Here is a 531,139-nt window from a genome sequence, read left to right as displayed (position 1 = left end):
ATCAGCAGGACGGAACCTCAGGCTGCAGGTGGTAGGGCCTCCGCTCCTGAGCTTCTTGGGGAGGGTGAGTGTCTCACATGGGGTTCTACAGCACTGAATACAAGGTGACCCTGCTGGGACTGCTTATAAAAACACATGGGCCCTACAAGCAGCAGCAGTGCTGTATATTTGGACTTGCAGGTGGATGTAAATGTGGGGACAAACAGGTCACGTAGCTGGGGTCACTGAGCCCTCCAGTGCCGTACTCTGAAATAAGGAAGGAAAATGCCCTTGCTCTGTAGGTGCTGCTGTTTTCCTGGTGCTTTGCTCTTGTGGCCAGGCTGGAGCAGCTTTAGAGATAGGTCTGTGTCTGGATTGCCCAAATGTTTACGTGTCATTGCTGGCTTCTGGTAGCAGGTTCAGTTGTGCACACCCACAGGCAGAAGATTTACTGCTGAAGCTGCTCATCCTGATAAACACCCATCCTTGACCTGCAGCCTGATAAGGCACCAGGAAGCAGCTCACCCCGGCTGATAAAACCATCCATGCTGGTGCTCCAGTGCTGTGCACGTGGGTACAACTGGGACAGCATCTGCCTCTGTTGTGTGCTGCATTCAGCTCATACCTGGGCACTCTGCATTGCTTCTCCCATCCCAGCCAAAACAAATGCAATCTGCTCTTGTGTACGCTGCAAGGACCCTGCCAGGAACAAAGAGGAGCTCAAATATTTGTGCTCGGTTATGGCTCTTTCCATTCAGGCAGTAAGTGCCAACTGCTGCAGAGCCTGGTGCTGTGGGATTTCTGCTGGGCTCTCTGGCTTCACAGCCCTGCCAAGATGAAACACCTACAATTAACAGCTGGGTTCAAAGCTACTATATGGAGATTCCTCCATTCCTCTTTCTCATTAGGGCTTTGGATGCTCTGTTATGCTCAGAGCAACACACAGCACTGACTGCAGTGAGGTCTGGCAGCAGAGTAACCTCCTTTCCTTGACAAACTCTGATTGCCTTCTCCAGTTAATGTGGGATTTTTCCATTAGCCCCACAGTTCTTTTGTTAGTTTTTTTTTCCTCAGAAACATCTTATCAGGAGTTCATTAGCCCTGGGATGTAAAGGACCGACTCCTTAGTCTCAACCACCTTTTATAATTACTTTCTCTTTGAGCTGTAAGCTGGAAGATGTCTCCTGAATTCCATTTTACACAGTGTGCAGCACTCCCCTTATTTCTGTATTTGACGTAAAATTAAACCATCTCTACTTCAGCTAACTGGGAAATTACTAAGAACTTCAAGAGCTTCAGGAAAAGCCTACTGTCAGAGATGAGGCTTTTTCTGGCTTGCTTTTTAGTTGCATGCATTACACACGACAGGTGAGAAGTGCTGTTTGTCTGCTTTGGCAGCTGTCTGCACTCCCAAGATGGGTTTTGGCAGCTCCTTGAGCTCCCTGCTTCTTCCTGAGGTCACAGCTGGGATGGTGCAAGGGCCGAGGTATCTTCACAAAGCGCTGTCCTGTTGGAGCAGTGTGCCTAGCAGGGCTGTAAGAAATGTGCATACAGAGATGTATCTATTCCAAGCAGAGTGTAAAGGTGGATCAATTCTATAGGGCCCACATTAGAAATGCTGAAGCTCAGTATGTCAGCTTGGCCTGACCCTGCTGTTTGCTGATACTTGAGGAGGCAGTAGAAGTTAAATCCCTTGTGTTCCTGGTGCTCCTGCGCTGGCAGTGGGTTGAGGTCAGAGGAACGAGTGTAGGGAGAGAACTTCAGCAAACAGCTTTCCTTTTTCAACGTGACACAAACCCTTTGCAGGGTTATATGTATATCATTGTCTGGTTAGAAGCAGTTGATTGATAACAGCTCCTGCAGCCAGCACTGGGAGTACCATGGCAAGCTTCCTGGAAAACACCTGTGCACAGCAAACACACAGCAAACCTGTTACAATGAGCTGGCTGATAAGGGATGTTGTGCTTCAATGGAGTTAACTCATAAACGTGGGAGAGGCCTCGGTTTCTTGAACAACAATGAAAAAGGGCAGATGTTATGTAAGTCAGCAGTGCATAGCCAGTCACTGTGCACGGTTATAGAGCTGGAGTAACACTTTCATTGCAGCACACCATGAACCTGGGACATCCTTGTTATTTATCTTCCTCTGTTTGCATCTTGTCCCCTGCCAGAGGTGATCAGAAAGGTATCTCAGCAGCTCAGTGATTCTTCATTCCCACTATTCAAACAGCCTAATGTTGGTAAGCTAAAAGCTGAAGAGCTGGCAACAGCTTTGCTAAAGAAGAGCAGTGAAGGGCCAGCCCAAACCTAGTATGCATGTGCTGCTCAGGACCTGCTGACCCCTGCTACTGGCAGGGATGTGAAGGAATTCACTGCTGCCATGCATAGTTATGCTTCAGAGTGGGCAAAGCTGTGCTGGCAGAGTGAGCTGAGATGTCTCCTGTGTGATGCAGACAGACATATGCCTCTTCTGAGCCACGAGAGATCTGGCTAAATTATCATAAGGAGGGCATCTGATTTGTCATGCAACAACAGATCATCTGCGATTCAAATAAGAGTATACTTATGTTGTTAAAATGGCATTGTTTGCTGCAGGGCATATTTGTCTTACTGAATTCAACTACAGAGAATTTATCTAATCAAACAAGGTTGGTTTGACATGGGTGGCTCTGCGGGCTGCAGCTCATCCTCAGTGCCTTGTTGACTTTCAGGGGCTGTTGATGGCTCTATTTTGATTGTTCCTGTTTGGTTTGGGTTTTTTTTTTCTGTTTTAGTCTGAATGCTGTTGGAGCATCCTAATTGCGTATAGAGGGATGCTGAAGCTTTCTGTAAGAAGAATTACATTGCACATCTAGAAAGATGCAATCCTTCCATCTTCCATCCGCGTGCAATGGTCAGCATGAGACATGCACATAAGAGAGATCATGAGCATGCACCTTGCTCTAGCAGCTCTCCCTGCCTATGCCTAATGGCTTGCTCTGTGTCAGCATCACGGGGATACTGCTTCTGTGCCTTATGCAACAGCTGTACCCATACATGTAGCAGCACATTTCTTAGCATGGCCTAATTTGATGTCCCATGACACATTAAACTGATGTCACGGTGGCTGAACAGCTTTCAAGTTGATTCTGTTCCTAACAGACTGGCAATAACTGAGACCTCTGCTGGCACAAGTCAGTGCAGTTGGCTTTGTTGTTTCTGGATGAGGCTTGAGGTTTGTACACAAGGGAGATGCTACATTCTCTGGCTCCATCCCCCAGGGCAGCCAGCATGGTGAGAAAGGTCTCATCTGAAAGTGTGTGACCTGGGGTCTGTGAAGTGCTTGGTGGTTATTTCATGAAAGATGTGATGTTAGTTTAAAAGACAGTCTGTTTACAGAGAAATCTGATTTCCAGTATAATCTCTGTAATGTGAAGGAGGTGATGACAAATCCTCAGCTTATAAACTACGGGATAATGCCATCAGCAAAAAATAAACAAGTTCTCTTAAACCAAATATTTCCAGTGTTCCCCTCTTTCTCCTTGATGCCGCTTATACAGTACATTTCTGCCTACTTTTCTTCTTTATTCTTATTTTCTTCTCCAGAAGCCATATCTCTATTAATAACCTGACATCGTTGGAGTGGTGCAAAGTGTAACTACTTAAACCAAACGGGCTGTGATGTTTTAAATGCAAAGTGTTTGTGTTGCTCTCTGGATTTGAGTCTACATCATTACAGTTGTAGAACAGAATTTCCAGTAAGCCATAAGGATCCCAGATATGTTAAGGGTTAGGTTGAGACTGAATACCAAGTTAAAAATAACAGAGCTCTTTCTACCCCCTGTGTATCTTTCAGTGGACACGCTTCCCTTTGCTGTTCCCCTCATGCTCTTCTGGATTGATTGTTCAGCATCCAGCATCCCGTGCTTCTGTGGCCTTTGATATGCAGTCTGGAAACCTTTCCAAGTTCCCAAGTGCAGTCAGACCTTCCATGCCCTGTGCACAGGGTCAGCTCTGCAGCAGACTGGTCGTGGTATGGAGTTCAGCAAGCGTACAATGTTGTGGCAGAAGGAAGGCAAGCTAACCTTGGTTACGGTATTTCTCATGTAGTTCATTTAAGGTTACTTTCTGGTTTCTATCTCTTCATTTTGTTTATTTGCAGTGAAATAAAAGAGAAGAGCATTCAAATATACGCTAGTATTAATAGTTTGTTGCATCTGGCTATGTTTTCTGTAAATGGGTTATATTAATATTGCTGTTCAAGCCTCGAAGCTGCAAAAAACATCCCATCCTAATTGCACAACCTCAGCTTAGGTCCCCTGTTAATATGTGGGTGGATACAACTCTTCTTTACAAGTTTCTCGAGAGACAAAAAGAGTACACTGGTGTCCTGCTTATTATGCTGTGTTAGTTTTAAACAGCCTCTTGTCAATCAGCAGCCCAGTAGCTTCTCCTCCCTCTGGGTTTTGTGAGGTTAATGCATGAGTCATGGAACATTTGACTGAAATTTCATGAGTCATGGAAAGCCTCTGTAGTCCTCATAGTTCTGAACGATCTTTTCCAGCACTGCCAGGTTGGGTGCCTGTATATACATCGTGATCGCATCCAGTAATGTTTTATTGTGTCAACAAAAACAGAATCCTCTGTTGGGAAATGTTGGGGTTATGCTGCCTTATTAGCTGAGCAACTCTCCCAGTTTGTACCTACACAAAGAGAGCATGAAGGGCAGAGAATTCCTAAATCACGATTAACTTTTTTGCTCTCGCTTCCCTTCAGGTATTTGTTTTTATTGGTGATTATGCCTTGTTGCCTTTGATAAAGGGCAAACAAACCCGGGGCTGCTTGGTGAGATGCATGCATTTCTCATCCTTAGTTGGATGTAACAATTACTGTATTATGGATGCTACCAAAATCAAAGTAATACAGACCTTGTCATTTACACAGATGAGAGGAAGAGGGAAGGAACCCAGGGGAGTAAAGCACCTAAATGTCTTTCAGAAACTCATCCCTCATTTGTCAGCAGAAAGCCAGCAGCTGGATATCTTCCATCCCAGCCAGGTGCTTCAGCTGAGCTGCGTGTCCAGGTGTTCAACACTGGAACTTCCCTGAGGTTCCACTGTAAAGCTTTCCTCCCCTCATTGCTTTGGGCTTCTGTGCTGGAGTACAGACCCTCTTTGCACATTTCTAGGATGGAGAGATGAAGGATTGTTTCTTTGGGATGTAGCAGTGGACGTGCTGATCCCATCTGCTTACTGCTGCAGTGTCAACTCAGTGCAGTGCAGTGTGCACCTGTGCTCAGTTGTACATTTCTTTGAGGCTCCCTGTCCTTGTCAGTTGAAAAGGCTGATTGATAACATATCCAGGGGAAGAGCCTGGTTTTTTTTTTTTTCCCAACTGCTCTTTCTTTCTATCTGTAGGAGCTGGTATGATAACACCCAAGGCCTGAGTTACTCCTTACTGCTTTTCTTTTGGTTTTAGAGAGATGTTCTCAGTCTCTGCCCAGAACCACTGTGAAGCTGGAGGGAGCTGAGCATTACACATCTAGCTTGTTCAAGGCTGTGTTTTGACCTTGCCTGTATCATTCCTACCAGATGCTTGCCCAACCTGCTCCAAAAACGCTCCCGCACTGCAGTGCTCTGCTGTCCAGGCAGCCTGCTTGCATCCAGACCCAACCACACAATGAGATGTTGGGAAGAGAGCTCCTTCATTGCTGCCTGACCTCATTATGTCTTGTCCTATCCCTGTGCACATTGCTCACTGCTACAATCTAAACAGCTGTTATTTACGTCTGCAAATTTCTCCACTGTGTCTGCATGGGATGATTAAGGAGCAGTGCCTACCTGAAATTGAATATTCTACTGGGCTTCTTGAAAACAGACACCTCCAAACTAATTAGTCCTAAAAGGAGGAAAGTCTTACAAGTGTTCCCCACTTGAGGCACGCTGGAAGCAATTACCCATCCTAAGTGAGGATGGACCAGGGGGGGGCTCTGTGCATGGCATGGATGCAGGCAGGAGGGTGGAGGGGGTAAGGGTGCTAGTGATGGGCTTACTCATACTCTGTCTGGACCTCACCTCATGTAAGGAGCTGTGTGATGATAACTTGCTGACTTACGGGCAAGCAGTGTGCACTTTGGCAAGCAATAGTTTCCAATTAGCCTGAAAACAGACTCTTCCGAGTGGAAGATTTGCAGACTCTCTCTTATTCATCGGCAAACCTCAACTTAATACAATCAACTGTTTGACAGACAGGTTAGGTAATAGTCCTTCATGTGGACACTAACAGGTTTGAACACTAAGTACAGCCCCCCTGTCCTCTGCCAGCAGCTGAAATGCATCTGATATTAAATGCTGGGGAACCGGTGGAGCCCCTTGCCAGAGCACCTTGCTGAGTGCATGAAACCATCACCTTCAATAATTCATGAAATCTGCTCAGGGAGCTGGTGTGTATGTGTGGGGAGGGGGTAATAAAATATCACAGACCTGGCCTGCCAGGATAATTGAGAGGCTGGTTAAATCTCTCAGTGGTATTAATCAATAAAGGGGCCCCAGTGTAAATAAATCCTGAATGAATATGACAGGGCTAGGGAAGTGCAGGGGAAGCAGTTCTTCCTCTCCTGCATGTGACACGAGGGGCCATACTGCTATAGCAGCTGCCATTGGAGTGCAGTCTGAGTTCAACCTTTCAGTTTTCCAGCCATGCTGCCCCATGTTTAGGTGTCACCTGAAGATCTGATCCAGCTTTGTGCACAACTGCAAAGCTGTGAGCAGTTGGTTGTAGGTCTGAGTAGGTCTATCAGAGTTCAGAGCCTCCACCACTAAAAGCTGCTGCTGTGAGTGGGGCATCACTCCCTTTCTCAGACAAAAGTGTTTTCCTGGGGTTGGAACCGCTTCCACAGATCCTGTGTGTGACATGAACAAATACTCCTAACACAGCTTACAACACTGCTGTAAGCACACAGATGATGTCAGGACTCCAAATAAATCTACTCATTCAGCCTCTCCGGGAAGGCTCTGTGACATGGCTGCATTCAGCACACATTTAGCCCAGCCTGGTGCTGGTGCTGTGCCATTGAGTTCTGTGTTTTTTTCCTTACTGATAGTTAGGCCGGAATTGAACTAACAGACAGGTATCTGCAATAAGATTAAAAGATGTAATTTTAATTTTCCATTGGATACAGCCTGCAGCTTTTCTTCTATTCCATTAATACTAAGCTAATATTTGCTTTTACCATGTAGACGTTTGTGGACCTGAGCATTTTCCTTCCACCAAGGGATACTCAGCCAAGCAGTGCATATTCAGTTCCTTTGCTCCTTCCTGATGGATCTGGCAGACATGCCAGCATTCAGGCTGGTTTGGGCTCTGCCCAGCTACTTCTGGTTCTTCTTGGCAATTAGGAAATGTGATGCCGCTATTTTTGCATGGCAAATTTATTACCCAGCAGCAGCACTGCCTCTATGTCCACCTATAGCTGCACCACAGTTTGTCTTAAAGCTCACCTTAAGGTTGAAGCTTCCATTTCACATGAAGAGGAGATGTGTAGCCAATTAACAGCCTCAGCCCATGTGCAGACACATCTTGCTCATGTGCTCAAGCCTCACAGTTTGGCATTTCCCTTCTTCCAGAAGCACTGGTATGTTTGGCTGGGACCTTATTGCCTCTGTGAGGCAATAACTGCATATAGAATGATTACAAGGGAGTGCCTTGGAGATTCCCTCTGTGTACTGCCATACTTTGATTTCAAAAGAGATATATACTGGTAGAAATAACCTGCTCTTTATGATCATATCCAGCCAAGGATTCCCCCACACCTCCCACTGTTGTATATACAGTTAATTTACCCATAGGTTGGAGTGTGATCAGAACAGTTTAGCCCTAGATTAAAGTCTCTCTTCTGTCTTCAAAACCTTTTTTGCTGGGTTTTCTTGTTCATACATAACGTCCATATAATCCTGTAGCTTTAACCAACTCCACAGCACCGAGCCAGGCTCAGAGATAATTACAGAGCACCTCTGCAGCCCTGAGCTAAGGATGGCACTCCTGGATTCCTGCAGACAGAAACCGATATATTTACAAGTGCTGATTACAACACGGTATTGGAAGAGAGTATCATTTGAATCACCAGGATATCAGCTGCCTCATTGCTTGTCTTCACATGTGAATTACAAAAATGGATCAAGTTGCACCAACTTGCAAAAGAATCTTGAGAAAATATTGTGAGGGTTCCCACCGCTGGGTGTATGCTTGTGTTTTTCTCCACCCATCATAAATCACAGCTGTAGGCCTTACCTCAGCCATCCATTAGTAAGTTGAGCTGTGTGTTTTGCCTCCATCTGAGGAAGTAGCTGGATACCTGTTGGTGATAGCATTCATACCATTAGCAAATGGGAGACTACGAGAGGAGAGCAGAATTTACATGTGTTGGATGCTGGCCTAAATACACTCTCGCTCAATTCTGGACATCAGGGAGGAATTGATAGAGTGTAAGTATTTAATCAGCAAACCACGGAAAAAAAATATTGTGAGCAATTCTACAATGAATTAAGAAGCCTTTCAGCCCCCTTTCTTCCAGCACCATCAAACATCTTTGCTAATAAGATGTGTCTGCAGAATGCACTCCAAACTGAATTTGCTGGCAAGGAGCATTGTACCTCATTCGTTGTCAACTGGAAATCTAAAATCTCTGCAGAGGTTTGCTGAAATCTTTTCATTAGTCTATTTTGGGAAGACAAGCTGGAGAGCCATTTAAGTGCTACAAATGTTAAGTGGTCAATACCAAGGTCATGCTGGGCACCAGGTGTGCACACAGCATCCAGCACCACCATCCTGATCCTTGTAGAGACCTCTGAGTCCCTTCAGTATTTTTGTGCTGCCTTGAAATCCCACTTCTCCACCAGAACGCTGCCCATTGAGCCTTCAGGACTGCTTATAAACAAGAGCACTTTGCTTAGAACAACAATAAACTGCAGTGGAGAGGAGTTTACTGCCTGGCTCTGTGTGCAAAAGGCAAAGTTAGAACCCAGGTTGCATAAAACCTATTTAGATTACACATTTCTTTTTGCAGCCCTCAGCACACGGAGGAACAAACAAGCACACACAGTACACAACAAGGAACATTCACCACTGCAATATTTCAGCCTCTGGTTGAACAGCATTCACATCAACCTCCTCCTGTGCCATGCAGGAGATGTCTGCTGTGATGGCACCATAGGGGCAGCAGCTGAGGGCATTGGTGGTCCCAGCACATTGATGCAGCACTGAGCTTCTGACCCTGGGACCACAGCTGTTGCCCAGAGAAGGACATGAGATTTGGCCGAGATGGAACGTTTCAAAATGCTTTCTTCACTTCCTGCCTCAAACTTTTGCAACTGGTATGTTCTGTGTTAATGACAGTGGCTCTTATACAGCCAGCAAACTCCTGTGCCTGTTACTTGTTGAGTAGCTTGATTTTGATTTTGCAAGTTTCATGATGCTCACAGTTTTACTGTGTTTACTTTTAAAATAACTCCTTGTGATCATCGACAGAAGCCTTTAGTCGTGGGGAGCACAGGCCTAGGAGTGAGAAAGCACACAAGCAGCTAAAGCACACCGTGCTTTTAAAAGGTAACTTGTTTTTTAATTGTGAAGTTTGGCAGTGCTGAAATCACACGTAAACCCCAGCCTTGCATCGGTTCAAAGGTCCCAACAGACACAAACTGCTTCACGTGGACAAATCCCACTAAACTCGTGCTCAATAACTGCTGGACTTGGAGGTGCAGATGACCTCAGATCAAGCACTGCAATGCCCCTATCTGGGTCTGGGGCACACTGCTGTTGTTCCAGCAGCATCTTAAGCTCTGAACATACCCAACTGTTCAGCCTAGAGAAGAGAAGGTTGTCAGGGTGACTCATTGCAGCCTTTCAATAGCCTAAGGAACTTACTCCCAGGAGGGGAGTAACTCTTGGAAAGGCGCTGACAATAGCAGACATGGGGAAACGGTTTTTAAGTTAAAAGAGGGAAGATTTAAGTTGGATTAGGCGGGAAGTTCTTTACGTAGGAAGTGGTTTAGGTCGCTGGGAGCAGGCTGCCCAGGGAGGTTGTGGATGCCCCGTCCTTGGAGGTGTTCAAGACCAGGTTGGACGGGGCCATGGGTAACCTGATCTATGGGGTCGCTATGGGTTTCTTTGAGGCACTATGGGTCTCAATGGGGTCTCTATGGGTCTCATTGCCGGCGGTGCCTTTAAATGTTCAGGCTGCGGCCCCCAGCGCCTCAGGTGGCCGCCGTGCTGTGCCGTGATCCCCCGCTGTCTCACACCGCGCCTGCGCGGCCACGGTCGGGGCCGGTGTTCCGCTCCCGTTGGTGCCGTTCGTTCCACACAGCTTTGTCCGAACAGACCCCGAGGGGCTGCGGGAGAATCGGGGTGACCCCGACCCGCTGGATACGAGGGGTGGTGGGCTCAGCTGGCCTTAAGGTGGATCGGTGTTGTTTAAGGTGGACTCGGCGTTAAGGTGGATCGCGTTTAAGGTGGACTCGCCGCCAAGCCGCGCCTGTGGGGCGGGCAGGGCCGGGCTTCGGCATGGGGAGAAGCTTCTGAAGCTGCCGACGGAGGAGCAGAGCCGGCCGAACTGAGGAGGAGATGGGGGAGGCCCGCTGCTGAGAGCCAACTTCTCCCCACCTCCAACGATGAGCAGCTCGCAGCCCCGCAGACAGAAGCGGCCCATGGACGGAGGCGAGGCGGGGGAGCGGAGCCAGATGCCGAGCTGCCGAGGGGCTGACAGGAGAGCGGCTTTCCCCCTCCAACGAGTCTCCAGCTCCTGACTGCTCATAGGGAGGGAGGTGGGGGGGGGGAGGCCGTTCCGTCGCCTTTTGACTGGGAGAGATTGAATTTTACACAAGGGATCTCCTCCATCACCGCTAACAGCGTCGTTTCCCGGCCCCGAAGTTGTCCCGGCCTCGGTCCCCCCGCCCGCAGCGCCATGGAGACGGTGGGGAAGTTTGAGTTCAGCAGGAAGGACTTAATCGGACACGGAGCCTTCGCCGTGGTTTTTAAAGGCAGGCACAAAGAGGTGAGCCGGCCATAAAGCTCAGTTTTACTGTGTTTTTTTTTCCTCATCTGGCTCTTACCAGGCTCCGGGTTGTGGCTAAACGGGGCCCGCTTTGTCCTCGCCTCCTTCCCGACACGGTTCTGCCTCTCACCGGGTGGAAAGGAGCTCGTTGGAAAGCCAGCTTGCTGCGGGCCTGCCAGCGTTAGGGCTTGGGATAAGCCGTGGTTCCCACAGTGTTTATTTCTAGTGGTTAAATAAGGGGATAATCATCAACAAAACCCCAAACCTCGGGTTTTTCTTCTTGTGCTGGTGCAGCTCGGGACAAAGCAAGTCTGAACATGTGTTGGGGTACAGAGCGAGGCCTTTGGTGCTGCAGGACACCTTCAGCAGTGCCAGCACTGCTCACCTAGCATATACTAAGGGGGAAACGGGCTCTGAATTACACATGCACTTTTCCACTTTCAGAAACCTGAGCTGGAAGTAGCTGTGAAATGCATTAACAAGAAGAACCTGGCAAAATCACAGACTCTGCTGGGCAAGGAAATTAAAATACTTAAGGTAAAGGCCGACGGAGCTGTTTTCTTCACTCTTTGTTACCTCTGCCCTTTGTTGCTTTGAGCTTATTGTGTTTGTTTAATATTTTTTCTAGGAACTGAAGCATGAAAACATTGTTGCCTTGTACGACTTCCAGGTAAGAACATTCAATTCCAGCAAAGCATTTGAGATATGGGACGGGTTGAGCGGAGTTTTTAGTGTTTTGTTTTTGGAACAGATGTTTGTAATTAACTATAGGTGTTGTGGGGAAAGGGGCCTTCCCTCAGCTTAGGGGCAGCTCTGTTGTTGTCTATGGGCTGCTATGGAGGCTGAAACTCGTGCAGCAGGGAGTTGGGGTGGGGACTCCGGTTCTTGGGATGCTTATGCAGCAAAACTCAATGTGTGGTAAAGGTGCTGGGACCTCTTCAGTTCTCAGAACATTACAAACAAGACTGGCAGGAGTTGCTTTGGGTTCTTTTGCCTTTTATTTTTCTTTCTCTGCTCTGAAAGTCCCATTTTTTTCCCAGGCACTGTAGAAATAACGTGGCTATGACTTTGTAGCATATGATTGCCCTCCGTTCCTCAGGGTTTCCATCAGCGTTTTTCTGCCGTCCTTGTGGCCATCACTAAGTGTTCAAACACTGCGGCAGGCGTTTTTAGCTGGCTGTGGTTTCCCGCAGCTGCTTTTCCCCTCAAAAACCAGCTCTTTCTAAAGGACTTTACAACCCGATTGCTGCACTCACTGTTCCCGTAGCGTTCTGTGAACCTTCCCCGTGGCTCAGCAGGGTTTTATTTCTCTGATATTAGCGATGCTTTAAGGAAAACTGCAGGATCTGAGAGTGATGCGGTGTGTGGGAACAGCCTGCGGGATGCGGCCCAGTCTCGAATCCCGGCCTGGTGTCACGAGGCCGCTGTTTGTTGACATTCCTTCCTATTGGCTATGGTGGCTTTGCGTGGAGCACAGCGTGACACCAGCCATGCCTGCTGGGTGTTGTAGTCCCCCAGCTCTGAGGCCTGTAGGCTTGGGGGGGCGTCCTGGAAAACGAAAGAACAGGGGGGGAAGGAGGCAAGGGGAAGAAGGGGAAGAAGGAAGGGTGGAAGCCCCCAACCCCGAAGCCCGGAAGCCTTGGGGGGGGAGTTCCTGGAAAACGAAGGACATGGTGGTGATGAGGGCAGGTAGAAGGGGGGAGGGTTGGGGTGTTCCAGCAGGAGGACAGGACGCTGGGAACAGGATCGCTTCTTGGAAGTGCTCTCTGGGTCAGAGGACACCTGTTTGCTGCCCCAATCGGGCAAGGAGCTGGGGCGGCCCTGAGCTCGGTTACAGGCTGGGGTTATGTTGGCTGCCAGCACCGTGGTGCATTCCTCTATGGCCTGGCTGACTTGGATTCTAGGGCAGAATGAGGTGATGGAGGCTGTGTTGGGGGGATGTGGCACTCCATGGTGTGAGATTACCTCTGGTGCCACGAGCAGACCCAGCCAGTCTGCACAGCTGGGGTGAAATGCCCTCACAGTCTCGTGCGGGTTGGAAGGGACCTTAGAGATCATCGAGTCCAACCCCCGGGATTCAAGCTTCCTGTGTAGCAGAGCGGCACTTCTACCACTTGTGCCAAATGCCCTGCTCAGCCTTGCTCTGTGTGTGGGAGAATATTACCTGCAGAGGTAATAGTGCAGTGCTGCAGAGGTTTGGCTCCTGCCCGCCTTGCCTTCCTTTGTGGGAAAGACTATTGCTTATTCATCTTCATTCACAGCTGCTTCGTTCATAGATGCACATATGTTTACCCTTGGAAATGTCATTGTGGCAGTTACCAGCTCTTCCCTGTAGGTTTTCTAAAGCTGTGGAGTTTTATCCTATTACAACATCGAAGAGCAAAAAGGAAAAAAATAGCTACTGTGAACCTTACTGTTGCTCTGTAGCTTTGTATGTCATTGTGTTTTGTCTTCTTTTTCTCTACACATCGTCTCAGCAGTGACTTTAACATTTATTCTCATCTTCCTTGCACACAAGGAAATGGTTGCCAAACCCACAGCGGCTGTAAGTCAGCGATTGCACCCAGCGATGCTTTCGTTTGCGTTTTCCTAGTTACAAGTTAATGCTAAGAAGGCCTCGTACAAATCAAGATTTTTTGATATAATGCCAGATTTGCATCAGACAAGCACTTGCAGAGCTGATATTTAATACTGGCAGCAGCTCATGCCACTGCACACTTATTTTATTCTTCAATTTGTGGAAAAATCTTCATGTTCCTCCTTTGTTCATAAATACTGACAAAGGCCTATGACACAGTATCACAAAATAAGGCATGTACAAGGGATAAATGAGGACTGGTGAATGTTTCATGCACAGCAGTGCAGTGTCTGGACTTTTATAGATCCCCTTGCCAGAGTCCTAGGAGCAGCACCATTATGTGAGAGCAGCTCACAAAATGAAATATGCATGTTTCCATTATTACGTGCTCACATATTAATGAGAGATGCTACGAGTAGTTGAGGAGCCTGAAGAGAGAACTCCTGCTCAAGAAAAGGATATAAAACATTTTGTTGTCTTTAAGAGCGCTCTGTATTTAGAGGCTGTGCAGAGTTGTGCTGTGGGTGTTTCCTAGGCACAGGAGGTGTTTGGCATAAAGTGAAAACCAGATTCCTCTCTGTGCAGGGTGTGTTAGTCACTACTGAACAGCTGCTCACTCCTCAACTGGTTTGCAGAGGTTGGGATTTTCCAGGCTGAGTGCAGTAATGCAGAGACATCTGGAGAGCAGGAGTCTTATTGCTTTTTGAAGAGAGCCCATGAGTCCTTGTTCCTTAAGGTGGAAATTAATGACAACAAGGATACAAACAGCTATTTCTGCTGTACAAGATCTTGATTTGGAACAAGTTTCTTAAAGAATAGACTTAATGGTCATAACTAATCCTTTGGATGTTCAACAGCATTTTTCCTATATGAAATGGGAAGAGGGACCGCTTTCCTGAGATATGTGCAATGATCTGAGCTTCCTAAGGCAGCTCAGCTATGACTGTTTATGTTGGTATTGCTTTTTAATTAATTCTTTATTTTGGTGAGTCTGGTTGTAGAAAAGTAGCTGTTAATATCACCCAGGACGTGACGCTGCTGAGTTTCTAACTCAGCCTTGGTTACCTGAGGGTCTGCTTTCCATAGTTCTATGTGGAGTTGGCACACTCATCAGTGAGGGATGAGCTCAGAGAAATGCTGCAATCACTCGTGCAATAGACTCACCAAAAACGTGTGTGCTGGGGTGACTGTATCACCTGGAGCACCTGCTGAGGAGTCAGGGACCAGGGAATTCTTGCAGTGCACTTTTTCTCGTGCACATGGATTCAGGCATGGGATGGAATGAAACATTCCTTGGCTGAATGACTAGTTACTGTGGGCTGCTCTTTGGGGCCAAGCTCTACAAGGCTTTTTCCATTGCTGCTTTCTATAAAATCCCTATAATCAATAGGATCCTGGCTGTTGTGACTGTGATATTTTATTCTCTGCTTCATTATCCTTTTCTGATGCTGCCTTTAGATGCCAGTTCACTTCCTGTGTCCCCTGGCACTGCTCACTGAGCAGCAGTGTCCTTTGGTGTGCCCTCCAGCACTGCTTGCTCCTGCTGCAGTGCTTTGCTGATCTGCACGATGCCAGATGAATCATTGGTGCTGCAGTGACACACCTTCCCCACCACCCCTTGTGCCACCTCATGTGGGATCTGCTGTTCTTTGGGCATTACTCCTTGGGTGCCGTGTCTCAGGAGACAAAGCTCTGCTGTGACACCGGGGATGACTAAGGAGGTACTACTCCGTGTTGGGGAGATCATACCCCTGAGGTCAGGCAGGCTGCCTGGTTAAATCCTGCTTTAATTCCATCCCTGAGTGAGGCTGGCATGTTGCCTTGTGAGTGGTTGTGCAGCACAGGCTCCCCCGCATGCTGCCAAGCAATCCTCCTCCTGTTTGTGTGTGGTGTGTCTGCTGTCCTGCTCTGTCAGCATCCTCGCATCTGCTGGGGGGTGTTACTCTCACTGTAGACTGAGCCTGCCTTAATTTAGAGCTAGAAGGGGGAAAGGATGGAAAACCCATCTGCTGCCAGTAGCCCTGTAGGATGTTGAAGAGTTTTAGTGAATCAAAATGCCTATGTTTATGGCAAGCAGAGTGCTTGATGGTCTAGAACTTTGTTTTATGTTGACTTCACTAGCTGAGTACTACACTGCGCAGGTGACAGAAACATCTAGCAAATGTTGACCACTAAATATAGACCTGAGGGGAGTCATTGGGCTTTTTTTAGAGGGAGTGGTTTTGCTGCATTTCTGAAGTAATGATCCCTGTTTTACTCATCCTGTATGTAAAGCACATCGCTGCGTTCCTCTCACGTGATCAGGATGTCATGGGAGAGCCAGCAACCTGAAAGGTTAATAGCCTTTAGAGCTCCCGTGGAAGGCAGCATTACTCAGACTATGGTGATGGATTAAGGAATGTTTCCCAAGAGTAATTGGAAACTGGTAGGCTGCTGTGTTTGCAGTTTGGCAGCGAGGCTCTGGTAGCAGCTGAGGTGCTATTCATGCAGCTCTTCCTTAAGCTTCACCAGTGTTTCCTTTAGGAAAATTTCCTCTGGTTGAGTCCTTGTGATGGCTGAACACGTTGGGTTGGAATGGGTGAAGCAAGGTGGTGGAAATTTGGAAGATGGATGGGAAGAAGTGTCTCTTAAGTATGTGGACAGCAAGAATGCCCCTGAGTGGTGGCTGAGCAGGGCTGAACTCAGTCTATCTGCCAACAGATAACTTCAGAGCTTCTTTTGTGCTGAGCATATTGCAAAGAGGTGCTTTAATGGTGTGAATGTCTCCTGCTTTATGGTGTGCAGGCCTTAAATGCCACCACAAATGTGAAGGGAGGTTCTCAAAATGCTGAGGCTGTTTTGGGGGGAGGGCTGAGAGAAACGAACTCAATTCTGCATCACTGGTTGCTTAGGGCAAAAATATTCTGTCTGGCTGCAGGAACACCTGGCTTGTCTCCTAGCATCAGAATAATGGGAGGAATTAGGTCAGCAGAGCTGGCTGGCATAGTAAAGTCAACCAGACTGTATGTTTCAATTGCAGGGAATGAAAGAAGCTGAATTTCAAGCCTTTAGAGATCTGACTTAGCAAAGTGTGTTACATGGCCAGGCCAGGAGAGGCCTAGCAGCACTCTGGGTACACCTTGGTGGCCAGCAGTGCTGCACGGTGAGGCTGTGTAAGGCAGAGCTGCAATGTGCCACTCCAGAGTTTTAAGGCATATCTTTTGTTTCCTTTGTGAATGCTTTGTAATGTCGCTGCAGGCAGAGCTAACAGTTAGGTAACTTTCTAATGGAGGCTTTTTCGTTTGTGTGACTGATAGGTATTTTCAGTTTAACTGGCAATTGTAGCCAGTGTGTTAAAACGTACTCCATTTTCTTCCCTTTTGAAATATTGCTGCAGGTTAAAGCCCTGTTTCTCTGGCTTCTGGTAACTGGATGTATTTCCTATTAAATTAAGACTGTTTTCTGAAAGAAAAGCCAGACTTTCTCTTTACGTTCCCTCTTATAGTGCTGTGAGTGTACGTCTGCTTTCCTAAATGGGTGTGAAAAGGAAGCCAGCAAGGGCCAGCTAGTCATGCAGCAGCCATATGAAAAACAGAAATCCAGCGGGGGATGGGCCTCTGGTTTCTACAGTTGCATTAAAAAAAAAGAAAAAATCTCCTTCAGGGTATCAGATTAAGCATTTATGGGATTTGCTATTAAAAAAATCCAAGCTGTTCCCATCTCTATTAGTAGAACTGAGCTCACTGATTCTAAAATCAAACTTCCAGGCTGAGTGGCTTTGCTTGGGCCTGACCCTCACTTGGTAGGTATGTCTCGGTGCGTTGGTCTCCAGCTGAAGCCTTTAAGTCTTTAATTTGCTGTGGTGCATACCTCTGGTCTCACCTCGAAGCTCTGCATCTTGTTGAACTTACCACTTCTCTCTGCTCTTATGACATTAATCCTTGGTTTGGTTTCTGTGGTTAACGTGAGATGCAGCTTGCAGCTTTGCCTTGCTGTGCTGTTTGTTCTGCAGAGGCCTGGCGTGCCCCTGAAGGAGCCGTGCTTTTCTATTGGGGCTCTGCAAGTGCTGCTCTCATGTCATTCAGTGAGTGCTTTGCTTGGCAGCCCTTGGTTCAGGGCCTGCAATGATCCTGTGTGGCAGGCTGCTGCTCAGTGGGGCCACGGCTTGCAGGTTGAGATGGATGAGCTGGAGCCCACCTTTGTGAAAGGGTGTGGTGGAGTTCCTTCAAATCTCAAAGGCTGAGCTGTCTTATAGCTGTCCTGCTGTTTCTATTAGCTGCCTGGCAAAAAGACATGATGCTGCCCTGTTCATTTTTAGGTGTCACGTAGTCAGGACTTTAGGACTGTTGCCAGGGGATTTGATTGTATGGGAAGTATTTTTCTTCCATTCCTGAAGCTCATGCAGAACTAGATATCTTCTAGTTAATAACCTGCTCTGAAGTGTGAGCTGTCCTTGAGCATCTCTTCTGTTTCATAAGAGAAAATAGCATAGCACCTGGAATGGTAGGTAGGCTCTGAGTTATTTTTCCTCCTTTGTTGTGGGCTCAAGAGGAATATGAATGTCTTCTACCTTTTTGTTTCAGATGCCTTTTGCTAAGGGTGAGCACTGGTAGGTGCTCCCATAATTCAGATTAACGTTGCTATTGTCTCTTATCTTGCTTCCGTTCAAATAACTACGTCAAGAGATAATCCTTGCATAGCATGAAGGTTTTCCTTTCCTCCTCAGAGGTTACCTTGGTCAAGGCAAGTTTTGATCTGAATTGAAATTGTACTTCTAAGGTTTTGCTGTTGACTTTTTTTCCTCCCTTGAGAACTGCAGGTTCTGCCTGCTGTGCCCACCTGGTTTGGGAGCCACTGCCACAGCAGAAAGCTTTTCCAGGTGCCTCTGGCCTAGTAGGTGGTGTCTGCAAAGCTGAATTCTGTTTGTTACAGCTGATGTTCGTGACTCAGTGCTGCATTCAGACGAGGGATGAATAGAGCTCCGCTGCCAAAAGAGGCTTCGTGAGAACCTGGAGGACGCAGCGTGCCTCTGTGCTGAGGTTCTGCTGCAGCAAGTGGGGGAAGTGGCATTTAAAACAAACACAAACCCTTCTATGTTAAGCTTAGCTTTCAGTTGGTGTCAACTTTATCTTCCACTGCCAGGTTAACCCTGTGTTTTGTGTTTCTGTTCGGCTGGTACAACTGGTGAGGTCTAACCCTGTTGACAAAGGTCTGAGGCGATTATCTTTGCTTGGCAGCTGCTGCAGGTGCTGAGATGCGGCATTAGACAGTGCATGGTGGTGATCTTATTGGAGGTACAAAGCAGGAGCTGATGGGTGAAAATACAGCTCTGCTGGGAGGGTTTGGGGGTATTGTGTAATTAAACTATTTTTCCCTTCCTGAATGTCTTTCTAAATCTGGTAGCGGGTTAGGAGCTGGGGTAGAGCGCAGGGGAGGATTTCTCTGCGTTTCCTCTTGCAGCCTTTTTAAGCTGTGGCAGGAGGATGACTAAGTGTGGGTACACCCAGATGTTTCCCTTTGGACACACCTAAAGAACAGACTTTCCAAGAAGAGGATCATGCCACCTTCCAATGTGGGTGGAGAGAAAATATAAAGGGAGACGGGACTGCTGGGCCTCAGCATCACTAACTTCATCCCGCGCAGTGCCTCAGTGGGGCATCTGAACAAATGCTGTCCCCGGGCGATTTCTGCTGTGTTGCTAAATGAAGTTTCTTTATTTCTTTGTCCTCCGTCAGCAGATGTGTGTTATTTGTAGACAGTAGAGCCTGTTGCCTGTTTTTACACTCAATTAAAATTGTAACTTCATTGCTGGGGCCTCCGCTGAAAGAACTGCAAGTCAGGCAGTGATCCAGACTGATTAATTATCAGCTTGATGTCTTTGGCAGAGGCCTTTAGTGTTGTTGTGGAGTGCAGTCTGTGTACTGCTGGAGCGCTGTGACGGAGAGAAGCCAGGGGGTCATTTCTGTGCAGGTCTGTGGGCAAGTGGCAGGGCTGGCCTTGGCTGCAGGGCTGGCACATGGCAGTAAGAGTCCAGAGTAATTGTCTGCAGCACTTGTTGGACATAAGCCTCTGCAGAAATAGAACAAACTGTGATGTCGTTCTTGTTACTGGTGTGGAAATGAGTCGTGCTTTTGTTTTGATGCTTTTCAGAGAGACTGGTAGCCTGCAAAGTTTGACTCATAGTGGTTTGTTTTTATTTAATCCTTGTTCTCCTAATGAACAGATCAAAAGTACTGTGAAGGATTAAAAAAGGGAAAGGAATAGTTTCTGCTGCTGAATCAGCTTAAGAGAAGTCTATCAGCCCATTTGAGAAACCAGAGACCTCTTTCCATGCTTGTTTCCTTTGTTAGCCACCACAAGCTACTGGCTGAAGGCTTGTCCCAAGCGTGACTTTGTTTCTAGGGCCATTCCTGAATAAATGTTTAGTTTCTGTGGTAAAATTCCTACGGATCTGAGTCTTGAAAGGCTGAAGTTGCAAATATGGAAGTTGTCACATCCCTGCTATAGGCAGACAATGGGTACTGAAGACAAATTTGGTGAGGCTCGTATTCTGCATAATCAGCAAGGAACGCTCCCTAATAAGACTGGGATGGGCAGAGGGTGCTGTTGCCAGCAGATGGTTGGGGAGTTACCTCCTCTCTCTTGATTCCTGCTTGGCAGTGCCTTATCTCCTCACCCTGTGCAGTGAGATGAACCCAGTGCAGTCACTGTTGCTAGGAAGGTTGACCAGAGCATCTCCCTTGCCTGCCTGGGTCCTTATTTAACCCCGTCACTGTACACGCTGGTGACTAAAAATCAATGACTTGCTTTATGATGTGTTAGCAGTCTTTAAATAAAGCACAGAGGGAGAATAACCAAGCTATGCAGTGCATGCTAGTTGTTAGCTAATAATGTAGAAGATACTAGTATTAACTTCTGAACTTAGCATATGTAAGCTCTATTGCCTATTCATTTTCTAAAGAGGTAATAATATATTAGGCTTCACTGAGCCTTGCTGGCACTGTATGAATTAATGGGTTAGAGGTGCTGCTGAGCTGTAGTGTCTACAGCCTGTTCAGCAAGAAGTGTCTATGAAAAGTACAGTTGTGGTACGAGGAACTGCTTGCAACTGCACACACTGACTTGGAAACTTGCTGTGAGCCTGGATGCCCAGCTCAGGGAGCTGAAAGACACAATGTCCCTCAGAAACCTTGGCCATCTGCTCTTCCCATTAAGCACCTTTCCTGCATGGGGATTGAAACGCAGGTCCCCAGCATGCATTGCTCTTATCTTTTTGTTCCAGACGAGGGCTGCTCATGTGGGCATAGCTGCTATAAAGGTCTGTGTTAAATGTGGAAATGATTAAGGCTCTAAGATAACAGCATGCCAGCATCTGCATTGTGTTTGGGTGTTAATCCCAGTAGCCGGAAAGGAACGTTAAGACCCAAACCATAATATAGGAGATCTGCTTTGTTAACAGGTGTATGCTCAGGAAAGAATAATGTGCTTAAACTGGGGAGTACATCAAGTGCTTGATGCTTAGAAAGGAAGTGACCCTTCAGCAATCAACATGTAACAAAATTCCTCCAGTATCTGTTACTTAGAGAGCATTTCACCTGTTTGAATCCAAACAGAACTGCTGTAAGACATGTAAGTATTTTGATGCATAAATCTTTCCATTTTCTCTTTCCCCAGGAGGTGGCAAATTCTGTCTACTTGGTTATGGAGGTGAGTGTCTTTTGTTGTTGTTGTTTCTTTTTTAATTCAGTGTGAATTAAGCAGAGCAGTTTATCGAATGTGAGGTGCTTTCTGCTTAGCATCACATGTGGTACTTTTGCTAATCTAATCTGCAGCTGCATACCTCTGAGGACTGGAGTGGTGTGGGCAAAGATAGCAGTCAGTGGGGTATTTCATATTGCTGTTGTCAGAAGGTCATGCTAGTACAGGTTTAATCAGTTGGATCCCTCATTTCCAGGGCCAAGTAGGTGGTACTGAGTAGTAGTAAGCACTTCAGAGATGTGTAGAAAGAAAACTGTGCACACAAAATAGCTGCAGAGCTTTTGCATATTTTCTTCCCTCTTCAATCTTCCCTCTAAGGTCTTGCTGACTTTCCCTAATAATATGGAGCACGTTGTGGAGAGTTTCAGTTTTCAGCTATGGCTGCTCCTGAATTTTCCTTAGCCAGCTTGCTGGTGTTCTTTCAAGTGATGACCTGTCTGTTCTATTTTGGTGTTGCCTTTCTCTTTGTGCATGTACACAGATGTATACACATGCACACCAAAGCTAATTAAAGCTGGTTTATCATTATGCAGTGTAGCATGTAGGGGAAATGTGACACAAAGGGAGCCTATTGGAAAAGCTTTTTTCCACCACTTAATGAAAACTTATTTTGATGTGTATGTGATTATTTATTACCTGTGATCCCAGTCAGGTCTACTGAACTTAAAACCTTCTGATTTTCTTCACATTAACTGAGCTTTCTGTTTTCCTTCTAGTACTGCAACGGTGGTGACCTGGCAGACTACCTTCACAGTAAGTAGAACAACATGGAGCGTGTCTGGTGTATTCAGAAGGAAACACTGACTGAGAATCCATGGCAGTAAAAGCTAGTGTTGTAGCCTTTCCTATGTAGGTCGGTAGTGACTGAAGGATGTGGATTTTAAGGCTGCTGTAAGTAAAATGGGTATCTGCTGACTTAAAAGGTTGGGCACGTTTTCACCCTGCTGGAGATGTGGTTGGCCTTTTTCTTGGTCAATGCAAAAAAGCTATTCTCACTGAGGTCTTGCATCTCTATAGAGCTGGATTAAAACAGGATCCCAAGAATATATTCAGTTTTCTTCAATATCTTCCTTAGAAATATCCCCACATGTAGGACAGAGCGCATTCCTTATTTCACAGTATATTGAAGCTGGCTGTGGCATAGCTGGTAGTGTTGTGGGGTGATGAAATCTTCAAGCTTCAGGATCTCTGAGGTAATATAGACGAGTATCTGTGACTGCTGTCTCAAAGAACCTGTTGGTGAAACTGAAGTGTGTCTTTGCCATTAAACTGAACAAAGCGTGCTTTCCACATTATCCGATTGTACTGCAGAGACCTGAGCCTTGCAAGTTATTTTACAGTGCAGCCCTCTGCAGAGATGCTGCATGCTGCTGTATATGAAAATCAGTTTGTACCTGAATACCTCATAGGGTGACCTCATGAATTCTTTGAACAGTAGGAGAATAACATGTTTAAAAAGTTGCTTACTTCTCTGCTGGTCTGTGAGGCTTTTCATATTTTAAATTAGCTTTCTTGTTTTTTGCGTGCTAACTAAAAGATTGCTAAATAGGAGGAAATAACTTTAATCTCATTTCTTGTGTAGCTCTGGATTATAGTTAAACAAAGTTTTGTTCATTGTTAAAATTTAAAGCTATTCAGCTGGATAATCCTTCAGGCTGCTTATTTGAGGTACACGATGCTGGGAAATGGCAGAAATTGAAGGATTAAAAGCTAAATTTACATTTGTCCTACAGCAAGTGTTGGTATCCTCACAGTGATTATTTCGGGCTTGGTGCTGGTATGGTGCACACTCTGTTCATGCAGGGTAATGAAATGTTTGTCTGTGGATTTCAGATTTTCAGAGAGTATTGGTACTTAAGGCAAATGAAGAAATGTTCTGCTTTTCTTGTGTTTTCTTAGTTTAAAATGCGGGTAAGATAGAAGTGACAGTAATTTATGTTTTTTTAGTCTGGGTTTAGTATTCTTTTTTTATGTAGGTGATGGTGTTTTGCATTTGTTGGGTATTGCTATGCTTCGAAAGCAGCGTCTTTGGGATATTGTTATGAATACCAAGTGGAAATGGCTTTGTATTTGATACCTTCTTATTCAGTACAGGAGGTAAATGTAGACAATGCAGTGCTTTTCAAAGTAGCCAAACTTCAGTGTTGCCAGTGTTCTGGCAAGGCTTTAGCTTTTGGTCACATAAAGTGAACCTTGTTGATGTTAAAGCACTGAGTCGTACGTAGCTTTGTCAACAAGCATGCACAAGTTAGAGCACAGCTTCTTGCAGGGTGGTTTCTAAAAACATGGGTTTATGGAAGATCTTCATACTGCTGCTTTTATGTGTGCTGTATTTTTTTTCTTCCTCTGCCCAAAAAACTGAAGCATTCTGTATTATTAGTCAGGCTGTTAGCACAGCTTAGTTCCTCATTTATCAAATGTGAGTGCTCAGGGAACTGGTGGCTACTTTGAGAAGATGACAATGAATTATATTTGCAAAATACAACTGAGTTTTATACCAGTTTGCCTGGGATAAGGTTTGGTCCTTCTATACTTGAGTTAGTTTGGGTTTCTTTTAAAGTTTTTTTTACCACATCAACTGTGGTTGTCACTGGAAAACTGGAGGCTGTTTAATTTTATGGTAACTCTCTAACATCTGTGAACCAGTTGCCAGTAAAGAAGGAAAGCTGAGCAGGCACAGTTCTCCAGAAGGAGGTGGACAGTAGAAGTCAGCAGAAAGAGAGCGAGTTATTCTCATCACTAAAGCAGAAATCTGGGTTTCCTAGAGCCTAGATGCTAATCTCAGCTCTTCCATGCTGTGGCTTTTTCCATTCCAGCACCTGGAGAGGAATTATCCCAAGAAGGCACTCACTGATTTTTGATGATGGTTTTCTCCTGAAACGAAGCTCATCTTGGAAAATTCTTATTTATTCCAGAGTATTTCGCTGGATGAGCACAGGAGCTCAACTTTATTGAGCACTTATTGTGCTGCTTCAGTTATTTTGATAATTGCATGATCATATTTCACTGCAGCATCTACTTTCCCACTGACTCCTCAGACGATTTTGCTCTTAGTTCTTGCAGCACTTACGCAAGCAGCACATGCAAATCCCCTGGTTCTCATTGAATGAGATGCTTGTAAGCTTCCCAATCCATGCTGCCCTCTAATTACAAGCATTAGGCAATATGGTAATTCTGTGTTGAATCAAAAGGCACTCTAATTCTCCTTGTCTTTATAACTGGACGACGTGCATGAGTGCACGTTTTAATGCAGCACGCATTTGTGTTGGATTAAACTGTCAGCCTCACCTCTTTAGTACAAGCTAAGACTGTATGTGCTCTACTGAACAGAGCTACTGTGTTGTTTAATGATTTCTCTTCTGGTAGGTGTTGTTCAAATGAGATCTTCCATTTAAAGCCATCACAGGGTATGTTTTAAGTTTACAGCGGTGGAGTCACACTGACCATGCGCTGGGTGAGCAGAGCTGGGGGAGTTGTAAGATGGACCCTGGATAAATCTGCCTGGCCTCTAGGGCATAAGTGTGGCTGGATCAGGGCTCTGTCTGAGATACACCTGTAAGAGAAATTAGTTTTCCTGAATAACTTTTCCAAGATGGAAAATGTCACAGTCATTAAGTGTACTCCAGTGCATTATCCCTGGATCAGCTGCCAAGCAAGGCCTGTGTGCTACGGCTTGCCTGGCAGCCCCTTACTGGGTGGAACACTTCATCTCTGCACAGAGCTGCCCACAAACCACCTTTTTTAGGTGGTTTCATCCTTTTTTCTGTGCCTCAGGAGCTACCAGGCATGCAGGCCTTGCTCTGACCCGCAGTTGGTGTTTGTTCTGATCTACTGACCTGCGAAACGGCCTTTCCCAGGGCAGCGAGCAGAGTGCCTGTCACTGAAGTGGAGCCCATGAAAATAAACACAAGGATATTATTACTTCTCAGGAACAGCAAAGTGAGGCTTGTGAAACAGTTCTCTGCAAGAATGTGTTGCTGACCACAACACACGCAGTGCAGGCTCAGTATTTTTCCAGCAGTTTTCTGGTGAGGATGAGAAATTGCCCCTTATTTTTTAATTCTATTTTTGCAGGGGCAGAAGTGCAAGTTTTCCCATTTGAGGTGCAGAGGAGACAGTGGGTTGTTTTATTCTCCAGATCTAAATTAAATGAGTGTCCTATATATTCTCCCTGTGCTGCTGGTAGTTGTCTATAGATCTTTTGCAGACCAACGGGTAAATGTTCCTGGCTTTCAGAAATCTTTTTGGTGGAGAATGGCTAATGCTGCTTCTCCTGGTTGCTGTAGAACAAGGTGACCTGATGTGGAATTAAATCTGTTAGGCTGAAGTAAATGAGAAAGATGTCTGTAGGAAGAATGTGTCAAAATGAGTTATGGACAGTGCCCTGAAAAATCCACATGCTGCAAAGTGTGAAGGGACCAGGAGTTTGACCCTTCAAGCTTCCATTATGGGGTTTTGAATCCCTGGGCTTGAAGGTACAAGTGGGTATTCATATCTGCTGAATCCCCCAGTGTCTCCTGTCTCTGACAGTGACAGTTGCACTTATTTCTCTGTTCTTCAGTCAGAGATTGCTGCTGTCATTTGGTAGACTGATAGGCTGAGTATGAGATAAGGACCCGTGTTTTTGTGTGTTGTGATGTCTGTTAAGGCAGTGAGGTAAAGGCTATGCCTCTGTGCTCCCTGCCTAGCTTACCTTTTTCTGTTGCTGAGGACAGCTTCTTAATTTCACAGCCCTGCCTTGCAGCTCTACAAGTCTTGAGACTTCATGCTACCGAGCATCTAACAGAACTGTGTCCAGATTTGCTGTGCTGCAGTGTGGTGCCTTCTCTGTGTCACAGCACATGGACCGGAGGAATCTCTGCAGTCTTAAATGCCACGTGTATCAGGAGCCTGACAGTTTTATGGGGTTAAGAGCTTCAGACAGAACATCTATGAAGTGGAAAAGCTGAAGTTCTGTGGAGATTGGTAACTTAAAGGCCTTATTTTATTCAGATGAATATTTTTTCCTCGTCTTGGTTGAGAAATGATGGCCAATGTTGTGTTAGTCTTGTTACCACTAGTCTTGTTATGTAAAAGGGAAGATAATGCCTGCAGAGATGCAGCTTGCTGCTGGAGCTGCAGGTCAGGACAAAGCTCTAAACAAAGCAGCTTCTCTGCTGGAGGCGAAACATACATAGCCAGGAGTTCGTAATTGCCTGCTAACTTAATAACGTTAAGAACTGCCAAGTTCCACATTTTGCTTCTTGTCTGGGAGAAAATGAAACATCCTGTCCTTTCCTGGGCCTGAGCTGAGTTGGGCAGAAGTCTCTGGAACTCTCACTGTTCTGTGTAAGGGTGGTGATTTAACTGTTTCTGAATAGGTTTCCCAGTTGCAGCAGACTTGGGGAAGCCTTGTTAAAGAGCAGTCAGTGCTTTGTCCAGGAGGTTCAATTTGGTTTGGTAGACTTGTCTAAGCTGCCTCTTGCTATCTTTACAATCTCTTTAGAGAACCTCCCCTTATTGCTGAAGAGTTCTGTTTGGATTCCAGCTGAGTGCCAGCTCATGAGGGAGGAAGGCCCAGTGAGGGGAGAGAAACTCTATATACACGTGCTCTCCTGTCACATGTATGAGTCCAGGGTTGGCTGATAGCCGTGGTGACATTTCAGCTCTGCTTGTGCCTCTTTCCAGAGCAGCGAGCTTTGGGAGTGGTGGGAGTCTTTCTGTTCTAAATACTGTTTAACTTATCTATGTCCTTTGCTGTTTTCCCATGCACATATTTCAAAAGTTAGATTTTTAATTTCCTGTGTTGTGTTAAAGCTGCTTGCAACCTCATGTGTGTTTTCATAAGGATTCCTCCCTTCTAGCAGATGAAGTAGAGCAGCATTTTGAAGTTCCTGCCAGTTTGTTTTAAGGTCTTACTAGAGAGCAGCTGGAAAAACACTAATGCAGTCGCAAGTTATTTTCAGGGACCTTCTACAAAAGAAATTACTCTAAGTGGAGTGGTGCTTTCTTTAAGCCTGACTTGCTCGGTGACTGATAAGGAAGCAGGCTGGTAGCGCTGCTGGTCCTGTGGTTTGTTCAGCAGGCTGTTCCTGGCCTTGGCAAGAGTTTTATACCTGTGGCTCTTAGAATAACAACAGCTTGAGTTGCTTCAGTCTGATCAGAAGGTCCAGCTGAATATTATTTTAATTGCTCCAATGTTTCTTAGTTCTCACACCATGTTTTTTAGGAAGCCCTTAACTCAGGAGAGTGAAGTGCAGTGCTTCTGTATTTGCAGAATTTGATTCTTTTTAAAATATGCTTATAAATAGACTAGGGGCCAATTGCTTGGGGTACTTTCATTAGAATTAAGCATATTCCAAATACCTAACACTGGATTTGGATTGGAGTTATGGTATGTTTTAGTGGGTGGTGATGCACAAGGGATAGGCCTAGACTTAGGTTTCTATCCCAACACTACAGATACCTGGTAGCACAAATCTAATCCTGTCTGTGTTTCCAGGTTTAAACAAGCTCTCCTTGAAGCTATAACCTTAGGTATCTGATTGCTGTTGACCATAGCTCAAAGGTGACCCTCCCAGTCACCAGGCTGCAGGCCCTGTCTGGCTGGAAGCTTCAAGCTGGCTGGCAGCTCCTGCTGAGGGAAGCCCTGAACCTCATCAAATGTCATTTTTGGGCCCAGCTCACAAGCCAAATTCAGCATCAGTTGCTGACCTGAGTTCACCGTAACCGTTAAGCTCTCAGGGCTGAAAACAGCCTTGGCCACAGTATAAACTAGGAATGCAAAAAGTTTCTTTTAAAGCCTGCTTTAGTAATTCAGAAGTAGTGTGTGGAGAAAAAAGCCTTATGTGGAAGGAAAGAATGCCAAATTATGGTTAATTGCTATAGAGTGTCTACCCTCTGGGCTCTTCAGAGAACTACCACTGTAATTCTTTCATCTGTGGTTATTTTTTCCTCCTCTGTAGCTATGCGGACACTTAGTGAAGACACCATCAGGCTCTTTCTCCAGCAGATAGCAGGTGCAATGAAAATGCTGCACAGCAAAGGCATCATCCATCGGGATCTGAAACCACAGAATATCCTCCTCTCCTATGCTGGAGGCAGGAAATCAAATCCCAACAACATTCGCATAAAGATTGGTAAGACCCTGTTACAAGTGTCACCCTAACACCTCTCAAGGGAGTTTGGTTACAGATATGTGGCAAGCCTCAATTTCTTCTGGGAAATGTCTAGGAGGAAAAAAGGAATTTCCATGCTTTTTAATATGTCCTGATGTTTTATTACTTTCTGACTTAGTTTCTCTGCCAGAAATAGCCAAGCTCAGGTAACTTCAGCAAGTCTCCAATCAGCAGAGCTTGCTGTTCTGTCAGGACACAGATTAATGCAAAATAAACTGAGTGGGCCTTGCTCTGTTTCCAAGCTGAACAGAACCTCCCTTTGTGAAAAACAAACAAAAAATCAATACTGACCTGCCCTAATAGGTTTGTAATCTCCAGGCTTACCAAGCAAAGAGCAGCTGCAGTGATTTATATGCGTCTTTTATTTGAACTGAGGGTAAATGCTGGTGTCTCCAAGGCCTAAAACTTACTGCTCTTCTGGCTGGCTTTGCATCATAAAGGAAGTCAGGGGCATCTCAAAGCAGATGTTGCCACAGTCTGAAGTAGAGCCAGGCTTCTCGGCTGTGTCTTTAAGAAATTCACTTTCTGCCTTTTTGGTAAGGAAAGGTTTCTGAGTTGGCCTCTGAAACAAGTGCTGGCTGATATCGCCCACAAATATATTTCTATCTGTCAGGTCATGTTATTGCTCACAAACTGAAGCTGACACTGATTAAATACAACTATTTCTTGCTTGAACCCTGCAGTGTGGAGAAAGGGCTCTCATTTAGTAGAGAAATAGTGTTCAGTGGGAAAGTTGTGTGTGGTTTTGTTTTTGTTTTTTTTAATCTGCTGCCAATTTGGCTATGGCTGATGCATTTTGTGAAGTGCAGGATTACCTGGGAGGTGGAAGTGACTGGGAATCGTAGACACAGGAGGGCTCCATGGCTGCTCTTCAGCCTTCTTCCCACTTCCCTAAGAAACAAGTGGTCCAAGGAATAGCTAGCTATTCCAGTTAGCTGTTTATACTGTCACCTGTCACTGTGTCAGATATCTCCTGGCTTGAAATATCTAGTAACCTTGAGAGAGTCTCTAAATATCATATGATCAGATGCTGAGTAACCTGCAAATATAATGTGTTGGTATTCCTAGCCCCTGGCTATTCCATCTACCAGGTGAACTAATGGCTCAGCTTTTTCCCTTCTGAAAGAACAGCCTGTTTTTCAGTAGGACAGTTCAATAAATGTGGATGGTGGCAAGCAGTGGTTTCTCTTGGATGCTTGTTAACACTTTTCAATGGAGGGTAACTTTCAGTTCTGCAAATTGAAAGCTGAGACAGCAGCAGGTGAATTGGCAAGTGTGAACTGGCATGCCATCTCTGAAGTCAAGAAAATTCTAGCAGCAAACATTTTGGAATGCAGGCCAATAGATGCAGAAAGAAGTTATTTCTGGAAATTGTTGAGAATTTATTCTTTTAAGTACTTTAAGCAGCTTGTTTTTCCTTTTTCTAGTGTCTGCCTTGTGCAATGAGTATGTGGATGTTACTGCTCAGGGAGAGGTATTTGTCTTATGGTTCAGGTGGTATACTTTACCTGTTGTGAGGACTCACAGGAACTATAGGAATCAACAGTGAAGGTGCAGGTTCTATAGAACTGCTGTGTCTGATATTGATCCACCTCTGTTTCTTTTTGTAGCTGACTTTGGATTTGCCCGATACCTGCAGAATAATATGATGGCAGCAACTTTATGTGGTTCACCGATGTACATGGTAAGTGTGATTGCTTACAAGTTTTTCTGTACTGTTTTTGCTTCATCCTTCCCAGAAACGAAACTTCATTTTTGTTAGTCTTCCATCACCTAAAAGAGAATTTTTATTTACTTCTCTTTAAAAAAAAAAAAAAGCAAAAAAAACAAACATCTGTTAGACAGGGATACAGTTGTGGCTGCTGGTTGTGTCTGAAAACAGGTGTCTGTGTTGCCATCTAACTTTCAGGTGAGCTGTTTAAAAGTAAAACTGAACAAAACAGAATATTCATTTCTCTCTGCTCCCAAAGACTGCATCTCCTGGGGATGAGCAGAGCCTCTCTGCTGAAGGCACTGGGAAGTGAAATGTAATTCCTCTGCTACAAGCAAAGCAACAACAACAACGAGTAAGGGCCAGGATGATATTTCACACATCTGGCTGTATTTCAAGTGTTGCTTCCTTGTTGAAGAACCTCAATAAATCACTGCTTCAGCAGGCCTTTTTGAGGCTGTGGTTTCACAAGCCCACTGTCACTGAGTCTTGCAGTTGTTTTTGTGAAGGCTAGAATGTTGAAAGGAAGGTCCCAGTGTAATAGTAGTTTTGTGAAATTCTGTCTGTTCTTAGCTCTTCAGTCCTGCAAAATCCTCTCAGTCCAATGAACATATTTAGACACAGGTATTGCCTTTCTTGTTGACTTAACAGCGAAGTATGTTTTGTACTCAGGGTATTGTTGTACATGGAGTCAATCTGCTTCTGTTTGCAGTTTGTTTCATTTGCTCTCACTCACTACTCTACCCACTCTATGCACACAGATTCTTCCAACAAACCAACTACTTCAGTGGTTCAATGGTGGCTTCTTAGCTTGAGAAACAGATAAGTTTAAAAAAAAAAAAAAGGAAGTGATCCCTTCCACTTCCTTTGCATGTTTTAGTCTAGAACCAGGCTGTGAGGGGGTGATCTGTTGGTTGTGTTCATGGAAGCAGTCAGGAACTCAGTGTTGCACTAAGTCTGTGAAACTAAAAATGATAAAACAAGGCTAGAAATAAGAATGTCAAAACCAGCCATGTAATAGTTCTGGAGGCTGTGGGTGCCTGAGCTCAAAGCAAAAAGCTGTAATAGAGCAGATCAGGCTAAAGTTTTTAGAATTGCCCTGGGGACCATAGGCACGTTCTAATGCTTTTACGTCTGAACCCTTTAGGCAAAGAGTTAAGCTGGACTGTGCTGCACTGCACAGAAGTAGTGTGTTTGATAGCCTGTTCCACAGTACAAAGTCAAGCAAAACAGACTTCCTCTCTTTCTCTTTCTTTGAAGTCTGATGTTTATTTGAACTGTGCTATATGTGAAGATGATGTCATTTTTTTCCCCTAGGAGAGTTTCCTGAAATGTCTATTTTTAGGGATACTTTTTCTTGCTGAGTCTCCTATGAAAGTAAATCAAAGTGTCTGGCTTTAAGGCCTGGAAGAAATTACCAATGACCTTTTGCTATTTTGTATTTTTAATTTCAAGACCTCTGGACAGGGAATCTCAGAGTGTTTAATGTTGATTTCTAGTTACTGATAGGTTTGAGGGAAGTTCAGTAGGGAGGGTGAAACTGGGATTTAGGGGATATTTGAAGCTTGTCTCTATTGCTATTGTGGATCGCGTGCGTTAGCTCTGGGAACATCTGCAGGAAGACAAGCTTGTTCCCTCTTAGCCCATTGCTGCTGTTTTTGCTTTGCTGCTTTACTAAGAAAGGCATGTTAACCACACCACAGCAAGCTTTTGTGGCTGAATGCCGATATGATCCACGTCTCATGAGGCTTGAAAACCCCATCTGCAGTTCTTGTCCTCTGGCTTTGCTTGGTGTCATCCCTCCTTCCCTTGTTGACAGGAGCTTGTCTGTCCCTAACTTTCTCACTGCCACTTTTTTCCATTACACGTGGCCTTTGCTCCTAACAGAGCTAGAAAATTGATCCTGTTCCATGTTGGCAGTGCTACGATGGAATCTGTTGTTACAAATGTGTGGGATTAGCAAGCCTGCCCTTCTGCTCCTCTTGTGTTGCTGCTGCTTCCCACGCATGCTGTGTGCTGAACCTACAGCTCATGCCATGCTCAGCCTCTGGAGCAGGCCTGGGAGAGAACAGCCAAGGACATGGTGAGGGGTTGGAAAGCTGAGTCTGAGGGCTTATGCTGCTGGACTGCAGCACATAGATTTGGCTTTGAAACCAAACTGTGGCCTTAGCAGCAGGCTCTGGAGGTTAATTAATATGATATGCTCAGGGTGGGACAGAATTGTTTCCCCCCAAAAGAGGTGTAACAGCATAGGGGTTTTTAAGGTATATTGGTGATTTCTGCTCCTTTTCTTGCAGCTGTCAGAATTGTCTGCATCTTTTGTAAAAGACAAACTTATGTTCTCTCCCTAAAAAGGCACCAGAAGTCATTATGTCTCAACATTACGATGCCAAAGCTGACCTCTGGAGTATTGGAACCATCATTTATCAGTGTCTGACAGGAAAGGCTCCTTTTCAGGTGAGTTGCAAGGTTTCTGAATCATTATTTTTTAAATCCATTATTACTATTTACTAAATCTACTTCTAAAGCATCTGTAATCTGTGTTGTCACACGGAACCAGCCTTGCCCTTGTCTGTCAGTCCAGCATACTGGCAGTGTGATATTTTATATGTTTTAATGCTGGAAATGATATCAGGAGGTGAGACTCCTTTCTTTCTCCGAACTGTGTGTCAGTGAGATGTGTTTCATGGTTATAAATCCTTAGGAAAGGTTTTCTCTTTAGGAAAGTTAACACAGACCAGCCAAAGCAGTGGTATTTCCAGGCACACACTTAATATTTTTTCTTAAATAAAGTATGTTTATGACTATGCTCAATGTATACCCAACAGAATTACAAACACCAATTGTGAAAGGACAATTGCAAGATAATGTTAAGGATGATTGGGTGGTAATGTGTAGCAGCTAAAGTAACTTTTGTTGTTAGAGCAGCTAATTAGGTTCCTAGCTAAAGGATCTGATCTGTCATCTCACAGCAGTCCCTTCCAATGTGAGGCTGATCAAGTCCAAACTCCTTCAAATACAGTTCAGTCTGGTAAAACTCCACCCTGTAATTTATGCCACAATTGCTGAGTTAGAACATATCAGTTTTGAAAAGCATCTTCTGATTTTAAATTTCCAATTGATGGAGAATTTATTTCAACCTTACACAAGTTGCTTCAGGATTGTTTCACATACCTTTAATCTTATATACAGCTGGAGTTAACCTAGACTGTGTGTATGTCTTGTTCCCAGTCATTAGTGTGACGGAGTACACTGTATGTTAATTAGATTTTTCTTCCATGCCCAATGAGATCTGCAGTACTGTGTCAGGTGTTTTCCTTGCTGACTTACAGCATAGCAGAGAGATGCTCAGTTTGTTGATGCTTCTTTGCTCATTTGATGTTTGATTTCTGCAGAGCTCATCTATCTAATCCGTGGAAAAACAGGAAACCACAGATTTGCATACTGATGTCAGTTCCAGTTCATGGCAGTGCTTTGGCTTCAGATCAGTTAGGGCAAATGTGATGTGGCCTTTTCTTTTTTTTCCTCTCATGTTCTGACTTCTCTTCATCCTGTCTTTTTTTTTTTCTTTCCCTAAAGGTGAGGAGGAATATAATCTATGCTCATGTATTTGGCCAGACTTCATGGGCTACAGGATTTTCTGAGCTATAGCTCCACAGCTCTTGACAATTTCATGAGACCTTGAACATTTGTATAGTTATACAGTTGTATGTTTTGTTTTTATTTTAGAGCAAAGAATATTTTTCCTCTCCCTCAGGGTAATTTTTTCCCTGTTGCTGTGTATGCCTCTTCCATTTCAGTGCCTTATATTCTACCCACCAGCTTACTCTCTATTTAGCATAAGGCTTCATTTCCTTTGCATGTTTCCTTTTCATAAACATCCCTACTAAGTAGATGGAAACTCCTGAATGGCTCCAATTTGCTGGCTGCATCCACTTATTGTTAGAGTTGATATCTTTGAGTGGAGAAAATGACTGCTGGGATGAAAGAAAATCATTTGTTCATTAAGGAAAAAAACAAAATGGAGGTGGAGAAAGCAAGCTTTGACACTGTGTGCATATGGGATTGTGCCTTCCACCAGTTAAGGCTCTCTTGGAGCCTTTCAGTCTCTAAAGGCTCATGATGTTGTACTCCTTCAGGTGGTGTTAGCCTGCACCTGTGTGACTATCACAAGTGTTTTTTTTTTCACTTAAGTTTTTCCATTTAAAATATATCATACAACCTTGGGGCATCTGATCTCTTTGAAAAGAGTTGGGTAGCCTTTGTTATTGGTCATTGAAGCATGTCACAGAAATGTTCATCTGGAAATGTTTGAGCCATGGCACTCTCTTGCCTTGCATTGGGCACTGAAGGGGTACTTCAGTCTGCCCAGCAGTTCCTGATCCTTGTTTTGTGCTTGCCTGACCCAATAACATCTTTCTCTTCCATATGCATCTGTTGGGCTGGGGGGAGTAATTTGTTTCTCTTTTATTTACTTTTTTCCTCCATGCCCTTTTCTCCATTGGGGTTTGTGTTTTGAAACAAAACGTTAGCCTTGTTTGTTAATGCAGTAGCAGCTATGGATTTGTTTGATCAGGGAGAAAGAAAATCTCAGCCCAGATGGTTCTCTGTGTGCCATGTATTTGTTTTGACTGTGTCACAAACTGCCTTCTGTAGGCTGCAAGTTTCAGGTGAATGAAGCTTGTTGAGAGCAGATGTAGGGAATCTAGTTAAAGGTTAACGAGCTTTATTTCTTTGTTGGCATGACTATTTTGTAAGAATTTGCTGATGGGCAGGCTGTTGTTTGCAAGGCTTTTAAAATTAGAGACGGGGTGGTTGATATAGTGGTAGACCTGTGGCCAGAGTTACTGGTGAGAACCTGAAGCTGGTGTTTAGAGGGGGGACGTCTAGAAATAGGTTGAGAGATAACAGGCTCATTTTCCATAGTGCCACTGGCAAGCCTGGTTGTACAGGGTGGCCAGGTACTGGATTTCTCATGGTAACCTCTTCAGGCTAAATCCTCACAATACATTCCCTTCCAGACTGTCCAGGGCAGTACCTCACCTCTAGCTAGCTGAGATTCCCATGGGAATTAAACATGCTGCATTTGGGCTCTCTAGCTGTTTATGAGCCAATTAAGCAACTTCATGGATGTGCAAACCCAAAGGACTCCAGTGTTATCTGTAGCAAGGAGGAATTAGGTGTCTAAAAATAAATGGGCTTCTGGGGACTGGGTTAGATGGAGAAACGATCAGACATGGATGGAAAGGCTGAGGTAGCTGTCAGTCTAGAAAGTGCTTGTAAATCTAGACAGAGATGTGTGTGTGTGTGTGTGTGTGGATGTGATTTATAGTTGTCTCGAAGTTTTAATTTTAACTGCAGCTGGGTCACCCAAGGCAACTTCCCAAAGCCATTCCTATTCCTTCCCTGCATGCAGACAAGAAAGAAGCTGCAGATGCTCAGTGTGAACAGTTGGTAGGATGGCCCTTGATGCTGTCATAAGGAGCTTTTTGTATTAAACATGCCCATAAACAAAACAGTGAGTCTGCCACAGGGATGGGATTAATAGGATTCATAATCCCTATAAACAGATTTGCTGAGTGCTGCATTTGTGTGGAATTGTTAATTTGCCTTGCCTAATAAGTGGTCTGCACTTGTCTCTTTATTCCTGTTACCCAGGACAGGAGTTGAACATTTCCAGGTCTTGCTGCCATCCTGAGAAATGTCTTGAGTGTAGCAGTATTCTCCTGTGCTTAGAGATGAAAAGATTAGGCCATCAGATCCTGCTAAGGACCAGGAGATCTGGTTGTCTGCTGCTGGATCTCTTGCATGAATCTCCATGCTGCTGTATGGACATGGTGTGCTGTTGATGTGTGAGGAGAGGTGAGGAGCAGGGAAAAGAGAGAGAGAGAAATCACAAGTTGCTGGTCTGGCAGCTCTGAAAGAGTTAATCTGTGTGCGTATGTTCTTGTCCCAGCGAGCTGGTAGATGAAAAATTAATTTCTAAGCCTGACGTAGCAAGTCTGCTGTTGTATTTCTGAGTCGATTCAATTGGCGTAAGTACTGGGATTATATATCACTTAAAACAACTGCTGTGTTGTAAAATGGGCCTTGAAGAAAACTAGGGGAGGAGAACTTCATTCCCAGATTTTGAACTTCTGGTTTATTTGCTGGGCAGGCTGCTCTTCTGTTCCCAGAGCTCTGTGTCCGTAGAACAGAGACAGACAGATGAATTCCTCACTGAGGTTAAAAAGTGGTGGTAGGCTGCTGTACCAAAACTTGGCACGGTGATAAACTTGTTGCTGTGGTCAGTGAGCCATGGGATTTTTGCCTTGTATTTGTTCTCTTGGGAGCTGAGAGAAAAACCTCCATGGACAGCTAAGGAAAAAGGATCTATCTATATATATATATAAACTTTTTTTCCTGCTGCTTGTGCTTTCAGGATCCCCTGGATGCTCGCCACTTGGCTGGAGCAGATACCACTACGTATGCTAAGAAATGTTGACTAGACGGTGCTGTTCACTGAGGGTGTGAATGTCCCTGGTCCTTTTCTTACTGAGCTCTGTGCTTTTGCATCCAGCTTCCCCCCAAGCACAACAAATCCAGTGCTGAGTGCTTCTGGATGCACCACTGTTTGTTGGGTGCAATTTATTTGCGGGCAGCCAGGACCTAGTTGGGATTTGGCAAGGCTCTATTGAATGCCTGTGTTGGCTAAACATATTTCCATTGCTGCCCGGGACAAAGGAGTGGAGTGGCAAGACTGAATTTGTCTGACTGTCTTATATATATAGAAAGGACAGAAAAAAACCAGACCAGTGCAGCTGCTTCAGAGAAACGTGAGAGGAGGAGCAAGGGCAAGATTTTCCTCCTCCTATGTGGGGTGGAAAATAAAGCTGAATTATCCATTCTGTACTCTGGTTTCTGACAGATGGATACTTGCCTACAGGTAGCAGCTGGCTCTGTATACCTTGAATAGTCCAGTTGTTTGGTGCATACAAGGATTTCCTAGTGTTTTGGTTAGATAGTGTATCTCCATAGACTAGTATCTCTCTAGATCAAGTCCTTAATACCTAGAACTGCCATTTCAATTCCTTCCTCTAGCAACTTGTGTGAAGAGGGGATCTTTATTGAGGATGTTGTTGTTTCTAAGCACTAGCTTGGATGGAAACCTCTATTGAGAGGAGGTTTCTTAATGCCTTTGCGTATGTGCTGTTTTTAATATACCCCATCTTCATTGCCAGGAAAACTTCTGACAAAACAGTGTTTGAAATAGATCAGAGCTTCATTGTATTTGTGAAACAATTGAGTTGTTGCAACAGGAAACGAACAGAGAAAACAGCCAAGGCTTGTGCTTCTCTCATGTGAGCAAACGGCTTCCCTGCAGTAGAGTTCTGCTCCTTCTTGTTCATTGTCTGTCAGGTGTATTTGTCATTCTGCAGTGCTGTGGTTAAGCCATTTGGTGCACTTGCCTCATTGAAGTTTGCCAAGTATTAAGAATCTCATTCAAGTGCAAGATCTGCAAGGCGTAAGGTATAAAATGGAGTTTTACCAAATCAAATTGAGGGGCAGTGACTGGGAATGCTGGCAGAGATTGGCATCTGCATAACAGCAGGCTTTGCCAAACTCCATTCGTTTTAATGGTTTCTCAAGAATGTATTTTGCACCTCCTGTTTGAGTCCCTGCTGTGTCTGTAAGTGATGGAGGATAGATTATTGCAGAAAGAACTGGGAAAGCCTGATTTCCAAAGCTTGATTTCCTTCCCTTAAGAATCCAGTAGCTGTGTTTGTGTAAGGATGTGGGTGGGTGGGGGTGTAAACAGCAATGCTTGTTTGGTCTTACTGGTACCAGTTGATAGAAAAGCTAGTGTGTTTGGTTTGTGAGAATGTTACAGCACTCTGTTGGTATTAACAGCTACCTCTGGTTTCTTTCAGAGTACTCTAAGCTTTCTCAGTTGTTCTTAACTTCATGTTCATCTTCAGCCGGAGGGAGTAGGTGATGTTGAAACAGCATCTTCTGTGGCTGCTTTTCCAGCCGTGCTGTTAGTGGTATTGTGATGGCCATCTGCGGATTGGCTTGTCTGATTTGCCATTTTAAGCATCTTAATTGACCTTAGATGCTTCCAATTTTGAAATGGAAGTAGGTGGAAGGCTTGAGGGTTTTTGGAGCCTGCAATGCCAGAAGAGCTGCCTGATGCCTCCTGGTTCACACTTTCCTAAACATTCTGCTGCGCCAGTAATTGCTTGCACGCGAATCATTCTAATCTTCCTTCCCTGTTTATATTTACCTTGTCTGTGTCATCCCAGCCTACTCTCTCTTTAATAAAGAGACTTTGCTTAAGCAGAAAAGCTTAAGACATTGGGGTTAGCTTCCTAGCCTGTATTTATTCATTGGATAAAACAAATGGAGGGATGACGTTAGGAGATCTTTGTCTGCGCTTCTGTACTGGAAACGTTATTTTTAACCTCAGTTGTGCCAAGCATTTTATTTTTTTTTTAATCTCATAATTTGGGATCTCGTCTGCATCCCCAACAATTGTGTACATCGGTGCAGAAATAGGAGCTGTAGCTTGAGACCTTCTGGCTTCCTGGAATTTAAGTAGAAAACCGATTCTGTTGCTGTTTCCTGATGTTCCTGATTTCTTCAGATTCCTTGTCTGTCAACAGACTCCCTGCCCCTTTTCTAAATACCCTGCAGCAGTAATCCATGTTGGCAGCAGGAGCTGCCATTTGTCATTTGGGACTCCTCACGTCTGCAATTATTTAGCCTTCTGAGTGAGGCTATTAGCTCAGCTCTGCCCTGAGCACCAGAGCCCACTGAAATGAAGCTCAGCCCTCAAAAAGGGGGAGCAGGGCAGAACCAGGTCAGGGATGGAAAGTTAGGAGGCTGAAATACTATATTTTCACTCTGGATCAGTGCTTGCTTTTTAGGCTAAAGCAAGCTGCAGCTTCTCATTGTGTCTGTTAGCGTTTGAAAAGTGCCTCTTTGCTCTTTGGAGTAACTGTGAAATAGAAGTGCTAATCCTCTTCCTTTATTGTCAGCTGTTTCATACGCTGGTTTTGTTTTTCCTCTACAGGCCAGCAGCCCACAGGATCTTCGTCTCTTCTATGAAAAAAACAAGATGCTGATGCCAAAGTAAGCCTTTCCCGGTGTTGCTGTTTGTATGCACTTGTTTACTCTGTCTTTACACCTATGCCTGTGTGCTTCCAGCTTGTCATTTTAGAGATGACTGTAAAATATTTGGCAACTTGCCTCGGCCCATTCCTTATACCAGTGGTGATGTGGCACAGAGAAAGAGCATTGCATTCCCATAGATGTTGTTCTCTCTTTCTATAGATAATGCTACTGTCCTTAATTGCATATATATATATATATATTTGCAATTATATATATATAAAATCAGGGTTTTAATGATGTCAGGAACCAGGCAGTGATCCTTTCTGGTATATGGCTTCCCTGAGGCTAGAAACAGCTATTTATTAAGAATAAAATAAAAATCATTGCAGTTCTTAAATCATGCAAGCAGCCCAACTGCAGTCTCTCTCCTGTAACCTGCTGTACCTGACTGCATAGATCACATTGCTGTTTATCACGTGTCAGGGCAGCAACTGCTTGCGTCCATCCTGCTAATAGGAGGAAATATTATAACCTCTATGGAAGTGGACACTGCTGCAGTCTCCATGGGTCATACAGGGAAGATAACTCCTTTCATCCCGGGTGTATGTTACCTAGTGATGTAGCTGGGCATTTTTACCCAGAAAATTAGATTCTGTTTGGCAGAGCTGCTTGTGCAGCTACATATGCAGGAAGTACATTGAGTTGCTTTGTATGGATTTTTCCTTATTGGTTCAGACAAGTCCAAGAGATTGGGGGGGGCGAACTGCAAAGAAGCCAGTGATTAGCAATGACTTGTGCTAAGCATTTTGTTCTCCTTTAAGTATTTCATATTTTGATTTGAGGCAAAGAGGCAAATTTTGATCAGGATTAAAGTTGGTCTGTATTCTTTTAGATTGAATCTGAGGGTGCGATGGAGTAAAACACTCAGAACAATTCAGAGCAAAACCACTGACACATAATTGGAGCCATGTAGTCTGTGTAAACAGAACACAGACCTTCTGTTTCCCGTACACAGCGTAAAACATGGCTGCTCACCTTTGAGGTAGTGACTCTCATTAAGAGAGAAATAAATCACTGCAGTTAATAAGCTCCCTGTCTCTGATCACACTGCCCTGCTGCATGGCTGATGTGTGCTGTAGGAGACAGCCAAGGGGAGAAATGAAACTCACTTTTGGAAGAGGAGTGCATGTCTGTTCTTGTAGGGATTAGTCCTTTTTCTTTGTTAGGAGCTCTCTATAGACACTGCATTTACTATTTTCACTCATCTCTACTTTTGAACTGCCAAATTTCACAGCATTTAAATCCAAACCCATTATTTTTTTCACCATGGAAGTTGGATCCAAAGTGGCCTTTGTGTTCATGCTGTCTGAAGTTTCTAAGTTTTAATGCGAGCCACAATCTGTGCTATTTCCTGAGCAAACACGAATGAACTGCCTCTGCCAGCCCTGCCAGTACAGGACGGGACATGAAACCACTCAGGCCTTCATTCTCAGACTGCAGCAGTGCCAGTATTTGGTTTTGTTCTCCTTGGGGCTAGTTGTGCTGGCAGCCACCTCTCTGGCATCACCATGGAAGGTGGTGTGTTTTGGCTTGGGAATGGGGTGGGGAAGAACAGCTGATTAAATCCTTACCAGCAGCCTCTACCTCCCAAGCTGATGCTCTTGCTGACAGGTGAAATGCCATTCTGAGGTGGGGAACCCATGGCAGTAGGAACAAGACCAGAGGCCTCACAGTTTTAATAACACTGATCTATATAATTAACATTCATTGCAGTGATTTGCATGGCAAAGTATATTCTAGATCAGGGAAGGAAAGTGGCAGTTTTGTTGCTTAGGTTTCTAAGCTTGGTGTTTTAGTGGTGAGAGATGGGAGGAGGCAAACAGGCTGTTAATCTGCCATCTCCTCAGTCTGTTGTAGCATCTGAGGTCTGCTACTTGACCTGCTTGTTTTTTGGCTTTAAAATCATACTAAAGCTAAAGTCTTTGCTGGGAAAAGGGCTCTTTTTGGATGAGCGCTTTGTGTTATGGATAAATAAATGATGATGATAACACTGGAGGACTGCAGATCTCCAATGCTAATGTATTTTTCAGGAGTCTGATAGCTGTGGTATCCTGGGTATCCTGGAAAGCACACTCAATGTGCTTCTAAGGCACATGCTTTTTGACAAGAGGTTGTTTTTCTTGGCTCAAACTGAGTCTTAGTTAACTGCATCTCATCCACAGTCCTGGTGGCCTCCTCTGTCAGGCTGGGAAGAGTGCACAACTGACTGTGTCAGGGGTGGAAAAGCATCTCCTCCAGTACAAACAGGGGTGGTGTATGTTTGCCATGATTCTCTGTTCTAAGAATTACTGGATTCAAATTCCTGCATAGGTGAAGCCTAGGACTTCACAGAAAAACAACCAGATAGTTCTGAAGCCTATAAATACACACCTTGCCCAACATCTCTGGTTTCACTTCAGGCCGAATGGAATCCTGGTATTGCTAGCACTCTCTCTCTTCCATTTGAGCCAGCTTATTTTCCACCCTGTCTGTAGAAGTGGTGCAGGAAGAGCTACTTATCCCAGTGTCCATCAGCCTTGGCCATGAGGTGGCAAGTGATGCCAGCCCAGCAGAGTTTAGCCCTGCCCCAGTGAGCCACGTGCTGTGCTACTGAGCAGGCTTGGGCTCCACGCTGCTCAAATTACTGTGCTGAGCACTCATGCCATTACCTCGGCTGACCCTTGTGTGGGGATTGGGAAAAGCCTGGCAGGCCATGGGGCCATGCTGGGCACGGCCATGATAAACGTAGTTAATACTGAGAGGAGCTGGAGCCACCTACGCTTAATTTGGAGAACTCTGCTCTGACTGCACGCAGGACCTGCTGCTACAGCCCCTAACGGAGCTTCTGGTTACAGAGGAAAGTAACAGATCTGAATCCACTTACGCAAGAGCTGAACTCTGCTTTCCCTTCCTTAATCCATTCATTTATTCCCTGCTTCTCACGGTACATTGGGGTTGCAAAGATCTGCCCTGGCCTCTCTCCCATCTGCTTATGGGACTGGGGTAAGAACAGTGATTTGCTGTCTCTTTTGCCCTGCAGTGACCATTGAAAGGAGTATTTTCTTCCTAGTTACACTGGAAGGTGGGGAAATAGCTGCACTAATTTTAGCTTGTTTGGGTGCCTCATGCTTAGATCTTAATGGTCTTTGGTTAATAAATGTTGTTTTTATATCAGTGAAGCAAATAGACAAAGGTCACTTGTCAGCTGTGTTTAAAAAGAAATGCCTTAATAAAATGGTAGTAATTGGTGATACATATTAATCACCTGATTCTTAATTGGAAATTTCCCCTCATTAACCGCTTCATTTTAATGACTTCTACTTGCTCTAGTGGGAATAAAGAAGAGATTTTATTCAGTGTGAAATATTGCCTATTGACTGGATTGAGCTGAGAACCAGAGGGATGGTATTGGCACTGCTGCCCAAGGGGGAGCTGCGGGTGTTCATGGGAGAGGCCACTACAGCTTGATGAGTTGTAGCCTTAACAGTAACAATGGGGAGTAAAGGCCAAGCAGGGATGCAGATGGAGGTGTTCCTGTTCAGCCTCTCTCCAATGAGCCCAGCAGGGACAATTTGAGTTTGCATTTGCAGTTTGCCTTCCTGAATAGGCAGAAGTAGCTTAAACAGGCTGAGAGTTTCTTATTTTGCTTTTGTTTTCAATCCTAGCATCCCCAGGGAGACATCAAGCCACCTGAGGCAGCTACTGTTGGGCCTTCTACAGCGCAATCATAAGGACCGCATGGACTTTGGTAAGAGACCACTCCAGTTTTAGTTCTGCTGCCAGTCTGTACCTTTTCTTCTGCCATTTCACTGCACAAACCTTTGTAATTTTGGAGAAGCAACTAGACTGGTGGTACCTGTGTTTATCTGCCTGACAGACTGAATGATCTATTTAGTATGTGCTGGAAAGGTCAGTATGGATTCCAGTAAAGTTTTGAGTTAGATTTGGCAGACTTCATCAAATGCTTTCTAATTTATATTCCCTCTCTTGGCTTCTGCTTTTGTAGTTTGTCTTTTGTGTTCAGCATGCTATCAGGTGAAATGTGCATCTTGTGCATCCCAGTTCTTAACTCACATAGTGTCTTCCAAAAGCTGCACGCTATATCCACTTAATGGCCAGTTCAGGTAATAACCCCCCCATCTTCCTGGTTTTGTGGTGATAATCCAAGCCAGAAGACCATTGCTTGCACGACCCTGCCCTCCTCCAGGTTCCTGGGAAAGAATGAAAGAATGCCTTAGTTCTCCCTGGGGCTCCAGCTGTCAGTCTTCTGACTGTCACTGTAGATCTGTGTCTTGACATTCTGACTTGACTGGCATGGAAATCTTTTTATTTTATTTTTTTAATACTCTTTAGGCTGAGAACAAATATTAGGTGCCAGGCAGTTCTGGTTGTAGTAGCTTCTTCCAGATGCGTCTAGCTGAGCTAAAAGGCCTGAAGAGCCTTTTCTGAAAGCCATAATCTCAAGGAAAGCAGGTAGTGATAGAATTTTTCTCTCAAGTCCCTTCAAGGACCAATTCACCTTAAGGCAACTCTGGCCTTTTCTCCTTCTCCCTTCCCTTTGGATAAAGATAGCAGAGCCCTTTCTCAGGTGAAAATCAGGACAAGAATAGTCCCTTAGAAATAGGAGCAGTGCCCTCCACAGAGCTCCCCCACATCTCAGCTGCTTCACACAACTGTACTGCATGAAGCTGAAGCTCTTTTTACTGTTGTATGTTCTACCAGGAATGGGTGGTCATAGCAATTTCAGGGTTATCTAGAAGAATACAAGGAAGGTTTCAAACTGCAAGCTGCCTGTTGATGACTACAATTTCTTGTTAGTTATGCTTGTGAAGCAAAATTTAGCTAACTAACAAGCAGTTTGGAAGGGAAGACATGAAAGAAATAGTCACTTCCACCCTTTGAGATGTTACTACATAACCAGTTGAATCAGCTGAGCTGAGGAGTGGGCTGAAGGAGTAGTATGAAAGTCAAGCAGACTAGCAGCTCCTGATGAATAAGGATGTTCTCCATCCACAACAGATATTATCTGAGATTCCGGCATTCCCTGCCAGAGGTTTGTTTCCATTACTTCTGTTGTGCTGAGTACCAAACCAGTGGGCTCTGACTTCAGGACTCTGGCACCGCAGTGGCAAGAAAAGGCTGAGGGGGAAAGGAATTATGTTTAAACAAAACAAAAGGCCCCACAAAGTTAAAACCAGTTTCTGCTTTCTGGAAAGCTGTCTGGCCAAAGAGGAGCTGTTTACGGAATTCAGGAGTCTGTAAACCTTGGGTGTTGCAACAGGAAATCCATGCTGGGAAAACAAGTTGAACAGCTCACAGTTAGCAAAGTAATCAGTGTTGATCCATGACTAATGCTTCTGAAAGGCTGAGTTGCTTTGCGTTGCTGGTCGTGACAGGGGACAGATCAGCACAGAAGTGCAATGGGTTGGAGATGAAGGAATCAGGAGAGGTGACTTAGGAGGACAGGAAAACAGGCAGAGAGTCTCTAGCAGTCCAAGACAGAAGCACTGCATGACCTGGATAGCTAGAAAATTCTCCTGTGATGAGTGTAGTTTAATCAGCACAAGTGCCATAAGTAGCTCTGGGCTTGTAATTCTGTGGTGGCCTTTTGGAGAATACATTTCTACCTTGAATGGAGGATGAGTTCAGCTTTGTGTATTATGGAATATCACTCAGTGGAAGTAATTTGTCTCTCTTACGGAATTACTGGCAGCACAATGTAATAAGCATATAGCTCCCCTGGATCCCTACAATTAGGGAGACTTGTCATTCTGATCAACTGGGAATTATGGCTTTTCATGCAACTTGGCATTTTAGATTTTGCCTTTTCTTGCTGATAAGAAGACACAGTCATGCCAACTCTTGACATAGTTGTAGTTTCTGGCCCTCAGTAGCTGATTCCAACAGCTGCAAGAGTTGTTGAAAGATGGAATTATTCACAATTAATTTAGTGAATGCTTCTGGCAGCACAGGCTTGTAGCTTGCAGCAAAACATTACCAGATTAATAGTCCGTGGGGAAGGAAAATCCACTTGGACATGCTTGAGACTCACAACCAGTACCAGGCATGCTTTTGGCAAAGCTTTTTTTGTACTCCTTGCCTTTCTTCATTAGTGTAAATGGCCCACCTGGTTTCCCTCCTCACCCATAGCTGATGTTGCAGAGATGCCTGGTTGCAAAGAGCTGCTGTTTTTTTATTTGCTGTTGTTGTTTGGGTTGTTTTTTCTTTTTTACCCATACTTAATGATCCTTGGATCCAAATGACTTCATTTTTTGTGGAAAAAATCCCACATCTTTACTGGTCTTTACCAGTGCTGCCTGCAGTAGTCAGCTCCCATGATTAAGTGACCAGATTGCATGGAAAAATACTGTAAAAAGTACTGTACCTTGTTGTGCTTGAACTGCTTTGTAAACTTCTTACAGTCTTTTCATTTCACTGACTCATTGCTCTTGTTGTGTTTTTTTTTCAGATGAGTTTTTTCATCACCCATTCTTGGATGCAAGTGCCTCAATGAAAAAATGTAAGTGTTGCATTTTCTTTATGACAGTTTTCAAACCATGACATCTTCCTATGCTGCTGGCTCAAAAGGAAAGAAAAAGGCTGCTTTAGGTTTACTTGTTGCTCAGGTGTGGATTCAGGGGTCATTACTGCATTGTGTCCAGATTTTGCCATCAGAATGTATTTAATGTTGCAGAATTATCTTCAAAGGGAGAATATGGGGGCTATTTAGAAACCTAATTCAGAAGTAAATGAATCTTTGAAATACATTCAGTTCTTCTCTATGGAGTGCTTGTCCAGTGGGGATATTTGCAGGTAAACAGGATTATGTGAGAAGATCTTGTTATCACCTATATGTGTAGGACAGCTCAGTACAGTGAATGGGCAGAAGGAAGCTGAGATTGTTGTCATCACTGTCTAGGTGTGGTACCTCAGGTTGGCTTTGATGAATTCAGGTTCCAGTTAAAAATGTTGTTTCAGTGGTTACCTCAAAATTGTTGCTGAATGTTATTCTAGAGGAGGTTGTTTTGGAGCTCTGTGGAAACTGGGTGAAACGACACCAGTTTTCTATTGAAAATTCTTTCTTCTTCTGAATCAAAATTTTTGAAGACTTTCAGTCACGCGTACTGCGATTCAGAGGTTTATTTTCAGTGGGAAGTCATTCAGAATTGCTGCCAATGCATGGGATATAATTCTTCTCTGGCCAAGTGACTTGGTTTAATGGAATTCTGTGTAGTCATCTACTTTCTTCTGGAAGGATATTCATGGGCCTTTGATCTCTTAAATAAGAGAGCCGAGATTTCCAGCAGTGACTGCTTTGGGGTTCCCAACATGAGGGCTGGGAGTTTCAGAGGAAGTGTGCCCAGTGCTTTCTGAACACAGAGCCCCTTGGACAAGTGCAGCAGTACATTCCTCCACATCTAAAGTCTGCACTGATCTTCAGTTTCTTGCCTGCTCTTTCCTGGTCCAAAGCAGAATTTCTGAGCTATTTCTGATACAGATTTTTAACTGTGTATGTAGGTGACCATCCAGTGGGCAAGAAAAGATGCTTCTGGTTTAGGGGAGCTTGCAAGCCAACAAGATGTGGTGAGAGTCCTGGGAAACAGGACTGCTCCACAGGCAGGAAAAGATGCTGCCTCTTTAGGACTGCTCCTAAGCCAGCTCAACACTCAGCACCTGCTCTACCACTCCTCTCTGGGAAAAAGCCTTCAAAGTCTGATCCCCCAATGGGAAGGGAAGGACTCCCGCAGCTCTGCCTTGCATGCTCACCAACTCATCTTCTGCCTCCAGCTGTTCCATTGCTTCACTGGCCGGGAGAATGGGAAACCCCCTGCAAACAGGGAAGGGTTCTCCTGACTTGGCCTCAGTTTCCAACTTGTGCACATTTGCCGTGCAGAAACCAGAGGCACCATTACAAGCAGGGGATCATAGCTCAGCCTTTGCCCCCAGCTGCACCAGAATTAATGGTTTGCGGTCAGGGCCCAGTAAAGAGGGCACCTGTGCAGGCAGGTAAGGACTGTCATAACTCCAAACCTCTGCTGTCCACCATTCCCAGGCATACATCCACAGCCTGGAGTCCTCTCCGGGCAGGATACACTACTGCTGGTTTTGAAAAGATGAGGGGAGAAATACATTCCCATCTTGGGAAACCATTAAATTATTGTGTACCGGGAGAAGATTGCTACTGGAGAAGAACCTTCGTGTAGTCTGCCACTATTGGGTGGTAGTGGTGGATGGAGGCATCTGGGAAACACTGTGAAGAGCCTGGACTATACTTCCATGTGTAGCCTTTGGTTTTTGCAGTGGGTAAGAGAAGAACCAATGCATCAGCAAATGCCTGGATCATGGTGACCTTGGAAAGCTTGCATGAATTACTCATGTTAGGATGCTGCTTAACATGGTAGCAGGCTTCATATTTACTCAGGTCTAGATGATGAATCAAGATCGTGGTGTCTCAAGGGCTAGCTCACTATGGCTCTGTGTGCAGAACTAAGCCAAGTCCAGAGCTAAGTGCAGAACTAAGCCAAGCTTATTGTGCTGCTGCTGTTATCTGTGTGAATCACTGCAGCATGAATGCAGGAAGTATCAAAAAGCATAAGAAAGCTGGTTATATCTGAATCATGACAGTCATGCTCACACTGAATTATGGAGTCCTCAGGCTTGGAGGAATGACAGTATACCCTTATATCTGTTCTCCCGGGCAGCTGATAATTGTGCTACTGGTGACTTCAGTGGAAGAGGCTCTAGCATGTGAGTGTGCAAGTTTCTCATAGGAAAGTTTGTTGCATCATCTGCTCAGGTCTACAACCAGAGGTTGTAGAGGCAGCTCTGCCCCTGCAGATGGATCAGTACTGACTGCAGAGCTGAGGACATCGCCCAGGCTTCCAAGTGCTGCCGAGGATCACCCAGATCTGGTCAAAACACAGTGATGGAAAACAAAGAGCCGTGAGCTGTTTGTTCTGTTTGGATACGTTAGTGCCCCATCCTGGGAAATCAGATGGAAAGATGATTTTAAAAAATTATTTAAACTGTGGAATTTTGGAATTCAGAATGGTGTTTCGGAGTTCCACATTTCTGCTAAGTGGAGAATTTAGAAGTTGTCAGGAAGGTGCAGCCTCCTCGTTTACGGCCATTTTCACACTTTTCAAGATGTTTCAGCAAAATCGACATTTCTCTTAAAAGTTTTTCAATACAACATTTTGGAGAAGCTCGTCCTCCGCTCTGCGGTTTCGAGGGATGGTTGTTCTCATCTCCCTCAAATCATCTCACTCTTGAAGCAAGGACCTAAATCCTCTGACATCCAGGGTTGACCACAAAGCTCTGATTTGCCACTGGCTTTAGCCTGGAGAGTGGATTTGGGGACCTTGGGTTTTTTTTAACTGTTTCCACTTTTTCTGTTCATCATTAATTTTATATTGTGGGTTTTGTACCTGTGACTAAGAGTGTACTGCAGGAGTGTACAATTTTGTTAATAAAGTCTTTACAATACCCTGTCTAGTCAGGATGTCGTCTTTCTTTAGCCAGGATTCTGCTCTCTGTGGTATGGGGCAGCGTGTACAGTAATAGGGCGTAATTAGGTGCTTGTGCAAGTCTGCTCAGTAAACACACAGTAATTGGTACCCACACAGATTGTTTTGGAGTTCTTTTGCTCCTGTCTTTAATGCATGCTAAGCTGGTACCTCCTTTACTCTGACTTCAGAGTATAAATCATGAGCAGTTAATGTTCATAAGCCAACACTGCAGTGCTGGTGGGGTGGCTCAGTGCCTGGGAGATCTGTCTGACTTGGTGGCTTTTTCCATCTTTATAATCTTAATGTGCTTCATTGCCCAGGATAATACTAGCAAAAAAAGTCACCTGAACTTGTACATGAACAAAACAATGCTGATACAGTTCATTTTTAACTATAAAAAGCAGCTTATTCTTCAGGCAAGTGCTTTCCTCTTATACACAAACTATTGCCCCGTTTGCAATTAAGTAACTTATTAATGACTGCTTTTGGTTAAACTGAGATAATTACGAAAGTGCTTCTCCAATGTGCACAAAACTCTGATTCCAAATAAAACTGAAGGAAAGCTGGAGGATCAGGTATTTTTAGGGCAGCTGAGGTCCCTTGTAGGATGGTGTGCCAGCAGGGATTTGTGCAGGTGTAGGATCTGGTATTGGGATTCATGCAGTTGGAGCACAGGCTTGTCTTTGTGGTTCCTAGCTCTCTAGTTCAGAAACCAGTTAGTGTTGGGTATCCAAGCAATGTGCACGATGACTGCTTTGTTGCTGGAACAAGCTGGAGAGGACAATTATGAAAACAGCCTTATTTACATGACAGTTACAACCCAGCAATTTCTGGATTTGGGTGGGGGCCTACCATTCATGTTAACATTCCCCACATTCAGACTTGAGCTGAAAACACGATGAGCCAAGGGTTTGCACCCTTTTTAATTTTAAACTGGGAGTGCCAGGGTGTGTGGAAGCGAGTGTTGTGCTTTCAAGCTGTCCTATGTGCCTTACATGGGTAAATACACCAATGTGTGCACAGAAGGCTGAGATGCATGGACTGAAAGTCCATTTTTAGCAATCAGGACCTTTTGTATTTGACCTCACGGTATTACTGTATGGATTTGGGGAGCTTGCTGGGTTTAAAAAGAGAACGTGATTAAAAGTGCAGTATCTGAAGGTTGGGCTTTGAACAGATAGCATTTTAATTTGAGTTTCAGTTGGTAGTGAAGTCTGCCTGCTCGCCTGTCTTTCGAGATTAATGGAAAGCTGGCCAAAGCAAACAGATAAAATTAGAAAAGTCTCAGTTCCAGCCAGGTTTAAATCAATAATAAACACAAGACCAAAATTAGAATGGAAGGGACCTTGAGAGAGAACTGATATGACTCTAATGAAAATACCGATTCCAGGAAAAACAGGCAACGCTACAAGTTTTGCAGTGGGTACGTGTGGACACAGTTCAAAAGCTGCTTACTTTTTCTTAAGAGCCTTTGCATAGCAGGGGGCTCTGTCTGTGCAAGGGTGAGTGATCCAGAGCAGCTGGCAGGATAAAAATGGGGAGATTCACCTCTGGCTCCCGGTATTAAGCAGCTGAGAAAGGTCTTAGGGATTCTTCTGTGGGAGTCTGTGAGATCAGAAGCAGTGTGGTATAGGCAGGACAGAGCTCTCTGTTCTGCAGGCGAATTCCCAGACCTCCGTGTGTGTTCCCTGAGCGTGGGGAGTGTGAAGCAGCTGTGCTGGAAGGCTGGGGAGCTGAAAGAGGGTGTGGGTGGTGTAGCTCTCCATGCCAAGCCCTTGACCGACCTCCCAGAACGTCCATCTTCAGGGCACCGCAGAGCTTGCTCCTGTACTGGATCCAGAGCCATGTGTTTTAACAGCACGTTGCAGGAAGCAAACCAAGCATGGAATAGATACGGGGGGTAAAAGGAATAAGAAAAGTACTCAGAAGCTTTAGAAAGATTTCATTAATTCTGGATCTACCATGCAGTGTTCTGGTGTGTGTTGTAATGCACCGGGGAAGGCACCTGTATGTGTGCACATCACTGCTGCTGGGGCTTCCCAATGCACAAGCCCCCGAGCTCTGAATTGATTTCTGTTTGCAGTACAACTTAAACATTTGGGTTTTGTTAATGTTAACAAGTAGGAGGAGAAGAGCACCGTGACCCTGTTCCAGTTAATAAGTCTCCACTTTCTTGGTTTTGTTTTCCTGATGTTGGGTTTTGTTACATCTCTGTCAGACTAAGGAGTTCAGCCTTGAAGTGGCTGTTCTCTTTGTGCTGGGAGACGGTGATCTCACCATCCTTTAGCCCTCTTTGATAGGCTAAAAGGGAAGATACTGAAAAGCCTTATATTAGAATGATTGTTCTCCATTCATCATTAAAACGCCGTTTCTACAGTTAATTTAGTATTGACTCATGTTGACAACTAATTTTGCATTAATAGGTATATTTTTCTTTTTTCTTTCCCTTATTTTTAGCTGCTTCTGTGCCAATGCCTTCTTACCCCAGTTCAGGCTCTGGTAGTTCCTCCAGCAGCTCTTCTACTTCCCACCTGGCATCACCTCCCGTAAGTACAGCTCAGAGCATGCACCACTTCTGTTTGCAGGCATGTTGCTTGCTTCTTTAGAGGGGCAGCTTTTGCTGTCATCTAGTGTGAGTGACAGAAAACCTGGCTTTGGTGCACTATGTTTTCCAGTCTGCTTAATACTTTTATATTCTGAATGTTGTCTTTCACTCCACGAGAAATATTTCAAAGTGTTATTGCCCGTTATGTGAAAAGCCTTTGTGAAAGGAGTTGGTGTTAATATTGCTCATGTTGGCAGAGATAGAAAGCTCTTTGGAACCAAAAAAAAAAAAGAAGAAAGTCATTAATTCAGGGCATAGCACTGCTTTGGCTGCAAGCAGAGTCTCTGCAACTTGACAGCAAATTGACCTTTCTTTTTGACAGACGACACTCCTCCTTCCTTACCAGCATTCCCAGCCCCACAGAGACACATTCAGCAATAGGCTGTTTGCTCCCACCAGGCCCACCACAGTCTGGTGGTATCCTGAGGGTTGATCTGAACGGCTTTCTCTCTGGTTACCTGCAATTATGAGAACTGCCTTGAAGGGTTGGGCATAAACTGACCAATGCAGTGACATTCCTTCAGCTCTCTGAATTGAAAGCTTGTTTTTGGAGGCTGCTGTGGAAGCTGCTTTTTGACTTTGAACAGAGGGATGCTGGTGGTGCTATGGGTAGTGGAAGGGAGAAGGACTGAACGTTCTTGTCTTCTCCCTTTTACTGCTGCTTTTTTGCCTTTTTTGCTGAGGTTTCCCCATGCCAAGGCTTCTCAGTGTGCTGTGATTGAGGCTTCCTTGGAAAATACTGTATCTGCTGTGAGGAGCTGCTGTGGGAAAGGTGTAGGGGCCCAACCTGAAGCTGATTTATGTTCTCACGGTGCGGGCTGCATGGAGAGGGAAGGTCTGTTCTCTAAATGTCACACAACTGTGTCCCAGACTGCATTTGTATCCCCCACAGTGCCCCAGGCAGAAGGGGTTCTTAGCTGGGGTACTCCCTGTCCAGAAAGGCTGCATGGGTGGGTAGATGGTATCAAAAGCAGACGCTCTTCCCTTGAACTTCCCTGGTTCAGGTAGCAGTTCAGACTCACTGCCCTACTGTGGGGTCTCCATGTTAGAAATATACTGCACCCATCCCAGTCTGCGTTTGGAAGATATGCTGACAGAGCTATGCTGGCTCAGCATGTGAAAAATGCCCTGTCTGCAGGGCAGGGCAAGCGTATTGTGTGGAAAACAGCTTTGGTAGCTGGGAAATTCCTTCTGCCTGTGTGTACTGCATGTGCAGTGAGAGTCAGTCTCTTGTAGGGATGGCAGGAGAGGCTTTATGGGTGAACAGGGTCTAAATAGGGCTCAAGAAAAAGCTGGATCGGATCTTCCTCATGAAAAAGATGCATTAGGATAAAGATTGTGGTCTGCGCAGTGGGCAGTTCTTAAACCATCCTGCTTCCTCCATCTGTCAGAGGTGAGGATTGTGGGGCTTTCCTTCTTCTGACTGAAGAAGAAATGGAGCTGTCTAGAGCCTGTTGTGCCCCTGAGAGCAGGGTGGTGTTCATCTGCAGAATACTTGGCCTCCCTTCGGTCTCTCTTAACTCCTCATATCAAAACAGTAGAACAGGGTTGACCCAAAAGTGCAGATGCTGTGTGTGTTTGTGAGTAGAGACGTAGTGTGTAATAAGCTTTTCTATTTCTCAGCCTCACCAGATTGAGTTGGTATCAAATGCGCTGTTGATCCAGAAAGCCTTAGCAGTAGCAAAGGGGTGCAGTACTTGGAGTGAATTTTTCTTATCTGAGGTGCATCAGCCATGCTGGTACAATGCTTTGTATAACAAGAGATGCACGGATCTGACGCTGACATAAAAAGCTGTTCCTTTTTGGTGAACTGAACATCTGCCTCTGGCAAGCTACCAGCCCTGGTTTATGAGAGAAATGCTGTCTGTAGCCTCGTGCAGCTCGATTTAGAGGATGCAGCAGAATGATGAGGTTGCTGTGCTGAAGCCAGTGTTTGTTTTCTTCCTGAATTAGCAGTCTCTTGGAGAGATGCAGCAGCAGCTGCAAGAGAAGGCGTTAGCATCTCCTACCCAGGATTCCCCTGGCTTTCTGCATGGATCGAAGGACTCTGCTGGAAGCAGCAGTAAGAATTCATCCTGTGACACTGATGACTTCGTTATGGTCCCTGCACAGTTCTCAAGTAAGTTGGCTTCTGGAAACTGCAGACATTCTGAGGAAAGGGGGATGTGGGTCCTAAAGGTAGTTAATAGTTGAAACATTAAGTAATGCTGCTTCGACTGAATAGTGGGAACTTTTTAGTTCTTAAGTTGCAAGAGACATCTGCTTAATTTCACTGAAAATTTAGTAATTATGTTCAAGGATGGGATATGAGAGTAAAGGGTACCTGGGGAACGCAGTAAGAGACTGAACCTGGAAATCCAATTGGAAAAAGATAAGTAGGCTCACAGAGAAATGTCTCCCTCTCCCAGAAGATGTTCCCATATCGTCTTCAGTTTCACCCAGCAGCACAGAGATAGGCAAGATTTCAACTACCAAATGGGATTTTATACCTAAAAAATTTAGGAAAAAAAAAGTGTCAATTTTTTCTTCAAATATCTTGAATTTGTTATTAGTATCTCCGTGTGTTTATACTTCGATAGGAATTGTGTGAAATATAGATAGAGGCCAGAGCTCCAGTGCAGCTGCAGGCCTAAGTATGTTTGTGTGCAAGTAATTAACCAGCAGAAGGATGTTGTTCAATCTTGGCTGTGTGTGATAATTTGCTGAGATGGAACTTGGTGATAAATGCTGTGATTTCACACAAAGCTTCATGGTATGAGGATCTGCAGCATCCACAAACTGAAGTTTCAGCCTGCGTGAATTTGGCAGGTCTTGGAGGAGCAGGAAATTCTACCCCAAATCTCAGTTGCTCTTTTGGGGATATGAGCACTAATGTTTCTTCGCTCCATTGTTCCTCAGGTGAAATGACCGCAGAGGCTGCAGGAGGGAAGCCCATCCAAGACAGTCTGATGTACAGTGGGTAAGAGCACGAAGGCAGCTGGAATTGTTGAACGTGTGTATGCTAGTGTGACCACAGCTTCTGGAGTTGATACTTGATTATGCTTAGCTTCCTCATCCATTAGGACTAAACTGCAATTCATTTGCTGTAAGGCTCTTCATGCCGGTTAAAGTGGCATAAGAGAAATGCAATCTAAAGGGCCTTTCAGTCCTATACCACTGCCAGGTTATTGGTGTGTGGCACCTGAATACTGGAGTGTATGTGGGGCAGCATGACAGATCCAGGGCTTCTATTATTAGACTCAGCAGAGGATGCTGGGCAGACACAGCTCTGCAGTGTTGTTTCACAGATTTCTAATGGCTTGGTTCTGTCATTTTTTCAGGAGTTCTCTGGTGACTTCAGCTGGTTTGGAAAGCCAGGGAAGAACACCATCTCCTTCTCCTCCTTACAGCAGTTCTCCTAGCCCCTCCAGGTAAGGACTGTTCTGTGTTAACTATTAAACTTTGGTTGTTTAAATTCCCATTGACTTTCAGGATAGGAAGAGATGTTGGTGTGCTGAGCAGGTTCCACATCTCTCCTTTAATTAAAGGGTAACAAGAACAACCTAGGAGAAACTTCCCTTGTCTGTAGAATGTGATCGTGTAAACTTTAGAGCTTGAAGCTTTAGGGTATGTAGTTGGTTTACAGGGAGCTGGCAGGCTTGCCTCCCACCTCATTCTCATCTGCTGAGGAAGCAGGACATCTTTCATCTTTCATCTTCTATTCTGTCTGTATGGCAGCTGCTGGGGGAGGAGAGTTGGAAGGGAATTCACACTCAGGGAGGAGGAAGCCCCTAAAATCTTACTTCAAAAGAAAATGTAGTCCCAGTCTGTGTTGAACATGCTTGTCACATAAACAGAGCCCAGAAAATGACAAAACATAGCCTGAAAGTATACAAATGTAAAGGAGAAGAATATAGCTCAAAGCCTTGCTGACGTGATCAGATTAATTGGCAGACATATACCACAGTGTGGAGTATAATTGCATGAGACTTCTTATGCCATTACCTGCTAAGCTTTTTAACAGCTTATTCTGAATAAACTGATTCCTTTGCATTCTGGAGATCAGTCCTTATTAAAGGATTTGGCCATGTTTCTGGAAGGCAGTGAGTAGAAATTCATGGACGTTCACTTCAATTGCTGCCTTCCCCTCACCAAGCTGGCTTTGTATTCTAGTGGATCACAAGGTGGAAAGTCACTGCCAGTGGCTGTATTTCTGCTTGTGCTGTCTTTTCTACTCTTGAGCTCCTTCCCACTTTTTTTGTCTGCTTTAAAGAAACACTGAGGCATTGCTTCCTAACGTGCCCAGATGGGAAATAAAACTTAAATAACTAAATTCTGCAGTGGCCACTCTGAGTCTGCAGCGCAAAGCATCATCTTTGAACTGCTGCTGCCCAGCTATGCCTTTCTTATTAGCATGATTTTCAGTGCTCTTCACCATAAATTTCATGTGACCCGCTGGTTCAGCACTTGGCTTCACTGGTGCAGAGAACTCCTGGTCTTCTCTCCCTCTGCCTTTCCTGCAGGCAGCAGTTCTCCCTTTTCATGTGTGGCTCTAGGCTAGCAAGCTGTGCTTGGATGTAGTCCAAGTAGGACAGAAAGCAGAGTCTATGGCTGGCAATGGGCTTTCCTCAGGATATCACAATGTACTGTGGGGCAGTTCTCCTCATTAGGATTAGGTATAATTAAAATATGCTGACAGTTTGAGCTTTTTCTTTTTTAAAAACACTTCCATGTTGGAGATCTTTAATAAGTCTAACCAGAGGTGCTTCCTTTATGTATCCCACACCAATGGATTAATGCCATTTCGAAGAGCTTTTAATTACTGCCAAGTAATTAAACTCCCTGTTTCAGGTTTATCTCTTTGTCTTTGCAAATTTATGGTCAATTGCAGTCTTTAAGGCTTGAGGCCAATTAGCAGATTTAGTCTGTCAGCTAATTTGGGTGCTTTCTTTTGCAGCTTGCACCTTGTGTAGGACATCTGGCTCCTATAGGAACTTGAATGACCTTTGGGGATAGGGAGAATCCATTCACCTCAAATCTTCTTTTCCCTTAAAGGATTTTGGCCTGATTGAAGAGGCAGTGTTTGAAATTTGTGTTGAAAGTCAGGATGTGTACAAAGTCTGACATCAGCCCTCAGATTTCTTGGTTAAAGCTGCTTACTGTGTCTGTCTGACTCCATGTCTTATGCTGATGGAAGGCAGTGACAACAAAACCTCACTTTGCCCTTCAGGAATTGGAAACCTTGAATGCCTTTGTTTTACTGTATGCACCAAGAAGAAACAAGGCTTCTGTCCCCTCTTTTGTGTATGTTCTTGCTGGATTCTGTGTCTCTTTTCATCACGTAAAACACCTCCTTTCTGAGAGTCAGACCTGAAGTGATGCCTCCTATTTGAGGGGCACACACAGGTGTGTTGTACAATTGACAACACGGAATACTATAGGAGCCTTCATTACCAATAAGATCTTTCTCTAACTGTGCAGCCACCCTACAATTCATGTTGGCAGTTGTAAATAACATTGCCATGGCAGTTAATCCTAGAATAGTGGAGCCTTTGGGAAAAGACTTTAGGCAGCTACTTAGTTAAATGTGATGTTTGCATGGGTTTTGTGTGGTGTCTTTTTATGGGGTTGTATACAGGTTAAGAATAACAAAGAAACTGTCACCTGGGGGAGCAGGTACCAGACATGAGCATGTTACCCTGCTTGGATGGAAATGGAAGGAAGTTGGAAGTTTGCAGAATGGGCCTATCCCGTTTTGTGGATGTGATATTCTTGCAGACCTTGAGCACAGAGATACTGGCTCCTGTCCCCTGGATTTGTTCTCTCCTGGGCTGCTTTCTTCACCCTGCAGTTAACTTGCAAATACACTGATACACTCCAGAAGTGTATTTTCTTCATGATATGTCGAGACTTTCATAGAAATACCACCGCTGCAGCAGTGTCTCTTGGCACCAAAGTCTTCAGTGGTGTCCTGTGTGAGCCACGAACATTCAGCCTTTGTTCAATTATGTGCTCTTTGGCTGTGGATCTGAGCCTGCAGGAAACTGGGCCAATTGTGGCCTGAAATAACAGGGCTCCCATTTTCCTGCAGGGAGCGGTGTGCTTGGGTGTATGTTTTAACTGCGGGTGGGAATCGTGTTGGAAGAAAGGTGCCTGCTTCCAGGAGGTGTGTGGTGCCACTTCCCATTCATACAGCTTTGATCTGCCTCCCAGGATAAACCCACAAACCTGAGAGGAGCAAAAAGGGCACTCCCTGTGTGTGGTTTCCTTATAAAGATAATACCTCCAATTACCTGCCTGAAGGTCCACCCCTTACAAGAGACTTTGTCTCCTTTCAACAGCCGGCCAGGTCAGTTTTCCAGCAGCAAATACGGACACTCTGTGCCCATCCCAGTTCCAACACAAATCCACAACTACCGTCGGATAGAGCAGAACCTGCAGTCTCCTCACCAATACGCCTCTCCTCGGTAAGTGCTGGGGTTGGGGTGAGGGCTGACATCAGTGTATGAGACTCTATTACATACTGGGGTTCTTCTATGGTTTGTTCTCTGTATCTCTAAAAGTTTTCAACATCTGTCACAATGTTGAAATTTATATGTAGCCAAGTACAGTAAATTTTGTCTATGTATGCATATGCAAGACAGCTCCCATAAGTTTTCTGTGCAGGCTGAAAGCCCTTTGGGGTCTGACTGCTTTCCTACAGTTTCGGTGTCCAGAGACAATCATTCATGTAGCACATTTCTCTATAAAAGGAAAAAGCTGAGGTAAACTAAAATGGGTAGGGATGCAGAACTTCCCTGACCTGAGCTTACTTGGTTCCTGTAGCTAATCACGCCATCAGTGACGCCTCTTACACGAGTTGCATGGTAATGTGGTTATGCAGTCTGATTAAGTTGTGAGCAATCCCTGCCTGTGAGGCAGAGCGTGCTTTACGAGGGCCCACAGGAAGAGCTGGATGTCAGCCTTCAGCTGGGCTCAGGGGTAATGTCTTGTACCTTTGAGAAATGCCAGCCTTCTGCCTCTTTACTTGTGTAATTGATGGTTCCTATGGTTTTGAGGTCTGGGTTAACAGTGGCAACCCAGGTCATGGACTGGTTGGAAGAAGAATTGCACAGGATCTTGAAGAGTTTGTACAGCGAGGACAGAGAATATTCCCAGTATCTGGATAAGTTCAAGTTTAGCTGTCAGAAGTAGGGTGATGCCTATGTTAGCCTAAATTTGTGCTTCTACCAGTTTAGTTAAGGGTAAGGCTTACTTGAAGTGGGCCAGAAATGAAGACACATTCTGGAGTGTGGATTGACAAAGGTGTTTGTTTTCTGCCAGTGTTACTTCAATACTGTTCTACACTCAGATATTTGAATGTGTGATGGTTTAGTGTAAGCTCTTTCCAGTTCCCTATATGCCCTGTATTTCTAATTGCAAAGCTTATGACAGGCTGCTGAATTCAGGCTCACAGCCTACAACTACCTGTCCAGGATCAGACTCCTGTTTTGCTCCTTTTAGTCAGCACTGTGTAATGGTGTGATTAGCATTGTCCCTGCAGAGGAACTCGAGGAATGGAACCAATCAGATGATTCATGGTCTGCTTTTAGCATCACCTCAAAATCTCTGGCGTCATGTTTTTCTTCTGCCCCAGGAAGCCGTATTTATCTCTCATCATCACTTCCTCTAATCAGCAAATTCATTAGACATCCTTCAAGAATGGAAGGAGAAAATTTCATCAAGCATTTTGTATGTCATTCCACTTTTCCATCAGCTGTATCTAACAGGTTATTCCAACCAAATGACTTGTCATGTTTGGAAGTCATTTGTCTAAAGACCTTGGCATATACTCAGATTCTGAAATATTGACCATCGTCATCTGACTGGCTGGTGATGCCTGTGTGGCATAGCTTGTTTGTGGTCAGGTATCTTGCGTGTTGAGGTGATAATTATGTGTGCTTACTTCTGACCACATCACCTGTCCCGTTCATCTACTTACAGGGCAGTGTGGACATTCCACATCATTCAGCAGCTTCAGTCAGCTCCTGTTTTTTTTCTTGCACGTTCACAACAGATAATATTTAGCCTCCTGGATGGTTGATATTTTGAAGAGTTGAAAACTTGGCAGAGCAATCAATACCTTTTCTTTCTGCCACTGAGTGTCCAGGTGTCTGCTTCCTTTTTGTGCATTCAATTTTGCTTTGGGGCAGGGTGCTCAATGAGTGTTACGCCTCTGAATCTGGAGCGACTTGAGCAGAAGTGATCTTTAAGTTAAAATTTTAAAGGATTTCCTTCTTTTTTCTTTTTCCCTAGCATATGAATATATTGTGGATGTGTTTGATGGAAAAACAGTAACAGATTGGAGTGAAGCTGGGGAGGAAGATGAGAAATCACTCTTATCTCTGTTACTGTTGTTTTATTTCCCCCCCCCCCGCAACATGACATCAAATAACACACACACCTAGCAGTGTTGTTGAATAGATTTATTGACAGTTCATCAAAGCAACTTTGGCTCTACTGCAGTTAGCCCTGTTTGTACCGCTGGAACCCATATAGCTTTGTTCCTTCTGTTCAGATGCATATTGGGCAGCTTAATACTGCATTGCTGGGATGGGAGACAGGGTACATTGGTGATAGCGTCCTTCAGTGGCTTTAAGCAGAGATGGCTTTTTTTTTTCAGTGTATCCATTGACTCCTGTCCAGAACACCACCTACTGGCTGAGATTGAGATCCTTTCAGCAATGGAAAAAGTGTTTCTAAATCAAGAGTAGAATGAAGTATTTGGTGAAAAACTGTTTTCTCATATAGAGACGTGTAATGGGAATCTCGATGAAGGGGCGTGTGGAGGTAGATTGGCATTTCAGTAGATACGATTGAGGCTGCACTCTTGATGTGTGAAGACACTGTTCAAAAATTGAGAAATAGTTAATATTCTCAAATCCCATTTCTCTCTGGGATGGTGTGGCTCTATTCATGTTCTCCCTTTTCTAGTTTCCTCTTTGTTTCTTTTTAGGCTTAGCTATACTTGAGGTTCCTGCGTGTGTGGCACAAACAGTTTGATTTGAATTCTCCAAGGAGAGGTTTGATAAGGTGTTACAGGAGTTTGGCACCCTGGCAGTACTGACCATTGCAGCCCAAAGAGAAGCTCCTCTGGGAGTGATCTACATTTGTGTAGTCCTGGCACAGTGACATTTTGATCAAGAATAAGCAACCATGAAGCTCCATGTCTCTGGAAATTGCACTGTGTGTTTGACTGTGTGGTTTTGGTGCTTTTCTTACTCCTCTTTATTAGCAACTGAAGTAATGTGTATTTTGTTTCCTGCAAGGTCTGGTGCAGTCCGGAGATCTAGCAGTACAAGCCCTCTTGGTTTTCCCAAAACTGGTGCTTCCCCTCCTTATCCTGGAGAGCATGGATCTGTGCCTAGCTCTAGAAAGCTTTCCTTTGGCGGTGCCAAGCCATTCACACCATCACCACAAGGTAAGATGTCAACTGGCATGTTACTGTTCTGATAAAATCACGTCTCTTTCTTGAAAGAGGAGGTTTTGACCAGGTGTAGCTGTCAGGTAGTAGGGAGTTTGGATGGTTATGTTCTCCCATGATTCTTCTCAGAGTAACAAGTGTTTTGGCCTTTGTAAAATGGAGTAGAAAGTACCTATTAGCATCAGGAGAGGTAAGCAGTGTTCTAGTGTCTCTGTGAAACACGTTGCTGTCCTCTGCCGAGGGCTTTTTTAGGGATAAAGTACCTTTGTTTTTTACCAATTTGGGCTGGAGTGAGAAAACTGCGATCCAACTGCTGTCAGAGCAGAATTCCAACTGGCTCTGGAAGGGCTTGAAACGTCAACGTTCCTACTGAGAAGTAGCTATTTTAATATTCATACTCTAGCCCTCTGAATTAATGTCTCTGCAAAGTCAGACTAAGCTTGGCTGAACAAGTACCAGCTAGAACTTTTCTACTTATTTTACTATACAACCATGGCTGAGATTATGGGAGAGATAAGCACCACCCTTTTTAAAATAGGTGGAGAATAGTGTTTACTGTGTGGAAACTTAATACCAAATAAACTTTTTGATTGTGTTCACTTAAAGTTGGAACAATCCCAGAGCAGCCCAGACAGACTGTTATCCCCTCTTCTCTTGGAGCAGAAGTGAGAAGCCGGATTCCTGCAGCTGGTATGTTGGTCCTTTCATTCCTTTATTACTCCTGTGGATAAGGCCCAAGCTGTAATCTGAGAGCTTTCAGGGTAGGGTATGTTCCTTCAGCATCTTCTCTTGATGCTTGGCCACTGGGGTTTCTGTGTGCTGGTAGGGGTCAGGGTTGATCCATTCACATTCTGTCATCCATCTTCTGGTGCTGACAGATCTTGTGACACACAAACTCTAATCTGGGACATTGTAGCTGTGTAGGTTGAGAGGAGGAAAACCATCTCAAAGCTCCAAAATCATCTTCTGCCATGTTGCCATGTCCCTGTGTTCCTTCTGTTCCTCCTGTGGAGTCAAATCCCAGTCAGGCATAGAAGTTTTATGGCACTGATCAGAGTGGTATCTTTATCCATAAATTGAAGGATTTGATCTATAGATGCCTGGTACAAGCTTACCTTCTTGGGTGTCTCATCAGTGAATCTTGTGATCAATCTGCCATTTTCTTTTAGAACCAGAAAATGATGTGGTTTGTCACTTTGTTTGGGCCCCCAGGTGCCTCAGCACCCGAACACTCTCCTCGAGGGATGGGCTCCCGGCTCCACAGTGCTCCCAACTTGTCAGATTTGCATTCCTGCAGGCAGAAGATAACCAAGCAGCACTCTGATCCTCTAGTTGCTCACTTTGGCCATACCCCAGTCAGCCAACCTCTGCAGATTCATGGCCTGCAGCACTGCCGGCAGCTCAGATCCTCACCAAAGCTGTCTGAGTTCATGCAGAGAAGCCCATTGCCAACTATCATGGGCTCCCCTACAAAGGTAAATCAAAGAGTCTGCTTTTGGGTTTCTTGCAGCTTGAGCTGTTGTGTTATTTGGGGATGAACCACTGTATGATCTCTGACCTGAATTTACCACCACTCATTCACTGTTCTTCAAGTGCTGCTTAATGATCTGTGTGAAATGAGGTGGTGTCCTAATTCTTTGTGGGCAGATCTCACTTGGCAGCAGTGTTTGCAGTCCGAGTAGAGTCCAGGGTTCTAAACACGCAATGAAAAAGAGCTGACCAGATTAGGACAGAAGCGCATTAGTGGACTGCAGTGTCAGGGTTGATTTGCACGTCATGGCTTTTGGCACAAAGTGTGTGTGCAGTAGGAATCCCCGGCAGAGACAGCAGGCTGTTGGGTGGGTGGCAGCCCCAGCATCTGATGTGAAGCTGGCGCTGGGACAGCGTTTTCTCTGTGCTTGTGTCAAGCTGCAGTGAATTGTCAGCAATTTGTTGTCCTTTCATTTTGGCCTTTCTGAGACAGGGAACAAGTAATTATGTGGGCTGGGGTTTCTACCTCTTCATTTAAGAAATGTTTTTATGTGTACAATTTAATTTTGATAAATAAAGGATGAGGGAACCTTTGTTTTTAAGACCGTTCTCTCTGTGTTCTCTTTCTCCCAGGCTGTGTCCCCTTTTGAGTTTCCCAAAACCCCAAGTTCCCAGAACCTCCTCACTCTCTTGGCCCATCAGGGGGTCATGGTGACACCAACACGGAACAAGACCTTGCCAGATCTGAAGGAGATGGGTCATTTCCACTGCCAGCAGGCTGGCTTGGGGTTGAGGCCTGTGGAGGAGATCAAGGGCAGGTGAGCTGTAGTCTGCTCTGTACACAGTGTTTTTTCTTTACCTAACATGGGACAGGTGGGGCAAATCTCAAATGTCAGCTATTTCAAGCATCATGTATCTGCAAGCATTCAGCAGTCATCTCTGAGCACCATTGGGTTGCAAGCAGATGTTATGCAGATTTTTTTGAAGTCTTTTCTCTACAGGGGCAGGCCATGGCCTACATTTTATGACATGAAAGATTGTTTGCAGCTTTACACTGTTACTGCCCAAGGTTCCATCAAGTGGAGATCAAGGATCTGGTTATTAGAGCAGACTCCCTGCAATTATGCAAATGTGTGCTGTGTTCTTTTTGAAGCATGCGCCTGTCATAAGTGAGAGGTGTGTGTTCCTTGTCTATCAAACACAGGCACTGGTCTTCAAAGATCTGTTTGAAAGCCAGGTACTGACTGTTGTGAATGTTGCAGGATACAGAGTTGCTCAGGTGTTAGCATTAAGTTTTTCTTACCTGCCTCCTTGCATACTTCATGTATTAATTTCCATATTTTCCATCAAAGAAAAGCTATGCTACAATAATGCTGTTACTCTGTACTTGCTTACTGCGAGTCATGGCAATCATAAGCATTCTGCAGGTAACAGGAGGTGCTTCGGGTACTCTGTTAAAAGAGGAATGGGGCTAGTGGTTATTTCAGTTCTAGACTGTTTGCTGTGTAGTGTTTGTGGACCAGCAATGCACAAACTAACTTAAACCCACGTACCTTACTGGTGAGTTTCTGTATCATCTTGTACGTTCTCTTTTTAGATCTCTGAGCACAGGCAGGCTTACTGACCTGCTTCTCAAGGCAGCCTTTGGGGCACAGATCTCAGAAGCTGGCAGCAATGACAGCCTGAACAATGAGAAGCCAATGGAAATTGCAGGTAAGTGTGGAGGTGGGGCTGATCTGACGGGATGGGCCTGTGTTGGGGGAAAGTGTTTGCCTGCATGTCTCCTATGAAAGGGAGGCTTCTTTTCTGATGGCTTTTGCTGTAGGAGGTGACAGCTGTGTGTGAGGAGTGTTGTGATGCTTGCTTTCTTTTGTCTGTGCTCGAAGGTTTGTGTGTGCTGTGCAATTGCTGGCTAGCAGTGCGATTTTTGTAGGCAGGGCTTCCTCTCTTGGCCCCTTCTGAATGAGATATCATGTGGAAGTGGGGACTTTGTGCCAGGCAGTTTGACTATGAATGACTTTGCAAGGGTGGGTCTTCCTGCGCGTGCAGGTGGGGAAGTGAAGAGGGTTGAACAGCTGCAGCACCATGTAACGCTGCCCGTGACAGTCTGCCTGGTCGTGGGATGCCTCCGAAGGGAGCACTGGCCTGTGCTGGTAGCCACCATCTCCTGAGACAGTCTGCAGGAACGTAACACCGCTGGGTGAGGCACACCGTGCTCGGAGTAACTTTCCTGTAATGTCAGTCTGCACCTTTCAACTGTCTCCCCAGCTCCCTCAGGTGCTTACGGAGGGACACTGCACTCTGGTGCCCGGGCGGGGGGCTCTGCCAGCCCATCCCCAGTGATTTTTACTGTTGGATCCCCTCCCAGTGGAACAACTCCCCCACAGACCACGAGGACCAGGATGTTTTCAGGTAAAGGGCTGATACCTGCCTGTTCCAACATCCGGGGACAGAGCGACGTGCTGTATTCCTTACTCTGCTGCACACTGGTGGTAGAAGCAGGCTGTTCAGGGAGAGCTTGGTGGTCTAAACTCCTTGAAGGTTCTTGTACCGACTCTTGCCAACCCCAGTTACTGCTAATAACTCTTCATGCTGGCACAAGGACTAATGCCTTGTAAGAGTTTCCAAGACTGGAAGAGGGAAGCAAACTGTCCTTTTGCTTCATTTCTGTTTGCTTCAGGAATAGTGCTGCAGCTGTTCATAGATGCATTGTCGTTGATAGGTCAACAGAGATAAAGATTGCTCTGTGTTCTGATGGTTTTCCTCATAGGTTTCGGATAAGTTATAAAAGGCAAGCGTGACCATTCATGCAAAGCAGTTTCAGTGCACAAGTACCATCATGAAAGGGCTCTGTATGCAAAAGTACAAGTGGTGCTACTTATGCTGTGAATTACTTAAGTAGGAAATGGGGGAGTGCAGTCCTGATTGACGGATCCTTTAAGGTGCCAGCGCTCTGGCCTCATCAGCCAACAGTTGAGGCTGCAGTAATTGCCCCTTTTGGGGCTGTGTGTCTGGGAGCTTGAATTTGTAATCAAGAAAATGTTTGGATAATTCTATCTGTATTTTTTGGCTGGTTTGAGTTCTTGTCCTGGCCATTCCTCATCCCAATGTAGTCAACTCTGTTGTTCTTAATGACTGCAAAGAAGGCTTGGATGCAGCGATGAATAAGCTGCTTGACTTGGACTAGGGGGACATATGGGCTCAGTTCCTGGGTATGGCTTGGATTTCCATCATAACTAAAACCACTCAGATCGTTGTCTGGAAGTTGGGTCTATAATCCTTCCTTTGTCTCATTTATTTAGAGTGTAAGCTCTATAGGGCAGGGACTCTCATACAAAGTGACTGACTGTCCTATAGCACAATGGGGCTACTATCCTGGCTAGCGCCTCTAGCTGCCACTGAAATGCTGTGAATAGAGAATTCAGTCTTCCTGTATTGCTTTTGAGGGAATAATAGCAATTTGGAAATAGATCCAAGTTGCCACTTTGGTGGGGTGGTAGTTGGATGTTTAAGGATCTGCTGAGCAGTTAAAATTTCAGATGGAATTCCTGCTAGAGAAGACTATTGAATAGTGAGCCTGCAACACATCCACAGCTTAGGGTAGAGGCAGTCAAAGCAATGCTGCTTGACAAGCTTTGTTTATTGGATCTTTGCAACAGCTCCTTATCTTCTGCTTAATGCATAAAAGTAGATGGTGAAGAAGGGAGCTTTGCAAACTAGAACTCTACACCCCAAGTGTGTTGACAATGCATGAGTAAGATCACTTGACAGATACAAAGACAGAGCTCTTTCATGAGTCATCACAACAATTTCTGGCAAGTACCACAGAATTACAGGGCATCCAGAATGTGGTGTTGTTGGTCCTTTCCTTTCTCTGAAAGATCTGGAAATACTTTACTGGTCTTTGATGGTCCCCACTTAGCTTTGAAGTGTGCCAAGTGGGAGAGATCTCTGGGAGAAGAGGAGGCAGCACGATCTGTTGTTGAGATGTGCATTATGTTGCTCAGCCTTTCAAAGTCAGGGTAGGGCAGAAGATGAAGCTTGTGAATAGAAGACAAAAATCTTCCTCTAGAGGATCAGTGGAGAATTAGTAGAGTATTATAGTTGGTATTGGCATCCCCCTCTGCAGCAGTGTGTTGGGGTTTTGAAGCCCTCTGGAACTGGTGAATGTGTAATCTGTACCCTGAGACTGAAGCTTCTTTTTGAAGTGTGCAATGTACTCTTAGGGGTGGATTCAATTGCTGAGAAAGGAAAAAGACAATGGTGGTGGAACTGACTGATGAACACAATACTTAAGGGCTCCTGAATCCTGAGGTTAGGGTCACGGTTCAGCTGAAATACAGGGCATGTAGCACAAAGGTCTTCTGGTTTTCTTGCAGGTGGTGAATGTATTGAAACTGTGATTAAAACCTCACTTATCAGAGGTACTCATCCACTGATAGAATTAAAGCTCAAGAACCAGGTTCAGGCTGTGCTGATCCACGATAAGGGCGCAACTGATTTTCACAGGATCACAGATTATGGTGCTGTATGATAAATTCAGCCCAATACATTGTGGCAGGATTCAGAAGGGATTTGAGGGGGAAAAAAAAGGTGCTTCTGGAATTGTCACCATAAATCACTGACAGTCAGGAAGGTGCATTAAATTTGCTTGAGCTTGTAAACTGTCTTCCTGAGTCACTGAGGATCTTGCTTGTGGCATGGTTATTTTGCGTCCAAGAGTCTTTGTCTCATCCTCTAGAGTACCTGCTGCTGGCTCCTACCAGAGCCAGGAACCTGGATCCTACAGTGACAAGTATCCCCTGTGCTGGGCGAGAAATAGCTCACCTAATAGTAATATCTTAAGTAATATTTTTCTTTCTTTTTCTTTTTTTTCAGTGGGGTCTTCCAGCTCTCTCAGTTCTGGAGGTTCATTCACTGGCAGGCACTTGGCTGTGGGAGCTGGTGGGGATGCTCTGGAGGGCCCTTCGAGTCTCCGGTATGCTTTTGCTGATCCAATCACTGCTAACCTGGAAGGTGCTGTTACATTTGAGGCACCAGAGCTGCCTGAAGAGACACTCATGGAGGTAGGTATATCCCTATAGGGATGTGCTGGGGGCAAAGGACAGGGGACCGTAAAAGGAAAGTGGATCCAGAGGTTCTCTGGCTCCATGTTTGTAGCCAAGTCAGTCACTCTGGGCAACACAGTGCTCAGGAAATTCAGGGCATACTTAGCACAGTGGTTTTTGAGCCTGCTGTTGAGCTTTTTTTAGTCCTCGAGACAGCCCATGAATGGAGTTAAATTCATGATTTCAAAAGCTGAAATTGCAGGTTGGAATTATCAGTGACCTGATGGGTTCTGCATCATGAGTTTCTGAAGAGAACTGGGATACTTTGGGCTTTTTCCCTTTTAAAAGGTTCAGTGTTAGTAATAGCTGACCTGAGAGAGTAAGTAGCTTGGGTATATCAAATGCCTGCCTGCTGCATGCACTTATGGAGTCAGTCAGTGATACAGCCTCAGCTGAAAGGGTCTGAAAAAGAGTAAACTTGACACTTGTGTTACTGATGGGGGGAAGGGGAACGTGACATGATTTGGACAAGAACGGCTGAACCAGATTGCAGAGCTGAAAGACTGCCAGACTCCCCTTCTCTGCAGGCTGAAGGCTGGCTGAAGCAGAGCAAATGCTTTTGTAGCTGAGCTATGGTCAAAAAGGTTCTAAATAAGTATCAGCCTGATCTTAATCCCATTCAGTTCAGCTTCTCTTGTCTGTAATGAGCCATTTAGGTTTGGTCACAATTTCTGCTGGGCACAGCAGCCATTCACACACACTTCACAAAACCTTCCTGACACTGAACCTGTTGGGCATTTTTGGAGACCCCTTTGTGCTCTGTAGAGTCAGCCAGAATGGAAACCTGGCAGGTCTTCTGCTTTCTGCTGATGCTTTCATGGCAGCGAAGTCTTGCTATCTAAGCACCTCTGTTTCTCTTGAGAAGCGTTCTTGCATTCAGATAGGTGGTGGTTTCTTTTGTCATTTGAAAATGTTTTCCTGAAGTACAGGCAAGGCAGATTGAAGGTTTTTGTTGTTTTGTATTGCTTTAGAGGCACAATGCAGAGATGGCTTTGGAAGGCAAAACTCTTGTGAATGGGGCCAGAAATGCCAGTGCAATTAATACAAGCTAACTTATATAAGCAAAGGGGAAGGACTGTACATTGGTTAGAGATATATGAGGCTGAGGTTTGCAAGATCTTAGGAGATTGCTGCTCTGTCACACGATTCTTGTTTGACTTGGCAGCTACTTAATCTCCAAGTTCCTCCTCTGCTTTTAAAGAAAATAGGGGAAGACAGAGATAACACTCCCTTGCCTTACTGGACTGCCCAGATAGCAAGATAGCAGAGGGGAGATCAAAGTTTCAGATAGTCAAAGCTCCTTTGGCAGCCAAATGCCTGAGTTGGTGAATGAAAAACATAAAGCATGGGTTTTTATGTTTGTGAGTTTGGTTGGCTTTTGTTCCCTTGTAGTCAAGTTGTAAACAGCCTTACCAAGCCTCTGTAAGAGAGCCATTCCTCTAAACATTTGAAGGTCAAACATGTTAGCTGCTTTACTGCACAGAGTACGGTGGAGTTGAATCTGATCCAGACAGCAATTCATTTTGTAGAACACACAACTATTCAGTTTTTCCACAAATACTAACTTCCCAAAAATGCTTGCTATGATTTAAGCAATACAGCTTCCGAGAAATGGGTCTTTGGTCTATAATAGCAGAGGGAAAACAGCTTTGAAATGGGCATAGTGCTTTGAGGGTGCTTCTCTCTCCTCACCAGCTGGGAGGAGCTGCAGGTAGAAGCTGTCCTTGCTGTCCCTTCAGAGGACCTCACCCAAGGCTCCCTGCACTGAGCCAGGAACAGCTGGAGACACATCTAAGCAAGGGCTGGGGTACGGGATGGTCCATACTGTTAACTCTGGTTTGGGGCTGTCACTTGCTGCCTTTAATGCAGAGGAGGAACTGGTGCAGTGTGTGGGCTCAGTGCTGAGCTTATTTTCCTTGCACAGATAAGAAGTGAAGGGAGGTTTCAGGCCCAGATGTTATCTCTTTCATTTGGGATGAGTTGCTGGCACAGCTCTATGTGAGCAGCGTTCTCCTTGTAACCCCTATCTTGGTGTTTCCTTCAACAGCAAGAGCACACCGACATCCTGCGCAGCCTCCGCTTCACACTGGCCTTTGTCCACTATGTGATGGAGATTGCTGCCCTGAAAGGCAGCTCCAGCGAGATGAGCGGTTCGGTGACATCTGAATACCAGCTGCAGGAGAGTGTGGTGGCCGACCAGATCAGCCTGCTGAGCCGGGAGTGGAGGTAAGGGCTGGGCCTGGAGCTCCCATGTCAGCTGCTTCTCCCTGCCACTGCGTGTATCTTTGTGCCAGACATCCTTTGGACACGTACTGCTGCCCTGTGATCGGTTTGCATTGCAATATGCTTTCTTTGCAGCTATGCAGAGCAGCTCGTGCTCTACCTGAAAGTAGCAGAGCTTCTGTCCTCAGGCCTGCAGACAGCCATAGAGCAGATCAAGGCTGGCAAGTTGTGCCTCTCCTCCACTGTCAAGCAAGGTAAGGAGCTGCTGGGCACATAATGCAGTGAACCTGCTTGGGATGGTAGAATTAAAAGTGTATCACAAAGGCAGGGAAGACACTGAGATGTGAGCATCTAGTGGTGTGCACTCAGGCTTATTGCTCACATAGCCAGGTCTTTCTTCCAGGGTATTTTCTGAGAGGAATCTTCCTCTCTCAGACTTTACTTTAGGTCTTCAACTTTTGCTCGTGTCCCCGTGAGAATCTTCAGTCCTAATTAGTGAGAGGGAAATGGATCTTATCTGATTCCTTGTACATCTCTATCTCAGGTGCTTATTTGTAGTTGACATCAGTCCAACTTAATTATACAGTACATGTCCCTGTAAGTGCTTACTGGGCAAACTGAGACACGTCTTGGCTATGATGATTTTTCAAATGAAGCAAAAACACAGGAAGCAAAACTCTGGTAATGCAGGAGTCACTTATTTGTTAGTGGTACAGCTTTATGTTTGCATCTGGACAGGTTTAGCTACGCTCCTTCCACATGTTCAGGCTGACATAACACAAATTAATTATTCCCTTTCCAGGGCAAATTGCAACTTGTAGGAAGAGTTATGCTATGAATCTAGTGTGTGGGAACTGGGTAAGGCTGTCTTTTCTTATTTCTCTTCCCACAAAATACTGTTCCCTTGAGATTTATAGGGCACCAGAAGGGCAAGAGTGTTCTCAAGGTACTTGTGTGCCTTCTTTCACTTATGCATGGAAAAAGCTGAAGTGCAATGAGATAATGCCCTCGAGCATCCTTGGGCAGTGAGTGCCAGGCAGGGTCCCTGCCATAGCCATCAGCTTCCTGGTAATTTGTGCACAGCCCAGAGCTCTGACTGAATTCCACAAATGAGGATGTTGTTTTACTTGCTTGTATGTTGTTGTTGTGGGGAGTGCTCTGTTTTTTCATTAAATATTTGGGTTTTTTTACTAAGTCTTTCTTGGCTGCCCCTCAGCAGGGCGCTGAGGTTCCTTTAGCTCCCCCTAGGAGCAAGTTGTGCAGCGTGGGGGTTTCAGATGTGTGTCACTGTTACTGCTCATCAAGTGGTGGGAGTTTGTAGTCGGTACATTGTGTAGCCATACAGCTTGCGAGTCTCAAGCTGGTGGCTTCACATGCTGTTTTTGGGTTGTTATTCAATCCCTTTAAATAATACTTGACTCTTGGTTCTCTGTCACATAATCTTCCTGCTGCTGTGATGCAGGAAAGGAGGTGACCTTTTGCAGGCATCAGTGTCTTTCCATTCTGGGACAGCATTGTCCCAGGAGAGAGATTCCCTTGCTTAGTGCTGCTGAGCCACGCTTAGCTCCAGCAGCCAGCATACGAGAGTCACATACTACTTCACAGCATGTCATCACTCATCCCTGTTCTGATACAACAGAAGCTTTGTATCTGGCATGTCTGTTGCTTCTGGTGGTGCATGAGACATCTTGCACCATGTAGACTGCTCTGTATCTTGTAGCAACTGAAGGAAACAAAAGTTGACCTGGCCTCAGGTGAACTGGGCATGTAGGTGTTGCATTGTTCAGGTTTGTCAGGGTGACAAAGGAAAGGAAAAAGACCTTATGGGTGCAGCTGGTACTTGGCTGCTAGTTTTAAGTTTGGATACAACAGAACTTGGTTGACTTGAAGTTACTTGTTTGAAGGCCTGTGTGTGGAGGTTGGGAGGCACAAGGGGAACTGGAGCTGGTGCCCAATGCATTTCTTTCCTTTATTCTAGTTGTGAAGAAGCTCAATGAGCTGTATAAATCCAGTGTTTCATCCTGCCACTGCCTCAACATGAGACTGCAGAGGTTCTTCCTGGACAAACAGAAACTCATGGATCAGATCAACAGCATCACTGCAGAGAAGCTCATCTTCAGCTATGCTGTGCAAATGGTAATAACTGCATAGACCCAGGGAACAGGGCTAGCTCAGAACAAGCACCAAGCATTAATGGTTCCTGCTGGTGGTGTTAGTTGGTTTTGTTTATGATGCTGGGTGCAGCCGCTGGAGGTTGGGTGAGAGAGGCTAAGGAACCATGCTGGGAAAGCTGGATCTAGTATGGAAGTGGCTTTTTTCATGGGGCTGTTGCTTGCAGGTGCAGTCTGCAGCCCTGGATGAGATGTTCCACCACAGAGAGGACTGTGCGCAGAGGTACCACAAGGCTCTGCTGCTGATGGAGGGGCTCCTGAACATCATCACTGAACAGGGAGACATAGAAAACATCAATAAATGTGAGTGCTTGGGGACTTTTTTTTCTCACCAGATCATGTCATGTTGTTCTAGCTACACGAATTGGAAGTTTTAGTACCCAGCATCCATTTTTCCTTTGGCTACATCTTGATGGTCACAGCACAGATCTCTTGATCCGTTATAGCTCCTAGCAGCTTGGCCTCATGCTTTCCCAGTTGGAAGACTTAGAAATGCAAATCCCTGAGCCATATTTTGAGATCTGTCCTGCAGAGCAATTGCCAGGGCTTTGTAGGAGCTTTTCATGCATGAAAGAGCATGCTGAAGGAAGTGGTTTGGCAGCAGCAAAGGGCTGGGTTTGGTTTCCATCCGGAACCATCCATCTGATTGCACAGAGCATTTGGGAACACAAAACTGCAGTGCCTGTCCAGCAGAGATGGTCAATCAGCACAGCTGGGGCTCCTTCCAGCGCTTCTTCTAAATAGAGCTGCTCACCCGTGTACCCCAGGCCGAGCTAAGAGGGCAGCAGACAAGTATTTTTCTCTTCAGCAATTGATTGGTAGCTAAGCTTTTACCCACTTGCAATCACTTGGCTTCCTTTTCCACAGACAGATGGATCCGTCTGCTGCTCTGTCACCTCTTCTGCACCCTCCCTTTGTTAAGGGGCGGCTCCACAGCAAATGTGTGCAGAGTGGAAAGGACTGACCTCACTTGTTCAAAGTGAACTTTCCCTGCCCTTCTGGCGAGGGCTTAATCATCTTTGTTATCTCTCTCTATGGGAGGAAGGCAGAGGGGCTGGAAGACAGCTATTGTCTGTTAGAGCAGTTTGACTTGGCCTCCGCTCTGCTCTGTCACAGCTAAACCGGATCATTGTGGCACTGCAGTGTTGGAACAGCTGAAGGGAAAGGACACAGCTGGCAAGTCGTGCCTTCCCCCTCTGCTGGCTAGTGAATGCATTTCTTGGGCCAGCATCCAAAGTGCTGCCAGACTGCTCCTGTCGTCCTTGTGGACAGAGCTCTTGGTAGGTAATGAGAGGAGAGATTTCTGGCTCACAGGCAATCAGTCAGTTAATTATCACCAACTTTAACAGTCCACATGAGGCTCACTGAAGGAGAGCAAAAGGAGATTGACAGGTGGTGTATGGTACTGGAGGGCTAAGTGAATAGGGAATACTAAGTAGTTCCTATTGTACCATCTCTTAACAAGCCTAAATCACTTCTTTTGTCCAGAGACACAGCTAATGCATCTAATGAATTTGTTCTCCCAGTTGATATCCTGGTATTCCCAATTTTACCCAGTGTTCCAGCTTCCTGATTGAGTTGTTCCTTGGTAGGCTGTAATGTCTATGTATTTAATTTTAGATCTCAGGTACTTGATGGTGTTTTTCTGAAAAGGAAGGTGATACAAATGTAGAAACAAAGCAGGACCTCCTATCAGAGGTATAAATTCCACCAAACATGCAGCTTTTGACAGAGTGTCAGGCACAGACAATGAGAATCCGCAGTGACTGCTGTGCTGTTCCATGCCTTGTATGAATTGCTGGCAACAGATGATAGTCCTTTGGAACAGTTTGATAACACTGTCAGAACTCACAGCTCACAGCTTTCCTTCTTGGCTCTCCGTTCATCTCTTTGTTCTGTCATTTCCCAGCATGATGTTTGTGGTTATGTCCTCACCTAGGCTAAATCAGTACCTGGTAATGGTTCTGGAAGGGTTGCTTAGCCTTGCTGAAATTCAGTTGGATGTTTTTGGTTTTCTTTTCCAAATCTCCTGCATGTTTTGTTACCTTTACAGAGAAGTTGATTTCTTGCATTTTTGTTTTCTTCTTCTCTTAGGTAAGCTGTGCATCGAGCGCAGGCTGTCAGCTCTGCTGTCGGGGTTCTGCGCCTGATTTGAGCAGTGTTCTCCATGCACCTCATCCCGGCTGATCACTTTGTTTCCAATGTCCTGCTGCTGTGGTGGGAAACAGTTCTGGCAGTAGGACACCTGGAGGATGAACTGCTCAACGTTCTGTATTCTGGCATTCTGGGAAGCTGCTCCACAGACTTAGATTCTCTTGTGGGGCTGCGTGACTGTAGAAGCATGAGCACTTCCCTGTCCAAAGGCCTGGGCGAAGACATTGCTGATGTAGAAAGGTTTCCCTCATTGGCAGCAGGGATGAAGGAGAGCAGTCTGCTTCTTCCCAGCACTTCGAAGGAAAAACTGCTGCCCATCCTCTTGCTTAAGAACAGGGTATTCCAGTGCTGTCTCCATTGCAGGCAATGGATGTGCCTAAACTGCTGGCTTCAGTTCATGTTGGAGGCTGTCGTTCAGAAATTAAGGCCAGTTTGTGTACTTTCCCCTACCCCAGCTGACAGCCAGGCACCTTCAAGCGTTCTGACAGCCCCGGGCTCCCTGCTTGTCTCCTTCATCCCATCCCATGCGTGCTGAAGCCTTGGAATGTGTACGGAATGGCCGAGAGGAAGGAAGCTGTGCTTCACCTGAGCGTGGCTGAAGTCGCTGCCGCCTTCTGCAGACGTACTGAGCGAGGCTGGGAGCAAGTTATCCCTGGGGATGTTGGCATCTCCCACGGCTGTCGCATGGACTGCCTCTGTCTGCGGGTGGACGAACGGCACAGGGAAAGAGACTGCTCAGAAAACAGGAAGGTGACAAAAAACGTAACCTTCCCGTCTTTCTCAGAAGCCAAAATGAATCCGTTCCTCCTTCGTTCCCCCGAGCTCACCGGGGTCAGCGTTAAAGACTCCTGGCTGTCGGTTCAGCCCGTCAGCACGTATCTACCGCCAGGGAGCAGCAGCGCTGTCCTGCTTTCAGCTTGTTGGCTAGAGACCCTTCCCAGAGCCCTCACCCCGAACTGAAAACACTAGCTTTGTGAATCAAAGGAGCACTTTACACACTATGGGAACTTTCAGAAGTTGACTTTGCATCACACAACAACCCAGGAACATCACGACTGTTAGGAATGCTGTTCTTTTTATTCCTTTCCTCGTTTCCTGGTTGTTTTATTGCACTACGCGTGTGCATATATTAATATGTATTCCTGAGGTTGAATATATATTGATATATATGGTTTGTGTGTAACTGTACGTATTTAACTGTACTGTATTTGTGAGCGTGAGGCACTGCGGAGTCCGTGCTGCTCCTCCTCCACACCAGGCGAGGCCGACTCGCAGTCTGGCAGTACCAAGATGTTTCTGTTTGTTTTGGTTCTTATTTAAGTGTTCTTTTAAGGACAGTCCGTATGAAGCTCCGTGCTTTATAAGAGCTGGAGAAGAGGTGTGAGATCCTCCACGTGATTGGGAAATGGATTCTTTTTGGTTTTCGTTTTTAAAAGTTTTTATTTGCTGCTTCGTTTGTTTTTTTATAAAGAAATGGTCGCGTGCGGTTCAATGTTCAGCATTTCTTTTCAGGAGACTCTGGAGCCAAACGAGACTGCAGGTGTGAGCGAGTGGCTCGAGTTTCTGGTTGAGGCTTTGGATGCTGTGAGCGGGTGTGTGAGAGGATCGCCGGCTGCCTTCGTCCGTCTGCGTGCTCGTGTGTGTGTCTTAATTTATCAGTCATGGCAGTATTTTGGTAGCGCTGGGCAGGAAAAAGGATCTTTGAAAGCAACTCGAAAACCTCAGGCTTTGTTTCAGGGGATTTAATAGGACTTTGCACATGGTGGTTGAGTCCTCACTGCTTTTCTTTTTTTCCTCTCTGGATATTGGCACGTTCGGCATTGATACTTTACAAGGGTTTCAGGAGCGACTCAATTGGCTTGAGCCAGCGTCATCTTTGGCCACGTGGGTGTTTCTGGTCATGGAGTAGAAACACCAAGAAGGAAATTAAAAAAGATATATTTCTGATTCCCCCAAGCAGGGAAGCTTAAACTTAGCTCACACAGTCAGCACTGCTCTGCTGCATTGTGCATTCACAGCCTGCTGCTTCTGCTTGGAAGAAGGAAGAATAAGACAAGGAGGAAGAATAAGACAAGGCAAAGAAACAACAACCAAGAAACGACCCCCAGCCTGTGGTTGGAAACACCGAAGAGACACAAACAGCTTCCAAAGGGCTGGGGCTGGTTGTGCACAGGGCTGTGCTGCAGGTGGGTGCACCGACACGCAGCTCTCAGCCAGGACTGCCCTGCCATGCACCTCTACCTGCTGCTGCCTGAGCCCTTTGCAGCCCCACGCCTGCACTGATTGCTTCTGCCAAGTAGCACAGCCTGGGTTCTGTGGCCGTGCTGCAGGTTTCACAGTGCATGTAGGTGGCAAAAGCTCAGCACTTACCTTCCAGCTGCGCTCCATTACTTGAATGTATCCAAACTGTCCACATGCAATGTACACAAATATATATTGCTCCAAAAAAACAAATGGTGGTTTACAGCCCTGCAGCCGATCTAGATCTTATGTGTGTGTTTGTGTATATACATACAGGTGTGTGCAGATGTACGCACACAAACACAAGCGTGTATACATGTTTTCTCTCAATACTTGAAACTTAGCCACTGTGCTTGAATTTAAAAGAAAATAGATTTAAAAAAAAAGAAGAAAAACTAGGAAAAAAAAGGAAAAAAAAAAAAGAAAATCAGACGGGAGGTGATTTATTTTGCCATCACTTTGGTGACTTTATTTTTTATCTAATGCATGTAGCGTGGAACCCACTTTTTCGGTGGAACATATTTATTGCTTTGTAGACAAGGAATGCAAACAAACCCCCCAGCACTGTTGGAGTTGCTCGCGTAGTCCTCGCTGTCGTCACTTCATTACTGTTACGGTGTTTGTGTGCGTAGCGTCTTGATAGATAACAGGAAACCTCAGCCCAATAACAACACGTACCTTCAGGTGTGAGAGAGCGTGTGCTGGTGATGTTCTTTATAAGGTGACGCCTGATCCTTCGTCCACGTTTTTTATTTGTGGTTTTTGTGTGTGTGCCCTTTTTTTTTTTTTTCTTTCTTTTTTTTTCTTCTTTTTATTTTTTTTTGGCTTTCAATTGTACGACACCGATTTAAGGAATAAACTCGTTTTGAAGTTGTTAGCAGCCTGTTCTCAGTACCTCTGTCACTCAGTTTATCCCTGCAGTCCATCACCTTTATTCCATCACCTTATTCTAACACCTTAGTCCATCACCTTTAGTCCATCCCCTTATCCCATCCCCTTATTCCATCCATCCCTTTATTCCATCCATCCCCTTATCCCATCCCCTTCGGGTCATTCTGTGATTCTGTGTGATCCCCTTTATCCCATCCCCTTATCCCATCCCCTATATCCCATCCCCTTATTCCATCACCATATTCCAACACCTTTATTCCATACCCTTTTTCCGTCCCCCTTTTTTTCCAGTCCCGTTTTCTTTCCATTCTTTTTTTTTTTCCATTTCTTTTTTTCCCCCATCCCCTTTTTTTCCATCCCTTTTTTCCATCCCCCTTTTTTTTCCATCCCCTTATCCCGTCCCCTTTATCCCATACCCTTTATTCCATCCCCTTATTCCACCCCCTTCGGGTCATTCTGTGATTCTGTGTGATCCCCTTATTCCATCCCCTTTATTCCATCCCCTTATCCCATCCATCCCCTTATCCCATCCATCCCCTATAGATCCCATCCATCCCTATAGATCCCATCCATCCCTATAGATCCCATCCATCCCCTATAGATCCCATCCATCCCTATAGATCCCATCCATCCCTATGTGTCCCATCCATCCCCTTTTCCCATCCCCTTTATCCCATCCATCCCCTATAGATCCCATCCATCCCTCTACATCCCATCCATCCCCTTTATCCCATCCCCTTAATCCCAGCTTGGAGCTGGTGCTCCCGTTCCGCCCCGCACAGCGCAGCCGTAGCACCGCCCCCGCCCGGCCGCCGTAGCGCCGCACGCGCGGATCTCCGTAAGTGTCGGCGGGGTCGGGCCGATGCTGGCGCTGCGTTGTGGGCTGCGGGCTGTTATCGGACGGATCCGAGCGCGGAACGTGCGTGGGGGGCGAGGGGAGGTCGAGTCCTTATCGCTGCTCCTTATCGCTGCTCGGCTCCGTATCGACCCCGCTCCCTCTGCTCCGTCCGTGCAGCTGCCGCTCGCGATGGCGAAGAGGCCGAACGGGAACGGAGAGGGACAGGAGGAGAACGGGCTGCAGGTCAAGAGAGTGAAAGGAGCCGAGGGTGGAGGGGACGAGGAAGAGCAGAATAAAAGGACGCCCAAAAGGAAGATCGTGTTGTTGATGGCGTATTCGGGGAAGGGATACCACGGCATGCAGGTACGTGGACGGGTGGGGCGCTGGGCTGGGCTGGCACCCACAGCATTGAATGGGGTTGAAATGGCAGATGTGGGTGATGGGTTAACAGAACAACAGTTAGAAATGCCCCATCTCTCACCATGACAGCAAAGGGACGTGCTTTGGTAGAGCTTGGCAGGAAGAAGTTGGATTGTAGGAACAGCAGCAAACGTCAGCGCCGAGGAAGATATTAAGAATTTCACAGTGATGTTCAATTAACATCTGTCTTTCAGAGTGGTGACCCAATAATCACTGTTGGTTTTATTCCTTATTCTCTCTCAGAGGAATCTGGGCTCTTCGCAGTTCAAGACGATCGAGGATGATTTGGTGTCTGCCCTGGTTCAGTCCGGCTGCATCCCCGAGAACCACGGTGAGGATATGAAGAAGATGTCGTTCCAGCGCTGCGCTCGGACAGATAAGGTACATTGCACAGGGCTGCTCACACAGCGGGATCTGCCCCTCCAGTGCTGTTGTTCAGCATTAGATCCAATAGCAAATATCAGATACTCACTGCACTGAATAGCATTTGGAACTCCTCCCTTCGTCCCGTACTAAAGTACAAAGCAAGAAGCTGTGTGGTGTTGGTTAGGATTAGGCTTTATATTTAAGCTGTGTGTTCGCCTTTTCCTCCCATTCACCTGTTCCAGCTTCCCAGCCTGATGCTGCTCCTCTCAGCTGCTCCTGTACAGCACCAGGTTGTCTTACAGGAGCGAACAGGTTCAGCTTTCTGCCTTTGCTTCACTTCTGCCTATTCAGTGAGAATAAAAAGGAATAAACTTGTTCTTCAGCTATTTCAGCTCTGCATGTGCTAACCTGGAGCTTCCGAGGTGCTTAACTGTCCGTGTTTTATGATTCTTATAGGGTGTGTCTGCAGCTGGACAGATTGTGTCGCTAAAGGTCAGGCTAATAGATGACATCTTAGAAAAGATCAATAAGCATCTTCCTTCTCATATCAGAATTCTGGGTAAGGATGCTGGAACGGGCCGAGAAAAATCTGGTCAAAGAGGAGCTTCTCCTGCACAAAGTCTCTCCCTTTTTTGTTGTAATTTTACTCAAAAATGGGTTTGGTTTTAACAAGAATCCGTGCGCTTCTGCTGGTTTGAAATCGGTGTCTTATAAAGTAAATGGTACCTTTTGCTTGCGTTTTGTTCTAAAAAGGCCACGCCGGCTGATGTAAGTGCTGTCCCAGGCAGTTTGCAGCTTACTGATTCACAAACATGATGTCGCTTTTAAAACAAGGGCTGAAGAGAGTCACTGGGGGATTCAACTCCAAGAACAAATGTGATGCCAGAACCTACGCGTACATGCTGCCGACGTTTGCCTTCGCCCATAAAGACCACGACGTGCAAGAAGAGGCTTATCGACTCAGCAAAGAGACCCTGGATAAAGTCAACAGGCTGCTGGCTTGCTATAAAGGAACTCACAACTTCCACAATTTCACTTCTCAGAAGGGACCCAAGGACCCCAGCGCCAGGAGGTACATCATGGAGATGTACTGCGGGGAGCCCTTTGTGCGGGAAGGCATAGAATTCGCTGTGATCAAAGTGAAAGGGCAGAGCTTCATGATGCACCAGATAAGGAAAATGATTGGGCTGGTGATTGCTATTGTGAAAGGTTATGCTCCAGAGTCTATCATAGAACGTAGCTGGGGAGAGGAGAAAGTGGACGTTCCCAAAGCTCCCGGGCTCGGTCTGGTGTTGGAAAGAGTGCACTTTGAGAAGTACAACAGGCGCTTTGGGAACGATGGGCTGCATGAGCCGCTGGAGTGGGAGGAGGAGGAGGAGAAGATTGCTGTCTTCAAAGAGAAGCATATCTACCCTACCATTATCAACACAGAGAGGGAGGAGAAGTCCATGATGAGCTGGTTGAGCACCCTCTCCATCCATGACTTCAACTCTTCCACTACTGAGATGGAAGCTGACAACAACAATTCAAAGGTAAGGATTGAAGCCATTATTTTTGCACAGTTAAGTCAAAAAGGCTTTTCCTTTAAGAACTTTTTTGTTTTCCACTAATATAGTGCGGGAGGTGACAGTCATCTGCAGTATGGAGCGTGTTCTGACCTCCTGCTTTTTGTGCTTTGGATGATGGTGGAACAAGTTCTTGCAGAGAGGATGATGGGCTGGGCTGAAGTTTCTGTGTAGAAATACTCAGAAGAAAATAATGTCCTTTTTTTGCTCTATAGGATCATTAAAATGAGCTTTGTTTGCTGTAGGTCACGGTTACACACAGCAGAACATCTGGTTCAATCCTGTCTGCCACTTTTGAGTATAAGAAAGGATTTCAATATACAAAGCACACAGCCATGTTGAAAAGCACGAGCAAGTCACCTTAGGGTGGATCCTAAGCCATGAAGTTGGGATCTTGCCCCATTTACTCATCCTCATGGAGACATTCAAAGTCATATCAATGCAATGCTGACCTTTTCCATTTTACTTTCCAGGGTGTGGATGCTGAAGGCAGCGATGGTTGCAATGATGATTCTGACTGAGTTAAAGCATGGTTGGACCTGGTGCCTCTCCTGCTCAATGCTCACTTCATTACAGAAAAGTGGCCTTCCTAATGTGACAGTGCAGTAAAGCAGGATCACATACAGAGCAAGAAGTAGATGGACAGGAGGAAATGAATGGGGTGATAAACGACAGCAGGAGGAAGACTGAGATGCTGTGCTGATCCACCTGGAAACAGAGATGAGGAAGCAGCTTCCTGAAGGGTTCTTATATCGAGGTGTCTTCATTGCTGTTTGAACTGCGTTTCTATGACACCTTTACCTGGAAATACTATTTTAAACCTGTGTAACCTCTACGTGAGGATGAGACAAAACGTTTTAATACACTTTTTATTTCTGAATTATTGTTACGAAGTTACGACTCCGTGAGCTTTTTTTACCCCATTTTCCACACCTTTAATTAGTCCGGCCTCTCTTGCAGGTGCTTTATAAGCTGCTGTCACTGTGCAGGCCGTGATTTGAGGTTAAATTACCGTTCTTAGCCTTCTACCTTCACTCCTACACTTCTCTCCCTCCATTTCTTCACTAGGAGAGTGGTTAGGCCCTGGAACAGGCTGCCCAGGGAGGTTGTGGATGCCCCGTCCTTGGAGGTGTTCAAGGCCAGGTTGGACGGGGCCGTGGGCAACCTAATCTATGGGGGTCTCTATGGGGATCTATGGGGTCTGTGGGGTCTCTATGGGGTCTGTGTGGTCTATGGGGCTCTATGCGGAAGAATGGGGTCTCTATGGGGCGCTATGAGGTCCCTATGGGGCTCTATGGGGAGTCTATGGGGTCTCTTTGGGGATCTATGAGGTCTATGGGGATCTATGGGGATCTATGGGGTCTGTGGGGATCTATGGGGTCTCCTGGGCAACCTGATGTATTAAATGTGTATGTTTTATGGCCCTGCTATGCAGGGGGTTGGCACTACATGATCCTTGCTGTCCCTTCCAACCCGGCTCATTCTGTCATTAACACTGACGGACTCGCGCATGCGCGGTGTTAGCGCACTCCCCGTTGGGACTCACGGGCGCAGGGTGCAACAACTCGCTCTGCCACCAGGGGGCGCTGCTATCCCAAATAGCCGCCAGCACACACCGCGCATGCGCAAGCGTCGGCGCAGGCCCGGCCCGCCCTCGTACCGGCGCTGGTAGCGGCTGCAGCTCCGGCCGCCCCCGCTTCAACCGAGGGGCGAATGGAAAGTCCGGCCTCGGCCTGCTCGGTAAGTGAGGCCCGACGGGCTCGGCCATCGTTTATCCCCTCCCTACGGTCCCATAGGCCTGAGGTCTGAGGTCTCAGGCGGTGGAGAGGCCGAGGAGGAACGGGCCTTCCGCGCGGGGACGGGCCGCGGCCTGTGGGAGGATCCGAGTGTGACCGAGGGATGATCGTCATCATTATAGGCCCCCGATATAATTAATAGGGCCTTGTTACTGGGGACGAGCGATATCGTTTAGATCTTAATTGCTCGGTATAGGAGTTATGAAGGAGTTTTGGGTGCTGTGCTAGGAATAACAGATGGAGATGAAGTCCTTTGGGTAGTGGAGGCTGTTCGTTCTTGAAGCTACAATGAGAGTAAAATATCTATATATTGTTATTTAAGGTCAGTTTAGCTTGGTGGGATGTATAACTTACGAGCTGTTCAAGAGTGATTTGTTAGAGAAACGTATGAGAGGTTGAAGTGTGTTCAGGTTCTACATAATGTGATGGTGATGTGGAATAAAGCAGGATCTGCAGGGACAAGGCAACTGAGTTCTTACCAAAACAGTGTTCTGTCATGTAGTTCTGTCATGTAGTTACTGAGGAGTTTGGGTTACAAGTGATATTATGACCTGAATTTCTGTTTCTTTGTGTTTCTTCAGCCTGTTCTGTAAAAACAAAAAGCAAAGCGCAATAGACTGTTGAGGATGCACCATGGTAATGGTCCTCAGAATGCTCAACGCCAGCTCCAGAGATCCAGGTCCTTCACGGGCAGTGAGGGAGAAGAGCAACAAGCGAATCTACCCCAATCCCCCGCAGCTTCTTTTGCACCTTCTGCAAGTCCATCTGCCCCCCAGTCCCCCAGTTACCAAATCCAGCAGTTTATAATGAGTCGAAGCCCCGTGGCTGGTCAGAATGTGAACATCACTCTGCAGAACGTTGGACCGGTGGCTTCGGGTAACCAGCAGATAACGCTGACACCGCTGCCCATTCCAAACCCCACATCGCCCAGTTTTCAGTTCAGCCCTCAGCAGCGGCGCTTTGAACATGGGTCCCCATCGTATATTCAAGTCACGTCACCTCTACCCCAGCAGGTTCAGTCTCAGAGCCCCACGCAGCCCAACCCTGTGCCGGTGCAGACGTTACCCAACGTTCGAGCAGGTACTCCAGGCCCCGGCTTGGGTATGTGCAGCCAGAGCCCTACTAGAGGATTTGTGGATGCCAGCGTGCTTGTGAGGCAGATCAGCTTGAGTCCTTCGAATGGTGGCCACTTTGTGTATCAGGAAGGGCCGGGAATCGCACAGATTACTCAAGGAGCTGCAGCTCAGGTGCAACTTCCATCTTCTGGGACGCCTGCTACGGTAAGGGAACGCCGGCTTTCACAGCCTCATTCACAGTCTGGTGGCACCATTCATCATCTTGGTCCTCAAAGTCCTGTAGCTAGCGGGGCAAACATGCAATCCTTGACTAGCCCGGGCCATATTACAACAACGAGCTTGCCACCCCAAATCAGCAATATTATCCAAGGGCAACTTATGCAACAGCAGCAGCAAGTGCTTCAAGGACAGCAGCTGAGCAGACCCATTGGCTACGACAGGGCTTCGGGGGGATTAATAGCTGGGGTTGGAGGCCCCAGTGCATTTGGAATGACATCGCCACCGCCTCCCACGAGTCCTTCACGAGCCACGGTGCCACAGGGGCTGTCAAGTCTTCCACTTACACCTACAGTTAATACGGCAGTGAAAAAGCAGCCCAGAAAACTGGAGGAGATCCCTCCTGCCAACCAAGAGACTGCCCAAATGAGAAAGCAGTGCTTGGATCACCACCACAAGCAGATGGAAATCCTTAAGGAAACTTTTAAGGAATGCTTGATTGAACTGTTTTTCCTGCAACATCTTCAAGGGAATATGATGGACTTTTTAGCTTTTAAGAAGAAACATTGCGTGCCCCTGCAAGCCTACCTGAGGCAAAATGACTTGGATCTAGAGGAAGAAGAAGAGGAAGAACAATCTGAGGTCATCAATGATGAGGTAAGAATCTCTTAATATTTTGGATTAAAATAGTGGGTGAAGTTGTGGCACCTGAATTGTAAAGTGTTAGCTAGTGTGATGGTACCTGGGAACTCATTTCTAATGAAGTATGGCAGTTCTTTAACGTGGTTGGTTTGGGAGGATGCCATTCTGCTCGGTGCTGTCATTGGACACGTTGGTTTGAGCGTGTTGTCAGCTGTAAAGCAAAGAACAGAGAGCTGAAAGCATCTCTCACTGTCCTACTTAGTACGTAAACCAACACACAGATAGAGGTGCTTTGCTATGGAAGCTGTTCTAAGCTTTCAGAATGAACACATCGGAGATTAAATTTCACATTCTAGACTTACATAAACCAAGAAAGAGTAAACAGAAAGTCTGTTAAGAGGTTAACGTTTAGTTGGCTCTTGGGACTTCAAAGTATAGACATTCCTGAGGCTTAGTGTTGCTGTGGCCAGCAAGAAACCCTACAGTAATTAATTCTTATGTGTACAGGACCATAGTCATGCATTAATTTCTTTAGTCTGGCTTAGAGCACTGTGCATGCATTGCAGTCTGAGTGATAAAACCCAAATTGTGCTCAGACATCAAGTTAAATTTGTCATTTTATGCAAAGATTTCAAATAACTAAAGCAATACAGATTCCTTTATATATTGATTAGAAATCAGTGTTCATGGAACATTGGTGCTTTAATGTGATTGCATCTCCAGCTGGAGTTTGTGCAGAACTTTAACGTTATAATGGAGAAAGTTGAATTTGCTCATTGTTTTGCGGTTAAGTTTCTCGACTAGGAAACCATTTCTGTCTGTGTTCAGTAACCTCAAAGCTGTGGCCAGTGGAATCCAATGAGTTTGCCCTTGGTTTGCATTTTATCCAGTTGTTTGGGTGTTCTTGTTCTTCTTGCTTTTAACGTGTGAGTTTTGTGAGAACTTGGCTGGGTGTGAATTGTCCAAGATCACTGATTTCAGTGGCACTGCTGCAATTTACATCAGCTGAGTCCCTCAGTCTGTGCCGTTCAGACCCTCTTTTGTTTGTCACTTTAATGCTGCAGGATTTTGCAGCCTGCAATGGCCAAAGTCTGTGTATTTCCAAAGGAGGAATCCTTTGGAGAGATGAAGGCTTCTTTTCAGTATGTTCTTTGTATTATTTTTTTGTCTCCGCTTTTATTTCCCCCCCTCCCCTCCTTTATCACTCCCTGCTCAAGCAACGCTTCATCCCCTGCCTGGAAGGGCGATGGCTGGCGGCTCCAGGCAGAGCGAATGGTGGCTGTGCTCATGGCTTGAATCAATGTTGGATCTCCCTTCAGTCCAAACTCTCTGTCACGCTGATTTGTTGTCTGTTAGGAGCAGCAGTCATTCAATTGAAACCACACTTATGTAAACTGGATTTACGGAAGGTTTCCAGCGGTGGGAAGCTGCTATAGATAGTCAAGGCTTGTCCCAAGCCACGCTGCCTGGTCAGCCCCTCTTCAATGAGGGGCCATCGGCACTGCGGCGTGTTGGGCTGTCAGTAAATAAACAACAACAAAAAGAAGAAAAAAAAAACAACAACAAAAAAAACTTTTAAAAAGAAAAATGATTCTCCCTTCTTTTGTTTTTTTCCCAAAATATTTCTCTCAGGTAAAGGTTGTGACAGGAAAGGATGGGCAGACTGGTACTCCTGTCGCAATAGCAACCCAGCTTCCTCCAAATGTTTCTGCTGCTTTTTCATCCCAGCAGCAACCATTTCAGGTACTTTTCAATGGTTCTAAAATGTAGTTTCATCCCAGATTTTTTTTCTTCATTCAGATTTGATATTTCTTAGCTGAATTAGAATTTTCCCTAGAGCCCATCCCTTACCATCTAAACAAAACCAAAAACACTTTGCAATCTTCAAATGCATCGATATTAATGAAGCTCTGAGGAAGTTACGTCTTTGTCTCCAGGTTGCTGCCTTGTTTCATTCACTTTCAGCTTGAATGTTTTCGCTTTGGTTTGTTTGTCTTTTGTTTCCCTAATGCATTTGTTTCATTTGTGCATCCCGCATAGTGATAATATGGATTCTTTTCTCTGTGGCATTGTAATTGTGGATTTCTTCTATATTTCTTTTTTTTTTCCTTTATGTATTAAAGGTTTTGAGTGTGACTGGAGAAGGTTTTGGTGATGCCTTCTGTGAAATGTTTCCAATGATGCTGATAACCCTCTGATGCTCTTCTTTAAATAACCAGCTCCTTTCCATTAGCTCTGACATACAAGTTGGAAAGAAGAAACTGAAGTGCTTAACTTCAATCTCGAGGTCTTTTTTTCTTTTCACATGGAAGAACACTGAGCAAAGCAGAGGAATGAATCTAATAGGGTATATATATATTTGGTGGATGGTAGAACTTCAAAGTGGAGCTGCTGTGTGCTTATACAGCTGCCCTCAGCTCTGCATTACCCAGACTGAGAAGTCCCATAGCCATACCCTGGTTCCCTTGCAACCACAGTTTTTACCTTCTAGATGAACTGCCTGCACTTAAGGATGTCCCACGATGAGTTACCATGAGCTGTGTGGACTGCGCTGCCTTCCTCTTGGATTTGGAAAAGGGCAAGTTAAATGCAGTGTAGGTGCATTGTGTCCTTGTGTGTAACAGACACACTGTTGTCACTGATTTCAGCAGTGAGTCACACAGTGACAGCTCATGCTGTCAGCTTGTTACGGTCCATGCTGACACCGTGCTGCCTCCTTAGGTTCACAGGCTTCATCTGAGCTGTTCAAAGTATGTCACACTGTACCAGGTTACTGATGGCAGTGGTTAGGTTTCCCTCTGGGCTCTGGCTACACACACAAAGAAATACTTCTAGAAGCATTAGAGCATCTCAGAGATGTTCTGGGGTACGTGTTGACATGGTGTAAAACCGAGTGGGTGTGATAATACCCCTCAGCCCCAACTGTAAGCAGCAAGTATCAACTCTTCCCTCCAGGCTTTGTCTTTGTAACTGTTTACAGAGTAATAATCTGTCCTGATCAGCATCATTCAAATTGGGTGTGGAAGTGCAGCGCTTGGAATGATTACTGTGAATGTGCTGCATAATCATGACCTCTGGAGAGCTGCGTTATTTTAATTAAACTTCGGACAGTTTTAGTCTAATGTAAGTGCTATGTGACTGTAATTTGTAAAGACATAATGCTTTGCTCTTTGAAGTGCCTGCTCTGAATGAGGTGGTGCTAATGCAGAGCTGGAGGCTCACACTTAGAAAATGCCACTGGAAAATCCTGGTGTAGACACGGATCCTGGAAATGTCAGTGTGGCCATCCAGAGTGAGATGAGACAAAGCAGCTTTTGGAGCAGTTTGCAGAACTAACCCTTATCTCCTCCAATTGGTGCTTCAAAAAGCATTGATTTCCAACAGCTCGTAAATAAGTTAATTAATTAATGTTAATTAATTCAGGAGCGTTGTACAAAATACATTTCTGTGACTTACTTTGAGTAACTCAATAAATATTTATGCAGCTTATGCTCTGCCAGACAGTGGCCATTGAAAGTGGGAAGTGCTGCGTGTTGGCCTTGTGATAAAACAAGCACTTGAAATCTTGGTCCATCCTGAGTGCAATATGGCAGTGAGCTGTGAGCACTGCGTGTGAGTCAGATGTTTCTAAGACCAAAATTCACATCTGAGAGAGCATCAGTAGCACTAGAGCGGCCACAAGTGTCCTCAGAGCAGCAAAGAGATTGGAAGTTATTAATTCCTTCTTATTGACAGAGTCTGAGTGCTGTGAAATGTACAGAAAGCAGTGTTTGAAACCCAGCCATTCTGGGTGGCCGTGGGCTGGTTATTGGTACTGTTCATTGAGGCAATGGGGATAAGAGGTAGTGGCTGCTACAGTTAATTTCAGTATAGACTGGTGTTTATTTCCTTAGGCTTAACTTACATTGGCAGAATTTAAATTTACAAATTAGAGAAAAAAAGACTTGGGAGTAAACTAGAAGATTCTTATGGGAAATTTCTGTCTTTGCTCTGTTGTCACAATATTTCTTCACAGTGGTTACTGTAGATGGATGTGGTAGATGGTCTCACTGCAAATTGCATGTAGAGAACTGGAGGAGGGTTTAGATTAGCTCATTTTCTGGGGTACAGAGGTTGCAATACAGAAAGGCTGCTTTTGTTTTCTGACAATCTGTGAAAGCCGTTCCTTGGACAGCCCTTATTTTTCTCATGGTAAGTTTCATAGAAGAATATTGGATGTAGCATGGCAAAAATTGAGGAGAATATAAAATAAGGTTCAGAAACAAGCTGAACAGAGCTGGACTCCTGCAAACACTGATGGCATTAATCACTTGCCAGTGAAGTTGAGAGACGAAGGAGCATGGAGAAAATCATCGTATAGCCCTGAGTTTGTTTCGGTAAATCCTACATGTGAGTCTGCTGTTGGGTTTGACACTGAACGAATGTCAATATTAATTGTAGCAATATTAAAGTTTTCATGCACTGCATAATCCTGCTGAAGTGAAGCTCCAGTTTGCTGAATCAAAGCCCTGTGATTTGTTTTCAGTCTTGATACCAGCAGCGCTTCTCAATTCGTAGCGATAATTCATGGCTGTGTGATATTTATGCTCTGACAAAACGTCTGGCATCTTCTGACATGCTCTGAGGTGACACTGAGTTATAGCAATATTGTGTTTCTCTTCATAATGCTACTTAATGAGCATCAGTTTGCCAACAAATACAAGACTAGTGGCTGGAAAACTGGAGTTGAAATGGTCAGATTGGCTGAGATTCTTTTATTCCATCTTTTATTCTTAGCCGTTATTCCTGAAATACTTCAAGTCTAAAGGTTGCAGAGCTCTATCCTGAGAGTGACAGTGGTGCAGACCCATGTGAGCTTAAAACCGTCTTCAGGATGAGAATTAATTAGTCTATGATGTTTTGCAGTGAAAAGGATTAGCTTTCACAAATTCATTGACTCTCCTGTTTTTGTATTGTCTTAATTATAACAGTTTCTGCGTAAATTCTTTTTCCTCATCTACTTTCCCTTCTAATTAATCCTACTACGAAGACAGTCTTTAATTTCTCTTGTCAACCTTCTATTGCAGCTTTAAGGCTCTGTGAATATGTTCTAATTTCATTGCAGCCTTGTGCAAATGATAAAGAAAGGGTGATACGTAAATGAAAACATTTATTAAAAATGAAACTAAACAGTAAACGTGTACCGTGTGTAACCGCCTTCTTCTGCTCAGTTGCAATTTTGAAGTACCAACTGATCAAAGACTATCAGTGCAACGCGGGCATCTGAAACCATCTGGCAGATATCGAACCAGCTTTGCTTTCTTCATTGTACCGCTGTTCTGAAGGCTTTGTTCTGTGATGGTCTCTATAGATCCATTTGTAAATTAACATCTTGGTGCCAGACTGTCTACAGATTGAACTTTTGTGATTTGTTTTCTTTTTTTCCAATAGCCAACGCATACAGGGACTCCAGTAACAGGGACTGTGAACACCATAGAAATGGAGGCATTTAAGAGACAGCAGACACTGACACCGGCAGGTATGTTTCTCAGGAAGTAGTTCAGTTTATTTTCTTTATTACTTTCTTTTTCCAAACAGTCACCGGAGCCCACTGTTCAGTGCTTCTCAAAACACAATTTTTCCCAGGTCCTTGGGACTATTTGTTGTGAATGGTGCTGCCTTTTAGAGCGCACTCTGCTCACAATACATAGGACTGGATCTGGAGAGCATGGAGGTGCTGTTAGGTTGCTTGTTCTGGCTGAGAAGAATGGAGGCGGCCAACTGGAAGTGAAAGGGACCCTGCCCTTGGAGCATCTTCGTCATAAATGCTACACATGTACAGTAGTCATAGCTTTCTGAGCTAGTGTCGGAATCATGTGTAGTAGATTGCTTTGTAAAACAACCCAGTCCATTGTACCATGCCATAAATGGAATTTGAATATCACAGATTCGTCTAAGAGACCACGAATTGAAGTGGGCCGTCATGGGATGGTTTTTCAGCATCCGGGTGTGGCTTCAGGAGTTCCTCTTCAACAGCTAATGCCAACGGCACAAGGTACTGTGTCACCACATGCCAATTGCACATTAATTTAACAAGGAGACGTTAGTGATGGGACTAGAAACTTGGGCTCTGGGCCTTCCAAGATCCTGGCCCCACCACCTACCTCTCCTTGTAAATTAATACTTGGTATGCAATGCCTGCTTCGTTTAAGGAGCTGAGTGACGGGCTCCAGAAGTGCATGTGGGCATGGAAATACGTCACAGGTGCTGATGCAAAACATTTAATTTGAGAATTCTGGACCTGAGCCAATGGTTTGTGAAAAGGAAAACCTCCTCTAATTTGCAACTTGCAAGCCAAAATTTTAGTCGTTATTTGTGCCAAACTTCAGACTAAGCAACAGAGTCAATGTGCCAAGAACTAAGTTTTATTTAGATTTAATACAGTTATTTTAGGTTAAATTTCCATTTGCTCACCAGTCCTTCTTTTTTCTTTTCTTTAAGTAGAGGACATGCAGAAGACATCTGATCACTTTTTTTTTTGTAGTTTCCGTGCTCCAAATTGTAGTTGCGGTCCCGTGCATGAAATGTTTCATTGTTTATTGTAATAGTGATTTATTTTGTGATTGTGATGTGGTATTTTCAAGTGATGGTGTTTTGTGCCAAAGTAAGTAACAAATTAGTCTATCTGCAGTTGGTTTCCTCTTCATATGAGTAAAGAGCGCTGGGCCCTCTAATTTAATCTGGCTTGTGTTTCCTCTTGCTTTGTAGGTGGAATGCCTCCCACTCCTCAAACGGTGCAGCTGACTGGGCAGAAACAGAACCAACAGCAGTACGACCCTTCCAAAGGCCCTCCTGTGCAGAACGCAGCAAGTCTGCATACGCCGCCGCCGCAGCTACCAGGGAGGCTGCAACCTGTGAATGTCCCCATGACGTCTCTTCCAGCTGCTCTGCAGATTTCACAGCAGCAGCCACAGATAGTGGAATCTCCAACTCAGCCCCAGATTCAGGTGAAGATCCAGCCCCAGAGTGTACCCCTGACTTCCGCTCCGCTTCCAGCTCCGCTTCAGCAGCAGGTGCCACCAGCAATCCATGTACAAGGCCAGACACCAAACCAGGTGTCACAGCCGCAAGCTACAGTACAGCAACAGGTAAGTGAATGCTGTCAAGGTGAGAATAAATCTGTATTTGAGCTCGGTACGATGTATGAAGATTGTCTTCTTGAAAATATGTGTGAAATACTGGTGTTTTACAATTAATGCATCTAGGGGTAACCTGCAAACAAGAAGTCTTTCCTTATACAAATGCAGGTGCGAATTGTTTTTTTACAGAATTAAGGTCTTCATACATTTGCTGAAATGTACACTAGGACAGTGATGATACCCAACTCATCACTAACAGATGCATTTCTTGGGCAGGCTGTGACTCTGACACGACCATCTGCAGATCCTGTGCAGACTTCTCAGCGTCTTACAGCAAATATACTGCCGCCTACCTCAGCCGTTGCGCCAGCAGCTATCTCAGGCACAGCACCGCCTTCTACGTATCCAGTACAAACAAACAGGACCTCTCCTGCAACTAACAAGTCCCTATCTCCTATTGCATCAAAACCCCCAGGCTTAGCGGTGGCAGCAGCACCTAAAACACAAAGTCCAGCTCAGAATGCAGCAGTATTGCCACAGGACAATTCTCAAGACAAGCTTGCTGAGCAAGTCAAGCTGGTAAGTCTATTTTTTTTCTGAAAACCTGTGAATAGTTAACACATACATAACAGTTAATACAGGCAGTGTGCTTTAAATTTGACATGTCAATGTATATTGATTGAGCGTGAGCAGTGATTTTTGTATTTGGTATTTTAAGCGTATTCTGCAGCTCTTTTTAACTATATGCCCTTCTTTTTAAGGAAAATCAAATCCATCAGCGAATAGCAGAACTAAGGAAGGAAGGCTTATGGTCCCTGAGGCGATTGCCTAAACTCCAGGAGGCTCCAAGACCCAAATCTCACTGGGATTATTTGCTGGAAGAAATGCAATGGATGGCGACTGATTTTGCCCAAGAGAGAAAGTGGAAGATGGCAACTGCTAAGAAGGTACTTGAGAAACGTATGGTTTTGGATCAGAACAGTTGATTTTGGTATCTTTCAGCTTTATAGCAAAGCTATTCGAGTGTGGTCATTGTGTTTCTCTTTTCCTCTATGACTACAAGTAATGGGAATATAAAGCACTGATTTTCACTTAAATGAGAAGCCATGTTGTCAGCTTTGTATATTCTGACAATTGACGTAGACTTAATAATTTTATTGGCTACAAATACATATAATGGCCTTGGGTTCTGTGAGCTTTGGTCTCTTGACATTTTCTGGTGTGATCTCTGTGACATTTTATGTGCTAATTCTAATGTTTCTAATTCCTGTACTGAGTAAATTTGGAATTCCTTGTGTTTTCCTTTTTCCTTCACTTTTAACATCTATTGTTTTACTGATGTGGTAAGAAGTTGTAATGCTGGAGCTAAGTCTAACACTTTGAAACTACTGTCATCATCTGTCTGCTACTAATGAACATAAACTTAAGAAATACAATGATGTGTATTGTGAAATAAGATAATTTCAGAACTAATTTATGGCATTGCAGATGGTAAGAACTGTGGCCCGTTATCATGAGGAGAAGAAACTTAATGAAGAGCGAGCTAAAAGGGAAGAACAAAACAAACTAAGGCGAATTGCTGCATCAATTGCCAGAGAAATAGAATACTTCTGGTCTAACATTGAGCAGGTAAAATATCACCTTACTGCTATGTCAGTGGGTTACACTGTTTGTTTGGGTTTTTATCAGTCTTCAGTAACGTATTTATAAAAGTGAAGCATTTTATTAGACTTTATTTGCCTTTTAGGTTGTTGAGATAAAACTGCAAATTGAATTTCAAGAGAAAAGGAAAAAAGCTTTGAATTTAAAGAAAATTTCAAGAAAAGGTAATTGTGTTTCTTTTTGTAAGAAATTCAGTTTAAATTGTGTTGCTGTTTCACATAATTTCATTCGGTGGGTTTTCATCTTGCTGGTGATAGAACTGTGCAGTGCTCATAGCTGATGTTCAGATCTGAGCTGTAAGTTATGGTAATTTTGATTTTGTTAGTTCCAATTCTGTTTTCTGAAGCTAATATAAGAAGTGTAAAATGGCTAAATGACTTATAGAGTCATAAAGCAGTTTGGCTTGGAGAGGTTCTTAAAGTTCATCTAGTTTCAACCTCTCTGCCACAAGCAGTAACACCTCCCATTAGAGCAGGTTGCTCAGAGCCCCATCCAACCTGGCCTTGGACCCTTTAAGGGATGGGGCAGCCACAGCTTCTCTCAGCAGCCTGTTCCATTGCCTTACCACTCTCATAGGAAAGAATTTCTTCCTGCTGTCTAATCCAACTCTACATTCTTTAGTTTAAAACCATTACTCGCTTACATTAAGAGTAATAATTTTTCAGGTAAGGATGCAAAACCTTCAGAAGACCTTTTATTGGAAAAAGAAAGTGAAATGGTAAGTCCTTCTGTCTCTTGAAAAATAGTTTAAATGTGACTGCCTGTATGACAGCCAGTTTTGATAAATGTGAAGGATCTTCCCTGAGTATACAGTGCTGACAAGCAGATTTCTGTGAAGTTACTGTCAGTTGAAAACATTGGATTGTGGTTGACGTGTGTCTGTTAGAGGAAGTATTCATATTCATTCAGGACTTTGAAACAGTCCTTGTAAGATTTTTAAGACCAAAAAAATACATCAATTGCTAGACTTTGTTTTGGGCAGGGATTTCTTCTGCTGTAGCCAGGGGTAAACTGGCTATGACGTGAAAGTGTGTATTTGTCTGTTCTTCAGCCTGCTGATGTAGGTAGGTATATGTTACAGAGCGGATATACTGAACAGAACTTAAATATCTTTAGCCCTACATGAAATGTGTACTGGGACTCTGTAAGGGAACCCTTAGATCAGGGCTTGAACTGCTGATTGAGCAGCTGGTGAAAGGGTGTGACTGGGGCAGGGAGCACAGGCAGATTGTTTGCACCTGTGCTCCCCACCTGACCAGATGGGGTGGAGCCACCCTGGGCTCATATAAGGGCCAGCCACTGGGGGAGGAGCAGATTTTGGGCCTGAGGGAGTGCTGTACAGCTGGAGGGCTCCTTCACCAGTTGGGTGAGTTCAGCTCTGCTTTCTGTATAAAACTGTTGGCCTACCTGTGATTACTTTGCCTGGTATTACCAAGAACCCTTCAGAAGCAGTTTCACTTCTTTGTGTGCAGAACAGACTCCTTGAGTCCATCTGCATGATTATGGGGAGGAGGGGGGAAAAGAGCAGGCAAGGGGTTGTTCTGTGTCTTTGAGCCATCTGGTATGATGATACCTACTTGCTGAAATACTCCCCTGTCTCTAAGCAGAATGCTTGCATCTGCATTTTCTGTTGGGAACGAGCTTTAACATGTGCTTCAGCTAAACTATGGGCCCAGAGCTGTCTGTGGCTGCTAACTTGCACAGGCTGAGCCATGCTGTGGTGTATGCTGGGCACTTGAGACTGAATGATTGCAAACCAGTGTGAAAGTCTGTGTGTTATCTTTTTTCTATTGACTGGCAATTACTTCAGTCTTTGATTCCAACCATGGTGGAAGTTTTGTGCCTCAGTACTGCTTTTAAGAGAAACAGTCTGCTGCTGCTCTGTATCACAGCTGGGCCATAAGCATTTGAAATGGCTAATTGCAGGCTGCCTGCATCTGTGTAAGTGGGCCAGGTGGAAATGTATCACTGAGGGCTGTGAATGATCTTCTGAATCCGAGGTGGTCGTTTGTTTTTGCAGTGTGTTTTTGTGGGTGGTGTTCAGGCTAAGAATAATTAGTAGGTCAGTAAGAGAAGCAGATGGTTGTATACCAACTCCAAAAGGGATTTTTACATTTGAGCTTACTGAAAGCGTCCGTGTTTTGGATGGGGTTACAGGGTTTGATGTGCACTGTATTTAAAATAAATTATTACAAAAAGCTTTTATCTTTGTTCTTAATATTAAAAATGAGAGTTTGGCAACAGATATTGGGGTGAAAGTAATTGATTTTGACATAGATACTGCAAAGGTATTTCTGGTTTTGCGTGACCAGGAAAGTGTTAACGTGTTAAATGTCTATTAGTGATTGTTGCTGTCATTGCAGGGCACTTGCATTCATTAAAGAAAAAAATCCTAGCTTTGTTTTCTCTTTGATTGTAAATATTTTATTTATTGAATGCCAGGGTTCTTCATCTGGGAGGAAAAGAAAGGCAAGCACATCTTTGACTGATGAGGAAGGTATGTCACTTCTCAAAGTTTTGTGTCTATAATATAGTGGATAAGTTACATAGCAAAATCTTGAAGCCGCTGGTGTTCAGTCCAATACTACGTGGACTTGATGCTTTTCACAAAGCAAATAACAACCCTGATCCACTTACTAGATCAAATAGTCGACTGTGGAAAGAGCTTGATTGAGAACTTGGAAATAAGACTTTCCCTGGAAACAAAATGCCATCTTTGCTGGTAGATCTTAATTCTGTCTCTCCTCATTCCTTTGATTCTCGAACCTTACCAGTGGTCTTAAACTTCTGTTGAAGATTCAAGCAACCATCTACTTCAGTGACTTTCTTGTGGAGACATCTGTGTCATGTTTCTTACAAGGAAAATCCCTAGTTTAAAGCTACAAAATAACCTACCTCTGGGGGCTGCTGTCAGCCAACTCTAAGCTGTTCTGCCTTTTGTCTCAAGACAGAAACACTTCTCTCTTTTTTGTATAAAGACTTTTGAACTTCCAGGCATAGCTCCTTTCAAGTTTTCTTGTTTTCTTTCTACGCATCTCATTCTTTTAGAAACCTGCTTATGTGATATTCAGATAGTACACTTGAAAGGTGCATAGCTATAAACTTTCTGAACTGTGCTGTAATTTGAATGCCAGTTAGCATTTGTTTTGATTTTAGTTGAAGATGAAGAAGAAACAATTGAAGAACAAGAAGCTAAAGAAGGAAATATAAACCATCAAACTGAATTGTCAAATCTAGTTAAAGAAGGTAGGTCTGTAGCTTCACTCTTCTCTGGAGAGTTCGGTAGCAACAGGTGAGAACATGCTACAGTTGTTATATTTATAAATAAGGTTGGTTTATGGGATGGTGATGGACCAATGTACTTGATGAAGGAGTTTGAGTCCTTAACTAGTTTTCAAGCAAGGTGGCTTGGGAAAAAAAGTCTGTCAAAACATTGCTTTTCTTTTACAAAAAAAGACTCTCAGCCGAAGTGGCTGGCAGTTTGCTTTCTTTAGCAGCTTAACAATAGGTGCTGTACAGAGCTTGGTGTATGCAAGAGTCCCATAGGGATCACTTCAGTTTTCATGTTAAAACCTTGCTGATTTTCAGAGGTGAGCTGCCCATTAAGCTAGGCCTGCTTGGCAATTAATGTGCAGTTTCCAAATCCATTTGTTTGGTCTGTTTGGCAGCTTAGTGGCTGCAGCCAGCTGACCAGTTGGAGGGATTATAACTCTCAGCTGGTCAGCTAAGTTCATAATTAGAATGTTTCTTCATTGATTGGACTTAAACAGCATGTACATTGCTACCTCAACAAATCAAAAAAGGAATCATGGAAATTCTGGTGAGCAGGATTGAGGCTGAGGTCTTCAGTTGCCTTTCAACCCCTTTAATTTGTAGCCTCTCCCTTTCCAACCAGTAGCTTACTGTTGGTTTGGATCTTGGGTTGTAGTGTAGTGAAAAGCAAGCTGGTTGTGCACACCATTTGGTGTAATGCCAAATGTTCTCTGTAATCTGGGTCATTAAATAAACACCGCTGTCCTCCAAGTCGTAATTACCTCTTCAATTAACTTCTGATTAGAGGACTGGTTTTAAACAAGCAAAGAATGTCATGAGATTCAAACTAATGATATCATTTATTAAAAGCTTTGGTATTTATAAACTTACATGTGTTAATGACTTGCAGCTGAATTGCCTCTGGATGATTTGCTGAAGATGTATGAAGGTGCCTTTTCTGAAAGTTTTCACTGGCCTCAGCCTAAACCTGACAGCGAAGAGGACAGCAGCGAGGAAGGTAATTACTTTTTGTCTCAAAGAAAATCTTAACTTAAAAGGTGAAGCAGCTCGAATGACTCTCAAGGTGTCTGCTAAAAGACAATGGAAAAAAATATTGAGTGAATCACATCTGAAATTATATTTAGGTGACAAGCAATGTTCTCTTCGAAAATGAATGCAAAACGTAGTGACTTTCTGACTAAATATTTAGGAAGACTGTTAGATTTATTCCTGCTTTTAGTAAATATTTTTAGATAATGGTCTGTGAAGGATTTCTTTTTTTTCATTACTCAGTTTATGAAAAGGAAATAAAATTTGCCAGCTTCAGAGTTGCATGTGAGACTCTCAAACAACAGTGAGCAATAAAGGAGCCTCTCCACACTGAATAAAACGGCACGTGTAATGGTTATTATTATACAGTTGCCATCTGTTCTACACTGAAGTGGTGATAAAATGAAATATTTAAAGATAGGTCTTAAGTATTATGAAAAGACCTTTATAGAAGTTGAAAAAAGCTGATGCTCATGTTCACCTACTGAATGGTGAACATTTATAGGGTGCTGTGTTCCCAAGCTTAAGTTACTGTCATTTTAGCTTGTGATCGTTTTCCTGTACTCAGCTCTTCTCCCAGGGAGTAGGCAAGGTGAGAAGGGGAAATGGCCTCAAGTTGTGCCAGGTTGTTTTGGGTTGGGTATTAGGGAAAGCTTTGCCTCTGAAAGAGTGGTCAGATGCCGGAGGAAGCTGCCCCTGGTAGTAGTAGAATCCCTGGAGGTCCTTAGGGACGTGGTTTAGTTCAGTAGGTTTACAGTTGGATTACATGATTTTGGAGGTCTTTTCCAACCTTAATGACTCTAGGATTCTATTTTAGGGTCATGTAACTGTTGCTTTTTAGGCCCCTATGTGAGTGCTAGTCAGCTGAATTACTTTGTGTAGATGATTCTTAAGTTTATATTTATTTTCAATGCCAATGTCGTTTGTGTTTCATAGAAATGGATGACCATATGTCCGATAGGGAAAGTCCTCAGAAGGAAGTTGTTCTCATAGACTCGCTTCTCAGCATTGATCAGTACAAGAGTATAGACAGATCAAGCCCTCCAAAGAAGCACATGCGAGACATATCAGAAGTTGCTGCAGCAGCAGAAGTGCTGTTACCTAAAGGCAGCTCTAGGATAACGACAGCGGTAAAACTCCCTATTTTCTGCTTCTGTGTGTGTTTTACGTAAAGAATGTTTGATTTGACAGATTTTAGCCCGAAGTAACAGTAAATGTTTTCTATTTATTGAACTGTAGAGTGAATGTGATTTGTTACGTGCTCTGTGAATTTAACTAGAAGTAACAGTTAATTCTCACTGCAGGTAAAGTATAATACTCCATCCCTGTTATATGGGCCTCTCAGAGAATATCAGAAGATTGGGCTGGATTGGTTAGCGAAACTGTACAGGAAAAATCTTAATGGCATTCTGGCAGATGAGGCTGGGCTTGGAAAAACAGTGCAAATTATTGCCTTTTTTGCACACCTGGCTTGTAATGAAGGTATGTTAATTTACATTATCTAAAGCTCACAATTTTAGATGTGTTCTTAGGCTATAACGCTGGCCAAGTACCTAAGTAGGGCAGAGCTTGTGGAACTAGTATTTTATTGGAGATAACAAATAGATTAGTCACTTAATTTCTTCCGTTGTTAAATCTCACTTTTAACGACACATTTAGTGATGCTCCTCTTTAAGAATCAGGGTTGAAGATACATCAATATAGATGATCAGGATTCTCTTCCTAATTTTAAATTGTAGGTAACTGGGGTCCTCACCTTGTTGTTGTACGGAGCTGTAACATACTGAAATGGGAGCTGGAGCTGAAACGCTGGTGCCCAGGGTTGAAGATTCTTCTCTACTTTGGCAGCCAAAGAGAGCTAAGGGCAAAGAGACAGGTATTGTATTTTGCAACTCTTACACTGCTATGTTTTTCATTTTAGATGACAAGACTTTCAACCTGTATTTATCTGTATGTTCCTTCTACCTTGGTGGGGTATGAAAAGTTTTTAGGACTACAAGTTGCTTTACAAGAAGTCTTATATCTAACACCTCTAGGTTTGGTATTGATGAATGCATGCAGTACTTAATCTGCTTTCTGAACTGACTGCCATTTAAGACTCTTCTTTAGTATTCTTTGGGTCTCAGTGTTGTGAAGATGTAGCAAGATGCAAGGTAAGGCAGAACTTTCTGGTACCTAACTTTTGTTATGTCACTTCTTTCCTTTTCTGTAGGAATGGTCAGAACCCAACAGCTTTAATGTGTGTATCACCTCCTACAAGCAGCTGTTCAAAGGCCACACAGCATTTATGAAAATGCGATGGAAATACTTAATAGTAGATGAGATGCAACAAATTAAGAACATGACTGAGAAACACTGGGAAGCGCTTTTCAGTCTGCGCAGGTATGGAGCAGAGCATTGTTTTTGTGCTGGCAGTGGGTTTTTTCCTTTCTTAATGTATCATGAGTTTTCTGCTCAAAAGAAAGCTGTTCAAATTTCCATACCCCTTAGCAATACTCAGCTATTGAGGTATTCCTCCTTGCTGTAACAATAATACTTCTCTTTGCTGATAATCTGTGCTTCAAAACAGATTCCACAATGAGGAAGCTAGCTTGATGGTATATTCAAGAATAAAAAGATTATTTATCTTAGATTGAATGTAACTAGCACTGCTTACTTCTGGCAGGCCTAAAGCTACAGTATTTGAACATTGGTCTCATTTTCATTGGTTAAAAATGTTCTTTTTTACTATTCACAGCCAACATCGTTTGCTTCTGATAGACACTCCTTTACATAACACACTGATGGAGTTGTGGACCATGGTACACTTCCTGATTCCAGGAATTTCCAGACCTTATCTAGATTTTCCAGTAAAAGCACCTAATGAGGAGAACCAGGATTACTGCCATAAACTGGTCATCAGGTTACACAGGGTATGTTGTCATTTGTTTTCTTACATGGCCTTCTAAAGTAGTTGTATTAAAAGCTGTTGTGAAAATTAGGAAGGAGAAGTTAAGATTTAGCTCTTCATTTTTGTCCTTTCTTATTACTTGCTCAAATAGAAGGTAGTCCATCTGTAAGCAGCATTTTCTACTGCAACGAAAGTATGGAGGCTTGTTTTTAAAATCACAAGGCTCAGGTTTTGAAGCATAATGTGCAGAAATCGAAGAACAAATAATGTTTGTATAACAGTGTACTTTCAATTTGTTTGTGTGTTGCTTATGAGCTTTGTCATGTAAAGTGCATGGGTGCGAATGAGCTTCCTGTTGTAAAATTATCATTGAAGTGAGAGAAGTTTTTTTTTGTTTAATTCTGAAATATTTCAGATGATTCAGCCGTTCATTTTGCGAAGATCAAAGAGAGATGTTGAAAAGCAGCTAACAAAGAAATACGAACATGTACTAAAGTGTCGTCTTTCTAGTCGACAGAAAGCTATGTATGAAGATGTCATATTACAGCCAGGGTAAGGAGTTTAAGAAATGCCATCTTTTTTTGTGCTTAAGCAAGATGATGTTGTTAGGAAGTCACAGCTGGAGTTACTTTTCTGAATGACCAATAGAGTAGTTCTTCTACGTGACCACTGAGTAGAATGTGGTTATGTTGTAAGCTGAAATGATGGCTCAGTGTTGCTACAAGCCTAACGGAAGAACTCCTGCTTTTACATCTGGGACCTAAAATTCAAATAATAATTGGTCAGTTTTGCCTCTATTTTGTTTGAAGATTTTTCTCTAACATGTGGTTCTTTATTATCTTAAGACCCAAATGAATCTCTTTACCCTCTGTTACTCATTCTGTAATACCAAGTGGCTATTATTGGGTAAAGGGGTGATACAAGCACGAAGGAATTTTGAAGACAAGGAAATAAGGTTGTAACTGACTTCAAAGTAGCACTGGTCCCTAAACATCATGTCTCCAAATTCATAGTTATTGTAGTGCTATTTTAAATGCTTTAGAAACACTTTAAGTCTAAGCTTGCTTTAGGGATTTTGAATAACATGCCGCACTGCACATTCTCTTCTGATTTATGGTCGTCTTTTAATGTCTTTATAAAAGCTGTGCAGAAATTGATGTATTTCTGTATCTGTTATTTGGTAGAACACAAGAAGCCCTCAAAAGTGGACATTTCATCAGTGTCCTGCATGTCCTGATGCAGCTGCAAAGGATCTGTAATCACCCAGATCTGATAAATCCCCGGCTTTTGAGTACCTCATATGTATCTGAAACGCTGGAATATAGAACTGCATCTCTTGTACTGAGTGCCCTAGAAAGGGATATTTGGAAGGTGGGTGGAATAGTTGACGCTTCTTCTCCTTATGAGTGCCCTTGAAAAATATCATTATTTATATAGGTCACCCTGGAATTAAAGCCTCCTATTTATTTCCATGGAAACCACAGTAGTATAAGGAGCACAATTACACTGTTTAGTAGAGCAAATTCTGAGCTACAAGACAGTCTTTTCGCCACTGTTAGTGGATCTGTGCAGAGGAGCTGATTGAGATGCTCTTCATTTTGTGGTGTGACAGGCCAGAATGTGGCTTGTGTTTCACGTTGCTGTAGCCGTGGCTGAAACGCACACTCACCACCTCAGTGTGTTGACATCCACACTTCAGTCTCCATAAACATTCAGAGAGCATCAGTGAATAGTTTCAGACAGCTTTGGCTAATAATTACGTTCTCCAAGTTTAAAGTTATTTCATATCAAAAAGTAAAATGTAGAAAGTGATTTCAGCATAGAACATAGAGAGTGCTTAACTGTTTGGGCCATTGTGTAAAATAATAAAGCTACTTTTACAATATCCTTAGGAGTCAGACCTCTCTCTTTTTGATCTCATTGGAGTGGAAAACAAAATGACTCATTATGAAGCACAAATGTTGCCGAAACAAAAGGTTACTAGAAAGTTAATTGAAGAAATCTACAGCTCTCCTCCACCACCAGCTAGGCCTAACCCAGTGAAGCTCAAACCAAGCAGGTATGTGCACATCTTCCTTGTAGCTAGAATTGCAAGGGGCAAGATGTAGCTCTGTTGATGTGTTTGTTTGCGTTATCAAGTTGTGATTCACATAAAGCTGCAGACTTTGCTTTGTATTTTTGTATATTTTCTTGTTCGCCCTTGTAAGTAGTGAATCCACTTTAATAGTTTTTTTTTAAGGCATACAACTCTATTTGAAGTTTATCAATTTCCTGGATGTTTTACTTGACCAGTGTATAGATTTTATTCTTGTGGTTCTTACCTGACAAGAAGCATTGTTTTACAATTTAGTTGAGAAATCTTTCTTTGAGACTATGGGCTGTGCTTGCAGTCTTAGCTGTGCTTGCACTTATAAGAGATGTAAGTTTTATCAGTTATGTTTTTTTAAGAGTATTTCTCTTACGGCAGTAGTGATCCTCAAGTTATGTGAAGGCCTTTTTGTGATGAAAAGGCCTGATGACGTGCTGGCATCTCTCTTAAAGTGATACAAGGGCCCCATTCTTTTTCTAGATTTGGAGCTGGAGTGTTGAACTTGTTTGCTGTAATTCTGCTGCTTTTTGTGTTTAACTGAGATGCACGGCAAGGATGGTTGTTTTATTTCTTGTGTTTAGCACACTGACTTTATGGGTTTTCCATAAATGAAGTCTGCTGAAGTGCTGAGTCTTGCCAGCTTTAACTATCTGTGAGCAAGAGATAAGTGTCTTGTTGTTGGATCAGTTTATGCTTTCTGCTGTGACAGGGTGTATTTTTTTAAAAGCTGAAGCATGATCTTTCTATGCCCTTTGGCTGCTCATGTTCTTTTCAGGTTGTTCCAACCAGTTCAGTATGGGCAGAAACCAGAGGGCAGGACTGTAGTTTTTCCAAGCACTCAGGTACAACGCACGGTGACCACAGCTACAGTAACTCAGCAGGGACAAGTACGGGGAAGGTCACCCATAGCTACGGTGTCCTCAAATCAAGGTAAGAGAGTTGGGGCTTTGTTGATCACATAGACTTCTAAACACTGGTACCAGTCAGCCTGATGCTAGAACTCTTTCCTCTAGCCTAATGGTCTAGAATACTAATGGCTTAAAAATACCAACAAACTAATTGCCAGTAAATTTCCCCACTAGTTTCTATATGATCTGTCAGTGTAATGCACAACTAAGCTTTGTGTAACCTAACTGATAGTGCGTGGAGTTAATATGGCATAGTGGTATTTAAGACCTGATCACATGTAACGTTCTGTCAAACATGGAAGTTTACAGTGCTTATGTGTATTGATTTATCCTTTAAACAATGCTTACTGAATAAATAATGTTGTTAAAGTAGGACGGAGGCATGGCTAGAAATCCCAGTCTGTCAGGAAAAGCTGTTCCAGTAGCTGTTTTAATATCCTGTTGGAAGGTTTCTTTTCAATGCAGGTTGTTTAAAGCAGTGGAGTTAAAACCTCTAACAGCTTGCACAAACAAACCTTATTGATTGCAGCTGCAGCAGCACAGTTTCAGACAACTCAGGCTTCCACCAGTGCTCCAAGACACCAGCCCGCAGCGACCTTCACCACAGCAACTAGCACAGCCCATCCTGTGAAACAGCGGGGCCAGACCGCAGCACAGGCCTCCCAGCTGGGCCAGGCCCAGCCACAGCCCCCCCCGCACACCATCCAACAGAGTGTGCTGCCTCAGAGGCTGGTCCTCACCTCTCAGGCCCAGGCACGGTTGCCTAGTAAGTGGCCTCCCCTTTCGAGGTTTCTCCCACTTTACTACAACGAGGTTAAGTTACTAGGCACCCTAAAATGTGTACAGAAATCATTGTTTTTTTTTCACTCTTCTGATTAGCCTTGCTCAGTATGTTGCTTATGACCAAGGAAAATCAAAAATTGGATAAGAAACAATAGAATTGCTGTGGACATACATTAGCGGTGTCAACTTAATCTCCTATTTCTGCATGTTTCTTCTGCTGGCAAGATTTCCTTCAGACCAACCGTTTTAGCTCTATCCTAATTGTTCCTTTCGTATTAAACACTAATCCATCTCTAAAGGCCTCTTGCAGAGAGGAGCGTCGCAACTGTTAGGCAGAGAAAAGCAATGAGGCTTTGCTCTAAGGTTGGATGTGCACTGCCTATTAGCATGTGTGTAGAGTAGAGCACTGATGTATTAATTTTATCTCTGGGGTAATGCGCTGCCTTTCCAAAAGCTAAAATCTCACAACAGTCTTTTTTCAAGATCATAAAACTTAATGCTTACGTGCCTCCAGCCGTTCTGCATTTTAAACACAAAAAGCTTGGTCCTGTCACTTAAAGCTTTTTGGTTTGTTTAAGTGCAGATTGCTTGAAATGTGTGAATTAGGTTTCATCAGCAAATTGCAGATTATTTTTAATGTGTGTTTGTATTGCTACTCATGTAGCAATTTTTCGCCTCTTCCTTTACGCTCTTGAAAAGGCAGTGGAAATCACTTCAATGTCTATACTTGTCCTGTTACAAAGTGTCACATGAGTTTTCAGGTCGCTCTTACCTCTTTGCTAATGGAAGTGGTAGCTTCTGAAATGTTGATATTCTTAGCTTTAAACAATCAGCTTTTTTCCAGTTTGTCCAACAAATACAGAAAGCAATACCTGCTTAACTTCTATATGACACTTTTGATGCACTGAGTATAATTCTGCATGGAAGGTGCTTCGGCACCAGTGTACTAACCAAGAATTAGAATTCTGAATATTGAACAGCCCTCCTTCCACTTTGTTGTTCTCAATGCTTGTTTCCCTCCTTGACAGGTGGTGAGGTAGTAAAAATAGCACAGCTGGCTTCCATAGCAGGAGCGCAAGGCAGAATTGCTCAGCCAGAGACCCCTGTAACACTGCAGTTCCAAGGCAACAAGTTCACTTTATCACATAGTCAACTTCGTCAGCTCACTGCAGGGCAGCCTTTGCAGTTACAAGGTACCTATTTCAAAACAGTGAGTTTTTATTATTGAGAATGCTCGATGTTGATGTGGACAGCGCATTCCTTCTGGCTGTACATTTAGAGGATCTTCGCCCCTACTGTGTTTATTGTCCTTATGTGCCTTTTTGCTGTGTGAAAGACACGATTATGCTCTTTTACAACATTGCATTTCTAGGTTTTATTATTGAATTTGTTTTCACACATATGCAATACAGCTAAAGTAAGATGAGGTTGTTTCAGATAAGCTACCTAATAAGTGGCAGAAACAAACAAAACTGAGGATGTTCTTTGGTTGTTCTGAACGTATATACATCTGTAAATAACACTTGTGAATTTGGATTTATTGTGACCCTGATCTGAGTGCCCTACTTACATTGTTCTCATTTTTACCCTCTTGGTGGTTTGTGCCACCACCTTCAGGAGAACCTAGAAAACTTTTGTTGTGGCTAATAAGTAGAGGAAACCCTGAGTGAGGGTTGAAGCAGTATGTAACAGCAGTATCATTTGGTACAGAACTTTATTGGTCTTTTTACACTTTCCAGCCTAATGTTGTTTAAAAATCCTTCATTGCAGGAAGTGTTCTTCAGATTGTTTCAGCTCCGGGTCAGCAGTATTTGAGACCTCAGGGTCCTGTTGTCATGCAGACAGTTTCTCAAGCTGGAACTGTTCAGAATGCTCTGAATGCTTTAGGAAACCAGCATCAAGCTGGGGTGCCAACTTCCACTGCAGTGACACAGCAAGGTATGCCTTCCAGCTTGAATTAATGCATCTAAACATTCAATTACTAACATCATAAATTAATAAATACCCCACAGTATTGCAGATCAGAATTCTTTCAGTTGAGTTCGGAAGCAGGGGAAACTATGAGAGAAATGGTTCTGACAAATGATACATGAATGGTGTGTGCTTCTTCCAAACTTAGAAGAACTTGAAGTAAATGTATAGATTTTCTTTGTCAATTATGTCTTAGGTCAGATTTTTGTGGGAAGAAGCAAGTTTGGAATACTTTGTTTCTATTTTCAAAGAAAGGTTGGGGTGATTATGGTTTTCTGTACTACATGGAATGTCTAGTGCTTCTCTCTACTTCTCGACAATGATTTTTCTAATTTTCTTTGCCTTTCTGTCTACCCAAGCTTCCTTTTTCTCTTTCACTTTGTAACCTCTGCTTAGATATTTGGTGCTTTGCTGCAAACGTGATCAGTTCGTTGCTTGAAAATATGACCAAGATGTTGATCAAAATAACGACAGAGAAATTGCAGCCTAGGCTGTACTTACAGCATAACAGCAGGTTGTTAAATGATGGTAAAAGCAGTACGAGGAGTTTGTTCCTTGGAAATTGCCATCTGCTGTAAATTTTTTTGGAGATAAACCATTCACTTAAAACAGGCTGTTTATTGCTTCTGTTTGATGTGCTGATGTGCCCTCGAAGTTCATATTTTGACACTGTGAATGACTAGATGTCTCGTCACAAAAAGAGAGAGGATCTTCAGCAGTCTCCCAGTTGTTGGGAGTTAAAGGATTTCTGTCATGATTTAGAAGATGTGTGGCTCAAATGTTCCATCCTCCAGCTCGGATAACGTTACAGGTGCTCCTAATATGACCATAGTTCACAACAGAAATGGATAATTCAGAATATGAGATTCCTACAAAATCTCACACATCTTGCTACTCTCATAATGATAAAAAGAGAAGTCTGTTAAAAGGAATAATAAATATTGTTTTCGAGCGTTGAAACTTCTCACTTTTCAGCTTCGGAGGAGGTTGTAAAGCATATTGAAAATACTTATTTTGACTTTCAACATTTTGGATAAGATGCCAAATCGATTGCTTGGAGTGACTGGAAACTGATTGCTGAGCTGGTGTTGCTGTGTAGTAAAATTGGATGTATGCTGATCATCCTATAGGGTTGTTTTCATCTTCTAGAAGAGTGTAAAGGCAAAGCTTTCACCTCTGCTTATTCCTCAGTCTGTTCTTTAGCATAAGAGCCACTCCTGCTTGTTAACTTGAATTTGGTTAGTTGTTGGTGTATCGACTCAGCAGTACATGCAGCTTCATACTGAGTGGAGGGTTGTGCAAGTATGAAATATCCATTTACTGAAAGCAAAAAGTGAAAGCAAAAAGTGAAACCAGTCTGCAGAAGAATAAATATATAAACACAAGGTTTATCCTCAGTTTGTATTCCAGGTAGAACTGCAGTTACTAATTTGTCATCTGGTGACATGGGAGCAGTGTTAAAACCAGCACCTACACATGGGCAGTCACAGGTATGTCAATTCTGTTTTCTTAAGGAAGCATAACAGGTTTTGTATTAAGTTATAATTTAGAACACTGGAATTAATTGGGAACTTCCATTTTAGAGAAATATGGAATGGAATTGCCTTTTTAGTAGTAGTTGGATTTAAATGCAATCTTCAGGTTTTTATCTGAAATTTACACTTTTGGTAGTTGATTCAAGTAGTTGCTGAAATGGACTGTTAGTGGAATAAGACACACATGGCAGATCCTGATAGCTTCATTCTAAAGAAACTCAAATTTATAAAGAATTGTAAGCAGCAAATAATTTTTTTCAACCTTTCTTGGCAAAGGAAACCTATGAAGAAAAGAACCGACTTCTGAAGGAGCGTCTGGACAGAATATTCTCTGGCAATGAGCGCCGCTGTTCAAGGGCTCCAGTGTATGGCAGTGACTTGCTGAGTATTTGTTTGCTGACTGGTGAGAGGAGGCCATCCCCAGTGTCTTCCTGCGAGGACAGCAGTTGGAGGTGGGCTGGCTTTGTCAACTGCTGCCTTTCAAGTGATTCTGGAGGCCCATGTGATCCACTACGTGAAATGATCCAGACTTTGGTTCGGGAGCAAGAATCTCTTAAGGATGTTGTTGACAGGTAATGTGTGACTCTGTCCTTGTACGTCTTGGCTACATTGCTATTGCTTGATGTGTCCTTTCCAGAAAAGCTTTAAAGCCTTATTTCTACTCGTAAGCTTGTTTGGTTTAGATTGATTTAGCAGTAAAGGATTTGCAGGATTCCCATAATCCATTCCTTTTGTTTATTTTAGGATCTTGACAGCAAAATCATTTGCTACCTTGTTTCTAATTTCAAATACAAATTCAGCTGTGTGTCAGTGTATGTTCTCATGCTTTGGGTTTAGTTTTGACTTCTTGCCATTAGCCATCCAACAGGAGTTAAGGCAGAGAGATGCAGGCAGAAACTAGTTTAGCTAAAGCTGGCACTTGGATTGTGTGCAGAGCAAACAATCTAGGAACATATAATGCAGTTTGAAGAACTCAACTAAAAGTAGTTCAAAACAAGTTTTCTGTTATGGATGTTTCTTGTGTTTGAGCTCCAGTCACTGGATACAATAGCCACAAAACAAACACTGTATCAAAATCTATTATCAAAACAGATGAAACAAAACAAAGATAAAGGGAGGCAGAGAATATTAAAGCTCCCAAGATTTGCAGCACTTACAAAGTCAGTTCAACAGAATGTGTACTGTAGATCAAAATTACACTGTTGCCAGGCTGGAAATTATTGTCACACCTTATTGTGTGTAGCTTCACAACCTGGTATTCACTCTTTACAATGCTTTCCACAGGGCTCTCTTTGTATTGCCTGCTGCAGTTGCTGCTCCCCCATGTTTGTACGTAGCAAACCCTCCCCCGTCGTACAGTCACAGACTGAAAGTCCTCAAACACAGTCTGAAGCAGAAGGCAGCTCCACACTTGCATCAGTTGCGGCGGATTACGACTCCCCAGTTGCTACAGTTCCCTGACCTCCGCCTGGTGCAGCATGACTCAGGTAAAGGTGGATGCTGACTGGTAACACTTCATAGTTTCCTGTTCTACAGCAGTACGTCTAAATGAAAGCATTACTGTTCCTTTTAAATATAGGAAAACTAGAAGCTCTTGCTGTCTTGCTTCAGAAGTTGAAATCAGAAGGGCGTCGTGTATTGATTTTATCACAGATGATTCTAATGTTGGACATACTGGAATTGTTCCTAAATTTCCATTTCCTCACGTTTGTAAGGATTGATGAGTATGCGAACCAGGAACAACGGCAGGTAAGTGTGTACTGACAGTTGTCTGCTGGTACCACAACATGTGCTTCACAGGCTTCTATGTGCTAATTGTTTCTACTTAATTTGAAACATTGACTTTTCTTCTAATTAGGCTACAATGAGTTTGCTTTGGTATTTTATTTCAGTGTATGACTTGCTTTTATTCCTTTTATGTAGGAGCTGATGAAAAACTTCAACAGAGACAAGCGCATTTTCTGTGCCATCCTTTCTTCTCACAGTCGTTCCACTGGTGTCAATCTTGTTGAGGCAGACACTGTTGTGTTCTATGACAATGATCTAAATCCAGTGATGGATGCAAAGGCGCAGGAGTGGTGCGACAGGATTGGGAGGTGTAAAGATATCCATATATACAGGTGATTACTGATGTTACTGATTAATGACCTTTCTTTAACGTGCTTATTTCAGATAAAGCTACATAATCTGAAATAAAGTAGAAGCAGTGCTGAAAACCATCTCATTTGAATACCCCCTCACTGTTTTCTTGTGTGGTAACATAGTCCATCTTAACACCACGTCTAATTGTGTGAATCACATACAAATTTTCTGGTTGCTACCATACCTTACATTTCATTTCTTGTTTGTTTGTTTTCCCTAACACTAGTTGTTAAAAGAAAGCTTTAAAGTGTAGCAGGTAGTATCTGTTTGAATAGAATGCACAAGCATCGCTTTGTTTCAATAGTTCAGTGTTATTCTCCGATGGCAATTCTGCTTCTTGCTTTTGAAAGCTATTTTGGAAGTGACTTAACAGCTTTCTGTTCTTTTATTTTTCCTTTTCAGACTTGTCAGTGGTAATTCTGTGGAAGAGAAGCTTTTGAAAAATGGCACAAAGGATTTGATCAGAGAAGTAGCTGCTCAGGGAAATGACTATTCAATGGCCTTTCTAACGCAAGTAAGTTAATATTAAGTATGTAGCAGTGATGCAGTACTTAGTAAGTTCAGACTCTTCCTGTTGGAGTAAGAAAAACACTACTAGAAATGTGTTTGGGCTGGTAAGCGTCTTAGAAGTGGTGGGTGTTTGAACTCAAGTGTCCTTACTTGTCAGGCATCACTGATGTGACTTTGTATATTCTGGTTTCTTGCACCCAGCTACAAACTTCTGCAGTTGGTTGAGAATTTCAACAACTTTGAAAAAGCCAAAATAGGAAGTTAAAGTATTTGGTGAGAAACTGCTCTGAAGGTGCAGAGGATGGTGGCTACACTGACAAAGCCAGTCCATCCCTTTCGGACACTCCTGATGTTGTGGTGCAGAATGTTAGGGTGTGAGTTTGACCAATGTGTGTAAATTGCCTGATAACACTTAATTGCAGAAAGTGCAGAAGAGAAAATGGACAATTTTCCAGAAGTAATATATCGTACACAGTTTATAAGGTCACTGGAAACTTAAGTTTATTTCAAGTAATATAAAAAAACTAGGATGGTTCTGAAAGCTGAATGTGCTTCTTTTTCCTTCCAATAACCAAGCAAACAATTCAGGAGTTGTTTGAAGTTCATTCTCCTATGGAGGATTCTGGATTTAGAGTGAAAGCAGAAGAGTTCGTAGTACTTTCTCAAGAGCCATCTCCAGCAGAAACCATTTCACCTAAAGTTGCAAGACCATTCATAGAGGTAATGGTTAACAAAGATTAAAGATACAGCTGTAGGACATGAGTATTTAGTGGCTTCCTTACTTTTCTGGGGAGGTGGAGGTAAATTCTGCCTGTTGATTTTCTGTTTTGACAGTCAGTTTTCCTCTTAACTATGTCCCTTTGGAAGTATTGTTAAGTGGTAGAATTGCATGGGGCTGTTCCTCTTGCTTGAGGAGCAATTTATTGCAGTAATTTGTGTTGGCCTACAGTGAAATTCTTACAAGGGTTTCTTTCCATATTTTTGAAGTATTTATTATTTTAAAAATGTCTTTTTGAAAGGCCCTCAACAGTATTGAACGAGAGGATGAAGAGCCAGATGAGCACGTACAAGAAATAAGACCTGAGTCATGCATTGAACCTTTAGTCTCAGAGCTCTGTGAATCAAAATACAACGAGGAGCCCTCACCACTGCAGGAGTTAGTTGCTGTTGTGGATCAGGTACCATGACTTTTTCCATTACTATTTAAATAAAAGCAATATGTAGTTCATATATTTCAATTTCTTTGCAGTTTTGCCTTAAAAACAACTTTGTTTTTGGTTAGTTTGATACTTCATTGAAAGAGTGGGAAAAGTCTTGCTGACTTAAGCTGTTATGCCATCAGGAAAGAGATTCATTTAAAGAAGAGCTTTGATAGATTCTCCTTTACATTTCTTTTATTATTCTTAATGCTGACTTTTTTTCCTTAATGTGTTCTCTCAGCTGACTCCAATTGAGAAGTATGCTTTGAACTATTTAGAGCTCTTCCATGTTTCAGTTGATGAGAATGAGCCACGATTGAATGAGGTAAAATAATAAATATTACTACTATATTACAACCTTGTTGTTTTCTAATGTGGGCAATGGGGGTTAATATTTCCAGTGAGACATGGAAGTTTATCCAGTGATATGGAACGTATTGTAAGGAACCTCTATTTCCTCTTGCTATACTCTTGAACACCAGAATGCTTTACAAGAAGTGTCTTGTAATTCTTTTGGTTTAAACAGATATCAGTCCTTCATTTCTTACTTGTAAAATGGGGCTGATGTTCTTCAGAACAGTTTGGCAAATATTTGTTGTACTCTGACAGCAGGGAAAAATGTCATTAGCTTCAGTAAGGCTGTTTGGTTAAAGGCTGCTCTTCTGGTTGTCTTGAATGTTTAACCAGAATTTGCTTTATTTCAATATTTTTAAATCCCTGCAACAGAGATAAAAAAAAAACAACAAAAAAGCTTTAAGTGACTATGAAATCACCTGTAAAGAAAGGGTTTCAAAATTACTGTGCCTGAAAATATCACAGCTTAAAGGAATTATCCATAAATACCACAAATAGGCAACTTTTAACCCATTGTCTGCTACTGCACAAAGGTGGTAAGGAGTCTGACTTTCCCTTAGGTGGAACTGAAATCAGCAAAGAAGGCATGGGAAGTGCAACATCTAAGGGAGTTAAAGGAAAAAGAGCAAAACACCCTCTGGGAGGACGAAGAGGAACTTCTCACCTACACCCGGGAGGATGCATACAACAAAGTAATTCCTGGTTACTGGATTTCTTAACTGTGTATTTCTTAAGTTATTTAGAAAATGTTTTTTCCTTTGGGGTTCAGTCACGTCATTTAATTGCGTTCTCTTTTTGCTGTGTAGGAGTATGTCTATGAAGGTCCAGATGGACAAACTGAAATAATGCCAGTAAGTATCAGTAACACCCAGCAGCCTAAATAGACCTCTTAGTTTTGAAACATAAAGATCAGTGCTTTACTAGTATGGCCATAACTAAAAAGTTTGCGTTCTCTGCAGCTTTGGACCCCCCCTACTCCACCTCAGGATGACAACGATATCTACATTGATTCTGTGATGTGCCTGATGTATGATACCACCCCTATTCCAGAATCAAAATTGCCTCCGGTGTATGTCAGGAAGGAACGCAAACGGCACAAAACAGATCCTTCTGGTAAGTGTCAAAACTGCTTAAATTCTGTTGTTAAAAGTTATATTTTATCTTTACTTCCTCTTCATAATGATCAAAGTGTGCAGATTTGAGATGAAAAGTCTTCTCTCTGCTGTGTGTGTTATGATGGCCTTACATCATCAGGGCTCTGGCCATACTAAATGTCATTGCTGACAGATTCCTTTTAGAGGTAGTGTGGAATAATCTATGTACATCCAGGAGCATTTTGCAGCTATACATAACAAAGAGGTCAGACAATGGTAGTATCTATTTACAAATAATTTTATCTTGTCTTAGCTGCGGGTAGGAAGAAAAAGCAACGTCATGGAGAGACGGTTATTCCTCCACGTTCACTTTTTGATCGAGCAACTCCAGGAATGTTGAAGATGCGCCGAGAGGGCAAAGAGCAGAAGAAGAACATCTTACTGAAACAGCAAACACAGTTTGCAAAGCCTCTGCCAACTCTTGTGAAACCAGCTGCTGAGACTGGGCAGGATAACCCCGAGTGGTTGATCAGTGAGGACTGGGCACTTCTGCAGGTCAGACAATGTTCAGCTTTTTGCTGTTCCATGCTACGCTTTCCATCTAATTTCATAAATAGCTCTTCTCAGTATTTTCTGTCTTGAAGGTTACTTCAAATTCCCAATGGTCAGTTTGATGTTGTGCTGACCTGACTTAGAGCAAACTGTGTGCCACTTGTGTTTCTTTAAGGATAAATTAAAGGTTGAGGACGATCGAGTCCTGCTCTTGTTTTGGAGCCTGCTTACTGTAATGGCCCAGATAAGTCTGGATAGCGCAGCTGAAGTTTTCCTCACCTTTGAGGAGAGCAATGCTTGAATGGCAGCTCCCTTGTTCCTATTGTACCCCTCTCTGTGCATTTTTGGACCCCGATCTGCTTAGAAAAAAATGACACATTTATTCTCTGTGAACGTAGGTGAACACATGCGCTGAGGTCTGAGCTATTTGTATCACTCTAATAATGGTGATGGGCGCATGCAGATAAGGGTGGGTGTGAAGGATTGGAATGATTTGTGATCTGAAGTTTTTGTACCTTTAATGTATTGTAGGCAGTGAAGCAGCTGTTGGAGCTTCCTTTAAATCTTGCTGTTGTATCGCCAGCACACACTCCCAATTGGGACCTTGTTAGTGATGTTGTTAACTCATGCAGCAGAGTCTATCGCTCACCAAAACAGTGCCGAAACAGATACGAAAATGTCATTATCCCAAGGGAGGAAGGAAAGGTGAGTTTATTTAGAGTGATGCGTCTTTATTACGTTAAGTTTGTAGAGTATTTTTTCCATATCTTCGTAAACGCTTTTTTTTTTTTGTTAAATGTTTCAACAGTGTAAATAAATAACGTTAAAAGATTATAAAATTATCCTCATCAGGATTTCCACTTATTTTATATGATTTCTTTGAAAAGAAAAAGCACCTGAACAAAATCTTCCACAAAAGATCATCTAACTTTCCTTCTTATTTTACAGCTAATGTACGAAGCTAATCCTAAAAAGAAGACAAAAAGTATTTATAAGGTGTGCATTGGTATTCTTTCAAAATCAAATCTAGACACTGTGGTATTTAGCAGCAATGGAGGTGGGCAGATACTTCATACGAGATCCATGTTCAGTGTTGAGTTCTCAAACATCAATTAAAATTCCAAATTTATTTTTTCCTTTCTTTGTTGACACAGTGGATTGACACCAGACTTCAGCTTTTTGGATTTGCTAGATTAATTTTTTTATGTCATGCAAGAAACCTTTCATTTCACTTTAACTGTAGTAGGCATTTTTCCACCTGACAACCACCATGTTACTTATCCTGATCATTGTTATGGTACTTAAGATGTGTGAGGATGTAACTTCATACCGGGGTCTGAGCGGATCACAGACACGTAGGGAGTTTAATGCTTGAAGCACCTTTTTTAAATGAGGGTTGTAATATTCTGCAGAAACAAAAATGAATTCCATGATCATAAACATCGTCTTCCAAACCGTCCTGCAGCTTAGTGACAGAACTAGGTAGGGAATGTAGAACTGCTGACTGTAGCCCCATTCTCTGACCGCTAAGCAGGTTTGTCCCTGACTGGCAGCTTCTGCTTAGGAGGAGCCAACAATTAGGATGGCATGCTGTGCTGGATGTTAACATAGCTTTGTTGGGAGAGCAGTGCAGTGATGGTGTTACTCTCTGACGTGTGCGCTATGCATAACTGTAAACTAATGGTTTGAGTACTGAATTACACTTGCGAAATCTAAACTTAAAGCAAAGATTCTTTCTCAAATTAGTTTGCCACTTTGTATGTCCCCAAGCGCTGATGCCAGTGTGACCGTGAGAACTGCTCCTTGTTTTGCTCTTTCTTTATACATTTCCCATAGAATTTTGTGTAACAGTAAGTTATCAATGACACGAGGCAGAAACCAGTCTGTGATAGATATGTTGGAGTTGGTTTTTAAATAATCTACAAGCGCACCATGTGTTTGTACATAGACAGAATGCTGGGTGGGTATGTTTGCCATTAAAAGTCTGCTTCTTTTCGTTTTTTAGACTAAAAACAGTCGCCCGCTTCGTACGAATCAGATCTACGCTCAGGATGAAGGTGCCACCCACACGCAGCTTTATACTAATCATTTTGAGATGATGAAAATGATTGCAGGGAAAAGAAGTCCACCTATCAAACCTCTGTGAGTTTAATTGGGATGTTCCAACCTGTCACCTCCTGTTTCCTGGATTCTCTGCTCTGAGTTGCTCTCCCAAATGGGAGATTTTTCATCTCTTTCAAACTGCTGTTCAGTTTTTCTGTTCTTTCTTCGTCTTCTGGCCTGTTCTTGGAATGTCTTCACACTTCACATGGTTGGGTTGGCTTCTACTCTCTGCATGGATTTGTTCACATACATGATTAAGAGTTATGCTATTTTTTTAACATTTCATTTATAAACTAGGCTTCCATTTACCTGTGTTGTGAACGTTCTGATGTCTGTGCCATTTAGTTACATGTTGTTTTTCTGTGTGTGTGCAAAAGTTACTGCTGTAACTTAACACGTATTCATTTATCATTTACTCCCCATCTCTTAAAAGGTTCATCTTTATGCAGGCCCCAGTGCTGATGAGATTATCATGGAAAATTCACCACAACCACAGAGTCATCTCTACAACATGACATTAAATGCTCTTTTAAAGGTTATTTTTTTCTGCCTTTGGTAATAACTTTTTGCTCCATTTCAGACTTGGCATGAATCCATTCCAGAAGAATCCCAAGCACGCATCTGTTCTCGCAGAAAGGTGGGCACTCTTAAAAGCTCTTCTTCATTTTCTTAGAAGAATAAAAGTAAAGAAATCAGTTGTTTGACTACTGCATGCTCTGTCTTATCGCTGTTTCTAGTGGAATCAACTACGACAAGCCACTTCCTCCAATTCAAGTTGCATCCCTGCGTGCAGAACGTATTGCAAAAGAGAAAAAGGTGCGAACTCCATTTCACTTACATGTATGTCTGCTGTAATAAAAATAAACATAGGAAGCATGAAGAAAATCTGATTTCTGGGAGAAGTTTGCTGGTACATTGGTTGCGTTGCAGCAAAGTGTTTATTTAGTAGTGTTTACATGAGGTCCAAAGTGGAATTCAGCTCTGAGCTGTATAACATTTAGATTGCAGCTGGTAGTTTGAAACTAGTTACATCTCATAACCAGTTACATGTGTTACGTGGAAGTCAGACTCAAAGGCCGTGTCTGCACATATGCTTGGAATTAATTTATTGTCCCGTATTAAATACATCCTGATTAATTCATGCACTACCTTGACAACCGTGAAATTCCTGCTTTGATTTCCTAGGCTTTGGCTGAACAGCAGAGGGCACAGCAGCAGGCAGGCCCACAGTCTCAACAGCAGCAAGCCGGCCAGCAGCAAGCTCAACAGCCAGCTGTCCAGCAAGCACAGGCCCAACCACAGCCACAGCCTCAGGCACAGGTAGTTCAGCAGCCACAGGCAGTAGTGCAGACTGCAGTAACTACTGTGGCCAACACAGCAGTATTGGTAAGAAAGGGAGGACTTGGTGTCTGATGTAGTAACTTCAGTTCTTCTTTTCTGTGTACTACATCTCCGTGCTTTTACTTGCTTTAGAAAGTAAGAATTTTAGGTCAGTGTAGTAAAATAAAGGCATTTCTTTTTTCTTCTCTTTCTCTCTCTCTCTCCTGAGTGTGCTGAGCACCTTTTTTTTATTCACTGATTAAAAACTCTTAGTATAATTACTGTAATAATAGGTGTTAGTATTTTTCCACCTCAGAATGCTATATTTTCTGTACAGATACCTTGCATTTTCAGTTTAGTATTTAACACTGTTTATCGAAAGAACTCAGAGAAGACACTGTAGCTGTAACAGCTGTTCTGTTTAAGTAGCTTAAAAACCAAAGCTTTGAGTAAATTAATATTTGCTGAGAAAGTGTAATTTTGTATCCTATAGGACTACAATTAGCTGTGTTATTGTAAAGCTTTCATGGCTTCTTTAACCATAGTCTGTATTAGTCAATCTTATAACAGGTTGAAGGCTCTTGTATTTTAGAGCCAGTCCAGTTTACTTACTAATGTGCTCAGGCAGCAGTGATTTTAATGCTTGCTGAAGGGCCAGAATAGTATAGCTTTACCAGAGACAGGGCTCTGTCCTGATACAGTGCTGTGTATCTCCCAGCACTCAGTAATGTTAGTGTGTGAGAGGTTATCTGTGTGTGCCAGAGTAATACCTCGCTCCTTTCTTCAGCTGACAAGGATGCGAAATGTCTGGTACTTACCCAACACCTGACTGGTATCCAACTGCTCGTCAACATGGCAGCATCCTAACCTACCCAGAAGTTACTATTGATATGCAAAATGAAAGCAAGTCTTAGAATTATCTCTGCATTTTATTGTCTCTTTCTTGAGTTGTCAGTTCTAGAATACGGCACTGTGTTAAACAGCATAGCAGCATAAGAGCTATATTCAGTTTTCTTTTATTGTTTTCTGAAGTTATCTCAATTGTCTTCTCAATAGGCAGGCACAATCAAAACAGCAGTCACGGGGACAAGTATGCAGACTGGTAAGAAGACTTTACAATTGGGCATTGGAGATGATAAGACATAAGATTTTCATTCTTTTTTTTTTTAAACAATATTACGTTTAATCCTGATTTTTGCTTTCAGCTACAGTGAGTGGGAATGTCATAGTGAATACTGTTGCTGGAGTCCCTGCAGCTACCTTTCAGCCCATCAATAAACGTCTGGCTTCACCTGTTATACCTGGAACACTGACTGTGAGTAGACTGCATGCTAGTTGTATCTCTGGGTTCATTTTGTTTGTGCATCTTATTGGTGGATCTGTTCCCTGAATTAGTTATCAGAAATTCCTCTCCTTATCAACTTCATGTTTGTCTTGTGACTCGGTATCAGCTCCTCTCCCTTAGCAGAATAGCAGCACGAACTGGGACAGATTATCAGAATAAAGTACCTAAGAGACAGTGCTTAACTGTAAACCATTTTAAAAAGTGTTATCTTAGGAAACAGATGATGTCAGAATAATTATTAACCTCTAATATTTCATGCTCAGGTAATTGTGATCTTTATTTTAAGGTCATAAGACTATAGAAGGTGAAGCAAAAAATGATAGGTAGTCAAATCAAACTTGTGTAGTGAAGGGTTTGGTGATCAGCACATCTGGCAAAGATTTAACAAGATACCAACTATGAGACATATTCAGACAGATTTATTAGGAATGTTAGGACATTTTTACTTTATTTTTTTTAATGTCCATTTCTAAAACTGTATCATCTATATCCAGAAAGCTCATAGCTTTATGTGAGATGCAAAGACTGTGTGGAGCAATGACTCTGACTGTGTTCCTCTTCAGACTTCGGGAGGCACTGCAGCTGCACAAGTGGTGCACACCCAGCAGCGAGCAGCAGCAGCACCTGCAGCCTCCTCAGAGCTGGTGACCATAGCATCTACACAGGGAGTTCGTGCAGTAACATCAGTGACAGCATCAGCTGTGGTAACGACCAACTTAACACCCGTGCAGACCCAGACAAGATCACTGGTGACTCAAGTTACGCCAGGTAATAATTGTATGCTTAGGGGTTGTTCCTTAGGGTTCCTACAGAGTTCCTGAAGTTTGCTTGAACTGCACAGTATTGAGAGTCTGGCTTTGTTGGCTGCACAGTTAAAAGTGATTTGATTCATAACTTACTGATTGTCGGTTCTGAGATTACTTTTCTTTGTTGGTGAGTAATTCTGGACAAAGTGTTGCAGTAGAGAATTGCTTAGCCTGTAGGGGTTATGATTAAAAAAGATTGTTAGCAATCGAGCAGTAAAATATTAAAATTGAGCATCACAACTATAAGCTGTTATGAAGAAAGGAGTATATATTTTATTATTTTTCCACTGTATTTATGCTAATAGGTTGCTGTCTACATTTAGCCCACAAACTGTATTGCAGCAGAACATTCTTTAGCCACTTGGCTTCCCAGGTGAAATCAAAGAATTAAATTCAATGTTGAGTGTCCTCAGAGCATTTCTTTTTCTTGCTTTTCCTTTTACAGCAACACCAACAGTCCAGCTCTCTGGCAAAACAATCACTCCTGCTCACTTCCAGCTTTTGAGGCAACAGCAGCAGCAGGCTGCTCAGGTGCAGGTCCCTCAGATTCAGGCTCAGGCACAAGCCCAGTCTCCAGCTCAAATAAAAACTGTTGGGAAACTGTCACAGGTGAGTAAGCATTGTTGGTGCTGTGTTGTCTCCTATTTTCATGGGCTAGAATGAAATGTGGGTCTCCCTCAGAGTTGATGCTATAAAAACTTTGAGGGCAGGGAGGACTGATAGTCATTTCAAATAGAAGTGCTACAACCACAGGTCTGGGTGTAAAGTACTTACTGTTGTTTACCCACCAACAACCTGTTGTGTACAGGAGCTGCTCCTCAGTTCTTTGATCTTAACTGAAGTTTGGCATGCAGTGTTTCTTCAGAGCTGCAGGTCCATCTCCATTCTTTTTCCTGTAGCCCTATAAAAGATGTGAAATGAAGGAAATGTTGTATTTTTGCAGGAGCAGCTGATCAAGTTGCAGAAGCAGAAGCTACAGCTTCCTCAGCAGCAGGCAGCACAGCAGACACAGCAAGGAGCGCAGCAGCAAGCGGCACAGGTTCAAGTGCAGCAGCAACAGCAAACTCAACAACTCACTGCTGTTACAGCACCTCGTCCTGGTCCGGTCCTCACAGGCACTACTGTGACAAACCTGCAAGTTGCCCGTCTTGTAAGTTGTCTTTGACTTCATGAAAACAGCTGCAGACACATTGTACTCACTGCTGGTTTAAATGAACTGAATGTTGGTTATTCGTGCACTTAAGTGCCCTTTGTGTTACTTAGGCTGTACGAAAGACCTCTAACGCAAATAGCTTTAATAGCATTTACCAACTGACACATCTCTGAAGTGCATTAGTGTAAGGAGAAATCATATTTTGGAAACATTTACCACTATCACTTATTAATCGCCTGTTATATGAAGCAAATATTTTTTGGCTGGTACAATAATCTTCATTCCTTACTGCTTAGACTCGTGTTCCTGCTTCCCAGCTTCAAGCACAAGGACAGATCCAGGCCCAAACTCCACAAGCAGCACAGGTTGCTTTGGCGAAACCTCCAGTGGTGTCCGTTCCAGCTGCTGTTGTGTCATCTGCAGGAGTCACTACACTCCCTGTTACTGTTGCAGGCATCAGTGTTGCTATTGGGCAGCCGCAGAAAGCAGCAGGTATGTCAGTACACTTGCTAAAATATAATGTAGTTTTAAATTCTGCTTCCATAAAGGTAGGGTGCTCAGGTAATGCTTCCTGTGGGACTTATACTTCAATAAAGTACTGCGATGGAGGCTGAACTCCAAAAATGAGGTAAGAAAACTGTGCTTACTCCATGTCATCTGGAGGTCAGTATCATTCTTAAGCCAGAAGTCTGCATGTGAGTAGACAAGAGCAGATACAGTTTTGAAAATAAAGCTGTAGTAATTGCATCTTGTAAGTATGAAGCTGGTACGGGAGAATTTGTCTTTTGTAGCTGTCTCCTGTAGTGCAGACAGAAGTTTTCCTGTAGAAGTATGATTGTTAGAAAGAACACAAGTGCAGCTTGCTCGTGCAACTCTACTGTCAAAATCATATTAAAGTCTTATTAAAATCAGTGGCTTGTTAGTGCTCAAAGCTATGTAGATGTATAAGCCTGTAAAAGCACAGTCTGTGTTTGCAAGCTGTTGGGACAAAGCAATAAATGAGAACTCACAGTTGTAACCGTGTTTATAATTTTCAGGAGGTCAGACTGTAGTTGCCCAGCCTCTGCATGTCCAGCAGCTTCTGAAACTCAAGCATCATCAAGCAGCACAGCAGCAGAAAGCTATCCAGCCCCAGGTTGCACAGGGTCAAGCTACTGTGCAGCAAAAGGTACTCACAGTTTGTCTTCCCACTGAGTTTCCTGTTGTTTCTGTGGTTGCAAAGCTTTAGCTCTGGATTGTGGTGGCACTCCTAGGCAGTCAGTTAATATTTCTTCTTATGAGTAGGTCCCAACTATATCTAGTGAAGGACTCTATTAATATCTGTTTGCGATTTCCTATGCTCCTTTGGGTATTTTTGATTTGCTTCAATGATATAATGTAATTAATCTCATGAGTTATGTACCTGTTCTTTGACATACGTATTTTGCAGTCACTGATGTTCTTTTCCCTTCTGTAGATAAATGCTCAGCAGGTGACAGTCCAAACCCAACAGCAGACATCGCAGCAACAAAAAGTAACCTATACTACACAGCCTGCCATTAAAACTCAGTTCTTAACGACCCCAATTTCCCAAACCCAGAAGCCAGGTGGAACCCAGCAAGTGCAGGCTCAGATTCAGGTACAGGTAACACCATTCCACGCTTCTAAACACCGCTGTGAAGGGATAATCCTAGAGATAACAGGTGTAGTAACTTTTCAGCACCTGCTCAAATTAATTCCAGTTATATATTTGTTTGAATTAACTTAATACTAAGATTAATTGGTGGTCAATATCTGGCCTTCTGACAGGTCAGGGAAACCAGCTGGAAAGTTTGCCTTTCCTCATCAGAGGAAGTAAACTATGTCACCCCTTTTTATTAGCGATGGATTCGTTCTGTTTTTATTAGGGACAATTAAATTGCATTTCTTCCTGTTTTCTGGTGCTGCCTCCTGGCCTGATTTCTAGCAGCTAAGAGCAGCTGATGGTTCCCTAATTCTCTGCATAACTAGATCAGTCTAAGTGTGGAAAAGGAAGGGGATGAGGGACTGGAAGCCTTAGTCTTTCAAAGCTAAAGTAGTCCATTGGAATGTCCGTGCTTCTTTCAGTGTTATGTATAGTTAAGAGGAAACAAATATATTTCAGTTAAAGCTCAGAGATGTACTTTTCCTCTGTCCCTCCCAGCTAATCATGCTATTCTAGTATGCTGTTCTACATTTAATTTATTTACAAATCTGTGCTACCACTGAGAAGGCCAAGATACCAACTCACATCAAACGCAGCTTAGGAAAGGACTCTTGCTAGCAGTTGCGATAGGCATGGTGTGTTGCAGCTGTTAGCAGTTTTATTTTGACTAAATCTTTCTTTATTTTATGGTCACCTGAAGGTTGCAAAACTTCCTCAAGTCGTCCAGCAACAGGCAACTGTTGCCAACATTCAGCAGATGGTTTCAGTTTCCCAACAGGTAGGTTCTGCCTGCAGCATCAGAATCTGATCCTACAGAAGGTTCACGTATGTGAATTCTCTGGATTTTTCCCTTTATGTGGCATGGGTAGAGTTTTGGAAGGATGTGGCCATTGCCCTTCTGTACAAATGGGTCACATCTGGTTGCTGTAAATTCTTTAGACTAAACACCTCTTCTGCAGAGCAGGAATCTAATGGCTGCCTTGTCTTCTTGCCTTGTCTAGGTCCAAGCTCAACCCCAAACCGTGACCCTGTCTCAGACCACAGCAGGTCAGCAGCAGGTTCAGGTGATTCCTGCAACCACCGCTACTGCTCAGGTTGTGCAGCAGAAACTGATACAGCAGCAAGTTGTGACTACGGCATCTCCCCAGATTCAGGCTCCAGGTGTACAGAACCCAGCCCAGACACCAGCAACATCTGAAGCCCAGAATCAGCAAGCGAAAGTCCAAATGAGGACACCTACAGTCAGATTAAAGGCACCTACTAAACCAAGCTGAACTAACAAAGGCAATAACAGGGAAATGCAGCGTTTCTTGTTTGCTAAGCAGAATGAGAAGCTACTCCAGGCACCTGAATGAAGTGAAACCACCTCTTATTTTCTTTTACCAGAAGGACTTTGTGACACTTAGACGTGAAAACTCTCACAGCAATTCAGTGCTAGCAGCTCTGCAGCACTCAGAATCTGTACGGGATGCTTCCTGCTGCTGCTCTCTGTGCTGATTCAACCCTGATAAAGCAAACATTGCTTAGATTTCAGTTATGTCCAGCTTCACAAAAGTCAATGGGTGAAATGCCCTCACTGTTAGTAACGTCCATCTATGTTAGTGTACCACAAGCTGCCCGTGGGACCATGCAGTTCTTTGCTACAGTTGGATGTGCTCTCAGTATCAATACTGAAGCAGTTCAAGGCACCCGGTGTGGTTAACACCAAGTATGTGACGTCTGTGAAAGCTGCATGCTGTTCTAGCTTCAGGTAGATACCTCTGGAAGGTCCAACTTACATTTGAAGTGCTCCCTGAAAGCTTAGCCAGTAAATGTGAAAACCTGTAAGTACGTGTAATTAAAAAGGAAAGGAAAGACAAACGAAACCCGCTAAGGTTCATTCTCCATTTTTTTTGTAAGCCTTTTAAAATGTTTGTTAGTAGTTTTGTGTACAGTTTACAGAAGCCCCCACCCCGTGCGCTCGTCCTCAATACTTTAATGGATCTTTTAGGCATGAACTGAGTAAATGCTGTGTGCTGTGTGTTAAAGTGTAGCTTTTTGTTGGTAGATGAGCTGCCCAGTGGCTTTGCAGCTGCCAAGGAACTGCCATGGATCAATCGGAGCCGCTGGGTTTTGTTCTGCTCTCGCAACATGTTGAGATGTTCGGTACTTTCTACTCAGCTTTTGGGGAGGGGGGAGGTGTGAAGGGGAACGTGGAGTCCTTGGACTGTGTAAAGATGAGAGCTAATAACTTTTGTACTATTCTTTTACTAGAGCTAACGATGAATGTATCTTTGGGTGGGTTCTCTGGATGGGAATGGAGCGTGGCCTCTTCCTCCCCCCTCAGTTTGCCTTATTGTTACCTAAAAAGCAACGAGCTGCCCAGACCCGTGGGCTTTGCTTTTCTGCCATAAACAGAACTGTTTGCAAACAGCACTGCGTGAGGAAACGGCTTCAATGGATCAACCTTCCCCTGCTGCACATCGTGTACAACGAGACCGGAATTACAGCATTCCTTTCCCCAGATGGTTTTCAACTTATTTTTTCACGGTGACCTTTTTAACTCGCTTTAAGAGCAGAGCGGAGCCTGGTTCAATGCGGGCCGGTACCGCTGCCTGATGCTGTTCCTATGCCGTCGGGTGTCTCTGTGCCGCCCATCCCAGCCCAGCAGCACCGCGATGAATCGCGCTGTATCGCAGCTGTAATAAATGTACATTTTGTAACCCCTCCTCGTTCCGCTCCTCCTTCCTCCGCCGTGTTCCGGCCCCGCTGTAGGCGGAGCTCCCCGAGAGCAGCATGGCCGGCTCGGTGCTGGCTGCCAGCCTGGAGGCCGTGCTGGGAGACCGCGGTAACGCCAACCGTGTCTTCGAGATCCTGGAGCTGCTGGCGGTGCGGGGACGGGGGGTGGCACTCGGGGCATCACTCACGGTATCAATCACGGTATCAATCACTCACGGTATCGCTGTTCCGCAGGCCAAGGAGGAGCAGGACGTGCTGAGCGCATCCCGGACGTGCCGCCGGCTGTTCGCTGCGCTGCTGCGGAGGGGAGAGCTGTGGGTCGGCGATCTGCCTGCACAGGAGGATGCACTGAGCGGTGAGTGGGGAATGGGGCCGGGGATGGGGCAAAGGATGGCCGGGAATAGGGCCGGACACGCGGCCGGGGGGGTGGGAGCTTCAGCGCCGCTCCTTTCCCAAGCAGGGAACTACAGCGCCGCTACAATGACTGCGTGGAGAGCATGAACGAGCTGCTGGGACATGAGTCCTTCCAGGTTAAGGTGAGCAGCGGGGCTGCTGCTTTGTACGGTGGGGATGCTGCAGGGGCTCTGTACGCCCTCCTGCTCTGATGGGGAATTGCATCCACCTGCATGCAATGCTTGTTGTTCCTGCACCGAGCAGCCCCTCTGTGCCCGAGCACCTCCCTGCTGCTCCAGCTGAGCGCTTTTTCTAATGGGTTTTTTAAAGGAATCGGGGCTCTGCACCCTGATGAAGTTCGTGGAGCTGGAGGCGGAATGCCCGCTGGTGGCAGAGAAGTGGAAGGGCAGCTTCGCTTTTCCTCGTCATCTCCTGAAGGTGAGCTGCACTGCAGGGCTGATATTCGGGTAAGGAGATGGGGATGGAGAAGAGGGCTGAGGGCTCTAGAGCTGGAAACACCTGTAGAGTGCTGCCCTTGTGAGGGGCCCGGCTGGATTCTTGTGTATTTCTAAGTATCAGCTCTGATTTTTGGGTGAGATAAGCGGGAAGGTGCTGACCCCAGCTCAGCCACAACATCATTTCCCAGTTACGGTGTCTGTGATGTGAGGGATGTGGGTTGGACACCAGACAGGGGTTGCCCTCAGCTCTCCCAGCTGTCTGCTCCAGCATGGCAAGAAACCGACTTGCTTTTGTTCACCAACCTCTTTCTAGGTGGTTGTTAATGGCTTAATTCCCATCCACGAGGATGCTTCCCTGCTCATCTCTCGCTTCCAAGAATACATGGAGTACGACGACGTTCGGTACTTCGTGATGAAGGCGGTCACTGAGAGCATTGGGCACGTGATGCAGAAGATAAAGGAGGTGAGGAGTTGTGCTGGGGTGGGTCTGGATGAATTGCTGCTCTAAAGCACGCACACCTTGGTTGTGAAGTGGGGAGGAACCACTGGTATGTGGAACCACTTTGGAAGCAGGAGTTCCTTTGCTTTGTGTCTATTTCAGAAGCCGCTGCCGTTTTACCAGCAGAACGTATTTTCCCTCATTTCCCCCATTAACATGCCAAACAAGGAGCGTGACATGGTCAAGTTTATGGTGAAGCAAGGTTAGTAAACTTTTTTTGCTTCTTATCTGAGTGTGTTTGCACTCTTTCAGTTTTATGGGGGTATTTGTAATAACTGGGATTGGCTCAAAGGACTGAAAACAAATCATTGTTTTTATTTTTAACATCCATTTCAACGTCCATCTCTCCTTTACCTTCTCAGATGACCAGGAGGAATGGAAGGTGTCGAGGCTGCAGGTAAATGTTCTTGTCCTGCTTAAGAGCTCTGTTTTCTACTGGAAACAGATCTTCATCTACCCCATGTCTTTATCTCACTACCTGCAATTCTGTTTTAAGGCACACAGGCAGGCGTTTGAAAGGATGTGGCTCACTTTTCTGAAGCACCAGGTGAGTGGTACTTCTGCTGCTGATCCACGTTGCTTTCCAGTTGCTAATCCTGAGAGGCTGCAGCCATCCTTTATGTGATCCTCCTGGTAGGACCCCTGGTAGGTTCTTCTCATTGTGATGGTCTGACTGTATTGCTTTGTTCTTCACAGCTTCCCAGTGGCCTTTACAAAAAAGTTCTTGTTATTCTGCATGACTCCATCCTGCCTCACATGAACGAGCCCACTCTCATGATCGACTTCTTGACAGCGGCCTATGGAGTAGGTGAGTGAAGATGGGCTTTTAGCCTTTGTGTCTACTTACAGACACTGTTGGTTTTGTGCTACTTTCAGGAAGGTTTAATAATGAAATAGGTTGTAGCTGATCATTTTATCTATCTATTGTATTGATAGATGCCTGCTTTCTTACAGGTGGAGCAATTAGTCTTCTAGCCTTAAATGGATTATTTATTCTGATTCATCAGCATAATCTGTAAGTAAAAGGAGCACACTGTGTAAAGGGACACGAGTGTCTGCATCTACATCTTCACATAAACAGAACTCAAAAGAATTCTCCACATCTTCAGGCTTTGGCCATTAGGAAGCCAAGCTCTGCCCAAGCAGCTCAGCTGTTTGGATGCTGAGCTCTTCTGATAGTTTGACCTCTTTTTCAGCTGAGCTAAGCCTCAATACTTTCTTCTCCAGACAGTGGTTGCTCAGCTCTTGGAAATCAATTTCCATTGATCTGATGGTGTAGCAGAGCTGTAGTCTTTGGATCCTGTGCCATTTGCAGTCAGTGGATGTGTTTTCACATCTCCAGAACAGCTGGGCACTGCACCAGCCAGAAGTTCACCTTACAGCTTTATTTCAAGTGGTGGCTGTGGGGGCAAGCCAAAGGCAGCTCATCAGGCACTCACAACACAGCAGTGATCTGGGGTGGTTTATGAAGAACTCTTAGAAGCATATAGACATTATTCGGTCATTATTCAGACATTATAAACACAGTGTAGTCCTGTTGGATGTCACTAATCAGCAAAGGATGTTGTCTTTTTCCTTCCTGCCTTCTCAATAGGGAATACCCTGACTTTTACAAAAAGCTCTACAGCCTCCTGGACCCTTCCATTTACCACGTGAAGTACCGAGCCCGCTTCTTCCATTTGGCTGATCTGTTTTTGTCTTCATCGTAAGTAGAACCTTCAGTATATATGTACCTTTCAGTATATACGTACATACATTTTGCTGCTACTTTTCAGTTGGCCAGAGTCCATTCTTCAACAGTCTCCCGTGTCTGGATTTAATGTAGTCATTGTGCTCGCTGAATTAAGTTTGTTTTCTTATTGAGAAAACTGAATCTAAGAGTGTTACTGCAGTGCTGTAATTCTTCATGTGATGTCTCTGAAGATGCGCCACGCATCTGTCTGGTTTCACAGACTAAAACTGCAGTTCATTATCTGAGTTTGATCGGCAAATCATTATGGATGTATTTTGATCTGTATTCCAGTTTGGCTGAAAGTGATGATTTTTCTCTCCATCTTTATGAATATGGAAAAGGAACATTTGCAGGCTTTTTATAGACGCAGTATCATAAATCTGTTGATAAATTGATGACCTTTTTGCAGACGTGTAATATTGAAATATAAAGCATTTGACGCTCTGTCTTGATGCTGTCAATTCATCATGCCCAGGGAATAAACTAGATATGCAGCTGGTCATAGAGTTGCCATAATGTGTTGTAAAATAAACTAAGAGTAATGCTCAGCGCGTGATATTTAATATCACCCCCCTGGTGCTCATAGTGTTCTCTGGAGAGAGTAACAAGACATGGCAGATGGTTGTACCTTGGGGTGGTTTGGCTGAGCCTTGCAGGTGTAGGGAGCCCTGGGGCTGTGGGATGAGTGGCTGGAAATTGTCATCTCATCCCAGCTCTGCTGACCTGAAGAATGTATCTACACGAGCTGATTGCTGTTAAAAACCTGCATTTCTACCATAAAAGAGAACTATTCTGCACATTTACGTGACAGCAGCTTTATGTTCCCATTACAAGCTGCACCGCTTGCTCTAGTCCTGCAAGTATTACATAAATTTAACACCATGGCACGTGTATTAATTAAACCCACAGAACTACATTAGAAAAATATAATTAAGGTTGCCTGGCCGAATACTCAGAAGTTTATAAAATGACTGAATAAAGACAGCAGTGTGAATGGCCGTGTACAAGAGCTGTGCTTGGCTACAGCAAGTGTCTGGAGTAGTGCCCTGTGTCTGGGTTCAATCACAAACTGATGTGAGATTATTCATGCACTGAATGGAAATGCCCCAAAATTTGTTCCAGACAGCACACAAGACCCCACGTAACTGCTTGAAATCACAATTCATAGCTGTACGATTCCTTTTCATTTCATAGTCCAAAAAGCTGAGGAATCCCACTGGTCCTTAGCCTGACATGCTGGTTGGGTTGATGTCTGCTGGTTCACTTGCTGGAACTCTTGACATTCTGGTGTCTTCTTCCTTCCCCACAGTCACTTGCCAGCGTACCTGGTGGCAGCATTCATAAAGCGCCTGTCCCGGCTGGCCCTCACTGCTCCTCCCGAGGCTCTGCTCATGGTCATTCCTTTCATCTGTAATCTCTTTCGGAGGCACCCGGCCTGCAAAGTGCTGATGCACAGACCTAATGGACCACAAGGTAAGAGGGAAAGGCGGGGACTTCTGTGTTACACCTTTAGGCAGCATGAAGAGCAGGATCCCTGGAGAGATCCTGGCCCCAGATCCTGAGTGTGTTGGTTGCTCTGGGTCCCTGGGTTCCCTCTGGTGTCATGGACACTGCAGGAGGTCTTAGCTCTGTGTCTCTTCCCTTAGATTTGTCAGAAGATCCGTATATTATGGAGCAGGAGGAGCCATCTGAGAGCAGGGCTTTGGAGAGCTCGCTCTGGGAGCTTCAGGTATGTCATCTAACAAGGCACATCTGTGTATGGTAGGTACAGCCTTCTCCCACCCTTGCTGCTTACATGACACAACTTGGCAGCCAGCACTATCACTTCCATGAACCTTCTGACAGACACGTCTTGCAAATGAGATGAATTTCTGGCTCTTCACATCATTTTCTATCCTTAGTGTAAGAGGCAGAGGATTTTAAACACATGAGAACTAGTGCCTGCTAATTAGCACGAGTCTTGTGAGTGCACATCTGGCCATGCAGCTGGAAAGTGGGCTGTTAAGAGCTGAAAGAGTAAATAGTGGCAAATGTATGGGGCTTTCTACTTGCTTTGGAGGGGAGAGAAGAGCATGCTGAGCATTGATGGAACTTGAGTACAGATGGGTCATCCTGTAGAAATGACTTCTAAAATGATGAAGATTGCAGTGTTCACTCTTAACATGGAACATTCATAGGATGGTGTATGAAAGCTGAAATTAGTTGAGTTGCTCCTGGTGACCTTAGTGGCAGGATTATCACTTCCCATTTAAACACCGCAAGGATTTTGTGCAAGGTGGGTGTTGCAGGAGAGAGCGGGAGCTCAGATGCAGCAGTGGGGCTCTGGGAGGTGGCAGAGTTGAGGTGTGTGCTGCAGTAGCTACAGCCAGTGGAGGAATCCATCTGTCTTGGGCTGAATGTGAACCTGGTGGAAGGGTGCTTTAATTATGTCTTAAATGTGGCTAATGCTTCAAGACATACAGATTTTACTGTATGTCTTTAAGCTGTGTAATAACGCAGTACAGCAGACTTGCCTCCTTTGCCAGAATTAATGTTCGTAACCAAGGGGTTTGTTAGGATACCTGTGCATAAAGCCAGGTGGATGTGTGTTACCGTGTGCTCATTAAACTTTCTCCTCTTTATCTTGCAGTCTCTACAAAACCATTATTACCCAGATGTGGCCCAGGCAGCTGCTATCCTCAATCAGTCGCTGTCTGAAATAGAGGATGACATATCAGGGCTCTTGGAGCTCTCAGCTTCTGAGGTAGTATTGCTGTGCTTTTGGGAATGACTATAACAAGAGGAAGGGAGACTGCTTCCTGACTGCAACAGCACTGTCCTGTTGATCAGCCTTGCTGCTGGGGAAGGAGCTAGGTGGACTTTTGGTTGCTTACAGCCAAGGGGAAAATGTCTGTTAAATGGTGGAGCATTTGGCAGCGGTAGCGGCAGGACTGTATTGCATTTAAAAGGTTTACTGTATATTTTATTGTGTTAGGGTGAGTGTTGGTATCAGCCACAGTAAGGGGATTGTACTGAATTTTGTCAATATTTTCTCTTTTTGTAGCTTTTTGATAAAGAAATAAAGAAAACATCTGCTAAAGTGCCGCTGGAGTTCGTGCAAGCGCGAGGTTTGTTTGGGAAGAAAAACGATATCCTTGCAGAGCACTTTGCTTTAGATTGATGCCATCTCTTAAAAACACATCTGCACAGCTGACGGACCTTCAGGACCTGCACCAAACTCACATGTTTTGCTGGACAATTCTGCCTTTGAAATATCTCTTTAAGAGGTGAAAACTGGACTGCCTTCTGAAGGAGCAGCCCTCTTCAGGGACCTTTTCCAGTATCCACATACAGACTTTTTTTCTTTGTGAATGATGTTTTGGAGGGGTTTTCCCTCACAGTATTGTTTTCTGGATTTGTTCACTGTTGGGATCTTGGCCCTTCTTTCCAAAGCTGCTGGTGCTGGCTGAGATCAATGACTGCACCGACAGACCGCCCTGCTGCCATTCAGAGGGTCTGAGGGGTTGGGTGGTATTGATTCTGTGTTTCAGATGTGTTCATTTCCTATAGCAACCATTGTGTAGTGAGTGACCTCAGTGCATAACTGTAAACATCATTCTTAATTCAAAATACTCATGAGCTTTGGAAATGAGCATAATGGTGGTGAGTGCGTAGGGCGGCCAACTGATGTGCACTGGAAAGTAGTTTAATCCTTGATTTTTTTGCTTCAGAATGATAAGCAGCTTAATGTAATTTTGCTCACAAACTGCAGGCGTTGCAGAAGCTGTGGCCGGTGTGTATGCAGGCGCTAGTTAAGTTTTAACTACCCCACTGATATTGGAATGGCTTTGTTAATTTGGATTTCTCATACGGTTTCAGAGGTCCTGCAGAAATTCCTTCTGATAGTGTTTTCCACATTGTTAAGTGCTGTGCCTTGGCCTGAAGTGAACTCCTTGTTAAGAATGCAGATCAACTCACTCAGGATTCTATTTTCTAATTATTTTCACTGACTTTCTCTGCATCTTTTTTGTTTGGCTGAAATTACTGATGGACAATGCCATTCGTATCTTCCACAGTAGTGATGTTATGGGGGTGTTGGGGTTCTTTTTTAATACATGATATTGAAAATGAGGGAGTTTTCTTGGGTTCGTGTATCTGGAAGAAGGGTTAAGCTCTTTCTCAGAGGAGTTCACAGCTGAAACCCTGGCTGGCCTTTACATAATTCCAAAGGCTTCATCCCCAGTCTCTGATGCTGCACATCCCCAAGCAATGTCCTTAAACTTTCCCTTTAGAAGAGAGAGCTGTAACCCTGTGCCTGTCCTTGGGAAAACATTCCACCTGGTCCTTCAACAAGCTTTTATCTTTAAACTTTCACCCTCTTCCCCTCAATAGGAGGCATTGGGATAAAAAAAAATCAGCAGTTATAAATATTGAAAGTTTCATCTGCACAGAGTGAACAACCCTTATCAGGCTGCACACCCGCTGCTGCTGTGCTCTACAGGTCTCCACGGACTGCAGATTATAGATGCTTTAATCATAGCGTGTATTAACTGGAAGGCCAGACTGAAGTACCAGGCAGAGAGCGCGTAAGTCACTCCTGTTATTATTTGATTGTTATCAGATGTAGGGAGGGAGACGGAGCTGTTGTGTTTTGTTTTTTGTTGCTGTTATTTCAGTGAGCAGAAAGGGTTGTTTTATCTAAACATTGACGTAGGCTGCCTCCCTGGCCTGGCACTGCCTTATTCCCCCACCAGAGGACAGTGATAAGGTCTCCAGTTCGCAGCAGGCTGCCCTTGGTTTGCTTCTCCGAGCTTTCATTCATTTAAAAGCCATTTAAAGTCATTCTAGCCCAAAGGTAGAAGGTAATGCAGCTCGTCAAGAGCATGGTGAGATTTATCGTGTGAGTTTAAGGTCCAGGTGACCGTGGTGTTAGCGTTAATCAGCTTAGATTTTTACTTTTAAGATACTCGTTGATGGATGGAGGGAAGTGACTGTAAACAGATGGAAAAGTGCAAATGCAGCTGGCGATTGGTGCAGACCTGGTCTGAATACAGGGCTGTCTACTCAGGGCAGTCAGTGCTCACTCCTGTCCTCTTCCAGCACAGGGGGACATAGGAAGGCTTGGCTGTAGGCTGGCAGTGGCCTCCTAAGAAATTAGGTCTGCCTGTGAAGTAGTATTTCACACCACGCATTTGGACATCCCTGGTGGGTATTTGGAAGTGTCCTCTTAGCCAAATGGGAGCCCTCCTCTGCTCCATGGACCTCTGGATGGGTTGGAGGGTTAGGGGCTGCTGCAGTGTACAGGGGCTGGACCGTGAGCTGACAAACTGCTTTAGCTTCAAGAGGGCTGGACCCCCAGGCTCACAAGTACTCAGAAAGAAACCCTCTCAATCAGCGTGCTGCTGTTGACAGTGCACTTAGGGAGGATGCGAGTGTCAACTCCATCCCAGCAGAGGTAAACCCTGCAGGATCCCTGCCCTGCTGTGTCCCCGTTCTGTTGATAAACGAACAGAGAAACCCTTATCAAAATGAACAGACTGCAGTCCTGCTAATGTAGCTCCACTTGTGCTGGAGATAATTGATGCTTTAATAACGCTACACATTATCCAGATTGTGGCTGGAGTGCATATGTGAGGAGAGGCATCAATCACAGGTAGTTGTATTTAACTTTTATCAAACGTTTAGGTGGGTGGCAAGGTGTGATCTGTGCTACTCTTGGGGAAGGAGCGTTGGGCTCTGAGATAGCAAGTGAATGAATCATCACCTGCCTTCTGCCTCTATCAGTTTCCTGCAGGTTGGGAGAGTGAGGATTTACATTTCAGTTACTGCAGCAGGACACAGGAGTTGCCATGTGCTGCTGTGCTGGAAACAGACTTGATGATGAAAACTGCAGCTTCCACACGGAAGGCCTTTGGTCTCATGATCTTGAAGTGATGAGGAGCCAGGTCTCTACCTGTTGATGCAGTACGTGACCCACCTGGGCTTGTGGGCAGGCCATGGGATGACTGCTGGTTATGCACCATGGAGCCGCATGGACTGGCTTCCATTAGCTGTGTTTGGCTGGATCCAAGGGCTGCCGTACGCTGATCTTGTGTTTGATGTATTAATGATATCTGACATTTCCATAGGGTGGCTCCAAGCCTCACTGAAGCCAACAGGAGCTGGAGTGGATCTGCAGACAGATCCCCTGCTGCTGCATCCTCTCCCAGAGCCCCGTGTCCTGCACTTGGTGCATCACTTGTGAGGCAGTTTGAGAACTGCTGCTCTCCTGTGGAGCTTTTCCTTGTTAAGACGGTTCCTGAAGCATCCTGCCTGGCTAAAATGCTTCCCCTGGCCTGTGTCTGGCTGAAGGCTTGGTTTCTCAAAGATATTTAGTAAATGAGCTCCTGTGTTCTTTGTGGAGCTAAGTATAAATATTGATGAGAGCTTTCATTCTCTCGCAGCGTACCCGCAGACTTACGCCTTGATTTTTAAGTAAAACTCTTTATTTCAAGCTTTTGAAATAAATTTCATGGTTTTGTACAGCAGGGATCATTTTTGCCAGCAAAAATCCTCTCCAATTTCTGTGCCCAAGAGTGGGAGGCTGCAGCTCCAGGTCCTCCTTCTTGGGGGTGCTGCTGTCATTAGTAAGTTATGCCTGAGGCCGTGGCCCTGGCAGCCTGTTACTGGTGTAACCTGCAGGGAGCAAGATGTGTTGGGGGAAGAGGATGAGCTGAATCTCAGCCACCAGTAGGAGCTATGTCTTTATCCCTCATAGAACGCCTCATAAATGCTCTCTCGATGGTTTCCACTGAGTACAGCAAAACAGAACACGTAGCTGGATTCCATTTCTGCTTTAGGTGTTTCTAACATTATTCATCATCGCTGTATCTAAATACGATCTTCCTTTGTTTTATCACTGTTTGGAGCGCCGTTATCAAAGTGAGATTGAAATAACCGCATAATAAAATCACAGATTAAGCTGAAACTATGGTAAATCTCGGCGAGCTGTAGAAAGGTAACAGCTAAGCTGCATGGGCTTGGCATGTTGTTGAATGACTGCGATAAAACATGCTGATCCACATTATAGTTTTATGTCTCTCTCTGCATAATAGCCATTACTACAGTTCAGCTGCTGTTGGGCACTTAGAAAGATCTCCTTTGAATTTATAACTTGCTGCTTGTCCTTTGTTTGCCTTTTATACAGTAAGCAGGACTGGGGGTGCTCCTTCAGAATAGATGGTGCAGGAAGATAAATGCCTCCCTGCTGGAATGCTGAGCTCTTGGGACAGGAACCTCACAACTCAGAGAGCTCACAGAGCACTGCTATTGCCTTACAGAACTGATGGTTCTTGTGTATTCCTTTGATTCACCAGTTATTCTTTCAGTTCAGATCAGAGATCTGGCATGTGACTCTATTGATCAGTCCAGAATCCCATCTGCCACTTTGCTGCAAGACATTGTAAAACTGTTGTGAAGCCTTGGAACGTTTCTGAGGTGGTATCCTTCTTGTGCTCCCCTGGCCTATGAGCATCTCTGCGAGGTAGTTGGGGGAGGATTACCTGAGCAGCCTTTTAGAAGGAACATGAGAAATGATTTACAGCTGAAGCACCAGATGTGAAAATTAGCTCCTGTGTGTTTGCCTCTGAGTGCCGACACCGAGCAGTAGGGTCAGGTTTAGCTGTGAGCTCTTAACCTGTGCTAAGATGATAGATGCTTTCAAGACAAAAAGATGCAAGAGGAGTCAGCTGTACGTACGTCAGGCCCTCAGTGCTGCCCTGCATGCTGGCTGTGCTGTTCAGCAACACTATGGGGAATGGGACAGCAGGAACAGCCCGCTGTGTGTCCCCTGAGCTCCAGCATGGAGCCACCTATTGCCAAAAAGAGAGACTTTAGAGGCTCTGAGCAGGGACAGGCAGGCAGGAAGATCAGAAGGAGACTGCAGAGCTGCCTCCGAGGAGATTTTCTCCACCCACACAGGAGTGGGAGTGTGCCATATGAAAAAGGGGCTGCAGGCACTTCAGAGGCAGAGCTTTGAATCCCTCTAGCAAAGTTTTCCTTTGAATTAGCCAAGCAAAATTTCCTCCCTCTGCTCTGAGCCACTGCAGGGTGCTGACCCTGATTCCCTGGGCTGGACATGATGTGCTTTTGGGCTGCCTAAAAGCTGTCTGTCCTCCATCTCACGGAGCAAAGAACAGCAGCCACAGGCTCCCCCAGCTCCCAGCAAAGCCTCCCTCTCCATACACCCCTCCAGGCTCCAGCCCTTCCTAATGGCTGCGTTTCCAAGAGACTTTGGAGTTTTGAACATGTGGGAAAATCCCTCTGTAGGGTTGGATAACTTACAGAGTATCAACGACTCCTGAATGTTAATGCACGTTTCAAAATGAATGTTACAGAGAGGATGATAGGTTTGCTAAGTGCAGCAAAGATGAATTCAGCCGGGGGTGTTTTCTGGCAAGCGTGTCACCATCAATCCCTGCGTATTGCATTGAAACACCCAAGCTTCGCTTGACACATAAGCTGTGAGAACCCCAGATGTGGCAGGAAATAACAAGGTACATCTAAACACTGGAAAAGTACACTGAACCCTCAAACAAATCATCCCGAGGGTCAGCAAGTCATCAACTAATACAACAGCAGGCTGGAGCTGCAGAGCATCCCTGGAAGATGAGAAGATCAAGCCTGGAAGCTGCTGTCAGGGAAACCAGCAGGATTGAAGTCTCCAATGGCCTGGGACTAATTCAGCCCCTGTCTGTAACAGGCGAGTGATGTGGTGGATGCACTGGCTGAGGAGGTGGATTTGCCTGGCAGAATGTGCATTTTAATTGCTCATTTTCTGTTTTTTTTTTGGTTTTTTTTTTTTATTTCTGAATGTGATTTGATTGCGAATGATGGTTTCTGCATTTGCAATTAGGATGTATAGCAGATGGTGGAGGCTTTGGCTGAAGTGATGGAGCCGTTAAAATAATTCATGCTACCCCCTGATAGTTCGCTGGGAAAGGGGTGTTCTCATGTGAAAATACCCTGGGAGGTGCTCTACTGCAGACTCACTGTTTAAATAGTGCTTGTAAACAGTGGAAAGCAGCAGAGCCCCATTGGGCTCAGCATCCAGCACAGCAGCTGGGAATCAGTTCTCCATGGAGAGACCCATTTGTCCTTGTACAGGTGAGTGATGTGCAATAAAAACATCTAACAAGAGCCTCAGAAGGGTGGCCAATATTGATCGTATTTTTGAAAACAGGGGGAAAAAACCCAAAGATTTGCTTAAATATACTTCAGACTTCACTTTCAGGCTTGTCCTCTTTGACTAGGAATGCCTGCATCCCCGCTGGCTGTGCTACACTTACCTGCATGCTCCAGCTGCTGCCTGGGAACAATCATGGCCTCCTTTGTTCTTTAACACAGCAGCACTGTTAGTTCTTCTAGTTGCAGATGTTATCTAAAAAGAATTAAAGAAATATATTTACAAACATAAGCACCAATCGCATTGAAGACAACAAATAACTAGGAGAAGTGAAACAGCAATAACTCACTCTCATTTTCCCCCTGATGTTTTTGAATGCCTCAAGTTTTCCTCTTATGGTTTATGATGTTATCATGCTCCTGTCTAAACTACTACCTTAAAATACATTCTATGGGGTTATTTCCTCCATAAAACACTGACAATAATAATTTCCCCTGTAAAAACCTTCAGTTCCTCCTTGCACTGTAATTTCGGATCTGCCAAGCCATCTGCACGTATGGTTGGTGAGCAAATACCTGCTGTCCCCGCTTACCACAAAGACATCCCTCAACTTAATTAAAATGAAATGCTTTTCCTTAAGTTGAGGTATCTCTCTGGCTGGAGGAGGGAAGGAAGGAAGGGAGCCTTGTTTGGTTCCAGCCTTAGGGTCTGCAGGCCACACTTCTTTCATCCTGCTGTATCCAGCATCCTCTGCAGGCTGTCGCTCACCTAATAGCAACATTCCCCTGGGAACAACTGTGCAGTGTGAGCTGTACCAGGGCTCCCCGCCTGTGACAAGGCTTTGCTTTTCTTCATTTAAAACTTATCTTTCTTCTTTGCTTTAAAAGTAAGAATTAACGTGCTGTTCATCTTTTATTTCCTTTTCATGCTCTGAGCAGTGAGTAATTAGAGCTACATCACACTGGAGAAATTACAACAATATAATATTTCTACAGTTACATCTGCATAAGTATAATATCTTTGAAAAATAACGAGCTCCTCTAAGAGAAATTAATTATCCCATCAGGGCAGTCATTATTCCGAAGCAAAATTGCCCAGGTTTCTTTGCTCGCTTTTATTTTGAGGATTTCTTTCACTTGAAGAACTGGCCCCATGCTCCAGCCCTTTTGGCTGTGGCCAGAACATAAATAATAACATTAAGTAAGTGGTGTGAAGTCAATCCTGGAGACTTTTACAGATCTCCTGAGAACGTTAAGAACCTCTAAAATGAAGTCCGAGTGCATTCTGCGGATCTGTTTCAGCGCTATCTATCATCACTGCTCATCCACTGGTTCAGCCCGTCACGTCTCATTTTCCTGCCTTAGTTCTTTTCTTCCGAGTTGCTGCTGCTTCTTCCAAGGAACAAGGCTCCACTTATCAAAATAAGAATGTTATTTATATGGGCTCTCATCATATTGTCTACCTACACTCAACTCATCATATTTAAGACAGGACTTCTATTCCAAACGGGATGGCACAGCTGCACACGGTGTGTGCCCACATTCAACATCTGCATGCAGCCCTCGGGAGCCAACCTGCAGCCCTGGCAGTGTCTGCAGCCACGCACAGCACACATGGCTGAAATCACCGGCTGATCTACATGATCATACAAAGGAAACTTAAGGAAAAAACCAAAATAAAAAGGAAAGACAAGGCAACAGAAGCACATCACCTCAATGCTTCCGACAGGCTGCAGCTGCTGGGGTCTGAGGGGTTTCTCCCCCAACAGCCAAAGCCTGCTGTCAGTTGTCAGCTGTGTCTGTGAGCACCTTTGCTGTCACAGTGACTTGCAAGGACTCTGGTTGAATCCCTGACAGCTCCAACTACTGTGTTAGCCTTTGTTTTTCTGCTGGACCTAATCAAAGATACTGTTTGTTAAAATCCTATTGTCTCGGTAGCAAAGAACAAGGACAAGCTCCTCTGCGGTGATTTAACACGTCCGACAGTTCTGTGTAGAGATTTATTACAGCCAACGGAAAGTGCAAACATGCAATGCCCAACTCATTACTTTTAATTTGCCATTTCTTTAAAAAAAAAATGTATACACAAGGCTAAAGCCCAGGCCTTTCCTTACAGCTTCCTGTAATCTCTTGTCAGCCAAGGAACACAGCAAAGCACAAACCCGTGCCCTTCCCTTCAGAGGAAGGACAGGAAGATTTAGCCCCTCAGCCATTTAAAGGCAGGCTACCATGCTCCTGCCATACAAGCTTTCAGACTAGAAACTGATCTAAAACAATGGAATTAACCAAGCCCGGTGGTTTCAATTACCAGCTCTGCCTACGATCCTGCCTGAGAGCCCACAGAAGGTAGCTAATTAAAAAGATGGCATACTTTCTATTTTCTTTATTTGAGTAATGAGCTTTTCCTTCCAAAACAATTTTATTAAGCTGTCAGGGACTGTATCGTAATAAATAAAGCTCAAAGATAAGCGAGAGAGCACTCTTAAGAAATGCAATGATTCACCTCCCCCCCCTCCCCAGAAGCTTTTCAACTGCTTGTCTAATAATACGCCATAATTATTTGCAATGTTAAATCTCTTACATGACACAGTTGTAAGCCAACTACAAAAATGGCTTTAACAGTTAAAGATGGTAAAGGCAGCGTGTGTGCTTTTCCATCCTATATGGATGAGACCCATTGCAGCCTGCTCTAGTGGGTGGCAACCCTGCCCATAGCAAGGGCTTGGAACTGCACAGTCTCTAAGATCCCTTCCAACTCAAGCCATCCTGGATTTCTCTGATCTACACCCAAGAGAACAAAGCCCTGCCTTAGCTTGCCTGCTATGAGCCAAGGCCCAAGTCTCAAACATGACCCCAGAGCAAAGCTGCTTTGGGAGAAGAGAGCATCATCACCAGCTGTACTGCTCGGCAGCCTCATCCCTGCTCCCATCCAGAAGGCACGGAGCTCGTCCTATCGTTCTAGCCACTGTGCCACAGGGAATCACTGATGGATTAGCTTAAGGCTGACTTTCAAGCAAGAGAAATTCTTTGGCAACCAAGAGAAGCCCATGATTGCTTTGGAAATCACTGAGGCAGATAACTGGTATTACAGAGCTGCACAGAGAGCTTGTGCTACTTACATCGCGGCTTAATTGGTTATTTCTGATACAGCAATACAAATGGCTCACATCATGAACCATCTCAGCCCCCCTTCTCTCTGTTTTCAGGCTTGTCATATTTGTCTTTTTACTGTATCTCAAGTGAAGCAAGGAAAGGAATAGTACCTATAATCTGTAGCATCAGATCTTGGCAGGATCCCAGGCTGTTATTTCCAGTGCCCCCAGTGCCACCATCCATGGAGCAGTCACAAGGAGCTGACAGGTAGGGGCACTCCCTGCGCTGAGGTTCTGTGTCCTCCTGTTCTCCAGGCTGAGCCGATGCACTGAAATCTTACATGGCCTTTCTCGTTAAAGGCAAAATGTTGTTGTTGCCTTTGATTATGTTTTGTCTGGAAAAACTGCTCCGAAAACAGCTTTTGCCTGTGATCTCTGGACAAGCTTCTCCTGTAATTCTGTTGTGACCTTTTCACCATCCATCCTAGAGGAACTCTGAAAAAAACAAAGAAACAAACCCAAACCACAAAGTTGTAAAGAGCTGTTTTCTTTCTTGTGCCTTCAGAGACCTTTTCTTCCCCTCCAGAAGCACATGCCTGTCTAACAGGCTTCAAATCCCACTGCAAGATGAGAAGAAAATGGCCAAAGCCATGGGTGGCAGATAGCTTCAGGCAGAGCACAGGCGGAACACAGTCTCAAACCAGTTTGCATTAGTGAGCAATATGTATTTTACCTGTGGGAAAAGTCACACTTAAATTTCTGTTCGGACTTATCCCTGCAGAAGTGACAGATGTCTGCTGGGGCAGGAATGGGAGGGAGTGCATGAATACAAACAGGTAAAAGGGAAAAAAAACCCAACCACCCAGAACATGAGCAGAAAGACTTCACCAAATATAAACACAGTAAAATCTTTGCTCCAGATGAAATGTTGAACACAAGCTTGTTGGAGATTTAAGAACCCTTTTCAGGTGCTATTGCATTATACGGTATTTTTCTTCCAGACTTGGATCTTGGAAAAGGAAAGCTTTTGAATGGTATTTCATTCTCTCCCAGAATGAAAAAGGTACATAATAAAAGCTTCATAAGATCACCTGCTTTTATAACATATTTCTTTCCTCACTGGCTGTATTTTCACCAGCATTCCAGAGCTGAGTGTTTGCCCATCACTTGGCTTTTGTTGCCAGTAACAAAATACAGCAAAGCAGACCTTACCTTTGGTTCTTAGTGTGCTCTTAGCCTTCTAACACGCTTCTATAGCAAAGCAGCATGCAGCCAAGTTTAATACAAACACCACTATGGCAGCAGCACAGTGACACCAAAGTGACTGACTGACCAAGCTGCTAAAACTGGGCCCATTTGACTGCTATTTAACTACAAAAACCTCAGAAAGCTGCCTATGTATGACTGTTTGTTTTTCCCCCTCTGCCAGAATATTACGTGCCTCCAAGCCAGACTTAAAGCTCTGGTGATGACACAGTCACTGGTATAGATAATTTGGTTCCTAAATGTTTTCTTTGTGCACCGAAACAACATCTTTGAGCAGTTTCTTAAATGTCATTTCTTGCACTACACAAAGCGGGCAATAAACAATAAAATTATTCACCTTGAAGAAACCATCTGCTGTCATTAAGGGCATCACCACTTTTTTTTGTTGCTTTGAATGGTCCCCTGAGATGCTCTAAGTGTCATTAAAATGCTATGTTTGCTGTTGTCTGCGTGCCAGGCTCATTTTGCTTTAGAAACAAAGATGATGATGGGTAAAATAAGCAGAAATTTCATTCTCTATTAGCTTGTGTATTTCATCTATTTTGCAAATGTCTTTTAAAATGCTTCCTATTTGGACTTATTATTCGGAAGCTGCATCAGGAGCACAGAGCCCTTGGATGTGTGGTGCTCTGAGTGTGCATTGCAGGGCCTCAATGCTTGTTCTCTACTGGCTCAGTGCATCCCCCCACACACCATTTATCAGCACCAAGCTGACCCATTGCAGCCTGTGATACTGATTTGCAGCAAACCATGGTTAAAATTAACCCAGGGCCACCTGTCTCCATTTTCCTCATCTTTTCAATCACAGATGGAGAGGACACCATCATCTGCAATGAAAGTTTAGCTCCCTTCCTCCTCCACACTCCTCCCATGCCTGCAATATACCTGCTCCCTTTCTTCCTTGGATCTGTTCCTTTATAATGTGAGCATGACTGACATGGCAGCACATCCCTGTGCACTGGAAGATCCATCACAGCCTAAAGAGGATTTATTGCCTGTTTTCTGGACCAGCAGTGCAGCCTGAGTGTTGCAATAGTCAGCCAAAGGCATGCACAGCTGGTCCAGCTCCCTGCCACTCATCTCCCAGTCTTTCTTGCTTCTTTAGCTGGGTTTAAAACAGAAAGCTCAGCAGCTCCCCCCCAGAACTCCATCCCTACCTCATAAAAAGACTTGAGGCTCAAGACAGAAAAGCAGTCCTGGAAAATCCATCTCAAAACTGGCCCTTGCTGTCTAGGACAACAGTCCATGGGAGGTGAAAGTCATGTGCATCTGCCCTAAAGACACCACAGCACAGAACACCTCCTGGCACTGGACCTGGTGCAAGCAGGCTCAGAAGCTGGAGGTACCGAGGGCCTGGGAGGGAGGATCCAAATAAAGATCAGTCTGAAAAAGGTCAGGTAAAAGGCTGTTTTCTCAAAAGAACAAAAGGTTGAGAGCTGCATTCAGAATAGGCTGGGAAAAGTAATGGGTTTTCAAAACGAAGCTTTCTTGTTTTAAATGCTACATAGTCAGGGACATGTTATTTTCCTCCTAGCAAAAGCCTGGAAGAGCAGATCATTGAGACAATAGGCTGTGCCTTGCAGGATTCAGCCTTAGCTGCAAGGTTTATTCCTGGAGGCTGAATTTACGATAAAAAACTTCCCCAAACACAGCCAATATAATGAAAGGCAATCAAATGTTAAGAAAAAGCAATCACAACCCACTGTTATCAATAGAGCTGAAACCAAAAGCTGAGGTCTGTCAGCCTTAAAAAACAAAATTAATTGTTCCTTAGCTCCACTGTCTTTAATTGCTCCTCCCACCAATCGAAGCGTTACAGAAATATAAAGAAAACCTTCAAGTCAAAATGCAGCTTCTCTTAGAACTAAATGCCATAAAAGCTCAATAAAGGCAGCCCGGGATTCTGGTGACATCAGTTTTGCTGTTGTGGTTTCTGATGTCACAGCAGCCTTTGATGGGATTATTTCTGCGTGTTTCATGACCCAGTCATTATCGTACCCATATTGTAGACTTCATATTACAGCCAACAATAAAAAATACCCTTGGCAACCTCCATTACATTCTGCAGTTAATTTGCGCTCTCGCAAAGTGCTTATATTTACTATGAGTGATAATCATACATATGCATGAGACCTTAAGTGAAGGAGAATGTGCTTAGGAGCGAGCACAGTGGGAGTTTTGCCTCGAAGAGATGTCAAAATCAGTTCACTTTTGTTACATATGAGTAATTTAATTTCTTCTACAGTGTTATTAGGGCAAGAATGAAGTAACATTCTTTGGCATAATTGAAGCAAATCCCAGCAAGACAAGAGGATAACAAAACCTTCCCATCTTGTCATGTCAAATCCTTACCTACTCTGTAGTGCACACGGACACATTCTTGGTGTCGAATTAAATTATCCCTTTGAGTTTATTAACTTGTTACATCCCCCGACCTTCGGTATATTTATTATTGGATCTTTAAACTTCCTTCTTTCTCTAGTTTACTCCCTCTGAACTGACCTTGTTTTTGCACCAGATCAGAAATACTGATGGCATTCAATCCCTTTTCAATCCTGGAGCTATTTCAACACAATATGCAAGTCCAGAGGAAAACTAGTTATGTGTAGGTTAGACGAGCCATAGCAGCTAAGTCATGCAACACTTTGTTGTTTCTGACTTTACAGTATTTCTGATGGAACTCAGGACAAAACTTCTGTGGAATAAATAGCTTTGTTCATTTTGTGGAAGAGCAACCTGCCCAGCTTCACAATGAAAGTACTGACAGATGGCAGGCAGGGTTTCTCAGTGGTTAAGCCCTTGTAACCTTGCAGGCCTGTGGTCTCTTGGATGCACTGATGATTATTTAAAGCTTTGAATTTATCATATTTGGCTTCAGTGGGAACTGGAGCTGACCAATGAAGTCATATCTGAGCCCAAGAAAGGCAAAGTTTACGTATGACAGTGATCCATTTCAGGCACCAGAGGTGGACAAGTGCTCACCTGTATCCCTATCCCTCCTGCTTGCTTTCTATCTAGTACATCTAGAAAGTACATCTAGTACCATCTGACAAAAGAGCAGTCTGATATTTATTTGATACTTACCAAACTTGAAGAACACACTGCTTGGAATGCTCCAGCATGGCAAAGGCCTATTTAAATGCTCAGACTCCTGCTGTCTTGAGATCTTGAGATTCAGCTGTGCTCTTCTGTTACTGCCATCCCTCCTACCTCATCTGTAAAACAGGAACAAATACTATTTATGCGCCTGTGTAAAGCTCCCGAGAGCATCACAGGAAAGGCAGCGTGCATGTGGATTTATTACTGGGTCTATTTATACAATGAAAAGTAAAACAACAGCACATAAGCAACTTCCAACAACTCATTTTTGCACTGCTTAGCCTGAGGAGGTCATTATGCAGTTGCTCCAGAGAAAGAAAGCTTCAGTGCTCTGAGCAGAGCATGCCCAAAGGAAGAACGCTCTGAGCACCAGGCTCAGGGAAGCCTCAGCTTACAAATCAGCTTATCTCACCCATGCACAGTGTAGCCTTTTTCACATGGTATTTTAAACACTCTTCGACTTGTGAATTCCTGAATCTGTGAGATAGAAGTAAGTCATCACAGGGTGAACCTCAGCTCCCTAGAACTGCCTAACAGGAACGGAGAGAAACAAAACCAAGGAGATATTTCCCAGGTATATCTGGTGGAGCCGCAGACTTCTTGCAGATGTTATGTGTCTCATTTATCTTATTCTTCCATTTTCTATTTGTTTTTAATTGCTCCCTTGGAATGTAATGTAACTCCCACATATCTGAATTGTGTAACTAATTGAGAGAAGTGGCAAATAGCTGTCGTTTATAGAGGAAAACCGTAAATGCACTATTTAACAGAATAAAATGGAACACCAGCAAGCTTTACTGAAATTTCTTGCAGTGTTCAATCCACCACACCCAAAGAAGAGTAATTAATGGAAATTAGTATTACCCTTTCTTTGGCTTAATGGGTGCTCCACCTTTAGGGATCAGATGCTCTCTCCATTCTACAGCCTTTCTGCAGGGACTTTCTGCTGGTCCATCTCTGCCAAGTACAGCAAAAGGAACTGCCTACCTATGGGACACTGAGCTGAGCCATGGAGCTCATTCTACCTTTCCTAAAGGGCAGACAGGAGCTGCATAGAGCCACTACACCTGGGCCCATCGATAACATCAGTTTGAAATATACTACTTGGCACAGGTTTACAGCACGGCCAGGTCTTCTTGGACTTCGTTAAGATAGAATAACACTGCATTGTGCTTTCATTACTTGCATATATGTTGATGAAAAAAGATACTGGAGTTTTTAAGGCTATAAGAAGATACAGTTAACTCATCTGATCTTCTGAATCGCACGAGAGCACCCATAAGTAACGATCATGGCTACCTGATGCTGGTGGAATGCAGCAAATGCACAGTTTGTGACTGTGCACTGCAGTAAACTACAGTTGGTGAAACTCAAATGGGAACTCTTGAACTCTTTCTCTGCCAGATATGGGACAGAAAAATTGCCTACAGGCTGGTCTAGGTGAAGCTGCATTAAGCTAAGCTGTAGATGAAATTGTTGTATTCAATGCAAGGGCTGCTATGACAACAGATGAATGCTGCAGGTAATTTAATTACATTCCTGTCAGCCCCTCTGCCTTTCAGGAGACAATGCAGCAGCCAACAGCGTTTTCTTTTAATTTTGCAGGTGGCACAAAAATCACATGTCGATTTCTCCTCCAGAGGGTCTAACAAGAGCATTTCACTTGAGTCACTGAAACATTATTTAAGTACCTTCAAGGACTGCTTATGCTTTCTCCCAGCATCTCCAATCCTCTGTGCATTCACCCCACAGTCTCAGTCGCACCGCGCAGTGATGCTTTGAGTCCATCCTCTTCTTTGCAGCTGTATGACACTCCTATGGGCTGAACACCGACAGCAGCATCTCCATTGCACACCAAAGACAGAAATGCTGCCACTGAAAACAAAGCAACAAAGCCCAGCTCAGCCCAAAGCCAACAAAGCCCCATGGGAACAGAGGCACCTTCGTGTCCAACTTGCACAGTGCCAGAGGACAGCAGGATGCCAGCAAGCAGTGTCTCCTTCTCCACAGCGCAGGAGATTGTGTGGGTCAAATAGGAGTTTTAATTACATGGCAGAGTTTTTAATTAATTCTGTTAACTCTTAGAGGTTTCCTCCAGTATCAGCAGGAGGGGGTGGCAGTTACTGCTCTGTGCTGTGCTTTGAGCTGTGCTCCAGCAAAGCATCCTCCTGCTCTGCCCCTACCCAAGGCACTGGGAAGAAATAAATGTGTGAAAATCAGCGTTAATCTGACAAAAGAGAGCTGAGAAAGCCACGGTGCCGGGTGGCTGTTTCCATCCTGCACTTATCTTTCACATCTCGGGTGTGTTTTGGTAATGAACACCACTTGACCATATTAATGGGAAAAAGTGCTGGAGGAAGGAGGTGAGAAAGGTTCCTCTGTGACTGCAAACTGTGAAGCTGGGGAAGGAAAACAGCCTCTTTAAGGACAAAGTATTGACTGAAAGAACAGGGAGAAGTTAACAGATATTGACTTGCATTTGTTGTAAGCAGGTCACTGGACCGACATGTCCCTCTCTAAGGCATAGTGAAATACAAGTGCCACAATGGGCAAACGTTTAATGTTGCATACATGTCATTCCCTGCTACAGAGACAGCACTTTTCCATGCAAAATCCCTGACATCTGCTGCTGGATGAAACCTCCTACAGGGCAGCACTGATGATGGTGGGAGTGGTGAGAGCCCAGCCTGGCTATAGCAGTGATCTGCACCTCCCAAATCTGCATGCAAGATCACTCAAATGAATTTACATTAATTAAAAGAAGGAACATCACCATTATCTATTGTACATCTGAGTAAACTGTGTGAGGACAAATCCTTCCATACCAGCATATAAATTCAGTCACCATGCAATTATCTTATAGTTACATGGCTACAGAACAAGCATGCAACAAGATTCAGATAACATGTGAAGTCGATAAGAAATACCCAGGCAGATCAGTGGCAGTAAGGAAATTATCCACACCAAATTAGGTATCAACGAACACATTTACTACCACATAAGTTATTATTCTGAATATAAACTGCAACTTAGTTATTTTTACAGAGCTCTAACAAACCTGTACTGGGGATACTATGCACTTTGTGACACTGAGAAGGTACAAACTCACTGCCAACACCCCCTTGGAATGAAGAGAGAAAGGTGGAACAACAGCAAAGAGCTGGGTTTGGGTCAGCAGTAACAAAGCACTGATGGGGAGGTCTTGGGAGACCTGGATGCTTTCCCGATCTGAACAGCTTTGTGCCTCCACGCCTCCTCTGCCGTATGGAGATAATTATACTTCCATTGTGAAGGGCTTTGAAAAGGCTCTGATGAAAAGCTCTACAAAATGCCAAGTTATTACTCATGCTCATCCATCAGGTTTGGTGGAGTCCTGGCATATTTAGTGAGCATGGGAGACACCGATAGTTCATAAATTCAAATTCATGCTGGACTCTTCTCAAAGGAATAACAAAATAGAGGGTGATCTGATAAACGGACAAATAAAGGTTGAGTATAATTCATGAATCCAATGAAGGAAACACCTCTGAAGTAGTACCTGATAAATTCCCAAGATGAGAAGAAAAACGTGAAGAAAAGCATCACTGTGCCTTTAACACAGACAATCCCCAGAGCTCCAGAAGGAACCAAAATGGGGACGGTAGTGTCTACAATGTAGGAGACAAAGGAATTTTGCCTTTTTATATGAGGCAGCATGAACTAAGGATAAATTCACGTGTACACAAATGTGCAGGGAGAAATACATGTAAAGAAGGTCCACGTTAAAGCTGACAGAATAACAAGTTTTGTTTGGAGGCTTCACAAGCTGTTCAAGTCCTCCAAGTAAATTCCAATACAAATTTGCACATCCGCCACGCTGTCACTACTCTGAACACTTCAAAAGTAACTCGGGTTCATTAGCACTATTTCTCATGTCTTTCCACTGCTACAGCCAAGTTCCCTTGGCAACAGAAGTCAAAATGCACAGGCCGAGCATTAGAAAAGAATATAATTAATGAATTTTAAGAACTGACCTAGAATAGCCTTATATTATATTTGCGATTGGGACTTGCAGAACCTGCAGCTGCTTCTCTACATCTTGCTGAAGGGTTTGCCTTTGTTCTCAGTAACATTTGGTTCCTGGTCCAGATGCTCAGATGAAACCAATTGGTTTTATTCTACTGCCAGGGGATCAGCACAAGATCTCCCTATTGCTAAGGACACAAGGCTCTTATTATCCCCATCCACCTCAGGAAACAGCAACAGTTCTTTCCAGAAAGCCAAGTATCAGGTATTCGAACACGAGCAACTCAAGGACTCAAGTTCTGGCTGTAGGAAGTCCCATCTGTCACAGATTCACCTGCTAAACATCATTCTGCATCACTCTGTCCCAGCACAAGAGGTTCTGATAGCAAACTCTCTCCTCCTATGGCTTTTCCTATTCTTTGGCATTATTAAAAATAGTCACAGCAGCAGATATGGCAAAATGTGACTGGTAAATCATTTCACAAAGGCTACAGGAGCCCTTAATCTAACAGGTCATCCCACTGTATTTTAACAACACACCCAAGCTGTTCACCCAGGTCTGCCTGGAGACTTTCCACATCACTCAGTTATAAGTGTGCTGGGAGGAAGGTAAGAATTCTGAGGAAACTCTAGCAGTGCACAGAGTCTTTCCCTCTGCCATCTCTCCCGATCAGAAGTCCCAACGTGATTACTCAGAGTGCATTTATTTGTCCCTTTGAGCTCACAGCCTGGCATCCTCCCACAGCCAATTCTTTTAAGGATTTGCCTTTCTCTCTGATGCAAAGCAGACCGTGCGGTATACGTATCCAGCCTGCTTGCTCTGCTTAATGAAAACATCAATAAGGCAAAGACTGGAAAAGGAGAGGGAGGTACACAGTCATTAAGACCTGTTATTAGTGTTCTGCACAATGCCACAAGCTTTTGCACATAAGCAATTAATACAGCAGTGAATAACACAATGAGATGGAGAAACTTCACTGAAACTGGAAAATGTCAACACTGCCCTCCACTTAGGGTAATTAACAGAAGCTGTTAAGCACCTTCATAGAAAGGAAAAGCAGGAGATCCTGCAGCGGACACAGATGTCTGCCCTCAGCCATGAGAGAGATATCTTCAATCTCCTTAAAAAGAAGCCATCACCACGAGAACAAATGCCAGCCCAATCATCCACCCAGATCCATATGCCGCCAACCCGCCTTGATGTAAATACCGGGATCACAGAAGGGTGAGCATGACATTTACTCCTACTGATTGAGTCAGCAGGCAGAATATAGAGCCTAGATGTTGCAGGAAGGGGGACAGAATATCTCTCATCTGCTGGTACACAATTAACTCATCAAGAATTCCTGAGCTCACTTGAGCGACAGGTTGAGTTTACATAGGAGCAACGCTTCTCTTTGCTTTTTTGACATGCATTTCAAACCCCAGCACTGGAAAGTAAGGCCATAGCTGGAGATAGGCACTGGTAGCAACATGGGAGTGCTCAGACTCCGCAGGTGAGATCACAGAGGGTTGGATTTCTTCTATCTACTTTAAACCTTTGCCCCCAGATACAATTCTTTACCCTCTGGTTCAAAACATTTTGCAAAGTCGAGTTTCCCCAAGGAAAGCACAGTCTGCAACAGTTCTCCCACTATTTGCTTGTACGCACCAGTTACCAGCAACTTTTCTAATAACTCATTGCTCATGCAAATTAATTCAGCTTAGAGAAACAAGTCTTGATGATTATAAAACGCTGCAATCACAGTATTGCTTCCGGCCATCTGAGAGTAAATTCATCAAGCATTTGATATTTAAAGCTGCCGTGGTGATGAATGCATGCCTTCATTTATGACTGCAGACCAGAGAGAAAACAGAATACAGAAAAACGACTGCATGATGGGAATCCCAACAGAAACCACTGGAGACAAAGGCAGAGAGATGAAATCTCTTTCATTACCAGCTGAACGCATCTTACACGCAGCAACTCACCCTCTCTCATTTAGCACGGACCTATTAAAACAAAAGCATCAGCAAACACCAGTTTTACTCAGCCAGAAGCACTGTGTGGTGTTCCTGCTGACTGTATTTGACAAAAACCTGGTTATGCCAAGGTCAAGGACAGCACACAGAAGGGGGTGTCTCTTCTGCCCTGCAGAACACATGCAGTCAACTGTTACGATTATGGATGTTCACTCTATGTGTGCAGAGCATACAAAGGGGAGGATAAACTCCTCCGAGGTGCTGATAACAACCCTGCTGTCGCTGTGTGTCTTGTTCTGTATACAGCATTATTGTGAAAACAAAAGGAAAACGCACTGAACAGTAAATACCCATGATTACATTGCACTAATTGTTTTCATGGCGTCCTATGGAGTTAAAGTTTAAAGCAATGCTGTGAAACACAGAGAAATACCAACTCCATTGTTACTCACAGTAACGGCCTTAATCACAATGAATTATCTCAGTAACGAATGTAGCAAGAATAGTGAAAGATGATTTGAGGCAAGTCATGTCGGACTCACATCACTCCCAGAGCACCCAAGCACTGGGGGCATTTCCAAACAGAGCCTTGTTCTGCCATCTGAAATAGAGAAGTGGGGTCTGGAAGGCTTTTTCTCCCAGTTGCTCTCACTTTGTCCTCCCAGCAGTCACACAGCACCTTCCTACACCCTGCAGAGAGCAGCAGCACTGACCTGTGGTTGCTTTGCTCTGGTAGAGTCTTTCCAATGGATCAGACAGCAAACGTGTTACTCTGCAACACGTGGATGTAGATCGCCCTGTAACAGACCTCCTGGGTAATGCTTTATCCATAGCATCCGCACCAGCCGCAGGCAGGGCGCACACATCAGCCTGGCAATCAGGCTGACTTCTTGGAGGGCGACTGAGGGACAATGGGGAACAGAAAATCCTCGGCCATTACCCTCTCAGGAACCTGTGTTTGTCAGACCTCAATTGTCATTTATCCTGGGATAACATCTGAGAAAAAGGAGCTGAACTCCCATCTACTGCTCTGTAAGGAAATTATAAAGCAGCTATCTATTTTTTCATTAAAATTAAATAATTGAATCTGTCCGGATTCATGTACTTTATCCCCATGAGATATCGGGGAGAATTAAGTTTCAATTGACTTTCCAGACCTTGGTTATCATAGGAAGCTTTTCAAAAATCAGGACATTTGGCAATTTGAAATTCAAATAGGTTTCAGTCGATATGTTTACTATTGCCAGACAGGAGTCCTTGTCCCCTGGGTGTTTAATGCCTCAATAAGTAATTGGTCCTTTCATCTTTTATATGCGCGGAGTGAAGAGTTTATGGCTCATACAGCGAATTGTCAATACAAAGGATCTTTGCTCTACTCTTAAATAACTCAGCTCCCAGCTCCATTAAATCCCGTTAGAAATCCCCCTCCCTCCACACGCCCACAACAGCCTTTGAAGACTTTCCTCCCACCCCCAGTTTTCAGTAGCATCTCTTAATGTAGCTCTGCTTGACTCCCCAGGCCTAAACACAAAGAGAGGGAGGTGAATGTGAGGAAAGTCTGAAATTCTAAGTACTCACTGCGCCTGCATTCAGACCTCCACATCTTTACAGGGGATGCAAGAGTATCAGCACTGCAAGAGGGTATCTATTGCAAAGCTATCACCTGAGGCTACATGGGCAGTTAGTTCAGTTTGCTGAGCCCTGATGCTGTGTCCCCACACTGGCCATATCCATCTGATGCTGCTCAGACATTGCCCCATCTCCATTATACCAACAAAACTCAGTGCAGGGTTCTCACCAACTTCAGGCTGGTTTATGTAAGCTGGAGGACATGTGCTATGAGTCCTCCCTGTCCCATTCCAGTAAAAATGAACCAGGTCAGCAAAGACCCACCATTTATCCTGTTCAGACTCTTTCACTGCTTCATGAGGAAACATCAAGCCTTCTCACAGGGATCTACACCATTACAGAGCATCACCAAAGATGACAACATGACAACACAGCACAGAGAACCTGGAGCACTGAACAAGCATCTTTAGCTCAGCAGTGCATCCCTGCAGCATTACTTAGCACTCATCCCCACTAGCAGCATGGACTGTGCTACAGCACTGGCCAGCTGCTGGCTGTTGTTTGCACAGATTATCAAGCCTCCTGTAAGCGTTCATTAAGATTTGTACTGCAACCCTTTACATTTATAAGACGCGTTCTCTCTGTGACACACAGCATTTTGTCAGGACCTGAAGGTGAATTGTTAGGCTAGGCAGTTATGCTGAGTGTATAACCAAGGACACACAAAAGGAAACAGAGTTTACCCCCTTGCAGCCAGGCAACATAGAGCTTTCTGTTCCTATATATGCCAGAGTTGAGATGAAGTACTCCCTTCATTTCTCACTATACAACAAGGATGAAGAAAGCCTTCACAGATTCAGATCAGAACCCCTCACTGCTGCTAATTGTTCATTTTTATTGCATATGTCTTTATTGAATTTAATTAAACTCGGCTCACAAGCTTTGCATACGTAACCATGAATAATAGTTAATAGTCCATTTCTCATTATGGTGCTTTTCAGTTAAAGGGTGCCCTAATGCTTTACAAAACAGATTGCTACGTTTCCGATTTTCACCCGGCAATAAAACAGCTTTCTCTCATGATGCCTTGTAGCAATTCTTCAGCAGTGCAAAGAAACCCCCCACCTGCTTCACACTGAACTGGAATAGACAAATACCAAGTGCAAATGAAACGGCCTTCAACTGGGGATGCCTACAGAGGCGATATTGACTCATACCATAATCGGGTTAACAGCTTGCAAAGATGGATCTGTGTTCTGGGAATGGAAAAACAACTTGGCATTACTTTTCTGTATTGGAACAGCAGCATGTCCTCTTGGCAATGAGAAATCAGGTGTGTTTGCAAGGAGCAACAAGCTTATGCCTTACTCTGGGGAGTCAGTCAAAATCAGAGCCCAAGCTGGAACAGCCCTCACACCATTCAGCTGTGTCTTCAGCCCTTATTCTACGCAGGATAGAGAGAATAAAGAACAGCTTCCAAAGAAGCCTTCACATCTCTAAAATCCTCAGATATAAAGCTTAGAAACTTTGCTAAATGTTTTGTTTATCTGTGGGAATATTCATAACTGAACACGTGGCTTCCCCTGGCATCTCTGTGTCTCCATCCTACCAAGCTCAACATTCGGGGTTTATTCCCAAGTACGCACTGCTAATTTTCAGACTCAGACACATTTGTCTCCATTTTCTCTGTGCTGAACAAGCATCTGTCATGTTATTTCTTTCTTCTCAATTTTTCACCTTTTTTCCCCCCACAACCTCCATTATAAAGATTCTGGAGGAAACAGTGTCTTCTTTCTCCTACAATGCTTAAAGATGAAGGAGAACTCACTGAGGGATAACTCAGACCAGCTCACATCCCTGATCAGGATGGCTGAGCCTGTCACATCACACTGCTGTGTCTGTGCTAAGCAGTGAGACATCTGTTAATGCTCTGCTTTCTAAGCTGCTACACCGTGCTTACCAGCATGTTGTCCAAGTGCCATAAACAACACAGCTCACAGCAGAGGATGGGTTGCAAGGTTTACATATGACAGAGACTTCTAGTATCTAGTTAACACTCATCTCTCCAAGGGCATCACGTGTAAATGCAACACACAAAAAAGATGAAGAACCTTCTATCTCCCTCTTACATGCACTGAGAATGAACCTCTGCTTAAAGAAAGAAGACAAACTTATCCGATATTGCTCTGAGAGCCAAGAACATGTAGCACAGAGCCAGTCCCAGGTTTTGACAGCCTTTGAGGATGCTGGACCGTTCACACTGCCAGGACTGAGCTATGTAATTCCTATAGAAAAAGAGCCATGGTGAGTCCACATGTCACCTGCTGTGATCTCATGCTTTGTGAAGGTCAAACATTTCCACTCTGCAAAAGGCAGCTGCAGGGAGAGATGGTTACTCCTCTCACTTCTTATAAGACTTAACAGAATGGTTACAAAGGGTAAGATCAGCTGAAGGTGAGCTGCTTCCTTGAGACATGTAAAAAAAATCACCTGGAGAAGATGCTGGTGCAGTGCCTGCACTGCCACAAAGAGCCCATGTGCCTCCATCTCATGGCTGTGCCCCAGTAACATCTGCAGTTAGAGCATTTCAGCATCAACTTCCTGTAGCTCAGCATGAGAAACAGCTTCTCTTAGGATAAGGAAAGGAAAAAGTAATTAATAGATAAGAGTCCTCCCAGCGGAGGCTGATTTGCTCTCTGATCCACGAAGCCTGGCAGATAAAAAACTGGAACTAAGCAATTCATAGGGAACTGGAACTGCTGGAGAAGTGGGTGCTTCTTCCTTCACAAATCAGGGAGACCACCACCCTCACCTGCAAAATCCCCCCTTCCAGCACTCCTACAAATAGCTCCTTTTGCTTCATTAAAAGGAGGGTGAAAGGAAATTTCCTGCACTGATTAGGAACGTGGAGGAGACAACCACTGCACTCAGATGTTTGTTCCCCTGACAGAAGAGCATCAAAATTATTTGAAAAGCCCCAAACAAGTGCTACGCCATTTCACTAATTAAACCCACCCTCCTACTCTAAAATTGATCAATAATGACTGAACTTGACTCATAATCCCTTTGTCTTTTATTATTTACTCTTTTTAACAGTGATTTATGGCAAGGTAGTGCTTTCATTATTCTCGTTAATTACCTTTGTTCTCTACTTCAGCTTGTAAAATGTAATTGCCTGAAACATAAATCTCATCTCACCATCTATGCTCACACATCATTAATATCATTCAGACTGTTCTTATAAAATCTTTATAAAATGTAATTATACATGTGCCGTTAAGTGCTACGTTGTGCTGAAGATGCACTGAGCAGTGATGAGTTTGTCCGGACAGCAAACCTTCCTGGTGGTGGTAATGTGGTTTCCCATAGGAACACAGAACAAAGCCCTCAGATTGGTCAGTGAACACAGCACATCTGACCGACACACTTCCCTGAGCACCGCTAAGTGCCTACAGACCTGCAGCAGGGCAGCAGCAGTGCTGTGATGAAGCTTTCTGTCCCCACCCCTGGATGTAATGATTTCACTGAACACAGCAGTGACCGCTGGGCACAAATACAGCAAACACCAGCAGCAGCCACTCACTTGAGTGATCAGCAAGTTTCTTTCTGTGTGTAGATAAGCCCCAAACAAATTAATCCTCACTGTCCCTAGTATTTCAAATCAAACAAAGTGCATATCACAGAGAGCAGACATTCTTCCTCTGCCTTTTTTCCCCATCGTCATTTTTAGTATTGCTTATATGTAAGAAGGAAATCTATTAGGAGGAGTGGAAATGCATTATCCCCAGCTGATTGTTGACATGATATTAGCTCAGCGTTTGTCAGGTTGCTGGTAATGAACAAGCTTATACGCAGCACTTCATCTCCGCAACAAAAGGCTTGGCTGTATGAACAGCAGTAATATCCCAGCTGAGCCTGGTGAGAGAGAAACGTGTTTATTATTTCTCCGAAAAAAATCTCATTCCTCCCTGATTCATCCTCTGCATTATTACCTAAGTGTGCATTTGGAGGTACTAGATCACTGCTTCAGTCGGGAAGTATTATCAAGTGTATTTCCATTAACTTTCATTCTCCACAGTTGTAGGAAAGACAGCCTATAAAACACTGCAATCTCCTTTACAGTTGTTAATTGCTGAAAATTTGCTCTGTGAGATAAGAGCACTCGCACTCTCCAAGCGTTGCACCTGATGTATCACAGCCATCAGAGCTTTTAGTTCCTCCTGCTCTACACCACCATATGAGACCCAAACCAGCCCCTCCTGCCAGCATGGCCCCATTAGCATCTCAAGGCATGGGCCAAGGGAAAAGAGCACGTGAAGTCTGAAAGTCTTAAAGTCTTACCTACCTAATATAAATTATAGAGCAAAGCCAAGTGTGAACCTCTCTGGGGAGACAGCATGCAGCAATGGGTGCTGACTTCTGTCCTTGCAGTCCTCCTGACCATCCCAGCTCTGAGCTGCAGGGGAAGGCTGTGCCACTGTGCACTTCTTATGGGCAGGCCTCTAAGAGTACAGTGCTGTGCCTCTCTGCCGATCATTTAATTAAAACTTCCAAATTAACCTTCCTTAGTAACCAGAACAATACACGCAGCAAGGAACATATCTTTAACAACACAGGGCGCACCAAAAGGCAAGGAGGAACACGACCAAGCGGTTGTATTGAGAGCAGCTTTTGCTGTTGCCAATAATACCTTTCAGGAAATCACTGTATGTATTTCATGGAAGGAAAGAAGCAGGAACAAATGAGAAACACTGGAGTAACAGAAAAAAACAGAGATCTGGCTTTGCCCAGGTATTCCAACAGACCAGGGCAGCTCACATGCTCAGAGGCAGCGCTGCGAGATGCGCTACCATTTATCAGCAGAGCAGTGGAACAGCATCCCAAAAAACCTCCTGTTTTTATCTTTGTGACTGCAGGAAGAAAAGCCCCGAACACATCAATCCCTGAGCACGGCAGATAGCAGGATCTGATCTCAGGGTGCCCGGCTCAGCACCACACTGCTAAGCGCATCTTTTCTTCCCTTAAAGTTTTCTGTTGTTTTGTAGTTTTTCCTAAGTTTTACAACCTACCATTACAAACCCAACACAATTGCATCTCCTGCACAGCTGGGGGTTCCCGGAGCTAGTTTTCTAAAGAAAATGTATTTTCCATCCAGTGACTCCGCGAGCCTCCCTACTGAGAAGAGTTTATGCTTAGCTACACTCAGGACATAATAAATGCAAAGGAAAAGGAGGCAAAGTGAGGATTTAAAGAGTCGTATCAAATGTTATCACTGGAAGGTCTGGTGATGAACACGATCCCATTTTGTTCGCTTTAGCTCATATTGGAGTTCAGTTTTCACAGAAACCTCCAGGTCTACCCAAGGGATTTCTTCCTTTTTTTAAAGTACCTAAATGGCTGAACTGGTCAGACTAATGGTGTCTGAAAGGCTACAGTTGACATACACTGGAGACTTAATTATGTAGTGTGCAGCTCCATCTGTCAGCTGCAATATCTTTTGTTACCAAGAATTAGACTTCCATAGAAGATGACGTGACAGACTCAATTTGCTTTCACAAGGATAGCTGTTATGTGGGCATTTAAATGATGCTGGAAATTAGGACATTTACATTCTTCATGTAGACACTGAAGGACTATTTACAGCAAGGTTTGTGCAAAATCTACAACTAACACTGAACGAGTGACTGTCACACAATGCTGACAAGTAGGAAACGATTAATTAAAATACCATGAAATGGGGGATATTCTGAAACAGCCCCATCTGCATAGCGATGCACACGTGCAAATGGAGAGAAAGTCCTTTAGCGTTTGTTTGTGTGTGAAGTTAATGGAAAGAGTATTTGTGCTAACATTCAAGAGCTTTAATGGCAAATCTGATAGCAAAATTTAAAGACCATGAAATCCCAGTCTGGGATTTTCAACCCTTTTTCAGTGTTCTTAATGGGAAGTTCTTCATGACTAATGGGAAGTGACATAAGCATGGCTACCATAACCTTGCCTCTCTTCTCTGCCTTTCTGTCCAGAAAGACTCCTGCAGGTAGGGCTGGGTGCACTCAGCTGCCCATCCCATAGGCCGTGCTGTCCCTGCCTTGCATGATGATCTCACCACTTATGAGCAAGGGCCCAGAACCTTCAAGGGATACCAGTACTTGTGTGTCACATGGCAGCACAAAAAGAAGGAAAAACATTATTTTCAGAAACAAGTGATCCATAAGTTTTCCTCCAAGTATTTGCAATCAAGTTCTCTTACTACGCATCTCTGCCCCATTTCAGTTTGTGAAGCCTATGCAGGCAATATAAGAAGCCAAGCAATGGACACCAAAGCACTGGCACGTTTACAGAGTGAACAAACAAAGAGGGAAAAATGTGCTATTGGGGATTTTGCTGTGTGCTCTAAAATGAAATGACTTGTTCAATGGAAAATGCTTTTATGACTGATTTAATTTGAATTGAGGGGGGAGAACTTCCATTTGCTTAGGGACTAGGATATATTTCAACCAATGAATAACAACAGTATTTTTAGCAAGCTATGTGTTCATCACGTAGTGATGCATCTGGAAGTCTAACCTGCCATTATGCAGCACGCAATAGAGAGTTTTGAAAAACTCCCTGTATTTATCAGCTTTTGAATTCAATGGTTGTCCAATTAGCTTTGAAATTGTTATAATCTGAGTTTTAGATGAAAAGCTTTTATTGAAAATCTACTGGTAATCTTCTGTAAATGTTAGTCATAAACAATACTGCTAAATCATAAAAATATAACTGCTCGTGATTAATCTGGAAAGAGACTTACATTAACATATTCAGTTCTAAATGGTCTCTCATCCCAGCATTCGATAAGTAAAGATAAATTGAATTAGCTCACTTAATGTGAGGTTTGCTGGGAGCTGGCTTGCAAACTTCCCCTGAATCTCTATTTTTGCATTCTGAAAGAAGTGTGAAAAATCCAACCCCAGATCAGGCTCTGGAAATGGCAGCAGCCTGCAAGGATCTAACAAAATCCCATACCCATACTCTTCTGAAAGCATCTGTAGCTCTGCCTTTTACACTCAGTGCCTACATAGATTTTATTCTCAAATTGCAAAGCAACCTGAACCCAAGCAAACCAGGATTTCTCCATAGTTGCTTCTTGTTGCAAGCCTACAGGCTCCGCTCAAATTAAACTGCTTTATGCTTACTTGCCACGTTTACCCTTACCTAGCACACGCTGCATTTAGATTTGCATTATGACCTACAGCCAGGAAACAAACAGGAGACAAGTAGGGAACACTAATGAGCAAAATGTCACCAAAGCCTACAGAGGCAGGTACAAACGTGACCCGGTTGGCAGCAGGAACCCAAAGTTACGTGGGGTTGCTAAGGAACATTAGTGCTCACAGCAGCTGTGCTCCCATCACTGCTTAGGTGGAACAGCACTATGAGAAAGCCCAGCCCTGTCCATGCAATGAGGTTGTGCACTGTTTGGCTCCACCACAGCAGAGCTGTGGCTAGAAAGCAGTGTGTGTGCAAATGAGAACCTTGCACATACAGATGATGCTCCTCACTTCCCAAATGCACAGATTAAGCAGGAAAAAAAACTACAAATAGGTCCATCAAACAGCCTCAAATCAACCCCATGAGGCAGCTTTGACCAATACAGAAAGCTATGTTTTACTACAGTCAAATGAGTGAGCAGCTCCTCCAGCACACCAGAAATATGTAGGAAACATGCAAACTTTAAGCCACCATTTGCTGTTAAATACTTGTAAAAGGCCTTTTTCCTTAGATTAATATCTCACATTTATCTGCTCTATACGTTTTGGAGACATAGTGAAAATTGCTTATTTCTAATAAAATGTAGCAACTGTACCCTGAGGAAAAATTACTGCGTTATGAAATATTTTTCCCCTCTACCACAGCCAATTTAGTTTTCATTTAAAATTCAATAACTGCATCATACTCAGAATCTTCCACTGCCTGTCATAATGACTTTGAACAAAACCCGTGCTGTAAACAAGAAAGATTAGAAAGACATTATTGAGGTAATTTCTCCCCAGATTTCTCTCACCCAGACAGGACTGCAGGAAATAGATGCAGCTACTGGCAGGAATGTGATTTAGAAATAAATCGGGAGAGGAAAGCACTTTGTTCTGCATACTTTGGTAATAAAAGCATTGCTTCCCCTGCTTTCCCCGTGCTATGTTTCACCACTTGGTGAAAGGAAACACGCTGTTGTTTCCTCACTGAAATTCAGGTGGAAGCAAAGAAAACAAACAACAAAACATTGCCAAGGAAACACTGCCTACTTGCTGCACTGCTTCCTTTCCTTGCACCTTGGGAAGGAGGAACCGAGCAGCATGGGCCGAGATTTGCAGCCCGGCCACTTGCAAAGATCATTTTATCACTGTTGTTTTAATTAAACCCAACCCTGGGAGCTGGAAGGAAGCCAGCACCATGTGCTATGCTGAAGGAGGGCAGGTGCTGCCTTGTGTGCAAGCTGTGACTGGTGGAAAGCAGCAGAGAACCAAACAGTTGTAAGGACCCCTTTAGAAAAAGCATCAGATAGCGCTGGCTTTCTTCTCAGGTCACAGAATGGCTGAGGTTGGAGGGGACCTCAAAGATCACCCACTGCAGCCCTGCATCATGACATGGGTCACAATCCACTACATCACATCAATTGAAGACTACTGCCTACTACTGAAACATGGCCAGACACAAAACCCACCAGAAAATCTGCTACCCTTCAGACACCCTCTTTTTGTCTAAGCAAATTCTAAGGCTTTTTGTCTAAGCAAATTCTGGTAGCTGTGACTGGAGCAAGGTGGATGCCCTGACTGTCAGCTGCTTTCTGGGCACCCTGCCTGAAGGCCCCCATTGCCCCAGGATGTTCTGCCATTCCTGGTTGCTAGCAGCTGACCATGGAGTGCTGGAAAGTACTTTAGCTTACCAGAAAGAGGACAGCATCTACAAACTGTACTAAAAAGCAGGAGAAACCCATTCCCAGTGAAGCTGAAAATCATGTTCTTACCATAAAACAGCAAGGTTTATTTTATGATCCTCTATTTTTTCCACCTCAACAACCAGGGAAAATGCAGATGTGTTTCATATGGAAATGTAATGTAACACAGAGCAGCTTTCTGTGCTGTTTCCTCTTTACCTGCTGGAGTTAAACTAATTCCTTACCAGCCTTCCATCCAGCCCCACTCCCCATGCCAGCATCCCTTCCCCAAGGGCTTCCCAGTCCAATCATTTCCTTGGGGCTGCTCTCAGCACAGCCCAGAAGCCTTTGGCTGTTGCCTGGCAGATGCACTCGTGCAGCACTGACACTACTGGTGTTTCGCACTGTTATATTGCAGTGTGATGGGAAAAGCAGAGTACTATTTCTGGGAAGAAAGTGAGAATTCATAACGTTGCTATACTTCGGTACACCCGGTTCACTGTAAATGTCAGGCAGTAAGTGCACAAAAATCATGGGCTGAATTTATCACAGCAGATGATGTGCTCACAACCCGTCCTGCACCCACAGTTTCTGGGAAAGGGAGAATGAACTGGAAGTGACTGGTGACAGAAAACAGACCTTGCTGACAGCTATCGCCTCCTTTGGGATGTTTTAAAGATGGGGACAGGATGGGTGAAGCTGGCAGTGTGTTTTTCCTCTGCTTCCTCCATACTTACAGCCCCATCACTGCAGCATCAGAAGAATCCTGGTCTCCTAAAAGCCTGCATTTCTCCCAGTTACGTTACCTACTCCTCAGACATTAGGCTGACCATTAAGGTCAACTTAAATGTTAACCATAAAAGCTGTTCTTTCTTTCCCTATCAGCACTGCACAACAGAACTGACCTGAGCAGCTGAAGGAGGTCTGTATTTTCCTATTTTAAAAAATCCTGGTTTGATTCATCTCCTCTTGCCTGGTCTAATCAACGTACTTTAAAATGTTCATAGTAATTTTCTAGGGTTCAGCCAGGTGAGGTGTCTGTCTGCCAAGCCCTGATCATTTTTATGCTAGAGAATCTTCCTAGTACTCTACAGACCATTGACTTCCTGCCCTGCTCCATCTGAAACAAACATTTATGCCCCAGGAATTGATAGGCCATCCACAAACTGAGGTGGCAGGGCATGCCCTTCTTACAAAGCTAAGGCATAGGTGTTGGCAGAGAGCATGGGAATCTTCGGAAAAATGGGCTATGAATTGCAAACAGAGCATTCAATGAATAAATCAAGCTCTTGCTAGCGAACAAGAAAGTACCAGAGAAAGAGCCAGGCTCTCACTGTACAGGACTGTGTCCCCGAACAATGAATCCACAGATTTTCTACATCTGTATGCTAACAGACAAAGTACATCTGCAAAGGTATTGAAAGACCGTGCAGCCTGGAATGATGTAGCTGTGCTCCTACTTTCTGTAGGTATTAAAACACACATGAATTGCAGGGTGAGACAGATGGTCTCTGCCTATCACAAAGAATTATAAGTTCAGGTTCAGTATCTAAAAACTGCATCTATTAAATGAATGCTCCTGAAGCAACTTTAAGACTGGCTAAAAAAGTGTACGTTCAACTCAATAACAATTCCAATGAAGGCAGGTTAGTTTTAGGTCCTCTTAGGGAGATTTAAGATGGGCCACATAATGGGAAAACACAAACAAGTGAACTTGAGGCTGATTTAGTCATACCGTTAATGTTTCTGTGTGATGTACTCTCAGATACAAAGAGAAGATGTTGCTTAAAAGAATTAAGGGCCTAAATCTTAGTTGTACTCACACATAGACAATTGTGCTACAGATCTACTCTAATGCAAAAACCATTAAACCATCTAGATACCCGAACCCTTTGGCTTATCCAGCCAAGTGCAAGCATTCTAAGACTTCATTGTTGCATGTAAGTCTAATTAGGTTAATTACTGGCTAACAGAGCATAGTAATAGACATGGGAGATGTAGCCAGGAGACAGAAGAAAGCCTATCTCCTGGAGACAAGCAATATGTCAACCACTGGAAAATACCAGCTATGAATTCATGGCAGCCTTCTGCTCTGTTCACCCAGGATCTCTACGTGGCTTATAAATTTGTTCCCAGCCTTTAGATTTGGGAAAGCTAAGAAACAAAAGGATGGATTCTGCTTAGTGCTGATGTTGTGTGTTTATGCAAGGGGAAAATAACTGCAGAAGTACTTTCTTAAAACCTGATCACACCACGGTGAATCAACAGGCAGTTGATATTATGAGATAAAAGGATGCTGTTCAGTCTGATTAATCAAACCCCCTTACGCTTGCCAAAGCCTAATTATTCTTTGATCTACATTAATGACTTCAGAAAGCATAGTATACCTGGTGGGAGTACTCGATGGGGAGCATTTTAGACTAAAAGGAAAACTCCTCCCTGTGTCGCAAAAACCTAATTTGCTTATATCAGTAGAATCAATTGTTTCATACAGAACTGTGGTCTCCCATGGGGACTGCCAGCAGTATCCAAACATAATTTATGCCGTTTTTACCAGTATCAAAAAGCTTTCACTTGACAAATGGCAAACTCTGTCTCAGGGTGACTTTAAAAAGACACATCGCTATTGCTGTGTGCAGCTTTTTACTGAGCAGGTTGGCTGTAACTCACACGAGCGCAGACACGTATCCCATTTTTCTGCATCCTCAGTGAGACAAACAAGCCGCTCATATCCCAATTTAAAATTCATCAAGAGCTTAATTTACAATCCCGATCCACATTCGCGTGGGTAAGAGAGACACAGCATTACAAAACAGGAAAAACAAAGGCTATGAATAAAGCAATCCATTCCAGCAACAACAGATTGAAAAACTACCATAAAAGCACTGCAAACCATTGAAAGCACAAGGCTCCCTGCATGCACAATGGGAACTTATATCAGGATTTTCCTACACTGTGTGCTACTTTATGGTCATCTAATGGTGGAGACATCCAGGGCCTACAGACACACAGAGAAATAGAATTATTTCTAGCAAATCTTCCTAGAAGCGCAGCAATTTCTCACATAAATTTTAAGATTTGCACAGGTGACACACAAAGGGAAACGTGAGCAGCAGGCAGAACGGGAGAACAAAGGTTTAGAGAACGCCCTGCATTTACAACATGATCAAGCTATGGTAAACTAATCCAACACACAGTGATCTTTTTCCACATCCCTCTTGTCACTGGGTATAATTGGAGAAGAAGGTATCCTTTGCTTTAGAGAAGGAATACTCACTCAAATACCAAAGCCAGAAATGCAATTTCCTGTGCACTGATGGACAAGACCTCATTGATAACTCTCTGAATTCTGAGAAGCTGATACTATTTACTCAGGAATTTAATGAAAGAGACGAGGGAAAATGATTTTATGTAAGAAAGAACTACATCAAAACAGCTGTTGCACATGGAGATCTCAAAATAAGTACGGAAATCAACATTCTGCTGTTTCCCTTGGGCCTATGAATATTTGAGAGCCCTGGAACAAAACAGTGCTGGAGTTTCCCAACAGAATGATAAACACCTGTTATGTTTGCCAGAGAATCTTGGAATGCTTTGGTTTCACAGCTACACATGGAAAAGAAGATCAAATCAGCATAACTTTCATCAGGCCTGTGACCACTTCATACCCATTTGTGACTTCCAGTCTTACACAGTCCCTGCTGTCAGGCTGGATCCTGATCCCTGGAGCTTCCTTTGCAAGGTTCCTTCTGTACTCTCAGCTTTTTATCTCTGCATGACAGCACTGAGCAGCGTTCAAAACATAAAGCTGTGGGAGTTGGTAGGTGCTCTTACAAGAAGCAAAAGACTTGGCAGAACACAACTGGAGAGCATCCTGCTATTGATCACCTCAAGGACCAAGCTCATCAGCCAAAGCAAGAGAGGACAAGTCTTAAATCAAGAACAAGACAGAAATTATTTAACAATCTTATGGAAAGATCAATGATGATAACACTTTGCTTCTTTCTTCAGTGTTTTATAAGCACATAGTACTTTCTCTTGATGCAGAATTAATTTAAGTTGAATACAGACTTCTCCTTACTTTTCATTCTCATTCCTTCAGCTGACTTCATTTTAGGCCATTTTGAATTTTAATACTTTGAACATAATCTGTATGACCTACCAATAGGTCAGACTCTAGGGTTGTACGGGAGTACAAAGCCATGAGAAAATATGGAACCTGGAAGAAATACACAAGCCTGCATACATAGAGCTGACAGGTGGTGTACTGACCACATCAGGCAATGCCCAGAGTTCAGGACCTGCTTCTTTATGCACTGCTGTAGTCCTAACAACATGGCTCCTCTCAGAGGCAGACAGCTCAAAAGAGAAGTGCTACTTCCATACCCCTCAAGGGCTGCACGCACAGTCATTAATCTTTCTTTCATCTCACAGAATGCTAATAAAACAATCACCTCCCTATCCTCGAATTGGGTAGGTCCTAATTAACATGCTAATTGGGCAGATCTTCCCTAATGACTCCCAAACCTCAGCAGTAATACGTTATTTAGATAGAAAAGAGTTATCTAAAAGATAGGCAGCATTAAAAAACTGGTGAGTCAGAGCACAGTTTGGATAAGCAAAACACTGAACCAGCCCTTTCTCTTGCAAGAATTAACATTCTCCCCCTGTCTGTGCCACACATCATATGTTTACAGATTCAGCACCTTGCAAGGTTCGGAGCGAGAGGTGTTTTGAAGGTAATATACAGCTGTAATAAAGAACAGCATTCAAGCGGAGACAAACAACATATCACTAACAATGAAGTTTTTAAATATATTATTAAGCCTGTTTATTTTAATCTCTCTCTAAATAAAGCTGGCTTTTATTATCTGACACAAAAATGTACACGTCGTTTTGCAAACCCAGCAGTGCTGGCAGTCCTGGTTTGTATTCATGAGCAACTTGGAGATGGATAGGTCAAGTTTTAATGGAATTAGTCCACTGGGGCCAGTATTGTGTTTATGCAGCTAGAGGTTCAATATAATCAAATTCCTGTGCACTCGCTCTCTTTAGAAAATCGGACGTAATAATAATTTTAATCCCCCATTAAACTAAAATATTGGCACATGCCACAAAGGTTCTTAAGTTTTCATTCGCACACACCTCATAGATAAAAGCAGAGTTTTGCGTCTAAGAAATTAGAAGCTTTGAAACCTCTCTTGAAACTTCTGGAAGCTTTTCTTCCACGCTGAGAACAGAATGCATTAGATAACAACATGCAGCAGGGCTCAGCCATGGCTGGAGCCTCTAGGACACAGCCCCCAGGTCCACACACATTATGTGATGCTTCCTGCTTGAGGTCAGTTCAGGGCCTTGCACAGTCTGATGCTCTGTGTGTGAGTCCACAATGAAGGCATAGAGCCACTCAAGATGCCTTTTGGGCCCTGCAGCTCTCCACACTTTCCCTAAGAGCAGTTGGGAATCTGACTGATGCTCAGTGGTCCCGCAGCTAGAAACCAACTGGTCACTTGGTGCTTCTGCTGGTCCCTGCTTCTCAACCTGTGGTTTATTAGCAAAGCTGCCCTGGCACACGGCACATAGTGGGAGGGCAGGATGCCACACAGACAGATGGAGTATGGGCTATGCCTGCCAAAGAGCCTGCATGGGGGTCACATTAAAGCCTGAGGGGACTCAGTTCTTATCCAGAGTCATCACAGTGACTGCCCAGAGAGGACTGGTGAGGACTTACTTTGATTCATAAGCTGCAGATAAGCTAACAGCCCTGCCTAATAACTCACCACTTGATGGGAGCTGTTCCTTACCTTGCATACAGGCACCTACAGCCTCCCACCAACACTTAAGATATTTCACAAAAATAGTTTATTCTTGTATTTACATGCTGGAATCTCAGAACTGGCTCTGAGCTGGTGGTGCCAGATCCCTTTTTCTTTCGTTATCTTTTCTCAGTTCTCTGAGAGACTGTACTAACACCTGCCATGCCAGGAGAAAGCAGCATGTTTTCCAGTACTGCTGAGGGGCTGCCCTGGAAGCCTGGTGACCTGGGGCTCCTAGTTACCCAACTGACTTTGCAAATACTGTTCTATTGTGAAGAATAGCTTTAAAATTGAATTTTGCCAGTAAAATTGGATTTGAAATGAAAGTCAGAGCACATGTTATCATTCCTGTGGAGGAGCCAACTCTAGTTAACGGGTAAGGCCACAAGCCAAGCTGCCTGTAAATGCTAAAGAAAACAAATAACCTTGCTATTTCCTCCCTTCCTCTAGTTTCCAAAGAGCTTATACAGAAAAACATTTATCTGAACATGAATGAGCATCTCCCCAAATCCCATTTTCTCGGAGAGCCTTACTTAAGGCATGGAGATGTGAAAAGCCCACAGTTACTTCTTTTTTTCCATACCTTTCTCGTATGTGGACTGGGGAGTCAGGAGAAGAACTTATCAAGGATTTGAAGTTGCCAACTTGAGACAGCAGCTCTTTAAAACAGTGAAAGGGGAGAAAAGGAGAAGCCTACCTAAGGCTATCTAATATTTTAGACACCTGTTTGACTTTGATAAGAGTTAGGCCTAAAAGGGAACAGATAGAGATTTTGAACATGTAACAGATCTGCTCCCCAGTGCATAACGAAGCCTGGAACATGTTCACAAGCATGCTACAAAGAATGCTTCTTCGTTATAGAGACATCTCACTTCATCATTAAAGCCTTAGCCTCTTGCAGACTTGCTTTTAGGCACAGACTTGCTCTCTCAGTGTGAACCATCTGCTAATGAAAAGCAATTTTTCAGAAGATGGAAAGGCTCACTGGATCACCCCATGGGCAGCAGGGATGCTATGCTGTCTTAGGACAGCACCCTGACCTGAGCATGGTGCTGCAGATGGGGCAGCTGTGCTCACAGCTCTGCCGAGATTCAAGGAATGAAACTTGGAAATTCTATTTGTAATGTGGCAAACCATGTTTTGGGAGAGCTGAGACACAACTTAGTATCAGGACTTACACACATGTATTTTATTATATTTACTCACAAACACAGAGTTTAACACACTAAAGCACACAGTAGGTTACCTTTAGCAGGGCATTGGTTACTGCTTGTTATGCTCTGGAGAAAGATGAAAGATGACCAATGCTTTTCATTCACACGCAGGCAACAGATGCAACAAACACCAAACTATCATCCTTTCCCCTTAAGTACATGCAGAAAAGCAAACTGACCCTGATTAAACAAACTTCAAGATATTTACCTCTGGCAAGCATGTGAGCAGTTCTACCCTGCTATAGAATTCTCTTTATAGAGACACATGACAGTGTGCTGTAGAAGCTAAGCCTGAAGGAAGGGCAATGGAGGAGAAAGGCTCTGAGATTCAGAAGCAACACAGCAAGAAACAAAGAGCTTCACAGTAAGGTATGTGAAGGGTGTGTATTCCTGACAGAAATACAGCTCCCAGAGCTGCATTCGCATCTTCCACGCACTTGCATCGTGGTTCAGTGATATAATAAATCCAGCTCCGATCAAAACTACAGCAGCTGTGAGACACAAAGCACTGATCCAATATAAATTTGCTCCACCAGTTCAGATTTGTTAAAAATAAAAGAAAGAAACCAGAACACTGACAGGTTAACTTTTCTCATGCTGGGTCACGTATCACCTGTCTGCAGCACTTTAACATTTGCCAAGATCCAAAACTCTCTACAGCTACCACAAAGCAGACTCATGTTCCTTACCTTATACTTCAGCTAATTCAGCAAAGCTGAAGCATGCTTGTACCTGACATAGGTCAAGTCAGCATTGCTGTACTGTCCCCTAAATGCATGGGTCTGATACCATGGCCCAGGAGTGGGTCCCCCAGGCTTTGCTGGGGCAGACTCAGAACACAATGCTTAGGAACAGACCTCCAGGCTAACCAGGGGGACAAGAAATGTCATCCTCCATCATTTGCAGCCAAAAATCATAGTCCTTCCTTGAGACAGAGTCCTGAACCCAAAGCTACTTTTTCTATTGGCTTTATGAAGGCTTGACCAACATCACATCCATCTACTCAACATGGACTGTAAAGTATTCCGAAGGCTTAAAAACAACCATCAGGTTCTTCTTCTCAGAAACATACCCTTCAGCTCATTGTTTCAAAACCCATTTTCTCCCTTTTGTCTCTCTTTATTTTTCTCCCCAGAAATCTGTTCTAACAGAAAGGACTTCAAGCTGCACACAAGGAACAAAGTAGAAAGTGAACTAACTTTTGATTTGTCACCTTTTTCTAAGCAACAAAAGCATGTAGAGCACTTAATGGAACACTCCTGATGAGAGCTGGGCCACGATCCCCTGCAAGTGACCTCTGCCCAACAGAAGGTAAAATGGCCCTTGGTGAGCTCAAAGAGAGATCAAAGGACAAGAGCCTGGTTGAGCCCAGCAGAAAATCTAACCTTGGTCTTTTAGAGATGACCTGCTGTTTGAAGTTGCCATGTGGAGTGCAATAGATCATTGGGTTTTGATAATGTACTGAGGGACACGTTGCCTGAAAGCATTAAAGGCTGTGTAAATGGAAATATTATTTCTAAAGAGTGAAATATGCAGATTTCACACACTGCTTCCGCATAAATAAGTGACCAAATGAAGAGAAAACTGATCAAGAAAAATGTGTGCCTAATAAAAAATGTGTACATGCTTCATCTATGATTCACTGCCTCCAAAGGTTCATCAAATAATTACTTAATCTCAAACAGCTGCATGCACAATAAAATTTGCTTGCATGAGGTCTGAACAGAATTTTTCTTGAGATTTGTACCAACCAATACCCTCCAAACGACCAGCAAACAGCAACTCTAACTGAAAACAATACTAAAGTAACTTGTGTTTGAAAGGACCTACACAAAACTGATTGATTCTAAACTGACACGTGCTGGATTTAATCATGTACTTCACTGTATAGTAGCAAAAGCCTGAAGGAATAACAGACCCACAAAAGTTTATTAATGAGTCAAATAAATCCATGTATTGCTGGGCTCAATAAACATAAGCAGCTTTATGCCATAGCTGAAATATTTCCCTCCTGCTATGAACTGAGGGAAGGACATTTAGGCCCTTTGCAGGAGATTCTGGACATCACACCCACTATAATACCACGGTTTGTTTTGTTTCCCAAACCCTTTGCAGGAAGGTCAGAGGGCTGTGGCCCTGGGTAGGATTTGGGAGTTCTGTGGAAAGAAATGTAGAACATCAGGAACAGGAGGATTTGTTCCAACTAATTCCTGTTCCCTTCAAATTCCAATGAAAAATGTTTATTACCGGGCCATCAGTTTTAAATGGGAGCTGCACACCATATATTAGCAGGCTGAATTGCTGCCCTAGGTCACTGACGTCCTGTACCCTGCCCAGGAATTGCTGTCACTGGAAGAAATTCACAAGCAGCATTAAATTATATCACCTCCCTCCGTTTCCTTCTCATACACACCATGCAGCAGAGGAGCCTTTCTTTGCAGTGCTGAAGGCAGCAGAAAGACTCCCACCGACTTCACTTCAGTGGCAATTGGATCAGACACCAGGTAGGGGCATTACAAATTCACAAAGCACCAATTTGGAAGCACTTAACAAATGTCACCATTTACTTCAGTCAGAGGAGCTGCTTGTCAAAGATTCAGCTCCTGATGTGAGCAAAGAGGAGAAGGATATTCCTGCTTTGCCATGGAGGGCCATCCCTTGCAGCATCAGCCTGCCTGCTCCCACACTATGAAATACAAGCTGTTTTACAACAGCCAGAGGACCAAAGACAGCCCTCCCTTCCCTTCAAGCAAAAGGAGCTGGAAGTAGTTGGGATGACAGATGACCAGACAAGATGGGAGCAGCCTGTGTAGTTTTACAATTGAGTGACATTCACAGTCATTTCATTTTGGAGAGGAAAAAAAAAACAAAACAGCAGGATCTCTTACAATAGGAAATGGAACTAAATGAATGCCGCTGCCTTTACCCTGGCAGCTGAATTCCAGTACCACTTAGCAGTCATCATGTTTGTAACGTAAACATACATCTGTCACTGTACTGAAATAGATTTCTTCTTTTCCCCTACTCATCAAATAATTTGCTCCAGCTGCTGCTGACAAAGAACCTGTAGAACATCCCTATTAGTATTCTGCACACCCTGACAGGTGCGCATCTAACTTGCCAGCATCTCTCAATTCAGTTAATTGAATCTTGGCTTGATTGGGTTCAACAGACAATAAAAAAAATATTTTTCCAGTTTGAAAAGTTTTGACCTACCTCAGTGAGTAAAGAGCCCGTAAGGAACATCTCCACAAGAAAAACTGGGTTTGTTGTTCTCGTCTAAACCAGTGCTCCATTTTATAAGCTCTTTTTTAGCTCCCCTACTCATGTTCCTACCAGCACTGCAAGACAAACAAGCTAGCAGATACTATAGAAGATCAAAAGATAGATAACAAGACTGAGCATAACTATGTTTTCTTATCCATTGCCTAGTTCTGCAGTCCACGGATGGGCTTTCTGCTCAAGTTGCTCAATACAATCACTATAGCTGCATTTACCAGAAGAGGCATTGCTGAAGAAGAGCTGGCTATGGATGCTCCTCAGCTCCATCGAGCTGGGTATTCCATCTCTGACAGTCACTGAGAGCACATCACTTCTGTATTTTAGCCCCCAAAAAATCAGTGTTATGACTTAGCACCAGTGAAGCATGGGGTCCTATAAAGCCAGGGAGAGAGGTTCTTGCCATCTGAATCCAGCTTTAAAGGAACTAACAGCAAAGGAAACAGAGGATATTACAGATTCCACTGACACAAAACAGGTTATGGCTAATACTGCCATTGCCTCTGCCAAGTAAAATGCTGTGGGAACAGTCTCCAGGATGCCTGCAGCAATACAGAGCCAGCTAACAGAGGAATACTAGAGGCCAAGGCCCAAAGCCCTGCAATTTTATCAAAATCCAAGCCATGCAATGCCACCTAAAGGTGAGCAGCACATGAGGATGGAGCAGAACTGCACTGTAAGTGCTGGCAGCATTAACAACTCCACAGATTCAGCGATGCTGTGCATAAGTGGCAGGAGGGGCAGCTGGAGGCCCACACTCACATTTGCTGTCCAGCTTTGCACTGGCAGCCTGCCACCACCATGCCATTTCCCATTCATCCACCTCTTCCCCTGCACAGACATCACCCAGCACACCTCCACCCACACTGGTGGGGCTGCAGCACTGCACGTCTCACCCAGAGCTGTCATTATTTTGCACAATATTAGGTATTTTTTTTCAACACAGATGAATTTGATTAATTCTGACAGAGTTAAAATCCCATTCATTAGAGTCTGCATAATTTTTTTCCAATTTCCTTGTTTATGTTTCCTAAACACAGAGTTTTTATTTATTATAATAGACAAGAGACTCAAACAACTGCCAATCCACTCAAATTCTCTGCTTAACAAGCTCTTGAATACAGCCTGCTCTTCCAAATTGGTTTTCTGTTTTGGGCAAACTCCAGTGGAGGACAGGCAGGTTCTTCACATCAAGCTTCGCTGCCACATGTTAAGAACAAAAACAAATCAAGAATTAAGGGCTTTCAGCTGCATTCAGTTGTCAAACAGGCTCTGGAGCATTAACAGTTGCAGACAGTATGTATTTTGGTGTGATTAATACAGAACGGGCAGGTTGATGATGCAGAGTTAAGTGCCACATTCTGAATTAAAGCTTGTTACTATGTGTTTAACTGAGGTGCGTTTCATTATAGCATGACACCCACCAACACAGAGTTCAGAGCCTGCCAATCAGTCAGATGTGTTTCCCAGAGCAGGAAGGAGGTCTGGGCAGCAGCTCAGCTATAACCATCCTCCTGAGTCAGTGGTGTGGCAGACAAGGTCTCCTCTGAGGACAGCAGTGTTTGTTCTGCTAATTATTTTTCCAATTGGTTTGACCTTTTCAAAATTAAAAGGACAATTTGAAAGAATGAGTCAAGTTTCTTCCTATTTCAGATTTATTGTTTTTTACTCTTTCAACTTCAGATGATGCTTTTGTAACTGTGAGAGCAGAATGTGGATGAGACACCAAGAATACAGTGCAAATTAAGGATATGGGCTCTTCATGGATTTCATACTAAGCCTTCCCAGAAAGACCTTTAGTAGAATGAGGGGCTGGAAAGCACAAAGTGAGAACCAACCCAGATGTCCTCTCATTGCTCAGGCTGTACTGCACAGTGATCACTATTGACTCAAAGGGATACATATCCATACCCTTACAACTCTGCTTTTTCCAGGCAGGCTAAAAGCAATGCAGTAAATCCCATGTTTCCTACCAGCAACATTACATTTGCAAAGTTTAGAAATAAATATGGTAATCTGTCTTCGTTAAAAATTGATAAGCACACCTGAATGAAGAAAACTGCCGGGAGGTAATTTAAAGGTAAAAGCCTGGGAACAAAGGAAAGCAACATTATAATTTCTTTGCACATAAGCAAGTTTTTCCTTCAGAAATGAGTAAAATAGGTAGGAAAAAAGTTAGAACGTATTTGCACTGGAGACCATCTCTTATGGAGACAGGAAGGTATTAATTTAAAGCAGGAAACTGATGGAAGACTGGAGCTGGAACTTGGCACTGTCAGGAAGAAGCCTGGCCCCACTGTGCCTGAGGGTTTGCCACAGTGAAAGCTCTCCAGTTCCCTGCTCTGGTTTTATCCAGAGTCAGGAGCTGCTTTATACAGGATCTTTACATATGACAATCTGCCCTCACAACCAGACACTGCAAACAAAAAGCCAGTGTGTCAAAAGCATGCAGACAATGTGGTCCAGGATGACACGCTGTAGGGCCCTCCTCCAGAAACAGATGCTATGTGACAACACTGTTCCGCCATGATTCTCCTTAGAAGTCTAAGGAGCCAAACCTGCAGGCAGGTTCCTCCTTACAAGCACTTTGAGCCCCTTCTAAGTAATGTTATTTAACCCCCTTCAGCTATCACGAGTTCTCACAATATTTACAGCAATTGTGCAACACTTATCCAAGATTCAGTGAGTTTCTCCCATCTGTAACACTAGATAACTTCAAGAAGCCTCCTAAAACAACTAAAAAAGACACTTGAACTCCTTTACTCAAAGCCACAGTACTAACCCTACCTCAAATACCATACACACGCTGCAGATGAGGTGCCAACTAATGTCATATGTCCACTCATTAAACCATGCAGCCTCTCAAAGGAAGATTTTACATTTTCCTTTTTACCACAGTATTTCATGCATTCATTTCAAGCAGGATGCTGTTTGAAGAGGCAGTTCTGGGGATTCTGGTGCGACTCCTCGTCTCATTCTAGTCTCACAAGAGACTGAGATGTTATGCTTGTGAAAAGCACTCCATATGGGGAATCAGACTGCTTCACATAAATATTTATGTGCCAGAGCAAGGGAGAGGCTCAGATGGACAACCTCAGGCACAGACACATGCTCAGCACATCCCTGCCACAGGTACTTCACTTCAGGCATCTGAGTACACTTATCAGCAAGTTAACCACTGCTGTTTTGCTAAAAACTTAGCTGATTAGAGACCAAGCTGTAATGAAAAACAGCCTGGTATTGCTGTAGTAATGCCTCAAATCTGCTAAAAACCAAATATAGGATACAGAGAAAACAGAATGCAGGTACTACAAAAATCAGTCTGAATTACTTATGCTGTTAGGAATTAAACTTACACTAAGAAAGATTAAAAAGGAATGTTTTATTTGACTCGGACTGCTTCTCATACTTGTTTGAAAAAAAGCAAATCCCCCCAAGAAAGTTAAAGATCTGGAAAAATCTCAGAATGAGAAGAAGCACTTCCTACACAGACTCAAATATGAGGGACTGAAATCAAAACAGAAATGTTACTCGTAATGTCAGGAACACTGATACTAAATTAGTCTGTGTGAAACAGCAGAAACAAAACTGCTTGACTGCTCTCAGAAGGGCATCTTTATGCCAGAGGTTACTTTGGATGCTTATTCCATTTGTGATTGTGCTCATTCCTCAACGATATTTTAATTATTTTAGTTGAATTTGCTTAATCCATTTAGAAGAGAGGCTCACACAGAAAGCATGTTCTGATTCCAAAATAAGAGTAACCACCCACAGAGCCAATCAGGACCAATTAAATGGGTTTACATTCAAACTCTACATCTCATTCCACCCTTTCTTCAATATTAAATTTAAACCTTGGTTTGCCTTTTTTCTCCTTCCTTTGCTTTATCCAAGGCCGACCTAGGCAGATAATTCAATGAATGGTCAAGTAACATTTGCCTGGACAAGACACTCCCTGAGTCTGCTGCAGACACACAGAGCTTTCTGCCCACCCCTCTCCTACAAGCGTCCTATGCTGTCACAGCTCCTCGTGAGACGCTGTCACATTGCTAAGGCACAAGAAGTTGGAGCCATCTGTTCACTTCAGCTAATTACAGTTTGCTCCTGAGATTTCTGCTGGGCTCTCCTTCCAGGCATGCCGAATGAGAGCTGAAAGCTTTAGAGGGAATCGACTGCGTTGTTCCATATTTAAAATGAGAATAAAAAGATGCCCTTCCTAAACAAGCAGAACAGCGCTGTTTCAGCTCCCTCAGAAATAAGTGCAATGCGTTTCTCTGCAAATGACTTTACCATACATACAAATAAAGCTAGGAGAGGTTAAAGTGTCAAAAACAGTTGAGTTTTTGGCTCCACTCTCTTTAATAAATAATGACAAGGCTCACTCGGAGTTCAGCAAAGCTCTCTTGCTTTTCTCCTGGTGGGATATCTTTATGTATTGCAGGATCAAACACAAACTTGCCCGACATGCCAAGGTTACCTCAAACATTTGGAAAGATGACCCTGTGATTTTCAGGTCTGACAACTGAGCTCTATTGCTCGCACAAGGAGTGCTCGTACGGTATCTTTCACTTCAGCCTGCAAAGGATAAGAACCAGAAGGGAAATCAGCATAATGTGCTACTCACACTCTGCCTTCAAAAGAGGCAGAGTCCTCTACCAACAAAACCTGAGACCTTTTGCTCTGAGATATAAACAGAGTTAGGAAGCTTGGAGGCTTCCAAGAAGGATGGGATTTCTGCTTCTTGTTCAAAATACACACGGAAATCTAAAGCCTGAGGTTCTCAAAAGGCACTGATCAAGTTCTGCTTTAAGAGATCAACTGCTACCAAAGGAACATCCTCAGCTGGTAAAATGCTGCAGCCCATAAAAACCCAAGAAGTAGTGAGTGCTGTAAGGGCTGTCCATCTGCTACCTTTCTTTTCTTCCCCTATAGGATGCCCTTCAAGTTCCTTCTTGAAGAGGGGAAAAAAAAGGGGGGGAGGGGGGGGAAGGAGATGTGAATGAAGAGCTTTAAATCAGAAACAAATCCTGAACTCCTTTTTGATAGAGAACCTGCTGCATGACAGTTCATAAGCCCAAAAACTGGCTTCTCTCACTCTCAGCAGACAATGAAGGAGATAGTAGATTGCAACACTGGCACATTAAATTCTCTTATTAATCCATTCCTGCCAAGAAGCTGATTCTGGGTGAACTTGCTGACAGCCCTGTAAGACTTTCTAGATTGATCTCAGCTAGTGAAGGACATCTGCAAGGGTTTTAGATGGCTCAGATTACAACCTTGAGCTGGAACTCATTTAAGGATTCTTAAATTCAATAACCTAGTACAAACAGTTCAATTAGGGAATTATCACCAGTCAGCTTAACTAGAAAGGTCCTTCACATCAAGTTCTCAAATTCCCCTTTCTCCAATAAATCAGTGCATTCTTTCCCTTTGTCGTTCATTGTCTACTTATTTGCTTGGCTTAAATATTTCAGCAAGTGCTTCAGAAGTGTTTGCTGTTTAAAAATTTAGGTGGTGAATAAATGTGTCAGATTCCTATTTCTTAAGCTCCACTGATGCCAGAGAGCAGATATTAATGGGAATGCTTTTTCTGCTGAGATCTCACCATGAGAATTATACATTCATATTGTTGTCAGTGGGCTTAACATCGGATTGCCTCAGTTCAGTGCTCCCAGCACACCGCTCCTTCCACATCTGCAAATGAACTAAGCGTACGTGATGAAGATCTGCCATGCGTTCATCGTTTGCACTACAAGGTTTTGAAATTTTCATGAGCATCAGGTTAGACTTCAATAATAAAAACCCTAACCTTGCTTGCATGGAACATGCAAGGATGAAGGGAAGGGATTTTGCACACAGATTATGGAGTTTTCAGCATGTGAACTACACTGCAGAATTTACATCAGCGATAGCCAAATAAATATATATGGTGTACAAACTGCTGGTAGGATACAGAGAACAAAAGGATCACGGAATGAAATTAAGTATGCTCAATGAAAAATACTGGATTTATTCAGACTGGAAAAGGGGAAGGAATCACCTGGGAGACAATCACCGACCCATTAAAATCCCACATGCCTAAAGCTAGTTACACCCTGATGTTTGGTTAGTGCTGGGTTCAACTAAGATGGAAGTTTCCAAGTTACTTCTCAGGAAAAATAAACCCCACTTTGGCCAGGAATTATCCTGGCTTTTGAACTGGGCCTGCTGGACTCTTTCCCCATCTCTTTTGATTTGCCCTGAAAAAAATACCCCTTGTCAGCCAGTAATGGACAAATTATTCTGGTTACAGAGAAAATGGGGCAAGCAAACAACAACAAACCAGCCAACCAACAAAACCCAACAGAACCTCAAACCCTCAGAAATGTAAATCAAGAGGATAAGGTGAATATTTGTGATCTCTCCCCTCTTTTCCATCCAATCACAAAATTATTTGGGGACCAATGCAGTGGGTCTACAGAGAACCTTAATGCCTCTGAGGCCTGTAAAACAGTGGGATACTTTTCATTTTCTCTTCTCTGTTGAGATCAGAGACAAACAGCAGACTGCTATTACTGGGCAATAATCCTTCCATGAGGTTACACAGCTGCAAGAGCTTTGCACAGCACGTGCCTTTATAGAGTGCATGTTGGCTATCTTCGGAATTCATGCTTCCATGTATGAAAAGCTGAACTGAAAGGTTTGCTTCACTACAGAGCAGAGAATGAATAGCAATTTAAGAATCTGTCTGGTTCAACAAGACCTGCTAGAAATGAAAAATGACATTCCTGATACAAGGCAATTACTGTAGTTCCAGACATCCAGTCAGGAGCAAGCTCTGAAGGAATGCTTCCTGCATTTAATTTCCTGCAAAATCACAGGTATTAATTAACTTTTCAAAAGAGGTGCTACCTTTGACACTGGAATACATGCAGACTTTACAGAGGTTTGCAGCCATCTGGTTTTCAAAAGCTTACATGACTCTCTGTGACATGACTGAATAGCCATGGGGTGCACCATGGAACCACTGAAAGACAATGTATTATTCTTCCATCATTCAAGATATTTAATAGGTGTAGTGAGAAACAAACCATGTTTCCAGTCAAGTCTGCTAACAACAGCAAAGAGCAGTTACAATTGCTGTGGACATTAGCCAGGGGAAGGAAATAAGGAGCAGATTAAGAGCTCATGACCATGCTGATTTTCTAATTAGAAAGCAGGGGAGGTGGGTTAGAGGATTGGATTTAGATGGTTCTTTGCTTGAATAATGAAGCACTGGTTTCAGCACGATGCACTGCAAGGTTAAGAAACACTACAGATAACATCCCACACAGCAAAATTCACACTTCCTCCAAAATGGAAACCTTTCCTACAACAAAAACAAGGCCAACAGGCCTGGCTGAGGGCTCATACAGATAACTTTTTCGTACTCGTCTATAGCAGCTTCCAGTGAGCAAAGCCTCCTATTTCTGTTCATGTAATGTCTCAGGCCAATTATTCATCCAGTTATGCTCCATAAAAGCAGCTAATCCTCTTTCTATGGTCAAAGCAGTAAGTGCACTGCACCACTGAGAGCAACACATTCTTCTCTGTACTCTCTCTCTGGATATGAACACAACGTAGATCCTTCAGTCTGAGGCTCAAGTATTGCTTTGGGTTCAGACAACACTACTTCAAAACCAGCTTCAGCAAACTGCATCCTTTGCTCCAGTATAGTTTGTCACCCATCCTCTCTCTTCACTTCCTCCCACAAGGTATCCCAAGGCCAGGGTCCAGCACTGATGTATAATGCTGCTGGATGCAGATTCTCCTGATGAAGTTCATTAACATGCTTCTTCCACACAATAACTCTCATGCAGCACAGCTTTAAGTTTCCTCCTGAGTCAGGTAAAGGCAGCTCCCACATAGATCTTCACAGAGGCTCTCTGCATTCCTATCAAGTTCCTTTAAAAACTCTGTAATACTCCCCTGCCTGCTCAACACTGAGTTTTATGGGAAAAGATCTTGCTGGGGTTTGAAATAATTGCAGGGAGAGGAGGCAGCCAGAGCTAGCACACTTTCTGAAGAAAGATCATTATTTTGCATAGTATACAGCATCCTGGTAATTTAAATGATGTCAAACGTAGCTCTTAAGATCTCTCTGCTCCAAGCAATAAACTCTCAGACAGTTTTAATGCCGTTCAGTTGTCAAACAAAGTAGTAATTTACATAATAGTATACTATGCCTGCAAGAGGCCAAATTCTTTCATAAGGCTCCTTGGCACAGGTTTCTGCCTCTAGGAACATTGACATTTTACCTGGTATTATGCAGCTCTATGGGTCGCAGCAGATTGAGCTGTCCCTAATGCATTATCCTTAAAACCACTGAAGTCTTCTGTTCTTTGATTGAAGGAATACCTGATTTCATGAAGTCTAGCAGAAGGTCACTCCTGGCTTCAGCACGTGGCAGAGCTCAGCCCTTACAGTCAGTGACTAAGCTGGAAGGCACAGCTACCTGCACTCACTCTCCTGCTCTCAGAAAGCAAGAGGTAATGAGCAGAAAAGGAAATAATTCAGTCCTGAACCCGATTCCTACTACACACGCTAATGTTTCTCTGTACTTCACAGACCAAGACCTCTAGTCCCTTCAAATGCAAAGGGATTAGAGGGGTTTTTCTTCCAGATGTCAGTTGGAGTGTTTGATGGCGCTGACCACATCCATCCCCAACTAGCAGAGAGCAATGGGCAGCCACACCTTGCAGCTGGCTTTTATTGTCATATCAAGTAATCTGATTAACATCTGTATAACAGACATTCATCAGCTTTCTTCCCCAGCGCAACATGAAGACAACAACAAGAATTGTCTGCAAGAGAGCTACATTTTCCCCGGTCTTGGAAAGCTGAATCTGCACTATTACTGTTGTCTCAAGATCTGAGGGTTGCATAGGCCCAGGTGCCAGGTATGTGCACAGCATAACACTCTCCATCATTGATGGAAGAATCAAGAATGATTGGGCAAAGTACATAAATCTCTCCTACGTTATAGTTCAGATCCCTCATGTAAGTATCCAGTAAGAACCTTCATCTACACAAAAAATTTCTCACTTCAGATGAAATTTTGACTTTACCAGGAGAAGAGCAGCAAATATTCCGGTGTGATTCAACTCTGCTTCTCTCCATTCCCTCCATTACATCTTTCTTAGGAAATGGGAATCACAATGGCACACAGTGCAAGATTTCTGGGTATACAATTGTACATGAAAAAAGTGATTAAAGTTCCCAGTCTTAACACATCAGAACATCAGTGCCAGCATATAACGTAGGGAAAAAAAAACACCAACTCAATATAATGGTCTTTGGCCCTTCCTTACACACTGAATACATTCTGTAGGGTTTTTTCCCCTTTATTTGTGGAGATGGCAAAGGTGAGAGTGACACAATTATTAAATAAAGATTGCATTTTAGATAGTTTGCAAGGTTGCCTAAACCTTGGAATAGCCGATGATTTGGTACAGGCAGAAATAGATGAATCAACATGCAGTCATCTTCCAGAATTCTCAGCTATGAATTGGTGATTAACCTTTAAAACATACTATGAAAAGTGGCTGATTCTTTCGTTGCTTTCAAATCAAACCCACTCATCCTATAACACAAGCGATAGCTGAGGCCAAGTTGCTGTGTTCAGCACAGAACTATCAGTCTAAAATCCTCAATTCTATTCCTCGTATCAGAAGAGACAACACATGCATACAATCTATTTCAGCTGAGATCATCAACTGGCATATACAGCATTTCTATCTAGCACTTACAGGGCAATACTCTGGTGTCTAATTCATAATCTGACATTTTAAGATAATTAAGTATTGTTAAAATGTGCTGGTCTTGCCATGACACAGACCTCTAGAAACTGCATTATCTCTGATTTTTTTCTGCTGATTCTTGTCAAATTTGGTAGGTAACAGCTTCACTGACAGTCCTGGATGATGACGAATAGGCATTAAACAGGAACATCATCAAATTTTGGCAAAAAGCACCATCATGTCCTTTGAAATGAGGATGAAAACAAAACAGTTTCATGATTATCAAACTGACAATAGCCCCCACTGGCATGCGCTGATTCTTGTTTTACTTGGGCTTTGTAGAAACAGGGTGGGGGGAAGAAGATTCATAATGAAGCCTCAGGACTCCACATCATGACTTAAGTAAAAGGGAAGAAGTAAACTCAGCATCAAAACATGCCTCCTACCCCTACTTCCTCCATCTTCCTGCCTGGCTGATGCTGAAAGTGAACTCAGCCAGGTATGGTAGCTATCCAGAACCCATTCTGATAGCCCCATCTTTGTCTCTTTTTCCTCTAGCATTGCTGGTGGAAAAGAACAGACAGAAGTGACAGATGGCCTGATGCACTTCAGTACACTCATGTCACAGGCAGTGCTGTGCACCACAAAGCCCATCCTCTCAATGTTTGGCCTCACAAGCCCAGCACTGCTTTCTAAATTGTTTATTTCTCAGACCAGTCTTAAAAACATGGAGAAGAACTGTTTTCTGATGAAGATTTGTACAGCAAAGCTAATCGTATGTCTAGCAAGCTCTGTCAGAACTATTCAGGAGAGATGGGAACACTGCTGCTCTGCTAATGGTTATGGGTACTTAGTCATCAGGCATTAAGCAGCTGTTACAAATAAAATCTCTGCAAAATACCAGTTTCTAAGTATGCAGCAAAGCAGTTTGTACTATGGACAGAATGACTACCTTTGGGCCAGGTGATGGGCAGTCAAGATATTTCAGTTTACTCTGTCACTGTTTTGCTGAGAAACTGTCATTCTTGCTCTTTGGATCAACACTAATGAAACACCTGCTAGGTTTTAATTAAAATAAAATGGAATGCAGTTGTATGAACAGGTGGAAGAAGATGATATACCATACAGCTCAAATTCCTCCATGTGTTTGGAGACCTTGCAGATTCCCAGCCATCACATCCATAAAACAGCTACAGAATGTGTCAAGACCATTTTGATTGTACACATGAGTCTGGTTAAAAAGGCATCTACTTATTTGGGGAAGAGCAGAACAGTAACACACAAGCAGCCCTTACGTTACATCCAGATAATGACAAGCTCACTGGATTCTTACTTCTGTTGTACCACACAGCAAGATTTTCCAGTTGTGAGAAGCTGGACTGAAAGCCACAGATTTTTCCAATTGCAAACATACTACCACAGAAGACCTTACAACATATTGAGATCATGAGTAGATAGAACTATTAGGGCATAGGTTGCTTAACTTCACTAACCTCTTCAGCCTATGGGGTTGGAGTACTCCGGTGTTCTCAAATAGTTACAAAATGCTTATTGCAAGGCTGGCTGCACACAAACACACACTGTTTTCTGAAATACAACATATGAAGCCTTTCCAGTTTCATGCTTTCAAGACAACAGAAGTCTTTTAATGACTAATGATTTGAAAGATTTCAGTTCAGCATATGAAAGAACATGGAGAGAGCAAACTGCGTGCTGCATTCAAAGGAGCTCCTCATTCCAAATTGTTCCAAGCATTCTGATTCCACTCACAATGGGACAGATGAAGGGAGATGTTTGACCCAATAGCTACCTGCCAGTTCTGCAAAGCATGCAGCAAACAGCTGATTGCCAGTCATCACCTTTACACCAAGATGTTTCCAGACAACCTTATCTGAAGGTGGATTGATTCTGGCCTCCTGTATCGATGCCTATCTCCCTATCTTTCCTCAAATCAGCTTCACCTTCCATATGGACTTCTGGCTCAAGTCATGGTTTTCAGATGGGTTTCCCATGACAAAGCAGGCTGTGCTAGCAAGGTGGGCCTTCATACAGTTGCAATCCTGGTTTCTTTCACTCACACCACAGCCTATATTTGTAAATCACTTCTTTCCTGGCAGCTACAGTGATTGATTTTCCACTGGTTCAAATGCAAAGAAGAAACGTTCGATCTGGAAAATCCATTTAACAAGTTTTTTATTCAGCTTATGCTGTCACTAACTGTGAGTAATGCACATTTTTACATGACATGACAGCAGGTTTATTTTAAAATGTGAATCACCTCCAACATTAAATGGAAGAAGTTTCTCTCTCAATAAAAACCTGAAAAACAATTAAGCATGAATTCCTACAGACCAACAGGAGTTAAGCTCCAAAATATCTATAGAGATATAGATATAGAGATACCTATAGAGATCTCAGGCCTGTTTTTTCTTTAACATCCTTTTTCTCTGCATTTGCTGTACTCATACATGCTTCATATAACCACCAGGTGATGACTATTGCAAATAAATGCTATAATGAAAAGGGCCTTGAGATACCTGTGGCTCTTTATAACCTGTCTGTCTGTGCTCATCTTCTACTGCCATTCTTCTCTTCCCAGACACAAATGTGGATGCTGGAACTGAAGCACACAGGTAGCTCCTGCCTTCCCCAGCGAGCTCAGTGTGAGCTTTACTTACACCACCACTTCCCAGCTGCAGAGAAACCTCTCCAACAGCTTCAATTCCCAGACCTAACACTTCATTTTACTAAATCAGAACAGATTGTCCTACTTCTTACATCCTAGTAATTGCCCATTAATAAATCCTGCTTCCGCTCAGCCTTATCCTTCAGTTATCAAGCAGCATTGCTGGCACTGGTAACATTTAATTTGAAATTGCTCCCAAGAGGACAATAAGTAGTAAGCAAGCAGGCAAAGCCTCTACTCTTGGATGGCTTCAGTGATAATAGCAAGTGGTAAGATACTGACCTACATCCATCTCCTCAAGCATGAGCTCAAGTAAGTTTCAAATGCCAGCACTTGGATCTTTCTTTCAGCCCTAGTCTGCTCACATGCATCAAAACATCACGTATTTAGAATTAGAGTCAGTGGTATTTTCTCCTTTTCTCCCCTTTCTGGAGCTATTGGGATTGGGACCTGGAAAAACTGCACTGGACAAGAAAACAGGCCAAGAGCTTCCAGGCTATTCAGTCAGTAACCATACACAAGCAAACTATGTCACAGGAAGAGCACACATCTGAGGAACAACACAATCTGCTCTGAGAATGAAAGCATGAGGAACCTGGTGCTGGAGACTGACAGAGGCATCCTCAAGCAGCAACTGAGTGCACATAGAGACTACTGGTCTCTGGATGGCAACTCCTACTCCTACAGTAAGGGAGTTTGGTTTTCCACAGGGTTTTCTATGGTTTTCCACAGGGTTTTCTACTGCTGCCTTCAAGACAGTACAGATGTTTTACTGTTGAAATCTAGCTTACTGTGCTTATCAATGGTACAGCAGCCCTGAGCAAGAAAAACTCCAGTATTATTTTTCCATTTGTACCAAATGTAAGTGCTGTATCTTGAGACCTGGGTTTGCATTTCTGCTCAACTTTGGCTACTCCTCACCCTGAGGAAAGCACAGCTCGGACAAAAGGAACTTGACATTAAGTTGTCTTGCAACCGTTCATGAGCCCTCTGGTGGTACTCGCTGCCACCTGCACTTCAGAAGCATCACATCACAGAGAAGATGCTCTGCCTGCAGGATGTGCTCAGGGAAACAGCATTGGGTTTGGGCAAGCATCCATGTAATCCAGAGTCTCTGCATTTGGAGTGTTTTATCTATGCTGTGCTGAATGCAGAAGCTACAGAAAGAGCAGGTTTATCCATTTAATAAAAAAGACAAACAACCAACACAAAGACCTCAAAACCAACCGATTGAAAACTGAAGCTCACTTGCTCTCATTCAAAAATGTGAATCCTCAGCTCTCCCAAGGATGTAATTCTCCTATTTAAAAAAGTAAGTAGTCATTTAAAAATTTCCTTTGCTTATAACCTTGGGCTGACAATCCCTTTCTCTTCATTAGAAAAACAAACCTATTTTAGCAGCTTTTGAAAGGAAGCTTTTGGGGGCATAATAAGACCCACATGTTTGTGCTGGCTTCCTCATCGGACAAACCCATTCCATGTCATGTGACAACAGATCAATTTTAATTAAGAGATAACCTCATTTTATTCTATAACTATCAAAAGGACTAAATGCAATCCTGGCTTAAAACGTTTTGCCCCCCAGGGTGCCAAATAACTCATGTGGAAAAGGTTAAGTGTTGCACATTCACAAAAACCAGAGTCACTGTTCCATTCTCAGATTTCCATTCATTTTCTTTTTCAATCTAAATTGAGAGCCCCAAAGAAGTTATGAACTGAAGTTTGATTGGAAAAGCAGTTATGTGGGGTGGATTTTTTTTTTTTCTTTTTAGTAAGTTAAAGGTTGATAAGATACTTTCTTCCATGGAAAAGCTTTGTAGCTTGTGTCACTCATTTGATAGCACCCTGCTTTGTTCAAATCTCCTCCTTTAAAAAGGCCAACAGAAACAATTTCTTTAGAGAATGTACACAGATAAGTACAACAGCATCTCAAACCTTCTGTGAATGTGCTTATCAGCCACTTTCTAAGGGCATGGAAATCAACTCATTCATTCTGTCTTCATCAGCAGATTGGAAACAATTCCAATACCAGCCCTGCAAACATTAGAATTGCACATCGATGGTGAAAGGATGGGTTACAGCAAAATGCATTTATATTTCCTTTCATACCATTTCAGCAGAGCTTGCAACTCGCTATCTGCTCTGCAGCATCTCATGAAGGGGATTCTTTTAAAATAAATACACACTGAAAAGCCAAATCCATGAGCAACACATTTGTCACGTGACCAGCATTAAATTACCACTTTCTATTTCAAACCACGATATCTGGAAAGAAAATAGCACAAATAACCTACAAAGAAGGGTTTATGAAAAGTTCTTCCAGCTGCTGTCGAGATGTTTGCCCTGCTGGCACACAGCCCCTGCCACTGCAGCCTCTCATTCCTGGCTGCTGGTCCCCACTGAACTTGTCAGCTCTATCATCACTCCTCCATAGGACTGCATAAGATGACTGTGCATTCAGTGACATTCCAGACAATCTGACTGTAACCATCTGGCTAATTTAATTTTTTCTAGACATTGTCTACTACTTGACCCAGAGCATTCACAATCACTTCCTCTCATATTCATATCCAGAATAGAGATTAAGAACCCATGAAAAATTTAAATGTTTGATACTCCCCCAAAGATGCTCCCAAATTGCAAAGCTTTCCCAGAGAATCTCCTGTGCTGACTTTGGCACAGAAGCTCACAAGACTTCCTTCCAGCAGCAAGTATCCCCCTACAGCTGGTTAAGCTAAAAATCATGCTGAGCCAAACAAGAAAAAGCAATAATCAGTGGCAAAGTGGTACAGAGACCAGCATGAGCTCCACCACAGAGGTCTGCTCTGCCAAAGACTGCCACATTTACGTGGTTATTTTTCCACATGAATGCTATCATTCCTAAGCAGCAACTCGATGGCCAGCTGTGAGCATCAATTTCCAATCAATTATTGGAAAATGAAATAAAAAGAGAACAGAAAATAAGGGAAGCAGAAAGACTTTCTCCATAAAAGCTCTGTTTTCCCACAGAAATGCAGTCAATGCTCTATTGGCAGCACTGCTGTCAGTCCCACAGTTGCTCCTTTTGGAGCTCATGCTCTCAGCCATTCCCTTCACATACCCCCCTGAGGACAGCTCCATCACCATTCACGTTTACCTTTCAAGCTCTATTTGCCTTAGACAAGTCTTGGCAAGACGATCTTGGAATCAAAGAATAATTAGGATAGGGCTTGGAAAACAGGTTTATGATTTATTAACAACTGTTTGTCTCTCTTCAGCTTCAATGACAACGTGTCACTGCTCTAAGAACTTGGCTTTTCCTGCACAGTGTCAATTAGGACACTTCTGAAGGGCTTTAGGAAGGAGGACGATGCTTTGCATTTATTAAGTGTTTAATGCAAGCAAGTGATAGACAGCTATGAGACACAGGGTCTGTTTGTCTCCCCAGCACAATGCTCTGCTATGGGTTCTCTCCATGCATGCAGCAAAGTCTCCCTGTCCATAGCAAAACTGAAAAGACAAGCAGAAACTACAGCCATGCACCTCCACTGCAAAAAACCAAACCTTCCTCCACTTCAGCTCAGGCCTAGCCAGCAAACTTTAGGCTCCAAGACATGATTAAGCACAACCCTCAGCATCCTGCATTCAAAGGTTCTCACTCTCTCCCTTTGTATAAAATGGAGCTGTCAGTTTTCTGCCTCTCAGCTACTTGAAATGGGGTGGCCCTATGCAGAGTGTTCTGCTGATGCAGACAGCCGCACTCTCAGCAGTGCAGGGAGCTGGGCAAGCCTGCAATCATGTTTCACTGGTCAGTGCTAACTGAACAACCTTGCCGAGTTGAGTATTTCCACAGCTTCTGATATTACTGCGGTGCAGCAGCCTTTGAAATGGTTATGTTACTGCTTTCAGCACATGCATCAGTGTGAGAACCAAGCTTGCTTTACTGAAAAATAAAACTGCTGGCCAAGATGATGTGCCATTACATTCTCCCATTGGGATGCTACAGAGCTTTAATTTCATTAATATTTAACTGTCAGAAGAACACGACGCATCAATAGACATGAACTCCTGCATGCAATGGCTCTGAGTAGAAAAATGACTGCTTTAAGGATGTAGTTGCATAAATATTCCTGGTTAACTCTTATTAATATTTGCTATCCAGGTCTCTATAGATAATTCATACCTGCTCCTGAAGCATCTTGTTTCTGAAACGCTGCCTTATTACGGAGACCTGATTAGGGCTTACTGAATCTAATGGAGAAGTTCCTTCTGAAAGCTTCCTTTTTGTTGGGTCAATTTCAAGTGCTTTAGCAATAAACCTTCTCATTTATATAGCCTACAGTCTAATTTTGGAAGATTGCTTTTGAGACGAGCAATAATCAGCCAGCCTCAATACTTCACAATACCCAGCAAGTAAAACTAGTAGTTAGTGCCTTTACAAAAAGCCCTTAGTGCCACTTAGTTCTTACAATGGGAAAATTGGTTCTTTCCTGGCGATGAAAAATAGACGAGAAAAAGATCTTATAAAGCCTATAATCAAAAATAGAAAATGCAGCCTTGGAGGGGAGCTGCAAAGGAGACAGTTTTTCAGGCAATGTATATAAGCACAAGCTCAGAACAAGCAGTCACAGAAAAATCAATGTAAGGGCTGAACACTACTCCTGATGCTTTTCCCCCTCTGAATGGCTCTCATAAATTGGTTTTTTAGCTTCACTGAGTGCTTTTCTTCACAAATGATTTTGAAGTGCCCGGATCCAACATTCCAGTCACTCCCCAGCAGATAACGTATCCGCTCATCCCAAAGTGGGCTATAAGGAAAGCAAATTAAAACAAACCACAAGATTGTATCAAACCAAGGAGGATCAGTCTTCAATACTACGTTTCATGTCATAAAGGTACTAAATGATGAGAACACTCCCTATAGGCAAATAAAAACACAGCAGCATGGCAAAAAAAATAAAAAAATAAAATAAAAATAAAAAAATCAAGGAAATCACAGTCCTGGTTTATAGGTCTGCTTGAACCAGGGAAATAATGGTCTTATTCAATAGTATGGAAACATGTGCCCAAATTCCATTGTTTCTATCTGGATGCTTGTATATTCCATGTCACAATGCCAGGGAGGTGAGAGTGGCTCTCTGGGGCAGGGGATCAACTGCACTGTCCAGGGAAGCAAAAACCTTTTTCCTCACATCAGTCAGCAGCACTGGATAAACACCAATCACATCAAGGGAGATGATCTTCTCATCTTCTCCCCACCTCTTCAGGCTTATTCATTATTTTGTAATTAAAAAATAAGGCAAAAAAAGCCAAGTGCAGCACACAAGTCAATAGTGAAATTATGAGAAGCGTAATCTACTCTCCCCACCCTAACGAGCTGATGAGTAAATAACTGTCAGGCCGTTGCACTGAGCTATCGATTGCATTTTCCCCACAGAGCTGGTATGCTGCATCGGTACCTGCTGCTAAATAGGAGAGATCAATATGAGGACCTTCTGAAAACAGTAAAGAAAGGTTTCAGATCTGTGAGATGTTTTCTCCCATGTGCTGGGACAGAACTTCTTCATTGCTACATCACACTTCCCAGCCTGCTTCCAGCATTTCACCTTGGAAAGGTTAAACATGTTACATAAGCATGTAGTCCCCCAGGACAGAAAAGGCTAATTAGCAAAATACACAGCCGACAGCCAATATCAAAGCACACAGATGCTACAGATGCTAAAACTTCACTTGCAACGAGTGATCCAGCGAAAATTTCCTCAAGGATTTAAGCCTTACCTTCTTACCCCTGTACAACACAGCCACTATATCACACACATTGCCTTCTCATTCTAAGAAGAGCCAGACCTGAAATCGCTTCCAACAGCTTTGCAGAGGCTCCTCTATTGAATGAGGGTGTCATTCCCATTTTCCACACTACCATTCTTAATTTACTCCCACACTTTCTGGGCAAGACCCCTTCTGCTGCACTTCTTTTAAACCACTCAAGACAGCTGAATAGTTCTCTCCCTTTCTACACCTCCATTTTTCTCTCCCTCCTCTGATCCTCTTACGTGCTTAGTCCAATTTTCCTCAAGACTTCTCATTGCTTTAGCTTCTGTTTTTGCCTCATCTCCTTGATGCAGGTTAGACAGAAGTCAGCCCTGAATGCTGATTCTGAAGTTTCCAGCGCAGAACCTTTTTGTTCTGTTATGAGGTTACTTTTCATTTGAACTCTTTTCTCCCCTTTTTTAAAGCCTACTTAAAAAAAAACCCTCCAGAGTATGAACAATTGCTGAAGCCTTGTTTCATTTGGAGATCAAAAAAATACACATTCAAAGAAGTTCTCAGAAAACACTAAGTGCAATTCCTACCCTGCTATACTGTAGAAATAAATACTCAAATGCCAAGCGATAATCAGTTTTAACACTGAGATCTGCAATAGAAACAGAGTTCAGAACATCAATTTTCTGCAGGACAGAAACTGTATCCTGGGCATTTACTGCAGCAATGCTTCCAGGCAGGTACACAGCTTCATAACTAACACCACAGCTTCTCTAAGTTCTATATGCTACAGACATTTCGCTCCTGCACACTGAAGACTGTCATTGCAATCACTATTTCAGGTAATGGTAACTTTTCCTTGTTCAAATGCTAAAGATTAAAAGGGGAAATGGATTAGACAAGACATGTTATCCCTTCCTCTTTCACTGCCTCAAATCTGTTTATCACATAGATCTTTCCAGCAGATAGGCACTCGTCCCCATTAAAATGCAGCAGAGGAAATTTCTGAATGATCAAAGGGACACATGGAGCTCTTTGCTTTAAACCAACAACAAGAGAACTTGTTCCATGCGTAGTCTGGAAAACAGGGAATAAAAAGAATGCTTTGGTAAAAAGGGATAACAGCATACAGAGGATAAGTTACCTGAAAAGGCCTTGAAACAAAGTGTTTTTTATTGAAATGAACAAAATACATGAGATTCTACACAAGAAGATGGAAGATTCTTATTTTCCTCTGATAGATTCATGTCTATAGCTTTAAGATGTATTTTTATATAGCTTTACTATAATCAATTCCCTTCCTCAGTATCCACTCTCGACCTATAGATCATCTCAAGCCCCAGAAGCTAACTCTGAAGGTACTCAGGGCATACTGTCAGCTCTGGAATAGGGAGAAAAAAGATGGAAATAATAAACCTACCTAGGAAATGAATGGCAGAAAACACAGAGTGAGCTGAAAAGCTGTTTTACAAAGCCAGAATCCGGGCTGTGAAGCTCAATAAATATCTGGGTCACAAATACAAACTTAAATTAACAAGAGGGGAGCAAAACCAAAGCAAGCAGGTTGGACATCACAACCCAAGTCCACAACTATATATCCAAAACCTGGATATCAGGGGAGGCCAAATGAGACCCTTCCACATTAGATACGTCAGTGGCCATATATCAGTTCCACAGTATTTTAACACAACTGAAATTAACCAGAAATGCAAGACGGCAGATTTAGAAAAGCTTAAAAATGCTACAAAATGACCACATGAAGGCACTTTGCCTGACAGCATACAATTAGGCAGAGAAACTCACTCACCACTGGACACTCATTAAGGTTGAAACGATCAATCGAAGCAGAAGAGGGAGTGGACATCTGACAGTTGTATAATAGCACAGCTGACCCTAAGGCTTGTAAGGGGCACTAAATCTCCCCTTTATGCTCTTACGTCTGTTTTTTTTCTGGTTAAGCATTAGGATGAAAGCTTCAAGGCACAAAAGAGGCACAGATTACTCCTCTTCTAGCACAGGGAGGAATTTCCTTTTGGAGTACTTTGTTATGAGTCAGGATATCAGCGTGCTGCTCAAAATTAATGCTTCCTATTTTATTGTGTGGGTCCATGACAATAGATGTGGATATTGGTGGGATGGCAGCAGAGGTTGAGCCTTCCCACCGATATCCCATTACATTTTGCTGCTGTGTACAGGTGGCAGCAGAGGGGCACTTTGACTGAATGGCATCTAACATGGGCACACATAGGAAGCAAAGGTATAGAATTCAATTCCTCCACATGGAAAGAACTGCAGCCATTGATGCCTGCTGAACGTTTCTGGTGACCAGAGGATGTAAGCACAGCAAGTGGTGCCTCCAAGGCCTTCTTTTGCCTTTCACAAACCTGCTCTGGGAATGCAGGTTTTGCTCTCTTGTGCTACAGTGAAGCTGTAAATCACAGTAATGAGATTTCCCCCCCTCCAGGGCTCTTGTAGACTCCTTTCCAACCAGTAAGATCACAGGAAAGGAAGGGTTAGTCAGTCTTTCTTGCAGGACTGGCCACAATCCAGGCCCAAGCATCTGTTAGAGAGCTCACCATTGCTCTTTTCATAACAGATTTGGCTACAAAACCTGGTAACAGCTGCATGAGCTATGCTAGTGATCCATACAATTAATTGACAACTGGCAAATCCATCACTGTTCATCACTAGGTGACAGCAATGCACTTCTGCACATGCCTTGTTCTGTTACAAAGGGCACGTTTGTGCAGCTCCTGTTTCCCTGCCATAATCACAGCCACCAGGGAAATGGCAGGCACCTGGGAAGGTAACTTTACATGGATGAGGTGCCACGATCTCAATGTGAGAGAAGACACCAGCTCAGTAAAATACAAAGTAAAAGCAGTGCAAAGGGACTGGGGTTTACCCCTAACAAAAAGACGTAGGTATTAGCTCCCTTCTCTTTGCAGTGGGGAACACTCAGGACCTCAAACCAGCTGAGTTCAACTGTCTCACACACGACAATTCGATATCTCACAGCTCAGGCATTGATGCTGCAGCAAGGTAAGACAAAGACAGGAATGAAGCCTGTGACAGCATCTCCTGCCTTCCTTCTGCTCCTAGATACAGCATAGGATTCATCAGTTGCAGAGGGAACACCATGTAAGTGACTGTGCTGCAAACAAGCTGGTCAGGGGGCTCAGCTGACCCCAGACCAGCCAGGTCCCTGTTCTCCAGCCAGGCAGCTCATAGTGCAACACCCCAAGCAGTTACCTTAGTAATAGCAGGGGAGCTGGGGACAGCAATATCAAAAGTCAAGCTGTAGAGGGCAGAGATATTTCATCGTCCTCCAAAAAAACAATGTACTCAATTTATATTTTCTGATGAGGTTACAGTTTAAACTGAAAGATGGATATAAGTGAGTTCACATATGGAAATGATGGGGGAAGGAAGGAAAATAAGTACAAAACTGCAACCAAAGCAAAACAGACTGGATGCCAGACACTACTTAAATTAAAGCAACTGTCATCTAATCCTCCAATATATACAGGAACGCTGTCAAAATTTAGCTGCTTGAATACATATGTATACCCACATTTACATAAATCTGCAGCTTCAGTGATTCCCCACCCTGCTGGATGTGGGAGGAAAAATAAGAAATTATTTGACTCTGGTGGGCCCATTTATTTATAAATAGTTTCTACACACTGCCCTTTTTCCTTCTGACTTGATAGTTTGACTTAGCTCTATAGCTCATCCATGATCATTATTTTAATCCTGAAGTTGGCTTGGGGGGTAGGCAGTCTTACACAACATAAGATCAAGGTTCTCAACCGCTTGAGGTGATAAGAGACTATAGCAAGAATGTGACCTGTGAACAAGAAAAATGCATTCTCTCAACCTGCAAGAAACAGTTGTATCAGTGGCAAGGCAGAACATGAAACAGCAGCAAGAACATGGAGTGCAACATACAACTCTAAAGACCTAAAACAAGTAGTAGAGCTCCTTCCTGGTGTTTCTACACTTCCACTCTTTTTCCTGCTGCAGACTTCCTGCCCTGTATTCAATTTTCCTCTCTACCTGTATCTCTACTCGCCCCTTACTCCAGGTCCTGGTCTGCAGAAAGTCTCTTTAGCAGCAAGCAGGACTTCTTTCCCACAGCCTGTTCAGTAACTGGCATCTTAGAAAAGGAAATATCTTAAGAAAACATGAGGCAACATCCTCGTACTTTAAGAACAATAACGATGGGTAAGGGACTGAGTATTCCCTGTAACAAAAGGAAATTTGCAGCTCTTTGGGGAAGTGTTGTTTTCCTTCTTTAAATAAATTTTGAGAATAAGACAGGTGAACTCTAACTGCAACTCCCTCTGTAGGCAATAAAGCATCTGATGGAATCACTGCACATCTGCAAGCGAAAGTCATATGGATTAATCGACATACATCATCACCATCTAGATGGAAACTACTAAAACATCTCTTGAACTGGTTTGCAGGAGCATCCTCTCGGCATTATTTTGATATCCACACATCTCAGCCTTTGATTCTCAGAACTACCTGGAGACCCGAGGTGAGGATTAGAAAGGCTGCTTTAGCAGGCAAGAGAAGCCTGAAAGCACATGATTTCATGTTAATTTTGGTAATATAAAAATGCATTTAAAAATAAAAATGGCTGAACTTGACCAGGGTGGAGTGGATGAAAGAAGGTCAGTAACAACAGTTTCTTATAAGATTAAAGATATATAATCATTGAGTAAACAGAACATACGGAAGTGAAATCTTAGAGTTCTCCAGATAAACATTCAAGACAGTGCCACATTTCAGTGTTCACCTGAAATAACAGCAGCCTGTTCCTTGCAATGATGTAGGAGCTGTGCAGCTGTCCACAAACAGGACAGATTTCAACTGTCTTCCTCTAAAGTTCTGATTTGACAAAATGAACTGCTGAACTAAAACGCTATTGTCATCATTTAAACTAATCCTTCAGACTTGGATTCACACACGTCCAGGGCCAGCTTATGCTCCATTTAGTCATGTGCCAGCATTTTTCTTCATCTCAGAGAGCTATTTCTCTCATGTTTGTAGCTCCTTCTGCACCTTAAAACTGCTTTTCAGCTGACCTAGCTTGACAAGTTGGCCTATTCATCAACTTATCCTTTACAATGTCCCTTAGTCATAACATGGTTCAAGTGACAGATCAAATCTTTCCTGCTCATAAATCTGTCAGTAAACATCTGCTGTACACCTAAGGAAACCAAAAGGAAAAGGAGACTCATGTCAGTCAGATACTTGCCCTACTAGATTTCTCTTCATCAGTTCATTCCTCTGGTTGCCTGCAGCATGGCACAGACAGAACACAGTTCTGACCACACTTGGACCAAGCCTGCCAGCACAACCTACCTGAGGAGGCAGAACAAAGCCAAAATAGACATTCTTGAGCCAGAGATGCACAGTATAACAAATACAAGCAGTAGCAGGACACATTCAGCAACAAGAATGTGCTGGTGAAGAGAATTCTCAAGTCCAAATACCAACAATTAGAGCAACTAATTTTCCTCAATTAATTCTCACACAATTTTCTATGTAGATCAACAGGATTATTAGGAAACCCACTCACAACAGAACTGCAGGAGGTTGCTTATACTGCCCACCAGGGAAGAAGAGGTTAAGAAGGAACTAGGGAATCCTATGGGCCACCAGAAGCACACTGCTCCCTCTTTGGAGCTTACTTCCATTGTACTGATAAATTATGTTTCTATTGCTTGTCAGAGAAAGGATAAAATGGTATCTTTATTAGTGACGATGTACTCTAATTGGAATTTTAAAAGAAATTACTTGTTTAAGAGCTCACTCAACACTATTACGAATATGCATTACTTTGTGTTATAGAATAGAAGAGGATGTTTTAGTACTAACAGCCTATTTTGACTAAATTTATCTCTGCATCCTGACAGTGTAATCTTGCTTTAACACTATGCCTGTCAGTTATCTTAAAATGGTAATTCTGCCTTCCAGCGAGTGAATGAAGATTTAATAAAAATATTTATGGAACGATACGATTTTCTTAATGATGGCCAACTTGGGCAGGCTCGATGTATTACAGCCAAGTAAAAATGCCAACAAAACAATTTCAATTAATTATTTTCAACTACCAGCAAACTGGGAACACTTACAGCAAAGTCACTGAAGTTAAGCCAGCATAAGCAAGAAGATGTACCCATAAATCTGACAGAAATACACCGGCACTACTTGGACTATGCAACCTTACTACCTTATGCTGCTTCAGCCACATCCTTTTGTGTTAAGTGCTTAAAAAAAAAAAAAAAAAAAAGGAAAATTCACTGCTCAACAATTCCAAGAAAGTGACATTTCAGAAGTGTGGTCAGGGAAAAAATACAGTAAAAACAGCAGACAAGAATCAGCAAAGAGACCATCCATCTTACACAAACAAGCAGGTGGAGCAACCAATGCAGAATTATAGAAAGAGACAAAAGAACCAATTGAGCAAACAAAGAACATATGGTCCAGAGACACCACTGCACCATCTGCCTCTATTTGCAGTGGAAATGGTAGAGCTGGGAATAAATGTCTTTTGAGCAGTGGTTGAACTCTTCCCACAAGAAACACTGCTTTCTGAAACAAGACATAGGAACTACCTCTGCCTATTTTAGGAAGGCTCACATTCCAGTTTCTGACTGCTCTGCTCCTTACCATTTCCTACTGGTAGATGTGCCCACTAAGTGCCTTTGGGCAACAAGAAGGTAGAGGGAGATCCAGAACAAAGCATAGGGAAGGTGGTCACTACAAGGTCCTTGCTGTTTACATAGTGTTTTGAGCTTGAGAACAAAGGTATGGAGCTCAGAGTTTAAGTCCCCCCAATGTCAGCACAGTCAGGGATACCTCAGTGAACAGTAATCGTACATTTGCAGTTGGCTGACAGTCAACAGACAAGGCAGTAAGTTTCACAATTATCAGTGGAAAGATCAGTTTCATCAGCAAAGCGTTTACAAATTAAAGATTTATATTCACCTAGGAAACAGCAAAGTAAATGAATGAGAGGATGAAATTAATATTCCCTCAGGGCTGATGTTATTTTAGCAGTAGATTATCTCTAGCTTGCTCCATAGGAAAAGCTAAAGATGATAGTCCAGCCTGATTCCATAATCCTGTTCTGCAAGACGTAAATGCTCATCAAGAGCTTTTGGAAGAAAACAGCATTTTCTTGACAGCTAATCAACCAAGGACTACCATTCTTCTCAAGGAATGACCAACACGCTGCTGCAGCGTCAGCTTTTATTTGAGGAAGAGATCCCAACACAGCGGTGCAGATGCACAGGCATGCAAACCATTCTGACAACCATCATCTTCAATTATTCTTTTCCTTCCTACCTCAGCCTTCTTGTCTTAACCTGTTGAGAGGTTGTAATGAATTCTGAAAGCCTGCTGGGATCCTGACATCTTGTTGAGGGGAAAGAAGAAAACAACAAGAACTTCTAAGAACCCCCTGACTAGAACAACACAAATGGATTCTTTCCCCAGTCAAGTCAAACCATACATAATCTCACTCAGGAATGTAAAGAGAAGTAGCAGTAATTCCACTGCTACCCTTCCTTCTGCAACCATACAAAAACTAGATTTTGATGCAACAGGAACATGCACAGAGTGGAAGCAGAGACTGAGAAACTACTGGAACACTGAGAAACCTGCAGGGAGTTGAAACACCACTAATTCATTTTCAGTCACTTGGAAACCAGTCAATAGGTTTGCATTAATTCAGTCCATCTGAGCCTTCTCAAAAGAGAAAACATATCAGTCCAATGCTCAGCAGGTTGTCTAGCATTAAAGAAAACATGCACTTAGTGTATTACTGAGTCAGTTGTTATTCTTAATGGTTGTGAAGGGCCTTCATAGCAAGGTACTTTGGTTTCCAGTTGTGCCAAGTAATGTAGTTCATGTGCATCTTGCACTACAAACCCAAAGACTTGGAGGAGGCATTGAGTTGGTGTTGGAAAATGAATTTTAAGTACCCTCAAGGTATCAGAGGTGTGTGATCTGCATAGATGGCTGCATAACCACCCTCCAATGCTTGTGGGAGGACTGTGATGCACTACATCCTTGAACCCCAAAACACAGGGATTGCAATATTTTAAGCAGCACTTAATCCTCTTTCTTTCACAGCAGAATTATGTGTACTAAGAACAGATTCCTACTTTCCCAGTTTCTCCACACTCAATCTTCATTATAACCTGATCGATTTATGACCCTTGTCCTGTTGCAATCAACTTTGCCAATACTTACAGTTGCATGATCAATGCTTGTTTTCTCAAGCCTTTACCCTTGCTGCTACACTACTCAGCACACCTGATCACCTACAACTGCAAATCAAATTTGATGCATATCTACTCCTATCTGCTCTCAATTCCCCCTGGAAAATATGAACTTCACAAACTGAAAAATCCTTGAAAATGATCTCTGATCCTGATAACTATAAAAGCAAGGAGATTCCAAGGAAGAATTGCTTTATTTCACAATCAAATCATTTGACAAATACAGATGGCTGTTTATCAGATGCATAACTCGCAGAAGCCAAGTTTTTGTGAACAAAATAAACAACGGCAAGACATGCTTCTCCTAAAGACCAAAAAGCAAACAATCATTTTGAAATGCATTTCTGAACTCTGGCTTGAATATTAAATAACTTTATTAGATGACTGGTGAGTATATGAGACGACAGCTGAACTCTCTAAAGACTGTCAAACCAGTTATTTGTCTTATTTAAGCCTCTTCATCCCTTGCACTACAACAGAAGAAATAAGTACTTCTCATCTTACTATGTGCATTCTTACTTCAGAACAATAGTACAGAGCAGTCACAGACACACACAGCCCGCTACTTGTGCTTAAATTTACTAGCTCTTACTGGAGTGAGCATCCTCTGCCTCTATTTACTACCTTTGCCAGACAAGAGAAACCCAACCATAAATCCACCTCTTCCTTCGTTAACTAAAGCAGTTCTTCTACTTTACATTTCCTTGTTTCAACTCATCTCTATCTTTAATTAATGCTTCATTGAGGGAGAACATCTGTTTTTATAGACCATGTTCATTAAATACAACTTTAATTGTACAATTGTACAATTTTACAATTAAATACAACAGAACATACCTGGCACATCCTAAACATACTGTGCCTGATTTTTCCCCTCTAACAGTCTTCCAAGCTTCCTTCCCCCTCCTTTTGCAGATCCCAAGCAATTTTATTTTTCCGATTAACTGACAAGGAATTACCATCCTACTTCCACTGCCTAGAGACATCAGAGCTGCAGCACGGGGCCATTACCATTATTATGTTATCATTATTCTCAATTACACTAAGTCACAGTCACAAATAGCACATGATATCATCATTAACATCACCACCTATTATTACTGAGGAAAGTAAAGTGTAAAGACAATTAGGAAAAGGATGCTAGGACTTGCAGCAAGCATGAATTTTCTCATACAACTTGTCTGAAACTTTTACTGTTCTTGAATGCTGATTTCTCCCTACAGAAAAGGTGTCAACTCTGAGTTCAGTTTTCATACCCACCCCCCTTCCAGACTGCTCCAAAATCCAGCAGCTTATCTTTTACACTGGGAGAGATGTCTCACAAGATGCCAGCTGTGCCAGGAGCTGTGAAGGCTGCCAACAGCTCCACTTCACAGAGAAGATGAGATCACTGATGTGAAATGTTACTGATTAGCTGCAGAGACCAAAAGTAACCTAGCTAAATACAAAGGGATACAACCACACAGCCCTCCATAATCTTCAGCTGAGAGACAAAAGCAGAGAGACAGCAGCTTCCCAAATCACTCTGACTCAACCACAATGATTTTCTTTTATTATTACTACATTTACCCACAGTTCAGTCTATGTGAATGACAAAACTTCAGACTCTGGCAAAATACTGACTGCAGAATGGACTGCAGAACGTGAAGAAACCAAGACCCTCCACTCTAGAAGTTCACATGCATGGATGAGGACAGAGGCTTATTAGCACAGGTTAACCACAGAAATGAAACCCATGGCCAATGACCATTTGTGATAAGAGACTCGAGTTACTTATTCTTGTTAGTGCTTTTTCTTTCCTCACTAGAAATATTGAGGCTTCCTTTGACCTCTTCCAGCAACTTCCCCTATCACATACACATCTGTGCTACTATTGTAAGTGCTGTACCCTCCTATCAGAACTGGGAATCAGCAAGTTTGCTAGTACATCATAGACACCTCTATATGCTGTGCATGAACTGAAGCAATAGCAGAAAATATTTAACACCTGGACAATACTTCACACCCCCTTCCCATCAGCTCGATCTCCAAGTTGTTGCTACATTCAGGTAAGGTCACAACACAACACTAAAGTATTCAGGAAAATCCCAGTCCTCAAAGATCACAGTAACATTAAATATGTGAAATATGTTTCATTCTCATATATGATAGAAAACACCATATGCTCAAGAAACTTCAGTTCAGCACATTCCAGGCTAAACCAAAACGCATCCAATGTATTGACAGAAATAATTTTAACTGCAAAGTGAAAACAACTGACAAGGGAGAAGATGATTCTGTCACCTTTGCAGTCTCTGGTCATTGGAATTAAATAATCATGCCACCAGCAGGACCATTCTAAAGAAACGATAGCTGAGTAGTTTGATAAATAGCACCTCATTAGCAGAAACTCAGGGAGCCAGAGGTTAATGAGAGCTGAAGTCCAGTCAGATTTGTAAGGTTTCAAATTAAACCCTTCATTTACAATGTCCAGATGAAGCAGAAGCTGCGTTTTACAGCTCCTGTGCATTTGTTGCCCTAATCAGGTATCAGCCATCACTTTCTCTCCAGTATACCACAAAAAGAAAGATTTCCCCTCCCCACCCTTTATATGAATACAATTATCTGGTGTTCTCAGGTAAAAGCTTTAATTGTCAGTACATGGCAAGCATAAACGTGGGAGGATTTGCATGTCTGATGCTTCTTAACCAGGAAGCATGCCCTGCAATTCAATTAGCTACCTTTGACAGTAACCTTAATTTCTAACCTTGGGTATAACTCCTTCAAGTAAGCCATTATGTGCTCTGAGCTCCAACTGTGCCTGGCCAGAAACGTGCTATAACTCTACAAGTTTAAAAAGAGTGTTCTACATGCTGCTAAAGAGCCCCATATCTCTCAATTCCAAGCACCTATTGGATCAGACAGTGCAGTCTTAGTACAGACAAGTGTAACCGAGCAATTACATGGCAAGGGTCCCTTTTTAGGGAAGAGCTTGTTACAAACCCAGGAATCAAAGGAAGAGCAGCAACAAGCAAAGATCCTGAGCCAACTTAACACAGGACCAAAAGAAGCCCAGTACAGCCTCACATCAGCACCCTGCCCCTACCACTTATCAATGTAATTCTTGTCTACCATTCACTGGTTTGCAGGTCATTAAAAGAGCAGCAGAAGCCAGGCTGCTTCTGACACCTGCCTCCTTCCTGACCTTCCTCTTGTCTCAAGCACTTCCACCTTCTGACAGGAAAAACCACAACCAGACATTTCATTCTGCAGTAAAGAAAAGGTAGCTCAATTATTATGAAGATAAATTAACTGTAAGTGAATAAGGTTGATGCCATGGGTACCAGATTTGCAATAATTTACTCGGGGAAGAACTGTAAGCCAGTCAATTTGCATTATAATGGTTAAGTACTTTAATTCAATTATGAAATTACTATTGGGTGATTAAAGACTGAGAACAAATAACAAATAACTCCGAGTTCATTTTATTTATCTACTAGCTAGTAACTACATGACTTAGCAAGATTGTCAGCTTAATTAGACTGGTCCTTATGGGAGTTCATATCTCATGTTGGTAAAAATAAACATGTGCACAAAGTCACTATGAAACAACTACATCCTTCCAGGAATGTTCAGCTGCTGGGAAGGGAGACAAATACCTTACATGAAGTCAAGCTGTAAAACTAAGAATACCCTCACATTCAGTTGAGATCTTTACAATTAAGTTCATGCAAAATTGGATGAAAATGCTTACAGTTAAAACTGGAACACACAGGCGCAATAGGTGCTCTCATAAAAACCCTCCAGCTCCACTAAGTTATTGTGAAACCATGATATACAGTTCTTCCTTCTGGCACACTGAAGAGCACTTGGCAACAGGTACAGGAAATTGGAGTGTGTTGGCCACTAATTATAACTCTGCCATTAGCACATTACTGGACCACTGACTCTCCCCTCACCCTCATCTCTTTAACAGACTGTCATTACATATCTTTCAGATTTTAACAGTTTCTGGGGTGGCTGCCTTTCTATGGGAACTGTACAGTATGAGCTGGGATGTGCCCAAGTCTTACAGGCACATGAGACAGCCCAAATAACCAACAGGGAAGATTACTCCAATAGTTGGCCAGCAGCTGCATCCCAAGGAGAAAAGAGGAGCATGTACTTGTGCACTCAAACCTCACATTAACACTATTTTGCATTTAAGGATATTGGCAAATTTAAATATTTCTGGCCATTTGCTCTTATTGCAGCGATCACATTCACAATTTTTCTCAGGCTCATCCAAGAAAATGATTTAATGCACAGCACAGATCTCCGCTTTAAAAGGGCCAGCATTTTAAATTACAGTCATTTCACAACATCTAATAGCGGTAAGGTTCCTATAAATGCTCAGACCCTAACAAGCTTCACAGCACTTTGCAAAGGGTGGCCATCATTCAGCAGAAGTGTTCGAATGCCCTTTCTTCCCTTTCTCTATTTCCCAGCAAGCATCCCGGGAGGATCATGAGTTTTAAATTTGCTCAGGCATGAAGGGATTGCTCGCCCCTTGAGCCCTTGTATTATGATAATGCATACATAAAGGTACGTTTTATTAATTGGAGCTCTACCCGCAGGGGTTACTACAGTGAAGGAGGCAGGGAGAAGGGAACTGAGTGGAAGGAGTGACCCTACTGAGTAGTGATTCCAGGAGCCAAAACTCAATCCTGATGTATTCCGCCCCCGAGCCTGCCCCTCTCTACCTGTGTGCTGATTTAATGCAATCTATTCCAGGCAGTGATCATTTATTTCTAACACCTTACTCCAATTCACTGTCCTTAGAAAAAAAAAATACACATATATTTAAAATCAACACCCCAAAATTCCATTTGTGCTTATCTTAAAATATATATATATATACATATATTTAAAATCAACACCCCAAAATTCCATTTTAAAATATATATCTTAAAATATATTTATAAATATATAAATCACTTTCAGTCAAGAGTAGCTTTAATTACCACAGCCTTTGCATTAAAAGTACTCTAAGTTGATGCTCTGTGACCTCCTCGCAGCTATCTCTGCCATCCTAACACCATGAGCGCAGATGCAATAGATTTCTTAGGCTTTCCCCCATTGCTGTCATACTTGCATATTTAATTGCATAATTTTATACCTGCAGCTCCTACCACTGCTTTCTTATATCCCAGGCTGTTAACATGGGGGAGGATATACAAGAATATTTGCCAGATCCTTTTGTCCAGTCTTGCTCCAACTCCACTTTGGTGTTAAAAGCTGAAATCTGGCATTAAGGCAAGACTGAAATAAATGTTTTCCATGTCAGCCACCAAAGACCTTCCTGTAAATATTCTGTTTTCCAAAGCATCAAATACCTCTTTCATATTACTTCAACAAAGTAGCAAAAAGCGAGGGCGCTTTAAACAGCTGCACCTTCTCGGATGGTTGCTTTCATCTCCACTGACCATGCAGCGCCCTGTCACAGGTAGAAGTGAACACACTTAACATGCTTTTTCCTCCTTTCCTGCTGGAAACTCATTCTCTTTTGAGCTAGAGGGCACAAGAGGAGGGCAGCCGAAGTAAACCTCTTAAGATGTGATGGCTGACAGCTGCAGTTTTAAAGAGTTGTTTGACAGCAATAAGTAACAGTATATCAGGAAATTCAAGCAAGAAAACAAAGAAAGCATGAAATGGGCTGCCCCATCCCATCCTGCTGCATGGCTGGCCTGTCTGTTCCATGCACCCTCCAAGCTCACACTGAGCAAAGAAGAATCTGAGCAGCCAAGTTTGGAACAGCACAAAACAAAGAAGGGAGCTGGATACATTTCAGAGCCCTGTCTTTCACAAAAGCTGGCCAGGGCTGTTCCTTCCTCTGTTAAATTCTTAAGCCACTGCGTGCTTTGGAAACGGACTTCACCTTCTGCAGTATGTGAGGGCTGGTAAACAGATGTGACAATACCAAACAAAGCTTAAAACGGGGATATCTGTCTCATTCTACTCATTTCTAGCAGATGCAGTTTTCCCATATGCTCACACATATAGCAACTTGATTTTCTGTATATTTTTGTGTATTCATGATGCAAAGCCTCTATGTTTAACCCCATGTCCCCATCCAGCAGGCACCCTATGGATCCCACTGGTATGAGATCACTCCCAAGCCATCACAGAGCCTTCCCACACTTGTCACATGTTAGAAAAAGAACAATTCATAAAATAAAGGGCTTGCAGCCTTGCTATCTCTGCCACAGCTCCAGTCCTGCTGGCCCTCCAACTACAGCAAAGCTTCAGCAGAAAGCAATAAACAGCATTCTATTTCCTAATCTGACAAGTAAGGGCAAATTGACTTGGAGAGTTTAATTACTTCTTATAAAAAATACTAATGCCATTGGTTGCCATGGTAATACATTCTCATTAGATGGGCCAGCTTTGGCAGTACTGGAGAAACAGTCCGTCTTTCTAACTGTGAGCCTAAAATGCAATTATTAACTATAAATGTTTCTTGCACTGCAAACATAGCAGCCAATACAACACTGGCAGATTGCGCCTGGTGCACTGCTACAGAAATGCACATGCAGACAGTCCAGTGTGCTGTGGTTATGGGGAAGGACCAGGCCCAGACACTGCTATCTGTGTAGCACAGGTGTGGGGCTGAGGACCTGAGCATCTCACCACTGCAACCAGAGAAATCATCGCTGTTACTTTCAGCAATCATAGCTAAGAAACAAACCAGCAGCTGTAAGTGCTCTGCTAATGGAAGAGGTAAATAAAGCTAACCAACCACTAAATAGACAGCCTGGAGCTTGGCCAGTTATTGCCACAGGTGATGGCAAGCTCCAACTCTCTGCTCTGGTCAATATGGAACCACCCTCCCACAGGTGTATTCACACACCAGTATGCTGAATACTTTGGGGTTACAGAGAAATCCCCAGTTAACACTCAGGTCTTCTATCACACACCTCATCTATTAAGTGATCACTCTGAACTTTGGCAAGGTGCTGTGTGATAGGCACTGGGTACGTTAATTTAAATTAAATAACTCAATTTTTCTCCCCAAGACCATTTAACAGTGAATTGAGCTTCTTGGCCACATTCCTGCCTGGAGCATTTCATGAAGCAGATTCATCCCTTTATTTACTGCATATCACAACACAAAGAAAATGGCACAAAACACTTGAAGCACCCTAAAAAGAAAACATCAAAAATCCTCAAATTCCTTCACGCCACGACTTCATGTCACGAGAAAGGGACTGCAGTAACAGCAGCAATGAGTCAGTACCACCAAAGCAATCAGTTCATAACAGTGAGGAACAGTGCTTTTGTTCTGCCAATATATTTCTGAAAAGCTCCAAAGAAAGTCTATAGGTGAGGAGTTACAGCTTGGCTCACAAATGGGCAAGCAGGCAAAACAAACATTTTTAAGTCATCACAGCTCTCATCTTTCTGGAATTGACCAGGGGATCTTAATGGCAAGAAGGAAGATGTGCAAGGTACACAGTTCTGTCTGCATAAATGGCTTTGAAAGCATTTCAACTACCTAATTAAAAGGAAAAGCATAGCTATATCTACAACAGCTTAACACAGGAGACTTTCTGCTGAAGATATTACTCTGTTTTTTGTCATCCACTGCACAGAAGAAACCTCTCTGGATTTTGCTTTATATGAAGTCTAGGAAGGAGTTTGTCATACCAGCACATAGCAGAGAACATCAAAATAGATATTGGATTGCTCCTTTAATTCAAAGGACAAGCAGACAGTCATACAATATTTACCACTGAGGGGCAAACAGTCAATGTTCTCCCACACGGACCATTTCTCCCAACACTTAACAGCACAAGTCCAGGACTTCAAACACACCAAGCACAGACAAAGCTCACCCTGTGGGCACCACCAGCACTCAGAGCCAGCTGCTCCCATTAGCCTGCTTCCAGGGTCTGAGCCTCCTCCCCCACCATCCCAACAGGTGCTAATTACACTCAAGCAGGAGCAGAGCACAAGTTTTGATATCTCACTGCTAAGACCATACAGGTAAGAGAAAATAGCAATATTGTTAAAAAAAGACAACAGTAATCAAAACACTAAATAATATTGAGAGAACCTAAACTACTAATTGCGATTGAGGGAAAGCTATAAGAACACTTGCCAAATAATACTTGGCAGAACACTAACTTTGTTTTACACTTGAGCAAAACAAACACAGAACACTCAGAATAGAAAATCCACTGTTTTTCTGCTGTACAGCTATAACAATACAGAAAGTAACAGTGGTAAAAGATGGGAGGCAGCCTCCAACTGCAGCAGCTATGGGCACAAACAAAGGCAAAAAGTTGCTTACCTTTAGAAGACCTCAGGTATGCAGGAATCTCCAGCAAAAAACACTCAACTCCACTGCCAGCCCTTAAATGAGGTCTGGGAAGGGGAGAAACCCGACTCCATCCCTTCCAATCAGTCCGGTCCATTGCCTGCACCTGAGCTCCCCTGGGTTGGCCCTGCCTGCCCACCAGGTGCTCAATCAGTGCTTCCAGCTGAGACTCAGCATTGCAACACCTACTTGTAAATAGAACCGAGTACACAAACTCTCATTTTAAATGCTTCAAGAAAAGAAAAATCTCATTCCTGCACACTGGTAGAGCTGGGTGGGGCATACAGCCCCTATCATCCTCCACCCATCCCCCTTGAAGTTTAAATCTATGTTATTTAATTCAAACCATCCTTGGATGCTCCACTTCCAACTTAAGTTTTGTTTCTGGTCTCAAAGAAGGAAAGCAATAACTAATGCAAGTGAATTAGTATTCTGCAGCATTACGGCACCTGAAGTGTATTTATAAACAGGAAGGTATCATTAAAAAATTAGAAGAGCTCCCAAGCTCAGACTGAGGACGCAATTAGAGCTGATTATGAAACTCTGCCACCACGCTAACCTTACCAGGAGAGACTGCTGAATTGGTACCCAGAGCTCTCTTCTAGTCCTTGGAAACAAGGGGACAAAGCTGCTGTTCCCTTCCCCCAGGCCTCCAAGGATAGAGCTTAAACTGCAAAGGGTCAGAATTCATTTCATGTGGGCCCACACATCTGTTCTGGGATTTAACCTTTGTCCTCATTTGGTGAAAGGTGACTGCTAATGAGATCTGCTTCAAGGCTAGGCAGGGGAGCACGGAGGGGTTTATTAATACAGCAGGAACAACCTGGCATTGAATCTGAGCTGCACTGTCTCTTCTTCATACCTGAAGCGTGGCAGCCACTTTGCAAGAGATTTCACCATTTTCTACTCATGGAGCACTGCCTTCATTTGATGGAGAACTGTGATTAAAAATGATAACATTACCTTTCTTTTTTCCAAACCACATAATTTTTTTAAAACACTTTTTGCAGTACAACATCTCTATAGAAAATAAAATGGCTACTAAAAATTGCAATAGCTGTAAGAAATCTCGCTAGCTTCAACAAGGGGGAAATCTTTCATTTTAGTTTATAACTGGCATCACAGTGAAGTAAAGCTAAGGCTATGAGAGATGTTGGTGTCAGGCATAGTATAAACTGGGCATACTTGAAGGACACAGGGTCAAAACCTCTCCTCTGGAAAGGAAGCCTTCTGCAGTCAAAACATCTCGATTGATTATTTTACAGTTCATCACTCTACAGCGGTCTTGATCCATGTTAAAACCCATTCTGGCATTATTTTTTGCTCCCATACATGAGCATATTCTGGTTTCGTACCCTCTGATGACAGCCCTGGAAATTTACAGCTCTGAGCAGCACTTCTAATGCCCTGACTTGAGAAGGGCCTTATCGTCAGCACTTCCCTTGGTTGCAAGGACAAGGTGAGGACAAAACCAGCTCTTCTGAATCTGTTTCTCCCTGCCACAACTAAATGCAATGCTACAGAACAAGCCAGTAAAATGATTAAGGAACCAATTGCATTAAGGAAAACGCCAAGCACTGACTCGATCCTACAGGGGAGAATTGCTTTTAGATCATTTTTACTAACCATTCTTACCATTGAAAACAGTATGTACATCACACATACAAAACCACTGCTGATCATTGCACCTCCAGCACATTGGGAAAAAACCAACAAAAGCCCACAGACTTGTTACAGCAGGAACTCTCCTCCATGCAGCAAGCTGAAGTCATTGGTTATTTATACTCAGGCAGTGTAGGTGGATAATTAGTGCATAATTTGAGGTTTTCGAGGCATGACAGCCTGTTCTGAGAGCTGCCCCTCATCCTGATCTCATCCCTGCCACAGATCTCACAGCGTTGCTGCACATGAGAGAACTGCAGGCTCCACCACTATTTCTTACTGCCTCTCAGCTTGGAAAGCACCACAAATGCTTCTTTTTAAATCTTCTTTGTGCTCTTTTTTGGGGAAATAAATTACCATTATTTTTTTTTCTCCCCTAAAGCTTTGACTCAACACTGCCCTGCATCAAAAGCACCTGGGAGGACACAGGTGGTACCACAGGGGGTGAGAGGGACCCAGCTATAAGGCACAAACAGCACTATAAACTGAGGCCTGCATTGCCTGCAGAGAGCCAAACAGATGCATGCTGCATGTGGCAGCACTGCAAGATGGAGGCTGGTACACGCAGAGGGCATGTGCTCAATGCAGAGCTGTTCCACTGATGAGGAATAGATGTCACCCAAAACTCCCATTACAAAACATTACCTCTCAGCATCTTAATAAACACGTTTCCTTCCTACTTTGGACCGGTCCCTTATTACATTGCAGGGCTAGCTTGCAGAGGACAGCTTCATTTGCTAATACATGAATCATTATTGCTTTGAGCCTCTGAGCTTGCGTCTTTACGAGTGTGTCTCAAAATGTATTTGATTGCTGTTAGAAATCATTTTGGTTCCGAGTCAACAACCAGGCTATGCTAAGCCAATATGCCCTGCCTGGTGCTGTGAAAAGATTGTTGTGAGAATTTAATTACTGACTGCAACTTACTGTGCATATGGTGATTTTTAAATGCACTTTTTTTCTCTTGCCTCCAAGATAGAAACACCCAGTTGTTCAGTTCCAACATTTCCATGTAGTGGTTATGATAAAACTGTTTCTGATTGCATATTGTACAGAGAACAGCACCCTGCATCTCCCTGTCCATGATCTACAATGGGAGTCCTTCATGCTCTCCTGTAAGCCTGGGTTCCACACCTGAGTATTGAGTTACTTCATTGCTTTCATGTAACAAAGATTTTCCTCAGAACTCTACCCTTATGGTCTGCAAGAGGAGAACAGCCACTGTTTGCTGAGCCAAGTCCCCCTCATGCAGCCTGGAAGTGGCCAGCCAGGTCAGAACCTCATTCTCCCAAAACCATTTTGAACAAGCCAAGAGTCTCACTAATTGCTCATTAGTAGAAAACCATCACCCTTGCAATGAAAATAGCAGTTTCTTCAGTTCAAACAAATCATTTTGCTGTTCAGTTTCCTCCTTCTTACTGATAGGTGGCACCATTTTCTGCACGGAATGCCAATGCTTGAAGCACGTTGAGAATTTCAATAGCTTTTGGCAAATGCTTCATTGCAAACGTACCAGAGCACCAACCCTATGTGTGTTTTGGAGCTCTGTCAATAGACTGGACAGATTTCACTGCAATAAACTGCAAAAGCAGAAAAATCTTTCCCGAATCCTGATTGAAAGCTCTTTATTAAAGCTTGGTTATTCATGTGAAGAACCCAGGTCCTGCTCACCTGTTGAACTGCTGTGTATTGAGTTGCACTTTCTGAGTTGGACATCTCAGTTCATTGAACACCCACTTCTCCAATTTGAGGAGATGCCAGGATGCATCGTCCTTCCCTTATCCTCCCAGTTCCATAAGCCCCAGTGACAATACTAAAGTAAAAACTGAACATTACAGCCAACTTCATTTCCTATGGATAAATCAGGGAAGCACCTAACCACTGCTCTTTGACTTGTACAGTCACCATCCTCTTAGAAACCAGGAAGGAGAAAGTGTGTTGCATTCAGGTCTCACTAAGTTAGATTGAAAGGAGACATGCATGACAGTGGAGGACATGGAAGCCAGTCCTCAGCTTGGTGACACATCCATAGCCCATGGGTGGGCCTCGGGACCAGGCATGGAAGTCTTTCTCCTGCCTCTAGCAGAACAAAAGGTGTTAGAAGCTTTCACAGATGCTCTGTGCTCCTTGGTCACAAACTGCAGACTTTGTGCATACATGCTAGCATGGCAGAAGCAGTCTGGATGAGCTCCAAAATCGATGTTAGAATCAGCAATGTATGTTTTATACAGCTGAACAGCTCAGGAACCCAATCTGTTCTCACTGTGCTATCACCCAGTCCAATATATGACACAGAGCATGTGCTTACACTTTTATGAAGTTGTTTGCCAGTAATACAAAATAACTGTGACACTCGATCAGTTCTAAAGTATGTCTGAGAAGGGATGACAGGGGTCAAACTAAGAAGAGGTGAGAAGAAGAGTTGGCAGCAATTATTCACAGTTTTTAACTGTAAGAGAACTACAGGGCATCCTCTGGAATGAACCAACAAGTAGATTTAAAAGTAGAGACATTGACTCACACAGCAATAGAGCTATTTTTTACAACAGGATGTTTTGATATCTAGAGATATAAGTGGATTAGTTACATAAAGGCAGTGTTGGTGGGTGTAGCGTCTAGCTTGGGAGTTCTCTGCCTTCTGAAATGAGGGGGATACACATGGTCATTATTCTGCATTTTCATTCTTCTAAATATCAGTTATTGAGAGTTTTCAGAGATGATGTGCTGGACTGCATAGGCTGCTGGTAGAAGCATGATGGCGTGCACTGGCACTTCATATTCCCTTTCTGCTGCCTTTGGGAAGACGTAGATGACTTTGGAAGCAGAAAAGAATCAAGTCAATAACAATATTATCAATCACAAACAGACCAGACCTGGATATTACTGTAGTTCCCAGAACTTCCATTTACTGCAGTAGAGCAACGACATTTTATAACATCTGCAAGTTTGGCTTCTGAATTGATACAGGTCAAATCACAGGGTGTGGGATCTGTCCTTCTGTCCTGTACCAACACAGGCAATTTGGGAACTATGAATCCTTCCATTCCTTTGATTGCAGGAGTGTTGTTTAGAACAGCAATGCATCAATGACAGGCTGATGTGCTTGTACAGATTAGATTTTCAAAACGTAGCTCTGTTACCAAATTTGTTGCAAGAGAACACTCCCATCACAAGCTCCTCTATGATTTGATAGCTTATTTTTCCCCATGGTTCAATGATTTCAGGAACGTTGGTTGGGAGATAAGAATTTTTTCATGGAGATACTTTTCTCTTGTGTTCGAATGCTTCCTGTGGAGCACTTACTGGTCACAAGGGACTTGTGTTGTAACACTGTGTTGATCAGTACCCAGAAGTATAATGTGCACAAGTATGTCTTTGTGCCACGACTGCATGACAAACCATCCCTGAGGTCTAGCAGCTACTCTGCAATGTTATCAGTCTGCTTTTGGATATGCACTTTCAGGGGCCAAGTCTCTGATGAGGGCCTGGTGATGCATCATCTCTGACATGCACAGAGCTCGTCTCCTTTCAAAGCCTGCAGTCTGCTGCACAATGTGCTGTGCTCATCTCAAACAAGGCCTGACTGCCTTTCAGAACACATTATATACAATTTACACTTTAAAATGAATATATAGTATTTGCTTTCCTAGTTCTAATTTGTGTGACAGCTTTGAATTTTAGAACAAGGTGTCCAGATGTACAGTAATAAAAAATGCTCCTGTCAGCAGTAAAACGCATAGTAATTTATTAACTTTTCAAGTGTAAATACAAATTGATTTGATGACGTTCCACATCATGAAAAATTATTTGCAGTCACAACTTGCCTTCTGGTTGGTGCATTGGTTTTTTGAACTTATTACAATGAGTTTAAAACTGGGCAATACTTTTTGATGGCCAGTAGTGAACTGCAGCCCTGTGAAATGAAATAAGTAATTCTGGTCTTTGAAATCAGGTTGGCATGTATTGCTTCACTGAGATATTTATGACTAAATATTTCTGGGCAAATAAAACATCATTTTTACTTAGGGTGATCCAGGAGGACAATATCTTTAATTACATATTAGCAGTATTTTTAAATAAGTCAATGTATTTTGTGAAACCATTCTAACATCAGTTACTGTGTACTGAGAGATCATTGTGAATCTTTTATTAAAGGCTGGTGCACTGTAGAGACAGCTAAAATCTTCACGTGGTATAAGTATTCCAGGTATTTAGAAGGTATTTTCAACACTTGTCAGAGATGGGAGATTGTTAAGAGAGAACCTGAATCTAATTAATTACATTAGTCTAGAGATGTAAATATTGGCGTGCTCTGTGCCAGATTCACTGAGAATTATTAGCTGTATCATTGCAGTATTGACTCCTTGGGTTCCCTTTTTTCACTAAGTAAGCAGACTCCATCTCTAGGAGAAAACAGTCAGTGCCTTGGAGGTTGATGAATATCCATGTTACCACATCGGTAGTGCATGATATGAATGCTCCAGTAGATTATGACTACTTCATTAATGCTTATTAGATGTGGCCTAAAGCATTTAAGATTTCAGCTGTCCTATGTCAGATAGATTACACCCCTTATCACACAGCACTTGAGGTTTTCATCTACTGAAACAGTTTTTGTAAAGGAGCAGGCTGATGAAAAGAGATCTGAACAGTTTCCAAAGGACAAGGAGAGCTTGATGTTCACACATGTCAAGCTCCAAATCATTAAACTGAGATAGATGGTTCAGTGCTTTCAGAGTATACATGAAGAACTGCCTCAGTCTCCGTATTTTTGTCTATAGAACCAGCTTTTAGCTGGTGGGATGTGGGACACTCCTAAGGATTTCTCGTGCCCCATGGAGGAGCACAACCTTTATGTAATTCCAGTGCAATCAATCAAGTCCTTCAATAATATCTTTAAAATTTTTTTCTTCCTCCTCTTAGCTCCTTTCCACCGGAGGTGACCATTGCCTCAGGAACCACTAAGCCGATAAAGCTGGTTCCAAGTCTGGCTGAGGAACAAATGGCTTCACTCCAGCCAAGAATAAATTCAGCTTGGAAGACAGTTCATAGCTCTCAAAGGAGGGAGTTCTGTAAGGTGTTTTTTTTTCCATACAGGACTCAAACTCATTTTAAAGGGATCTTGACATGCTTAAACAAGTATTATTTGATATCTTTGCCTAGGATAGGACCATACCAGAGCTGGTGCTCCTTACCTTCTATTCCTCTGCCCCAGGAGACAGTTTTTAACTCCAAAATCTCTTAAACAAAAAAGACATTGAAAACTGTGTTCTTATCTGAATTTCCTCTACAAGGTATTAAATACTTTTGAGATTATCTGAACTGCAGGAAACATGACTAAACATTTGAAACAACATGAAGCAGGACTTTGGATTACACTGTGGGTGAAATACTGACAAGAGACCCGTAGACTTTGGTTAAAACAGATAATACTCAAGCCTTTTTTATTATTGTTATTCCTTTTATGAGAGAATATTTAAGACTCTCTCACATGCAGATTTACCATGTTAATACCACAGTCAAAGCAGTGGTTCAGACAGATAAAGACCAAAGTAAAAAGAACACAACAGACGGATTTCTTAAATATAAGAAATTGTTTCATTAAGTCTTAAAAAAAACCACCCTGACAATCACAGAGAAAACCAACCTTACCTTTAAGTTATTTGAATTCTTTTATATTATTCCATAAGTCTCAGAGCCATTTAACTATCACAGAAATCTGCATTCTTTCTCATACTGAAAGGCTTGCAGGCTTCCAGCAATGGGTGACCTCTGCACTCAAAGCTTGCCAGGACTGACCCTTTCTTAGACCATGTGGCCACATTCAAATGCTTTGCACTGAGCATCGAAAAAGTGCAGCCATGTTATTCCCAGGACAGCCAGTTCATGTTCATTATGGTAGTGTGATAATGGAAGGTAACAATTTTTGCTTAAAATCTTTGACAATAAAAGGACATCTATCCGGTCTTCTCACCTTCAAAGCTTCTAAACAGCAAATGCAATGTTATTTTTTAGGGTAGTGGATTTGGTATTTCTCCTTTTTCATGTGCAAAGGGTTGAAAAGCTTGCTGCCCTATTGTTAACCAAGGATCAAGTCTGGACTGATGATTTAAGTCAGGAAAGAAAACAACATGTGGCATATTCACTTCTATTGGGTACTGTAACTTTACATTCATACTAGTGAGGCATTGAGATGCCTTTCTGCCACCTTCACAGTTAGCTGTATTTAACTGAGAAGACTATACAGGGTGTGAATGACTCGCCACTTTGCTCCCCCCAGAACTCACCAGGTAAAAGTAATTTCCTTTCTGTCTTCCTGCCTCCCTCAGCCATGCCATAAAAATCTGTTAGAATAAACAAAAGAAGGAATAAAACTTCCATACAGTTTCCCCCTTTTAAACTGTATCTGAGAGAAGATCAAAAGTCACTTACAAATAGAAGTTCTATACAAAGAATTCAGCACCTGCCTTGTAGATGGTAACTGGATTCTTTGCAATTGTCTAATGTAATTGCCTTAACTTAATGAAGTTAAACAAAGGGCAACTGCTCCCAGTCTATGTTTAGCCTGAATCTCCCTACCTCTGTATCAGACCTGCAGGAAGGACAGAGTACTGAGCCCATCCATGGTATTTCTTAATGTAATCCCTGATTAATTCAAGATGTTGCCCCTCCCTGCAGGCCTCATCATGCTGTTCTAGAGGTCAAATAACCATAAACACTGATTTGTAACCATTTTTATATTAGAATCTCAGCCATAATTATTCTTTTGAATAAATTCATGCATAACCTGGTGAATGTGACGTAAAGAAAGATCAGCTGTTAGCCACCAAAAAAAAAAAAAAAAAAAAAAAAAAAAAATCCAGACTTTGTATTACATATTGTACACACAACTGCAAAACTAAAACGGGGCAAAATATAGCGATGTGCTCTCTGGATGCCAACTAAGAGTTGACAACAACTGATGGAATTTGCATGTTAAAAGTAAATATTTTATTACACACCATGCCCTTGAAAAATTAACTTTGTTTCCATTTTATTTTGTTCAGCATGCCTTGAATTAGGAACGGCAGAAGCTCTTCGAGAAACGGATCACCACGATTTATGGTACTGCAGTGTTTGCAATTACCTGTTTTCCCAGCTCAGTAAAACAAAACAAAACCTTTTTTAAAAGTACTATAAAATATTAAACAACAAAGTTAAGATGCTGTCTCTGTCCCTCGTTCAGTATGACTGAATTTACTGCAGTGAAAAGCTGTGGACCTGCACCCAAAGCCTGCTGACCTTGGCAGTGGTCACCAGCTCTGATCACCTCTTGGTTAAGGCTCTGCCATTGCTCTGGCTGCCTGTGCACAGACATTGTATGAGCCATTATTAAGTTCAGGTTCACAGATAGGCTGTCACCAGGTCAACTACAGTAAAATATCTATATTTCAGAGTAACATTTCTTATACAAGCTGCCTGTTTCTCTCCTGCTCTAACTCCTTCTCGTAGCACTAGGTTTTTGTTTGTGTTCAAATACTGACAAGCCTTTGTTGGTTTGTTCAGGAAATTTGTCTAGATGGTGCTCACAAAGCATGTTTGCTCACATTTGACATTTTCACAAGATGGGCAACAAAATGGAAGCCTCAAATTGCTGAATTCCACAGTTGGCAACTAAGTCACCTTATTTGCAGAAGTAATGAGCATCCAGTGTTCCCTGCCTCCGGCTTCCAGGTAGTCACTGGAACAACACCAAGTTTACCTGCAGGCACAGCCCTGCAGGATGGGAGCCTGGAACCTGTACGTGGGGCTTGAAGGCCAGCAGAGGCCTCTCCAAATCCACTCATCTACAAGGACATTTACTGCCTCAAAAGAGTTAGATATGCAAGTGTTATATTGTGACGCCTTTACAGTCAAGAAATGTAAAATGTGGCAATACAATGGAACGTGGTTATTTTACCTATTCAATGTTTATCTGTGTCTATAGAAGAGGTCTCTAAAATGCTGCCTTTTAGCAGCTTGAAGGTTGAGAACCACCTGTAAACATATGCAGAATAGTCTCTTTCTAGAGATAGAGACTCCTAAACAATCAACCTTGAAATTTATCATATATTGTATTATGTTTTCCAGTGTTATTTACAGGTCTTGATTTTAGTACAATGAGACAGACATGCTGAAAAGGTAGGATATTTCCAGTCCTCTTGTATACGAAGTACAATAAAAAAGGCACATGATTATTCACCATAGGATTTGTGCACCAGTCGATAACTTAAAGCTAAAAAGCTACCCATCGGAGAACTCTCTTTATGAGGCAGTATTGGGATCTCTCAACTCATAGAAACATCTGTCTATTCCTTCATTCTCCTAGGAGAGCTTAGGAACACACTTTTCTGTGTTTTCTGATCTTCCCAAGATTTCCAAACAAACAGAAAACTCTTCTTAAGCTTCCCAGGTCATCTACTGTAGCAAGAAATAGCCAAATAGAGCACGTATGTATTTGCTTTCTTTTTCTTCCTGTTGGTTTTCCCTTTTTCCTCCATTGATTGCCCAACTATGGAGTTTAGATTCAAGTCCTGTTCAAACTATTTTGCTTTAGGACAAATGCCTTGCAAGATATGGCACACTGAGCAATGGACAACGGCAGGAGAAGCAGCCTCTCAGACCCAGAAATCAATGGCGGCCGTGTTTTATCCAGTTTCTAATCATCCATTTTTGCCCCGAGCACCTTTGTACAACTAATCTGAGCCCAAAATTTGCATCCTTTGACATTTCCACTTCTAGACAACGGCCAGTGTCTCTGCTGATGATTGGACCATTCTGAAAGAAAGAAAAGAAGGGTTAGAAGAAGGAACAAGAAAATGTCAGAAAGACTTGCAGAAAAAAATGCTCGATCTGTGAATTCCTAGAAAGCACTATGAAAAGCCTTGAACATTTTCTATAGTTCAAGTGATAAAAATCCCTAAAAAGTGCTAGAAATTCCCAAGAAGAAGTACATCATTCACACAGAGTGCTAAAAAATAAACCCTTGAGGCCTCCAGATTTAGGAATTCCTAGAAAATAATGAAGAAATTGCTAGAAAATCACCAAAGAGCACAAAAGAACCCCTGTGGGGGTCCCAAGAGGTGGAAATCCCAGAATCCCTTCAAAAGTGTGAGAAATTAACTGAGATCTCTAGATCCAAAAAATCCTAGAAAGATTATAGAAAAGGTTCTAGAAAGTTCTAGAACAAAGAATTCCGGGACAATTAAAAAATTACAAAGCTGTTCTTGAAAGTGACTAATGAAATCTATAATATCCCACGAAAGCACAAGTGGGACACCTCCAAATGGGACTCCTCCAAAGCGTAAATGAGATTTGCTAGAGCGCACAGAGGTGCAGGGTGAGGGAATCTTACAAAGAGCATCAGAAAATTCTTCATAAGCAAGAGGAGGAATTCCCATAGATTATAAAGGGGTGGGCGGGTTTGTGTCCCTGAAAGAGCAAAGGGGATGATTAATAGAAAGGATGAGGGGATATTCCAAGAAAGCATACCCCAAAATGCTTCAAAATAATACATGGAAATTTCTGGAAAGCACATGATGTGAGATATGCCTGGAAAGCAGATCAGACTATTTCCAGAAGGCATAAAGTGGAGGATTCTTAGAAAACATATCAGAATTCCCAGAATATGTTTAAAAGGGAGAAATCCTAGAAAGCATCAGGGAGGATTCCCTGATACTATTCCTCTAAAGACCTTCTTGCTCTTCATTAAATGTCCTCCCGGTCTCTGTTTCTCTCCAGTTCCTCTCTGTGTGGCTCTCTGAGCTTTTCCGCACCTGTGTAAAATCCCAGAACCTCTGTGCTGGTCTCAGGACATCCTCACACTTCTTCAGAGTCGGAGTCCTGCCCTTCCCATCATCAACGAGGCATTTGGAGTCAGGTAGGAAGGCGGTGGAGCCCAGCGGCCCCAGCTGCAGGACACCATCAGAGCTGTAGCGAACGAGCTGGGGAGAAAAGCAAAGGGAACAATTTCACCATGGCCCCACAGCCCCAGCCATGGGACACCAGGACAACTGGCAGCTCTGGTCCTTTGTCGTGTAAGAGTCGGGCCCTTCTGATTCTGGCATATCGTGCTTCAGGGCAGAGCATGAGAACCTTGGTTTAGCAACCCGAGGTCTCTCATAGGACACAGTATTCTCCCCACCATTCCCAACCCAATATTTTGTGCAAAAGGGCAATCAAGAAGATGAGGTAATCAATATGTAAATCATACCCACTCAGCAGGAATTGATGGAACAAGGACACGATGTCAATTTGCTGTGCAGTTTGCTCTTAAGAGCCCTGTTAGAAGCTATCGATGGCAACAGCTCTAATTAGTTTTCGTAAATAAATGCTGCTGAAAAAATCCAGTATACAAAAATATGAAAGGAAAAAAAAATCCAGAGGGAAATAACGAATTTGCCCACATACTCCTCAGGTCAACATAATAATACACTGAAGGATGACACTGGCATTTCTGATTTTTGTGATGTTTAACTGTTGTGAAATGTATTGATGTGATAAACGCTGCAGGCAGTAAATAAGCATCAGGTGAGAGCCAGTTGTTGCTTTGGAGTAGTTTTTGGTTTTTAATAAGGATAAAAGTCTTAGTGGGTACCAGTGGTTTAACGTGCACAACACAATCAGTCATCAGTTGGTACAAAGCGAGGGTCACTGTTACCTGTATTCCATTTTAAGTGATGATTTCACTTGTCTCACAATAAAATGGCCCTCAAAAAAACAAAAGAAAATCTGTATGGAGGTGAGGTGAAAAATCGGTTTCTTGGAATGTATTTTATTGCATTGATATGGGACAAAGGAAAAATATTGAAGGACAAGGAAAATATCTGTAGGTGGCTCCTGACAAGCAGGGCTAATTGTCACAAAGCAAATTTGTGATGGAAGAGAGCTGTTCTCTGTGTTCACAGCAGGCTCCAGGTGTGAGGAGGGGTTGGCTGCCCACTCATCGTCCTTGAAGAAGGATGGCTGATTCCAAACCCCCTGTGCTGGATCCCCAAAATGCCACTGGAGGGGCACAATTATCACCTGGGAAATTCATTGCCATTCTCATCTTACTGCTGTTACGTGTATGGAATTGCTTAACAGGAAAGGGAAGGCAGGTCAGAAATGCCTGGCACTTACTGGGTATTACTGGCCAGGGTATGAGACATCATTAAGAGTCCATCAAAAAAAAACCTGAAGTAGAGTCTAGCTTTCTACACCCATCCTTATTAAACTCAGAAGAACCACATTGTGAATAATCATATCTTTCTGCTGGTAAAAAAGCCCCGTCTGCTCGCTCCCAAACCAAATGTCCTTTGACAGACTACGTGCTCATTCTCTCCACCTGCCACTTCTGTTCAGAGCATCCGTGTGAAGCACAGAGTTAGGGCAGAGCCCACATCAGAGGGAGCGGGGGATAACCACAGGAGGATTCTCCCTGGCACGAGCAGTAGCATTAATTGAGGCACTGTCTCTGCACACTGAATCAAGGAACTATATATATATATACATTTTTATTTATTTATTTTTTTTTGCCTATAAGGATGCTGGGGATGTATGCAAAAGAAGCTCAAGCAAGCAAAGTGATTCAAAATACCAATGGGCTGCTGACTCTGACATGTGAACTTGTTTTTTTTTTTCCCATATAAAGGAGAAGAAAAATCTCACATTCCTGTTTTTAAGTAAAACATGTCTACTTCACACTTCTAATAACCTGTGAGTACTCAGCAGAGTTCAAATGAACTGCAAGCATTGCTGAAAACTGCTGGTAGGAAATATATTCATCTTGCTGTCTTCATTATACATCTGTGGGTCTAAAAATATAACCCATCAGATCAGCTTGCTTGGCTTTGCCTTATCACGATAATTGGGGCCACCTTTAATATTGGACTACTTGCTCTGTCAGTTCAGTTTCCCTTGTGGTTCAGAAGGAGCGGTGTTTTCTAATGCAGATATTAAAATGCTCTAAAATATTCTTTGTCTTTGGAATCTCTATAGCCAGAGTTGCATTCCTCAGCATCACAGCAGCCATGTACCTCAGGAAGGCAGTGTTGTAAAGAGGCTGTCAGTGCAGAAACTACTGCTGCTGCTTGAGCCCTGGAAGTGGAAGACGCAGTAACTCTGCTCAACTGTCTCCAATATTAAAAGTGGCAGTTGTGTGACAGCTCAACAGAATAAAAGATGGCTTGGCACAGGAAATTGATATCTCTACAATGATGAGACAAATGGAACAGCATCAGCTTAATTTTCCTGAATCTACTTTCTGCTGAGAGTTCCAAAAGTTACAAAAACTGACGCTCATCTGAAATAAAATAAAGCAAAGTTCTGAAAGTGCATACAAACCATCACCTCAACTCAAACCACACTGTCTACATACGTTTTAGTGCCTGCTTCTGCAAAATCAGGCCTGAAATTAAGGTTCATCAAAGTTCAGATTAAGATTCATTATGTGATTAATAACGTCTCCCTCCAAAGACTTGATGTCATCACTTCATAGAGACAATATAAACTGCACAACTACAACAAGTATTAAAATAAGTTGCTTAGTACTGCAGGCTAGAAAACAGGAACTGGAATACAGAATCAATGGAACAATGAAAATTACACTCGCTGTGTTCAGATTCAATCTCAAGTGTCACTTCCATACAGAAAACGAAATGACAACCTCTGCATTTGCATTAGAACTGTGGGCGTGATGCATCATGCCAAATGCATTCCCTGTCAGACAAAATCAAACAGCAGCTCCCCTTTTATCGAGGCATATTCAAACCCAGTGAAAACAAACAAACAAACCCCCTCTACACTAGTCCTGATGGGCTGTGAGCCTTATATACCTACACATTCTCAAGATACAGAACAGAAATGCTTTTTCTTACTGCCCCATGTGACGATGAAGGACCTCACATGCTGCAGCCAAGAGCTGTGTTCACTACTCCAGGATCTAATCCTGATTCTATCTGCTGTGCCTACGGTAACACAACACTTTTCCTTTCAATTTTCAGAAATCTGAGCAGAACAGAGGAGATGTCAAAGGTTGTTAAATAAAGTCACTACAACTGATTAAAAAAAGAGTAGGCAGTGATGCTCATGGAAGGTGGTCCTCATGAGCACAATCTGATAGGTAAATGTCAGCTCTTAATTGAAGGGTTTGACTTCAGAGAACCCATCTCTGCTGATTTCCAGTCAGGTAAGAAAAGCACAGATCAGCAGGTAACTTTGAAGGAGATACACAGATGAATCTAGTCGGGTTCAAAAGGAAATGTAACCCAACAAAATAAAACCTTTAACAACCTCTCAGCAATGCAGGCTTAAGCTGAGCTGTAAGCTGACATTCATGAAACAGAGCCTGAAATGTCTTCAGTATCCAGAATGCTTGTCACAACTGTTACCAAAGACACAGGGTGTTTTACACAATGCCAACCACTGCTCCCACTGAGAAATTTCCTTTCCATCCACTGCCCTGCTCTGAGCGATGGGATCCAGTGTGCAATGGAGAAACACAGCTCTGCCTGGAGAAACGTCAAATATCTGCCCTGAAGCAGCAGTTTAAGCAAGGTCTTTCATCTTTTACTCCATCTGTTTGTACAGCCATGAGCTCCAGGAATCTGAGCATGGAGATCTCTCTCCCTTCCCCCAATATACTCCTTTTATTTCCTGACAGTTTTTCTAGCTATGGATGGTGTTTCCCATTGCTCTTTCAGGAGCATTTGCAGACCTTTTTTTTTCCTGAAAGGGACCAGACTCCAACTTCAGACTCTGTGAACGCCTATGGAAATGATAATACTCCCCTGTAAAGTGAGCTGTGAAATCAACTTAGGCCAATGCAAAACCTTGTTTAGATATTCCTAACTGCTGGCTTACACTGATTTAACTTGAGTCAAATTTATCATGTTAAATTGATGTGAATGCAAGCTAAACAAGTTCAAGGACATCCACAATAGACATAATCCCAGACTGAATAAAGTAATTTAGAAGCTGATTTAAGTTGAAAATATGTTAACAATGGTGGTAAAACCTGATTTTGAGAATACACACAGGGAAAGGCATTTTGTTCATAGAGCAGTATCTGGGTTATGCCTTTCTTTTTCACCTGCATGGCAGGACACACCATTCAGAGGTGTGCAATACGCATGGAAAATAGGAAGTTAAGAAGTAGAATCAAAGAACAGCATATCACAGAATAAACAGTAACCTTATACCTATCTCAGCTTTCTTTAAACACTTGACTGCCTTCTGTTGGTTTCAGTGGAGCAATGTGTACACTCACATCACTGCTTATTTGCTTGTCAGAATTGAAGGGGATCAAAAAAAGAACCCAGATCGTATCTGAATACTGAGAAGTTTCCAAACCAGTAGGACACATCAAGCACCAGAGATTACTTAAACTGGTGAAAATGAGTGCCATGTTAATACTCATTTATATTCAGTAGGTGCGTGCAACTCACCCAAATCTCAACTCAGCAGGGGTATTATATGCCCTGTGCTTGCAATGAAAAATGTCAGAAACTGAAAGCTAAACATAACAGACAACTATGCTCACCCAGGATGATTATAAGAAGGGCTTTAAAAATGTTTATTTAATATATTAAAAAGCTTGCTGTCAACACCTTTTATGCTATGTGCTTGAATATCCTTGATTAGGGTTTGTGCAGCTGTAGTTCTCACACTGAATTAATTTTGTAAATTGTGATGAGATGATAGAACTTTTCCAGCTGTGTAATCATTAATTAACTTGGCTGCATTTGAGTGGCTCCAACCCATACTTGTCTGTGGAATATTCAACTTAGATAAAACATCACCTTTGCCTTCTGCCTGGTGTTTCTTACTGAGTGAAATGGAAACTGCAGTGGGATGACTTGGTAGATTAACTTCTTGCTCTACTCATACTTTTATAATTCTCACATGCAGAGATTACTTTGGATTTTAAGGACTTGAGAACAGTGATTTTCTCTTTCTATGCTTTTATGAAATGCTGGTACTATGCTCTGTCTTGTGGCTGTAATTTAAAGGCTTTTTGGGGAATTTCAAATAGATAAGATATTGGAGACATGTAGTGGAACTGAGCCAGAAGAGACTGAATTGGTCACCACCCATCTCCAATATTTTGGGCAGTGTGTAATTTATGGATTACTATTTGCACCTGAGAAGACCTGCCCAGTTTAGTTGGCAATTACTTACAGGCAATGACTTGGTCCTTAAGTTTTTCTCCAAGGTGAACTGAAAGCTCAGTTGAAATGGATGCAAGAAAATGGTGAGAGCTAGATGCTACCTGAGAGGTGAGCTGCTTCAGGTCCCAGGATTTTAAGAATCACATTCAGGTTGCAAAATATGAGAATAATCCATTTCATTTTTCCTTTCAGTGCTAGCATTATTATATGTTGGAAAGGGACTTGTGAGAAAGACTTAAATTTGCAGCCTTCTCCTCAGAATTGGAATGGAGCAAGAGACTCAGCTCCCTGAGTGCCTTGATGTCTCTAACTACTCTTATTGGAAAACTCATTTGCATCTAATTAAATAACACTATTTTGTTACCTTACTCTGTCCCTCCTGCCTTTACTATGAAAATGTCAGTCAAAAGGCCTGTAATGATTCCGCCAAGGCTGGGCATTTTGTCAGTAGGAATTAATGTCTGTCTTCTTTGCTCTAATGAGGTTTGACTCTTAACCAGCTTCCAGTTAACCAGAGTAGGCAATATTTATGTTTCCCCACTCCTGTTATGCCTCCATGGCAATGTATGAGCCAGGACTCCAAATCAATATACGTATGGGTGAACTTCAGATAATTATTAAGCCCGCGGTAAGGCCAGAGTTTATTTACGCATCAGAACATTCATTAATGTAGTTTTGATTTGGATGGAACTTTAAATGAAACTAGAATTAGATTTTAGAAGTAGCTCAAGTCCTATATCTAAATAACATCCAACTTGTATCTAAAAAACCACTAATATCATTATAAAGCAAGGAAAGAAGAAATGTCATTTAGAATTCACCAGACAGCTGTAAGAAAATTATATTCACAGGGACATAAAAATCCCCAAATGTTCAATTTTAGAAAAGTATAATTTAAAAGATATTCTTAATTGCATTCAAAGTTAACATTAAATATGTGCTTAACTTTTTGCCTACTCAGGGAATCACATCAGTATCCTGCTAAAACATTTCTGCATAGAAACCTATTGGAGCAATCAACAGCTAATGTAAAGAGGTGTGATCCCTAAAATAAGTCAGGTCACAATAAGAAGAGCTGCTCATTCTAAGAAGCAGTCTAAATTTGATAACTGTCAGTGGATCTCTCCATTATTAAAGCAGATTGTCATGATTTTTCTTTTTTCCTTATTATCATCTTCAGTGTATAGATTTGCACTTTGTATGATCTGGGAATGGGCACTCAAAAAGACCAGAGGGAAGGCAAAGATTCTCTTTTGCAACATGAAGAGATAATGCCAAACACAACCTGAATGTAATAAGTCACTTCTTGTTTCTTCTGAACATTTCTTCAAGTTGAGGGTTTATCAGTAATTATGGGATTTGATTTATTTACCTGAGAGGACATCCCATGGCATGGATAAAGAATTGCTTTGTCATCCTCTTCAGCTCCCTGATCTAAGCAGTAGCCACTAGCTTTGCTGTTACGCACCTGTAGCCCAATCAGAAGGAAAACAGCTGCATTAGAAATTGTTCTGTAACATGCAAGACCAATCCAGACAAAACGTAGTTGTACTAAAACTACTGACACAAGTAGTGGATAAAACCATTCTCCTGTTCTCTGAGGAACACACTTGTCCATATATTACAGGACTCCACTAGTGCCCTAGGAAAAGACAGATCATTTGGACAACCTCATGTCTTTACAAAATTATCAACTTTAGTCAAGAGTTTTATTTTCATCAATTACTCAACGATCAAAACTCCATAAAACGCACTCTATAAACTCAGGCCAAGTTTTGCTCCAAATTAGCCCTGTGTAGAAAAAGAGGCAGATCCTACATGCTGAAAACGTGACTTTGAAAACAGTCAGCAAGTTGCTTTGAGTTTTGTCTGGCCACCCCTGCAATACAGGAATAGCTGCAGCACAATGTGTTGGAAAATCAGTAAATAATCCTTTATATTAGAGTGCATGAACATAGCAGGCAATCCAATGGGATGAGGGGGTTCCCTAGCAATTAAATTTCAGGAGGTTTATTTTATGATTTGTACTATAAAGGCTAAAGAACATGAAGACAGCTTTATGACACAGCTCTAAAATTGTGAACTGAGTCACTAGGAAATACATTTTTACTACTGTTTCAATGTGTTTCACATCTACTTGATACATTTATTTTCCTTAAAGTCTTGAAAATTCGAGCACCTTTTCTTCCAGACAAAGAGACAAAAGAGAAAATATTAATAACAAGCTTGATATCATTTAGGATGAAGCCTGTAGGTTCTTTTTATTATGGGCATGTAAGAAAGAGAATGATTCCAGTCTGTACTGGAGCTTGTGTGGCTCCAATTTATCATACATTTTAATGAGTTGGGTACTTGCATGGCTGAACTTCCTGTGTGACTCGAGAACTTTGAATGTGGCCAGGGAACAGAAATGAACTTATTTTTAGAGCCCAGCTTCCCAACCGTCTGGTGTAATTGACACTGCATTGGCAGCACTGCCAATATTCTTCTCAGTTAGCAGCACTTTCAGAGCTGACAGTTACTAATAGCTCCTGTTGAACTTACTAAATGTCTTTCCTTGGTTACTGCCAGGGACAGTTATATTAGGATACAGAGCGGTATTATGCAATAAAACCTGTGCTTCGTATCAATATCTGAAAGGCCTGACTTATTTTATATGAAGTCATTTAAATGGGACTGCAAGAAAGAATGTCCATGCAGCTGATGTGTGAAAATTTATTGCCTAATTCAAGTAGACAATTAGCACAGAATCTTATAAACACTGTGCTAGAACTTTGTCCTGGTTCACAGACACATAGCAGCCCTCACCTTACGGACACCTTGATGAACTTGAGGCATGTCTGACCTCAAAGATCAGGTTAGAGCGTACACAGTCATTTTGACTACTTAACAGGTGGAAAAGAAATGGTCCAGAAAGCCGACCTGAACCAAATCATCTAAACCACCCCCGTGCATTTAGATTCAATGTTTTATCAGGGTTGGCTGACTTGTCCATTTGGCTATCTCAGAGTAGGCATTCCAGGGTCTTATTACTGTGTGCAGGCAGAAATTAAGATACAGATTCTGAGCACAAAACAGGAGAATTATTTTTCTCTAATGGCTTTTTCTGATGAGATAAAAACTTGCCAAATGGAAGCCTCGACTGCATCTGAACAAGGACGTGTGGCTTTTTATCCCCAACCAGGAGGATCTGCAAAAATGAATTAATGAAGTGAATATAGGCACCCATCACTAAGATGAAAAGAATTCTCTAATGCAGCCATCGTATTTTCAAAGACATACAGTACCTCTCCATAAGTGACCGTGTTATTATAGACTCTCATTTCAGGATAGACGTTCTCCAAGTACCACTTAAAGCTCCGGCACTGCAGTCTCTGCCGTAGAGCTATTCTTTCAGAAACATCTCCAAAATCAACTCCAGGGTTCTACAAAATAGAAAAAGAGTAGAGAAAATTCATCACATTGACTTTACATTTGTGTTGTTTTTGTGTTTTTTTTTTTAAACTGAAACCAAATTGGAGTTCATTTTGTACACCAAGCTGTATGTAAGTAGCAGCTCATCAAACAGCTGCTGCTGAGAGCAGACAATAAATATTAATGCAAGTCAGTAGAAAAATAAGGATAACAAACAAGCAAAAGAAAATCCCAAACATAAATCAAAATATATAAATAAAAAACAAAACACAATGTGAATGCTGTTAACATACACAACTCTAAATGTCTGCAATCAAACCTGAACTCCTTTGCCTTCAGATTCATAAGGAATTTAGCTGTAATTCTGATCTATGATCCAGAGGCTTCATCATGGTTTAGACTATTAACAGCCTTGGGTATTCACGAATGTAAATGAGAACAGACCTGTTAAAACTTCAAAGTGGAGCTGCTCAAAAAGCAATTAAACCCCATTAAACATTTGCATAGACCAGCATTTGGTTTTTACTGGAACTGGAGCTCATTCACAGACTTAAGCCATAAAACGCATTTAAACTCAGTGCCTTCTTTGTAATTCTATTCCAGAATTTAAATCACACTTGACTAAAAAATTCCACAAAAACATATCAAAAAGGAATCAATACAACCAAACTCAGCCATTTCAAAAAGACCAGGTCAGTTACTGTCTGTAGATATAAACCAGTATAAATCATCACATTTCAACATCAAGACACTGAGTTCCCTCATCTAAAAATTTTTACTGATGCTGAAAGAATTAAATGGACTGAAACTGGTGGCTTTTGCATGGATCTATCTTAAGTGCCTTGTACAGAAATCTTTCTGGAGGAAATATTTGGTTTCCAAATGGTGTCTGATGCAGGGTTACAAGACAGCAGCAAGTCTTAGCTCAGGGTTTATTAGAATCCCCAACAGATGCCTTGTTTTCAGGAGAGAATACAAGTGTAATACTGAACAGGTTTTTCCATTTGCCACATAAAGAGTTTGCTGTGCTCACTGCTGCTTGCTGATGCATACTTTGTCATGAGCTCTCTATGCAGCATCCATTCAAATGAATGTTAATTTATGTTCCACTTCAGGCTAAATGGAAGGAGAGCAATTCTCCGAGGCACTCAGTACAATAAATCATTCAATACAAGATTTATTTATCATAAAAATTGTCAAGGAATAAATCATAAACAGGGCATACCAAATATTTGGCAAAGTACAATAACACTACGTTGACCTGCTGGTGAAGGTTATAGGGGGCTGTGGGGATAAGTCTGCTGGTGTGTGCAGCAATCAGCCACTAATCAGGTACACATTGTGAACAGACCCTCAATAACTTAGAAAAGATGGTATGTGTTGTGAAAGGGTTAATCTGGATGGGTTTTGGTAATACAGAACACATGTATTTTACTTGTCTCTTTTTTATTCTATAATGAAGAAATATATCACCTTGCTTGCTAGGCTATTTCTACAGATCAAAAGAGCAGCAAATTGAGCAGCTCTGAAAATGCTGTGCCTTGTTCCACACGAGCTGCAGTCATTAAGTTAGGGTTACTGCATGATGGTACAGGAATGAGGTGCCTACACAGTTTAATATGCAGACACATCCTTTTTAACCCAGCTGTAAGGTTTCTAGTTCTCTCACAGAAAGTTTTTCTTATGCCATTGACCAGTAAAGTCCTTAGGTTAACAAGACTGAGCACTACAGCAAAGTAACTCTGTGGACACTGACATGCCAGCTTCCTCTCCCTGAAAGCTAATGGGGTTGTTTTTATGATGTACATTTGATCAATCCATTTATTTTATGGAAAGTATCTCTTAATGTTCAGTACTTCCGCTGATTTTATGCCGTTGTATATAGATGTGCCTATTTTTTAAAGAAACACTGTTGTATGTCTCAGTGCAGAAAACTGCATCAATAAGTAATCTCAGAGAGATTAAAGGAAATCATGGCTTGGTATAAACGCTTATTTAAATGTCTTTCAGATTCTCAGAATTCGTTTGCAGAAAGCATCAAGGAAATAAATTTACAAAGATTATTTGCCTTTCCCTTGCTAGAAACTTCCCACTTGTTCAAATGGATGCAGGCAGGGCCAACTTGCCCATAAAAGCTTAGGTGAGGCTGCTTTGTCTTTGGATTTTCAAAAACATGACAGAAATTAATTAAAGTGGCTTTTGATGTTGTCTGGTTATCAGAGCACAAGTAGAAATCTAGGACAAAACTAAATCTGGTGAAATCTTTGCCAGGCCTCCAAGGACTCTGATGGACTTTAGGTCATAACTGTAAATATTCACAGGGAAACAGCTGAACTGGCATATTTTTTTTGGCTCAGATAGAAGCATTTTCTGTTTCTACTTACTTCAACCCAATCATCTTTGGCCAAATCCTTCATGTAAGGGTTAATAAAATGATCCTTACTTACCAAAATGTGTGTGCTTCCCCTCAGCTGCTCTCCCTATGCCCCTTCACATGAATAATTTGGATGCAAATATCACTAAAACATACAACAGCAGTCAGTTTCCACCTGACTGTGCTATACATGTATCTCTGCTCTTGAAGAATTATGCTCTGTGGAGATGTAGCATGAGATATATTTCCAGAATCAAGTAATAAATTGAACCTACAGTTTATCTAATATTTATATTACACGGATTCCTGGGGGTCCCCACATGCCATTAACAATTCACATGCACAGGAAGAAGCAGAACGTGTCCACATTGCAATTCTCACCCTGTAGAAAATAAAGCTAGTTAATGTGGGATTCTTTTATTGCACACGTTGTTTTTTATCCTGGTGAGGTCCGTGGAGTCTCATGATGAATCATGGTATTTATTTATGGACTTTTCTCTAGTCCTCACTACTGTAGCATATGAACACCTCAAAGTTTAATGACATCCTAAATTAAGGACTTTCTCTGAGGAAGTGCATAAACCTGAAACATCATGCTCCAGTTAAATTGTAAGTCTGTGTCACCACTCTGGAGCCCACAACACAACTTACACTGAGGAAGCAATATAGGAAGCAAGTTTATGGCAGAATTCTCTGCTCCGAGCATTTACTAGCACAGAAGAACTCTTCCTCCAACTCTTTGCCCACTGCACACAGTTGTAGTAATGCCTTCACCTCAAATTGCTAAGTAGGTGTGACTATTCAGGCTTCTGCCTCTGTTCAGGACTAGTGTGGCCCATACTTACTGCCATGGGGATGTTCCATGCCATGTAAACATGGGACTTGAAGTCATCCATCCAGACCTCTGCGGCCCGTAGGGCATTGCGCTTTGCATAGTAATCAATGTCGTTGTTGTAGGGTTTCTTTGTGCGTTCAATGTGTGCCACACGAGAGCAGGGAAGCACCTCCATACTTCCTCCACATTGCCAGACCTGGGAAAGTTTGAGGAAAAACAAACAAACTATTATTATTATTATTATTATTTGCTTTTTAAGTTGATGCAACTGCTCCAATTAGGAACACATACAGTGTTCCCTCATTTGAGATGGGTGCTATTGAGTAACTTAGAGCAACTGCTCTGAGGGTGAAACCCCTCTTACCCTCATTGACTAAAGATGAATGCTGCTGCCTGTGTTGGATACGCAGGTTTAGGTGCCATAAATATCCAAGCTCCCCATAATGTCACTGTTCTTGGAAGTATTAGGAAGATGACAAATTACAAGGTGGTAACCTGTGTCATGTAGACTAATTTAACCTGGTCCTTGTTAGTGAAAATACCTCTGAGCTGAAGAAGATGGATAAAAGGGGCTGAGCATGGACTATGCCAAACTGTCTGGACTCCACTGTACTCATACAGTACCATTTTCCCCTGTTGATTATTTACAGCCCAGACTTCATGGTGGGAAACAAAGGGGAGCTGCCTCTTAATCAGTGAGGCTGGAGTCATGCAATGAATACCTTCAGGTTCCAGCACTCTCAGGTCTGTGCCTGGTACTACAGTCCAACTGAAATAAATAAAATATATTAAAACTTTAAAAATAATCTATTGCTTTCCAAGGCTTCCCTTTACTGCATGTAAGAACTCATTTCCAGACCAGATGCACTCCAGAACAATTCTAGGGCTGTTCTTCCCCCAACCTGCCTTCTCATGGACTGAGATAAATTGCTTGGGAAGCGGAGATAAAATCGTCTCCTCTGGTTTGTATGTTTTTAATACATTGTTAGATAATACTTATCCTCTGCTTTCTGAGCAGTCCTACAGTAAATCACTGGCCACAGGAGTTTGCACTTGATAAATGAAAAACGCCAGAAAACACACTGCTCATAAATTTGGACTGGCATATGCTGAGGGTTCCCAGTGCAAAGGGGAAGTGCTATGGGAAAGAACGGAATTAATTGATTCTCACGATGAGAAGGGCAGATGAGCAGTACGCTTCAGCATACGGCTATTCGCCCACCTCATCCCGGCACACAGCTTTTTTAATACACAGCTCGTTTTTCTTTCTCTTGATATGGTTAATGACCTTGTAATTTTTATTTTTATATTTTGGTACCAAGGGCAAACACATTATCTGAATCACAGATTCACTGCCTTCAAATGGCTGTGCTCAAGCAAACCTGAAAAGGAAAGGGCACTAAACTGCAACATTAAAAGAAAATACATCAGCTCATCTGCAAATTCAACACAAATAGTTATTTACCAGCGATAAATTCTCCCCAGAAGAAAACCACAGGGAACTGAGACACCTGGCTTTGAAGAAAGCAGGGCAGAAAATAAAAGGAAAAGAAATAGAGAAAGAAGAGAGGCCAGCAGCAGCCTCAGGCCAGCTAACGCTCCTGCTGTCAGCCCGGAGCTCAGCAGTCAGCACAGATCTGTGCCGTGCAGCGACCACCCCATCTGCGGTCGTCTGAATTGCTTTGCATTTACATTCCGTCAGCTCTTTCCCTCCCCTCTCAGCCCCAATTTGCTCTTTAAGGTGACAAACTGTGTTATAGAGAGGAAAGGAATGAAACAGCCTCTGACAAAGGAGACAGCGAGGAAATATCCAAGGAAATTTTGCTTCCCATGAAGATGCCAATTCACCTTGGATGACTTGTTCTGGGAATGTGCAACTTTTAACACAAGTGGAAGATGCTTCTCTGGGTAAGGATGACATTCCTAATCCCTGCACAGCATAGGGGATGGGGAGGCAAGTAAATCCCTGGGCAGCAGCAGGCCATGCACCATCAGGCCACCATCTATCCATGTACTGGGTAAGGTGGATACAGGCAGCAAAGTTGCCCTGCTGCAACTGATAAGCAGCAAGAACACAGAAGCAAACAGTGCAGCTGGCACAGCCCAGGGACTTGGCTTTGCCTCCGTGAGCATCACACTGTGCAGTGTTTTAAGACATGATCAAGTAATTCCAAGAGACACTCAATTTATTTGCTAATTGTAGTTAATTTCTAATTTCGGCATTGGTCTTTAGGCTGCTATAAACAAAATTGATAGCAATATAAATGTTACCATAGCTGTGTTACCTTAGCATTTTTACTGCTAATTATCTCAATCAACTTTTCTATAAACAGACGTATTAAGTATTAAGAAGAACAAGTACTCACATCAGGGATAAATTACACGTGGAATGATAATGTTTGTGGTTTGTGCTACAATGATTTACTCATGCTAATTATTAGCTATTCCTATACACCTGAGAGATGGCTGTCCTACAATGTAACTATTATATTATACTGATATAGAATATTTTTACTGTATGTAATATATTTATATTGTATAATATAAAGCAGTCAGTTAGACACAGTATCCTATGTCATAGAAGAACCAAGATGAGACATAGAGAGTCTTGTTTGCTATGGTCTAAAGCTGTGCATTACCAAAGTTCTCTGAAGGCAGCTAAGGTACATGACTGTAAGAGGTTGTAAATCCTTGTGCTGCCATTGCTGAATTGCTGCCAGACAAGAAGAAACCTGTTTGCACAGACTGTTACCATACAACTCACAGTTGAGATGAAGCAGCTATGTGTTTTATCCAAGAGCCAGATGCACCTTCAGCAGCCCTTTGATGAAAGAAAAAATCACTTGTTGTCATCTTCCAGAGGTAAGAAAGCAGTGAGACTCCGTTTTGCAACCTGCACATAGCAGTAAGGTCCCCTTGGTTCTGCTGTGCTCATCAGAGCATGTTACCTGGCCTTTCTACATTGGTTTCTGCCAGAGGCTGCGCTTCAGAGGTGGATGTTCAGCACATCCTTGAGCTAGAAGTGGACTCTGATGTATAATAGAAAAGTGCTGAACTCCACCAGAGCAGCACTCTGTAGGAATAACCTCTCAGATTTCAGACTTCCTTTTCCGCACAAAGCCAACAGATGAGATGGAAACAGGTTTTAAAGCAGCTTAGATATCCATATCCGTGTTTTATAATATCCCAGCGTGGGAATTCTTACAAGACAGTGATCTCAGGTTTTCTTCCATTTTCAATGCAAAGCCTGTCAAAGATGGACGTCCTCCAGACCTCATCCCCACCCCCACAGCTGGACTGGGAAAGATTTTCCTATCATGAAAGAATTTTCAAAGCTTTCAGAAATCTTACTGACCTAAACTGTCAAGAATTACGTAAATGTTGTTCCCTGGTAGGAAAGCAGGCACTTCATCAGCCCTAACCCTCCTCTGCTCCCCCCCAGATCCTAAAATGTTCTGCTAAATTGAGCCAGTGATGATTCTGAGATGTTCTGTGCTGTGTTAAAAGCCTGTTTAGTATGAACATATTTCAAACTGAAAAGTCAGTTTAAACCGAATCCCCCACATCTTCATTGCAAATAATAGCAAAACCCAACATTTTGACAACAGTAAGAGATGTTCTTGCTCTGAATTAGAAATTTCATCAAAATTCAGCCTTCTCCACAGGAGCATTTTTGTTTTAATTTATCAGCAGGAAATGCCCTGAAAATCTGTCCATTACATTTGAAGAAGGCCAGTGGGCCCTCAGCGCATAAATGGCCTGGAGATAAAGATGCCTTAAACCACTGCTATAGATAATGAGATCTGACAGTGTTTACATCGCAGTTCCTCAAGGTGAAAGAAGTCTGAGCACTTTCTGGTAACAGCTGCAGCACCTGAAGGGCAGAGGATGCACAGTGTGGGCAGTACAGTCCTAACAGGTACAGCTTCTTAAACACCACCATGTAACATAAAATCCATCTGTATGCAGTTATGAAAAAATGTCTTCCCTGTTGAATTCAAACAAAGAAACCTTTCAATGTTAAAAACAAGCATAGGAAGATGATGTTGTTTTGTTGGCCTCTCTCTGGTCAGCCATGCACCAACGAGGTCTAAATCAGAAAGCATCCTTCAAATTAAATGTGAGCAGTGCCAACGTGCAGGAGCCCTCCAGTTATCCTCCAGTCCTTAATGGATGTGTCAACTCTTCTAATGCACACTCCAGTAACAAAAAATTAGCATGAATATAGCACCCTTATGGTTCTTGCATCCCTGTTATTGACAATTTACATAGCTTGCTGAAAATTGATATTTCAGAGTAATTTATAGCCTGACATTTTCTTTTTTCTAATGGGGTTTTATGGCTTTTCTTTCCTCTATGTATTCTCAGTGCTGACTAGAGTGTCACATTTAATCAGAAGTGCTAGATAAAGTGCTCTTTGTCTGCTTTTCAGTCCATATTGGAAGCTATCTGAAACTAGGAAGCTGTCATAATCAAACAGCTCATATGGAAAAATTAATCACATGGCCTCATGTTGTTCATAGACAGCATTTTTGCTATCAGCTTTAAAAATATCTATAATTATGGCTTTAAGCAAGTCCCAACTCTCGGATCTCAGAATAGTCTGTGCTATTTAATGGGGTGCTTACAAAGCAAGAAGCCTTTCCATGCTGGGATAGAACAGCTTACATCAGAAAGACTTTTGGCTGCCAAAACAAAACTGAAAAAGGCAGAAATCCCATCTCAAGATTCACAGATGATATGTTTCGTTAAAGATTACAGGGTAAATGTCTGACCGATGTTTGTAAACTGAAGGACCCAAATGGGCCCTCCCTCACTTGACTGATCACAACACTATCACAGCCTCTGACTTCATGATTTCCACTCCTCCTAACAGCAGTTTATAGATAATCTGCTAGCCGTGGATATATAGGCAGTGAGACAAAATCTCATGCATAAAAGCTATTTCTGTACCCAGAATAGTCTTATCACATAGACCTGTAAATACCCAGTCCCTGCTGCTCCTTCTTCCTTGTGGAGCTGGGAACACGCAGCAGCATTTGCAGAATGCAGATTTTGGAGGACTGAATTCCATGCAGGGCACTCATGTTTTTTCCCAGCTCACGCAGTTTCCACTGCATAAACTTGGAGCACAGTTATGGAGGATAAAGTGGATGCAGTCATATGTGTTTGGCATCAGCATTATCTAATTACTGCTATTATTATTTTGGTTGCCCCAGTCTGAATACCTACTATGAGGATTCATGGCAGGCTCTGCCATGATCTTGCAAGGAGATGTTCAACTGATGAACAGGTTAAAAATCTCTCTGGTGGCTCTTCGAGGAGCAAGTTTAGAGTGTGTCCTTGGAAAATTCTTAGAGGTGACACAGGCCCTCACGCCAGCTAAGATCCCAGGTGTGACAGCACTGAGAAGTTAAAACCCTCCCACTAACCCTCTTATAGAAAAGAAACAGATGAGTATGAAGAAATTGAAACATGTTCCAGAGAAACTCACACTCAGCAACTGCTATCTTGCTGCAAAGATAAATTTTGTGTGTAGAGAATGAAGTCCGATAATTTAACATGCTGGCTGCAATGGGAGTGAGAAGATAGGATTTAAAATGATATTGAAATGTCCCACTATACTTTAAGCTCTAATCCCATCTCCATAAATCCACATTTTGCAGTTTTGCAAAGGATATTGCACCTTTGACACAGGCCTGTCTGGGGAAGAAGCTGATGCTTTTCAGTGCAGAATTCCCTCCTGTAAAATGCTGCAGACTCTCAGCATCGCCTTGTTGATGGTGGATGGAAATGGCAAAAAGACTTCAGAGAAATGAGAGCGGGCTGGAGGTGGGTGGACAGAGCATGTGCCATGCTGCATAGGCCATGCCATGGATACAGGCTTCAAATGAGCATAAACTGGGATGTCAAAGACTGAAATAACATCTCAAATGCAGAAGATGATTTGTTACCGCCATGTAGAGAGCAAAATGTTGTGAGATGGCAACTTAACAGCTTCCTGCTGCAAATCAGGCAGCCTCACAAGCCTGGGCTATGGGAAACACTGGCATGCTGTGTGGCCAACTGTAGGTATGGCTGTTTTTGTGCCACCAAGCTTGCTGACATAATCGCTTACGGATGATGTTAAGGTCTGACAGGAGCAGAAGCACTGAGTGATGGGGATAGAGAAAGGACAGTCTATCCAAGGGCAAGTTGTTAATTTTCAAAGACCTCTTTTCCTTAGCAAATGGATGGACGCTGGCATCTCAGAGTGCTCCAGGAGATGTTAACAGTCCCTATCACATAACTAACAGGCACGGGAGATTGCTTTGAGATACACCCTTAAGCTGCACAGACTCGTGATAACTGCTCTGCTTTCTCTGCTCTGAAAGAGGCTGCAGATGTCTGCTGGTGTAATACCAGATAATGTCATTTTCTGCAGCCCCAAACATTTTTGCTTGCACAAATCAAATGCAGTTGGGTATCTCCAGTTTAGTTGGGTAATTGTCTCAGCCAGATGCTCCTCATAATATATTCCTTCAGAATACACTTGATGAAAATAATTTTCAGCATTTTTACAAATTTTCTCAACTTTTTTTCCCCCCAAAATCAATAGAACCACTGCCAGTCATTTCTGCAAAGCTGTCAGAGCAGACACCATTTGCACAGTAACTGTTAAAATCCAACAAATTGGCCTCAGAAAAACACAGACCACGTGGGATTCATGAAACAGCATTAAAGACCAGCCAGTCATCTTTGTTCCTCACATCTCATTCATGTGATTGCTTCAGGTTGCTCCTTCTCATTTATTCTAAAAGACCACAGAGGAAAGTCTCCCTCCAAATTAAAGTCTCAGCAAAGGATAAAGGCATGTTAAGCTTACACCAGAAAATCTGCAACTGAGCTCCTGTGGCATTTAAATTCTTAAGGAAATACCTGTTCTGCCACACTCTGAGCTTTACCAGCCTGCAGCCTAAACACCGAACAACACTGACTGAAAAGCCTCAGAAGCTGTTCAAAGAAGAACCAGTGTACAGCACTGCCTGAAGTCCAACACAAGGCTTAAGACAAGATCAGCTGAGTGTGACATAGATTCCAAGTTTAAACTCAGAGATTAAAAAAAACCCCAAAACTATATCCCAAGTCTGGAGTCAATCATATCAGGGCACATGGCAGCTGAACTCAGAACCAGGGAATGGAGGTCATGACTGGAGAACACCTGATCCGACCCCCCGGTTCAAGCAGGGTTATCTACAGGAGGCTGCCCAGACCACATCCAGATGGTTCTGAGTATCTCCAAGGATGGAGACTCCATGGCCTCTCTGGGCAATCTCTCATCATTCTGATTTCAATTAACTTTCTTCAGAACGGCAAATGGAGTGGTTTCCACATTATTTAGGATGCCTAGGCTAGTACATCTGGGACATAAACTGCTTTTAACCTTGCAGTAAGGGCAGACAGCAAGCAGATTACTCAAAGGTGCCTTTTCTGACAAACACATTAGCCAAAAACTAGGCAGAACCTCTACTAACATCTCACTTCAATCATTACCTAAGCTAACTGAGGATGAAAGCAAAAGGCACAAGTTCAACTTCTGATTTATTTTTAAATGAAAGGCAGTTCTCAGTGTTCTTGTGTAATATCATTAGTTCCCATTTTCATCCTTTTGCTAAAGGAATAATACTTACTGCACACTAAACCTCCAGTAAAAAGCCTGAGAAATGATAAAATGCTTCCTGGCACTTCAGCTGAGACCACAGGGAGGAAGAAAAGACAAAGTGGAATTTATTGATGCTTCCATTAGAATAAAGTCATTCTTGAATAAAGAAAATATTTAAACAGACTGCCTAATGAAGTGATCACAAAGGGTCCTTTCAAATGAGCCAAAGTGGAGTCGTCCTCATTTGTTTCCTCTTTCCACAACAGCCCCTTAAACGATCTTTGCATATTGTCTGCACTAAATCCTGCAGGGTTGCTATTTTATTTTAAAGAAAAAAGCTTTTAGGCTGCAAGGGATTCATTCAGCAAGAGCTATTATGCTTATTGTGACTGCTGCAGAGCCAAGGGATTTACTATGTGCTCATTAGATCTTACTTTGTTCCAAAACAATTTTTTACAATGCAAATTTTAGCATGCCGATCTACTCAGAATAATACTTTCAAACAAAGGCTATTACAAGCAAAAGCTTTCTCTAATGCAGAGACACTACAAACTCAGATTAATTACTAACATTTTAGACCACGAGTTCATCCAGGTTGTCAGTCTGCATACAGCTTTGAACACAGTTATGAGAAGCCATAGAGATTCAGAGTCCCTAATAGGCACAAAGAAATGCCGTGGTCAGTCACAGGGCTCAGAGGCCACATTATGAAGCCATCACAGATGAGGCACACTTGCCAGCTGGCCTCTCACTGGCTGACATAAAGGATGGTTGATTTGTTCAAATGCTGGCACCTGAAGTGAGGAAGCCTCGCCAGCAGAGGTGCTCATTCACCAGGACATATGATTGAAGCTACCTGAGATGAGAGGTGTGGGTTCTCCATCAGCTCTGCTATGCAACCATGTCCAGAGAAGTACCAATGTAAAAAGAGGAAGGAAAGCGTGACAAACATCACCTGGAAAAATGGCAGAATGGAGCAGAAGTGATGCAGTGAGTTCTGAGACTGGATTTTCAGTGCTCGGGGAGCCACGCCAGTTTCTGTCTCTTGGGAACAGTCTTTAAATTCAAGTTTGTCAGATGTGACCCGCAGAGTTATTGATGGTTCAGGGTGCACTCTTGTTTTTCAAAGCATTAATTCTATCTTGTTCCTCCTCTATGACCTTCCCAAGGGAGCAGTTGTAGGAACACAGAACAATGAATATTATCATCTAGGAGATATACCTGATAGTCATTCTTAATAGTTCTATAAATCTCACTAAGTCTTAGCACTTCAAGTGCACAGCAGAGATAATACAGCCGTAAGGAATAGCACGAACCCATCTCTCATAAGTACAGAAAACAGCCAGCCCGGTGACACTACATTAAAGCATTCTCTCCTTTACTCTGATTAGCGAAACTCGAGCTGGAGATAGAATTCTTTTTACCGAAAACTGATCTCTGTGAGGATAATAAAAAAAGAGGTGAGCAATGCAAAAATAATAATAAGGAAAAAGAGCAGCAGAAGTAGACTAATCATTATAGACATTCCAGCCATCCTTTCACTTCTTCCCATCCTAAATCAACTCAGCAAGCTGAACATGTAACATATATTAAAAAAACAAATACACAAATCATCACCTGCATATAATGAACAAGATCCTCTGCTGGGAATAGGCACCTGCTCACTAAACCAACACATGATTACTGAATTCAGATGATGTCATCTTTCATACAGTAAATGCCAAAATCTTATTAGACATAAAATGCAGATGTGAGCATGACCTTCGCTGGGAATGCTTATTTACTTCGGCTGACAAACCCATGATTAAGACTCTCTTCCCATGAAAAACCTAAAGCTCCCAAAGCTATAAGAAGGCTCAAGAGGGGAGCTGCCCTAAAAAAACTGGAATAGGATCACTTGTAAAGAGAAAGTCAGGGCTCATCAAAGTCAAACACTGAAAGACCTCTCTGAAGTTTGAAAGCGGTGCCTCTGGGTTACATTCCCTCTCAGCCAGACCCTCCAATGCTTGGCAGCTGCCAAAAACAAAAATGCCAAAAAGCACCTGACAGTTCCAACATGTTTTGAATCCATCGTTCTGACTAAAGGACAGTGCAAAACTGCAACGATTTTGGGATACATTGGAGGAAAGGCACAGAGAAGAGGAATGTTAGCGGAAGCACCATTATGTCCTACTCATTCATTCAGCTTATATGCTTTATTGCTGCTATTAATGAACAGATAATAACATCAATCACGGGCTGCAAAGTGACTGACAAACCGAGCTATTTCATCTGAGCAGAATACTTTGCACATCGCCTAAGGAGCTGGTAAAGGGACGAGATGTGGGTAAAAGGAAAAAGAAAAAGGTTGTTTGTGAATCTGACAGACAATTCCCTGAAGAATATCCGAATTCTGGGACTACAAAGGACCTTTCTAGATTCCATGGTTCTCCAAGAAAACCTGAAGTGAGGTGCATCTTCAGACACAGCCTTGTATTGGCTCATCTCATTTCAGTTCCTCAAGACTAGTTATTCCCAGTCCCAGAGATTCAGACTAAGGGTCGTTCAGTTGACAAATATTTTGTTTGGAGGATTTCTTGTTTTTGGATTTTTTTTAATATTTTCTGTTTTCTTGCATAATGAAACCAACAGAACTCCACTGATCATGACATGTAAAGGTGTGTTTTTATTACCTTAAACTAAGCAGGATGCATTCCATCTAGCATGAGAATGCAAAGATACACATTTGGCAGTATTTTTCCCAAGAGCTAAAAATGTCATCGCAATCAAGCACTGTAAATATTGGCTTCAGCTTTTGGGAAGATAGTGTCCTATATTATTAAAGTTTTGAGCGGATAAGAGATGTTCTTTGTTTGCAAGAGATTTCTAAGAATTGAATATATAGAGATAGATATGGTTTCAATAAAGTGCTGGGCAACTCAAAACATGGGAACAAATCATTTCAGATGAATGAAGCAAAATATTTTATTTCAACATCAGAAAATATCTATTTTTGAGAACATAATTTTAAAAGAATCAATGCATTCTCCTTTCTCAATGGATAACCTTAGATATGAAATATCCTAGGCCAAATGCATGTTCTCTTTTCTTTACTGCCCATCTACAGACTCAAAGAACAGGACCTGATTACTAAGAAAACACCAATGTTTATCTTTTGGCTATAAAGCTTCCACAATTGAGTCACAACTCTTCCCTCCTAGGCTGGGAACTTACATACCAACCTTCTGATCTGAGCAGATTTCTAAAACACCTTCAGTGAGAGACAGAAAATAAATGATGCAGAAGAAAGCCCTGTGCTTTGGGCTGAGTCCACATTCTCCAGACTGGACTCATTACTTCTTGCTTAGCCAAAGAGAAAGGTAATCTACAGCTAAAGGAATTTCACCTCAACTCATCTCCTTGTTGTTTTTCATCCTGGTATCAGACTGCCTCACACTGGGCCATGTGGTGACATCTATCACACTGGGCATCAGCAGGAGCTCCATCCTGATCCTTGGAAACAACTGTAAGGCACAGCTCAGCAGAGGTTAGAAACGTTTTGTATCATCATTTCTTGCTTTTATGCAGTTCTTTTCTCCTGACACCTGAAAGTGATTTGCACACACCCACTGTGAGCAGTGAGAAAAGCATCCCAATTGAGCACACTAGGAAATGAAAAGGGATGTTTTTTTGAGCCACCTCCTCATGACTCTGTATTTACCAAAATCCAGCACCTCTGACTTTCTTGGTAGGGAAAGGATTAGAGGAATTTGGACATCTTGCAGTTAATGATCTATAGCAGTTTAAGTTCTCAGACAGCTGATAAAGTCTTACTCTAAAACATACACTTAACTACAACAAAATAAAAACAACTCCTCTGTAATTCCATCAATTTGTATTTCTGGAGAATGGTAGCAGCCATTACATAGAACTCTGCTTCATCAAATCTTGAATTTCCAAGAACAGAAAGGGACAGTGCAACAGGTTTAAGTAATTCTTTCATGGCACAGATGATGGATTTTACCCAGCTGGGTCACAAAGTGCTCTTTACTTACCGAGCTCTGGGTTTTATGCAACTATTTATTTGTGGAGCATTGGTTGGAAAGTATTTGGGCTGCCAAAGAAATAAGGAAGACCCTTTCCTACTATTCTTTGTCAAGATAAAAACAGTTTGCTGTTAAAAAAACCCCTTTCTGGTAAAATGAGATAGATGATGAAAAATAATTACAGGGGCTGAATTGCTTTGCCTATCATCTACAAGAAAATTCAGAAAAAAATATATAGCTCTACATCATGTTTATGAAAGCTCTGCTCTGGACTTTCAGTTCATTTAATTTTGCCCTGGAGCATCTTTGCTGTGAGCAACATGGAATACAATCCACTTGTCTGTCCTAATGCCTCTGAATAATCTCTTTCCATCTTCTCTCAGAGCCCGGCTGTCACAGGCTGGTAATACCTTCACAGAGATGAAATAAGACAAAAGCAATAAACACAGCTGAGGCCCTCAGGGATTTCTTTGCTTTCTCTAGCTACGGTGTCCAGTGTATCAAAACCCTGCCTTCTTGCCCTGTGTGTCAATGTTTACATGCTCTGCTGCTCCTGCTGTGTGCGTTATCAGAGGAATTCCAGTCTTCTCATCTGTTTTGTCAGCTGATGGCAACAACTATTTCGTTTATCCCATTCCTCCTGTCACCGCCACCTTCTGCCAACCAACAGTGGTCACAGCCTCTTCTCTGCAACTGAACTATGCTGAGCAATTCCATTGCTATCCAAAGGACACTGTGCTCAGAACAAGGAGTGATGAGAGTACTCTGCACCATTAGAGAGGAAAAGGCTTTGAGGCTGTGTGTGCCACATCCCTGAGACAAAGCTGTGGGTTACACGGTTTGCTCTGGCTGGGCAGGAGACCCTGATGCAGTCAAGCTGTTGCTCTTCCTCACTAGTAGGGGCTCTCCAGTGTTAACAGAAGCTAAAAACACCATTTAACTCTGAGTCAAACTAGTAAGCGTGCTTCTGAAAACACCCATGAGAAGACCTACTGAAGAACCTGTTATCTTTCCTATTTATGCACCTTTCATAACAGAACTGTACATCACACTTATCTCATTAGCAGCCATCACCTCGGGCAGTACAGTACAGAGTGGGTGGGTTTTCCTTCTTCTGATTACCTAGGAAGTCTTGCTGCCTCTAATATTCCTTCAGTCTCATGAATTGCCACTGCAATCTTTATAGCTACAGAAGCTTGGAATATAATGCTCTACACCAATACAACAACCAATATAACAATTTAATACCTAGTAAACTTAATGAAGAAAGTGGCACATTCCTAAGCAGCTCCTCTTGGTAATGAAGCCAACTTCATGAAAAACTCTGCTTTTCATCATACCAGCGAGGCTGGAAAATGCACAGAAAATGTCTCACCTTTGGATTTCATTTTAACTGGAAATACAGTAACCCATCCCCAAGGTGAAATCAGCGTTCTTAATAAAAACTTAACTTCAGTTTGGAGAACTGTGTCCTCCTTTCACTGCTGTGAGCAGTCTGTAGCAGCCCTAATCAAGCAGTCATTATATACTTTAACTAGAAGAGTAAGGAAGAAAAATGATTTATGTGAATAAAAAGAAAATGAGTCACAATAGAAGCAATGACTTCGTAGGGTTATTTCTCACACCTGAAAGCCTGGTAACACACAAGTACCCCATCCACAAGTGAATTATACAAATCTTTTGTGCAAGTACAATTTTACATTATGCACTTAGTCTGATGCACCGTAACAATTTGTTTCTTTTCACGAAACAGGAAGGAATGTTTCCAATAGAACTTCATAAGTCGGAGCAGGTGAAAGAATTCCTTGCCTGTGAAAATGCCCATGCTTCAATTGTCAGTGCCTCTCACACATAAAGCCAACTGAGTGCTTAACACTCCCCTTTGGATGCTTTGTAGGAAGCACGCCCTAAATCCATCATTGGCATACGGTCTGCATCCCTATCGCCTTTCCTTTTTCCTCTGATACCTTTCATACAACAAAAGACTTAATTGTACTTTCAGCTTCGCTGCTGTAAATTTACAATAAAGTAATTGACTTGAGTGAAGTTAGTCTGAAACTATCTGAGCCTAAAGGCAGAGTGATGGATCTCTGTAATCATCTCCTACTTAATCAAAACACAATTCAACCTAGCTGTGATTACATGATTTCAAATGAGGAGGAAGCCTTCATCTTTTGTTTTGATAAATTCTGAGTCCTTTACGTACTCAGAGATGGTGTTCAATCAGCTAAGGGCATCCTGAGTGCGACCCAGGGACAAAAATAAATAGATAACCACAGCAACAGCACTTAATGAATGTGATAATTTTATGAGCAACTCTGGCTGGAGTGTTGAGCTTGGCAAAAGTAGGCTAAGCTGGCAAAAAGATGTGCTCAGCAACAGAAGTGAAATAACCCGTCTTGTTGCACTTCTCTGATATGGCACAACTTGTACAAGCTACTGCACAAGAAACAGTTTTTAAAAGAATTTACAATCATTTTGTATTCAGAATAAATTCCCTTGCTGAAATGACATTAAACTGCCGACAAAATATACAAAGGAAAGCTGGTTTCATATATTCATGACTTAGACTGTGTCAAAAGCATTGCAAACATTAATATCAAACCATGACTACTTTTAATAGAAACTATGAAAGAAGTCAAAATAAAATATGTTTTCTAAAGCAAGAAGCTGAAAAAACATGTCTCAGAATGATAAGGAGACTGTAGAAATTTCAGGTACTGATTTCATGGATATTAACTATGCATTATATACATATGTAAGAAGGTGGCATAACACTGTGGGTAGGGCATTTTTATGAGAAAGAGATCTTGCTTGAATCCTTTGTTCTACCAAAACCTGAGAAGGATTTGAGTATGTGAATAAGTTACCCCCTCCTGCCTCCATATGTACTTATACATAAAGAGCAAATAATAAAACTGTCATCTCTTAAAAACAGGAGGCTCTGAAGAGGAAAACAATGTGGAGAAGCAAAATACTTTGCTTTTTTGGTCATTAAAGTGGCACAGATTTTTTATAATACCAACTGCCAGCTTCCAAGTAAGAAGGCAGAACACGGCGCTAACCCAGACTAAGGGAAGCCCTCCAGATAGCACAGATTACTGGGGTACCTCAGTTTGAAGGCTGCCAATGTGGGGCACCTTATAAGAAACATAATGAATGCATTTCTTCTCAGCCCCCTGCAGTTATTCCCCAGATTGGAATAGCAAGAAGGTGATGGCCAAGGGGGTGCCCCATTTTTACTGCTGCACAGTTCACCATGCTACAGAATCACAAAATCATTAAGGTTGGAAAATAACTCTAAGCTCATCTAATCCAATGTCGGCCCAACCCTCCCATGCCCACTGTCCACATCCCTCAGTGCAACATCCCCACATATCATGAACCCCTCCATGGGATGATGACTTCACTGCCTCTCTGGGCAGCCCATGCCAATGCATTACCACCATTTCAGAGAAGAATTTCTTCCTAATATGTGGCATGTTATATTGTAATCACTATCTTTTGTCAGATGGATCAACACAGGCATAGGGGCATATGCCAATAAATGTGTGTAATTCTCATAGTTCAGCCTTGACTGAAGTGCCATTGTATGAAATGGTTACGACTCCTAGCAATTTGAACAGAACACATCTTAGGACAAACCAGCATTTTACGCCAGCAATGGATGACATCCACACAAAGAATTAAGTATATTGTGTCTCTCTAAGTGGCTGACCTTCAAGGACTGTAATTTAAACTGTTTATACAATACAGCTTTTATGGCCTTCACCATTTTCAGCCATCTGCAGCCCCAGAACAGGCCTTGTTTGCAAAGGGGGAGAATCAGCTCCCTTCTTGTGTAATGAGGTACTGCAGCCCTGCTTTCTCAATGTTTCTCTACATCAAAATGATAAAGGAGTGCAGTTCTGGGAGAGAATGTAGGAAGAAAGGAAGAGATTCACTGGAGTTTGGAGGAGAAGGCATTCAGTTACTGTCTTCTCCTGCCTCTTTGCAACACTTGAGAGAATCATTTTGTTCCCCAGCTGTTTGGTGGTCCCCTGGGTGCCACTTTCTTCTATGTTATGACATACTGGCCCAGCTGCTTGTATGAGAAAATAGAACTACAAGCACAGAATCACTGGACATGCTTGGCTGTCCCACACTGAGAGGATCAGTAGCACCGGAACACTTGCAGGTAACGCCTCCAGTTCAAAAGAACCAAATCTATTTTCATCAGTTGCAATAGAGAAGCTGAATCTATAAACATAAAGCATCTGCTTCCTGAAAGTGAGAGAGGAGAAAAGAATGAGAGAAATGTCATGGCTTTAAAATGATAAAAGTCCTTGTAAGAATAATATATTGTATTTGCTGAAAAGCCATGTAGCATCGTTTGTCAGTTATGAAATTTTAAAGTGAGGATCAAAAGGCACCGAGGATGGAGTACGTGCACAACACCGCTCTGTTTCTCTTTGTTGAAGATCAGTGTGACAATCACACTGCTGACAAACGCCTGCCATTGACAGGTGGTGGCAAATAGCCCTGCTGCATGGAACTGGGAGTTGCAGGGATGACAACGCTGCACATTAGATCCTGTGTTGCTGTTTGGCTCTGTGAACAAAGCCAGCCTGCTTGAACCCACAGCCACAGATACAGCCACTTCTTACCCTGTGCCATCTCCTCTGCAGCAGCTCAGTGAGCAGTGGGACCTCGTGGTCCTTCCCTGCTCTCAGCATGTCCTGGTGCTGTGGTTGTGCCTCTCTGGGGCAGCTCCCTGCATTTCTCCTTGAGCTGAACCACAAGATCCGAGGGAAATTTGCTGAACTTGTAGTGAAAATACTACAGCGTATCTTTCAGTGTTGTTTCTAAACATAATCTTCAGTTTAAAACACTGAGACATCCTGCCTAGTAGTGTCCGGATGGGGCTCGTGCATCTCCAGGGCAGCATTTCATGGTGACACCAGCACAGCATCGCATGAGGGCATCACTGCTGTAGAAAAACATCATAGGAAAAGCAGTGCCTGCATCAATGTGTGTGCTGAGCTCACAGACAAATGGAGGAAATAAATGAAACAAAGTGAGGACCTTCCCTATAAACTCAACACTTACCTAAGAGACAACAGTGGAGCCGATATTCCTATTTGACCCTACTTTCCATTCTGAAGGAGGGATTTGTTATTTCTTCCTCCCTCCCACTTAAGGTCTCTTTTCTTACTGTTATCCCTTCCTAGCTGCTGTATCCTTCATTTTCAATGGAGAACCATGTTGATTTGAACACCTCCCTGCTGCTTTCTCACCCGCTGTTTCCTTTGCTGTGTCTTTGTGCAGAACATCGCCACAACATCTGTCAAATGTGTCACTTGCTGCTTCTTTTCAGGCAGTCATTCCACGAGCTAAGACAGGATGCTTCACAGCATGCCTGCATTCACCTCCATGCAGCAAAGCCTTATGCACATGCTTCATTTTAACCAGGCACTCCGTTCCTGTTGATATCAAGGGGACTGAAGTGCTTCACAGCTAGGAGAGAGTTTAGGGCTGTGCTGAACTGGGGTCTAAACATTTATCTAATTCCAGGCAACCGTATACCATTGAAATTATATCTAAACACTAAATTCAGTTTCAACTTCAATTCAACTTCCACAACGTTTCTGTTTGAGGGGAGGTGTCACAGTGCTGGCCTCCAGATCACTGCATTTTGAACAAACCTCACCAAAAGCAGCAACAGAAACACCAACTCAAACATGAGATGTGTTACTTAACTGCAAACTTCACACAGGGAGGATGTGGCAGAACTGTGGTCAAATTCCTAGTTAAACTTCCAAGCAGAAACTCGGTGGGATTTGAACTTCCAGATCACTGAGCATCATCCAGGAAATCTCACTGCATTTACTGATTTCTTGTTACATCAGGCACACGTCTGGTATCATAAAGAACAAATGTGTGTGGCTGCATTTGTGCTTGGGAGGTAGGAGAGAAAGGGAGAGACATTAAATTGCAGGTCAGGATGGCATCTAACACATTAAAAAATTACTTCGTTTCCACTCCAGTTGATTTTGGGGGGCTCAGAATTAATCCGGATAGTTCTAAGTTATCAGAAGACCTGGCCTTTACTTTTCTTCTGAGTTATCTCTACCAGTTGCCTGTCAAAATACACCTTGGGCATTCAACTGGGCAAGCAGCCGAGATTCCCTTTTTTTCAAGCATTATTTTTTATTTAAAGCTTCTTTTGGGAAGGTTTAGTAGTATTTATCTATGACAAGCAAGTGGGCAGGGCTTACAAGAGAAGCTTTGTTCAGCAGGATTTGGTGTCATGCAGGCATGCTGCCCTGTTTGAGTACCTCTCTTTTGTGTGAAGGATTTGTTATTTGTTTGTTGTTGTCAAGATGCCTCTGGGTATTAAGCCCCCACTTCTTACAAAGCGATTATTTTTCTGTTATTTTTCATGCTGTTCCCCTTCAGCAGTTTCATTCGCTGCAATACTCGAGGATGTTCCAAAAGGCAGAAAGATAATGCAGAGACATGGAAAAAAAAATTAGTGTAGTAGCTCCTGAAGTAATTTTCACTTGAATTGGCTGCTCGGTCCCTAAACATCGGCTCCTCATTCCTTGTTTTCTCAATTCCTGCTCAGTAGTTACTGTAAGTTTTCTAACTGTCACGGTATTCGTTGTGCCTGCACAGTCCCATAGTTGTTTGAACCTAGCTCTAAATTCAAGCTGTTCTGATTCTCTGGTATATGAATACAGAAATAGCTAGTCTGGCACCTTTCAGCTTTCTTCAGGATTACAGTTCTAAAGGGCCCATGCCTAGAAAAGCATCAACAGCTTTTGATTTGCTAAGGTGTTTGACTCAAAGCCTATTTAAGGAAATTGTAGAATAAATAAATTTAAAAAAAAAAAAAAAGAGAGATTCTGCAGCAAATCTAATGATGAATGTGCTGATAACTCAGTTCTTAGCATTGTATCACCACTGTAAATCAGAGGTCATTTATCAAAGGACTGAATGTTATTTTCTTGGTCCACCTTCAGACAAGGGTTTGCAGATCTAACAGCAAGGATAATATTTACAGTCCAGAACTTCAAGCAGATTCTCATCCTACATGGAAGCTTGCCTTCAAAAGTTAGGCTACCATTTCTATAAGATTAAGATTGATTTAACTGTCAAAGTGATATCAAAGTGAATGTACACAATTAAATAAACATATTAGACAACTGTGAAAGCTATAGCTTGAGTGTACAGCAGCGTTCCATTGAAGATCTTGGTTTAGCAACCTGGAGCCACTTTGCACATACTTGCTAGCTTCACACTTTGAATTGATTCACTCTGTCAAATCAGCAAGACATTAGTTTAACATCCTCTTCTGAAGAGATGTGTCAAATCTTGAAAACACTTTGAAATCTGTCACAGACATGTAACTGAGGGGAGTGATTTAGTCTTCGCTGTTGATGCAAGTAAACAGTTTACTGTTACCTTTTTGAAATGCTGAAGTGAAACACCGAACAGCAAAATGCATTTATGCTGGTTGGAAAAGCAGTCTAAAACCAGAGTTGGTAAACATACTTAGACAAATGACAAGGAAAACAGCTTCACTGGGGACACTTGAAACAAGTGTATATAAAGCACTGCCAGCCTCCAGCATCCCACCCTGGATTTGTTAAAAACAAAATGAGTCCACCAAGCAAAAGCCAACCACAACCAACCAGCCAAACACACACAGTTCTAATCACTGATGACCACATGTCCTGAACAGCTCATGCACCTGACCACACCAGCCCAGAATCACTGCCCACAACACCTGCTGTAAGAACTCTTTATAATGTATTAATGAAAAATACACTTGTAAACTAACACACGATTATGTTTCTGATGAAGATCTTGATACAAGTTGCAGATCTATTTAGTACACTCATCACACACATAGCTATGTTCTCCCATCTGCACATGACAAAGTCATGCAAGACTCACAGTTGACAGCTCTGCTCACGCATTTGAAATATTCAATTACTTTTTCTGCCTATATGAAAAATGACAGTGCAGACCTCATTATACACACTGAGGGAATGACATCATGGGTATCCCACATGAAAAGGCGCAGTGGATTGAGCCCAGGGTTTATATTACAAACACCTTGCCCTGAACAGCCTGTTAGAAAGCACTAATAGCCTCACCAGCCCTCTGTAAATTGGCTGAAATACAGTAACAAAGGCTGCCACTGTGTGGTCAGTTATTTCAGTATTCAGGTAAGCCCAGGATGTTTTTATTTACTCCCTTGCTTCAATCGGAAAACTGAAAACCAAATTGCTTCACCTTGTTCCACCAAGGCTTTGTATGCAAGAACCAACCAAGGTTTTACATATATGCTAACAGCAAATAAATACAAAATTCTTTGTGCCGAGTGATATTCTCAAATACATTTCCAACCTGGAAGCCATGCGCAATATAAGCCAGAACATTTATGTGTCCTTACATTTCTCATTAAACAACTATTCCAGACCTTTTGCTACAACCTGGTAGCATGTAATTTAGCCATAAAGAGCAAGCCTTTGTGCAGATTCATTCTGTATGGGTGGTACTAATGGCCTCAGCCCTTCAGAAGATCTACCTGCAACTTAAGTGAAAATCGCACCAGCTCCAATACTTCACGGTTGATATGAACCATTTGCTTCTAGGGCACAGTTTGATATCAAACACGTTTAAAACATTAGAAATGAAGCAGAAATTTACAGTGCAAAAGGAATGCTATGAATTAAATAAGAAAAAAAAAAAATCCCCAAAACCACCACAAAAACTCTCTGGCAGCTCCAAATAGAAGGTCCTTCTGCTGGAGAGATTGGAAGCCAACTGGGAACCAAGAGGGCAGAACTGAGTCTCAGACAACATCTTCACTTCTGGCCTTCATGGAAGCCAGCTCTCACAGTATGAAGCACAGTGTTCTGCTGGCAGAGAGGACAGCTAAAATGTACCCCTCAGTTTCTTTATGGCATTTCTCTTCTGGTCCAAGCCCCCAAGGCCAAGAGACAGTGCAGTAAACAAATGTTAATGTGGTTCATTCTTTCCACTTAATTAATAGTTCTTCTCAGAAACCATTTAGTAAGTTATCTGGATGATAAATAGTGCTTTGAAAGGGTTTTGCAGTTACAAATAACACCATTCTGTCTTCCCGTTCCACAGCTGGTTTTATTAATAGAATCTTTTCATAGATGAGGGCTGATCTGCAAGAACATTTGCTAAAATAACATCCCAAAAAATATTGCATATAGGCTGTTCTGAATCCCTAACCCCTCAGAAGTACAGCTCAGTGCTGGGAAACCATGAGGATGCTGGCTGGAACTGAAGGGCACGGGCTGCTTTTAGGAATGACAGCCTGACATCCTCATGTGAGAAGCTGCTGTTTTCCAACTTTCCATAAAACATAGGAGTTTCTAATGAGGAAAAATATACCTACCCTATCTCCTATTGAACTTTATCAAGCCTAATGCGCTCTACTGATTCATTTTCACTTAATTGGCTCTAAGATGTTGCCTCATTATTAGTTGAGCTCCAGGCATTCATCCCATTTTGGAAAGGTAAATTGGCCCTAAACCCAGAGAATTACTCCTTTAATTAGGTTGGATTGATCAGAAAGGCTACAAAGATCACCTGCATTAACTACAAATCAGTACATGTACCCTGCCTAGAGACAGGGAGTGACAAATGACCACGAAGGCCTCGTCCTGGAGCACCCATCAGAGTGAGACCAGGTACGAGCCGCACCAGCAGGGCCACCCTTCACACAGGCCATAGACTGCAACGATGTTCAGTCGACATTCCTTATTGCGATCAACCGAACCTTCTCAAAGTAGAAGATGCCAGGAAGGAAAGGTGTTATATAGATTTCCAATACCAACCAAAGAGCCTGAAGCTTCCTGTCTCTTCACCCATTCCAAATTCCATTGGAGGATTAAAAAAATTCTTAGAATAGAGATACCCCTGTTTGCAAAAACTCATAAAGCAATCTTGGTTATATGCAAAACATCTGCACTCTGAATTCTTTTAAGGCTATAAATCTGTACTATGCTCCTCTGCACAGCAGTATTTATCTTTGTTGTTTAGTGCACCTCTGCACTGGAGATTTCATTAGGAAAAAGACACAGTCATGCAGAGTAGCTACAAATTAGTGTTCTGCCTGAAGAATTGCTATTGATTTTCTATGGTGCTCCTGAATTTGCATGTTTGCCAGTTATTTTAACCATAATACTATAATGCATGACAAAGAGCATCCTCAGAAAGAGAGTTTCAGCCCAAAAAACCTTCAGAGAATGCCAGAGAGAAGAAAACACCCAAATCAATGACTGGATGGCTTAGGTTTCACCTAGCACATGAGATGGGGGGGAAAAAAAAAACAGGTAGATTTCAAAGCCTCTTGTCTTTATCCCTCACACAACAGCAGTAGGGACACCCTGTCTTTTGCCACTCATCTATAAAATCCTAAAACTGAGTTGGTTGTAACTAGTCAGCAAGCAATTATTGCAGAAGAGTCCATTGATCACATATCGTGATTAGCCAGATAATCTGCTTCATACTTCCATTAAAGAGTGCAATGGGCATGATTAATTGCTGCAGGGGGTAAAATTACAGCACAGCTAGTGGAGAACTTGCTTTCTAATACTATGAATCCCATTACCGTTAATGGAAATTTAACAGTCAAATCCCCCATGGATCACTTAGAAAAAAATTACCCCTTAAGGTTAAAGGGGATTTCATTAACAGTATTCTAGGATGCTCTGATTTTAAAGTACTGTAAACCTCCAGTGTCACGTAGAAATATGCATCCTACTGGGTTTTGCATATCCCTCGTTATTATACCTATCACATCACTCCTCACAAACGCAATTTCAAAACACAACTCGGCCTATTGAAATGTAAGGCACATGATGGGTAAATTTTCTAAAAGTTATTCAAGGAGATTTATCTCTTAAATTCCTATTAATATTAATGAGAATTGCCCAGCTATGTTGCCAGACGCTACTCTGAAAATGAACCCCAGTAGCAATCTATCAGGCTCCTTGATTCCTCATGCCCACATACAGCAGAATATACAGTATATATAAAGTCTGAAAATTAGGCTGGAAATCTAGTTGCCACATTGTCATGGTCAATGACATTTAACACTTCATCTTGTGCTGAGGATGAGACCTAAATAGACCCTTAGAAATGACTCTCTGGAGTGCTGGGCATCAAGAGACAATACAAGAACATCACTAGAACCTGGCTGAAGGATACATAGAAAAATATTAAGTTGTCACTATGGAGTGCCTTGCTGTCAGTCAATCCCCGAGTGCCACAGATGACTTCAAATGTTCCTATTGTTTGGCAGCCAAGGTAAGAGTTAAACTCCTGCTGAAGCGTATTTCCTGCAGTGTATAGAAACTAAGTCCATTGAGTTGGACACCCAAAAGAAACATATTTAAATCTCTGGTCCTAGTACACAGGCAGGCTTGTGCACAAGAGGAGGCTCTGGCTGTGTGTTACTCCCGACTGAAAGAAGGTTGGGTGCCAACTGGGAAGAAGAAAAAGGAACAGCAAAGGAATCCACATGAAGCATAAGGAGAGCTGCAAATATTAAACTGCGAATCTCAGACTGATGCCACTAATCACTTAGAACAAATTATTTAGCTATTTTCCTGTTTACAATTAAGTCACCATTTAAGCAACATTTTCACAAATTCATGCATTGCTTATAATTAGGTTTCTGGCCATGAATTGTTAACATGACCGTGACTAATTATTACACAGTTTGATATTGGCCAAAGTCATACAGAAGGCATTTTAGCTTAAGAATGTTGAATGTAATTTCAAATAAAATTTCAAGACATACTGCATGATAACTGGTTTTTAATTGATAGGTCAAAACAGATCTATTAAAAATGAACAGCTGACAGTTGTTACGTGTGTCTATTAGAGAGCAGACATCTGACCTCATAAAATACATTTATTAGCTGATAGAAGCAGACCCAGGTCTTTAGAGCAATTAGTTATTGAAGGTGATATTTAAATTAAAATCCACAGAGGTTCATCACCTACAGAACAGGTATGCATGAATTGCTAATGCCTATATTGTATAGGAAGATTTTCAACAATCAAGTGTCTGCATAAGGTATATAGTTGGCAAGCTGGGAGAAAAACCTTGGTTCTCTTTCCTGGTCTGGCTGTCACGAGGCTAGGAAAGGAGAACTGTTTGTTTTGGATTGTAAGATGTGTGTGCAATGGTCCAGCCTCTTCCTAGAGCCACTGGACAGAAATAGGCAAAATGGCTTAGAAGGAAAAAGTGAAATGTGAGTGCAATTTAAATTTGCTGAGAAAGAGGCACATCAGTTGGAGCACCGGATCACTGGGGAAGGAGCAGAGAAGTCAGAGCAGTGTAATACATGCAAATCACACAGCTATAATTTATCATGCGAATCCACTCTCATAGTATTACATTGCATGGCACAAAATAAAGTCCCCCAAGGCTCATCTTCTGGCTTACTCTGAAGTTGTAAAGGTTTGCCATTTGAGAATTAATGTTTACAGGATTTGAAAACAACAGACATTGTGAGTGAAAATACTGAGAAGCACTTTTGTGGGCGTGCAAAAAATAGCCTTAATAATCCATGCAGCCTTTTTGACTGAAGATGCTGTGACCCTTATAAGAAATCCCCTGTCTGCTACATCTGACCTGCATTTAAGAAGCTCCAGTTCTAGAAATCCTGTTGCTTTGTTCCTTATCTATTTACTTTGACAGTTTCTTTGTCTCATTTCTAAATCCAGTGCTGTATTTCGAGGTCCAAGGAAGTATTACCTTCATTCCCTTCCCAACTGCTTTGTAAACATTTCCCCCTCTTCCCCCACCCCATAGTGCCAGCAATCAGGAAAGCACATGTGCTGGGGCTTGGAGCCTGAACTGTTCATTCTGAATTAACCATGCTATGAAGTTTAGCATATCTACACAAACCCAAGGATTTCACAGAAGCCCTGCATATCAATATATATATATAGACATGCAGATCAAGATATAGGGGGACCTTGTGTGCATAGTGCTGCCAAAAGGACTCACTTATTTAAGGGAATGAAAGGATGCAGAAAATGGTTATGTCTATGACAAAAGGGCTGAGTTTCTGTTAGTCACATTTAGCAGTCAACAAAAGAGCAGTTCAAAATAAACAAAATAATGATTGACTTCTATACTGTATATAGGAGGGAAATAAATCTCAATTACGTCATACAAGAAATCACATAGAAGAAAGCATATGCTGTGAGTTATGTGAATTTCTGCAATTATCTGTGTTGACTTCTGTGTTGATTTCACAGCAAAGATCTGATGTGCAAACAAATTACAGCTTGATAGTATACTGTACACTGTCATCACATGCGAAGACATGAACATGCCCTATGCTCCGGTACAAAATAGAGACCTGCTTGTCCATGACCATTCATGAAAGCCAGAAGGCCTGGGCCCTACACATCCTATACCCACCCTGGGTAGGGCAGCTGTGGGGCAAGGCATCTGAAAGCTCCTCTTAATGCATGGGGACCACACTCCTCCTAACACAGGCAAGGAATACTTCAGCAGGAGAGACATTCCAGCTTGGCACATCAAATGAACAAGAGGCCTCTTTGTGCCCAAATGTTGTCCCTGAGCACTGTATCAAAACTTGCCTCATATAATACATGCATCTGCAGAGGGTACTTTCCCCTCTATGCCTCCCACGTCCTTCTTTAACATTTACTGCTGGAGATCAGTAGTCTATACAATTTATCGCACCTGTCAAGGCTAATTTATTCATGCAATCTGGCAGTAATCAAAAAGACTGAGATCGATGTGCCAGCAAACCCTGACATTTATTCATACTTTAAAGTCTCATTTGACCTTGAACCGCAGCTAACTGGGGCTGAACTTGTCAGAAGTCTCAGTGGGCCCAGCAGATAGCAGAGAGTGCCCAGACAAGGAGTATGAAAGGTTGAAGCACTCAGGACTGAGTTAAGGAGAAGATGCACCAGAAACCTTGTGACCTGTCAATGCAACATGGTGAGGTCAGCTGGAAGCAGGAACAGAAAAGCAGATCTCAAGAGTTGATTTGAGTGTGCCCTCTTACCCAGGAATGTGCTTAGGAATTCACTTAGTCCATCACTCTTGTCTTTTCGTCAACCCCTAAAGGCACATAGCCATTAAGTACAGTTCCTCTAATGCACACGTACTGCATCCTACAGAAATCATTTCAGGCTTGGAAATCAGAGCAATTGGTAGGGAAATGTAATGAAGTCTATTTAAAATAGTTCCAGCCTCAGCTTTGTCATCAAATGGCACTCAAACGTCCTACAAGGACAATTTTAGAGCCTCCTGCCTCAGATTTTCCTCTGGTAAATGGAGGTATATGTACTTATCTGCTCTCCAGACCAGGCCAGGAATTATCGGCACAACACGCTTTGAAGTTATTTGACTGTTTTCCTGTTGATACAAAGACATTAACAAAAATGACACCCTACTAGAGACCAAAATATATATATATAAAATCACTTGCATTTCAGGCACAAATAGGCAGCTTTGCTAAAACACACAAATCCATTATCTTATTACAGTCAAAAACACTTGAATACGTAATATATGCATGTATCTGCACTGATAGCTTCCCTGTGACTCAGCAGGAAGGTGTTGGCTATCTCAAAGAAAGGGAGAGCAAACACAGAACGGCACATCTGTCATTTCTGTTTCTGTTCAAGGCTCAGAAAAAGCAAATGTAACAGAAAAAAAGTCAGCTGATGCTTCCCCGAGTTCTCCTTGAGTGCATTTTTCACACTGTAAGTTCTGTATAGCGTATTAAGTTTGACTTAACGCAGTCCAATATGATACTAAGTGAAGACAAACAATGACGTATGGTGATACGAAGATAATTTCCCTATACGGATCTAAAATAGTTGCAGTGCACAACCAAACCTTGGCCCAAACCAGGGCTTCATTCCAGCTGCCAAAGCTCAGCTAAGCGATGAGTCAGGAACCTCTGCACACACAGCAGCCAAAGTCAGGCTTTCAGTAACCATCATCAAACTTAAAGGGCCCAGAGAATATTTGGAGCCCTGGATGAGTTTTGGTTTTCAACAGCAAACAGGTTGTATCGGGAAGTTTCTCACCAGCTGCAGCTCATCTCCAGGCTTTTGGTTCAGTCTCATCATTAGGCAGGGGAAAGCTATTTCAATCTCAGCACAATTAGCACTCACAATTTCTCTGCATTTTTCCTCACTGCCATTCAGTTCATGCTTGATGCTGCAGCAGAACCTGTATTAGATGAAACCTGCAGGAAATGGCTGAGAAGAAAGCAGGGAGGACTAAGGAGGCATTTTCTTTTCTCAGTTCTTTTGCTGCTGATCTGTTTCTGAAACTTCCAGCCTTGTGCTTTTATAATGTTCTAGTACATGAAAGAGTTTGTAACATAAAATGTTACACTCAATGGAGCATGATGTGATATTGAAGCCAAATGGCCAGATGCTCTTTTCTGAGCTATTTCCAATGCTTCCACTTTAGCAAATGTTTTTAACAGTATTCACACGCTCTAGTTCTGTAGTTTGCTGGCAATTTCATTCTAGAGCACCACTGCACTATGTGCTGATGAAAACACTGTTTGCCATTCGAGGTTACAGTTATTTTCAATTTAATAATAATAATTAAAAGAGGCACCATCTGGTTCAGAGACATAGCATACAGGTAGGGAGATGGATCCTCTCCCCAGAAAAAGGGGGGAAAAAAGACGGTGAATTCCATTTTGAGCACAATTAAGAATATAGAAGTTCCTATTAAGGAAGACATTATATGTTTGCCATGGGCCAAAGGCCATCTTTAATGGCTTTGCAGTGACTTGTGGTGGCTTTGAACTCCCTGGAATTCAGCAGCCTGGGATAAAACATCTGCAAGAGCATCTCCACTTCCAACTAAGACTGTCTCCTTTTCCAGACAGAATGCATTATTGGGTTATACAAATGTCAAGCCTAATCTCATCCTGTTTGAATCAATGTAACTTCTCAGGAATGAAAAGATATTGAACATTTAGGTGGGCAGAGGAGCTGGCTCATCATATATGCACATCACCATAGAACAGATTTTTCCAATCCCTCTTTTAAAGAGGAAAAGGAGTTGCAAATTAATGTAATCCAGACACCGTGAATTCAATCCTTTCATGACTTCTTAGTGCTTGACTTTACAACCTTAACATTCTTTTTACCTTTGGAAATGCCCATAAAAATGCTAAATTAAACTGGAGATGGAAAAGAGGGCACCTTTTCTTACACGGCTTATCTGGGAGGTGAGACTGGGAGATTTATCACAGAGATCTCTGCAACCTGTGCAAAGGGGTAACTTCCACCAGCAGTAGATTACATCACTTAATAGGATTTTGCTCAGGCAATGCAGAGTTCGGTACATAACTGGGCACAATCATTTTAATAGCATTCAACATCATGCTGAAAATACTGATTTATTGCAATCCACTGTGAATAGTCGTATGTAAGGACACCGTGAACTGCATCTTTTCAGATGTTAGAACTTGTTAATAAAATACTTAAATTTTAGATGACATTTAAGTAATTAAATTTGAACCGGAATTTCTTTCTACTAAAAAAACTGCAGCTTAGGAAAGGTCAAAACAAAAATGAAGCGTTTTTGATTAACCGACATAAACATTTTGATTAACACGTATTTTTGTGCAATTTTCATTTGTATTCAGCCTCAGTGTGTGGGAAAAATACCATGAAATTCTGAAAAGCTCTTCAGAATGGAATTCCTGCTTCTCAGCTCCAGGGTAAGGGAGACTGACCTCGTGAATCACTGGGGTAAAAAGCATCATCCAGAATTCAGAATTAAAAGTTGCCATACATAAACCTTGTGACATTTTTATTACAGCAAACCAGCCCAGAATCTGTGTTTAAAACACTGACTGCTCAAAGGAATCTAAATCTCCTTAGCTGAAAGCAATAAAATCAGGTTGGGAATTCACTACTCAACAACCTGCCATTAGCATTTCTGCTCAGAGAAAATACGGTTCATCTGTTTTTAAGGAAAGCAAAGCTGGATCAGATCGCATGAATTTGGAAAGTATGATTTGCTTGTGTATGGAAGTGCATTAGGTAACAGGTTTTATTTCCTGATAGAGAAATTCCTGTGTAGCTGCATCAGGATTTTGAGCAGTACAAGCAGTATCTCTGCATGGTCAGAGATGGGACAGCATTTCTTTGTACACAGCCCAGGCCTGCCTTCAGCTGGGCTGCATGGCCACTGCTAGCCATGAAATCAGCAGAGAGAGCAAATAATCTGAACTTTTATCCCCTTTCCAGGCAATTCTTTTCAACCCCAATGTACTGTGTGTTCCCAAGGACACGCTACTACCAAACTGGCCAGAGCCAGGTGTGATACACCTACACAGGCTGTGCTCACAGCTAAAGGATCCAGTGGAGCCCTGCTAGAGTATCAGCTACAGAACTAAGTTGCCACACCAGTACCTACAGATAGTTCTAATGGATTTCTCTGGCCAGGACTTCTTCAACACGGGTCCATTTACACACTGCTTAGTCAACACAGGAAACTACTTAGGTTAATTATCTAAATATTCCCATCTCCGGAATTTAGAAAAGGAAAAAGCCAAAAGAGGAATACCCAAGATCATAATTTTTCTTAATAAACAATAGATTTGAGGGGGATTAGCTGGGTTATCAAACAGTACCCTCCCAAATCAGCTCATTAGTTGCACTGCCTTTCCCAAGTTCATATTATGAAAACTATTTAAAGGAAGGTTCATTAGATGCAGTGTAATCTAATTCAGACGCCTTGAGCCTAATCCCTTTTCCTTTAGTAATAACATGATAATATGCAAAGAAGTTTAAAGGATTACTGTTACAGCTTTTTAAAATAGGGACTGTTTTCAGCTGAACGTGTCCCACCACCACTTCCCCATCATTATTTCTTGCTCTTTACTCCTCCATTTACACTTTCCTTTTCTGTCTTGCATGTGCATCCACATTATGGGCAAGCTGCATTATACAGCTCATTTTAGCATGAACTTGCTCATACTCCTGTGCTTTCACAAAGTTCTTCTCAAACATTTGGAGTAGGGTTCATCGTTCCTTATACAGAAAGGAACCAACCAACCAACAAAACCCCAATCCCAAAAACTACAACAAAAATTGACAAAGTGCAAAGACTGAGAGCTGGTTTCCAGATGCTCTGTGTCTACAGACTTTAACATGTTCCCTACCCCTGAAAATCTGTCCTCAAACACTCAAATCCTTGGCTCTTCAAGCAAGTGCCATTTCATAATCCTATTAAAACCTTTGCCTCTGTTTACCAGGAGCCCTAATCTTACTCAGCAAGTTCTTCTCATCTAAGGAAGAACGACAGCTTTCAGATTTCTTAGGAGACTTATTCATCAGCCACACCAGGGCTTTGCCAGAGCGTTCAATCTATTCTGGGAGCAGCCATGTGGAAAAAGTTTCAAACAGCTGAAAGCCCTGCACAATGATAAAGGAAAGCTCACACAATCCTGGTAATAGCCTGACCCTCTTAAGGAAAATTGGATGATTTGTGGTAGCAGTTTTTCTCTCCCCTGTGTGAATTCTGAACCTTAAGGTATAAGCAGTGTAGCTGCACGGTCCCATTAAAAACTCTATCCCTCTTGTGATGCTGGAATAATAAACACACACACACTTGTGGAAACAAGTGCTGGCAACAATGACCTTCTCCCCCAGCCCGTTGGTGTGAAGGAGTTTGTAGCCATTTCAGAAAAAAAGAGCTGGATAAAGGATGGACTAATTTGATGTTCAGTGTTTCAGCATGAGCAGAATATATGCTTTAATGAGCACATTACGCACACTAGGGACGTGTTACTGTGAAACAGGGAATAAAGAGTAAGGGGAAAATAATTAAACAGCAAGCTTTATAATGAGGAAACCGTGTTCATGCAACATTAAGTAGCCTAATTTTCAAGTGCTAAGCAATGGCAGGTTCCTTGGACTTTAGAAGGACTTGCTGGAAAGGACCACCTTGAAAACAAGGGCAAAGGATCACAACTATCAAACCTCTTATAGGCTCAGAAGCCTGATGCTATCCAGAAGCCATCTGTCCACGCTCTCCACTGTTGTAAGAACCAGGCAAAATCCACCCCTTCTTCACATACCTTTTCAGCATCTGTGAAGTGTCATTTTGTGTAAGAACATCTTCCCAAATCCCTCCCAACCAGAGCTCAGCCAGATCCTAACTATTGCAGATAGCCATATGCTCAGTTCTGTGCCCACAGGAGTCCTTGTGTGCTGGGCTGAAGGGGGTGGAGGCAGGTGGGAAGATGGATACACACAAAAGTACATTGATTTCTGTACATTTTTCTGAGATCGCTGTACCTGACGTTTGCCAACGTTGCCTTCCTCAAGATGTGCACTCTGTGACTTCTCCAACATTATCCTCATAGTCTTTGGGGCCAGCAGGATTGGACACCTACACCCTGTAGTGCTTATTCTATAAAGAAGACCCTTATCTTTATAAAATACCACTGCATTCATTATGAGCAGAACATAGAACACTACAACTGATTTCTTCCAGCCTGGCCTCAGTTCTCTGTTGGCATTGTGTCTGCTAAGACTACGTACGTACATCATCATCTGCACTGTGAGCACACAAAGACTGTTAGCATAGCTCTTATCACAAACCGAGCTACCGGGAAAGGAGAAGAATCTGTCTCATTGAGTTCAGACACTGACAAAATGAACCAACGAACCATATTTCTGACTGTTATCAGTCGTTGCAATGCCAGTAAGGCCAGGAACATCCATTTACTGGGAATGTCAGTTCTAGATAGCTCTGCAGTAACAATTACTTCAGCATAATAGCCTATCAGTCAGGCAGCAATTCTGTTGGGCCACAGGCTCCCATTTTTCTTTGCAAATAAACATTGCACAAAGTGTCTTCTTTCTTACTCACCCTCATGCCTAATTCAATGTTTTCTCCTCCATAGACCTCCATGCCAGGGTCAAGCAAGCCAATCTCACCAAAATACTCTCGGTCTACTACAAATGAGCATCCAATCATGGCTGGTGTCCTGCACAGAGAGATTAAAGAAAAAATGAAGTCATTTTTTAGCAACTACGGAAACCATTTCACAATAAATTTACACACACAAAACACTGTTCAGTGCTGAAGGCTGTAAAATTTATCTGCTAGCTTTTACTTCCATCCTCCAATGGACAGTGACCTTGTGCAACCAGAGCCACCCAAACAACAAGCACATTGCCAGACACACTTGGACTAGTTGTCCATGAGACACACGTGGGATGTGAGGTTAATACTCCCTGCAAGTAAATGAAACTGAAAGTAAGCATTAACCAGGACAAAAAAGGGAAGGGAATGGGGAGAAACAGCACGAGCTGCTCTCTTCATTTGCCTTTTTATGCGCATAAAGCTAAGAACAGACGTCACTGGGTGAACGCTAGAGCATGGTGCTACTAGCTTGGGATTAGACCCGCTTCCTTTCTAGCTCCCTAAAAAAATCCCCCAGAGGCAGCTCCTTAAAGCAGTAGGATGATCCCTTGAGGATGGTCTCCTTCATTCCTAATGAGGAGCAGAAATTGTAGGTTTTGCAGTCTGCTCTCAGGTGCTGCAGTCTCTCTCCACGTGAGATGGATTTTTGCAGCTGACGGCTCTGTCCATTAAAATACCAACCTGTTAATTGAGCGGGGACGGGAAATACATTTTGGATGCAACTACATAATCATCACTCACAGACAAATGCCACTGAGGACTACCTTTGCAACTCCCTCCCTCCCTTCTAGGTTTTACTTTTTCTCATTTGATGTATGTAAATGCAAACAGTCTCCACGAGCCCTTGTGGCATATTCTGAAAAAAATAAATGTATTTAGGAATGAGCAGCAATAGCTGTGCAATGGCAGAAGGGATGACAGCCTGCTCATCAGAGACACTGTGTAAAAAATATCCACTGTCATTGTATCTCCCCTTGAATCTGCCTACCTATGGCCACTACACACCTGCACCTCAGCTCGGCTGCAGCCCTGGAAGCTGAATACAAGTGTGGGCAGTGCAGGGAAAGCTGGAAATTATAAGTCTGAGGCTTTGTCCCAGGCACATCCTGATGCAATTGAAGCAGCTGCCCAGGAAGCACAATGTTGAGTTTTCTGAACAGTGCATGCCAAGACTTCATCAAGTTCAAGCAAAGTCTGGGAAATTTAGTTCTCCTCAAGCCCAGGCCCTTAACTTTCCTGTGCTTTGACTGATCCAACTGTAAACTAAGTGTAATACGATTGCACAGCCCAGTGAGCTGGTAACGGTGCTGGGACTCAGGAGACCTCAACTCTGCTCCCATCTCTGTCATTCATTTGATCTTCAGTGGATCACCTCCCCCTGCCTCTGTTTCTCTAACTTCAAAGCACAGATAATACTGGGTAAAAAATTCAGGTCTGCCTTACCAGCTTAAAATCTTAACATTCATTTATAAACACACTTTAAGCTTTATTTTATACCGGACTGCAGTGTCATTGCCGTATTGAAAACACCTTTAACAAAACTGCCCCTTGTAAAGCATGAGACCTTTGCTTGGCTGTAACCACTGGGTTCCTCTCATATCTAAAAAACCCCACTGTATCTACTACTTTCAATACACTCTCCTGGAGAGTCAGCAGTTGGGGAGGCTGCATAAGCATTTAGTTTTTCTTACAAATCATGCCTTCTGCAATGAAAGAGTCACACCAGGCTATAGGAACAGAACTGGAGGATAGATTTGCTGTTCAGTAGCTGCAGGAAAAAAAAAAACTGTCCAGCTTACTGAAGGGAAGGTATGCTAATTGTATTGGAGAGAAACAGCAGCGGAAAATAAAGCAACCCAGAAAGCTTGGCTAGGAATGGCAGGGCAGTAAGGATGCAGAATAACATTCTGGAGCCCTGCAGGAATAGAGCTTCTGGAACAGGCAGGATGCCCATCAGACACCTAAAGGTGGCTGCATCACCATCGGTGTGATGGACCAGCATGAGGCATGTGAGGAAGGCACACAGGCTTCAGCCAAAGCAGGCAGCCTGTGGGCATGTCAGGTGCTCATTTGCATCCATGTGTGAGACACACATGCTTTCTGCAGTGTCTGACTCGATGTGCGCACACACACTTCTCACAGTACCAAGCTATGGCATATTAGAGCAGTAAGTGAGAACATATGCAACAATGAAATGCACCGCTGCTGCAGAAGGAAGATAAAGCAGAAAGCTGTGCAACGTTCGGCTGAGGAAGGCTGATTAATGACTCCAGTGTTGGTGGCTGCTGATCATGAAATCAAACAGAGCAGTCCATCAAAATCACAGCAGATGAGGGAAGACGAGCCAGACAGAGCTCTGGAGAGAAGGCACCTTCCTTGCTGTTCCAAAATGCGGTGTTATCTTTTGTATGCAGAAAAAAATCCATCCTGTTTCAATGCATAGCCAAATTCGTTAGAAACCCTCTGAAAAAAGTATCCTTTGTTACACAGTTTGTTGCCAGATGATAAGGACGTTTTTGGGCAGTGTTCTCAGGAGCACAAATGGAAAATGACGTGATGGACACAGCGTGTCAAAATAACCATCCTCATTTAAATCTTCGCGTTAGAGACATCTCACATCTTAAATGTCAAACATGCAAAATGGATTGCCTGCAGAAGCTGAATTGGGAAACATCAATTGCTCCAAATTTCAGACTGTTAGCACAGGGGAAGAAAAGGAACTGACTTTGAACTGTAGCAGAAATCTTTACAAAATCTGACACTTTATTCTTGCTACTCCTTTACTGCTGTTTGCACTTCAAGGCTACATCCCTTTTGTCACTTGGACTGCAGCAGCCGGGCTCTGATCCTCACTGATACCAGGACACGTAGTTTCCACTGCAAACCTTCGGTCCCTTGGGAGATCCAGGAGTAAGTATTCGGCCATGCCAAACACAAAAGCATCATAGTGCTACCAGTTATTAGCCTTTTCTTTTACAGAATACACAGAGTCTCCAAGCAAACTCCCTATTTGAAAAGGCAGTGTAAAAGGAAGCCTTAGGAGTGATGGTATCAGCAAGTGCTGAATGAATGTGTAGTTGTTGATGAAATACGATCTTATGAAAGCATTGAAAAGACACGTGGATCTAAACACCATCGCTGTGGAACAGTTTGTGTGCCCTGAAAACTGGACATAGTTGCAGTTTACCATGTGGGGTGCTGGTTAGAAAATTAAACCTGTATCAAACTTGAGGCGATTTTGAAAGTCTGCTACTTTTCAAGTTTCCCCTTGCTTTTAGAAACACACCTTACATTTTTACAGTTACCAAGTTCATATCAAGCATGCCTTAAACTTTCACTTCTTAGTGAAGACTTCTCATTAATAGCATTCATACGTTCCCTCTTTTCATCACCATAATTACAATGGCATCTCATTTAAAAGCCACAAAATTGCACTGTGTGTCTATAGGCCGGCATAACACAATAGCACAGCCAAATGCTTTAGCAAATCCATCCATCAGAAATCAGTGCAGCGTGACTATCAAGCAGAAGCCCCGCTCTCCTAGATCACTGCCTTCAAAGCACGTGTTCCCAGGGAGCCATGTAAGTGTTCACGGTTCAACATTGATGTCTCTGCATTTTAGGGCATGTAATTCATAATTTGCAGAGAGGTGCTTCTGTATCCAGAGCATCTCAGTACCTGTCCAACTCAGCGCCAGTGTAACTCTGGTGAGTACTTGACTGCACACCCAAGGAAAGCCCATGGTAAATGGAGGCAGTACTGCTGAAAGAAAACTAACCCTTCTCACAGCAGCACAGGGATGAGATTCCTTAATCCCTATTAGAAAGATTGATATATGAATCTCCAGAAATACTTTGCAGAATTCCATACTTCAGTATGGATACTTCATTAGCTACCCCTGCTACAGAACTTGTCCAAGGAACTTGCTGAGGTTTAACTAACTTTAGCCTCCTAGCTCAGTCTTATCTGCCATTTGATGATGTTTCTCCAAAATAGAACAGACTCAAATATGAGAACAACTGATGTGAAGATTAATAAAGTGATTCCACATATAAACTGGAAGTAATGAAGTGTGCAAAATCTTTTGGGAATAAAAGACTGAAACCCTGATTTCAGGAGTGAAACCTTTGGCTGATTAATTTTTCAACTTCAATATCTATTTCTCAGAGCTGAGTGAAATAGATAGAGAATGCCTGTGCTTTTAAAACAATGATGGGAGGACAGGGCATGTTATCCAAGAAAACTGATTTTCTAAGTAATTACTTTCCTGCTTATTGAGGTTTCAAGCTGAGCAAAGGGTCAGTGCTGAAGAACTGTGCTGTGCTGTGATAAGTTAGGTCAGTGTTGCTGTACGTCTGTTTTGCAAGTGCAGGGCATGAGAATGAACCTAACAGTGAGATGGTCCCACCCAGCCAATCATTTAGAAATGTGAACAACCCATCGGTGTCCCAACACTCCTAAAAGACTACCAGGGTCTTTCCAGTTGGGTGCATTGTTCAAGGTTGTTTGGATGGACTGAGAACAGACATCTCAGAACCTGGCAACTCAGGCTCTATGCTGAAAGGAGGTACATCATCTTCACTGAAACCATATGACAGAGCTTTAGCTCACTTTAAGGTGGAGCTGATATATCAGGATGAAGAAGCCTCTAAGCAGGTAGTTTGTGATTATGACAATTCCTGAATCAGTATTTCCTTAGCAAATTTCATTTCTGTAAGGAAAAAATGTTACCTTACAGAGAAAATAAAACGATGCTCTGCTTCTGTGGTCTGGTTTCATTTTAGAATTCACACAGTGGGAAAACTGATAACATGCACAAAGTTCTCCAAAAAAAGAGCAGCTCTCCACTGAGACCAGGCTAACACATCTCCTGCTAGTGCTGCTGGGAAGCTCTGGTTTGGGCTGATGTCCAAGACTGCTGCCTACAGACCCAAAGTGAAACCAACCTCCTTGCAATCACATTAAAAATACCTTCGTTTTTCATACATGCAATGTTATCTGACTCATTACCCATGCCAGGGCCCGTGTGTAAAATAAAACATAGATGGAAAAGATCTTTCTATCCTAGTAAGGGCCACAAAATGAACCTGAATCACTTTTTCACAACTAGAGCACAGCACTTGTGTGCACATTGTGGTGCAGCTCTGAAATGCCACACATGCATTCATAGTTTTGCAGACCCATCCATGTTCCTCACTTACATTTTACTACCTCTGGCACAAAGTCTACAGCCTTGCTTCACTTAAACTGCCCCTTGGCAGACTGCTAAGATGGAGATGTTGTAAGCACAAAGTGACAGCATGTAGGAGATTTACCTGATGGGTGCTGACTCGTCCCCTTTATCAAGCCAGTCCTGTGGTGGGATGATGTACATGCACCAGAGGCCCCAGTTGTAGCCATGGGCTGCATTGGCGTATTGCTGCACTTCAAAAGTGTTGTACTTGATGTTGTCAATTGCTGGTAAGATGATTCGCTTTCTGTCTTCTTTGATCCGGGTAAGTGCAGGTTCCACCCTGAGAATAATAAAAATAGCAAAACATTTTGCAGCCATCCAGTTATCCATGGCCCCTCTTTGCAGTCTGATAAAACAATGTTCTCTAATACTGAGAGCAGTAACCCAGTGATATGGCAGACCATAACATATCTTGGCAAGATCAAATGCATGTCACTGTCGTAGAGTAAATGGGCTGAGGTTTGGCATGGCAGTATTCACATAGCAGCCTCACACAAATTATTGCCCTTATGGAGTTCTACCCCTTTGTGTTTAATAACATAAAATTTACCAAAGGCTTTATTCTTATGCCTTGAGAACATCATTTCAATCTGTAATGGGTAAGTGTTGAGAGTCACCATAACCAGAGTATTAACAGTCCATTAATGTCTACAGCACCGGGATGCCTCCTGCTGATGAGGTATGAAGAACAAAGTGCAGAACAGAGGATGAATCTGAAGGTTACTCAAAGATTTAAATCTTGTTTCTGAAGGACTGACTCCATCGGATCTTGTTTGAATGACTAACAAGGCTGCATTGTGTCTTCTAAAACCTCTCTGATGATGAGAAGGTTTCAATAGCCAGATGGTACAGAAGAAGAAACCTGCAGGAAATGTGCCATCATTTCAAAAGGCTTTAAAACATCAACGTGCTTTCAACAGAAGCTGTGTCCCAAAGTGTTTCAGGAACCACTCGCTTCTGGCCAAGGCAGTCTGAAATTGCTAAGAAGTTTGAGAGAAACAGATCCTAAAAGGTAACAGACACATATAAGGGCCATCGCTTCCTTCTTTTGTAACTGTTTCCCCTTGAAACAAACTTTGAAGATTTTGCAGAGCTCTCCGCTTACCTTCTGTGAGGGAAGGGGGGTTTGCTGCGATTCACAGAGCCAGTAGGAGCCGAGCACTTTTCCCTTTTTTGTAGCTTAAAAGGAAATCATTCCTTCGTGCTTTCAAGTTGGTTGTTTTATGTTCTGTTATCTCCTATTTTGTTTGTTGCCGTGTATTTTCTTGTGTAGGCTAAATGAAAGGGGCAAGTTATGAAGTTAACTCAGCCTCCATTTCCCTTCTGCATTGCCTCAGTCTGAGCTATCACAAGTTTTCTGATCTCATCAGTAAGAAGATAACGTTTCCTCTGTACTCAGGTATGGCCAAAATATTCCTCTTCTGTGTACACTGACTGCTTGTGTGACATCACACTCTTGTCTTGCCCCTCCCCAGGGGTGCAGTGCATTATTCAGTATGCCAGTCTTGAGGCCACACACATGCATCTCCCATACAGAGCCAATATGACCTGCCAAATCAGGCTAAGCAGCTTTTACTATTAATAAGAGATTATAGTTATGAGATTAACTGCTTTAAAACCCAGTGTGTGTCCACCAGAAAAAAACTCCAAAAAAGAAGGAAAGAATGCAAAAAACAAAAAAAAGATGGATCTAGCTTGTTCTTTCCATAATGCTATCTATATTCACCAGCCTAGAGGCAGACATCAACCAGACAAGCTTCTCCCATCACTGATTTTGTGCCACCACACATGGATGTGGAAACCCTGGATCACACCCTCCACATGCAGACATAGATGGGACAGGAAAATCCATATCAGAGTTCTTTGTTACTTGGCAAAACTCAAAATGGAGTGACTTCTCAGCTAGCATTGCAAACCTGTGAGATTTCTTAGCTTGTCTTGCTCAGTCAGGGATGGCAGAAATAGCTAGGGATATTCAAACACTGAGCCTTAGAGCATCTCAAAGGGACCTACAGGAACATTCAGATCCCAGGTTCTGTCAGTGCCCTCTGTGCCACCAGCACTACTTGTGCTGTTCTTCTATCTGCCATGATCTCCAGGCAATGGCCAGTCTGCCTAATGAAGTGCTACTACAAGCTTCAACAGGAAAAGGTAATAGACTGTGTTTACATTGCTTATCTTAGGAAATTCCTGAGATCCAAGACTCTTTTTAGTTGCTGCTTGTTGCCACAGAAGTCCAGCTCTGGAACAGCTCTGCTGTATTCAGCAGACTTGCATGACAGCTTTGTGTCTGTAGGCTGAGCTGCACTGTCATCAAATCCTTTGTCAACCTTGCTGGTAATTCTAGCTTTGACTAACTGCTTAAGGTTTTTCAAAGGATTATGATTAAATCTTTCCTAAAAATTTCTATTTTTTTTCCCCCTTATTTTAAGCTGCTACATTATTATCTGGATTTACTCATCCCCTTCATAGGCATAAAGTTCATTTATTTTCTTTCCTCATGCTTTGTCATCTCCGCTGTACACCTGGAGATATCAGGTGCTCCTGGCAACTTCAGGAGAAAAAGGACCGGGTGGAAGAGGCAGCTGAAGTCCAAATGGGCTCACCATGCTGTGCTGATGAACTGCAGTATGGGGTTGGAATATTTCCTTCCCACATGGCCACTGCTGGCAGTGAGGCAGGATTCAGCTCTGCCTGATTAGGTGAGCCAGATGTGAATTTTGAGACTCATCCCTAGGTTCCACAGATGCAAAACAAAAATACTTCCTATCTTGTATCAAGGTATAGGAATAGAGTAGCAAATACACGTTATAATAATAACAAGATTAACAAGAGGAAAATTCTTCCAGGTAAATTCATAGACAGGATTTCAGTAAACTAAATATAATCCCAAGGATAAACTTTCTAGGTAGTCCCTCACCATATACAGCTTTGTGGTTGGTTTCTTTTCCTTCCACCACCTCATGAAAAACAGGCAGACAGTTTGGGTTAGAATTTGAGTGACAAAGAAGTTCCTCCCTTCTGTCTCTACTAAAAGAATATATTTGTCAGTGGAATCCTCCCACTTGGAATATATTGCTAGTGAATGGATAAAGTCAGAAGAGAGAGGACAGTAAATTTAACACTCTTATAGACTTTGCTAAGCTAACGGCTATTTTCACTTGGGTTTTATTTCTCTGAAGCAGCTTCTGGAATACAGTAACACTCTGCAAACATCTCATTCCCAGGACTCAGTCCTGTGGCTAACAGTGCATGACTGAAACTCCACAGAGCATAAGGCTTTACCCTAATATTGGTGGGCTTCCCACAAGCACAGTGACGCTGGTAGGAGCATCCGCAGCAGGTGTTCTGCTAAGTGGCTCCTTGCAGAAACTGTCCTGGGGAATTTGTGGCAAGAATCCAATCAAGAGCAAAATCACAGCAAAGGGGTGTGTTGAATTGACAGTGACTGTTTAGCATTTCTCTAATTATAGCACACACATGTCATGTTTTCACCCATCAGTGAGAAAAGTGGAGGTCAAAGTATGGAATTCCCAAGGTACTGAGCACCCATGTTGACTTCTATGGGAGCTCCAGCAATACTGGTATTGTGTAAATGATCCTGAGATAAATATTAGAGTTAGAAAAAGGGCTGCAAGGCAGAATTTAACCCTGAATATAAAATAAATCTGTGAGAAGATTGAGAGCAAAGGCCGGGGTCACACTATGATCATACTCACTTCCCTAATCCCATTGTAAGTCTTACTCTGAAAATATATTCATTCTATCTTTAACTTTGGGCCAAAGCAGAGCAGCTCAAACCCCAGGAGACATCAGGGCAAACAAGAATTGAATGCTATCTTGCATCCTTATCAGATTGTCAGAGTTCATGCCAATGGGGAAGCCTGATTTTTTACAACGCTTAAAAGAACAGCTTCTTCCAGATAAAAGAAACAGGTAAAAACAAGTTAGTAATGAGCTCCTCAGCACACAAGTATGTAACTCACCCCTTAAATATGTAAAGCCTCCTACTGACTTCAAGCAGTCTTTTCAAAATGAACATAGGAAGAAGTGCATGTGATCTAAGAGAGGAAACCACATGCATACCATGAGGCAGACCTGCTGCTGCCCAACTCTTCTGCTTGTGGGGCTTCACAACTTCTAAGCTTTGCCAACCCACACTGCCCGCAAGAAATATAAGGAAAAACGCTGTGTAAGCTGAAAGCTTATTTTGCACGTGACTTTATGCGCTACCTCAGATTTTACTGACAATATACATTTATCAGATCCAGACAAGCAGATTTAAAGACATACATAATTCTCCGCTGAGGCCATATGAAGAATATTTCATGCAGAATTCCCTTCCTGTAAATAAGTGTTCAGAGAACTAAAAAAAAAGAAAATATATCATATCATATCATATATATGATAATGAATGTATATATATATCATACTCGCTCAATCTCAAATTGAAGGGGAAATTACTCATCTGTTCTCCCTGACATCTCTATCAGCACCCCTGTGTGCCCCTGGGGGTGCAGACCTGCAGCCCACAGCCAGAGCAAAGCCAGCACAGCTCAGCACCTGCTGGAGAGTTTTGCTATCTGAAATGTAAATTCCATTTGGTCATCAAATTGAAACCCATATTTGGATGAGGAAAAACTCCTTCAATAAAGACACATACTTTTCTTTGCTTTTGCACAAATAGGGCTTCCTTCCCAAGGCAAACTCAGCTTCTTATCAGGGATGTTGCAAAGGAGCATGGCCCGATCAGCAGTGGTAGGTGTGAATCCTAAGGGAGGGACAGCACAGGAGGACTGCAAACAATTTTACCCTTGGCTTCAGTGCTTCTCTCACTACAAGGAAAAAGCTTCCCAGGCTTGGCAGGCCCCCAAAGAGCCACATGAGCTCAATTAGAACAGGCAGGACAGAGTGCTTACCTGCTGGTTGAATTTGGCTTCCAATGCACCACATGAAAACATAAGGAAGGGAACTTCCATGGGAAGCAAAGTTGTTATGCCTTTGTCCTACAGATGTGTAACGACATCTCCAATATCAAGCAATTGGGATAACCAAAGCCAAAAGCAGAAGATTAGAAGGAAAGCAACTTCCTTTTTCATTATATAGTTTCTCAATATTCCACTGCTTAAGGCCACTACAGCCAATTGCAGTACATAGTACAGCATGAAATAATATCTGCAAGGGGTTATCTGTAGACCTGGCATCTTGATCTCCAGCTCTTATACTTAGTTTCTTAAAAACCCCATTTTCTATTTAAAACACTGACAACTTCTGGGGTAGTCAGTGATGACGGGCTGTGTATAGCAGTGACAGACAGATACTGAGCTTATATTTCAGGTCTTCTTTCTCGTGTCAGGCTGTCTCTGTCTGGTATATTGAAATTTTTTGATGGAATGCTCTTACTTCTCTGCTTCCTTTTGTCTGACAAAATTTTAATTACTACAGTACTTCATATCTTCATTCAGTCCTCCAGTACTACTTCTGTGATATGCGCAAAATCAAGTCCTAAGCTAGAAAGCAAGAATAATAGTCTATCATTATGTCTTCTTTTATGGCTTCTAGCATCCTTTTTATGGCTGCTAATATATTGTGGTCTCTGCCTTTCACTTACTGACTTCTGCCCTCCTTCACTCAATGTGCCCCTTTTCTCATCGACAGAATTAACACCCCGTTTCTTCTCTCTCTTCTCTCCTGCTCCCTGATACAATGTAGTGAAGTTCTTTCCTTCTTGTCATATAATTCCTTCCCATCTCTCAAAGACAGGAGTCTGTGTAACGTTCAACATCTTCTGCAATATAATTAGCAGCCAGAATGCAATTGCCTGTGCTCAGAGTTACTCACGTAGTGCTTCACACGCAGAGGATGGACCTAACACAAAAGTCAGAGCAGGAAATCTGCAGTGCAATGAAGGGAAGATCAAACGACACAAGCTTAAATATCTCTTCAGACGTGAATGTGTAACTTTCCTGGGAGATGTTTCTTTGTGCAAACTGTAGTGTCTGTCTTTCCAGTAAACTGTTACACATTGGCCTCCTCCCATGCTTCCATTCCTCTCCACTCCTGCTGTCACAGCAGCAGTATTAGTTCTCACTGCCAAAAGACTTAAGGGGAACGGGTTGGTAAAAACTCTTTGCTCTGTGCTACCACATTTTATCACCTGAGAAGCAAAAAAGCAGCAATTAAGCACAGTAAAATAAATAATTCAATAGTTAATTTGACCTGTCAGGTTGTAGAGTATTTTTTAAATATCCTACCAGACAGTATTTCAGTTTAGAAGAAATGTCCCTAGAGAATTATGCTGTGAGAGCAGCCTTTGAGTGCTATCGCGTGATCCAAGGCAAGAGCTCACCCATTATGGGGTGACTATTGTTTAAAGAAAAGATGTGGGGATTTTATTGTCAGAGTTCTGCATATTTCATGAGAAAGTAATGAAGCCCTTCTCTGATTCCCTATGAATTCATCTGCCAGCTGATTAGGCAGGTAAAGCAGCCACAGAATGGAAGACTAAAATTACACTGCAGGTAACTGGCTGTTAGATGGAACACAAACCAAACAGAAAGTTAATGCTCTTTTCTGTGGTAAAGGAATTGGCAGGTTTTTAATTGCCTCACAAATAATCCATAGGGTGCTCTGAGTGGGAGTAATCCATGTGGCCACTGAATACATGAATACACTCAGTATTCATGGGGAAAATATTCACACAGGATAAGACTTAGCAGGAGAATGGGACACCAGTGCTTTAACAAGCTACTCCCTCCCGACTACCAAGTTGGTAGAGATCTTGAGTGGGGCTACTGGTAACCTGGTGGGGAAAAATAAAGCAACCCACATAGGAAACCTTCCAGTCCATCCCAGTAAAAGGAGATAAGATGAAAACTGAAATGACAGGCAAACACACGATGCATGATGGACAGAATTAAAACCACGGGGAAACAGATAGGATGAGGATTGAGATGGCTGCCAGCAGCACCAAAGAACAGAGGAAATACCAGAAAGGAACACGCTAAGTCTCCATGTGCAACTCAAACAAGTGGATATATTACATTTCTGGTATACATTTGTTATTCTCATCCATCTTCTGCAGCTACTCCAGAAGCCAAGTGGTCTCAAAGCAGCTGCACAGACTGGCTCAATAGTATTATTGAGACTTGTTGAAAGGAGAGTACACCAGGGAGAATGTGGTAAACGCAAACACTTTTTATCTTGGATATACACACACTCATTTACTGAGTAGTCCATGAACTTGCTATGCTGATTTCAACTCCTTCTGACATTAATGCAAAGTAAGCATTAAAAGAAAAAATCAACAAACACAGCCATAAGAAACTATGACTGCTATTACAGTCTTTGATGGGGGGGAAAATAGGGTGAATAGAAACCAGGTGCACTTTATTGCATCTTCCATTCATGAACATATAAAAATAAACACTCCACTCCTTTGCAATTAAGTTGCTCTCTGGCTGCAAGTACAGCTAATTTTAGTTTTAATTTGGGGATCTCTCTCAGAACTGCAGAATATAATCAGCTCCACCATAACCCTCCATCATCATTATGAAATACCAGACTCTCTTTGGAAAATACACATTTTACATACTGAAGGCCCCACCAGCCCTTTTTCAGCTGACTGAGCACTCCATTGCTTCAGATCAAAGTTCAGGTTCTGGTAATGCCAAATATTGGCCACTAAGTGGTGCTGCAAAGACTTCTCCATCTGCAGATCCAGTCCATTAAGAACGAACTGGTGCTAACCACAGCTAACACACCTTCCTTTCCAAATGGAGGATGAGCAAAAGCACACTAATTTCAAGTCCCATTAAAAATACAGGAAATATTTCAATGTTTCCTTCCAAGTGTAAATGTAAGAGAATTTACAAGCAGGTCAGATTTATATTCAAGTTTGTAAGAAGGAAAGAAAGAAAATGTCAAGCAGATTAAACAGAAGTAGTTGAAAGCATGCATCTGCCTTGAGCACAGAGCCTCCGTAATGGTACATCCACATTTGCCTGCTTTGGAGGCTTTGCATTCATTTCAGTTTAAATTACTTCTCTCTCCACTAAGCTGTACCAGAGCAGGGACAAACACTTTTCTCATGAATCTTACCACCACGGTTGGCAATATTGCAATAATCACAGATATTATTCAAATGTAATTACTAATGTGAAAACAGAAGCCTATAGTTGTCTTATCCATACAGTTCTTCAGCTCCTTGGTTGAGTGAACCTTTTTTGCAGGGCAAACTGTATTAGCACGGTATTCCCCACTCCCTGTGGAAACAGCCAAGGACTTACCAGCCAATGTTGAATTCCACGTGAGCATCAAAGAACCCAACAACAGGAGAGGTTGCAGCTTTCCAGCCTTGGATTCTGGCTCGAATCAGTCCTTCTCGTTTGTTATTGCGCACTATTTTCACCAGACCTGGGTATCTTTTATTGACATATTGGTCCAGGTTAAATTTGAGCTCAACTGCAGGGGAAAAAAAAGAAAAGAACCCACAAACATTCAGAATGAGATCACACAGCCTTGCAATGCTATGCTTTACTTTGATTTATTCTGCAGCAGAACCTTCGCCACTGTCACAGTTATGAAGCAAATACCACAGCGTGGGGACAGAGCAATTCCAGAGCTACCAGCTCCAAGAATCCTTTACACAGCAGAGCATATGCTGTTAGCTTTGCAAAGACTGAATATGGCACAGAAGAAGAGCTGCTTTGTCTAAATACTTCAAAATAATCACTGTTCTAATTCTTTGATGATTTGCATTAGGCTGCAAGTGGCCCCTGGTGGAATAATTCTGTACTGGGAGCAGAGTAACGTGGGAGTTATTGGTGATTTTTTGGGGGGTCTGTTTTTACGCTTTTTCTTATTGCATAAAAAAATAACCTCGATGGATTTTGGGTCAAGATCTAACTCAGATCAGAATTAATTTCCCCTCACTCTAAGGTTTCCCTTAAATACAATTAGTATTATGTGATACCAGGCTTCTTCTCTGTTAAGCTAAATGGAACTGGAAGATTTCAAATAGGCTTTTCTTTCTTTCATTTTCAGGCATTCAACCACAGACAGAGCTGAACTCGTTCACTCCTTCATTTCAATAGGCTTACAAGCAGGCCAATTACTAAAATGGCCACTGTATTTTTTAAAGATCAATCTAGTTTGGTAATTCATTTACACTACAGCTTACTCATAATGAGGCTTTTACTCAAATATATTTATTAGGAAAACTTAGGAAGCTTCCACCACATCAGGAGCCTCATTCTTATGATCTATGTTACACAGTAGAATCATTACCATCCAAATAAAAGAGCTGATAAATCTCCAGTTATCTAGAAGAATGACAGAGAAAAGCCATATAAGAGTTCACTGAGAAACAATGAATCCAATTCTCTTCTGCATTTTGCTGACTGAAACACTCTGTAATCTCACGTAATTACTCCATAGGTTACAGTGCAGTAACTGAAAGCAGAATTGGACAAAAGGCTTCTTAAAACTGTCTACTCTGGGGCTTATTTTTGTATCAGTGATCTGTTCTTTTGAACATCCTTTCTATCTGGGTGTCTTGAAGAAGAACAGCATCTGAAAACTGAAAGATTTAAAGTTCTTGAGCTGTGGAGGCAATGCCCAACTTGAGCTTTAAAATAAAACACAACAGGATTTAGAAGCTGCAACAGTTCTAGAAGATTCAATTGAAACAATTGAATCAAACTCTTTGATTTGTATTTCGTGTTCACAAATGACATGAGACATAGAACTTAGAGGAAAGGTTATGTGTATTCACCATTGTCGCTGTTGTCATCCACCAGAATGATCTCCTTGAGCAAATGCGAGGGGGTGTGATTCACAACACTGTGCACGGAGCGCAGGATGACAGACAGTGCCTCGTTAACAAATATAAAGACCACCGAGATCTGGGGCAGGTCATCTGGGTAGGTCATCTGCTTGCACCTGAAGGGAAGAAAAGAACAGTTAAAACCCAAGCAGCCAATGGGAGGCAAAACCCGCTGCAGAATGTTCTCTCATCTTTCATTGCTCTCCAGCACATGGGGGTTTACAGGCTTTTTTATTTCCAACATCAAACGAAGATAGGGTAAAAGCTGAAAAGAAGCAACATGGCTAGGAGCACCCAACTTCTTATCAACCAGGCGAAAAGCAAAGGCTATCTGTATGTATATACCTTTTTAATGGATCTCAGTCTCCAACATGAAAACAACTCTTGAAAAACAAAACAGTATCAAAGCTTTTGCTCACAAACATCCTGGAGAAAGCCCACAGCACCACAGCATGCTTGTGCTCCAAGGGCACCCACGAGAATGTCTGCTGTTATCCTGTAATTAGAATTCATACTTTTAAAACGAGGGCCTTCTAAAGAGAACCTTGCCCAAAAACAGCACTTGCATCACTTTCTGATTGTGCAGCTTGTGCAGCAATAACAAATGCAAGGTGTTTGTTGAACACGCAAGCACCAACTGGAGAACTCGCAAAATGAATTTGCTCCACCTCAGTATGCAGCTATTTCCACTTGTGCATGTTATCATAGATAACAGACCACATACCTCTGCAACACCATACTGCCTTATTTTAGGAGAATTCTCCTCCTCCAGTAAAAAAGGCCAACTATAAAATATTACCTATGTGCTCTCACAGTCAAAAGCCATTCTGAATTACCATAGTGATTTTTGAACCTGCTCTCTAAAATATTGCTAATTGCATCACAGGAAATGACTTTTCCTGCTCTTATCAAACTTTCTGACCTCTTGCTTATTACTTTGGCATAATGATCACTCTTTCTCTCTACTACCTGCGGTCATGGGGGTGGAGAGAGCGACAACCACTTGACTGTTAGATCACCTTTGGAAATCTGTCATGAATTCTAGTAAAGTGCAATTATTTATAACTCCTACCCATTCCTGCACTATTTGCACAGAGTCCTGATGGCTTGTCGTCGATTGCATGGCTACCACAGCTGCTAACTGACAGCTCACTTGATGGCCTGTACCACTGAGAAGACCTCTGTGTAGAACTTCAGGTTAAACTGCATTCTTACACAATCTAAACATGCACCTGGAAGAAGGACAAAGATTTTCAGGAGGGGTGAACACTCTGACACAGGCTCCTTTTTGAATTTCTCCTTGAGAGAGATTTTCCTCTTGACCACAACAACATACCAAAGAAATCCATTAAGAATACTTCAGTAACACGAAAGAGCCATCAGCTAAAAGCAGGGATCTTGCAAGATTTCCCCTGATGAGGGACATCTTTGATCTGATAGCAATTTGCTTCAGAGCCTCACTTTATATCAGCAGGATGCAGCAAATTGCATCCCAGTAAATCAAGGCTGGTACCCAAGGGGTGGATGTGCTGCCAGTCCTGAACGGGGACCCAGAGCCAGAGGAGAAAAAGGAAAGCAAAGGTATTGTGCTGAGAGCTGCAGAAGGCAAGAGGACTGTGTCTGAGGAGGAGAATGTGCAGTGAGGGTGAAGGGGCAGCCAAAGCTGCACTTGTAGTGTAGAGAGACAGGCAATTGAAGGCAAAATGAACACAACCATCAGAGGCAGAGAGGCATGGGTAGATGGACCTAAGTATTTTGTCTAGGAAAAATTGGAACCACCAGAGTAGCACGAGGCCTCGATGATTTACACTGGGCTTCGTCTGACTTCTGATCAAGAAATTTTGCTGAGCCTTTCTGGGGTAAGGAGTATTTCTTCTTCTAGTAAGTACACTGGAACACTTGGTGTGGAACACCCAGCCACACTGGATGCTTTTGATAAAGGACTGTTTTGAATTTATCGCTCCGGGGCTAAATCAATTTCCATCATTTCTCACTGCTGCCTTCTTTCTGTCTGTTCTCTCCTTATTCTGTTAGCAGGACGTAACTAAAAACTCCATTATGTTTCTATTTGGAAAATGGTCCGACCATTACGCATTTGCATATTTCAACTACAACCACAGCAGGAACATCCAGATGGGCCAAGGCAAACCTCAGAACTTAGCAGTGGTTTAAATGCCACCATTGTTTCACTTATTACAGAAAGATGAAGAGCAGCAAAAGAACCTGTCTGCCTGAGTAAACTTCTCAAACTACAGCAATGATTTAGGAGTTCAATTCATAAAGACTTGCAGTCAACCTTGAACTCCCAACTCCTTAAGTCACTGAAGAAAATGAGATGGATGTGCTGAGGTAGTCAGGAGAAAGCACTGGTCTACTAGCAAACACTTCTTATGATGTCTGAGAGCACCAGCAATCCCAGTCCAGGGACCTTTCCTTAAAAACCAGAGGGTGCTTAAGTGCTTTGTTGGATTGTTGCCCAAGCCCTTCCCAACGTATTCTGTAATTAGATAGCAGCTGTGGCAATTTACAGTTAATACTTCCTTCATTTCAAGAAACTCTAACCAGCAATTGACACTCTGAGCCAAACAGTGACATTAGTAAGTCACAATCAAAGATGCTCCACCATCAAAGCACAGCCGTGCCCACTGTACACTTACAGCCCCTTGGCAGCCTTGCTCTGGCTTGATGCCGACAACAGACCAAGAGCATTGCATGGAGAACCGAATCATTTGTCAGTGTCAGGTAGATACTGAATTTCTCCTTGGTGCAGCCCTTGGTTTTGGCCTCTGAGTGTGGCAGAGATGTCCCCAGAAAAAAAATGAGGCCATAACCAGTCCACTTACTTATAACAGCAAAGGACATCCTTTACAAAATGGTTGGGGCAGCAGCCTGGAGATGGAGGGAAAGCATCAGAACTGAAGAAATCATTGATTCCTAGCAGCCCTGCTGTCAAGAAAGGAGCAGGGTGCTGCTATGTCCTCTGCTTCTCTATACTAGGTCTGATCACATTAGGAACTGTGGCTATCGTATGAGAGGGACAATTACAATACTGAAAGCAAATTAACCAGCACTACTGATTTAACCAACGCTACTGAGTTAGGAGAGAACAGACAACGTAAGTTTGACCTATATATCAGTTAACAAAGGTCTAAGCTGGCCAGGCATGGTTCATGTTTAATGTTTTCATGATGTTAAATTGTGGTTGTAAGCCTTCTCATTGCACATCAGCAAAGGATTTGAGCCTCCACAAGGAGTACTGTTTCTCCAGGGCAGATGAACACACTGTAGAGAAACACACCACTGGATGCACTTAGGACTGGTGGTTCCAAACAAAGGCTGATGATGCCATGGCTAATCATTTCCACGGACCAGCTGAGGATGGATTAGATCTGATATGTGAAACGGCCCTTCAGGCATCTTTCATACAACACGCTAAGCATCAAACCTAAGGCATGCTGCTGTTGTCTTGGGAAGAGTCTTTGAGAGTTCTTGCTCTGCACTGGCTAGTGCAGAGCCTGACTGGAAACCCAGAGGTATTTTCTTTGCACATGATAGAGAGCTTGATGTCAGATCATTTCTCTCTACCCCGGAGATGGTTTTCACTCATTCTTTCCCTCGCACTGAACCAGTTCCTTAAATGAACATTTCCAAGCCAGCCCCCTGAGCCCAAATGTGAGCACTGTCTGAGCAAGCACAAGAAAAGAGGAGAGGCTCTTCAGCTTGGAAATAGAGCCTTGGACATAAATCATGTACTAACACAAAAAAGGTCATAGATTAGAAACAGAGACAATGAGAAAACAAAAGCTGTTCAGCTGAACAGCAGCCTGCTCATGGTATCCTGTGAGCCTATAGGCAGAAAAGAGAAAGAAATATTCTTTTGTCTGAGCCTTCATTGCCCAATCGCTGTATTTTCTCTACTTGTATCTGATCCAGCAGAAATATGCCCTCTCTTTATGCTGCTCTTACAGTCCAATTGAGCTGCACTATTTTCTGTGAGCAGCCAACACTACTGCTGTGCTGGTAGTTCAGTGGATTACCAAGGAAAGAAATTCCTACTCTCTTTTTCTGGCTTTCTCTCGTGTCTGTATACTTGCTAACACCAAAAATGAGTTTCGCTTGCAGATCTTAATGTACTGAGTTTAGAAATGGATTAGGCAATACATTTAGAGATTTCTGACAGCTTTACCCTTCAGGAAGAAATGCAAACAAAATTAAAGCTGCTTCATGAATCTTTAAAGTATTTAATACAAGACATGTTTTTTCCAATGAACCACTGGGATGGAAATGATTGTGGGTTTCTCTCCTTCACAAACTTGATTGGGCATGCAGAAATCTTCTCTGCAGTTCTGGCACAAAAAAAGCCTCAAAGTGCTGCATACTCTGAGAGCTGCAGGATGGCCTGCATTCATGTTTTAAAGCCACAGAGGGGAAGCAGGGGGCTCACAGGTAGATGACCAATGAAAAGACAAATACAAATATTAAAACATAATGGAACCCTTGTTCATCAGTGCTGGCAAATGCTACTTTTGAACATCAGGTCAACGTGTATTTCAAATCCAGTTAAACCAAAGGCTCAGATGACTCTCACGTACAAGGTTACCTTTTAGTACCTTAACGCTGCTCTGATTTAGTAACCACAGGCAATTTACAACAGCACAATCTGTAAATTTAAAGGCCAGTTCAATGCCTCCTTTATTTCTTCAGAAATCTGCTGAGCTTTTGCAGCCAGTTCTAGGTGTAATAGTCACTTTCCAGGTGCAGAAATAAACCAGCATTACTTTTTTTGGGTTTGACACTGGCAAAACACTGAAAATGTGACACGTTTCAAATGCCTCCTTCCCCAGAATGAGATTCAACTGCTGAGCTCATGAGACTGACCAGTCTGTGGCAAAAGGCAGTGACAGGCTACAGAACTCATTAGCTTCATGGGTCATGAACCTGTCAGACAGAGGGCTCCAACTCCTTCCTAATTAATTCTCCTTCCCCAAAGAAGGTGTTAACTGTATAATGCCATAACATTCTTCTGTTAAGGATGGATTTTTCTTCTCTATCCCAAAGAAAGAAGGATAAAGAGTAAATAGTTGGGTGCAAAGCCCACTCTTACTTTCTCTTCCTGTTTTGCTACTTAAGAATGGCACTGCAGAGCGCAGACTCAAGATATAGAATAATTCTGGTTGGTGCTCTAAGCTTGTTAGTCTAGGCAGCTCCATCAAAAGGTTCGGGGAGAGAATGTTTTTCCTCCCTTGAATGACAGCTAAATAAATTGGGATAGTTTTCCCTCCACCTCTGCAAGCACTATGACACTCCTGTATGTCAGGATCTGGACACTGGCATTAACACTGATTTACTGTATCCATCAAATTTTAGGGATTTCCTTAACTGTTCTTCAGTACAAACTGTTCCTCACCCCACAGTACTTCAAGCTACAGGGGAGTGGCTTGCGAGTCTGGCATACAGTGATACTGATGACCATTCTCAAGGTTACAATTAACAGATCTTATATCTGTCCCATGTGATAAGAGCTCCTAGCAGCATTTTTCTCTTGCCTCCTTGATGCACTTTTTCTTATTCTGCACCCAAAATCTAATCATCGCTCACATTCATCATAGTAAAAAATATCAGGCCAAATCCTTACCTCTATGCTAATCACCTCATTAATGAAAACTGTCCTTTAACATTGGTAAGAAACAAATCATGGAAGAAAGAGAGAACATATTTTCCATCACTTATCTGCTAGTTCTTGGCAACCACTCTCCAAACCTCTCCTGGCATTGCTGCGGTTGGAACCAATTTGTCTAGATGAAGTGCAGCTTTACCATAATGTGCTGCATACAACTTCAACAAAAAAGTTTTTCAACTTTTTGTTGTTATCATGTGTAACCTGGCAGAAGAACTGCAGCCTGTGTAGGCTGATCAACCTATGCTGCATTAATCAATGCCAAAAAAAAAAAAAGAACAACAAAAAATAAAATATTATGTTGATTACTGTTCTACTGGGCTTAATTCCTCCCCTCTGTAGGATAAATTGCTTTACTTGCATGGTAGAAAACCTTGAGAACTGCCAATAAGGGACTGATGGGTGCACAATTAACATACACAGCATAAAGATGGCCCCACCTGCAAAGCCCATTAACGCTTACATTCAGGATTGCTAGAGCCCTCAAAAGTAGCTGCAGCACACACCAAGTAAGAGGTGCTGTGTTTCAGTGAGGTTTTTCTGGCTTTCCTTGGGGAAACAGCACCATAAACGTGTCAACATGTCTAATAAACATACTGATTTATATACATATCAATGCTATAAAGCAGTTCCAATGGCCTTTAAAACAAGTGCTTCTATTAACACAGAAATGGGTAAAAGTGCATGTTCAGACCCTGCTGTAGTATTTGTCTTTTGTTTTGGTAACAACTTGAATCACTGATACATTTTGAAATACCATCTGTAAGAGATTTCCACCCTACCCCCCGGTGTGCCCACTCAGGTCTGCCCATGGCTGGATGCATGCTGCATCACAAAGCATTAGGCTGATTGCAAATTAATGGAGAAGTTGAAATCTGCTTTCCGGTGCTCTTCAAAACTCCCCAAAGAGAATTTATTCTCAATGTGACTTTATTTTTAATGGTACTAGACATATTTAAGGAAGATTCGCATCTAAAGTTCAAGTGACGTATTCTGCCTTTAGAAGATTTATTAGACACTACCAGCTTTTTTAGGCACTCGAGATTTCGGAAAGACTCTGGTCCTTGTTCCCATGGGATTTTTAGCTTGCACCCTTCACAAGTAAAAGCTAGACAAGTGTTGTGCATGCAGTGGTGGTCTTACAAAGTTGAGACTGGAGATGACTTTGAACTTGAAGCTCAATTGGAACATGAACATCACTCAACCCAACGAAATTATACTAAATAAAGGCAAAACCAAAGGAACCTTTCCAATTCACAGTAAGTTATTTGTTGCCAAGTTCTCACCAGCAAAATATATTCAAAAATCATTACCTTTTTGCATGACTTATTCATACTGAATTCTAGGAACTGCACTCTCTGTGCAGGAGACAGAACATGCTTTCACCTCAGTGCTTTGACAAAACCAAGCCCCGATTCCTGCCACGCTGGGTCCTTCCACCCCAGCCAGCCATGTGGAGTCAGCTCCTCAGCTGCGTTTCTGACAGCTCAGAGATACAAAAGTGGACTATGCATCCTAAGATCCCGCCTTGTATGGGAATTCCTCACCCATTGCACTTCAAGCTAATGCCATACATAAGAAAAACAAAAAACAAAATAATAAAACAGAGAGGAGATGAAATCAAAAGAATAATTTTCAATAAATGATTTATAAGAGCAAAATCACTACTTCCTATTTGCACAGAAGCGCTTCCCTTATCCTTGAAGCTATTTATTATTCAGATAATGATATGTAAATACAGAAAGCTACTCTTGACTATTAAAAAATTACTGCAAGTGTTTAATGCTAAAACTCCAAGGTAGTTCTGTTCAGTCCTGACTATCTCAGTCCCTCAGCCGCGCACTCAGCGCTGGACAGAAGCTGAGTATCACTGTTATCAAGAAATGTAGGGCAATAAAGAAGTTTTCAAGGTAACTGCTGCAGAGCTCTTCACGGATTTCATTACAGGTTTGCTGTCACGTTGCAGTGTGGTGGTAAGGAGGAGGATGGAGGAATGCAATCATTTTCCGCTATTACTTCAGCTAACAATGTTTTTTACGGTCTCGGGAGGACATACAACAATGTTTGGCAAACAATCTCTTCTTTAATGGGCTCTAGTGTTTTTCACAGGAGACCAGCTTTAATCTCTGGTCAAATCCAGTTATGCAGCAGAATGTTTCTTTATATCTATGTACAAATACAGGACGGTTGAAGGAGTAAACAGCTAAACAGAAGGTCAGTCATAAACAGAGCAAACCCATCCCTTACTGCCCACTGAACATGTACTGAGCTGCTCTTAATGCTGTCCTGCCCCAGCAGCAACAAGGCCAGTGGAGGCCCCGAAAAGCAGCACTTCCCCAGACAACCCAGTGCATTGAGGTGATGCAGGAGCCTGTTTGATTAACAAGCAATGGCCTTAAAATGTTTAAACAGTAGTCACAGGGTTTTTCCTCTTGCTTTAAATAGATCAGCTTCTATCAGGGTGAAAACGGACCCAAGTTTAAGGTATGTGGGAAGAATTATGGTTCAAACAGAGCAGTGTTCCAAGAACAAATGCATAAAGAACATTGATTTAGCACTGAAAATGGGAGTATTAAATCCATGATGTTTAGATGCTTTATATGAGAACCTGGCAGCAGTCACAGAGTGTTTATGAAAAGGCACGGCAGGCAGGGAGGACAAATGAAGGTGCATGTGCCATGTGCGCTTCCCCCACCAGACAGAGGGAGGGACCAGCCTGACAAACTGAGCCTCTTTAACTGTAGATGATGGAGCACATCTGGAGAGCTCTATGGACCTGGGAGCAGGACCCTGCAAATTAAATCACTGGGCAAACAGCTTTGTGAAAACCTCACAGCAATTGGATACTGAAGTGCTGATGGGACTTGACTCCTCCTTACATCTTTCTCAGTGACACTGCAGGATTGTTCTTTGGTTATTATAACTACTTTGCAAAATACCCCATTCAAACAAAGCAGTTAAGCATGCCTTATATTCACTGGGTTACTCATACACTTATAACTAGGAACGTATTTAAGTGTTTCATTGGACTGGAGCCTAATCTCACTTTTATAGCTTTTGTTTAAATTAAAGGCTAGCAAGAGGTGAGCAGCACAGAATCCAACTATTTCATACATTTAGAAGTTAAATGTTAAGAAGAGTTTCCTACCCTCTAATTATTACAAGCACTTCAGAAAATTTGCATTGGAAAAAAAAATCCATTTTTGTTACATTTAGAAATAAAAACATTAAAAAAAATCCCACATTTGCTGTCTAGAATGAAACTGGTCTCTAGGCCGTAGACTTCACAACAGCAAAACAGTTTAACACAAGGGGAACTTTTATATTTATGAGCTCTCATCCCAGCTCAGAAAAAAGCAGTTCAGTGTGTGCTCTCTTTTCACTTGGGCTGACAGAAATCAGGCCTTTTTCCTGACCAGGCAACGTCCTTGAGTGTGACTTTGAATATCTGACCAAGCCAGGTATAAGTGCTTGGCTTTTCACAACTCCTAATTCAGCAGTTTAGCATTCAGGCACTGCTCCTGCCCAAATCTGCCTGCTTAGAAGCAATTTCCTTTGTTATTCTCTGTTGTTTTGAAGTCACATCCTCAGTATTTGAAGAGTGAAATTAATTCACCACTAGAAAGAAAAGTAGCACTAAGTGCTCTGCACAGGAGGAGCAGATTATTCCCATTACCTGTCTGCCAAGCAGACTGAAGCTGTGCTCACAACCATGTCCTTCTTCATCCCTCACCTACAGACAGACACATTCAACCTACTGCAGCTCAAATCATTTCACAGAGAAACTTTCCCTGCCTTGTTCCCAGAGATTCCCAGATCTGTCAGGCAAAGAGCCAAGTGCTCCTCTATGAGCAAACAGAATACATTTTCCTCACCACTTGGGTACATTTGGGTTAATAACACCACAGCAATAAGACATTGAACTAGCTGTAGGTCATGTATTTATTTCCAGGCAGCATAGAAAATACAGGAGCAAAGCTTCAATGTCATTTCTATCTCCACTTTAATGTGAACTGCACCATGACCCTCTGTGAGAACTGTGTCTGAACAGAACATCCATGGAGGGAATGAAAGCTAACTCCAGTTGCTAAATGATGCAGCTGTTCACTTTGTGGATAGAGATAACTAAAAGTTACTGCTTTCCTTTGGAATTTTAGGGGTGCAGTCCAACCCAGCAACAGCACCCAAGGGTATTTTGGTGCACTGTTTTAATTATTGTTGCTGCAATTACAATTATTTTACCATCACTCAAGTCTGAACTGCCATTGCTGCCAGGAAGGTCTGCTTCACACTACCCCAATGGCTGGACCTGTGCTAGGTCATTTTGAAGACTAAATACATAAATGCAGACTAAGAGAAGTCTTCAAGTGTGGAGTAAATAATATATTCATCCTTCAAAGCAAAGAAAATAAACTAATTAAGCCACCAGTTGACAATCTGAAGGCAGCTCACACAGGTAAAATGCAGCTCCACAGTGTCCTGTTTCAATACAAAATTAGAGATGAAATTTCCTATAATTTCAAGTTACCTCATGCTTTGTGTGTGTGCTAAGACCAAGAGAGTTTGGATTTCACTTGATGTATGCTTGGCAATAGGTCTCATTTTCTCTGTTTAATACAGACATGTAAGGAGAGATGTGTCTGTCTGGGTAGCCAGCCCTGCTGCTCACCGCTGAATGGCTTCCTGTCATTGCTTAAGCAATTCCTTTGTGATACATCAACTATACTAAAATCCTCTGCAGAAAACAGAAAAGATGTTGCCTCCCCTTCTGTCACTACTGTTAATCTTTCAGTGAGTAGGACCTCCCAGCTTTCTTTCAGGGAAGGAGAGACAACAAACATCGACTGGGAGCATATTTCCTGTGCTATTTTCATGTACATGCCAAAGAAACACACCAGAGGTTGTCAGAACAGCAAACCAAGGATTCTTAGCTTTAGAATCTGCAGCCCATAGCAAGTTCCTTGGCAGTGGAGAACTTTGCCTTACATCCTGATTAACTACAAACGTAGGCACTAATCTTCCTAAGACAGCGCATTTACTTGAAAGCTGAATGAAAAAAATGATATACTAGAAAGAGAGAGCACGCCGTGCTTTTCCCCAGTGACCCTGCCTTTACACTACTTCAGCTCGTTAAAGTTCCATTACAAGCTTTGTGTGCAAAAAGGAAATTTCTCAGTTGAATCTCCCCAGTGCTCACAAGGCTGTTCCTCCCAACTCACAGAATTGTTGAGAACCACAGAAATCAGGAATCTGATTTTACACCACATTTCACACACTGATCTCCTTCTCTTCTACAAAGAAAGTGCATTTTCGGAGCCTTAAGAACAAACACCGTGAGCTGCCTGCTCCACAAGGGTCACTTGTACATTCCTAGGCAGACAAGAAAGAGACAGCCAGGTCTGGCCTTGCTCTGGCTTTATAGAAGAGGCATGGAGATCCTCAGGGCTTGCTCCATGTTCCAAGTGAAGTGTCCAGGTGGAGACTTTGAACTTCTGTAGGATTTCTTGAAGCCAAAAGGATACAGATCAAAATTGCACACATAGATCTGAAAAATCATTTCTTGCCATGATAGCCAGTTGGTTAATCAAGGGAAAATAGGGCACAGTCTGCACGGGAAGCAACTGTTCTGGGACCTCCCCCGGAGCTGCACCCGACAAGGTGACCTGGTTTGGCAGGGCAGTGGTTTGTTTCTGAGTCTACAGCAGAAGGTTTAGAGGCAAAACAACAGAAGCCAAGATATATATATATATTTTTTTTTTTTCAGAAAGCTAGAGAAATGGAAAATAGAGGCCCATAACTTCAACGTCATAAAACTATCAAACAGCTTTTAAGTGGCAGGTGCTGTTTCAGAGAAACAAAACCTTGGAAGGCATCTAGATCAAGCTACCCAAGACAGGGAGCTCACATTTGCAGCCTGCAACAGTCCAGTACCTCTGGCAAAGGAGAGCTTTAAGAGTCTCTCATTTTTATTAGCACTAAATTCACTCAAAACAAGAGACACGGACAAAACAAGCAAGAAGTGACACTATTAAAATGAAACATGGCATCAACTTGGAGTCCACAACTCAGTTTTATTTCAGACAAAAGAGTAAATTGTCTGACATCTTGGCCTGTTCATGCTTTTGCTGCAAAGACACAAACAACAACTAAAAAACCTTTAAGTTACTTGACCTGAAACCTGGACTTTTTTATACTGTCCAACAGGCCCAACTGCAATGAGTACCAAAAATTAATTACTTTTAAAATTATATCATGAAGGCAATTGCAGATAATATGAATGCACACCTCACATGGTCAGTTGAGCTAAATTTGCAAACACCTTTTAAGCAAGAAAAGGAGAACATCATCAAAAACATTAGAACTCCTTCAAAGCTGGAAGGATATTGAGTACATTGTAATAGAGATACATGTAAGATGACATAAAAGGAAAAGAAACACTGCTCTGGATTCACCGCCTGACTCGTTCTGTTACCTCTTTTTATTCTGTAATGTAATACTGTGGAGTGTAACATAACATGACAGTTCAGAAATTTACAGGAATATCCTTTTCTGCCTGGAACTGATAGCGGGCAGCCATCAGACACAGGCCCAGGGGAGGTACATGGAAGGAACTTTAAGATGCTAGCACCCATTTGCAGACACTTAACTGCAAGTCACTGCTGACCTCAGTAGTGCCTCAGCATTACAGACAAATACTTGTCTGCAGGAGAATAGCACAGTTTGAAGACAGCACCCTACAATTGCTCTTCTCAAGGTGGAAATATTCCTGCTATGAAAATATTACAACTCTCAAGTTCAGGAAATTACTACACTCTACAATAAAAAGGGGGAAAAAAAAAGTGGCAACAGTGTTTAAGGTACCTGTAAAGGTGCAGGTCACACGAGACACATTTAGTTTTATGATCTGTAAGAAAAACTGAGGAGGAAAAGGAGATTTTTGCTCATCCCTTCCATTTTTCTCAGCTGAAAACCATGCTGCTGCCAGCCTTGTGTTGGATGGGGACTTTGTCCAGCTTACCAATGATGGCAAGCCTGTCCACCCATGCAACTCTGTTGAAGATCATTTTCCAACACATGTTACTGACACAGAAGTTCCCTCATTTCCTGATGCCTTGGAGTTCTTAACATTTTGTACTGGATTCACTTGGAATCCCATTTAAACTGTCTGTCCCAGGTTTCCAGGGGAGAGATCTCCAGAGGACATTACATTCTATACACATCTAAAGCGATGTTTCCACATCTCCTCCTCCTCCACTGTATATAAAGGCAGCCTAGCTGACCACTTTAAATTATATGCCTACTTGTTAGTCACTGTTATGCAACCCACCTTAGGTAAGTTATTCATGCATTCAAGCGTACTTTCTGGTGCAGACAAATTACAGGGAATGGCTTCCAGTCTTACTGCATTTAAACACAACATTGCAATCAGTTATTGTTCATGCTCCCTAGTTAATCAAATTCAGCCTCCACTAAATCTACATTTATTAGTGCTGACAGTCAAGCAGAACTCGTCTCCAACAATTAATATACAGAAAGACACTGCAAAAATATAACAAGAGGAAAACTACTGCATATGAATGTAAGATGAGTTTTTGGAAAAGGTTGTTAATTTTTATAATTCTGTTTAATTTAGACTTGCTGATTCTCCTTTCATTATCCAATGGACCACTGTTGATAATCAAGGTCTATGTTACTTTGTGGTATAATTAAAGTTGCTACTTAATGGGAAAGCCTAGCGAGCACTAAACAAAAGAGAATCAATAATGTTTCAAAATTGGAAAAAAGCTGAGAAAATTTCTACTGAGTATCAGAAAAAGCTGCAGAAAACTCTGGCACTGTCTACCCAGACTTTGTGCAGTGACCTTTCTCTATACACAGGAGGGTAGAAGGCAGAGTATTACTGGACCGCAGTCTGGGCAGTCTCATGGTCCTTCCTCATGGCTGTGCTCCACTGTTGTTGATCAAGCAAAAGCAGTCTGAGAACCTTCCCGATGACCAGCTGGCCTCAAATGGTTGGAAAGATTCTCAGTGATTTGTTTTTATTATTGAAAAATGGAATCATAGTGTTAATCAGTCTTCTAATAATTCTCCAGTTCGCTGGAGAAATTTAACAATGTGTAGCTAATTAAATATCCAAAGACCTCATGGTATCCTGAGATGCTGGAGACAGAATTTTAGGTTCACATTCCAATTAATATGCTGTTAACAAGTCATACTCCAGCAGAGCTTGGCAGAAGACTTACAGTGCCTTCATAACTAGGACCAAATAACAACTACAGGTCTTGGTGAGAGCTGTGTAGGTAGAGTACAAATACAGGGTCTAGCTAAGGTACCTGTGATCCACAGAGAGTATCCTTTCACAGCCAAAGAAGCAGTTGATGTTCTCCTTCCTTTGTGGGCTTGCATAGTTCCAGTCTCAGTCCTTCACAGCCCAATAAGAAACACATCTCAAACTTCAGCTACAAGCCTTTAGCTTTACATAGGGATACAGCTAAGCACAGCTGGCCCAGAGGCAGCAGTATGAGCAAATTTAGTCAACTGGTATCCCCGATAAGTTGTGTCAGAATCACAGAGCTAAGCAGTGTGAGGTGGTCAGAGCCCAGCTCAGAAGCAGCAGCACAGGGACTGCTATGACAGCTCAGGTCATACCAGTCCCTTCTGCTCTTGGGCAAGGCAGAAAGGCAGCTCAGAGCAAGTACATCTCCATAGGCACGAAGGTTCCTATGCACTTCTTAGGGAAACACAGCCTGAGGAAATCCCTGCCTGCATAACTGGGCAGAGCTGGCCAAGCTCTATAGAAAATCCCAGAGCATGCATATACACGTGCTCCCTTTGGTCTGTTCAAAATCCACATCTGTACATTAGTTTGGGTTCTAATTAGAACAGTTAGTTTCATCTCTTACACAGTTTCCCTTCAACAAACAATCCCAATATGTTGCCCAGAGGTGATTCAAACCAGTCCATTTTCTGTCTCTGGTTTTTCCTCTCTCTGCTTCATATTTGCAATCAGAATGTGATTTTTTTCCTTTTTTCTTTTGTTTCAGAATTTTAATTGCTTTTATTTTATTTATTAAGAGTGGGGGGGAAAAAAGGTTGAAAAGTTTCCTATTAAAAATAAGCCTCATTGAGATTAAAATATGCTTGTGCCTGTACCGTGATTGTGAAACACTAAGCTGAAAGAGGAACTGTTTAATTTCAGTGACTGTCTCACTTCAACCTGATATTAATCTGAAAATATTGGTAGAGGCTGCTGATAGAAAAGTCATTATATTTAAGCTAAATTTTTCATGGGAATCTAAATGTTTAATTCCTCCAAATATTTTTCTTAAAACAATCATTTTACAGAAGAAATTCCTGTGCAGCCTTGGATCCATTCCAATTTAAATGCTTCCTGCAAAGGGGACCATACAACAGCGTGCTCTGGTTAACCTGGGGGGAATCCTAAAGGTAATGTGGAGATTCTCCCATCATTACCATAAGCAGTGTGAAGAACACGCGGTGTCCCCAGAGGATCTGAAAACTGGGTCGTGAGGCAGAGAAAGCTGCAGGGGTGGAGAAAATCCAACAGCATCAGGTCCAGCCCTCTCCAACGCACTGATCCAGAAACTGATGCTCTCTGAACACCATCTGCCTCACCGCCCCACTCAGCACTGATGGTGAGGAGCTGCCTGCTCCATGGGCCCCCAGCAGGGCCATGGCACCAGGCTGCTGTTCCTGCCCTGGTGACACAGAGCTGGATAATGTGTGCATCATTTGCCTTGGGGATGCCTCAAAGGTCACAGTGAGCGTGCAGAGCTTTCAGGAAGGGCCAAAGTTACAGGGGAGCTTCATGCATCCATCAAAGTCAGCACAGGAGCACCATCTCCTATAGAAAGGCTGGTTTCTAGCTGCTGGCCTTGGACGAGCTGCGGTTATTAAACCCTTGAATGAACAAATCAGATGTCTATTTACCAAGTCTGCCCCTTGATAGCACTATTTGATCAATTCCAGAATCCTTTCTGATAGGTAATTAAAAAAGCTTTTCCTTAGTTATCGTGTGGAGCGAACCATTAATTACACTTCAGAGCCCCAGAGATGCAATTCTTTTTCTATTGTGAAACTCTGTAGCGAGCCACGAAATGCCTGCCTCTATACAAGGGCTGAATAAATGAAAGTAATTTCCTTGAGACCTCGATTCCTCTGCTTTTTATGGCTAAAGACTTGAGTTGCCTCAGCATTAATAAGTTTGTTCTTTAGGGCTGAATTTTCTCAGTACAAACATCCATGACCATAACACAAAGAAATATTTTCTTTGGCTGATAGAGCCAGCAGACTGAATCCATTTATTAGTATTATTGTTATCACTGAACTGCCACAATGCTCTTGGCATCGAGTTGCACAGAAAAGATCAGTTAAATTGAAGATCTCCACCAAGAAGCAACAATTTCTTGTCAAAGCCAATTCAGCCCTTATGGAAACGCCAGGATCATATTAACTTTCCTCAAAAGTATGCGTAATGCATCACAGCAAGTGGTTTTGACAAGTGCTTATGTGCACGTGTGGATGTGTTTGGCATGCAGAGAAACCCCAGAGTTATTTGAATTGAAAAGTCAAATGTTAGAAAGTTACGAAAGGCCAAATTTAAAGGTGTTCAGCCTGTTTCATTCACCCTCTCACAATCCACCCTTCTGCATCAAAAAGAACACAGGAAATGATGTTCTCTTGAAAGATAATGCTTACGTTTGAACCACCTGGTTAGCAGAAACTTCCCAATTTACCAGTATGCCACACTGCAGAATAAACTGTGTTTGCGAGTTTGAGGGTCTTTTCCCTGTCTTTGAAAGAAATTCCATAGGATTCTGACTTCTGTAATCTTTGATAACATCAAAAATCTGCTGCTACATATAGAGCTGCAGCACCTCAATCTTTATGCATGGTGGGGAAGGTTTGAGTGTGATCTTTTGTTACAGGAGCACAGACCTGTATTTTGTGCTGCAGCTGGCAGCAGTGAAGGCTCTTAACCCCAAAAAGGGCAGAAGGATGGCTATGGCTGCTCCTGCAATCCAGCAAACACCAGCTAAACTTGCTCTCTTTCCCCTCTCAGCAAGTCTAACAGTTTAAGTCACTTGAAGTCAAACAACTTAGCAGGGATGTAGGTGGTTGATGTTGGGCACTTTGGCTCTGAAGTGTGAGATCTCTATCTAAATCTTGGCTGTGTTGCTCCAGACTTACTTTTAACTATTTAGTGGAGCACTCACCCTTTGACATCACAATAAGAAGGACATGCACACAGCCCAGCAGGTTTCACAGAACTTCCATGGATAGGATTCGAGGCTGTTCTACACCTGCACACATCAGTGAAGTCATCTGATACAGATACACGTACTTATGTTTTCCCATGCTTATGTGATAGGGCCATTAGCCAACACAGTACTCAGGATCATGCCATCACAACCCCCATTTTTACCATCAAAAACTTAAATGGAATTGAATCCAATAATATTTGACCATTAAATAACCCGGAGGATCACAGAGCAAGCCCTGACTTAGCCATGTGTTGCCAGGGGAAAATAGCCTACTCTTTCATACATGCTTCTATGACAGAGGATGGAATTAATCCCATCATAAGTACTAACAATTCCTTTGTAGCAATAGTAATCATGCAAAATTATTTCAGTACTGCTGTAAAATCTACTCTAGAATTTACATGGTAATAGTCAATACTGAGTGGACCCCTATTTCACAGTTATTTTGATGTATTTTAACAGACCAGAAAGGTCTGAACAAAGTGAAAAATCTCAGGTTGGTCCAGTTCTGGGGTAATTAGCTGAATGTGTGTAAATACTCAATTATCAGCCATAAGAAATCCTGAGTGTTCTGCTCCACACTGAACCCAAACAGCTTTCATTCCTGCTGCTTGCTCTTTGCATCTTCCCTGAGCTGCACAGCACTCTGTTGCTTCAAGGCAAAAAGTTACTCAAAAATTTAAAAAACCTGCTAAAAAATCAGCACAACTTTGATACCAGCACATTCAGTTCAGGTGAAATCCAACATGGAGTGAAAATACTGTTCAAGGTCACATTGAATAAACTCACAAACTGTTGGAGAGGTTTTGCATTGTTTTATAAAGCAAAATTGCAACTTCTCTATATTACACGTCTCTTGAAACTGAACAGCTTGAAATATCAAATCACAGTATGTTTTTGAACTGTTTTCCCCAGGGTTGTCTGCTCTCTGCAGAGAGACAGGGCAAGCATTCAAGCTGTGGGAGGTGCAATATCAGAGAAGAAAAAGCTGAGATATTTATTACACCACGTTAGGATCAAACTATCATTTTGCAATTATCATGTGAATTGTAATCGCAAGCGAGCTATTTACTGTCATTGCTTCAGTCTGGCAAACAAACACAACACGCACAAAAGCTGCTGTTGACTCCTGTACTGACTTAGTGATTCCTGTCTTAATATAAAGCATTGAGTGCAGTTATGTTTGAGCTGACAGCAGATAGGAAGGTAGAACAGTGTGCTGGTTTATGGGAAAAGCATTCTAGGCACAGCAGTACCCACACAGGCTTGCAGATTTTACTGCAGTGGAAGGACACAGCGGTGAGTCCAATTTAGGGACCTTCACGGTCACACTGACTGACTGTGCACCTCTACAGCATCATTTACTTTTAATTTGCTGAGTGGGGACGAAAATATCTCCTGAAAACCAATCATACTTCCAAATGTTTACTGAATATATGCTATAGAACGGGAGAAAATGCTAATTCTACCAGAATAAAGTACTGGAAAAAAAATAAGTGAAAGATAAACAAAGAGTTCAAGGATAAAATGAACCAACAGGCCATCAATTCTACCTTGCTTCTCAAATTAAGAATGAAAAGTCCTTCCTTGTTAAAGATAGAAAATACTGGGAACAACCCAAGTATAAATCATAAGCAGATTGAGAAGAGCTGCATATTAAGATGGATGGACACATTGGTTTCCGTATACCTATTTCCTAAACCAAACAAAGTCAAGCTCAGCTTTGCCCCGTGGCTTTGGTGCACACCTGGAAGTAAGTATTATACGATATAGTGGATAACAAGAGGTTGATTACTCTTGCATGGCAATACATGGCACAAGAAAGGAGAGAAAACTGAGTTCAGCATCACAGACCTTGTATTTGACTATCTGGGTGTTCAAAGGTGTCAGAGACTAAAACAAACTAACAACAACAAAAATGAAAATACAAAATCACTGCTTCATGTAAGAGCTTCTACCTTCCCCAGACTCATTTTTCAAAGTAACTACCCTGCAACTCGTATGTACGTAGAAGACACTATTCCAGCATCTGTATCTAACCAGAATCATATAAAGATTGTCAGAACACCACAAGGAAGGCAGATTTTCATAATTCAGACAGTTATTCATGCAGCATTTCCTTATGAAATTATCAAAATGAGCATGTCAAGAAGCTTAGGTGAAAGTATCATAAATGCTTTCAACTACGGAAGAGCATGTTCAAACACCACTACACTGTGAACGCTCCCATGCTTCTAAGAGCTGTTAAGCTAGATTCAAACTTTGCAGCCTTAGCTTTTATATTTCCAGGTAGATCATTCTCATTTATTATCCATGTGATCCAGCAGCCAACAGCAGTCCTGGTCAAACCTCATTGATGTTCACTTGAAAAAATTCACACTGATTTCAAGGGACTTTGAACCAGAATCTGATGTACAACTCAAACATTTCATGACGACTGCAGTCTACCTTTTTTTCCAGGATAATTTCATAATAAATGTTTATGATAAATTGACCAAATGTGACACCAAAGCAGCATCTTTTATTTTTTCTTTCTTCTCTTCACCACCTCTTTGATCTTGCTTTCTTTTGTACAGCAAGTATCTGAGAAAACAAATGCTGAGTTGATACTTCTGAGATTAGATTAATATGTAACACAGCCAGTGAAATTTGTGGTTAAGATGAAGTTTTGTTTTGCTGGATTTTGTTTTTGGCAGCTTGAACTGCCTACAATCCTAATTCAATTGCAATCCACTCACAGAGCACATCTGTTTTGCTTGGCTAAACTTTTATCTCTGCTTAATAAGATAGTTTTTTATTTAACTTTCAGTTCTGCCTAAAAGCCCCAGTGGGTTTTTTAAAACAGAAGATTATTATTAGAAATTAATTAAGTATTCTTTTCAATTCTGTCTCCTGAGAGTAACTAGGCATTGCCACTGATTTTCTCAGCATTAAGACATTACTGATTGTCATTCATTGGCTGACAGAGAGAATGTCACATCTGGAAGATGCATAACTCCATAAATATAGAAGATTATGAAGACATCTAATACAAGATATAATAAATCAGCACATATAATAAACACATAATTCCATATTTGTCAAACATAACGTAGGCATATGAAGATTGTGATACTAGAATAAAAATGTACACATATTCCAGAAACCAAAAAAAATCTTACTGCAATCACTACAATGGATTGCATTTAGTCTGTGCTTCAGTGTATTGCAGACCCTGACTAAACACTTCTAAGAACATCAAGTGCAATTAAAGAAGAGGCGGTTGATTTGCTGTTGTTTTTGACACAACACTTCATGCTTGAGATGGCAGCTGGTCATTTTAATTTTCACTAAACTCAAGGGTATACATCTGACTAAATGTTGGCAGACTAACTGGGAAGGGAGGTGGAGAAATGAGTTGTCATCAAAAGTCCAAAGAAAAACAATCACTTGCTCTAATAATAATATGGAATTTAACTTACTTTTTTGGTCTGTAGTCAGGGATGGACCTGTCGAGAGATATCCTGTCACTGAGTTGGGCATTGTAACCATATTCTTCATATTTAGTCTCTGATTCATGGCTATCATCTCTTAGGGTAGCAGCCATTCCCCCCTGGCCCAAGCCTCCTGGACCTTCAACTAATCCCATAGGCTTTGCAAGGCCTAAATAGAAGTTAAAAAAAAAAAGAAGAAGAAAAAAGAAAGACAAGCAATTAACCAAGATCATACATCTGAGCTCTTCTGTGACCACAGAAGTTTTTAGAGAGCAAGATCTGAGCTCCCATAAAACCCCAAACCTCTAAACACTTCATGGCTCTGAGGAAATTTTCCTCAGCTTTTCAAACCAGAGTCCATATCAACACATCTTGCATTATTACTGCATAATTGCTAATGAGCAAACTATAAAGAACTAATTATCAGCTTTCAGTTTCCCCCCTTTTTTCCTGGATAATTCCCCAGAAACAGGAATCTTATTTCCAAACATCTCAAAATGCTGAGTCCAGCCTCCTCTCACAAAGATATGCAAAAACTACTGAGGAGCTGAAAACTCTCACCCGTGAATTGCTTGGGATTTCCTCTGTCCTTCAGAACTATGTCATATGGACCATGTATGTTGTGTAAAGATATTCAGCCCTATAAAGCTTCTAGGATCAGAAAGTTGGGACATACTTGAGCTAAGATGATTAACCCTGCATTGCTTAGTGCTAAGGTATTAGCCAGCCAACAATCCATTTGATAGGTTTCATATGCTAATATATTACTGCTTAGCTCAAAAGCACATTTAAAACAAAATGAAACAGATGTAAAAAAATACCCATACAATCACATCGCCAGGAACTTCTTCCATGGTAACAGTCATTTAATTAGGAGTTGAATAGTGATAAATAAGCTCCTCAAACACCCTGTGTTTCATGTCAAAGCTTTCCTTCCCAAAAGGCTGTCCATCAACAAGTCATCAGAAGCTAAAAAGTTATTTATAATAGCCTTGGGGATACCATACAGAAATGTGTAAATAACCTCCAAACTGTTTAAAGTGCGGAGCAAAACAGAGTTTGACCTGCTCAACATATTTCAAATTAAGAATTTTTCAAGATGAATATGTCAGTATTTTAAATAAACAACTAAAGGGAAATCAGGAGAGATGAAAAACTGTCAGTGCTTGCTAGTAACAGACAAACATGACAGTATGAAGCTAGGGCTGTCACAGTAAGGTCTGTGACAACTTAGCCCTCATGGGAATTTCTCCTTTATCTCATTGCTAAGACTATTCTCATTTGCTAAAGCTCTGTCATCATCTCCGCTTAGTTACAGAAGGATAGAATGGAGAAGCAGAGGCTCATTATTGGTTTGAGAGGATAAAGTCAATATTTTCTACTATATATGCTTATGATAAAATCTCCTGCTAGGTTTAAGGGCAAAACTACAGTCTGCCTGAGCATCAACTACCTGCTGAATGTCACACATGCCCTTCTAAATACACATGACATACTTCAATTAGTGGTCCCTGGTCAGGAAATGGTCCTTATATCCATTTTGATGTCTCTTTCATGCTCCTCATCATAATACACTGAAACGATCAACTTTCTCAGCAGGACAAGAAGGACAGAAGAAGGAAAATAAATGAAGCCCTACAGAAAAATATCCTTGGCATGGTCAAGCTTTTAAAAATTCAGGGAGCTCTAAGCATTCAAGCCCAGTGAATTATTGAAAAGAAAGGAAAACAAGAAGCTGATGTAGCTATGGTCTCATTACAGGTGTGTGTGGGAGGTGAGCTGCAGGTCTCACAAGTGAGTGAGATCAAACAGAGGTATGAGCAGGAACCCCACAGACCACACAGGCAGGAGGGGAGAGTGGAAAGACAAAGCTTCATAGCAGCATCTTTTGATAGAATTTCATATTGCTGGGACACAGAGAGAGAAGACCAAAGAACCGAGCTACTGGGATTGAGATACTGACGTTTAGTCAACAACAAACTTCTTCAAAGCTTTAAGTGAAACAAAACGCAAGTAAAAATGAAAGGTATGCTCAAGGCAACAAACATCTAATCAGCATACATCTCTTTTCTTCAGCCAGACACAGTCCTAAAACTGGGATCTTGGGCCACCTTTGATGACTCATCCCCAGCATTCAATAATGCAAAACAGCCCAGTTATGCTGTCTTCCTTTCTGAAACACATTTTTCTCCTCCAAGGGATGGAGCTAACCCAAAAGACAAGCAGGAAACTGTTCAAAACCTGTCTGAAAGTGTACAAGAAGAAATGCAAGAAAATCGGTTCAGAGGGACTGAGTTGAGTCAGCAGGATGGCAGGGTGCCTATTCCAGCTCATGACCCTGCTGGCAAAATAAATAAATAAATAAAAATTCACGAGGAATTAGTAATACAAGCCACTCTGTGGGCTGAATGTAAAGAATGCAAAAGCAGAGGGGTAAGAGCCTTTATTGTGATCTTTGGTTGGCCACGTAAATCTCTGCCCAGCTGAAAACCCAGTTTCTCCTTTCCTCATGTAAATGGAAAAACCACATAATACCAAACCTCTGGCCTGCTGGTCTGCAGCTAGTAATACATTTCTGCAGTCTGAAAGGAGAAGGAGAAACTAGTACAAGGGAGGCTTACAATTAGGGGTTGAAATAATCACGTCTCCAGTTGGGTCAGGCAAAGAGAGAAAGCTGTAAGCAAAAAAAAAAGGCATATTGTGATATGTGGGGGTACTTGAGGCCTGTGTCACTTCCAATGATACAGTTTTCTGCCAGAAAAGCAGAGAAATAGACAGACACAGTTTGAGTTGAAACAAGACTAAAACTCTTCAAGAACTGTGTTACAGTTACTGATTTCAAATTACAGAATTCCTTTGATGTTACTATGTGAAGCACATACTGGCACTAAATATTTCTGAAAGCATTTTATGGAGCTTCATTATGTTTCTTCCTTTTATTTCAGTTTAGGATGAGAGGACATAGGGCACTTTGACCAGATTTGCTATTTATCAGTTGCTTTAAAAGATAAGGGTCTAAGATTGTAATCTCTAGCCTGACGAGCAGTCCTCACTCAAGTCATTACAGAAATTACGTATTTGAGACTCTAAATCTCTTCTCTCCCAAAAGGAAAAACCTAATCTGCAGCCTAATCTTCCTGCATTGCACAGTCTCAGACTTATAACACTAATAGCAATTAGTGACGCCGCATGCCTCTGTTTTACATGTCTAACATATGGCATCTTAAAGAGGGTTCTGTTTCCAACAAAAAGTCAGCAGTTTCTCCCCCCCAAAACCACAAACAGGCCTTATTAAAAGCGAGTCAAATTAGGCACTTCAGAAGTTAAAGAACCCAGGAAACTAGACACTTCATTAAGCCTACGTCCTTGAAAGACTGCAATGTGGAAATTTATTTGCTGATCACTTAGAATCATCTGGGCTGGGTTCTGATGTTACATCAAAGCAAATTGAAGATGACTTCATTAAAGTTAACTGACCTGCTTTGATGAAAGGGACTCCAAGATGTGGTGTGCTCATTTGACTTCAAGCAGTGATTTAATTCCGGTAGTTAAAAACTTTATTCTTTATACTACAAGTTCTTGCAGTTTACAGAACAAAACACTTGCATCTTTAAGGCACAAGAAAAAGGGAAATGAAACTTTCAGCAGAGGAATCATCAAGCTTGCATTTTTTCTCATGAGAATTAGATAGCTTTCCAAGCCATGCATAATGACAATTACTTCACATACTTTGCTCCCAATCCTTATAGTCCAGTTCTGCATGATGTTAATCTGATCTAATTCTAGGAAAATGCCATCATTTATCTGACTTCTATCTGCCTTGCTCTCAGAATGCATCATCGAGAGGGTTTTTCCACTATTAATTACCCAAATTCTAGCCTAAACTAATCCGAGATTCCTATAGCAATGCAGTAACACTGAATAATCTATAGCAGCAACTAAATAAATAATATCACCTTGCTTCATTCTGCAGGAAAAGCACTAAATTGCCTCCATAAATGATGAGGAACAATGAATGCAGTATAATTTAGAAATATATGTGTGTGCATACATATCTATATGTGTGGGTGTGTGTGTGTTAAAAGCAGCAATTGCAGGCAATGTTTTTTAAATGTTTAGAGAGACACAGTATGACTTACGTATGGTAACATCTGCATAGCATTCTTCATCTCAAAGAATTACCTGTTTCTTTGGCAAATACCTCCTCATTAGAGTGCTTCAACCACCCAAACCAAGCCTGTGACTCCCTATCCACTCAGCAGCAGCCATCTGCATTGGTCAACCCCAGAAGAAGCCCCACAGCACGGAACCATTGAGCAGAACCATCTCCTCTGAGACTTTCCAGCAGGCAGAATATAAAACCCTGGAGGGTGTGGAGGGGCAGAACACCACAACAGTGCTCCCATAGGAAGTGGAAGTCGGTTCCCAAGGTCAGGAATTCAAGTGAAGTTATTTGTGCCCTGCTCAGTCTTCAGGGGCTGCCAATGGGAGAATTCATTCCCAAGGGTCTCGCCTACTGGAACAGCAGGGAAATGGGTGCAGTTCTGAAAATACTGCTGTTGGGTAGTGAGACAATTGCTATTGATTTTAGATGTGGGGTGTTCAGGTCCTACAATGATGAAGAGAAATGCAAAACCTAAAAAAGACAGATGGAGAAGTGCCTCTGTTTCAATCCGCAGCATGTATCTGGGTTTTTACCCAGGCAGATCAGATAGCAAATCTTCTCCATTTTTTCCTTCTTTTTAAGCTTGCTGCAGACCGCCAGATCCTCCTTCTCTGACTTGTCTCCCTGTGGCTGTAACTAGCACCCATGCTCCCACAGACTGTGAAGCCACTGTGGGCAGGGAAGGCAGTGATGTTGCTCATGTCACCCTGCGGCTCTTGCCAGAGCAAAAGGTTGACAGAAATCCCACTGCCAGCTGATTCAGCTCCGAAACAGTGATAGGCAGAGGTGGAACAACAGCGGCAGTGCCCGATGAGCTGCTATTTTTAAAGATGTCTTTTCTTTAAAATTTAAGACTAAAAAGACCCACAGCTGGTATGCTGGGATCAGTCACACCCAGTTCAATGCCATAGATGACAATGAGGTCACAAAGAATTGGTGTCTGTCACTCATTTTGAATTTACTGTTCTCATTGCAGAGATTTCTGAATATGACAGAAATTGCTGGGAGAAGGGAAAGCAGAATGAGCCAGCCTTAGTTCCTTAAACAGATTAGATACTCTGCAGGATGCATAATTTCCTGGGAAGAAAAGAGGCCTTCTATTTCTCACCATAAATTCTGCCACAATGGAAAAATTACTGATGAGATTTAAGTGAGAAACCATGGCAAAAGATCAACTACATCTGTAATTATTTTAATGTGTGCTTTTTTATGCATTTTTTTATATATATATATATGCAGCACAATTACAGATAGCTGAAAAATCAGGTTCAGCCAAGGTTCTTAGACATAATTAACCTTTTGCCAATTCAAAATAAAGGTAAGCAATTGAAAGTAATTATATGCCCACATTCACAGTAGCACAGATCTGTTCATGGCCTTTCCCTGGCCTTCCTGCCACTTCTGGCACAGTCACCTTTCCTGGCGGCCGTGATTCATCCCTCCTCCAACTGAAACCTGGGCAGATGGTGCTGAGTCCAATCCTGCTCCACCACCAGGACCAGCAGATTTGGGCAGTGCTAACAACTACTGCCCTGCCTCAGTCTGAGCTTGAGAAGGACTCCAAAGGAAATCTCTGAGCTTTACCTACCTTTTATTTAGACCATCTACACTCTTGAATAGCTCTAGAAATATATGCTGGTTTCCAGCACCCTAAAAGGAAGGAATAAAACATTTCCTTGTAAAACAGTTGGCATAGTCAGCCAGCAGTTTTACCTGCAACTCCTGGAACACTTCTCTTTTAAGGCTGATTTTTGAATGAAAAGAAAAAAGGTTCATCGAGGTTCAATAACACAGTTATACAAGCCCCAAATTACTGTATTTTTAAAATCTAGTCCTACACAAAACCACAATAGAAGACTGAAATGTAAACCAATCCTTCCGGAGGCAGGTACCAAGTCAGCTGCATCTAATGAGTCAGCCCAAATGTTTCTATCTTTAATTACTACCGGTTTGTGCAGACTTTGTGATCTTGTACTGTTGCAACTAGAATCTTCGGATGAAGGTTACAGCCTCTTGACTGTAGGCAATGAGATTAAAAATGGTTTTTCTTCCTCCAGGAATTAACAGCTCAGGTCAGAATGAAGCAGATGCTCAAGAGAAGCAGTTGGCTGGAGGAGGAGGAAGAAAGAGCAATGTGAAGGAGCCGTTCAACACTAAGCAAAAGGTCTCAGCTCACCAATCTTGATGTTTATAGCTCCATTTTGGTAATCCCTAAAAATAATCATGAGGAAAATAGTTTCCCAAATACCATGTTTAAATTAGAGAATGCCTTGCCTCTTGCATACAGATCAAGGATGCTCTGTTCAGATGCTCAGTTGAGGTCAGAAGATGCTAACAATGTTGGCTCTCATTAACCTATCACATACAGAATGGTATTTCTCTCCTCTCCATCCTATGACATCACCCTAACTTAAATATGGAAAAGTAAGTTACTTTGCATCTGCAAGCACCAAGATCAACAATATACAAAAGAAAGGCTTCTTTGTAACTATTTCACTACTTAAACCATTTCAGTCAACTTAGCAAACAGTAGTGCACAGCAGGAAGAGTCATTGCAGTCTGCCTCAATGATTCAATCTAAATGTTAAACAGAGTCTGGTCCTTAATTTCTGCATATCCCAACTTGCCACATCCCAAATCAGTTTCTTCTGACACCGCCTTGCAAAAAGCTTACTTTAAATATAAGTCTTTCTGCCCGGGGAACTGATGTAAATTTTGTCTATATCAAAGGTGCTTATTTCCTGGGCTAGAATGAATGATGTTTGTGAATGAGATTTAGTTTTACATATAGAAACAGTCAACAAATTGCATTCCACAGGGACAGAAGCTCCAACTGTCTATGAAGAGAAAAGAACAAAACCCCATCCAATTTAAATGACTACAGCACTTCCATTTATCTGAAATCCAAAATGCAGTCTCATTTTTTATAGTTGTAATCAAGTTTGCTGCTTCCTTGCTTGAAAGATTTATGTCCCCTGGTATCTGGTATCAGCATCGAGTATCTCAGAAGATATACCATGGAGAAGACAAACAGTATCTTGTGGCTAACAGTTTGAAAGGAAAAAGTGCAGTAACTCCTTGCAAAACTGAAACACTTAACAACTTTTTGGCCCTAGAAACTATGGGGTGGCAGTGTACCTTGACCTCTTGTTTCCAGGCCTTTCTTGTCTGTTCAATTAGAAGCCAAAAATAGTGTTTCCCAACCTTCATCCACAGATGACTGACAGTCTTGTAAGACTGTATTTTTTTTTGTGAGAAGATTGCTGAACGGAGGTGAAAGGATGAAGTGACTTGGCAGCTCTACCTATAGGAAGACTATTCCTTTTCTTCTTGCTGAAACAGACAGTGTGCAGAATCAGGAGCCATGAAAGTGATGTAATTAGGACAAATATCCATACCCTGATGTGCTTTGTCCATTGTTGTTGTTGGTCTGGGGTTTTTTTGCCTTCCCAAAAGTCAAGACATATCCTGGTCTCAGAAAGTGCACTGTGGTGCAGACCGTATCTGTCAAGTGCCTAAAGTACATTAGATGGAGAAAGCCATAAGGATTTTGCCAGGCCAGAAAACAGGGTTGCTATGAGCGTATGGGCTGGAAACTGGCTCTGGCAGCCCATCCTACTCACTATGTCCCTAACACATTGATACATTAATCCTTAAATGCTTTACAGTAAGCCTTAAAAGAACAGGATTTTGCCAGAACAGCCTTTTTCCTTAGTGTTTTCATAGGTTGTAGATCTAGATTTAGAGTACCATTGCAGCAGGCACTATATGAGCCCAGAGAGACTGTTCCTACCCCAAAGAGCTCACTATTAATACCAAAGACAAGAAGGTCTTGTTCCCCCTCTATACAGATGGCACCCTGAGTCAAAAAGGATAGGATTCCTACAGCAAAGTAACATAGGGATAGGCTTTATATTTTTTTTTCTTCCAAAAACAAACAAAGAAACAAAAATCCACTCATGACCAAGATGGTTCTGAAATGATTGATTCCTCTTGTGGAAAAGCTCATGGAAAAAAAAAAGCTCCCTACTGATTCAGGTTATTTTGAGAAGATGAAGGATGGCAGTTCTGCTAAATGTAAGTCAGGTTTCCAGCTGAGAAAGCTGAGCACAACTCCTTGTGTCAGTAGGGAAAAGGAGTCCTTGGAGACCTCTGGCAAAGCTACTCAACGACAGATGCAATATTCCTACTGCATGACTTGGGACTTTCAAGAAGAAGAGAGGAATATCTGAGAAAATACCAAAAAAACATACAAAAAAAATGTGTAATGGAGAGCCAAGTGTAGTAGGGAAAAATTACACTAGTCATCTTTTCACAATGCAGGGAGCAACCAAGTCCATCAGTGCAAAAGGTTTGGATGTTGGGGAAAAGGGGAATATATGTCCTTACGAAGCCTTTGTTCCCTAATATTCTATGTGAATGTGCTGCATGAATGCCACTGTTGGCTACAGCAGCCCCCTCACAAACGTCATTTTTTGTTCCATTGGCTTTGCAAGCAATGGAGTCATAGTGTCAGCTACTCCCTCTCTGGACACAAATTCATTAATGTTTTTTAATTGGGAGAAATACTGTGTTTTTATGTACAGATATCTAATATCAAAAGTAATTGCTTGTATAGAATACTCATTTGAAGCTGGTTTCCCCTTGAGAGGAGAAAATGTTTTCTAATTACAACAGATAATTTAGTAGGAGATAAACAGATTGATGACTGGAAGGACCACAAAATGGAAACCACGCACACCTTTGGAGATGAAGACAAAAGTCCATATGTGAAGTAGGATGCTGATCTCGGGCTGACATAGTGAGAGAGGTGCCAGTTTTGTTAGAGCCTTCATATAAGAAAAATCAATTTCCTAAGAGTAGGAATCCTTAAACAGGGGAAAGCTAAGCAATATATTCTTAAACTTAAATTCTGAGTAACAACAGCCAAAAGAAAAGGACCATACCAAATATGCACTACTCTAAATTGCATGAGGAATTCTTTCTTTTTTTCCCCTATATTTTAACTTTAATGTTCAAAAACATCATTCACGGAGAAAGATCCATTTGGTTTTTTAAATAAACAGATGCGAAGATACTTCTAGAAGTTTTAAAATCCCAGTTGATTTGTGGCTTGCTGATAAAATACAGAAAATGGATTTTTCTCTTCAGGGCTCTGGAGGAAAGCCAGCAAAGTTCTCCTCTGGTGATGGCATAAATCTGGAGTTAGAGAAGATGGGGCTGCAGCGCTGAGGTAGCAGCCCAGCAGCCCATTGATATTAAAAGTAAACAAAATCTGAGCGTCATTGGTTTGGTATCTGGCCTCTGGCAATATTCAATACCTGAGGCTTCAGAGAAATCAAAACACAAATCATAAAGCACTTGGCCAATTAAACTGCACAGTCCATAGAAGCAGAGTTCCCTTCTGAACCCCACAGGCATGTAACTAGAGCCCTGAAGCATAATATTAGATTACCCTCATTATCTTAACACAGACAGGTAGAAATACGGGGTTAAAACTAGTCAGCTCTCTGTAAAATCCCAGCCATTAACATCAGATTCAATGGCATTCTGCAGCAATTCTCCACTACTATCACTGTCAGGTGTCACTGGTTCAAACGAAACGGATCATCTGCATCAATATTTAATTTTTTAATTATTATTTTTCTAGGGAAACCGTGAAATCTTCTGGGGAATGTGCTTACTAACAGAATAACAGAACCATTCTGGAGGAAGGGAAAGGAGGTTCAGCCTGAACATTCCAAGGTGCATGAGTTAAAACTTTAGGACTGTTTAATTAGATTCAGGAACAAGATGCTCCTTAGCCAAGTTAATGAGCTTTCATTTCATAAATAAGCAAAATATCTTTTAAAAAATAAGGATTTTTCTTGCAGGAATCAGAGGCAGGGAATGGAAACTTACCCATTTGATATCAGATCCTACACAGGCTTAACCCACTCCAGACTCTATTGTGCTGACATTATAGTCTGATCTAACCAAAGCCAGCTCCAGGTCTGATTCTGCCAAATCTGTTTAATTAATTCATTTCAGCCCAGGTTTTCACTCTTGGGACCCTGCTGTTTCTTGCAGGGATTGTCCCCAAGACTAAGTGGGACACTTAGAGAATCACTGAGGAGGGAAAAGACCTTTAAGATCACCAAGACCAACAACTGACCCACCACCACTTCTCTCCATACTTGGGGTGAGCTTCCAACAAGGGCCAGAGAAGTCCATCTCCTGCAGCATTATTTGCAATAGTTGTTCCCATTATTTGAAGAAATTCCTATGCCTCCCTATCCTTTACCTAAATGGCCCGCTATCAAATCAAACCATGTGCACAGGCAGTTTTCTCAGTAACGAAGTTGCACAGAGCATTTGACATTTGCATGACTGAAAAGCTCCCTGTTGTTCAACCCATTTTACGCAGTGGAAGATGACAACATTAAATGCAGACGTAGCAGCTGCTGGAATTCAAAATCACATTGCGCTTTAAACTGGGATGTTGTTTTTCTGCAACTTTAAAATCAGTCATCAATTCCACCCATGTGGAGGCAGCTACATTAGAGATAACCCAACAACTACAGACCTGCTGGCTACGTCCTCTGTTCTCCCTTTCAGTCTCTAAGAGTCATCATCTATTGCCTGCTTCGATCACAACTGAATCAAGCAACCTGAAAGGCGCCGCAACATTTTGAGTAATGCTGGCTCTCTATCATTCCTCCTTGGGTACAGATGGAAGAAGAATCATATGGTTTGTCTTGAAAGAGACCTTAACAACCATCCAGTTCCAATGATCTGCCATGGGCAGAGTAGCCACCCACTGTATCAGGCTGCCCAGGGCTCCATCTAACTTGGCCTTGAACACCTTCCATCAGTAGGAGAGGTCAGTCCAAAAACAAACACAGGGCATGTTTGGAACAGCAAAATGACAGCCCAGAACCCAGCATCTACACCAAAATGCTTACAAATCAGTCAGCTATGGCTATACTGGATGAAGACTATACCTATGCAGAGGGTCCTCACAAGCAAGATAAATTAACAAGCACATTAATAGCAGCTGTATCAAAGGATTTGCCACATCTGAAGTCTGATTCTGATCTATTCATAGAGAAGTAGAAGTGGATCACAGAGCTGAAAGTCATACTCAGTTTTGGAGTGCTTTGCAATTGCATACAATTAATCAGGAAGTTATCAGGGAAAAATAAAAAGAATTAGGTACAGTTTTCTCTGGAGAAAGTAATTCAAAGTAGGTGATAATTTTGCAAATGAACAGAGAAATGAGGATAAATAGCAATTGTCAATAAAGCTGAAAAAAATGAAAGTGTAACATTAGAACTGACTGCAACAGTGTTTCTCTGGTTTACAGGAAGGGAATATAAAAAGAAATTTACATTTCAGAGTCTCAGTTTTCCTCCAAGCTTTCCCTTCATTTCCTTTACACTGAAATTCCACAGAAGAATGATTTTTCCTTTCCCCTGATGTGTCTCAGGTTTGTACTTACGGCTACATTATGAGATGTTAAATTACACAGTAGAAAGAGCAACAAGGAGAGTAATACACGTTACCTTTATACAGGAGAAGATCATTTACAGAAGAGACAGGTACTAATCAGTGCAACATACCTGAATTTCATAAAATGGAGGTCAGATCTTACAGCCTGCCCTCATCACTCCTCAAGGACACAAGGATAGAAGATGTGCTATCCAGTACTTACACTTCAGGGCAAAGGCGCATTTTCTGGAGTCAGAAAGAGCTTTCCAGCACCAAATGGTCCCAGCAAAAGCCAATGCTGAGCCTGCTGGGCCATGAAAGTTATCTGATGAGATGAGCAGCAGGGCATGCTTCACTCTGCCTAGCAAAGAGCAGCACACCATCGTTTTCTCTGCTCCTTGCATAATTTAATTCTTCAGTCGCTACTGAAAAGCAATGAGACAGGCTGATGAGACTCAGGTCTGCCATTTTAGGAAGATAAAAATAAAGGAGGTTCTCCTGCAGAACTGATTTAGTCTCAGGGAAATTGCATGCTGCTATGGTTATTATACTAAATAACAAGAAAAACAGAGAAAAAAATGCTTGCGTTAACACATCTCCAACCAACAGAGTAAGTAAAGGCTGGTTCCTTTACAATCTACAGACTTGATTTTTATCTTTGTGTTTAAATGGTAGAAATCCTGTTTGTCACTTACATGATTTTTAGCCCAGTTTGCTAAGGAATAATGGTTTGTGGAAGTCTGACACATGCAGAAATACCCTCTGCACTAATCAGCACCTTCTCTGAGGACTGCAAGACCCAACCTGAGTCTACTGGCATGCCTGGCTGTCCCAGCATCAAAGTCAGGCCATGCCTTCGTTTTCTTGTGAACATTTTTCCTCCATTTTCATATATTTTCTCTTGCTCCACACACTGCGTAAGGAAGAAATCTCACTTTGTAAATGATTATGAAACTTGTACATATAACTTCGCTGCATATGAAGCATTATAAAAGCCACTTCCGTTTTAGATTTAATTTCCTGTTGGACACAGTGAGCCAGATGGATCTATTTCAGGGGGAGGATCAGGCTGACACAGGTTTAAAATCAAAGATTATTGGTTTTGTATATTCAAAGCTGGAGTAGCTGAGAGCATAGTGCTCTGTGCAGGTGCTAACACATTCAGGCCTACACTATCCCAGGAGTATCCCAGGAAGGAGTTTACCAAATACTAAGGAAATATGGATATTCTTTTTTATGAGTATCTAGAAATCTTTTCACTTCTCCCTACAACACTAAGAGAGAATAAATGAAAGATATTCAACAAGCATCGAGATGCAATCACTAGAGAATTTTCCTTCTAGATGCAAAAGTTCATTTAAATATGGGAGAAAAGACAAGTCACCAGGAAGAAACACAGAAGCAGGCTTCAGTGGAGCATTGGGCTGCCCAAGTCCCTGTGATGCTGCTGAAAGTCAGAAGCTCAGATCCACAAACCTGGATTCAGAGGACTGTCCACATGACAAGGTTTATATAACAGAGTTTCCCAAACCACTCAGCCATCCATTTCTTTCTGAGCCAAACTTACTCATTGCTTATGTAAATTTTGTGTCAACTGTTTCAGCAGTTAGGCAGCTTAGTATTAGGTTATTTAATAGCTTGGACATGATCAGCTCCTTCTTACCTTACTCTTCACTTCCATCTGTTCCACAGAACCACTTGCAGTTTATCATCATGTTTTGGGATTAACAGCAGAGTCTGCTTTTCCTATTAGAGGTGTGAACAGTACCTAGTCCCTGCTCAGCACCTCTAGTACAGTGTTTGTAATACAAACAACATGGGATCGCACAGACCTCACTGGCTAGCAGACACCAGCAAAGGTATCAAAATCATTTTCACCTGCAGGTTTATGCTTGTCGTAGTCACCAATGGGATTCAGGTTCTTTGCAGATGCAAAATTATGCAGCTATCTGTAACCTCATTTTATATATAGCTGGATGGATAGAAATTTGCCCCACAAGGAATCAGTAAAGCAAATTTTAGTCCTAAAGAGGAGTAACCTTTAGGTTATACAACACTATTTCAATTGGTAATATTTTTAGTCTTATCACTGGCTTCAGTTCAGCATACACAGGAAAGAATGCCACCAATCTTTTCTACAACACAAAGCTTGCTTGAAAATGAGTTAATATAACAAAATACATCTTTATTTACAAAACCTTCACAACCCAGTGGCATTCAAGAGCTGTGAAAAAAGAAAAAATTCAATTTCTAAAAAGACAGTACAGCCCCACTGCCAAATGAAATACAAAGCCAGAGTAAAGAGTCCAAATGAAAAACAACCAATTAACCCTATCACCTCACCAAGAATGCCACAGAGACTAAATGAGAAGCAAACTTCTCCAGTACTGGAGATTTTCCAGCTGTCATGGTGGAGACTTTCCAAAGGAAGAATGAGCTCCTGTGCAACCAACCCACTTTTGCTCTGGTATCTCAGTACTTAGGATGCTAGTATGGGTTGTGGGAAATAGCAATTAGAAACTCTATGTAAACTTGCATGAATTTCAGTTTTTGACACATAAAGTACCTTCATTTGGCCAAATGCACTAATGCAGTTACTATACTTCTAACTACTGGCAGCCTTGATGCTTCTGGATCCAAAGCACTGGTAAATTTGGGTAACTGACTTTGAGAGGAGTAATTGAACTGAGCAGCACGGGGTTCACTGCTGCAGGCATAAAAGCTATTTGAGCATATTATGCCATCTAACCAGTGATACCTGTCACTATCCACACAACATAGCTGACAGCAGAACAGAGGATGGCAGAGTCTATGATTTACTCAGAGAACAGTATTGGGTTTTATATCTTACTGGATTAAAATGAGCACAACTGCTGACTGCATCACAGATGCATTTTTTTTCAGGAACAAAACTCAGCAACTCTCTGATGATTCCACAGAGACCAGCCTACAAGAGAACACCCCTCACAGATATCTCTGCATAGTCTGACACAGCCCAGCATGAACCTGTGTAGGTAGCACTTGCATTTCATATTATCTGAATATTTAAAGAATTTCACAAAAGAGAAAGACCTGGAAGGATCCATTTTCTTCCCTGATCGGTTTATCAGACATAAAAGCCCAGCTGGGAGAGCTTTCATGCTGTGTGTACCAGTGATTCGAATATGACTCCAGCAAACCTGGTTTGAGTCATCCCTTATAAAGTGTGTGGCTCTTGCACTGGCAAGCACTGATTCTCAGGGGTACTCCAGCAAAGACAACTGGATTGCCTGTACAAGTAGCTCTGAAACATAAGCAAAAGGTAGATAATTAAGTTCCACAGCTGCTTTTTCCTACATAGGCTCAGACTCTCCACTCGCTCCTGCTGCAGCTAATGGAAGAGGGAATAGTGGTGGCTTGCACAGCCAGAGAATTTTCCTGCTGAGTGGACTTGGGTGGCATAGACAGAACAAAGGCTTGCACTGGCACTTTCCCTCTCACTGGCATTCTTTAGGCTTGCAGAGAGGAAGGAGGTATCAGGGAGCTGTGGGATTATACAGCATGACTTTTCCCAGTGCTATGCTATTTTGCAGTGAGTATTCAACCCAAGGGAGACATTGGCATCGCAGCAGCCTCTTACACATGCCCTAACATTTAACCCCACAGGGTAAGGTTGAAGCAAAACCTCTAGAGGATCCCAGAAGCTCAACATGTTCCCTTATATTTTGTCTATCTTTCACTCACTGTGTTCAGTTATTTAGATGCGATATCCAAACAATGTGATGAAATAGATAGCCCTCTCCTCCAGCTCTCAGGTACCAAAATACCCCTGCCTGATAAAATCAGTTTTTAAGTAGCAATGCTTAGAGAAGCTGTTTCAAAAATCTCTCCCTCCTTTTATTTTTTTTTCCTTCATTTAGTTTTCTTAATAATTACCCATTCTCTCTGGCTGACATGCAAATCACAGCTCAAATATTAGAAGAATAAATCAGATCAGTGGCAAATGAAAGGGCTTCTAGAAAATGGCTCCACAGGAGGTGGTGAAAGGCTTAAAATACTCAGAAATCCATATTCTCACCTTTTCTACAGACATTCTGCTCATTTCCTTACACATCACTCTTAAGCCCTTGAGAAAACTGTCCACACTGCTCATGATGACAAAGCAGAAACAAGTCTGTTCTCTCCTGCAGTTACCCTTGGACTCTCCTCCAAAGCCAGGAATCAAGGGCGCACTTGAAGAACAACATGTATTAGGCCTACTGATGTTTGTCAAAGATTCTCCAAACGGCTTTTTCTGCTGCAGTGTCTCCCTCTGGACTTTACTTGCTGAGGATGCAAATTCAGGATCTCAGGCTCACCCTTGTCTAGACGACAGATGCATAAAATTATTCAAAAACAAAAGGGCCTGAAAAATGCAGTAATAGGTAGGAAGCTTATGTGGGAGCTCCTCTGGATGGATGATCCATTGGATTTCCTATAAGAAGTGCTGCTGCATTTTCTTTTCATGTATGCCAGTGAAAGGAAAGAAGACCATTCTGCCATAAGACAGGTTCTGCCTCTATCAATGTGACTTTCAGACATTCATACAGTTCCATGGCAGTGTAGCTGTAGGTTTTAGGAAAACCAGACAGATGTCATACATGCATCATATTAAGACTCCATGCTTTTAGCTCCGTGCTCTCAGGGCAGAGACTTGGGGTCAGTGGGAGAATCTCTGGTTTTCATTCTCAAATGCTGAAATTCTCTTGTTTCAGAGGACACTTTTGATCAATAGAACTACAACTAAGTTGGAAGCTGCTCAGTTGTCATTGACTTTCTTCCTTCCTGTTATCCAGAACATTGCATAACCTATTTTTTTGTTCTCTTTTGGTTTGTTAGTTTAAAGTATGTAAAGGAAATGACTCTCAAGTGAAACCCAACAAATGATAATAATAATAATAATAATAATAAAAAAGTGTGCCAAGTACTCTGAGAAAGGAGAGACTGAATACCCATTAGTGAGGTTAGAGAGGGGCATTAATAAAAGAAAGATTAGTTAAACATGACTCATTTCTTTTCCTTCCTTTCATAAATCTTATTATTTCCTTGGAGAACAGCCACGCACTCAGTGCCTGGAACTGCGTTTCTAAATGATGCTCTTGGTTTAGCTACTACCTGCCTTTACTTAAAGAAAACAAATGGCAAATTTGGCAAAAAAAAGAACAAAAACAAAACAGCCCCACCTCCCATATTAAGGCCTTTAAATTAAGCCAGGTTTTCTAGCCCTCTGAAAATGTCTGTTGTTTATATATATGCAACAACAATGCTGCAGTGACAGCCCAATTGTTGCTTTTCCAACTCCAGACAAAGAAACTGAAAGGAACTGAGCAGGAATGTCATAAATGGCTTCTAAATGGCAACAAAACCACCACACCAGCCAAAGATCTTCCTTCCACACCTGTAAACATTGTCTTTATCTGATTACATATTACAGATTACAAAGGATGATTCCACACAAACAAATGTGGATATTACCATGTGTTAATTATGTCAGATGCATGCTAGCATTGGATCATAATCAAATTAAGCATTTATGAGAACTTGTGCGTGGGTAAGAGAAGGTGTGCTTTCATTAATGCAAGGCTGGCAGTCACACAATCTATCCCTATGCATACATGCCTTTGCCTCTCTTTTTGGCAACTGAACTGAAAGTTGCCAGCAATAAATGCTTCTTTTTGACAAATCTGATGTGGACATTCACATGATTCAACTGCAGCCAGTTCCCAACTCTTACTTTTAATACAGCAGTTTGGAACCATTTTCAACCAGCCTCGAGCCGATGAAGGGTAAATAGTCTTTTTAAAAATACTACTGTATCTTTTAAGTATGCAGATTGCCAGGCTGAATTTTAAATGCAATCACTTTGCTTCCAGTACACTCAAAAAATCAGGAGTCAGTCTTGTTGAATCACTCCTCCATACCCAGGACCTGCTATTTCCATCATTTCAAGCCTGTGTGCTGCAATTATGTGAATTGTCCACTTTTTTTCTTTACTTTTTTTTTTTTTTTTCTTCAGCCCCCTCAATGAAATGCATATGCAATATAAAACCCATTTATCAAACTGGAAATTGCTGTTGTATTTAATCTTCCTAAAGAGAGCAAAATCAAATTATGATGTGTAAAGAATGGTAATCTGTGAAATTTAAGGGAATACTCCATACATGTTCCTCCACATCTGCAACAGAACAGGTCGAAGAGGTCTACTGTAGAAGATATGGGTAGGAAGACATGATGTGATCATACATAATGAGAAGATGAAAACTCTCTTAATCTTTGCAGATTGAATGAAATTTAATTACATGCTATATTGATTGTTGTGGATTACTGGAAAGAGACAGTGAAAAGGGAAAAAGGCAATTACAGTGAAATTGTAGTCTGACCCTTCAATTGCTTTTGGCACGAAAGGTTATGATGCAGTTGGAGCATCAAAAATTCTTTATCTTCTATGATAAATCATTAGCAACAGACTTAGATGCAAAACTGATAAGGAGGGAAAAAAAACAGCCAATTAAATGTTGTTGGGTTTTTTTCCCTGCCAAAAAAGGAAAGGAAAAAAAAAAAAAAGAAAGAAAAAGAAAAAAAGAAAAAGTAAAATGAAGACAAAGGAACAAAATACCAAAGTGTCATGTAATTTCAAGAATAATTACTAAGTCTACCCAGCTTTAGTTCACTGTTGACTGACAATAAATGATACTCATCAGTAGAAATTACTTAGCAAAAAATAAATTAAAAGTACCTGGATTGAAGAGCTGCAGCTGGAAAACCTCACAGTTCAAAATAAACCTTATATCCAAAGTCAAAGATTAATAGCTTCCCTAAAGTTTGACCAAGGAAGTTCCAGATGCATTTCACTGCTTTCCTTTCCCACTACATGCTCCAGTTATTTACTCTTCCACCGAACAGCAGCAGCTGAACATAATGGAAGTTTTTGTAGTATGATTTTTTATTTATTTATTTATTTTAATTGATGGAAAACCAAAGCATGAACCAACTGAAAGCCATAGTTCCAGTGTATGTCTGCATGACCGCAGGGATCCACAGCAATTCCTACTCACTCCCATTCTAAAAATTCTTGTTCTGGTGGTAATTGAAAAAATAAGACTTAATTACCAAAAGGATACTTAATATTTGGCTGTACATTGGCTGATCTCAAAACTGAAAGAGTGAAGAGTTTAAAGAAAAAGAAAGGCATTGTGATGTGGACAGATCTATCATAATAAAACCACTGGATTTGACTCAAACTTGCAGGTATTCATATTCCTTATGAATAAAATCTGCCTATCCATGTCTGTCTCCCCCTGTAAAAGTGACTTTGACCCACCTCATTAAGAAGTAACATTCAAGAAGGCATCAGATGACTCTCTAAATTGCAATGAAGTACTGCATAGGATGGCATTGGAGAAACCCTGCTCAACACTGGGATGAAATGGCACAGTTCTGAGTGTTTGTGTAACACCAGTCTTTCAGGAAGGCACTGTAGAGCATTGTCACAGACAGACTCCCTTGAATTTCAGAGCTTCCAGAACAGCATTATGCCCATTAACTAATGAGTCGTGATATTAAAAAGCAACACCACGGAGCTAAACCCAAACACTGATGCTTGATCCTGATGTCACTTACATTGATGCAGTTCTGATGATTTCAGTAGGCTATTTCTAATTGTAAGGAACTGGGGGAGTTGTTATCACAAGATGGAAAAATGAACAAATACTTTAAGGATGAAACTGAGAAACTGAGTTTCTGACCAGAAACTGAGTGATGACCAAATAGTTTAACTGCATTGATAAACTGCTGTGTAATAAACAAATGTCAGAGAGAGATTGAGGGGAAATGGACAAGAAATCTGAACATCTCAGCTTGATTAATTTTCTGTATTTTTCTGTATAAGAACTTTCTAGAATAAGAAACTGCCTACAGTGTTTATTATAACCTGAAGGAGCAATGTGATATTTTAATTAAAGTAATGGCACTTAAAAAAATAAAAGCTTCCTAAATAGTGAAATAGCTTATGAAGAACTTTCTGCTTACTCTGAAGCCACAGTCATTACATGCAATGATGCCTGCCTAGAACATTATGGGCTCCTGCTGATCCTTTGGGGGATGCTATGCTGAGATGAACCCAGAGCTGGTAAAATCCTACCTGAAATCTCACTTGTGAATACCACCAAGAACAAAACAATTCAGAGGAAAAATAAATCATTCAATTGCACTATGATGGATATATTGAATTTGGGAGGAGAATTTTTCTCTTAGAATTTACATTCTTCAAAACTTCTCCAAATTATCATTAGAAAATGCAGCTGCTGAATCTTAGTGTTGACTCTCTTCCTCTAACTTATGAATGCACACTTTTGTGACTAACACCCACCCCTCCACATTCCTGCTCTCTCTTCTCTTTTTACATACATAAATGTGTATGTGAAAGTGGAAGGGGATGCCTGTTCAGTAGCAGTCACTGACACAAACGGCATGTTACTGTAACCACCCAACCTACTTGGATTTACAGGGTCATTCATTCAGAAAGTAATACTATTAGTAATAGTATTAATAGTATATATACTTTATACTAATCCTCCTATTTGTCTGCATTTTGAGACTGCAGTAGCCTTTGTTAAATCAATATTACGAGTAACATTTTCACAAGCAGCCTAGAAGCACATTTGGTATCATTAAAAATATTTACACTGCAAGTTTTATTTGGTGCTCGACACTGAATGCTACTTTTATGTTAAAATCTCTTGTAAAAGTTTGCTCCTTCAGCTTCTTGTGGAAAGCATGGATGTATTTAATCACATACTTATTTGATGTCCTACATTTAGAACTTTATGAATCTATGCAAATGCAAACAGACTTCCTTGAAAGAATTAGTTCCTATATGAAACGTTATCTGTCCCTTGGCAACTGCTATGGCTTAGCCTGTTCTAACTAGTACAAAAGGTTTCTTTGCTTACCTAACAAGATTTTTCAAGGCTAGTGAATTAAAACGGAATGTAACAAAAGGAATTAGTGGATGCTTCCTTTCCTCTCCAAAGATAATACAAAATTTAAATGGCAAAGTCATTAAAGAAACATATGGGAGCAACGCTTGAAACGACTATTAAAAGTACACAGCATAAGAACTGGGTAGAGTGCTTTTTAAGTAATTATGAGACCAAATATGCAACTTCCAGCTAAAAAATTGATGTGTATTTGCCATAAAAACACATACCCACGCAGAGTTTGCATATTCAGGGAAACTGTAAAACCTGGCACAGCTTATCAGGACTTCCATCAATCCTTACACCCATGAACTCTGCAGCCTCCTTAACTTTCTACTTCAAAAGTCCTGACTTTGACCCAAGAGTGTGAGGGGGTGCCTTCACACCCCTCTCCAACAAACCCCTACAGCCTATAGCACCCACCCAGGACAGCTGATCACCATGGGACCAGCACCTCACCCCCCACCCAGCCCTCCGTACCATTTAGCTGGTTGTAGACCACTTCCTCCAGGTGGTCCAGGCGCTGCAGGATGGACTCCCTATCAGCCAAGCTGCCCACCTTGGCTCCTCGACTCCTGACACGTCGATCAGCACTCCGGACAATCTGCACCAGCTCCTGTGAACGATCCTGAATCCTGCAGTAGACGGAGAAGAGGATGATTCCCACGAAGACCAAGATATTGACCGTCAACAAAGTTTTAATTTTCCGTGCCACCGCCATGAGAGCCGTGGGCGATGGGGGCACATCAAGGCGAGGCGGCCTCGCGGCCACCCGGCGCCGGGGCGCGGCGGGGCGCGGATATGAGCGGAGCTGTCCTTCAGCACCACCGCGCCGCTCCCCGCCCGCCGGCGTCCGCCTTCGCCCCGCGGGGCCCACGCGGCGTTGGGGTGGGCGGCATCGGGGGCACCGCGGAGCCGTATCTGGCTGCCCGCTGCCGAGCCGCCTCCTTTTCCTCTTCTCTCCTCTTCTCTCCTCTCCTCTCCTCCACCGGCGGCTCCCGCTCGCCCGCCCTCGCTCTCTCTCCGCCGCCCCAAACGCAGAGCGCCGGTGCGGAGTGACGTGCTCCGGGGGATCTCATCTACATGCACACGGTGGAGCCGTGCCGTGCCGTGGCCGCGCCGCCCTCCAGCCTCGCCCGCTGTTCCCCTGCCGCTGGTTTTCGGAGAGATGGATGGGTGAGTGAGACACGGGCGTTGCGTGGTTTTCTCCACCAGTGGCCATTTTCTCTCTGATGTCCACCTAAAGGGCCCGTATCCCACCCAAGCAAAACTGCAGGCAGCTCCTGGGAAAGTACAGGACCAAGTCTTCTCTTGCCTATGGCTGCACCCCTGTGACCCACCTGTCTTGCTGCTAGAAATGTATTGAATCAAACTGACATGCATCTAGCAAGAGGGAGAGCTGCTGATGCACTCGGTTCCATGGGTTTCCCAGCAGCCTAAGTGCAACCTTGGCTTGTGATCCTACCTGGAAGTGAAGTGTCTGGGACCACTTCCATATGCAAAAGAAGTTCTTGCCAAGCATATACAAGTGGAGAGAAGCAGCCTAGGCCCTTATAATTAAACACACACACAACAACAACTGATGAACTCTCCAGATCACCTAGCCAGCCACCTATGGACACAAGGTAGAGTTCAGCCCTTTCAAACTGGCAGCTTCTGCATTCAGTGGTCCTACTTGTACACCATCCCACTTAGAGATTCTGCAGGACCATTTCCCATGAGTAGTTACGTTTCTACAAAGGTCGGTTACTTTCTACAGTTCTGTACTCTCCAATACACTGAAGTCTCAATATCTAAATCCGGGGTCAGACATTGTTTCCCCGAAGCCATACTGAAACTCACAGTCAGCTCAGTAGAAGTAGCTCTGAACCTGCAATTTTCTACTGTCTTGATCATTTTAATACTGTTGTTATTGCAAGTCTGTCATAGCATTACACTTTCCTGGCAAATACCAATTTGAATGCTTATTGAACTAATGCTCAAGTGCAGCTTGTTAGGTACCTCCACAGCATTTAATATATTATAGCAACACCTGCTGGTCTTTATATGGTTAAGAATCTGTTAGTTCAGTTTTAGATTATAAACTCCAAATTCACAAGTTGCCCAGAAGAATTCAGTTTGGATTCTGACTCATCTGCTTGTAGTTTATCCCCAGAGCTGAAAACCACTTTCCACTATCACAAAGAGTTTACCAGTTGATGTTTACATTCGCATCACTGCAGTTTTACATGGGCTCTTTCAAAGGCAGGATTTTGTTTGTGATGTGATTTGGGTCAAAATTTTCTTTCACTAAGCAAATGTTTTTATATGGTCACTTAGAATAGCCTACAGCATATACAGAAGCACATGTGAGCATGCTTACATGGCTGCAACCTTACCTAACACCATTCAAATAATTGCTAGCTCTTAAAGATCTCTGTTCACTCAAGAAGCTCAAAGCAATTTACAGACAACATACTATTAGAACTGACTGAAGGATGGCAGTAGTGATTTGGAAAACTTTCAAGTTCAGAAAACATGTTTTCTTTTTGCATTGGAACAAAGCCAGAAAGCTTTGAAATATTCTCAGAGATAGCACTGAGTTGAAACCATTGTTACCTGGTCGCAAGGGTAAGGTTCCAATTTTTCCTTAGAAAGGCCTGTTTTGCCCGAAGAAAAATAGATCAAAACCAGTATATGCAACATCTAGTTTTCAATAAAAATGCTTCTGTTGAAAACATACTAATCAACTCTGATTGCAGACCCATCTTACAAATGGGAAACATAGAAAGGCACTGGTAATTTGCCCCAAATCAATGCAACAAGCCAGAGGCAAATCTGGGATCCCATTCCGAATTGCAAATCCAGCTCTCTCTCTCTCTCTACTAAGCTATTATTCTCTCTCATTGATTTTTACTCCTACTCGTCTCCATAGGGCTCATGTTTTCACTCATACCAACCAAGATGAATAGGAAGCTGCTAGAAAGAAACACCAAGATCCTATGTATTTGAATGACAGTCTATACTTGCTCATGCTCTGCTTTCACTGTCCTCAGTCAAAATAAGCATCTGGATGAAGAACAGCTGATTGATGTTAAGAAGCCAGAGGTAAAGATTCTGAAACAAAACATTCTAAAGAAGATATCAGATAGAGGTTTCTTCCCTCACATAGTAAAGATGGTCTGTTGCCTTGGGGCACTCCTGAGCTGTTACTGTACTGTCAAGTAGTTAAAGTTAATGATAACAGGAGAAAAACAACCACCATCACCACCACGCTTTTGTTTGCCTCTATGAAACTCTGCTTGCTCTTCCAGAATGCTGATCTTGCAACAGTTATCTTTGCTTCTGTTGACCCTTGGTTACTGCAGTACATACCAGCTTGGCATGGAGATGTTTGTATAGAGGGAAACAATTGCTTCTGCATTTACAGTCCTGCTGTGCTCAGCTCCTGAGGTCAGAGAAGGTAAATTTCACTTTAAATAATAAAGAACTAAAAGATTTTGAAAAGATCCTACAGTAAAGCATCAGTCCTGCAGCCATAGTCTTATCTGCGGAGCCCAGTATAGAACTAGTAACAACAATATAACTCCACCCCAAGTCCATTTAGAGCAAGGGAAGATCTTAGCCTCAACTGATACAGATTTCAATTCTTCCTCAAAAGTGGGCAGAAAAAGTTACTCAAGATAACCACGTCAGACTCTCCTGCAAAGAACCTTAAAAGTTTCCCAACTTTAATAAAGCTTAGACTCAAAACAATAAAATATTAAAGTGAATAACCAGAATATCACTCCCGATAACTTCTCCAGAAGGACATAAGGAGGCTGATTTACCATATCTAAAGAGAATACCTTTCTGATCATTCTACTGCACAATATGAGACTTTTGCAAGAATGAATAAGAGAGACTTTGATGTCTGAAGTGTTTGAATGCTAGCTTTAATGAGAAAAAAGGTAAAGAACAAAATATGATGCCAGTGATGATCTGTAACTACAGATTCCAGCTGTATCTGTTCGTGCACATTAGCATCAACTACCATTTCCCTAATGAAATCCCAAATGAATTTGCAAGCCAATCACTTAGAATTTTAATATAAACTAATATTTTATGTCTTAGGTAGTTACCTAGAAGAAGCACAGTAATGAATATATCAGGAATCGAAAAAGTGTTAAATTACCCAGACATACAGAACTGAGGCCCCCATTCTGCTGCGAGGAGGTACTGCGGCACACTGAATAACTGCAATAGTGTTTGTGCAATCTCATTCTTGCACAGTTCCAATAGATTTTAGAAGGAGGGATTTGAAAATTCATGTTTGGAAAATCAAATGGGATGGCTTAAAATCTCTGCATACCTTTCAGAAATCAAGTGGATGCATATATTCTTTTAATTTTGGCGATATTGCTTCCCTATCTAATCCAGGTGAGAAGTGAGAATAGTTTACTGCTATAAGTGCATTGAACTCAGTAGTGTATGTTCATATTTGGCTATCATCAGCAGAGTCCCATTCCTGCCATGAGATGCAGGCTCATGGACTTCACCCAGTCAGACCCACTTGTAGGAAAAGAACCTCATACAATATTCATTGACTTCCTTGTCTGTGCCTTCATGCACATTATTAAGAGATCCACAGCCCTCCAGCAAAATCTTCACAACAAAATTAAGAAACACAGCCAGTCATCATGTCAAAGTCATAGGAGATTGAATATTCTAAGTGCAGCAGCACAGGGGTAAATTAGTATTGTTGCCATCTGACCCCAGAGCTGCACCCAATGCTGGCTTCAAACAATAAAAATAATGAGATTTTTAGATTCCATTTATTTCAAAACAACAACCGGCAGCTTGAAAAAACAAAACATGTTTTGGCAAATAAAGTTAACACTGACATTTTTAGCAAAGACTAGCTGATATAGTGGCTTGTCATTGGGTGAATCTGAAGAATCACAGCTGCCCCTGAGGTATTACGTTTTCAGTAGGAACAATGCATGTGTGAGTAATAAAGAACATTTAGTTTAGTTTTTATCTGGCTTTGTCAGAGATGTTCAGTATACTTAAGAAGGAATCAAACCATTTCTAGCATTAAAGTCTTCAATGTATTTTCTTAAATATAGAGTCTTAAATAAAAAGTTGATTCATGGTGAAATTCCATCCTGAATACTGTGCCACTGGGCACCCTTAGCAGGTGGATGTATGATCAACTACAGTCCAAAAACAGAAAAATATGGAAAGCCATCAGATTTGTTGCATGACATGGAAAGAGAAACATGGTGTGGGGAGCTGCAAGCAGCAACACGTAGGCAGGACATGCACACTCAAAACCCTTTAAGCTGTAGATGGCTAGGAAGAAAATCTCTATTATTCATTAATTCTATGGAGAGCAGATAGATTAAGCATTTTTCCTCTTAATTAATCTTGCTTTGGGCTACAAAGTTAAAGAGCTTCATTTATTTATATATTTATGTGTTTTAAGGGAAATGTGTTTCTCACCAAAAATGCTCCTCAGTAAAATCACAGCCTTAAAGCTTCTGGCCAAGCATTTCAGACTGCATATGTCATTAATCACTACATTATGGCATATAATTGTAGACACAGAACACTTACTGCTTTTTATACTGAGCATAGGGAGATGTTCTGTGTCTGCTTTTATATTCCCAAGCAAAGACATTAATACCAGCCTTAAAGGACAGATCACATTCCACCTATAAAGGTATAAAGGAAACATGAAATGGAAAGGATCAAGACTGTAGTTTTCTTTATGCTATTTCTTATCATACATTATACTCAACATGTGTCCAATTGTATCAGCTCAGAATATTTCATGACATTAAATCCTTTTATGTCCATCCAGCTGCTTTTGATTTACATAAACCAGAGATGAGCAACAGACAGTGCAGGCAGCCCAGAGCCGAGTAGTGTTTTTGTTGGTGCTGGCTATTGCCCTCTGTCACCCAGGCACACAACCCCTGGGAGGACACACCTACACCAAGCTTAGCAGGGACCTCCATCAGCTTAAAATATAGGGATTTCAGCTGCTGCTTAGCAGGGACATTGCACTGAGCAAGCCTAATGCTTGTTAACATGCTTTATTCAATACAATTGGTAAGGTACCCTGCCAGACTAAATACTAAAGGGTAGCTCAGGTGATAGACAAAGGTTATTCAACTTTTGACAAAAGGTTAGGGGAATTCTCTTGGAAACAGTAATTGTCTGTCAAATGGAATACTGCAACTTCTTGAACACGGGAAAGAAGAAACCACAGCGTGAATTGGATTAGGTCAAGAGGAAACTAGAAGTGGGTAGGTTAATATAGAGGAACTTAATGAACTTACCTCTAGGATTCTAGGGTAGACTGGACAGAAAACAAAGGATAAAAGTGAGTGGATAAACCCTCGAATTAATTTGAAGTGTCTGCAGCTAAAACAACTGAAGCTGTTTTCCTTCTTTTAAAAACTTTGGTGGTCAGTAGATGGATTGGGAATTTCTTACAGCAAAGAAAGACCACAGAGGACTTAGCACAGATTGTTTTCCTGCAAGAGCACAAGTGAACTGACAAAGTTTCACAGGAAGAATAAAATATCTGCAGAAGTGGTAACATTTGCTACCACAAGAAAACAGACTCTGAACTAATATATTTTCCCACAGATCCAGAACCTGATATAAATACAGTATCATCATCAGCTAATTTGAGTTAATTGCCAGCCAAAGAAACCAATCTGCAAGGCTGCTTGCAGGAAATAATATTTAGGGAGCCTACAGAATGGTCAAACCTGCTGCTAACGTATCATTTCAAACACAAATGAGTTCTGGATCTGAGATTAAGAGAAGACTTTCAGTACAAACTGGTAAATCAAGCTGGCAGTAGCAGCAAAAAATAACATTTACAGAAATGGGTCTTAGCGGTAGTTTAAACTAGACACAAGCACAACTACTGATTACTATCAAATTCATTCTATTGATTAATTCTGTAGTCTGTATCTCACATCACCCTTTTCCCCTGAGGCATTTTCCCAAATGTTTTTGTTCTCAGTGCTCAAATAGAGCATTTATCTAGTATGGCACCCTGGTCTTGGCTGGGAGAGGGACGTGCTTCCATCTGACATATAACACACAGGCAAGACAGATAGTAATGGGCATCAGTGATAAGAATAGCACATCTTTATAACATTCACTCTATGTATGACATAAATGAATACATCAGACTACTCTTAAAATAGCCTAGTCTAAAATTAGTTAAGAGAATACTGCCATGTAATACTGTAACACTACAGCAACTGGAAGAGTGGGGTATAAAGACCTGATTTAGTGTGGAAAGCCCGTCTTGAAAGTGTAAATTCATCACCACTAATTGTGCATTGCACCAGTATGAATTTAAACAAGAAAACAGAACAACAGAATTGTGATGGCTATGTTGAAAAGCAGAGTTTTGTAGCTGAGAGTTTTCTCTATCAAATAGTGTTATTGTGCTGTTTGTATCTGTTGTGTGTAAATTAGTTTTCTTGCACATCTGCAGTCTCTCTTCCAAAGTTTTCCCTTTTTAAATTTAATAGGAACCAGCACACTTCAAAATAACCCACTTTGATTTGGAGTTTCATGAAAAAGAAGCTTAAAAATCAATACATCTTTAGTGAGGGACATGAAGCCATGTACTTCAGGCAGGCCAGGAACTGACCCATTTTTATCAACTCATTTGAAAAATAACTTTGTTTGCATGTGTTTCATTATTCAGCAATGCTTCCAAAAATGTAATTACAGAAAATATCTATTTCCCTAAAAGAAATGCATTGAAATGCTCAAAATATTAGGAGATCGGGACATAATGTTATACAAAAACAGGAATCCTTGACAAAAGAGTAATGCTTTGAAAAGATAAAGGGAAGATCAATACATTCTGTCTTTATAGACTCTCATCTTGGATTCTCCTGTAGTCTCAAGTCAAAGCCTACTTTTGTCTGTAGTCTAACAAAGGGTATTGGTGTTAGGAAACGTACAGTAGCTATTTCTTTATGCTCCCTGATAACTTGTCATTTATAATCAGTCTGAAATTCAAAACAGCTTTTTCTTTACCTGCCCGAATCCCTTTGTAGAACAGCTCACAACAGGCTGCAGCATGGTTCCTTGTTTTCTTGCACTGAAAAGGTTGTTTCCTTTGTTCGGTTGTTCCCAATGTGGCTGTCTAAATGCACTGCCAACAATGGCCAGAGCAGAAAGCTGGGTGAACAATAAACCTGTTTAGCTGATGTAAGAGGTATTGCTGTAATACTCTGTACAATAAAATTAAATATAAATTACATATTGAACAGAAAAATATACCCAAAACTTCAGGTGAGGATGTGGGAAATCAGCCCCCATTCACCAAAACTTCTAATGTTAGGAAAGTATTTACCTTAGCTAAAGATCTCGCATTCACTCTTCTACTGCATAACAGCCATAGTTTCTTCCTTATAAAAATAAGGATTTCGTGTTCAGAGAAGGGAGAAAGCAATGTGAGGCAACAGAACCTTAATGAACACAGTTCCTCACCAAGAGCCAAAGCTACAGAAAGAAACTGCCTTTCAGAACACTGCACTCAGATCTGTATGCTGGGACAAGGGGCTGAGGGATGACAGAGATTTTCAAATGAGACCTTCTAATTCTGGGTCCCAACCTCCTGCCACCCAATGCAGACACCATGAAGCGTGACTTGCAGAAGGTGCTGAACCCTCACAGCTCTTCCAGTGCAAAGGGAGAGCTGGCACATCGGCACAGAGGGCACGCTGTCTCACAGCAAGCAGCTGAAAGCTGAGGCATCCAAACACAAAGGTCGTGCCTGGAGATTCAGCTTAGCAGCCTACTGTGTACTGCTACTGAAAGTTATGGAAGGGAAATGCAAAGTAGCACTCTTCAGGGCAAGTGCAAACCACAGCTGCATAGCAATTCAAGAACAAAGCTGGTTATCTGTCTCAGAAGTACCTAGACGTGACAGAAACTGCTTGTATATAAAGAAACACTGTTGCTTTATTTCTCTACATAATTATCTGTATTTAAGATGTGTCTGTTTACAAGAAGTCAAGCAGGATGGAAAAGGAAGTACAAAATCACACTCACTTCTTCCACAGTGACTTAAATTACCTTCCCTGGAAACACAGAGTCCCTGTAACATTATTTGGTGTCTTAGTCATGAAAGCTTTATGGAGTCCTTCAGCAAGGTGCGCTGTACTGCTGTTATTTCTGCTTGTAATCGTTGTAAGCTTCTCTTCTGCAGTTGAACAGCACTGATATTCAGCACTGTTTCAACTATTTCTGAAGAAATTTAGGAATTTGGGACAGCCAGAAGTTTGAAAATCCACTTCTGTACTGGCTCTGATTACAAAATCTCAGCACTTTCAGAAACCCATGAAATTAGAAAATGGATTTTTCTAATCTGAAAGATGGGCCAAGGCTTTCTCTTGCTTGCTTCCATTAACTCCAGCTAAGGAACACAGTGTGCTTACACCATCCAGAGGGCAGGTAGTGAGCCTGGTACAACACCTGAAGTCTCAAACTGTTTCTTCAGCAGAGGCTGTAAATCAGCCAGTTGCTTTATCCTGACATAATTACATTCATTATGTGTGTTAGAGCTGATAAAGAAGTAGCTGGCAGGATAACAGAGTAAATGATGCCCACAACCAGCCTTCAGCTTGCAAGCACAAAAAATCACCCTTGGAAACTCAGAAATCCACTAGATTAAAGCCTAAGTTCTTGATAAGGAAGCAGATGAATACTTGGAAGAAATGCTAAAAAAGACAAAATGCTTTCTCTGCAGACAATAAAATGCTATGAGGAATGAAATCCATTTCTTATCTTCCAATGCATTTTTTAGTCTGGATGCTATTAGCACAGCATTCCTCTCATCATTTGTAAATGTCATTTAGAAATCCTTGCACAATTGTTCTCTGCAGAGTAGATTGTAAAGTCCAGTCTTCCTTCTTTCAGCTTATAGACCACGCTCTGTGTTTAATAAGGATGCCGCATATCGTGCTTTTTCCCTTTATGCTTCAGTAGCTATGACTTGTCCCTCAGTACCCAATGAACCACACTGCCCACCAACTCCAGTGAAGTTTTTTTGTAGATATTTTAGTAGACGATACCCAATTCTGAAATGCTGCTTGGAATTTCTAAGGAGGAAACAGAACTCTCCCTGTTGAATTAATTTCCTCTAATTCACACTGTATGTCCTTCTTCAGTGCTTGTGTTCAAAGCAAGGATGTCTTAAATAATGTCAGACTCGCTTTAGATTTTGCAACATACTGTTAGCTGTGTTTCCCATTCTTTAATGAATCTTTTGTTCTGTAATCACGTCATACAAGGGCATGAAAATACAACGGAGGAAAAAGGGAGAGAAGGAATCAAGTCCAGTGCCAAAATCAAACAAAAGTGAGCTCCTACCTTATTACTGTCAATTCAGAGCTAAAACAACAGGAAATCTCTTAAGAAGTACCACTCATAACTTCCTCAAAACAGAACAATATATCAGCACCCTCAGTATTGCTATCAGTATCGTTTATCAGCAGCTGGGTAGGCAGGCTGTTCCCAAATGCTACTTGCACCATGCTAATCATGCATGTAGTAAGTTGACGTTAGGACCTCTATCCATGCTGCAGTGAGCACAGTCCCAGCCAACCGAGTGGCTCTCCCATAGCATGCTCTGCATCTGGTGCAACTTCAAAGTAAATAAGACTGCAGCCCAATGCAGAGAAGGATGCCACATTTGCCAAAACATTAATGTGTGTTATGTTCCACTGTGAACTGAAAACATTTCCTAATCTATTGCCTAATTCAAACAAACTAAATTAGTATAATTGGAGAGCTGTGTTTACGAATACAAAGCATAAAAAGAGGCAGCACATATTGTCTTGTTGTCATTCCTATCAGGCAGCAATGTTCAGTTCTGCTCCTTGCAGCCTGAGCCTACTTGTATAATGGATGGCAACATTTATCATAACAGCAGTGCAAAAGCATCAATTGCTTGATGAATTTATTTGTTCCTGCCCAGAAGTGAAGCTATGATTGGACCACTTTATAAACACCACGCTGATGTAGACTCGGTTTGTCACTGTTGATTGTACTTAAGGGGGGGGAGGGGGGGGAGAAGAGAAAAAAAAGAGATCATGATTGAGAGGCTGGAGATTGAGTGAAAAGACAAATCCTCCTGATTAGAAGAAAACAACCATTATTTTACTTATCAAAAAATAAATGTAAACACGTTTAATACATCCCTGATCAACATCTGCAGTAGTAACTCCTTACTCTGGAAGTTTCTTCCCTTACAAAACCAAAGTATTCCTGGAGGTAGAAAGCTGTAAAGAAAGCATCAATCTCCCACACCAACGTGACAATGCCCCTGGGCTTAGCAAAGCCAAAACACAAACCACATCAAATTCCTATTTTGTGAACTGCTTGCCTTGCATAGAGAGATGTAGGGCCATATTCTCTTCACTCTGGCACTCTGCAGTCATTTAAATCTATGCTGTTCTTCCTGGGTAAGATCTTGCACTTTTTGTGCACAGATGGAAGAAAACCCAATGGGAAATGGGTCCAGTGTGTCTGAATTTGGTAGGTTTCCAGACTCACTTTAGCTCTAAACAAGTCTGAAAATCACTGCTTGAGATGGAAATGATCCATGGCACTCAGTCTGTACACAAAGTATAGTTGTTTTTCAAATATTACTGCATTAAAAGGAAAAAAGCAAAACAAAAAACCCAAACCAATCCCTAGTTGGTTCCTTCTACTTTCCTCTCAGAAGAGTAGAGTGGAACAGGGCCAGGAGATATGAGTTTTGAATATTCAGTTATTTTCTGAAGCAGTCTCAATCCAGTTTCATCTCAGGGTGATTCACAGATTGACAAACAACACAAATGCCTTTATGGGCTTCAGTGAGGTTAAGAGTTGATCTTTAATGCAATCTTAATGCCCCTTACTCACTAGATAGCACAATACCATAAACGAGATTCTAAGAAACCAAAGCATAGTCACCCTAATACAACCAAGTACTTAATTTCATAGTTAAGACCCTTCAGAGGTTCTAAAGAAATGCTGAGCGCTTTGTATCTGCCACAGAGCTATTTGCTTAGCCAGTAGTTTTAGGAAGGGGTGACAGAAACCACAGAGGAAGGAAACAAATCCATCCTAGTGGGTGTATATACAAAGGAAATCAGCTTTATGTAACCTTAATAAAGAACAAAACAACTTTGTATTCAAGATGTGACACGGGAGAGCAACTTATTTAGGCTCTCAATTCCTTCAGCCTAGACTGAGCTATGACTCAGGATGCTCTCACATACCATGTTTCACTCAGTCAGATGCTCACAGACACAGCCCAAGGCTGGAGATGCATCAAGTCTGCAACACATCCCAACCTTGCCAAGAACACTCCAACTCCTGAGGCATGCAGTAACTGACAATACACACTCCATGTCAAACACTGCTTATGGCACAGCTTCTCAACAGTGCCAAGGGATGAACTGGGTAAAGGATGGTCTTGTGTATGAGACTCCTACCTTCAAGGCAGTAGAAAGAGTGACTTAATATCGCCTTTGAACAGACAAAATTATTAAAATAGAGGTTTCTTTGTAGAATGGGCCAATTAGCATTTCCTACTTCCTCATGAAATACATTCTAGAGATTTTATTACGCTCAGCAACTGAACTCACACCTCTGACTGGTGGGCCTTCCACACAGCACTTCAAACTCACGGTCAGTGTCACACAAACAAAGAACAATAAGATAACCATAGTACAAAATGCTATTCTACCTTATTTACTTGTGCCTAGAAAACTGCAGCAGTGCCTGCTTCCAACAAAAATGCTAGGAAGCCTGAGAGCAGGGCACAGATGAGACAGATTCCCAGCACAAGGAAAATGACCCACCAAATCCTGCTGCATCCAGTTTCTAACTTTACACAACCCTGTGGAAAATTGGATGACAGCAACAAGAACTGCTTGTGGCACAGTTTCCATGCTGCCAGTCTGCTGAGCACATGAATTAAGTGAGTCAACAACGATTAGTCCAACAGCTCAGGGAGAGGGATGGCTATTAATGCAAAATAAAAGCCACCGAAAGTAGGGGTAAGCAGTTTTTACTGTCCTCGTTGCTGTTTGGTGAAAGGCACATCTGCATCTTTCTGAGTTATTAAAGATTATTTCAAATGCCAGCAGAAAGGTTTTTACAGCAAGATACATCCCAGCTTCTCTCTGTTACTCTGTTCTCCAGAGCACCAAGACAAGATACTTCCCCTTTAGCACAAGACTCCCAGACAATAATTGGTCCCCAGAAATCACTGCCTGTGATTTCATCTGGGGATGTTAGAATTAGCAGTGAGAACCTGTCCCCCCTTATACTAAGAACAACTTCACCATAATCTTTGCTTTTCTTCCATTTTACAGTGTCAGAAAGAAAAAAGGGAGAGCTTTGCTGAATAGCTACTGCTCTTTTCATAGTGGATGATGGAAGGAGTTCTCTAGAGTCAACAACTTCATGGCAGTCTGAGCAGCTCTTCAAGCCCTAAAGGCAACTGATCTTGAAGGGAGATTTAGGGACTTGAGAGTTAAAGCTGGCCAGCTGGCTGGTCATGCACAGCACAGAGGCAATGGAGCCAGATGGCCGATGTTAGGAAGAGCAGGAGAGATCAGCTTGATTGAACTCCCCGGGATCATTTACAGTCATTTCAGGACAGGCGTGAGGGAACCACAATGAGTGTCGTTCTGAGCAGTTCTGTGTGCCTACTCTTGCTCAGAAAACAAAATCACATTCACCGTGGTTTGCAAAAACTCCTCAATCTCAAAGTAAATCCTTCATCACCAACTAAATACCCTTTTTAGAGATGCTTTAGTGCAGCTGAATAGTTAATTTTCCATTGCCTTTACCTTCATTATCCCTCTTGCTCCCAGGTCAAAAAGATATCTAAGAATCACCCAGTCTGAAGAGGCAAAGGGTAGCAGGGAGCACTGTTTAAGGAAATCAGCAGGACAGAGCAGTTGCACAGTCACTGAGGAGCATTAGCTTGGGCACAGGACCTGCTCTGGCCATGACAGCACTCTTCCCTGTGGCAGACAAGCTCCTGCTTTTCCAGAGAGCTCTCCATCAGCTCCAGGCCACAATCACAAGTGGCTTTAAAACCAGACTGAGGTTGCCGTGGACCAAATCTGCAGGTAATAAAAAGGCAGATTTACATTGACTAAGGAATTTGCTTTCTCCCCATCTTGTTAGCATAGAGCATTTTCTTTGTTCAGACTTACAGGGCTCTGTCTCCCAGTTCCTTCCAGAGCCAGGTCTGTCTCCTGGAGTCTCAGGAGGCTGCAGTCTCACTCAGGATATTTGGTCTTTTAATTCAATTCCTTTAAACCAACAGTACTGTCTACACTCCTTTCCCTTCCATTCTGATTAGTAGACCAAATATGTTCTACATGAATTGCATAATTAGATCAGCAAATCTATTTTCTTTAGCAGCTTTTTTTTCCCCCTTTCCCAAATTGTAGGGCTTTTTCCCTTGCAGAACTCCCCAAAGAGGTGCCACAAAGCAAAGCAATCATGCAAAAAGATTTATGACAGTCATTTGTATACATGAGTATGCTCACAGACATTCAAGTTCCCTCTTCTGTCTCCTCCTTTTATTTAGTGTGAAAGCGCAAGCTGTTCCCACATTTATACATTTTTCATAAATCGGATATGTTGATATCATTTTAGAGATGGACATGAGGGCTTTTTTCTCTTTTCTTTTTCCAGAGTCCCAGTACATTTCATGCATTGCCAGCAGCCTCCAGCAAGCATCACATTTAAAGAAAAGTGACACTCACCTCGTGGTTAATCATGACCTGGGCTGAGCCTTTGCTCAGAGCCCCATGTTAGGATTGGCACTAACCTTGGGGTGGGAAGCACAACAGTCATAGCTCCTGCCTCACCCCCTTGCTCCTCCTTGCAGCTGTTAGGCAGGTACAGCTGGCATGCAGTCAGCTTCTGCACCTTCCATGTATCCATGTATTCAAGGCTGTAATGACTTAGGATGCAGTTTAGACTGCTCTGGAATGGAGGGTGGCTTATATTTGCACAGGCTACCTGAGTGTCACAAAGCAGGAGGACCCACAGTGACATGGACAGATCAATTTGCAGCACATAACATGAGTAAGAGTGGAAACAGCAGGCACGCTTCTTGCTTCACTTGGGAAATACTGCCTTCACTCTATTCATAGCAGAATAGATAATACAAATGCAAGAGGAAGAATTGTCTATGCTATTTTGAATCCACTCCACACAGATGTAAACGATCACCTGAAGTGCATGGCAGGGGGTGAATAAAATCACAGCACATCATTTGTCCTGAGTGTCTGACCAGGAACTCATTTCATTACAGCATGAAATAGAAACAAAGAACCAGACCAAATGGATTCCCGAGTTGAAAATCCACCCCATTATTCAGCTGAACCCTTCTAAGTAGTTACCAGAATACATTAATCGCCTGTATTCCTGGGAACATGCCAATGCAGCACATACAGTTAAAGGTTAGGGAAGGCTTCATCTTCACAGATGTGTTTCAGCCACCCAGCAGTAAGCCCACATCACATAGTCTCCTCTTATGACTGACTGCTCACAGGAAGCAAAGGCTGGGTGGGCTTCAGCTGACGTCAGCTGGAACAGTGCACTTATCTGTGCTTCTGCATGGCAGACAGAATTTGAACTAGGTAGAAATCCTTTTTTTCTGTCTTGTGGGAAAGTTGAACAAAGCTTTTTCTATTCCTGTCAAAAGTACATTTGCAAAACACGGACTCAAAAGCCAAAGTAGGTGACAACAAAGGGCAAGTTAAAAGAATTTGGGCCTTTTTTTCCCCCTCTTGAATAAGAAACAAAATATTGCTAGACAAAAGACGATACTTTCTGAAAACATTTCATTTAATTGAATCTAGCAGGCTTTTCTGGTGATGATATTTACGCAGTACACAGGACTGTTGAAGTCTTATTCAGAAAAGCTTTGAAATCACAATGAAAGATGCTGCCTCTATAAAAAAAGTGGTATCAGAAAGTGTTCCATAGTTTAGTAGTCCAGAGCAGCAAGAGCAGCAGCAGGAGGTAAAAGGAAGAGGCAACCAGTTCAATAAAACCAGCTGAGGTTCGGGCCAGAGAGCTACAAACAAAAATCTCTTCATCGTACAGACTACATTGCTCTAAGTCTCACATGACAAAATTACTTTGAAACTTCTGACGTGTTGAAGGGATAAAGATGAATATGACCAGAAGAGTATAAAGAACAACACAATACAATGAATGCATTTGAAAAAATGGTTTCTAAGCTATTATTTTCCTTGCCGCTTTATCTACTCTGTCTCATTAAAATACTCTTCCAAGTCCTGGTTGAGTAATAAAATGGCAGCCGTGATGGTTTCATGACAGAACAGTACATGAGCTACAGCTGAACAATTCATTTCAATCTCTCCCCGTCCATTTCTTGCCGTTACAAAAAGATCTAGTCCAGTACTTCCTATAAGTCCCAGTCACTTCACAGCAAACCTCAGCCTTTAGAAGACTACTATAACCCACCCAAAACATTCAAGGGAATGCAGTTTTAGGTCTTCACTGAGATAATGACTTTTTACTGGGTGTGGTGCCCCAAGGCCTCCTGCTGCAGAGGTGCTAAAATGCTACTAAGATTGGGGGCAACACTGTGTTTGTACATTTCACATCATTTCTGTAGGTACTGCAAGTTTTCTCACTTAAAATTGCTTTGCGGAGGGAAGCAGATGCAGGCTGAGATATTCAGCCTTCAGACAAAGAGCTTTTGGAGGGAAACAGTGATTTCATGATTAAGTTAAAAGCTAACAGAATAAATAGTAATATGTATTGAAATGCACAGCAGCTGGCCTCCAAGTTGATCAGCCCCTCTCAGCACTCCGCAGCTTCCTAGTAAGGGAGTCAATTTGTCTCAAGGGAGTTTGCCTAAGGAAAATTGTGGATATGCTATGGAAGTCTTATCTTTAACTTTTAAAGAAGGGATTCCAGGTTTGGGCATGGCAGGTGATCACACTGTATGCTCATGCACTACTCTATGTCCCAAAGGACTGCAAAATGACTGGAAATCAATTTCTCTTTACGGTGCTTTCACTGTCTGATACTCATCTAGAGTCTGCAGGCTAGACTATGAATGCTTGGAGAAACTCGGAAGGAGTTTTTGCCATAAGAAATTCCTCAAACAAAAAGTACTGTATGATCTAACCTTACTGAGATGGCACAGATGTGAAACCCACAGGGAGTTTTGGTGGGTTCCAGTTGCTTTGCATTACCTGGGGGCAATATTTCCACACAAGTGAGAGAGAAGAGGGAACTGGGCAATGGGGTAGAACAGAAAAGGACAGAAGAGCATAAGGAGTAGAACTGGAATAAACATGATCTCATGTCCTTCACAGAGGACATTTGGTTTTTCACACACATTTATAATTACTTGGTAAACCACGAAGAAAAACATTTAAAATCTCATTCTCATTTGAGAATCAGAAAGCTGCCCTGCTCAGATGGCTACAGCTGCCTTGGGATGCTCATCTCAGAAGGGTGACATTTCCCACTTCTTCACACCTCAGTACAGTGAAAAAAAGGTTTTTTTGGCTCAGGTAGACAAAATGGGGAAATTCTATTTTAGTCAGCCAAGATGGATGAGCAGACTACAGACTGGTAAAAGGAGGCAAGAATTAGCAAAGCAAAGGACTTTTTAATGGAACTTCATAATGTTGATTTCCATCAGCCATCGAGAGTCTTCAGTCACAGAATGAAATATATTCAGACATTATAACCACCTAGCCTTACTCTGACATTGGGACTTAACATGCCTCCTCTTGTTAATATCATCCAGCAACAGCTGCACTATATAACCTGTCAAAAATTATTAATCCAATTCTGTTTTCATGTATATTTATCATTTCACTGCCAACCACAGTCAAATGATTCTGTAAGACATATTGATTTCCTGGATGAATTAAATGAAAAGTATCTGCCGGAAGTTTTATGGACAGTGGAGTGATTTTCAGATACTTTTGGTTTTTGTTCCCTTTTGTTCACAATAACTTGCACATAACATTCAGTGAAGAGAGATGAACTACTAACTGGGGGTAGTTTCTTTTTATTTTACTTGTTCAGGAGGGTCATGCTATAGAGCTAAATATATTTCCTCATAGTCTGGTTCCATGTAATTTCTGGAGAAATCCTTGTGCAAAATACTACTTCAGCTGCTCATTTGAGCAATTCCGAGGATGAGAAACAACTAGATCCATATTCAGAAGGTCATTCTACACTCCTGCCCTTGCATCCACGTTATGAGATCTAATACGAGGCAATGAACTGCTTAGTTACCACTACATTCAATGGAAAGCTTCTATCAACTTCCTCCAGGATGGATTTGAGCTTTGCATTCTATTTAAACAATTCCCCAGTTAGAAAACTATGCCCAGGTCATGCAGTGGGACAGACCTACACTCTGCCTTCTGCAAGTGGGTCCCTATGTGGCAAAAGATGCAATACACCTCCCTCAAGATAATGAATATTCACCATTTACATCTAGTAGCCACACAGACAATTCAATACCAAGCAAAAGACAAGAACAGCCTGTTAAAGGACAATGGAAGATAGCAGTCATTGAACTCAGGGATCTGGAGGAGAAAGGACACTTCTCAAACATATGCCCTTTTCTTCATCTTCTTCAAATGAAATTATAATGAAGTTCAGCATGCCTTAAGAAAAAATTAGTCTACAGGGACTTCAAAAGTGACAAAAGAATAAGAGATAAGTTAATTTGAAGAGAAAGCCCCCTTCAATCCAGAGCAGGAGGTGTCAATCACCTGGAGATAACAGACAGTCCTTCTCAATGACTTTCAAGAGACTGCTGAAGAAAAATGATTTTTCCCAAAACTTTCTCCTTCCAATTCTCTTTGAATGTTGAATAACATCCCTTAAAAGCTGCTCATCTCTCCTCTAGTCCATTTCCAAGGGCATCCTATAGATGCCCCAGATGCATGAAAATGCATTACAAAGAGGTGCAGCTCCTGCATGGGAGCACAGCTGAGTGGTGAGGCAGAGCAAATCTGATCCATCTCTATTTGATAATGCCAGTGAAAACACCCAAACGACCCAAGAGTTGCTCATCTCTCAAGCTCATTGCCTCTATCCCATTCCCTAGGATGCAAGTTCACCTATCATCATTATTTGCAGGTCATAAATCTTTCCCATCTTCCAAAGGCCGGAGATGCAAAATGAAGCCTGTTTTCAAAGACCGCGCTGCCAGTAGCTAAGACAGATGCTCCTCAGAACAATATCAAATGAGCTGTGGAACGCAGGCTGTTATGAGTTGGACCTTGCATGCAATATATCAGGCTTCTAATAGTCAAGACATAGTGCTGTGCAGGTAAAGTTTATTGCATGGTTTGCAATAGAGCAGTTTCTTCAGTGAGGAGCTGGTGCTCCACGCAGGGATAGGATACAAGACAGAAGACACATGCATGGCAACAATACCTGAGTTTCCAAAGGTGATGCCAAGCATGGTAATGGCAGGGAGCACCGGAAAGAGGACTTTAGCACTCAATGCCTGGGTCAGGGAGAACCACTTTTAAGGACAGTAAGAGATGTTATTTTTGATTTAAGAGAGCAAAAATATAGATAGTAATTGTGACTGAGCACAGAAAGAGAAATGACAGTTCTTACAAATGACAAAGAAAACACACTCTGTCCACTGCCTGAAGAAAAGGAAGAGAATGTGGGGAAAGACAGGGAAGTGATGGTATCTAGGTAATAGACCCGGGTCAAACTAAGCACATTTCCTATGTGTTCCCCTTATATTTAACTACTGAAGTAAGATGCAATGATTTCATTTCACTTTCTTTCAGGCACTACAGCTTGGTAATTTCTTGGGCTTGATTTTGTTCTTCTTTTTGACCTCCAGCTCTGTGCATTTGGTATTTCCTCAGTAATTTTTTTATTTTTTTTTTCCTGTAGCCACTGTGAATAACAAAATGATGCTATTTCTGCTCTCAGTATTCCCACATCTGCTGCTATTTGCTCTGGAACTGGAGCTCTTTGCTTTGGCCGTATTGACTCAAGGCTCCTATAGCCCAAAGGTGCACATTAGTACCACTTGTAAAATTGAACAGTTACTTACTGAAATGCTTCCTTTTTTCACACACAGCCTGCACTTACAGTCAACTCCCTGTGAAACAACTGGAAAATATTCCTGAGAGAAGTGAGTAGGGCTGGCTTTTCTGCTGCTTTTGGTTTCTCCCCTCATCTGACAAAATGGGAAACAAGAAATCCCTGGGTAGTGACAGTGATGCTTTAGTTCCAGCACATGAAAGGTTTTTTCCCCTTCACCAGCCCATAGGACAATTAAAATCATTCCAAGCACATAACAAAGCTTATCAGCATCACCTCACCTTAATATAGGCATGTTATAAAACCCATATTTTCCCCTCTGTCTTCTACCCTGCATTACTTAGCAAAGAAGCTTTGGCTGTTAGTTGACAAAGCTGAAAAAATCAATTGCACTTAGCCCAAATGAGACTTAGGCTTGGTACCTGTGGTGTGAAGGCAGACCCTTAGTGATGGGGAAAGGAGGAAGAACTTGGTGTTAGCTCACAGGTGTAGATTAGCACCATGCTTCAGAAGGGACACAAGCTGGTATCAATGTACTCCTCATGGTGCTCCCTGAAGGGTCAGGCTTGAGGTTTAGAGGGTGTTTCTGAGTCACAGCGCTATGGGGCTCACGCATCCTCTGTGCTGCTGAAGTCACCCTTAACCTTAAGGAGCTCTCCAGGGAGCGTGTTAGTTTGCAGCAGCTTTTGTCCCAAAATAGCCATCTAAAGCTTCAACTGGGAGAGGAAACAACACAGAAAGCGTACATATTAGAGCAGCTACAACGGAGGAGGAAATCGCCTTTCATTAATTTTCCATAAGTGGATTACACCAAGCAGAGTGTAAACAGTCCCATGGGCACCAATTACCAGGCTTATTCTATAACTGAATTGTCCTAAACAAGCACCATTTTAATTTGAATATCAAATACTTTACACAGCAGGAAAGAAAAAAACATAAACCAACCTAACAATGCATTTGTTATGGATTTCTACTGAATTGCTGTGGAAACCTCTGTGTCCCCACTGAATTGGGCATGTTCTCTTCACATATGCTCACGCTGTACACCTCCTTCAGTCAGATGAGAGGCAGCTCGGGAATGTCAGCTATTACACAGTTAACAAATTGCTCCGGAATTGAAGGAGAGGTTGAATTAACAAATAATAATAATTAGATTTGGCACAATCCTTTTTCTCTTTTAAGAGATTAACCCACTAGACAAATTTTCTGCTTCTAGCCTTTGGATATGAATTTAATTAATGGAAATGAATAAATACCTCATACCTCCAGGAATGAGTGAAGACAGAAACAACACTCAGTACTCAGACCAGGTCCCTAGCATTAACAGAAGCAGCACATATCGCCATGAAGGTCTCTATCATTCCTCTCAGTTCCCATCCCCGCCCTAGTTTTTCTTACTTCCCCTCAAGACCTGAATCAAAGCAAACCAGGAACAGTCAAATAAGAAGAACAGCCAATGAAAGCACTTAGGGGGCTGGCAAACTTGGAAGTCAGTTCTCCTGTCATAAGCAATCTCAGCAGAAGGTTAAATAGATTAAATTAGAAACAAGATAATCAAATGTTCTACTCTGTTCAAACGAAGAACTCAAGGATCACTCTACAACTTTTTCAATCCTGGTAAACACAAAATTTTGACCTTGTATTTGTATGCAGTGCAGTGATGTCTATTACAGATCAGCCCTTTTAAGTCTTGGACTCACTCAGAAACACTGAAGTCGTTTCATTCTGGTTTGTAGAACTGACAATTTGTGACCTATTCAAGCTAAAGAAAAGGTCGAAGGGAGTAGGTGATCCCAATTTAACCAATGCAATTTTCAAGTGAAACTGAGGCGTGCATAAAGCACTGAAGCTCACCCGCAGTCTGAAGGACATCTACTGCTGAAAGGGCTCCTACCTCTTCTCTCACATAAAACATTCATCCTTCAAAAAGAGTAACAATGATGGGGAAAAGGCATCAAGGAGTATTTCTCCTGGTCTAAATCTCCATCTTATCAACTGACAAAGTAGATCTGCAAGAAGGTATTCAGAGCCTTTATTGGCATAAATTCAGTGTTCCTGACACAGGACTCTCACCACTGCAATATGTTCCTGCAGACCAAGCTGTAAATTGAAAGCAAAGTGTTCTCTGTACATTTCTTGAAGAAATAATTTGGTTCCTAGGTGAAGACAATATTGTTAAATGTCTTTGAACCTCTGAATACTAAACAGCCTTTTTTTTTTTTTTTTTTCCCCTGACAGTATATTTTTGCTTTGTTCTATACATCACGTAGATGAATGGGCAGAAAAGAGCAGCCTTCTGGAAACTCAGTTTGGTCTTTGCCCAAAGCCATAATTCATTTCCATATGGCAATGGCAAGCACTGCATGTTCTCAGTTTGCATCTACAACACTAAAAGGAAAGGCTGTAAAGAAAAAGGGAGGGGAGGGTGGGCAATTGTAACTCATAAAACAGAAGCTGCGAGGTTTCCTTTTCCTCAGTTTCATTAAGCAAAAGAATTTCAGTGATTACTTAAATCGAATCTAGCTGCCTTTTTAAATTACAGGTATTCAAAAGGTCCAAGGCTCGTTGTCCTTCCATTAATTCCCAGGAATTCTTTCACCATCTGTAATTCCTTATAGGCCAACTTATGTCCTTCTGAACCTGCTTCCTCATGAGTGCCTCCAGCCAGCCCCCAGTCCCATAATGCCACAACCTCCAGGCACAGCTCTACTGTGGAATATGACTGTATTGGCATGTCACATTTTTCTACCATTTCTAAAGGCTAAAGCGCAGTACATGCTTCCCAGAAACATGCTAAAGATGTCAAATACTGTTAAGTCAGCCTCCAGGTTCTACCACCTCTGTAGAAACAAGAAGAGAAGTGCAGGATATAATTTTCAGCCCTTCCTGTGGCTGTCAGGAGCTCAAGCAGCTCTCATTCCTTATCCATAGCTCCTGCACTCTGCTTGCTGCCAGAGTCTGGAAAGAGCATGTGCTTCTAATTCAGCTCCATCCATTATTGCCTATCCCACAGAAAAACAGGGCATACCCCTGCTGTGACACAGACTTCCTGTGGGACCTTGACCGGGTCACTTCATCTCAGTACTTCACCTGGGAGGCATCAATATCTTATTTCAGTAGAGCACTAGAAAGACAAAATACAATTCCCTGATACAAATAAGTTACCAGAAATGGGATTACAATGATGAAAGGATGCCCCTACATTTTCCAGCTGGTTTGTTGTGCATGCCATAGTACAGATGTCATCGTGTTCTGTCCTCATACAAAATTGCCCTCTGGTCCCTGCAGCCAGCACTGAATCCAGGCAGCCTGCCTATAGCTTCATTAGGTTCTAGGCTATCTCCCCAAGTCTCTGGCTCAGCATGTGCTATGAGATACCATGGGTGAAAAACAGAAGAAATCTTCAGGCTGAGTGGAGAAGCTCCCTCTGTATTTATGAGCCTAAGTCCAAGTTTTAAAAACTCTCTTTTCCCCAGTGCAGTTTTCTTCAACAAGAAGTCATGGTTAAAACACAGAGTAGCTGCTAATAATAAAATGGTCAAACAGAAAGGATAGATTTGGATATATATTTATTTTTTTTCAGATCACTACCAGCACAGTGAAGTAGAAAGGAGCACCAATAATTTATTTACTGGTCTTCAGTACTTCATATTCTGCTGTTTTTCTATCCTTAAACAAGACCCTGTGGGTTTAATTAAGATTTCAGAGGCAGCTTGGGGGATATGATTCCACTCAGTCTATGTCATTTATTCCATGTTTTCTACAGATGCATGGGGAAAAACCTGCATGCCACAATAAATCAAACATGGTGCCGGTGAGTAATGCACTAGGCATGGGAGAGAAATAAAAAACCAAACAAGACACCTTCTTCTAAGGCTCTGATCCTGTAAAAGATGACCAGAATTCTGAGAGAAATCCAGAAAATCGCTCCCTGTGCTGGGAAAGGCAACTCTCGCACTTAGTGCCTTGTGGGCATCATTCTTCACCAACAAAGAGGAGGAAGGTGTGAATGGATCCCCTGGCACTGCTTCCTCCTTCCCCTGCCACATCTACATGGCACTGACTTATCCTGGAATAACTATAATAAGGCTGGCAGTTTTCATCTGACGTTTGAGACACCCACAGGCAATGAACTAATGCTATGATCCGGGCATATCACCTAGGTGTAGGTTTTCAAAGCAATATCCAGACCTCTGAAGATGCAAATAGACCCTTGTAAAATCAACCAAATGATGATGGTCTGGAGGCAAGTTAGGTTTTAAGTATTTGGCTCTTAGACTTTATGTCTCGGTGTATTACTAGCAGTACATCAAAACAAGGATCTCTAACCTCTGAGAGACAGAATCAAAGTCTAGAATCTAATAGATACTGCAGGGAAATGCACCTGTTCATCAGGACTTGTACTTTCTCATCAGGACACAGAGCAGGACTAGGTCTGATGGCACATTTTGACTTTGAGAACTGATGTAACAAAAGGGATTGTTTGGTTTTTTTCCTACCCTTTTGATGAAAGCCTGAGCTTGTCAGTCATCCCCTTCAAAGTCCAAAGGCCAGTGCTTCAGTCTGATAAAACGCTGTGTTCAAGCTGAACACAAAATAGCCTGCAGCCAGATTAACCCCTCTTTATAAGGTTGCTTCTGCCAGAATTGGTACTAACAAAATCTAAACCTTCTACCTCCACTTTTCTCTGACACAATGAACATGTTCTGTCCCTATTAAGTGCATGCTAAAATACATCTTATATGATTTCCCAGCATTTAGAGTTAAATCTGCCACCTGTCTCTGCATTGTCTCTGTCCTTGCATCCTACATCACTGTCCAGAGGATCAGGAAAGGCTCAGGGCTGCCCCTTTAGAAAGGTTGTGTGCACACTGACTGCTGTGCCTCCAGAAATAACCCTTCTTCCTAATTCATCCATCCCTCCACTGGCCAGGAGTGGCCTAGGCATTCTGCGGCCATCAAGGTCTTTCTGGGCAGGTAACTACAGGGCAAAAGTTATGCTCATGCTTTTCTAACTGGAATTGAGCCACCACCCAGCTTGACTTCCTAGGAGTTTTACTTGCAAAGCATCTGAATCCAGAGATTGTTTTGCTGTGGTGTTTTATACAACCACACACACATCATCATTTCCTACAGCGCTCCTGGATGACGGGCCTTAGCCCAACCCACACAATATCTCAGCAGAACACTACAAGCACTAAAGGGTTCAAAGACTGGGCTTTTATACGGCTTAAGATCAATCTACATTTGAGTAATAAGAACAGCTCTGCAGAAATAACAGCTGAAAAAGATTCCCAGCCTGAAGGCCTCCATTTAAATCTGTAGGCAAAAAGACAAAAACAAACACTGACCAAAGAAAAAGCCCACAAAGCCCTGAAAAGCTACTTCAGCTTGGAGGTCAGCGTCATCGTATTTTTCCTGATTTAAGAAAGGCTTCATTTTCTCTCCCTGTTGTTTTTAAGCCAACATTTTAGAAGACTGAAAGAGAAATACGTTTCTTTATCAACTTCTTGTTTTTCTCCTCCTCTACCACCCATGCACAGTAGTTTGCTTATTGAGGTTCATTCATGTGTAGGGGCTGCTGGCATTGATGTATTTTGTTGGTAGGGTGGAGGAATTTGAGCTTTTTTTTTTTCTTTGAGAGCAGACTGGCACATTAATTCAGTCTGACAGAAGGCACAGATGAAAATGATGTTAATTTTGCAAGCAGAAACAATCAGCCAGGCTCCCCAAGCCTAAGACATCACATAGGCTAACACAGTGACAAGCTCAGGACTCCATGACTCCAAGTCTGCCTCATTCTGATTATAGATAGAAAGTTTTACTCTCTTTTGAAGAATATTTTTAAATTGTTTCTATTCTAACATAAAGATTAAGTTGCATTCACAAGCATTCCTACAGTGTTGCTTGTCATGCTTTCAGCTTGCTGTTGAAAATGGAACCTTACAACATCACACAATTTAGTGTCCTTAAGGAAAATTGAGAAAGCTCTCTGAAATGACACTGTGGTATCTCTTGGACAGGGAGGATGAGGAACATTCTGTGAGCACCCCTTACGGCAAGAGAGACAGCTGCCAGGCCTAATCAAATCAGTACAAACATCCTGCTCTCATTCATGTCTCAAATTAAGGTAATCACCAGAGAAAACAATTAAGGACAAATTCTGATAAAAGTTCAACTATTCTGTATGCAGGTGCAGCTCTGTTTTTAGCCCTGTATCCCTGTAAGAAACCAGAACACTTTCACCATTTCCAAACCTTACTCTACCACAAAACTTATTTACACAATCAACAACATGGCTCATCTGGAGGTGCCAATTCCCCTTTATAGCCATCTATATGCAGAGCGGACGAGGAAGTGATCTCTAATTACTGACATTTTCATCAGCTAGGCATGATCATTTGATCAGCAGCCCAACTGCTCTCAGAGCAGAGAGAGAACAGATGGACAACATACATTTCAGCAGACAGAAGCGAACTGTGCCATACGTACAAGTTCATCACTTAACGACATCCCTTAAAATTGTCTTCTCCAGGGCTCAGACAGTGCAGAAGGTTCTGAATCCAATTCAGTCTCTCCAAACTCCTCACACCATGGCAGACTACTGGCATTCTCAGAGCGCAGCCCCAGCTCTCGTATCTTACGGACTTTAAGGCTGTGTCTCCCAGCTTTTCAACAGTCAAGGTCAGCAGTCAGCTGAAAGCTGTACACAATGTAGACAGATGAAGATCTACTCCATCAGAAGTATGTTGGATTTACCATCCCTTGCCCTCCAAGCTGGTAGAGAACTTCCTTTCCATCCAAATTTGTGTTTGGAAAGCTATGCACAAGATATACCTCTCCATCAGTGCTAACTTTATCATACTGTATTTCCACTAAGCAGCATCTTTGTCAGCATCAATACCACTAATGATGGGCTCTAACTAGAAATTAAAGACAGCCCCAGGATGAGATGGAATTGTGAGATGGGACTGACCTTGGTAAAATCTGTCTTATGCTGGAGTGAAGGCACTTTATATTTATGGTGTTTTACTTCAGAGTAGTTCTTTGCCTTCTAGTCACTTGGTAAAACAGACATGAAGTAGAAGAGAGGAGATCTGTGCTCCTCCAGGTAGACAGATATGCACTAGTTCACCTGCTCCTCTTCTGGCCATTTTTCAGAGCATTAAAATTATTTAGTGCTTCATTCTGAGCTCTCTTCATAAAATAAAATTGAAAAAATAATAGGGAAGTGATTTGTTTATAAACTTTCCCGCACAGGCATCTTCTCATGGGAGCACTAACCTTGGATTGAACTGGTACTGCCTTCCTGAGCTCAGTGCGTGCACTTCAAGAACATTCCATAAGCACACATACCCCATGTAAATCAGCTTTGGAATAAAAGTAGCTCTGGAATGTAAATACAAAGCATTAATTTCAGACTTCCTCTCAACACATGCAGGCACATCTATCTGGACAGGTTTGCATGTGTAACATCTGTTGTCTGACAGGGAAAAGGGGAGTGTGCACAATGTCTGGCTCTGATGGAGACTGCCTTGAAACAGGAGCTTGCTTAGACATGAGGACAGTATTTCTGCTGAATAAAAACATGTTACCAATGAAGAAAACCTAGAAGAAATCAGAGAATGCTGAGAGGTTCAAACAGTGCTTACGGTCTCTTGTAATACTGCAGATTGCTATCCTGTCCTATTTGTTATATGGGTTTGGGAGAAAGAGGAGGGATGGCTGAAAATTGGCTTTTAAATCTGGCATCCCCTGAGAAAGATGGTCATGCTCTGAGGTTTGTGGTATTACTTGATAAGCGGTGATTAAAACAGTAATCCCAAATTGTAATCAAAAAGCAGCCAAGGCTCTGAAATTACTTTCCACTAAGCTTTTCCCCTTTCAAAGACAGCTCTGTATGGCAAAAGATAATAGAACCACAGACAGTGTTCTAATTTCACATATAAATTAATGTATCAAATAGTTTCAGAACATTTTTTCTCTTTTGTCTTTAACATCACATATAAAGTGGGTCTGTATTTTTTGTTTGCTTGCTTTTTGCTGCAGCAGTTCTCTCAGGAAGAATAGCTAATATATATCAGCACAGTCTGAAGTAGTGAAAAATTTTCCCCTTGCCAAGTGAAGTGCTTGCTAAAAATCAGCCTGACCTATGCTTTCCCAGGCACTAAGATGTCAGACTGGTTCAGGTGACTGCAAGCAGCATAAAGCCTTTCCTAATTGAAATAATTTTGAGGGTCTGCGGCATAAAGCTCACGTTGACTTGATTTCACGAGTGAAGTTTACTATTGACTTCAAGATGATCTCTGCAGGATCATGGGATGAAGACACCACACAGAATGGTTATATCCAATAACTTACTTCAGCCCATTCAGCCAGGGCAACTGGTGTGCATTCATATTTCACTCAACAGATGAAAAGCACAAGCAATAGCTCACGACACTCTGATTTTCTACATAGCAAGTGGTCAAACTAGCAATCAGTTGGTTTTCAGCAGTGTTGCTTATGGAGATAAACTATTAGCAGCAGGATGGTCCAAAAATGCCTATTTTTTAACATTTCAGAGAGGTAAGTACAAAACTCGATTTAAGTTTGAAAATTTCCTCTAATACTGTGCAATGATTCATGATTTTTTTCCCTTTATGTTTATCCTGCCGGAAGGCAGAAATAAAAACCATCAGGCTGTAAAAATCAATAGTGATGCTTTGTCCTGTGTAGTACAATATCTCTCATACCATATCCACTTATTTTAGAGCAAAGTTTACACAGGGCTCCAGGCCCAGCAACTTTTGGGGGCATTGCCGTTTGGAAGGCCAACAGGGAGAGTCACACAGGCTTTCCATGGGTGCTGGTTAACCCACCCAAGCAGGGAAAGGTCCACTATTGAAACTAAATACATCCTTAATAGACACAATTGAATGAACTTTTCCAAAACAATTTTTTTCTCTGTGATAAAAAGTTTCCCTTCTGTTCCTTTTAACAACTGGGTAGTGAAGATGAAGAGAAAGCACATACTTTATTCACAGATTAAATTAAGCCCTGGATTACAGATCGTAATTGAACATAATTATTCCAAATTTAAAGTTGCCCTCATGAGGCAGAATTTGCCCCACAGGGCAGCATTAATACAACAGAAATAGCTGTGCACATCCAAGCATTCTGTTTTCAAGCAGCTAGAAAAACATCTTCAATTTCTTGCAGAGGAACAAACAATCCCAAGATACCTTTATGTTTTATGCTAGTCTATAAAACTGGCAAAGTGTAAACTCTATAAAACGGCTTTTAATCTAGCACCAGTTTACTTTATACTGTGTGATACAATCATCTAAAACAAACTCTGTGGGTTAAATTTGGAAAACAGAAGACAAAATCAAAAAAGATCTTACAATATATGAAGGGGGGGAAAAAAAGGACACAAAACCCAAACCTCCAGCTTTTGTCTATAATCAGAACTAGAAATCAACAGAATACATTATCAGCAATGCTAGTCAGGTTACCCTTTTTCTCCATAGAAGGAAGATTCCTATTATCTTTGGTCCCATTAGTGCTACTTCTCATGTCAGTAGGTCAAACGAGACTTGACTTAAAGAGAAATTCTCATATGCAAGATCTATGAAAAATACTATTTACTGTTTATCTCTTCATCATTCGATCCTACGATCTTCTACTTATGTAGTTGTACTAAAGTATATGTAGTACAAGAAATGAAATAGGAAATGCATAAATTGGAGTCTGATAGAAATCATAAAAATCAGGACTATGGCAGCAAGGAGGACACAAATACTAAGTTCGCATCCTTTAGAGCCAAAAAGAATGTATTCTGGACAACAGGTAAAAGCTGCCAAGCATACATACATGCTGTGGGGACATGGAGCTCCTTGTGTCTACATGCATCAGTTCCCAAAGTACAGAACATCACCAGTGAGCAGTGTCCTCAAGAAATAACCCAACAGCTTGTTATATCATGATATGCCAGACTAAAACAGGTTTTTCAGCACAGCTCGCACGCAGTAGCTGAGACAGCCCATTTGTGTTTGTGATCATGTACAAACTGCAGCTAGCATAAACAACACAGCATATGTCACATGTTCAGCATATGTTTGTGTTGTCTGGGCTATGTCTTTCCCTGGGAAGGACCTGGCACACTGTAAAGCCAGCACTGTTGCTTGGTCATATCTAGATGGGAAAAGGATCATTCAAGTTACAACAGAGCTATTCCATGTGTGGAATAATTTAACCACACTGTTTGGACCAGTGAAAAACAAGCTGGTTCAGATGGATGTGTCACACAAAACAACTGAATTTTTAAACAGAAGTATGACACATCAAAATGGCTGTGTAATGTGCAATAGAATAAAAGGGAAATATTTCAAAGACAAAAGGGACTCCATTACATTTATCTTACCAGTATCAAAAACTATTTGACTTCTCAAAACAGATTTTTTCCACCCTCTTATTGAAGATGAACACAGAAATATTTTGCATGCTTCAATATGATTTGGAACAATATGTGAATAGCCAGAGCCCCAGAGATGCAGGTCTTACTATGAAGCTCAATCTGATGGACTAGAGGAAAAAAAGACTGTCTTAATGTGCTAAACTTAATGTGCTAAACAGTTAGAACAGCAAAAGAAGATAACTCAATCTCATTCATGTTTGTCTTAAACAACCTCCTGTGCAAAAATGAACATAAAAGGCAGAAGGAAACATGACAATAAGAAAAGCCTTAGAGGAAAATCTTACTTGGTTGAGCAGTAAAAAAATCTCTACACCCTGGAGGTAGTGGATGGGAACAGGGGAGGCTGAAAAATATACCAAGAAGTGCTACAAAACCTTTGCCTGTGTCACATTGGCTGACAGCTAAAGAGCATTCTTGGGTCAGTGTTGGTTTTGTTGCTGGGATTGTGTGGGTTATTGCATATATCATTCTATTTTCATTGCAGTAAATGTTAGAATATACTAATAACTTAAATGTATGATGAGCATTCCTGCCTGACTTCTTTATGATGTATATATCTCCAAAAGTGGACAGAGACCACGGATCTTACATGGGTACATACATTCATAAATACTCCATATATAAAATCTGCTAAGGTTAGAGTGTCATTCAGCTGTGCTTATGGTACTTCATTTCAGCTTAGTATACTACAGGCTTACAAATGCATACCAAAACAAGAGCTCTGCACCAAACACAAGTGAGAAAGCAAGAAATTACTGCCTGACAAAAATAAGTGGTCTAAGCACATATGCACTCTGGCTGTGGCCAATTTTTCTTAGTGTCACAGCAAAAGCCACTTTGAAAAGTATAATTTAAAGAAACTAACAGTAAAGCTCTATAGACTTAACAGAAAGCTTTTCTAATTCATCTCTGAAATCATAGGTCCCTGTTACAGCACTTTATATATACATATATATATTTGTATATATAAATATATATATATACACACACATAAACAGGGCAGAACAGAACAGCTGTCTGCCCAATTCCACCTCTTCCTGTAAACAAGTGAATCAGGGTCATGATTTGCTAAAAGAGGAAGTTCTCACTCTACATTCAGAAGGTAAATAATGAACCTGACCTACTGTTCTGACCTAAGACAGCGCAGGCTGTCCCTTATCCATCACTTGCTCCTGTAAGCATACAGAATAGTGGAAAGCAGGGAGTAAATTAATCATTTTCTGCACTGTACAGAATACGAACTGCTCTAATGAGTGGCTACCTCTTTATAAGATAAGGTTAATCAATACAGATAATTAGACACTTCTGCTTAATACGTCTATGTCACCAGAAAAAAATCACCAAGTCCCAGCATTTAGTACTGAAATACAAACACCAGGATAAATCCAAATGGTTTAAAAATGAGTGCAACTGTATGACAATCTTACACTAAAAACATTGCATGTTCCACTCCAACTTGAGCATTTCCAAATCTCAGAGGAAACTCTCCCACAGCTGGAGCCACAAAGGTTAAACCTTTGCATTCAACTGGAGCTATTCTGACTTCAGTGGACTAATAAGCATACAGCAGTATTTCTCTAAGAAGAGCCAATCGTCAGCTCCCTAGAGATGGCAACTGGCACATTGGCAAAACCAGCCAAGGGAAAATATAACTCTATCTATGGTAAAAAGGTCCAATCACCAAAAAAAGACCCCAAGGAGGTGTGAAGTCTTCTTCACTGTTTTCTGGCCATTTCTATGCAGCAGTTACAAAACTGTAAACTGAGCAACCTCACACTGACTCCATATCCTCTGCCTGCTTAGCCTTCCTTTGATGCAAAAGTATTTAAGCAGGGAGACTTTATCCGGAGCACAAACAAGGTCAGATTTGCCCTATGTTGCTCCTTCCTTCCAACTGACTGTGGCACCTATAGCTTTTATTTTTAATTTCTGTGTGTTACACCATTCAGCCAAGATCACTTCTTGGCTCTGAACAGGGAGGGCAAGATAAACCTCTTGAGCTAACAACATAAAATCTATAGTGATGGACAACCAGCAGATCATCTAGCTAATCTCCACTTGTCCCACTTTAACTGAAGCTTTTCACAAACCAATATTGATCCATTGTTCCACAGCCACAAATCCGCAAGTAATTCTCTGTGAAAAGCAGCCCTTTTTCTTGGGTGAAAAGGGGAAGCTTTCTTTTTAACCAGAAAACAGCAAGTAACATAACATAAAACAAAATCAAAATAGAATTAAAAATAAAAGTAAATCTTTCTGCAGCACCAGCAGCTGCACAGGCACTTTCCTTCTCCCTACAGGCCAAGCTCTCTTTCATGAAGTTATACAAGCATATCTTTTTGCTTCCATTTCCACTGGTTAACATTTCATCCCCAAATTGGTTTTTGATACACCAAAGCTTTCTTGTGGCCTCTGAACATCAATTTCACTTTTCTTACAGCTGTGCTAGTAGGACCTGGGCTTTATTCTCCTTTTCTTGCTCACAAAGGTATCTTTTCCACAGGACTGCACTATAAACCTCTGACTTTCCCTTACTTCTCTAAAGTATTACCCTTTCTCGACATCAAAACCAAGGTAACAGTCAGTGCTGGAACAACATTTGAGTTGTCTTCCCCTCATTTTTGCAAGTCCCAATACACAGAAACATATAGCAGTGGCTGACCAGAATTCCAGGGATGGTTTATTGTTGCTTACTGAAATAACTAACTTTAGCTTTTCTCCAATAAGATAAAATACCAGCTCTACAGGGAGTTAAAAACTGAACTCAAACAACCAAAGCCCAGCAGGAGCCCCTCTCAGGCGAAGCTTTTACAGGGAACAACTGCTTTACTCTTCCCACTTGAACCCCAACATTTCAGCACAACATTATTTTCACAAAAGTGGTTGAATTCCAAGAAAAAAAAAAGTGAAGTGTCAGGTGGAGGATGAACCTGAATAATATTCTGAGTTGACATCATAGCTCAGCAGAAACATTTGGAGGAACAAGTATAACTTAACCAGACCAGGGTGCTTCACATCTCTACAGGATCTCATCAGTTTACACCAGAACGATGTTCTGGCTCAATATGAAAGGGGCTGAAGAAGCTCACATACAATAGTACATAGAATTTATCATCAGCATAAATGGGAGAAAAGGGAGGTGGAAATATGAAATATTTGTTCAGGTGAACAGACACATACAGACCAGAGGAAGAAGAACACAAAGATCAGTGCTGTTTTTCAGTATCACTTTCATTGTTGTTCTCACTCTGGTCAAAATTCTGAGGTCAATTTCATTAAAATCAAAATGCCAGACCTACCAGGAATATTCCATATCCTCATGCCACCCAGAAAAGTAGTTTAATTGCTTTCATTATCTTTGGAGCTTTATTATTCTAATTATCTGCGTGGTTTTATTATCCCCAGTATCGATCTTTCCTTCTAATGACTCCTATAATTAAGACAGGAAGATGTTAAAAATATCTGCAACAAATGGCAATCAAAAGAGCACAAAGCAAACTAACCCCAAGTGCAATGGAAAGTGATGGAATCAGATACTTGGAAAGCTTATAAGACTCTGAATTTTGATTCTAGACCTTGAGAATCTGAATTTCGCTTTAGCAGCAGTGGTGTTTTTTTCCCCATTGCCATCTCTCAGGGATGGCTGGACTGCAAGTGTTTTGAATGGAAGAAATACTGTATTCTGCACCTGAGCTGAACTTTGCACAAAGATCTCCTTTTCCAGGACCTACCATTTGTGTTTCTGCAATGCAAAGGATCAGCAGATGAATTATTCAGTCTTCTGCATTGTTGCACGCTTCTCCCTCAGTGAAGTTATCGTGCCATGTCATACTTAATTTTGAAACCCTATTTTGCATAGTTTCTTCTACAATTTTTGCATGTGCTTTGCTTGCATTTCACATGCAGGCATTTATAGTAAAGGAAGAACACAAATAGTAACACAAATATGATTCAGTGACATCTAGTACAGCTGTATTTCTGTACCAATTTGGTCTTGTTCCCATTGAAGCGAGTAAGATTTGATGCTATACAGCAGTGGAAGTAATGCTGAACTCATCGGCTTCGGTGTATTTTGTAAACCTTCTCCCCTCCACCCCCCCAAAAAAGAATACATTAAAATAAGACAATTCTGCAGCAAATACATGATTAGCTCTATGATGCAGAGTAATCATTTTCCTTAAGCTGCCTTCACAAAAAGGCCACCATTAAGCATTTGCATAATAGAAAACACAGACATTACAATGTTGCAGAGCACACAAAGAAGCCTAAAGAGATTCCTCAAGTGCATTAAAATACAGGTTCTTGGATTCTGAAATCTTTCCCTATCACTTAATTATTTGAAGTTGCTTTCAAGGACGGTTTTTGGGCGTATTTTCTTAAAAGGAATTTTGTAGACAAAACTGAAAGTTTCAGGGTCAGTGTTTACCAAGAACACACTGCCACAGCTGCTCGATGGTCTTTGCTGGTTTTCTTAGGTGCCTTCAGTAATGCCGGGCTGATGCAGTAAGATAGGCTACAAAGTCCTGCTACTAACACAGTATATGTAATTCTTACAGTCCCAAGAGTTATTTGTATTGTATGAACACCTCCTGGACTATCACAAATGGAGACTCCATCTGATCTGTTACTGCTGTATTATGAAGTCACTCAGCCCTTTCCCCCAAGGCCCATTGAAAGTTAAGACAAAATAAACTTTGAGCTGGTGGAGGAAGGAAGAAGTTTGGAACTGGTTTTCTAATCTGCCCATGACTAAGAGGTGAGGAGCTTGGAGATGACAAGAAATTGACAGCTCATTAGTCTGGACACCCAAACACATATCAAAGTCTCAACAAAGAAATCTAATTGTAGCATGATTAATGCCAATCATTCAGTCTTTGCCAATCCCTCCATTTGTTTCCAAGGATGGCATTCTTCCCCCCTGGCATCCAGACTGTAGTTAATGCTGCGGTGCTAAGAGGCAGAAGGAGAAATGAAGGAATGTGTGTGTAATACCAGATGGAAAAATAAGAATGCAGGCTATAAGTTGCCTATGAAATAATGATGATCATAGGCAACACAATTAGCAATCTGTGCATCTGCTTCACTATGACTCCCCAGGTCAGAACACACTCACTTTGCTGCAGCGAAGAAGAAAGTATTTCTTTACTATTGCAGAAAGATATGAAGCAAAAATCTTCCAAGCAATCTGGTCCCTAAAACAATAGTGGCAAACACAAGAGAACCCCACTACAGTATTAGCGTTACTAACAGCAAGAAAACCATCTTACAACTATGTTGAATAGAAATATTTTGCCTTTCTTGGTTGAATTTGCATGAATATTGTACTCAGTTGCAGCAAGAAAGATTCCCTTGGTTCAAACTTAAGTCAGGGTGTTATCACATCACAGATTTTGTCCATTTCTTTGCTTGGTCCATTTATACCTTTTCACATGCACTCAGAAGTGACCCTCTGAAGACCACCACAATGAGATTAACAGGCGGATTTTCACTTTTACTCAGGAAATGTATGTGAGGATACCTGAATCAAAGAGGCTGCACAAAGAAAGATGGGAAGACACCCCAATTCTTTGGGACTGATAGACTTTTACACCACTCAGCCCAATACCTTGGGCCAGACTTTCATGAAGGCTACAGTCCAGCAAGTCCGTGACTAAATGCTGAAGTAAGGATGGGATTATCAACACCTCTGGAGTAAGAGAAGTGCTCCTTCAAAATGGCAACGTGCACAAAATAGCAGGGAGGCTCCTAGGACAGCAGAAGTGATAAAATTCCCGATATCATATTCAGCACTTTCTTTTTTCAGCCTTCAGGTTTTAAATGAGCAAAAACCTCCCAGGAATACTATTCATTTTCTGTATCTGTTCTGAGTGGTCTGTGTGCTTTTTTTTTTTTAAACAATCTAATATATTCTTAACATGAAATATCTAATGCTTGTTGCACAAATGTGTAATAAAATTTAGCCCTGTGGCTCTTCTACTGTCAAGTGAAATCGAATCCATGTGAAGCAAATGTGCAGCTTTAAAATTCCTTCGTCTGAATGTTCTCATCTTTGAAGGGAGCAGTTCTGCTCTCTGTCCCCCACAGATCAACGGGGATTTAGAGGAGCGGTGGGAGGGAACATTTCAATGTTGTTTTTCTTCTTTCTACTGAGGGTTTTGGATAGCAGAGTTGTAGCCTACTGCACTGAAGAAAATGAATCCTTTCTCAGAGGCATTGATTTTAGTAGGTATTAAAAGTATAGACAAATAGAAAAAGAAGAGCAGCCCCAGACATTTTCCAAAGGAAGGAAACAAAGAGGCCTGAAATATGGTACAAGGGATAGCTACTGCTAGGAGACAGCTTCACTTAGCCTAGATCCCACATCACTCAGGGCCAGTTCACTACCACGTTCAGAAGGAATTATTAGAGGCTGAAAGGGGCCACAATGAAAGGGGCCACTGAAGAGCCAGCCTTGTTGTCCATGTTGTTTCCTTTGCCCTTTATGACTGCTGTGTGTCCCTGGTTTTTAAGCCCTATATGATCACTTCTAGGCATTTAAAAAGTGCTGGATGTAAGGGTACCATTAAAAAATTCTTCATGCTCAGTGACTATCTACAAAGTCCTAATGGAGAATAACACCGAACTTTGATGTCTGCCCTTATAATTCCCTCTGCATTCTACTGTTTTGTCTACCCACAGTTTCTCTTCTTGTTGTTTGTAATTGGAAAGTGTTTTAATAGCTCTTTCAAGTATTGATTAGGCCAGTACTAGAAGAAGCGAGGATATGATTGATGAATATACCTGCTCATTTAAAATAGGTCTGAGGCAGCAATGAAATTAGTTGCTGACTTCAGTAATTTCATCACAAAATTATGCTCATGTAAGTGGCGAAGCGTATTTCTGCTGTGCAGTCAGAAAGTCAACTTTTGATGCTCACAAGAAAGAAGAAATTCTGCATGTGACTACTTTACAGCAACACAGACTGTTTAGTAACCATTCATACAGGAAACCCATACTGGTAAAGGTAGAAAAACTGCTTTTTAACCAGTCCCATATAGAATTTATGAAGTTGTTATATGCAGACTGAATAAATTACACTTTATCCTTTTCCAACTATACACTGCTGCTAGAAAGAACTGCTATACACACATAGTGAAAATCCATTCTGAGCACCATGATGCATCGATAAGACAGAAGTTGCCTTTGAAGGACAAAAAAACTCTCTGTCTTGATTTTGCTGGGTTTCTAATAGTGCAGCAGACAGGATTTCTTGGCTTTCTTAACAGTTTTAGGCAGGCAGCTGCCTAGTGGATTTCAGATGCTTTTCAAAGACAGTGATTATATCCTCTCAAAAGAAAAGGTGGTCAGAGTGACCCATGCCTTACCTGGTCTAATCCACATTGCAGAAGTCCTCATGCAAGGCTGCAGCCACGTCACAGAGGTACACCTTCCAGGTCCTGCAGTCCCATTGCTCAGTGATTGGGCAGAGCTTGCAAGAAAATTGTTCCCTCTTGAGAAATCCTGAAAAAATCTGAAAGAGAAAGCAATATATTGCTGTCCAAAACTCAAATTATTCTTATATTTTCAGGAAAAAAAAAATCTACAAATTCAGTTTTGAACTTTACCACCAAGTCAGTCACTCTCAAACACACAGAAATCTGTTGAAATCAAAGGCAAGAGAGACACTGCAGCAGAATGACTGTCTCAGCACAGGTTCTTGAAAAGCCTGTCTCACAGCTTCGGGCAAGCATTAAACTATGACTTAGCTTGTAGGATTGGCTAAATTCTGTCCTGGGAGACTTTCTGCTACCTGGAAGCACTCAAGGCCAGGTTGGATGGAGCTGTGAGCAACCTGGGCTAGAGAAAGGTGTCCCTGCCTATAGCAGGGCATTGGAAATAGGTGGTCTTAAAAATCCCTTCCAATCTAACAATTCTATGATTCTACACTGCACCAGCCACTGCCAGAGAGAAGGCAAGATGGGACCAGTGCTGTGACCTAAAAGGGCAGGTTTCAATACTTAACAAGCTATTGTATATTGTAGAACTAAAATAAACAATGATTACAACCTGCATAATAATTATCTGGTTTTGTGTTATTTAACACTTGTGGTCTCTTTCCTCACACTCAGAAGAAAGAGGTCTGATGCACATCTAACAAATACTGAAACACCAACAAAAAGCAACCTGCCTCTTCTTTCTTTGCCAATCTCTTTATCTCACAGCAGTGCTGTTTACAAAGCAGTGACAAAGGCTGGTTAGGGATGCATCTTTAAAAAGTAATAAGGAGAAAGGAAGGAGCAGATATCCTTGAGATCAGATGATTCCCCAAAATGTTTGATCCTTCAGATCAAATGCAATATTATTCCTCCCACTGTGCGTGCCTGTGTGTATTAGCACCGGTTTACTGGCAGAGCAAGGCAGGTACTGCTGTCCTTAGAATTCCTGATCACAGTTGTGGGAGAATCACAGAAGACGGGAACAAACACTGTCCATTAAAAGACAGCCTTGAGTTGTTTTTTTGACGGTTTTCTTTAGCTTTAGGCTGATACTTTGGTGTTCACTCAAACCACTGAAGTCTCTTATCAGGGACAGCACAGCATAGAACGTGAAATAGAAAAACACAGGCAATCTGAGTTTCCTTGGAAAATATTAGAAGGCAAACTTTGAAATGTCTTAATTTTAAACTTCTTTCCCTTCACAATTATCTCTCCCTAAAAGAAAATTGATGGCAGTGAAGTGACAAAAGAAAAGGAAAAAAGAAAAAAAAAAGCAAAGAATAAGAAATTAAAACAGGGGGAGGCAGAAGGAAAAAAAAATGAGAAGAAAAAATTACTTCCCCAGGGCTTCTATTCTGCTTTTTCATACATATCTTCCTCACCACAGCACAGGAAAATGATCTTCTATTAACCACATTAAACTTAATCATCCATTAAAAAGTATTATATTAATACCTGCCTCATGCAACAAAAGATCCCTAAGACAACCGCATCCTTTCCTGTTGCAGGTGCCTTCCTTGATGAATTCCAGTTCATGTCAAAGGAAAACTTGGAATAAATGAGAGCTTTTATCACCCTCCTAGCAAACAGTTCTAACCTGGATTTGCCAATGATATGAATGCAACAGTAGCACTGAAGTTTCCAGCAGAGCACAGTGGGGTTTTCCTTCCCCACCTCTCCTACGTGCTCTGCTGCTCACTGACATCACACCTGGAGACCTGACCCATCTCATCTGCCACAGATCTTCATGCTGCCCTTGATGGATCTGGGCCTGCAGAGAACAGAAAGCCACTTCCCCCAGCACATTCTGTGTGATTCCCAGACATAAAGCTGCCATACACAGTGCTGCAGAGGAAGCACTCACATTCCCTCACATGTTACCTAACACAGCTTTCGCCATACCCCAGCTCAGCATTGGACTCACTTGGCAAACTACAAGAGACAAAGAAATCAGAGTCCTCCTCTTCATTATTTTACAGGTCTTGCAACATAAACTCACTGGATCAACCTGCTAAAATAATCTCATACTTTAAACTCTTATTTTAACTAGTTTGGGTTTTCAGGTAACCAAGAAACTTATCTTTATTCGGAGGCAATTTCTTTTACAGCTGCCTGTAATCTCCCAGCTTCCAGGCTGAAAATCATTTAAAAACAAATGAGCTTCCCTGCAGATAAAATTCAGAATATCTCCGAGCTTTCAAGATGATAAAACCGAAAGGCAGCGTTATGTGGGAAAAGGAGATGAAAAACAGAGGAAACCAGGAAGTCCCATAAAGTTCAGAATTTCACCTTAAGGCAAGAAGAAATGGGCAGAGAGTAAACTCTTCATTTCCATGTGCCATTCTCTGGGAATGTGATGAGAGCAGCAGCAGAGCACGTATCTTGTTAGCGCCACTCATATTCTTGTGTGGTTTTGTATGTGTGTGTTTGGACTCCAGCTGGGCCTTGTGCCATCATCTATTATATATTCACAGCTCCAGACTTCACAGCCAAGATTTTCAAAAAGCTTTAGTAGCTTGAGGTGCCTTCAACACTGAAACATCCTAAGGCAAGAAGCTTGGAAGCACTTGCAGAAACAGCGGCCTTTTTTAAGGTTGCCTGAATGGGATGCTCACATGGAATGATAACCCCTAAACACCCCCTAGTCACCAGTTGGTGACAAAACCTGACAGAAGAATGAGGCATGTTTCTGTACATATAAGCTGCTGATAGTTGGTATTGGTACCATTCCCCTTCAAGTCATTTGTGTAAAACAAATGGGTACTGTACCGTACCCACTCAGAGCCAGTTATTTGGGTACAGATCCTAAACTCACAGCCTTGATGCTGCAGCAAGACGTAACACCTTTCTCTCTGCATTCCTCTTAGCAGCATGAAAACTCCACGAGAGCCAGCTCCTGCCCTCCCTGCTGATAGAAGCAGCAATTCAGCCTATACAAAGCAATAATCCACGAGAGTTTAAAATAATCCTGAAAATATATAACTTTTGCACACTCACAGGCTGACGTTCCTGGGAGCATATGCAGTTACAAGTTCCTGCCAGACAATTTTTGTGCTCCAGTAACCAAACAGAGGTTCCAGTGCTACATGTTAAAAGGCGTTACCTCGTAAAGGGGCCCTCACGGCAGCAAAATGTTACAACACTGAAACAAGCACCATGTCTTTCCTTTGACAGGAGAAGGAAGAAGCAGCTTGACCTTCAACTCAGCAGCCTCCTCAGCACCTACCAGAACCCTAAGTGTGAAAAACACACTGCCTGTGCTCAAACAAAGGGGGAAGATCCATGCCAAACCATCATAGCAAACCAACTGATCCAGTGAATCCCCACTTGTAGAGAAGAGATTATCAACACATGGCTAAAGGTGACACGATTCCATTTGTAACACCCGAGCAACTGTGAAACTGCACTGAATTCATCTTACAGCAGAACCTCAAAGCTGCCCTAAAGGCACAATGTGGCCACGCAAAAATATGTTTCTTCACATGAACCAGGCATCTCTCTCTTTCAGTCCAACTTGTAAGTGTTCACCATTGTCAAGAAAGGCTTCCAGAACTTTTATTTTCATTCATTTGGTTTATAGTGGAAGAATAAAGAGCAGAATAAAACTATCCTCAGTTCACTGATCCACACCAGCAGATGTCTGGCATTCACCCTCACCCCATTTCCATCCAAAGGAATTCATAGCACGATGCTCTAGGCTGCATCTCAGCCTAATGAACTTGCATTGTCTGACTGCAAAATACATGGCTTTGTGCTTGTGTTTTCAGCCTCATAAACATTTGTGGCCATATTTAAAATATCAAAGTAAATGGTTATTTTGTATTCAGCTTCATCATCTTGAGTTTAACTAAGTACATCTTCTCAGTGTTATGACATACGTTGTTGTTTCTATTGGATCAGCCAATTCAGTTTGCTAGTACTGAATTCTCATCTTTCTACTAAAAAAAGGTGAAATAAAACAAAGCAGAACTAAGACAGGAGAATTCCCTAGGACTGAGTGCCAAGCCTGCCTGTGAAAGAGGTCTTACACCAGTTCTGGGCATGATGGTGCCTCATGCCATGAGTTAAAGATATTAAATGCCTTTGGCTGCTGGCTTCAATTTTCAAATTGCATCTGAAAACAAAAGCCCCCAGACAGCCTGATGCTGTGCTCAGTGCAACCCAGCATTATCTAATCTAACTGTAAAATATTCAGTAGTTTCGAATTCAGTCATGTCAGCTGCTGTCTAATTTCTGTCCCCCCTGTGGATTCCAAGTGCCTTTTCCATTCTTTTTTTTTGGGGGGCATGAAAATCTGAGCCAAAACAAAAAGGCAGAATTTGTAAGAGAACTTCTGCATCATCCATTCCTCCTTTTCTTGCTTTGCCAGTAAATGTTTGGTGATCTTTTCCATCAAAAAGAAGAATAAATAGTGGATACTGCGATGAGGTCACCTCCCTAACAAAGCACCTCAAGCCAAAACCTCTCTACATTTGCCAAGAAGAAAATATGAATTAAAAGAAAACAAAACACAGGCACAAAAAGATGTTTTCATCTTGTAAAAGTTTCAAGATCTACAGCTGCACGCTTCTTCTTGAGGAAAAAACACTCCACTACTGTTCTCGTTTAGAATATTGTCTAATTCTATGAATAATAGCACACTAGAAGAGCTTAAAAAAGGATTAAATCAGGAGATCTGAGGTCATGTTTCCAAACCAGTATGAATCTGTCTTAACATATATTTGTAAAACTTCTGCTGTTGGATTTTTTGTCATCGTTGCTGATGTATTAAGAAACAAAACATTTTATTTTTCAAGTGCACTTTTTGTTTCTTCAAGCATGGAATGAATTAGAACACCTGGTTTCTTTCTGCATGCACAGTGTTTCCTCTCCCCTCTTGATTGCTGTTGATTAGTTCAAAGAGCAGGCAGGGGAAGTAAAGCACATTGAGTAAGATGGGCAAGTCAAGCACTTCCAGATATGAACAATAGCAGATGTTCTGAAGATGTGCCATAAACTCTCTAACGCATATCATGCTGGTAACTGAGATTTGCTATGATTATCTGTGGATACAACAACTTAAGGTAAATCAAATAATTTGCTACCTTGTGAAGATGGAGGAACTTCTTTTCTTCTGCATATATATGAAATAAATACCATGGAAAAAAATTATTAAGAAGTCAACCCTTAACAATACATTTTGCTGTAGGAAACTGAATACATGAAAATTCGCATCAGCTGTTCTTGTGTCCAAGACATTATGAATAACACGAATCCTTCATCCAAAGCAGTAAAGACTAAGAAACTGCAAAAAGATAGTTGGGAAGAGAGAAAAATGTCATGTTTGAAACAAATCCCTTTTTTCTTAAAAATAAAAAAATAAAAAAAAATATGGAAGAGAGTTAATTGCTTTATAATGGAAAGAGTATTCAAGTATGAAAACAATTTGCAATTCTGAGAGCTGTTCTCTGTCTACAAGCGAAGAGTTCATTACCAGAGTTTTGTGTATTTAACATCAGTGCACTGATTTTCTGCTATCACTTGTCTGCTTGTATTAGATTGCCTTCAGTTTTATCAGATTCCAGTTCCATTCAGGAAGCCTTAGAAGCTTAAGACAACTTAAGGCAAGCATTTATAGGGATATGATTGCTTCTTAAAGCGAGGTAACCAAGCACCCTTCCTTCTCCAACCAGCAAAAGCACTGGGGCTTTTTTGAGAGGCTTGACCCTTCAACTGTTTTTAACCCTGTATTTCACCTTACACAAGCAAGAGATGTTTCTAAAGTCAAGAACATCACCTCTATGGGTGGGCTGGAGCCTGCAGCCACATCCCAGAGACAGACCTCCCTCCTGAGCCTACTGACAGTCTTCTGAATCCTGAAAATGGTAAATATTTTACAGCTAATTGTGCATGTTGAGTCATTAAAGGACTTGAACAATGTAGAAGCAGTAATCCTTGTTATCAACTAGTCCTCAGTTACTGCTAATGCAAGATGGCTGCTCTGGTAACGTCAGTTATTAGTATTTAAGGGCAGCCTTGAAAAGCATCATTTGTGACCAGTTTTGAGCAGTTTCTTTGATTCAAAACTACTATTTCTTCCTCCTTTCTCCTGAGCTTCAACTTCAGATGAGCAGCTTCTTTTTTTTTTTAACTGATGCTTCTAGCACGTCACACTTCACTTACAACTGTACATCTGCAGTGAAATTAATCTGTTTCAACTCATGCTGATAACAGCCTTGTGATCACTTGAACAAGTGATCTTCTCTGGGAAATGGGAAAAAAATATGGTGGGAAACTGCTTTAGGTTGGTCCAAGTGAAAAGTGTTCGTTTTGTTGTTTGTTTTTTTTCCCAGGCAAAATCCCCAGATAAATCCTGATTAGCTTCAAATTGCCCAGTATTATTTTTCCTTATATGAATCTATTGCTTTTAACATTTCAAAAAAATATTTTATTTCAAAGGTTTTAGTTTAAAATTCAATACTTAAAGCTGAATTATATTTCAATATAATTCTGAAAATACCAGGGGCAGAGATGGGGATAAGTGAAAGTACCCCCCCAGGAAGTTTCATCCCGTGGTATTTTTATACCGTCTTATGTTAGGACTGTAACAGTCCCTCAGATAAATTAATTAAGCCAAACAACACAAAACAAAATCCTGTGTCATGTTCAAGGAACCTGCTGGGACCGATCTCAGCTACTGGAAGATCATTTAATGAGTACTCATTAAATTAACATCTACCCCCAGTGCAAGTTCAGCAGTAAAAGAAACAAGCAGAAGAGTTTTAAATGGCTTTTCCTGCTCTCTGGGCTCCTGCTGCCTCATTTGGTTCAAGCAGTTTGAATTCTGTGCCTCTGCACCCCCAGGAAGATGGGGTTGGCTGCAGAACAGTTTAACAAGACTTCCATTTTTACTGTAAGTTTGCAAAAGGAAGTTTATTAGCCTCAAGCACGTGCAAATAGCTTGTACCTTACTAAGCCAGGATAGAGCTGGAGGAATGCAACCAGGACAGAGATGTAGTTTGATCCCACATCATGTTTCATAAACTAAAAAGGAGCCTTTCTCTTATAAGTAGGTGATTTTGATGCACTGTACTCCTACAGAGACCAATGAATTTAGCATATACACACTCTCACTTTCTCTGTCTGCTGCTCCCTGAATCTGAAGCCCATTTCTCTCTGGCTGCAACTGAACTGTAATAATGAAACTTCCTTTTGTTCTTGAAGCTGACTGCTGGGAGTAATGGAGGAGCACTGAGGTCAGCAGAGAATCAACTAATGCATGAAGGACTGAGCATACAAGCTCTATCCAGAAAAACTAAGGTGATGCAGCATAAGGAAGTCTGAAGCGATGCTTTGCATTCTGCAGATACCAACAAAGAGAATTTCACCCAGCTGAAATCAGTGTTAAACTACGTTTGAAACTGAGCCAGATTTGGAGTCATTTTGCATTTACTCTGGCAGCTTGCAGGCTGCTGTCTAGCCAAACTTCTAAAGAGGCTGTTGAATCAGTGGCTCTGGAGCTCAGATTGCTTTGCAATAACGCTGTTGCATTCAGGTCTCTGCTAAGTCTACTTTAAGAGTAGACCAGAACATATGATGTAATAGAGCAGAATTACACCTTATGGCCAGCAGTGGTGCTCATCACACTGGAAGGAAGGAAACAGAAGCTGTACCCACAAACACAGCTTAAGTTTAAACAAAAATCTGTGTGATATGAAGGTGCTCTTCTGTGAATAACTCTCCTCTCCCTTCATCCCAGAGAAATGAATTACTAATGCCCCTGGGAAAATTTGTTTAATTGATCTCTACATGAGTGACTAGTTTTAACACAGATCCATATTTTCAGTCCCGCTTTAATATTAAAGAAAACCCCCTGCAGCAAGTCTTCCACAGCCTGTAAATTCCTTCAGAAATCTGCAAGAAATACAGATTTTCAGATTAGTTGCTCCTTTTCCATGCCTACAACACCCATGATGGGCCTGAAATATTCTTCCAAAACTCATCCTACGTCAAGTTCATTGCCATTACCAGCTGCGAAGGAACATGAATTACTCCTGAGCAAGAGAAAGGCGTGGGTGGAACAGTGGGAAGCATCCTGTTCTCTAATGGATATTTCCATTCAGCTGCTGAATCAGGGAACACTTTCAGATTAGTGTTGTCACTGTTTGGAACACACATCTTAAATGCTATTGATTTTTAAGATGAGTTAATTTCTGCAATCCTTTGCCATTTACAGTGTTATAGATGAAGTCATCACCAGCTTTCTGGTGGCATTTGGAAATCCACGTTCTGGAGAGCTCTGAAGGAGAATGTGAAAGCGGATCCATCTTCCCTTCCCTGATCACTGTTCAGCTACTATTGGGGAACACAAGCCATTAACCCATCTCTGTAGTGTTTTGTTTTGAACTGACTTGTACAGTCAGATTCTCTCAATTGACATCCATGAGCTTCTTTTTTAATGTGCAGTACTCACTGACCTTCAGATGTCCATGCATTAGAGACAAGGTTAGCATACGTTCTCATGCCTCATGAGCAAGGCAGCTGAAGCACAGGCATTGCCTGGTGTCAGAGCAATGTGCCGAGACATAGATTTTCTTCTGAATGTACCCAAACCCCACACAATACCATCATTTTTCTTCCAGGTGGAAGAGATTACAAGAATCAGAAGCCAGGTTTTATTTATACACACATACACAAAAGCACATGGTCTGCATGCACACATCACTGCAAAACAGTCTCTTGCAGCCCAAAACTGAAAGATTTGTTCAGGCTTGCTTTAACATGGCACCGACTTCTGACACTTTTTGTAGGCGTTACCGTATACTCAGGATTTGCTGCTAGCAAAAGCTGCCAAAAAGCCTTACTCTCAAACTCTCTGCATTGCTCCCTTTTGCAATTGCTGCCAATCCTTCTTCCACACAGAACAGGAACACCTACAGCAGGAGCTCAAAGAGCCAAAAGAAAGGCTCTTGCAAGCAGGTGGTAAAGGATCAGAAAGATACAGAAAAAAATCCACACAAAATATACCTTCATAGAAGGCTTTCTGCCAGCAGCCAGCCCCACTTACACCAGGAAAGATCCTGCTTGTATCAGCTTGGAAAAAGATGCTCAATCTGGCACCTAGATAGTGAACTGTACAGACCTTTTAGGACACTTAACTTTCTTGAAGTATCTACTGCAGAGAAGACTTGATTTATGGCTTCATTTACACTGCATTACAGCATTACACCAGTGGGTGACAGTGACAAGGCAGCACCAGAGCTGCATCTCCCCAGGCAGAATCAATGATGTCCAACTGCAAAAGGAAGAAATGGGCCATGTGCACAGTAACGTGAAGGTGCTCAGGAAAAATATACATCTGCAATGGCAGCAAGTCCTCCATTCTCTTTTTCAAGACCATGACCAAAAAGCACCTTAATGATGCAAGAGTCAACGTTATAATATTCTGTGCTAAATTTAAGTTTCATAGTAGTTTTTGGCAGTGAACCAGCGACACTGCAGAGATCTCAGAGACCCAAAGGCATCAAGCAGGAAAACAAGAAAATCACATGAACACAGACCAAAGGACACAGCTATCATATATGAAAATAAAGACCCAAACACTGGAGAAATTGTTTTACTTCTGACCAGAGCAGCTCCCAAGTTATTAGTAACAGTAACAACCTTGTGTTATCTCAAATACCCCAATCTTAGGCTCTTGCCTGAGTTCTTTGCTGAACTAGTAGTGAGACTAGTCAATGCTGTGTTCACCTACACATGAAAATTCCAATTATAAAGACCCAGCTGGATTCCACTGCACTAAATTCAACGTGCACCAGCAGTATTATGAATCAGCATTCAGTCCTCAAAAATTGTGTAATGAAATCTCTGGCATTTTGTTCTGGAGTCGGTGATAGCTTATAACTGTCACCCTGTAGCAGATATGTCAGCATTGTTTTCCCCTAACGTCTCATTTTCCTAGTAAGTGTAGTTGGCCAACGAGAACTGTAAATTGATCTGTGCTTATCATCCCTTGGTTATTGTAAAAATCAAGTCCTTCTGAACTGGTGCCATCTGTATTCTGCAAGATAAAATTGTACCTAAACTTGTAAGCTTGATCATATTACTTTGAATGCAATATCAATTGCTTCTAATTTTAGCACGTTTTGAGATGTTTGCTTGCTTGCTGGCTGGCTGTCACTTTGACAAATGGGAGCCAGCAGGTATCTGAAGGGGAAATGATATTTATATTTGAGAAAGCACATCAGTAAATTTTCAAATAAACACCCCATCCTCTGCAAAACATCACGGGGGCAAATAGGTTTGACAAGCTTAACTCTCAAGCAGTTGGTCAGTTCAGAAATCTGGAGACTTTAGACTGCATCTCTACCAGTTGCTGCCACTCAGGTGAGCTCAGACCCTGTGTGAGCAGCAGCTGCCACTCTGGATTTCAAAAGCACTCTATTGCAAAGATAGTCACTCTGCTGCAGCAGGATGGTGTCCATAACTCTGTATTTTGATGGTAAACACATAAGGACAGTCCCAAGAAGCAAAGCATTAAACTGCACTTCAGCATCAGATGGACACCAAAGCCACCCACCTCCCTGTTCAGCTGTCTGACAGCTCAACACCAGTGGGAACCCCATGGATGTTCAGGCTGAGTACACAGGTACACAGCCACGTTTCCCATGGTTTTGGCTTGGGCTGCCTTCTCCTGTTACAGCTGCATTCTGGCATAGGAAATACTGGTGGGAGAGATCCAAGCACACCGGCTGTGATTGGCAGGCAGTAAAGGGGGGCAAGGTAAGTCACAAGCGATACAATCTGTTCTTCCGTCTTCTACATGATATTTCTACCAAACCACCTGAGATCTGATCATCCTTAAGGCCTAAAGGTTTACAAAACTTGCTTTCACATTCAATATCTCAGGTTTTGCTTCATGATAATTTAATTTTAATAGTAAAAGAGAGACAAGACCGAATATTGTTGATCTTGCACTTAATGAAAATTAACATTAGCCTTTAAGGCAAAAGTTACATGGAGTTTGCTTATCCGAACTCACCCTATTAGGGATTCGCTATGTAAACCATTTTCCTTGTTCTGTTCTCTACCTAAGGACAGTCTAAACAGATTTGAAAGGATTGATCAGCAAATATTTTAGACAGCTGCCTAAAACCAAGATATCTTTGAAAGTAAATTAAGTGGAAAAGCAGCCTATCAGGGATTTGAAAATAAAGTCCAGTTTCATAAAAGAAATTTGTCACTCCAGGTCACAGAAACAGCCCATTGCCCCTTTGTTTAATATTTCCAAGTCACTTATCCAGTTTAGACTGGATACATCTGCATACATAGACTATAAATCTACATGGACTACAAAACATGTGGCAGATTGTAGCACATCTAGATGCAAAAATCTGTTTACAAAATACAGGGCTTTCATTACACCTTGGATCTTTCTGCGACACGCTGACCCTGGTAATGCTGCCTGATATTACAGAGTATTTTTCAATGCCAATTACAGGGCTGTGGGCTCCTTCTGAAGCACGCATCTCATTCCTTGTTAAAGCATGTTCCTATCTTCACAAGCTCAAAAGAACAGATCCTTTTATTCTTTCCCCTACCCTGCTCCTGTCTCTTGAACCCTAATATAAAGCAGAAATTTTAACAAGATTTCAAGATTTAGCTTTCAGAAACAGAACAGAAAAAACATAATCCTTCTTAGCCAAGCGATGCCAGCCCAGACAGGGCAGTCCATTTGGTGAAGCTTTGAGCACTGAGCTATCTAGCATGCATTATTTTGCCTGATATCCATTACCAGCATTGAACATTTATCAACACTTAGACATAGATCCCTACACAGAGCAAATCTAGAAGATACAACTCATTATGCCCAGTGCCAGGACAGATCTGCACTTCCATATTTACTACCAGGGAGAAGCACCAACATGAAAGTTAGATGAGATTGTTTATCATCAAAACTCATCTGTCTCACAGTTTAAGCCAATGTGTAGCGGCTTATCCTAGCATACAATTAATTGCACTTTATCCTCTGTAATAACTGGGCTTTTGCTTTCATTCTTCACCCCTCCTTTAAAACAGGAAACATTGCCAAAAGCCAACTATTCTATTTGTACAAAGACTTTTTATAAACATTCGGGCTGGTTCACTAGAATTCTGAATTCTCTAAGCAGAACGTTAAAATGAGAGAACAAACTATTATATTCTCTATTTCAGAGATTCAGAAATGCCTAAATCAGGCAGAACTTTAAGCACAAATTTATATGCCAAGATGTTCCCGAGAGGAAGGAAAAGGATCTAAAAACATTTAAATGCTTACTATAGTTGTTCTGGTAAGCATTAATCATGCAATATTCAGCAGTAATTAGCTCTTGAAAGCAACCATTTCTGGGCAGAAGTTGCCCTTATTAAAGTAGGAAAGGTCAGCATGGAGATGCACAGTTATTTGCCATTCCAGCATTGCTGACGGAGAAGGGTGATCAGTCATCCCCTGGGTGGACAGAGGGATGGGACAGAAGGACCCAGAACTCAGCCCTAAAGGCTTAAGATATATGTATATATCATCTGATGAGCCTGATTTTGATTACCTCCTCTGATAATCCCGATTCTAATGAACCATCTTAAAGACACCTTTTACTACAGCTACCCAGTTTCTTCACACAGAGAGCAATGCCAGTAGATGATGGTTAGTAACTGCATGCAGTTACTTCCAAAGAGAAAGGAGAGCAGTGTAACTGGTTGCACAGCAAAAATTCCTATTTAGTCTCAGATCACTTAGTATCTGCCAAAGTATCTTGTTGTACAGCTCTCAGAGTGGTGCGTGCATACAAGCAGAGCTTCTGTGCTAACATGGGGCAGTAGCTGTTATCAACAAGACCAGCAGCTCCCCCACACAGGGAGTTCATGGAGAAGTAAATCCAGACATACCATGTCCCACCACGATCACCCTCTGTGACCGCACTGTTAGGACATGGCAATAAAAAGCTCAGTTATGGCAGGGAATATGAAGTAGGATGAAGGCTTTAAAAGGGAGGAGGGAGGAGAGCAAACAAACACCAGACTTGAAAAACTGGGAGAAGTAAGGGAAAAGTGCACTAAGTGTAGGGCTTTGAAAAGGGAGAAAATGGCACAGAACAACAGCATGAAAGTGCATACCAGAATAATAATATATTAAAAAAAAAGCAGAAGCAAATGAAAAAAATAGTACAAAAAAAGAATTAAGAGGCTTAGAGTGATAGCTTTATTATTCTCCAAAAGCCCCTTCAGTACTAATAACAAGAGAGATTAAAGGTATTTCTTTCAGCAATCAAATTTAAAGATATTTCCTCTTACTGGATCTCATTCCAAATTTAATTTCAGCAAACATTAAATCCAGACCAGGGAAGACTTTCATATGGGCTAAAACAGGGTCAAAGTCTGAAACAAGCATCAAAAAGCAGCATGCTGAACAAAGTATCATAGCATAAGGATGTCTCTGTTTCCTTATTTGCTTTTCGATAAGAAACAAGGTTTGAATGGTTAAAATAAAGATGGCATGTTCTACCTCTCCTGCATTTATCCCTTTTCCAAGATGCCTTAAGTGGCTCCCACTCAACTCAGAAAGTGCTACTGAAGGCTTCAATACAATCACAATTTCTATCATGGCAGGACTTTACTATTTTACAGTGGAGGAGTCTCCAAGGCCAACATGTGACCCAAAAGTCTTCTAAATTTTGGTTACAGTCTCAATGTGGACCCACAACAAAGATCTTCATCTAGTGCCTTTCAAAGCAATGTTGTTTCAGTCCTCATCTCCTAGTACACATCTTCACCTTTCCGCATTGTTGCTCATGTCAAATGCAGTTCACTGAATGATGCTAACAAGCAATTAACAGCTCTGCAATAAAAAGACCACTCACATGAGAAAGGGGTTCTGTGCCCTGACTCCACTCCATGCACTGTGCATGGCAGGCTGGCCTTCCATCAGCTTGTGTGGGATTTGCATTCATCCTTCTGCAATACGAGCTGCTTTGATCTTGCTTGTCTTAAACATAAAGCCTCAAGTTTAAAGTGTCACCAGCCCAGGTATTTATTTAAAAGGCTCTCTCTGAACTTGGCTGTGGAGTAGATTATTAAACTTCTTGGCTAAGTTACAAGTCTCTGATCTGAGACCACTCTGAGTTACAGGAAGCCTCAAAGCCTCCCAGAGAGCAATATGTAATAAAGGCAGGAAGGATGGAAGTACTGAATTGGAAGATCACAGAGGCAAGTTGTAGTTCTTTGTGACCATAACTGAAATCCAAATTAAACTAGAAAGCCTGGCAGACAGTGAGGCTCCTCCCCAATGGCTTGGGCTGCAGAGCCTCAGGCACACACGACACAGTGTGTTCCCAACAAGCAGCCAGACATTCACTCATGGGACCAGAAGCAGCAACTCCAAAGGAATGGAGGGAGGAGAATGAGCTGCAAAAAAACTCCCTCAAAATCCCTACTGATAACCACAAATGTTACTGAAGTACAAATTCCCCTTTCCGCTATGTATATGCATATGTAACTTATTGATAACAGAAAAACAAAGGCTTAATTGAAGACTGAGTTTGTGGGGGAACACGAAATAAGACCATTAGGAGAAAAGTGTGATTAAAAGAGTGGACTTCAGATCCATGCAATCACTTTATTATATGGTACTGTGTGTCCTCACTGTAGCTAATAGAAAAACCTGAGCATTCTGTGCATAGAAACCAAATATATATTGAGGTTGTTAAGGGATCCCTCCATATTCAGGTGCATATCACTAGAACCCTAATGCCACTAGGGCCTGAAGTAGTTGTTGTATGGTTGTTTTCAGCTCAATAACCTGTCAGCCATTTATTTATATATAATTTTTATATATTTATATATATTTATATATAACTGTGGAGGTCTTTTATGTTGTTTTGTTGTTTTTTCCTAGGTTTTGTTATGAATCATCAATAGTGTGTCTTAGTCTTAACCAGACATGGAATAACAAACTCTTCTTCTGGGCTCAGCTGGTAGATATGTGGCACTGCTTACAAGAAACATCCCACACCAAAGGCTCCCTGCCCGCTGCCTGTGGTTCACGAACCTCCTAGACATGGGACTTGGGAAAGCCCAGAGTTGGCACGATACAAACTACAACCTGACCCTTCCCCATTCAATGGCTGATACATGAATGGCTACTGTCCTTGGAGAGAATGATTTTAGAAACTTCTGAAGCCACAGAAAGAACAGCCATAACTGAAGAACATAGGCCACTTGATAAAATTAATAGCTTATATATTAAACAAATTTAGTGCCAGACTCTCATGCTTATCACATGAACATGCTCAAATTCATTAATAGAAACTTGTCAATCCCCTGAAGTACATGCTGGGATAATAGAACAAATGCATCTGCACCAACCGCTATTGGTAAATGGCTAATCAATCCTTCAGTGCTTCTTAATTAGCAACTGCAGGAGACCACTTTAATTGGCATCTGATACTTGATTTGAACAGATAAACAAATTGCTACTCAGCCTTTTATCAGCAGCCATATCCACCCTCCCATCCCCTAACCCCCCTCCCCATTTTAACTTAACTCTGGCTCCTGCAGAACATTGCTGTAGACCAGGCTAAATTACCAGCTCCCTGCCACACACCAGCCTGGCACTCTGAAGCATTTTATCATGATTTCAGTGCTGATGTTGCATTGAAACACTGCATATGCTCTGCTGATTGCTCAATATGGTTTATATTAATACAAGTTGTAGGCTGTCACTGTTCAGAAAGTAGGTAGTTACAAAGAATGCATTGGTTACTTTATAAATGGAATAATTTATTTTAGAACAAGCAAGTTCAACTAGCACTATAAAATCAATTTATAATTTTTATGCACTTCATCTGAGCTGAAAAATGGTTTTGTTCTCTACTATTTTCTGAGCAGACCTCTTGGACAGAAAAAGGGGGGAATAAAGCTTTTAAAATTGCATTTTGGTCAGCAATGCACTCTGGAAATCAAGATTGAAGATGACAGTTTTCAGATGCATAAGTTATGCTTACTTTGTTTTATGCACCTAAGGCCACCACAGTGTCAGGCATTCCATTGTGAAAGAAAACCATCCAAAGGTTAAAGAAAGAAATATACTTGGACAGAGTCAGCCAAAAACCTTGGCTGATTTGCATTAGTTGAAAAGCTAGTCTAGTTTTGTTTACTTCTTCAACCCATTGATTCACAAAGGCACGTAGCTGGTGGTTATTAGAAGTTTCAAGAGAAATGGCAGTTTTGGAGGAAGTAAAGTAAAACACGAGGTACTGAGATCTTCAGAGGTTGTGCCTGTAATTGCTATGCAAGACACAAAACACACATCTTCCCAGTAGCACAAAATCCAATTAATACAGTTCTGGGAAGACTCAGTGCTCTAGCTCTGATGATGATTTAAAAGTGCAATGACAGATTGTGAGTTAGCTTCTCCTAACACCCCTAAAAGCCCTGTTAATACCAACAAGATTTACTTAGCATGTGTCCAGCTGGTCAAGCTCGGAAAGACAGTTCATCATCCCTTCTGGCAGGTGCATCTGGGCTGTGCATTGCATTACCTTATCAGTGGGAAGGAAGACAGACCAGATATCTGGCAAGAGAGCCCATTCTAGTAACATTCCACATCCTAGCACCTCTGGAAAGTACCCTGCCATCAGGACCTGCCAGCTGCTTGCTGACCTGTGCATCAGTGTCGCTGGACTGTGGTGACCAAAGGCAGACCCAGCCTGCCCCAGTTGCAGCACCCTTTGCAGTACTGTGCATTTACAAGACTGAAGTCTACTTACTGTGGTAACAAAGCTTTCTCCTGCCCCACATAACACATCACAATGTGTTTTTTGCATACAGTTGCACAAACCAAAATACTAACTGAAGTTTGGGAGGTGAAAGAAGTACATACTTTGGAGAAACCAGCCACTGAAAGCGGTGGCAGATAATATGTTCACACAGAAGCTTTACAGGATCATTTATCACCCATGACAGTGGCTTGCAGTATAAAAAATTCAGATTTTGCAGAAAGAAAGCAGTGCTGATGCTTTACAAATAGTAGGATGACAGCTTTCTAGGAGCGTTATCAGTGCTCTACCTATGAAATTAGCACAAACATGCATATGATAGAGGCTCACATATAGTAATGCACGAAAGATATAAAGGAAGATGCTCATCTGAATAAATCAGGCACCATCTTTCCCTTTTCTACTATCAATGTGCTCTTCATTTTCAAATCTCCTATGGCCACGGATTTTTTCACTTGAAGAATATCCTGATGGAAACATATACATCTGCTTGTATCTGTTTTCAAGGGTAAATCTGTCTTCTAATTCCTGTCTGGAAGCAGAAGACTTGCAGCTGAAAGCAGACAAGTTGGGGATGGGAAGTGCTGCTACTTAATCCAGGGAAGCTACTTTGGTCTACAACTCAAATAGACAACACCATTGCTGACATCTCACATTTTCTCCTTATGCACAGCCAAGAGGACAAAGGAACACTTACAAAAGTCACCCAGCTCTGGGGCACCAGCCATAAGAGAAAAATGAGTCCATTAAATGGAAATGCCTACAAAACATTACCTAACCTGCTTGGTAAAGAGTGGTGATTAGTCAAATCTCTGAAATCACACAGACATTTCTGCTGAAATACACTCAGCTTGGCTCCTTGCTGAGTGACACAAGACTCCCCCCATGCCCTCACCATCCTGCTGTCTTCTGCTCACTCCTTCACTGACTAAATCCAGAGCAAGGGGGATCTGCCTCCATTTAGTGAGATGCTCTCTGGCTCTGACAGGCAGAAGTCAGCCAGCAGAGGACTTACTATTGCAGATACCTTACTATTGCAGATACCTTACTATTGCAGACATCTGTCGTCCAGCTCCAGCTGTCTTGCTGTAGACATAGCTGGAGTATGGCATTATTTAATGGATCTCACTTCCAAACTTGAGCTTTGTATGCATCCTTTTCAAGGCAACTAAAGGGCTGCCTCCAGAGCCATGCCATTCAGATGACATAGGAGCAATAATAAAACCAACACCTGAAGAGAGCTTTAAACAGTCCTGAAAATGTAATTACTCCAAAACTGGGCAACAAACTGTGCCAGTTCCTTCCTCATCAGATCAGAAACAGCACCGCTTTCAGATTCAAGTATAAAAGTAATTTTCTTAGCTGAGCTTTCCCCCAGCAGCACACTGATGAAACTTCACAGCTCCTGAGGGAATGGCTGCAGCGCTGTTGGAAGACACAGCAATAGGATATAGCAATAGGATGTATACACACGTCAGAGCTTTAGTCTGGGTAGAACAGGCCAGCAGCTGGGAATCTTCAACAAAGACCTGCTCAGAACAGACACTGAGTTCAGCTGGAGCCATGAACCAATTCAGCGCCTGGAGATGAAACCTTTGCAACAGTTCTCAAGACCTCAGCTATTTAGAATGGAGTCAGCTGTGGGTATGCTGTGTATCTTCAATCTCACCTCTAAATATCACATTAAACATTAAAGAGTAATGACAGGCAGACGCTGCTCAGACACCAAGACATTTCAGCTTTGTAGTGCACTTTGCCCTGACAGTTTTATCCAGGGAAGACAGCAGATAGGGAACCTGGGAAACCAATACTGAGCACAAAATGGGATTTGTCTGCTGTGGAATTAGGATATTTATAACTTAAACTTGTGCGTACTTACAGCATCTGGCATTTGTTGTTACAATTTCAAGGGGGTTTTTTGTGTGTTTTTTGCAAGTGATTCCAAAGAGATATTTACAGGGTGAAAAATAGCTTGAGGCCTGCACTCCCCAGGGTATCTGAGCATTAATGGATTGCAGAACTACCAAGAGAAGGCTAGAAAATATTTCTCACCAAGTCTGAAAGAAACTGCATAGGGAAAAACTGGAGCCATGGACAGTAAAGCATTTCTAAATGAAGTACACAAACATTGCTGCCAGGTGAATAAGTTTAATTTCTGCCATCCAGCTAACAGACACTTCCATGTAACCCCTACCATTGGGAAATCCTTTTCTTCAGGCACTTGCCCAATGTCTAATTGCTTTGCAGCCATTAGCCACAGCAATCATTCACTTCTCAGATGACGATCCAAAAGTTATTAAACACACGCACACACAATTAGCCTGCCTTAATTATATCTTCATCAAATGCAATCAGGAAGGCTTGAAATTTCAGTCCAGCCACCTTGTACCTCAAAGTAAACATAACCCTTCAGACAAAACGTTTACCAACTTGAATAGCCCAGAGTAGTAGAAAACCAGTGTCACATGAAAAACTGAGAGCCATGATGCTTCTAAAAGCATTCCAGATGGTGGGGGGAAAAGCAATCAAAATGCATTAGAGGAGAAGGGTATTCACACCTCCCTTCTACCTTTTTTAAAGAAATAAAAGCAAACGCCACATGAGCAACACAGATAAAGCTTGAATGGACAGGATTAATTAGAAAGCTAAATAGTAATGGGAAAAGCTGCTGGGCTTTCTTCCCCCGCCCTGTAATTTTCCATTCAGTAAGTGGCCACTTACAAGCACAAAACAAAACACTCTCAAAATCCTAGCATGGGATGACACCTCCTTGTCTTTCTTTGAGTAATGAATCGATTTTCTACTTCTGCGGCGATAAGGCAACTTTTGACTATGAGAAATTCAGGAGAAAGTTTTCTATTACTGGTATAGGTCAGCTAGAGAACAGAAGCAGAAAATTGCTATATAGCAGCGATACGAAGTTGCAGAACATAAGTTTTCCAATGGACTGTTATACTCTTTTCTTCATTCAGTTTCTGGAATTTCAAGTGTAGCTATCAAGAGTGAAGTCTGGTTCATTCATCTCATAGATAAAGGGAGTGATGGATCATGGGATGATGGGGTAAGAAAGAAAAGAACTGAAACATTCCTCTTACAGCACTGGTTTAAGTGGGGATGGGGAGGGAATGAGCCTGACTGAGAGGCAGCAAAGGCAATCTGTGCAAACTGGTGAGCACTGAAACTGAAACTTCACACCTGCATAAAACTTGTACAATTAAATCCTACCCTCCTCCTCCCCAGAATTAATGGAGGAATTGCTACTTCAAGGGCAAGTGCTGCCTTGCTTATGCAAGTACATTACTCTGTAGTTGCATCTTTCCAGTATACAATCATTTGAGAAATTAGACCCTACCCAGCAGCCAGGTTAGGAGTGACAAATATCTCACCATCACACACTGAAAGGTCTTTAACCCCTCCAGTGTTATGCCCATGTTCCTGACCCTTCCAGGAATACTTTGAGAAAGCATATCAAATCACTAAGCTGTTCAAGCAACAAATAAATCAAAGATTTTATATCATAGAAGGCAAGACTGTGAATGACACCAGACTAAAGTGAGAAAGCTTATTAGTACTGAGCTGAAGAGTTGTGCTACAGTATCTCTGCCTCGCAAGCGTCACTGCAGTGTGATGGTTTGACACAGAGACAGGGAAGAATTCTTCAGTGGTATCAAAGAAAGGAAGAAAATTGAATTCCCTGTCACTCAGCTGGAAATGGTCAAATGAAGTGACAATTTCCCCAAATAAAATAAAAGAAAAATCATGCTCCTGGCTCAGTAAATACCATTAGACTGAAATCAGAAAGAAGCTTGTGAGCAGAAATAGTGATAAAAATAATAACAATAAAAAATTAATAAAAATCACCTTTTTCAGCAAAGCCCTGGTTATGTGTTCTGATAGGCATCTTGGTGAGGCTTGTTTCGCTAAATAAAGGAGGGGTTGCAGGCAATGCATCTTCTGTAAGAAATCCATGCAACTTATGCTTATGGCACAGCCCCATATTATATAGGTGAGGCTCCTACCATAAACTGTACTAGGTTAACTACTGAGTTTTGTTTTTTGAGTGTCTGTAATGTTTGGCAACACTGAAACTGTAACTGGGGATGAGAATAGCAACGCTGCATTTTCAAATCAACTAAAGGAATTGTGCTGCATGTTTTTTCCACTGTCTCAATTCTTAACACCAAAATAGCAGCAACTACAAGCTTGAGTCCTATCTAAAAGAAGGGAAGAGATCAAACACCTTTAATCAATTAGTAGAAATGCTTTTATCATTTGCTGCCATCTTTTACTGGAGAAAAATCAGTCTGAAATTTTATGACCCTATTTTGCTTTTATACTATTAGCTCTATGCCCGTTACTGTCTGTTTTCTTTATGCATAATGAAGCTCTCAATACAATTCATGAGTTTTTCTATATGCTATCATTCATATCAATACAAATCAGTGTGATTCTGATTAAGCCTAATGTCCCTGGTAGCACCGACTGTTTGTTTCATCCACCTCCTCCTGGGATTGCATTTAGAGTTTACCAGTGTAGGAAACAAAGGGAGCTGGAATAGAAATTTTCAGCCCTCTTTGGCTGTCTGCATAACCATGGTCACATCACTTCATCTGGACTCTCTGTCACTGCAGGAATTCATGTGTTTTGCTTTTGAAGGAAGAGCCTGTGTATAGTGCAGTTGGATTCCATCTCTGTTGGACCATATAGGTGCTCTTTATCACAAATGTCACTATTACATACTGCCAGGTTGGTAGGAGAGCTATCTTCTGCAGAACTGTGTATGTAGGCAGATCTGGGTGCAGTGGGAGCAGGGATGTGCTGAGCTTTGTTCCCAGTTAGAACTGGCCCATCATTTCTTGGTGCTGATGTTCTCCAGCTCTATCTCTGTACATTTAGTTTCCAGAGCTAAGCGGTAGCTGTTCATTTCTTTGCTCATACTCTGGGTTTTCATTGCAATGGGGAGACTGCTTGACTCAGCATGAAGAGAGCTCATTTGCAGCATGTCAGAAGCATGCTTCTCTACTTGACTTGTGTGGTCACAGGGTCATTTGACATCAGTAGGTCTTACCAGGACCACAGCCTGCTGAAGCCTGCCTTGTTGGCACAGCAAGCAGCCACTGAAATTCTTTCCAGAAATATAATGCACAACTGTTTTTCCAACACATCAGAAAACATCATCCCGTGTTAACAAAAGGTTTTCACAGGCCAACAGGCAGGAAAAATGCTCTCTTCTCCTCAGGCACAAAGCCATCAGCCCTGTGCTGGTGTTAATTAGCAAAATTCTGATTAAGTCACTGGAGCAGTGCCAGTTTGCTGTAAATGAGGAGCTGGTCTGCATGGCATTGTGTAGTGTGGGCTGAGTGCTCTGGGGATGAGGGTATAGATACCTTAGATTCCTGGGAGTATCTAAGAAAAGACTCATCAGTGCTGAGGCTTTCACTTGAGATGGATGCTCACCAGTGTCAAGGCTCACCACAAAAACTCCATAAAGGAGCAATCTCCATAAAGAGATGCTACCTTAGTGGTGGTCAGCCCTTAAATGGGATCTAGGAGAGGTGGAGTCAAGAGGAAGCAGGTGTGTAACCCATCACAAGCTCTGGCTGTCACAACAGCCTCAAACTCACACTGTCTGCTTGTACAGAGTAGAGCCAGCTAATCTGCATGCATAAGAATCCCTTCCTTGTCACTGAAGTGGGGAAGACTCTGGGATGAAATGCAGAAGCTGTTTTAATGCTCTGAAGCAGCACTGCATGGTACTTGGCAGCAAGAAAATCAGTACATTGGAAAGATGGACTGTCAGAAGAGAGTAAAAGGCCTGATCATGTGGAGTCACGGACAAACTGTGCTAGTTTGTCACCACATCTCTGGAGATTGTTGTTTTTCCTTCTCAAGAGAACGAGCGGATCAGCTTCATTTGCAATCTTTTGCAATTTCTGATAGATGCAAGAGACATCACTCAGTGTTTTATTGTCATGAAGTAAAGATGCTGGTGGCTTTTAGCCTGCTCCAGGCTGAAATTATCTTTTTTCTTTTTCCTTTTTGTAATGTATCTCAACTGATTATTTGACCCATTGAGCTCAATGTAGGTTCAGCATGTGTGTAAATGCTCCTCAATATTCATCAGTAGTTTAAGATGACTTCATGTAAGTTCAGGTAGGAGGGTGGCTGACCAGTGCTTGGCGTGTCCATAACATTCAAAGGCAGGTCTGCATATGTCATATAAACTGAAATCAAAGGCCAAGCTTTTGGATAAGCATTTCAGTAGAGCACTGCTCCACTGTATCCTGATTTAATTTCATTATTTGTGTAATAAATGGTTGCCAGCCATGTTTGCTTAAAATACATATATGGTCCAGCTTCTGAACATTAGAGCTGCATCTGTTCTCAACAGTGTTGCCTTGGGAGAGGAAGATCTTAGTGTTTCAGAGGACAACACGAAATCGGTCTTCCAGATGTAAAATGTGAAGCATCACATGGAACACACATGGCTTTATCTACAGTTTAGTTTTGTTTTTCCCCTGTGGTAATCACATGAGACAACTTCCATTTTTATTTATTTTTTTAAACAAATTGGAGGAGACGCATTTCCTTTTTGTGCTGTTCTGTGACAAGCATGGTGGGAGCGTTTGTCTCCCCCAGCTGCCTTCATCGTGGCCAGCTGCAGAACAATTGGTGAGACACCATCTGCCTTTCCCTAATTTCACCAGCTGTAGGTATAATCAGCAGGATAATTGCCAAATCCCTCTTTCTTCTATACAAAGACTCTGGAAAACAAATGTAGTGATGCATGGATGTGCAACAGGAGATTAAAAACAGCTTTCCGAAGGACACAGGACCTGCAATAAATAATTCCTGTGCAGGTTCAAAAGCACACAGCTTCAAGTGCACTGAGGGAATAAACTGCTGGTGTTGAACAGCTGCAGCTTATCAGGAGCTGGAATTTCTCAGTGTGGTTGTGCACAGGAAACAGGGAGACATGGACAAGCACAGCGAGGTTTCATGTCTGGGTCCAAAGAGCTTCCTTTCTACATTTTCTTCTTGTTTAGATGCATTTAGATTATAATCTGTTAGGCCAAGTAAAGTTTTCTTAATTGTACAACCAGTGGGAACAGTGCTACTGAATGTAAGAAAACAGCAAGGTTTAACATACGGGTTAACTTCTGCTTATCTTGGGGTCAGTTGAGTCAATAACAGCATTGGGACTTAGCTCTGCTTGTGCTAGTTGACTGTTCTGCTCTCACTGCCATGCCTGCCTCATTAGAGTTGATGTTTCAGACAGGCTGAGCACCTATAGCTTCTTTTGCCTTCAGCTGCTAAATCATTCAGTAGTGCAGATCTTCCAGAACAGCCCACAGGTAGAGTGGAAGGTTTTCTTTTACTGAGTTTTTACTTTAGAGTTGGCCAGAATTTCACCTGATCTGAATGTAATGCACCTTTTCAATCCCAGCTCCTACTCCTGCTGCTTCATGAAATCCTATAGGACGCCAGATTCCCAGTGAAGTCTTGCTGGATGGGGAATGAAGGGTTGTCCAGGGCTTCTGAAGTACTGAACTGCACTGAAATGGTTTAAAGTCATGTGTGCTCTAAGCCTGTGTGCTGTAGGTTTGTGTAATGTCCTACTTGCTTGCCTTGTAATTATTTAAGCAGGATGAAGTACATCTAGCTACCAGGGCACCTTAACAACAGATTATAGGACTAAGGATTATGGCAACTTGCATAGTCCTGAGACAAATCTGATAATTAGTGAGTTGCATATCCAGTGGGGAAGCCCAGCAGAACGCCTGTTTCAGAGTGGCTCCTAGATGCAAATGAAAGACTTGCTGTATAGTGACAGTGCTTTTCCTTTTTCTGTTTCACCTTTTTGGTGTTGTGCTTTCTCCAGCAACACTTTGGATGCATGTTAGAGTTTCTCTGTATCAGCCTTTTCCTCAAAACCATACAAAGCATGCTTTGCTGGTAGGCTTTCAGCACCAGGCTCTGTGTTGTCCTGGCAAATGGGGAGATGGTGGCTATGGCTTTGGAACATCTATTTGGACCAGGTGTAGATTTGGCTGTCAAGATAATTGTGTACAAATCTCAGGCCCCAAAGTAAATCTATCTTAGCTCTTACTAAGGATTTTGTGTTAAGCATGGAAAATTTTCTATCCTGTTCAGATACAGCGCACAGCAATAATTGTCTTCTTCTGAAAAACAGATGTGCTCAGGATTAAAATTTCACTTAGCCTTAATTAAGGATGTCATTGCTTAAATAACAAATGCGGTACTACAATGTCCAGGTGCCCTTTGGGCAAGGCTCATCCGTATTAAATACCACAGGTCTGTCTGCATAGTGATCTCACCAGCAACACAAACCACTGATAGTTTAGGCAGTAGGAAAGGTGAGCTTCAGAGCAATTTACACCACCTGCATTTGACACTTAGTAGACCAGAGCTGTGTCAGCACTTAAAGTCAAGAGACAGAATGGGTCAGCACGGAGCAACACTGAAAACCAGAGTTTTAGAAGTGCTGCAGAAAAAGGGATTGTTGCTAAGGAGATGGGCTTATTTAGTAGTCTGCACTTCCACCAGCCCAGACCTAGCAACATGAAAATGGTCATACTTCACTTGATACAGATAGAAAGGCAAAATGCATCCTTTGGCCATAAGCCAAGCAGACTCAGCAGGATCTTGGAAGGAACCAATCGAGCACCAATCGAGTTAGCAAGAATAAAAATAAAAATGGTGTCTTTTCTCTGAGGATAGTCGATGTTTTTTAAAAGGTGATCAGAAACTTGAAAATATGGCCATGCAGAAAAAGTGCTCCACAGCAGCATTCTGGTTCCTCACATTTTCAGGAGGATTCAGTCTCGCTTTATAGTATTTTGTACAAGCAAATAAAAATACCGTGTAAGTCACGGTATTTTAATGTGAAAAGCAACTGTGATATAAGCTACTATTTCATCCTGTCAGTGCCTCAGCCTTTCAGGGATGGAGATTTATCTGAGAAACTAGATGTGAGAAAATCTTGGCAATGTCGTTAGATGGGGTTAATATCCCTGCTAAATCCACAGCTATCAGTATAAGAAAGAAAGAAAAATCTGCTTTTGGGCATGCAAGCATCATTCCGGATGATGAAATAGAGGCCAGTTCTGTACTCAAGGGCTGTCATGTGAAGAGGAAAGTTGGCACCAAATGTCTGGCATGGTAGTTTTAGAGTGGATAGCAGATATACAAGTGTTAAAGGTGGACAATCCTGGACTGTTTACCCCTTGCTGTGATACAGAAGAAAGATGAATATCAATAGGGCTCAGCTTTTCCCCAGGTGACAGCAATGCCATGAGCACATCCCAAACACATTTTGCTGTACGCTGACAGACTAATCCAGATCAGAGAAGAAATGGTACTGTAAGCCACGAAGTGAGGTCTTTGGACTGGAGCTGTTGTGAGCTGCATATGGTTTATATTTGATCCTCACGATACTTGGGCTGCTGTGGTGCAATCAATATGCCAGCCTTGGTACTGGCTGATGCCATGTAGACATATCCATGGGCTTACAGGTTTTCAACATGAAGTTACCTTAATTTTGTATGCACAGTCAAACACTGCATGTTTCTACAAGGTAAAATGATAAATGGTAGTTCAGAGCAGGCAGTACACTAAGATTTCTCACAAGGACTCTGCTTTCAGCAGAGCTGAGCTGTGTAGTTCAGTGCAGCTGTTGGCTAAACGTACCTACACAGAGCAGCTGTGATCACAAAATCTATAGCTTTATGGAAATTAGTGTTGGAGTGCAAGTGACCTTGTGGACTTGCAGTCTATCATAATAGCCTCCTCAGGTCAATAAATGCTGTGAAGTGTAAGCCAAATCTTTCCTTTTTAACCTATCTCCATTTTAAGGGCAAATGCTAAGGTTAAATGTAAACAATACTCTGTTGATGGGTATTGTGAAACGTCCCACACGCGAGGGCTAGTGGTTAAAATGATGGAGAGAACTTTAGTCTTGTTAGCAGCGCTGCCCTGGAGCTATCTAAATAGATGACAACCGAAAACAGATTTTTCTGAAGGTTTCTGGGTTTGCTGGAGGCTTTCTGCCTTTTGAGTGTTACCTGAGCTCTGAAGGAAGATTAAGAAAACTGTCAGCTCCTCTTGGAAACAGCACAAAGCTTTTTGTTGCTGCCATTGCCCAACCTTTTTTTGGTGTTTTTTTTTCTTTCCCCAAACGTTTCTTAATTTATATGGATACCACATTGTGGGAAGGGGGGAAGGAGAGGGGGGAAGTACTGACTGCCAAAGAAAAAGATCCCAATCCTTGTAACAGAACTTGGTACAAACTCTTCAGGAATGTTTCTGCCAAACAGCATCTACATGGTGATGAAAAATGACTTTGTCATTGATAACTACGTTGAAAATAATAATAATAAAAGGGACCATTTAAGGAGATGCTCAGCATATGTGCCCATTCATGTGCGCAATGATTTCAGATGGCGCTCCAGTTTGAATTGTGTATTCCTGACAAATCTCTTCAGCTTGGAAGGATTTGGAGAAAGCAGAATTAATGCATCCTTATGGGATATATTCCAGCATAATCTAGACTTGTGTAATTCATTGCATTAGAAGTGTCTCAAGGTGATATTACTTGCTTGTGTGTGTAGATGGAAGCGCAGAGCTGGGGCAGGAGCTGGTTGTACCTCCTAGGGGCAGGAGCATGGTGACAACGGTGGATCTTTTACGGACTGTTACTTCTCTGCCAGCTTTGCTATCAGATTGTTTTGAAGGCCTCTCTCCAGTCCCTGACAGCTTGCTTCAGCTTTCATTTTGCTCGTGTGCAGACTTGTAAGAACTGGTGCCTGAAAGGTCTTGCTAGTGATAAATACTTCTAATAAAAAAATCATTGGAATACCTGTGGTTTCTGGCTGAGTCCTTTCCAAGCAAAACTCTGGGCTGCTGGGCACTTTGGTGATGAAACAAGACGTTAGCTTAATTAGGTGGAGAGAGCTGGATGAGCTTGACTGGAGGATGCTGGAAGTGATCCAGTACTGTTGAAGTCCTGGACTTATGTGTTAATTGCCCTCAGGAAATAATTTGAAGGGTTCTACTGGTGATTTTTCCACCAGGAAAAAGCTGTCCATTGGGAAAATAAGAGCTTGTTTCAAGATGAGAGTGTGTTCTTTGCTGAGACCTTTTATCCTGCTAGTTACTCTCACCTGCACCTTTTCTAATTCTTCAATATGCTTTTCATAATAAGAACAAACCACTAGCAGCAAAAACCTCTTTTCTGGCATGTGGAAAAAGATACATTAGAAAGAGCAGAAGAATGTTAATAGCAGCGCCATCCCCTCCTTGTCTGTAACAGACACAAGTAGACAACCATTTGCAGCCTGGGTAGATCCTTAAGATTCAATTCTTTGGCAGTGACAAAATGGGAGCAGCTAATCTGTGCAGGATTCGGTCTGTTTTCTCATCTATTCACATCGCACAGACTGCCCTGCAGCTGCTTCTCTCCCATGGATGGGAATGATAAGAATTTGATGCCCCATTTGATAAGCTTTACATTTAAAGCAACCTCATCACTTTTCTGGAGTGCGGATACCTGGGCAGAACAAGTTCCTTTCAATTGTTTTTCCTGTCTGCTTCAGTCTTGACCTACACAGACAGGGATCAAGCACTTCCCCCTGAGAGCACAGTCAGTCAGCCTCCTCATCCATTTCCTGGCAGCACAATATCAGAACACACTGCAAATTTACAATAGCTCAATCTCAATAAAGAAAGGAGCCTCACATCCTGGATGCCACCCGTAGAGCAGTCCAGAGGTTTACACTTCCCCAAGTTGCCCAAGCAAAACCTTAGCGGATTCTTCTAGTGCAATTAACCACCAATGGGGGAGAAAGAAAAGCCGTTCACAGAAACTTTTTAGACACTTTTCCAGACTTTTCATCTCACTGAGTTAAGATGACAGAAGGAGACATGGAGCATTTCCCTCCTCATTTTCATTAACCTAGGGGAAACACACTGGCAAATTAACAGGCTGCCAGTTATCATCCTATTATGCCTGTTAACCCACACTCAAGAATAAGTAGCTTCAGATGAACGTAAGCAAGTTTGAAAGGTAATATTTCATTTGCAAGACTCAGTGAACACCTACCTAAATGGTACAACACCAGCCACAGAGGACAATAGTGTCCTACTGATTAAAATAAATAGGAAGTCACTGTTTGGTGATGAAACTAAGTACTTAATCAGTACCACCCCATTTTCTTGCTGTAAACCTCTAAGAATAATAGCCTTGGGCTTATTCTACTGATATCTTTTGTACCTAAACCTCAAAGGGATAATAATCAAGAAGCAGGTCCACAGGGGGAATTGATGTTATTAAATAAGGCAGCAAGGAGTATGGAAAGATACACCCAGTGCCATCGAGGCCCATCTAAAAAACAATTCCTGTTCTCAACACAACAGGAGACACATTAGGACAATTTCTCAGCTCTTCCAGAACTCAAATGAGGCCATTGCTGGGCTGTAATAAATTCCATAAACAAAGCATATTGTAAAACTGCTGTTTTCACTTCCTCCAATAAAATCATACACCGTCTTTAATCAGGGTTCTTTTCTTTTTATTACTAGAATGTTGTTTATGATTGCAGAATGTTCTTCCAATGGCACTTTCGTGCATCCATTAGGCTTTTGTAGTAGCCACAGGGAAATACAGAACCATTATTCCCTTCCTCCAAACTACCCTCATCTCAGCACTACTGCCTCAGGCTTTTAGAAAGATAAACAACTGTATCCTGCAGAAACATCCAAAACTTATCTCTGAACAACTTTGCCTCTTCTGAATTACCAAAGCACTTAGGCTCTGATTCTGCTTCTCAATCTCACCATAAAAACAAAGATTTAAGTAGACCATTGATGTTAAACCGTAACCAAACATAGAATCCAAACCTTGATCTGAACTTCGCCACTTTTGGCAGGAAGCTTTGGAGCAGTTTGAAGTTCCAGGCAAAACATGTGCACTAACAGCAATCCATATTACAAAGATATTTTTCATTATAATATTGCCATGTTATAAAACAAGAAAATGCAATAATTACTTCATGCCATTAGAAGATTTGCTTTCTTTTCATCTTTAACTGTTTCATGTTTAATCTTTCTCTGAGCTTCAGTCATCCTCCCAAAGATCACGATTTTTGCTGTTGGCATTCAGTGTAATGGAAAACGAGAGTTAACGCAGAATCTTTTCCTCTGTTGAAAAAGATTCAAGTTCTTAGTCTCACTTAGGAATAGCAGTACACAGCCAAGGACATGAAATGAAACATTAGGAGATCCTCCTGGAGTAATTGAATCTATTACATTTCATGAGATTTCTACATTTCATTTAGCCTGAAATACAACAAAGACTGTCTTTCCTAAATCCATGGAGTGAAAAACCAAACACATCTTAAACAGAGCTGCAAAAATTAGTCTCTTCTTATTAAATCATACTTAACAAATTACAGCAGTGACACAAGTTAATAGCAGGGTTATCTAGAAGATGGTAGAGTTATCATGAGTCACACTGTAATAAAGAACAGAGCATGATTTCTAACAGCTACCAGTGCTATCACGTTGGAAGAAATTCCTCCTGTGAAGTAATGGGAAGTGGCCTGTTCTGATCCAGCCAAGCACTCTTTGCAGACAAGTTACATCACTATCATTACTACCTGCTCAAAGAATACTAAAAAGAAGCACCAGGTGCAGTGGCATTCATTGCTCTCTAAAGATGGATGCTGCCTCAAAACTTCATGGTGTCAGTACATACAGCCTGAAAGGTGACAGGCAGACACCATCACTGGCACAGTAGGAGATGATGAGTGAGCAATACCTGGTAGCATAAATATCATTTAAGCTCAGAGTGAGCAGTTAACTGGAGACAACAGGATCCATTGTTAGAGTCATTGCTCTCTCACATCCTGATGGGACAGAAAGCATAGCATGTCACATTTCTGTTACTGAGATGCCTATGGTCAAATGTATGAAGAAAGTGAGGAAAAAAAGTACAGATGTAACGTATGGAAAAATTCCTCAGCAGCAAGTCACTGGCTACAAGTAATCGGAGACTTAGAGTTACAGCCATAGAGAAATGGAGAACTGGGACCTGGAAAAAGAAGTCAAATGCAAAACAGTCACGAGTGACTTGAAAGCAGGAGGTAAAAACCTGGATAAGTAGGTGGCAGATACTGCAACACATGTAGAGACAGGATAGGGAAGAAGAAAATAAAAGGTAAGATTTTCATTCAGAAAAAGAATTGGGACTGTGGGGGAACAACACGTCCCTATGAGATTTAATGCAGTATTTCAGCAACAGCCTACAATACATTCATTGGAACTTCTTTGTTAAGATGTTTTATGATAAAGCAGTGCTAAACTTTAATTGCAGTTCACTTTTCAAGAACACTGATTTCTTAGAAGTCTATAAAGTTCAGGAGGAACATCAGCTAAGCCAGATTCTGCACTTCAGCCTCTTTTGGTTTTTGGATTTGAACTATCCCCAATTACCTTCCTTGTATACCTCAGACACTTAAGAGATCTATACTCAATGTGTTCTGTGCCTGCTGGCAGGAGCATAGCATTATTCACACCTCCAGAAACCACCTTCTATAATAATTCAGACTGGGGGAAGGTGCAAGCAAGGCAGGCTGACATATCTGCAAAGGAAAAGTAATATGTTTTTCTCTGGTGCAAAATAAGTGATTTTCTCCCCACACATCTAAAAAGGAGCTTTGAGACACAAGGGTCTTATTTTAAGTTGGATACACAAGGGGATGAGGAACGATGTCAGAAGCATGAAGGGGAGAGGAAAAAAAAACCAGTAATGATATTCAGCTACTTCCATTTCTGTCATTTGCTATCACAATCAGACATACCTCCCTCCGTGTTTCTGGGATCACATCTTATTAACCTGGGTTCCATGCATGCCTAAGGTAATCAGTAATTTGCAGAGGGTCCATGGGGTACACAGAAGAGATTTCTGTTTTAAGAAAGGAGACGTTTTAGAAGCATATTTCTAAATCAAATGTGAGCAGCCTTTCCCAAGGCTCACAAAGCAGTGACCTCACATCCCCCTTTTCACCATGCAGTTGCCCCCAGGAGCAGTATCCTACTGGCACTGACTGCAAAGTGGACTTGAACAGATGTATCATCATTGATCCAGACTCTGCCAACAGGGTTTTGTAGATCCCCTGCTAGGAACTGTGGATCATCTGCCTTCGGGACTTACTTTCAGTGCTGCCTATTAATGGCCAAACCTTGATATAGCTGCACTAGTGCAAATCTCTGGTACAGACATCTGGGCCATTTACCCAGCAAGAAAACAAGGAGCACAGCCCTGGCAGGAAATTGCAGCTTACAAAAGATAAATGCAGCTACATGGACAGCTGAAAAATGAGAGCTGGATGGTAGATTCCCATTTTAGAGAAGACTCTCTGGGGATCACTTCTGTGGAAAAACCATCTGCCCTGCCTTTGTAGCAAATTCTTGCTGTTCTTTAGTGTCAGGAAAGGGAGCTGAACAGGTTAGTACTAGGTACAACAACTGCACCAGCAATATAGTATCTTTGAATTGCAAATGTGTCTGCAGTGCTGGAAAGAACAATAAGGTCAGAAAGTGACACTGAAAGGCAAGATGGTTAATTGGACCTGGATGGCATTTGCATAGAGCAGCTAATCACATCCTAGATTACCAACATAAGGTAAATTTCAGCACTCTCATTATTACATTCATTATTAGTCGCAATTTTCTCACTTTAGACAACATAACTTACTTTTGCCACTGTCACCTTACAGATCTCCTGTACTTAGAGATGGGTTTTGTGAACTCCACATTTCCAAAACACAGCAGCCCAATATGCTTCATCCTCTTTTGTCCTTTTTCCCCCCTGGTCCATCTATGCCTTTAAAACTGTTGTAGGAAAAGGATCTGCTGATGCCCTATGCTTATCCTCAGTGCAAATCCAGCCAGTCCTTTCTGCAGGGATTTGTCATTCAAACACATAGTCCTCATTTCTAAAGTCTAAATGTAAGAACTTCATGGTAATAACAATGTTAAGGATACATATATGTGGGGAAAAAAAATGGGCTGCTGCTATACTGCAAATAAATTACAGTCAAACTAGTTGGCTTTTTCTAGAAAACCTTTATCTAGAATCCCTTTAAGCACCGTGTGGTGCACTGTGAAGTGGGAATGAGCAGTTTACAGCGCAGGAAACTAAATGATGTGTTTGTCGTTCCCCTGTAACAGCTCAAAACCACTTTTGCTTTTACAGAGGAATTATAATCTGCTTGTGTATCAATCACAGGGCAGCGCACTAAGAATTCTCTCTTAGCATTTGGTCCTATATTCAGCAGCACTGCGTAAGCCAAGCTATAGGGAACATGCTGCCAAGGGGGTAACGAATAGGCCATACTGTATTTTAATTATGGAGAAGAGAACAAGGTATTCTGACAGATGATGGCAGGCTGCATTGATGGCTTCTTTGATGGAAGCCTGTCTTGGTGAATGAAGTGTCTTTCAGTACAGCAAAAATAATGAGCTCCCTAGTGTAGGCTCAGCTATTTTTAAGAAACCATTTTCTTTCTGCTCCACAGTTATCAGCCAAACTACACCAATCCTTTCAAACATGGCTTAGGGTATAAAAGAATAGCTGGAAATTCACGGCAATCCAACCTATCATTATGGATAACGAAACAAACTGTGCCAAGTAGCACTTCACTTAGATTTAGAAATGCCACCATTCGATCAATGAGGCCCTTTGCCAGCTGCACAGCTGCACTAGCACAGGTAGCACAGGTTACAAATGCAGTCAGGATTCACTGCCTGGCACTGTGCTCACTAACAGATTTGCCCAGTAGTTCCCCCTGAATACTGCCAGCCTGATCCCCTGCTCTGGGACCAGGTCCCCACTGGCCAGTGTGGCCTAGAATAAAGGTGACTGTATTGCAAACAAAGCATCACCAAAGCCAATGCCAGGGCAAATGCTTCTAAATGAGTACCAATATTTATGAGCAAATTGGAGAAGAAACTATTAAGCATTGAAATGTATATTTACCATAATAAAAGAGGCTAATAAAATAAGCGTCCCATTCTAATTATGAGAAGGAAATAATTTCTAGTGGTATTGTAGTCTTAATTTATCGCTGCAAAGGAAATGTGAGGGTAAATTAAAACCAAAGCAAAGATTGGGAATCAGAAGATAAGTCATATTCTCCAGGAGAACTATCAGGCAGCTTTTCACCTTGTTTCACACACCAAAGTATAACGCACTCCCTTAAAGTATTCTGAGCCTCATCCTCCTCTCGGGTGAATCAGCATTGTTGTAGTAACTTCAAAAGCAAGAGAAGTACAACCTGAAAACCTGACACTGAAGCTTAAGGAGGAAAAAAGAGGCTTCCTCTTCTATCATTAATCTTTCATGAGCCGCCCATGATTCCTGCAAATTTATTCATTATTTGAAAGTATTTCCCAAACAGTCAGCATGAATCATTTCCAGACTTTGGGCAGTTCACTACAACCTCCATTTCAGCAGCACGTAATTGGAGATGTGCAGTTTTGTAACACAGTTTTGCTTCTGCTCCGTGACCTGAAACATTTCAGCAGGGATATAAAGACATGGAGACCAGCACAAAAACTGCTGTGCTTCAGGAAATGGAGAATACCATTCACAAAAACCAGACACAGAGATGGTTTTCTTATACCCTGCAAGTGTCCTGAAGTATCATAAGCAAATTATTTATAAGCATAATTGAGACAGATGTGAGGAATGCAGTTGCATCTCCCAGTCAAAGCTAGAGCCCGTTTTCAAAGCCCTGGACTTAGAATGGGACTGAGTAAATCTCATCAGCGTGAATTATAAAAAAGGTAAAACTGGATTATGAGTTCTTAATTAACTAACCATAAATTTCATACACAGCTCTCTACTTTTAACGTACAGCAGCCTAAAAAGAGATGGCAAAATAGCAGGGTAACCTCTTGAGCATGACAGCCATTCTTGGACAAGCTGCGTCCACCTGCAGGACACACCCCAGCAAGGGAAGCTCCAGCTGAGCTCTGGAAGCAGAGGGGCAATTATCTGCTCTCCTGCAAAGCTGTGTGTCCAAAGACAAGGAGGCCATAAACATGACCAAACCATATTCCCTATGAGTTCAAACCCACTCTTGTGTTCCAAAAATGGATGTAGCTGACAGTGTACAAGCTTGCTTTCAACTGCCACTCATAAAAGATGTATTTACTTGTTTCAAGGAGAAACTGCTACAGTCTTTGCGTTCTACAGATTACCCTATAGACCAGAACCTTGAAAATTGCTGCTTGGCCTGAATCTTTCTAACAAAGTCAGCCTAAGGCCATCAATCGCTGAAATTAATTAAAATCTAGAGAAAGCAATAAATACTTGTAACAGAAGGGTTAGATGGGCTCAGCACTACGTGATGGTATTCACAGCTACTGTAACTTCAGGAGGAACCTTGTTTAACTACAGCCAGCACACCTGAGGGACTGCACCCATCCAGCTGCATTCTGATGGGAGATATTTCCCAGTTGAGAAGCCATGAGGTTATTTTTGCTCATCCAGGCCAAGCTTAGCCTGGATGGGAGGAAACCCTGAGGACAGACTGCTTTAGGGTTGCTGCATTGCAGAGCTCACCCACAGCACCTCGTGTTTCCTGAAAGCACCTTTTCTCAGTCACACCATGGAAACGATTTCATATTACAAAAAGAAGCCCAAGGCCATGTGTGAACACACTACGTATCCAAATTCTTCCATTTAGTTAAAACCACTCACCTTCCTGAACATCCAACTCACCCAAACCTGACAGACCGTGACTCACATCATGGACGGAATGGGATTTACCTTAAGCACAGCAGCGACAGGGAGCGTGTCAGAGGACAGCCACGGGACACAGAGCCGTGCTGACAGCTGCAGTCTCTGTGCCTGTCATTTCAGACACGGCACTTTGCAGTTCCTGACAGCTGCAGAGCAACGGCTGGCTGCGTGCACCGCAGCAATGCACAGAGAGCCTTCCAGTCAGCCTCCAGCTCAGGTTGGATCTCTGTGATCCTGATTGCAGCATAAGGAGTTTGGATTGTACACCCCAAAATGGAGCCGGAATGCAGCAGAGCTGGGGAAGGTGTGAGGAGGAGCTGAGAGGGTCCAGCTCCTGTGCTCCATCAAGGCACAGAAATGGAGTAACAGCAGCCTTAAGCCCATCCAGAAACTGCATGGCCAGCACAGCTGCTGCTCACAACAGACGCACAGTTCATGGCCATTTATAAGGCAACCTTGTCCATCCATTCAGCCAGATGAAAAGAGATTAGGATCCAGCTGTGGTGAACGGCTCTCCCCGTGTGCTTCTGAAAGGAGCAGACACTGCTGCTAGCTGCCCATAGGAAGATGCCACTGAGGTGCAGCTGGGGTCTGCCTGGAGGTGTTCTGGTTTTGCTGTGCGGGATCCTTCCCTGCTTTGATTTCTTTGGCCCTTGGCTGGACTGAGACAAAACGTGATGAGAGAATGGCAGCTTATAAGGAGAAAGGGGCAGCGGGCCTTCAAAGCACAGCTTCCACCTGGAGCTGCAGGAATGGAATATTTCTGTTCAGAGAGGTCGGAACTTCAGAAATATTTTCTTTCATCTTCCAAAAGGAACATTTTGCTTTTTTAACTACCCTGTTTTAAGTTTCCTCTAAGGAGAGGAACAGCCATGCTCAGACCTCTGCCTATCACCAGCCAAGGATCCCCATCACCCTGAGCTACAGCATCAAGGAAATCATGGAAATACAGATAATTTTAAATATAATGCTCCTACTTTTTAAGCCTTGCAATGTGCTGAGAAGGGAGTGGGCCACCTTAGCTATATCCATCACCAGTGAGAGATGTGTTGCCTTGAAGGGAAGCAATTCTGCTGCTGGCAATTGCAGGCTCCTACATCTGTATACCTATTGCTGAGATACCTACAGTGCAGATGGCAGAACATCATTTGTTTGGAGCAGCCACACCGTGAAATTTGCTTCACTGATGAGAAAGCAAGACAAAACTTGGCTGCATACAATACTGTTTGAACAGTGACCACTAACAGTGCTCTTTCCTACTACTGAACAAGGTTCAAGGCAAAAAAAAACCAACAAACCAAACCACCCCCCTCAAACCTGACCCCATTTTCTTGTTTCTTTGCTTTCTTACACCAAACTCCTCCTGGTGCCCACCACCACTCATTTCAAGTTCAAAATTGCAGGTGTAATTCCAGTACAGCTTTATTGATAGCTAATAACTTCCTTGTGCGGGCTTCTATTCTAAGCCTCCAATTGACTTCTGGAGAATGGTATTTATCACTGTTTCTTGCCCTAAACATACATGCATATATACATCCAACATCACTTTAGCTGCAGCTGGCCCTAGCAACACTCCTCTCTTGTAGACCTGAATCCTTTAAGAGTTGTTGATTGCACCTATAGATCTCACAGCACGGGATCAAATTTCTTCTTTACAGTGTTAAACTCTGTCCAGCTGCCAACACTCCCTCCTCTCCACAAGTTCATAAAGAAATGAGCTGCTGAGGGCATTTTCAACCTGTTATCACTATACGGGGTGATCCACACAGAGAAAACTGGAGCAGCTACATCTCACGCTCCTTTATTTAATATGTCTCAGTGCCAAGCAGTATCTAATGGACGTAATGATTGAATACTGACATGTATATTTTTCCAGCCCAGTTCTCCTTTGGCAATAATGCCTGACCAAGATTGATGAGTCTAATACAAAAGCAGGCAGTTTGTTTGTTTCTTCTATAGGCTTCATTTTTCAGATAGCCCCAGATTCCCCCTCCTTATCCTAAAGAAAAAGGAAATGGAAAATTGAGATGACTACCAAGATACCTATACGAGTTCAGCTGTTGTTTCTTCAGGCCACCAAACCATAAAGGTTAGATTCACTAAATCATTAACTTGATTTATTCTAGCATAATTCAAATGGTTTTACATCAGTGTGAAACTGGTCTGTCACAGTGACACATGCAGCTCCCTTGACTACAGTCAGTTACTGGTATGGAACAAATCCTAAGCAAGTCTCATCCGGTCACAACAGTCACATTTCAAACATAGGTACAAAGTCATCACACAGAATTTAAGATCAGGAATAAAAGAGTGTCATCAGCATGAACAAAAGGTACAAAATAGATTCCATGCAAAAGGTATTGTCTTCCTTTTTACACTGCAGCAGATCCCAAAGATGTCTGAGAACAGCAAGAAAACACTGACATGCAAAGCTGAATTAGGAGCCATTTTACAGCAGGGAGTAAGACAACAGTGTATGTAGCACAAAAAATAAGACACTTAAAGTTTGTCTTGCCTAGGGAGAATCCACTGGGAGGCAAAGTACCCTGCTGTATGCTGCAGATGGCAATTACCTCACAGAAGTACAGAGGAAATGGAAGAAAGCTCTAAAATAGGAACTTGATGATACATTTTGCTCTCTAAGGAAAAACCCAGCAATGTTGTATTTGTAGATCAACCCTCCAGTGCTTCCATCAGGAGCAGTTAGGACCTGGCCTACTGCTTAGTTTTGTTGTATCACTTACATTTTTATGTTTGTTTTACAAAGGAATCATCTGCATCTTGGGGTTCACTTCAGAAACAAAGACACAGGTCTTGTTTGTTTTCTAGTGTAACTGACCTACGTGAGAGAGATGCTCAAGAGCTGGCCAGAGGAAGGTATCTATGTTTCCTGATCCCTAGCTTCATGATCAGCTCTTTTCATGCCCCACTGGTGTGGCAACAGGGACTGAGATGACATAAACTGAATAGAAACAAAGCAGGGGTCTGTCTTCCATGAGCTCTGAATACTCAGGCTTAGAAACCAGCTGCCTCTTCCTCAACTTCAGTCAAGAAGCACCAATGCTGCAAATCACACAGAGGCAGAATTTCTTGTGAGCTATAATCAGAAATAGCCTCTCTTTAAAATTGCCTGAGTTCCATTTATGAGATCTTAGAAAGTAGTAGCACTTAAACTTCAGAGCCAAAGACAAAAGAAAATTGTAGAGACGAGGTCCCCAGGGCCAGCTCTGCTCATTCTCAGCTCAGAGAACTTCTTGCCAGTCTATTATATTGGGCCTAATTTGAAACAATGTGTGATATATAGGAAAGGTTAAACAGGACTGATCAGCAGCACAAAGTGCGTTAGGAAGAGGCAGACAAAAGCTATCGTCTGTGTCATATATAATAGACCTACACTGTAGTGATCACATACTCTTCTTGCAAAGTCTCTCTTGAATGAAGTGTGACAACACTTAGACACCTGCCAAAGTTCACAAAACACCACTATATTATATATCATCAAATTAAGATCCTATTGAGTTGTGAAGACAAGCGAAATGTTGTTCTTTATGGCCTTGATCCATAATTCTCACCGGTCACTGGTGCCATTTACAGACATGTTTCATTCCATCAGCTGATTCTCCCCCTTTTCTCTGCTTCATTTCCAGTACTGTGTGCTAAAAAGTCTTTCAGTAACTCACAGTTCCGTAATCAAAGATTGCAGACAAAGTCAAATTATAAGGTCTGGCCTGAACTGCAAAGACATTTGGTGAATGTCACACTGAAAAAAAACCAGAGCTACACAAGAAACTCCAGATGTTTATTGCTCCGAAACACTCTGCTCTCAGTAATAACCTAAATCTAACTCATCTGCTTCTTATTTGCTTCTCTCTTTGTTGCAAGGTTTTTCCTCAGAGCAAGGGTGCCACTGAGAATAGATCAGCTAAGAACAAACAGTGGTATTTGAGCAGAAGCTGAGAGGTTAAATGCATGGGAAGGGGTGCAGCAGAGCAGCAAGATGCACCAGTAAAACACACATATACACAGTAACTTATACAGCCCCTGGACATAAAAGCAAAGCAAGCTTTCATTATTTTATTAATTATCCTTGTTGGTAATGTAATCTGATGAATGGTGATGGAAATTAGGGACAAGACGATGCAGATTATTTCTCTGTGCCTGCAGACATGTATACACACATGCATACTTAAACAAATCTAACTGTAAGGAAACCAAATTAACAACCACATTAATAACAATGCTAAAGGACCTTCATAAGTATTCCTTTATGCACTGGGTCAAAACACCATACCAGAATCCACAGTATTTGTACCTAATGCTGAGTCTCAGGTACCAGCTGGTTTTTTTCTCCTTTTCTTTTTAGGAGTAAGCTTTATGTTTGTGGATGGCATCACCACTGCAATTTCTTCTTAGGGTTTTTTGTTTGTTTACCCTCTTGCACAATAGAGATTAATTGTATTTTTCAGATTATTCCTAGGTCAGGACTGGGAAAAAAAGAAACAAGTCCAATTTGCAAGATCCTGCATCTTGGATCCTGAGAGATGCTTCGCTTTTACTTGGTAAAACAGCCTCTCATATATTAAAATCCATCTCCAATTCGGTTCAACACATTTATTCTCTGTACAGTATGGCAGGTGGTGATATGTAATGGGGAACAGTAACTCACAGAATAATCAGCTTCTCCGAGGTCTTTTGAAGTGATGTTACTATTCTTGGGATATTTTCTAAAAGCCCTTGTTAAATGATCCATGTCCTCTACTGCAGCTAAACAATAATTGATTTTTCTGTTCTTTCTAAGCACTGTCCCATTGCCAACATATATTTCTCATTGAAGTTCCTGGAGCATTTTGCTGCCTCTCCAGCTTAATCTCTCTTTTCCATAAACTTACTTTATGAGCCTCCACATCTGTTTCTGTGAGATGTGTGCGCAGATACATACTGTGTGTGTATCTCTCTACACAGCTATTACCCAGACGCGTGCATGTTTGCTGACTGCACAGCATGTGAATGGCCTGTCAGGAGCTGCCATGACAATGCTGTAAAATGAGATTCTGAATCTGCTTTGCTGCTGATCCTGCTGCACGTTTAATACCTGTGACCATAATAAATTACGTTGGACATCCCAGCTTCTCATCACCAAATCATAGCTTACAACATAACAACTCTCCCTAGTCCCACACGGATTGTTTTGGGATTATGAGCTCTCTGCATGTATTTTTTTAGCCCCTTATTATTCTGGATTTTTATGCTGGCAGCAAAGCAGACTTTTAGCACCACATTCCTCTTTATCTGTTTGCCAATGATACATAGCATCAACGTATTGCTGAGTAATCTCATTGCAGTGCCCAACCCTCCTGCTTAATACTCTTACCCTGGGGAGACACATCTTGAACAATTAAATGAAAGTCTGTCCTATCTGGCCTTGAGCCTGAATAAAACAGATCCTCCAACCCCTTCAAAAACGTTATTAATGCCTGTAACACAAAGAGCCCATATTGACATTCCCCTACGGGTTGCCCCCAAGGTTGTTGGACTCTGAATCCAGCCCTGCCACATCCTGCTGTCCAGATGAGGGCATCAGCTCAGCAGTTAGAAAAAGCCTAAGGAACAGGACTCAGTTTCAAGGCTTGTTTTGCTATTGCTTTGAGCACAAGACACACAAAACACAGCTTAGTTCATGTTTCTGGGATAGCTCTGTGTACTCAGTTCAGCTGAAGAGAGCAGCAGCCAGATATCTGCTGCTCAAACCACTGGTCCCAGCAAGCATTGTTATCTACAGTAACCTGCCACATTGTCTGCAGGCTGCTTGCACTGCATTCCCATCTGCTGGCATACTAAGGGTTGAAAAGGCACCACTCGATTTCTTTCTCTCTCTTTTCCTTTTTTCTTTCCTTTTGTTGGTTTTTCATAACCGAGGACGTTTCTTTTCTTAGGTCCTCAGCTGGGAATTTCACCTCACTAAGCTGCTGCTGTTGCAGGGACCTACAACCTTCAGCACGCCCTTGGGCCCTCCTGCTCTTTTCTTACAGTACAGCACAGCTGTAGTTTGTGCCTCTTTTTATACTACACGTCTTAAATTTGCACAGTGTTTTATGACTACATGTAGCCATGAAAGATGGGTTCTTCCAGACGCAGCACTTCTCCTCATCCAAGTCTCATTCCTGACATGTCTTTCTAAAAGTTAGAGGCCACTCACCTGGAGTAAATACTCAGGGAAAAGAAATAAATCCTTCTATGACTTTCAAAACCAACATGTTTTTCTTACAAGCAAGCATTCCTCTCCCTGCAGATGAAATACACCGGAGCACACTGATCAGAACCACCAGCAAATATCACTTATTCCTAAGGGAAACATGCACAGCAGTTCAGAAAGCTCCGTGGCCTTTACTGACAGGTCAGGCTCCTGACCCCACTTCCCAGGCCTGAGCACAGTAAGGTTAAAGTGTCATTGAACACACGGTTACGTTTTGGCACTTCCTGACAAGAGCACTTGTAAAAAGGCCTTTCCAGTGTAGAAACTAAATCATAAATGCAGCACGGTGCTCAAGTGCCCGTGACCCTACCTAAGTTCAAGTACTCTCAGTCAGAACACTGCATTTACCTGTCCCAGAAGGAGCAGGAGCTCACTTGTGTTTGGCACTCAAGGCAAGTGCTGGTAGGGAAGCATTTCAAAATCTACCTCCACTCAATTATTTTTTCCAGTCAACCATAACTGTACAAGAAAGTAAAGTTATCCTTACAGCCACTGAGCCCTTATTCTGCTAATATCCATGTGTCCCATACACCTGCTGCTGCAGCTGGGCCAGCACCCTCAGGAGGCACCCAGCAGGGCTGGGACATGTAGGACAGGCACTGGGGGAGAGTCTCATTGATTCACCTGGCCCAGAGTGCCAAAATCATGTAGATGGAGAAGGGAAGAGCACAGAACTGAAACCTTTGCTCTTTTATTTTTTCCTTTTAGCAAATTAAATAAAAGGTCTAAAGACTACAGCTTGCATAATTTAGCACGTCTGTAAACACGGAACATGCATAATTGATGTTAAGCAACATGCTAATCACCTCGTCATGTGAACGGAGGAGGAACATACCCTTGGTTTATGTACAAGTAAGAAGATGGAAGCATGCTGGGCTCTGTGTAATAGTTTCCTTCCCCTTTTACATTTGTGTCTCAGCACGACGGTAAGCCACAGCTTAGACAGGAAACCTGATGTATTATTAATACTAAGCTTTGAACTGAAATGCTCCTCTCTATTTTATATAAGTATATACATTACTCCTTCAAACACAGTGATTGATTCTGTTAGGTCCCTGTAAGAATAAATTTCCCCTCTATGGTTAAAAGGAGAAAGTGCACACAGCAAGAGTGTCAACAGTGGGGAGGGATGCTGGCTGCTCCATGCAGTGCCACAGACACGACCCCAGTCCTCTTTCTATTCCTGTACCTGCTTTGGAAACATCACAGGGATCCAAAGAGTAATAATACACAGGTGCCTACACCAGGGAACGCTGCAGGAGATGCCTGTGAAGATGAAATGTAATCTTCTTCTCTACCAACTTTAAGGCATCGCTATATCCACTGAAGAGAGAAGCTCTGCCAAGAGGATAAATGTGCAGAGCCGTTACTGCTTCTAACACCAAAGTCCTCTAGTCGCTAACAGCAACCACTGCAAACTGTTTGGAAACAAACTAACTCCTAAATTATCTTCTGGTGGAGGTGAGGATGTTGATTTGCAAGCAGAGAAATTGATCTGTCAATTCTGTTACAGAGATAAAAACCATCAGTGGTGAAGCAGAAGCACCTTTCCTCCAAGTATTCCTAACCACAATGAAGGAAAGGAGGTTTGTTGGCCCTCACAAAAACCGAGCATTTCTATAAAGAGGTGGAGGAGGTAAATAAGGAACAGGGAAATAAGAACAAACATCACAGCATGTGAGCCAATAGTAAAAATATATGGAGCAGGAATGGCAGGATAGTTACAGGAAGCTCAGCTCCCACTAGCAAACTGCAGGAGTTATGGGGAAATCTCAGCATCAAGCAGCAGGCTGCTGAAGACAGAGCTCCTGTTGACATCAGTAGGAACACAACTGAGCTTGAGTGCAACTTTAGGATGAATTTTACTGCCCTTCTTCCTCCAGGCTCAACGCAGATGGGCTGAGTTAGACAAATAGACGTGGCACAAAAACACAGCTACAGATCTGCAAGTAGCTTCCATCTCTCTAACACAACACATCTGACTTTCGCCTTGTCAGAGGTCTGGCTTTAATTAAAATCAATCTTAAATAATTTACATAGCATTTCATTAGATGCATACTGAATTAGAGCAGGACACTACCACTGCAATTTAATGTTTCCAGGATGCTAGCAGAGAAGCTAAGGTCATAACAGCATGCTTGTATTTCTTTCGCCTTTTTCTTTTGGAATCTGCTGTTTAAAGATAAAATAGCAAACATTCTTTAACCTTGCTCTGGGCAGATCGAGTCACTCCCTTGGAATACGTTAGCCAGATAATTAAGACCATAGATAGCCACAAACAGATGTGAGTCATTCAGCTATAAAGCCAGAGCTGCTTCACAAGTGGCACTTCTGAACTTTGACATGAACTCCAGCATGCCCAGGCTGTGCTCTCAGCTGATGTTGGGTAAATATTGAACTGGGGAGGAATGGGGGGGAATAAAGACAAAAAAACACAGCAAAAGAACACAGGAGCGTTCTAAAGGAGGCAAGGAGCTCAGCCAGCTGTGCTGAAATAAAGGCAGCTTATCTGACTTGTAAGGTATAGACACATCCCTCAGCCCTTTGGGAATGCAGGGGAATGGAGATCAGGAAGAGCTCTCCAGCTTCACAGCAAACCTTCTCTATTTGCAAGTCAATGATGGAAAGAGTGTGTCACACGTTAGAGAAAGATGGATTATGTAGAGGGAAATTGGTGAGAGAATTACATTGCTGGGAATGAAATTCATCTCTAAGCCAGATGGAGTTGAGTTTGTTTACAAGTCTGAATTGTGATATCCACTCAGTCCATCTGGCTGATGCTGAAGGGGAGTCCTTTTAGCTGACATCCTCAAAGCACCATCCTGCTTTTCACCATTCCGCATCAATCAGCACGTTATCTAGACCAGTGCTGAGCACATCAGGTAGAGAAAACAGCAAGTTGTGGAACTCGGAACTCTTTTTAATCAATACTAATTAACAAACAAACAAACCCAAAAAGCACCACACCAAATCCTGCCAAATTTCTGCAGAGGCCTCTCTGCAAAGTCACATCGTGGATCTCATTTATATCAAGGGAACTTTCCAGCTCATGCTGCCCAGTGCACAGCCATGGCTTCGGGCACCAACAGAGATAGGGCACCACAGCTCGGGGGAGTGCCGGGGCCTCACAACCCTATGGGGAAATAATTTCTTATGTATCCATAACTCCCATCTCCGGCTGCAGTCAGCGCAGAACAGTCTCCAACTGCAGCCGTGTGTCCGTGTGCCTGCAGCGCTGCCCTGCGGCCACAGGCAGCCATAACACCAGGAGTGTTCTGCATTGACTAAAAGCTCAGTTTTTGCTGCAGGTATCGGCCTGCTTGGTTGTGTTTTTTAACCCCTTATTCCTCCATGTTCCCACTTATTTTTCTCCTTTCAGTTTTGCACCATGACGAAGCCTTCCCTTTGTAACACAGTTCGCCCTTACTCCAAAGATATTAACTCACTTCATTTGCTGCCTGCTGGGTCAAAAGCTAAAAGGACACCACTTCTACCAGCTTAAACTCTCTCTCAATAAAGGGAGGTAGAGCATCAATACTAGGAACTATTTACGTAATTACATGGCATTACAGTCACATTTAAAGTGCATTTTTTCTCCTCTAATAGAGCAAGTGTGACCAATTGCCAACAAGTCTCCAAAGTAAGGTAGAGCCAGGGTTACTAGTTTAGCAGCATCAGCAAAGGTGGAGTCCTAATTCCAAACCAGCCATGTATAACACAAATTAAACACCAAATCAGCTGTGTCACATCAGGATCAATAAGCTTGCCATGATCCATGCAACCTTCATCAGATCCTATGGGCTTTTAAGGTGCCCAAAGTTCACAGACACCATCATTGTGCTTTCTGTTGTGGCATAGAGAAGATGGGAACACTCACATCTCATCATATACTGCTTTCACAAACCCATTCTTTTGAGTAATACAGCTGCTTATTGCATAAAGGATGACTGAAACCAGCAGAGCACACACGAAGACCAGCTTGCAGTACGCACTTATTTCTTAAAATGGCTGTGAGTGAAGGCTCCAAATGTAGGGGCTGAATCCTGGCACCATGTGGGACAGCAGCAAACGTAAATCCTGGTATTACCCTGACAGCCTCCCTTGGAGCCAGCAGATGTCACTCTTGGACTTTCAGTGGCAGCAATCGTTTCCTCTCCCCTCCCCCAGCTGTTCTGCCCGTTGCTGCAAAGAATGAAAGCTTTGCTGTCATTTTACATCTTAATTTAATATGATGGTTCCAAAAGACTATATTGAGTGTAATGATTATGGGAGAAGACACAGACTAAATTCCCCCTGTAAGAAATGGGAACTGGTCTGCTCGTAATTCAACTCAGTGCATGATCTTCTTAAGAGGAGCACCAGCTTCAAGAACTACTTGTTTAAATATTGATCTTATCCTCAGCATTGTTTAATCCCTATAGAAACACAAGAAAAAAGCAACACCTTACTACATGACTCGTTTCTTAGGGGGGAGGCTGCTGGATGGCAGAACCAAAGTGCCTTGGAAACAAGAAGCGTTCCTGAGTCAAATCCAGACCATGAGGGTATAAAAATGGAAAGATCCACATAGCATCATCCCAACTGCAGGTCCACAGACAGCCCTATAACACACACATGCTTGCATGTTCTGCCTCCAAGGTTACTTAGATGCTTGAGTGGGTCCTTTTTCAAGGCTGGATGAACCTTGGACACTGGATGCACATTCCCTTGCTGGCAGCAAGTGCATTTAGCCCAGCCATGGAGCCCCAGCCCTCTAAGCCAGTCCCAGCCAGGAATGGTCACAGCTTCACCTCGCTCCAAGCAGCAGGTTTGGCACAAGCAGAACACAGATTTCAGTCCTGGATTAACCCAGCACCTCACCTGCAATTTATTCACACTTGGTTCTTTTAGGTCTGCACAAATAACCCTCAGAATCAGCCCAGCTTTCTGCCAGCTCCTCCAGCTGGGATCAGCTCCTCTGGGCCCATTACCTTTCTGCAGCCAAGTAGGAGTTAGCTGACAGCATCCTCTGCATCTCTCCATGCATAACTCTGAATGGAGAGCAATAACCAGCATGAGGCTTCCCCTCAGCAGAGGTGTGAAGGAGGAGGATTCCCTTTGCCAGGACTCAATGGTGCTCTCAGCAGAACAGCTGTCTTTGTCACCTGAAACCCATCACAGCGGTGCTGGACTTCACAGCCCTTTTCTGCTTCCCATAAGACCTCCAAGGCTGAAGGAAGTTAAAGCAGTGCTGTAACGATCCATATTCACACCAACAATAAAAGAGGTGTGAAAATGTAAAAATCCTGATCCAAGCAGGAGACAAAAACCAGCATCTCAGGCAACACAAGCAATCTGATTGCAGCGCTCACAACAGAAAGCTGCACACAACTGGAAAGCAATAGAAACACCTTTAAAGCAACCTGTTTAGAAAGACAACGCTCTCTTTCTAAAGGAAAAGCATATGTGACATTGAATTGGAAATAATTTCTCCACCATCAGTGACAGTTCCTATTCTAGAAGCACGTTCTCTCCTAAGATATCATCTAAAGTGAAAAACCACTCTCATGCAGGGGTTGTTTCACTGCAGGCTGCAGCCATCAGCCTGGCAGCCACTGACCAACACTTGGGCATGCAGCTGAAGATATCTCTCTTGGAAATGACAGCACTGAGCTTGTGAACAGCGTGTTCTGTATCTGAAGAACCTTCACGGGTCCTTATGAGGGACACGCAGCTATAATTACCGCTAAGCAGCTGCGTGCTTTCATTCTTGACTCAGCCGTTTTTATCACACGAAGCTGCTCTCTATACAAGCAATCAACCTGACAAACCACCCAGATGTTTTTGCCCTCTTTTGCACAGTAGCTGCTACACAAGCCAGGAAGTTCTTCAGCTTCAGCATTCCTTCTCTCCACAGACAAAGGTTTTAAAGAAGAGCATTTGGATGCTCTGCACCTTAACTCAGAAGGGTTCTCAGTTCCAAAGATACTTGCCTGAGAATTAGGATATGTGCAGGAGGAATTTGGGACACAGCCTTACAAGCAGCTGTGAGGGAGCTGCAGCTCAGCTTTGGGGCAGAGCAGCCTCGAGTTTGATTAAAGCAGCCTGGTTGGTAGGCTGTGGATACAGTAACTGGATTTGTAACAACACAAAGACACCATACCATGGTAGGTGGGGGTGAGAACAGAGCAGGTGCTCTGCAGGATTTATAATCCACGTCAGCATCATGAAGCACAGACAGCTTATTTGAAAGGACAATAAAGCTGTGGATGTTTTGAACAGCAAATCATGTATATATGTGTATTTTCTTTTTAGGGAAGGAACCCAGCCAGGCAGCTCTCACACAGAGCCAGTGGTCCCACTGTACTCTTAACAGGCTTAACATAGGGGAAAAACATCTTAGGGGAGTTTGAAGCGGTAATGGGCCATGAAGCATATGGCAGTGTTGTGGCATCTCGAGAGCCATATGTACAGGCCGACAAGCTGTAGGGATGTGATACACCACAGATAATATCCATGATAAATTATTCACTTAACCAAAAATTGTACATCAACCCTCAACAGCTGGTAAAAGCTGGATCCTTGCCCAGCACATTAAGGAAGTTTGCTTCCTCAAAGCTCTACTGTTCTTTGGGGGATTTGAATTATGCATGTTACCATGAAAGCTAATGCTGTACATATGCATTCAAAGTTATTATTAACCTCATCAGGCAGAGGAAGAGTAGAAAAGGCAGTTGTTTTTCCTAGCTCATGTGCTCTGGATGTGGCAACGTTTTCAAGGACTTGCTGAGAGCAAGGATATAGGAGAGTTTATCCCCCCCCCCATACACACCTCGAGCAGCCTGACAGTAACCAGCTCAGCCTGAAGGGTCTCCTTTTTGGGGGTGGCTGGCAATGCTCAGTCTCCTCTTCACTATTTTTACAGAAGGAAAAACAAAACAAAATAAAACATTGCAATTGTTTCATGACCTGCAGTTTCAGTTTTACTGTGCTGCCATTTAAGAATGCTCTCCAAACAGGACGACTGTGGGCTGACCCAGCCCTCAAGCTCCTACCACATTTAGTGACCAGACCCTCACTTGCAGGGCTTGTCACTGCAGAACCTGGCTTTTTACAACCATAAAATCCTTGTTGGCAAGTAGGGAAATGGGCCTGAGACCCTCGGCAGTCAAAAGCTGAGATGAAGTGTTATAAAATTCTGGTGCATATTTGAATGTTGGAATGACTTTCAGGCAGATTTCACACTTGACTGCAAAGCTCAACAGGTGTGAGAAAAGCCTGAAGGCCACACCACACACATCCACACCAGCTCTGAATTAGCTCAAGCAAAAACCCAACTGCTTGGCTCTGGGTCATCAATGATGCAGTGAATGGGGTCATCCTAACAGCTCAGGTGTCACCAGATCAGTATCACATTAACTGCAGGAGCCAGGAAATCAGGAGAAACTGCAGCTGCTTAACCCCTTCCTCCACCTCTAAGACTGGCTCCTGCTTTTCCCTCTTCTCCCCTCCTTAAAGAGGGGATTTTTACTATAGAGGAGATTATTACTATAGCTGCAGAAATGCTGTAAGTAGCTTCAGAACCTCTTGTCATCCACACCCGGAATTGCACTAGGGAAGCACAGCTTGCCATTAAAATAGACTTTGATTTTCTCCAAACAACTTCAAGATACAAATTCAAACCCTGCCTGCAAGACTGACGTGTCTTTCTTGATCCCAAGCAGCAGGAGCACGGCTTGCAGCATGAGCTGCAGATGGAGTGCCTGGGACAGTAAAGGCAGCACCATTATCTCCTGCTTGGCTCGCACATGCTCTTGGCATTCATCTTCTGTAGCCCCCCCAGTCTCTCATTTCTTTCCCTTTCAAATATTTTGCTCTGCCAAGAAATTCAAAGCCAGGCTATCTGGCGAAGTGACCAGCTGGTGCCATAGCACAGAACATCACTGGCCAGAAATGAGTTTGAACTACAGTTTGGGGAAAGTTTAAATCTCTCAGCCAAATTAGTTTGGAGATGCAGACCAGACATGCTGTTGGGGCCTGGAACATTGTTCTGCAGCATTAACTGGACCATTCTAACAGCTGCTAGATAGAACAATAATCTTTGAACATGATTCCTTGGTCTCTTCTTCCAGAAAGACAGGCTAATGAAAAAGGGGTTATGGACAGATTGGCAGACTAAGAGGAGATTTCTGAAATACACAAAGCTCAGCTCAGCAGGCAGATCTACCCCAATTCAGTGAGTTGGGCAGCTGACTCCAGCCTGTCCTTCAACAAAACAGGCACTTCTCACCACTATTAAAGCTCCTCCTCCGGCTAAAAGATAAAATAAGTTCTAAAAATCCCAATTCCTTCTGGCAAAGCTACGTACCCTCTCATACTAATTTCTGATCTTTGAAAGCATCAATCAATGCACTGCAGTTTGTGGCAATGTCATTCCATTACCCCATCTCTCAACTGACCAATCCAGTACAACTTGACCTTCACTCCAACCCCAGTGGAAGGCAGTCAATAAACAAGGTGAGCACATACTGGTTCCTTCACTGCAGATGCAAACAGCATTCATTGTTGTGAACCATGAAAACCCAACAGGTAAGTCAACGTGTCCCCAGGTTTCCTGCAGACATGAAAGGAAACAAAAAGTGCTGATGTGAGAACAAGGCTTTGCCCTCTCACCTTCCTCCCTAAAGATCATGGGAGGCCAAAGCAGCACCAGTTGCAGCAGCTCTTTGCTGCAAGCTCTTCTCCTGGGAGATCCTACAAGGAATTAGCAAGCTGCTGCAAAAGCCAACAACTCATCTTGAATGTCAGTGTCATTTACACAGTAAATGTCACTTAAAGCTAACACCAGAAGGAGCTTGTTGGTATAATTCAGAAAGAAGTGGTAACAGCAGCTTAGCAGCTCCTTTCCCAAATACATGTAGAAATATACTGACCTAAATCTGAATTTAGACTTGGAAAGGTTTTCTATAGATGGCATCAGATCACCAAGCTTAGGTTTGTAAAAGTAAAATCTCCTCCATCATACACTCATGTGCCACCTCCAGGCACTCATGTTTCTTATTCTTCCAATCTACTGGCTCTAAAGATGCCGGCAACTTGCATTTGGTGTCAGCCAACTCCTTGGGAACCAGCCCTGTCTGCAGCTCTCAGTCTAAACTTGTCCATCCATCACTGGACTAAGAACCATTCACTCATTACCTACTAAACAACAATTAACTCAAATGGCAACCAGGCACTGCTAGACAGGGTTTCAGCTGGGAGCTGGAAACAAGAGAACAAATCCTCTCTAGCAGAATCCTGCTGGCTTGCCCAAATGTCATAGCTGCACCAAAGTATCTCCAGCCAGCCCATATCCTTGCTCCTGCAGCAACTCAAACCAAGATCCTGGTGTTTGTGATAAAGGGAAGGAAAAGGAGCCCAGCACACAGATTTCCTCCTCCCTGGCTTGCAAGCAGCAAAGCTGCAGCAGGGAGGACAGCTGCTGCTCATTTCCTCCCTGGGCTGAGGGACGGGAAGCTGGCATAATGCCTGGAGAAGCCATTTCGGTTGCATACCGGTTTGACTTGGCTGCACGCTTCAGTACTGAACAGAAGATAAAGGTGTTTACAGCACTTAATTTATTTACCTTACAGACAGAACCTGAAACCTGTAATTAACTCATCCCCTGAACCACTAAACCACACACCCGTGTCCTTTAGGACATGTCTGTCTCCTCCTGAACTCTGCTGTGCGAGTTACTTGGGCAAGCAAGCAAGCACAAGGGCGGGTTTGGGAAGCAAATACAAAAGAGCTGTTCATCAGACATTAAGGTTTTGTCACCACACGTGCATTTCATAGCTCTTAAGCAAGCCAGGCACCTGGAAAACATCCACCTGTTGAAACACATCAGCTATAGTCATATACGGTGCATTGCTGCAATGTAAAACACAGATTGGAGTCCTCATTTTCTCCTTCCTTGACAGGACGCAGCTGCGTAGAATTGAGACGTAGCACAAGAGCCTCATGAATCCACAGCTCAGCTGTGGGAGAGCAGAAGCAAATAAATATTTCACAAAGCGTTAGCACAGGACACGGCAGCATAAATAAAACAGGAGCGTGAGGATAACGGCTCCAAACGCAATTTGGCTGAAGTCATCTGTGGCTTCAGAAATAGAAAGATGAGAGATTTATTTCAAACCTGAGTGACCCGAGATGTAACCGTGGGGTTCTCCTGCCTTATTTATTTATTTTTAATCATTATCTGTGACCTCTACGCAGGCAGCAATGGGAGCAGAAGCGGTGGGTTGCTGACACTGTGTGTAGGTCGGCCCTGGGAGCGCTTCTCAGCGGCCTGACGGGCAGCTGATGAAGTGAGATGAGCTGATTGGAGCAGTCCCCAAAGCCCTGCTGGATGGAACACGTTAGCTGTGTGCCCAGGCTGAAGCCCGGTAATGAAAGCTTGTGTGTTTAATAGTCCTCAATGGACATTTCTTCCTTGGATTCATCCGACTGCCCCGCACTGCACATGGAAAGAAGCCTGCTAGGTTCAGAACTGCCACCCAGTTCATTCAGAATGAGATGACTTAAAAACCAGGGTAAGGCATGGACACTACAAAGGCACAGTCAGCTGCTGTTCCCCAGTCTGAAGCAGTGGAAAATAACAAACAGACAACACAAAGAAAATTAACAAAATCTAAACTAGTACAAACACCACAGAGCCACGTTGTGAAACAGAGAGGAGCTCATTCCCAGCTAAGCATTCTGGGATTCCCAGTAACGTACACCAATTCACATGAGTCAAAGAATTGGTGTGTTATATACAGCCAGAAGCGAAGTCTTCCACTCTTTGGAGCATGGTGGTGCCTTCAGGCATCAGCCCTCACTGGCAGCAGAGGAACTGCTCCCATTTTCCACTGAAGCAGTTGGAATTCACCCACTCCAATTTCACAGCACAAGAAGCATGCCATGGGCTGGCAACCTGCCACCCCCTCCAGGCACAAACCTCACAGCCGCTCAGCACTCCATCTCTCCAAGCAGTAGAAGATAAGAGCATGGAGGGGGAAGGGTAAAAGCCACATCATGCTGTGGGTAGGAGGGACAACAAGCACTTTGCACTCATCAGCAAGTGAATCATTTTCACTGTGCAAGCCAAAAGCACTGTGCAAGTCAAGCAACTCAGGCACCTTTCCTCCAGCCCTGACTGTGGGCTCAGGCTTGCTACAGGAGGAAAACCCACTGGGAAACACCGCACTTGGAACAACAGCTGCCCTGGCAGCTCCTTTCAGATACTCCCCGCTGCTGGAGTGGGAGGTGGAGCTGAGGAAGATGTGTTCAGATAATTAGTTCCTCCCTGCAAACTGGCACTTCCTTCTGGAGCTGGTGATCCTGCAGCAATGCCCAGTGAAACCCAACCGCTGGGCATCCATTTCCTTGTATGAACACATAGCAGAAGTGGGCAGCTGTCCCCTGCAGGAGGGTGAAACACTACTGAGTGGTGAGCAAAGGCCCTGGCAGCTGCTATGCATGCACAGCTCGGGCACTCAGCAATGCACTGCTGTGCTCCTTTGAAGCCTGTGGCCTCTCAAGAGCCTGCAGACTCCAAGCCACAGCCTCCTCCTTCCAGCTCAAGGGGGAAATACGCTCTTGTGGTGAAGGGGGTGGCTTTTGCTGTCATTTCCCAACCTTCTTTTGTTTGCACAATGTGCAGACGTGAGGTCTGACCCTCAGGCAGCTGTAAAGCATCCCAACCCTGTGGTTTCCATGGACTGAAACTGATACAGTTCAGTGAAGGGCTCTATGCTCAGCGTTACAGCACAGTCTGATTGTATCCAGCCCATCTGACTCTGGACTCAGCCACACAACAAACATCCTGGTTGCAGAGCGAGTGGAGCCAGGCCAAGGCTGGATGCTGGTGAAAATCCTCCCCTGCAGATACTGCAACAGCTGGCTCCAGCTCAGGAATCTGAGAGCATAGCAAGGGCTAGAAATGTGACTGAGTCAAAATGATGGTCACGTTCCCAGCTGGCATGGTCTGGCAGAACTCCACTGACTCCAAGTGAAGGATCACCAATTTCAACCAGCTGACAATCTAATCAAGTTAAGCCCGGTTCAGATGAGAGCAGGTACACAGCTCTCAACCACAGATCACAGGCACATTGCTCAGGGCTGTGTACACACACATAGGAAAAAAGGAAATGCTGCCAAAAAGGAATTGTGAAATCTTTACTGATATTATTACCTAAATCATATTTTATCACTCAATTAAGGAAAGGAGAAGCTCTAAAGAACTCACACATGATGAGGATTGTACCTCTCCTCCAATCTCTGTTTGTGCCCCCTTGCTCCAAACACCTTGCTTACACCTACGTGGCATAAAGCGATGCCATAAAGAAAACTCAATTACACCTGGCTAAGATTTAACAGAGAAAGAGCTCTATACAGGCAAATACATCTATCAAGAGTTATTAACCCCACCTGAACTCTGCATAAGTTCAGCTACATTGCTTTTAGCATCCGAGCTGGATCATTTAGAAGTGGATAGAAGAACTCCCCACGGTAATCTGTGCTTTACAGCCAGGCTGTAACTACCCCTCCTGAAGATGCACAGAAAGTCACCCTTGATCTGAAGGTGGTGACTCTTTTACAGCCTACTGATCCTCAGATTGCCTCATTTGCAATATAGTATTATATTGCCGTCTCCAATCCTCAGGAAACTCAGCCGTCATGGCCTTGTTTTGCTCTGTGGGGCAGGTGAACTCCCCAGCAGCAGGAAGGTAACCCACCACTAAGCTAACACACCATGTGCTATCTCCTCATAGATTTTATGACCCTGAATGAGGCATTCCACAGTCCCATGCTCCTTAAACAGTAGACTTGATCTGCCCTATGCACAGTACAATATAAGTAATAAACTCAGTTTTCACTTGTTTCCCTCAGTAGTCATCTTGCTTCATCATTGTTTTATTGGCCACACGCTCATTCTATCTCTGAAGCTAAAGAGTAATGACAAGCCAAAGGCAGATTTGTTTCTTTAAAAGCTGATTCTGTCCTTTGACTCACACACATTGTCTGGATTGCTTCACTAGACCAAAGAGTAAAAGAGAGATTCAAAACATCCTTGGTTGGGATCATAAAGCACCAAATTTCCATTGAAAGCTGGTAATGCTCCAAGCAGGAGCTGGATCACAAACACTCCAAAGATTTCTTCCAACTTCAATTACTACAGATTATCTTTACACCAGGGGAAAACTCAATCCACTGTAGGAAGATTTTATAGCTGGGATAATTAAGACTTAAAGTCTTCAGGATGGTACAGCCAATCTGGTTCACAGGACAACTAAAAGCAAACAAACAAACAGACAAAATCACTAGATTGAACAGTGTTCAATACCCCAGATTAGCTGCATTACAAATATTATTTTATTCAGCATCATGATTTATTGGCACCCTCCCTCTTGAGAGCTTCTACTGACCTCAGATTCACCTCAATGAATCTTGATTTTTGAATGAAAAAAGCAGTCAATAATATTTACTTCCTATTGACTTCATCCTCAACAGCACAAGGAGGAGACTGAACTATTCCTGACCTCCCTGTCTCACTTCTAATCACAGCAGTGAGATGCAGGGCTCCATCTCTGCAGGTCAAAGTGGGAAGCAATGCCCAGCAATGACCCCACCATAAGGTGACAAACAAGCCACATATACAGCAAGGTTATTTATACAGGGAGACAATGAAGTTCCCGAAATCTCATGGTCAGTTCTCTGTGACAAGAGGTTTCATTTAAAATATTATGCTGCTATTATTGCTATTTGCAAAATCCATCACGGGGGAGTAGCAGACTGAAACCTACAATAGGGAGACTTGTGATGAACATTGAGAAGTCAAATTTGGGTTCTTTGAGTAATTCAGTGGCACTCCATGTATATTGACGTTTGTTCACAGCTTTCCTTGTGATCCTGTGATTTCAAATGGAAAACCTTCCATTTGTTACTCCTCACCCACTGATCCTTCTCGGTCTGTTTGACAGCCGGGTGCCTTTCCGATGCTCACAGTCAAGGTTAGCTGAACTCAGGCTGACAACAGGAAGCTTAAGCTGTGGCAAGGCTTGGATGTGGCAACAGAAGGCTCACACCCAGCAGGCGCTGGCTGAGGTTGTTCAGCTGCTTGAGCATCCCCCCCTTGGTACACCCAGGCTCAGGGAAGCTGTTCCAGGTTACCCCTCATTAAGCAGATGTTCTTTAAATGATTTATGCTTCCATCAAGCTTGATATCCCCACAGAAGATTGTTAGTGAAAAGCCCTGTGTAATCATTTATAGTGGGATTTATGATGTTTAACTCAGTAACTCTCCGCAGGTCTTAACAGGATGAAGGCGGGCTGTGGGCAGGCAGAGGCTGCTCCCAGAGGAAGCCAACCATGGTTGTAAGAGGAAACCAAAGTCAGGCTCTGAAGGGCTGCATCCACACTGCAGGGGAGGCAGCAGAGGCTTTGATCATCCCTGCCAACAGCATGCAGAGCAACAGCAGCCAAGCAAGATTGCAGCTCACATGGTCAAGGCTGATGGTGAACGTGTCCTTAAACTGTCTTTTGGCTTATTCCTGCTGTCACTTCTTTCTCTGTTCACATTAAGTTGCTTTGTTTTGTGTCTAGTACCAAGCCAGCATCCAGCCGCATAAACATCTATTAGATTAAGTCTTTGTCAGTGTATTTTCAGGTTAACAGCTATCTGAGCCAGAACACTACCAAAGCACAGGCTGAATGGTGACTGAGTGACTGGGCCACACTTTGGTCCCTGTCAGCATGAACACTCCCTGCTAATAGCCACCAAAGTCATTTCTGATACATCTGCAAACCACGAGGACATTCTGGAAGCAAATTTCATATTTTAGCCATTGTCTCGCTTTCCTTTCTCATCAGGACTGGGAGGCAAAGTGCTGGAATACACCCAGAAGGCCAGAAATGGTATAAGAAATGTTCACTGAGTCCAGCAAGAAGAATTGCTGACAGGGTCTGAGAGCATCCCACCTTCTGCTGCTCAGCACTGCAACCCCTCAGTGCTTGGATAATTCAGCAGCATGGTTTTCCCACACTAACCTGAACCACCTCCTGCTGCTGCAGCCCAGCAATCCCACATTTGTTGCTTTGAGCTGTTTTGACCATTCTTTCTGCAGGTTTCTGACCAGACTGCTGCCTTGTTGGCTCCCCAGTACACAGTGGGGCTTATAACCACAGACAGCAATGCTGGACCAGCTGGAAACATGTGCTAAATACTGAATTATAGCTCATCTAAAGAAATATCATTATCCAAAAGCACCTCTGGGACAAACCAGCAGCCCAGAATTCTCTACCCTACCTACCCAACAAAGGCTGCAGTGCTTTGGTGAGCTCTGCTATTTGCTTTCTGTCTCCATTTCCTCCCCTGTAAGATGAGGTCTTGTTTAAAGCCTGTTTGCAGAGCTTGCTGCAATGCTCCAGGGGCAGCTGCTCTCCCAGGGCTAAGCAGTTTGCAAAATCCCTTACCAGCCTAAAAGCAAAGCAGCCAGGAGGCTCAGGGCTTGTTGTTCAGCACATGATAGGGGATGGTTCCTACCCTGGAGGGGCTGCAGCTCAGACAGCCCCGTGGCAGGGAGCAGAGCAGCAGGGCTGCATGCAGCGCCCTGCTCAGTGCCCCCTGTGCAGCACAGCAGATCATTAGCAGAGCTACAAGTAGAAAACCAGCTCTTCCACAAAGCCCAGCAAATACGCTGAGAAAAGCCTCACTGTTTCCGTCCCACCCACTTCTCCCCCAGGCCAGCTCTGCTGGAAAATCCCATTCTCCCTCCTACGCAGCACAGAGCAGGCTTTGCACAGCTCCTGGAAGAAAATGTTTTAACCACATACTTGCACCTGCAGCGCCCGGCCCCGCGTGTCACCGAATTCAGAATTAAGTAGCACAGCTATTGTAAAAATGAGTTACAGCAAAAGCTCCTTCATCTCAGTCATCACAAGGGCTATATCCCGCTTCTGTTTTGGTACCAGATGGCTCAAGGTCTATTTTTCAACAAGTGCTGTCTGCCGCACTCGCTGACACAAAGCCCTTTGAGTTACAAGCCAAATCTCTTCCCTTAATATCTTTTTCATCCCATTTTTCCCCCTTTTTGAGCTCACAAGTATGTCTTTTCTTAAGGAAAAAAAAAAAAAGAAAATCTATTATTCTTCAAAGGCCCGGTTGTGTTCTTCATTTACTGAAGTAGTCAAAGAATATTATGGGTCATTTTGTCACCATGGAAACCACAAATAGACCTTCAAGGTTTTTGGAGAGGTGATATTATTTTGGAGAGGCCGTGTAGGGTTCTCTGACAGAAAATAATAGGGATGGCAAATCAAGGAGACCTTTTATACAGACTGTGTGAAATGCAAAGGGTATCAAACATCATTTCTCTGCCACCGAAGACTACTCCAGGCAGCAGTTTAATATGGTATCCTCTGACAGCTGAGCCCAAATGGAAAATTAATGAGGCAGCATGATATATGAGTCTTTTTAAATCTCATAACCAGCCTCCTTTATAGAATAAAAATGGCCAAATCAGTTTAATATTAGTGGAGAGCTTCTCTGTGCGTCTTCCTTCAAAGCCTTGTCAGTGCACTGCTGAAGAGACAGTTCTGTTTTATTGACTGTGTAAGTCGAGCTGTTTTCAAGTTTGGGATTATCTGAATCAAAATAATTCTGAGCCTCATTGGTTCAGCAGAAAGATGTGAAAGCCTACAGAGCACCTGGGCTCTCAGTGGCATCATGTCCTGCCCTGCGGGACCCGCAGCACAGCAAGCAGTGGTCCCCTTTCTGCCTCCTTCTATAAAGGCTTTCCAAATCCCACCTGCCAGAACACCAGCACTCTTAATTTCCACCATTTTGAAGGACTTGTCCATACTGACAGTATGGAAGTTGCTGTGAGATAATAGCAGTGAGACTCAGAAAATTGCATAGGGTTTCCCCAGGCAGATGGTGCCCAGATCCTGCCCACCAGGTCCCCATCCATACAGATGTCTCCTTTTCAAGATAATAGTGTGGAAAGGAGACTTTATCTCTATAGAGCATCAGCTCACTCAGGTACATAGTACCTGTCCCTGCTGCCTGGTCCTGGATGGAGCTCTTCACCATATAGAAATCATACAGGTTGCTCAGAAACATTTCCACAAACTAAAAGACCTACAGAGGTGAAACAAGAAGCAACTACAAAGCGGGCTTACAAGACTGCATCCTACCTGTGTCTGGATGGAAAATGGAGTCCTAAACCTAAAGGGTTCTGAACAGAAGTTTCAAAACGCCCCTGCCCAGAAACAAGCAACCCCTTCACTGAAGCACTGAGAAAACAGCTTCAGCAAAACAAAGGAGATAAAACAAGCATTTGTTCCCAAACTTTTCTGCCAAAACATCTTTGAAACAGACACCTTCCTGCAAAACATTTCAGCTTCAGCAGAAAAAGAGCTTCTCCTGGAAAACGACTTCATCAAACACACTCACTCCCCTGACTTCCCCATGGGATGCTAATGGGCACAGGCAGAACAGCCGCCCACCATGGTTCTAAAACTGCTGCTCCCCTGCCATTCCCTCACTGCAGCAGTGCCATTATCTGGGTGCTCTGTGCTTCCCTCCCAGGAATCACACTGCAGATGTTAGGGAGCAATAGGAGGAACTGGGGCTCTCAGGGTACCAGCCTCAGCCCTGTGTAAATTACTGCCCTGCATCAGCCACAGTTTAACAGCCTGGTGTTAAAGTTCTTCCTGCACTAAGTACTTAGAGATCTTGTCTTCCCTAGGCTCCCTAAATGCTTTATAAACATTTATAAACAGGCAGAGTGAAAAATCAATGCAGAGATACTGTGGGGAAGGAGAGAGAGCAGGGAATGAGAAGAAAAACTCAATGAAACATGAAATAGTGCCCAAACATCAGCAACCATCAGCTCCAGGGCTTTGTCCTCACTGCTTCCCTACCCCAGGCTTTCTGTGCACGAGGAAAGAAGGACATTTATACATTTTACAATAGATCTGTAGGAACACAGTTTGAACAACGGGAGGTATTTTGTCATTCTCTATGGGCAGTTCAGGTATGGAAACTCCAAGACTCCTCCATCAGTCTTAAGTAGCAAGTATTGATAAAGCAGTGGCGATGACTCATTTGTTTAATGCACCCATGTTGCAGACACTGGGGTGATTTCCCTGCCCTGCAGAAGGAAGCTCCTATTAGAAGCAGTGACTTCCCGATAAACACCCACTTTCCTTACTTCAGTTCTTTCTCAAAGGAGGAACCCCACACTGAGCAACTTCTTGGCTGAGGAACAACTGCTCAGGGACTTTAGTTCTCCACTACAGAGTGTTTTCCAGAGGGAGTTCAGACTGCTGTTCTGATGCTGCAAAGGGACCACATCACAGTGCCCTATTAGCCAGAGAAAAGCAAGGCACAGACTCAATGAAATCCATGGGGATGTACAGATGTTCAGCTGGGCTTGGTCAGATCCCATCACAGCCCTGTTCTGCTGGCTGCATTTCTCAGATGAATTCAGAGACTTTAATAACTCACTGAGGCAAAGCTTAGAGCCCCCACACAACCCAGGCCAGATCCACCCCTGACCTGAGCTGGGGGGAGTTTGACTTTTGTGTTCAGCAGGATGGGAAGCAGCCCCTGAAACAACAGGAACATTTGGTAGGAACGTCCTGGGTGCACCTTGCCCAGGTGCTGTGCTGCATGAAGCCCAGGGCAAACGTTCTTATCTCCCTTACTCTGGCAGATTAGTAATAACACGTTTATACAGCTCACCTTAAACAAATATCAGGAAAGTCAGTCCATACAAGGTCTGCTAAATTGCAAAGACGTCTGTGCAATCGCAATTGATGACACGGTGTTGAATTATACAAAGGAAGAGGTCAATGCCAGTAAGGCTATTTCTCAGAGCAGATTGCACGGAGGTCTCATTTAACACTGCCAACTCTGAACACGTGCACTGTTGAAAGCAGAGACTTGATTGTTCTATCGCAGGTCCCTAATTTGGCTCTAGGAACCATCTGCTGATTTAATAGGGGATCTGGATTGTTAGGGACTTTTTTCATTCTTATAAACACCTAAAGCTTAGACATTTAATAGAGAAAAATATGGCGGTGGGATAATCCTCAGTGCAGTAAAGAAGGGGAGAAATAAATGTGTTAGGCTTTGTTTAATTTTGTCTCCTAAGCAACCAACATATTGGATATTGTTGGTATCAAATCTTGAGTGTGTGAAAGTCATTAAAGCAGCCCTTCTGAGACTGCAGTAACCATATTATTAGGAAATTTTAGATAAATTACTCTGTCAAGACTCTTAACTATCACCTGTGCTTTTATCAGCCACTAATTAAGACTGAAACAGAATATTAATGCCCACCTTACTTCAGCTAAACAAACACAGATAATGCACACAACACTGCCTATGCATAGATAATAGGCACAAACACATATTCTTCCTATATTTTCCCATGCTTATCTGTCTGAGCACTGAAACCCCATGGCTGCCAGAATCAGGAACCTTGACAGGGTGTTTCTGCTGCTAAGTACCACGGGCACGGCTGGTGACATTTCCATCTGTCTTGCAAAGGCAGCAGTGTGAAATGTGCTTCCAAACCCAATGGGAGCAGTGGGCTCAGCCATCCACCCAGCCTCTCTGATGGGTCTAATGGTGTGATTGAAAAAAACCCCGAGCTTCCTCACTGGGATACCAAGGGCACACACATGCACAGCACAGGCTGAAACCCAGCAGCTCTGTTCTGCATTATTCAATAGGTTTCTGGGAAGATGAATGCCTGCAGTTCATGCTGCATAGCAACTGCTCCTCATGGACCCCGCAGTAATTCATGAAACAAAAGCTTTGCTCCTGCAGCTCCTGCTGGTGTCCAGCTCTGCCCAAGAAAGGAGTCAATCCAAGATCCCTGCCCACAGGGTCTGACGAAAAGGCTTTGCTGCTCCCCATGAGCTTCTGTGTGCTCATTGGGGACCCACATCCCAACTCCAGTAAACAGAGCATGTTACCCCCAGCTCAGACAGGGTGTCCTTGTTGGCAACAATTTGCTCCTTTCCCAGCAGCCCTCTGCTTTCACTTAGCAACTTGGGTTGTATTTGTGTCAGCCTGCCCCGCTTCTGGCTCTTTGAAGCTAGACCTGCATTGCAGATGCTTCCATGTGCATTAAGCACAGCTCAGGTCATCCCCAACCACATGCTGACTTACTGGGAAAAGGGATAAAACCTTTGAGAGGCAGGGGTTCTTCCACCTCATCTCTCTCTCTCGCTCAGAAATCAAGCCTTCAGTTAACACCATCCCTCCTTCCTGCCTGCATACCATCTTTGTAGAAACAGCCAAGAGCCCCACGTTGGTCCCTCCCGTCATCCAGTGTCTGTCTGTGATGGAGGTGGGCAACAGCAGTGCAAAATGAAGACTTCAGCTGATGCAAAATTAATGCAGTGCCACTGAGACCAACCCGAACTCTCTCCAGTTTAATCACACTCCGACATTTTTATGTGGAATTTTGAACAAATATTTTATGCAAAGGAATCAGATTTCTCATTTCAAGGGCTGTGAATCTCACAGGCAGTTCAGAGAGTACAGAAACAGGTGAGAGGTAATTACCTTTACTTGGGTGGCAGCAAAATTCCCTTCTGAATTCAAGAAATGAGCTGCCAGATGAACATTTCCTCAAGACATTTAGCACAAAATGAAGAGTGGGTCCATCAGTCACACGTGCTGAATTGAGATGATATGAATGACCACTGGATGGGGCAACCCACCTCACCAACAGAATCTCTCCAAGATCTACTCCAGCAAACAAGTTTTACTCTGTATTCATGCTGCTATTTGAAGAGCAAAACATTTATCTGGGTTACATCCTTCATTCAAGCTAATAGGCAGGAGCAGAAGCAAGAAAAAAAGCCCCCCACAAAAAGTGGAGACCTAAAGCCAACATGTTTTTCTTACAGCAGCAAAGCTGAAAGAGAAAACAATTTACCAACCAATTTACTGAGAAGCCATGGTACATCTCCTGCTACTTGCATAAAGGAAAGTGCTTCGAAAATGAGTTTCCAGATTTCTCATTTGTGGTGTGCTATAAGCACACGTGAATTTAATATCATGGGCAACGTTGTTAATTAGACAAGAAAAAAGTGTGCCTGGGTTTTGTAATACCTCGTGAACCAACACGATTCCTTCTCATTCTCCATCCATGGCTCAGACAAATACACCTGAAGCATTTCTGGGATTCAAGAAAAATAAAGGACTCCTTTTTATCCACTATCTCAACACATTCCAGTTCCAGGAAAAGGAGTTTAGTCAGTGATGAATCACACACTGAATGAAACCTAACCTTTCCAGAGACACTCCAATTTAAATGCTTGAGCAGATATCTGCAGCAAACTGTTCCACCTGTGAGCATTCACACCAGAGCCCTCTCTGCTCTTCAAGCGCCTAATTGCCAATACAGGACATTTCTCCACATGCTGGATGCAGAAGACAGCCAGCAATTGACAGCCATGAGCTGGATCGCATTCATCTAGCACAGCCACAGCCTTAATAATTGGTCATTATCCCATAAGCCAACATTCAGTGGAGCCAACAGACCAGCAGCAGACCCTTGGCTCACCAGAATATGACTGAAAACGTGAGGCCAAAGACACATTGGTGCAACAGAAGTCACCTCCTCAGCCTTCAGATAGGCACAGCTTCAAGGCAAAGAAAACCTTAGAGAGCATCCCATGTGAAGGTGTGCACTCAAAGAGCTTGACTTGGACCCAAAGAGGTGACAGAAAGGGCAAGATGCTACTAATCTACAGGGATTTAAGCCCTGCAATTAAACTGCAGGAAGAAAGAATGAAGAAGAGGTGAGAAAGCAGAGGAGAACTGAGCCTCACCCTGGAGCTTGGCTCTGTAAGTGTGCAGGTATAACGCCAGAGAAAGCCTGATGCAAAATCTGGCACTGCCTTCTGGCACTCTGATTGACCTCAAACAGGAGATAACTTAAGAGTCTCTCTGGTTTTGTTCTTTTAAATACACGCACAGTCTGCTCCAGCTGCTTGGCTCCAGCGCTAGCTCATGGTGCCAAGCCAGACATATTTGGCTTCGATACAAAGCTGGCTCAGCCTTCAAATAAACCACTGCTGTATTGTCGTTACGAAACAGGAGCTCTTGAGTGATTTCACCAGAGCTGTCCCAGAGCTGCAGCACCAGGCGGAGCTGAGGTACCGCCGTGCTCTCAGGAGCAGCAGCAGAGTGATTGCAGGCAACAGACTGCTGCAGAAAGTCTCCCATTTCCAACATCTGTCACTTATTTCTCAGTCCCACATGACTGGTGACACATTGAATGCAAGCAGTGTTTGGACAATCTGTATATCAAACATGACAACCCACTAGACTTTGGGTGCTTTCTAATTTATTTCTGAATTCTGAAGATAATACCATCCAAACCCAGGGCTGGTGCTCTACAAGTGAGTATTTGAAGAGTTTTACAGGGGAGCTCATTTAATTCTTTCACTCAGCTGAACATGCAGTATCTTCTAAGGCCATGATAAGCAGTCAGGATGCTCAGAGTGATGGGAGAGAAGCCCATCCTGTTGCTACAGATAAAGTTAAGGCAGCTTAAGCTCTCAGCTGTTTGCTTGGTCTTCATGGTCCTCACCCACCTCCAGTAGGATCACATCATGTCTTTGTAGCACAGCATCTCCCCTACGCCTGGCATACACCAGATGTGAACCACTGTGAGCACCAACCAGTGGCAAGAAATCATCAGATCCTGGTTGATGAGAATGACAAGTCCCTGTTGGCCTCACGTGCAGCAGATCTCCACTCTGCATTACACACATCACCCAGGGTATGCCTGCCTGGGGATGGGAGCCTCACAGATCTGCCTGTAGGAGCACAGCTGGGCTGTGCACACCAGGAGAGGAGAAGCAGAACAGGACCACATTGGAAATATTTGACAGAAGCTAACAGAGTGATCTTGCTTCTTTCTACTGGCACAAACTCTGACAACTGTATATAATCTGCCCTACTTTCTATAGTCCATATATTTAAAAATAGAAGTAGTTTAGCTTTTATAGGAGCTGACCCTGGGGAACAGTAGCTTGCTAGACAAAACAGTGACCACAAAGGAAGGCTCCCCAGTCCCATTCTTCCCATCTCCTCAGCATAACAGAACTGGGAACACAAACACATCTGTCAGACCGTTCCCCCTACAGATGGGAAACGCAAGAAGAAAGAGAATGAGGGAAGGAGTGAGAGACATCATGCTATTTTTAAACACTTGGGAATGGCTCCAGAACTACTGAGACAGGCATGGAAAGTGCTTAGAAAGGAAACAATCACCGAGGAATACATCGAGGCCCCCAGTGAATGCACTACAGGGTTTGTGCTGTATCAGAAGAGGCGAGGATGTTCTCTTCCCTTCTGGCTGGGCTGGCTCACATCCTTTGCCAGCACACACAGACTGAAGCAGCAGCCACTCATATTTGCTCCACAAGCTTTCCACTTCCATCCATTTCACCTCTAAACCTATGAAATGGTTTAGTTATGGTTTAGTAGCTTGTGGTAGCAATGGTAATGGGAGGATGGTTGGATCAGATGGTCTTGTAGGTCCTTTACAACCTTGTGATTCTATGAAAGCTGGAATTCACGCTGAAGACTCCCAGCAAAAGGGCAGAGTGAAAAAGGATGGATTTAAAGGGACAGAGGTGTGTGACCATCATACCTACAAAGGATGGAGTCACCTTGCTCTGAGCAGCAGGGGATTGCTTGCCAAAGTCACAGATGAAATCCTGATCTGACCCATACCAAAGGATCCACCCTCTGTATTCACTTTCCTGTGCTCCCAACATTATCACAACAGTCCTCCAGAATCCAGCAGAAACCTGTCAAAGATCTACAAGTGGGCTTTTTGAATCATATTCTGGGATTTATGAAGGGTTAGGAACCGAAAATTACAACTGAGTTATGGATTTCATCAAAGAATTTTCTATCAGAATGAAAAATGAAATAACCATCCAGATGTTAATACAAAACAGGTGTTAGGCTTTGAACATGACAGCATTTAATGCCTTGGCCATATTAATATTATGGTCAAGACATACTGTAGTGATTACAGCTTTAATTTAACAAATGTCAGCAGTGCAGAGCATCATATCCTTTACTTACTCATGACATCCTTCCTTGGCAGAAGAGCTAAAAAAAAAAAAGATAAACGGAGGGATTTTTACCAAGGAAAATACACCTTGGATGAAAGAAAACTCCACAAGGTTTAAGGTCTTAAACGTGATATACAGCTCATCTACCGGCAAGTTTTGATCATTCCTAGAAATAGCAGTCCCAGGACGGGGCTGAATTCTGTGGGAGCAGTGCTGCCTCAGCCCTTCCCTGCTATGGGGCTTGTTCATCTTTACCAGAATTATGACACTATTTAGTTTGGAAGGAGCTCTGGGCCCTCTGGTGCTGCTCAAATCAGTGACCTCAGTGGCAGTTCAGAAGGTTTCTTTGCTGGGGGTCCTGGCAGAGTCCTGTGGGTGTGCAATGGCTGTCAGCATCTCTCTGTTTACTTCTGTTCTAGGAGGAATTGGGCAAGGATCACATTCAAAGGAGAATTTACTGCTTGTGGGACACCTCACCACCCACTGGGAACAAGGGGAAAAGGCAAAGATTATCAAATAAAATAAATTCAAACGTTATTTTGCAAAATTAGGTGAAAAAGTGTCACGGAACAACAATGCAGCAGACTGAAAAAACCACAAAGCCTCAAGAAGCTTCAGAAGCTCTGGCAAACATTAAAACAAACAAACAAAAAGAGGAAACAGAGAGAAAAAAGAGAGCAAACATACTTTGAACAGAAGCTGAGCACTTGCAACGTGTAGGTTTAATCCTATCCTCACTTTCCCTGCCTGCAATGACCCCCTCAGCAGCAGATGCTGTGCACCAGCAGGCACTGCATCCCACGGCATGGTGCAGCCATGCAGCCACGCTCACATTCAGCCCAGAGCTGCAGTGCAGGGTCAGCAGCCAGCTGCATTAGGAAAGGAAAGGCTGATAGCCATTGCTAATGGCGTTTTGAAAGTAATGTTTGCACAAACCATAAGAACAATAGCAATAACGTTCTATTGTCTCTAGGTTTTAGAGCCACTAAGACTAATGAGTTCATTTATAGCCCTGATGGAAGTAATTAAATCTGAAAATCAAAGCACAACATTCTTGTTTAGTGCTCTTTGAAACCAGAATTCTAATGGAAAGCTATCAACAGCTAATTGAAGCACTAATCTTGCCCAGGGTTGGGCCCATTGCCCAGATGGCTAATATATCATTTTCTAGTCTGGCAAGCAATATATTGCTCTGCCTGGATAAGGCTGAGATTAGATATATCTACACAAAACAATGGGAGCATAAGAACTTTTTCAATCAATATTTTGATAAAATTGGCATTTAATGTCAATCATTCGATAACCTTCTCACTGAAGTACAAGGACACGTCCGTGGCTTTATTAAAACCAAAAAAATGTTGCATTATACAAATAAGAGTTTCTACCAACTGGATGGGAATGGCCATACAGAAACATTAGCCAGACAAATGCTGTGTGACTGCTGTGAGGACAACTGGGAGCCTGAATGGCTTCATTTTCCTCATACAGCTGGATTGTTTAATGGACCAAGTTCACATTTCTCTGCTGTAACAAGGCCTTTCTCTGAGTGTTTGCATGTTGTGTGCTATGGCAGAGGGAGGGGTGCAGGACAGTGCTGTCCTACAGGAGATGCTCCCAGTTGGGTTCTCTAACCAGCAGTATGGCAGGGATCCTCATCACTTAATGCCCACTGTAAGATGGCTTCACCCTCTACACCCAGGATGCCATATTCTGCCATTCTCAGAACTGGATGTTAGAAGTACCAGGGATCCCCTCAGCAACTTCCCTTAAGATGTGCTAACAAAATACAAGCCACACAACCAACATAATTTCAGACAGTGCACTGAATCGTACATTTTTATTTCCTGGGTATACTACTTATTCCTTCTTTTATTTTTAATAATAGGACAGTTGTTGGCATCTCCCTTCTTTCAGCACATTGAGATATTCCCATCCAATTGTACAGACCTAACAGCCAGACCCAGCTGCCACAGACCAGCACTGACATCACCAGCAGCTCCAGGCTCAGTGCTGGGAGCACACAGAAGCAGGGAGTCAATGAAGCAAGGGGACAGGAGGAACATCCTTACAGTGCCCAGTGATCCATGTCTGCTCTCTGACAATGTGGTTTGAACTTCAGCCTTGAGCTATGAATTAAGAACCACTTGCAGCAAGGTTTTCTTGCCAAGCACTGCACTAACCCTGCTGTTTGCAGGCAGCACAGGAGCGGGTTTGTTTCTGGATGTGCTTCTGCACTCACACAAGCTTCTGAAGCTGTACAGCTGTCTTTGCACACACCCAGTTCTTTCTAAAAGGCATAAATAATCCCAAGATCATCCTGTTTTACTCATATTTTACCAGAAGCTGGTCAGACAGCCTATATCACAAATATTTTGAAATACTAAATGGGATATGGCTTAATGCCAGTCAAGGTCCAAGTGCAGCATTATCTGCAGACTTAGTAGGAGGCAGCAACTGCTGCCATTGTATCCTACTGTCATATAGTGCTGTCTCACTTGAGCAGACAGAAATCTGCCCTGAGGAGCGATAGAAGCAACAACTGAACATCTCTATCTGCAGCTTTTTACGCATAGATGTACACCAAGTTCTTGGTGTTTCTGCTCCTCTACCTTTACTTCACATTTCGTGGCTTTGACTTCTGTAATAGAGGCTTGACACTGGTTAAGCACTATTATGTATTCTCCTGAGGGGTCTGAATGAGAAGTGGGATCATTCACAGCTCCCTCAGGGACAGGGAAGGAGAAGAGCAGCTTCCAGGCACAGCTCAGCCCACGTAAGATCTGAATTCTCCCCCTTCTCCCACACTCAGGATGCAGCCTAGAACAGGACTCCCCCAAATTATGCACCACTGTTTGTCCAAATTCCAGCTAAGGTGGAAAATAAAGGTTAAATGACACTCTTGACCTGATGCACCACCACAAAGCCAAGCACACATACAGAAGCAGCAGTACATTCCAGCTTTGGCATTCCAAGTAGATCATGCCAGATAAGCTGCTGTCAGAGGGTCCAATGCACTTTCTCCCTCTGTCCGTGCTTTGTGTAGGAGCCCTTTCCTGCACGTCAGGGATTTCCCAAACTGACACTGCAAGAAAGTGCCAAGTTGGCACTGATTCCCTGCCACGTGCTGCACTTCTTGAACTGGAAAGGAAATCACATGCCCACATCTGGCCAGGACAAGATGACCAGGGCACAAATCTGATATCAACAGCTGTGGAACTACACTGCCAGCACACAAGGAAACACAAGAACTAAGACACAGGTTCCTCAGTCGCAGGCACAGCTCTGCTCCTTCAGGAGACCTACAGAAAAGCAGCAGGGAAGTTAACGTCTGACGGATTCGAGTTGCTCCAAAGCACTCCTCAACGGGCATAAAACCAGCATTAAAATGCCATAAAGAGTCGTTTGAAATGTTTAGTTTGCAATCTATCTCATTCTAGAGATGTAAGAGCGGATACAGATACAACAAATGACACCCACCATGGTGTTACTCCCCAGAAGCCTTCTGCAGGTGTCAGAGATCCATTGGCTTGTAATGGCAAAGCACATAATTGTTTCCATTCCATTCTGAAATGCTGTATTACCAGGATGCATCGCCTATTACTTTCTTGCTACCACCTCCATTTAAATTCTTCATTGAGCAGAATTGTTTCACTCAAGCATGGGAAAGAATATCCACGTGCTACCTTTTTTAAAACCAATAATTAAAAGGCATGGCAAGCAATCCTGCTCCACCAGCCCAAGGCAAAACCTGCCCAGCAGATGGAAGCGCTGGAGGAGACGCACTGGGAGCACCACGTGTGGGGATGCAGGGCAAGGGGAGGTGTGGGCAAAGAGTAATGAGCTTGACCTTGTCAAAGGCCATCATTATTGATAATAACAAAGTTCAACAGTATTATTATAGGATTTCACAACCGTTAACCTTTATTGCTGGAGGGCTAATTGTGACCTTCCTCGTGTCTCCTTCACACCTAATTAGGTTTCCGTTGTAAAGAGATAAAAGAGTGTTTGTATCAGTGGGGCATCTCTTTTTGCAGCAGAATGAATTCATGAAAGAGCGAGATTGTTAAGAGAGAGAGGGGAAAAAAAATACAGAAAAAGGCAGGAGTCATTAATAGACTTTAGAATAAAATCCTGACAGATTCAAATTGATTCTGCTGCCTGAGAAAATTGAGTGCAGAGGGAATTAGATTTATGCACTGTTAAATGTAACTTCCTGGCAGTATCCATACAGAAAGCTGTTAAAATGGTAATCTTTAGAGATGTATGAAAATTGTGTGTGAATAGACCAATGAACCATCACTCGGAGCAGGCCTCTTCCAGCCGAATAATACAAGACGGTATTATTATTATTAATAATGTATTACAAACACTATGCATTATGTATGTAATTTAATCATAGCATCTAAACGTATAAACAACAGCAGAGGCACTCAGTAACTTTGCTGTGTGTGTGGTTATACATTTGCTTTTCCTCCTGTAGGGCCCCCCAAGGACTGGGACAGCACTGCTGAGCTCGGAGATGGGCGCTGAGCTGCTCTGCTCTGAACAGAGCAAAGCAGGGGCTGGCACTGCTGCATGTGCTCAGGGCAGAGCAAAAAGGAATGCTTTTCAGTGGGCAGTCAGATCGAAATACAGCTGTTTGTTTGCTTCTGTTTCAATCTTTGCAGCTAAAAACGCCCGATGGGTAAACCGTACAAAGTAATTTCTAGCACGAAGCACAGACAGTGCACGCAGACAATGAATTTCTACCAAGGAAGTCAGAAACAAGTTCCTAATAAACACACACTATGGCTCAGATTGAGAGGAGAAAAAAAAATCAAGCAGAAGAAATGCCTCCTTGATTCCCCATTTGAATTCAGATCTCTGGTTCTTATCTCAGACTTTTCTCTGGCATCAAAGAGCTCAGCGAGATGAAGTTACCGCTGATGATAGGGACAATCACTGATTGATCTTTCAAGATCTGATTTAGATTAGAAACTGTAATATCTCTTTTTATAACTCTAATGGCCGTAACTTTGCTCCACCTGCACATAGCGGTGTGCTCAGCACAGAAATGGAGCTGTTTCACAGCACAAGTCACCCTTTATCCTTGCTTTGTCCCTTCCAGCACAGGGGGCTGTGAAAGGTAATAAATGCAGAAATGCTTCCAGGTGAGCCAGACTGTTACTTCATTTGGGCCTTCCCAGTGCCAAACTAGAACTCATCACATACGTTTTTCTCCCAGTGAGAAAATGCCATTTCTACTCAGAGAAATCAATTCACTGAAGCTCTGCAAAGGAGCACAGCCACTTCCCCAGCCCCAGGAAGGCAGCAGTGAGCACCCAGGGCAGGGAGCTCAACATCATCCCTCCCCCTCACTACCAGCTTGCTTCTCCAGCTCTGGGGTTACCTTGAAAGGTGCACTGCATGCTATTCAATTAACATAAGTAGACATACCTGGCACTGAAACATAGCAATATGGGCAAACCTTCAGCTAACGTCAGATTGCCTTCCCTTCCCTTTCATTTTCTCTAGTTCTTATCTTTGTTCTCTACGAGGCAACGCTGAAAATAACTTGCCTGACTTGTAACTGAGTCACTCAGAGCAGCTTCCTCCTTTGCCTTTGAAAAATAGGTGTAGCCCTGTTCAGTTAGCTTGCAACATAATTCATGGCTATAACTCCAGTGGAGCTCAAATGCGATTAACCCAGGCTGAGTTCATACAGAGAAGTACATGAACTAATCTCCAGCAGGTGGGTGGCTTCAGTCCACTGTTCTTAGTAAAGGCAGGCCCTGCAGTAATGCTGCTTATACCCTCCTTCAGAAGATGTTATCTACCACTGTGGGTTCCCTTCCTCGAACCACAGGGCCAACACACTCCATCAGGCTTCCAGAACCTGGTGAGCAGAAGGAGCAATAGGATACCCACAGCTCGTCAGACAGAAGAAGAGCTTAATAAGCAGACACAGAAAGCATTTGGTTCCCAAACATCTTGGAGAGAGCTACTAAATGGGTAACATGAAAACAGAAACCTGCACATCTCTTACTGGTTTCTTATTTCAAAAGCATCCAAGATGCTTTTCTGGTATAAAGGGCTGTGTAAGCTGATATACCTACTACAGGCTGTGGAGTTGACTAAAGATACATTTGCATGCATATATGTGGGGGGAAAATAAAGTATCAGAAGAAGAGAGTTAAGATCATAAGTACTCACAGTTAGAGGATTCCCTTCACAGAGATCTGTTACTGTTGCTGGAAAGAGCTATGAGGTGCTCTCCACAACTGCCCTGGTTATATCAGCAAAACCTTAGCCAAGTGCATGGTATGTCTGATGAGGAGCTTAAACATGCGTGATTATGGGCTTGTTTCATTCGCAAATAAAAGAGCCCTTGAAATAATTGCACTAACATGGAGGAGAGCTGACCCCAGCTTTTCTAACAGCCCATCACAGTGACACCTTTAATGCATTTCACATCAGCCAGCAAAGGCTGTGCCCTGAGCTGCCCCAACCCAGGCAGCAGAGAAGCAGGGCTTTGAAGGGTAAAGAGGTGCTTTGAGGGCACAGTTATTCAGTTTCAAGACCTAAATGCTCAGAGCTAAAAATAAAAGCAAAGCTGATGCTTGGACAAGAAACTCAGGATGCTCAAGTACAGGGGTTAAGATCACTGCATTGGATAAAAGGCAAAGTACCTCAGCCAGCAGGAGCCAGCAGCAGATGGGGGGCTTCCTCTGCAGCCTGTGTGTGCTCTTTTTCAGGTGAAAATGCTGCTTTCCAGAGTGGCCTATGGACAGAAAGGGAAAAAAAACAATGAAATTCCAGGTTAAAATGTGTAACTATGAAGGCAGAGTGCACTAAAAATGACAGCAATGAGTGGGGCTGTGCAGGGCACAACATAGCAAAGCACAGGAGAACCAACCTGTCCTGCACGCACTGCTGCAGGCACAGCAATGGGAGCACAGCACATGGGGCACTTTGTTAAGTGCCTCATTTCTGGTGAGCAGATGTTTTCTGGGCATCACAGACTCCTGCTTTAATTTGCATTGTTAATAACGTGCAGCAGAAAACCCTGATTAACAAAATAATTAACAAGTAATTAAAGTCTTTTTTTTTTTTTCTTTTTCTGGTTGAATCCTACAGTATCCTCCATTGCCTCAAAGGCAAACCACAAGCCCTACAGCATGAAATCCCAAGCAGCCAAGCAACACACAGGGAATGGCCTCCCCTCTATTCCATGGGCCTCCCCAGCCCCTGGGGTCAGGGATTTACTCAGCCCTTCCTGCTCAAAGCTTCTGGGATTCCCATCTCCAATTGATAGGAGAGTGATGCACTCAATCTGCTTTACTGCTTAAACAGGCGTGAGCAATAACGTGCTGACAAAAATGTATGGCGAAAATATTCCTCAGTATATTGTTCTGTGGAGGAAAGCATGCTGGTAAAGGCAAGCATGTTTTATTTACCAGGTTGGCTCATTTTCAGAGCAGCTTTCTATAACAAACCAGTTTAATAATATTCTTGAAAGCAAGAAGGATACCTATAAATAGGACCGGGACCTGTTTGTGAAACTTCTGCATGAAACTTTAATGGCAAGAGAAATAGCCTTAATGTATTGCACTTGACAAATTCTTTATTGCTTTTCTACCTATGCGCTGCACCAAAGCCAGGACCAAGAAGAGCACTGCCCAGCAGCACAGGCAGCCACTCACTGCCCCAGCCCTCAGCTGAGCAGTGTTTTCATCCACTGAACCACTCAATCAAAAAGAGCTTGGGATGAGGTTCCCCATATGGGCTTCAAGGGGACCCAGCTGCTCTATGTGGGTAGAAGTCTGAAGCCCAAGCCACGCACTACCTGGTATGTAGTCAGATCTTGGCCACACGTGGAGGCTCTTGAAATGAATGACCTGTTCATTTCCCTCCATTCATTCAGGTGGCTTTTGCTGGATCTAATAACTACAAAGCCTGAAGCCTATCAAAAATGCAATCTGTCTTCCAAGACTTTAAAGATTTTACCCACGTGCCCTCTATGCACATAGTGCTACATGCAGACAAAAGGGATTTACTGCTGGGTGGTTCAATTATAACACAGAACCCATTAGGAATTTCAGATGAAAAACTATTTTTTAATAAGACATGATTATTTCTGCTCCTAATTTCTACTTTAATCATTTTATTTATGTATATTGCATATCAATTTACAAATGTTTACCACAATAATCATTGTTTTAATTACTTATAACTAACAATTACATTAAGTAGTTTTTCTCTCCTTCCTTTTCCACTCTTCCCTCCTCAAATCTCTGTGGTGCACACAATGAAGGAGCACGCCTTGCTTGAGACTGCTCAGATGGAACTCAGGGCTGCATTTCTGTTACTGGCTGCTGTGCATGTTTACATCAGTGCCTGAGAAAGATCAGAAATCTCTCTGCCATTGACCACTTGGGTTTCCAGAGCCATACATGAGCAGATCTGGTTGGAGTCCCAGCCCATCCATCATGCACCTTGCTGTCCTTACGGTGCTTAGCAAAACAGCTGTTGTTCCCATCCAGTTCAGCTCCCCCAGCCCCACCTGCAGCCCTGCCACTCTGTCACAGACTCAGCTTCCACCTCCAGCCCTTCTTACTGCATCTCCTGTACATCCACTGTACCTGCGCTGAGCCCCAGTGCCAGCCTAGTAGTGCACTGACCCCTCTGCTCACAGCCCAGCAGAGATGTTGGGCTGGAAGTCATCATCCAGGGCTGCACACCAAGGCCAGGCGGTGTTTACCTAATCTGCAGACCAGGCACATCCACTCAGGGAGAAAAAAAGAAAATCACAGTCAATTTGTCAGAGCATTAGCTGATAATTCAGACAGAAATGTTAGATCTTGAGGCACAGCTTGGGGCTGCAGGGGAAACGTTATTGACTCTGACAGATCCCTGATGACATATCCAGCCCCTCTGCAGGGGCAAGGCTACATTTAGACACACTTAAGATTTCATTCAAATTCAAGATTAACACAGCAAGTGGACAGTGGGGAAAGAAAGAGAGAAAAGGTTAGGGGAGGAAAAGGGAGCGCGCTTTGTTGGGTTTTGGTGTTTCTTCCCCCTTCTGTAATTGTGGCCTAATTGTTTCCTTTAAAACTCACTGAGCTCACCATGGTAATTATTACACAAGCTTAGAAATAAATATTCCTTCCTCTCTGAGACAGCCATTGCTGCCAACTTCATGCCACTTATTTGCTGCGATAGCTCTGAGTGCAAACATAGGCAACACCAAATTCTTCTGAGACTTGATCAAATGGGAGACTGATCAAATGTTTCAGAGGTCTCCTCCATCCCCTCTTGCTCCCCAGCCCGCTGCAATTATTCATCGTCTCAAGCAGAGACTTGAAGTGCCTTTAGGTTATTTCTTTTCTTGCTCTGTGTATTGGTGGCATTCAGCACAAAGCTGTCCTGAGCCTTCAGTGACAGCTGTTAAGCAGCAAATCATAGTAATAATTGGAGCATATCTAATCAGGCAGCAGTTTCAAATTTGGGTGCCTAAGGAGGTGCACTGTCATTCAGCATGACTCTGCTCCTCATTCACTTGAGTTCCCTTGAAAATGCCACATGTGCAGCTGTACTTAAGCTCATCTGCGCATACCATCTGCTTTTTAAAAGCAAAGTTTGCCACCAGTTTGCCCAAACTGAGCCTAGTTAACAACACGACTCTGTAGCACAACCTGAACTGGATCTGCTGCACGCTGGTTGTGGTAGCACCTCATGCACCCTGCCCTCCCCAGCAGTCCTGCCCAACCATTAGGCTACATGGCCATCCAGACTGCATTCCCATTGACTTTGGGAATGCTGTAGGGGATTTGACTAAGAGTTGTTCATCTTCTGGCAGGGGACCAGACCCAGCTGCTCTAGTGGCTACTTGTGTGTTTCTAATGGCATAAAGACTTTGCTGAAGCAAGCACAAGTGCTCCCAAAGCATCCTAAACCCGATGAATCAGGGCCACGATGGGCAAGAGGGAAACAGGATCCCATTTAATCCTGGACATGTGCAATAATTTAAAGAAGACCCTCTCACACTTGAGCTAACATGCAGCTGTTAACTTTCAGCATGCTAAAGGCCAAAGACAATGAAAGATCCAGACACCATGGAGGTTAAATCAGTGCATCATTTGACAGGGAACTGTGAGCCATTAACCTTTCCACTGGCACTCAGAGCGAAGAGCTGGAAGATAAACACGTTGGGTAGGAAACAAATTGGTTCATTCGAATGCTATTAATGTGTGTGCCCTTGGAGGCCACATTTATGCTTTTGGAAAATTACACATTCATGCATAATGAAGTGAGATATAGCTCACCGATTACCAACGGGGTGCAGAGCCCACGATAAGGATTTATAGCAGGTGCCTAATTCTCTAACCATTTGCAAATTAAGTATTTACAGGCGTAATGCTGGCTATTTTATTGCCAGTTTAAGTTACCATCATTGCAGCTTTTTATTTTGTGCTGAAACTGAACTGAGCATTTAATATCCGTGACGTGTAATTTATTGAAGTATAATTTGGTGATGTTACAGTGGGAATTTGGGCAGTACCAAGAGATCCTCATTGTGACACAGCTACACACAGGAAGAAATCTACGTCCTAAAAAACTTGTTCTCAACTGCTGGCAGGTAGAGACTGTACATTGCAGAGGAAGGAAACCTGGTAAAGAAATGAAAGGGCTCACTAATGCCTCGTGAAGTATTGGCCATAGTTAGTAATAAATCAATCAATTAATTAATACAATCCAGGCCTCCTACCCCACATACTTCATTTTTAGGGCAAAAAGAGTCGATTTTTTTTTACCTGCTTATGGATTCTGAGCAAATCCAGCCAGATGAGCAGCTCTCTGTGCTGCATACTGCTGTTTGTACCTGGGGCACTCATTCATTTCCCACTATACCACGGGGTTTGTATTGTTTAAGCATGTCCTGCATACTGCACCATGCACAGGTCAGCGTGTACCCCAAAGAACTCCAGGATTCCAATAACGAAACACACAAAAGCCACCATCTCTCTTTGCTCTGCAGCAGAAGAGAAATCTGCATGCGACAAGACCATGGTGTGGCTCAGCCCTGAGTCCTGGCAGGAGCCACATGCCATTAGGTGTGTGCAGAATGATACTGCTGGGGATTTCTTGGATGCAGGTCAATCTGAGGAGCATGGAGTGTTTTGTATCACTTCTCTGCATTCTGCAGGGAATCTCCCACCAGTTTCCTTTCACTAATATAGCAAAAAATATTCTTCCTTCCTGATTTTCTGCAAGTATCAGGCACAGATAGCAAAAGCAGAAAGCTCTTTAAGCCAGCCGGCACAATTCCCCACTGCAATAAGTAAATTAACTTAAGGGTTATGACCTAAAGAAGTGGATCTTGCAATATATTGCACTGTAAGTCTTTGTTGGCCCAGTCCCCTCTTAGACCACAGCAAAATACTGATGGCTTTCTGGCACTGCCCTGACCCACATGAAAGGAGCAGGTCAGATTCTGTTGTGCTTAAGTGCAGGTTCCACGAATCAAGATCCAACATTTTGCCTACCAGAGGGTTTCTAAGATGAGATTCAACTAATCCAGATGAATTCATGCCATACCCTGGGAGCCAATAAACCCATTAGGTATTTCTGGTCTGCTGGAGAACAGATAAAATGATATCATTATGGGAAAACTGTTAATGCAAAGTGGTTCAAGAAAAAGGAGAGAAGGGGAAGAAACCAGACTGGACTGGAACAACTACCAAGTACTTAAGCTGTTTTCTGGCTAACACTTATGAGAATCTGTTTTCAAATGTAGCAGGAGAAGCTGTTAATAATTGGTGAGTTAGCCCTGATGCTAAGTACTGTGTGTATGTTTAGAACAGTTGACATTTGTAAAGGTTAAAACAGGAGATTCTTCATCCATAAGATACTACTTCTGTATCTTTCATAGGTGCTGAATGAGAGGCACATAGCTACAATGACAGGTTTACAAGAGCTGTTAACACCAGAACAGCATCTGAAAGCACTTGTTTTCCTGCAGAAAGCTAAGTGGGGAAACACGCACAGGTCTCTAATTGTTTTCCTTAAAGCAATAATGCTGTCTTTCCTTTCAGACTCTTGAATTTCTTGAATTTGAGTGGAGTTGGGTGACAAAGTGAGCAGGTCAAGGCTGTGCGACTTTGAAAATCCCATCCTTTATCTGGGGTTGAAGCAATCACAGGGAAACAAGTGGAGAGACAGAAGACACAACAGCTGTTCCACTCGTACAAGATCAAAACACGTCTCCATCCTCCAACACAATGCTCATGGACAATTAGCGGACCTCACACACCTTCCCATATTGATGGGAAGAGGCGTTCCTCCCCTCTGCCTGCAGAGTGATGGACAAAACCTGCACCCATGCCAAGCTGGGGGTGCTCAGGGGATGTACAGACAGTCCTCATCCCACGTCAGGCTCTTGACAGCAGAATTACATCCCTTAATTACGACCACCCCGGCTCCCCGAATGTTCATGTTTTTTCCAGTTACTAAATAAGTTAATCACTTCATGAACAAGGAAATCTGCAGATGCCTTTGAGGCTTTGTTAACATAGTGCCTAAGCCAGCTTTACACTCTCTTCTAATCCTCTTTAAGACACTATGAGGCAGTGAAGTAGCCTATAATCAGTTTTTAAGGTTATAGACAATATCCCCACTCAAGCTGGTTGCCTAGAGCAACAGTGCAGGAACTGAACACTAGCAATGAGATTGGATTACTTGCCTTGTTTATTCATCCATATATATTTATCCTCTGCTCTGCCTACAGCACAAGCAGGGATTTTGCAGCCTGTGCCGTACGCGTCTGCACGAGGAGCAGAATTTATGTAAATAAATGCAGACAGGCTTCACAAATTAATCTCTTTCCATTTCTGGTTCTTTTCCTTTCCACCTCAGCACCTGGAAGCTCAGAGCCCTCCCAGGACAGCAGTATGCCCTGCCAGCAGCTCAGCTCTGCACAGAGCTGGGAAGCCGTCACTCCCAAGTGCTGGAGCCTCCAGCACACAGCGAGCGGGCACAGGGCCACAGCTGGAGCTGCCAACACACCTTCACTACAGATCAGCCCCACTCTGACCTCCGGGAACACCCAGCTACTATTTCCATAGAGGAAATTGGAAGCAAATTGTTGCTGCAATCCAGCGAGGAATTCAAACCATTTCCCTCTTTCTCTCTGTTAAAAGAGCTTGGTCTTCCCTTGAACAGCTGGGTTTTCCCTCTGTCAAAAGCCCACTTCCCTTTTGCTTCTGAAGTTTAAGCAGTTCCACCAGAACAACGTGACCACCCATTTCCTGACTGCAGTGGCTCTTCTTTAGAAACTAACTTGTACAAAAACCCCTCTACAGATGGGAAAGCTACACACAGCACTGACAGCAATGCAGTCAGTGACAGCCAAAATGTTACTGACAAACTTCAGGGTGGCAGATGGCAAAGGAGCCATTCCAGAAGCAAGCAGGACAGCAGCAGCCTGCCTGCCTCCCCACAGCCCTTATGTGCACAGCAGCCAGCCAGAAGGTCAACCCAGGGCTGCTCCCAGGAAGATCTCCTGCAAGGACACATTTCTGTGAGGTTTTTGGTATCTTGTTATGTAGCTTTGAAGATGGCACAGTGCACAGAAGCAGCATATTGTAAGGCTTCCATGCTTCCACTTACCTGAGCCCTCTTGGGGTTCACACCTTCTGCATCAAACTCAGCCTGCTCCTACTACGTAATGGCAAAATCACTTTATGGAGATTTCTCTATCCCCAGCACATATGAAATTCAAAATTGGTCATTAAATCTAAGTCCGAAAACATCATCTTGACCTCTCCCATTCTAGACCTTGCCTGGAGCTTGGCCACGTTCAGTGATCTCTGCTGTGCACCGGGTGTCATTTATCAGTGCAGTCTGAAGAGAAAACAGAAATCGTCTGATTTCCTCCCACAGTCAGAACAGCGCATCCCTGTGCAGCCCAGTGACAGGACAGCTATGCTTTATTACCCAGCAGCTTACAGCCATTAAGGAGTGAAGGACTGCAGGAAGGTGGGGCTGAGGACCAAGTCTCAGGGGAACCAGCGAGCATTTCTTAATGTAATCTGGGATATGTCACTTTGTAACTCAGTTCCTCATTAGGAGAGTGGTGTATTCCTTCCAGAAAAGAGATTAAGGGCTTGACAGATCATAAATTTACCAAGAAACCGAGTTTTAAGGATATCTAACTGAATGGCAGGTGAACTGGGTGAACAGCACTCACTGAATCACAGAGGGTGAGGGACAGGAAGGCTGCTGCTGTGAGGGGCACCTAAAGGAGAAGAAGAGCTCAATGTGCTGCCTTCCAGGGCACAGTTCCAATGAAAAGCTTCATCCCAGAATTGATGAAGTTCTTCCCCTCAGTGTTTTCTAAAAGAAACCTTCTGGCTTTTCAGTTTGAAGTGTTTCTTCCTCACACTGAAAGCCACCGAAGTTAATCGGAAGGAGGAGGAAACCAGGCATTAAATAACACCAAATCACAACCGAGCGTTTCATTTCAGGTCCAACCTGACGCTTCGGGCTGACCCAGAATGAAAGTTTTGTGGTTTTCTTTTCACTGACAAAAAAAAAAACCAAACCCAAAAAACAAACAAAACTCTCATAACCCAACACCCAAACGCTGTGTCTCAAACGGACATGAACCGTTTCCCTCTCAGCTCCCACTGGGAGGATGAAGAAGGAGGATGGTCGATCCTTCTTCTTCTTCTTCCCTGCGCTGCCCAGGGCAGCGGGTCCCTGCAGGTGGCACTGCGGGAGCGCCCTGGCCTCACCATCGCCTCCTGCCCTACTTTCTGCCGGAGAAATTATTTATCGTCGGGATTGCCAGCGCTTAATAAACATCCCTCCAAGAATAAATTTGTTTATCTAAGGTATTTTATTATGCCGCCTCAGATAAAAGAGAAAGGAAAAAGAAATCCTCCCCAGAATAGTTCTGACTGAGCAAACAGCGGTGGAGGGGTGTCCTTGAGCACGGCGTTCAAAGGGGAGGGCTGTCAGAAGCTATTCCGGCTGTTAAGGAATGAGTTAACCCCCAAGTGAACAAAAAGAGGAGGTGGGTTAGGCCCTGGCCTTTCATCCTGTGCAATGGGGACAGATTTAGAGCCCTCAGAGAGGTTTTTGGGGCTGACTACTTCACCTTCAGCTGCCACCGCAGCCAGGCAGAGGGGAGAGGAGGGGAGCAGTTTGAATTTGGTTTGTGCAGGTTCAAGGAGCAGAACATAACAGCAGGTCATGGAAAATGGGGTTTGGTGTCACTCAGTCCCAGGGCAGCCACTCACAGTGTGTGCTGCTGAGCAGGGTGAGCTGCTCCCAGATCCACTGAGCATCGCACTGCACAGCTGGGTGCTGGCATAGGCAGCCCTGGGCTGCAAGGAGATAATTCACTGAAAGGAATCCTCATTAGGAGCAGGAAGCTTGGCAGTTGGATTTCTTATCCTAAATACAAGGTTTGCAGCGGTATAAATAATGTATGTCAATTGCCAGCATCCTGAAAATTAGTTAAAGTAGGTTAGGAAGAAAAACAAATCTCACTCCAGTGCTCTCCATTCAAAAAGAGTTAGCTGCTCACAGCGGGCCGGTACAGCAAGAGGGGACAGTAATTAAAAGCCTCACCTGCTGCCATGTGAAACCATGTTAGCAAGAGACAGAGCCTTTCCCAGCTCTTGGGCCCAATCCCATGGTGTGTCCCCCAGCAGCACGGCACTGCCCTGTCTGTCACATGGATGGCACACCGCACACCTTGGCTCATAGCACGTCTCCCAGATACATGCCTGGCCCCTTCTATACCTGGTACTTCACTCCTGAAGGTGGCAGAGCGACCATTTGCACACCAAAGGCTGCAGGAAGCACACACTGCCCTGAGCACCCCCAACAGATCCAGTTGTGCTGGAGGCCAGTGGCTCTCTGATTTAACACAAGCAATTTCATTACCAGCAGCAATTCCAGCAATGAGTCCCCCCTTGGATCCATCCAAATTCCAGTTCCCACTGAACTGCTCCCCCCTCCAGCTGCAAACTTCTCCCTAATCTAATAATTCCACCAGCAATAAACACAGTAATGCTGGTAGAATGCTTCTCACTAAAACGCCTCTGTGCACAGCGGTGGTGATCTCTGTACAATAGTTACAGTAAAAAGAATTTCTGGGGGGGAAAAAAAGAAGAAATAGTTTTACAAACCCTCCTTCTTTTTTTTTCATTCCATGTTGATCACCGTGGCTGACTTCCAGCTCCTCTCTCAAAGCGTACGGGCCTTTAGAAAACATCAGATATAATGAAAAATGGTCCCCAAGGAAAGATAAGCACTAAGCCAGTGATTTTCTCAAATAATCACTGTATGCATGAAAGCATTTATCATCCGCATATGGCACCAAACCTTTCACTCCTGCTGGACCACGAATGTCTCTGCAGAAGTTCTCAAGGAAGGAACACCTATCCAAACAGCCAGGACAGTCCTCTGTGCTCCACCAAGAGAGGACATGCCTTCAGCACAGTGGCTGCTAAATCTGTCAGCACTACAGGAATTAAAAGTTCTGATTCCACTGCAGCTGGGTTCTCCAGAGAGCAAAATCCTTACGGCACGTGAAGCAATTTGACTCGGAAAATACAGAAACATCTCCATCTGGTTTCCTGTCTGTCCTGACCCAAACTTTGGATGCCGTTCAAGAACACGTCAGGGACCCAGAAAACCTCCTTCACATCAAAACAAAGCATCCATTTAATACATAGCACTTCCAGCGCAGATCTGAGAAGTCAAACATTTTTTTTCTGTGTTACTTCCAGAGTGACACTGGTGTTAACACACCCGTTAACAGAAGTCCCTAAGCCCATCAGCCACACAAACGTAAAGCAATGCAGGGTTGCTGTAAACCAGCAGTGAACACCAACCGGAACACCAGACAGCAAGGAGTGTGGCTGCAGACAAGCACCTGCTTTAGCTCTTCAGCTGAGTCAAGCTCCTGAGGTGAGCAAGGCAAAGGCAGTGTTAGGATGTGTTTACTAACTCCCCTAGGTGTTTAGATTAGTCCTGAACACTGTGCACTTTTTATTCTCTGAGTGAGCTGCACTTTGTTTCACGTGGCTTACACCATGGGGCAGAGCTCCCCACCTCAAACACAACCTTCAGTGCCAAGGGGTTTCCACTGGGATGGAGACCTTGCCTGTGTCTCACTTCTGAATGGCACTCAGCATAATGGAGACTTTGCCCAAACAGGAGCTGTCCCTGATGAAGAAAGCACCTGGGTTGCATCCCAGGAGGCAGCACTGTGTTCCCAGCTATGCCAGGCCTTCCTGGGAGTACCTACATGGCTCTGCTATTTCCCTGTAAAACAGCAGCAGCAAATCTTTCCATGTCCTCTGCCCATTTCATGTAAAACAGAGCTGTGCGTGGCAAGAAGCATCTCTCATAATGGGTACTTACAGCACCTGGAATAATTCACCTCCTTTCCCACTTCACTGTTGAGATGCTTTTAAGAGAAAGCTGAGTTCATTTTCCACTTAAGAGAGAGGTCTCTCATCACAGAACAGTAAAGCTTTGTAATGAATGTGCTTCCTATGCTATTTCATAAGAACAGTGTTCAGGGAAATTCATATAATCTTAAATACATGTATTAAAATGCCATTCATACGCTACTCTGCGACAAGTTCAAAAGCAGAGACTGCAGCACTGAGACTGGGTACATTTCCTAGCAAAGGCTGTCTGTAACAGAGCTGTAATCAAAAGAATCCACCTAATTCTGTGAGATTTAATACAGAACACGGCTTACCTTCCACAAGTAAAGAAAAAACAAATCTGGCTTATGCTGCTGTGCTTCCAACTCTCAAACAGCCACCATAAGCACTTGTTTGGCATCTTTTCTCCTTTATCTGCTTAGGAAACCTACTTTGAATTTCTGATTTACAGTGGTCAAGTACAGGGTTGGTTTGGGGGTTTTCTTTTGCTTAAGCTGGACAAATAAAACACTAATAAGAAACTTGCTCAGTTAGCAAAGCCTCCCAGCCAGCAGAAGTGCAGCCCGGCTGCCTCCCATGCCCCTACACTGCTCTCTATTGAGTACAGTAATTACACTGCTTCCTTCCCATCTGGGATCCCGTCCAAAGACATTTGACAAAGTAACAATGCATTCTCTATTCGCCCTCTTCTGAGCAGAATAGGATTGTCTGGTTTAAGTGGGCTCCCAGCCAGAAGAAGGTCAGTCATAACAAAGCAGTGACATTAAGATAAAGGCTAAAGCTGCTCTCCATGAAAAGTATCCAACTTCTGACAGTTGGCACTTGAGTGACAAGTTTGTGCTGGGGGTGTTCCATGTACTCAGCTTTTATAATTTGGGCAGTGTTCGATTTCACATTTGTGTTTATTTACTGCAAACCACAGAATCGCCCTCCAGGTTTTCTCAATTTTCCATGAAGAAAAATACAATGTTCTCTTGCAGCGAAGTAAACAAAGTTGGTTTTAGCACACACTTTAAACAAAACATTGGTTTTTAAGGCTGCCAGTGGCTCGGCTTGTTTACAGTTTGCGGTCTGAGGCATTTTCCCTGTGGTTCTCTATATGGTAATTCTGCAGTAGAAAATAGTTGGCATTGTCTGCTCTCCTTTTTTGGTGATGTTTGCAAAGCAAGCTATCTCAAATAGAGCTGTAAGGATGAGAATACATTCTCAGCTATCAGACACCTCCAGATTTTCAACCGTTCCTTTTATTTCGGTCTTTTCCCCCCTTTGACACGTGGCTCATACAACCCCTCATGTTTCCCCTCTGTGCTTTGATCCACACTTACATTCCTATCTGTTCTCCATCGAGTCTCTGATACCTCACTAGTATCCTCTGGAGCACCTATTTGAAGCTCTGCTGCTTCTCATCTTTTGGTACGGCTCTCTCTCCTTAGTTGAGCATTTTTTGCTCTTTCAGAGCAGGATTAGATTGCCCTGCTCAGTTAGTTTTCTTTCCACTCCAATGCAATGAGTTTCAAATTGAGATCTAAGAAGGGAAGACAGTTACAAGTTTAAGACCACAGACAGGGGCTGGGAAGGTTCATATGCTCTACTTTCCCATTTGACTTTGTGTATGTCACTTGATAGTACCATGCTTCCATTCCCATCCATAAAAGAGGAAAAAAACCTTTCCCTTCCTTTCCCTTTCCCTTTTCAGAAGGCAGAGGGCAAAGCCGATCACAACAGAGCCCCAGGGTGATCTGGGGTTTCTAGCTGCTAGTGCAATAAAATTAACACACTGCTTGCAGAGCATCCTTCCATGGATGCTATGTAGCAGTTATACTTTCAGATAAACAGTCTTGCAGACAGACGGAGCCTGTGTCAAGTTAAAGTGCTCATGAAGAACGCCTTCACTGCTTACCACGCTGTCGCTATCCTCCTGTTGCCAAAAGAGCTTCTATTAAGAATAAGAACATATTTTTGAAAGACGAGAAGATTTAGTGATACACAACTCACCAGCCAAAATATTTAATCATATTTAATATGTGGCTTAGTCAAAAATTCCATCACTGCCTCTCACATAATCTACACCCAAGCTCTGCCCTGCCCCGGGCAATACATCGCCCAGCACTTTTGTGCTCTGCAGTTGGTAAAGGAAGAGTGAACATCTCTCCATGACACTCAGACACACTCAGGACAAAGCTCAGGGCTGGACTGAGGCTGTTGTCCTGCCCAAGGGCTCTGGATAAGCAGCAGCTCCCAGAGCTCCCAGCACAGCAGCATTGACACTTAATGGACATCTCTGCTGCTCTTCAGCATTTCTCCCTCAGGATATTTTAGGGCCTGGTGCTCAAACCAAAGGCTCAAAGCAGAGAAGCACTCCTTCTCATGACAACGCCAAAGAAGCCCAAAGCTTCCAGGCACAGGATCTGCTCAGACCTGTCAGATGAAGATGTTTGTGTGAACTTATCAGTTTTCTGCTGCCAGCTGAGTGCAGGACATAACATTTTCCCACAGATCTTGCATACTTTATAGCCATAAACCTCTGCACTAGTAGTTCACTCTCAATAATTTATTCCTCCCCCTTCCTGTAAATCTAGAACTATTCATTCAAAGCACATATGTTGTGGGAGGAGAAAAGAGAGGAGAGGAGAATGAGCACAACCTGCACTGGGGTAGCAGACAACACCGGGAACAGCAGACTCAGAGAACTGCATGTTTCTGTCTCACATCTGACACCCAGCAGCTGTGCCATCCCCATCCCCACTTCTATCCCCATCCCCAACCACAGCTGTCTCACAACCTGCTGTAGCACCAGCACTAGCATCTCCCTGCTCACCTGCAAGCAGACACAAGTCACTCCTACACTAACAGAAAGCCCTGGCGACATCATGGATAGCATGTGCTGGAGAAATGAAAGGTCCAGCGCTAAGGATGCTGCACTGCTGCCTGCTGCTGCTACGAGCATTAAACTGGTTGCATTTGTCAGATCTAAAATTAACTCACACACATTCTCAAAGTTGTCTTAATTTGCTAAATTCCACATTTCAACCTAGATTATCCCAACTTCAATTATCCCAAGCTCCCTGGTATTCAAAACAGGGTCAAGTCTCTTGACATCCATTAAGTACACTGAAAATTCCCTCAGTTATCAGAGCCCTCATTTATATGAACATATTCCATATCCCCAGTGCTTTTTCTATAATTGAGGCTGAATGTCAGTCAGGTTTTGATTTCAGGATATTTGGACCAGTAATTGAAATTGCCACAGAAAGAGATTATTTCCCTTTCTTTTTGCCTCTTTCTTTTATCTTTTGTGTTCCGTGGGATCTATTTTATTGAACGCTCAAATTCAAAGCCAAGCATTGAATTTTCTGCAGCCAAATAGACACACTGTTTGCAATGGGCGAGACGGGATTTCACTGGATGTAAATCCAAATGTAACTACAGTGAAAATCAACAGCAACAAAATCAATTAATATGGAATTCAAATTCCTATGAAATGTGAGGCTTACATAAATACTGCAAGTCAACTGCTTTGCATCACAGCTTATTAAAATTTATGTTCCCTCCTTATTTAATTAAAGGATGATACACCGCGATCAGTATAGGTAAAACAAAGCTTAAGTTTGGAAGGGAAGTGTCCCAAGCTGGGAGGGAGCCATGAGAGTCATGGAGTCCAAGAGGCTGAGGAGGATTGTGGCATTGTGCAGAACCTGGCATGAAACACCTGAACACCAACTATTTATATAACAAAGGGTAATCTGAAGTGCTGATAGACAGTGAATGGCTGCACTGACCAATGGTCAGTCACAGCTCCTGGTCAGATCACAGGCTGAAGATCCCAGAGGTAGTTCAGACATGCTCCCTTCCCTCACCTGCACACCCAGTGCTTATAACACACACACTGCCTTGTCCATAAATGTCAATAATGTTTTTAATGGGTTATTACTCCTTCCTCACTGGAGCCTTCAGAAGTGAGCTTAAGCATTTGGTGAGCAAAAGTTTACTGTAATTACAGGCACGGAACTGTGCTCTGGAAACAGCTTTTTTTAGTTCACGCTGTGTGCATGAAAAATATTTCCTCAGCAAAATGAACAGTAACCCTGGATGCTAACTGGTACATGTGAATGTACACATCTGTGCACTTCTCAGCTACCTGTGAGCTTCAGCACAAGCCTGTAGGAGAGGTACCACGTCGCAGTGTGAACTGATTTGATCTGCAGAGCGCAGACTGGAGGTGGCTGCACAACACGACAGAGCATGTCAGCATCTCTCTCATCCTGATGCTCATTACTGGTTAGTCCTGTCTGTATCCACATGGAGAAAGGATGCAGAGAGCCGAGGAGCAATGCTTTGCAATTTGCAGCAGCGTGGGCTGTCCTTCACTCACAGCAGTCCCAGTCAGAGCATGATGACAGCCCTGGGAACAGCCTCGTTAGCGTTCCAGAAAAGGTGTATTCTATTTGCTTACAAAACCTTGGGTTAAAAATGGCTGCCTCATCTGAGCCAAGAGACTTGGGATAGTAAACTTGCTCGCTCTGTGGGAAGACAGCTTATACCTCAGTGTAAAAGAAGAAAGAACAGAATGTGTTGGATAGAGAAAGGAAGCAGTAAAACTAGAGTATTAACAGCAACAATAAAACATAAGCAGAAGTCAAAGGAAGGTTGAAAAGCACCTCAGGGAGGGAGCCAGGCCCAGGAAGTTTGGGGAAGGAGCTAAAAGGACTGAATGTACATTTGTAACTACCAGATTCTCTTAAACAGCATCAACCAAGACCAGAAGGGGCTGTAACATTCCCTGCTCCTTAGGCTCAGGATAGAGAGCTGCCTTTCAGTCTTCTGTAGACGCGGTTACTGTATTTCTTTAAAGAAATATATGATAAAGAAAATAAGGACGTAACAAGAAGGTCCATAAAGAGGACCCCAGAGCTGCATTTGCAAATTCAGCTCTTCAAAAGAATCCAGGAAGAGATTGTGTGATTTGGTGGCATCCTGAGGAGTCAACCCTGGACCTCTGGGAGAAGGAAACACCAGAAATTAAATTCTCATGAAGGTTCAGTGGCTGAGAATGTCTGCCTCCATCACATACCCAAAGCCAGACTCTGCCAAAAAACAAATGTCAGTATATTTTCCCAAGCACACACAGTTGTGCATTTCAGACAACACAACACACTCCTCACTCTCAGGGTAAAAAAGCCTCCTGGACTATTTCCAACACACAGCGTCAGCGGGGGAACTCCAATCTGCCTCTCTGAGTTGGAAAACACCCTTGCACTCAACAGCACTTGACCAGGGGAGGAATGCAGGCCTGGAGCCTGGCAGACAGCAAATCTTTGGATACAGATTGATGCAGGGTGACCAGGAGGAAGGGATACTTTATTCTACCGTAGGTCAGCGCTCGGAGCGTAGCCCCGATAAAGCTGAGGCTATCTCCAATTGCCTGCCTTCAGAGGCTTTATCAAAGTTATTTTCTGCCGATCCACAGCTGCAGCAGCAGGAAGTGAGCAGCTCTCCTCGGCGGCCCCATGTGCATGCCTACAGTAACCACATTAACCGCAAAGCATGTTTTTATCTTGTTAAGCCGCTAAGCTCTGAAGTGTTCCGTTTAGTATGGTAATAACAAGGCTGAGTGATAAAGCTTTTAGTGGGTAGAGAAATAGCAGCCAAGATCTCCTGTGAAGGGGACATGCAGTTTGTTTTCTTTACACGGATTCTTCTGGACATGCCAGCACAGAAATAAATCAAATTCCGCAGGCTAGATAACACCCCAGCTATGAGACAGGCCAACAAAAGGCAAGAATTCAGCATGAAGAAGACACTGTTAAGTAATTTAGGCCATAAAGATGACTTGTCAAACCTGATAAGGAATATCATCCAGATACTAACCAATAAAATAAACCACACTATTAAGGCACTCAGGTGTTTGTAAATAAAGACAGTACATGATCATCTGTAATTGCAGATAGAAGATGTTATTTTTCTTCTGTTTTGGTTCCACATGGGTGGGCCTCTAATGAAAACAGGAGCAGTAAATGCACCCACCCCATGTCCGGCACCGCCCCACCGTCTGCCACACACACACCAAGCAGACCTGCCCACCCAAAATACTCTCATCATGCAAATAAGAGCAATCAGGGCAGTCACCCTGCTGTTAGTGTGTGGTAGCACACACAGCGTCCTTCGTATGAAATGAAGCTCTCACAAATCCTAGACTAGGCAAGGATCCTTCTGATTTTGCACCTGGGAGGGCCACGGTGGTCCCAGCAGCACACTCTTGCTCCAAGCCCCTACTGCAGACTTAGTAAGGAATGAGATCTTAGAGAGCAGAGCTCTGAGCACTCAGAATCAGCTCCAGGCAGCTTGCATGGGGGTTCATTATCTGAAAACCTCGTTATCTTGTCACAAGCAGAAGCATCGGTTTCTAATTTGTTGGTAACCGTTCTGGTCACAGAATCTACTGCTTTCCATCTGCACTACCATTGGCCTCTGCATTTTAAGATAAGAAAAATTCCATTAATTTACTTTATTTTATTATTGTTTTTATTGTCTAGTTTAATCACTGTGAAACACTCTTTTGGAAGTATAAATGATAGGATTTTTGCCTTGCCATCTTTTTGTTTAAAGCAGTTTAGCATCAATGCATGTTTCCTCTATATCTCTGCTCCTGCAGAAAACACAAGTTCAGGTAACAAAATGGCAGAAGTATCTTCAGATTTCTATAGCCACATTCTACAGACAGTAGAGCTCTATCAAGTTTGTGACCCAGCTCTTGCACAAACCCACTTCCAAAGCTCTGCAGTACCAGACAGCGGGTTTTACTGAGTCTCCATCTGCATCTTTAGAGGGCAGGAACAGAGGAGCTGACTGAGACCTGAGGTTAATAAAAAAGGGATTGCATCCCGCAGCCACTTGCCTGCCCACACAGCTGCCTGTCCTGTGCCTATGGCTGCCTTGGAGTGACAGGGACAGCAGTAACAAAGAGAGAAAGCAGAGCAGTTCCAGGCAGATGACCAAAGCCGGGCTCTTGGTGTGAGCAAACACTTCACTCTGTCATGACTTATCAAAGACGGTTCTGGGCAATGCACCTGGGGACACTCTGAACACTCCAGTGTTGGAGCAGAGCCTGGAGCCATCAGCACGCTCCACATCACCAGGCAGAGGGTTTGGCTGCTCTGCAGAGGGCAGGATGAAGCCACTCAGAAGGGTCAAGTGCCTCCATCTCACTCACCAAGTGTTGTGCAGCTCTGGCTGAGAGCACAGGGTGGGATGCAGTCTAATTCATGTTATCCAAACATAAAGTGTCAAAGTGATTCAACAGAATTTTAGTGCTTGCAGCTCATGAAGCAGATACTTCACTATTCTCTTCTATAACACCTTAACTCCCATTTAAGCTCAATAGAATGTCTATTCCACCAATGGAAAGTACAAAACCAAAGGAAATAAGCAGTTAAGTCAGGCCCCAGCTCCCACACAGCCACCAGTTCCCAATGGTAACCTCAGTTACCTCGCCCTGCAGAGCAGCATGCAGTCCTTGCTTCCTTGCAGTCGCTGCTCATTACAGCTGTGCAGACCTGAAGGAATTGATGTGGCTTCCTTCAGCCCAGCTGCAGAAAGTTAGATCTGCCTCATGTAAGTGCCCCAGGACAAGGGTTACTGCTCGTGTCTGTGCAGCAAAGGTGTCAGATGGAGTTAGGGCATGGATCACTCAAAGAGCTTAACCTCTGTGTCCAATAAATGAATTCCACAAGGAATTTCAGTCTGAAAGTAATTTTACCCCCTGATTTTGGATCAGTCTTTTGGAAATGAGTGGGCTGCTGTAACCCGGTGGTGCTCTGCAGGAGTTGAGCTGCTAACTCCTAAAAACACCATCCTCTGGTGGGCACTGCTGTCAAGGTTATGGCCTTACACAAATGAAGCACTTTGCTGAGCCTTGGGGGGACCACGCACTGCAGGGCACCACATGCTCTGGGATGTAGACAGAAACAGAGAGAGGAGAGAGGAGAGCAGGAGAAGGGAAGACCTTAGGCATTAAGATTTAACTAACTGGATGAGACAGAATTATTAAAGAAGAGGGAGGTGGAAGGGGGAGGACGGAGCAGGGAGACAATTTTCCCTAACCCGTCCCATCTTGCCATTAACATTTAAATTAAAACGATGGATTACTGCAATAGCCAAGGTCCCGGCCTCCCTATCCTCCCCTGCACTAAGTACCCTGAAGCACTGTCATGTGCAAACAGCTCCGTCATGAGACACCAAAGGGCTCTTAATAATGGATATTACACTTCTGCAATGATCGCAGTGGAAAGCACCCAAAATTACCAGCTTTCTTTGCAAAGTAATTTGTTATTTTAATGCTGTCAACCTGCAGAAATAGATTTATTGTTATTAATAATAGTGATTTGCCACATTTTGCTAGTTAAATTACAGTGCTGTATAGTTAGTTCCACAATAAAGGACTGGAAGCTTGCCAGCAGATTGCTCATAGCTCAGTGTAACAGCAGTTGGCACCGTTCCCATTAAGGCATTAAAATTTGAGTCAGAAACATAACAGATGCAAAACAAAACATGAGGTCGCTCGCGGGGATTATATAAAAACAATTAAAACAAATTAATTACCAGTTATGTTAGTGTTGCTCTGAGTACACATACAATGATTACAAATCCACGCAGAGGTCTTTTGGAGACTGTAAAAGTCAACGAGGATCCCCGAGGGACTGCCAGGGAACTTTGGGTTTCCAGCATACCCATGGGTTTAGGGGCACGAGCCTCAAGGAAGCACAGGTGTGGGACAGCCCCGGCTTCCCAGGAGCAGAAGCAGCCTCTGGAGGTGCTTGAGGACATCCAGGTATGAGGTATGTGGATGTATGATATCTAACACTGAAAAATACTGAATTCAGGCTCAGTACAGCCCCAGGCCCAGCAGGCAGACTGACTCCCAGGAGCAATCCCAGCAGCAGGCAGCCTCAAGTCATCCCATGTGCTCATTGTGCTTTACTTCACCAGGAATAAGGACTGCGTAACTCCACCCTCCTAAAAAGCAGATGGTAGCAGTAAATATTGATGGGTATCACCAGATGTCACTGTTGTACAAAGTCACCCAAGTTGTGTTTCTCGGAGAGCACACTGGTGGCTGGAACTGCTATCTTTGGGTTTCCCCTTGCCTGCCCCTCTAATTGCCTTCCACCAAAACATCCCACAAGAGGAACACAGCAAGGTTTGCTCTCTGATATGGGCTGGTTTAAAAGCCAGTTCCTTAAAACAGAAGCATGCTGAGCTGTGGAAAGAAATCACAGCATGTTCAGACCAGGTCTGATACGTTCTTTACAAGCTTTATGTTCTAATTTTGTTGAAAGACTTTTCTTTCTCCTGGAAAACTAGATTGCAGGGCTACAGCTACAGCCGTCAGCCAACAAAGAGATAACAATAATTAATATTTGGTAATACTGAGCCTAGAATGTCTTTGGCACGATGCTGCCTTAACAGTTTCAGCAGGGATCCTCTGAGATATCAAAGCCAGGACCTTAGAATTCATTTGCTCAAAGCCTGCTTCATGCAGATTTTGATGGACTTCTAAGATGGCTTGGATATGAACATTTACTGTCAGTAATATCAGATCATTCCCTACCTGCAATGTGTCTATCAGAAGCACAGAGCTGTAGGTACATGAGCTTTGGGTTGAACAAGATATCCTCAGAACAATGTCCTTTCAAAGGCAAATCTGCTGAGGAAATAATTTTAGCTAAGAAAACAGACATAACTGGCACTGCATCAGAAGAGCAGCACAATAATGCTGATCTGCTGAAGGAGCACACTTGATGTTTTCAAACAAGGAAATGATTGCTTAAAATATGTGTGCATTTTGATTCTTCAAGACATTTAAAACCAAAAGGACAACAAAACATACGTGCACATCAAGCCCCTCAGCCTAAGCGTGCTGATGCTGGCTTGTTACGTATCATTAGCTACCCCCAAGGTGACAGGTGTTATCTGAATGAGGCTGTGCAGCAATCCAGAACCAATTACACAGAGCAGTTCTTTGACAAATAAAGAGAACACAGTGATTGACAAATGCACTTTGCACCCAGCTTCTGGTGACAGCAGCAGCAGCCCAGGTGGGATCCATGGGACCACAGCAGCATTCAGACAGGACTTGGTGAACACACCTGCTCTGTGCTGAGTACATTCATTGCTGCCACCCACAACACAAGCCACCCCTTCTCTGCACGGCTGTTTTCACAACATTAGATAGTTTTACTCCACCCTTCATTACACAAATGTACAGCAATTTTTTATTACTCATCGGCTTCCAATTTGGCTCAGCTACACACACCTTCATTCCTGTTTAATGCTGCCTTAAGCATAATGAACAAAGGAACAATGAGAAGCAGGAATGTATCAGCTTGAAGGGGCTACCCCTGGGATTCTACAGGGATTTGTCTGCAGCCTCGCACAATATTAATATATTTTTTTTAATAGGAACAGAGAAAATGGCAATTAAATTAAGTTCAGATCATTTCAGGATAAAAGGTATTGCAAAGAGAAATAAAAGAGAAATAACAAGCCCAAGGAAGTTTGCAAAATATGGCCATGGAGCAGCAAAATGATCTTCCAGCCAGACAAATGCAGAGCTAATGCATGCTGAGGAGGCTGGAGAAATAAATCCCACATGCAATAGTATGAGGAGAAGGGGGATGCTCGTGAGGCACTCCAAGGGGTGTGCTGTGCATTGCTGGTTTTCTCTATGGGGTTGGTACAACACCTCTGCTGAACCCTCCCTCTTCCCACTGCACCCCACTTCTCTAAGGTCACACCGAGGCATGAAGGAAGCTCAGCCTCCTGACAAGAAAGAGCTTTGGGAGAGAGATGACCCCTTGTTTGGGGTGGATGTGAGCCTTAGCTCGCAGTGGTGATGTGCTGAGCAGCCCGACGTTGGGCTGTAATTGCCTGCTGCAGGATTTCTGACATTTTCGTCTTATACAGCTGGTAGCACAGTGGGAGACAAAATACAATGCTTTGATCCAATCCATGAGCAGACTTCATCCCTCGTGCTCTCTCCCCGTGCCATCCTTCCATAGCATTTCCAATAAAACCAAAGCACTTTCACCCCAAATAAAAAAAACACTTAGTTTTGTCAGTCTGAAGCCAAAGCCCGGTGCTGCCAGCAGCCAAGGTCACTGAGCAGGCTGAGGCTGAGCCAGAATCCAGCCCAGATCTCCTCAATCCCAGCTTCACCTGCCTGAGCTTTTGATATCTGTCTGCAACTAACTCTGCAGCACTTGGCAAAGCACTGATATAGGGCATGTTCTGCTGGCTTGCAAGCAGCTCAGATGTCCACCCTTCCCTCCGTGGGTATCAGCATATAGGATGCTTGGGGCAAACATATTCTGTATTATTGAACTGCACAGAGCCTTCCAAGCTGCTGTGTTTGGCAATTAGCATCACCACCAGCCCTACACCCAGCAGTGACAAGCAGAGGTATTGGCAGACCCCCATCTCCAGGAGGATCCACTCAGCCCCATGGCCTCCTGCTCTCACCAACTCACTGCTGGCTCGGTGGCACTCAGTGGGCTGATACCCGTGAGCCAGGAAAGAAGAGATCACAGCAGGGGAACAGAGGGGAATCCAAACATGAAGAGGAACAACCTTTTGCCTCAAAGCTTGTGCAAATTGCGACACACCTCACTGCAAAGGACCGGGTGGGTGAAAGTCTCAGTGCATGGGGAGAGACTTAGGAGAGACTGCAAATCACTTCAGCTCTCAGCAGGTCCCAGCAGGAGCCTGAAAAATCCCCCTTGTTTTTCACACAGCTCTCAAAGAGCTCTGTGGCAATCATTCCCACATAGATGGATGCCATCCACCAGCACACCCACCTCCCCTCAGGGCTCCCCGTGCTCTCAAAAGGGGCCAATCAATTCACAGTTGAATAGCACAAGCTGGAGAACTAGGAAAGCAAGAGGCACAGCAGCAGGATTGCAGGCGTAGGCTCTTCCCAGCAACAAAGGGAATCAGAGCTGCAGAGCTGCTCATCTCTGCTCCTTGGGCCTTAATGACTGTAGAAGATTGTGCTGGAGATCTGGAGGTTCTAAGTGCTCAATACCACACGTACAGTGCAGGACAGGACAGACAGAAGCCTTATTAACTGTGACTGTGGTGAGAGCATTCAGACAGCATCTCTCCCACTGCTCCCCTGTTCTATCCCAAGCAATTGCAGCAGCCTGACTTATTTATCTTTTTAGGAGGGGAAAAAAAACAATAGAGTTGAGGAAAAATCATCAACTCAATGTTAGCAAAGCCAGACATCCATCCCAGGGAGGATCCATCCTATGGGAGCAGCTTTCTAACTACCACAGCTCTAAGGAGGAATCAAATGGTGAATGTGACCATATGGAAATACAGCTCTTGGTGGAGCCCTCAGCAATGGTATGCTCACTATTATCTTAGCTCAGAAGTGGGGACTGGAAACAAAGTCTGCCTGCCAGCTTTGAGTTGAAAGGAATACTTTTTTAGTTAAGGTAAACTTCTTAGGCAGACCTCTCCAATCTTAAACATCCATAATTTTACCACTGCAGCTGGGAGAGCAATCACAGCTCTGCAGGGCTGGTGGTCAGACCCTCTGCTGCTGCTCAGCCCCACGCCTCGCTTATCCCCATACACTGCACCCAAAAGAGCCCCTCCAAAAGCAACCTGGCCTCACTGCTCTGACAAGGCACCGGGGGCAGCTCAGCCTCAGAGAGAACAGACAAGTGCTGCTGAACTGCTGACACTGGATAAATGCTGTCACCAAGCCAACAGCAGAGTCACTGGGGGCTGAAGAAAAGAGCAAATGTTTGTAATCAGCACCGCTGCAAACTTACTGGTTCCTTGCTAAGCCCTAAGAAAAACAAGGAGATGTAAAGTTGGCTTCTGCTGTTTTTAGTAGGCACTGGAAATGCCTTGGCTCCGTGCAAACCCACCGTGTTTACATAGCCTCCCCATCGCCTCCTGCCTGCATTCGTTCTATAAGCAGCTTCTGTTTACACGCAGCAGGGAATGTGATCTCTGTCCATGAAAATGTATGATGTCAGGGTTAATTAATCCGACCTGAGATGACACGGCTGGGAGCAGCCACTACACGTCCCAGCAGGGAGAAGCTATATATAGTTTGGTGACACGATGACACATATCAATCACAGAGCAAAGGGAAGGAAAAAAGGCACTTTGATTTAACAGCGTGTTCTACTTTGCCATCCCAGCACGGCTGGCCAGCTGAAATGGTGCAGAAAAGTCGACTACTGTGCAAAATGTATTTTCAGATGCGATATTTACTGGTAGCAATTTCAGCCTTGGAAAAAAAAGAGAGACTGTTAGAAGATTTAGAAACAGCAAAATGTAACAGGAAAATTTCCTGGAGGTCACAGCTGTGCAAAACATGCAGCACCTTGTTTCCCAAGGGGACGTGAGCGTGGCACTCAGCTCACACAGCCTGCGCTCCCCTCATTTCTCTTGCAAATCTGTTTGAGCCCAGAATGCAAAGCTAAGTTCAGTGCAGTGCCCAGATAAAGCACACAAAGCTGTGAGCTTCTCATGGTTCCTGGTGGGAAGCCATCAATCCATCTAGGGCTGCCCCCATGTTTCCCAAAGCTTTGGGGGGCTTTTCAGCTACTCATTTGTGGAACTGCAAAGTTCAATCCTCCTTGCTTTCTTCTCGCTTATTACCTGACCATAAATCCAACCAGTGCCCTCAGGGGCAATTTCAGGAACCAGCTGATGCTGGACAACACAACTAGCAAAGGTTGAAATTCCCTGTAACACAATTTAACCTCATTTTGCTGTGTGTGTGCTGCAGAGACAAGGAGCAGCCCCACGATGCATCACCAAGCAGAAGAGACATCAGCTGCCCTGGAAAGCTACAATCCAGCACTAGAATGGCATATATGAAACCAGAGAGGGAAGAGGAAAAGCTGTGGGCAGAGGCCAAATGCAGCCCTGAGAAGCAGCCCTATGGAGGGCAGAGTGGGTAACAATACATACTCTCTCTCAGGCCTCATAGAGATTTACCTATAAATACTGATAGCCCTGAAGATTGAAGGGCTGGGAAGGAGTGAACAGCCACCCTGTCCTGACACCAGCACTGCCTGATCCAAATCAGAGCCCAGAGCCCATTTTAGTGCAGCAGGTACAAAAGCAGAGCTGTGGGATGGGGGGTTTTCTTGCCTCTGCTGAGGGACAAAAGAGGAGATATAAAAAGAAAAGGAACCCAACAACAACAATAAAAAAGCCTCTTTGAAAAGTGAGGCTCAAGCGGCTGAACACGGTAATGGTAATGACATAGTGAAGGTGCAGCAGGGATTTATCAATGACAAACATATGTGAGAAGATTGTATGTTTACCCTGTATGTACACTGTGAAAAATATAGCCCCCCATCGGTGCCACGGCTGAGTGCAGCCCTGCTCAGCACAGCCCGTGGATCAGCCCAAGCTGACAGCCGTGTATTATTTATGGCAGCTTTTCCAACTAGGTAGACATTTACAAATCAAAATAACTGTCATCTGTGTCGCCTGAGTGCAATTTGGGGTGTGTTTTACCTCTCTTTTCCCCCACCTCCTGCATTATCCCCAGCCCTGGCAGCTCCCTGCCAATCTCCGTCTCCCTGTGGATGTTCCCATGTGCCCCAGAGCAAAGCCCTCCTCACCTCCACCCACCACGACGTTAATTACAACCATTCTGCACAGAAACCCAACTTCAGCCCTCCGCTGGAACATGCATTTGTCTTCTAAAAGCTGCATCTCATGCAGCAGGTGCTGCCATGCTCACTTTCCTGTCCTTTCAAAACAACATTTTCAGGGGAGGGGGGTCTGTCCAAGCAATTTCCTTTTTGCTGTAAAGAAAGGATCAGACGCTGCATGCTATAAGGTCTCCTGCTGCTGCACAGGAGGATAAAAACTGTAAGTGCCATGGGGTGCTTCTCATCATGCACTCCTGCCTGTACACATGTGCAGAATTAAACATTAGAAGAAAGAGCAGCAAAGAAAATGTCACGCCTTGTCAGGGCTCCTCATCCGGGTCCCCAAAGCCTGCTGCCACCTTCGCTTTATCAACTATTATTATTGCTAATAATTATCAGATTAAACTCCATGCAGGGGAACTTCTCAAATTAATTACAGCTGGGAATAGTAACAACAAAAGCACTGCCAGACCTAGATCACATTCCTCGATGGCTCTGTGAACTGTGTTACAGCGGTGAGCCTGACAGCCAGGGAGAAACCTGCCTGACTTTGTTGGAGTAATTTTATTAACTCCGGCTGGTTGTGTTAGTTGACAAAGTGACAGGATCCTGGGGAGAATTTCTCTGTGTGTTTAGTACATCTTTGGCAGGTGTCAAGGTATATTCTCTGGCTTGTCAGTCACCGTGCTGCCCTTTAGATAGTTATTATTTCATGTAATTATGATTATTACATGCTGAGATGCCACCCTTATGAATAGCCTCTGGTTGCTGTCACTCACCGCACTGTGATGTGTGAGGACGAGTTGTCAGGAAGGAACTGCAGGGTATGAAATTGCCACGTCTCCCTATTCTAAAACAAATAAGCCCCACATTCCTGCCAGCCATCACATTGTGTTGACTGTGGCAGCTCAGACAAAACCACCTTCTATGCAGCACCCATGTTGGACCTACCTACAAAACAGGTCGTTCAGTACCTCTGTGGCCCAACTACAAAATGCAAGTCACGGTATTTTCTAAACAACTCTTTGGCCGTACAGTTCCTTCCTACAGTAAATGTGAAACGTGCAACGCAAGAAGGCTGCAACCTTGACCAAAGCCTTCTGGAATAACTTTGGATATTAAAACCAAATGCACTTTTCCATTTGATTTCAGATACCTAATGCTTCATGCAGTACGCTGCTTCCGCAGGGAGGTATTTGCAATTACAAGTGGATCAATATTCATAAATCATCTCCCTATAACAGCTGAACAAATCATTTGCAATGATTCATTTCCTTGATGAATTTCACCTCTTTTTCTGTTTGCAAATTATGTGTGAACAGAGTGGGATTTTCCAAATTGATTTTTCCAAGCCTTTTTCCATTCAATGCAATTTCCAAGACAAGTTTCCAAGCCTTAAAAGAGCTGCAGTGTTCTCACCTGCCCACCACCAGATTGTAGCCATCATTGGCAGCAACGAACTCATTACAACCACCATTATCCTAACTGCAAAATGTCACTTGTTGGCTCTTCATGTTTCTTGACAGGGTCAGGACAAGCAGCATCAAGTTTCAAGTGCTAATACTTAAAGTACAGGTTTGCAGCCATTTCGGACACAAATTTCAACAAATATTTCCTTTCCCCATAAAGGCTGTTGCCTGTTAATACGCCTGTTGTAACATCCACAAAGAACTCAAGCAAGAAGGACAAAGTGGAGTTAATGCTGAGGCCAGGTCTGCTGGAGCACTTGGATTTAACATCTGGCCCAACTCAGACATCACTACAGCTCTTTTCCCATCTTTGTGGCCATGGACGATAAACTGGGCACGCAAAGCTCATTGTTGCATCCCAAGCTGACTCTGTGTTGTGAAGCCTAGAATTCATGACACAAGCATGTCACTGAGCTTGCTGCTCTGTCCCACAGTGGGACAGCTGATACCTCTCGTGAGTACATAGCAGTGACAGGGAAAATGAGCAGTGATGCAGTCCACAACCTTTGAAAAGAAACAAAACACTGCAAATAAATGGGGGATTCCAGCAGAATGGCCTCAGCCTGCAGCCCAGCCAGGAGGAGCAGGAGGACAAGAGAGAAGGCAGCCCAAAAGAACTACAGGGGCTTCACCAGGGATCCAGGGACACTGCTGACACAAACAGGGCCCCTGTGGGATGCCTGGTGGGAGCCAGCCGGTGTGGTGCTCATATGGCTGTGAAAGAAGCTGAACAAACTGGATTTAGGGCATGGAAAAAAGCAGCAGCTGAGCTTCCAGCAGGCTCTTTTCTGAGCTTTGACGCAGCCAGCAAGTCTTGAGATAGCTCACAATTACATCCACACCTACAGCCGATACTTAGCAAGCCATGCACAGCACAAATCCATGGCATTCTGGTTTTCTGGGTTGCCACCAAACAGAAACACAATCTTAGTCTTGCTGGCAGGGCAGAAATCCAGCTCAAGAAGAAGCTGTTTACCTCAGTTCCACCCTGATTTACTTCCAGAAGGGATCCCTTGGCCACACAGGAACTAGCTATCCCACCCCAGGCTTTCAAGTCAGTTAAACCTTTAGTTGGTCAGTGAGCAGCGGAGTCAGGGCTGGGAGAGATGCCCTAAGCCCACATGGATGCTCAGTGGAGCCATTTTGGCTCTGCCTGGCCAGACAAGAGCACAGAGCACATGTACACTGGTTGCAGCCAACATGAGAAGGAACATTGTGAAGAAATATGATAGCAAGGGCAGGCACGAAGCTGTCCCCCATCTCTGCTACCACTACTACAGGCTGGAAGATGCCCATGAATATCGACATCACACTAATAACACAAAGCAGAGAACTGCAGGCTGTGAGCCTAACCATGAAGGCTCCCACCTCCCTCCCAGTGCCGGGAGCTGTTTCCTTCCCGCTGAGCAATGAGCCCCCCTGGAGCATCACCAGGTTTCTTATGAGCCCTCCCCATCTCAGCTGCACCACTGGGGTTCCCCAGCTCCCCCTGAGATGCAGCCCCCAGACCGGGAGCCTTCCACGGCCACTGGGGGAATCTGGTTCTGCTTCACTGGCAGTGAAACCAGCTCTGCTCCACAGGGGCAGGCCCGGCTGGTAATTAAATCCACCACCGAGATATTCACATTCTGCTCCCTTGCCAGTTAAACAGACATAAAACATTTTATTATTCTGCTGATTTAGGGACCCGAATTTAAATATTAGAGTATTAAAGCGATACTTAATTAGTTGACTGAATGTTCTCCCTTTTATCAGTGTTGACAGATCTTAATTATAGCAGGGGCTGTGAAAGCCGATAGAGCAGCTGATGGCAGCAGCACCACCAGGAATACTGACGTGTGCCAGAACGGCTCCTCTGTTCTCCCTCTCCCCCTTGCTCTGCTCTTCAGGCACGCTCTGAAGTCCTTGGCAAAGGCAGACATGGCCTCTGCCAAGTCCAAACACGCTGGCATTTACTCTCAAGGACATGAGAAACTGCTAACCCTTGAGACAGCCAGGATAATCCATAGGCCCGGACTTTCAAACGTGCCGAATGATGGGAAAGTATTTCCCCATAAATTATTTTCCTATCCACTAATCAAGCAGACAGACAGCAGTGCAACAGGAGCATCAATGTTCCTTATTCACTTAAATCCGACTTTCACATTTAGATATTTGGGGACAGACATCCCAACAAAACCTGAATATTTCAGCTGCCATCATCCACTGCCAGTCCCTCCGCCGGTGACAGCAGGGGTGGCTCTGAGACCTGGCCATACAGCTTGGATCATGGCTCCCATCACCTCAGCCAAAATCATCTCATCTCTCTTGCCAGCACAGAGTCAATGCTGGGTCCCAGGCTGCCCTGACACCCCAAGAAGTTTATGGATGAGGCAATGCAGACATGAACACAAAGTATGGCCAGGCTCTTGTCCTGGATCACTGATACTTGCCCTAAATCCACCCTCAAACCTAGCCGAGAGAATACCAACATAAGAAGAGATGGGGTGAAGAGGTCGGTGCCACCAATTCCCCACAGCTCCAAGCATAACAAGTACTGCCCCTCCATCACATAGACATGGAAGGGGAACTTTCAGCATACTTCAGCCTTAATTTTCCAAGTCCACTCCTCTGCAACTCACATAATAATAATATCCTGCTTATACCACGCTCTACAGAAAAAAACTGTTATGAGAAATGTGGAGCAAACAAGGTAGAAGCAATGCATTGGAGCCAAAGGTTTAATCAACTAAAGTTACAGCCCTAAAATGGTCCCCAGACACCAGCAATAGAGCGTGGTTCTCAACAGTGCTGAATGCTGACTGTGTTTCAGCTCGTGCTTCCCCACCCAGAATACTTAAGGATTATTCAATTACTCAGATCCAATTTTATTCTGGGAAAAAAATGTTGTAAAAATAGAGAATAAAATCAGTAATTGTCATCAGTTTGTGCATCCTGCCTTTAGCTCCTTCCTTTTAAGGCTTCAGACAGAGAGAAGTTTCGATCCCTGTGGTACATTGACGCTTTCTAAGTTATTCCAGCCTGAATGATCTCAACCTCAGGAATGATGCTCACAGACACTGCCAGGGAGCAAGCAGCCATGCACAAAGGAAGCCCTTTGTGGTCGCCATTCAGGCACATTACAGGTTGTGACACCTTTCTCCAAATGCCATCCATCACATGATTTCCACTGCTGATCACCACTGGAAACAAACCCTTTTTCTTCCTGTTACTGAATGCAAGAAGAAATCACTTGGCACTTGCTGTGCACGACACATTGGGCAGGTAGAGGGTCTTCCCATGGGATAAAGACTCTCTGCTGTCCTGTGTCACAGCTGTGTCTCCCAGGCCCACACTCAGCCCTCTCTAATGATGGCCAGTGCTCCATGGGGTGCAGCACTCTCTCGGGGCCCCAAAGCATGCACAGCAGTAGGGCTCCACAAACACCTACATCCTTTACCAAGAAGTTTATTTTACTCGGGCTGGCAAAGAGCCTATGCACAATTATTTTAAACAGCAACAACAATCCGGCCGTTCCTGAGTCGGCCTCCCAGACCACATCCAGGAAAGCAGAGACTGGGAAAACTGGAAATTATCATTAGACAGGAAAAACAGGCAGAGTCCTTTGGGGGATGGGGGAAAGAAACCACCACAAAAACCTGGTTTTCATTTAGCACTCAGCCCTAATAGAAACACATTTTTCTGTTTCTTATGCCACAAGGCCAACAAAACAAGAAGCATTGATTGCTCTTCAGTAACAGCTTTATAACAACCCTACCAGGCTGTCAGTTTCGCAGCAGCAGATCAGACATGATTTCTTGCTGCCTGTGATGGTGCTGGAAATCCAGCTTTTTTACACCTTGCAGTACTTTCAGCATTTCTTCCATTGGCTGGTACACAAATAAACTAAAAAATAATGGATTAGAGGGGAAGGGAGAAATTTACTCAGCTTCTACTCATACTTCTCTAAAGTTCAAGCAGCAGGTTTGACTTGAAGCCAAATGGCTTTTCCAGACCAGGCCTCTCTCCATCAAGGAGGCAAAGCTGGTATTGCTGCTGCACTCAGATCCGGGCTGGGCTCAGGGAGGAGCAGAGCACAGCACCACGTGCAGTGATTACTGAGGGCACGTGTTGTTCCAAAAGCCTCCCCTAAACCTCAGTTGCTTTAGAAAACCCAGCAGCAGGATGGCATGGAAAGGTTTTGTTCTTGCTGAGGTTTTCTTAGCCCCTGGCACAGTCACATCGCTCTGGCCTTTGTCACCTAATGCACAGCAAGTTCATGAACTCCTGAGAGCAGGTGCTGGCTCCCTCTGGAGCTTTTCCACCCAGAAGAGCTGCTCTATTGTGGAGCTGGCAGCTCTGCTGTATGGCCATTGTCAGCAGCAGCAATAGCAGATGTCATCGGCAGTGTGACAGCAGCCAGCCAGCTAAGAGCCAAACCTGCTCCTCGGGCACCTGCTGCACCAAGTGAACCCAGCTCCTGCAGTCATCCCATGTGCTGATGTTCACCCAAACAGCCCATGGGACACAGAGGAATGCACAGAGCCAGAGCCTGGACCTGACTCGCATCAGGCTTTTTTGGTTTGGAAGTTATTGTAGCTGGGAAGAGAGCTGCCCAGCCTGAATTCCCCTGCCACTGGCTCAGGCTGAATCAGTGGGGCCCTGCTGGCTCTTAGCCTTGCCTTTATAAACATGCTTAATGATCAGCAATGATGTCTTGGCAGCCTCACCCGCTTGCACTAGTGCCCATGTGCTAAGAGGGCATTTTGCCTGCTCGCAAACAAGCCAATCCCATTTAACAGGGCAGAGATTTAAGAGAGGCAGCCTGCTTGGTGCAGCTGGGTGCCTACAATCCGCTCCCACAACAACCCAGCTCCCCACTGCCACAAAGCCTCTTTGCTTAACAAAACTGCTCTGCCTGAGAGGAGCGAGCACTTCTGGAGGCGTTTTGATGCTGGTTCACAGTAGCCCCTTCTAGCAGGAGAGGAAATGCTTTGCCACCTTCTCCTGCAACACTAAGGGATGTGCAATGAACGAATTTATTTCCCCAGGGTTTGCTGAGCTAAATATCAATGTGGGTTCCAACTATCTGGCCACATTTGGGTCCAGCCCATTGCAAGCAGTACTGAGTTCTGCCTGGAACCTGGAGGATGCACAACAAGCTCAGCTGTTACTCAAGGACACCCCTTGAGCAGTTGAGTCTGTCTCCAAGGCAGCCATCCAATGCAAACCTGGCAGTTTGCACAAGGACACACTGCAGAGGTTTGCTCACCTGGGGAGCTGCCCACAGCGGGAAGGGGAGAAGGACTAGTCTCAAAATTGGGGTAGCAGCACCTCTGAGCAGCCATTTCTCCCCACAGACCTCAGGAAGCTTTTCTCTCACCATCATCATTTTTTTTTTTGTGATGCTACAATTGTAGTGAATGAGTCGTAGCTTCTTCCCGGTGTACATTGCCTTTCTTTGGCCAGCATCCAGTGTTTGCCCCACGAGTTCCTTTTCTGTCTCCAAGAAGCTGTCACAAATGGAGCCACAATAAATGTAATACACAGACCACAGCTTTCCAAAGAGTTGGCAGACACAAGCTGCAATGATAAAAGATCAACGAGAATTTCAAGTGTTGTTTTAAATGCCTGTTAGGCTGCGGGCTTCCTATCTTTGATCTCCAGCCATACATATCATTTTTTTTGTTATTTAATTTACATGTGCACAGTGGCCAAGAGGTTCAGGGTGCCGCAGTGATTTGGGCAGTGGGAAGAAGTGCTGCCCACGGAGTTTTTCTGCCAGCAGAGGGACAAGCAGAACAGGAAATGCAGAGCAGGCAGATCAGGACAGGTCCACAGATGAGCACGCAATAGGAGCGGGCAGAGACTTAACGTGCTCCTCCATGAACCACAAAAAGAGATTCTACACTGAACAAAACCTCTATGCAATCACACAAAAGAAACGTCAAAGCCTCTTCCTCTGGATTTCTTTGCATCCAAGACAATTTTTTCCTCTACAGCAATCAATAAAAAAGGAGCTGCACCCAATTCTCACTGCACAACACACTGCGTTTGTGAAAAGGGCTTCTCACTGAACACACCAGGCCTGGGTGAACGCCAGCTTGTGCAGAGCTCCCCACATTTGTGCCAGTGGAAGCTGTGGCCCATTATTTTCTGTCACAGCTGGCACTGGTCACACTGCTGCTGGCACTGCTCTGAACAGGCAGCAATGTCTGTGGCACTGACGTTATGGGAGCTGGGTGTCAGCGGATGTGAACCGGTTTGCAGACTGCTGTAATACCATTTCAGCAAGCAGCACAATAAATCAATAGCTGCAAATTAAGTGTTTTGTTTACGCTCCACACAGCAAAGCTCTTCCTTGGATGCTAAGCTTGCATTAAAGAGCACTGCCCTTGGATTTCATCACATCAGTCCCCAATTGTGCCTAGGCACCAAGCTGGTGGGCAGGCTGTGCTGCCCAGGGAGGTGTTATGCAAAGGGACATCCATCCTGCTCTGCTCTCACTCTGGGCAATTAGCAGCTTGCAGGCTGCCATTCCCAGGCTGGAAGGCTCTCAGGCTTCTCCACTCCCTGTAGTTGCCCTGGGGGAGGCAATAGGAAAGCACATAGCATCCCTGTGTGTGTGGCAGCATGGCAGGTAGAAAAGGGGACATGGAAAAGCTCCTGGCATCGAGTCATTGCTTGCTGTTGTTGCTGGGGCTGTGACAGACGGATGGCTTTCTCACCACCCCCAACCTGGTGGAAAACTGCAGAGATGCTCTGCGCATGAAAAGTGGAGGATGCACTGAATATGCATCTACCCATCCTCTGCCTTCCTCACAGGAATGTTTGCAGCCCCTGTTCAACACACAGGATAATGCTGCTCTCCTTCTTTCCCACCCTGCAGGTGTGGAAATAACAAGACCTTTATTGGCACTTTTGACAATTTCCTGGTGATGTGTATATGTCTCTCTTTAGGCACTTTACAGCAGAGGTGAGACTTCAACTCCTATAAAGCACAGGCACGAGTCAAACGAGTCCCTCTCCCCACATAAATGGCACAGAACAAGCAGAGCAGTAACTCACCCAGGTTTTGGGGGAATTTTTCTCCCTCCCTTCCATCTGAGCAGCCAAATCTGCCCTCCTTTTCAGCAACCCACTCCCACCCAGGCCTCCTCTCTCAAGTTCCACTTGTGCTATCCATGGCCTTTGCAGACAGGAGCTGGATTAAGGACAAAGCACGTCAGTAGATTTGCTGCTGCTGTCCATCCAGCAGCCTATCTCTAAGTGCTGTAATCCCTGCTTCTGGGGCTTTGGTTGTGCAGAGACAGGTTTGAAAGGTCTTACATGACAACTTTGAGCTCCACGTGGAGCTTTAGTAGCACACAGTTCCTCACAGCTTCAGCCCAGCACCAGAGGATGGCTGTATAAGATGCTGCATTGGCATGGTCAGTATCAGCCCCAAGGATGCACTGCCTGGGAACTCACAGGGAGCAGATGAGGAAGAGGAATGAAAGAAAGTAATGCCAAGTCAAAATGTCCCAGCAGTCCCCACAGCCAGGGCTAGAAGCAGCAGATGAAATACACGTGTGCACACAGTTGTACCTTATTGCCAGAATATGTTGTTGCCTGGAGCAACACATCTCACCTGATGGTGGAAGGACCATCAGAGGCAGAAGTTTTCTGCCTTGCCAGAGGCAAGAGAGGCTGCACAGCTTCCAAGCAGAACACTGTGAACAATTGAAGTTAGCATGGTACCAAACCTAGCAATATCACCGGGACTTTACTCTCCTTATTTCTCATTGAATGGACATCCTGCATCTTCTCTCATTGCACATCAGGTGGAAAGCCTGGAAAAAGAGTTTTTTCTTCTTACGTCTGACCAAAAGTTGTTCTTGTCCCCCAGGAAACAGGCAAAATGGCATTTGCCACTAACTTGGCCATGCAGCCCTTCCCTGTGCTCTGGAGGTACCTATATTTTAACAGCAGAGCAATCCTTGCACTTACTTATAGTTAGCACAGTGGTTGTAGGTCCTTTGGGACTGGGGACATTACGTATGTGAATGACAGCGATATTTCAGAAGATGACAGTGATAGCTAATATAGACTGCAGAGCTCCCTGTGAGGAAGTATTATGAAGGCCATAAAAGCTGCAAAGGACTTTGCAATTGCTAACAATTTAATGGAAAAGATACTACAGTGATGGGCAACAGGCTGAAACTCGAGAAGAGATTACCCAGCTGAGACATGAGGGAAATGGCACATCCCTGCTAAAGGAGTGGAGCTGAGAACTGAGCACAGGTACCCGCACGTCAATAACAAGAGAAGATTTCCAAGGGAATTCATTCAATAACTTACAGTGAGAGATTTGTGGAGGTTTTCTGTGCTGGTGCTTTGAGGCTTTTTTGTTTGTTTTTCATTTTTAGTGTGAAGACTGTTGAAAATTGACTACTGTATAATTATTTGAGAACACATCTTTTCCACGTCTGCAGCCAGCTCTGGCTCAAAGGAAGTAAGAAAGCTATATTTACTCTGGTTCAAGTGCTTTGACTCTCAGCAGAGCAAGTGTGAAACAAGTCCTTGAGCCTCCCGCAGGGAGTGCATGGACCTCACTGAACTCCTCAACCCCTCTGCAATCTCAGCCCTCAATTTCTCCTTGCACCCAGCCATGGCAGCGTGGCTCCACTGCTGCCCGCTGGCTGAGAAAGAAGCTGGGAGCCTCTAAGCCTTTGCTCATATCTCAGATAATGCTTTCATTTCAGAGAGAGGTTGGGTACAGGTACCCTGGGATGAATTCAACTGTAAATATTCAGAATGATTCATTGTTTGGCTTTTCTCTGCAATCTAAATAGTCGGAGCTGTCAAAATTGATCTGAGTTTTTACGGTACAATACTTTGGAGAGAGAACAAACCGTGGATTAAATTTGCTGGTGTGGCCCAAAATAGCTTTCAAATATCAACACAGGCAAGATACACATAAAAGAGACTATTTCCTTGTGAGACAAGGCGAGCCCTCGCATCTCCATTTAACTGCCTTTCTCCCTGGAGGTGCACAGCAGAAAGCTGAAGGCTTAAGCTGCCTCCCTTTCTCTTCCCCATCACTGGATGAACTGGGAGCCATGGAAAATCTCTTTCTCCTGAGGAGCCCCTGGTTGTGATGTGTAAGCTGGGAGCAGAGCTGGAAATAGTGAGTTTGTAATTCAAACTTCCTACACCCAGCTATAAGCACAGAAACGTTTCCAATTACACCAAGCACTAGAGGAAAAGATAACATTTCCTATTGTCGATTTCATCTTAAAAGCCAGAAGAAGGCAGGTCCTTGAAAGAAGGCCAGCTTTTGCAGGTTGCACATTTCAGAATTTAGTGCTAAAATTATCCAAGGAGCCACTGTGAGGCGATATAATATTGCAAGAAAAAGCAGCGTTGGCAGGTGAAATTTAGTGGAACGGAAATTAAGAAATTCCTCATCTGAATATACCAACATCATCAGCTTGGAGATTGCAGGGAAGCAAAAAAGGATGCAAGAAAAGACAAAGAGCTCTTACAGTTTTCACAACTATTTTTCCTCATGCAGCTTTGCAACTTCCCAGTAAAAGCTTCTCCCTCTGTTTGAGGACACAATGTAAAAAGTCAGCAGAGGTGAATTTTGACCTTTTAATTCAGGGGCCTTTTGATAAGCTGGGTGTTGTGGACTCCCCTGCATGACTTATGCACTCGGTCAAAGCCATGAGGCTGTAGGTCAGCAGAGCACAAAGTGCAGCCACCGCTGCCAAGGCACGGGGTCAGCCTGCACCTCCTGGTACCGCCTGGAAGATCAGCAGTGATTGTTTCAAGAAAAACATATAAAGGCAGTTAGTGTTCATTACAGACTGGGGATCTGAAATAAATTGGCTGTCACCCAAGATGACTATATTGAGATTTCCTGTTTGAAACTGCCCATGGTGAAAGAAATGGGGCTTGGTACAGAGCTGGAAAAGAACAAGCTGTGACAGTGATTCTTCTTTAGAGTTACTTCCAGCAACCAAGTAACTTCTGACCAAAATAAACGTTGTAATAACATCCTTATTGCACTTACATGGCCTTCATATCCACTAACTCTGTGCCTCAGTTCCCCCTATAGAGTATGAGCTGCAGCCTTTGCTTTGTCTGATGGCTGAGACAAACAGCATTTTCCTGTGTTTGCACAGTGACAGGGTTCTTCTATGGAGCCTGTGTTGAGTTGTAGATGCAGAAGTGTGAGCGAAGCTTGGATATAGAGCTAATATCAAACTACGGGCCATATTCCCTCACCACCCAATGCAGACATGTCTCCAGTCAAATGTGCAGATTTGTCACTTTAGGAGACAATCCATTTGGATCTCTATGAAGTGGCTTAAATAATTTCTTTGCGAACAAGTTACTCCCAGCAGATCATTGTCAGTGGGATCCTTATGGCTGTTCCACCCGCAGATCTGCCAAGCGGTGCCACTCCTGCACTTTATAACCGAGGCTGCTTGGAGCCAGGTTGAGCTTCTGCTGGATTTGTTATTGCACTAAAGACAGACAGATGATAAGTGTGACTAATCCCTGATCCCCATCCAAGAGGTTTTTCTGGAGCAGAAACATGAAATTACCATTCCCCAGGCTACTTCTGTGCAATCCCCATTTACTTCTGTCAGCTGGTGGCATGGGAAAGAAAATCTTGTCTCTGCTGCCAGAAGCATGAGACCAAGGACAAGATTTTCTGCAAACAATATGTAACTCTTAGGTCCACTGTTTTTGCTTCAGTCCCCCCAGCACTCTGTACAGCTTTCCTACATGAAGAAACAGCTTAAAGAGTCACGAGCTAAGAGAGCAGTGGGAGTGGGCCTGCACATCAATGCCCAACCTGCAGGTAGATATTCCTGTATACGGCAAGGCCATTGAAGAAAGAGATTCCCTTTGGAGAAAAAGCTGTCACTTCAGCACCAGGAAACACCTTCCCTGCAGAGAGATTAAAACTTATGAGGAGAGGAGGAAAAACAAGATAAGGAGAGAGAGAAAGAAAAATAGATGGAGCCTGCCAGTGTTACAAGATGTGCTGACAAGAGCTTTACAATGAATGAGCAGTTATTTTCTTTCTCAGTTTGAGAGGACGTGTCATCACAGCCTCTGGTCTCAAGAATTTGACTGTTGTATCCAATAGACCAGTAAGTGCCTGCTCACTTTCCCTGGGCTACATGGCCCCTGTGATTCACTGTTGGTATTTCAACACAGAGATGGGTCTCCATCTTAGACCCCCCAAAGGGGACGCCAGTGTTACAGCAAGGTGCTGCTCCTCCCTTGCCTGGCCACAGAGCTACAGGAGTCAGAAGAGCTCATTTGCCAACAACTCACCAGAGACTATTTAAGAGTTACTCAGAGGGGCAGGGCTGAGAACAGAAGCCTTTGTGGTACAAATCCACAACACTAATGTATATTAACCTATGGCACAAGAACACTTTAAGCAGCACGACGAAGTCATTAAGCAGAAACCATCAAAACCAAAAAACCTTGTCTGTAGAGCAGGAAAGGAATGGGGGTAAATGTGTGCTGCTTTCTGAATGTTGGCTGAGGAGGAAGTATTTGAAAAAGAAAAAATAATTTTAAAAAAAGCCAAGACCCCAAGAAATCCATTACTTTCAGCACCACCATAATGCATTGCTAGTAGGGAAGGCCTAATCACACTCTAATCATGGTCTCTAACCCAAAGCTCAGACCTGCTTTGCTGATGTGTGTTCCTGGAGAGGATACACAGCACATCTTTTCAGACCAGAATGCGTTCGTATCTCAGCATCTTGAAGTAATTGAGAGTCCTTGGAGCCAAATGCAGAAGAGGCTTTGCAGCTGTAAGGCAGTAGCACTTTGCTCCCATGCTGTGCAATCATCTGAAGACCTCAGAGCTCTTTAAAAGCACCACAAAGTCACAAGGACCTCACTGGAGATGTTATTAAGCATATTTAGCTTGTGGGTAGACTGAGAACCAGACATGATAAATCATTCTTCCATTCAAGACTTATGAGCTCTGTAACAGTAGATATGGGGAAGAGCTCAAGATGATCTAATCTTATTTTCCTTACTTATCCCAAACAATTTTCCATTCCACTGATAAGGAAAAGGGATATAAACTTTCCCCCTCAATGTCCTATTCATTCTTCATCCTCCTGTCTGCTTTCAGACAGCAATAGAAGTTACCTGACCACCTTCACCCCTGTGCTGCTCACACAAACCCAGTTGCAACTGGAAAGCTCTACTCTCAGTCCTCAATAGCAGCAGGCAGAAGACAAGCTGGTGGCATGACAACAGGTTTTGATATGTATGAGTGCTTGTCATACACCAAGTGCTTGGGCAGCAAGAAAGAATGTGCAAGTCTCCCATCTTTCATATCGATGTGTTGCCCTAACTGCAGCACTTGTCTCCAGGCTGCCCTGTAGCTGGTGCCATTGAGCACATGGGAGCAGATGAGGGAAAGTTAATAAAGTGAAGTGGCTCCCAGACAAACAAGCTTCATTCCCCAGCTACTTGCACTAGGGTCCTTTAGGTTGTATCTTTGAAACATTTGTTGTGGCTGCCACTCTGCTGCCTCCCTGCCTCGCATCCTCACCAGCTCCACAACAGAAATACACTCGGTTAGTAGCAGTTGATGGTTCTCTAGGAGCCTTAGCACAATTGTGAGGCAACAAACAGCAAAGTAAAGTACCTGTCTGGCCTCGGGAAGGTGCTTTAGGCACATTTGTACCTTGTCATTGTCAACAAACACTTTGCTCCATGGTCCAACACCTCTGAACACCTTCTAAAGTGCTTTTAGTCTCCCCGAGAAGCCTCCTGTCCCTGCCTTTTGAGAGGAAGGACAGCAATCACTTCAAAGGCAGCACAGGTACAAAACAAAGCTGTTCCTTCAGCTGGCTCACTGGGTACACAGCAGCATCTGGTGCCAGTTGTGCCTCTTCCATCTGCAGGCTCCAGGCAGAGGGAAGCAGAGACCCAAGGCAGGGCTCCTCCACTGCCTTCACATCACAGCCCTGTTGGCATGACGATGAAAAGGGACATCACGGTGAGCCTGTATCGCTAATAAGCTGCAAGGTCTCTGCATTTCTTCACCTTGCTGCCCCTGCCTAGTGAGCAGCATCACACTAATCTGCTTATTTCACCTCGCCTCCGCCTCGAGTTTCCTGCCAACAACAACAAAACCGATCCTGTACATTAGGTACGCCTCTGATCGCAATCACCGAAACCTGTGTAACATCCCGTTCCCTGGAGACAGTGCTTGTGCTCAGAGAAGAAAGGCTGCTGTGTTTTCCAATTCCATGCCCCAATCTCTTTAGACAGATTTCACAGTAATTGTAAGGCCGAGCCACTACATTGTGTGCAGCGCCTTCGTTTCAATGTTTATCTGAGGTGCCGCATATTTCCAGCTGGGATCTCTCAGCGATTATTTCCATACCCATCACTTCACCCTTGTAGGCAACCATGTATCAAGGAGCGAGCAGTAATTAAAAGAATTGGGGTCTATTTAATTACCTTCTGACATGATAGTGCAACCGCTGCCTTCAAAGCAGTGCAGCTCCCTGGCAAATTGAATCTAATGGCATCAGCCTGGGACTGTGCTGTATTAGCACAGGTTGTCTCCACTTGCTAGAAAGAGAGGGAAAAAAAAAATAATGAAAAAAGAAAGCAGCAAGTTTCTAGTTTCCAGTTCAAAAGGAAACATGATGATTTCAGATAGACAAGCCAATGGAACTCGGAAAGGGGAATTCTGAGTGTGGCCTTTATGCTGCAGAAGCTGTTGGTCCTGGAAACAGGCTGCAGTTACAGCAGAGGAAGCAGGGGGTGCCCAAAAGCCACCCACACAAGCTAGAAAGATTTGGTTTCATAAAGATTCATCGGTAACTCTTCCCTCAAGCGAAGGAAACCTTTCATCCCACACAACTTTCCCATCGCCTCTCCGTGGTCTGTTTTTAAGCAACTAGAACAGCCTGGGAAAGCAATGGGGAGAGAAACCAGAGCCTGTGCTCTGGACCCCATGGGCTTGGTCTAGTTTTCATGCTTTTGTTCTCATGAAGGTCACAGTCCCGCTATGTCCAAACCCAAATCCTCCCGCTTTTACCTCCAAGCAGCAAGAAAGGCAGCTTCACTGCCTCCTTACTGCCTCACAGATAGCGGCCTTCACCCTCCCCTGAACGAGCCAGCTTTCAGCAGCTCTCCTTCCCCAGCAAGCCCCTGAGCTGGACCCTTGGTCGTTTCAGATACATTCTGCCCTAGGGAGAGACATAATTGTCTTAGGAGACCTTTGGAAACTCAGGAATCTCAAGTGATGGCTCCATCACCTGTGGGCCAGGACAACATTGCGGTAGCTTCAGGTTCTTTCAGCGCTGCCTTTGGCTCCCCACACCAATCCGTTACAAACTTGCGGTGAAAAGACAGGATGTGGAACCCACAAACTGTTCCTTTGTAGAAAGAAAATGAAAACCAAGTAGAAAAGTCTAACCGCACGCTCTTTAGCTCATCAAGAGACGAACAGAATGAAAACCAGTAAGGGTGATCCTTGGGGATCAGCAGCAGAGCCAACACAGCCAGCCCAATTTGTGCTTCTCCCAGAAGGACCTGCAGCTGCAAACCACTGCTGGCAACAACATGCTTTTCATTTTGTACGTCACCCAGAAACTCACAAAACCAGGCCAGGTTTGCTTGAGAAAGGAATGCTCTCGTTGCCTTCTAAAAGCAGGAAGAATTATCAGTGCGTCCTAGAAACAAAGCTGCTTCATCACATTAATGCCCATGATAAGTGCTGATGGGTTCAATGGGACTTATATAAAATACCAACAATAACCACAACTTCATTTTCCCAGCCAATTTTACTGTCATCACCTCCCTTTGCTCTTTATGGGGAAGGAGATGTGGGACAGCATCAGGAGCTCCAGGCAAGACCAAGGTGGTTTCAGCTCTCAAGGCCCAGCTACCAAGAGTCTACTGAGAACCTGGGGGTTCAGCTGATGGAGCATAAAAGGGATGAGTCAGCAAAGTCACCCCAAACTTGCGAATAGAGGGCAGCATTAGCAAAGACAAGCAGCACTCAGGACAGAGCTGGGCTTTTCAGGCTCATTTAACTTAAACCCTCTGGCTCAATTTGAACAGCCTGCACAAACACGAAAGGCTCTAGAGGTTGTGACCTTCCTCCTTTTCATACTGCACTGCCAAGTTTCACTTCCCTCATACCCCGTGCCCATGCTGAGGAGCACAGCAAACAATCTGAAGCCATTCATTGAATTCTGCCCCTGCTTTTTGACTTTTGCTTGTTTGTTTTTACTAGTCAAAAGCAAGGGAAGATGACGTCTTTCTCCTCCTAGCTGCTTTTTGGAGACATTCATAACTCAGGCTGTTCTGGCTGATCTGGGATGTAGGAATGAACGTCACGCGGCTGCTCTGCAAATGGCAGCTTCACTCGGAGCCCAGGGAATATATTCACATTTATGACTTGAAATACATTCTCTGGAAAAGTCTTCCAAGCTTTGCTTAAAATTCATTGTTTCTTGTAAACTCATTCACTAGAATATTAATAGAAGGAAAACATATAAAAGGAAGAAATGCAGCTGACAGGAATTTGGTTAAAAATTCAAACCAGTGTTCACAGGACTTTTCAATCTCCCATCTCTGGGTTGCATAATTTCTGATGTGCAGGCCCTGAAACAGGCCTGAATGCTAATGCAATTCTGAGAAGAAAAGACATGATGAATGTTTTGGCAGATTCTTGATTTTCTTTTTAGCTACCTGGGAAGATCTGATTGAAAATATAAGAGACATCATAAAAAAATAAAAGGGAAGGAGATAAAGAATATAATTCCAGGCTATGGGTAAAAGAAGTTGGTGGGGAAGGCAGGAGGGAAAAACAGCTGAAATAGTTATTGGTGAGGAATTAGCCCATGCATACACAGATCAGTGAGACCACAGCAGAAATTAGCAAAGCCACGCTGCATTAACACCCAAACACTCCAGCAAGCACTGGCTATTTCTTAGCCAGAGCTCGCCTCACCACAGGCTCAGTGCATGGCAGCACTGCAAGAACCAGCAAACTTGGCCTCACAGATGTCATCTGCAATGCAGCCACCCTGTTCCTCTCCAGCTGTAATTGAGAAAATCACCAGCAATCAGAGGAAGTCAGCTGCTCCGAGCCCCTAATGAAACAGGGCTGGAACAGCTGTGCTGCAGCTTTTTACAATCATCCTTCCTCCATCTCTCTAACTAATAACACCTTCATAAAGAGTAAACCTTGCTACACCTGAAATCCTTCAAAGGGGGTGTCCTGCCTCTGCCTCATCAGCAGCAATGAGAGAACAGGACCAGGGTAAGACACCTCACTGGATGCACTCAATCACCGCCATGGATGTCAAAATATCAGCTGCAGAAGGGGCCAAGGTGCCAGCTGATGGCATGGGTGCAAAGGAAAATCTCATGTGCTTGGGGAGAAAGGAGGAGCGTCTAAAGGCAGAAAGCAAAATGTAAAGGATATCAGTAATACACCTTAGCCTACAGAAACTCCATGGTCATCCTGAAAAAAAACAAAAACACTTATAAAGACTGTGTCCTGGGACATCCCTCCCTCCCTGCAGCATGAGACAAACAGGCAGGAGAAGCTGCATTTGTAGAGCACTGAGACAGTCTCATGGGGTCACACAGCAACCAACAACTGCAGCACAAGCAGAGATGTCTCAGAGGGCAGCGAGGTGGGCATGGCTGAGTCCCAGTACTCTGTGTACAGCATTTACAAACAGCAGCTCAAATGAGAGGCCTGGCATCACAGCAAGGTGAGAAGCATCTGCAGAGACCCTGCCCTGCACAGCCATCTGCCAGCACCAAGCGTGATCCCCTGCAGCTGGAGCCAGTGCTGCCCCACGAGCCGAGCACAGGCAGAAGGATGGCACTGAGCAGCAGCACAGCCAAGTCAGTATAAATCACAGAGCCATTATCAAGGGTAAAATTAGCTCCTGTTACTGACAGCATCTATCACTCATCCCTACTCTAATCTATACCAGGGGAAGGATTTACAAGCAACAACAATGAAAGAGAAGAGGGGGGGAAAAAAATCAAAGTGATGCAGAGGGGAGAAAAAAAAAATAATCAAAGCAAAGATAACAAAAGCATTTGCAAGGCTGCAAGAAACAAACCCCATTGTATTATGGGGACCAAGGGATCCTTATCATGGCCAGATAAGATTTTCGTTCAATGTGTTGAGTGTTTTTTGCTCAAAGAAGAAGATTCAAATTCCTTGCCAGGCACCTCCAGCTCAGTGAAGGGTTCCTTGTAGCCATGTGTTATCACAGCAGCTTGGCCTTGCATCTCCAGCATTACTACCCACAGCCAATGCCATCTGCTCCCAAGCTCCCCTTTGGCTGGGAACACCTGTAGGGTGCAGGCTAACAGCTGGGAGGGAGAAAGCCTGGTGTTCCCCCAAATTTCTGCCACAGCTGCTGCCACGTGGGGTCTCAGCAAACAGAAAATGAGGTGCAAGTTGGAGTGTCTCATACCACCAACTCAGATTAATTCCCCTTTGCCTTCCCATCAGCAGAGTCCCCATGTTCCTTTCCCACCCCTCAAAGGCTCCAACATCCCTCTCAAAACACCATTGCAATGAGCATGAGGAAATTACCCATTTGCTAAGAGAAACCGTATGGATGCATATGTGCTCTGGGAAGGCTCATTTGCATTTCTGGGCCTCAGAGTGCCCCTAATACAATTTACAGTGGGTTGTGAAGATTGCCATCCCAGTTAATCAAATATAATAAATAGCTCTGGCTGAGCAGATGACTCTCCTACAGCACTGTGGTTATCAGAGGGATCAGTCTTAATTTGAGACTCCATTCATCAGCCCCACTAACAGGATTGCACAGAGAGCAATATTTGACAGAAGTGTTTTCGAAATTCCTAAATGGAGAGTGTGCATTGATGGCGACAAGATGGATGTTCCCATTACAGTGGCTGTACGGGATGCCTTACCATCTCCCCTTCCCACCCGTAATGAACACATGACACTGCAGTGTATATCATGGCCACGGGTTCCTTCTCATGTTTACTTGAAGAAGGAAAATGAGTTCAACGCACAAGGGACAAAGGGTGGCAAAGTGCAGCAGATTGTGCTGCATTCACAGCTCTGAACTCCTACAGAAGTAGAAGTGAGGATTATAGGAGAGCTCATAGGGATGTGTACCTGCACAGGGATAAGCTACAGCACCCCCACAGCCCCTGGTGAGGGCTTGTTAGGAACCAAAAGCCAGAAAGGACGTCCTGATGCATTGATCCATGTACCCTGCAGCAGAAGTGTCAAAATCCCATTTTCCAGACCGCTGTCTATCACCTTAAAACCAGGTTAGCTTTTCTAACACCACCACCATCACTGGGAAGGGGACAACACAAAGCCATTTTCTCGTCCAGTTGACTTGAGATGGCAGCATGAGGAACCCTACTGCTGGCCCCAGGATTCTTCCCTGCTCACCCTTCCATCTCTTCATCTGAACCTGGTTCCTTTTGGCAGGAACAAAGCAGATGGGAGATGCTGGAAAAAGCTTCTCAGTTTGTGCTTGGTTTTTCCAGCAAAGACCTTCAATAGCCACAGGACTGAGAGCTTTTGTCCTGATGTGGGAAATAATCCCAACTGTGAACACCCCCCAGAGACAGCCCCATGCCCAAGGGACAGAACAGCAAGGAATAGGGGAAAAAGAAAATCAGAGGAAATAGGGAAGCTCATTCTGCAAGTCAACAACAGTTTGGCATTTCCAAGTTAAATACAAACGAAGCCTCTGTCCGCGTGCTTCACTGTAACACTGTTGCTCTAAATCCCCTTTTATCTCTTTAATTATGCATGAAAAAACCACGCGACCTCCCTGCTCGTATGCTCAGCCGAGCAGCAGCTCACAGTGCAGAAGGCTCATTATACAGCTTTAGCGGGGCTGAGTACTCTGAATTATTTAAATCTCCATTAAGCCTTCACCATGGCACATCTATGTGATAAACGGATCAGGTGCTGCTGGATTTCTCCCCTGGCCAATGCGATCTCCCTTTGCCTCCCCCCACTTCTTCTTTCCTCCTGCACAACTCAGTAGGGAAGGGAGATAATTGCCAAGAGGAAAGGAGTTTGCACTCGTGCTATCAAGTGTTTCCTTGTCGTTTAAAAAAGGCCAACTGAGCCAAGTAATAAAGACACTTAATCAGGATTAGCGCTAGAGGGCATGGTGAGGTGGTCAATGCATAACTTGTTTAATAGCCATTTTATTGTTTAAATTAAACTTAAATCATTATGTTTTATTTAAGTAGCATGAATGCCCCATCCCCACAGCACTGCTGTAGGAGCAAGTGGAGGAAACAGGGCATTTTCAGAAACAGAGTGGTTGGGTGATGATGGGGCTAAGCATGCTCAGCATGGGAGATGGCTGGTTGTGTTCTCCCTTTCCCTTTCTGTATGCTTGCTGTTCTATGGGACAGTGAGAAGCTGGGAAGCACTCTGCACTGAAATATCTGAGCAGCCAAAGCACAAGGGATTGTGCAACAGGCTTGTAGACCCAGGAAAAAGAAAGGAAAAAAAGAAATGAAAGGGAAGCACAAAAATCTCTGTGGCTTGTTTAAAGCAGGAATAGCCATCCAGACATCAAGGAGAGCCTCTTAACCCCTGTGAAGCAAAGGGCAAGAACGGCTGCCCTTAGAGAGAAAGCTTCCTGCTGCCACAAAACTGTCTAAGCAGGAAAGAATGAAGGAGAGGAAGACCATCTCCATACTGCTGTCCTGAACAGCTCTTCAGACACAGGCAGGCTCCCTGCAGAACATATCAAGCAGCATCCCAAGGCAGACTCCAAGGGCTGCAGCACAAAAAGCTTAAGTTAACACTGTTTTCCTTGGTTTCTTGCTGCCGAGGACCAAGAGGCAAAGGTGATATCAAGTGTAGACACCCAGCAACTGCAAGTTCGTAAAAGAAGTAACAGAAGTCTCAAGTAGGAACGCTTTCAGAATATTTTGGGGTTTGGAGGAAAAGTTCTTTTCAACAGAGAACACCAGCAGCCCTTAATGCACCTCTTTATCCATCTCAGTGCTGGCAAAGAGGAAGAACATCACAGTCCTTCCAATTGCATCCCATCACTGAGGCCAGGGTAGGTTGAAGTAGACTTTGGTCACCACCAGTCTTGGTATCCCTGGGTACTCAGCACAACATCAAGGTTGGTCAGGGAAGCACCAACCCAAAAGTAGAGCCATTACTTCCAGTTCACAACTCCTGGCTCCTCAAGAAAAGCAAACCTGATGCAGCTCCTACTCAACCACAGGTTTTCTGAATCAGAACCATCAGCTCCAAAGGTTCCCACAGGCTTTGGCTCCTCATCTGCACAATGGTGATAAGAGACCATCAGCCCTCGTGGCTGTGGTGAGGCTGGAGCATCACGATGGGCACTGGGAGGTGCAGATGAATGGCAGGCACTCCCTCCTGCCTCAGGAAGCACCTGAGTGGGGCAGGAAGCAGGCAGAGATGAGAAGATGCTTTCTGAACTAAATAACAGCACAACGGGAAAATGTGCAGGGGAAAGAAAAAGCTTTTGGTGTTAAAAATAACCTCTATATATATATTAAAAGGCCTCTCATTTTAAAAGTTTCTCTCCATATTTACTAGAGATAAATGGAGACAGCTCGGTGGCAACATTTTCTTAAGAGCTGAGAAATAGATGGCAGGACTCTGGAGACAGGTTTCTCTCATTCATCATTTCCTTCCCCTCCCATTCTCTGGGGGACACGTGCTGCTGTGAGATCTCTGACTAAGATTTACGGAGCAGTCAGGCTGTCAGGGATGCAAAGACAGCCTTGCTACCATGGAGCTGCTTCAGGCCCACTCCAGAGGCAGCGGTTAACCTTGGGTTTAAGCTGTGGCTTCCAGTTGGACAGATGACAAAGGAGCAGTTCAAGCTGCTGCACTGGGGCTGCCCACGCTCACCCTGCCTCAGTTTACCTCACCAGTGCCATCTCTCAGCTGTGTTTGTATGAACCGCATGAATCAGGCATGACTCAGAGCTCTGAAGCGTAAGAAGCTGGCCTTACATACAGGCAGTGTTTTGAAGAGGAAGATGGAAATTTCTTCCAGGCAAAAACTCCAGTTGTCAACTTTAGGTACTGAGACCTTCCTTAAAGCAGTATGAGATTGTTAGTACAATACAAAGCATACTATGGGCACAAATAATCTGGGTTTAAACATTAAGTATCCCACGTGCAGCCAACTTTCAGACTAACCTAACCACACCAACCCAGCTTTTCCCGGGGGAAATAATGTGAGCATTGCCTCCTATTAATGATTAAGCCAGGATAATAATAACTAAGGCAGGAAAGGACCTCAGGGCTTCACTGGGTGTTCCCAGCCCCACCAGTCACCCTGACCAGACCTGGGGTCTCTGCCAAGGAGGTGGGGGATGCTGCAGTCCCAGCCCTGTCATCCCATGATGGGTCACACAGGAGAACTGTGAATCGGATACCCGGAGAAACTCCAGTATTAAAAGAAAGCCACTATCAGTTTCTAATGCAATTAACAACCCCCTGCCAAGAGAGCCAATAAGAGCACTTCATCAGACCATTATAACCCTGGAGGGTATAGAGAGGCTGCCACGGTAACTCCTTTAATTGCCCTTAATGTTTCATTAAACACAATTACATTTAAACCTAAACTGTGCCATTTGTTGTGGTTTTAATTAGACAAAGGGCAAGATAAAAGGATGGGATTAACCCTCTTCTCTCCCCTGTACAGGGAGCTGGACACACTTGGAAACTAGGTCTGGAGGAATGGAAGCAGAAGCAGATGGAAGCACAACCACAGACACTGGGAAGGTGCTCCCAGCAGCATGGAGGGCAGGAGAGACTTTGGCTCACAGCTCAGTGCCAGCGCTGCCACTCCAGCCCCAACGAGGAGAAAGGCACAGAAATACATGTATTTTAGCCTAATGAATAACATACACAGTATTAATTCAGTATTTGCTTCAATATGGCTTCTGGTTAGGTCTAGGGCTTAGATGCTGAATCTGCATTCACTCAATATTGTGGATAGCTATGGCAAATCCAGGCTGTCTCCTCCATATTTTTTCAGCTTTCAGTGACTCGGAGGAAAAAGAAAAGCAGATTTAGCTGCAGTGCCACATGCTCAAATCAGAATAAACTGCTAAAATGCTGTTCTTTTCAGCAATTTATGATATAATTAACATTTTTTGTCAGTTTCTAATGACTTCTTTCTTCCTTTCTGAAGCTGACAAGAGAGTAGGAATAGCCACGGGGTACAATCAGACTGTCTGCAAGGTGGAAGGGAAATGAAGCAGAGCAGAAAGCAGCCCTCTGAAGCAGGCAGGTATCACTATTATCTCTTTGTGGGAGCACGAGCACCATTGGAGGGCACTCAGGCACTACTGGAACAAGAGCAGCACAAGAACTTGAATAGAGCAGATGAGAAGATGAAAGGAATGGAACAGGAGCTCAGTGACAGATCTGAATAGAATCCTTTATGCCACAAGACTTGCTGAGATTTAGCTATCACTTGACAAGTGCCAAAACTCCACAAGTCTGATCCAAAGACTACATATGTCAACAGGAAGTCTCCCATTAGCTTCAGTGAAACTGAGCCCAAGCCAAGGTGTAATAGATCATGTATCACTGTTACAGGGAAATAAGTGAAATCCATCTTACAATTCTCGCTACTAATTTTCAGCAATTTTTCACAATGTATCTCATCTTCACAGTGTCTTCTCACGCAATAAATCGCGCTTTCACTGAGCCAAGAATAAAATGAGGGGATGGGGTAGGTGAAAAACGTGCCACTGCTGAAAAGACAATAACTGCAGCAAGAACAGCTTCCTTTTGAGTCCACTGACACCGCAGAACAAGGCAACAGAAATGAAGAGTGAAGAGGCTTCCACCCAGGTGTTCAGGATCCCAAAGGAGACAAGACAAATGTCCTTCTCCTGCCTCTGCAGACTGGAAGCTACATTTCCCAGGAGAAGAATGTGCCTGTGGGTCAGACAGACTGAAATCGTTCCTGGGGTTAGTGCTCCAGTGTGCATGAAACTGTTGGCCCAGATGGGATCCCTGTGACCTCTCCTTAACAGTCCAGAGCACTGAACTTCATCATTCTTGACATCTCCCATTCCCCGCTCCTGCACTCAATAAATATGCTAAAAACATCATGGAAAAGTAAAAGAGGAGAAAGTGATGTACATCTCTGGGGAAAGTATAAGCCTGCATTCCCTTACACTGAACCAATGGAGCAGGAACTGTTCTTTCACACACAGAAAACTGCTCCCTATCCTTCTCTCCTACCACATGAGAGAACAAAGGGTACTTCTATAGATAAGACAGTAATAAAATCCATTTTTCCTAAGGTCCAGAACAGACTTTCAGCAATCAGCATGCTGTTACGATAGAGTAAGTTTAACACCGTTCACCTCTCACAGTTTGCCAAAGTAATTCTCACTTCTTTATTCTCTTCTACAGGTATCTGAAGTGTTTCAATGTCTGTTCTGTGCATACCTGGGGACTGTGAAATTAGCATCTGCACTCCGTTCTGATGATTTCCTAGGGCACTTTTAATTTTATAATTATAACATCTGCCTATCATTTATTCCCTGAGAGAATGATCTCTCCTCTGCATTCATCCTGAGCAGAAATACTCAATACTGGTAATTGTATATAATGGACATCTTCAGTAACACATTTAAAGAACTATCTATGCATTTCATAAAGCTGCAAAGCAATAAAGATGGCAAAGGAACTAAGGAGTGGACTGATGCTGTCTGGCTGTAACCACTAGGACAACCTGCCCCGCCTCTCTAAGTGGTAGAAGGAGGCTTACAGGGAGCAACCCAAGGAAAACAGTGCTACCAGAAGCAAAGGAGATCAGAGCAGACTAGGGAAGGAGCCAGACTTCCACTCTAGCCTGCTAACTGTTGGGTAGAGGAGCATGGCGTGCCATGGGGCAGAAAGACGTAACTTCAGAGCAGTCAAAACCAGCAGAGCAGCTTGCAAGCTGGCAACTAGACACGCATGTCAGAACTAATAAGAAAAGCTTCACAAGGGAAACATATCTGAATGTGTCCTTTTCAATTGCTCCATCATTCTTTTGATTTTCTATCTGCTCAGAGATAAAGCTGGAAATGGTCCAGTTAGAGCATCACTGTTTCTTCACCTCTCTGCCATCTCTGGGGAAGCCATTTCCCTCTCTGTTGAGGTACAGAGAAAGGAACATCTCTGACCAACACTATGGCCAAGGTAGGCTGACTCTGGCATGATATTGTTGCTCAACAGGCTAAATTGAGGAGTGGGAGACTTGTCTACCAGTGGAGGCTGTCTGTCTGTGGTGAAGCTGCACTCACTGCTGTGTGTACATCTGTACATCACTGCTTCTACTTCCAGGACTGAGGGGTCACCCTTAGGTTTGAGCTTTGGGGAGGAAGAGGGAGTAAGGGGCAGAGGGTAAGAGAGACTGGGGAGAACAGCTGTTAAGCTCTTAGAGATAATAAATTGAATAGCTCTGAAATTGGACCCACAAGGATAAAAGTGTTTTTAGTGCCTATAAGACCGACTATAAACTCAATCTGTCAGACAGCAGCAGCTGTTAAAGATAATGGTCCTGGTAAATTTAACTTCCGAACTGCCACAAAGGGACCAGCACGATGTTAAGTTTTTCCCTTCTTTGAAAGGGGGTGGGGGGAGAAAAAAGGCAGCAAAAAAATGCAAGATCTTAAACACGTGTCTCCAGTCAGCTAATCAAAAACCTGCTTTGAAGCACAAGGATGGGCTGTTCGCCCATGGGGCTGAAGACACCCTCCCAGGGGCTACAAATACCTCTGGGCTCCTTTGATACAGTTCCACCATTAATACCAAATATTTGCTAATAAGCCAAGGTCAGCACAGAAAGAAATGACTCTGCTCTGAAGCCAGGCACCTCCTAAGTCCTCCCTGTGATTTCATCATAAACTGTGGGGAAATAAAAACATCCAAACCTCAAGCAGATGGTGATTCTGAAGCAGTCCTTTCTTTGGGGGGGAATAAACCTTTGCCTGCACTGGACCAGTTTGGTAACCAGAAGCCTTTCCACATGCTGGCCTACCCAGGGAAGCCAAGCCCTGGCAGTTTGAGTGCAAATGTCCGAGAGATGGATGTCTCTAGCTCAGCAGTGACTAGGTGTAATTCTTTAAAGCCTATTTTCCTTGTCAGGCTTGTAATACTGCTCTGATTGAGATCATGTTTACACAGACCAATCTTCCAAATAATCCATTCACAGCAGGTATTTTTGATGTGACAATCAGAACTATTTACGCAGTTTTGAAGATGCAGCAGGATTTGGCAACAGAAACAGAAGATATCCCAGTGAACTTAACCTACAAGGCAACTGTTGCAACCACAGAACCTTCCTAAACAAGCTAGTAAAGCAAACAATATGTGAGTGGTCCCAATATCCCAATACCTCGCTTGATTCAAGGTTGGAGGAAGGTTTCATCCTTAAAGGATTCCTTCACAGCTCATTTTTCAGCCACCTGAGCAGTGGAATTGAATTGCTGCCACTCTGGAGGAAGCCCATAAGTGACCTTTACTGGAGAGACAGTGGTTCCTTTGGAAATGTTTTCACCTCAATGGGGATGAGATTTCTCACATGCTTAACATAACACCTGTGCCTTGATGGATTTGGGTTTCACTGCAGTGAGGGATGTGGTGTCAAACTCCAGCACAGTTTCCAATCAGGTCCTTGGGAGAGAACCACGTAACTCCATTGCAGCAATAATCTGGAATTACTTCCCAAGACAGAGATATTGTTTAAGGGCTCCTTTTGGATGCATTTCAGTTCTCCTCATCCTTTCTAACCAGCAGCTCAAGAGTGCTGAAGGTCTTGCAAGACAGAACCAGCTCAAAGTCAAGTAGCATAAGGCTACTTTGAGATTAAAACCCTTGATTTTGTTCAATCTGTGGATATCTCCTCATTCTTGCTCTTACTTGAGGAGATAAGAAGAGGCCAATCAAACACAGCGATTGGGAGGCACTTGCAGACATACTAGTGAAGGAGCCCGGCCCTAAGCCCTGTGTTTACACATCTCTCACTGTCACCAGAAAGTTCCAATTCAAGAGCAGCTCTTCCAGCCCTTTTCTGATCAGTGGCACAGGTCAGCACAGAACGGAGGTGGAATTAATGCCTGTGAAATGGTTTATCACTGCGGCCACACACAAAGCAGCTCTGTTATAGTTACCTACAGCTTCCCAGAAATGAATCCATGTGGTTTATTCCCAGGAACATTCGAGTTTGCACCCTGAAGTGATTTGCCAGTTGTCAGCAGCCCCATGCACGTGGCACATCCCCAGGGCCTTCTTCATCCCTCTGCATTCCTTCGTGTTCCCAAGGGAAAGAAAAAATGGAGGAGGAAAATGTTGTGCTTTTGTTGTTGGGTTTTATTTTAATAAAGAAAAATAAAATAATAATTTAAAAAAGCCTCTTCAGGCCTCTGGGTTAAACTGTGACCTACTTCAGTCCACACTGCTGCCCATTATTACCAATCCAATTATTCCAGACAGGTTAACTCAGCTTTAATTTATGTCAATCCAATTACTTCTAAAAATAAATAAATAAATGAATAAAGATCTCTTCATGCTTTGAATGATATATGAATACCAGGTCAATCTCCCAGGGAAAGGACTTGGGCATGCTCAAGGTCAAGACTGTCCTCACGTAGGAAATCCCTGCTAGGGCTTGTGGGGGGAGCTTTGCTCACCTCTTCTCTCACACTTCTTTTTTTTACCCCTTTAAATTGGATCTCTCACAAGCCTATGGCTTCCAACACTGCACGGTGAGCACAAGTGGTATCCTGACTGAAAACACGTTTCAGCTCAAGTAAGAGGCACTTAAATTAAATAGATCTCCTTGTCTGCTGCAGCGTAATGGGACAGCTGAGCACAAAGCTTTCTCCTTCAGGGGAAAAAGGAATCCAGGATGGAGATATTTCAAAGGCACAAAGGAGAGGAAGGTATCTAATTCCCAAAAACGTCCACTCAATTTCCCACTGTCAGCCTCCTCCAGAAGTAAACAGCAGGGATGCTTTAAACACAACCCACAAAACATGACCTCCAGCCGTTGGCAAGGTTCCCACAAACCTCTCTGAGCAGCCAAGCAGTGTGTATTTGGGTGCTGTTAAAAGGAGCCCAACATACTCAGCAGCTCCATCTGAGCTGGGTGCAAGGCCCAGCCCCACTGCATGCCCCTGGGGACAACCAGCACCAGGACTGATGTTCTGTCTGCTTTCTTACACCTCTAGAGCTGCACTCCTCAGCCATTTTTCTCCAGTGTTTCTAATCAGCACCAAAAAAAAAAATTTCACTTCATATTTTCTGTCCAGATGATTTTCTGCAGCTGATCTCAGCAGTCGGTTCAGCAGGTAACCTGGATCCCATCGCATTTCTAAAACTTGATTTAAAACCTAGAGAAATAGCTTTAGGAAAAGGGACAGCTGGGATTCAGACAGAGAAGTGTCAGCGGGATTCAGACATCTTCCTGTCAGAAGAGGACAAGGGAAAAAGCCCCACCTGAAAGCAGTTTTAACAAGGTCTCCTCAAAGTGCTTCCTTCACCCTGCTTACCATCATTGCAACTGAACCAAGGATTATCTATTCCTCAGCCCTAACCAGACAGTTGGACAACAGCACTGTTTAGAACTCATCACTGTCAAGGACAACACAACAAATCCTTTGCCCAAAACAATGTCTGGACATCCAAACGCTGAGTCACTTCAGCATCCCAGAGAGCATGTCCTCAAGGCAGAAAAGCCAGACAGCCTGCAATGCCAGACAGCCTCCTCGAAGCAGAGTCACTTCAAAGCAATGCTATTCAGATGGAGGATCATGCAATACAAGGTGGGATGTTGCTTTGCCAGAGAGAAGGCTTGGGAAAGGGCCATCTTATCCTCATGCTACCCACTAGCTGCAATAGCCTCGGCAGCATCTGTTCCCTAACGCTAAACCTGTCCAACACATTGTGTTGGGTGAAAACCTCTTTTCCTCTTCACTCAGCTTTTTATCTAATATCCACTTGTGTGCACAGGTTACTTGTGACGAGCTGTGTATTGCCATCCTTTCCCAGTTCTACACCAGAACACAAGAACAGCTCAGTAGGCCACTAATAAAATACTCAGTTCTCAAACAAACAGCATTAATGCTACAGTTTGAAAGTTAAATGGCAGATACCCATTATATGATCCCTTTCCTGATCCTCAGGTTGGGTTATTAAGAAAGTACACAAGAAAATGGAACAGTGTTGTATGGCTACAATGTGTGTCCGCATGCATCTATTGAGGGCTCATTGGATGCTGCTCTATGGAATGCACAGCTGAAATTCATTATTTTCTGAAGCAGTCTTTGTCTGAAAACAGACAAATGAAAACACAACACCAACCAAAAATAATAGCATTGGAGAAGAAGGATTTTAAAATTCAGGAAATGCATTACTAAAGCCAGGGAATGTAAAGCTCCCCCTTTGCATGCCACCAAAACAATGTTGATGGACTTCCTTGAAATAAGCAAACAACACACCAGGTTTCTCCTATGTTGCCTGTGACCTGACACAGTATCTCCCAAATGGAACCCCTCATTGTGAGGAAGAATTCAGTAAGGAAAAGGGAAGAAACACAGCTCCAGCAGTAACAAGGCTGGCTTTGGTGAGTACAGGGGAGAGGATGCTCTTTGCAAACACTTTCCATTTGAGGGGAATCAGTCCTTCAGGATCCCTTCTCTGCCCTTCACTTTGAAGCCAGCAGGCTCCAGCTCAGCATGTACTTTCATTTCACTTGTGACACGTGCCAATGTTGGTTTTCTGCCCATCCTCTTCAAAAGCAAGAAAGAAAAGAGGAGACAAAGAAAAGTACAGCAAAAAATAATGCCACTCTCAAGAAACGGCACTTTAGGCAGTCTCCACTACATCAGTAATGACAGTCAATAGTGCCTCCAAGGACTTGCTTTCTTCAAGTCAATACTGCATTCTGACAGCCAGTTTATTCCTGGGATCCATGAGCCTCTCCTCCAGATTGAATCTCACACAGACAATCATTCCTCTGAGGCTTTTATCCAGCTTACAGATAGAACAGCCACGCGAGAGCCAAACAGTGAAGAAATCTTAGTGCTGCTCTGAAGAAATGCTCCTCTTCACTAAGTGGTTTCTCCTACCCGGCAGGGTGACCTGCAGCACTGAGGAAGTCAGAGGTCGTTAGAAATAAAGCAGAGATGCTTAAACAAATACCTCATCCCAGATTCCACAGGACTCAGGCTCCAGGCAGTCCTTCCCTACAGCCTTCCTTCTTAAGAGATTTACCACTCTACTGCCTTGTGTACACACGCACAAGAAGAAAGTGAGGCAGAGAATGTAGCCTTCTAAGAATAAACCATGATTTAAAGTCCACAAAGCTCATTTCACTGACTTGGCCGCCTAAGCCAGAGCTGAGAAGGCACCCACTGACATTCAGCTTCCACTTTTGGTATCTCAACAAGGCTGGCCCCGTTTTTGTTAGTGAAATGCCCACCTGTATCTCTAAGACAGCTTTAATGGGAAGCCTTTTTTCCCTTCAGGCACAAAGCAAAACAAAACATGGTTATCTTTAAAGTAGGCTTAGAGAAAGCATGTACTACAGCAATTAAGCTCAGCACAGAAAGCCCCTGGCCTTTGCCGTCAGTATTCAACAAGCACATGAAAGGCCTCTGGGACAAAAACTAATTTTGCAAAGTCCAGCAGCAAAGCCTGGATCTTGATGACATCAGCCTTAGCAGCTTCCACACCAAAAAGGAAACGCTTTGTGTACATATGAATCGCTGCTTCAGTCCTACTCACACCTGTGCATTCCAAGAAAGCCCACCTTTGCTTTATAACCTGGATGGTGCCTTATTTCTAAGACATGTTCTGAAAGGACTCGTTCCTACTGCTGCAGAAGTCTGTTTTTAATGTTCCTTTTTGCTGTGAGCTGTGCAGATGAGCAGAGGGACTATTTCCCAACTGGTGAGCAGAGAGAGAAATGCCCCCATCTGCTAGACTTAGTTCTGCTATGAGCCACCCAGCCTCTGCCCTCCTCCCTGCACATGTAGCACCTGGATAGACACAGCACACTCAGCAGGCAGGTGGGGCCTGGGAAACCAAGAACCTAATGGTACCTCCAGCACCTGTAACAGAGCATCTCACCCCAAAGGTCAGAACTTTTCTGTGGGAATGGGGGTGTCGCAGGAAGTTCACCTACTTCAGTTGACAATGTTAGACACGGTTGGTGACTAATGAGGTCCAGGGAGGCACAGATTACTGCTGTTTGTACAGCTTTATTGAGGAAGCTGTAAGAGCACTCTGTAGATGAAATCAGTACATATTTGCACATTAGTGTAATTTAACCAGAACTTGTTCTATCATATAAACCTCTGGAGTGGACCCATGAGCAAACAGGCAAAGAATGTCTTTATTTTAGAAAGGCTAAGGTGACAGTCTGCAATGTGTCACATACCTGAAACCAGCAGGAGGGGAGCTGTCACTATCAGTATTTTGTATGAAATAATGTTGCTCTGCTGGGGAAACCAGGGACTGCTCAGTTCCCCACAGGGCAAGGTAACTCTTACAGTTTTTATTACCTCTGTCCCCTACTGCTTGCTCTGCTGATCCTGTACAAGCTCACTTTGCTGGCCCAAAGCAATGATGACAGGCTAACCACCCTGCCTGGCCTTGTACCAGCTCAGCCTGTCCTTCCACAGATGGCGTGGAAGCAGAACAAGTCACCTGCAATGCTTCAGCTAATTCAACAAGTAGGACTACAGGCTGGGTGAGCACATATCACACAGAGCCCCACATACTGGCTGCAGACACATGACTCCTCACAAAGCCTCCTTGGAGATGGTCTTACGCCATCAAATCCAAATCCAGCACATTTCAGGCATATCTGTGTCACCAGCCCAGCCATGGCCCCCCACACAGTACAGACATCCCGAGCTGGCACATGTACCAGCAGCAGCACAGAGCTCAGCAAGGGCTGCCAGTGCAACCCAGGCAGGTGCTCCCAGCCGCACTGAGCTCCACACAGGGGCTTGTTTAGCCTGTGGCTGCTTACACACACCTACCAGGCTATGTGAACCAGCACAGCGTGTCACAAAACAGAGTGTTATGCAAGGCTGAGTAATGAAAGCAGAGACTGTTACCAGCTTTAACAGGCATTGGATCATGCCAAGAACAAGTCCCACTCTGTTTTAGTTGCTGCAGTACAATATCCCACATCTTTCTTATAATGAAATGCTCCTACACTGCAATCAGGAGCAGGAGACAAAGAACTAGTAAACAGATAAGCAATGTCTAACGAGCTGACAATGCTGCCAGGAATGTTTGTGATCTGATTTCATCCCTGCCTTCCTGCTTTCCTTTACCTGCCACCAGACTCGATGTGATACACACAGCAGTTTCAGGCTGTGGTACGGAATGACTTCTGAGAAGCCCAAGGAAAGCGATCTGACTGGCAGGCTAAGATTCATTACAGAGGGACTTGGAATGCTGAAAATCACTGACCTACACCAACCCATGAGCTCATTTATAAAACACTTGCACTTTATTACAGGTCATTGGAAAAAAAAATAGCTTAGATGGGCAATGTATATATTTCAGGAAACAAATGCACTTACTGGACCATGAGCTGAAGAAAAGCTCCCCACTACATACAATGCCAAAGAGATACTTGAGATCAGAACAGACTTGAATCATTTCTACAAAGCAAAGAGACTTCTGTTGAACAACATATTGGTGGTGCATTCCCTCCTGGGCAAAGAAGTCTATCTACCATTTGCTGTCAGCCACAGCAGAGATGAACTGGCAAGAGCACAGCGTGCTCAGCACTGTGCAGGAGAGCGAGAACTTCATCCACTTGTCACCCCCTCCTGTTATCTGCTACTCTGAAGTGACACATGCAGCAGATTTTTCTGTGATGTGTCACAGAACAACCCCTAGGTTGGCTGAGCTGCCTCTCAGAAACAATCATGACCCATGAAGGGAAATAAAAGTAAAATAATCATTGCCCCCAGGTGCAGCCCCAGTCCGAGTAAAGGCCATAAAAAATGAATGACACGATACAGCAGGTTGCATTCTGCTTGGGTTCTGCACACCTTGCAGCCACACCAAATAGCAGTTTCAGGAGCACACAGAGGAGGCTTGTGAGCCTCAGGAGCCAAATGAGAGGAAAAGCAGGAGGCAGAGGCCAAAAGGTTAATTTACACCTTTCTGCTGGAAAGCAATCACCGGTTTTAACAGTTTCCTGCAGAAGATGGGGAGGAAAAGGGAAATCAGTCACAATCCATGGCACGCCTATCAGTTCCTCAAGGGCTCTTTCCAGTATCATTGCAAACCCAGCCACATCCACGCACCAGTAAATACAGCAGCAATACTCAATTTGAATACAATTAGAGGAGACTGCTCCCTACCCAAGTACTGCTGGGGAGGAAGGTTAAGCAGTGTTACACAGCTGCTCCTGAACAATCCACCCAACACTGAGAAAAGCTGCAGCTCACTCTGTCACTCCTGGCTGCGGCTCTGGAACTCCCATCCCAGTTCTCAGGACACATGGGAGGGGACACAGAGCAGACGTGCATTGCTCCAAGGCTTGGAGGGATTAATGTGCAAAGCAGGACTTATTACCCTGAATTAAAACTTGTTTCACCGGTTTCAGTGGGAACCAATGCTAAGGCATATAAATATATACACATACACACCAGCAACATATATAGATGTTTTTTATAACAAGACTCAGTGAAGATTAACAGTTCTCTAGTCCTGTAAGTCTTGTTGGCCTAGAGCAAGCATCTGATTTCCTGAAGATGCCCCACTATATCAACAGCAGCACCATGGCCACGCTGCCCTGCACAAGGACCTTCCCTGCAGGCTGCACTGCAAAGCAGCTACAACAAGTGACGCCCTTCAGAGGGATGTCATTCATGACAGTAAAATACAAAATCAGGACAGCAATTCATGCTCGTTTGCAAATAAGACACTGAACTAATTCCTGCTCATTTGCACATGAAAATTACTTCAGCATTTATTGTGCGTTGCAGTGATCAAAACAGCTTTGGAGCTGCTGCTCGGTGGTCATCACACTATGTGATTAAATACATTTCATTACTCATTTCAGGAAAAGCAACTAGAGTTGTAAGGGAAAGGCTGAAGCAGATGACAGGAGCGTTACATAAATGTTATTGATTTTGTTTCTTCAAGCGCTCATGAAATAAACCAGATAAACATGCCAACCAATTTTGCTCAACAATATAATGTATCATTCAGCCCTTCAAACATCCGTGCATAGTGTGTATGTTTGATGCTTCCATGAAGGGCTGAGGAAGGAGGAAGTGGTGATCAGATAAAGGACACACATTCACTTATCTGGCAGCGATGCTGCAGCAGCTCCTCTTCCCACACCAACAGGGATCTATTTCTCACAAGACCTGCTATTTTTTAATATATCAGCCTATTTTTTGGCAACACGGAAGTCCATGAGGACTCCTCAGTTCATCAGTGCGCCATAATGCTATAGTCAGTACTAGTGATGGCAAAGGGTAAAGGAACAGGTATCTCGGTTGTACCTCTCTTTCCAAATGAGAAGGGAAAGATCCAAATGCTTAAGTTCATGGTCAGAAAAAGGTCTTAGATTGTTGCCGTTCTTATTGGAAAAGGGAGGGAGGGAAACGTTGGAGGTGAAATATCACCAAAAACTGCAGCAGGTGCTCACAGGAACATCATCTGAAAGAGAAAACCAGAACAACCCTTGTGGCCAAGGACAGGGATAATGTCCTTACTTCACCCACATCTTCTTCCCAAACACAAAGACTTCAGCAGCTAGAAATCTGATTGTTTAAAGCAAGCTAAATCAATAAATGATGATAATCACAATTCTCCCATCTGTTCAGTGCCCGTTAGCTAACAAATTGTCAAAGCATTTTGAACAGTCACATCAAGGGCTGGATGGATGGATGGACAACAACAACAGAAAACGACAAAAAAAGCAACTGCTCCATCCAGTTTTGATATGTAGACTCTCAGAGATGAATTCTGTTGCTACAAGTAAACAGCTTTATCACCTAATGGTCTGCTTCCTGGGGAGGCGGGGATGGAGGGCAGGGAGAAGAGAGTGCCAAACCCTTAAAATACAGACTGCTTTATTCTTTCAAGAAGTTGGAAACAGCATTTGCTTCTTGGTACATCTAGTTTCATAAATCTCTAAACAGAAGGACAGGAAATAAAAAACAAAATCAATGGATTTCTATCCATGGATGGATCGCTCACCTGAACCAGGAGAAGTCAGTCAACATGTACCATATTTGCAGAGTACTGAGGAGATGAAAATTGGATGGGGAAAGAAAGAATTCCTACAACCTTTTAGGTGACTTTTCTATTATTATTAGCTTGAAAGCATTCTTCTTTTCTCAGCTCCTGAACTCCTAAAAGGAAGGGACAGCACAGAAGTGTTACAGCCTCAATGCTGTACCAGAGTCCAGAGAGACCCCCTACTTAAACCAAAAAGCAGTCACTTACATTTTGTGACAGCTGAAATGTGTAATTAGTATCAGTAAATAAAAGGGCAGAATCAGCATTGGGGTTTCAAGCCTTAATTACAACTGCTTCCTATTCAAGCCTCAGGGTGAGACATTTAAAAGTATGTCATTTGCTCGTATTTAAGTTAGATGCAGTTTGGCACTTGCATTCATAGTATTCACTATAACAACAGACTGAGCCCTTGTCCCGTTCCATGTGGAACGAACATCACACCCTGGAAGACCCACCACTTTCCTCAGGTCATGGCACACAGTGCAGCACAGAAGGAAATCCAACACAAGGGCTCAGCTCTCTGCAGTGCTCACCTCAAGGAAGGGCAAGCAGAGCAAACCTGCAGCGTGCATCAGAGCCCACGAAGCTGGGGAACAGCAAGTGCTGGAGAACATTGTGCTCCACCCATTCACATTCAATCTCCATCACAGACCCCATGTTATTCAGCTTCCCCCTGTAGTGACTCAGCAGCATCTGTCCTCTTACATTTTTGTCACACAGTTACGATTCTTCTGCTGTTATTTTCCCAAAGTTTCACCTGTTGCATCCTGCAGTTAATGTGATTTTACACTTCCCCCCCCCCCCCACTCGCTACATCCCCACCCACAACCTGTATTGATTGGGGGGCACGAGGAGGGTGGGGAAAGAACTGGAGGGGTGGTAAAGAACTGGAATTGCTTTTCCTCCTCTTTTTTTCTTCTGTGCTGGCAACAATTACCAAAATGCCACACCAAAGCCACCCTCTGAAAGAACTTCCTTGGGTACAAACGCAGCATCCCATCTGCTTAGCAACACAGTGCCAGCAAATCCGCTCCCAAGCCTCACACTGAGGTATGCAACCACATTTGGTTCTTAACTCCAAGGCTCTGAGATGAGATAGGACAAGTGGCCATCCCACAGCAGGCAGCTGCAGGCAGCAGGACACATCTGTCTTCCACTGTTGGCAGAAGGAAGCATCACACACCAACAGGAGCCTGCTCGTCTTTGAGAACAAAGTAAAGGTGCACCCAAACCAAGCGGGACATCAGAGAGGTTTCTAGAAGAAAGAGGCAGTTGGGAAAATGTTAACTGAAAACTTGTGCCGAGCTTCAGAATCTGTCATGAGAGGCCAGAGAACATCAAGAACAGGAGGGGGAAAAAAATAAGACAAAAGAGACAGTTAGAATTGCTTGAGTGATCACAAGGAAATGATGTTTTGTTGTGTGATCCAAAGCCCTCTGCCATGGGTGCCATATAAATAATTATTAATTATGTTGTTGATTAGCTGTGTGAGCAATAGAGCTAATGAGCTGGTTCTTACAGGAGATAAATACAGCTTCTAAAGAGCAGGGCAGCCATTCTGCCAAAGGCAAGTAATTAGAAGCATTTCTTCTCTGCTGAAAGTTTGCTTTGCTTTTTCTTTTCCTTAAAGAAAAAACAGAGGACAACCAGTGTACATTGTAGATATTTGCTATTAAAACCCCTCCTCTCACAGTCCCAGTGGACATAAACTGAATTTCACTTAATGACTGGGGCCAATTAACTGGAACCAGGAGCTCCACTTTGTAAGCAGCGGGGTTCCTCTTTGGAGGGTTGGCCCCAATGGGCAGAAGACATCCAAAGGTTGAGGATTAAAGCTGCTTTCTTTCACTGAGCATGTATACCATATTGCCGAATGGTTGGCATGGGAACACAGCTATGGAGAAGCCTGTTGTGCACAATAAGCAGTCTCCATGAACTAAGGAGGCAAATAACTGAGGAGATGAAGGGTAAACTCTTCACCTATCATTTGGGAGAGATCAGCAGATGGAGGAAGAAGGAGCAGCTATTCAGATCCACTGTTCTTCCTCACTGCGTGCAGAACAGCTGCTTCCAGGGGTTCCATTCCAATGTTACAGCTTTAAGTCCTCAGTGCACGTGTATGCTCAATCCATTTTGCTGCCTGGTGTCCAAAGTGTGGCTATCACAGATAAAGCTCCACCTCAGCCGCTGCCATCACTTATGGCCCTGAATTGCAAAGGTTATCAAGGTGCTGATTCAGTCCCAGGGCAGAATTAGAGCAGAGGGCATGATTATCCAGCCAACATTACATGGGTTTCTCAATACTGTCAGCAAAACCTTAAAGCTCGTTTTCTGGCACAAGAAAGGTCCAGCTGACAAAACAGTTCTGTGCTAGTCAACAAGTGTTTGAGCAGGGTAAGGAAGGACCCTGCTGTTACCTTACATTGCAGACCCACCAGCCGAGCCTCCAGGACTGCCTCAGCACCCTTGTAGCTCTGTACAGGTGTAAGCAGAGTTGGCTTAGCCCACGCTACAGTTTCACTGCAGAGATCCACCAAAAATAGGAAAACCTATTCAAGTGCTCGTGCTATGAACTGGAATTCAGCTCTGGGAATGGTCTGCAGGCATGTCTGGCTGCACAGAAAGCCGCCGCCTCCTCCTGGAACGCAGGAAGGGCAGGGAAGCCAGCAGAGCCCCAGGGAGCATCAGGCTGCCGCAGTGCTGAGCTGCTCAGTGCTGGGACAAGTCTCCAGCTGTATTTCTGGCCAAGTTTGCACAGGACCTGAACAGGGTGTTCGACTTTCAGTTAAGGATTAGCACCTTAGTGCTTAGGGCTAGGTAAAAATGGAGCGCTCTCAGTGAAGCTTACAGCTGGGAGAAGCATTAACTCCCATCAGTTCACTCCAGGTTGCAGTTCACTCTCCCACACAACCCAAAACCCTGATGGCTCATCAGTCCTCCTATTACAACCTTACTTCCTGGATCTCTCTCAACACCAATTAATGAAGGGGGAAAGGATAAGTTACCCCTGTATAAGTATACCCTTCTTTCTCAGAGTCCCACAAAAAGAAGCTGGACCTGAAATCACTGAGGTGTCTCCTGCCAGCAAGTGCAGTAACAAGTCAGGAATGAAGCACATAACCCTGCTGCTGAAAAGGGGAAGGGAAGAAGAGCATGATCAAACTACAGGAACCTGCAACTTCTCTGCTAACACTTCACTTTGCCTCCTCTCTGACTCCAATGCAATTTGCAGATCAGACACCACAAGCATCTTCTGGAAGTTCTTTTCTTCTGATCTCATCCAGAACTGCTGCTCCAGCGTGCTGACCTTCAATCTGTAGAAGTCTCCCAGCCCAGATTGAAGCACTAGATACAACTTGCAGAACCCTGACCCCGGGGGATCTGCTCAGGAGACAGAAACATAAAGGCTCAATGAGCAGAGATGGAATTTATGAGCTCGCTGGCAGTCTGGCTGCAGGACGGACACTGGTATTTGGCAAGGGCTGGGAAAAGTCATTCTGTGTTACAAGCAAGACAGACGAGAACAGACAGGATCACCCATAGATCCAAAACTACAAACTTCAAATACTGTCAGCTTTTTTCCCTTTCTTCTTTTCTCCCCAGCAAAAGCAGAGAGATGTTCCATGCCAGTGCAGCCTGAAGAACTTCTGATGCATCTGTCTGCAGTTTTTGAAGTGTGCAGTACAGAATTAATACATCTTTAGGACTTCCATAATGTAAAGAAAAAAAAAAGCCCACAGTGCACCAGAGCAGAAACTCTGTAGCTTTAATACTCAGTACCGTGGGCACTGACCTACACAAGCTGCTTCACTCAGCCAGACCAACCACTGCTTTTCATATTAGACATGACCTAGAGCACCTCATGTATTCCCCTACGTTTTAAGAGGTCAGACAAGAGCTCTCAAACAGGCTTAGAGCTGCCAAGGACACCTTGCTTTCTTTCCCTTCGCTGCTCTTTGGCAACCACGTGTTACGAGCAGGGCTCTGCATCCCAAGGTTATTATGCATTTCTCTAATGGATACCCATGCATAATTAATTAGCTCATTAATGAATTGATTTGAAAGTAGAGTTCAGCGCAGGGGCCAGGAACTCAAAGACACATGCCTAGGACTGAACAAATAAGTCAGTTCTGCTTTTGTTATAGCATCTATACATTCACAGAGGCCTGCTCTCATGTCCTTGCATCCCTTCTCCATTTGGGACCCTCACATTTATTGCTCACATCAAGGGAGTTTGTGATTCTAGCACATCTTCTGCAGTACTGAAATCTTTTGGCTTAGAACTGTGGGTCCTCCCAGAGGGTTGTTACCAGCCTGCAAAAATCCCAGAGTTGAGTTGTTTGCTTGCTATTGCTGTCCACAAAGAGGGAATCTAATCTGGCAACAGCTGCCCAGAGCTGCTAACTGAATAGTTCCAGATGAACCCAGGAACGTACCTCCATTCTCCAGCACCAAGCACTACCTTGTAAACAAATGCCCTTATACAGGTCTGTGTGGGCAAAGTTAATTATCTCCAAATAGCTTCCAGAAGCCTCAAATCAATTTATGAAAACAAAAATTAACTTTCCATATAAACATAATTACAGTGAGACAACAGTATCCAGCCTCATGTTAGCACTGTTTTTGGAAGCTGGGCAAAAAGCCAAATGAGTTCATTAGGCAGTAATTAATAATGGTTTTCCCCTGCTTTGGGAAGTCATTTATAGCCCTAAGAGGCAGAGGTACTGGGGAAAAAACCCACAGCTAACAAGTTTTAAAAGGTACTTCTGCAACAATAATTTATTTTAGAGCCTTCATGTGAACACATATTATATATAGCATTAAATGAGCATTAAAAATGCAGGGGAAAAAAAACCCAGCTCTGTAGTGAGATCAGTTCATTCGACTCAAAAAGGTGCCTAGAAAGAATTTTCCTAAGAAGGAGCCATCGAGCTTCCCCTCCAGAGCATCACCCACCTCAGGACCAAGAAGAATGAACATAGGAGGATGAAGAACTACCAGTTTCCTCTGTTCAGTCCCCCACCCCCAGAAATGTTGGTTTTGTTTTTGCTTAAACAAAGTCTAATTATTTCTTAGGTATTTTTGAACTACGGACTCAGTCTAGACAGACAGACTTTTCAAGCGCAGATCATTTTATCTCAGTCCTTAGTGGTGGGAGCTATCTGAAGTAGATGTCCTCCACATGCAAGAAATCCACATTCATCATCTTCTGTACCACTGAACCCAGAGAGTTCGTGCTGATGTTAGCAAGAAAATGACAGTCAGTGCTGACAGATACTGCGCAGGATGATAAAGATAGAAGAAGTACAAGAGTCGAGCCTTGTTTAACTGAGCAGTCATTGTGGAACAGAAGGTCAGTACTGTACTAGTCAATAGCCTTCTAGTTAACAGGCCAAATTAAAAACAGAGACAGCATCCATCTCACCATCATCATCTGCACTTCTAGAAGCATGTCCCAAATGCAATTACTTTCAGGCGGAGCACTACACGAGGCTGCGTGGAGCCTGGCACGGGCTGCCAGCCACTGCTGTGCACTGACCAAGGGAATATTTAGGCATGCATCACCAAAAGGTAGGAAAGCTGTTGGTAGCCCCTACTCTCCAGCACCCCAACTAGCTTCTGGTTCAGTTTCTCCTCTAGTTCCCTATAACAGAGACAGGGAGAAAAAAAGCCAACATCCTGTGCTGCCTGGATTGAATAGACCCACCATTCCATCGAGCTGCCTGCCTCACTGTACGGCAGCACGGCAACATAATCTATTTATGAATGGCAGCGGAACCCCTACATTGAATTACAAGGCAGGTATTCAATCAGGCAGGATGTGTAGCTGCCTTCTAGCAGACTGGAGGATTAGGAGAGCGATAGGATACAAGCTTTCCTTCCATATGACAGCATCTTCTCTTTCCAGCTGAGAAACCAGCAATCTGTACTTAAAGGGAAAAGGATTTACAGTGCTTGGGACTCACAGGAAGGGTTAGAGAAAGGTTAGAGAGAACATTCGTGCAAAGATAGTTCTCCTGTATCACCCACAGCAGAAGGATTATAAAACAACAGTCTGTGCAGGATCAGGCAAACACACCTGAGCTACCAGGAGGAGCAGGGCACAGCTGGGAGTGCTGGCAGCTGTTGAACACTACACAGACAGCACTCACACGGCATCTAATGCAAGATATCTGCAACGCCTGTTCCCATCACAGCTTAGAGACAGGCTACACAACATTGACAGCTTGCACAGCATTGGCTCCGTGGAGAATTGCAAGCAAGAGGTGCCGCAGTCAGGTAACACCCAATCACCAAACCTCATTTAGTCTTACACAAGGAAAACATGGGCCTCTACTCCATAGAGCACCTCACATACAGAGCAGAGATTTCCCTTTACCCATTGCTATCATTCCTAGGGACACACATTATAGCAGAGCATGGTAAGGAGTGAGGGGTTTTATTGCTTCCAGCCTGGAGAAGAACCCTGTACAGCTGGGAAAGTCATCTTACAGAAAGGGGCTGCAGGCTGGTGCTAGAGGACAGAGGAAAGTGTTTCACATGATGTAGAAAGAAGTGCTCTATCTGATGCAGCAGGATTACATCATGTCTGACGGCAGAGGCCCATTGTGCTCTCCCTTGTAAAGGAGGATTACCGTCTATCTGATCTGCAAGAAGGATTATTGCGTTTGAAGCGGTAGAGTACAACCAGGATATACTGACAGGCAGTAACGTGCTGCTGCAAGGTCTCACTGGATTTGTGATGAGTGGATGGAGAGCAGCATATCACAGGCACTGTAAAGCTGCACCCACACACTGGGACCTCCTCCAGGTTGTTTCAGCTGAGGACACAGGTCCCTGGCCCCCAACTCACTCAGAGGCTGTCAAACCAACATCTGAGATTATAGTAGAGGCCAGTGTGATTCTAGAAACAAAATGTCAACCTCTGAATTCTCCTTCTGATTTTGTGTCCTCTATCTGGCTTAGCACTTATTTTCAGACCTACCCTTGCTTACAAGTTCCTGCATTTGAATGACCACCTCTTTTTATTTATAATGAAAGCCTTAATTGAATTTGACAGTGATAAAAATGCAATGTATGCTCTAATGTCTTGAAATATATTAACTCTTGAACATGTATCTATTGCATTTTCTGTTATCAATACTCCAATAAACTTCCCATTAAACCTTGTTATAAGAAAATTGAGTTTTCATTGAAACCTACAGGACCAGCCTATTACTGCAGGAATCATATCAAGGAAGACATCATAGCCACCCTAGCACAGCACAGGCCAGACAGTACTTAACACACCAGATGGCATTTATCAAGATATTGACTATAAATCGTTGCAATTGGAACTGCAAGGGAAGCAAATCATAGCTGCCCGTTGGTATCATGCAAGCCTTATTTTCCATTTTGCTGGGTATAGTGTGCATCTCTGCAGGTCAGGCTTGAGTTACCATTGCAACAGGCAATGTACAGAAACTACTCACCATCCAGGCTCTTGGGTGCTCTGCTCAAAACCAGCCTAAATGGTTTGCATTAGGCTCCACTTTCAGCTGAGGCATAAAGGCGACAGGAATTCAGTGCAGCCTGTTGACTGATGGTAACTCTTGCAGCTCCTCATCTGAGCTATCAGGAAGTTCGTGTTCATGTTTGGCATTAAGAGGCATCTCTTGATTAATTCCCTCCCACAAACACATTCTTTCCTCTTTCTTAGCAATTCTTCCTGCTAGAATCCATCCTTTAGAAAATTCTGCAGCAAAGCAAGTGGATTTGCTGTATTCTGAGTATTTGACAGAAGGAAGAACAGATTGGAACTCCGTGAAGAGTGACTCATTATCAGCAAATAGCTTTAAGTGATGATTGTTTCACCATCACCCACCCAGCTCTTCCTTGTTTCCAGGCTAGAGCAAAAATTCACTGCAAGAGGATGACAAAAAGGAAAGATCAGGCAGGTAGCTTTACCTCTTGCTTCCTCTTCCAGGTGCAAGAACCAGAGCTTTCTAAAAAGGGAACATGCAACAGGCTTATAGAACCTTGGGATATAAATCGGGGGTTGGGTTGCAGGTTTCTTTTTCTTCCTCATCCAAAAGTAGTACGTAACACTGTCTCCCTTCATAACCTACCCAGGAAAATGCTGAAAAATGCTTTCAGACATCCACCCTTTCCCTGTGCAAACATATGCTGAGCCTAACCCTTGGGGACACTAACACCCTTGCAGACATTTAGCGGGTAAGCCTTTGCTGTAGGATCAAAGCTCACTTGCCACGTGCCAGCTGATGTTGCTGTAAATGAGCATTAGCACATTTGGGATCCAGCAGGACTGGTGCCTCAAGGTGAAGAATTCCATACTCCCAGTCAAACACATCAGAACTATCAATAGCAGGGTACAGAAGGTTAAGGCAGAAAATAAAAGAGAGGAAAAAAAAAGAAATGAAATCCTTGCTATATCACATTGCTCTCAGCAACTATTTCCAGCAGCGAGCTGCATTTAGAATAGCTGTAGATCAAATCTAGAGAGAGAAAGGGGAAAAAAATAATCGCACACAGTACCTAGAGAGGATTTTTGAATTCAGATAGCTCAAGGGCAGCCATAGAAAAGAATGGAGTTGCCAGGCTGCTGTTCCTCTAGCAGGACTACTGTTGCAAGCAGGAGAAAAGGGAGAAGGCAAGAGGATGAGGCAGCATCCCATGGTGCTGCCCTCTCCCCCAGGCTGCAGCCTCCTCAGTCCAGCACCACAGCCTCTCCTGTCCCAGCCATCCTGCTGCTCTGAACTACTGATTCTTTGAAATATTAAGCACAAACACACACCATAAAAAAATGGCTCCCAATCTCCCAGTGCCCAACACTTGAATATCCATGGGAGACCACAGGAATTCTGCATCCCAGCTCCCAGTTGTATTTGGCACTTGCAACACTTTGCATGAAGATAGAGGCACAGAAGAGAATGATTTAGTGACTATCCGTTATTAGCTGCCTGCTACTATCCCTTCAAAACATCTCTACAACAAGGAGGTGGAAAATGAGGAGAAAGACGAGCTTTGCAGGCAAAGCAAGAAAGCTGATCCCTCCAGCAGAGGAACAGTCAGAAAGTCCCCCATTAAGGAACCACTCAAACTGCACAGGGTCACACAGATCACTACGTAGGTCAAGGTCACCCTTATCTGTGTTAGTATCAGCCCTTGTTTGTCTTTCAGCCTTCACTCCCAGAGAGCTGAAAGCCCAAAGCAGAGGAGAGCATACAGTTCCTTTCCCCTGGACACATTGCATTATTAAAGATGGATTTAAACAAGTTTTTTCCTATCCCAATGCTAAAATGCCTTAAAAACAAAACAAAACAGCAGAAAAAGACAACTTCGCCTGAGGGAAACCACTCTTTGTTTTGGCTCAACTGAACGCCCATTAATTTTATTAGAATGGGCAGGGGGAAGGGTTTGCATCTCCTCAGATTTATGGCCTTTTCATGCCAACTGGGAAGGAAATTCTCACATGCTGGTGGAGCATCAGACTTCTCCCACAAAGCTCATATTTACAGAAGAATGCAAAGTTCCCCAAGGGAGTCTACGAGCTGATGAGACTATGAGGATCTGTTATTTATATTACAACAGTGCCCAAGATTCTTGGACATTGCACACATTCAGGGGAAGACGCAGCCCCTCCCTCTTCACGCTCACAGCAAATTATTCACTTTCATGGAAATCAGCATGAGCTTCACGTGTTTTCTGGAACAGAGGTATTAGTTCACACACCCCAGAGGCAACTTGATGCCTGCGTCTGGCCACTGCAGCAAACAATGAGCCTTCTCATTCGGGTGATATTTGCTGTGCCCAAGCTTGCCAGACAGGATTGTGGGCAAGCAACATGAGCCACAATGTGCCAGATGCACCAACGTACCCTGGAAACAACCCCAATCTGCTCACTGGAGCTGATTGCTAAAGAAATGCGTGTGTAATCTGACCAATTTAACAAAGTTGGTGAATTCCTGGGAGTGTGCTGAATCAAGCAGCTGCTGACAGAGCTGGTGTCATCACTTCTCCTTCAAGCCACAAATGACTCATCCTGGTTAATGCAACCAGTTTTCCACTTGTGTATGCTGGGGGGCACTGAACAAAGGAAAGGTTGCAGCATGATTTGCCCTAAAGCTGGAACACATCTTGGTCATGAGAAATCCCTTGCTGAAGGGGAACAAGTTATTTCACAAACCTCAAAGTATCCACTGAGCCTACAGAGCCTTCTAGAGTGGAAAGGGCTTGCACAGAAAAAAGGTACAAACTACTGAAATGACCAGGATGGGTGGGGGAAGAAAGGAGAGCCCCATAAAGGTCAAATGCAGAATGTCTGACTGTGCTGGAAAGTCCTTCTCCTGTCTGCAATTTGTGTGCAATACAGTGAAGTGATGGGCTGACAATTACAGGAAGGGAAGTTTGGGTTACAATGAAGAAAATGCTTTCTACCAGAGAGAACAAAGTTGTTGAATAGGAGAGACTACAGCACCTCAGCTTCAGAGGTCTGCCAAGAAGCCCTCAGTCTATCTTCCAAACACCTACTGACCCCAGACACAATGGGGAGAAGGACCAGACAGATTCATAGGGCCCTTTGTAGCCCTACAATCAACAGGGATCTCAAAAAGGAAGTAAAGAAATCAAACATGCCCTGACATCAGAGCTCTACACTAGGCACATTGGGAGTGTCACTGCTACATCCAAATCCAAACAGATTCCAGATGGGCTGCGTCCTCATGGTGGGGCTCTGGAAGGCAGCTGGAGCCTCCTGGGTGGACCACAGAGCCTCTCCATCCTAACACTGAGTTTGTGTATGGCTGTATTGTGCCTACAGACAAGAAGCAGCACAAGTAGAAAGGACTGTACTTCTGAAAGCCCCAAATTTGCCTGGGGCAACCCTGCACATGGAGAATTTAACCAGGAGTATTTTCACTCCCAAAACAAATCTTCACAGAGCTCAGCTTTTCCTGGAGGTGAGCTGAGCATCCCTGCCCTGAGAGCAGCAGACAAGTACCTACCAACTCCCTTCCCACAGAAGTCTTAACTTTTTCTTATTGCTTTTAACTTCTGATAGGGAGCAAAGCCTGTTGTCACACAGAGGTTTTAAGCGATGAACGTTTGTCTTTCTGCCTACAGAAAGCTGCCAAATCATAAAGCTCCATCCTGTTTGTAAAGCAAGCCCTAGGGTATTATTTTTCCTAAAGTCAGTGATGTCACAGAAATACTACTTGAAAACAGAATCTAAAATTACACCCTTGAGTGCAACACATTCTGGAGTTTTCGTTGGCACTGCTAAAATTGTTCTGTTGTGTTTTTCTGGCACAGGCCACAGTCAGATAATTGCTTGGGGCTAATCTTGAGAAGGCAAAACATACACAACCAGCACAATTCCACTTCTGCTCCACGTTCTATTAAGAAACAAATATTCTCCACAGCATGAAGTCCAGTTATCTATGCCAAAAAAATGTACTAAATGGAGCTGAGTGAATTTGGAGTGTGGGGTAAAGAGTACAATTTTGGCAGTGCCAAAAGCTTTTGTGATTTATTGCACATCCAAATTGGGGTGAGGTGTTCCAAAGCTGGAGCTGTAGGGGAAAGGAAGAGGTTGAAGTGCTTTGTTTTAGCCTGAAGGAATTCTGGTTCTCCCCCCACCCCCTCCCATAAGTATGAATGAACAAGGCAGAGAAGGGGACACCTACCCTACATACCCTGCTCTGTCTCCAAGCACAATTTCATAACTGTTCCAGACAAGTTAAATCACCCATTTAAAGACCTTTCCACCTCCTAATTTTACTGGGTTATAAAAGATTTGTTGCCCAGCATTATTCCACCCTATTTACAGTAGCAGAAACTTGGTGCCAAGAACCAGAGCACACAAAGCCAGTGTAGAGAGGTGGTAGCAAACAGTGCCAAGTCCTGCTTTCAAGAACACGCTTCCAGCACTGCCAGTGTAACTGGGCCAGCTACCATGCAATTCAGTCAGATATTGCCCTCACCACAGCTGGCAGAAACAAGCATCATGCCCAGAAGGCCGGTGTCCAGGTACAGCTTCACACCAGTGTCTCAATACATGGGGATGAACAGCCTTGCCCAAACTAAGCAACACATGTAGTTTGATCCAATATATTGTTTTCAAAGCTCTGAAGGTTAATTAACCTGTAAAAGTTCCATAATTAGCCTACCACCCATGAGTAGATTGTATGGATAGAACAAAAAGTACACACGACCACTAAATCAAGGTACTGCAAAAGGCTCAATGAATTTCAGAACCTGAGCACCTTAACCTAAGTAGTCATCTGTAGTATTTAGACTGGCTGTGAGACACTAATCCTCCACCCCCTATGTATTAGCACAGTAACTAACACAGGATTCTATAGGGGGAAAACAGTGGGATGTGAAGACTGTTTATTTAGGTGCATTGCCAAGGCTTCCAGTGAAGCCGTCCCATCCTCCAGCCAGCTAAGATTTCTAATTAGAGTATGATGAAGTTCAGCTTCAGCTGACAGCAAAAGGCTTGAAATAGCCACAAGCCATGGTAAATTTGGATTCTGGTTTCTGTCATCTCCTTCAAAGCTGACGCTACAGGATGCAGTTTTTGTCAAGGAGGAAAGTCAAGTTCATTCAGCACAAGGCCTTGACACAGGGCATTTGTTTGCAGTCTTTAGGGACTGTTTTGCATGCTATAGATACAGGCAGAGAGGAGAGAATTACACGATAGATTTCAATGTTTTAGTACATCAGTGAGATTTTATACATACACCCATCATCCCAGCACAGTACATTGATTAACAACATCCCTAGGAGTGGGACCTCTCCTTGCGAACCACAGTGGGTGACATCTCTTTCAAAGCAGTACAGCTCTCTGGTTATTGCAGTGCCCTTCCAGAAGAAGAAGAAAAAAAATAAATAAAGAGGTATCATCTTATTGTGTGCTTTGCTTCAGCATTTATCTAAAGGTCCCAGGACCTCTAAGACAGAGATTAATAAGGCCCAGTGATTATCCTCAGAGCTTCCCTAAAGGGCTGGAAGGAAAGAGATGCTCTGTGCTATTCTGACTGCTGGATTCCTTTTAGACGGATTGTTGCACCATGAAGTAAGAAAACACTTCAGTTAACAACAGGCCGTCTTGCTTTCTTATTTTCTTTGTGTCAGGCTTGAAGAAGCCCAACTCCTGATTTATTTTGGCACCTTTGCAATTGATCCCAGCTGCAAGCAGAGCTGTGGAAACATTAGAAGAAAAGCGAACCACACTTCATCAAAAGTCAAACCCCAAATCTTTGTCATTTGAGTAAGTACTCAAGTCAGCTTTATTTCACCTAAACGCTGCTCAGAATAAACAGATGTGTAGAAGAAAAATATACACACCCTGAACATGCAGATACCAAGGGAATGTGAAGATGAGGTTCCAGCCACACACCCTCTCAGTCTTCTGTTTCTGTTGTGTGTTTTTCACCCCCCATCCCCCCCTTTCCTTTCTGATTTCAGGCTGGGAGAGAAGCACAGTGCTGAAACAAAAGTGAATACCTTATGTACAGCCTCAGCACAGCAGCACAAGTTCTAGGAGCCTCCTGGGAACACTGCTTCTCACATGCTTTTGATTCCCATCTCCAGGTTCAGATAAGCCTCTGAGTTTGATGCCAATCCAAACTGAACCAGAATCCCAGGCCTCCAGATCTAGCTCAGGTTCAGCGTGTTATAATGTAGTATCAGCTGCATTCATAAGCGCTGTCACCTTGGAGATGCTCTGGTGAAGCCTGGTCAATAGCACTCAACAGAAAGTTCAAGTTACAAGTACACAGCGGTATTCAGATAATCTCTGGAGTGGTAAATGGCATCAAACTGAGGGGAAAGGCACCAGCAATCATGGAGTACATGTCCTTCTTCTAACCTGTCCGAGAGAACAAAGTGAGCCTTGGCAAGCACGCTGCTATGCCCTTACAATCAATCCTAAATACTTTGCTGTTCTTTTGCTGCATGTTGAGAACAGACTGCACACAGCAGTCAGCAGCACTCTGAGGGCTTCCTGTCCTCCCTGACAGTGTGTTAAGTGTCCTCAAAGGGCAGAAAAGGATGATTGGAATGCATTGGTTTGGAATACCCTCCCAAAACAAGGAAATTAAGAAAGGGAGCTGGGAGTCCCTGCACTAGCAGCTCCCTGCTATCTATTACAGACAAAGAGTGATGAAAGTTGGCTCCCAAATGCCCTTAGGCCAAAGCTTACTACACAGAAAACAAAGAATTTTCTCCCCCTCCTCTCAGAGGAAGCAAACAGCAGTGCCTTTCTGTCCCTGGGCTACACAGATAAAAGGGCTGCATCTTGTAAAGAGAACAAGCTGCCCTGAGGCCAAGACGTGCAGGAAAAAGACAGCTCAGGTTCAGCTGAGTGCCTGCTGGGAGGACTCATACCAAGCAAGACACAGTGCCCTATCTCCAGCTGCAGGTACCACCAGCCATCTCACCCACAGCTCACCAGGGTATGACACAGGTATCAGGCAGCACCAGTAGCCCTCTCTCCATCCCCTGGTTCCTGAAGCATGCAGTTACTGACTGTCTGCCCCAGCTGCTTGGTGCCAGGGTTGTTTTAGAGAAGGAAGAGGGAAAGGGAGCAGGAAATGGTTGGGGGAGGACCTTCTAAATGTGGGAAATGTAGCTATCAGGATAAAGGTAACACCTTGGCAAGGCTGGCTTGTGAAAGTCCAGCTTCAAAGCCAGGAAAGCTGCAGGCAGGAGCTGTCAGAGCCTGGAAGCTCTGTTACCTGCATATCATTGAGCTGCACTTTCACATCCATATTTCCTCCAGCGTTACAAGGAATTTCACTACAGATGAGCAATGCTCTCAGAAAAGCAGGTGTGAGGGAAGGCTGCACAGTGCAGCTCCTCTAGTGAAGTTGTTGCTGTTCTGGGGTACAGATAAAAGCAGCTCACAACTTCTACTTGTCCCCGGCTTCCACAGCAGACTACAGATGGCAGGAAGGTCAGAGCTTCTGCCTTGTAGCCTTACAAGACAAGTAACTGTAACAACATACAGGCATAGCTGCAGTTGGTCAGGAAGTCTAACAGTGTGTTTTCTTCATTGCAAGGTGTTATTTCACAACGATCAAAACTCTGCAGAACAGTTTGAACAGGTACTAGTCTTGTTATAGCCAGAAACAGCCTGTGATCCTCCCATAGGACAGACTACGTGTCATGTACTGCCAAAACAAGGACTTGGACCCGTTCTCCTAATCAGTGGCAACTCCTGTACACACTGTTCACACATTCACATGGCTTACTCTATCCTTACTTTGCAGATGAAAGGCAGTATTTAGAGAACAAGCAAGTTGCACAAAGAGCCACAACAGGAGACAAAAGCAGTAAGGAGCTCCACTTTTCCATAGAAGGAAAAAATCCTTGCTTGTACCAGTCAGCATCTCCAAGCTGAGTGCTGTCACAGCCACTGCTGCCTTGTACTGGATGATAGGCTGCTTTCAGGAGCAAACTGGTCTATTTAAACGTGGCACATGGGCAGTGAAAGCTGCACGTTTGACCAAAGACAAGGAACAAGAGGATGTAGAAGGGCAAAAAGTCAAACTGCTTACGGTCGAGGATCAGAAAAAGAAGAGGTGACCAAAGGGACTAACAGTATCTCAGAACAGCATCTGGACACACATTTGCCAAATGCACTGGTGACAAGTGAGGAAATCTCGGGGAGATGCGAGGAGCTGGAGCAGTGACAGAGCCGTGACATCTAATCCGGGGTGACATCTGCCTCTGGCTAGAGCAGCAAGATTGTTTTCACCACCACTGGAAAGAAGATTGCTGTAGTCAGAAATAGAGCTGCTGAGGAAAGGGAAAGTGTGAGTGTGGGAAGAAAGCAGTCAGGAATTTGCTATTATACACAGAACAGGCATGGATTAGACATCACCTAAAGAAAGAGTAAATAAAATGCTAGACTAGAATCATGGTGGGTTACAGTGAGTGATTAAGGAAGAATGGACGGTCTGGGGAGAAAGGCCAATGGCTTCCACACTTCAGGTTGTTTAAGAGTCATTTGGCACATACACACTCAGGGGGTGGGAAGATGCAGCAGCAAAAATTGGAGACAATTCCCAGTAACGCAGCTGGCAACGTGTGAGATCCAGAGAGAAGGTTCAGGACAGAGGCAGAGAACAAGCAAGACAGATTACTGGGGTTTAAAACAAGAGACACCTTAGAAAGTCAAAATGAAACATGTCTGTTTATTGATAGCTCTTTGAGACTGAGCTAAATTTAAAATCAAGAACACTTGAAAATGAAATGTTCTACACAGAAGTGGTTAGTCGTACAGCTTTGGTTAACACCCTTCCTGGCAGTGAAAGGCACTTTCACATGGTAAAAGCAGTACCAGGAGAACACAGCAGTGTTATCCTAGCCATTCTCCAAGCAAGAACACTGCAGTGTTCTCCTCACCTGACCTTTGTCTGCAGATTTCTGCCCAGCGGGTCTCCATTCCCCATCCCCAAAACTGGAGACCTCAGAATGTTGCCTAGTTACCAGGCAGTGCAAACCAGCAGTTGGCAGCACCACCCAACTACCACCCAAATCAGTGCAGCGTGCAAAGCACGGAGACCATCTCAGAGCTCCCTTAGCATCACCCAGGTCTGAAAAGAACAACAGAACTCCAGGTCTGTCATTGCAGAGGTTCAGGACAGACTCCTTAGAGTCACAGGTTTCATGCTGTCACTCATATTAATGATGCAACGCTTTATTAATTGGAGTTTTCCAGAACAGCATATGTAGTATCAGTGACACTCATAATTAAATAGGCAGGCAGCTTTTTTTTTTTTTTAAATGAGCAGAGAGTTAATTGAATTCTGGAGTCCCTGTGATCAGCTGTGAAATTTATACCTGCAATTTGTGCAGGCAGCAAGAACTAGAGCCTTTGGGGCCTTGTTATTCATCAAAAATAGGCTGATTTATTTGTGCCAAGTATCTCTGTAGGAGGCTCTTGGGCCCGATGTACAGTCACTTTCCTCCAATTAACCTCCCTGGCCTAGAGGGAAAAGAGAATTAGACATCTGTTAAGAGCACAAACCTAGTCTTGAGAAAGTAGGCACATTTTAGTGAAGCCAGCTCTCATCCAAGTTAACCTCTGGCCACCAGGAGTTGAGGAGTTCCCAGCATGAAATATGTCAAGAGCTGAAGTTAATCACAGACAACAGGAGGCGGAATGGACCTGGCTTGAGACAGTTGGACCCACCTTCACGCTCATTTTTACTGTGAGCATCTCAAACTCTCCTTTAAGTTTTCTACTGTTGCTGTACCTTGGCAACTACTTCAGACATTGGATTTTCCTTTCTCTTGGCTCACCCTACACATAAATCCTTAGCCTTACAGCTACCTTCCAAGACTCAATTAGTAACTTATCACCAGGTAATTTCCCTCCTTCCATTTTCCCATCTTGTATGTGCAAAATTCAATTCCCAGAAGACAATGTTTTGGTCAGCTCTTTTCATGTCACCTCTCTTCCAATTACTGCTGGATCTGGTTAAGTCTCTGTAAAAGGACTGGAACTATTTCACCTTTTTTTTTTGTCTTGCTCAGGTTGGAGCTCAGCACAGTAGAAACAGGCATTTCTCGGCAGCGCAAAGAACAATTTGTATGTGCATTCAGAAAGCTTTCCAGCCAGGAGCTCTTTTGCATCACCATCTCAAGGACCAGACAGGATATGAGCAGGGGTCTGATCTGGAGCTAAGTGCCTCCAAACTGCCCAAGGCCTTTGTTAACCTTCTCTCAGAATTAAACGTTATTGTAAGGCAATGGTAGAACCAGAAACCAATGATCTTTGCTCAACTGAGTTTCCAGTGCAGGGTTAGATCTGCCGACTAGGGAAAAAAAAAAGAAATAAAGACTGCATTGACAGCCCAATCCATTATTAAAATCCATCCTTCCTCGTGGCTAAGTGCAGCCCTTTGAAATGTGCAGTCAAGACTTGTTAACAGTTCTTGTAAAGATCTTTAATGATGCCCTGTGACATGAACATGACAAGCACCCATGTAAAAACTGTTTGTACAGGAACTGGTTTCACAGGAAAAGTGTTTTAAGAATAGTTAGAAAACTCTTATTTCAACTGGTATTTCTTGATACGAGTTCAAAGGCAAGCTCGCTACCAAGCAGCTTAGGTGCCTGCTTACAACAGAAGGCAATAGCAGCAATTGCTCCCAGAGGACAGCCTGGGAACCCCACAATAAGGACAATCAGCTCCCTAAGAAATTCATTCCTTCACGGAAATACAATTTCTGCCTAGCTATTGTAGCCAGTTACTGTTACCAGGCTGCACCAGCCAAGGATAGGATTGCACCATCCATGAGTTGCCCTTCCACAACACACCAGGCTGCTGTAACACGATGGAAAGCACAACAACAACAGAGGACCAAGATCCCAGGCTGCAGCAAATAAGTATTTGCACAAACACAACCATCACGGGAACAAAAATATAGGAAAGAAGCTACTTACCTTTAGAAGGCCTCACCTCCACTGCCAGCCCTTAAATGAGGTCTGGGAAGGGGAGGATTCTGCCTCCCCCCCTTCCAATCACTCAGGTACACTGCATGCACCCGAGCTTCCCTGGGTTAGCCCTGCTTTCCCACCAATCATTGCTTCGAGCTGTACTCAGCATTTCTGTTACGCAAACAAACAAAGAAAACCCGCATATACCCACCTCCATGTATACACACAGCAAAATCAGAGCATTTACTGTGAAGATATTTATGCAACCTCTGTAGGCTTAGTCATAGACAAAAACATTGCATCCATCTGTCACGCTGGATCAAATAACTGATCCATCAAACCTAATAAGTAGTTCTCCAAAGCAGAAGAAAAACATTCTCACATCATTGTGCCTCTTAAAGACACAGTCTCTGTTCTGCTGTGTGCAAAGAGGAGCAAGGCAGGTCCAAAAGGTTCATGCCACACCAAGGGCTCACCTCAAGGCTCTCAGAATACATCAAGCAGAAGGAATTGCAGAGGGATAGGACTGCACAGGGCAAAGGGAGGCAAGGAGTCCTTGTGCAACATACCTCGCACCAGATCCCGGCGTGTCCTCAGCCCAAGTGAAACTCCTCGTCTTCTCTGAGGTCGGCCCTGCATCTGACTGCCCACACGCGGCCCTGCAAAGCAAAGCAAAATCCAAATTCCATCTTTTCTGGCCCATCGTCTACACACCACGGAGGCAAAATTCAACGAGCACAGCCGGTACCACACGTGTCTTACGTTTCTTTACGAGGCCGTCGGTTCGAACTGAGGGCAGAGCATCCCTCGGGCCGTTGGTCGGGTCCCGCAGGGCGGCGGGCGCGAGGCGACCCATCAGCACCGAGCTCAGCACCGAGCTCAGCACCCAGCTCAGCACCGGGCTCAGCACCAAGCTCAGCACCGCACGTTGAACCCTGCAGCTCCTCCGGCCTCCGGCTCGCTGCCACAAGAGGGGGACAGAGCACCGCACAGCCCCAGGATGCCCGCAGCCTCCCTGCCCCGATGCCTGGGGCACGGCTACCACGGCAGCGTGAAAGCCACGGAGCAGCGCTGCAAGGGTTTGCACTGCTGCACGGGGGTGGACGAGCTCCGCTCGAGCCCTGCTGCTGTCGGGCAGCTCCATCTGTGCACGCGCCGCACAAAAAGTTGTTTGTTTGAAAGATCTTTTGAGCGGCCCTAAGTGCCAAATCGTTATTTAATTCCTTCGGTGAGGACGGAAATAGCATCGGTGGAAATGAATGCTTCTGGTGGCTAAATAGGAACGTAATCGTCCATTAGAATGTTAACGTTTATGGAGACTGTTTATTCAAACCAAGTCGTAAGGATCTCATTGTGCTTTGACGATCAGCTAATGGCCCCTTAAGGCAGAACTGAACACTCGATGCTTGGAAGGAGACAACATTTTAAATGCCCCATCATGTTATAACTCCACAGTTATTCGGCAACGTGATTAAGCCTTTGCATGGCAGCCCTGAAAATGGATGTCCTTTCGTTCACCTTCATGCACACACACTGCAGCACAAACTTTCCTCTCCAGCCATGTGTACATGACCCAAAATCAGAGAAGCAGCCGAAGAGCTGAGCTCTAGATATAGGCTGAATGTATGGCCATGTGGCTCAGCTTTCTCTGGCCTGGTAAGGGCTCACACAGCAGCACAAAGTGCTGGAGCTGAGAGCAGCTCTCCTTCAGATGTGGTGCTATCGGGAGGGGCTGACAAAGGAATCATAGAATCACCAAGGCTGAAAAAGCCCACTAAGATCATCCAGCTACATAGATATGTGGCTTCACAGCCTGCTCTGCTCTTAGACTCTGCTCTTCGTGTGCATCCTGGTTGGTATTTCCATTCAGACATGCATGTTGGAGTCCCCAACCTCAAACAGAACCTCATTTCCTTTTCTGAGAAGAGAGAAGTCATACATGTAATTAGATAACATTTAGCAGTAAGGCACACTTAACAACTACAGGCAGGTTTCATTTTGAGTCATACTTTCAACTAAGCACGCATTGGATCTGCTTTCATGTACACAAGCCTTAGACCCCCAGGAAGCTCACTGTGCTTGCAGGAACCACACAGTGTGTTAGTGTGCATGGAGATCTCTGCCCCTCCCCATTTCAGTATATCTTCAATTCAGATATGACCACAAACAAATCCAGTTGGCCTCTGTGTGTTACATACAGCATTTCACCAGGCAGAACTGAGAGGATCCACTCACTGAGCTCCCATCAAGCTTTAATCTCCAGATTCAAGCAAGCTCAGGCAGATCTCTCCAGAAGTCTCCAAAATGCAATTGTCCTTTGGCAGGTGCAGTGTTATCCTGAAGTATTATTTCCACTGTAATTAATAATGAATCACGGTGCATATGTCTTGCAATAAATGACTCGGGAACTAGGCTGTATCCTACAGCCCTGAAATGGGTAAGAATAGTCATCATGTCCTATGCTGAAATATCAATCTCTTCCAATACTGAGTGGGAAGAAGGGAATTTTGTGTCTTAATAAGTTTTTAGTGTGTGCTTCAAAAATCTTGAAGATTTTTATGGCCTCACAGAGAAGTAAGGACCTGCTCTAGAAATTTATAGGTTTCATCTATTTCCGTTGAATTCAGTAAACAATGGGCCCATAGTTCCCAGTGAATGGAGCTATAAACCCCCAATCACCAGCAATTCATTACACATTTGCTTTAATAAGAAAGATCCAAATCCTTTTGATAACCACGAGGAAATGGTGAGAGCTCTCTTTGTCCCGGAGAATTTCCACTATCATTCAGCATTAGTCAAGCACTAATGGACATTAAAAAATAAAGAATTGCTGGAGACTGTAAAAAATACATCATTTCAACTTTCCCATGTGACTGAGGCCTTGAGAAATTGACTGGCATAGCTATAACAAAATAATTAGTCTGTTATAGCTGTGCCTGTATAACTTCTCCACATGGACACTCTATTCTAAAATTTAAGTGACTTTATTACAGGATAATTACTCAAGGACTTTAGTCCAGAATGAGGTTCTGCACAGGAGAGCTTTGCTAGTGTGCTCCAGTGATTTAAATTCACCATACTAAGCAGGTGAATTTTGCTGTGCAGACTCTCTGGAGAGACTGCCAGCAGTATTAGATAAGACATCCCCATTCTGTATTATCTCAGAATTGAACTTGTGCACTGCACAGAGCTCAGCATGCCATTTTGCATGCTCTCACAAGCAGGCAGGGCATCTGCCTCCCACAGGAATGTACTCCCACAGCATGGAAGGAAGGGAAGGCAGATATCATGCAGTTGTAGAAGGAGAAGTGGGATTTAGTGAACGTAGGGTCACATTTTTCAAGCTTGCTATCAGATCCATTTTCAAATACAAACCCTGGATGTTCAGCCTTTCCACCCACTTGCCTATATTTTTGGCCAGAAAAATCTGTCTCTATTGCCAGATTTGCTTTCCTTGCCGGTGTCCTATTAATGCTCTTTCGGAAGTACGCAGCCTTTACATGGGTTACATCTGGCCTTTACAAAACACTGTGCTTTTGCACACGATATCAATGTGTGATGTCAAAGCCTCAGCCTGCAGCAGGGCTCCCCTGACCGACTGCTGGCTGCCGTCCTGGGTTGGCTGAGTCACCCAGGCCGCAAATGATTCATTAAAGCCACTGAGGATCATCACAAGCCGCATTCTTTTAATGAGACTTCACACACTTCCATCAACAAATGTCATGATTTGGGGTGTGAAGACACAGTGAGAACCTCTAACCTGGGACACATGGGAGATTCCCCTTCCTCCTCCTCTCACTAATTAGCTTTGCTGCTATCCAGCATGTGCTAACTACAGCAATGCAAACGAGCTGCTGCTTGCCTGATCTCAGAGCAAGGCAGCCCCAGTCTCTGCAGAGAGACCACCCGGGGAATCTGGGGTGCTCCAGGCACAGAGTCATTTACCATGTGTTTGAAACTGAACTAATGGAAAGATCTTGTTCGGTCCCAAAACACAGCTGAGCTAACACGTAGGAATCAAAGGAAACAAGCAGCCCTATTAACAGCAGGATCAGTGAAGCCTGGTTTGCTGCGCATTTGTCTTTCAAAGTTGAGCCCCTCTGTGGATTTCCTCATGCTTGGAGGACTGAGTTCATGGCTTCTCTTCAATGGACGAGAGCTTAGCATGGTTTCTTTTGCCTATGCAGTGTGCTGTGTTTTCCTAATTGTAAAACCTCAGCCCCCTAAATCAAATTAACCAGAAACTAACAATTTCTGCTGGAAACACTCAGAATTACCTACTGATGATGGCAAGCAGACTAAGGGCAAGAGTACAAGAATGGTCTATTAGAAGTTCAAGGCCTTCAATTCATTCCATCACAAATGAAAGACTTTCTGGGCACATGGGCAGGTGTGTTGTTACAGACTGTTCCAGCCACACTTTCTCCAGCAGTACCAGTTCTGGGAGTCCAGATGAAGTCTAGTCGATGAGAAAGGAAACGTCCCTCTTAGGCCCCCTGTCAAAGGGAGCAGCCATAAATGGAGCTTGCAGTCTCTAATGGGGCAGGGATTTCACTCCTGGAGCCCTATTTGCACTTTTGTTTTTGTGTTAAAGAGTCTGGGAACCCGTGCCTGTAAGGGTCAAGCAGGGGCAATGCAATGCTCTTCTCCCCTTTCAAGTGCAAGGCACAGCCCAGACCACTGCATGCTCCTGCATGTGAATTATTTAACCGTTCAGCTGGTTAAAAATAGCACGGCAGCAACTCCCTTTGCCTCTCAGCCTCTGACTGTTAAATGGGCCGGCAGAGCACAGCCAAGCACTGGGGTCATGGCCTGGGCTGTACATGCGACCAGGCGTAGGGTGCCAGAGGCAGTGAGAAGCAAGTGGCCGTGCAGCCTTGTTCCAGCTTGATGATATCAGCCTGGGAGAGAAAGGCAAGGCGAGCTCGGAACATTATGGAGCTGCCAAAGAAAACACTGTCTTCACAATGAACAAAAGTCTGATTAATTATTAATTGCCTGCCAGCTAATTAGCATTCCCTTGGGCAGCTGTCTACAGAATACCTTATATTTCCAACCCACCCCAGGCCAACATCATCTATGCAAATGGCTTTGGATCAGAATTAGCAACTGATTCGTTGCCTGAAACAAGTTGTTCCCCTCCCCTCATCTCCTCCTGCCACCCCTTTTTCCGCCACCCAGGGGTATGAGCTCATTACAGTGTAAGCTAAGCAAAAAACACCCCTTGCTGATGTCTCTCTCTGCAGTTCCTGCTCAGCCTTTCCCAGGAACACAGACACCTCCCACCAGCCTTCAGCCTTCACAACACGGGGACAACGGCTGTGTCTCAGCACTGAAACAAGGCTGTGGTCATGGAGCAGGAGCTGCTCCAGGCTGCGAGGAACTGGTGAGCAACTAAAGCAGAGACCAACTTGTGGCTTTAGAACTGAAGGCAGCACTTAGGGAATTCTTCGTCAGCTAATGCTTGTATTCAACTCCTATTAACGTTAATGGGACTTATGCACGTGCATCAAGGGCAAACAGAACCCTTACCAGAGCAGAAGCATAAAGTACAGCTAAGTACAGGCAGAGCAAACCTTCAGTTTGCTGTTTTACCCTGCTGAGAAGGATGCACTTCCATTTTAAGATCTTGGCTTCATATTTATTTATTTTTTTAATGGAAAGAGCCAATGCAATTGGTGAAAAATTGCAACAAAACATGAAAGTATCTCAGTCTGCCATCACACTGCTAGGGAAAGGTTATTTCAAACTTACCCAAGCATTACAACTTGAGCTTTCTATACTCTATAGCTATACTCTATAGCTATGTGATACAGCCCCCTGGCACGCACCAACACTGCACAGGAGCAGAAGGTGTTTTTGCAGTGCCCCTGTTAATGGCTTTGCAAAGAACCTGCAGCCATGGTGCACAGGCGGATTTTTTTTTATTAGACTACATTTTCCTCATGTACTTGAGTCATATAAAGCACATAAACTCATGAAGTCCACCTAAGACTAGCATAAATCAGGGATAGCACCACTGAAGCCAATGGAGTTGCACTGGGGTGAAAAAGTGGCATAAATCAGAGCCTGATCAGGTACACATTTTCTTTAAGGTAGACAGACCATTAAGTGGCTTACATAGACTCCTTATCACATTACAGCTCTGTAAGGTAAATAACAGCCACCATGCACCGTATGTAATGAATTGCAGCCTGCAAAATACAAGTGGCCATTTTTTCTCAGGGAATCTCAGCTCAGAGCTCTGGGACCAAAAATAATGGGCAATATTCTCCAGCATTCATGTGTGACATTCCCATTAGTATTAACAGGAGGTATGTGCCCAAAGTCAGGATGTATTCATCAGCAATCTGAATTGGATATTTCTGAGGCTCCTGATCAATGTTCCAGTTTCCTACCCAGAAATGATCCTTGCAGAGAACAGACACAGCTCTTTACTCACCCTTGCATAGCCACTGCACAGGAAAATATTTACACAGTGGCTGGTAGAGCCTGAGAATCAGAAGCAGGGCAGCTTTGTATCAGTTACCTCTGAATGAAACCCCCCAAAGCTGCCTTCTTCAGTCCCATGATATGATGATTTGAAGGCCTGATGGCAGCTGGTAGCTAAAGCGTGGAGAAGAAGAATGGGGAGAAGTTAGATGACCAGGAAGTAACAGGGCAGATCAGCAGGAGCTAGTGAAGCCAAGTCTGTGGCTTTTTGGTCACATATTCTGTTATATGCTACCACCTTCCTACATTTAACCTGAGTGTTTGTAATCTCTCTCGTGTTTCATAAGGTTAAGTCTATTGACTTCAAGGAAGTTTGTACTAAGCTTATGTTGGAGAAGGTAAAAACAAAATTCTGATCCTCAAAGTAGAAGAAATGGAACGGTTGCTTGTGTTAACCTAAATCCTTATTTCTGAAAGTACCAATCTTGGCAGTACCAGTCCTGGCACTGGAATATATCCTCTGGGAATAGATATATAGTGGGGAATATATTCCAGAGAACCAAAGGGCAAAACTGAGTGCCCATCCTCAGCCATCAGATCTCAAGATTTCAGAGGTATCAGCTGTGCAATTAAAAAAGGTGCTTTAAACCAAGACTTTCAGGACAGCAATACCAAGTGTTTGCAGCTGTGAACACAAGGGTTTAATCCCAAAGTTACTGGCCTGGGGATAAAGCCTGGTCACTTTGTCCATACCTTCACAAGATGTAATTAGGATAATACAACAATGTAAATACAACTCCCAGCTAAAAGATAACTGACAGTGATACAATGGAGGGGTCCAGGGAATCTAATCCAGAAATTCAGAGCGCACCCCCTTAAGCAAGGAATTGAAGCAATACTAAAAATAGAAGGTGAGACTGTCTGACAGCTAAATTGCCAGTGGTGGCTTAGCATGGATTCGGTTACATTGCTCAGCGACCCTCAGTGAATTAAATAGATTGAAATGCTAATGATAGAGTGAATTCCCAGTGCAGAGGTAGAATAAAGTAGTCAGATTGGGTTTCAGACAAGGTGAGTTCAATGGCAAGAGAGAGATCAGCATTTGTTTGGATCAAGGTACAAAGGTAATTTGTCTAGATCAGGGCAGAGAGATGCTGCTTTATAGCTAAGTAACACTTCACAACCAGCACGGCCCCACCAGCCGTCTCAATGACTGGCAGATTCCTACCATCACAGGAACATTTTTCACTGGTCTCAAAATGCTCTTAACAGCACTATCATTTATCTCCTAATTAGTTAAATGCTACTCTGATGACAGATGTGTGACGGTTCACCTGTGCTGTCACTCAGGTGACACTTAAAAATTGCAGTGAGATTTGTTGCAAAGCAGTGCAAAATGAGACAATAGGGTACACACCAAGGGTGTGCTAACACAGCCTCGGGAGGGAAATAACAGCTGTGTTTTTACTCTTTGGTATCTACAGGATACCTCAGCATCACAAATGGATACGGAGGTTCATCTTCCCTGCTCCTCAAAGTCAGGAATCATTATTGTCACTCTGTCAGCACAGACAGCAGAACCAGCCCTGACCAAATGCTGTACCTGCCCAAGCCCAGGCCACCTCCTGAATAGAACATATCCCCTAGGTTTGTGATAACACATGGCGATGCCCTCACAGAGCAGAGTGAGAATCCAGCCTGAAACTCTATCCAGGGTTTATTCATTTAAAACAACTCTGGAGGCTCTCCAGAGCAGGTATATTACTACATAAATTCCAAGATCAATTTAGCCTTAAACAACTGATCCATCCCTTCTCATCCAAGGTCACAGAGCAACTCAATGATACTAAATTAAAAACTAAAAACTGGGGAAAAAAACCAACACAAATCCAGCATCGCAACCATCTTGAAATGAAATGTCCTACTGTAGCAGAAAGGGCAATTAAAGACCTTACTTGACAAGACAGGGGCCTCAGCATCACTTGGAGCTTTAAGAATGAGAGTAGGCATCTTTCTAAAGGGTACGTTTCAATTCACTACTCTTGTAATACAGGATAGTTATTCTCATAAGAAAGTGACATTGTAACATGTCATTCTACTATCAATCAGTGGTGTCACAGTACTTCAGCATCAGTTGTCTGTTTCCATTACAATAAATAAGAATTAGGTATTCTAGAGAAAAAAAATGTTGTGTAAGCCTATGTAAGGCTGGGGGAAACATAACATTGTGCCCACAGGAGTTTCTTTTGCTGTAGCACTCATGAAGATGTGAGCATGAAATTCCAGCTCTTCTGATAGAGGTGCTTTTGGTCTAGGAACCAGATCTCATCATCTGGTCATTGAGTTAATTACTATGCAAGGGAAAAAATAATAATGACAACAACAAAAAAACAGCCACATGAAAATAAGATTTTCCAGAGTGGTAATTCAATTTACATTTCTCTGTTTCAGTGATGAGATACAAAAAGGACCAGTTTTCAGATGGCAGCTGACTGCGGGAATTAGCCCAGGCAGAATGCAATGTGAGCAGTCATTATTCAGACCCCGCACTTGGGATGGGGCTTATTGCTGCCTTCCTCTTGACTCAGATCAGGTCTTGGTTTTGTCTCACTATCACTAAAGGAAAAAGAACATGTTGGCACTATTTGCGAACTACATGAGGCAGCTATGATAACTGCCTGAGGACCATCATCCTCCACAACCAAGGTTAACAGGAGGCTGGGGCCATTTCTCCCATTATACCAGTGAAAATGTGATTAAGTGCAGTCACTGAAGCAGAGAGGCTGACAGCAGAGCCTCACCCCTCGTGGTTCCAGGCCTAAATGAGATTCAGCAAGTAGAAGTAATTCTTGAGAAGCAGTGCCCTGATATGCTCTCTCCATTCACTGTAAGTCCACTTCATGCCAAGTGACTCATTACCATGAGCGAAGGGAATGCGATTCAACCCGAAAAGTACATGTAATTTGCATAGATTACTTTCCCAGTTGGTTTCCATACTGTGGAGTAATAGAGACTGCCTTCAAGGCAAAAAAAAGTGGATGGTCCCATGAGTAATTCTTTACTGAACTATTAAGGATACTAGATTGAAGAGACATTTGGATACAGCAGTCAAGAAAAAAGCGCTGCAAAGAAGGAAGATTTGTGCTGTATTTATTTCTGCTGTTGTGGAAGTGAAATGAAATTAGCATTTAGAGGACATTTCAAACAGCACTGGTGAAATGAGGAAGAAATGCTTCTCTTTGCAGCCCATGGAAGTCAGTGCTGGGAGAAAGAAAGAGAAGGTTCAAAGATGCGCTTCTCTTCTCTGGCTGGGAATGGCTTGCTGTTCTGGTCAGAGCCAGCACCATCCCAACAGCTTCTGTAGATACAGACATCTCTGTGACACCAGGAGCTCACTTCTGTGAAGGAGGTGGTCTCCAGGCTCACTCCTCCCTCTGGGTGCTGCAGCACATCGCAGGATGACACTCAGAGCTTTCAGCATTCATATATCAGACCATTAACCTAAAACGAGGATGTGATTTCACTTACAACTCTGCAGTAAAATGTAGCAACTGCAGTGGGTAGTTTGTTGTTGCTTTCGTTGAAGCACTTGCTGCCAGAATTATGACAGGAATAAGCAACTGAACTGGTTCCAGTGAAGTCGTAAGGACAAACCCAGCCTGCTTACTTTCTACATAAATGGTTTAATGTGGCAGGGCACGGGAGGAGCAGAAGATCTGTCAGGAAAAATAAACAGGAAAGGAAATATTACTTCAGAATAACTCCTCCCAAGTAAACTGAGCTTCCTGAAGCAGCAACACGCAACTACTGAGCTCCAAGAGTTTCATCCTGGCTCCAGGCACCGTGTGATGCTCCACTGACAAGAAAGCCATGTTCAAGAACAACAACCTTGCTCGATTAACAGCAAAGAAGGACTGGGGAAAGCTGATACCCAGAAGAGGAGATTCACCTCTGCTCTCTGATATAACGCTCTAAGGGTGGGTAAAATTGCACCCTCTACAAGGCACTCCTAAGTCTTTCTTCTTCACCCGCATGTAAGAAACTAGCTAGAAATTAATGAGTATTAAGTGAGTTTATGAGACTGAGAGGATCAGGAAACATTCCATAGGCAGCACAACCTGTCACAAATATATGGACCTCTAACTGTGTCTTCTGAGAAGGCTTATGGCATGCTATGCAACCCTATCTGCAGCCCAGGCTGGAGAGCTTTCCTGTAGCAAACTATAGCTCCATCTTCTTTCTAGGAAAGTCAAAGCTCAAGAGAGGACAACAAATACCAAAGTCTTCCCTCAGCACAGGAGCATTCCCAGTTCCCACAGTCCAGACAGCCCCAGAAATCCTATTATTGCTCTTCACATTCTTACCATGTTGTTCAAACTCCTTTGCTTTCCCACAGCACTTTGGCTGTGCTCCCAGCCACAGTGGAAGTATTTGTTTGTAGACAAGGCCCTGTGAGTCCACTCTGAGCAAAAAAAAAAAACAAAAAACGAACCACTGCATAGGATCTGAGAACTAGAACACAAAAGATCATTGATCATTGCTGCTTGAGAGCTTCCTTGGAAATGAAAGAAAACTGTCTGTTCTGGGAGACAGGAGAGACTGTACAGGTGAAGAGATCAGTGCTAAGCAAGGTGTGGGCTCTCCTTAGCAGCTGGCAGAGGCTCAGTAGCTCTTTAGAGATATACACCAGTCTTACTGCAGGCAAATTTTAAAGTGAAATCAGCTACCTGCAGTCAGTTCCAGGTATTGCACTCTCTGCTGTAACCACCTCCATCCATCCCTGGCAGTCTCCATCCAGGTGCTCCCTCCCCTTGGCTTGTTCTGCCTCCCATCCCAGCAAGGTGGTCGATGCCCAGGACACACACAGATGTCATTGCCCTGAGAGTTCTTTTGCAGAGGGGAGGTGTCACCTCTGTCCCATCTCCTGTGTGGAGTGGCCCCACAGAGCACTGTCAAACGTGGCCCTATCTCTAACACTATCATCTCTCTGCTTTTCCCTAAGGAAAAGCTTTGGTAGTTTGGTTTTGTTTTATCTGTCCCTTTCAGAAGAGGGAAGGAGGAGGGGATAACCATCAGCAAACCCTTGTATGCACCGATAGGGCCCTAAGGGCTTTTCCACACTGAAGCTGACACAGCAGTGTAACTCCTACAGGCTGCCATTGTGGTCTGTGTTTGCACTCTCTACTCTTTAATTACAACTGTTGTTGACAACTGTTTACAAGACCACTTGCAGCTCTGTCTTGGAAATCAATTCAGATGTCAACAGTTACACTGTGAATGGGTTTGAAGCAAATGGGTAAAGGCCATAAACTTGACACCAGAAAACATAAACCTTCAAAAAAGGAGTGGGACTTCTCACAGAATGTGACACTGGGAGACACCAGCTTCTGGTCATTAAAGGGATGCCTGCACAGTGGCATATGTGCAGCCAGCAGGGCAGTAGCTTTGTTTTCTTCCACAACAGTAACATGAATGTTCTACCCTAATACTAATACATATCATGTGAAAGATTAAACCTCCCAAAGCAGCAAAACTTGGGATTCTCAGCACCTGCCAGAGTCTGTTCCAAGCAAGCTCCATCTGAGCTGCAATGGCTGGAGGGCTCAAACCCAAGATGTCCTTGGGTAGAGCTCTGAAACAGGAGTCAGAAGGTACTGAGTGAGCGTTTACAGATGGGGAACCGAGGCACAGGAAGATTAATAATAATGATACTTATCGTTTCTTTAATTCTTTAAATGGTCCACACCCTTTAGAGGTCCTCTTGCTGAAAAGATTAATTTGAGGCCAAGCACAAGGTATCTTCACCAAAAAGTCCCCCAAAAGCCATTTCTTCCCTTTGGATGATCTCTTCCCAACTGCTAAGAGTAATAGCTATGTAATGCCACCAGCAGCCCAAACATTCATCTTGCTGGGCTCACTGCTCCTCTTCCCACAGAACCCACTTTATTGCTCCAGTACTGTCCATAACAATTCCCTCCGTTTCCTCTGCTTTTCCAGCTGAAGGAGGACCACACAGGGCTGGGAATGGAGCTGAGTGATGATTTTTAGGTGGAATAGAAAGAAAAGAAACAGTTACCAGGCAATGTTGACAAAAGACTGAGCAGTATCAGAATGGAAAATAAACAGTTGCCACCAGCAGAGTGAGCTTCTGGAACAGGCCTGTAAGACCAATAATGGGGACAAAACCACAGGGACAAAGAAACCTCAGCCAGTCTGTGTCGTTTTAAGGTGGGCACAGATGGTTGTTTGGGAAGCATGGGATCAGATCTCATGAGGAAGGCTGTAAGAACAGCAGTGGGAGTTGGTGCAGTCATGTAAAATGTTGGAAACCTGTTCAAGGAGACCAACCCTCTGCTCCTCTCCTTCTTTCCCCAGGGTGCAGACACCCCTCCTTCTCAAGATCACAAACACATGCCCACCCAAGGGGATGAAAGGGATTGGATCCTCCCCGCTGACTCATGGAGTGCCAGAGGTGGCCCAGACCCATCTGTCAGCTGTACAAGGCTGGCCGTCACAGGAAGCACTGGGAGATTTTCCTCCATGGGAAGATCATGCTGCTATCATTCAGGGTCTGAGCATAAATTATGTGATCCCTTGAGGCCCCTCTTCACGAGAAAAATGTAAGTCCTTAATGCCCATTAATTAACTCAAAGTAGGCTTTGCGGGAAATGTGTAGTTTTTACATGAATCAGTGGGTTATATTAAAGACCAGCTCTGCATATTTTATTTGCTATATGATTCAGCAGATCTCAAGCATGCACTTAACTTTAAACACGCTTTCAGAGCTCTGTGAAGTCTATGGAAGGCTACTAAAATGCTTCAATTACTTGGAGCTTATTTAGACTGTATGTGATTTAGGGCTGGGCAGCTGCAATCACAAGTTTCCAATACTTCACATCCTACTGTAGTACCTGAATATGTTCTTTTCTTCTGTCTAAAAGCTGCTAGCAGTGTGTGAAAAGATACTAGATGCCTAAGACCCAGGCCTATGGGAGATCCAAGTCTGGCTTGCTTAAAGCTCAGCAAAACTTTGTGGTCAGAGGGCAGAGGTTGTGTTGTTTCCTGCAGGTCCAATTCAGCCCCTCTGCAATTAGGACTGACACCAGGGTTCTCTGCTTTTCTGAAAGCTTTTGCACCAGCAGATTGAACTGCTTTGTGCCAGGAGGCTGCAACACACTGCCCAGATATGTTGGAGGGCTTATGAGATTTCTGAGTGCATTTGGAAAGCACTAGCAGCCTTGGAACACCAAGTTACCCCTATAAAGTTGAGAAGAGCATCTCTTGATCATCTGTGCTTTTCTGCCTGGAATGCAGCAAGCAAAAAGCATGGAGGCAATTTCCCACAGCTCCCTCCTCCTGCCAAAAGAAGACCACACAGGAGAGTCTCAGTGCAGCAAACACCCCTCCCTCAAGCCAGGGCCACCTTGTAGGCTCAGATCACTGCCCATTTCTCTGCCCCACAGCCCACCCAGCTCTACCAGGGCTCCCCTCCTCCCTGCATGCAGCATCAGCCCTCAGCACCTAATGATCGCTATTTAAACTTAAAATATGACAGCACTGTGCTACACTTATGTGATCCTGTAATCATATCTTCCTACAGATGCCCTTTTCATGCTGCTTAAATATTTTACAAATACATGTCTAAGTACAAATCTACTGCATTAACTCTTGTATAGAGGGTACTTATGTTCAGCTAGGTGGCTGGGATTCCTATAAATATAATTTACCTTGCAGCATGACAGAGCTGGGCAAGAACGCACAGCTTTTACTAGCTAAAATACAATAAAATATGCTACACTGTGTTTCACAGATGAATCACTTCTTAAACCATAGCTTTAAGTATTGTCTGTCACTGCAGTTCCTTATTGTAATACTTTGTGAGAGATGGAGGGAAAGAGAGAGAAATTGCCCTTTAAATCTCCACAAAGCTTAACATCCAGAAGAAATTAGGGACATTTGTTCTTGGAGTCAGATGGGTTGTATAAGAGAAAGCTGTATACAGTGGATTTTATTGGGGTGGAGGTGAGTAGAATGTGTTTTCGCTTATTTATTTACATTATGTTTTATTAGAATCCTGTTTAAACACAGGATCACGAACAAAGCATCACCCAAACGCCATAAAGAGCAGCTGTGGTCCAAAGGGTGCAACCATCCCATCTCAGCTCAAGCAGCCTGGACAGCAGGGTGACAAGGACTTCACCACACCTGCTCTAAGTCAGCTCCCAAGAAGAGACCCAGCAGCATGGGGGACAAAGCAGAGAAGTAGGACGGGCAAGTCAACAGGCTATAAGGATTTCCAGACTCCTCCCTCAAAATAATGCTGTAATGGCAAGGCTGCCATTACATAAAGTGAGACTCAGGATCCATGAGATGTGCTCTACACACAGCACCAGCCCCAGGTTGGCATGCAGTGCTGCATGGCTCAGGGCAGCTTCCCATTAGCCCCACTCACAGCTTTGGCTTACGGTCTGGGGCTGCATGGCTGAGTGTATCTCACTACCAAAAAAACATTAAGAACTTACTTAGAACGATGCCTTCCTGCAGCTCTTGTAAACAGTTGGAGGCCACAGGGTTTCACTCTGCCTCACGGCTTCTCCAGAAGGAGGTGACTAAGAACTGGGCAGTGCAGGAGGGCGGCACCTGGGAGCCCATTTGGGCTGGGAGCTGCAAGGTGCACAGCTGTGCTTTGCATGCACCCTTTGCTCACTTTCTTTAGATGCCCATTTGGGAAGAGGAGGCACAGGGAGGGGCGATGTTTTCTTTTCTCTTTTTGACAAAACACACCAAAAAAAAAGAGAAAAAAAAGCAACGCAACAAAAACCTCAGAAACACCAACTCTCAGTTTTATGCAAGAACCTCCACAGAGCTCCCCTGAGCATTCATATCCAGAATAACTCCGTCTTCTGGAGGCTGGCAGCTACTCACATCACTTTCCATTAAGTATCACTCCGTTCCATCTCAGTGCTCACCCTGTGATTCTGCACCCTTGGGCACCTCTTGGGCCAAGGACTTGATTTTCCAACACCATCTGTTTTACATTTACCTTGTGAGACCACATAAAAAGTGCCCTTGCAGTGAATGAGTTCCTTAAAGATCAGACATCGGTTATTGCCTATTGATTTCATGAATGAAATATGTACCCATAGCGTGAGAACTGAGAGCTCGTACCACAAGCACTTGTATCATTACAGGAGATGTGCACATTAACGAGGGACCAACTGTATTTTCCCTAAGTGAAAAATGTGTTTAAGAGGAAAAGGAGGCTCCCAGTTTTTGAAGTCAGAAGTTGTTAAATAGCCAGCGGCTGGAAATGTAAAATTCCTTCACATCAGTGCTCGCGGATCTGTGATCAAATAGGGATTAAGTCAGACAGCACTTTTCAAAGCCTCTGGTCTTATTAACAAATAGGAAACTGAAATGGCGAGGCACTGTGACACCCATGAGATCCCGGGGGGCAGAGGGACGCTGGGCTGGGTGCTGCAGCTCCTGCACCACCAGTTACAACAGCTCTGGGAGCACACAGCTGCAGGCAGAGGGCAGGGACTGCAGACGGCTGCTTTGCATTTTCTCCATTTGCAAGGCACAGCGTCCCTGTTTCCATTCTGATAAAATCTGGTCCCATGGTTCCCCTTCAGTTTAAGGCCTTCAGATCTCCTTAGCAGACCTCAGCTGTAGGAGCAGGTCCTCTGCTGATTCAGCTCCTTCTGACTCAGGGTCCCATCACATGGAAATTCCACAGGCTTTTCCAGAACTCGTTTTCTGTTGCTACTTAAAGCCCTAAGGCCTTTGAGATGTAAATAAAGCAGGATTCCCTCTGCTATGCTTGCACATCACAAAGCAAGTGGACTGATCCGTAAAAAGAGCTCTGCATGTTACACGGAGGTCAGTTTTCTGAACATCTGGACCCCCCCCTTCCCCCGGGGCATTTGCAGATCTGCTTTTTCTCATCTTCTGCTCTTTAGACCACTATGCAAAATGGTTCACGAGGTTGCACGAGGCATGGGTTCGCTTATGTGCATCAGTTCAGTACATGGGCACGCCATCTGTGCTCAGCATGCAGCTCTTGAGCACTATTATGATCCTCTGCAGGCTGGCTGCGAGGTTAGGTTTGCTGTTTGGGTGGTGAACCTCATCCATTGGAGGCATACGGGCATAGCAGCAATAGCTGGGCAGGCAGCTGGTGGCTGACTGAGTGAACTGAGCAAATCACTGGGAAGGGCAAGGGCTGGACCTATGGGGTCACCCTGCTCTCTTAGCAGTGCTCCTATCAGTGCTATGTTATGGAGTCACAAAGCCTGCACTTGCTCCTGTCACCTGAGGAGCTCAAAAAGCAAAGAACGATTGACCCAAATCTCATTCTTTTAATCAAGAAGAGACAGAGAGAGAAAAAAAAAAAAAAAGAAAGAAAAAGATTCTCTCCCCTTTCTGGCAGTTTTCCATATGAGACTAATGGACAGACTGAAACGTTACAGCCTGGGCATGCAGAGGCAGCAGTTCTATTAAAGAGGAGCAAAGATTAAGAGCTTTGCTCTGATCAGATCCAGAAATCAATTTCTCCCTCTTGTAAAGCTCTCGTTATTTACCATTTTTTTGCAGTTTTACTAGAGTTATAAATATACTGCCTTCTGAGGAAAAAAATAGACTCCTGCAAAATTGAGAAATCCAGTCCCTTTCCTTTTATATCCAGCAGGTGCAAGCTACCAAAAGAGATTTCCTTCCCAGCAACCACTGAATCTGAGTTCTGCAGTTTCATTTACGTTTCCTGCGTGAGCCAACTAAACCCTGTTGTCGCCGTGTCGCTGGATTTACGATGTGGTCAACAGTTGGTTATCTGCTTCTCTGCCTTCCAGTTGCCTTTGACTCACTCAGAGATGAACGGCAGAGGTGAGATGAACGACTGCTGCTCAGCACGTCACCCTGGCAGCTGTGGAGGCCCCTGGAACCCCCGGTGTGCCTGCCAGCCTGAGGTGCTCATAAATGGCCTATCGCTGAGATGCACGAGGCTCAGAGCGTGAGTCCTTAGCACATAGTCCTGTGTTGTCTAGCAGAGCAAAGTGTTTTATGTTGCTGTGAAAGAAGTCGACACGGCTGGAGATTTAATCATTTCGAATTCATCTTGGCATGAGGCCACAAGTGCGTACAAATGGAGCGTTTAATGTTTAATGCGCTGCTCTGACTGAGCTGTGACCTTCTCATGCAATTGCATGTTGGGGATTTCCGATGCCGTGTCATTACAAGCAGCAGTGCCACTTTGGCTGCTAGGAGAGGATGGAAGCCAGGCAACCTGGAGCAGCATCCTGCCCATAGCAGGGCCTGGCACACAGCAGGAATGCTCCACCAGCACCTACTGACCCACAGCACGTGGTGGGACAGACAACGTGGCTCTGCAGGATTGTGATGTCCCTCGTTGTGCTTCCCACTGTGTCCCTGAGAAAGTATCAGGAGATGTGGATTAGGAGACCTGGATCTTTTCTTCTAAGTAGTCTTCTAAGTGCTAAAATATTGTGAGAATCAAATAAAAAATGCTTATTATGTGCATATATTTCTCTTCCATTCCTCTTCCCGGCCCAGGAAAACTGTAGGCTTCTACCATGTGAAACTTCCTAAAGATGCCTTTATCAGTCAAAGCAGTGATTGTTTGCAACGTTCCCCCTCTTGCTCTATCACATCATTTTTATTGGCTGGCTCAGTTTCCGCTGCATGTGCTTCTCACTTCTCTACCAGAGGAAATGAACAACACACAGACTGGGCATAAGAGAGATAACTGAAAAGCACTTAATGCAAATTAACCAAGGAGCAGCTCAAGCCCAGCGACTTCTCCCCATGTAGTGTCGGTATTGATTGTTGTTTTTTTGGAGAAGCATCAAATGCTAGGAGGAAATTTCAAGCAGTGTTTGTAAGCTGCCCCAGCGTGGGTCAGACAGCACAAAGCAAACCCCCACAGCTCTGCCACAAGGAAATTGTGCTCCTATTTCTGCCTGTCCTGAGAATCAGACATACCTGCAGAAATGCCTGAGCACTTCAAACCCCTGAAGAAGGCAGGATTTGCCCTAACCAAACTGTTGCTGAGAAACCAGGCTGAATTTGAGATGTACAATTTCTTTTCAACAGTTCTTCTCTGTTGCTATTCCTCACATCCTTTCAGTATCCATTGGGTTTCTCAGCTGTGTACACTTGGACCAGAGTGGCTCCTCTCCTCTCCTTCTTCTTTAGGTGAGGACCAGTCTGGGGTCACCTCTAACTAATACCCACTGTTCTTAAAGATCCTCCCAAGGTTAAGATCTTGCAGCATCCTTGGGTGAGTCATTACAGTGCTTCATAATTTTGAGAACGTCTCTGCATTATTGCTTGAATCCCACTCTACCATCTGCTTCAGGTTTGGTAATGACATTTCCGAACATCAGCAAAAATCCCTGGCTTAGTATTTGCTGGACAAGTGTGCACACAGGTATCATTACAGCAAGAAGGCTTCCAGGAATAAATGGGTGTCCGGAGGTTTGCTGAGTTTTAGTTGTAAGGTTAACCCTGGATATAAGAGAAAAACACACGGCCTTTCAGAGAGCAAGAGAGGAGCTGGGTGAGACAATGAGGCGTGGAAGATGGTGCAGCACCAGAGCAGATGTGTTCTGACCAGCACCACAAGGCAGAGGTAGTGGGACTCTCTGCTGGGTGGCCATTCCAGCCTAAGATGAGCCTTGCTGGTCAGCATCAGCTCCAATCTTTAGATTTTGTTAGAGACAAAAAAACACACCACAAAAACGGGGGATTTTGTTGAGGCCAGAGGGACTAGATAACTCTGCTGAGAAACAGAACAGTGCTCAGCTAACCTGACTAATGAGCTTATCTGGATGGCCTGGCTCACAGATAAAGGGAAACCTGCAACTTAAGGAAACACCCGCAGCATAAATCTTATCTGAGCTCTTAAGTTTTCTTTTCACCCTCATCTGCTGCTCCATGTGTTCTGAATAGTTCCTCTCTCTCCTCCTGCAGTCCCATTTATCAGCACAATACTGGCCCTGTTAAGACCACGCTGCACTTCTAGAACTGGGTTCAGTGCTTACTGAGAAGGGTTTGGATCTGCTGGAAGGCTTAAACATTCTCTTGTCTAACAAAGGGCAGCAAGGTGGAAAGAAACAAGTGCAGCAGTTTGGGGCTAACAGCCCTGACTCCCTGCGGGCACTGTGTGACACCACGCAGCCATGGCAGGCTGGCTGAGCAGGGATGGCACCAACCTGCTGTGAGCCCATCCCAACCTCAGCACTGCAGCAGCAATGGAGAAAGACAAGGCCCTGCCGAGCAGTAAAGGTGACTTCAGTCTGATGATGATGAGAAGAAGAATTGCGGGTACTTAGGGCTCATCCTTCACGTAGCTGGAAGGTACAGGTGCAAAACGGCATCTGAGTCCCAGGTTAATTTGCAATGAGAAGAGCAGGAAGAAGTGGGCAGAAGATGCCGGTAAGATGTGTAAACAGAAGAGCAGCTGACTACGCATACCCAGAATCATATCACACATATCTCACATGGGACACATCTCATCATGCGTTACAGACACCTCTGCTCCCCCTAGCATGGAAGGCTCCAGACTCCCTTTATAGTCAGTGGAGAGAAAGAGGCCCAGTTAGAGAATGATTCATCTGACCTATTTTCAACATCTACTCTAGCATACAATGACTCATGTCCTTAGGGTGCCCATTTCTTTCCTATAAACAAGAGTCTAGACAACTAACTCAAACGTAGACATCCACAATTAGATGTCAACATTTGGACAGATGTATTTTGCCTCTAACGTTCATCCAGAAATCAACCTACAAGCTGGTGCCAAAGACAGCTCTGGTTGATAGCCACGTTAGGGAAGAGAAACAGGGTCATTCATTCTTTTTGATGGTGCGTAGCTCCCTGCATAAAATGCTCCAAGCACTAGCTAAAAGATTAACCACCCTGTGAACGGCTGCAATAGTACCAGTGGAACGGCAGCAGGGATCAGTAAAGAGAGATTCATTATTGTAACTATTTTTCTAACATGCACCTGTGTCTAATTAACTGGTGTCAGATCCCTTTTCATTCAAACATACATAGCAAAAGGAAACACAAATCTAATGACTTTCTCATAAAGTCTTATCCTGGGGTGGGTTGGTAATGGTGTTGGTGGACTTCTGACCATGGGCTTCCACTTTCCCAGACCTGAGAGGCCACAAGAGAAGCTGGTGCCAAACCTCTTGCTAATCCTCAGCATCTCTTCAGGGTCAGCGCAGCTGATGCTGCATTTTGCAATGCAGGGCTCTCAGCATCTGGGGTAGCTGCCAGGATCTCAGAAGACTTTAGGAACCAATAATCTGGACGAAAAGTCAGGTCAGGCCACTGGGACTGTTTTTGTATGTTGACAGTTTTGAAGCGTTTCTCATTTCAAGCTGTCAGTCTGGTTTCCTATGCCTTGTACATTCACATTGTCTGTGTCTCCCTCAGCAACTTTGAACTCATGGAACGGTTTCAGACAAATCTGACAGAGGTAACAGCCTCAGAGACGAATCAGTTCCTCAAAGGTTCACAGAAATAGACACCCATGTAAAGGAGAGAGATGTTATGAGTAACCTCAACCGAACAAAAGGCTGCAGTGTGTGCTCATCCTTGATTAGACACCAGAGAATCCACAACCACAGACCCCTCAGACTCCAGCCCTGAGAACAGTTTTCTGAGCTCACCATCAACCCAGACACATACGCAGGCTCAGCTCAACCCAGCAGCTATTGAGGCCCTGCCAGAAACCTCCCAGCCTTGGGCATGGGTCCAGGAGACACTGTCTCTCCATCCTGCACCCCAGCAAGCAGGGGACGAGGGAGACTGTCATCTGGTTCCTGCTGCCACCAAGGCTCAGCTGTGCCTTGTGCCCCTCACAGTGTTCTGCATGAAGAAGGTAGGAAAATGCCTTAGAGCCTGAGGGAGAGCACTTGTCTCTTGCTTGGGCAGAGAGACCAGGAATCTTCCGGGAAGCTGGAAGAGAGATACAGCTCCCCAGCTCATGGGGATGCTGTGGCTGTGGATGAATAGGAAAAGTTCCATATCATCAGGGAACTTTACACATTCCAGCCAAATGCTGTGTGAGTCACTGCCCAGCTGGAGCCAAGTGTCTGGCTGCTACAGCAGCACTGATCCAGGAGCCCGTATTGAGCTACAGCTGGATGCTCCTTGGTGTCATTCCCTGTGCATGCAAAAGGGACTTGCTTACAGGAAAAGGGCCAGATGCAGAGGAGAGAGCAAAAACCAAATCCACCACCCAGCACCAGAGCCATGGGAAATCCTTTGCCAAGGTTAGAAGGCAACAAAAAACATCACTTGGTTTCTTCCACTCTCAACCCCTGCAGTGGGAGCAGCAGCAAGTCTCTCAGGCCCATAACAGGGTTTCTACTATGGAGAAACATGGTTTTATCAGCCTACAAAAGCCCCTATAACATCTGGGCACAGGGCAGGCAGGGGCTGCAAGAGGAAATCTGCAACAGCTTCTGATTTATGTTGACACCTCTCAAGCCTTCCCTTCCCCTTCCCTCACCAGCCTGAACTGTTGCACCTGCACAAGCCCACAGATGCAACAGCTCTGCTGTCCCAGAGGAAGCAGCCCCATAAACAACCAGCACAAGGCTCTGGCTTCCACAGCTGCTGCCCTGTGCTGAGTGCAGTGGTCCTGCCTCACAGGGCTGATGCCTGGGAAGTTCCTCTGGGGAGTCACAGTGGGGGCAGAGCAGACAGAGCACTTTTATTCCATCTGCCCTTATCGCTCGCACAAGGGGCAGAAGCAGGAAAAACCCAGACAATCAGCCTTGCAGCAGGCTGCCACAGGTTTGGCAAAAACCAGCATCAGAAGTGGAAGTTGACCCCAAGGGAAGAAGCACATGAACAGCTCCAGGCACCCTGGAGTGCTCAGGTGGCATAAAGACAGGCTGCTGGCCACCCTGAGAATGCACAGAAAAGCCAGAAACCCTCATCTCCCACTCGCCAGAGCACTGTGAGCTGGAGGGAGCACAGCACCTTGCAGCCAGCTCTGCCCGAGCCCCTGGCCTGCAGCTGGGGAGCAGTGGAGGCAGCAGTTATCTCTCTGGGCAGATTGTGCAGTCTGGACACACACCAAGCACAGCCACCAGCCTGTTCTCAGGACATGCATTTCCCCCTGCAGTCCTCCTGTAGTGCAGGCAGTACGCCCTGCTACCTCATTTGTTGTAAATGAGGCCAATTCCAGCAATTCCCCCTACCCTTCACATCTGTAATGTTAATGGGCAGGACCAAAACACAAAGAACATCAAGCTGTCACTCTGGCTCAAAGGCAATGCTCTACAGTGGCAGAGGTTCTAAAGACAACACTGCACTCAGCCACACTTCCAGCTGGTCCCAGCCCAACACACCCACTCCCTTCTGTCCCAGGCAGCCTCCCTGACTCCAAGGACACATCAGGGCTGTTGTACATCGTGATCACAGCTCGAGGAGCTCACTGGCTGGACCAGCAGTAAATCACCATCACACCACTATATGCAACAGACTGGCCAGGATCCTGGTGTAAACCTGCCTGAACTCCAAATCCAAACATCTCAAGGTCCAAACATCCTTAACAACACCTCCCACGCAGCCCCAGATGTGCTCCACACAGCCCCATGAGAGCCACTTGAGAAAGGCACACTGTCCAGCTGAGGATGAGGATGAAGCTCCATGTGCCTGCATGAGCTCCAGACACCAGCAGTGCCAAGGATGCCCATCTGCATGCACCTGGAAGAGCCTCTGTGCTTACAGCAGTAGCATTTAATGTTCTCCTCCATACTGCTCTGCTGATTGATAGCTTACCACGGAGCTGTTAACACAGCAATATCCCAACCCTATTTACAGACATCTCCGCACATTTACTTTGTCACAAGTAAACTCTGCACACAGCAATAAAGCTTAAGGTAATGACTTCTTCAGTACAAAGCCAGCAATTTCCTGTCAGCTTGGTTTACAAATGGCTAACTTTTGGGTTAATTTTCAACTGCGATTCCAAAGATGGCCATGCAAAGTGAGGTGAGAAACTCTGGACTGTGCCACCCTGAGCTATGGCATCCCTGCTCTGCAGAATGGTCACGATGGGACAAATTGTGTTCCTTGCTTCCACTGTAGCTTGCAGGAAAGATGCAAACCAACACTCTGGGTTGCAGAAAGCCTGCATGCTCCTGGTGTTAAGGAGAACAAATTGGGTATTAATGGTCCTTCCTGCACGCATCAGCCTCCACGTGCTGCAATGAGGATCTTAACTTCTCTGAACTCCTTCTATAATTAGGGAGGATGTCTGAGAACAGGCATCTATTTTAGGTGTTGTGAGTCACCTTCCAGAGATGCATATCTTTTCTTTTTTTTTTTTTTTGCAGTGACCATAGAGAAGGATCTGAAAGTAGCTGCCTAAAATAGATGGCATAAATATGGATTGAAATCTTGGAGTACGCTGCCCTTTAACTGGGTTGTGATGTTCTTGCTTAACAAGGGTGAGA

At 43.2% G+C, this 531,139-nt stretch overlaps 5 protein-coding genes and 2 long non-coding RNA genes across 24 annotated transcripts; 5 read left to right on the top strand and 2 right to left on the bottom strand.

Moving 5' to 3' along the window:
• Nucleotides 1-10,217: 10,217 nt before the first annotated feature.
• ULK1 (unc-51 like autophagy activating kinase 1) lies at nucleotides 10,218-77,123 on the top strand. Of its 3 annotated transcripts, none has more exons than XM_015877645.1 (28): nucleotides 10,218-11,005; nucleotides 11,450-11,542; nucleotides 11,634-11,675; nucleotides 21,237-21,269; nucleotides 22,037-22,073; nucleotides 28,265-28,438; nucleotides 30,088-30,161; nucleotides 32,544-32,645; nucleotides 39,241-39,299; nucleotides 42,986-43,068; nucleotides 45,790-45,840; nucleotides 51,287-51,375; nucleotides 53,391-53,553; nucleotides 54,333-54,393; nucleotides 54,755-54,844; nucleotides 57,755-57,880; nucleotides 60,722-60,873; nucleotides 61,483-61,566; nucleotides 62,089-62,351; nucleotides 62,980-63,164; nucleotides 63,944-64,059; nucleotides 64,615-64,758; nucleotides 67,225-67,412; nucleotides 69,502-69,680; nucleotides 69,813-69,931; nucleotides 71,656-71,813; nucleotides 72,016-72,151; nucleotides 73,943-77,123. In XM_015877645.1, exons 1-28 carry the CDS (start codon nucleotides 10,916-10,918, stop codon nucleotides 73,996-73,998), a joined length of 3,147 nt encoding a protein of 1,048 aa, XP_015733131.1. In that variant the 5' UTR covers nucleotides 10,218-10,915; the 3' UTR covers nucleotides 73,999-77,123. The 3 variants fall into 3 exon arrangements, with proteins under 3 accessions (XP_015733131.1, XP_015733130.1, XP_015733132.1); XM_015877644.2 differs by having other exon boundaries at nucleotides 10,219-11,005; nucleotides 53,388-53,553; XM_015877646.2 differs by lacking the exon at nucleotides 64,615-64,758 and having other exon boundaries at nucleotides 10,219-11,005; nucleotides 53,388-53,553.
• Nucleotides 77,124-77,856: 733 nt separating this feature from the next.
• Nucleotides 77,857-81,216, top strand: PUS1 (pseudouridine synthase 1). Of its 2 annotated transcripts, none has more exons than XM_015877664.2 (6): nucleotides 77,857-77,972; nucleotides 78,150-78,335; nucleotides 78,636-78,773; nucleotides 79,215-79,317; nucleotides 79,593-80,290; nucleotides 80,797-81,216. In XM_015877664.2, the coding sequence occupies exons 2-6, from the start codon at nucleotides 78,162-78,164 to the stop codon at nucleotides 80,842-80,844; spliced, it is 1,161 nt and encodes a 386-aa protein (XP_015733150.1). In that variant the 5' UTR covers nucleotides 77,857-77,972; nucleotides 78,150-78,161; the 3' UTR covers nucleotides 80,845-81,216. The 2 variants fall into 2 exon arrangements, with proteins under 2 accessions (XP_015733150.1, XP_015733149.1); XM_015877663.1 differs by having other exon boundaries at nucleotides 77,926-78,053.
• A 718-nt stretch (nucleotides 81,217-81,934) lies between these two features.
• On the top strand, nucleotides 81,935-123,584 carry EP400 (E1A binding protein p400). 13 transcript variants are annotated; one of them, XM_015877628.2, is made up of 55 exons: nucleotides 81,935-82,063; nucleotides 82,701-84,068; nucleotides 85,686-85,796; nucleotides 89,484-89,571; nucleotides 89,980-90,087; nucleotides 90,801-91,180; nucleotides 91,448-91,750; nucleotides 91,933-92,118; nucleotides 92,660-92,800; nucleotides 92,919-92,997; nucleotides 93,499-93,551; nucleotides 95,276-95,330; nucleotides 95,990-96,079; nucleotides 96,996-97,103; nucleotides 98,072-98,265; nucleotides 98,440-98,617; nucleotides 98,875-99,011; nucleotides 99,348-99,517; nucleotides 99,873-100,047; nucleotides 100,441-100,577; nucleotides 101,210-101,396; nucleotides 101,918-102,084; nucleotides 102,890-103,044; nucleotides 103,552-103,788; nucleotides 104,834-104,998; nucleotides 105,576-105,743; nucleotides 107,187-107,266; nucleotides 107,588-107,883; nucleotides 108,596-108,798; nucleotides 108,891-109,060; nucleotides 109,235-109,431; nucleotides 109,856-109,967; nucleotides 110,540-110,683; nucleotides 110,983-111,141; nucleotides 111,404-111,487; nucleotides 112,077-112,208; nucleotides 112,323-112,367; nucleotides 112,476-112,629; nucleotides 112,924-113,165; nucleotides 113,694-113,867; nucleotides 114,111-114,158; nucleotides 115,168-115,304; nucleotides 115,846-115,902; nucleotides 116,003-116,081; nucleotides 116,451-116,651; nucleotides 117,642-117,687; nucleotides 117,791-117,900; nucleotides 118,494-118,698; nucleotides 119,182-119,345; nucleotides 119,680-119,886; nucleotides 120,186-120,381; nucleotides 120,927-121,057; nucleotides 121,346-121,507; nucleotides 122,253-122,330; nucleotides 122,554-123,584. In XM_015877628.2, exons 2-55 carry the CDS (start codon nucleotides 82,746-82,748, stop codon nucleotides 122,824-122,826), a joined length of 9,381 nt encoding a protein of 3,126 aa, XP_015733114.1. In that variant the 5' UTR covers nucleotides 81,935-82,063; nucleotides 82,701-82,745; the 3' UTR covers nucleotides 122,827-123,584. The 13 variants fall into 13 exon arrangements, with proteins under 13 accessions (XP_015733114.1, XP_015733117.1, XP_015733115.1 ...); XM_015877631.2 differs by having other exon boundaries at nucleotides 107,175-107,266; nucleotides 116,451-116,585; XM_015877629.2 differs by having other exon boundaries at nucleotides 107,175-107,266; nucleotides 120,207-120,381.
• Nucleotides 123,585-124,301: 717 nt separating this feature from the next.
• On the top strand, nucleotides 124,302-134,298 carry NOC4L (nucleolar complex associated 4 homolog). Its single transcript, XM_015877643.1, has 15 exons — nucleotides 124,302-124,420; nucleotides 124,505-124,629; nucleotides 124,704-124,806; nucleotides 124,994-125,101; nucleotides 125,435-125,584; nucleotides 125,723-125,822; nucleotides 125,983-126,017; nucleotides 126,117-126,167; nucleotides 126,317-126,428; nucleotides 126,575-126,635; nucleotides 127,215-127,325; nucleotides 128,662-128,825; nucleotides 128,999-129,081; nucleotides 129,982-130,095; nucleotides 130,396-134,298. Exons 1-15 carry the CDS (start codon nucleotides 124,328-124,330, stop codon nucleotides 130,510-130,512), a joined length of 1,527 nt encoding a protein of 508 aa, XP_015733129.1. The 5' UTR covers nucleotides 124,302-124,327; the 3' UTR covers nucleotides 130,513-134,298.
• A 1,920-nt stretch (nucleotides 134,299-136,218) lies between these two features.
• On the bottom strand, nucleotides 136,219-145,821 carry LOC107321082. The gene is made up of 4 exons (XR_001558452.2): nucleotides 145,642-145,821; nucleotides 143,936-144,066; nucleotides 139,757-140,080; nucleotides 136,219-136,749 (listed from the first exon to the last, which is right to left on the bottom strand). It is a non-coding gene; the product is annotated as an uncharacterized LOC107321082 (long non-coding RNA).
• A 65,101-nt stretch (nucleotides 145,822-210,922) lies between these two features.
• On the bottom strand, nucleotides 210,923-507,984 carry GALNT9 (polypeptide N-acetylgalactosaminyltransferase 9). Of its 3 annotated transcripts, XM_015877661.2 has the most exons (14): nucleotides 507,969-507,984; nucleotides 507,776-507,865; nucleotides 427,499-427,590; nucleotides 354,722-354,867; nucleotides 296,147-296,327; nucleotides 275,673-275,839; nucleotides 274,186-274,360; nucleotides 265,980-266,177; nucleotides 260,607-260,724; nucleotides 229,002-229,187; nucleotides 225,656-225,793; nucleotides 223,741-223,836; nucleotides 216,996-217,163; nucleotides 210,923-215,997 (listed from the first exon to the last, which is right to left on the bottom strand). In XM_015877661.2, exons 4-14 carry the CDS (start codon nucleotides 354,750-354,752, stop codon nucleotides 215,851-215,853), a joined length of 1,605 nt encoding a protein of 534 aa, XP_015733147.1. In that variant the 5' UTR covers nucleotides 354,753-354,867; nucleotides 427,499-427,590; nucleotides 507,776-507,865; nucleotides 507,969-507,984; the 3' UTR covers nucleotides 210,923-215,850. The 3 variants fall into 3 exon arrangements, with proteins under 3 accessions (XP_015733147.1, XP_015733146.1, XP_032303766.1); XM_015877660.2 differs by lacking the exons at nucleotides 354,722-354,867; nucleotides 427,499-427,590; nucleotides 507,776-507,865; nucleotides 507,969-507,984 and adding an exon at nucleotides 317,270-317,823; XM_032447875.1 differs by lacking the exons at nucleotides 296,147-296,327; nucleotides 354,722-354,867; nucleotides 427,499-427,590; nucleotides 507,776-507,865; nucleotides 507,969-507,984 and adding an exon at nucleotides 317,270-317,375.
• On the top strand, nucleotides 505,271-506,391 carry LOC107321090. Its single transcript, XR_001558456.2, has 3 exons — nucleotides 505,271-505,381; nucleotides 505,860-505,975; nucleotides 506,301-506,391. It is a non-coding gene; the product is annotated as an uncharacterized LOC107321090 (long non-coding RNA).
• Nucleotides 507,985-531,139: the final 23,155 nt, after the last annotated feature.

The sequence above is a fragment of the Coturnix japonica genome, chromosome 15 (assembly GCF_001577835.2).
Source record: "Coturnix japonica isolate 7356 chromosome 15, Coturnix japonica 2.1, whole genome shotgun sequence".
In the NCBI taxonomy this organism is placed as follows: Eukaryota; Metazoa; Chordata; class Aves; order Galliformes; family Phasianidae; genus Coturnix; species Coturnix japonica.
Note: the sequence above shows the minus strand (reverse complement) of the source record. Positions and strands in the feature narration are given on the sequence as shown.

Coding starts and splice junctions, on each gene's coding strand:
- GALNT9 (XM_015877660.2), bottom strand. CDS start 317,510: ATGGCGGTGGCACGGAAAATTAAAACTTTGTTGACGGTCAATATCTTG. Junction 275,840..296,146: donor CCTGACTACAGACCAAAAAA/GTAAGTTAAATT, acceptor TCTTCCCTTCAG/GTGCAAGCAGATGACCTACC. Junction 223,837..225,655: donor ACACGGTCACTTATGGAGAG/GTACTGTATGTC, acceptor ATTGGGCTACAG/GTGCGTAACAGCAAAGCTAG.
- EP400 (XM_015877627.2), top strand. CDS start 82,746: ATGCACCATGGTAATGGTCCTCAGAATGCTCAACGCCAGCTCCAGAGA. Junction 103,045..103,551: donor TACGGTGTCCTCAAATCAAG/GTAAGAGAGTTG, acceptor TATTGATTGCAG/CTGCAGCAGCACAGTTTCAG. Junction 115,305..115,845: donor AGTCCACCTATCAAACCTCT/GTGAGTTTAATT, acceptor GCTCCATTTCAG/ACTTGGCATGAATCCATTCC.
- PUS1 (XM_015877663.1), top strand. CDS start 77,997: ATGCTGGCGCTGCGTTGTGGGCTGCGGGCTGTTATCGGACGGATCCGA. Junction 78,336..78,635: donor AGGGATACCACGGCATGCAG/GTACGTGGACGG, acceptor ATTCTCTCTCAG/AGGAATCTGGGCTCTTCGCA. Junction 80,291..80,796: donor CTGACAACAACAATTCAAAG/GTAAGGATTGAA, acceptor TTTACTTTCCAG/GGTGTGGATGCTGAAGGCAG.
- ULK1 (XM_015877644.2), top strand. CDS start 10,916: ATGGAGACGGTGGGGAAGTTTGAGTTCAGCAGGAAGGACTTAATCGGA. Junction 11,006..11,449: donor TTAAAGGCAGGCACAAAGAG/GTGAGCCGGCCA, acceptor TTCCACTTTCAG/AAACCTGAGCTGGAAGTAGC. Junction 69,681..69,812: donor CTGCTGAGCCGGGAGTGGAG/GTAAGGGCTGGG, acceptor CTTTCTTTGCAG/CTATGCAGAGCAGCTCGTGC.
- NOC4L (XM_015877643.1), top strand. CDS start 124,328: ATGGCCGGCTCGGTGCTGGCTGCCAGCCTGGAGGCCGTGCTGGGAGAC. Junction 126,636..127,214: donor CTGATTCATCAGCATAATCT/GTAAGTAAAAGG, acceptor CCTTCTCAATAG/GGAATACCCTGACTTTTACA. Junction 127,326..128,661: donor GATCTGTTTTTGTCTTCATC/GTAAGTAGAACC, acceptor CCTTCCCCACAG/TCACTTGCCAGCGTACCTGG.